This window comes from Bombus fervidus, chromosome 4 (genome assembly GCF_041682495.2).
Source record: "Bombus fervidus isolate BK054 chromosome 4, iyBomFerv1, whole genome shotgun sequence".
In the NCBI taxonomy this organism is placed as follows: domain Eukaryota; kingdom Metazoa; phylum Arthropoda; class Insecta; order Hymenoptera; family Apidae; genus Bombus; species Bombus fervidus.
In genome coordinates this window covers 4005983-4582698 of record NC_091520.1, presented here as the reverse complement: position 1 = coordinate 4582698, position 576716 = coordinate 4005983, and the positions used below count along the sequence as shown (strand labels likewise).

The window sequence follows — 576716 nt, the reverse complement described above, 5'->3', positions numbered from 1 at the left end:
TTTGTAATATTGCGACTGCTGTTATTGGGTTAGTGTGCGTGACTAGTACAGCTGTATCGTCCGCAAATGTCAGTATTTTGCTATTTGTAGTTGTTAGTATGTTGGCCGTGTAGAGTGTGTACAGTATTGGTCCTAAGACGCTTCCTTACGGGACCCCTGCCTTGATGTCTTTGACTTCTGAGTATGCGTCTTTGATTTTTATTACGAAGGTTCTGTTGCTTAGATATGATTTTGTTAGTTGGTGTATTTGCTCCGGGAATTGTTTCTTGATTGTTTGTAGTAGTCTTTCGTGGTTTACTTTGTCGAAAGCTTGTTCTATGTCCATGAAGAGGGCTGTGCAATGTTGTTTGTTTTCTATTATTAGTATTATTTCGTTGACGAGCCTGTGCATTTGCTCTATAGTGGAATGTTTATTTCTGAATCCAAATTGGTGATCTGGTATTAATTTTTCCTTCTCTATTATTGGTTTTAGTCGGGTGTATATTATTTTTTCTAGTATTTTGGAAAGCACGGGAAGTAGTGAAATTGGTCTATAGGATGATGTTTGGTGTGGGTCTTTGCCTGGTTTAGGTAACGTTATGATCTATACTATTTTCCATCTTGATTTGAAACCAAACGACAATTTCTTTTACCAATTGACCAAAGACGAGTTAGGTAAATATAATGAAACAATTTGGTTTAGGAAAATCCATTCGATTATTCAAAATCATACCAAACTTGGAATAGATGACAACACATTTTCAGAACTAGAAAAATTCAGGTGAAACTCATAATTCTTTATTTCAATGATACATACAAAAAATTAACTTTTGCATGGGAACCAATAAAAGAGTTAACAGAAGAAGAAGTAGATAGAATTCTATGCGAAAATCATAACGAAACTATAGGACACCTACGAGTACAAAAAGTTTTATCAAAGAATTAAAGAAAAATATAAAATACCAGGTTTAATGGTAAAGGTAGAGACTTTTATCAAAAATTGCGATGCATGTCAAAAAAAAAAAAGCTAACGCGAATTCGACCCAAAATAAATATATTGATAAAATATCAATGGATATCATTGGACCAATGACGAAAACGAAACGAGGAAATCAATTCATACTTTCGATTCACGACGAACTGATGAAATATTTAATATTGGTATCTTTGAAGAGCAAACAGACAGAGTTAATTATTAACGCTCGTTTGGAACACTACATTTATATTTTCTCAGCACCAAGAACAATTTTGACGGATCAAAGACAGAATTTTGTGAGCGAACTAATGATTAAGTTTGACGAAGCTTTTAAAATCAAATACATTAAAACCACCATCACCATCCTTCCATCCTCAATCCAACGGGTCCTTAGAAAGAAATTTGATAGGACAATTTGATACGAATTAGTTTACACGATAACAATAGAGAATGAGATGAAGTTTTGAATTTTATTTGTTTAGGATATAATACTTCGATTCACGAAGCCACAGGCTTCTCGTCATTTGAATTAACTTTCGATAGGGAAGCTAACTTGTCCTCCGCGATAGCCAAAACTATGGGTTTAAGCTATAACGATATGTTCTCACTTTGGCAGAAACAATTAAATAAATATTTAGAAATCGCGAGAGATACCTTGATGAAAAGTAAAAAGGGATACCTTCGAGACCAGAAACGAAAGATAGTTCGAACTCAAGCTGTGTTTCAAGAGGGAGATTATGTTCTTATTCATAACAATCATAAGACAGATAAGTTGGACACTGAATGGTTAGGACCATACAGAATCCACCAAGTTAATACTCCATATTATGAAATTCTGATTGATAGTGTTATTAAGAAAATCCATGGTAACCGTTTGAAAACTTATTTTTCAGGACGATCACTGCAATATTAGATCTAGAAGTAAGTTTAGACGTTATACCATTAAAAAGTAACGGAATATTTCACGAAAAAAAAAATCAATACATAGCGATACCACGAGAGCCAATAGACATAAATGTTCTTCGCGATAATCAGCCTCAACGTACAAATATTAGTCAACCTTCAATTATACGTTCAAAAAAGCAATGTGATTTAATATTTAACTATAACCACATGAAAATAGAAGGATCAAAAGTAAATGTAACCTTTAAATATTGAGTCGAAACCATATCATTTCAAACCGATACCAATCTAGATTTGCTTTTGGACAAAACCGATGAGACACCTCGAGTATTATACAATTGACCAAATTAATGATCGAATCAATCAGTTAACATATTCACATCGAATGCATTCTCTCACAACTCTCATTTCTTCAAATTGCCATAGGAACATTTCCTACAGATTATTGGGTATTTATGTTAAAAAAAAAAAAAAAAAAAAAAAAAATAGGATTATTTGATTGTATCAAGAAATGCATGCCAACGAAACTATGTATCCAGATTATGTTCTGAAACAAAAAACAAAACTCAAAATTTTGCAAACGTAACACCAATACCGACAGCCCAGTCAACATTTATACCGAGGTTCCAACTTCAAGCCACCTGGCCATAGAGGATCAAGACGAAGAAGAAAGAAGAAAAGTACACTTTGAACCAATCAGCGTTCGATTCCACAAATCAATCTTAAAGAAATGTAACTTTGGAGGACCAAAAACAATCTAAAAAGGGGGGTATGAGACAGTGACCACACCCAAATACACGTCATTCTACACTACCTGACAACGAACCTTTAGACTTTAACCTTACCTTTGCACATGGCCCAACACCAAATTTTCCCCATTACGTAGGATCCCACTCAGGATCCTCTCCTTGCCCCTCAACTCCTACAAACCCGACATATCAAAACTGCGAGCATTCGACCAGGGCTATAGTCTTGAGTACGGTCTTGGCCGTGATTTGAACAACTAATTTAATACTTTGTAACTTCGCTACTTCATTGTAATATTGTATTTAATCAATTTTGTGAATAAAAACATATAATAATATAAAAGGACAATTAAGTTAAGCTATTGCTCAGCTCTACCTTTTTTAACACGAATTTTACATGACAACACCGTCGTCAGAAAGAAAAGTTCATTGGCTGAATCGATTACAACGGATATAACCGCGGTAGCGTCGGATGAAGACAACATGGATGGTTCGGATGAGGATTTCGTGGGATTTATGGAGTATCGTGTGAACTGTATAGTGGAATAAACAAAGTTCAGCACGAGCACGTCAGGAAAATGGGACACCGAAAGGTTCCATAGTATCTTTGAGCGGAAATTTCGAAGATGAACGAACGTCCTTGACCATAGTTGTGAGCAGCGAATTCTCAAAGATAGCGAAGAAAAGGTTGTTCGCGAAATTGGAACAAATACTGCTACAATAAAAAAACCAATTTAGGCGTACGAAATAACACTATGGAGTACAGTAACAATGAGCTACATAAATAAACTAGAGTCGCCACAATCGAATATACTGATAACAGTAGCCAACGCCTCATGCTATGTCAGAAACGAGGATATACGCAAAGACTTAAAAATACCAAAGTTCAAGGAAGAAATCAACAGATACGCAAAAAACTATAATGAAGTAACAGCAACACATCCAAACAAGCTGATTGTTGAAGCGAGCAAAACTCTCATAAAAAGAACACTAAAGAGAAAACACCCCACTGACCTCACCAAAGTAATAAAATAGACAAACTCAAAAATGGTATCCCTCTGCGGATAGTAATCCACATGTTACTTAGCAATTAAGTTAGGAAAATTTACCAAATTTCTAGCTGGACATATTGTAAAATACAAATTAAATAAAAAAAAAAGTTAAACCATGTGTGGAGCGCGAGACGCGATATTCAGGAATTCGTAAATCTTCGAAAATACTGGTAATAATAATTATTAGTTACTATCGACTTTTACTTTCTTTAACATAGTTGTTAGTCATTTACATCGGCGAGGTAGCCATTCTCAATAATTATATTCAGATAATTTATTGCAGTTTCTTTTTCGTTTAATGAGACAAATTATAAAAGATACGAGAAAGAAGGGAGATAAAAAGAAGCCCATAGTGTATATATATATATTTCTATATCATATAATTTTATAAATATAAACTTAGTTCCAATTCAAGTTTTGCACAGATTAGTCACGTATCTACCGGCTTTGGTAAGTGCTCGCACTGATAAATATCCGCTGATATACAGACTGGTACGTATAAATCGGAACGCCTAAATATCTTCGTTATTAATGTTATGAAAAGAACTACGCAGGGCAAAGTTATGCTACTTTCAGGAGCACACGCAATGGTAGATAATGTTTCTTCTGAAAGTCATTTAAATAAGATTTTAAGTTCATCATCTTTTTTTTTTATGGAACTATATATTTGTTTAATACATGCATCCATCCAGTTCGATAGTCCTTATAAAAATTTAATTTAACAATTACTTCAACTCTAATTTATCAAATTGAAAGTATAAAATTCAAAGAGTACGTAAATATTTACAATATCACTTCGCGTCTTTCCTAGTCTTCCATATACAGTGGAACAACGATTATCAGAACTAGTAATAGTAAATGTATTTGAATAATAGAACAACAGCTTTTTCTTTACTTCAAATCAAATGTTACAATTAAACAACTAAACGCTACATAAAATCGAACGCGTTCCACAATTTTCTTATCCCTAAATCATACAGTTCTTAATATATTTTTTAATATACACGTCTTAATAGAAGCTATTTCTCCAAGTAAGTTTCATTTTCTGCTTGAAACTATGTTAGCTCTTTTTGTAGAAGGACCAGCTTCATCGTCGACAAGATATTTCGATTCTTTCAGAATTTCCTTTCGAAAATCTCGAATAACTATGTCATTATATACTTTCATGACTATAGTACTTAAATCATCATGTTGAAACCAATGTTTTACATGGTCTTTCGTGCAGCCTTGGTATCCTGGTAATCTCCTCAGCAATTTAAGTATGTCCTTTACGTTCTGTGCGATATTCCTGGCTATGACTGCCTTGGAAAACCTTTTGATGTTAGACTGCAGAATCTGGTCCCACGCTTTTATCATTACTACATTTTTGACATTTGACCAAGCATTTTGTATCATACAGCAACAATCCCACAAGATTAAATCCTTATGGAGTTTTGCCACAATATCTTGCGTATTGCAGTTAGGTAATGGCATTAATGTTTGCAACAATTCTTTTCGGTACATTCCCTTGAAATATCTGATTATTCCACACTCCATCGGTTCTACGAGTGGTGCAAAGTTATATGGAAAAGCCATGACTCTAATAAAATCATGTCTTTTATTTAAATCCTCGAGATAATAATGCCACTTAGCATTATTTATTAACAACAAAATTTTCTCTCTGCGCCCGACTTTCCTTTCTTTCTCTCTAATTGATTCTACGAAATATTTCTCGAACCACATATTGAAAATGTTGCTGTCCACCCAATCACTGGCGTTTCTTGTGTAGGTAGTTGAGGAGGCATTTATATTCAACTTGCGTGAACAATTGTTGCCGACTATTAGGACCGGCAACTTGTGACATCCGGTAACATTGGAACAAAGAAATACAATAACGTAATCGTTGTACATTTGTGGGTAGTCATTTTTCTCATCTTTAAAGATCCAAGTTCTTTCTGGTAATGCTCTCCACTGTAATGTTGTATAATTGACATTGTAAACGTTCGGATATATACAATCCTCGTCATCCAAGAGTTTCATAATTCTAGCTGCGAAGACATCCATTACATTTTTATTTGGACGTAGGATTCTGATGTCATCCTCTTGATTGATATTGTAACGCCGCATATAGTCTTTCACCCAATGTATACTAGCTGTAAAACTGGGATCTCCGTTAAATATTTTATTAAATTCCAGAGCTCTTCTTCGTATCTCTATCATTGTCAGTTTTACGTTACTTTTCTCACATCCCTTGCACCACTTGTAAAGAATTCTTTCTATATCCCCTGTATTTACCGATCTTTCCTTGATCTTAATATAATTTGTAATCTCGTCTCTCTGTTCATATATGTTACTCACGACAAGTAATGAAATATCGTATTGGAAGGCTATGTCTACTTGAGTCTGACAGCTGTCTAACTTCTGAAGGATTTCGTATTTTTCCTCATATGACAACTCTTTCGATTTTCGTTTTAGCCTCATTATTGTTTGAAACGTTTCGAATGTAAATACCGTACTGAAATGTTGTGACGAGATTTCTTTTCGACAGTTATTATCGTCGACAATTTTGGTAGGGCAAAATAAATACTATATGTATTAAACACGTATATAGATTTATACATCATTCTGGGGTACATATACTGCTGACATCTGGAGGTAATTGCTGTTAGTTTGTATTGTAACGGTGGTTGCTCGAACGTGTTCCTGACAAATTTGACTATGTAGGTGGTATTTTATATCGTTTCTTATTATCACTGCGGCCCTCCGTATGTTTTTCCTGAGTGGTATTCGGTATCATAGATGGTGTATTATGGTATTTTCATGTAGCTGTTTGGAGTGAAATGTGTATCTGAAATTAGTAACATGTCAATATTATTGTTATACAGAAATGTTTTAGTTTCGAGGGCCCATTGTAGACAATTGAAGTTCCAAGCTGCCATTTTCAGCGTGCCCATTTCTATTTTCTACTTAACATGTTTATATGTAGTTGTAGCATGGCTGTAATTTGTTGTTTTTGCTGTCTAAGTACCACTCACTTATCATTTTTGTTAGCATTTCTGTGATTTTGATGGATTGCTTGAGCAGTTCCTTAATTTCTGTAGCATCGTTATTGTTGTTGTTTTGATTTTGGTTGTTTAAGTGTGATGTTTGATTAGTTATTTGTACATAACTTCGGGTTCCAAAGGTGATGATGCTTCCATGGTTAGTGTTCAGTACGTTTTGTATATTTGGTGTTGGCTCTGGTTCTGCAATTTCTTGTTGTGAGGGATAGTTGCCGTATGTTCTGCTTCGACGCGATGGAGACTGTTTTCATTGTAGTTGTTTTCTCATTTTTCAGCCTCTATAGCTTGCTGGCTGGTTTTCATTACAGTTATATCATTTTACTTCGTTTTTCTTTTCTGTGTATTAACAGGGGGTTGTTACATGGTGTTCTGCACATTTGACACACGTCGGGTTTCTGTTGCAGTAGTTTTTTGTGCGTCCGTATTGCTGACACTGTATGCATTGCGGTATGTTTTTCTTATAACGAGGTAGCTCAATTGTTACTATTGTGTTTGGAACTTTTTTAATGACAATGATTTTTTTGTTATTAGTTTTGGGTTCAAGTTCTATTAGAAACAGCGGCAATGGCTGTTTCGTATCGTATCTGGTTATATTACTTATTCTTCTTACTTGGTCTCCGATTTTTGCTAATTTCTCACATATATTTTTTGTGTTTGTCCTTGGGTGTAGTCCTCTCATTACTAATTTGTAGCTTTTTCTGTTCTGAACTGGTATGTATGATACCCAGCGTTGCAATATAAATTTAAACAAATTTTTTGTGGTCTGTCTCTCGTTCGTTTATTTTGTATTTTATATGTATGTACATAAATATTGTAATATGAAGTGACCAGTAATTTGAGTAGATTAAATTTTGTTTTAATATTGCTTATATGTGCTATTATTTATTAATTACTCATGAAGGCAAATCAACCTATCTCCCACAGCAGACTCTAACTACTCACTATGGAAGGCATCCGGGAAACTCTCTCTTCCTCTGCTAACAATCCCTCCAATTCGCTGTTCGCAAAGTGGATGGGCGCGTAGCCCTACACAAAAAACTTGTTTGCCAGTCAATTAACTAACGTCTTCAAACCAAATTCCCCCACTACTCCAGACGAAATAACTGAATACCTGCACTCTCCCTTCCAGATGTCTCCTCCTATTGAGCCTTTCTCATCACTAGAAGTCATAGAATTAATCCGCCGTCTAAATCCCAAAAATGCATCGGGGCATGATCTAATAAGTAACAAAGCCATTAAGGAGCTTCCCATAAAAGAGATTGCAATCATCACTTCCATTTTTAATGCAATTCACCACCTTCAATACTATCCCAAGCCCTGGAAAATATCATTGATTACTCTCATTCCCAAACCTGAAAAACCAATACATGAAAACAGCTCTTATCGCCCAATTAGTCTTCTGCCCACCTTGTTCAAACTGTTCGAGAAGATGCTAATGATACGACTCCTTCCACTCTTAGAGGATCTAAAAACACTGCCAGATCACCAATTAGGTTTCCGAAAGCAACATTCTACGATAGAGCGAATTCATCGTTTAACTCACAAAATCACCCAAGACTTATGGTAGAAAAGAAAAAATATTGCACTGCGGTATTTCTAGACATTCAACAGGCATTGGACAAAGTGTGGCATGAAGGACTTTTATTCAAACTAAAAAAAACCCTACCACACACCTACTACTCCATCCTAAAATCCTACCTAACCAATAGACAATTCATGGTAAAACACTTAGACGCTATAACCTCAACATTTCCAATAGAAGCTGGCATACCCCAAGGCAGTGTCCTCGGACCCCTGCTATTCAACATCTACACTGCAGACTTACCAACTTCCACAGATATAACCACAGCGACATTTGCTGACGATACAGCCTTATTAGCCTCGCACTCAGATCCGACAATTGCCTCTTCCACTCTCCAGCGAGGTCTCGACTCTATGGAAGAGTGGTTCCACAAATGGCGCTTCAAAGTCAACGAAAACAAATCTAGTCACATAACTTTCACGCTACGAAAACAAACTAGCCCACAGGTGACGATAAACAATATATCTATTCCAGATAAAGAGTCAGTCAGATATCTGGGCATGACTCTGGACAGAAGATTGACATGGAAACAACATATCTTAGATAAAGACAAACAAATCAAATCAAAATTTAAAAAATTCTACTGGCTCATTGGCCGACGTTCCAACTTAAATACGTAAAGTAAAATTACATTATACAAGGCTATATAAAAATCTGTTTGGACCTATGGAATCCAATTATGGGGAACAGCAAGTTATTCCAACATAGAAATTCTTCAACGATTACAATCGAAAACCTTAAGATTCCTAATAGATGTACCTTGGTACGTCACCAACGAAACAATACATCACGATCTCAAGATACCCACAGTCAAAGAAAAACTATCCAAATTCAGCAATAGACACAGCACAAGAATTAACAATCACCAAAACCTTCTAATTACTCAACTACTCGACACGTCAGAACAGATCCGCAGGCTAAAAAGACATTACACCTTAGACCTAAGCACTAGATTCAAATAGAATCAAACATACTATAAACACTTATTAATCACGTCATAGTACCACGTCAGATAAATTTCCTTAAAATTCTCTAACGAGAAATGACTGTAAAATAAACGCAAATAAAAGGAAAAAAGAAACAAAAATGGTGGCAAACGGTTAGAGAAAGGTTAATCCTCTTTACTCGAAAATTCCATAAATGTTATAGATTTTAATGAATAGATGAGATGTAAATATATCATAATTAAAATCATTTTTTCGTGTACAGGGCGTCTGAAATTTAAACAATCAAACGTCGCCAGTAAGTTTTTTGAACATATAAATATATATCATTCTTTTGCAAACTATGTATATATACGTCGGAGATGTAAGGACACCGGGCCTTCCCTTCGGAATTCTTTGGAAAATCCCCAATACTTTAATCTTTATAAGTTAACCCGATTATAATTATCTGAGATTTGCGATAATGAGGTTGGGCTCGAGGCGACAACTAGTCGCCGAACGTAGCCGTGGTCACGGGATGAACGTTTTTACCTATTAGAGACATAGAATAATTGTATAGTTCTCCTTAAAAAAGGAACTAGTTGTAGTGGCACTTGACAGTAAAGATTTCAATGGTTTCTGTCCCGTGGATCGCCACACACAGACTCTATTCTTCGGGCAAGATAATCGCCAGATGTCGATGCATCATTCACAGTATATTTTCAGCTAGCCGAGGACCCGCCGCAAATCTTAAGGTCTGGTTAACTAAAGTCCTTCAGATTGGCAAACAGTCTTTATTATATCGGTCCGTATATCTGTCACCTATTGCGGCAAGATACGGGAGATCTGCTTTCCTCACGTACGACGCTTCCCGCTAGCAACTTTCTCTCAAGGGCGGCTAGCATCTTTCTCTAACCACCAACATAGAAATTAACCAATTAACAGCAACGTCCATTTCCCTCACTTTCCGAGCGGAGGCTTTCCGTAACAAATCCGATGATCTCGTGCCCTTAGACACACCCCATCATAGTTTTCCTCTACAGCATCACCGCGATAGAAAACACATTCTCTCGTGCGGTCTCGTCAGCGAGAGGAACGTCTTTACGATCAGTGAATACTTCATGATTTTAACAAAGAGTCAAACTTAGACTTTGGAGGAAAGTACATTATGCTATCCCGTTGACCGCGGATTCGTTATCGAACCTAATACCATTGTCATTAGTGTCTAATCATCGCGGTTACTTGTCGATTCTGTAATACTCACACTTGTGCTAATAAACATTACCTCGATTGTATAACAACGATGGCTAATTCCAGAGAATATTCAGTACATGCCCCTAACTCTAGTCATAATGTAAAGCCGACATATATATGTATTACATAGTATAAAATTAACGAAATATGAACATTCTTTTCCAAAAGAATGAATTGACGCTCATGGTGGAGGAGGTTTAATAGATCGAGTATTAGAATAATCTAGCACTGTATTTGCACTTGTCGTACAAAAGTAAAGTGTGATGTTATGAACACGTCGATGGTAAGATCTTGCTGGGAGTGAAGTATTTCACCCGCACGGTACGATATGTGATGATGAATTGTCCTAGTATGTTGCTGATTCTCCCTATCTGCCGTTGTGTTTCGTCCCTCCATCGTGCTTTCCCGGCTGGGGTTTTTCCCGGGGCTTTTTACCTGACATCGGAGTCATTAAGTTTACAGTTTAGTGAGTTGCTCTTTAGTCGATAATTTCAACAGAAGTCAACAACACTATTCCCAGTAATCAGAAAAACAGACAACACATGGGCCAAAAGCAACGAGGAGTAGGCTGAAGAATTTTCCAACCACCTTTGTAACACATTTACCCCATATAATATTAACAAAAGTAAATCCAAATGTCACTCAGACGAATAAGTGAAAAATACTAGTACCTCAACTAACAAGTACCACGCCATACCTAATACAACAGTACAAGAAATTAGTATCATAATCAAGAAAAGAAAAAACAACAGAGAACCAGGAATCAACATAATCAATGGTAAAATCTTGAAAAACCTACCCCCAAAAGCAATACGTTTAATCACAATAATATTCTATGCAACTTTAAAAATCCAATATTATCCTAATTTATGGAAGCTGGCACAGATCATAATGTTACCTAAGCCAGGCAAATACCCAAACTGCATCTTACAGGCCAATATCATTACTTCTTGTGTTTTCCGAAATACTAGAAAAAGTAATATACAGTCGCCTAAAACCATCAACAGAGAAAGCAAAATTAATACCAGATCACCAATAAGGATTCAGAACCAAACACTCCATGATAGAGCTCGTCAAAAAAATTTTACTAGCAATAGAAAAGAAACAATACTATAGAGCCCTCTTCATGGACACCGAGAAAGCATTTGACAAAGTGAACCATGAAAGTGTCACGGATCAAATTTCTGTTTAGCACATGCTACGCCAGATGCGATGGTCCTTGCAAGATTCCTCATAGTCTGAGCGTTAAGAGCTATCCATTGTTAACGCTAACCCTCAACAGGCCTAAGGAGACACCGTAAACCGAATCTGTTCAGTTTCATTTCTCTTCACATAAACATTTTCGGTTTACAGATGGTCCGCATATTTGTTGCACGCTCTTAACTATTACGGTGTCTGGCGAGATATCTGGTTTTCATTGTCATTTATTAACCAATGGGCATCGCGGATCATTACCCTCACTTTTCTACCGAAAAGTGCGGACGACGAATCCGCGTTCTGAATTCAAAAGGGCACACCCACACCGAGCTTTCTTCCTTGATGGTACGAGCCAGGACCGAACAGTTCTTCTTCCGATCTTTTTTGTAACAAAACCTAACTGTGAAAAATAAACTTGATTTCATACTGAATCTTGTGCTTTCACTTTAAAAATTACGTGACGAAAGCCTCTTACAAACAATCAAAAAACAGTTCCCGGAACAAATTCACCACTTACTCCCATCATACCTAAGCAACAGAACCTTTGTTGTAAAAATAAAGGACGTATATACTGAAGTAAAAGACATCAAGGCAGGAGTCACAAGGAAGCGTCTCAGGACCAATATTATACACACTATACTCTGCCGACATACCAACAACTACCAACAGCAAAATACTGACATTTGCGGACGACACGGTTGTATTAGACTGGCACACTAATTCAGAAACAGCAGTCACATTACTACAAGAGCATATCACAAATATAGAAAAATGGCTACAAGACAAACGAATAAAAGCAAACCGCAGTAAATGCAACCATGTTACATTTACACTCAGAAAAAAAATCACCAAATACTCAATTAAATAGTACGAACATAACACAAACAAGGCAAGTTAAATACCGAGGACTCTACTTCGCCGAACAACTTACATGGAAACAATATACTAAGTGAATTATAGATAAAATATGGATAAAAAGAAGACAGATGTACTGGCTATCTAGTCGAAACTCTTAACTTAGCATGGAAAATGAACTGAAAATCTACAAAGCGATAATAAAACCAATTTGGACGCACGGAATACCACTATTGGGGACAGTAGAAATGAATTACATAAATAAATTCCGGTCGCTACAATTGAAGATACTGAGAAAAATAGTCAACGCCCTATGGTATGTCAGAAACGAGGATATACGCAGACTTAAAAATACCAAGGGTCAAAGAAGAAATCTGCAGGTACGCAAAAAAAAATATAAGGAAGTAACAGCAACACATCCAATCAAGCTGCCTGCTGAAGCGAGCAAAACTCTCATAAAAAGAACACTAAAGAGAAAACACTCCACTGACCTCACCAAAGTAATAAAATAGACAAACTCAAAAATGGTATCCCTCTAGGGATAGTCATCCACATGTTACTTAGCGATTAAGTTAGGAAAATTTACCAAATTTCTAGCTAGACATATTGTAAAATACAAATTAAATAAAAGTTAAACCATTTGTGGAGCGCGAGACGCAATATTCAGGAATTCGTAAATCTTCGAAAATACTGGTAATAATAATTATTAGTTACTATCGACTTTTACTTTCTTTAACATATTTGTTAGTCATTTACATCGGCGAGGTAGCCATTTTCAAGAATTATATTCAGATAATTTATTGCAGTTTCTTTTTCGTTTAATGAGACAAATTATAAATTAAATTATCTTATCGCTAAATCATATTATATTTCTTAATATATTATTTAATATATGTAAGATCGTATATCTCGGGATAATTCAGGTGATCGATTTTTAAGTCTGAAAATCGGGATTTATTGTGAAAGTGTTTAAATAAAATACAAAAGTAAACAACAATTGATATCAATCTATAAAAATAAATAACAATAAATTAAATAAACGAGAAATAACAAGTTCTCTGAAATGTTTACCTGAAAATCGAGAATCGATTTTCAACATCCTGAGCTACTGATCTTTCTCCGTCAATCTTGAATATTTGAAATAATTATTCTGTGATCTTGTCTATCTCTAATGTTGCTCTCTGTCCGTCCGATTGGGAAATGAGTGTCTCTCAAAATGCTTGTCCGTAAAACACAAGAGCGTCGCTCTGTTCGTGAAACACAGAAAGTCGTGTTATCCGTAAAACAAGAAGACTCCCTATCCCACGTTATCTCTAGGGAGTTTACATATATATGTCGGGTTATCATTATGATTAGGGTTAGAGGCATGTAATGAATCTTCCCTGGAATTAGCTATCGTTGTTATACAATCGAGGTAATGTTAATTAGTACAAGTGTGAGTATTGCAGAATTGACGAAGTAACCGCGGTGATTAAACACTAATGACAATGGTCATAGGTTCAATAACGACTCCGCGGTCAACGGGATAGTAAATGTACTTTGGACTTTTCAAAGTCCAAATCTGACTCTTGGTTAAGAATAAAACGTGAAAATATTCACTGATCGTAAAGACGTTGTTTTTCTCGCTACTTTGGGGATACATCGACATCTTACCCGAAGAATAGGGTCTGTGTGTGGCGAGCCACGGAGCAGAGACTGTTGGAATGTTTACTGTTAGATGTCGGTACAACTATTTCTTTTTAATAAGAGTTATGCAATTCTATACTTCTGTTAGGTAAAACATTCATCCTGTGACCGCGGCTACGTTCGGCGACTAGTTGTCGCCTCGAGCCCAAGCTCATTATCGCAAATCTCAGACAATTATAATCGGGTTAACTTATAAAGATTAAAGTATTGGGGATTTTCCAAAGAATTCAAAAGGGACGGCCCGGTGTCCTTTCACCTCCGACATATATACGTTAATTAGATGAGTGATCAAAGTAGATATAGATAATGAGGAGATGTTGTCTGAGTTACAGATGTGAACCTAGTGCTGAGATGTTGACTGATCTGTAGTCGTAGAACCAGTCAGGGATGTTGACTCTTCTAAAGATGTTGATCCAATAAAGTTCGGTGACGATGTTGTCGCAAAGAAAAGCTCTTGCTAGGTATTGGTCGCCCCACCACCGATCGCATGCGCGTGAAAATCCCGGGAAAAATGAAAAAACCCACGTTTCCCCACTTTTTACCTCATGGAGCAATAACCATAAGGAACCTCTTGACTCGAAGGTTTATATTAATTAAAGGCCTTAACGGTAAAATCAAAATGCTTGGTTTTATGACAGTTCCTTATGATTATTACGGTCCGACGAATTATATTGACATAACGAGTGGCCGTCTCAAACGAGGAATGGATTCCGGACTATGCAAAGAGTTACCGAACGTAACAGGAACTGTAATTATAATTAATTAACTAAGTGTAATTATTGAAATTGGCGACATCCTCGATGAAAATTACTTTGAAATATGTTATAAAAAGTAATGGCCGAAAAAAACTAATAATTATCATTGCTAGTATTATCGAAGATTTACGAATTGCTGAATATACGCTATTACATGAGCAGTAGCGTCGAACTACAGGTTGAACATCATTAAACGTAAATGTTGATACAGGTACTCTTAACATGCGTCTCTAAAATACTTATATCTCCCTAAAAGAAAGTAATAGTTTTCTAATACAATGGGCTAATGTTTCCTTACAAGGAATAGCGGACTACATCGATCAATACATCGAAAAATATAATCTTATTTTCAAAAATGTATATAATTTTCCTCTGACCTTAACACCTACAGCTATCTGTATTCTACCTCTAGTCATACTATATCACTCTAGGTCTCTCATGTATATTTCAAAACACAATTTTCTTCTTCAGAGTATCGGGCCGAAATTATTCGTCCAAGTTACCTGTGTTAACTAGTGCATCTGCTGCGTAGCAGCTTTTTAAATAACGAGTCCGTACCTCGGCGATGAGCCATACACGACCCGGGGATCACTTACGGCCATAGGGGTTGAAATCACACCCAACCAGCGTACTCGGTACCCAGACCTTCCTACGTGTATCGGTTAGACCTGCAGGGGCTTTCACACGTCTCAGGTCGAACGGGGCTACTTTTCTAGCCCTACTGTCTCTCCAGGACGGTTCCGGATAAGTTGGGACTTTACTCGCCCAACGACAGCCATCGGGGATACCGAGGCAACCTCTTATCGGCCGTCTGGCCAGCACTTGGCCTTCAACCACTATCCCCACGAGTCCGACCTAAATTGGCCCAGTAGAGTAGTCGTTATTCCTTTCGGATTTAACTCGACCCACTTGTTTCCAACTTTAGTCATTAGTGGAACTGTCGGTGTTCATGGGCGGCCACATAACTGTCAGCTGGAGTTTCTGCTTACTGTTACTCGACAGTTCCAGTTGGAACTCACGTAAGCGAGGGCCCAGCCTGGCCTCGGTCAACGCCGATGGTCCGGTCTCGGAACTTACCTCGACGGTCCCACCCTGGCTTCGGGTTCGTGGGTTCGCTACTACCCAAGGGCCGTGAAGAGAGGATTGGAGCCGACTTAAAACGCCCTACACTCCCATCTGTTGTACTCTGCGGTATCCATAGGAGAGTCACGTAAGCGGGACGCTGTCCCCTGGCTTCGGGAACGTGGATTTGCCAGACCCCATAGACTCAGGCAAGCAGGCGTGCAGTAGAGTTGAAAACTCTCTGCAATACCGGCAGTCCTCCCTGCGGGAACGGAGGTAGAGAAGCACCCGGTGCAACTCTGGGACCTCCTCTATCTTTCCCCAGGGTACGCTGTTGAAGGAGTTGACGATATCCAGGGACATCGCCAACGGCACCCAGCGCCACTGTTCGACTTCCTCGACGAGGGAGTGAACTCGAGCTATGGCATCGGTCGTGGACCGCCACCTCCGGAAGCAGTATTGGCTCTCCTGCAGTCCGGGCATAACCCGAGACAAGTATTCCTCTAGGCGGGCAACTATCACTATCGCGAGCAGCTCGTTCGCCTCATCCAACAAAACACATCACACACATCACACACAGATGTGGATGACCAAGTACACCAAAGGTCAAGTACACTACAAGTACAAAAGTACAATACAAATACAATACAGTACAATACAAGTTTTTAATTACCCAGTGTCATAAAGGGCCGCGGCTATATGACCCACTGAGTTTTCCAAACCGTCAGCACATTTATTGTTTTTTTACCTGTAAATCATCAGGATTTTTCTCCAGGTTTTCCCCGATATTGCAGTAATACTCGCTACAAGATTTCATGGTGTTGAGGTTATTAGATGTATGAACAAAGAAACGTGTGGATAAATTGTAAAGTAGAAAATATATTTTAATACAGAAGTGTAAATACAAGTAGGACTATAATTTGAGTTGATCCAGATCCGTACGCTAACAGTGTTACCCTATGACTGGAAGCCCTGAAGCCATCGTCGCCTGTCTATTGTTTATGGTCTGCCTTCTAGAAACTAGAAAGATCAGATGTAAAGTTTTCTTAGAAGTGATGACCACTTCAACACATGGTAACAAAGAAGAACTCCTCGCTTTATCTATGGAAAATTATACGACTGTGGAATCTTGGAAAGGTGGCGAACCATGATGTAAGGAAGCTTGCTCCTGTCGCTGAAGAGCGAAGATAATTTTGATTGTATATGAGGTGTTGGTAGAAAGTGTAGGGTGCCAAAGACATACACGGTGTTTTGTTTAATAGTATATTTATTGACTCGCTTAACGACTTCGTTATAAGTCTTGACTCGCGACTTGTGCAAACGACAATTTACTCCGATTCTCGATTTCGACTCTTTACTCTCGATTTCGACTGCTCAATCACGCTTCTCGGTCACAACTCAACTCTTCTCTTAATCCATTTCGTTTCTTCTTTTTCCTCTCTCAATATCCTCTCTACATACGCGTTCGTTAGTTGTCCGCGACCGTTGCCACGTACGCTTTCTTTCAAATATTCGACGGTAGGACCGTAGGAATATCGATGGCTCATTAGGCCTGTCGGCACTTACGCTTCGTCGCGGCCTTGCTTATGTTTCGTCGGTCTCTCGTAAACAGTCTGTCAACGGTGGTATACTATGTACCGAGTAAACCGTTGAAAAGTTCTTTGCTGTCGAGTGCTGCTACATATATTAACCTGTGATGAAGTATGTGATAACGTACACCAATAAAATCAACCACATTACATTTTATCACCAGGAAATCCATTTACACATACACCTAAGCCTGCACTTCACCAAGTGAATTATTAATACATACATACATACTATGAATTTTGAATGTACCGTTTTCCATAAGTTAATACTTGTAATTTATAAATCTTTTCAGCGACAGAATGCTTATATTTCATTACCCCGAAATACAGAAGGCATTAGCAAATGAATACAAAGGTGTAACATAGAGAACTCAATTATGCTGACAAAGAAACGGTAGTCACATCCAACAGCTTTTGAAATAACAAGAATAAGTGAACAACAAATTACTTCTAATTTTCAGCAGTCACTGTTTATGATGACAAATACACAAAAATTATGTAATCGGACGATGACATTTTGGCTAAACTGCAGCAAATGGGGGTCTTCTTCATTGTACTTTTAACGACGATAAACAACGATACTACTATTACTATCGTAGTTTGTATCTAGACTCAGGATATTCATGCATTCATAGGAAATTTGCAAATGCAAAATTGTACACGATGCACATAATATGAAATAATATTATATAAGATATCCAAAGTATATTGCTTTCAATAATACTTGATACCTAATCAAACATTTTTTGTATCAAGCTTCCACCATTTCAATTATATTCTCAAAAATATAAATTTACATAAATATCTGCAATCCACTTATGATTTATGAATTACTCGTCGTGATAAAGAATAAGAGGAAACTACATAGAGACGAGCCCTATCTAATTTTTGTGCAAAACTGTGCTTTCTACAGTAATTTTCAAATTATTTGACGTCACCAAATTAGTTGACTCAACCTGTATATTAAAATGCTTAATTTAGATATTGTTACGTCGCGCGAGATGGTCCGTGCGATGTCCCTCATGGTCTAGCCGCCAAGGCCTACACATTGTTACACTGACCCGCAATAAACCTGAGAAACCACCATAAACCGAATCTTTTTAGCTTAATCTCTGTTCATATAAGTATTTCGGACGACACAGCTGTACTAGTCAGGCACACTAACCCAGTAACAGCAGTCACAATATTACAAAAACATATCACAAAAATAGAAAAGTGGCTAAAAGCTAAACAAATCAAAGCTTTTTTTTTTTTTTTTTTTTATTGTGGGGAAATCCTCATGGACACTCGGCGCTGCGTAGCAACGACCGTGTAGTGTCGGACTCCTACCAACTAAAACCCCACGGTGGTCATCCCGACGTTCAGAGGTGCACCCGGGGTCTCTTGCGAATCACTACCGAGTGCAACCTCGTCGTCTATCTCCCTGCCGTTGTAGTTGTCTAGGGAGGCGTCCCGGCTTGAGTTGGAAAGCTAGGGGGAACCACTCCTCCTAGCGCCACGTCCCCTAATCTGACGCACCCGGGGCAGCGACGGCGGCGCCGCGCCCCTGCGTCGTACGGAGCCCCTGCGACGTTGATGCGACGATCTACTGGGATCGGCTCTTCTCTTCCGGTCCCTCTCTGCCCGCTCCAAACAAATCAAAGCTAACCCTAATAAATGCAACCACATCACATTCACACTGCGAAAACAGATACCACCAAACATCTTCCTGAACGGCACGCAAATAATACAAACTAGGCAAGTCAAATACCTAGGACTACACATAGATACACAACTCACATGGAAACAGCATATCAAATCAATAATAGACAAAATACAGACAGCAAATGCGCTGACTAACAAGTCGAAAATTCAAATTAAGCACAGAAAACAAATTAAAAAAATATACAAAACAATCATAAAACCAATCTGGACCTACGGAATCCCGCTATGAGGAACAGCAGCAATGAGCCATATAACCAAAATTGAAACAATGCAAGCAAAAATACTCAGAACCATAGTAAACGCCCCATGGTACGTTAGAAACGAGGACATTCGGAAAGACCTGGGAATACCAACGGTCAAGGAGGAGATTAACAGACTTGCAAGTAGGTACAGAGAAAGAATAGCAACGCACCCGAACCGGCTGGCAGCGGAAACGATCAACACAACAAACATTGAAAGAACACTAAAAAGGAAACACACAACAGACCTCACAAAGGATATAACCTAGGAAACACGATGATGGTACCCCGCTGGTGGTAGCCACCCACATGCTATATTTTTATTTTTGTTTGTTTGTTTTTTTTTTTTTCTTTTACTCACCTAGATATAATACTTTACCAAGTGTCCTTCTGGACAAATTGTAAAAATAAAAAAAAAAAAAAAGTATTTTCGGTTTATGGATGGTCCTTAAAACAGTCCTTAGGTTTATTGCACGCTCTTACAAATTACGGAGAAAGCGGATGTTTGTCTAGCGAAATAGCAGGTTTTTCCCGTGGACAAGGACACCCATGAGCCACATCTGCAGGAGACTTTCTCCTCATATTTTTACTTATTAACATTGGCTATAACCAATGGACATCGCGGATCGTTACCCTCACTTTTCTACCGAAAAGTGTAAATAACGAATCCGCGTTCTTAGTTCAGAAAGACACACCCACACCGAGCTTTCCTCCTTAATAGTACGAGACGGGTCAACTACTACTCTTCCAATCTTCGTGTAGTCAAGTCAACGGTCTTATCCTTAGAGCAGTCATCTACTGTTCTTTCCATCTCAGCGCAGTCATCTCATGAAGTCAGTCAACTCCTGATTCAATAATAGGATATCATCCTCATTACGGTTTACGTGACATCAAGTATACAATTATCAAATATATCTTCCCACACGGCGCAATAATAAGTGTAATAAATTGTTGATAATATAAATCTTATAAAACTGTTGATTACAGTTTTATTACACAACAAACACCCCTATTATCCCACAAGAAATAAGGGGATCGACTTGTTCGTGGTGTCGATTGTTATAATCGTAACAGGAATTTACGACTCCCGTTGAAGCGCTTCAACGCGATCGCGTTTCCCCGCAACTGAACGAAAATACAGATATTAAAAAGTTTGCAGAAAATGTTTCTCCGAGCAAAGGATGTATTTACAGACATATCTTTTGAAAAAGATTAATCCTTCATAATAAAAAATCTTTTAAAAAGGATTAAATTTTTGTAGATTTATTATCCGCGTAAAGACACGTGCGACATACTGAATATGAAAAATTAGCTATCGCATAATAGTGTAAACAAAGAAGAAGAACCCACATGATACCTCAATAAATGTTGATTAGTTGGCCAAAGAGTCTAACATGTTCAAAATTATTCTAATAGAAATGTTAAGGTTATCTGATAGAGGACTGCGTGGATGAACGTGTAATGGAAATATATGTATAAGTACAATATATGTTAATCCAGATCCGCACACCGACAGCGTTACATTACAACAGAACTCCGAAGCCATGGGCTTATGGGTATTTATATAATTACGAACACTGGCCTATCTATACCTCTGCACTATCTGTGCAAGATATGTGCCTAAAAAGGATATGAGGCTGAGAAGCCCTCCAAATTGATTTAGTGCTAAACAATACTTAACGGATACGAGTACAAAGCAAACTAAGCACTGAAGCAGATGTAGAGTTTTCCTAGAAGTGAGGATCACTAAAACAAGAAGTACAAATTTGATTTAAAATTCCATGAATTATAAACAGATAGAAAATCAGACAATGAAAGTCGACGTCTTGAAACTTTTCGATAAAAAAATTCCTCCGTCAATGTAAATTTTTTGTGTGGAATAGAAACTAAGTTTTACTGTTTGCACGAATCTGGTTTCAAAGCTGGGAATTATAACAGTTGTTCGTAGGATGAGTATACACTACCGCGCATACGTATTAGGACACTTTCAAATTATTACAACTATATAAAATATATTTGAATACTCTATAATACACTCTATAATACTCTATAATATAACTCTATAATACAACATTCGCCTCTGATCTTACCTTGGTTAACCATGTGCAATTAGTCGATATTGAGCAAAACAATAGTTGATATTCATTAGCGTAAATAAAAAGCAAAACATAATTGAATGTGAATGAAAGTTATTTCCATGAAAATAGTCATGTTTAGAGACTGTAAGCATATGTATCTGTTCAATGCTGAGATCTTAGAATGATTGAAATATGCGCTTATTCAAACACATTCCATAACTTTATATAGATTTTACGAGGTGTCAGCTATTTACCAGTAATAAATATGGGACTTGTTTGGTACAAGTATATTCCTTGTTCCAGTTTCAAGTTGGGAGAATATTTAATACCAGTTACGACGAGAAATAAAGAGTTACCAGTAGAGATACATATTTCTAGCGTAATGTTGAAACTGTAATAGAAATATCGCGTTTTATTTGAATTACAGCAAGTGCCCGAATACTTTTGCATATAGTAGTGTATATAATTAAGGTGGTGTACATAATTTGATTAATGCACTGGATTCAAGTAACAATAGGGCAATCGTACATGCCTCAATCATGAGTTCGTAGTCATCGATGTATGTCGATGTGGGTTCATATTTTGCTGAATCTAGTGGTCATGGACAACTGGTCGATAGCATATAACGGTACCAAATTGAGTATTATAAACAGGATTCTCCTAAATAATGATCATATAAAATAGAGAAGACGATCAGGATTATTCTAAAGTTTTATTTTCAAGATATCTGTATTTAATGATCGCAATTTTAGTATTGCTAACTTTCTTTCGAAAAAGACAAGTTGTTAGTACATACTAAAAATTTAAATTTCATAGATATAATTTGCGTTGCATTTTCTACGGAAAAAAGACACTGTCGTAAAATTACTCGATATTAATAATAAAGTACGATGATATATGCAATTCCATAATTCACCGCTGTCCAAAATTACAATTCACTTTTGACTCGTTTATCTTCGATTATAGTTAGAATCATTATCTTTTCCTTTTACAAAATTACGTAAAAATATTCGAAAAATAAATCCATGAAAGAAAAGGTAGCAATATCGCAGAAACTACGAATTGTTCGTCTTCTTAAAAAGATTACCATTTATAGAATAAACAGAGTTATAAATTCAGTGACAGAAAACCATTTATGTATAAACTATTTGGAAATAAGATTGTTCATATTATTCTCATAATAATCTCATAACAAGTTTTCATTTTCGCGCTGTTTGTTTCTATCAACTTTTGGTCGAATATTATTTGTTATTTTGATATACAGTATGACCTCGATTGTACATTGTGTACATACATCATCCGAACGATCTCTCATCTGATTGTTATATAATTCTCTATAGTGTATCTCATAGACGTATACCTATATAGGTGTATAATCCATATAGTATTTGTTTCTCCCAATCAAAATTGTCGGCGACGATAACTGTCGAAATAAAATCTTGTCACAACATTTCAGTGCGGTATTTACATTCGAAACGTTCCAAACAATAATGACGCCAAAAAGAAAACAGTTGCCATTGACACCTGAAAAAAAAAATGAAATCCTTCAGATGATAGACGTAGGTGGCCTAGACGAAGGTCGCCTTTACAGTGTCATAGCAGAAACGTATGGTATTTCAATTTCCACCGTGGCCAATATAAAAGCAAGGGCAGCAGAGATAAAACAATCTCTCCAGGAAAAATCACTGGCTCCTACAAGTTCCAAAAAACATTCAAGAAGGACACAAAGTACGGATTTAAAAAGAGTTCTTTACCAGTGGTGCAAACGATGTAAAGATAATAATGTACAAATAACAGGACTACAGTTACGCGAAAAAGCTCTCGAGCTTAATGAAAAATTAAACGGAAATCCTGCATTTAGGGCTAGTCACGGCTGGATGTCAAACTTTAAAGCATGTAACCAAATCATTGTTGAGGACCCCAGAGGAGATTTTGCAACCCCAAATAAAGCTGCAGTGAATAACTTCAAAACTGAGTTTACAACATTTCTGCAAAACGAGGGGTACTCATTGGAGAACGTTTACAATGCCCACTACACACCAATATTGTGGAAAGCAGTACCAGAAGAAATTTTGAATTTTCACCGTGTGAAATCGGCATCAGACCAAAAAGAGTGCAAAGATCACATTAATATACTTTTTTGTTCAAATGCTAGCGGATGTCACAAGTTGCCGGTGCTAATAATCAGCAGTATTGCGGAAACTCAAAGTTTTTATAGTTTCAATACAGATGCCTTCTCAACTATCTACAGATCAAACAGCAATACTTGGATAGACAGTACCATCTTTAATCAGTGGTTCGAAAAACATTTCTTAAAATCAGTTACAGAGAAACAACTGAAGAACGGGCACAGGGAGAAAACGTTGTTGCTACTAGGTAATGTTCGCTCGCATAACGATCTGGAGGAACTAAATAGAAAAAATGAATTCGTTACAGTCAAGAGCTTTCCATGTGACCTTAGACCACTCATAGAACCAATGGATCATGGAATAATCGCATGTTTCAAGCGAAAGTACAGAAAAGAATTGGTGGAAACATTTATGCCATTACCTATCTACAATACGGAAAAAAAAATAATACACCTTCATGAAGAATTAAACATATGGGATTTCTGTCGCATTGTACATGCTGCTTGGTCATATGTCGACGATGCAATAATGATAAATGCGTGGAAATTTCTTTTGGAGGGTAGAATCGAACAGAGTGCGGAAAACTTAAAAATAGCAAAAAAAGACGTAAATGAAACAGTTGCATTGCTCCAGACATTACCAGAAAACAAAGGATGCAACATAATCGACGTGATAAACTGGTTTCAAATTGACGATGTAAATGATATACTCAGGACGATATGTACCGACGAAGTTCTTCACGATTTTCGAAACAATACTCTGGATGAAGTGAACATAAGTATTGTCGACGATGAAGCTAGGCCTTCACATTGATAGCTCCCGAAAAACGCTTACATCATTTGAAGCACGAAATGACAGTAACTCGCAGGAATTGCTTAGATTAAGACGTATATATTAAAAAGTATATTAAGAAATATAATATGATTTAGCTACAAGAAAATTATGAAACGCGTACGATTTGATGTAGCGTTTAATTATTTGCATATACCATGACACACAGTACAGAAAAGTACAGAAAAGCTGTTGTATTATTTAAATACATTTATCATTAATAGTTCCGATAATCAAGGTTCTACTGTATATGGAAGACAAGGATAGACACGAAATGGTATCTTTGTATTTATGTCCGCTTTGACTTTTATACTTTCAATTTGACAATTTGAACGAAACAGCCATTGCCACTGTTTCTAATAGAACTTCAACCCAAAGTTAATAATAAAGAAATCTTCGACATTAAAAAGATCCTAAACACAATAGTAACAACTGAACCACCTCTTTATAAGAAGGACATACCGCAATGCATACGGTGTCAACAATACAGACACACAAACAACTACTGCAACAGAAACCCAGTGTTACGTCGCGTGGAAGAGTCCGTGCGCCGTCCTTCAATGTCTGTCCATCAAGAGCCCACGTACCGTTATTCAGATCCCCAATAAGCCTAAGGAACCACCATAAACATAATCTTTTTAACGTCATCTTTATAATTTAATCTTATTAACTTGCAGGAATCTCTAATCCTGCAAGTATTCTTGGTTTATGTATGGTCCTTAAAACAGTCCTTAGGTTTGATGGGCGCTCTTACAAATTACGGAGAAAATGGGTAGTGACCTAACGGTAAAAATGGATTTTTCTCGTGAACAATGCTGCACACAAGCCACGTTGGTAGGAGGCTTCCTCCACCTCTTCTCATTCATCAACGTTGGTCATAACCAATGGGCATCGCGGATCATTACCCCCATTTTCCTAACGAAAAGTGTGAGCAACGAATCCGCTTTCTTCGTACCTAAAACACACCCAAACCGAGCTTTCATCCATAATGACACGAGAGCGAAGAGTCAATAACAGTCTAAATAACGGTGACAGTCAGTCAATCGACAAAAGAGAAAACTCAGCAGTCAGAGTCAATCGACAGAGTAACAAACAGTCAATTCAAGAAGTAACAGTCAGTCATCACAGTCGCCAACACGAAAGGAGTCTCAGGCAGTACTCACTCGTAGTTTGGCAGTCAGCATACTCACAATTGTATCAAATATTGAAGTTATTGAATTATTGAAAATATATATATTATAACTTGTTAACATCAGCGTTATACTCACTCAACCACCCCTATTATCCTAATCGAAATAGGAGATCGATCGATTCGTGGCGTCGATTATTCGAATTGTAACGGGAATTTACGACTCCCGTTGGCACGCTTCCTCGCGATCGCGCCTCTCCGCGAACGGTCGAACATTCTTAGAAAAGAAAAAAAAAAAAAAAAAAACAAACTAGAAGTAAATACCGAAACATATATGGTATGCATGTTTTAGGAAAAGTCTCGAATTATGAAGCAATATGATAACGTTTAAATATGATTAGATTTGTGTAGAAGTTTGAAAACGATCAATTTGACCAACACTAATAGCGTATATTCAGTAAATCGTAAATCTTCGAAATAACAATTATTAGTAATAATAATTATTAGTTTATTTCGACTTTTACTTTCTCTAATATATTTCAAAGTCATTTACACCGGTGAAGAAGAGAGAGAGAAAAAAGCCCATTTGTGTACATGTATTTGTTTCTATATCATATAATTCTATCAATATAAATTTAGTTCCAATTCAAGTTTTGCACAGATTAGTCGCGTATCAACCGGCTTTGTTAGGTACTCGCACTGATATATATGTCGGAGATGAAAGAACATCAGGACCTTTATATATTTGGAAAAATATTTGGAATATTTGGAAAAATCCCCAATACTTTAGTTTAGACTTTTTATCATAGCTGTACTTAATTAACTGTTTATGAGTTAGTCCGATTATGTTTGCCCGAAATTTAGGACAATGAGCTTGGGCTCGAAGTGACACAACTAGTCGCTAAACGTAGCCGCGGTTACGGGATGAACGTTTTTACCTAACAGAGGTATGGAGTAATTGTATAGCTCTTCTTAAAAAACAAAATAGTTGTAACAGCACGCGACAATACACTTTCCAACGGTTTCTGTCCCGTGGCCCGCTATACAAAGACCTTATTCTTCGGATAAGATGATTGCCAGATGTCGATACATCTTCACAGTATATTTCCAGCTAGCCTAAGGACCCGCTATAAATCTTAGAATTTATTTAGCTAAGGTTCTTCAAACGGACAAATAGTCTTGATCTTAGCAGTCCCTAAATCTATCACCTACTACTGGAAAATACGGGAAATCTGCTTTTCTCACGTACGACACTTCCCGCTGGCAACTTTCTCTCAAGGGCGGTTAGGATCCTTCTTCAACCACTAACATAGAAATTAACCAATTAACAGCAACGTCCATTTCCCTCACTTTCCGAACGAAGACTTTCTTCGACGAATGCGATGAACTCGTATCCTTAGACACGCCCCACCATAGTTTTCCTCTGCAGCGTCATCGTGACGGAAAGTCATTCGCGTGCGATCTCATCAACCAGTTACGCACCGTTTTTACGATCAGTGAATACGCTGCGTTTTAACAAAGAGTTAGTTGAGTAAAGAGTTAGTTGTACTGTGGACAAGTAAGTTGAATACGACTTAGACTTTGGAAGAACTGCGGCCGCTATGGCCATCCCCTGAACGGAAGAATGATGAAGAAACGGAGGCGGGAACAGTCCGCCTGAGACACGACTTGCACGCGATCTGCGATTCGTGTATGCCGCGGTCTGGAGGTCCGCGCCGCGCCGGTGCGGTGTTCTGGTGGTCCGAGGAGATCGCTCATCTCCGCGAGGCGTGCATCCGTGCCCGGCTCCGATACAACACATCCCAGCGAGGGCGGCGGATGGGCGAAGCCACGGTGACTTGTTTGTACGACGCCTGCCGCGAAGCGCGGAGGCCTCTGCAGCGAGCTATCAAAGAGGTGAAGAGACGATCCTAGGACGAGCTTCTGGCCACCCTCGACTCCGATCCGTGGGGGCGCCCTTACAGATTGGTGTTGAACAACCTCCGTCCTTGGACGCCCCCCACGACGGAGAAAATGGACCCTCAGTTCCTGAAGGAAGTCGTCGGGACCCTGTTTCCGGGAGCGGTGAATGAGGAACACGGCAGGGCAAACCAAGAGCAGGAGCTGCAACTGTCGGAGGAAGAGCCACAGGACACCACGGGATGCTGGAGCCCGGAATCGGCGGTTACCGAGAAGGAAAGCCCCGGGTCCCGACGGAGTCCCCGCCCGCCTGTGGAAGGAGATCGCCGGGGTCTTGCCCCCGAGGCTGAGATTTCTGTTTGACAGATGCCTGTCACGGAGCGAATTCCCCGTCCTGTGGAAGGAGGGGCGGATGGTTCTGTTGCCGAAGTCGGGACGTTCTCCAGACTCGCCTTCCGGCCTGTGTGCCTGTTGGACCAGGCTGGCAAGCTGTTGGAGAGTGTTGTGGCTGCCCAACTCGATTCGCATTTGTCCCGATGTGCTCCTAGGCTACACGACAGCCGGTTTGGCTTCTTGAAGGGACGGTCTACGGCCGACGCTATCTCGTCGAGGGGGGCGTGCGACAGGGTTGCGTAGCGTTGGCCGTGTCGCTGGACGTGGTCAACGCCTTCAACAGCATCCCCTGGGACAGGATAGGCCGGGCCCTCGAGTTTTATCGGCTGCCCGTTTACCTGCGGGATGTGGCCCGGGCCTTCCTCCGGGACCATAGTATCGTCTACACCGGGCGGGGCGGAGGGATGATGAGGAGGGCGATGTGCTGTGATGTTCCACAAGGTTCGGTGTTAGGCCCGTTGTTGTGGGACATCGCGTACGACGGGATACTTCGGGCACCGATGCCCCTAGATTCGGCGCTGACGTGCTACGCCTACAACACGTTGGTGCTGGTATGGGGGCCGATATGTGGCAGGACCGTCCGTCTGGCGGAACTGGCGGTGGCCTGCGCGGTCGCCGCGATCAAAGGGTTGGGGCTAGAGGTGTCCCCCGAGAAGTCCGAGGCAATGTGTTTTTGTCGGAGAGCCGATCACGGGACGCCTCCGACGAATTATCGCCTGAGGTTGATAGGGGTGGAGATCGGGGTCAGGGCCAGTATGAAGTATTTGGGTCTGACTCTCGACAGCCACTGGACCTCCGGCGCTCACTTCGAGCGTCTGGCACCGTTGATCGAGGCAACGGCAAACGCCTTAGGACGTTTGCTGTATCGGCTGGGCGGGCCCGGCGTCGGAGTGCGTCGGAGTGCGTCGGATGTACGCCGGTGTGGTGCGAGCAAAGCTCCCTTACGATCCGGGCGATCAGAAGGCATGCGACGCCTCGATGCCGCGCTCCATGCCGGGGGTTGGGCGGCACCGCTGCGTCTACTGGTGTACGCCAGAGATCGCGGAGCTGCGAGAGGGCTGCGGGCACGCCGTCGCAGGCAGATGCGCAACGAAAAGGAGATCTCCCGCACCTGCGAGGCCTATAGAGAAGCGAAACGTACCCTCCAGCGGGAAATCAAGATCGCGAAAGCTCGGTCCTGGACAGAACTAGTAGAATCGGTCGAATACGATCCGTGGGGAGGCCGTATAACATTGTGATCAACAAGCACCTTCGCCCCCCCCCCCCGCTGACCGCAAATATGGACCCGGTGCTGCTGGACAATGTCGTGGGGACTCTGTTCCCACGGCAGGACAGTTGCGCTAGGCAGCCAGGACCGTCCTCCGCCACTGCCTCCGACGACGACGACGGGGTGGCACCGACGGCGACGGAGTGGAAAGAGGAATTATGAGTCACCGAGGAGGAGCTGCTCGAAGCAACTAGGAGACGGGGTAGCACCGGGTCCGGATGGAATTCCGGGCCGGGCCTGGGCGGAGGCGATTAACACAATGGCGCCTCGCCTGCGACATCTATTTACTAGATGCCTAAAGGAAGGCGTCTATCCCCGGGCATGGCTAGCGGCGTGGCTAGTCCTGCTGCAGAAAGAGGGTCGCCCGCTGGAATCGCCGTCCGCATACAGGCCGATATGCCTGCTGGACGAGGTGAGAAAACTGCTAGAGGGAGTAGTGGCCGCCCGCCTGGAAGCCCATATGACGCGGCGAGAGCCCGGATGGTATAACAGCCAATACGGGTTTCAATGAGAACGCTCGACAGTAGACGCCGTGGGACGAGTAAGGTTAATAGCAAAGGACATGGTCTCCCGGAAGGGAGTGGCGATAACAGTCTCCCTGGACGTCACAAACGCCTTTAGCACCATCCCTTGGGCGAGGATAGTGGAGGCACTACGCCACTACGAGGTGCCGGCATACCTCGTCAGGGTCTTCGAGGCGTACCTCAGTGACAGATGGGTAACATACACCAATAGAGACGGGGAGGTGAAAAGACCGGTCGAGCGCGGCGTACCGCAGGGCTCCGTACTAGGACCCATCCTCTGGATCACCGCTTACGACCGCGTCCTTCGATGCCCTATGCCAACGGGCGCGGGCTTGGTGTGCTACGCCGACGACACCCTGGTACTTACGGAGGGACGTTGGTGGCACGAGACTATAAATCTCGCGGAGGACGCCGTGGCGTGTGCGGTGCACGCCATCCAGGGATTCGATTTGAGCGTGTCACCTGCCAAATCCGAGGCCCTGTGGTTTTTCAACCAACGACGCAGAGGAACCCCTCCTCCCGGTCTGTCTGTGAATATCAACGGGGAGCCAGTGCCGGTGGGAAACCGAATGAAATACTTGGGACTCACCATCGACAGCCAGTGCTCCTTCGAGCCGCACTTTGAGCTCCTGGTCCCGAGGGTGACTGCCGCAGCTAACGCCTTATGCGGCCTACTGCCGAACGTCGGCGGAGCGGGAGCGAGCATCCGTCGTCTCTACGAGGGAGTCGTCCGGTCCCGAGTCCCCTACAGGGCCCCTGTATGGGCCGAAGATCTGATGGCAAGCCGCCGCAGCCTGGTACTTCTGAGAAGGCTGCAGAGGACGACCGCCATCCGCACAGTGACGGGATACCGTACGGTGTTTTACGCGTCGGCGACCGCGCTAGCGTGGGGGCGTCCCCCCCGTTCGAGCTGCAGGCGCTCGCACTCCGGCGGGTGTATGAACACCTGAGGGCCCTGCGCTTGGACGGGCGGGCGACGACTCCACCGCCCGATAGCCGGTCGGCACCGGACGTTCGGGAAGAAGCCAAACGGAAAACCTGGAAGCGATGGCACTCCCAGCTGGTCGAGGAGGATGCCGTGCGGCCACACCGGGCCGTCCGCGCTGTGCTTCCTAACTAGGAAGCCTAGAGGAACCAAGGCGGAGTCCCACTGACCTACAGGATGACACAGGTACTCACCGGCCACGGAGTATTCGGGGAGTACCTGCTACGGATACAGCGGGAGGTGACCTCTATCTGTCACCACTGCCAGGAAGAGGAAGACACGGCGCAGCACACGTTGGAGTTTTGTCCGGCGTGGGCGGAACCGCGACGCGTCCTACAGCTCGTCATCGGCGAGAGAGTAGACCCCGAAGCAGTCGTGAATGCAATGCTCGGAGGGCATCATGAATACACCGCTGCCCGCACCTTCTGCGAGCAGGTGATGCTCGCGAAATCACGGGCGGAGTGAGACAGGGAAAGATCACGCGATCCAGCAAGAGTGACGCGAAAATGATCTCGGCGCTAGGACACCAATTGCAATATAACATGGACATCTAAAAATTTCAAGCCAAAAATCTATCCATTTTCCTCAAGAAATTTGGGAATAAGAAAGGAAATACGCAGACCCTCACCAATTATAGATTACTTTGAGCTATTCATTTCTTAAGAGCTGGTACAGTACATTGTAGATGAGACAAATTACTATCGGGCTCAGAAGAATAATAACAACTTAGATACCCAGGACAATACGAACTGTACTGTTTTTTCGCGTTATCATTATTGATGACACATAACAAAAAACTAACAATACAAGAGTATTGGACTAAAGATAAATAATTAGGAAGCAGTATTTTTGGTGAAATAATGACCAGAGTTCCATTACTAAGGATGATACACTTTACACACGAACTTGAACACACAGATGATCGTCTAGGTAAAATAAGAGATGTAATCAATATGCTACGAAAATCATTCAGGGACGCATTTCATCCGTATCAAGGACTTTGTATTGACGAAAGATGTTGTACAAAGATACGCTTGTCTTTCAAGAAGTACATTCCGTCGAAGAGGAGTCGGTTTAGCATAAAATCGTATATGCTCTGTGATTGTAAGATAGGTTACGTGGAAGACCTTATAGCTTATGGCGGAAGCTCAACAATAAGAAAGTGCAATCACGGGGATTGGAAAGTCAGGAGTAATATAGTCTTGTCACGTTTGAAACCATACTTAGTAAATGGTCGCAGTTTATCCAGGAAAGTTTGAAGAGCGTTTGAAAAAAGGAGAGGCATGTTTTCGTACATCAAATAGTTTATTAGTGATGAAGTGGATAGACAAAAAAGAAGTTTATATGATTACAAGTATGCATACTATAGATTTTGCAACAGTATCTAGGTATGAAGGACAACAGGGTGTTCAGAAGCCTGTGTGTGTTACAGATTATAATAAGTCAATGGGCATAATAGACAAGGTTGATATGGTTCTAAGTACTGTTAATTCAACGCGTAAATCGTTGAAGTGGTACCGCAAAGTCTTCTCCCACCCCGTAGACATTTGTGTGTGGAATACATATTGTGTTTATAAGTACAATCGAGAAGAAACCATTTCCATGGCAAAATTTCAGTTAGGGTTAATAAAACAAATAATCGCAAAGTACCTGCAGAATGTAGTTCGGCATCAAAGCAGACCCGCTGACAATCCAATGAGGTTAATAGAGAGGCATTTTCCCTCATTCTATAAGCCAAAAAATAAAAACCGAAGACGAAGATGTGTCGTTTGTAGAAAAAATGATAAAAGATCCGAATCACGATATGAGTGTAAAGATTGCAATGTTGGCTTATGTATAGATCCTTGTTTCAAGATATATCATACAGAATTACATTACTAATCTTTACATATTAATATATTAACTAATTTGCTTTTCATAATTAATTATATTAAACATTTTATCGTAAAGTCTTGTAAATATGTAAATGCCTATATTACCTGTCATTTTGTAAGCCTTTTCATATTAAAGATGTAACTTATACTTATCATATTGGAGCAAAGATTGTTGTATTCAGGACAATTGTTATTTAAGAATTAGGAAAACATATATACAACAACCACGTACACTGTGCGCATTTCTGGCGCGCGCTTCCGTTTAGTGATAGTACTTCGGCGGACTGAACTGCCGAAGCGAAAGGATTAAATACATCAATCGATTCATCTCAATGTTCCCTATAAAGATTTAATTTAACAGTTACTTTAGCTATAATTTGTTAAATTTAAAGTATACAAATCAAAGACGTATATTAATATATACGTCTAAATATAAGTAATTGCTCCGAGTTACTTTCATTTTGTGCTTCAAACCACCTAACCCCAACCTAATCCCTATCATATAATATATCTCGAAACATGTCCTCACCAATTTCGTTCTTTCCTCCACTCAGAGCTCCGTTTAAAAATTCATTAAGAATATCGTTGGTATCTATGTGTACGTCGGTATTATATTTCTTATCAATTTCAAACCAGTTTAGCGCAGTGACATTGTCACACCCTCTGCATCCTGGTAATGTATCCAGTATTTCAACTGCTTCATCTATGTCGTTTTTTATTATCTCGAAGTCTTCCGCATTCCTTCCGCTTTCATGCTTCAAAAACTTGTCCCACGCGTTTTTCAGTATTGCATTGTCGACATATAACCAAGCATCTTTTATCATGCGGCAACAATCCCACATGGTTAATTTTTTATTTGTTGTTGTCTATCACTTCTTTCTCCGTATTGCGGTCAGGTAATGGCATTAATGTTTCCAGCAATTCTTTTCGGTACATGCGCTTGAAACATGCGATTATTCCACGATCCGTTGGTTGTATGAATGGTGCAGCGTTAAATCGAATATATATGATTTCAACGAATTCATCTTTTGTACTTTGTATCCCGCTATGGAAACCCCAGCCAGCGTTATCTAGCAACAGCAGAGTTTTCTCCCTGCGCCAGTCCCCAGTTGTCTTCTTTTAACTGATTTTATGAAACATTATTCGATGCAATCATTGAAAGTTTTCCTGTCCATCAAACCGCTGCTCTTAGCTTTGTAAATAACTGGCAGAGAACGCATATTAAAATTACTTATACTTCCGGCTGCCGCAAATGTGCCGATTATTAGTACCGGCAATTTGTGACATCCTGTAGCATTTGCACAAAGAAGCACAGTAACGCGATCTTCGATCACCTTTTGGGTTGCTGTTGATTTCTCATGGTAAAAGAACAGAGTTTATTCTGGTACTGCTCTCCACATCAATGCTGTGTTATCGGCAGTGTAAACGTCCCCCAATGTGCACCCTTCGAGTGCCAAAAGTTTTACATAATCAGCTTTGAAGGTATCAGCTGCAGCTTCATTTGAGACTCGATAACCTTCAACGATATCCGCTTTACGGATACGGTGACGTAATATAAAGCTTGTCAACGAAAACATATTGGCTTTAAAATTATGATGTCCTTTTAATTCCGTATTATATTCCTGTGCTTTTTCGCATAACATTGGTCCTGTTATTCGTGTGTTTTTATCTCTACATCGTATATACCACTGGTAAAGAAACCTTTCTACATCCGTAATCGCTAGTCTTTTTAAATTTTCTGTGGGCCTGCTAGCAGCCGCTAAGTTCGTCTCGAAAAATTTTCTTATCTCTACCTTTCTCTTTTTTATACGTTTGATGGTGTAAACTGAAATACCGTACTTTTTTGTTATGACTTTGTAAGAGACATCACTTTCTATCATCTGAAGGTTTTGGTATTTTTCATCCATTGTCAAATCCCGTTTTCGTCTGGACGTCATTATTGTTTGGAACGTTTCGAATGTAAATGTCGCACTGAAATGTTATGACGAGATTTTATTTGGACAGTTATCGTCGTTGACAAATTTGATAGGAGGAAACAAATACTATATGGATTATACACCTATATAGGTATACATGTATGAGATACACTATAGAGAGTTATACAACATTCTGATGATAGAACGTACGGATGATGTATGTATGTAATGTATAATCGAGGTTATACTGTATATCAAAATAACAAATAATATTCGACCACGAGTTGATAGGAGCAAACAGCATGAAAATGAGAATTTATTATCAGATTATTATAAGAATAATGAGAATTATTTTATTTGCAAACAGTTTAGAAATATATGGTTTTCCTTTAACCATCCTATAAACGGTAATCTTTTTAAAAAGACTAACAATTCACTGCGAATATTGCAAACATTCTTTTCATGGTTTTATGTTTCAAGTATTTTTACGTAATTTTGTAAAAAGAAAAAATAATGGTTCTAACTACGAAGAGAAACAAGTTAAAAATGAACGGTAATGTTGTCATCGTGCTTTATTGTTAATTTCGAGTAATTTGAAAACAGTGTGTTGTTCCGTAGAAAATTCAACGTAGATTATTTCAATGAAATTTGAATTCGCCGAAACAAAGAATTTCATACTTCTCACATAAAATGAATTGTACCAGTGTTAGTTCGATTCATTTTAGACGTTTTGATCCATCTTCTCCTAGCGAATAATTACTTTTTTGTAATTTAAACATATAATTTAATCACTGATCTAACGATTTTCATTAATAAAGTATTTACAATGCAATTAAAGACTCGCTTACATAAAACTTTTGTACATTGATCTCTCTAACTGCATTTATCGTCCATTTAAGTGTGCGAGTGACATAACTTAATAATTGTTGAAGTGATCGCCACTTCTAAGTAAACTCTACATCTGGTCTTCGGTTTTCTCAAGCGCTGAGGCCATCGATAGCGCATAGACAAAAGAATGCGTCGATGACAGATCATAAGCGGTACATGTGCGACGTTGGCTTCGGCGTTCTTTTAGTCTCGGGGTAACAGTGTCACATCGGAGACACAAAAGATCGCGAAATTAACGGATCGCCAGTGATCTCCTCACGTCGCGGCACGAACGAAATGATTCTTTCACGAATGGGGTGAAGAAAATAGAACTTCGTATGCGATAATGAGATTTATTGCAGAAATCCAACAGAGTGACGGTTACAACAGCGTGGTTCGGAATGTTAGAACAGACAGCTTCGAGATGCTACGACGGACTGTTTTAGCGCTGGTTTAGAAAGGTCCTTCTACCGAAGGTCTAGTCCCTTTGGAGGGGCCTCTTTAGTTATTGTTTTAACAGATGTGGTATGCAGGATGTTCGGTCTATCTGGTTACTGAGCGGATGGTCTTCTTGAGTGTGTGACACTAGCGTGCGGATCTGGACCAGCTTACATTGTATTCCACACTTTGTACTTTAATATTAACAATATATATATACTTACAATACCTTACAATTTACCCACGCGTTTCTTTAATTCCACATACATCGAATAACCTTAACAATAATTAATCGCTGTAGTGACGTAAGGATTGTTGTATATGCGTAAATGTATCGGTGATTATGAAAGTGGCCTAAGTCATATATTTTTTATTTCGAGACAGTTAAAGCTTCGACGCATAAGCTGAATTCGGTTCGGTTACTATTACTTTGCAAATATGGTTTCAAATTATTATGATGTAAATAGACGCGACGCAAAATAAACGATAAACTCCTTCTTATTTAGATCATCGACACAAATATGTATGTACTGATCTGTTCGTCAACATTATCTTATATCGTCAACGTATGATCAAATTTGATTGTATATTCGTGTTATAGAAATCTGTACTAGTTGTATTTTTTGAATTAATTACTTTATACTTCACATACGTCTTGCTCAAAACATTAACTTCGTGTATTTTAGAAGCAGACAAAGGAAAATAAGCAGGAAGTTTGTTATATACTTACCAAATTTTGTGTATCCGACTTAACTAAGAAGTTATACGTCACCGTATAACAGCAATTCTTTAAAAGTTGATTGCAAAGCAGGGGTATCGGCCTTTCGCAGATATTATCGTTGGTTGTCGAAAAATATTTTCTGCAGAAGACCGAACTGTTTACGTGCGAAGCGTGTTCGGCTAATCGTGGCTACCTTGTATTGTTAAGCGTTAAAAAGAGCATGTTCGCAGCCGTTAATCCGAACATCTCGTTTGCCGTTGAATGGGGGAGAGTTCTTGCACAATTTGCAGAAAATCTCCATGTGCCATTTTATCTTGCTGCTGAAACTGGTGCTTACCGTGTTCCCCGGCATCAGCAAACTCTAGCAATAGACATGAATCTCTCAGTGACATTCTCCTCTTACTTACTGTCGCAGTCAAATTATTTTCCTCAAAGTAAGGTTCGAAATACACCTCTTCTAACAAGCACTACACCATACCTAATACAACAGCAAAAGAAATTAAAATCAAAAAACAATAAAGTACGAGGAATCGACATAATCAATGGTAAAATCTTGAAAAACCTTCCCACACAAGCAATGCGTTTAATCACAATAATATTCTATGCAATTTCAAGAACCCAATACTTTCCAACTCCATAGAAGCTAGCACAGATAACAATGTTACCTAAGCAAAGCAATGACCCACACCAAACTGGATTCTACAGACCAATTGTTACGTTGCGTGAGATGGTCCGTACGACGTCTCTTATGGTCTAGCCGCCAAGGCCTACATATCGTTACACTGACCCGCAATAAACGTAAGGAACCACCATAAACCGAATCTCTTTAGCTTAATCTCTATTCGTGTAAGTATTTTCGGTTTATGGATGGTCCTTAAAACAGTCCTTAGGTTTATTGCACGCTGTTACAAATTACGGAGAAAGTGGATGTTTGTCTAGCGAAATAGCAGGTTTTTCCCATGGACAAGGGCACCCATGAGCCACATCTGCAGAAGACTTTCTCCTCATATGTTTACTTATTAACATTGGCTATAACCAATGGACATCGCGGATCGTTACCCTCACTTTTCTACTGAAATGTGTAAACAACGAATCCGCGTTCTTAGTTCAAAAAGGCACACCCACGCCGAACTTTCCTCCGTAATAGCACGAGACAGGTCTTCACTGTTCTTCCAATCTCCGTGTAGTCAACTGAACTGTTTTATTCTTAGAGCAGTCATCTACTGTTCTTTCAATCTCGGCGCAGTCATCTACTGTTGCTACAAACTTAGATCAGTCAACTCTAATGTTCTTACACACTTTGTGCAGACCACTTAACTTTTCCTACAATATTAGGACAGTCCTCACTACAGTCTACGCGACATCAATTTAATCTACTCTCTGCTTATACGATTCAACTATCAAGTCCACAACTATCAATTGTTTATATCAAATATATCTTCCGACACGGCACAATATTAAGTGTAACAAATTGTTGAAAATATAAATATTATAGAACTGTTGATTACAGTTTTATTCCACAACAAACACCCCTATTATCCCACAAGAAATAAGGGGATCGACCTGTTCGTGGTGTCGATTGTTATAATCGTAACAGGAATTTACGACTCCCGTTGACGCGCTTCAACGCGACCGCGTCTCCCCACAACTGGAAGAAAATACACCCATATCACTATTTCCAGTGTTTTCCAAAATACTAAAGAAAATAATTTACGAACGCCTAAGACCAATAATAGAAAAAGAAAAATTAATACCGAACCACCAATTTGGTTTCAGTAACAAACACTCCACGAAACAACAAATGCATATGCTCGTCAATGAAATTTTACTAGTAATAGAAAAGCAACAATTCTGTACAAACCTCTTCATCGATATTCAGGAAGCATTTGTCAAAGTGTACCACGAAAGCCTCTTATAAACAATCAAAAAACATTTCCCAGTTACTCAAATCATACCTAAGCAACAGAACCTTTGTAGTAAAAGTAAAGGACTTACATTCTGAAGTAAAAGACATCAAGGCAGGGGTCATAAAGAAGCGTCTCTGGACCAATATTATACACACTATACACAGCCGACATACCAACAACTACCAACAGCAAAATACTGACATTCGCGGACGACACGACTGTACTAGTCAGGCACACTAATCCAGAAACAGCAGTCACGTTACTACAAGAGCATATCATGAATATAGTAAAATGGCTACCAGACAAACAAATAAAAGCAAACCACAGTAAATGCAACCATAATACATATTACTACGAAAACGGATACCACCAAATATCCAATTGAATGGCACGCACATAACACAAACAAGGGAAGTTAAATACCTAGAACTCCACTTAGGCACACAACTTACGTGGAAGCAACATACGAAATCAATTATAGACAAAATACGGATAAAAAGATTTACTGGTTAACTAGTCGAAACTCCAAACTCAGCATGGAATATAAACTGAAAATCTACAAAACGATAATAAAATTTGGACGTACGGAATGCCACTATTGGGGACAGTAGCAATGAATTACATAAATAAATTAGGGTCGCTACAATTGAAGATTCTGAAAACAATAGTCAACGCCCCATGGTATGTCAGAAACGAGGATATACGCAAAGACTTAAAAATACCAAGGGTTAAAGAAGAAATCGGCAGGTACAAAAAAAAAAAAAAAAAAATAGAAAAGAAGAACGACAGCACATCCTAACCAGCTGGCTGCTGAAGCGAGCAAAGCTCTCATAGAAAAAAGACAAAAAATAAAACATCCCACTGACTAAAGAAATAAAATTGTCTAACTTGAAGTTGGTATGCCGCTGGAGGCAGCTATCCACATGTTATTTAGCAATCAAGTCAGAAAAATGTATCGAATGTCCAGCTGAACAAATTGTAAAATACAAATAAAAAAATAATAAATAATAAATAATTTAAAAATTGAAGATATAAAAGACAAAGAGAACGTAAGTACAAAGAGACCATTTCGCATCTTTTCTTGTCTTCCATATACAGTAGAATCTTGATTATCGGAACTAATAATGATAATTGCGTTTGAATAATAGAACAACAGCTTTTTCTGTAATGAGTGTCATATACTTCAAACCAAATTGTACAGGCAAACAATTAAATGCTACATAAAATCGTACGCGTTCCATAATTTCTTATCAGTAAATCATATTATATTTCTTAATATATTTTTTAATATACACGTCATAGAAGCAATTCCTCCGAGTTACCTTCATTTTGTACTTCAAACGATGTGAGCTTTGTTTGGTAGCTATGAATGATAAAGCCCACCTTCATCGTCGACAAGATTCAACTATGTTCACTTGATTCAGAGTACTGTATATAAAATTTGTAGTTACGTCGGTGCATATCGTCATAATTTTATCACGTATGGTGTCAACTTCAAACCAGTTTGACACATCGTTTTCATTGCACTCTTCGCATCCAGGTAAGCTACGCAGCAATTTAACTGTTTTACATATGTCACGTTTCCTTTTTTTTGCGTCCATATTACGTATGACTCCATTATCCAAAAGCTTGTCCCACGCGCTTTTCACAATTGTTTTGTCGACTTGTGACCACGCCTTATGTACAATGTGGCAGCAATCCCACATATTTAACTCTTTATGGAGGTCTATCACTTCTTTCGCCGAATTGCACGTAGGAAATGACTTTAATGTTCTCACCAATTCTTTTCGGTACTTTCGCTTGAAACATGCGATTATTCCATGATCCATTGGGTCTAGGAATGGTCTAACGTTATATGGAATATTCCTGACTCTAACGAGTACGTCTTTACTATCTAGTTCACGCAGATCCCAGCGAATATTACCTATTAACAACAACGTTCTCTCTCTGCGCCCATTCCGCTTTTGTTTTTCTTCAACTGATTTTATGAAATGTTTTTCGAACCATTGATGAAAGATGGTATTGTCCATCCAAGCATTGCTGTTTGATCTGTAGATAGTTGAGAAGGCATTCATATTGAAATTGTGTAATCTGTTATTTTCCTCAACGCTGCCGATTATTAGTATCGGCAACTTGTGACATCCGGTAGCATTTGCACAAAAAAGTGCAGTAACGTGATCTTCCAACATTTTGTCATTTCCTGTCAATTTCCCAAAGTGAAAAATGAGAGTATTTTCTGGTACTGATTTCCACGCTATTGGTCTGTAAACGACACTGTAAATGTTCTCCAATGAACACCCCTCGTGTTGCAGACGTATGTTAAAAAAATCTTGGAAGGAATACACTGTAGATTCAACTGTGAATGGAAAATTTCGACAGATATCCGTATCAAAAATACAGTGACGTTCTCGAAAATTTTGCAACCAACCATAACAGGGATCAAAATAAGGATTTACATTAAATTTTTCATTAAGTTCCAGAGCTTTTCTCTGTATATCTGCTCCTGATACTTGTATGTTATATCCCACACATTCTAAGAACCAATTGAAAAGAATACCTTCCAACTCCCATGTCTCACATAACATACACCTTTCGAGACATCTAAGAGCCGCCATGTCGGTATAGAATAGATTATGAACCAGTTCCCGCTGAGTATATCTATTCGCCACAGTGGGTATTGAAATACCGTATGGATTTACTATGTTACCTCGAAACACTCCTCTATCTGTCATACGAAGGATTTTGTATTAGTTGTCAATTGTCAAACCTATCTATTTTTGCGTTGCCGTCATTATTGTTTGAAACGTTTCGAATGTAAATATCGTACTGAAATGTTGTCACGAGACTTTACTTCGACAGTTATCGTCGTCGACAATTTTGATTGGGGGAAAACAAATACTATATGAACTATATACGTACATAGCTATATACGTATGTACGATACACTATAGAGAATTATACAACATTCTAATGATAGAACGTTCAGATGATGTATGTACGCAATATATAATCAAGGTTATGCTGTATATTAAAATAACAAATAATATTCGACCAAGAGTTGATAGAAGCAGGCAGCACGAAAATGAGAGTTTATTATGAGATTATTGTGAGAATAATATGAAGAATTTTATTTGCAAATAGTTTATAAGTACATGGTTTTCTGTAACTGAATTTATAATTCTGTCCATCCTATAAAGGGTAAACTTTTTAAAAAGACAAACAACTCATTGATTCTACGAATATTTCAAACATTCCTTTCATAGATTTATTTTTCAAATATTTTTGCACAATTTTATAAAAGGAAAACATAATAAATTTAACTACGTAGACTAACGAGTTAAAAATGAATTGTAATGCTGTCATCGTGGTTTATTCTTAGTAACGAGTAATTTGAAAACAGAATCTTTTCCGTAGAAAATTCAACGAAGATTATATTTTTGAAATTTGACTTCGTCGAACGAAGAATTTCATACATTCGACAAAAAATGATTACTACAAGTGTTAGTTTGACACATTTATACGTTTTGGTTCATCTTCTTTTCGTAGCGAATAATTCCTACCTTGTAATTTAAACGTGTGTAATTTAAATATATAAGGTCCTCATACAGATAGCAGCCACCAAATTTTCTCATAAATGATAAATATTTGGGGAAAATGAAATGATACACAATTTTACTATTTTTTATTACCAACGTAATAACGTACATCAATGACCAGGTGGACCAGTACTAGAACCCTAATTTCCTCCTCCTAAGACGTTTTGCGTATATATAATAAATATAACGTATTGACGCTGTAATACAATTATAATCTGTGGTGTATGTTAATTTGTTTGTTTGCTTTGTCTTGAAAGTCTTGAAAGTCACTTCCCAACTTCGAATCTGTTTATTTGAAACTGAAACACGTTGTTTGAGAAATAGTTCACTGCTTTGTAATTATAAGAATGTAACTTATTCACTTGAAAATATACATGCCGGTTAACGTTATGATTAAGGATAGGGGTATGTAATGAATCTTCACTGGAATTGGCCATCGTAGTTATATAATGGAGGTAATATTGATTAGCACAAGTATGAGTATTACAGAATCTACAAGTAACGGCGGTGATTAGACGCTAATGAGAATGATCTTAGGTTCTGTAACGAATCTGCGGTCAACGGGATAACAAATATACTTTCTTCCAAAATCTAAGTTGGACTCGCGGTTAAAAACGTGAAGTATCGGCTGGCGAGATCGCACGAGAATGTGCTTCTTCGTCACGCTGATGCGACAGAGGAAAACTATGATGGGGTGTGTCTCAGGGCAGGAGATCATCGGATTCGTCGAGGACAACCTCCGCTTGGACAGTGAGGGAAATAGACGTTGCTGTTAATTGGTTAATTTCTAAGTTGGTGGTTAGAAAAGAATGTTAGCCGCCCTTGAGAGAAAGTTGCTAGCGGGAAGCGTCGTACGTGAGGAAAGCAGATCTCCCGTATCATCCCGTAGTAGGTGACAGATTTACGGACTGTTAGGATAAAGACTGTTTGTCAATTTGAAGGACCTCAGTTAACTAAATCCTAAGATTTACGGCGGATCCTTGGCTAGCTGAAAATATACTGTGAATGATGCATCGACATCTGGCGATTATCTTGCTCGAAGAATAGGGTTTGTGTGTGGCGAACCATTGGCATTGGCACATGAGCCAAGCTCATTATCACAAATCTCGGACAATTATACTTGAGTTAAATCATAAAGACTAAAGCATTGAGGATTTTCCTAAAAATTCCAAAGGGAAGGCCCCGGTACCCTTTCATCTCCGACATATATATTAAGAATTATATATTAGTATATTTCTTAATGTATATTATAATAATAAGATATACAACATGATTTAACGACATGAAAGTTATGGGAAGCGTTCGACTTCATGTAGCGTTTGATTGTTTGTTTGTACCATTTGGTTTGGAATATATGACACTCAATACAGAAAAAGCTGTTGTTCTATTATTCAAACACATTTATCGTTATTAGTTCCGACAATCAAGGTTCTACTATATATGGATGACAATGAAAGACGTGAAATGGTATCCTGGTATTTACGTCCTTTTTTACTTTTATATCTTCAATTTGATAAATTAGAGTCAAAGTAATTGTTAAAGTAAATCTCTATTGGGAACATCGAGATGGATCGATTAATGTATTAAACAAATGCATGGTTCCACAAAAAAAAAAAAAAAGAAAATGATAATGACCTTAAAATCTCATTTAAAAAATGTCTCTCAGAAAAAATATTATCTACCACTGCGTGTATTCCTCTAAACAGCATAACTTTGTCCTGCGTAATATTTTTCGTACAGCCACTAATAACGAAGATATTTAGGTGTTTCGATTTATGTGTCTCATTCTGTATGTAAAGGTACTCGATAACAAAACTTTCCAACGGTTTCGTCGGTACAAGCATATCACCAAAGCGTAAGTGCCGTCAGGCCTAATGGCCATCTATATCCCTACGGTCCTTCCGTCGAATATTTGGAAAAAGACGTACGTGGCAATGGTCCTGAAAAACGAACGCGTGCATAGTGGGAATATTGAAGGGAGACAAAAAGAAACGAATCGGATTAAAAAAACAGTTGAGTTGTAACCGAGAAGTGAGAACCGCCAGTTGGAATTGAGAGATGTACGTAAAGTGTGAAAAGCGAAAATTGTTAATAAATATACTGTTAAACATCGCCGACTATTTCTTTGGCACCCTACACGTCCTACATCAAAATCACCTCATGTATAACAGCGAATATTCATCAGTACGAGTACCTACCGAAGCCGGTAGATACACGACTAATCTATGCAAAACTTGAATTGGAACTAAATTTATATTTATAAAATTATATGATATAGCAATAAATACATATACACAAAGTGGCTTCCTTTTTCCTCTCTTCTTTCTCGTATTTCTTATAATTTGTCTCATTAAACGAAAAAGAAACTGTAATTAATTATCTGAATATAATTATTGAGATTGGCGACTTCGCCGATGTAAATGACTTTGAAATTCCTTATAGAAAATAAAAGTTGAAAAAAAAAAAAATAATAATTGTCATTACTAGTAGTTTCAAAGATTTACGAATTGTTGAATGTATGCTATTAAATGAGCAGTAGTCTTGACCTACATCATTAAACGTAAATGTTGATACAGGTACACGTTAACATACGTCTCTAAAATATTTAAATCTCCTTAAAAGAAAGTAATAGTTATGTGACACAACGAGTTAATATTTTTTTATAAGGAATAGCGAACTACAGCGATCAATGTATCGAAAAATATAATATTATTTTTAAAAATGTATATAATTTTTCTCTGACAACGCCTACATCTATCTATATTTTGTCTACATCATACTATATCATCCTAGATCTCCCATATATGTTTCTAAAAACAATTTTCTTCTTCACTGTATCGGGCCAAAATTATTCGTTTAAGTTATCTGTGTCAGTTAAAAATATTTACAATTATGTACAATAAAGACAAAGAAGGTTGTTACGCCACGAGGCTTTTTAGAGATCGTATTTCCAACCGTCGCTCGCGGTCCTCCAGCGTCGCAGATATATCCTCTTATGTGCCCGACGGAAAACATACATTGTATCGACGAGCGCATACTTGTCACCAAGCAACGAGTTCTGGAACCGTCGATCTCGGACCGTTATTTTATAACGAAGAAGTCGGCCTGCGTGATCATCGGCGCGTGCGGTGGAGTGATCCGAGCACATGGGGGGGTCGTCTCCCCGAAAGACAAAGAATCGAAATCTGTAACCGATCAGTCTCATTCGACAACTCTAACCGAACAGTCGCATCCGAACAGTCTCATTATAAAATTCACACCGCATACATAAAAAATCGAATCGATTTTCTATAAACATTAACTGTATCTATCACGAAACAATTTGTGACGCTTCTATTATAATTTAACTTATTGTTAAAAATATATGTTATATTAACCTGTTAACACAGTGTTAATTTCAATTAACCACCCCTGTTATCCTAATCGAAACACGGGGAACGACTATTTCGCGGCGTCGATTAGCCGAATCGTAGCGAGAATTTACGCCTCTCGCTGACGCGTTTTCCTCGCGACCGCGTCTCTCCGCGAACGGTCGTAACAAAGGTAACAATTACACCCGTATTTTTAAATTCGTAAAAGCATTAATCGCTAAATATTAGTTGATAAATCGGTATTTAAGAACCAGGTCCATTTTTGTCGAAATTTAGTTCTACTTACTAAAACTCCTTTATCGGATTATTACATCAGAATATTACATGTTCAATAAGAAATATTTAATATGAGCAGTTTCACGCTCAATGTTATAGAAGAATAATCTATATAATCATCATAATCATTCATTGTTAGAAATTGTAGAAGAAAGGCTGTTTCGATCACTGGCGGAGAGACGCGATCGCAAAGAAGCACGTCAACGGGAGTCGTAAATTACCGTTACGATTGTTCAATCGACGAAATGATCGATCCCCTTTTTCGACTATGATAATAGAGGTGGTTGCTTGAATATTATACTGATTTAACAAATTACAATTTACAGATTATTATTACAGCTGTTATACAAGATAAGTATGAGTTAATGGAGAATGATTGCGATCTCAAAAAATCAAGTAAAATAAATTCAGATGATGAATGATCGGAAACGGTAAAGCAACTGACTCTCTATGAAGATAATGCTGCGGAGGAAAACTTGTAATGGGTGGATCTAAGGACATGAGATATGCTGATTCGTTAGTTTCGTTAGATTCGAAGTTTTCGTTAGGAGAGTGAGGGAAATAGACTTCGTTGTTAATTGGTTATTTGCTTTGTTGGTGGGTGAGGAAGGATGCTAACCGCCCTCGAGATAAAGTTGCTAGTGGGAGGCCCCATACGTGAGAAAAACCAACTTTCCCGTGTCAACCCGTAATAAACAATAAACTTTAGAAAACAGTTCAACGAAAGAATATTTGTTCAGTCTGAAGGATTTTAACTAAAAAATTCCTGAGATTTATGGAGGGTACGTAGTAAGGATGTGAAGACACCTGGTTGCCATCTTGCCCGCGACGCATGGCTTGGTCTACATAGAGTCACCAGACGTAACAAAGATTACTTCTAACTTTTAACACTAAACCTACCAGTGTTAGTCAGATTGACCGTTTTCAAGTTTTTACACAAATTTAACCATATTTGTTACGTCGCGTGAGATGGTTCGTGTGACGTTCCTCATGGTCTGACCGCCAAGGCCTACACATCGTTACACTGACCCTCAATAAATATAAGGAACCACCATAAACCGAATCTTTCTAAATTAATCTCTATTCATGTAAGTATTTGCGGCGTATGGATGGTCATTAAAACAGTCCTTAGGTTTATTGCACGCTCTTACAAATTACGGAGAGAGCGGATGTTTGCCTAATGGAAAAGTAGGTTTTACCCATAAACAAGGACATCGATGATCCACGTTGTCAGTAGAGTTCCTCATCATATTTTCACTCATTAACGTTGGCTATAACGAATGGGCATCGCGGATCATTATCCACACTTTCCGACCGAAAAGTGGGGACAACGAATCCGAATCCTTCGTTCAAAGGGCGCACCCATCCTGAGCGATCCTCCGTAATATCATCAGAGCGGACTGTTGAGAGTTAACACCGGTGCGAGTTACCAGATAGTTTGAGGAACTGAAGATATTTCAACACATTCGTCAACACGAAAGGAGTCTCAGGTCGTATTCATTCGTAAATTCATCAAACAAAGATTCTTCAACACATTCGCCAACACGAACGGAGTCTCAAGTCGTACTAATTCGTAATTTCTCATTCCACACATTACATTGTATTCACACAGAAGTTGTTGAATCTTTTAAATATATCACATAACCTTTTAAAATCAGAGTTATATTAATTCAAACACCCCTATTATCCCACAAGAAATAAGGGGATCGATCTGTTCGTGGTGTCGATTGTTATAATCGTAATGGGAATTTACGAAACACGTTGGTGCGCTTCTTCGAGATCGCATTTTCCCGCGAACGTTCGATAGATCATGGTCCTTCGAGCAGAATTCAGTGGCATCTGAAAAGAGCATTCACTAGTGACCACACAGTGCCACGTGAACACATCAAACCCAGCAGCGGCAGTGTATCAAGTAGTTTGGCGTATAGGGCCTGACCATTGGTCGGCCGTGCCATACCTCGAGTAGAAACTCATACTGGCAACTTATCATGATGTTTGATTTTTTGTCTACTTTCGAGCGTCCCCTGCCCAGGGAGCGGCGCGCTGATGGTCGGCACGTGACTTCGAGAAACCCTGCTCTCACCTTGCGGGTCATTGGACAAGTTGAACCTACCTTCTTAGGCGACAGCTCACTTAACCGGCGCCTTGCGACGCATGTGTCGCGTAAAAATTAAGATAAAACAAGAAACTTTTTCCGAACAGGAGATCGAGTTCTTTATTTTTTTACACAATTTGTACAGTATTATTTTCGGTTCGCGATGATACACTTTCGATATTTAGGATAGTTGGGAATTTTTTAGACTAACTGGATGATTTTGAGGGAGCTTTTATATTCTTTTATTCGTTGGATGTGTGGGACAGGGCTTTGGTCGTACTTATCATATATTTCGGAGAACGGCTAGAATGACCGAATGTCACCCAGGCGGCTAAGAACGGATGCTGACCGGACGGTCATACGCGATAAGGCGCTAGGAAGTTTGGTTTTTCATATAGCTGCTCGAATTTCACCTGTGACACATGCGTCGCGCAGCACCGTTTCGGACGGGGGCCACGAGGAGGCGCAGCTGCCCGCGCGAGGCTCGGTCCTAGCAGGTTGGCTATCCAGCCGATTATAACCTGCACCGTTACAGCTCCCATTGTGTGAGTACCGCCTGCACGACGATCGCAGGTAATCTCCTCGGTTCAGCGCTCTTGCGCTTTTACTTATGCTTTATTTCAGGTATTTTTTGATTCTTTCTGTGTGTTTTGTTTGTAATTCCTCTTTTATTATAGTCCTATATAGTCTGTTTTGTTCTGTTTCCTATTTGGTTGTTTTGTGGCTTTTGTTCTTTTATGGCTGCTGCTGTGGCTCGATTGGTTCGTCACTTTTCTCTTCTCGTGCTTGTTGCGCTTTCATTGCGCTTCTTCTTGGTGGTTGGTCTGATTGTTCCTCTGTTTGTCTTGTTGCTGGTGGTCTTCCCTGTTGGAGAGGGCCCTTCGTGTCTTGTAGTGCCGCTTTCCTCTTTTGCTCTTTTGCTAGCAGAGCGCTCTTGTTAAACTTTTGCAAGTGGGGGTACACATCTTGATGAACTCCCACTTTTCCTTAGGCCAGGTTAGTTCCATTTCCTGTATGCAGCTCCGCAGCCTCTGTCGTTCTTCCTCGAAGAATCGATATACTTCAATTATGTGCTGCGGAGTTTCTTCCATGCCGCAGTCGCATGTGTCCACTTCGCTCAAGAGAAAGTGTATCACCACATCGAAGTCAGTGACATCAGCAGCGTCACCTTCAAAAAGGTATAACCCGTTGGTCGAGGAACGCAACCAGGTTGCGTCCCGTCGTAGCTGGACAATCAACAAATAGAAAATTACCGCCACATCAATATCAATATCAGCTACATCAACTACATCACAAATCACGCCGACCACAGCAAAAGTCAACAGCATGCGAAGAAAACGCGATAAACTGTTCGAAAGCACCCTAAAGGTCATAAGGGAAGGCATCGACAAATACGAACAGTGCAACATGCAAGAGATTGGATATTTGAAATCATATCAAGCCCAACTTGAGGACGGGTGGAAACGGTTTCGATTCGTCCAAGGCGAGCTAGATGACCTTGATGAAGAAAGGAGAAGAAGCGTTAAAAAATTACCTTTCCCTGGACACTCGAATAAAAATCTTCATGGAGGGAAATCGACTATCAACCACGTCGTCATCTAAAGGCATTGATTTTCTCGAAGCGAAAATGCATTTGCCAGAAATGCGGTTGCCACCATTCGATAGGAATATTGAACACTGGAGCGCATTCTACAATACTTTTACCTCGACAATGAACAAATACCACTATCTCACACCAATTCAAAAATTCCACTATCTGCGAACCGCCCCAACTCGAGAAGCAGCGGCCTGCGTGAATTCATTAAGCTTCAACGAGGAAAATTACCCTAACACTATGGACCTTCTCAAGCAGAGGTACGACTGTCCACAGGTCATCGTGTCATGCCACGGCATTGCAATCTTTGACTATCCAGAACTAACTAAATGTTCTCCAACGATTTCAAGAAACTTAACAAACACGGTAAGACAAAATATCGGCGCACTAAGTAGTCTAGGAGAACCCACCAATGCAAACTCCCTCATTCTCGAGCTCGTCAGTTCGAAGTTACCAAACAATGTCAGGCAACAATGGGAGCTGACGTTAACTAATAAAGAAGTGCCTCAGTACACTGATCTACTTAATTGCCTCGAGAATTTAGCACTCGCTTGCATATCGCCCTCTGAGACCACGCAGACAAGAAGATCACAGGAATAACCCAAGCGAATCCGTCAACACGAGACACGAGGGCACGCATTTACCGCAACCCAGGTTCAGTCAACAAGTCACACCTGCCGAGGACAACACATCATCTGGAGATGCGACACATTCAAAGCCAAAACCGTTGGCGAACACCTTAAGGACGCTAAAAGGGCATCCTTATGCTTGAATTACCTGAAGCGAGGAAACACAGCGCGAGACCGTCGCGCCGGATCATGTCGGGTGTACGTACGACGGCATCACACGATGCTACATCGGGAAAAGCAACAGTCGAGGTCGAATTCCTCCACATCAAACCGAAGTTTCTCCTCGTCACCTACACGTACTCGAGAATCCTCTAGAACGCACAATTCCGGAACAACACAGACAAACTCGTCTCCAAGTCCATCTGTCAATCCGAGACGAACACGTGATAAATGACGCCAACAATCCAGAACTCCAATGAAGACCGAACACACCAGACCAGTAGCCTCCAAGATATTATGCAATGACCTAGTGATCACAGCTAAAATCCACATGCTATCCGATCAACAGCAACCGATCCGTTGCTCGATACCGGATCTAGCATGAACCTCATCAAGGAAAAGCTGGCAAATTCCCTCGTGTGTTCGGACCCAATTGGAGTTCTCGACAAATCACGCTGACATCAAAGCGATGCATAACGGCAACGATTACTTCCACTGACGGTAAATATGAACGAACATTAACGTTTCTGATTATCCCAGCAATATACACAATGATCCTTAGCTAATACATCGATCGCTCGGCACTTGATATACCCAGAAATATCAAGTTAGCCGATCCACGGTTTCATTTACCAGCCCCGATCGATGTCTTATTAAGCTCTGGTGCAACACTTGCGTCGACGTGTGTCGTACAAATTAATCTAACGCAACCGGACGAGCCTCCAAAAAACGTGATTCGGCTGGGTAATCGGGGGGAGACCAACTTCCTAAACCGCAACAAACACTTTCCACGCATCCACGAGGACTTTGCAAGTAGACCACACGCGGTTTTGGGAAACCGACGAAGGATTTCCGACTTAACACATATCAGAGGTAGATCGACGATGCGAAGAACACTTTTACGCGCGGTATTACAAGGCTACCTGAATCGAGGACACATGACGGGGATCATCACCGACAACGCCGACGATAGCGGGTACTATCTACCGCATCACGGCGTAATCAAGACGTCGAGCCAAACAACCTAGTTCCGTGTCGTATTCGACTGATCGGCAACGAGCAACACTGGAGTTTCGTTAAACGATACGCTCTACACAGGGCGCAAGCTACAAGAAGACCTGTTTGATATCCTTCTTAGATTTCGCCTTCATCAATATGAACTCACGGGGGACTTTGAGAAAATGCATAGGCAATTCCTCGTGCGACCAGAGGACCGACACTATCAGAAAATCGTATGGCGCAACGAGAATGGGGAAATCGAAACCTACCAACACCGTGACGTTCGGATTATCTGCAGCTCCATACCTGGCCCTACGGTGCCTCAAACAGTTAGCAGACGATGAGGAACATTGATTCCCGCGAGCGTCTTTCCCTGTCTTTCCTATACTGTAGAATCTTGATTATCGGAACTAATAATGATAAATGTGTTTGAATAATAGAACAAAAACTTTTTCTAATCAGTGCCATATACTTCAAACCAAATGGTACAGGCAAACAATTAAACGCTACAGAAAATCATACGCATTCCACAATTTCTTATCACTAAATCATATTACATTCTTTAATAAATTTTTTAACATACAATTCCACCAAGCTACTTTCATTTTCTGCTTCAAACGATGTAAGCCTTTTTTGCGGGGCTATGAGAAGGCCCATCTTCTACATTGTCGACAATATCTACGCCCATAGTATTGCTTTCAAAATCTCGAATAGCTTCGTCGGTATATACCTTCAGGACCATTTTGTGTATTTTATCAGCTTGGAACCATTTTTGTACATCGCGTCTATTGCTTGATTTGCATCCTGGTACCTTACTCAGCTTTTTACATGTTCTAAGTACATCATGTCGCTCTGCTTGTATCTCATAAATCTGTTTGCTACCCGTCCAAAACGTGTTCCATGCTCCTCTTATAACTACAGCGTCGACTTTTGGCCAAGCCCTATGTACAATGCGACAGCAATCCCACATGCTTAAATGTTTATGGTTGTATATCACTTCTTCCGTCGTTTTGCACGTATGAAATGACTTTAATGTTTTCACCAATTCTCCTCGGTACTTTCGTATGAAAGATAGGAATATTCCAGCACATATCGGTAGTATCCATGGTGTTACGTCATTTGGAATACTTTCAACTCTAACGAATTCATCTTTTTCATTTAGGTTCTTGAGATCGAAAAGCAACCTAGTGTTATCTAGTAGCAAGACCGTTTTCTCCCTCTTACCGTTCTTTTGTTTTTCTCTAACCGATTTTAAGAAATGATGTTCGAACCATTCATTAAAAATGGTACTGTCCATCTTAGCATTGGGTCTTGATTTGTAGATAGTCGAGATGGTACTCGTTTCGAAATTGCATAAGCTGCGATTTTTCTCTTCGCTGCCGATTATTAGTATCGGCAACTTGTGACATCCGGAAGCATTTACACAAAACAGAGCAGTAACGTAATCTTTGCACATTTCTTGTTTCCCTGTCGATTTCGCACGTTTAAAAATCTCAGTTTTTTCTGGTACTAATTTCCACATCATTGGTACGTAAGCGACATTGTAAACGTTGTCCATTGTGTATCCCGTCACAAGTTTTTGAAACTCAGTTACGAATTTTACCGCTCCAGCATAAACTCCTTTTGGAAAATCTAGAAAGATATCGTTTTCAGTAACACAATAACGTACTCGAAACTTGCGTACCCAATCGTTACCGGCTCTAAAATTAGGATGTAAGTTTAATTTTTTATTAATTTCCTGAGCTTTTTTCTTTATATGTAATCCTGTTATTTTTATTCTATGTATCCTACATTGTATAAACCAATAGTAAAGAATTTCTTCTAAATCCTTTATCTTTCGGCATGACATACTTCTTGAAGTTCTTGTAGAAATCACTATATTGGTCGCGTGTCGTCTTATAATCTCTTCCCTTTGAGCTTCGATATTCCTCAAGGTGGATAGTGCAATACCGTACTTTTTTAATATGACATATCGACGCGCTCCTTTGTCTATCATCTGAATGATGTCATATTTGACGGCATCTGACAAAGTTGTACGTTTTCGTTTTCGCGGCATTGTTGGTGAAACGTTTCAAATGTAAATATCGTACTGAAATTTTGTGACGAGACTTTATTTCGACAGTTATCGTCGTCGACAATTTTGATTGGGGGAAAACAAATACTATATGAACTATATACGTACATAGCTATATACGTATGTACGATACACTATAGAGAATTATACAACATTCTAATGATAGAAAGTTCGGATGATGTATGTACGCAATATATAATCAAGGTTATGCTGTAGATCAAAATAACAAATAATATTCGACCAAGAGTTGATAGAAGCAGGCAGCACGAAAATGGGAGTTTATTATGAGATTATTATGAGAATAATATGAAGAAATTTATTTGCAAATAGTTTATAAGTACATGGTTTTCTGTAACTGAATTTATACTTCTGTCCATCCTATAAAGGGTAAACTTTTTAAAAAGACTAAGAACTCATTGATTCTACGAATATTTCAAACATTCCTTTCATAGATTTATTTTTCAAATATTTTTGCACAATTTTATAAAAGGCAAACATAATAAATTTAACTACGGAGACTAACGAGTTAAAAATGAATTGTAATGCTGTCATCGTGGTTTATTCTTAGTAACGAGTAATTTGAAAACAGAATCTTTTCCGTAGAAAATTCAACGTAGATTATATCTATGAAATTTGACTTCGTCGAACGAAGAATTTCATACATTCGACAAAAAATGAATACTACAAGTGTTAGTTTGACTCATTTATACATTTTGGTTCATCTTCTTGTCGTAGCGAATAATTCCTACTTTGTAATTTAAACGTGTGTAATTTAAATATATAAGGTCCTCATACAGATAGTAGCCAGCAAATTTTCTCATAAATGATAAATATTTGGGGAAATGAAATGATACACAATTTTACTATTTTTTATTACCAACGTAATAACGTACATCAATGACCAGGTGGACCAGTACTAGAACCCTAATTTCCTCCTCCTAAGACGTTTTGCGTATATATAATAAATATAACGTATTGGCGTCGTAATACAATTATAATCTGTGGTGTATGTTAATTTGTTTGGTTGCTTTGTTTTGAAAGTCTTGAAAGTCACTCCCCAACTTCGTAAGTTCAAATCTGTTTATTTGAAACTGAAACACGTTGTTTGGGAAATAGTTCACTGCTTTGTAATTATAAAAATGGAACTTATTCACTTGAAAATATACTTATTTATCTATATCTTGTACAGTAGACAGTAATAGTCGTATTGATCATGATCCTTAAACTTGGTGGTAAGAAATAAGATATAATCTTGAAAGAAACTATGTGTATCGTACATAAGTAAAATTATATTAATGTATGAAATAATAAAAAATAGTACAAAAAATGTCACATTCAGTTTAAAAAATAAGCAATCAGCATTTTCAGGAAAATATTATAAGCATGAAAAATTAAAATATATGCTATCGTGCTGGTTGCAAAATGTGATAATAATGTTCCCACGTTAATTTTTCTTGTCTTCGTATACTTGGTTTCTACGATAGAAGCATTGGCCAGTAACTGTGTGAGCACTCTGCGTGTAACGACTAAGCGCTAGGTACACCATTACTTTAGCTACTTACAGCCCTTTTCAACGAATGTTTACAGCAAGATGAACTGAGAATATTGACACCTCATGTTACTATAAATTATTAACCGTTACAAGTTTAAGAGTATTTAGAGTCTGTTCAAAATGTTCGTAGATATTCACTATCAAACCGTGGCATTTCATTAGCAATTCTAGCATCAAATTTGCGCATTTTTAAATCATTTTTAGGAATTGCATGTGCACCTTCTAAAGCGATACTAAGCTCTTCGGTTATCCAGACAGTGATTCGCCAATTTGATAACACAAGTTTTCGAACACGTAGAATGATCTAATCGGTCTGCAAAGTAAAATATCAATCCTCAGGAGCTTCATCTTCCATTCGTTTCCTGTTCCTCCTTGAAACCTTTTCAGCCTATTGTAAATGACTGGTGGCTTTATAGTATTTACTCCATATGATTCTTTTAGCATAGCAGCCGCTTCAGTTACTTCCATCTTGCGTTTTGGGACAAATTTCGTCTTAATACATCGTTTTTTGGAAAGAAAGATCACCAGCCGCGTTCGAGACGTGTGACGGTTGAAAGAAAAATAGGCGTGCTAAAAATTTTGCCATAAGCGACGAACAGCTAATCATAGGCTCGCGAAATTTAATCTGTTTATATATAAAACTATAAAGTGTATTTCTTGCTCGACCAGACCGCTGCAACCGTTGTTGAGAATACAGTGAAAAATCATTCTGCGAACTTTTTCAACGGTGAAGCATACTGTGTAGTAACAACTTGTCTTTTTCGACAGAAAGTTAGTGATTGTTCGACCAGTCGCTGAGAGATGTGATCGCGTGGAAGCTCGTCAATGAATATCGTAAATTCCCGTTACGATTAGAATAATCGATGTCAGCAACAGGTTGATCCCCTTATTTCTGTTAGGATAATAGGGGTGGTTGCGTGAGTATAACACTGCGGTTAACAGGTTATAATATGTATTTCAACAACTTCATATAGAAGATATTTACGCCGTTGCTTAAAGTATAAGTAAAGTAGACGAATGATTGACGGATGAGAACCCGGTAACGAAATGTTGACTGATCTATAGGCGCGGAGACCGAGTTCAGAGGTGTCGACTGATCTGTAAGAAGAGATCGAGTCTAGAGATGTGGTGACTGTTCTGTTGTCGATGAACCAGTAGTGTCGACTGTACTTAATGTCGGAGATCCAGTGATGTCCGGTGACGATGCTGTTGCAAAGGAAAACTCTTACTCGGTGGTGATCATCCCACCACTGGTCGCTTGCGGGTGGAATCCCGAGAAACATGGGAAAACCCACATTTCCTCTATTTTTACCCGATAGAGCAATAACCATAAGGTGTTTTTCTCGATTTGAAAGTCTTTTATCCATTTAACAGCCTTAACGGTAAAATCAAACTGCTTAGGTTTGAAGTGAATAGGTCGTGATAGTTGTTGTTGCTGATGCCGTTAGTGTGTAAATGTTGCTGCTGTGGTACTGCTGTATTTTTCTTCTAACTTCGATGCGTGGAAGAAAATATCGGACTCCGGTTGTCGGGATTTGAACCCGGGTTCCGATCCTTCGTAATCTACGGCGCTAACCACTGCGCTGCCATCGTCCGACGCTAGTCAGTGTCGAGTGGTATTATATTTGCTGTCAAGTGCCGCCACAGGTTTATGGCAGTTCTTTAGGATTGTTGCGATTCGCTTAATTATATGTGCACAGCTGATGGACGCCTCGACCGTACAGAGTCTCCGAACGTAACAGTAAGCAATAATAAATTGCGATCATTAAAATATAGATATCTTGAAAATAAAACTTTAGAATAATCCTGATCTTCTTCTCTATTTTATACAAGCGCATATGCAATCTTGCGCTTTACATGATCATTATTTACTATAATCCTGTTTATAACACTCAATTTAGTACCGTTATATGCCATCGACCAGTTGTCGATGACCACTAGATTCAGCAAAATATGAACCCATATCGACATACATCGATGACTGCGAACTCATGAATGAGGCATGTACGATTGCCCTATTGTTACTTGAATTCAGTGCATTAATCAAATTATGTACACCACCTTAATTATATACACTACTATATGCACAAGTATTCGGGCACTTGCTGTAATTCAAACGAAATGTTGATATTTTTATTATACTTTACGCTAAGAACATTACGCTAGAAATATGTTTCTCTAATGTTAACTCTTTAATTCTCGTCGTAACTGGTATTAAATATTCTCCCAACTTAAAACTGGAACAAGGAATATACTTGTACCAAACAAGTCCCATGTTTATTATTAATAAATAGCTGACACTTTATAAAATCTGTATAAAGTTATGGAATGTGTTTGAATAAGCGCATATTTCAATCATTCTAAGTTCTCAGCATTGAACAGATATGTATGCTTACAGTCTCTAAACATGGCTATTTTCATGGAAATAATTTTCATTCACATTCAATTATGATTTTCTTTTCATTTACACGAATGAATATCAACTATTGTAGCGTATACTCGCGCTACGAAGAACTTTGATAATTCCCAGCTTTGAAACCAGATTCGTGCAAGCAGTAAGAATTAGATCCAATTTCGTTTTTTTTACCGAACAGTTTCAAGTCGTCGACTTTCATCGTATGATTTTCTATCCATTTAAAATTCATAGAGTTTTAAATCAAATTTGTAATTCTATTAGAACAATTTTTTGTTATACTTTTGGCCATCTAATCAACATACGTTGAGTTATCGTGTGGGATATTCTTCTCTCTTTACTCTGTTATGCGATAGCTAATTTTTCATATTTAGTATATTGTACGTGTCTGCGCGGATAAGAAATCTACAAAAATTTAATGTTTTTTAAAAGAGTTTTTATTATGAATCTTCTTCAAAAGATATGTTTGTAAATACATCCGTTGTTTGGAGAAATATTTTCTGCAAACTTTTTAATATCTAAATTATGCATTTTAATATACAGGTTGAATCAACTAATTTGGCGACATCAAATAATTTGGAAATCACTGTAGAAAGCACTGTTTTGAGCAAAAATCTCTATGTATTTCTTCTTATTCTTTATCACGGCGTGTAATTCATAAATCATAAATCATAAATAGATTCCAGAAATTGATGTAAATTTATATTTTTGACAATATAATAGAAAAGATGGAAGCTCGATACAAAAATATTTTATGTATCAAGTATTACAGAAAGCAGTATACTTTGGTTATTTTATATATTCTTTCGTATTATGTGCATCGTGTATAATTTTGCATTTGAAAATTTCCTATGAATGTATAAAACTCGGCAGTTGGGATACAAATTACGATAGTAATTGTAGCTTCGTTGTTTAATGAAAAAAATACAAAGAAGGAGACGCCCATTTACTTCAATTTAGCCAAAATGTTATCGTCCAATTACATAGTTAGCAATTTGTGCCCTTCGGAAAAAGAAAGAACTCCGACGACGATACTTTATTTTGTAAAAACGCATCCAAGCGCATTGCAAGCAAAACAAAATAATTTTCATTTGGTAGAACTTTGTAACGGAAATATCCCCCGTTACTATGTTAATCAATAAGTTTTTAGAGTTTGATATTTATTGATTCACTTAAATTAGATTTGTGTATTCTATATTTCACCACCAAGTACAAACATGCGAACGCACCGGATACACTGAAATAATTAACACGTGGCCGACGCCTAAGACAAAAGAGCGTCGTTAAAAGTCGTACCAATTTAGCTTGTAGAAACTAGTGATCATACCAACCCATTACTTCCTCAAGATACTATACCCATTCCGAACATATTTCGACAACATGCTTCTACGCTACGCACGCAGCGCAATAGCTTTTTTCACAAGTGATACCGCACACACAAATACATATATGCTGTGCGCTGGCTACCGAGCAGGAAAATTAGTATTGGACGGGGTACCGAGCGGACACATTTTAGAACGAGTATAGGTACCTGTCGACGTTTAGACGTACGTTTAGATATATATACATGTCGGATTATCATTAGGGTTAAGGGCATGTAACGTATCTTTCTTTGGATTAGACATTGTTGTTATGCAAGAGCGAAGATATTTACTGGAACAATTATGATTATGACAGAATTTGATAAGTAACCGTGATAATTAAATACTCGGAATGCGAACGGCAGTGAACTTCCACGTGAAGTCCAAGTCCAACTCAACTTATCCACTGTTCTTGTCAACTGATCCACGGTTCGGGTGTGATTCAATGTACTCGTCCACAGTACAAGTAGAACTTATCTGACTGCCCCTCAGTCCAAGTGGAATTGCCCTTATATACTCCTCTCCGTACCTCTTTGTACCCCTCGGGTCAATCTTTGCTTTTAAGGAGAGCTATATAATTACTCCATACCTCTGTTAAGTACACGTCCCTCCCGTGACCGTGGCTACGTTCAGCGACCCGTTATGTCACTTCGAGCCCAAGCCCACTGTCGTAAATTTCGGGCAAACATGATTGGATTAAATCATAAACAGCTATTTCTCAGTTTTATTACAGCTATAACAAAAAGTCTGGACTAAAGTATTTGGGACCCTCCCAAACATTCCAAAAGAAAGGCCCCGATGTCCTTTCATCTTCGACATACATATATGTAAAATGCGGACACAAATTAATGAAATTAAAGATGTATTAAGATAGACGTGTAATTAAATGTATTAAAATGTACGTGTATATGTGAAGATAGTAACGTTCGTGTTACGTCGGCCGACTCTCTACCTGGACCGGGCCTCCCATCGCGAGCAGAATGGCAGTCAGATGTCCACACATCCTTATTGCGTACCCTTAAGAATCTCAAGGATCGACCATAAATCTTAGAAGATTCTAGCTAAAGTCATTCAGATCGAACAAAGATCTTTTTACGAAAGCGTTTTCTAAGGTCTATGGTTTGTTTCTGGAAAACACGTGAAAGTTGTTTTTTTCACATATGCGATGCTTCCTACCACCAACTTTCTATCGAGGGCGGCTAGGACCCCTCCTAGTCCACCAACAATCGTAATAGCCAATAGAAACAATGTCTATTACCCTCACTTTCCTGGCCAAAAACTGTCATCAACAAATCCGATGATCCCGTGCGCTAGACACACCCTTTTCCAGCTCTCCTCCGACACAGCATCGTCACTCTCGTGGTAGTCCATTTTCGTCATCAGAACAGTCAACAAGTCTACCACGGTTCTACCCTTAAATCAGTCCACTTCGTAAAGTCTAACTAACTCATCGAGAGATATCGTCAAGTCGGGTCAAATTGCTGTAACGTACTAACTATATTCATCGCCAAATACTTGTGACGCTCGTAATATTGTATAATCTATTGTTGAATATATACGTCATATTAACCTGTTAACACAATGTTAATTTCATTTAACCACCCCTGTTATCCTAATCGAAACAAGGGGAACGACTCTTTCGCGGCGTCGATTAGCCGAATCGTAGCGAGAATTTACGCCTCTTGCTGACGCGTTTTCCTCGCGACCGCGTCTCTCCGCGAACGATCGTAACAGTTCGTCTATGTTGATACATCTTTAATTTTACTAATTTATGTGCTCATTTTTTCACGATACTGTAAAGTCTTCACGCGAATGTATTTGGTATTATATATCGTTTATTCTACTAATTCTATTTTAATTCTTCTACGTTTATTGTGTACATGTCATACATTATAGACTTTATACGATTCTGAGATACGATTCTTTTCCATGTTTACTCCATAACATTTTATACAATCTTTGAAACATATATTCTACGCAACAATGTTTCGTTTAATACAGTTCATTACTTTTTTACATATTTCTGCATGGGCTGAACATGAATTGGGTACATCTTCACTCACAATCCTACAAACTCCGTTATAATCGCACCACTTTTCTTGTCTTTCGTCCAGCTCGGTACATTTTTTCGTTTCAGGAACACAGTACTCATTATCTCCCGTGTAATCACTCGTGACAAACTAACGTATGTTTTGATTCATGACATTATATGGATTATCGCGCGTAGGCTCCTAAATCAAACTGTCCGTATCCGTGAACGTAATTTTACAATATGCGACAAATTTGCTCCAATGATCAGTCGCTCAGCGCGGTTCCAACGAGTGAATAACTTCACGTCCAGATGGTTGCGCACATTTTCCATCGATTTCCCAAAGACCGCGTTATTCATTAATTTAAACAAATTCTTGGAAAAATCGTTGGTTGCGTTCGTATAAAGTCTGCAATATAAATCATTGTAATTACACAACTGTCCGATTCTTGAAACACTAAAATACGGTGTACTTATGTCAATTTCAATCCGTCGTTTGAAAAGTTGTTGCAAATAAGTGTAATGTGTTACATATTATATATGTCGTGTGTGTGTGTGTGTGCGCACGCGCGCGTGCGTGTGTGTGTGTGTGTCGGGTTGGCGTTAACACTTGGGTTTGGGGCGTGTAAGGAATCTGCGCCTGGGTCACTCATCGTCGTCGTACAATCAATGATATCGTTTATTGTCGCAAATACAAGGAGAACCACTGGCCTCGATATATATGTTATGTATATCGACTGTTGCCAAGCAGTCTTTTTTGGCTGCTTGTCCCTGTCCCTGATGCTTCAACTCAACCGTTAGAGGTATCTCGTGACTCATACAGTGGAGCGGAATTTACATCACAATTAATATCGCCGATCCATCGAAAACCTCCGGCCAGCATCGATTGAAACATAGCCGAACCGTACAAATTATTTACAGCAACGTACAATTTGAATTCGGCCCATTTCATTGCTCTTCTACTAAGAATCCTTTACTCTTAAATATTTTACGTTTCTGATGAATCATCTGTAGGTAGATACTTGTTTTCGAGACGCCGTACCTATGCGAACATTGATTCAGCCAACGCGTATTTCCTACTCAACGAACAATAATATATCGACATCGATAATTACTCGTAATGTGGAAAATTCATATTGAAGTTCTCGATGCAATTGCTTCGAAAATTTTCGAAAACATTTGCCAATAACAATACGTCTAATTTGAGACGCAAGTTGCAATAGTCTCTTAACATCTGGATGTGGAAACGCGACTAAACGTGCACCGCGTGAGATAATCAGTTTCGGACACATGATTGTCGCTTAATAGATTCTGAAACGATTCAGTGCGCGCGGGAAAACGTATATCACGCAATTTAACATAAGATATTAGGTAATTGTATGGGCAGACAGCTTTTCTGACAAGAAGATCAAAATCACAATCTGGAAGATCTTTGAACGCGCTTCGTACGATACACAACTCACTCTATTCCAATTACAATGATAGTTTATCGAGACATGAACTTAGAAATTTGGAGGAGTTAATAAAACAGAACTTTTTAATGGAAATGCATTTCACTTTAAATATCGGTAACAGTTCTACTTTACCATCGAACGCGTTAACAAATTCTTTAATGATAAATGCTTGTTGTTACGTCGGCTAACTCTCTGTCTGGACCGGGCCACATGTCGCGGGCAGGATGGTAACTAGATGTTCGCACATCCTCACGGCATACCCTCAATAGCCTTAAGGACTCATCACAAATCTTAAGAAATACTAACTAAGATTCTTCAGACCGAACAAACATCTCTTTAGTAATTCGTTTTCTAACAATTTATTGTTTACTACGGGAAGATTCGGGAAAGTTAGTTTCTCTCGCGTTCTGTATCTTCCGTTAGCGACTTTCTCTCGAGGGCGGTTAAGACCCTTCCTAGTCCACCAGCCGTCTATTATCCAATCAGAAGCAATGTCTATTGCCCTCACTTTCCTAGTCAAAATTGTCACCAAGAAATCCGATGGTTCCGTGCGCGAGACACACCCATCCCTAGCTTTCCTCCACCACAGCATCGTCACCGAATGATACTGATTTTGCATTTTTCGAACGGTCAACACCTTTGACCGGGTTTCCACCTTTAGATCAGTCACATCCTTTACTTATACATACGCACCAAAGTAACTATATTCATTACAAAGTTGTTGGAATAAACTGTAACTTATAATTTGTTATATCAGTGTCATATTCAATCTAACTGCCTCTATTATCCTAACCGAAATAGGGGATCGATCATTTCGCGGCGTCGATTGTCTAATCATAATGGGAATTTATGACCCCCTTTGACGTGCTTCCTCGCGATCGCGTCTCTCCGCGAGTGAACGAAACATCTGTCGTAATCGAACAAATATTGGAATCGAAAGAGTACAACGAACGACGATTTTTAATTTTGATTACAATTCGAGTACCCAAATCGCAACACGCGCCTGTAAAATGACAATGACCGCGAACTTTTACATCGTTTGCTTCGAACGGGTTTTCACATACGTGAGAGCAAATAACGCGACAGAACTCTGTTCATTGTTCTTTGGTACGGCGATTTATCGAAACCGTTTTCCGAACTATCACCTGTATCTTACAACCTAACTCGTACAACTCCTTTGCAGAACATTGCATACTTCCCGTCTCGCCGCGATAAGCGCCATAACCGCACAGTGACTGGTCGAACGTACAGCAAACGTAGTAGCCTATGCTAAACGTCCGGCTATGCAGATATGCTGATGTCACTTCGGAGACACAAGAAATCACGAAATTAACAGATCGCCGGTAATCTCCTCGCGTCGCAGTTCGAACGAAATAAGCCTTTCACGAATAGGGCGAAGAAATTGAACTTCGTATATGATAATGGAATTTATTATATAAATCCAGCAGAGTGACGGTTCAAAGTGTTAAAACAGAATAATGTGTCGAGCGCTAGTTTAGGAGGGTTTTTATATTGAGGTTTTAATCCCTTTGGAGGATTATCGTCGAGTGTGTATCAGAGGCGGCTATTTCGTTACTGTCTCGTTATTGTTTCGATAGCTGTGGTATGCAAAATGTTTCGTCTACCTGATTACTGTTTCTGAGCGGGTGGCCTTCTTGAACGTGTGACATGATCACAGGCGCGAACGGTTGCGACACCCGAACGTAGTGGGGGTCGTCTCCCAGAGAAGACAAAGGAAAAGGTCATAGAGCTGTCAGTGGCAAATGAGGATTCAAAATGAGTGCATCAAGAGGTTCAGAGAAATAAAACCTAGGTCGCTTAGTCAAACGAATACGTCGAAAAATAGTCTATTTATTATATGATTCAACAGAGTAAAGATTCAGAGTGTTATACCAAAAGTGTATTAAGTGCTGATTTCGGAAGGTTTATACACTAAGGTTTGGTCACTCTGGAGGGGTTATCGTCGGGTGTCTATCAAACATGGCTATCCTGCTATTATTTATTGTCTCGACGGCTGTGCTGCAGGCAGAATGTTTTGTCAGACGTAGTTATCCTATTATTGTTTTCTGAGCTTCTGACAAGAGCAATATGTTCCTCTATATTCTCTCGCTGCAAATATGTTATTCGATCTTAGGATATTTCTGGCTAATTAAAAAACGGTAGAGAAGGTGTTATATGTGGTGCTTCTTGATCCTCTGTATTTGTAGACTATTGTCTGACCGATATTATCGATCAGATCCATTTTCAAAGCCAGAATATTAAATTAGATTCGGATGAATTTCTGTTTCGTTTAAATATTTTCTATATAGTGTTTACAAACTGAAAATTTAATGCGTCTTTATTATTAAATTGTTTATTTATCTGTCATCATGTTTTCATTATAATTATCTTAACTAACAAGAAGAGGCGATAGTCGTTGGATTATCAATTTTGATAATGTTTCTTATGATGAATCTAGAGCAAAAATAATTCAACCAATAATCGGCATCTTTGTCAATATTTTATAAAATATTATTATTTAGGAAGATATTTAATATTTAATTCTTTGATTTCCAGAAATACTAAATTACTTAATCATATCGCGACAGCTGTATTATCGAAAGTATAGATACTTGAACTGATGATGTCATACTTACGAGAGGTTCCAGGGCCCCTTCCGCAATGCGCCAGGTACGGCCACCGCGTAGGTTTTAACATGTACGAATCCGCCACCACCCGGCGCCCTCTCCGCGGAGGTCGCGGGGCACCTATGAAGGTTTCCTCCAAGAAAAAAAAAGAAAAAAAAAGGGACTTGAACTATTCTATCACAAGTTCAAACCCTCATAATCAATAAATGTTTTCTACGTTTCTATTTTCTTTTTCTTTTAATTTGTTTTTTGTGTATATTTATATATTTTTACATGTTTGTTATTTCTTAATATTCTTTTCAATTTTGTTACTATTTTCTTTTCTCTCTTTCCTTCTAAATTTACTGCGATTGTGTTATATTATTTATAATGTATAGAACGGTACATATTGTAGAAACACGAAAAATAGAAGTATTTTCAACAGAACGAACATTTAATGAAAGTCAATGCATTACATGAGCAATTTGCTCCTCACATTATCAGGGGAACATATTTAGTTAGTATTAAGACAATTTGGTCTATTGAATATTTATTTTGTCATGTACTAAGAAGATTTAATCATGTCTTTAACAATTGGTGCAAATAAATCGGTGACGAATTAAGGGATGTATTTTTATTTCAGTTATAACATTTCAGTTGAATTATAAAATTTGAATAAAGTAATATATAATTATAAAATAATCTTTTTATGAAATTCTTCGACTGATGGAAAAAGTAAGTGTTACAGGGTTGAAAATAGGAAGTACAATGTGGCAGAATTGTTTCTAACGTCGATGTAGAATTTCAATCATCATTTATAAAAATGCTATTAAAGTAAGCAACATCTGTTTATCCACCAGATAAATTCAGAATTAATAAGAATTTATTGTCTCAATAATATCCACTGATTATATATAACACATTCCCAAATAATAAGTATTGACAAACACGATAGAATACAGATCGGTTTATTTTTATTTATTTTTATTTTATATTTATTTATTTCCTTAATTCATTAGAAAAGATTCTATCCAAATCAGTGACCCAACAATTGTGACTTCTCCTTGTTAGTTTTAAGTTTAGTTAGGGTACTTAAATTCCAATATGATTACGCTTTCATTTATCAATCCAAGATTGTCGGATAAAATTATCAGAAAAGTTATACTATTCCACATCAACCTTTGCAAATAAAAATTTTTCAAATTCCTTTTCATGCTAGATATCCATCGCAGTAGTTGCCATGATTTTTTAGACATTTTCATCAATGTAGTGAAAAAACATTTGAAGCAAAGGTTAGTCAATAGTTAGTGATAACAAATTACAATCAGAAAAGTTTTCAACGAGCTTTGTTTCGTTACCTTGACTTTTTAATTTAGAACCATATAATTTGCTTTATCTGGTATTCAAGGTAGCATCAAGATGAGGTGTCATATATGTATATGTATATCTTTTTTTTATACGTGAGGAAATCCTCATGGACGCTTCTGGAAAACGGCGGTATTGTCCCGGGACCTTTTTCGAATTGCAGCTCGAGCACTCCTGCGTCCTCTCCCATTCTGAGAGAGTCATTCCTCAGGTCTAGTTTGGGCATTGAGAGGGACCATCGCTCTCAACGCTATCCCCTGGGCCGTCGTACAAGTCCGAGGCGATCGCAAATCCTCCTCGGCGTGACGAACCCTATGACCACCTATGACCACAAATGACCACGGCGCAAGGCTGCCCTTCGTCGCGGAACACTACAAGGGTGAGAAGTTCTCACTCGCTACTCCTTTGAACGCTCCTTTGCAAGCATTACTTCTTCGCAATAGGAATCCGAGGAACTCCTGTTGCCCCCTCAGCATCTCTTCCACAACTGACGAGGGATCCAAACTTTCGCCAATAGCTAGTCGTAGGGTACAGCGGGGAGCCTCTCACGCCGAACAAAACTCCAGCGTATGCTGGGTCGTGACCTCGCCTTCACCGCAATGGTGACAGATGTTCGTCACCACTCTTCCAATTTTCTGCAAGTATTCCCCGAATACTCCATGCCCGGCGAGCAACTGCGTCATTTGCAAGGATAACTGAAGCCCTCTGCAGTCCTTCCAAGCTTTCCAATTCGGGAGGACCGATCTAATGACTCAGTGGCCACGGACCTGATCTTCGGCCAGTAGGTCGGAGCGCCACCGCTCCCATACCTCTCGCCTAGCTTCCCCTGAACGTCTCGTCGGAGTGCCAAGGCCTGGAGCTCGAACGGAGGAGACGCCGCCAGAACAGACGCCGACGCATAAGATACCGTCTGGTATCCCCTTATGATTCTGATGGCGGTGGTTCTATGTAACCTCCTCAGAAAAAGCAGACTGCGACGACTCGCCATCAGATCTCCTGCCTACGCCAGAGCCCCGTATAGGACCCGGGAATGGACGACTCCCTCATATAGTCAGAGCGCTTCGACCTCGACCCCGCCGATATTTGGCAGCGAGCCATATAAAGCGTTGGCTGCTGCCGTCACTTTGGGGACCAAGAGCCTGAAGTGCGGACCGAACGTCCATTGACTGTAGATGGTGAGGCCCAGATATTTCATCTGAAGCTTAACCTTGACATCCTCTCCGTTCGTATCCAAACTCAGGCCTGGCGGAGGAGCACCCTTACGCAGCCAATCGTAAAACTATATAGCCTCCGACGAGGCTGGGTTCACCCTCAGGCCCAACCTGTGTACAGCATGCACCGCGCATCACTGCTTAGACTGATCTACTTTCGTTCGTGAAAGGAGCTTTGCTCGCGCACAGACATATTTCGGCTAATTTTTAATTGACGGTAGCTAAATAACACGATATCTAAAACACAATTCTTTTATCGATTTCCGTCTTATTTCGCCGTCAAGAATCACTCCTTAAATTTTCTAATACCTGTAGCCGAATATCCTGTATACACATATGTACACATGTATATGTAATCTGAGCGAATAAAAAACATATGTGTGGCTAAGAACTTTTACTTTTATTTACATATAGTATATTCTTTCTTAAATTTTGTATTCTCATGATTTTAATTGTGTTCTTGTTCATTAACACATAACTTTCAATTTATTTCTTTGGCAAGTTTTACATCCTACATAAAAGCATTAACTTTTAAATCAATATATCGTTATATTTAATACATTTTGTATCATACTTTTTCTCTGTAATTATCAAGAAACATAATTTTCCAAATTAAATAGTAAATTACGTAACAACTAAGTTAACAATTAACAAATTCTCTTACCTACGTATTTCTAATCATCATACCTGTTTTAAAATTGACAGCAGAATGGAACTATTTTTCTCAAACTATATTTACTAACAATAAACGTAATAATTTCCACGTAGTAAGAGATTCGATCTTCTTTTCATGGAAAGTTTGTAACATTAGAGCTGCTCTAGCATTTAATTTAGGTGCTTGATTAGTTATCATTGCTAAGATTCACGGATAAAGCTTTTTTGAACTAAATGCTATAGTTATTTTATTGAAAAGTCGTTAAAAGAAATGAAATAAGAAAGTACACATTCAAATTTATATTATTACTGTTGCATAATTTACGCATATATTCGTAATATGCTGGAATCGCATCATAAGTCTACAATTCTGTTTTTTTTTTTTTTTTACTATATTAAACATTTTTAAATTCTGACTATAAATATGACCGAACCAATTTATGTAGACATGTTTATTTACACATATTTAACAGATTTTTCTGTTTGTAACATTTGAGATATGTGTAATTTTGTGTGCTACGCTATATTAGCCGAGTAGTTGTGACACACGTATATGAGTATGAGTGTATGGAAGTATGTGTTTCCACAGCGTCTCGTAAAACAGATGAATGCAACTGCTCCGTTAGTAGTATGGTATAGAAGATGGAGAGACAAAGAGAGTGCTGAGACGCGTGCATTTGTATATCGACGAAGATCTTGTAAATCACATATTAAATAAATCTGAAACTATTTTGATATCAATTCTAAGTATAATCTAAGTGCTGCTATACATTTCTTTCGGCGATTAAGATTCACAATTCTAAACAATAATACAAAATTCTGTTTCGATAACATTATTATGACTCATCCCAGTACAAAAATTTTCTAAAGACCGACAAGATGTAAAATGTACCACAATGAAAGAAGTTAATAGATCATCATAGATATTAAATTTGGGAGGATACCAGACTTGGACATAATCAATAGTAAAATTATGAAGGAATTTCACCCGAAATTCATTAAGTTGCTAATAATCATATTCAATGCTACCAGGATTATTTATTATTTCCATACTATCTGGAAACGTGCATAAATAATTATGCTACACAAATCTAAGAAAGGCGTCCATTTGGATCTATCAATTCTGTCCGAGCAGCTGAAATAAACAGACGTAAGAAACTGAACTCCAGTACAAGTGCAACAAGCAGTGAATTTAGGCGATTGAAACGCCAAGGAACACTGTCAAATGGTAAATGTTCCAGAATGCAACAACTAATACCGTCAATCAAAATCACAAACAACGGTGAAATATACTACATAAACAAAGCTACAAACACGATAAGTCGAAAACAGCCACTTAACAAAGAACTAGAAAGCACGGCTATAAAAGAAATGGAAACATTGCAAAAGCAAGCGGAGAGCAACTGCAACGACGAACTATCTTATCAAGTGAAAACTGGGAGGTAGCAACGGCTCTCAAAAAGTATGAAATAATACAGGCATAAGCACTACAAATATTTCCGATACAAAAACGCAAAAGTGACTGCAAGATATGCCACTGCAAAATTCTTTCACCTCATTGATAGAAGATGTAGACACAGACATAAAAGAAAAAACCACAACACATATCGTTAAACCACCACCAATCTACGCTGATGCCCAAATATTAGATCCCCTTATTGGATTATTAAACAGCATTACCGGAACAGAAAACTACAGTATAAAGCAATTAAAACAGGAACAAGCCAAAATGTAAACAAATACTCCAGAAATCTTTAGAAAAGTGACAAGAGCATTAGAGGAGAAAAACGCTGCGTATCACACATACCAGTTCCAAACAGAGAAGAGCTACAAAGTAGTAATTGAAGGGTTACATTCAAGAACAGACATCAAAAATATATGTGAGAAATTAGCAAAAATCGGACACCAAGTAAGGACAATAAATAATATTACCAGATACGGTACAAAACAGCCATTAACACTGTTTCTAATAGAACTCGAACCCAAAACCAATAACAAAGAAACCTTCCATATTAAAAAAATGTTAAACACCTTTGTAACAATTGAGCCACCTCGTTATAAAAAGGATTTACCGCAATGCATACAATGTCACCAATACACAAAGAAACTACTGCAACAGAAATCCGGCGTGTGTCAAGTGTGCAGAAAACCATCTAACAACAAACTGCCCATATATAGGAAAGATAAACGAAGTAAAATGCTATAACTGTAATGAAAATCACCCAGCAAGCTATGAAGGCTGCGAAGTCAGAAAACAACTACAACGAAAACTGTTTCCACCTCTTCGAAGCAGAACGTACGGCAACTATCTCTCACAATAAGAAACTACTGAATCAGAGCCAACACCAAATATATAACACGTATCAAACAGTAACCACAGAAACATCAACACGTTTGGTAGCCGAAGGTATGCACAAGTAACTAACCAAACGCCACCCCTGTACTACTAAAACCAAAACAACAACAATAACGACGCTATAGAAATCAAGAAACTGCTCAAGCAATCCATCTAAAACGCCAAAATGTTAATAAAAATGATAAGTGAGTAAAATGCAGTACTCAGACAATAAACACAACAAATTACAGTCCAATTACAATTAATTCCAATGATCTACAACAACGGGCCCTCGAAACTAAATCATTTCTGTATAACGATAATATTGACATATTACCTGTTTTAGAAATACATTTCACACCAAAAAGCTACGTGAAAATATCATATAACACCATCTATGATGCCAAACACCCCTCAGGAAAAGCACACGGAGGAGCCGCAATGATAATAAGAAACGATATCAAATACCACTCACATAGACAAATTAGTCAGGAACACGTTCAAGCAACCACCGTTACAATACAAACTAACATCAATTACTTCCAGATGTCAATAGTATATGTATCATTGCGACACAAAATGACATTACAAAAATGGTAGCAGTACTTTCAATCTACATGTTATGTCTGGCGACAGTCTACCTAGACCAGGCCACACACCGCGGAAAAGATGTCGACACATCCTTACTGCGTACCCTGAATAGCCTTAAAGGCCTACCATAAATTTCAAGAATTTTCTAATTAAGGTCCTTCAGACCGAACAAATATCTTTTTACTAAATTGTTTTCTAAAGTTTATTGTCTACTACGGGTTGACACGGGAAAGTTGGTTTTTCTCGTGTATGATGCTTCCCACTAGCAACTCTCTCTCTCTCTCTCTCGGAGGCGGTTAGCACCCTTCCTCAGTCATTAACCTAGAAAATTAGCCAATTGACAGCTAAGTCTATTTCTCTCACTCTCCTAACGAAAACTTATCCTTAACAAATCAGCTCATTTCGTGTCCTTAGACCCACCCATCGCAAGTTTTCCTCCGCAGTATCATGTTCAAATAAAGTCAGTCTTTATACATTTTTTGAACCGTCATTATCTAACCTTACGTCGCGTACTCTACATTATAACTCTGTCTATCAATCGAAACTTAATTATATTTAATCAATTTATGTCTTTCTAGTCAACAAGTTGTTTGAATAAACTTATTTATACCTGTTAATTCAGTGTATACTCAATTGAACCACTCCTATTATCCTAACAGAAATAAGGGGATCGATCAGTTCGTGGCATCGATTATTTAATCGTAACGGGGACTCTCGACGTGCTATCTCGCGATCGCGTGTCTCTGCGAACGGTCGAAACACCATAGGTGACAAATAAATCACGGCGGGAGACTTTAATGCAAATCACACATTATGGGGCTCAAGAATTAACACACCTCGAGATAGAACACTAGGAAAATATATTAGGGGGAGCATGAGGCGGGCATGGGTTTTCGGACCGTAGGACCACGTCCCGGGAAACCCCGATGGATCTGATGCTCTCTTACAGTCGGGTGGCGGCTGGTCGGTGCCTCTGGCGCCCGTCAATTTTGCCGATCCGATGCGGAGAGTTTCGGAGAAGTTGGTGGGCCCATGCCTGTCAAGACCACTCACCTCACCTTCTTGTGGGGCTCCCCGACACCCTGCACCGGCTTTGACCGGGGCAGGGTGCGAAAGAGTGAGTGGCACCAGGACGGACTTTGTTGATGACCGCGGCGACAACAAAATATATATTACTATGGATTGCGACCACAAAAGAAAAATGGTTTACGGTGCAGGGGAGGGATACCCCAGTACCGGCGCAGCGGTGGGTAGTCAAGTGGGCTCACCTGCGTCGTCATCTCACGACCACGGCCGTTCGGGGCTGGACCGCCAGGCCCCCAGATGTGTTTTCACGTCTGGCGAGGAGGGATGCAGTAGTACGGAGATTCGCAAGGAACCTCCGAGAAGAGTGACAAGAGCATCGCGGAGTACCGCGGGCGAAACGGACGGAGTCTTCCTCGCACCGGCCGCGGTAACAGGCCTCGCGCCGGTAAGGGCGCTACGAACGCGGATGAGGTCCGATGACGAGGATTCGGTCGCCTCTTTCGCGTCGCGATCATCCCTGGGATCGACTGTCTCAGGGGGGAAGAGAAGGCGCATTATGACGCTGACCCCGGAAATATCTGTGGATCTGGCACTGGATATTCGGATGAGCTCGGCGGTCGACGTGAGCGCCGAGTTCACCAGGCAGGTGTCAAAGATCTTGCGGGTGGCGGCCGTATCATTGAACCTGAAGGGAGCAAGTATTAAGGACCAAAAGGACCAGGCGACCTACGTCGCCGCCGCATGGAGGGAGCTGAACCTGCAGAGGGCCGAGGTGGTCCACAGCGGTAGCTCCACGGCCGCCAGGCTCGCGGAAGCAAGGCTGACCGCGTTGGAGGAGGAAAACGCGGCCTTGCGCAAAGAAATAACGAGGCTGGCCGCTCGCATCCACGAGTGCCCGCGGTGCAACGGTCGGGCTATTGAGTCCGGCCACCCTCCGCGGGAGGGGTAACAAGAAGGCGCGCGTCTGGACGCCCTAGAGACAAAGATGGACGAACTCGGTCCCTCCATCATGAGGGCCATCGAGGAACGGTTCGGGGGCCGAAGACCGCGCAGCACCGAACCCCGGCGCAAGGCGGACCAACCCGCTACCCCACGCGTCACCCAAGCCACAATGCTCCAGAGGGAGCAGGAGGATGGCGAATGGAGGGTGGTGGAAAGACGGCCGCGGAAGAAACGGGCCGCAAGAAAGGAGGAGAAAAAAGAGGGAATGCCTGCTGCTCCTTCGTCAAGACTAACGGGCGCACGGAATACGAGCGCCGCACTAGTGACCAAGAAAGGAATGGCGCAGGCGACGAAAACGGCAGGGCTCCCCCGCGCACCGCGTACGTCCGCGGTAACGTTGACTATCAACGAGGGGGCTAAGACATCGTACGCCGATGTTCTCGCGACGGCGCGACAGAAGGTGCCGCTTGCGGAGATCGGCGTCGAGTCCCTCGGAATGAGGAAATCGATGACCGGGGGTATAATTAACCGGCTCCCCGGCGACAAAGACAGAGGAAAGGCGTCGCGATTGGCGACGCGTCTGGCCGAGGTGCTGGACCCGGCCGCGGTGAGAGTAGCAGCCCCGAACAGGACGACGGAGTTGAGGGTGGCCGGGATAGACATCTCGGTCGCTAAGGAGGAGCTGCGGCAGGCGCTGGCCTCAGCAGCGGGATGCGGCAGCGCGGAGGTGCAGGTCGGAGAGATCCGTACCACCAGATACGGCCTCGGGACTGCATGGGCCCGGTGGCCGGAGCCCGGAAATTAGCCCGGGACGGGAAAGTAGCTCTGGGCTGGTCCACGGCGAGGGTCACGGCTATCCCGAAGAGACCCTTGCAGTGTTTTAAGTGCCTGGAGCTGGGGCACGTGCAGGTAACCTGCACATCCAACGTGGATCGCGGGCATTTGTGCTACAGGTGTGGCGGTTGCGGGCATCGTGCCAGGGGGTGTCCCGCCTCCGCGCCCAAGTGCCCGTTGTGCGAGTCGCTGGGGACGCCAGCCAACCACAGGATGTGCGGGGCGGCATGTGCTCCGTCGAGAGCTGAGAGGAAGCCACCGATCCGCGAACCGACCGCGGAGGTAATGCAAGAGGGAAGCACCGTCGAACATACAGCGGTGGATGGCCGGGAGGAGGCCATGGAGGTGATTGAGTGATTTTAACCGTCTCCTCCAATGCAACTTGGGCAGATCGAGAAGGGCGCCTGACCTGCTCCTCCAGACCATCCGGGAGAGAGAGGTCGCCTTCGCGACAGTGGCCGAGCCGTATCGCGTCCCTGATGCTCCCAACTGGATCGGGGATTTGGACGGACTGACGGCCGTAACTTGGACGCCGACCCTGGGCGCCTGTGTCAAAAGGTGCTTTCCCCGCCAGGTGCTGGTCCTCGGGGACTTCAATGCCCACTCGACGCAGTGGGGGAACTCCACGACGAACACCAGAGGAAGATGGCTGACAGAATGGGCTGCGGGACTCGGACTCCTGCTGGTAAACAAGGGTACGGCGAGCACCTGCGTGGCGTGGAGGGGGTCCTCCGTGGTCGACATCACGTGGGCCACATCGGAGCTGTACCCGAGGATCCGTGACTGGAGAGTGGCCGAGGGAGTCGAGACCCTGTCCGATCACCACTACATATTTATAGAGGTGGTCTCGGAGGACGTGGACGAGAATAACAACCAAGTCGCCCGAGGTGGTGCGAGCCGCTCCGGCCCATCACAACCACCCAGATGGCGCCTGAAAGAGCGGGACAGGGAGATGTTGCGGGCGGCAGCCATCGTCTGGGCGTGGAGCTGGGACGCCCAAGGGACGACCAGTCTGCGAAGCGTCGACGAGGAGGCGGAGATTCTCCATGGATACATGAGCGCGGCGTGCGACGCCTCGATGCCGCGCTCCGTCCCGGGCGGTAGACGCAACCGCTGCGTTCACTGGTGGACGCCGGAGATCGCGGAGTTGCGGGCGAGCTGCGTGCGGGCACGCAGAAGATCTCTGAGGGCCCGTCGCCGTAGATGGACACGCGACGAGGAGGAGATCTCCCGCTGCTACGGGGTCTACAGAGAGGCGAGACGGACTCTGCAGCGGGAGATCAAGATCGCGAAGACTCGGTCCTGGACGGAGCTGATCGCGGCGGTTGAGTCAGACCCGTGGGAGCGGCCGTACAAGGTGGTAACGGGGAAGTTACGACCCGCCCCCCCCCCGCTGACCGCCAACATGGATCCGGTACTGCTGGCCAAGGTCATCGGGACGCTGTTTCCGCGTCAGGACAGCGACGCGGGGCGGTCGGGATCGTCCCTCTCCTCCGGAAGGGGCGAGACGTCGTCAACAGCAACGGCGGCGACGACGTCGACGGAGCGGAGCGAGGAGCTGCAGGTCACTCAGGAGGAGCTTCTCGCGGCGACTAAGAAGATGGAGTCCCGTGACGTGGCACCGGGTCCGGACGGAGTTCAGGGCCGAGTCTGGGCGGAGACGATGGAGGTGGTGGCCCCTCGCGTGCGGCATCAGTTTACCCGATGCCTGCGGGAGGGCATCTACCCGCGGATGTGGCGGACGGCGAGATTGGTCCTGCTGCGAAAGGAGGGTCGTCCGCCGGACTCGCCGTCGGCGTACAGGCCGATATGCCTGCTGGACGAGATCGGCAAGCTCTTCGAGAGGGTGATCGCCGCCCGTCTGGAGGCCCATACCTCGAGGCGGGTTCCCGGATGGCACGACAGTCAGTACGGCTTTCGCCGGGGTCGCTCCACGGTGGATGCTGTGAAGCGGGTGAGGAGCATGGCGGAGGACATGGTTTCCCGCTACGGAACGGCGGTAGAGGTCTCCCTGGACGTCAGCAACGCCTTCAACTCCATCCCCTGGGCGAGGATAATGGAGGCTCTGCGACACTTCGAGGTGCCGGCGTACCTGGTTGAGGTCATCGGAGCCTACCTGAACGATAGATGGATCACCTTCACTGGGAGGAACGGGGAAGAGAGAAGACGTGTGGAGCGCGGCGTCCTGCAGGGTTCGGTGCTAGGATCGATCTTGTGGATCACGGCCTACGACTCCGTCCTTCGATGCCCGATGCCCCCGGGCACGGGCTTGGTTTGTTACGCCGACGATACCTTGGTGCTAGCCGGGGGACAGTGGTGGAACGAGACCGTGATTCTCACGGAAGACGCTGTGGCATGCGCGGTGCACGCTATTCAGCGACTGGGATTGAGCGTGTCGCCGGCCAAGTCGGAGGCCCTGTGGTTCTTCGACCACCGCCGCAGGGGATCCCCTCCCGATGGTTTGTCCGTGGCCATAAATGGCGAAGCGGTGCCGGTGAAGTGTCGTATGAGGTACCTGGGCATCACCATCGACAGTCGGTGGACGTTCGGACCACATTTCGAGCTCCTGCTCCCGAGGGTGACGGCCGCAGCCAACGCCCTGTGCGGTCTTCTTCCGAATATAGGCGGAGCAGGGTCGGGAGTCCGCCGACTCTACGAGGGAGTGATCCGGTCCCGGGTCCTCTATGGGGCACCGGTGTGGGCCCAAGATCTGATGGCCAACCGTCGCAGTCGTACCCTGGTGAAGAGAGTGCAAAGGACGACCGCTATCCGAATACCCAGAGGATATCGAACCATATCCTACGAGTCGGCGACAGTGCTGGCGGCGTCCCCCCCGTTTGAGCTGCGGGCCCTCGAGCTCTGTCGGGTGTATGAACACCTGAGGGCACCGCCTTCGACGGCGGCGCTGTCGCCGGACGGCCTCTCGGCCTCGAACGTCCGGGAAGAGGCAAAGCTGGAGATCTGGGAGCGGTGGCGCTCCCAGCTGATGGAGGAGGACGCCAGGCGGCCACACCGAGCCGTCCGCGCTGTGCTTCCCAATTGGGAGGCTTGGAGAGATCAAGGCGGGGTTCCGCTCACCTTCAGGACGACACAGATGCTCACCGGACACGGGGTCTTCGGTGAGTACCTGCTGAAGATCGGGCGGGAGGTGACGTCCACCTGTCACCACTGCGGGGAAGAGGAGGACACGGCGCAGCACACGCTGGAGTTCTGTCCAGCGTGGGCGGAACCGCGGCGCGTCCTGCAGCTCGACATCGGCGAGAGGTTGGCTCCGGAAGCGGTCGTTGAGGCCATGCTCCGAGGGCCCCAGGAGTTTAACGCTGACCGCACCTACTGCGAGGAGGTTATGCAGAGAAAGGAGCGGGCAGAAAGAGACCGGGAGAGAAGAGCCGATCCCAGTAGATCGTCGCATCAACGTCACAGGGGCTCCGTACGACGCAGGGGCACGGCGCCACCGTCGCTGCCCCGGGTGCGTCAGACTTGGGGACGTGGCGCTAGGGGGAGTGGTTCCCCCTAGCTTTCCAACTCAAGCCGGGACGCCTCCCTAGACAACTACAACGGCAGGGAGATAGACGACGAAGTTGCACTCGGTAGTGATTCGCAAGAGACCCCGGGTGCACCTCTGAACGTCGGGATGACCACCGTGGGGTTTTAGTCGATAAGAGTCCGACACTACACGGTCGTTGCTACGCAGCGCCGATTGTCCATGAGGATTTTCCCACAATAAAAAACAAAAAAAAAAAAAGGAAAATATATTAGAACTAGTAATCTCAAAATATTATCCACAGGAAGACCAACATACGCACAGATAGATCTAAACAAAGCTCCTGAATTGCTCGATTTTGCAGTTATAAAAGGACTAAACGCAAACAAATTAAAAATAACATTCAGTTTTGAGCTTAGCTCCGATTCTACATCGATAATAAAGAATACACAAGCAAACCAATACTTTATAGCAAACCAGAGTCGCTTTGCAATAAAAGCACCAAATGGCAAACATTTAAAGAACTAATCTAGAGAAAAATCAACTGCAATATTCCACTAAAAGCACACGAAAACATCGAACAGACAGTAACAACATTAACAGAAATTATACAAGAAGCAGCATGGACATCTCGTATTGATGAAGCGAACAACAGGCAAACAAAAATAATAATTCCAAGAGACATTCTTGGTAAAATCAGAGAAAAATGGAATGCGAAAGCAAAATGACAAAAAGCAATTTGTCAAATTAACAGTACAGAGTTCAACGAGAACGTAAATACAAGAATACCATTGCGCGCCTTTCCTTGTCTTCCATATATAGTAGAATATTTATTACCGCAACTAATAATGATAAATGTATTTGAATAATTCAACAGCTTTTCTGTACTGTGTCATATATTTCAAAGCAAATGGTATATGCAAATAATTAAACGCTACATCAAATCGTACAATTTCCTTATAGCTAAATCATATTATATTTCTTAATATATTCTTTAATATATACGTTTTGATATAATCAATTCCTCCGAGTTATAATCATTTTGTGCTTCAAACCATGTTAGCTCATCTTTGGAATCTTTGAACGACAAGGCCCAACTTCATCGTCGACAATACCTATATTCGCTACATCCAAAGTTTTGTCTTCAACATCTCGAAGAACTTCGTCGGTACATATCTTCATGACCATATCATGTAATTTACCAATTACAAACCAGTTTGGCACACCGGCTGCATCTCACCGTTCGCATCCAGGTAAGCTATGCAGCAATTCAACTGTTTCATCTACTGTTTCATTTCTTATTTTTTTTTTTTTTTTTTTTTTTTTTTTTTTTTTTTTTTTTTTTTTTTTTTAGTATTCCGCACTCACATGCTTCAAAAGGCTATTCCACGCGTTTTTCATTATTGCATCGTCGTCATATGACCAAGCATCATGTACAATGCGGCAGCAATCCCACATGTTTAATTCTTTATGGATGTTTATCAGTTCTTTCTCCGTATTGCATATAGGTAATGGCATTAATGTTTTCACTAATTCTTTTCGGTATTTTTGCTTGAAACATGCAATTATTCCACAATTCATTGGTTGTCTGAGTGGTGTTACATCAAGTGGAGGACTCATAAGTGTAACGAATTCATCTTTTTTATTTAGATCCTCGAGATTGGGAAGCGACTTAGGGAAGCGACTTTGGGAAGCACAAGATCACGGCAAAATGGAAGATAGCGAGGATGGTGATTAAACCTAAACCGAGCAGGGATCCCACGTTAACATCGTCTTTCGGACCGATCAGCGTGCTTCCAACACTTAGTAAAGTCTGGAAACACACGTCTACGAACCTGATCGAGGACTGGACCCATTTCACGATGACCAGTATGGGTTCAGGAGAAGAGTGAGTACGGTGGACGCCCTCTGGTGAGTAATCGATCTTGCTAACTGGACCAAGAGAAGAAATAGGATTTGTGTTGGTGGCGGTTGACGTGGAGAACGCGTTCAACACTCTCAGTTAGGACAAAATCTTAGAAGAAGCAAAATCTAGAGGGATGCCAAGGACATTATTGACGCTCCTCGAGAACTATCTCGAAGACAGAAAGATTGTACGAAGGATGACAGAAGGAACTATAAGGCGAAATGTGTACGCGGGTGCCCCACAGGGATCGATACTTGGACCACTGCTGCGGAACCTGATGTACAACGGTCTACTGAAGGAGTTGAATGGGATTCCGAAAACGAATGTCGTCGCTTTTGCCGCCGACTACTTGACGGTGATTCTCGACGTGGCCAAGCAGAAAGAGGTGGACAATAAATTAAGTACGGCGTTGGGTGTCTTCGTCCGGTGATGTGTCGATAAAAGATTAAAAATCGCACAGGAGAAAACCGAGGTGAAACTGCTGACGGGTAAGCGGATCCCTAAGGTAATTGAGATAAATGTGGAGGAGCACCTTCTGACCACGAAGCAGGAGATTAGATTACGTAAGGGTGCAGGTAGATAACTGCAAAAGGTTCTGGGGCTCATGAAAGTGTGCGGTAAGGTCGATGCCCTCATAGGAGCATTGAGATCGCTGCTGCCCAATGTGAGCGGTCCCATCGGCTCTACGAGGAAGCTCTATTATGGAGTCTGGGAGTCGGTAGTGCTCTATGCGGCGCATTGTATGGATAAAGGCGGCAGAAAGGAGAAAGAATAGGAATACTCTCGAGAGAACGCAAAGGGCCGCACTGACAAGATCATCTACGGCGTATCGCACTGTACGTGCTTACGGGTACCTTACCCTTACCTACCATACAGTCGAGCTCCGGGCCGAAAAATATCAAATTAAAGAAGAATACCTGCAGTCACGATACGATACCCGTTCAAGAGAAGATCCGGGCTTAGACTTTTATTAAAGGATCAAGGCTGTGGTGGAGCGTACGGAGGATAAATGGAAGGAGGAGTGGCGTGACTATCGCAGCGACAACTGGACGAAGAGGCTGGTGAAGGTCGTCTGCATGTTCAGGAAGCATAGAAGGTACATTGACCATTCTACTATGCGGATCCCGACCGGATACGGTATTTTTAATGTGTACCGAAGGACTCTCGGAAGGAAGGGCTCACTTATGTAAGTATATCGGAGCTGGCAAACTCACGTTCCTGCAGCCAGGGAAGACCGTCGGGACAAGCGTCTCGCTTATGTGAGTCCTCTATGTACACCGCAGGGAAGGTCGCCGGGAATGTAATGCGCTTGACCGCGGTTATGCTCTCTCTACGTGGCCTTGGGTAGTAGCGCACCAACGATCCTGATACCAAGGATGGGATCGTCGAGATAAGTCCCGGGTACAAAAGTACTTTCAGGCCCCCGCTTACGTGAGTCTCATCCGGGTTTACCGAGCAAGGTTAGCAGCTCGCCGAGGCGGCAGTGACGTGGACGTGATCCACACGACCAATGACTTAGAATGGTACCACGGGGGTCGAGTGTGAGCTCGGAGGGAGTAGCGACCCCTCTGCTCGACCAGTTTGGGTTTAGACTCGTAGTGGCAGTGGTTGATGCCAAGATGCTGGCAAGACGGACGCTTAAGGAGTGCAGGTGCCCCTACCCCCACTCCTGAACGGTTCGTCGGCGGATGAGCAGCGTACCAACTGTTCCAGATCCGTCCGAAAACGCCCAGTTCGACCTGAGTGACAGCCCCTACATGTTTAACTAATACAGGTAGCAAGGTACTGGGTATCTTGCGCGCTGGTTGGGCGTAACCCCACTCTCTATGGTCCTAGGGGGCTTGAATCCAGTATGGTGAAAAATTAGCGCCGAGAAATGAGCCCGTAAAACATAAGACACACTAGTTGTAGCGAAGGACGATCAGGAATGACATAAACGCTCGCTGCTGAGACTGCGATGGTAATGGTGACGACGCCGAACATGCGCTGTTCCACTGCCTCAGGTGGATAACGGAAAGGACAGAGTTAGAAAAACACCTCGGCACATCATTGACAATCGACAATTTGATCGGGCTAGTGGTGGTAAAGAGTACAACTGCACTAAGTTTCAGGCCTTGTGAAATATAATAATGAAGTCTAGACTAGTGCAAGAGAAGATAGAGGAGAGAAGAAGGAGGCGCTAGAAGGAGAGTGCAGAAGAGCGGTACTTTTTTTCGTGGAGGAAATCCACACGGACACCCGCCGCTTCTAGGGCGAAGAGCGGCGTGGTAGTGCCGGACTCCAACCGACTAAAACCTCCCCGCGACTGGACGAAAATACATGGTCCTTCGAGCCGGATTACAAACCAGTGAAAACGGATTACGTGCCAGTGGAAAGATCACTTATCAGTGAACACAGTTCCACGTGAAAACAACTCCATCACACGAGTGACCGTCGGAAGAAGAGCGCCTTCCTCGCTGATCACACGCGCGATCTCACGCCGCCCAGCGCCGAGCAGCTATTCACACCAGCGTCCATTGCATATCAACCAGGTGAGCTCGCTCAATGGATTCAGACTCCATCATGTCTCAATCCGAACGTATCACTAAGTTGCGCCGAAGACGAGACGTCTTACTCGGCCGATTAAAAAACGTGGATCGTCTGATCGATGAACGGGAGCAAGCTGGCACCATCGATCAAGGCCTTGTCACGATTTGTCGTCAAACTATCGACGAACTATGGAACAAGATAACCAATATCCAAGATGAACTAGACGAATTAGAGGATCCAGAGACTGAAAGTGCCGAAGCCGCACAATACGAACACATTCGTATTCGTGGACGAATTTTGAAACTCGTGAAAAAATCACAGTCCGAAACCCATACGATACCACGCGGCTCACTGCGTGACATTCGCAACGTGTCACCTAAATGTAACCTGACGACAATCACGCTCGCATCGTCAGTGTCTCAGCAACCGAATTCAACGGTTTCAAACGCCTTGAGTCTGAAAACTTCGACTACCCGCAACGCATCGCCTACACGCGATTTGAAGATAGACTCTCACAATTCTCTGGACCAGAAGGAATTGAATCCCGTCCAGGACAACTATTGTCACGCTCCGCCGACGGAGAATACCATATCAAATCCAGTGCTGATCCCGTTGCATGATACACGGAACTCAACGTATGACATTCGCAACGTGTCACCTAAATGTAACCTGACGACAATCACGTTCGCATCGTTAGGATCGCAACACTCTGATTCAACGCCGCCAAACTCCTTGAATCAGACAATCATTCACGATCATCCGGATCGAAAAAGGGAGGACACCTCACTAGACGACAAATTGTCGCAGTCATTGATATCTACGAATCCGTTACAGGATGTGTCATGCCCTGTCACGGTGAATCAGAACGCAGAGAGCAACGTGTTAAATTTCGTCAATGACACCGAAGTCAATCTAAAGCCGAAACCCACGGCAAACTCTCCGGAATCCACGATGTTCGATTCATCCAGGAACGCGTTCTCCTCGATCAGCACTCCGACGGTTAACCTATCCTGCACGAGTGCTCCGAATCGGATTAATCTCCACATCATAGCTTCCATCGCTACATCTAAAGGACAATTTCGGAATGATACAGAACCGATTAACCAGCAACGCAATGAAACAGGATGGTTACAAATGCCTACAACTGTTAATGCTAACTCACCAAATCCAATCCAATGGAAGGAGTTGAACCAAACAAAAGCTAAAACGCCACTGATGTTGTCGTTTATAGATAATTGGACCAAATCGGTACAACCATCAAACATCAAGAAGACTCGCGACGGATGGGACAGCGGGGGGAGCCCTGTCCTCCAATCAATCGTAGACCACCTCCGAGCTTCACCAATTCACCTACATGTGAATTGCATTTGCCGCGATCAAATCGGCGAGATGTATAACGACACCTCCTGGGCCGAGGTGTTCCATGATAATTCACGGGCCGAATTATCTCACAACACTTCCTGGATCGTGAAATTCCACGGCAAAGATTCTGGCAATCCCAAAGAGTACGGCGACCCAAACTACGAGGCAAACAACGCACCCTCAACGCAACGGTCCTTCGGCCGTACCATCGAATTCGCCCTGTCGACGACCCCATCATCTAACCAGCCAACGTTTCTACATCAACAAGCATCTTGGATCGAATTGCCACGCGACTTGTTCCACTGTCGATCTAATCCGATCCAGCAAAACTCAAGCTCCCAGCAATCGCCAAAGAGTTGGGCGACAGCTCCCATTTTTATACGCATAGAAATTTTGATCGGTACCCTCTCAACGGGGGGAGTATGTTACGTCGCGTAAGTCGGTACCTGCGACGTCCCTCATGGTCAGGCCGCCGAGGCCTGCACATCGTCACACTGACCCGCAATAAACCCAAGGAATCACCATAGCCCACATCTGTTAACAATAAAGTTATATTCTTTGCATACATTCGGTCTATGAGTGGCCCCTTAAATGGGCCCTTAGGTTTATTGCACGCTCGTACTCATTACGGAGAAAGCGAAGGTTTGCTCAGCGAGGTAGTGGGTTTTTCCCAAGGACAGAAACAAACGTGATTCATATTTGCCGAGGACTGTCCCCTCGTATTTAATTCATTAACATTGGGAATACCCAATGGGCATCGCGGATCGTTACCCTCACTTTTCTACCGAAAAGTGTGAACTACGAATCCGCGTTCTTAGTTCATCAAGGATACACCCACGACGAGCTTTATTCCTAAATAGTACGAGACGGGTCAATCACTGTTCTACTAACCCTCAGACAGTCAAGCACTGCTCTAAGATCCCTTGGACAGTCAAGTCCACCGTTCTACTAGTCCTCGGACAGTCAACTTCAAGTTCTAACATGTCAGTCAAGTTCTCGCCTCTATAACTGCCACGTCTAGCAACCTTCGGGTTCATCAACACGCTTTCCAAACACGGTCTGTTCACATCAAGTAGTGTAATCCAATATAAATAAATATATATATAATATAACTGTGAAGTCCAGTTATATTCCAACCCAATCACCCCTTATTCTCCCACAAGAAATAAGGGGATCGTCTAATTCGTGGTGTCGATTCGTGCAATCGTAGCGGGAATTTACGACTCCCGTTGACGCGCTATAACGCGAATGTCTCCCCACGACTGGACGAAAATACATGGTCGATGAACGGACGAAAATACATGGTCAATACGAAAATACCGACCATCCAAACGTCCCAGTTGGGGAGGACGGCCGCCAGGACCCTTAGCCCCGGCGCGCTCGTTCTTGTGTCGAGGCCGGCGCGCAATCTGTCGAGCAGCTCTCGCCGAGCCCGCTCCACTGCGTTGGCATGCATCGCGCCGACTCCACCCAGCAGAACCCGAGTACGGAGATAAATCTCGCGACACCTCAGGGCCTGCAGTTCGAACGGAGGAAGCCTGGTGAGCACCGCCGCTGCCGCCGCCGAAATGCTGCGAAAATCCCTCGCTATCCTGATGGCCACCGCCCTGTGCAGCCTTCTAATCGCCCGGATACTGCGACCGTTGGTCGCCAGATCCTCTGCTCAGATCGGAGCTCCGTAGAGGATCTTTGCTCGCATCACGCCGGCGTACAGCTGACGCATTCCGACACCGGGCCCGCTTAGCCGAAGCCGCAAACGTTCTAAGACGTTCACCGTCGCGTCGACCGACGTTATTAGACGCTCGAAGTGAGCGCCGAATGTCCAGTGGCTATCGAGAGTCAGGCCCAAATATCTCATACTGGTCCCGACCCCGATCTCTGCCTCCACCAACCTCAGGAGATAGTCCGCCGGAGGCGTCCCGTAATCGGCCTTTTGGCAAAACCACATTGCCTCGTACTTCTCGGGGAATACCTCCAACCCCAACCTTTTGATCGCGACGACCGCGCACTCCAGCGCCAGTTCCGCCAGACGGACGGTCCACCCCCATGTCGACCCCCATACCAGCACCAACGTGTGGTCGGCGTAGCACGTCAGCGCCGAGTCTAGGGGGAATTGGTGCCCGAAATACAATGGTGTCGTACGCGATGTCCCACAGCAACGGGCCCATTACCGAACCTTGCGGGACACCACGGTACACCGCCCTCCCCATTATCCTCCCGCCCAGCCCGGCGTAGACGATACTACGGTCCCAGAGGAAGGCCCGGACCACACCCCGCTGTGTGGATGCTGTAAAAGGCGTTGACCACGTCTCGCGACACAGCCAACGCCATGCAACCCCGCCGCACTGCCCCCTCGACGAGGGAGCGGACACGGGCGATAGCGTCGGCCGTAGACCGTCCCTTCAAGAAGCCAAACCGGCTGTCGTGTAGCCTAGGAGCACATCGGGACAAATGCGACTCGAGTCGGGCAGCCACAACACTCTCCAACAGCTTGCCAGCCTGGTCCAACAGGCACACAGGCCGGAAGGCGAGTCTGGAGAACGTCCCGGCTTCGGCAACAGAACCATCCGCCCCTCCTTCCATAGGACGGGGAATTCGCCCTGTGAAGGGCATCTGTCAAACAGATTTCTCAGCCTCGGGGCCAAAACTTCGGCGACCTCCTTCCAGAAGCGGGCCGAAACTCCGTCGGGACCAGGGGGCCTTCCGCGCTCCGAAATTCTCCACAGCCCAGGCCAGCTCATCCTCGGTGATCGCCGATTCCCGTTTGCCTTGCCGTCCTCCTCATTCACCGCTCCGGGAAACAGGGCCCCGACGACTTCCTCCAGGAACTGATGGTCCATGTTCTCCGTCGTGCGAGGCGCCCAAGGACGGAATTTGTTCAATTCGCCTCTTTGATGGCTCGCTTCAGAGGCCTTCGCGCTTCGCGGTAGGAGTCGTACAAATAAGCCACCGCGGCTTCATGCCCCCGTCGCCTACGCCGGGATTGGGTATACCGGCGCCGGGCGCGGATGCACGCCTCGCGGAGATGAGTGATCTCCTCAAACCACCAGTACACCGCACTGGCGCGGCGTGCAGTTCCGGACCGCGGCACACACGAATCGCAGATCGCGTGCAAGTCTCGCCTCATGCTGGCTGTCCCCGTCTCCGTTTCTTCATCCGCCGGGGGTTCTTCTGCCCAGACGACAGCCATTGCGGCCGAAGTCGTGAGATCCTCGTCGCGGTGGGTCGCTGGCCACCGCTGAAAGTTTCTTCTTCTTCTCCCATATGAGCCTTCGGGGCCGCACGACCCGAACGAACGGTCGCCTCCCGCACCACAGACTGTCACGTCCATCACTATATAGAGGTGATCCGAGAGCGTTTCCCCGGCCGACGCCTCCCACCTCGTGATACGGCCGGAAGCGGCAGGGTTTGCCCACGTGAGGTCCACTATGGTCTCGCCCCGCCACGCCAGGCATCCCACCAGTGGTCTCGCCACCACTGCCAGGCCGATCCTCCGCTGCAACAGGGTCTGGAGCATTAAGTCCTGAGCCCGGCCGGAGAGGTTGTGTGCACTGCAGGAGCGAGTGTCGTCCACCTATTCTCCGACCGTTTACGTCGGGGAAGGCTCCGTTTCCATGGCCTCCTCCGGGCCGTTCCCCTCGTGGTCGTCACGACCGACCTTCTCTTCTGGACTCCGTGGGGCCGGTCAACAGCTTTGTCTCCTTACTCGCCGTCGCGTCATCGCCTTCATCAGAAGCAGGCCTCATTTCTTGTGCGGTACTCCCCCTGCGGGCCAGTAGCTTACACGCTGAAGGTCCCATCCGGTGCGACGCGGGCAGTCCCAAGTCCGCGCATACCGGGCATTTAGGTACCCGCGCCAGGCAATCCCTTGCCCTTCCATGCCGCACCGGGAGCAACGATCCAACCGGTCGACCGCAGACGAGCAATCCCGGCGCACGTGGCCCGTCTCCAGGCATTTGTGGCACTGCAGTTGGCGTGCAGGGAGAGGAGAGACCCTCGCCGCTGACCATCCTATATTGAGCTCGTCTCCTGGTGGAGCGTCTCTTTCCACGCCGCTGCTGCCGCCGATCTTCCTTACCGCTACCAGCGGGCAGTGCAGCCACACCCAGCCGAGGCCCCGAGGAGCGGCGCGTATAACGCCCACGCTGACCTTCGCGGTCTGTCAGCCCCCCGCCTCGACGACGGAGGCTGCCACCTCCTCCGGGGTGATTGACTCTTCCAGCCCGGTCACTCTCAACTACGCCGTCTTCCGCGGTACGGCAACCTTGGCGGGGAAGTCTCGAAGAGCACCCGCCATCTTTACAGCCAGTCGCGACACTTTGCTGCTAGCGTCCTGGCCCGCGATCTCGAATGTGAGAGCACCCGTAACTTCTCTCCTCGGTCTAACCTCCACGATGCCAAGGTCGGAGAGCTTGATCTCTCTCCTGACCACCGACATCGCGTTCCTATACGTAAAACCGGAACCATTCCTCACGGTGAGCGCTACCGCGGCGCACCGTGGGGGCGGGGAAGGCCAGGCATATTTGTTTTAAGCGCGTCCCGCCCATCAGCGTTTTGCCCTTTCATCCTGTCGGTGTTCTTAACTCCCGCTCCCCTCGCGGATTCTTTCCCCGTGCGGAGGAGCGCTGGAGACCGGGCGGCCACCTCGGCGAACGTCCTCGCCTTTGGTCCCTTATAGTTATTGTTGTTACTATCCACCGTCCCGAATGCCGAGATCTCTATTTGCCGCGATGACAACGGCAACGATGACGACGTCCGTTCCAGGACTCTCAAGTTCCTCGACGGCGCGTGGATCGTCGGAAGAGGTTGCGCTTCTGGCCTTCTGCCCTTTCGCCTTGTTCCACCCTTCTTCCTCTCGCGACGGCGACGAAACCTTCTGTCTCGTCGCTCGATGATTCGGCAGTTGAGCGCGAGCTGCCGCAACCGTGGTGGCACGGATTTTGCGGCAGTGTCAGTGGCCGGGGGGATCGCGGACCTCCGAGTCGTATCTGTTCCTTGCCTACTGCTATTTTATCGCTCCCCGCCCGATCGGAACAGTAGAGACGGTGTGACGCTGGCCGTGAGTGCGATGGAGGTGGGGGAGGGGTCCCATAGTAACCCCCGTTGGGGCCTCAGGGGCCTTTCCTTTTGCTCCCCTCGTTGTGGTGGTCGCCACCGTTTGCCTTATCCTCTTTGTACTTCTCTCAGTCAGCCGTTCCACCGTCTCTTGGAGACGACTGACCTCACTCTGCAGAGAGAGCACCCTCACCCGTCGATACGCGGCGTCCGCGTGTCCTTGACCGTCATTCGGTCCCACGTCCTTATCGGTAGTTTCGGTTCTCACGGATTCATCCATCCGCATGTCGTCATCGCCAACACCACCGTCGCGGATATGGAGGCGGCAGAGATCGGCCACTGTCGAGGGGGGCGGAGGTGGCTACTGTACGCTGTTGGAGCTCAGCGCTTGACGCTCTCACCCTCCGTGAGGCCAACCTCAACCGCCTCACGAGTGCGCCCTTCATGTTATTGGAGACGGTGGCGATCCTTTCGACCTCCTCCATCTCCCTCATAATCTCTGCCCCGAGATCAACGGTCATGAAGCCCACCTTCGTCCGTGACAGCTCCACCAAAGTCTCCAGCAACCGAAGATAGGTGGCGGAGGCGGCCCCTGTGTCGGTGTCGATATCCGGTGTCCATCCCGCAATACCGCTCTTCTCCTCTTCCTAGTCCCGGGAGCGGGCAATAGCACGGGGTCCGAAACGCACCTCGGTCGTGCTACCCTGAGATCCTCTACGTCCGGCGCCCCCGTCAATGGCGGTGGCGGTGTGGTTTGTTTGCCCGGCAGTCTTCCTGTATGTCCGCTTACCGAGAACACGACGACATTTCGTCGTCGGACCCACCACCCCCGCCCCACCCGGCCGCCAGAGCGCCACAACGGCAGTCCATCACGAGAAGGTCCGGTGCTGTTAATGGTTGCCTTGTATCCCTCTGACATTTCCCGGGACCTCATAGGTTGCATCTCTTTTTCACCAGACGCCTGAACGCGTCCGGAGGCCTGGCGATCCACCCCCGGAAGGCCACGGTTGCTCGATGACGATGCAACGTGGCCCGCTTTACAGCCCGCGGTAGCACCGGTACTGGGGTATCCCTTCCCTGCATCGTAAACGTTACTTGTTGTTTTCTTCGTCATGTCCATCTTATTTTATTTTATATGTGTTGGCCAAGTCGTCAACGGAAATTCCAGTCTCGGTGCCACTCACTCTATCGCACCCCGCGTCAGATCAAGTTTGCAGAAAATATTTCTCCAAACAACGGATGTATTTACAAACATATCTTTTGAAGAAGATTCATAATAAAAACTCTTTTAAAAAACATTAAATTTTTGTAGATTTCTTATCCGCGCAGACACGTACAATATACTAAATATGAAAAATTAGCTATCGCATAACAGAGTAAAGAGAGAAGAATATCCCACACGATAACTCAACGTATGTTGATTAGATGGCCAAAAGTATAACAAAAAATTGTTCTAATAGAATTACAAATTTGATTTAAAACTCTATGAATTTTAAATGGATAGAAAATCATACGATGAAAGTCGACGACTTGAAACTGTTCGGTAAAAAAAAACGAAATTGGATCTAATTCTTACTGCTTGCACGAATCTGGTTTCAAAGCTGGGAATTATCAAAGTTCTTCGTAGCGCGAGTATACGCTACAATAGTTGATATTCATTCGTGTAAATGAAAAGAAAATCATAATTGAATGTGAATGAAAATTATTTCCATGAAAATAGGCATGTTTAGAGACTGTAAGCATACATATCTGTTCAATGCTGAGAACTTAGAATGATTGAAATATGCGCTTATTCAAACACATTCCATAACTTTATACAGATTTTATAAAGTGTCAGCTATTTATTAATAATAAACATGGGACTTGTTTGGTACAAGTATATTCCTTGTTCCAGTTTTAAGTTGGGAGAATATTTAATACCAGTTACGACGAGAATTAAAGAGTTAACATTAGAGAAACATATTTCTAGCGTAATGTTCTTAGCGTAAAGTATAATAAAAATATCAACATTTCGTTTGAATTACAGCAAGTGCCCGAATACTTGTGCATATAGTAGTGTATATAATTAAGGTGGTGTACATAATTTGATTAATGCACTGAATTCAAGTAACAATAGGGCAATCGTACATGCCTCATTCATGAGTTCGCAGTCATCGATGTATGTCGATATGGGTTCATATTTTGCTGAATCTAGTGGTCATCGACAACTGGTCGATGGCATATAACGGTACTAAATTGAGTGTTATAAACAGGATTATAGTAAATAATGATCATGTAAAGCGCAAGATTGCATATGCGCTTGTATAAAATAGAGAAGAAGATCAGGATTATTCTAAAGTTTTATTTTCAAGATATCTATATTTTAATGATCGCAATTTATTATTGCTTACTGTTACGTTCGGAGACTCTGTACGGTCGAGGCGTCCATCAGCTGTGCACATATAATTAAGCGAATCGCAACAATCCTAAGGAACTGCCATAAACCTGTGGCGGCACTTGACAGCAAATATAATACCACTCGACACTGACTAGCGTCGGACGATGGCAGCGCAGTGGTTAGCGCCGTAGATTACGAAGGATCGGAACCCGGGTTCAAATCCCGACAACCGGAGTCCGATATTTTCTTCCACGCATCGAAGTTAGAAGAAAAATACAGCAGTACCACAGCAGCAACATTTACACACTAGCGGCATCAGCAACAACAACTATCACGACCTATTCACCTCAAACCTAAGCAGTTTGATTTTACCGTTAAGGCTGTTAAATGGATAAAAGACTTTCAAATCGAGAAAAACACCTTATGGTTATTGCTCTATCGGGTAAAAATAGAGGAAATGTGGGTTTTCCCATGTTTCTCGGGATTCCACCCGCAAGCGACCAGTGGTGGGGTGATCACCACCGAGTAAGAGTTTTCCTTTGCAACAGCATCGTCCCCGGACATCACTGGATCTCCGACATTAAGTACAGTCGACACTACTGGTTCATCGACAACAGAACAGTCACCACATCTCTAGACTCGATCTCTTCTTACAGATCAGTCGACACCTCTGAACTAGGTCTCCGCGCCTATAGATCAGTCAACATTTCGTTACCGGGTTCGCATCCGTCAATCATTCGTTTACTTTACTTATACTTTAAGCAACGGCGTAAATATCTTCTATATGAAGTTGTTGAAATACATATTATAACCTGTTAACCGCAGTGTTATACTCACGCAACCACCCCTATTATCCTAACAGAAATAAGGGGATCAACCTGTTGCTGACATCGATTATTCTAATCGTAACGGGAATTTACGATATCCATTGACGAGCTTCCACGCGATCACATCTCTCAGCGACTGGTCGAACAATCACTAACTTTCTGTCGAAAAAGACAAGTTGTTACTACACAGTATGCTTCACCGTTGAAAAAGTTCGCAGAATGATTTTTCACTGTATTCTCAACAACGGTTGCAGCGGTCTGGTCGAGCAAGAAATACACTTTATAGTTTTATATATAAACAGATTAAATTTCGCGAGCCTATGATTAGCTGTTCGTCGCTTATGGCAAAATTTTTAGCACGCCTATTTTTCTTTCAACCGTCACACGTCTCGAACGCGGCTGGTGATCTTTCTTTCCAAAAAACGATGTATTAAGACGAAATTTGTCCCAAAACGCAAGATGGAAGTAACTGAAGCGGCTGCTATGCTAAAAGAATCATATGGAGTAAATACTATAAAGCCACCAGTCATTTACAATAGGCTGAAAAGGTTTCAAGGAGGAACAGGAAACGAATGGAAGATGAAGCTCCTGAGGATTGATATTTTACTTTGCAGACCGATTAGATCATTCTACGTGTTCGAAAACTTGTGTTATCAAATTGGCGAATCACTGTCTGGATAACCGAAGAGCTTAGTATCGCTTTAGAAGGTGCACATGCAATTCCTAAAAATGATTTAAAAATGCGCAAATTTGATGCTAGAATTGCTAATGAAATGCCACGGTTTGATAGTGAATATCTACGAACATTTTGAACAGACTCTAAATACTCTTAAACTTGTAACGGTTAATAATTTATAGTAACATGAGGTGTCAATATTCTCAGTTCATCTTGCTGTAAACATTCGTTGAAAAGGGCTGTAAGTAGCTAAAGTAATGGTGTACCTAGCGCTTAGTCGTTACACGCAGAGTGCTCACACAGTTACTGGCCAATGCTTCTATCGTAGAAACCAAGTATACGAAGACAAGAAAAATTAACGTGGGAACATTATTATCACATTTTGCAACCAGCACGATAGCATATATTTTAATTTTTCATGCTTATAATATTTTCCTGAAAATGCTGATTGCTTATTTTTTAAACTGAATGTGACATTTTTTGTACTATTTTTTATTATTTCATACATTAATATAATTTTACTTATGTACGATACACATAGTTTCTTTCAAGATTATATCTTATTTCTTACCACCAAGTTTAAGGATCATGATCAATACGACTATTACTGTCTACTGTACAAGATATAGATAAATAAGTATATTTTCAAGTGAATAAGTTCCATTTTTATAATTACAAAGCAGTGAACTATTTCCCAAACAACGTGTTTCAGTTTCAAATAAACAGATTTGAACTTACGAAGTTGGGGAGTGACTTTCAAGACTTTCAAAACAAAGCAACCAAACAAATTAACATACACCACAGATTATAATTGTATTACGACGCCAATACGTTATATTTATTATATATACGCAAAACGTCTTAGGAGGAGGAAATTAGGGTTCTAGTACTGGTCCACCTGGTCATTGATGTACGTTATTACGTTGGTAATAAAAAATAGTAAAATTGTGTATCATTTCATTTCCCCAAATATTTATCATTTATGAGAAAATTTGCTGGCTACTATCTGTATGAGGACCTTATATATTTAAATTACACACGTTTAAATTACAAAGTAGGAATTATTCGCTACGACAAGAAGATGAACCAAAATGTATAAATGAGTCAAACTAACACTTGTAGTATTCATTTTTTGTCGAATGTATGAAATTCTTCGTTCGACGAAGTCAAATTTCATAGATATAATCTACGTTGAATTTTCTACGGAAAAGATTCTGTTTTCAAATTACTCGTTACTAAGAATAAACCACGATGACAGCATTACAATTCATTTTTAACTCGTTAGTCTCCGTAGTTAAATTTATTATGTTTGCCTTTTATAAAATTGTGCAAAAATATTTGAAAAATAAATCTATGAAAGGAATGTTTGAAATATTCGTAGAATCAATGAGTTCTTAGTCTTTTTAAAAAGTTTACCCTTTATAGGATGGACAGAAGTATAAATTCAGTTACAGAAAACCATGTACTTATAAACTATTTGCAAATAAATTTCTTCATATTATTCTCATAATAATCTCATAATAAACTCCCATTTTCGTGCTGCCTGCTTCTATCAACTCTTGGTCGAATATTATTTGTTATTTTGATCTACAGCATAACCTTGATTATATATTGCGTACATACATCATCCGAACTTTCTATCATTAGAATGTTGTATAATTCTCTATAGTGTATCGTACATACGTATATAGCTATGTACGTATATAGTTCATATAGTATTTGTTTTCCCCCAATCAAAATTGTCGACGACGATAACTGTCGAAATAAAGTCTCGACACACAATTTCAGTACGGTATTTACATTCGAAACGTTTCAAACAACAATGCGGCCCAGACGAAAACGTACAACTTTGTCAGATGCCGTCAAATATGACATCATTCAGATGAAAGACAGAGGAGCCACTCCAAATGAAATAGTAGAAAAGTACGGTGTTGCACTATCCACCTTGAGCAATATTAAAGCTCAAAGGGAAGAGATTATAACACGATACGAGGCCAGTGAAATGGATCCTACAGGAACTTCAAACAGTATGTCATGCCAAAAGATAAGGAATTTAGAAGGAATGCTTTACCATTGGTACATACAATGTAGGACACATAGGATAAAAATAACACTAACACATATAAAGAAAAAAGCACAGGAAATTAATGATAAATTAAACATACATCCTAACTTTAAAGCCAATATGGATTGGGTGCGTAACTTTACACTCCGTTACAGTATTACTGATAAAGATATCTTTCTAGATTTTCCAAAGGTATCTAGAGCTGCAGCGGAAAAATTCACAGCTGAGTTTGAAAAACATCTGAACGTGTGTACATTGGAGAACATTTACAATGTCGTTTACGTACCAATAATGTGGAAATTAGTACCAGAAAAAACTGAGATATTTAAACGTGCGAAATCGACAGGAAACGAAGAAATATGCGAAGATCACGTTACTGCTCTGTTTTGTGTAAATGCTTCCGGATGTCACAAGTTGCCGATACTAATAATCGGCACCGAAGAGATAAATCGCAGCTTATGCATTTCAGAATCGAGTAACATCACAACTATCTACAAATCAAAATCCAATGCTTGGATGGACAGTACCATTTTTAATGAATGGTTCGAACAACATTTCTTAGAATCAGTTAGAGAAAAACAAGAGAAGGGAAAGAGAGCGAAAACGGTCTTGCTACTAGATAACACTAGGTTGCTTTTCGATCTCAAGAACCTAAATGAAAAAGATGAATTTGTTACAGTTGAAAGTATTCCAAATGACGTATCACCATGCATACTACCGATATATTCTGGAATAATCCTATGTTTCATACGAAAGTATCGAGGAGAATTGGTGAAAACATTAAAGTCATTTCCTATGTGCAAAACGGCCGAGGAAGTGATATACAACCATAAAAATTTAGGCATATGGGATTGCTGCCGCATTGTACATAAGGCTTGGTTAAAAGTCGACGCTGTAGTTATAAGAAGAGCATGGGATGCGCTTTGGTCGAGTACAGAGATCATTTATGAGACTACAATAGAAGAGAGAGAAGAAGAATTTAAAACATTGAAAAGGCTGAATGAGATACCAGGATGCAACTCGTGCGATGAAAACGATGTAAAAAAATGGTTTCTAGTTGATAAAATAGATAAAATAGTCATGAAGGTATATACCGACGAAGCTATTCGAGCTTTTGAAAGCAATACTATGGAAGTAGATATTGTCGACAACGTAGAAGCTGGGCCTTCTCATTCATAGCTCCCAAAAAAGGCTTACATCGTTTGAAGCAGAAAATGAAAGTAGCTTGGTGGAATTGTATATTAAAAAATTTATTAAGGAATGTAATATGATTTAGTGATAAGAAATTGTGGAACGCGTACGATTTTATGTAGCGTTTAATTGTTTGCCTGTACCATTTGGTTTGAAGTATAAGGCACTGATTAGAAAAAGCTTTCTTCTATTATTCAAACACATTTATCATTATTAGTTCCGATAATCAAGATTCTACAGTATATGAAAGACAGGGAAAGACGCTCGCGGGAATCAATGTTCCTCATCGTCTGCTAACTGTTTGAGGCACCGTAGGGCCAGGTATGGAGCTGCAGATAATCCGAACGTCACGGTGTTGGTAGGTTTCGATTTCCCCATTCTCGTTGCGCCATACGATTTTCTGATAGTGTCGGTCCTCTGGTCGCACGAGGAATTGCCTATGCATTTTCTCAAAGTGCCCCGTGAGTTCATATTGATGAAGGCGAAATCTAAGAAGGATATCGAACAGGTCTTCTTGTAGCTTGAGCCCTGTGTAGAGCGTATCGTTTAACGAAACTCCAGTGTTACTCGTTGCCGATCCGTCGAATACGACACGGAACTTGGTTCTTTGGCTCGACGTCTTGATTACGCCGTGATGCAGTAGATAGTACCCGCTATCGTCGGCGTTGTCGGTGATGATCCCCGTCATGTGTCCTCGATTCAGGTAGCCTTGTAATACCGCGCGTAAAAGTGTTCTTCGCATCGTCGATCTACCTCTGATATGTGTTAAGTCGGAAATCCTTCGTCGGTTTCCCAAAACCGCGTGTGGTCTACTTGCAAAGTCCTCGTGGATGCGTGGAAAGTGTTTGTTGCGGTTTAGGAAGTTGGTCTCCCCCCGATTACCCAGCCGAATCACGTTTTTTGGAGGCTCGTCCGGTTGCGTTAGATTAATTTGTACGACACACGTCGACGCAAGTGTTGCACCAGAGCTTAATAAGACATCGATCGGGGCTGGTAAATGAAACCGTGGATCGGCTAACTTGATATTTCTGGGTATATCAAGTGCCGAGCGATCGATGTATTAGCTAAGGATCATTGTTGATATTGCTGGGATAATCAGAAACGTTAATGTTCGTTCATATTTACCGTCAGTGGAAGTTATCGTTGCCGTTATACATCGCTTTGATGTCGTCGTGATTTGTCGAGAACTCCAATTGGGTCCGCACACACGAGGGAATTTGCCAGCTTTTCCTTGATGAAGTTCATGCTAGATCCAGTATCGAGCAACGGATCGGTTGCTGTTGATCGGTTAGCATGTGGATTTGAGCTGTGATCACTAGGTCATTGCATAATATCTTGGAGGCTACTGGTCTGGTGTGTTCGGTCTTCATTGGAGTTCTGGATTGTTAGCGTCATTTATCACGTGTTCGTCTCGAATTGGCAGATGGACTTGGAGACGAGTTCGTCCGTGTTGTTCCGGAATTGTGCGTTCTAGAGGATTTTCGAGTACGTGTAGGTGACGACAGTGTTGCTGATCACCTGCTTGACGAGGAGAAACTTCGGTTTGATGTGGAGGAATTCGACCTCGACTGTTGCTTTTCCTGGTGTAGCATCGTGTGATGCCGTTGTACGTACACCCGACATGATCCGGCGCGACAGTCTCGCGCTGTGTTTGCTCGCTTCAGGTAATTCAAACATAAGGATGCCCTTTTAGCGTCCTTAAGGTGTTTGTTTCGCCACGAGGCTCTGCAGAGATCGTATTTCCAACCGTCGCTCGCGGTCCTCCAGCGTCGCAGATACATCCTCTTATCTGCCCGACGAAAAATATACATTGTATCGACGAGCGCATATTTGTCACCAAATAACGAGTTCTGGAACCGTCGATCTCGGACCGTTATTTTCTAACGAAGAAGTCGGCCTGCGTGATCATCGGCGCGTGCGATGGCGTGACCCGAGCATAGGGGGGATCCTCTCCCCGAAAGACAAAGAATCGAAATCTGTAACCGATCAGTCTCATTCGACAACTGTAACCGCACAGTCGTATCTGAACAGTCTCATTATAAAATTCACACCGCATACATAAAAAATCGAGTCGAATCTCTGTAAAACATTAACTGTACCTATCACGAAACAATTTGTGACGCTTCTATTATAATTTAACTTATTACTAAAAATACATGCTATATTAACCTGTTAACACAGTGTTAATCTCATTTAACCACCCCTGTTATCTTAATCGAAACAAGGGGAATGACTAATTCGCGGCGTCGATTGTACGAATCGTAGCGAGAATTTACGCCTCTCGCTGACTCGTTTTCCTCGCGACCGCGTCTCTCCACGAACGGTCGTAACATTTCGTCCTTCGAGCCGGATTCAGTGGTAAGTGAAAAGTGCACACCAGTGACACCCACTACCAGACAGTGCCACGTGAATCCAACATAACCAGCAGCGGAAGCGTTACCACTCCAGCGAGGTCAGTACTGCCAGGGCCGTCAATCCTGAGGAGGAAAAACCCGGTGATTGAAGAACGCAATCATAGAACCTCACGCCAACAACACACGGTGACGAGCAACAGTAAATTCACAGCTAGAAGGTAAGCTCGTTCATTGCATTGTCTTTACAAACCGCTATAAAAATGGAAACCACCGACAATATTGCCAACTTGCGCCGGAGACGAGGTTACCAAATTGGTCGATTTACTACCGCATCCAAACGACTCGACAAATACGAACAATGCGATCAAAAGGACAAGTCCAGTTTACCTGTCCACCAGGCATGGGTCGAAGACGCGTGGAAACAATATCGACTATTGCAAGACCAACTAGAAGATTTAGGCGAGGAGGCAAACCCACGCAATCCCGAACTTGAATCAACATATTTCAATCTGATAGTACGAATATCCAAGCTCATGACTAATACACCCGCATCAACGTCGACACCGCCAATTCGCGACTCATCCAATATCGCCGAGCCGGCTGCGATTGAACTACCAGAAATGCACCTACCCACGTTCGACGGGACAATGGAAAATTGGCATTCTTTTTGTGATTCATTCTTGTCCACAATTGATCGAAGCGAACAATTGACACCCGTCCAAAAATTCCAGTACCTTCGAACATCGTTGACTGGAAAAGCCGCGCGGACTATCCAATCGTTGGACACTACAGAACTAAATTATCCGATTGCTCTCGATACTCTTAAAAATAAATGTGACTACCACCGTGAGGTTTGCATGCGCCATTGGGATCTGATACTTGATTATCCGGAAATAACCGTAGAGACACCCGAAGCAATAGATGACTTTATCGAAACAGTTAAGATTAATCTTCAAGCCTTAGAAAGACTAGGTGAACCAATTACCTCAAACGTAGTTCTGCTCAGATTATTCACCTGGAAACTACAATCAACCATCATTCATAAATGGCAACACACTCTGCCTGACAAAAGGGTGCCGTCATACACACACTTACTAGAATTTCTGAAAACACGAAAAAACGGGGATAGAATAAGCTATACCAAAATCTTAAAAAAGAGGGCATCCGATTCACATAATCGGCAACGACAAACCGCGCCGCGAACTCACACATTTATCACTACACAGAGAACGTTGGTGTGTCCTACTTGCCAAGGATCACACGAAATTTAGAATTGCAATGTCTTCAAGGCAAAACCAATCAAAAATCGCATTGAAACCGCCAAAGGAGCATCGCTCTGTACCAATTGCTTGAGTAAAGGTCATTCCGTGGCTCAATGTTCCGCCGGTTCATGTCGCATATGCAGACTGCGACATCACACTTATCTTCATCGAGATCAGAGTTCTGAGAAATCACGATTATCTAGCAGCCGATCATCGAGCAGTCATTCGTCGAGCGACCGATCATCAGGCAGACAATCATCACCTAGTTCTCCGACACTGCGTTCGTCGCGTCATTCGAAACGATCCGAATCATCTCCCCGATCATCTCCCCGATCATCGCCTCGATCATCTCGCCGATCGTCTCCTCCGTCGTCACGCCGAGCGTCTCCTCCAACATCTGGCCGATCATCTCCCAGAACTTCTCCCAAACGCGAGTCCCGCTCGATACGAACAAGGGAAACCGAATCAAATTTAACGCCGAATCATCAACGACAAGGGAGACAATGACTAAATCAGACGTCGTTATTAGGGACCGAATCGTACAAAACGGATTCAAGAACCTCGCTTCTCTCCGAACCATCATATCACGATCTGTTAGTGACAGTGCAGGTTAAAATTCTGGACGACAAGGCTCAACCATTCCGTTGTAGAGCTCTGCTAGACACCGGCTCTAGCATGAACTTCATTACCGAGAAACTGGCAAAAACATTGAAACTCGGTCAACAGAAATGTTCGGTCCCAATCGGAGCCCTAAACGCGTTATCGACGACATCGAAACATTACATCACGGCTACAATCACTTCAATCGACGGCACATACGAACGTACACTGACGTTCCTTATTATACCCACCATATCGACTTGGGTCCCAGATCAGCCCGTAGACCGCTCAATAATACAAATCCCACGGAATCTACAACTAGCCGATCCAAGATTCCATATACCTGCCCCGATCGAAATTATATTGAGCGCCGGACCAACACTAGCATCACTCTGTGTCGGTCAACTTGACATTAGTCACTCGAACGGGCCTGACTTGCGTCTGCAAAAAACGAGATTCGGATGGGTCATCGGGGGGAGCCCAACCTCGCAATCAGCAGCGCACACGTTTCACGCCTCTACGGCGGCCCTACAGGCGGACCTCGCCCGTTTTTGAGAGATCGACGAAGGACCGCTCATTTCACACATCTCAGAGGCGGAACGACAGTGCGAGGAACATTTCCGTAAGCACGTTCGACGCACCGACGAAGGGCGATACATTGTCGCTCTCCCATTTAACAACACGACTTCGTCGCTTGGATCTTCTAAAGCCATAGCGATGAAACGTCTCACATCCCTCAGCCGCAGGTTCCAGCGAGATAAACAATTCGAAGCCGATTATCATGCCGTAATAAAAGAATATCTGGAATTAGGACACATGACGAGAATCACTACGGACCATGCTATCGATGACGGATATTTTCTGCCCCATCACGGCGTAATCAAGGAGTCCAGCCAAACTACGAAGCTCCGGGTCGTGTTCGACGGATCTGCACCAACCACCACCGGAGCTTCTTTGAACGATATACTTCATACGGGACCGAAACTACAGGAGGATCTATTCTACATTCTCCTGAGATTCCGTTCTCACCAATACGTCCTTACAGGCGATGTCGAAAAAATGTATCGACAATTTCTTGTGCGGCCAGAGGATCGAAAATTCCAACAAATTTTGTGGCGTAACACAAAGGGAGAAATTGACACCTATCAACTCAATACAGTGACGTTCGGGCTTTCAGCGGCCCCATATCTAGCCATTCGGTGCCTCAAACAATTGGCAGACGACGAAGGACATCGATATCCACGAGCGGCAGCAATTCTACAACGAGATTTTTACGTCGACGATGTTCTCACAGGAGTTGATACAAAGGACGAGGCACGATCATTAAGAATAGAGCTCACAGAGCTGCTTAAATTAGCCGGTTTAAATATTCGAAAATGGGCGTCGAATATCCGGGAACTGTTAAACGGACTTCCCGAACAGGACATAAACGACAAGCTTCTCCTCGGCGAATCTCAAACTGTAAAAACCCTGGGTGTTGTTTGGAATTCATCTGATGATTCCATCCTGTATTCCGTCAAAATCAATCCCATCACCCCTCAAATTACGAAGAGAATAATCAGCTCTGAAATCGCCAAGATTTACGACCCTCTTGGATTGCTATCACCAGTAATCGTTCGAGCTAAGATGCTGCTTCAACGAATCTGGACATTGAAAATCGATTGGGACGAATCGCTTCCGGCCGACGTACATACAGAGTGGCGCAAATACTATACGCAATTACCATTGTTGAATAACATAAGGTTTCCACGCAAAACCATAATCAAATCCGCAGCTGAAATCGAGTTACATGGATTTTGTGACGCCAGCGAGAAGGCGTATGGGGCATGTGTTTACCTTCGCACGATCACTCCGGATGGCCATGTCTGGATACGACTCCTCACTGCGAAGTCAAAGGTAGCTCCACTCAAATCACTAACCATCCCAAGACTGGAACTGAGTGGAGCACTTCTTCTCACATCACTGACCACCACAGTACGTCAAGCGTTACAAAATAACATCTCTCGCACCGTTTACTGGACGGACTCCACCATCGTCCTTCATTGGATTAATACATCACCCCATACGCTGAAAACATTCGTCGCCAATTGAGTATCAGACATTCAAAGTAAGACTCACATCTCAGATTGGCGTCACATTCCCACCACGGACAACCCTGCTGATCTCATATCTCGAGGTAAATCACCTGAAGATTTTCTGCGATCAACCATTTGGCAACATGGACCGGAATGGCTCCAACAATCTGAAGAACGCTGGCCGACATGGAACCCCGTACCCTTAACCGAAATACCGGAGCAGAAGAAGGCAACCTGTCTATCGTTGATTCCCGCCGACCACAGTCTATTGGAGACATTCTCCTCGTGGCCAAAACTTATCAGAATCATCGCTCGTTGCCTACGATGGCGACAAAAACAGGATCGAGGGAGCCCTCTAACCACGCACGATTTAACCATTGCGCATAACAGATTAATCACATTGCTGCAACTATGCTATTTTTCAGACGAAATCCACAATCTACAAACAAATCGAAATTCCACAGTGAAAGGAAAGCTACAGCGACTCAATCCATTTCTGAACAAGGACGGGATGTTACGAGTCGGAGGCCGACTTAGTCACTCAACACTGCCCTTCAACCAGAAACACCCAATCATCCTACCCAAATCCTTTGTCACATCACTGATAATCGAGCACGAGCACCTCATAAACCTCCATTCCGGAATTCAAGCCACCTTATATTCCTTGAGGAGATCTTATTGGCCTATCGACGGCCGTAGCCAGGTTTGGAGCACGCTGAAGAAGTGCGTTCGTTGCTGCCGAACTAATCCACCCCCAGTGGATTATATAATGGGCGATCTCCCAGCCGCACGGATAACAGAATCTCGGCCGTTCACCAACGTCGGAATCGATTATTGCGGACCATTTTACATCAAGAAGCGAAAGGATCGCAACCGACGTAAAATAAAGGTATACGTATCAATTTTCGTATGTCTTGCAGTCAAAGCGCTCCACATTGAGCTGGTCAGTGACCTCACTAGCGAGGCCTTCATTGCTGCGCTGAGAAGATTTATTGCTCGTCGAGGATTCTGTACAGCTATCTATTCCGACAACGGTACTAACTTCGTTGGCGCCAACAACGAGCTGCGAGAACTCCGGAACCTCCTACGGTCCGACGATCATAAGGTAAAGGTTCAATCCTTTTTAGCCGACCGACGGATCGAATGGCGCTTCATTCCTCCAAACCCGCCTCACTTCGGTGGGTTGTGGGATGCTGCAGTCAAATTCTTCAAACGACACCTCAGACGCGTCGCAGGTAATGAGCTCCTGACATTTGAAAACTTGAACACACTCATTATCGAAATTGAATCGATCCTAAATTCCCGTCCGCTCACTCCAATATCCACAGATCCTAACGATCTCCTTGTCCTTACTCCCGGTCACTTCCTTATCGGAGACGCACTAACGGGTTCGCGAAAACGAGATTCCACAGATACTCCAACTAATCATCTCTCCAGTTGGCAACACATCCAAAAAATCAAACAACATTTCTGGCAACGCTGGCATCGAGAGTACCTAAACGAGCTTACTATCAGAAACAAATGGAGCAAGGGCAGTCACGGTATACGAGAAGGCAGCATCGTCCTCCTCAGAGAAGACAACGTTCCCCCAATGCAATGGCCATTGGGCAGAATCATCAAAGTCCAGCCCGGTGCAGACGGCATCATACGGACGGTTACCGTACGAACAGCAACAAGCACGCTGGATCGGAGCGTCAAGCGGATGGTACCACTACCGAGCAAATCGACGACAGATGACACCGAAGCACCCAACAGCAACGAAGTCTGACGAGAGATCCACCTCACGACATTCCCACATTCCTTGATCGGTACCCTCTCAACGGGGGGAACATGTTACGCCACGAGGCTCTGCAGAGATCGTATTTCCAACCGTCGCTCGCGGTCCTCCAGCGTCGCAGATACATCCTCTTATCTGCCCGACGAAAAATATACATTGTATCGACGAGCGCATATTTGTCACCAAATAACGAGTTCTGGAACCGTCGATCTCGGACCGTTATTTTCTAACGAAGAAGTCGGCCTGCGTGATCATCGGCGCGTGCGATGGCGTGACCCGAGCATAGGGGGGATCCTCTCCCCGAAAGACAAAGAATCGAAATCTGTAACCGATCAGTCTCATTCGACAACTGTAACCGCACAGTCGTATCCGAACAGTCTCATTATAAAATTCACACCGCATTCATAAAAAATCGAGTCGAATCTCTGTAAAACATTAACTGTACCTATCACGAAACAATTTGTGACGCTTCTATTATAATTTAACTTATTGTTGAAAATACATGCTATATTAACCTGTTAACACAGTGTTAATCTCATTTAACCACCCCTGTTATCTTAATCGAAACAAGGGGAACGACTAATTCGCGGCGTCGATTATACGAATCGTAGCGAGAATTTACGCCTCTCGCTGACGCGTTTTCCTCGCGACCGTGTCTCTCCGCGAACGGTCGTAACAGTGTTCGCCAACGGTTTTGGCTTTGAATGTGTCGCATCTCCAGATGATGTGTTGTCCTCGGCAGGTGTGACTTGTTGACTGAACCTGGGTTGCGGTAAATGCGTGCCCCCGTGTCTCGTGTTGACGGATTCGCTTGGGTTATTCCTGTGATCTTCTTGTCTGCGTGGTCTCAGAGGGCGATATGCAAGCGAGCGCTAAATTCTCGAGGCAATTAAGTAGATCAGTGTACTGAGGCACTTCTTTATTAGTTAACGTCAGCTCCCATTGTTGCCTGACATTGTTTGGTAACTTCGAACTGACGAGGTCGAGAATGAGGGAGTTTGCATTGGTGGGTTTTCCTAGACTATTTAGTGCGCCGATATTTTGTCTTACCGTGTTTGTTAAGTTTCTTGAAATCGTTGGAGAACATTTAGTTAGTTCTGGATAGTCAATGATTGCAATGCCGTGGCATGACACGATGACCTGTGGACAGTCGTACCTCTGCTTGAGAAGGTCCATAGTCTTAGGGTAATTTTCCTCGTTGAAGCTTAATGAATTCACGCAGGCCGCTGCTTCTCGAGTTGGGGCGGTTCGCAGATAGTGGAATTTTTGAATTGGTGTGAGATAGTGGTATTTGTTCATTGTCGAGGTAAAAGTATTGTAGAATGCGCTCCAGTGTTCAATATTCCTATCGAATGGTGGCAACCGCATTTCTGGCAAATGCATTTTCGCTTCGAGAAAATCAATGCATTTAGATGACAACGTGGTTTATAGTCGATTTCCCTCCATGAAGATTTTTATTCGAGTGTCCAGGGAAAGGTAATTTTTTAACGCTTCTTCTCCTTTCTTCATCAAGGTCATCTAACTCGTCTTGGACGAATCGAAACTGTTTCCACCCGTCCTCAAGTTGGGCTTGATATGATTTCAAATATCCAATCTCTTGCATGTTGCACTGTTCGTATTTGTCGATGCCTTCCCTTATGACCTTTAGGGTGCTTTCGAACAGTTTATCGCGTTTTCTTCGCATGCTGTTGACTTTTGCTGTGGTCTGCATGATTTGTGGTGTAGTTGATGTAGCTGATATTGATATTGATGTGGCGGTAATTTTCTATTTGTTGATTGTCCAGCTACGGCGGGACGCAGCCTGGTTGCGTTCCTCGACCAACGGGTTATACCTTTTTGAAGGTGACGCTGCTGATGTCACTGACTTCGATGTGGTGATACACTTTTTCTTGAGCAAAGTGGACACATGCCACTGCGGCATGGAAGAAACTCCGCAGCACATAATTGAAGTATGTCGATTCTTCGAGGAAGAACGACAGAGGCTGCGGAGCTGCATACAGGAAATGGAACTAACCTGGCCTAAGGAAAAGTGGGAGTTCATCACTAAAGATGTGTACCCCCACTTGCAAAAGTTCACCAAGAGCGCTCTGCTAGCAAAAGAGCAAAAGAGGAAAGCGGCACTACAAGACACGAAGGGCCCTCTCCAACAGGGAAGACCACCAGCAAGAAGACAAACAGAGGAACAATCAGACCAACCACCAAGAAGAAGCGCAATGAAAGCGCAACAAGCACGAGAAGAGAAAAGTGGCGAACCAACCGGCCACAACAGCAGCCATAAAAGAACAGAAGCCACAAAACAACCAAATAGGAAACAGAACAAAACAGTCTATATAGGACTATAATAAAACAGGAATAACAAACAAAACACACAGAAAGAATCAAAAAATACCTGAAATAAAGCACAAGTAAAAGCGCAAGAGCGCTGAACCGAGGAGATTACCTGCGATCGTCGTGCAGGCGGTACTCACACAATGGGAGCTGTAACGGTGCAGGTTATAATTGGCTGGAAAGCCAACCTGCTAGGACCGAGCCTCGCGCGGGCAGCTGCGCCTCCTCGTGGCCCCCGCCCGAAACGGTGCTGCGCGACCCATGTGTCACAGGTGAAATTCGAGCAGCTATATGAAAAACCAAACTTCCTAGCGCCTTATCACGTATGACCGTCCGGTCAGCATCCGTTCTTAGCCGCTGGGTGACATTCGGTCATTCTAGCCGTTCTCCGAAATATATGATAAGTACGACCAAAGCCCTGTCCCACACATCCAACGAATAAAAGAATATAAATGCTCCCTCCAAAATCATCCCGTTAGTCTAAAAAATTCTCGACTACCCTAAGTATCGAATGTGTATCATCGCGAACCGAAAATAATATTGTACAAATTGTGTAAAAAAATAAAGAACTCGATCTCCTGTTCGGAAATTGACAAGTTTCTTGTTTTATCTTAATTCTTACGCGACACATGCGTCGCGAGGCGCCGGCTAAGCGAGCTGTCGCCTAAGAAGGTAGGTTCAATTTGTCCAATGACCCGCATGGTGAGAGCAGGGTTTCTCGAAGTCGCGTGCCGACCATCAGCGCGCTGCTCCCTGGGGAGGGGACACTCGAAAGTAGACAAAAAATCAAACATCATGATAAGTTACCAGTATGAGTTTCTACTCGAAGTATGGCACGGCCGACCAATGGTCAGGCCCTATACGCTAAACTACTTGATACACTGCCGCTGCTGGGTTTGGTGTGTTCACGTGGCACTGTGTGGTCACTAGTGAATGCTCTTTTCTGATGTCACTGAATTCTGCTCGAAGGACCATGATCTATCGAACGTTCGCGGGAAAATGCGATCTCGAAGAAGCGCACCAACGGGTTTCGTAAATTCCCATTACGATTATAACAATCGACACCACGAACAGATCGATCCCCTTATTTCTTGTGGGATAATAGGGGTGTTTGAATTAATATAACTCTGATTTTAAAAGGTTATATGATATATTTAAAAGATTCAACAATTTCAGTGTGAATACAATGTTATGTGTGGAATGAGAAATTACGAATGAGTACGACTTGAGACTCCGTTCGTGTTGGCGAATGTGTTGATGAATCTTTATTTGATGAATTTACGAATGAGTACGACCTGAGACTCTTTTCGTGTTGACGAATGTGTTGAGATATCTTCAGTTCCTTAAACTATCTGGTAACTCGCACCGGTGTTAACTCTCAACAGTCCGCTCTGATCATATTACGGAGGAACGCTCAGGATGGGTGTGCCCTTTGAACGAAGGATTCGGATTCGTTGTCCCCACTTTTCAGTCGGAAAGTGGGGATAATGATCCGCGATGCCCATTCGTTATAGCCAACGTTAATGAGTGAAAATATGATGAGGAACTCTACTGACAACGTGGATCATCGATGTCCTTGTTTATGGGTAAAACCTACTTTTCCATTAGGCAAACATCCGCTCTCTCCGTAATTTGTAAGAGCGTGCAATAAACCTAAGGACTGTTTTAATGACCATCCATACGCTGCAAATACTTACATGAATAGAGATTAATTTAGAAAGATTCGGTGTATGGTGGTTCCTTAGATTTATTGAGGGTCAGTGTAACGATGTGTAGGCCTTGGCGGTCAGACCATGAGGAACGTCACACGAACCATCTCACGCGACGTAACAAATATGGTTAAATTTGTGTAAAAACTTGAAAACGGTCAATCTGACTAACACTGGTAGGTTTAGTGTTAAACGTTAGAAGTAATCTTTGTTACGTCTAGTGACTCTATCTAGACCAAGCCATGCGTCGCGGGCAAGATGGCAACCAGGTGTCTTCACATCCTTACTACGTACCCTCCATAAATCTCAGGAATTATTTAGTTAAAATCCTTCAGACTGAACAAATATTCTTTCGTTGAACTGTTTTCTAAAGTTTATTGGTCATCACGGGTTGACACGGGAAAGTTGGTTTTTCTCACGTATGGGGCCTCCCACTAGCAACTTTATCTCGAGGGCGGTTAGCATCCTTCCTCATCCACCAACAAAGCAAATAACCAATTAACAACGAAGTCTATTTCCCTCACTCTCCTAACGAAAACTTCGAATCTAACGAAACTAACGAATCAGCATATCTCATGTCCTTAGACCCACCCATTACAGGTTTTCCTCCGCAGCATTATCTTCATAGAGAGTCAGTTGCTTTACCGTTTTCGATCATTCATCATCTGAATTTATTTTACTCGATTTTTGAGATCGCAATCATTCTCCATTAACTCATACTTATCTTGTATAACAGCTGTAATAATAATCTGTAAATTGTAATTTGTTAAATCAGTATAATATTCAAGCAAACACCTCTATTATCATAGTCGAAAAAGGGGATCGATCATTTCGTCGATTGAACAATCGTAACGCGAATTTACGACTCCCGTTGACGTGCTTCTTTGCGATCGTGTCTCTCCGCCAGTGATCGAAACAGCCTTTCTTCTACAATTTCTAACAATGAATGATTATGATGATTATATAGATTATTCTTCTATGATAACATTGAGCGTGAAACTGCTCATATTAAATATTTCTTATTGAACATGTAATATTCTGATGTAATAATCCGATAAAGGAGTTTTAGTAAGTAGAACTAAATTTCGACAAAAATGGACCCGGTTCTTAAATACCGATTTATCAACTAATATTTAGCGATTAATGCTTTTACAAATTTAAAAATACCGGTGTAATTGTTACCTTCTTTGTCTTTATTGTACATAATTGTAAATATTTTTAACTGACACAGATAACTTAAACGAATAATTTTGGCCCGATACAGTGAAGAAGAAAATTGTTTTTAGAAACATATATGGGAGATCTAGGATGATATAGTATGATGTAGACAAAATATAGATAGATGTAGGCGTTGTCAGAGGAAAATTATATACATTTTTAAAAATAATATTATATTTTTCGATACATTGATCGATGTAGTTCGCTATTCCTTATAAAAAAATATTAACTCGTTGTGTCACATAACTATTACTTTCTTTTGAGGAGATTTAAATATTTTAGAGACGTATGTTAACGTGTACCTGTATCAACATTTACGTTTAATGATGTAGGTCAAGACTACTGCTCATTTAATAGCATACATTCAACAATTCGTAAATCTTTGAAACTACTAGTAATGACAATTATTATTTTTTTTTTTTTCAACTTTTATTTTCTGTAAGGAATTTCAAAGTCATTTACATCGGCGAAGTCGCCAATCTCAATAATTATATTCAGATAATTAATTACAGTTTCTTTTTCGTTTAATGAGACAAATTATAAGAAATACGAGAAAGAAGAGAGGAAAAAGGAAGCCACTTTGTGTATATGTATTTATTGCTATATCATATAATTTTATAAATATAAATTTAGTTCCAATTCAAGTTTTGCATAGATTAGTCGTGTATCTACCGGCTTCGGTAGGTACTCGTACTGATGAATATTCGCTGTTATACATGAGGTGATTTTGATGTAGGACGTGTAGGGTGCCAAAGAAATAGTCGGCGATGTTTAACAGTATATTTATTAACAATTTTCGCTTTTCACACTTTACGTACATCTCTCAATTCCAACTGGCGGTTCTCACTTCTCGGTTACAACTCAACTGTTTTTTTAATCCGATTCGTTTCTTTTTGTCTCCCTTCAATATTCCCACTATGCACGCGTTCGTTTTTCAGGACCATTGCCACGTACGTCTTTTTCCAAATATTCGACGGAAGGACCGTAGGGATATAGATGGCCATTAGGCCTGACGGCACTTACGCTTCGGTGATATGCTTGAACCGACGAAACCGTTGGAAAGTTTTGTTATCGAGTACCGTTACATACAGAATGGGACACATAAATCGAAACACCTAAATATCTTCGTTATTAGTGGCTGTACGAAAAATACTACGCAGGACAAAGTTATGCTGTTTAGAGGAGTACACGCAGTGGTAGATAATATTTTTTCTGAGAGACATTTTTTAAATGAGATTTTAAGGTCATCATCATTTTCTTTTTTTTTTTTTTTTTGGTGGAACCATGCATTTGTTTAATACATTAATCGATCCATCTCGATGTTCCCAATAAAGATTTACTTTAACTATTACTTTAACTCTAATTTATCAAATTGAAGATATAAAAGTAAAAAAGGACGTAAATACCAGGATACCATTTCACGTCTTTCATTGTCATCCATATATAGTAGAACCTTGATTGTCGGAACTAATAACGATAAATGTGTTTGAATAATAGAACAACAGCTTTTTCTGTATTGAGTGTCATATATTCCAAACCAAGTGGTACAAACAAACAATCAAACGCTACATAAAGTCGAACGCTTCCCATAACTTTCCTGTCGTTAAATCATGTTGTATATCTTATTATTATAATATACATTAAGAAATATACTAATATATAATTCTTAATATATATGTCTGATATGAAAGGGTACCGGTGCCTTCCCTTTGGAATTTTTAGGAAAATCCCCAATGCTTTAGTCTTTATGATTTAACTCGACTATAATTGTCCGAGATTTGTGATAATGAGCTTGGCTCATGTGCCAATGCCAGTGGTTCGCCACACACAGACCTTATTCTTCGGGCAAGATAATCGCCAGATGTCGATGCATCATTCACAGTATATTTTCAGCTAGCCGAGGACCCGCCGCAAATCTTAAGGTCTGGTTAACTAAAGTCCTTCAGATTGGCAAACAGTCTTTATTATATCGGTCCGTATATCTGTCACCTATTGCGGCAAGATACGGGAGATCTGCTTTCCTCACGTACGACGCTTCCCGCTAGCAACTTTCTCTCAAGGGCGGCTAACATTCTTTTCTAACCACCAACATAGAAATTAACCAATTAACAGCAACGTCTATTTCCCTCACTTTCCGAGCGGAGGTTGTCCTCGACGAATCCGATGATCTCGTGCCCTGAGACACACCCCATCATAGTTTTCCTCTGTCGCATCAGCGTGACGGAGAAGCACATTCTCGTGCGATCTCGCCAGCCGATACTTCACGTTTTTAACCGCGAGTCCAACTTAGACTTTGGAAGAAAGTATATGTGTTATCCCGTTGACCGCGGATTCGTTACAGAACCTAAGATCATTCTCATTAGCGTCTAATCACCGCCCTTACTTGTAGATTCTGTAATACTTACACTTTTGCTAATCAATATTACCTCCATTATATAACTACGATGGCCAATTCCAGTGAAGATTCATTACATACCCCTACCCTTAATCATAACGTTAACCGGCATGTATATTTTCAAGTGAATAAGTTCCATTCTTATAATTACAAAGCAGTGAACTATTTCTCAAACAACGTGTTTCAGTTTCAAATAAACAGATTCGAACTTACGAAGTTGGGAAGTGACTTTCAAGACTTTCAAGACAAAGCAAACAAACAAATTAACATACACCACAGATTATAATTGTATTACGACGCCAATACGTTATATTTATTATATATACGCAAAACGTCTTAGGAGGAGGAAATTAGGGTTCTAGTACTGGTCCACCTGGTCATTGATGTACGTTATTACGTTGGTAATAAAAAATAGTAAAATTGTGTATCATTTCATTTCCCCAAATATTTATCATTTATGAGAAAATTTGCTGGCTACTATCTGTATGAGGACATTATATATTTAAATTACACACGTTTAAATTACAAGGTAGGAATTATTCGCTACGAAAAAAAGATGAACCAAAACGTATAAATGAGTCAAACTAACATTAGTAGTAATCATTTTATGTCGAATGTATGATATTCTTTATTCGATGATTTCAAATTTCATAGATATAATCTACGTTGAATTGTCTACGGAAAATGACTCTGTTTTCAAATTACCCGATATTAACAATAAGCCACGGCGGAAACTTTACAATTGATTTTTAACTCGTTTATCTTGATAGTTAAATTTGTTATGTTTTCCTTTTACAAAATTGTGCAAAAATGTTTGAAAAATAAATCTATGAAAGGAATGTTTGAAATATTCGTAGAATCAACGAGTTGTTTGTCTTTTTAGAAAGTTTACCCTTTATAGGATGGGCAGAAGTATAAATTCAGTTACAGAAAACCATTTATTTATAAACTATTTGCAAATAATAAACTCTCATTTTCGTGCTGCCTGCTTCTATCAACTCTTGGTCGAATATTATTTGTTATTTTGATATACAGCATAACCTTGATTATATATTGCGTACATACATCATCCGAACGTTCTATCATCAGAATGTTGTATAATTCTCTATAGTGTATCGTGCATAAGTATATAACTATGTGCGTATATAGTTCATATAGTATTTGTTTTCCCTCAATCAAAATTGTCGACAACGATAACTATCGAAATAAAGTCTCGTCACAAAATTTCAGTACGGTATTTACATTCGAAACGTTTCAAACAACAATGCCGCCAAAACGAAAACGTACATATTTGTCAGATACCGTCAAATATGACATCATTAAGATGAGAGATGGAGGAGTGCCTCGAAAAATCATAGAAGAAAAGTACGGTGCTGCACTATCCACCATCACCAATCTTAGAGCTCAAAGGGCAGAGATTATAACACGATTCGAGACCAATACAATGAAACTTCCAGGAACTTCAAGAAATATGTCATCCCAAAAGATGAAGGATTTAGAAGGAATTCTTTACCATTGGTACATACAATGTAGGACACATAACATAAAAATAACAGCAGTACAAATAAAGGAAAAAGCTCTGGAAATTAATAAAAAATTAAACATAAATCCTAAGTTTAAAGGCGGTTTGCATTGGGCGCGCAACTTTCGAATACGTCATGGTATTACTGAAGAGGATATCCTTCTAGATTTTCCAAACGTAACTGCAGGTGGAGAGAGAACCTTCAGAGATGAGTTTAATAAACGTGTGAATAACAAGGAGTGTACACTGGATAACATTTACAATGTCGTTTACGTACCAATAATGTGGAAATTAGTACCAGAAAAAACTGAGATTTTTAAACGTGCGACATCGACAGGGAACCAAGAAATGTGCGAAGATCACGTTACTGCTCTGTTTTGTGTAAATGCTTCCGGATGTCACAAGTTGCCGATACTAATAATCGGAAGCGAAGTGATAAATCGCAGATTATACAATTTCAAAACGAGTATCTTCTCAACTATCTACAAATCAAAATCCAATGCTTGGATGGACAGTACCATTTTTAATGATTGGTTCGAACATCATTTCTTAAAATCAGTTAGAGAAAAACAAAAGAAGGGAAAGAGGGAGAAAACGGTCTTGCTACTAGATAATACTAGGTTGCTTTTCGATCTCAAGAACCTAAATGAAAAAGATGAATTTGTTACAGTTGAAAGTATTCCAAATGACGTATCACAATTCGTACAACCGATACGTTCTGGAATAATCCTATGTTTCATGCGAAAGTACCGAAGAGAATTGGCGAAAATATTAGAGCCGTTAGCTGAGAACGATAAGGAGGATGAAGTGATAGACAACCATAAAGATTTAAGCATGTGGGATTGCTGCCGCATTGTTCATAGGGCTTGGTCAAAAGTCGACGATGTAGTTATAAGAAGAGCATGGGACAGACTTTTGAGATGTACTAATATGTGTCTTGAGACTACAAAAGAAGAGAAACGTGACATATCTAAAACATGTCAATCGCTGAGTATGACACCAGGATGCAAATCGTGCGATGAGGATGATGTAATAAAATGGTTTCAAGTTGATAAAATAGATAAAATAGTCATGAAGGTATATACCGACGAAGCTATTCGAGATTTTGAAAGCAATACTATGGGCGTAGATATTGTCGACAATTTAGAAGATGAGCCTTCTCATAGCCCCGCAAAAAAGGCTTACATCGTTCGAAGCAGAAAATGAAAGTAGCTTGGTGCAATTGTATATTAAAAAATTTATTAAAGAATGTAATATGATTTAGTGATAAGAAATTGTGGAATGCGTATGATTTTCTGTAGCGTTTAATTGTTTGCCTGTACCATTTGGTTTGAAGTATATGGCACTGATTAGACAAAGTTTTTGTTCTATTATTCAAACATATTTATCATTATTAGTTCCGATAATCAAGATTTTACAGTATATGAAAGACAAGGAAAGACGCGAAATGGTCTCCTTGTATTTGCATTCTCTTTGTTTTTTATATCTTCAACTTTCGTTTATTATTTAATTTGCACTTTACAATTTGTTGATCTGAACATTCGGTAAATTTTTCTGACTTAATTGATAAATAACATGTGGATAGCTACCTCCAGCGGCATACCAATTTCGAGTTTGACTATTTCATTTCTTCTGTTTTCTTTTTTGTCTTCTTTCTATGAGATCTTTGCTCACTTCAGCAGCCAGCTGGTTAGGATATGAACTTTCGAACATTCGCGGGGTGACGCGATCTTGAAGAATCACGCCAATTCCCGTTACGATTTGAATAATCGACACCACGAATCGATCGATCCCTTATTTCGTTTAAAATAATAAGCGTGGTTGAGTGAATATAACGCTGATATTAACAAGTTATAATATATATTTTTAATAATCCAATAACTTCAATATGATACAATATTACGTATGTGAAATGTCAAACTACAAAATTAGTATGACCTGAGACTCGTTTCGTGTTGGCGACTGTGATGATGTATCTTCTGTCGATTGACTGTCTTCGACTTGGCGATTCTGCTGACTTGACTTCTGATTCCTTCTGTTCTTGGAACTGTGTTTCAACTCGAGCTGGTTTGAACTAACTATTCGCTCTTATGTTATTACGGAGGAAAGCTCGGTATGGGTGTGCCCTTGAAACGAAGAACGCGGATTTGTTGTTCACACTTGTTGCCAGGAAAGTGAGGGTAACGATCCGCGATGCCCATTGATTATGATTCTCGTTAATGAATGAAGATAGGAAGAGGAAACCTCCTACCAACGTGGCTCGTTGGTAAACTTGTTCATGGGAGAAAACTAGCTTTTCCGTTAGACAAATATTCGCTTTTCCCATTAGGTAACTACCCGCTTTCTCCGTGATTTTTAAGAGCGAAAAATAAGCCCAAAGACTGTTTTAAGTACCAGCCATAAACAGAAAATACTTGCAGGATGAAAGATTCCGTTAAAGAGATCCTGTTTATGGTGGTTCCCTAGGTTTATTGAGGGTCTGAATTACGGTGCGTGGGCCTTTGATGGTCAGACAATGAAGGACGGCGCACGGACTGTCCCACGCGACGTAACATCCTTCTCCCGTTGAGAGGGCACCTATTAAATTCTGTATGTGGGTCAGGTGTCTTATCCACCTCCGTGGCTATTAGTGATTGTCCGGACTCGTCTGGATCGGATTGACATAGTAGGGGGATCAGTCGTTTGATGCCGCGTTCCAGGATGCTCATTGCTGTCTGTACAGTAGCTGTCTGTATTATTCCATAATACATAGGGATCGACTCTAATTACGCGGCCCAAGGGCCAATGCATTGATGGAACGTTGTTCTCTCCGAGAATGACGATTGTGCCTTCTTGGATGTTGTGTTCACTCTTGCTCCATTTATTGCGGTTGATCAGCTCATTTAGATATTTTTTGTGCTAGCAGTTCCAAAAATGTTGTTCGATTTGTTGTATGTGTTACCATCTGGAGAGTCGGTTGGATAGTGTGTGTTTCATCGCCAATGATGAAATGATCGGGAGTAAGGACTAAGAGATCGTTTGGATCAGTGGATATTGGTGTTTGTTACGACCGTTCGCGGAGAGACGCGGTCGCGAGAAAACGGGTTAGCGAGAGGCGTAAATTCTCGCTACGATTCGACAATCGACGTCGCGAAGTAGTCGTTCCCCTTGTTTCGGTTAAGATAACAGGGGTGGTTGAATGAATTTAACACTGGGTTAACAGGTTAATAAATAGCGTGAGTATTCAACAACAAATCGTAATAACAATAAAAGTGTCACAAATTATTTGGCAATGGATACAATTAATGCGTTACAGAATTCGACTTGACTTTTGTTATTTCTCGATATGGGCGTCATAAAAGCCGTGGAGTTCAATCTCAATCGCTGATTTTATTATGGTTTTGCGTGGTAACCGAATATCATTAAGTAATGGCAATTGGATACTGTTACGTCGGCCGACTCTCTACCTGGACGGGGTCTTGCATCGCACATGGCAGCCATGTGTCTGCACCTCCTTACGGCATACTCTAAAGAATCTGATGTTACGTCGGCCGACTCTCTACCTGGACCAGGCGTCGCATCGCGAGCGGGATGGCAACCATATATCTGCACATCCTTATTGCGTACTCTAAAGAACCTCAAGGACCGACTATAAATCTTAGAAAATTTGAACTAAAGACTCTCAGGTCGAACAAGGATCTTTTCTATGAAAGTATTTTCTAAGATCTCTGGTTTGTGTCCGGAAAACACTTAAAATTAGTTATTTTCACACGTGCGATGCTTCCCACCACAAACCTTCTATCGAGGGCGGCTAAGACCCCTCCTAGTCCACCAACAATCGTAATGGCCAATAGAAACAATGTCTAGTACCCTCACTTTCCTGGCCAAAAAACTGTCATCTACGAATCCGATGATCCCGTGCGTTAGACACACCCTTTCCTAGCTCTCCTCTGACACAGCATCGTCACTCTCAGGGTAGTCTATTTTCATCGTCCGAACAGCCAGTAAGTCTACCACGGTTCTGCCTAACCCCAATCAATTCATTTGCAAAGTCTAACTATCGCATCGAGACGTATCGTCAAATCGGGTCCTATTTCTGTAACGCATAATCTATACTCATCGTCAAATACTGGTAACGCTCATAATATTGTAATCCATTGTTGAATATATCACATTAACCTGTTAACACAGTGTTAATTTCAATTAACCACCCCTGTTATCCTAACCGAAACACGGGGAACGACTATTTCGCGGCGTCGATTAGCCGAATCGTAGCGAGAATTTACGCCTCTCGCTGACGCGTTTTCCTCGCGACCGCGTCTCTCCGCGAACGGTCGTAACAGATACAGCATCGGTTCCATTCTGAATGCAAGTCTGATGGGAGGGACTCATTCCAGTCGACTTTCGACTACCAGACTTGTTGAAGCAAAATCTTCGCTCGAAGAATCACTGGCGCAAGCAACCCCAGTGGATCGTAGATTCTGGCAATCACAGAACTAATTGATCGCTTTGTAACACGAGAGGTCTTGTCTTTAGCCTCGACCGAGTAAAGGATTGTATCATCGTGGGAATCCCAAAATATGCCGAGTATATTTAGGGTTTCAGACTCACCCAATTGTAGCCATCGGCTTTTAACTTGTTCGTATAACCCTTAAAGTATGTCCTGGTCGTTGGAAGCCCATTCTCGAATGTTTAAGCCGGCTGATTGGAGAAGGTCGGTCAGTTCCTTTCTGAGCAACACTACCTCTTCCATCGTGTCCGCCCCTGTCAGGGCGTCATCGACGTAAAAGTCTCGCTGCAAAACCGATGACGCTTGCGGGAATCAATGATCCTCATCGTCTGCTACTCTGCTAATCTGCTAATCCTCGTGGATGCGTGAAATGTGTTTGTTGCGGTTTAGGAAGTTGATCTCCCCCCGATTACCCAGCCGAATCACGTTTTTTGCAGGCTCGTCCGGTTGCGTTAGATTAATCTGTCCAACACACGTCGACGCAAGTGTTGCACCAGAGCTTAATAAGACATCGATCGGGGCTGGTAAATGAAACCGTGGATCGGCTAACTTGATATTTCTGGGTATATCAAGTGCCGAGCGATCGATGTATTAGCTAAGGATCATTGTTGATATTGCTGGGATAATCAGGAACGTTAATGCTCGTTCATATTTACCGTCAGTGGGAGTAATCGTTGCCGTTATGCATCGCTTTGATGTCGTCGCGATTTGTCGAGAACTCCAATTGGGTCCGAACAAACGAGGGAATTTGCCAGCTTTTTTTGCCGGTACATTGATTGGTAACTTCGAACTAACGAGGTCGAGAATGAGGGAGTTTGCATTGGTGGGTTTTCCTAGACTATTTAGTGCGCCGATATTTTGTCTTACCGTGTTTGTTAAGTTTCTTGAAATCGTTGGAGAACATTTAGTTAGTTCTGGATAGTCAATGATTGCAATGTCGTGGCATGACACGATGACCTGTGGACAGTCGTACCTCTGCTTGAGAAGGTCCATAGTCTTAGGGTAATTTTCCTCGTTGAAGCTTAATGAATTCACGCAGGCCGCTGCTTCTCGAGTTGGGGCGGTTCGCAGATAGTGGAATTTTTGAATTGGTGTGAGATAGTGGTATTTGTTCATTGTCGAGGTAAAAGTATTGTAGAATGCGCTCCAGTGTTCAATATTCCTATCAAATGCTGGCAACCGCATTTCTGGCAAATGCATTTTCGCTTCGAGAAAATCAATGCCTTTAGATGACGACGTGGTTGATAGTCGATTTCCCTCCATGAAGATTTTTATTCGAGTGTCCAGGGAAAGGTAATTTTTTAACGCTTCTTCTCCTTTCTTCATCAAGGTCATCTAACTCGCCTTGAACGAATCGAAACCGTTTCCACCCGTCCTCAAGTTGGGCTTGATATGATTTCAAATATCCAATCTCTTGCATGTTGCATTGTTCGTATTTGTCGATGCCTTCCCTTATGACCTTTAGGGTGCTTTCGAACAGTTTATCGCGTTTTCTACGCATGCTGTTGACTTTTGCTGTGGTCGGCGTGATTTGTGGTGTGGTTGATGTAGCTGATATTGATATTGATGTGGCGGTAATTTTCTATTTGTTAATTGTCCAGCTACGGCGGGACGCAGCCTGGTTGCGTTCCTCGACCAACGGGTTATACCTTTTTGAAGGTGACGCTGCTGATGTCACTGACTTCGATGTGGTGATACACTTTCTCTTGAGCGAAGTGGACACGTGCGACTGCAGCATGGAAGAAACTCCGCAGCACATAATTGAAGTATATCGATTCTTGGAGGAAGAACGACAGAGGCTGCGGAGGTGCATACAGGAAATGGAACTAACCTGGCCTAAGGAAAAGTGGGAGTTCATCACTAAAGATGTGTACCCCCACTTGCAAAAGTTCACCAAGAGCGCTCTGCTAGCAAAAGAGCAAAAGAGGAAAGCGGCACTACAAGAAACGAAGGGCCCTCTCCAACAGGGAAGACAACCAGCAAGAAGACAAACAGAGGAACACCAGACCAACCACCGTGAAGAAGCGCAATGAAAGCGCAACAAGCACGAGAAGAGAAAAGTGGCGAACCAACCGAGCCACAACAGCAGCCATAAAAGATCAGAAGCCACAAAACAACCAAATAGGAAACAGAACAAAACAGACTATATAGGACTATAATAAAAGAGGAATAACAAACCAAAGGCACAGAAATAATCAAAAAATACCTGAAATAAAGCACAAGTAAAAGCGCAAGAGCGCTGAACCGAGGAGATTACCTGCGACCGTCGTGCAGGCGGTACTCACACAATGGGATCTGTAACGGTGCAGGTTATAATCGGCTGGAAAGCCAACCTGCTAGGACCGAGCCTCGCGCGGGCAGCTCCGCCTCCTCGTGGCCCCCGCTCGTAACGGTGCTGCGCGACGCATGTGTCACAGGTGAAATGCGAGCAGCAATATGAAAAACCAAACTTCCTAGCGCCTTATCACGTATGACCGTCCGGTCAGCATCCGTTCTTAGCCGCCAGGGTGGCATTCGGTCACTCTAGCCGTTCTCCGAAATATATGATAAGTACGACCAAAGCCTCGTCCCACACATCCAACGAATAAAAGAATATAAATGCTCCCTCCAAAATCATCCCGTTAGTCTAAAAAATTCTCGACTACCCTAAGTATCGAATGTGTATCATCGCGAACCGAAAATAATATTGTACAAATTGTGTAAAAAAATAAAGAACTCGATCACCTGTTCGGAAATTGACAAGTTTCTTGTTTTATCTTAATTCTTACGCGACACATGCGTCGCGAGGCGCCGGCTAAGCGAGCTGTCGCCTAAGAAGGTAGGTTCAATTTGTCCAATGACCCGCATGGTGAGAGCAGGGTTTCTCGAAGTCGCGTGCCGACCATCAGCGCGCTGCTCCCTGGGGAGGGGACACTCGAAAGTAGACAAAAAATCAAACATCATGATAAGTTACCAGTATGAGTTTCTACTCGAAGTATGGCACGGCCGACCAATGGTCAGGCCCTATACGCTAAACTACTTGATACACTGCCCCTGCTGGGTTTGGTGTGTTCACGTGGCACTGTGTGGTCACTAGTGAATGCTCTTTTCTGATGTCACTGAATTCTGCTCGAAGGACCATGATCTATCGAACGTTCGCGGGAAAATGCGATCTCGAAGAAGCGCACAAACGGGTTTCGTAAATTCCCATTACGATTATAACAATCGACACCACGAACAGATCGATCCCCTTATTTCTTGTGGGATAATAGGGGTGTTTGAATTAATATAACTCTGATTTTAAAAGGTTATATGATATATTTAAAAGATTCAACAATTTCAGTGTGAATACAATGTTATGTGTGGAATGAGAAATTACGAATGAGTACGACTTGAGACTCCGTTCGTGTTGGCGAATGTGTTGATGAATCTTTATTTGATGAATTTACGAATGAGTACGACCTGAGACTCTTTTCGTGTTGACGAATGTGTTGAGATATCTTCAGTTCCTTAAACTATCTGGTAACTCGCACCGGTGTTAACTCTCAACAGTCCGCTCTGATCATATTACGGAGGAACGCTCAGGATGGGTGTGCCCTTTGAACGAAGGATTCGGATTCGTTGTCCCCACTTTTTAGTCGGAAAGTGGGGATAATGATCCGCGATGCCCATTCGTTATAGCCAACGTTAATGAGTGAATATATGATGAGGAACTCTACTGACAACGTGGATCATCGATGTCCTTGTTTATGGGTAAAACCTACTTTTCCATTAGGCAAACATCCGCTCCCTCCGTAATTTGTAAGAGCGTGCAATAAAACTAAGGACTGTTTTAATGACCATCCATAAGCCGCAAATACTTACATGAATAGAGATTAATTTAGAAAGATTCGGTGTATGGTGGTTCCTTAGATTTATTGAGGGTCAGTGTAACGATGTGTAGGCCTTGGCGATCAGACCATGAGGAACGTCACACGAACCATCTCACGCGACGTAACAGATATGGTTAAATTTGTGTAAAAACTTGAAAACGGTCAATCTGACTAACACTGGTAGGTTTAGTGTTAAACTTTAGAAGTAATCTTTGTTACGTCTAGTGACTCTATCTAGACCAAGCCATGCGTCGCGGGCAAGATGGCAACACTGTGTCTTCACATCCTTACTACGTACCCTCCATAAATCTCAGGAATTATTTAGTTAAAATCCTTCAGACTGAACAAATATTCTTTCGTTGAACTGTTTTCTAAAGTTTATTGTTCATCACGGGTTGACACGGGAAAGTTGGTTTTTCTCACGTATGGGGCCTCCCACTAGCAACTTTATCTCGAGGGCGGTTAGCATCCTTCCTCATCCACCAACATAGCAAATAACCAATTAACAACGAAGTCTATTTCCCTCACTCTCCTAACGAAAACTTCGAATCTAACGAATCTAACGAATCAGCATATCTCATGTCCTTAGACCCACCCATTACAAGTTTTCCTCCGCAGCATTATCTTCATAGAGAGTCAGTTGCTTTACCGTTTTCGATCATTCATCATCTGAATTTATTTTACTCGATTTTTGAGATCGCAATCATTCTCCATTAACTCATACTTATCTTGTATAACAGCTGTAATAATAATCTGTAAATTGTAATTTGTTAAATCAGTATAATATTCAAGCAACCACCTCTATTATCATAGTCGAAAAAGGGGATCGATCATTTCGTCGATTGAACAATCGTAACGGGAATTTACGACTCCCGTTGACGTGCTTCTTTGCGATCGCGTCTCTCCGCCAGTGATCGAAACAGCCTTTCTTCTACAATTTCTAACAATGAATGATTATGATGATTATATAGATTATTCTTCTATAACATTGAGCGTGAAACTGCTCATATTAAATATTTCTTATTGAACATGTAATATTCTGATGTAATAATCCGATAAAGGAGTTTTAGTAAGTAGAACTAAATTTCGACAAAAATGGATCTGGTTCTTAAATACCGATTTATCAACTAATATTTAGCGATTAATGCTTTTACGAATTTAAAAATACCGGTGTAATTGTTACCTTCTTTGTCTTTATTGTACATAATTGTAAATATTTTTAACTGACACAGATAACTTAAACGAATAATTTTGGCCCGATACAGTGAAGAAGAAAATTGTTTTTAGAAACATATATGGGAGATCTAGGATGATATAGTATGATGTAGACAAAATATAGATAGATGTAGGCGTTGTCAGAGGAAAATTATATACATTTTTAGAAATAATATTATATTTTTCGATACATTGATCGATGTAGTTCGCTATTCCTTATAAAAAAATATTAACTCGTTGTGTCACATAACTATTACTTTCTTTTGAGGAGATTTAAATATTTTAGAGACGTATGTTAACGTGTACCTGTATCAACATTTACGTTTAATGATGTAGGTCAAGACTACTGCTCATTTAATAGCATACATTCAACAATTCGTAAATCTTTGAAACTATTAGTAATGACAATTATTATTTTTTTTTTTTTCAACTTTTATTTTCTGTAAGGAATTTCAAAGTCATTTACATCGGCGAAGTCGCCAATCTCAATAATTACATTCAGATAATTAATTACAGTTTCTTTTTCGTTTAATGAGACAAATTATAAGAAATACGAGAAAGAAGAGAGGAAAAAGGAAGCCACTTTGTGTATATGTATTTATTGTTATATCATATAATTTTATAAATATAAATTTAGTTCCAATTCAAGTTTTGCATAGATTAGTCGTGTATCTACCGGCTTCGGTAGGTACTCGTACTGATGAATATTCGCTGTTATACATGAGGTGATTTTGATGTAGGACGTGTAGGGTGCCAAAGAAATAGTCGGCGGTGTTTAACAGTATATTTATTAACAATTTTCGCTTTTCACACTTTACGTACATCTCTCAATTCCAACTGGCGGTTCTCACTTCTCGGTTACAACTCAACTGTTTTTTTAATCCGATTCGTTTCTTTTTGTCTCCCTTCAATATTCCCACTATGCACGCGTTCGTTTTTCAGGACCATTGCCACGTACGTCTTTTTCCAAATATTCGACGGAAGGACCGTAGGGATATAGATGGCCATTAGGCCTGACGGCACTTACGCTTCGGTGATATGCTTGAACCGACGAAACCGTTGGAAAGTTTTGTTATCGAGTACCGTTACATACAGAATGGGACACATAAATCGAAACACCTAAATATCTTCGTTATTAGTGGCTGTACGAAAAATACTACGCAGGACAAAGTTATGCTGTTTAGAGGAGTACACGCAGTGGTAGATAATATTTTTTCTGAGAGACATTTTTTAAATGAGATTTTAAGGTCATCATCATTTTCTTTTTTTTTTTTTTTTTGGTGGAACCATGCATTTGTTTAATACATTAATCGATCCATCTCGATGTTCCCAATAAAGATTTACTTTAACTATTACTTTAACTCTAATTTATCAAATTGAAGATATAAAAGTAAAAAAGGACGTAAATACCAGGATACCATTTCACGTCTTTCATTGTCATCCATATATAGTAGAACCTTGATTGTCGGAACTAATAACGATAAATGTGTTTGAATAATAGAACAACAGCTTTTTCTGTATTGAGTGTCATATATTCCAAACCAAGTGGTACAAACAAACAATCAAACGCTACATAAAGTCGAACGCTTCCCATAACTTTCCTGTCGTTAAATCATGTTGTATATCTTATTATTATAATATACATTAAGAAATATACTAATATATAATTCTTAATATATATGTCTGATATGAAAGGGTACCGGTGCCTTCCCTTTGGAATTTTTAGGAAAATCCCCAATGCTTTAGTCTTTATGATTTAACTCGACTATAATTGTCCGAGATTTGTGATAATGAGCTTGGCTCATGTGCCAATGCCAGTGGTTCGCCACACACAGACCTTATTCTTCGGGCAAGATAATCGCCAGATGTCGATGCATCATTCACAGTATATTTTCAGCTAGCCGAGGACCCGCCGCAAATCTTAAGGTCTGGTTAACTAAAGTCCTTCAGATTGGCAAACAGTCTTTATTATATCGGTCCGTATATCTGTCACCTATTGCGGCAAGATACGGGAGATCTGCTTTCCTCACGTACGACGCTTCCCGCTAGCAACTTTCTCTCAAGGGCGGCTAACATTCTTTTCTAACCACCAACATAGAAATTAACCAATTAACAGCAACGTCTATTTCCCTCACTTTCCGAGCGGAGGTTGTCCTCGACGAATCCGATGATCTCGTGCCCTGAGACACACCCCATCATAGTTTTCCTCTGTCGCATCAGCGTGACGGAGAAGCACATTCTCGTGCGATCTCGCCAGCCGATACTTCACGTTTTTAACCGCGAGTCCAACTTAGACTTTGGAAGAAAGTATATGTGTTATCCCGTTGACCGCGGATTCGTTACAGAACCTAAGATCATTCTCATTAGCGTCTAATCACCGCCCTTACTTGTAGATTCTGTAATACTTACACTTTTGCTAATCAATATTACCTCCATTATATAACTACGATGGCCAATTCCAGTGAAGATTCATTACATACCCCTACCCTTAATCATAACGTTAACCGGCATGTATATTTTCAAGTGAATAAGTTCCATTCTTATAATTACAAAGCAGTGAACTATTTCTCAAACAACGTGTTTCAGTTTCAAATAAACAGATTCGAACTTACGAAGTTGGGAAGTGACTTTCAAGACTTTCAAGACAAAGCAAACAAACAAATTAACATACACCACAGATTATAATTGTATTACGACGCCAATACGTTATATTTATTATATATACGCAAAACGTCTTAGGAGGAGGAAATTAGGGTTCTAGTACTGGTCCACCTGGTCATTGATGTACGTTATTACGTTGGTAATAAAAAATAGTAAAATTGTGTATCATTTCATTTCCCCAAATATTTATCATTTATGAGAAAATTTGCTGGCTACTATCTGTATGAGGACCTTATATATTTAAATTACACACGTTTAAATTACAAGGTAGGAATTATTCGCTACGAAAAAAAGATGAACCAAAACGTATAAATGAGTCAAACTAACATTAGTAGTAATCATTTTATGTCGAATGTATGATATTCTTTATTCGATGATTTCAAATTTCATAGATATAATCTACGTTGAATTGTCTACGGAAAATGACTCTGTTTTCAAATTACCCGATATTAACAATAAGCCACGGCGGAAACTTTACAATTGATTTTTAACTCGTTTATCTTGATAGTTAAATTTGTTATGTTTTCCTTTTACAAAATTGTGCAAAAATGTTTGAAAAATAAATCTATGAAAGGAATGTTTGAAATATTCGTAGAATCAACGAGTTGTTTGTCTTTTTAGAAAGTTTACCCTTTATAGGATGGACAGAAGTATAAATTCAGTTACAGAAAACCATTTATTTATAAACTATTTGCAAATAATAAACTCTCATTTTCGTGCTGCCTGCTTCTATCAACTCTTGGTCGAATATTATTTGTTATTTTGATATACAGCATAACCTTGATTATATATTGCGTACATACATCATCCGAACGTTCTATCATCAGAATGTTGTATAATTCTCTATAGTGTATCGTGCATAAGTATATAACTATGTGCGTATATAGTTCATATAGTATTTGTTTTCCCTCAATCAAAATTGTCGACAACGATAACTATCGAAATAAAGTCTCGTCACAAAATTTCAGTACGGTATTTACATTCGAAACGTTTCAAACAACAATGCCGCCAAAACGAAAACGTACATATTTGTCAGATACCGTCAAATATGACATCATTAAGATGAGAGATGGAGGAGTGCCTCGAAAAATCATAGAAGAAAAGTACGGTGCTGCACTATCCACCATCAGCCATCTTAATGCTAAAAGGGCAGAGATTATAACACGATTCGAGCCCAATACCATGATACCTCCAGAAACTTCAAGAAATATGTCATCCCAAAAGATGAAGGATTTAGAAGGAATTCTTTACCATTGGTACATACAATGTAGGACACATAACATAAAAATAACAGCAGTACAAATAAAGGAAAAAGCTCTGGAAATTAATAAAAAATTAAACATAAATCCTAAGTTTAAAGGCGGTTTGCATTGGGCGCGCAACTTTCGAATACGTCATGGTATTACTGAAGAGGATATCCTTCTAGATTTTCCAAACGTAACTGCAGGTAGAGAGAGAACCTTCAGAGATGAGTTTAATAAACGTGTGAATAACAAGGAGTGTACACTGGATAACATTTACAATGTCGTTTACGTACCAATAATGTGGAAATTAGTACCAGAAAAAACTGAGATTTTTAAACGTGCGACATCGACAGGGAACCAAGAAATGTGCGAAGATCACGTTACTGCTCTGTTTTGTGTAAATGCTTCCGGATGTCACAAGTTGCCGATACTAATAATCGGAAGCGAAGTGATAAATCGCAGATTATACAATTTCAAAACGAGTATCTTCTCAACTATCTACAAATCAAAATCCAATGCTTGGATGGACAGTACCATTTTTAATGATTGGTTCGAACATCATTTCTTAAAATCAGTTAGAGAAAAACAAAAGAAGGGAAAGAGGGAGAAAACGGTCTTGCTACTAGATAATACTAGGTTGCTTTTCGATCTCAAGAACCTAAATGAAAAAGATGAATTTGTTACAGTTGAAAGTATTCCAAATGACGTATCACAATTCGTACAACCGATACGTTCTGGAATAATCCTATGTTTCATGCGAAAGTACCGAAGAGAATTGGCGAAAATATTAGAGCCGTTAGCTGAGAACGATAAGGAGGATGAAGTGATAGACAACCATAAAGATTTAAGCATGTGGGATTGCTGCCGCATTGTTCATAGGGCTTGGTCAAAAGTCGACGATGTAGTTATAAGAAGAGCATGGGACAGTCTTTTGAGATGTACTAATATGTGTCTTGAGATTACAAAAGAAGAGAAACGTGACATATCTAAAACATGTCAATCGCTGAGTATGACACCAGGATGCAAATCGTGCGATGAGGACGATGTAAAAAAATGGTTTCAAGTTGATAAAATAGATAAAATAGTCATGAAGGTATATACCGACGAAGCTATTCGAGATTTTGAAAGCAATACTATGGGCGTAGATATTGTCGACAATTTAGAAGATGGGCCTTCTCATAGCCCCGCAAAAAAGGCTTACATCGTTCGAAGCAGAAAATGAAAGTAGCTTGGTGCAATTGTATATAAAAAAATTTATTAAAGAATGTAATATGATTTAGTGATAAGAAATTGTGGAATGCGTATGATTTTCTGTAGCGTTTAATTGTTTGCCTGTACCATTTGGTTTGAAGTATATGGCACTGATTAGAAAAAGTTTTTGTTCTATTATTCAAACATATTTATCATTATTAGTTCCGATAATCAAGATTTTACAGTATATGAAAGACAAGGAAAGACGCGAAATGGTCTCCTTGTATTTGCATTCTCTTTGTTTTTTATATCTTCAACTTTCGTTTATTATTTAATTTGCACTTTACAATTTGTTGATCTGAACATTCGGAAAATTTTTCTAACTTAATTGCTAAATAACATGTGGATAGCTACCTCCAGCGGCATACCAATTTCGAGTTTGACTATTTCATTTCTTCTGTTTTCTTTTTTGTCTTCTTTCTATGAGATCTTTGCTCACTTCAGCAGCCAGCTGGTTAGGATATGAACTTTCGAACATTCGCGGGGTGACGCGATCTTGAAGAATCACGCCAATTCCCGTTACGATTTGAATAATCGACACCACGAATCGATCGATCCCTTATTTCGTTTAAAATAATAAGCGTGGTTGAGTGAATATAACGCTGATATTAACAAGTTATAATATATATTTTTAATAATCCAATAACTTCAATATGATACAATATTACGTATGTGAAATGTCGAGCTCGAGAATGAGGGAGTTTGCATTGGTGGGTTCTCCTAGACTATTTAGTGCGCCGATATTTTGTCTTACCGTGTTTGTTAAGTTTCGTGAAATCGTTGGAGAACATTTAGTTAATTCTGGATGGTCAATGATTGCAATGCCGTGACATGACACGATGACCTGTGGACAGTCGTACCTCTGCTTGAGAAGGTCAATAGCCTTAGGGTAATTTTCCTCGTTGAAGCTTAATGAATTCACGCAGGCCGCTGCTTCTCGAGTTAGGGCGGCTCGCAGATAGTGGAATTTTTGAATTGGTGTGAGATAGTGGTATTTGTTCATTGTCGAAGTAAAAGTATTGTAGAATGCGCTCCAGTGTTCAATATTCCTATCGAATGGTGGCAACCGCATTTCTGGCAAATGCATTTTCGCTTCGAGAAAATCAATGCATTTAGATGACAACGTGGTTTATAGTCGATTTCCCTCCATGAAGATTTTTATTCGAGTGTCCAGGGAATTTTTTAACGCTTCTTCTCCTTTCTTCATCAAGGTCATCTAACTCGCCTTGGACGAATCGAAACCGTTTCCACCCGTCCTCAAGTTGGGCTTGATATGATTTCAAATATCCAATCTCTTGCATGTTGCACTGTTCGTATTTGTCGATGCCTTCCCTTATGACCTTTAGGGTGCTTTCGAACAGTTTATCGCGTTTTCTTCGCATGCTGTTGACTTTTGTTGCGGTCGGCATGATTTGTGATGTAGTTGATGTAGCTGATATTGATATTGATGTGGCGGTACTTTTCTATTTGTTGATTGTCCAGCTACGGCGGGACGCAGCCTGGTTGCGTTCCTCGACCAACGGGTTATACCTTTTTGAAGGTGACGTTGCTGATGTCACTGACTTCGATGTGGTGATACACTTTCTCTTGAGCGAAGTGGACACGTGCGACTGCGTCATGGAAGAAACTCCGCAGCACATAATTGAAGTATGTCGATTCTTGGAGGAAGAACGACAGAGGCTGCGGAGGTGCATACAGGAAATGGAACTAACCTGGCCTAAGGAAAAGTGGGAGTTCATCACTAAAGATGTGTACCCCCATTTGCAAAAGTTAGGACTATAATAAAAGAGGAATAACAAACCAAAGGCACAGAAATAATCTAAAAATACCTGAAATAAAGCACAAGTAAAAGCGCAAGAGCGCTGAACCGAGGAGATTACCTGCGACCGTCGTGCAGGCGGTACTCACACAATGGGATCTGTAACGGTGCAGGTTATAATCGGCTGGAAAGCCAACCTGCTAGGACCGAGCCTCGCGCGGGCAGCTCCGCCTCCTCGTGGCCCCCGCTCGTAACGGTGCTGCGCGACGCATGTGTCACAGGTGAAATGCGAGCAGCAATATGAAAAACCAAACTTCCTAGTGCCTTATCACGTATGACCGTCCGGTCAGCATCCGTTCTTAGCCGCCAGGGTGGCATTCGGTCACTCTAGCCGTTCTCCGAAATATATGATAAGTACGACCAAAGCCTCGTCCCACACATCCAACGAATAAAAGAATATAAATGCTCCCTCCAAAATCATCCCGTTAGTCTAAAAAATTCTCGACTACCCTAAGTATCGAATGTGTATCATCGCGAACCGAAAATAATATTGTACAAATTGTGTAAAAAAATAAAGAACTCGATCTCCTGTTCGGAAATTGACAAGTTTCTTGTTTTATCTTAATTCTTACGCGACACATGCGTCGCGAGGCGCCGGCTAAGCGAGCTGTCGCCTAAGAAGGTAGGTTCAATTTGTCCAATGACCCGCATGGTGAGAGCAGGGTTTCTCGAAGTCGCGTGCCGACCATCAGCGCGCTGCTCCCTGGGGAGGGGACACTCGAAAGTAGACAAAAAATCAAACATCATGATAAGTTACCAGTATGAGTTTCTACTCGAAGTATGGCACGGCCGACCAATGGTCAGGCCCTATACGCTAAACTACTTGATACACTGCCGCTGCTGGGTTTGGTGTGTTCACGTGGCACTGTGTGGTCACTAGTGAATGCTCTTTTCTGATGTCACTGAATTCTGCTCGAAGGACCATGATCTATCGAACGTTCGCGGGAAAATGCGATCTCGAAGAAGCGCACCAACGGGTTTCGTAAATTCCCATTACGATTATAACAATCGACACCACGAACAGATCGATCCCCTTATTTCTTGTGGGATAATAGGGGTGTTTGAATTAATATAACTCTGATTTTAAAAGGTTATATGATATATTTAAAAGATTCAACAATTTCAGTGTGAATACAATGTTATGTGTGGAATGAGAAATTACGAATGAGTACGACTTGAGACTCCGTTCGTGTTGGCGAATGTGTTGATGAATCTTTATTTGATGAATTTACGAATGAGTACGACCTGAGACTCTTTTCGTGTTGACGAATGTGTTGAGATATCTTCAGTTCCTTAAACTATCTGGTAACTCGCACCGGTGTTAACTCTCAACAGTCCGCTCTGATCATATTACGGAGGAACGCTCAGGATGGGTGTGCCCTTTGAACGAAGGATTCGGATTCGTTGTCCCCACTTTTCAGTCGGAAAGTGGGGATAATGATCCGCGATGCCCATTCGTTATAGCCAACGTTAATGAGTGAATATATGATGAGGAACTCTACTGACAACGTGGATCATCGATGTCCTTGTTTATGGGTAAAACCTACTTTTCCATTAGGCAAACATCCGCTCCCTCCGTAATTTGTAAGAGCGTGCAATAAAACTAAGGACTGTTTTAATGACCATCCATAAGCCGCAAATACTTACATGAATAGAGATTAATTTAGAAAGATTCGGTGTATGGTGGTTCCTTAGATTTATTGAGGGTCAGTGTAACGATGTGTAGGCCTTGGCGGTCAGACCATGAGGAACGTCACACGAACCATCTCACGCGACGTAACAAATATGGTTAAATTTGTGTAAAAACTTGAAAACGGTCAATCTGACTAACACTGGTAGGTTTAGTGTTAAAAGTTAGAAGTAATCTTTGTTACGTCTGGTGACTCTATCTAGACCAAGCCATGCGTCGCGGGCAAGATGGCAACCAGGTGTCTTCACATCCTTACTACGTACCCTCCATAAATCTCAGGAATTATTTAGTTAAAATCCTTCAGACTGAACAAATATTCTTTCGTTGAACTGTTTTCTAAAGTTTATTGTTCATCACGGGTTGACACGGGAAAGTTGGTTTTTCTCACGTATGGGGCCTCCCACTAGCAACTTTATCTCGAGGGCGGTTAGCATCCTTCCTCATCCACCAACATAGCAAATAACCAATTAACAACGAAGTCTATTTCCCTCACTCTCCTAACGAAAACTTCGAATCTAACGAATCTAACGAATCAGCATATCTCATGTCCTTAGACCCACCCATTACAAGTTTTCCTCCGCAGCATTATCTTCATAGAGAGTCAGTTGCTTTACCGTTTTCGATCATTCATCATCTGAATTTATTTTACTCGATTTTTGAGATCGCAATCATTCTCCATTAACTCATACTTATCTTGTATAACAGCTGTAATAATAATCTGTAAATTGTAATTTGTTAAATCAGTATAATATTCAAGCAACCACCTCTATTATCATAGTCGAAAAAGGGGATCGATCATTTCGTCGATTGAACAATCGTAACGGAAATTTACGACTCCCGTTGACGTGCTTCTTTGCGATCGCGTCTCTCCGCCAGTGATCGAAACAGCCTTTCTTCTACAATTTCTAACAATGAATGATTATGATGATTATATAGATTATTCTTCTATGATAATATTGAGCGTGAAACTGCTCATATTAAATATTTCTTATTGAACATGTAATATTCTGATGTAATAATCCGATAAAGGAGTTTTAGTAAGTAGAACTAAATTTCGACAAAAATGGACCTGGTTCTTAAATACCGATTTATCAACTAATATTTAGCGATTAATGCTTTTACGAATTTAAAAATACCGGTGTAATTGTTACCTTCTTTGTCTTTATTGTACATAATTGTAAATATTTTTAACTGACACAGATAACTTAAACGAATAATTTTGGCCCGATACAGTGAAGAAGAAAATTGTTTTTAGAAACATATATGGGAGATCTAGGATGATATAGTATGATGTAGACAAAATATAGATAGATGTAGGCGTTGTCAGAGGAAAATTATATACATTTTTAAAAATAATATTATATTTTTCGATACATTGATCGATGTAGTTCGCTATTCCTTATAAAAAAATATTAACTCGTTGTGTCACATAACTATTACTTTCTTTTGAGGAGATTTAAATATTTTAGAGACGTATGTTAACGTGTACCTGTATCAACATTTACGTTTAATGATGTAGGTCAAGACTACTGCTCATTTAATAGCATACATTCAACAATTCGTAAATCTTTGAAACTACTAGTAATGACAATTATTATTTTTTTTTTTTTTCAACTTTTATTTTCTGTAAGGAATTTCAAAGTCATTTACATCGGCGAAGTCGCCAATCTCAATAATTATATTCAGATAATTAATTACAGTTTCTTTTTCGTTTAATGAGACAAATTATAAGAAATACGAGAAAGAAGAGAGGAAAAAGGAAGCCACTTTGTGTATATGTATTTATTGCTATATCATATAATTTTATAAATATAAATTTAGTTCCAATTCAAGTTTTGCATAGATTAGTCGTGTATCTACCGGCTTCGGTAGGTACTCGTACTGATGAATATTCGCTGTTATACATGAGGTGATTTTGATGTAGGACGTGTAGGGTGCCAAAGAAATAGTCGGCGGTGTTTAAAAGTATATTTATTAACAATTTTCGCTTTTCACACTTTACGTACATCTCTCAATTCCAACTGGCGGTTCTCACTTCTCGGTTACAACTCAACTGTTTTTTTAATCCGATTCGTTTCTTTTTGTCTCCCTTCAATATTCCCACTATGCACGCGTTCGTTTTTCAGGACCATTGCCACGTACGTCTTCAGTCTCGCTCGGGCAACCGAGGCGAACAGATGTGTGTAAGCAAACGTGTGCTCCAGTCAAGTGATTCAGAGAAGTGCTACGAATAGTGATAGTGACAAACTATGGAACAGCAGATATCAACGATCAAGATTGCAACCAATGGAGAAAAATATTACATAAAAGGGTCGTCAGATTTACCAGGCTTACAGCAACAACAGCAAAATAATAACAACCAAAATGATATGGAAATAGAAGAAATGGAAGAGCAGCGGAGACAGGAGGAGTGCAGACACGACAACAAAATAAGTTACCAGGACGAAAACTGGAAGCTAGCCAAGACTAGCAAAAAACGTAAAATAATTCCAGGCACAAATGCTGTAGGAAACCCAGATACAGGAAAGCAGCGATGGCTGCAAGAATTACCTTTAAGAAACTCCTTCAGCTCACTAACGGAAGAAATAGACAATGACCCGACAAGCAAAACCACAACTAAAACACCTTACATATCAAAACCACCACCAATATTTGTTGAGGCCCAAATAATAGACCCGCTTATTGATCGACTAAACAATGTAGTCGGGAAGGATAACTACACAATAAAACAAACAAAATTAGAACAAGTAAAAATTCAAACAAACACCCCAGAAGTTTATAGGAAAGTGATAAATGAACTAAAGGAAAAAAATGCTATATACCACACGTACCAACTCAAAACAGAAAGGAGCTATAAAATAGTTATAAGAGGTTTACATCCAAAAACTAACAGAAAAAAATTAAGTGAAGAATTAGGAAAAATTGGCCATGAAACAAGAGCAATAAACAATATGACAAGATACGATACGAAGCAACCATTACCACTATTCTTAATAGAACTGGAACCCAGAACCAATAACAAGGAAATCTATGAAATCAAAAAAATACTAAATACAATTGTAACAGTGGCACCACCACGCTACAAAAAAGATATACCACAATGCATGCGGTGTCAACAATACGGACACACAAAAAATTATTGCAACAGAAGCCCGGCATGTGTTAAATGTGCAAAAAATCACCTAACAATACACTGCCCATACACAGGAAAAATAGAAGAAGTTAAATGCTATAATTGTAACGGAAACCACCCAGCCAGCTACAAAGGATGTGAAATAAGGAAACAAATACAACGTAAACTGTTTCCTCCACTTCGCAACAGATCACACAATGACCATCAACCACAACAAAGTATAACGGATAACGAAACAACATTGAAAGCACAACACGAACTAAACGCTATAAGCAGAAACATAGATCCCCAAGGTAAACGAAGCTACGCACAAGTAACTAAAAACATTAGCAAACCAACGCTTGCAATCAATCAGAATGAAAAGAATAACATCGAAGACGTTACAGACATCAAAGAAATGCTTAAACAATCCATTAAAGGTATGGAAATGTTAGGAAAAATGGTAAGTGATCTAAACACAATACTAAGACAACAAGCACAACAAACAACAATCATGTTACAACTACTCACTAACTTGCTAAGTAAAAAATAGAGATGGACATTTTTAAAATAGCAGTCTGGAACTCCAATGGCTTGCAACAGCGAGCCCACGAAACTAAAATATTTTTGTAAAAAACTAATATTGATATACTACTTGTCTCAGAAACACATTTCACCCTAAAAAACTACATGAAAATACCGTACTACGCCATATACGATACCAAACATCCCTCAGGTAAAGCACATGGAGGTACTGTAGTAATAATAAAAAATGACATCAAGCATCACTTACATAGTCAAACAAATCAAGAACACCTACAAGCAACCACTGTCACAATACAAACCAATGACAATTACTTCCAGATGTCAGCAGTATATGTACCTCCGAGACACAAAATGACACTTAAAAAATGGGAAGAGTACTTCCAATCCTTAGGCGACAAATATATAGCGGCAGGAGACTTTAATGCAAAGCACACATTATGGGGTTCGAGAATTAGCACGCCGAGAGGTAGAACATTGGAAAAATACATTAGAAGCAGCAACCTCAACGTACTATCTACAGGAAAACCAACGTACTGGCCGACAGACCCCAATAAAATACCTGACCTGTTGGATTTTGCAGTAACAAAAGGGCTAAATGTAAGCAAATTAAAAATAGCAACCAGCCTCGAGCTTAACTCCGACCATACACCAATTATAATAGAATATACAAGCAAACCACTACTTTATAACAAGTCAGAGTCGCTTTGCAATAAAACCACCAACTGGCAAACTTTCAAAGAGCTGATCGAAAACAAAATCAACTGCAATATCCCGTTGAAAACACCTGAACACATTGAGCAGGCAGTAGCAACTTTGACAGAAATAATACAGGAAGCAGCGTGGGCAACCACCACCTATGAAACAAATAGCAGGCAATCAAAAATTATTCCGCAGGACATCCTAGACAAAATCAGGGAAAAAAGAAAAGCGAAAGCAAAATGGCAAAGCAGAGAACACGAGAAAACAAGAAAAACCTAAATAAACTTGCGAAGGAACTAAAGAATAAAATAAGGGAACATCATAATAACGAATTCTCAAAATTCATCGAATCACTATCCGCGCATGAGAATACCGACTACTCCCTATGGAAAGTCACTAACAAAATTAAGAAAACAATAAAAACAATCCCAGCAATCAGAAAAATGGTCAACACATGGGCCAGAACCAACGAAGAACAGGCAGAAGAATTCTCAAAGCACCTACAAAATATATTTTCGCCGTATGAAATTAATAACAGCATCCCTGGATGGCAAACAAATGAAGAAGTGGAAAATGCCAGCAACACAACTGATAAACGCTGCACCATACTCAGCACAACAGCGCAAGAAGTTACAAACTTAATTGAGGCAACAAAGACAAGTAAAGCACCAGGATTTGACTTGATCAATGGGAAAATCTTAAAAAACCTTCCCCCAAAGGCAATAAGACTAACAACGATAATATTTAACGCAATTCTAAGAACACAGTACTTTCCTACACTATGGAAAATAGCACAGATAGTGATGTTACCCAAACCAAACAAAAACCCACATCTAACTGCATCCTACAAGCCGATATCATTACTACCTGCGTTTTCCAAATTATTAGAGAAAATAATATATAACCGCTTAAAACCAACAATAGAAAAAGAAAAACTAATACCGAACCATCAATTTGGATTCAGGAATAAACACTCCACAATAGAACAAATGCATAGACTCGTCAATGAAATCTTACAGTCGCTTGAAACAAAACAATACTGCACAGCTCTCTTTATGGATATCGAAAAAGCATTCGACAAAGTTAACCATGAAAAACTTCTTCAAACAATCAAAAAGCAATTTCCAGAACAAATCTACAAACTACTCAAATCTTACTTAAACAACAGAACCTTTGTAGTAAAAATAAATGATGCATACTCTGAAATTAAGGACATCAAGGCAGGAGTACCGCAAGGAAGTGTCTTAGGACCAATATTATACACACTATACACGGCAGATATACCAACAACTGTCAACAGTAAAACACTGACGTTTGCGGACGATACGGCCATACTAGTGAGGCATGCAAATCTAGAAACGGCCGCCGCACTACTACAAGAACACATCACAAAAATAGAAAAATGGCTGCAAAACAAACAAATAAAAGTGAACACCAGTAAAAGTGCAACCACATAACATTTACACTTAGAAAAGGAAAAACACCAGATATTCAACTGAACGGCGCCCACATAGCAAAAACAAAGCAAGTCAAATATCTAGGAATAAATTTAGACACACGCCTTACATGGAAGCACCATATAAAATCAATAATAAACAGAATAAGTGCAAAAAGGAAGCAGATGTACTGGTTAATCAATAGAAAATCTAAATTAAGCACAATGAATAAACTAAATATATACAAAACAATAATCAAACCAATCTGGACATACGGAGTCCCATTATGGGGGACGGCAGCAATGAGTCACATAAACAAAATAGAAATAGAGCAAGCAAAAATTTTAAGGACAATAGTTAACGCTCCATGGTACGTCAGAAATGAAGACCTACGAAAAGATCTAAAAATTCCAACAGTCAAAGAGAAAATCGCTAGATACGCAAAAAAGTACAAAGAAAGACTTGCAGCACACCCAAACCAGCTGGCTGCTGAAACAAATAAAACCAAAATAGAAAGAAGACTGAAGAGGAAGCATCCCGCAGACCTCGAAATAGAGATGCAATAGGAAACCTAGAAGATGAAACCCCGCTGGGGGTAACCATCCACATGCTATATTTTATTTATTTTTATTTATTTTTTATTTTTTATTTTTTTATTTTTGTTGAGGTTATTAGATGTGTGAACAAAGAAACGTGTGGATAGATTGTAAGGTAGAAAATATAATTTAATATAGAAGTGTAAATACAAGTAGGAATATATATGTAAGCTGGTCCAGATCCGCACGCTAGCAGTGTTACCCTATGACTAAAGGAACGCCGAAAAAAACGTCGCACGTGTGCCGCTTATCGTCTGTCGTCGACGCATTCTTTTGTCTATGCGCTATAGACGACATCGGCGCCTTGTGAAAGCCAAAGACCAGATGTAGAGTTTTCTCAGAAGTATCGATCACTTCAACACCCTCCCTAAAACTCTACATCCTCACATACAATTATCTCTTTGTGAATATTTGAAGCTTAATCTCGACAATGCCTTTCTCTTTACCATTCAAATTAATTTATTACTAAAAATACTACGAGAAGACTTAGTAGATCATGTAGAGTTTTTCTTTTTCTTTTACAAGTAATAACCACTTCGATACCCTCCCTAAAAACTCTACATTTCTACAAACAATTACCTCTTAATATCCCTTTTATTTTTCAGGCCTAATTTCTGTCTCAAATATTCAAATCTTGGTTTTGGCAACGCCTTTGTACATATATCTGCCAGTTGGTCTTCGCTTGTTACATACGTTACATCAATTTCGCCTCTATTGTATAAATCTCGCAAGAAATGATATCTTACATCAATATGCTTACTTCTTTGATGGAATTCTGGATTTTTAATTAACTTCACAGCACTAGTATTGTCTACATATAGCATATACTTAAGGATGTCTATTTTACATTCAGGAAATATTTTTTTCAACCACATAATTTCTTTCGCTCCTGAGGCTGCACTGACATACTCAGCTTCGGTCGTAGATAAAGCTATACATTGTTGTCGCTTACATTGCCATGTAATGGCTGCATTCGCATACTTACATACAACACCTGATGTTGACTTTCTTGTTTCTTTGTCGCCTGCATAGTCAGCATCGCTGAAGGTTTCGAGACTGCCTGCTTTTGTATATAAGAGTCCCATGTCTACGGTCCCTTTTATGTAGCGTAAAATTCGTTTGACTAATTGCCACTGATGCTTATTTGGATTTTCTAAATGTCTCGACGCTATATTTATTGCAAAGCTAATATCTGGCCTACTTACGGTTTGTAAAAACATTAGGTTTCCTACAGCTTCTCTGTATGGTGCGTTACAATCATTATCGCCTATGTTACTTTCATTCCAATTAGTCTCGATAGGTGTAGAAACACTGTTTGCCTCATTCATATTAAATTTTTCTAATATGCTTTCGATGTACCTGCTCTGATGAATGAATATTGAACCATCTTCTAGTCTATCAATTTCAAGTCCAAGAAACCTCTTTACTACTTTCGAACTCGTAATTTTGAATTCCTTATTTAAATTGTTGAAAAATTTATCGATTAGAGATTCGTCTGAAGCTGCTACCAGTCCATCGTCTACGTATATGGTCATCAACATTAATTTGTCATCTTCTGTATAAATATAAAAGCAAGGATCTGCGTTACTCTGATAAAATTTTAAACCTGAAATAAATTTTGTGAAACGTTCCGTCCAACATCTTGGAGACTGCTTTAAGCCATATAGGCCTTTTAGCAATTTACAAACGCGATTTGTACCATCATCAAAACCTTTAGGTTGTTTCATATAGATGTCTTCTTTCAGACTTCCATATAAAAATGCGGTTTTAATGTCAAACTGTCCAAGGTATAAATTATTTCTGGCAGCAATACTGAGCATTAATCTAATTGTGTCAAACCGAGCAACGGGACTATAGGTTTCCTTATAATCTATGCCTTCTTTCTGTGAACACCCTTTAATCACAAGTCGCGCTTTGTATCGTTCCGAATTGTCCGGATTTTGCTTTACCGTTAAAACCCACCTATTACTAAGTGTCTTTTGATCTTTTGGTTTTTCTACAAGGATCCACGTCTTATTTTCCTGGTGCGATTTCATTTCATCATGCATAGCCGCTTTCCATAATTCTTTCTTTTCGGATCTCATCGCTTCGTTAAAATCTACCGGTAGTTTTTCCGCTACATACATTGTTGGACTACCATAAAAATCGGTTCGTTTGATCTTATCTCTATCTCTCAATTGTCTCACATTCTCGTTGGTTACATGAAGTTGTTTTTCATGTTCACTTTCATACGTACATGTTCCATCGCTCTGCGTACACACATCTTCGCGCTCGACAATTTTCGGTAAACTTATATTAACGAATTTTGCAGTTTCTAGTTCGGGCATAAATATTACATCACGGCTTAATATTACATTTCTTACGGTCGGCACGTATACTCGATACCCTCGTCCGTCATCTAGATAGCCTACCAAATATCCTTTGTTAGCCTTTTTGTCAAGTTTACTTCTCTTTTCTTCAGGTATGTGTGCAAAGCACTCAGTACCGAAAACTCTAAACTTTTCTACATCTGGCGATTTCCCGTACCACAATTCATATGGTGTTTTATTGTCCTGTCCTGTTGGCCCTGTCTTATTTATGACATGCACTGCTGTGTTCATGGCTTCGGCCCATAAACACAGCGGTAGATTTGATTTCGAATGTAGCATTGACCGGCCTGCCTCTACTATTGTTCTATTTCCTCTTTCTGCGACGCCATTCTGTTCAGGAGTGTATGGGACGTTAACCGTGTGCCTAATTCCCTGGTTTCTTAAAAATTCTTTAACTTCTTTATTTTTGAATTCTTTCCCTCCATCACTATGAATTTCTTTGATCTTACTGTTGAATTGGTTTTCGACTTCTAAACAAAAAATTTTTAGCTTTTCGATTACTTCTGACTTACGTCGTAAGAAGTAAATCTTCGTGAATTTCGAAAAATCGTCTTTGAATATAAGAAAGTATAATTTCTTTCCTAATGACTCGACTTCCATAGGTCCACATACATCCGTATAAATAATCTCGCGAGGTTTAGTCGCACGCTTGATTTTCTCGTGAAAACTCGATCTATGATGTTTCCCGTATGCGCAACCTTCACAGAAAAAGCTACTATTCTCTACCACTTTTATATTTGAATTCCTTAAAAATTCTTTAACGTGTCTGATGTTTTGATGACATAGTCGTTCGTGCCATAATTGCAACGTATCCGCGTTTGACTCCGCTCTATTGCTAAGATTGCAAACTGACGGTATGATAACTCGCATATCGACCTTATATAAATTTCCGATAACCGAACCTCTTGCTATTACTTTCCGGTTTTGTAAAAATATACAATTTTGCCCTTCCTTTGAAATACAGAAGTCTATACCCCTCCTTGCGACAGATCTTATGGAAAACAAATTTCTTTTCATACCTGGTACGTATAATACATCGTTCATTGTACATGCTACCCATTTTCCGTCCACAAAAGTCTCTACTTCGATTTTTCCTTTGCCGCATGCATCCATGAACGTACCATCGCCGATCTCTATCTTCACCGTGTTGTCGAATTTTTCGAGGACACTGAACCATTCTTGTCGTCCTGTCATGTGATCTGTAGCTCCTGAGTCGATTATCCAAAGATCATGGTTTGCCGCATGCATCGTTGAGGTGCTTCCTAATAGACCAATTCTGCTGTGATCTCGATTTCGATTTCTGGGTTCCTGGTTGTCTTTACTGTTGTTTCCTTTGTTTTGAAAGCAATTCTTGCTGATGTGGCCTTTTCTTTTACATATAAAGCATCTAAAACAATCTCTTTTTAGATGTCCGACTTTTCCACAGTTGAAACAGCTTGGTCCTTGTTTCTCATATTCGGCTTTATTTGATCGTTTCTGCTGTTCCCTTTTACAATTATTACTTTTTGTTACCAGCGCCACCGATGTTTCCTGGTCGTCTTTCTTCCATCTGGTTTCTTCTTCCATCAGTCTGGTACTAAGCTTGTCTAGGGTTTTCTTTTCTTCTTCCACTGAATCCCACGCACTGTGAAAATGGTCAAATTTGCTTGGTAACGCCGATAAAATGCGTGTTATCAGCATTCTCTCGGCCAGTTCACCTCCAAGGGCTTTCATCTTCGCCGCGATCAGTTCCAACTTCGACAAATTGTGGGACACATTTTCAGATTCTTCCCATTTAAAATTGAAGAACTGCTTCTGGACCATATTTAAATTTTCATTTGATTTCATGTCATATACAGAATTTAATTTTTTCCACATTTCATGTGCTGTTGTGCAGCATAAAAGAAGATCCAACGGTTTCCTTCCTACCGAGGTCACAATTAATTTCCTCGCTAATCGATCTGCCTTCAAAAATCTTTCATGGGCGATTCCCTTTTCCGCACTGTTACCTGGATAACACAGATTCCCTTCACACACGTTGATCAGGTCGTCATTTTCCTCCAAAAGTGTACGCATAATAAAACGCCACTGGAGCCAGTTTTCTTCGCCACGTAACATCTCGATTTTCGCACTTGCTGATTCCATTTTAGTACTATCTCTTACTTTACCAAGCACAATACTTTAACACTTTATTCACTTCACGTTGCTACCTTACAATCTACAGCCCTGAGCCCATAACCTGTTGAGGTTATTAGATGTGTGAACAAAGAAACGTGTGGATAGATTGTAAGGTAGAAAATATAATTTAATATAGAAGTGTAAATACAAGTAGGAATATATATGTAAGCTGGTCCAGATCCGCACGCTAGCAGTGTTACCCTATGACTAAAGGAACGCCGAAAAAAACGTCGCACGTGTGCCGCTTATCGTCTGTCGTCGACGCATTCTTTTGTCTATGCGCTATAGACGACATCGGCGCCTTGTGAAAGCCGAAGACCAGATGTAGAGTTTTCTCAGAAGTATCGATCACTTCAACAATTTTTTTATTCTCTAAGCTATAACATTTTACCAAATGTCCTTCTGGACAAATTGTAAAAATTTAATAAAACAAATAGAAAAAAAAAAAAAAAACGTACGTCTTTTTCCAAATATTCGACGGAAGGACCGTAGGGATATAGATGGCCATTAGGCCTGACGGCACTTACGCTTCGGTGATATGCTTGTACCGACGAAACCATTGGAAAGTTTTGTTATCGAGTACCGTTACATACAGAATGGGACACATAAATCGAAACACCTAAATATCTCCGTTATTAGTGGCTGTACGAAAAATACTACGCAGGACAAAGTTATGCTGTTTAGAGGAGTACACGCAGTGGTAGATAATATTTTTTCTGAGAGACATTTTTTAAATGAGATTTTAAGGTCATCGTCATTTTCTTTTTTTTTTTTTTTGGTGGAACCATGCATTTGTTTAATACATTAATCGATCCATCTCGATGTTCCCAATAAAGATTTACTTTAACTATTACTTTAACTCTAATTTATCAAATTGAAGATATAAAAGTAAAAAAGGACGTAAATACCAGGATACCATTTCACGTCTTTCATTGTCATCCATATATAGTAGAACCTTGATTGTCGGAACTAATAACGATAAATGTGTTTGAATAATAGAACAACAGCTTTTTCTGTATTGAGTGTCATATATTCCAAACCAAATGGTACAAACAAATAATCAAACGCTACATGAAGTCGAACGCTTCCCATAACTTTCCTATCGTTAAATCATGTTGTATATCTTATTATTATAATATACATTAAGAAATACACTAATATATAATTCTTAATATATATGTCGGAGATGAAAGGGTACCGGGGCCTTCCCTTTGGAATTTTTAGGAAAATCCTCAATGCTTTAGTCTTTATGATTTAACTCGACTATAATTGTCCGAGATATGTGATAATGAGCTTGGCTCATGTGCCAATGCCAATGGTTCGCCACACACAAACCCTATTCTTCGAGCAAGATAATCGCCAGATGTCGATGCATCATTCACAGTATATTTTCAGCTAGCCGAGGATCCGCCGTAAATCTTAGGATTTAGTTAACTGAGGTCCTTCAAATTGACAAACAGTCTTTATCCTAACAGTCCGTAAATCTGTTACCTATTGCGGCAAGATACGGGAGATCTGCTTTCCTCACGTACGACGCTTCCCGCTAGCAACTTTCTCTCAAGGGCGGCTAACATTCTTTTCTAACCACCAACATAGAAATTAATCAATTAACAGCAACGTCTATTTCCCTCACTTTCCGAGCGGAGGTTGTCCTCGACGAATCCGATGATCTCGTGCCCTGAGACACACCTCATCATAGTTTTCCTCTACGCCATCACCGCGACAGGAAGTTTACCCTTTATAGGATGGACAGGAGTATAAATTCAGTTACAGAAATCCATTTATTTATAAACTATTTGCAAACAAAATTGTTTATATCATTCTCATAATAATCTCATAATAAACTCCCATTTTCGTGCTGCCTGCTTCTATCAACTCTTGGTCGAATATTATTTGTTATTTTGATGTACAGCATAACCTTGATTATATATTGCGTACATACATCATCCGAACGTTCTATCATCAGAATGTTGTATAATTCTCTATAGTGTATCGTGCATAAGTATATAACTATGTGCGTATATAGTTCATATAATATTTGCTTTCCCTCAATCAAAATTGTCGACAACGATAACTATCGAAATAAAGTCTCGTCACAAAATTTCAGTACGGTATTTACATTCGAAACGTTTCAAACAACAATGCCGCCAAACCGTAAACGTGCACATTTGTCAGATGCCGACAGATATGACATCATTAAGATGAGAGATAGTAGAGTGCCTCGAAAAAACATAGTTGAAAAGTACGGTGCTACACTATCCACCATCAGCCAACTTAATGCTAAAAGGGCAGAGATTATAACACGATTAGAGACCAATACAATGAAACCTCCAGAAACTTCAAGTAATACGTCATACCAAAAGATGAAGGATTTAGAAGGAATTCTTTACCATTGGTACATACAATGTAGGACACATAACATAAAAATAACAGCAGTACATATAAATGAAAAAGCTCTGGAAATTAATAAAAAATTAAACATAAATCCTAAGTTTAAAGGCGGTTTGCATTGGGCGCGCAACTTTCGAGTACGTTACTGTATTACTGAAGAAGATATCTATCGAGATTTTCCAACCGCAACTGAAGCTGGAGCGAAAACCTTCAAAGCTGAGTTTAAAAAACATCTGAAAGACGAGGAGTGTACATTGGAGAACGTTTACAATGTCGCTTACGTACCAATAATGTGGAAATCAGTACCAGAAAAAACTGAGATTTTTAAACGTGCGACATCGACAGGGAACCAAGAAATGTGCGAAGATTACGTTACCGCTCTGTTTTGTGTAAATGCTTCCGGATGTCACAAGTTGCCGATACTAATAATCGGAAGCGAAGTGATAAATCGCAGATTATACAATTTCAAAACGAGAATCTTCTCAACTATCTACAAATCAAAATCCAATGCTTGGATGGACAGTACCATTTTTAATGATTGGTTCGAACATCATTTCTTAAAATCAGTTAGAGAAAAACAAAAGAAGGGAAAGAGAGCGAAAACGGTCTTGCTACTAGATAATACTAGGTTGCTTTTCGATCTCAAGAACCTAAATGAAAAAGATGAATTTGTTACAGTTGAAAGTATTCCAAATGGCGTATCACAATTCGTACAACCGATATGTTCTGGAATAATCCTATGTTTCGTGCGAAAGTACCGAAGAGAATTGGCGAAAATATTAGAGCCGTTAGCTGAAAACGATAAGGAGGATGAAGTGATAGACAACCATAAAGATTTACGCATGTGGGATTGCTGCCGCATTGTACATAGGGCTTGGTCAAAAGTCGACGATGTAGTTATAAGAAGAGCATGGAACAGACTTTTGAAATTTACTAATATGTCTTCTGACATTGTAAAAGAAATGAAACATGACATATCTAAAACATGTAAATCGCTGAGTAAGACACCAGGATGCAAATCGTGCGATGAAGACGATGTAAAAAAATGGTTTCTAGTTGATAAAATAGATAAAATAGTCATGAAGGTATATACCGACGAAGCTATTCGAGATTTTGAAAGCAATACTATGGGCGTAGATATTGTCGACGATGTAGAAGATGGGCCTTCTCATAGCCCCGCAAAAAAGGCTTACATCGTTTGAAGCAGAAAATGAAAGTAGCTTGGTGGAATTTTATATTAAAAAATTTATTAAAGAATGTAATATGATTTAGTGATAAGAAATTGTGGAATGCGTATCATTTTCTGTAGCGCTTAATTGTTTGCCTGTACCATTTGGTTTGAAGTATATGGCACTGATTAGAAAAAGTTTTTGTTCTATTATTCAAACACATTTATAATTATTACTTCCGATAATCAAGATTCTACAGTATATGAAAGACAGAGAGAGACGCTCGCGGGAATCAATGTTCCTTATCGTCTGCTAACTGTTTGAGGCACCGTAGGGCCAGGTATGGAGCTGCAGATAATCCGAACGTCACGGTGTTGGTAGGTTTCGATTTCCCCATTCTCGTTGCGCCATACGATTTTCTGATAGTGTCGGTCCTCTGGTCGCACGAGGAATTGCCTATGCATTTTCTCAAAGTCCCCCGTGAGTTCATATTGATGAAGGCGAAATCTAAGAAGGATATCGAACAGGTCTTCTTGTAACTAGCGCCCTGTGTAGAGCGTATCGTTTAACGAAACTCCAGTGTTGCTCGTTGCCGATCCGTCGAATACGACACGGAACTTGTTTGTTTGGCTCGACGTCTTGATTACGCCGTGATGCGGTAGATAGTACCCGCTATCGTCGGCGTTGTCGGTGATGATCCCCGTCATGTGTCCTCGATTCAGGTAGCCTTGTAATACCGAGCGTGAAAGTGTTCTTCGCATCGTCGATCTACCTCTGATATGTGTTGAGTAGGAAATCCTTCGTCGGTTTCCCAAAACCGCGTGTGGTCTACTTGCAAAGTCCTCGTGGATGCGTGGAATGTGTTTGTTGCGGTTTAAGAAGTTGGTCTCCCCCCGATTACCCAGCCGAATCACGTTTTTTGCAGGCTCGTCCGGTTGCGTTAGATTAATTTGTTCGACACACGTCGACGCAAGTGGTGCACCAGAGCTTAATAAGACATCGATCGGGGCTGGTAAATGAAACCGTGGATCGGCTAAATTGATATTTCTGGGTATATCAAGTGCCGAGCGATCGATGTATTAGCTAAGGATTATTGTTGATATTGCTGGGATAATCAGGAACGTTAATGTTCGTTCATATTTACCGTCAGTGGAAGTAATCGTTGCCTTTATGCATCGCTTTGATGTCGTCGTGATTTGTCGAGAACTCCAATTGGGTCCGAACACACGAGGGAATTTGCCAGCTTTTCCTTGATGAAGTTCATGCTAGATCCGGTATCGAGCAACGGATCGGTTGCGGTTGATCGGTTAGCATGTGGATTTGAGCTGTGATCACTAGGTCATTGCATAATATCTTGGAGGCTACTGGTCTGGTGTGTTCGGTCTTCATTGGAGTTCTGGATTGTTGGCGTCATTTATCACGTGTTCGTCTCGAATTGGTAGATAGACTTGGAGACGAGTTTGTCCGTGTTGTTCCGCAATTGTGCGTTCTAGAGGATTTTCGAGTACGTGTAGGTGACGAGCGTGTTGCTGATCTCCTGCTTGACGAGGAGTAACTTCGGTTTGATGTAGAGGAATTCGACCTCGACTGTTGCTTTTCCTGATGTAGCATCGTGTGATGCCGTTGTACGTACACCCGACATGATCCGGCGCGACAGTCTCGCGCTGTGTTTCCTCGCTTCAGGTAAATCAAACATAATGATGCCCTTTTAGCGTCCTTAAGGTGTTCGCCAACGGTTTTGGCTTTGAATGTGTCGCATCTCCAGATGATGTGTCCACACCTCGGCAGGTGTGACTTGTTGACTGAACCTGGGTTGCGGTAAATGCGTGCCCTCGTGTCTCGTGTTGACGGATTCGCTTGGGTTATTCCTGTGATCTTCTTGTCTGCGTGGTCTCAGAGGGCGATATGCAAGCGAGTGCTAAATTCTCGAGGCAATTAAGTAGATCAGTGTACTGAGGCACTTCTGTATTAGTTAACGTCAGCTCCCATTGTTGCCTGACATTGTTTGGTAACTTCGAACTGACGAGCTCGAGAATGAGGGAGTTTGCATTGGTGGGTTCTCCTAGACTATTTAGTGCGCCGATATTTTGTCTTACCGTGTTTGTTAAGTTTCGTGAAATCGTTGGAGAACATTTAGTTAATTCTGGATGGTCAATGATTGCAATGCCGTGACATGACACGATGACCTGTGGACAGTCGTACCTCTGCTTGAGAAGGTCCATAGCCTTAGGGTAATTTTCCTCGTTGAAGCTTAATGAATTCACGCAGGCCGCTGCTTCTCGAGTTAGGGCGGCTCGCAGATAGTGGAATTTTTGAATTGGTGTGAGACAGTGGTATTTGTTCATTGTCGAAGTAAAAGTATTGTAGAATGCGCTCCAGTGTTCAATATTCCTATCGAATGGTGGCAACCGCATTTCTGGCAAATGCATTTTCGCTTCGAGAAAATCAATGCATTTAGATGACAACGTGGTTTATAGTCGATTTCCCTCCATGAAGATTTTTATTCGAGTGTCCAGGGAAAGGTAATTTTTTAACGCTTCTTCTCCTTTCTTCATCAAGGTCATCTAACTCGCCTTGGACGAATCGAAACCGTTTCCACCCGTCCTCAAGTTGGGCTTGATATCATTTCAAATATCCAATCTCTTGCATGTTGCATTGTTCGTATTTGTCGATGCCTTCCCTTATGACCTTTAGGGTGCTTTCGAACAGTTTATCGCGTTTTCTACGCATGCTGTTGACTTTTGCTGTGGTCGGCGTGATTTGTGGTGTGGTTGATGTAGCTGATATTGATATTGATGTGGCGGTAATTTTCTATTTGTTAATTGTCCAGCTACGGCGGGACGCAGCCTGGTTGCGTTCCTCGACCAACGGGTTATACCTTTTTGAAGGTGACGCTGCTGATGTCACTGACTTCGATGTGGTGATACACTTTCTCTTGAGCGAAGTGGACTCGTGCGACTGCGGCATGGAAGAAACTTCGCAGCACATAATTGAAGTATGTCGATTCTTCGAGGAAGAACGACAGAGGCTGCGGAGCTGCATACAGGAAATGGAACTAACCTGGCCTAAGGAAAAGTGGGAGTTCATCACTAAAGATGTGTACCCCCATTTGCAAAAGTTAGGACTATAATAAAAGAGGAATAACAAACAAAAGACACAGAAATAATCAAAAAATACCTGAAATAAAGCACAAGTAAAAGCGCAAGAGCGCTGAACCGAGGAGATTACCTGCGACCGTCGTGCTGGCGGTACTCACACAATGGGAGCTGTGACGGTGCAGGTTATAATCGGCTGGAAAGCCAACCTGCTAGGACCGAGCCTCGCGCGGGCAGCTCCGCCTCCTCGTGGCCCACGCTCGAAACGGTGCTGCGCGACGCATGTGTCACAGGTGAAATTCGAGCAGTTATATGAAAAACCAAACTTCCTAGCGCCTTATCACGTATGACCGTCCGGTCAGCATCCGTTCTTAGCCGCCTGGGTGGCATTCGTTCACTCTAGCCGTTCTCCGAAATATATGATAAGTACGACGAAAGCACTGTACCATACATCCAACGAATAAAAGAATATAAATGCTCCCTCCAAAATCATCCCGTTAGTCTAAAAAATTCTCAACTACCCAAAGTATCGAAAGTGTATCATCGCGAACCGAAAATAATACTGTACAAATTGTGTAAAAAAATAAAGAACTCGATCTCCTGTTCGGAAATTGACAAGTTTCTTGTTTTATCTTAATTTTTACGCGACACATGCGTCGCGAGGCGCCGGCAAAGTGAGCTGTCGCCTAAGAAGGTAGGTTCAACTTGTCCAATGACCCGCAAGGTGAGAGCAGGGTTTCTCGAAGTCGCGTGCCGACCATCAGCGCGTCGCTCCCTGGACAGGGGACGCTCGAAAGTAGACAAAAAATCAAACATCATGATAAGTTACCAGTATGAGTTTCTACTCGAAGTATGGCACGGCCGACCAATGGTCAGGCCCTATACGCTAAACTACTTGATACACTGCCGCTGCTGGGTTTGATGTGTTCACGTGGCACTGTGTGGTCACTAGTGAATGCTCTTTTCTGATGTCACTGAATTCTGCTCGAAGGACCATGATCAATCGAACGTTCGCGGCAAAATGCGATCTCGAAGAAGCGCACCAACGGGTTTCGTAAATTCCCATTACGATTATAACAATCGACACCACGAACAGATCGATCCCCTTATTTCTTGTGGGATAATAGGGGTGTTTGAATTAATATAACTCTGATTTTAAAGGTTATATGATATATTTAAAAGATTCAACAATTTCAGTGTGAATACAATGTTATGTGTGGAAAGAGAAATTACGAATGAGTACGACTTGAGACTCCGTTCGTGTTGGCGAATGTGTTGAAGAATCTTTATTTGATGAATTTACGAATGAGTACGACCTGAGACTCTTTTCGTGTTGACGAATTTGTTGAAATATCTTCAGTTCCTTAAACTATCTGGTAACTCGCACCGGTGTTAACTCTCAACAGTCCGCTCTGATGATATTACGGAGGAACGCTCAGGATGGGTGTGCCCTTTGAACGAAGGATTCGGATTCGTTGTCCCCACTTTTCAGTCGGAAAGTGGGGATAATGATCCGCGATGCCCATTCGTTATAGTCAAAGTTAATGAGTGAAAATATGATGAGGAACTCTCCTGACAACGTGGATCATCGATGTCCTTGTTTATGGGTAAAACCTACTTTTCCATTAGGCAAACATCCGCTCTCTCCGTAATTTGTAAGAGCGTGCAATAAACCTAAGGACTGTTTTAATGACCATCCATAAGCCGCAAATACTTACATGAATAGAGATTAATTTAGAAAGATTCGGTGTATGGTGGTTCCTTAGATTTATTGAGGGTCAGTGTAACGATGTGTAGGCCTTGGCGGTCAGACCATGAGGAACGTCACACGAACCATCTCACGCGACGTAACAAATATGGTTAAATTTGTGTAAAAACTTGAAAACGGTCAATCTGACTAACACTGGTAGGTTTAGTGTTAAACGTTAGAAGTAATCTTTGTTACGTCTAGTGACTCTATCTAGACCAAGCCATGCGTCGCGGGCAAGATGACAACCAGGTGTCTTCACATCCTTACTACGTACCCTCCATAAATCTCAGGAATTATTTAGTTAAAATCCTTCAGACTGAACAAATATTCTTTCGTTGAACTGTTTTCTAAAGTTTATTGGTCATCACGGGTTGACACGGGAAAGTTGGTTTTTCTCACGTATGGGGCCTCCCACTAGCAACTTTATCTCGAGGGCGGTTAGCATCCTTCCTCATCCACCAACATAGCAAATAACCAATTAACAACGAAGTCTATTTCCCTCACTCTCCTAACGAAAACTTCGAATCTAACGAAACTAACGAATCAGCATATCTCATGTCCTTAGACCCACCCATTACAGGTTTTCCTCCGCAGCATTATCTTCATAGAGAGTCAGTTGCTTTACCGTTTTCGATCATTCATCATCTGAATTTATTTTACTCGATTTTTGAGATCGCAATCATTCTCCATTAACTCATACTTATCTTGTATAACAGCTGTAATAATAATCTGTAAATTGTAATTTGTTAAATCAGTATAATATTCAAGCAAACACCTCTATTATCATAGTCGAAAAAGGGGATCGATCATTTCGTCGATTGAACAATCGTAACGCGAATTTACGACTCCCGTTGACGTGCTTCTTTGCGATCGTGTCTCTCCGCCAGTGATCGAAACAGCCTTTCTTCTACAATTTCTAACAATGAATGATTATGATGATTATATAGATTATTCTTCTATGATAACATTGAGCGTGAAACTGCTCATATTAAATATTTCTTATTGAACATGTAATATTCTGATGTAATAATCCGATAAAGGAGTTTTAGTAAGTAGAACTAAATTTCGACAAAAATGGACCCGGTTCTTAAATACCGATTTATCAACTAATATTTAGCGATTAATGCTTTTACAAATTTAAAAATACCGGTGTAATTGTTACCTTCTTTGTCTTTATTGTACATAATTGTAAATATTTTTAACTGACACAGATAACTTAAACGAATAATTTTGGCCCGATACAGTGAAGAAGAAAATTGTTTTTAGAAACATATATGGGAGATCTAGGATGATATAGTATGATGTAGACAAAATATAGATAGATGTAGGCGTTGTCAGAGGAAAATTATATACATTTTTAAAAATAATATTATATTTTTCGATACATTGATCGATGTAGTTCGCTATTCCTTATAAAAAAATATTAACTCGTTGTGTCACATAACTATTACTTTCTTTTGAGGAGATTTAAATATTTTAGAGACGTATGTTAACGTGTACCTGTATCAACATTTACGTTTAATGATGTAGGTCAAGACTACTGCTCATTTAATAGCATACATTCAACAATTCGTAAATCTTTGAAACTACTAGTAATGACAATTATTATTTTTTTTTTTTTCAACTTTTATTTTCTGTAAGGAATTTCAAAGTCATTTACATCGGCGAAGTCGCCAATCTCAATAATTATATTCAGATAATTAATTACAGTTTCTTTTTCGTTTAATGAGACAAATTATAAGAAATACGAGAAAGAAGAGAGGAAAAAGGAAGCCACTTTGTGTATATGTATTTATTGCTATATCATATAATTTTATAAATATAAATTTAGTTCCAATTCAAGTTTTGCATAGATTAGTCGTGTATCTACCGGCTTCGGTAGGTACTCGTACTGATGAATATTCGCTGTTATACATGAGGTGATTTTGATGTAGGACGTGTAGGGTGCCAAAGAAATAGTCGGCGATGTTTAACAGTATATTTATTAACAATTTTCGCTTTTCACACTTTACGTACATCTCTCAATTCCAACTGGCGGTTCTCACTTCTCGGTTACAACTCAACTGTTTTTTTAATCCGATTCGTTTCTTTTTGTCTCCCTTCAATATTCCCACTATGCACGCGTTCGTTTTTCAGGACCATTGCCACGTACGTCTTTTTCCAAATATTCGACGGAAGGACCGTAGGGATATAGATGGCCATTAGGCCTGACGGCACTTACGCTTCGGTGATATGCTTGTACCGACGAAACCGTTGGAAAGTTTTGTTATCGAGTACCGTTACATACAGAATGGGACACATAAATCGAAACACCTAAATATCTTCGTTATTAGTGGCTGTACGAAAAATACTACGCAGGACAAAGTTATGCTGTTTAGAGGAGTACACGCAGTGGTAGATAATATTTTTTTTGAGAGACATTTTTTAAATGAGATTTTAAGGTCATCATCATTTTCTTTTTTTTTTTTTTGGTGGAACCATGCATTTGTTTAATACATTAATCGATCCATCTCGATGTTCCCAATAAAGATTTACTTTAACTATTACTTTAACTCTAATTTATCAAATTGAAGATATAAAAGTAAAAAAGGACGTAAATACCAGGATACCATTTCACGTCTTTCATTGTCATCCATATATAGTAGAACCTTGATTGTCGGAACTAATAACGATAAATGTGTTTGAATAATAGAACAACAGCTTTTTCTGTATTGAGTGTCATATATTCCAAACCAAATGGTACAAACAAACAATCAAACGCTACATAAAGTCGAACGCTTCCCATAACTTTCCTGTCGTTAAATCATGTTGTATATCTTATTATTATAATATACATTAAGAAATATACTAATATATAATTCTTAATATATATGTCGGAGATGAAGGGGTACCGGTGCCTTCCCTTTGGAATTTTTAGGAAAATCCCCAATGCTTTAGTCTTTATGATTTAACTCGACTATAATTGTCCGAGATTTGTGATAATGAGCTTGGCTCATGTGCCAATGCCAGTGGTTCGCCACACACAGACCTTATTCTTCGGGCAAGATAATCGCCAGATGTCGATGCATCATTCACAGTATATTTTCAGCTAGCCGAGGACCCGCCGCAAATCTTAAGGTCTGGTTAACTAAAGTCCTTCAAACGGACAAACAGTCTTTATCCTAACAGTCCGTAAATCTGTCACCTACTACGGGAAGATACGGGAGATCTGCTTTCCTCACGTACGACGCTTCCCGCTAGCAACTTTCTCTCAAGGGCGGCTAACATTCTTTCCTAACCACCAACATAGAAATTAACCAATTAACAGCAACGTCTATTTCCCTCACTTTCCGAGCGGAGGTTGTCCTCGACGAATCCGATGATCTCGAGCCCTGAGACACACCTCATCATAGTTTTCCTCTACGCCATCACCGCGACAGGAAGTTTACCCTTTATAGGATGGACAGGAGTATAAATTCAGTTACAGAAATCCATTTATTTATAAACTATTTGCAAATAAAATTGTTTATATTATTCTCATAATAATCTCATAATAAACTCCCATTTTCGTGCTGCCTGCTTCTATCAACTCTTGGTCGAATATTATTTGTTATTTTGATATACAGCATAACCTTGATTATATATTGCGTACATACATCATCCGAACGTTCTATCATCAGAATGTTATATAATTCTCTATAGTGTATCGTGTCATAAGTATATAACTATGTGCGTATATAGTTCATATAGTATTTGTTTTCCCTCAATCAAAATTGTCGACGACGATAACTGTGGAAATAAAATCTTGTCACAACATTTCAGTACGGTATTGACATTCGAAAAGTTTCAAAATGATGCCAAGGATGACACCAGAACGAAGCTTGACAATTAACAAAAAATACAAAGTCGTTAAAATGAAAGACAAAGGGGTGAATCGAAAAACCATAGCAAAAAGATACGGTATTTCACTATCTACCGTGGACAATATATATGTACACAGCGAAGAGATTAGAAAACAATTCGAGAGCAACATACAGGTTATTAGAAGTCCCAGAAGATATATATCGTGGCGAGAGATAACGGATTTAGAAAGAGTTCTTTACCAGTGGTTCATACGATGTAGGGAAAAAAAGATAGAGATAAAAGGAGCAGATATACAGAGAAAAGCTCTGGAACTTAATAAAAAATTAAACGTATATCCTCATTTTGACGCCAGTACACGTTGGTTGCATTACTTTACCGAACGTTACGGTATTACTGATGCGGATATCTGTAGAAATTTTTCAACCCCAAATGATGCAGCGAATATCTTCAAAGCTGAGTTTAAAAAACATCTGCAAGACGAGGGGTGCACATTGGAGAATGTTTATAATGTCGTTTACGCACCAATAATGTGGAAAGCATTACCGGAAGAAATTTTGACTTTTCACCGTGGGAAATCGACAAGAAACCAAAAAATGTGCGAAGATCATGTTACTGCACTGTTTTGTGCAAATGCTACCGGATGTCACAAGTTGCCGGTACTAATAATCGGCAGTATTGCGGAAACTCAAAGTTTATACAATTTCAATACAGATGCCTTCTCATCTATGTACACATCAAACAGCAATGCTTGGATGGACAGTACCATCTTTAATGAATGGTTCAAAAAACATTTCTTAAAATCAGTTAAAGAAAGACAAGAGAAGAACGGACGCAGGGAGAAAACGTTGTTGCTACTAAATAATGCTAGGTCACTTCACGATCTCAAGGATCTAAATAAAAAAGATAACTTCGTCACAGTAATGAGTCTTCCATCTAACGTATCACAACATATACAACCAATGAATTATGGAGTAATTGCATCTTTCAAGCGAAAGTACCGAAAAGAATTAGTGAAAACATTAATGCCATTACCTATATGCAATACGGAGAAAGAACTGATAAACATCCATAAACAATTAAACATGTGGGATTGCTGCCGCATTGTACATGATGCTTGGTCATATGTCGACGATGCAATAATGAAAAACGCGTCGGACAAGCTTTTGAAGCATGAAGTCATGTGTAGTGTGGATACAAAAAAAAAGGAAAGTGACATATTTAAAACAGTTAAATTGCTGCATAGCTTACCTGGATGCGAACGGTGCAATGACAACGACGTGTCAAACTGGTTTGAAGTTGATAACATACATGATAAAGTCATGACTATATGTACCGACGAAGCTCTTCGAGATTTTGGAAACAATACTCTGGATCAAATGAACATAAGTATTGTCGACGATGAAGGTGGGCCTTATCATTCATAGCTACCAAAAACAGCTTACATCGTTTGAAGTACAAAATGAAAGTAACTCGGAGAAATTGCTCCCATGACGCGTATATTAAAAAATATATTAAGAAATATAATATGATTTAGTGATAAGAAATTGTGGAATGCGTACGATTTTATGTAGCATTTAATTGTTTGCCTGTACCATTTGGTTTGAAGTATATGACACTCATTAAAGAAAACGCTGTTGTTCTATTATTCAAAAGCATTTATCATTATTAGTTCCGATAATCAAGATTCTACTATATATGGAAGACAAGGAAAGACGCGAAATGGTCTCCTTGTATTTACATTCTCTTTGTTTTTTATATTTCCAATTTTTTTTTATTATTTAATTTGTACTTTACAATTTGTTCAGCTGGACATTCGGTAAATTTTTCTAACCTAATTACTAAATAACATGTGGATAGTTACCTCCAGCGGCATACCAACTTCGAGTCTGACTATTTTATTTCTTCAGTCAGAAAAACGGACGCAGGGAAAAAACTTTGTTATTGCGAGATAATGCTAGGTCGGTCACGATCTCGAGGACCTAAATGAAAAAGATGAATTCGTTAGAGTCATGAGTTTTCCGCTTGACGTTACATCACTCATACAACCAATAGAACACGGAATAATCGTATGTTTCAAGTGAAAGTACCGAAAAAAATTGGTACAAACAATAATGCCATCACCTCTCTACAATACAGAGAAAGAAGTGATAGGCAAACATGACAAATTAACCTTGTGGGATTGTTGCCGCATGGTACATGATGCTTGGTCAGGTGTCAACAGTGCAATACTGAAAAATGCGTCGGACAAGCTTTTGAAGCATTAAAGCGAATAGAGTGCGGAATACTTCGAAATGATAAAAAAGAACATGGATGAAACACTTGCATTGCTGCATAGATTACCAGGATGCGAAGGGTGCAATGCAACCGGTGTAATAAACTGGATTCAAATTAAAGACATAGATCTGTCGATGAAGTTATGACGATGTGTACCGACGAAGTTCTTCAAGATTTTGGAAACAATACTCTGGATCAGGTGAACACAGGTACTGTTGAAGATGAAGATGTGCCTTCTCATTCATATCTCTCAAAAAAGGGCTTACGTGGTTTCAAAAACAAAACGAAAGTAACTCGCAGAAATTACTTGTATATACATTATATATGTATATACTATATATATATATGTCGGGTTGGCGTTAGGACTTGGATTAGGGGCGTGTAACGAATCTTCGCCTGGGTTATTCATCGTTGTTGCACAATCGAGGTAACGTTTATTAACACAGGTATAGATAGTACAAGATCGACAAGTGGCCGCGGTAACTAGACGCTAATGACAATGACTTTAGGTTCGATATGACGAATCCACGGTCCACGGGATAACTTTCCTTTCGCTTGATTAATTCTTCACAGATCGTACAAACACACTATGTATCTGGCTAATGAGACTGCAAGAAAGGGAAAGACTTTCCGTCACGACGACGCTGCAGAGGAAAACTATGATGGGCTGTGCCTAAAGGCACGAGATCATCGGATTCGTCGAGGATGGGGTCTGTGTGTAGCGAGCCACGGGGCCGTTGGAATGTTTATTGTCAAGTGTCGGTACGGCCAATTCTTTAAAGGCGAGCTACGCAACTCCATATCTCACTTAGGTGGGGTTAGGTTGGGGTTAGGTTATACATTCGATTATATATATATATGTCGGATCATCATTGTAGTCAGGATTAGGACCAGGGGCGTAAAATGAATCTTCACCAGAACTATCCATTGTCGTTATACAGTAATGCTATTTTTTCACACAAGTGTGAATAGTACAAAAATAGGCAAATAACCACGGCGATTAAACACTAATAGTAATGATATTAGACTCGATAACGAATCCGCGGACAACGGAATAATAACTACACTTTCCCCAAGGTTTGTATCTGGGACTTGGATAAAACGTGCAGTATACACTGATCGTATAAAGCGTTGTCTTCTCGCTATTGAGATCGCATGAGAGAGAATGAATGATCCATGCAGAGGAAAACTATGATGGGGTGTGTCTCAGGGCACGAGATGGGGTGTGTCTCAGGCCAACCTCCGCTCGGAAAGTGAGGGAAATAGACGTTGCTGTTAATTGGTTAATTTCTATGTTGGTGGTTAGAAAAGAATGTTAGCCGCCCTTGAGAGAAAGTTGCTAGCGGGAAGCGTCGTACGTGAGGAAAGCAGATCTCCCGTATCTTGCCGCAATAGGTGACAGATATACGGGCCGATATAATAAAGACTGTTTGCCAATCTGAAGGACTTTAGTTAACCAGACCTTAAGATTTGCGGCGGGTCCTCGGCTAGCTGAAAATATACTGTGAATGATACATCGACATCTGGCGATTATCTTGCTCGAAGAATAGGGTTTGTGTGTGGCGAACCATTGGCATTGGCACATGAGCCAAGCTCATTATCACAAATCTCGGACAATTATAGTCGAGTTAAATCATAAAGACTAAAGCATTGGGGATTTTCCTAAAAATTCCAAAGGGAAGGCACCGGTACCCCTTCATCTCCGACATATATATTAAGAATTATATATTAGTATATTTCTTAATGTATATTATAATAATAAGATATACAACATGATTTAACGACAGGAAAGTTATGGGAAGCGTTCGACTTTATGTAGCGTTTGATTGTTTGTTTGTACCAGTTGGTTTGGAATATATGACACTCAATACAGAAAAAGCTGTTGTTCTATTATTCAAACACATTTATCGTTATTAGTTCCGACAATCAAGGTTCTACTATATATGGATGACAATGAAAGACGTGAAATGGTATCCTGGTATTTACGTCCTTTTTTACTTTTATATCTTCAATTTGATAAATTAGAGTTAAAGTAATAGTTAAAGTAAATCTTTATTGGGAACATCGAGATGGATCGATTAATGTATTAAACAAATGCATGGTTCCACCAAAAAAAAAAAAAAGAAAATGATGATGACCTTAAAATCTCATTTAAAAAATGTCTCTCAAAAAAAATATTATCTACCACTGCGTGTACTCCTCTAAACAGCATAACTTTGTCCTGCGTAGTATTTTTCGTACAGCCACTAATAACGAAGATATTTAGGTGTTTCGATTTATGTGTCCCATTCTGTATGTAACGGTACTCGATAACAAAACTTTCCAACGGTTTCGTCGGTACAAGCATATCACCGAAGCGTAAGTGCCGTCAGGCCTAATGGCCATCTATATCCCTACGGTCCTTCCGTCGAATATTTGGAAAAAGACGTACGTGGCAATGGTCCTGAAAAACGAACGCGTGCATAGTGGGAATATTAAAGGGAGACAAAAAGAAACGAATCGGATTAAAAAAACAGTTGAGTTGTAACCGAGAAGTGAGAACCGCCAGTTGGAATTGAGAGATGTACGTAAAGTGTGAAAAGCGAAAATTGTTAATAAATATACTGTTAAACATCGCCGACTATTTCTTTGGCACCCTACACGTCCTACATCAAAATCACCTCATGTATAACAGCGAATATTCATCAGTACGAGTACCTACCGAAGCCGGTAGATACACGACTAATCTATGCAAAACTTGAATTGGAACTAAATTTATATTTATAAAATTATATGATATAACAATAAATACATATACACAAAGTGGCTTCCTTTTTCCTCTCTTCTTTCTCGTATTTCTTATAATTTGTCTCATTAAACGAAAAAGAAACTGTAATTAATTATCTGAATATAATTATTGAGATTGGCGACTTCGCCGATGTAAATGACTTTGAAATTCCTTACAGAAAATAAAAGTTGAAAAAAAAAAAATAATAATTGTCATTACTAGTAGTTTCAAAGATTTACGAATTGTTGAATGTATGCTATTAAATGAGCAGTAGTCTTGACCTACATCATTAAACGTAAATGTTGATACAGGTACACGTTAACATACGTCTCTAAAATATTTAAATCTCCTCAAAAGAAAGTAATAGTTATGTGACACAACGAGTTAATATTTTTTTATAAGGAATAGCGAACTACATCGATCAATGTATCGAAAAATATAATATTATTTTTAAAAATGTATATAATTTTCCTCTGACAACGCCTACATCTATCTATATTTTGTCTACATCATACTATATCATCCTAGATCTCCCATATATGTTTCTAAAAACAATTTTCTTCTTCACTGTATCGGGCCAAAATTATTCGTTTAAGTTATCTGTGTCAGTTAAAAATATTTACAATTATGTACAATAAAGACAAAGAAGGTAACAATTACACCGGTATTTTTAAATTCGTAAAAGCATTAATCGCTAAATATTAGTTGATAAATCGGTATTTAAGAACCGGGTCCATTTTTGTCGAAATTTAGTTCTACTTACTAAAACTCCTTTATCGGATTATTACATCAGAATATTACATGTTCAATAAGAAATATTTAATATGAGCAGTTTCACGCTCAATGTTATCATAGAAGAATAATCTATATAATCATCATAATCATTCATTGTTAGAAATTATAGAAGAAAGGCTGTTTCGATCACTGGCGGAGAGACGCGATCGCAAAGAAGCACGTCAACGGGAGTCGTAAATTCCCGTTACGATTGTTCAATCGACGAAATGATCGATCCCCTTTTTCGACTATGATAATAGAGGTGGTTGCTTGAATATTATACTGATTTAACAAATTACAATTTACAGATTATTATTACAGCTGTTATACAAGATAAGTATGAGTTAATGGAGAATGATTGCGATCTCAAAAATCGAGTAAAATAAATTCAGATGATGAATGATCGAAAACGGTAAAGCAACTGACTCTCTATGAAGATAATGCTGCGGAGGAAAACTTGTAATGGGTGGGTCTAAGGACATGAGATATGCTGATTCGTTAGTTTCGTTAGATTCGAAGTTTTCGTTAGGAGAGTGAGGGAAATAGACTTCGTTGTTAATTGGTTATTTGCTATGTTGGTGGATGAGGAAGGATGCTAACCGCCCTCGAGATAAAGTTGCTAGTGCGAGGCCCCATACGTGAGAAATACCAACTTTCCCGTGTCAACCCGTGATGAACAATAAACTTTAGAAAACAGTTCAACGAAAGAATATTTGTTCAGTCTGAAGGATGTTAACTAAATAATTCCTGAGATTTATGGAGGGTACGTAGTAAGGATGTGAAGACACCTGGTTGCCATCTTGCCCGCGACGCATGGCTTGGTCTAGATAGAGTCACCAGACGTAACAAAGATTACTTCTAACTTTTAACACTAAACCTACCAGTGTTAGTCAGATTGACCGTTTTCAAGTTTTTACACAAATTTAACCATATTTGTTACGTCGCGTGAGATGGTTCGTGTGACGTTCCTCATGGTCTGACCGCCAAGGCCTACACTTCGTTACACTGACCCTCAATAAATCTAAGGAACCACCATACACCGAATCTTTCTAAATTAATCTCTATTCATGTAAGTATTTGCGGCTTATGGATGGTCATTAAAACAGTCCTTAGGTTTATTGCACGCTCTTACAAATTACGGAGAGAGCGGATGTTTGCCTAATGGAAAAGTAGGTTTTACCCATAAACAAGGACATCGATGATCCACGTTGTCAGGAGAGTTCCTCATCATATTTTCACTCATTAACTTTGACTATAACGAATGGGCATCGCGGATCATTATCCCCACTTTCCGACTGAAAAGTGGGGACAACGAATCCGAATCCTTCGTTCAAAGGGCACACCCATCCTGAGCGTTCCTCCGTAATATCATCAGAGCGGACTGTTGAGAGTTAACACCGGTGCGAGTTACCAGATAGTTTAAGGAACTGAAGATATTTCAACAAATTCGTCAACACGAAAAGAGTCTCAGGTCGTACTCATTCGTAAATTCATCAAATAAAGATTCTTCAACACATTCGCCAAAACGAACGGAGTCTCAAGTCGTACTCATTCGTAATTTCTCTTTCCACACATAACATTGTATTCACACTGAAATTGTTGAATCTTTTAAATATATCATATAACCTTTTAAAATCAGAGTTATATTAATTCAAACACCCCTATTATCCCACAAGAAATAAGGGGATCGATCTGTTCGTGGTGTCGATTGTTATAATCGTAATGGGAATTTACGAAACCCGTTGGTGCGCTTCTTCGAGATCGCATTTTGCCGCGAACGTTCGATAGATCATGGACCTTCGAGCAGAATTCAGTGACATCAGAAAAGAGCATTCACTAGTGACCACACAGTGCCACGTGAACACATCAAACCCAGCAGCGGCAGTGTATCAAGTAGTTTAGCGTATAGGGCCTGACCATTGGTCGGCCGTGCCATACTTCGAGTAGAAACTCATACTGGTAACTTATCATGATGTTTGATTTTTTGTCTACTTTCGAGCGTCCCCTGTCCAGGGAGCGGCGCGCTGATGGTCGGCACGCGACTTCGAGAAACCCTGCTCTCACCTTGCGGGTCATTGGACAAGTTGAACCTACCTTCTTAGGCGACAGCTCACTTAGCCGGCGCCTCGCGACGCATGTGTCGCGTAAAAATTAAGATAAAACAAGAAACTTGTCAATTTCCGAACAGGAGATCGAGTTCTTTATTTTTTTACACAATTTGTACAGTATTATTTTCGGTTCGCGATGATACACTTTCGATACTTAGGGTAGTTGAGAATTTTTTAGACTAACTAGGTGATTTTGGAGGGAGCATTTATATTCTTTTATTCGTTGGATGTATGGTACAGGGCTTTGGTCGTACTTATCATATATTTCGGAGAACGGCTAGAGTGACCGAATGCCACCCAGGTGGCTAAGAACGGATGCTGACCGGACGGTCATACGTGATAAGGCGCTAGGAAGTTTGGTTTTTCATATAACTGCTCGAATTTCACCTGTGACACATGCGTCGCGCAGCACCGTTTCGAGCGTGGGCCACGAGGAGGCGGAGCTGCCCGCGCGAGGCTCGGTCCTAGCAGGTTGGCTTTCCAGCCGATTATAACCTGCACCGTCACAGCTCCCATTGTGTGAGTACCGCCAGCACGACGGTCGCAGGTAATCTCCTCGGTTCAGCGCTCTTGCGCTTTTACTTGTGCTTTATTTCAGGTATTTTTTGATTATTTCTGTGTCTTTTGTTTGTTATTCCTCTTTTATTATAGTCCTAACTTTTGCAAATGGGGGTACACATCTTTAGTGATGAACTCCCACTTTTCCTTAGGCCAGGTTAGTTCCATTTCCTGTATGCAGCTCCGCAGCCTCTGTCGTTCTTCCTCGAAGAATCGACATACTTCAATTATGTGCTGCGAAGTTTCTTCCATGCCGCAGTCGCACGAGTCCACTTCGCTCAAGAGAAAGTGTATCACCACATCGAAGTCAGTGACATCAGCAGCGTCACCTTCAAAAAGGTATAACCCGTTGGTCGAGGAATGCAACCAGGCTGCGTCCCGCCGTAGCTGGACAATTAACAAATAGAAAATTACCGCCACATCAATATCAATATCAGCTACATCAACTACACCACAAATCACGCCGACCACAGCAAAAGTCAACAGCATGCGTAGAAAACGCGATAAACTGTTCGAAAGCACCCTAAAGGTCATAAGGGAAGGCATCGACAAATACGAACAGTGCAACATGCAAGAGATTGGATATTTGAAATCATATCAAGCCCAACTTGAGGACGGGTGGAAACGGTTTCGATTCGTCCAAGGCGAGTTAGATGACCTTGATGAAGAAAGGAGAAAAAGCGTTAAAAAATTACCTTTCCCTGGACACTCGAAGAAAAATCTTCATGGAGGGAAATCGACTATCAACCACGTCGTCATCTAAAGGCATTGATTTTCTCGAAGCGAAAATGCATTTGCCAGAAATGCGGTTGCCACCATTCGATAGGAATATTGAACACTGGAGCGCATTCTACAATACTTTTACCTCGACAATGAACAAATACCACTATCTCACACCAATTCAAAAATTCCACTATCTGCGAACCGCCCTAACTGGAGAAGCAGCGGCCTGCGTGAATTCATTAAGCTTCAACGAGGAAAATTACCCTAAGGCTATGGACCTTCTCAAGCAGAGGTACGACTGTCCACAGGTCATCGTGTCATGCCACGACATTGCAACCATTGACTATCCAAAATTAACTAAATGTTCTCCAACGATTTTATGAAACTTAACAAACACGGTAAGACAAAATATCGGCGCACTAAATAGTCTAGGAAAACCCACCAATGCTAACTCCCTCATTCTCGACCTCGTCAGTTCGAAGTTACCAATCAATGTCAGGCAACAATGGGAGCTGACGTTAACTAATAAAGAAGTGCCTTAGTACACTGATCTACTTAATTGCCTCGAGAATTTAGCACTCGCTTGCATATCGCCCTCTGAGACCACGCAGACAAGAAGATCACAGGAATAACCCAAGCGAATCCGTCAACACGAGACACGAGGGCACGCATTTACCGCAACCCAGGTTCAGTCAACAAGTCACACCTGCCGAGGTGTGGACACATCATCTGGAGATGCGACACATTCAAAGCCAAAACCGTTGGCGAACACCTTAAGGACGCTAAAAGGGCATCCTTATGTTTGAATTACCTGAAGCGAGGAAACACAGCGCGAGACTGTCGCGCCGGATCATGACGGGTGTACGTACAACGGCATCACACGATGCTACATCAGGAAAAGCAACAGTCGAGGTCGAATTCCTCCACATCAAACCGAAGTTCCTCCTCGTCAAGCAGGAGATCAGCAACACCCTCGTCACCTACACGTACTCGAAAATCCTCTAGAACGCACAATTGCGGAACAACACGGACAAACTCGTCTCCAAGTCTATCTACCAATTCGAGACGAACACGTGATAAATGACGCCAACAATCCAGAACTCCAATGAAGACCGAACACACCAGACCAGTAGCCTCCAAGATATTATGCAATGACCTAGTGATCACAGTTCAAATCCATATGCTAACCGATCAACAGCAACCGATCCGTTGCTCGATACCGGATCTAGCATGAACTTCATCAGGGAAAAGCTGGCAAATTCCCTCGTGTGTTCGGACCCAATTGGAGTTCTCGACAAATCACGACGACATCAAAGCGATGCATAACGGCAACGATTACTTCCACTGACGGTAAATATGAACGAACATTAACGTTCCTGATTATCCCAGCAATATCAACAATAATCCTTAGCTAATACATCGATTGCACGGCACTTGATATACCCAGAAATATCAAGTTAGCCGATCCACGGTTTCATTTACCAGCCCCGATCGATGTCTTATTAAGCTCTGGTGCAACACTTGCGTCAACGTGTGTCGAACAAATTAATCTAACGCAACCGGACGAGCCTGCAAAAAACGTGATTCGGCTGGGTATCGGGGGGAGACCAACTTCCAAAACCGCAGCAAACACATTCCACGCATCCACGAGGACTTTGCAAGTAGACCACACGCGGTTTTGGGAAACCTACGAAGGATTTCCGACTCAACACATATCAGAGGTAGATCGACGATGCGAAGAACACTTTTACGCGCGGTATTACAAGGCTACCTGAATCGAGGACACATGACGGGGATCATCACCGACAACGCCGACGATAGCGGGTACTATCTACCGCATCACGGCGTAATCAAGACGTCGAGCCAAACAACCTAGTTCCGTGTCGTATTCGACTGATCGGCAACGAGCAACACTGGAGTTTCGTTAAACGATACGCTCTACACAGGGCGCAAGCTACAAGAAGACCTGTTCGATATCCTTCTTAGATTTCGCCTTCATCAATATGAACTCACGGGGCACTTTGAGAAAATGCATAGGCAATTCCTCGTGCGACCAGAGGACCGACACTATCAGAAAATCGTATGGCGCAACGAGAATGGGGAAATCGAAACCTACCAACACCGTGACGTTCGGATTATCTGTAGCTCCATACCTGGCCCTACGGTGCCTCAAACAGTGAGCAGACGATGAGGAACATTGATTCCCGCGAGCGTCTTTCCTTGTCTTTCATATACTGTAGAATCTTGATTATCGGAACTAATAATGATAAATGTGTTTGAATAATAGAACAAAGCTTTTTCTAATCAGTGCCTTATACTTCAAACCAAATGGTACAGGCAAACAATTAAACGCTACATAAAATCGTACGCGTTCCACAATTTCTTATCACTAAATAATATTACATTCCTTAATAAATTTTTTAATATACAATTCCATCAAGCTACTTTCATTTTCTGCTTCAAACGATGTAAGCCTTTTTTGGGGGGCTATGAATGAGAAGGCCCAGCTTCTTCATCGTCGACAATACCCTACATCCAAAGTATTGCTTTCAAAATCTCGAATAACTTCGTCGGTATATATCTTCATGACTATTTTATCCATTTTATCAACTTCAAACCATTTTTGAACATCGTCTTCATCGCATGATAGGCATCCTGGTATCTCACTCAGCGATTTACATGTTTTAGATACGTCATGTTTTTCTTCTTTTGTAGTGTCACGATACGTGTTTCTACACTTCAAAAGCGTGCCCCATGCGTTTCTTATAACTACATCGTCGACTTTTAACCAAGCCGTATGTACAATGCAGCAGCAATCCCACATGCTTAAATCTTTATGGTTGTCTATCACTTCATTCTCCTTATCGGAGTCAGCTAACGGCTCTAATATTTTCGCCAATTCTCTTCGGTACTTTCGCAGGAAACATAGGATTATTCCAGAACATATCGGTTGTACGAATTGTGATACGCCATTTGGAATACTTTCAACTGTAACAAATTCATCTTTTTCATTTAGGTTCTTGAGATCGAAAAGCAACCTAGTATTATCTAGTAGCAAGACCGTTTTCTCCCTCTTACCGTTCTTTTGTTTTTCTCTAACTGATTTTAAGAAATGTTGTTCGAACCATTCATTAAAAATGGTACTGTCCATCCAAGCATGGGATTTTGATTTGTAGATAGTTGAGATGGTACTCGTTTCGAAATTGCATAAGCTGCGATTTATCTCTTCGCTGCCGATTATTAGTATCGGCAACTTGTGACATCCGGAAGCATTTACACAAAACAGAGCAGTAACGTGATCTTCGCACATTTCTTGGTTCCCTGTCGATTTCGCACGTTTAAATATCACAGTTTTTTCTGGTACTAATTTCCACATTATTGGTACGTAAACGACATTGTAAACGTTCTCCAATGTACACTCCTCGTCTTTCAGATGTTTTTTAAACTCAGCTTTGAAGGTTTTCGCTCCAGCTTCAGTTGCGGTTGGAAAATCTCGATAGATATCGTCTTCAGTAATACAGTAACGTACTCGAAAATTGCGCACCCAATCTCTACCAGCTCTAAAATTAGTATGTAAGTTTAATTTTTTATTAATTTCCTGAGCTTTTTTCTTTATATGTAATCCTGTTATTTTTATGTTATGTGTCCTACATTGTATTAACCAATGGTAAAGAATTCCTTCTAAATCCTTTATCTTTCGGCATGACATACTTCTTGAAGTTCTTGTAGGAATCACTATATTGGTCTCGTATCGTCTTATAATCTCTTCCCTTGGAGCTTTCATATGGCTCAAGGTGAATAGTGCAATATCGTACTTTTTTAATATGACATATCGATGCACTCCTCTGTCTCTCATCTGAATGATGTCATATTTGTCGGCATCTGACAAATATGCACGTCTTCGTTTTGGCTGCATTGTTGTTTGAAACGTTTCGAATGTAAATACCGCACTGAAATTTTGTGACGAGACTTTATTTCGACAGTTATCGTCGTCGACAATTTTGATTGAGGGAAAACAAATACTATATGAACTATATACGCACATATCTATATACGTATGTACTATACACTATAGAGAATTATACAACATTCTGATGATAGAACGTTCGGATGATGTATGTACGCAATATATAATCAAGGTTATGCTGTATATCAAAATAACAAATAATATTCGACCAAGAGTTGATAGAAGCAGGCAGAACGAAAATGGGAGTTTATTATGAGATTATTATGAGAATAATATAAACAATTTTATTTGCAAATAGTTTATAAATAAATGGTTTTCTGTAACTGAATTTATACTCCTGTCCATCCTATAAAGGGTAAACTTTCTGTCGCGGCGATGCTGTAGAGGAAAACTATGATGAGGTGTGTCTCAGGGCACGAGATCATCGGATTCGTCGAGGACAACCTCGGCTTGGAAAGTGAGGGAAATAGACGTTGCTGTTAATTGGTTAATTTCTATGTTGGTGGTTAGGAAAGAATGTTAGCCGCCCTTGAGAGAAAGTTGCTAGCGGGAAGCGTCGTACGTGAGGAAAGCAGATCTCCCGTATCTTCCCGTAGTAGGTGACAGATTTACGGACTGTTAGGATAAAGACTGTTTGTCCGTTTGAAGGACCTTAGTTAACTAAATCTTAAGATTTATAGAGGGTCCTCAGGCTAGCTGAACATGTACCGTGGAGATGCATCGACATCTAGCAATCATCTTACCCGAAAAATGGGGTCTGTATGTGGTGAGCCACGGGGTAGAATCCATTGGAATATTTACTGTCGAGTGCCGCTACAACTATCTCTTTTTAAGGAGAGCTATGCAATTCTATACCTCTGTTAGGTAAAACGTTCATCCCGTGACCACGGCTACGTTTGGCGACTAGTTGTTGCCTTGAGCACAAGCTCGCATTATCGCAAATCTCGGACAATTATAATCGGGTTGTTTATAAGATTAAAGTGTTACGAATATTCCTAAGAATTCCAAAGAGAAGGCCCGGTGTCCTTTCACCTCCGACATACATATTTATTTATATCTTGAATAGTAAACAGTAATAGTCGTATTTAACATGGTTCTTAAACTTGATGAATAAGAAATAATAAATAATCTTGAAAGAAACTATATATATCGTACATGGTTAAAATTATATTAACGTACGAAATATTAAAATATATTACAAAAGAATATGTCACATTCTGTTCGAAAAATAAGAAATCATCATCTTCAGGAAAATATTATAAGCTTGAAAAATTAAAATATATGCTATTGTCACATCGGAGACACAAGAAATGACGAAACCGATAGATCGCCGGTAATCTCGTCGCGTCGCTGTTCGAACGTTTGACGAATAAGGTGAAGAAATTGAACTTCATATATAATAATGACATTTTTATTATATAAATCCAACAGAGTGACGGTTCAAAGTGTTACTACTACTAATCTAGGAGAGTTTTTATATTGAGGTTTTAGTCTCTTTGGAGGGGTCATCGTCGGATATGTCTCAGAGGTGGCTATTCCGTTACCGTCCGGCTACTATTTCGATAGCTGTGGCATGCAGTACGTTTCGTCTACCTGGTTACTATTTGCGAGCGAGTGGCCTTCTTGAACGTGTGGCCTTCTTGAACGTGTGGCCTTCTTGAGCGTGTGGCACAATCGTGCTGGTTGCAAAATGTGGTAAAAATGTTCCCACGCTAATTTTTTTTTTTTTTTTTCGTATACTTCGTATCTACGGTAATAGACCAGTAACTGTGTGAGCATTTTGCGTAAAACGACTAAACGCTAGGTACACTCCTATTTTAGCTACTTTCAACCCTTTTCAACAAATGTCTACAGCGAGATGAACTGAGAATATTCGCACTTCATGTTACTATAAATTATTAACCACGTTACAAGGTTAAGTGTATTTAGATTCTGTTCAAAATGTTCGTAGATTTTCATCAGCAAACCGTGGGATCAGCAATTCTAGCATCAAATTTTCGCATTTTTAAATCATTTTTTGGAATTTCATGTGCACCTCCTAAAGTGATACTAAGCTCTTCGATAGATACTAAGCGATCATCCAGACAGTAATTCGCCACTTTGATAATACAAGTATTCGAACACGTAGAATGTTCTCACCGACAATAAACTTTCCAACCGTTTCTATCCCGTGGCTCACTATACAAAGACCCTATTCTTCGGACAAGATGATTGCCAGATATCGATACATCCTCAGAATATTTTCAGCTAGCCTAAGGACCCGCTATAAATCTTAGGATTTATTTAGCTAAAGTTCTCCAAACGGACAAACAGTCTTTCTCTTAGCAGTCCCTAAATCTATCACCTACTACGGGAAGATACGAGAAAGATGCTTTTCTCACGTATGATGCTTCCCGCTAGCAACTTTATCTCAAGGGCAGTTAGCATCCTTTTCCAACCACCAACACAAAATTAGCCAATTAACAGCGACGTCCATTTCCCTTACTTTCAACCAAGGCTTTCCTCAACGAATCCGATGATCTCGCATCCTTTGACACACCCCAATATAGTTTTCCTCTGCAACATCATCGTGACGAAAAGTCAGTCGTTAGACGCCTGCCCGAATCGATACTTGGTAATTATCAGTAACAACTGATTCTCGACATCTTAGACATCATCATCCGAACTTGTATCGTACATCGAAACGCATCGACTCGAGTTGGAACTTGTAATCGCGAACCACAAACCGTTAATAGTAACCGCGAGTTCTACGCATCGTGTACACAGATAACATATTATAATAAATATCTATTGTTAAATATATTCGAGAGATTTTTCAGTACCTATCACAACCTTTTTTCTTTCTTTTTTTTTTTTCTTTATTTTTTCGTAGAGGAAATCCGCACGGACACCCGCCGCTTCTAGGAGGAACAGCGGCGTGGTAGTGTCGGACTCTAACCGACTAAAACCTCCACGATGACCATCCCTCTTGCGATCGAGGGGTGCCCGGGAACTGCTGGGGCAATACACCAGGCCGCCCCGCGCACAACAATCTGTCCACAAATGGCGCGGTGTGTTGCCAGTCACATCGCGGCTCATCCCCGAGGGCCGTCCGGACCGCCAACCGGACTACTTGGCGACCCGCGGGCGCTGGAAAGTTCAGCATCTAAATTTTAACCTCCATCGGATGTCGCGGTGGTCCTAGTGCACCCCGTGTAGGCGTGTCCACGGGCCCCGCTGCGCCCTCGTCGGCCGATCCTCTCGGGATGGGAGTCCCGCTCCCTCACCCGCTCCGGTGCCTCCTTCCGCAACATAACTTGCCCGCAGAATATATATATATACTTACAACACCTTACAATTTATCCACGCGTTTCTTTGTATCCACCTACATCAAATAACCTTAACACTCCTCATTCACCGTTCCCGAAAACAGGGCTCCGACGACTTCCTCCAGGAACTGAGGGTCCATGTTCTCCGTCGCAGGGGGCGCCCAAGGACGGACTTTGTTCAACACCAATCTGTAAGGACGCCCCCAGGGATCGGAGTCGAGGGTGGCCAGGAGCTCGTCCCAGGCAAGTTTCTTCGCATCCTTGATAGCTCGCTGCAGAGGTCTTCGCATCTCGCGGTAGGCGTCGTACAAACAAGCCACCGTGACTTCGGCCACCCGCCGCCTACGCCGGGATCTGGTGTATCGGCGCGAATTCACGCGTCGCGGAGATGAGCAATCTCCTCGGACCACCAGTACACCGCACCGGCGCGGCGCGGAGCCCCAAACCGCGGCATACACAAATCGCAGATCGCGTGCAAGTCCCGCCTCAGGCGGACTGCTCCCGCCTCCGTTTCTTCATCTGCCAGGGATTCTTCCGACCAGGCAACGGCCATAGCGGCCGCAGCCATGAGATCCTCGTCACGGTGGGTCGCCGCCCACCGTGGGAAATTCCTTCTTCCTCTTCCCGATGAGCCGTCGGGCCCACGAGTCCCGAGCGAACGCTCGCCTCTCACGCTATCGATAGTCACGTCCATCATGATGTAGAGGTGATCCGAGAGTATTTCCTCAGCCGACACCTCCCACCCTGAAACTCGGCCGAAAGCGGCAGGGTTTGCCCACGTGAGTTACACTATAGACTTGCCCTGCTACGCCACGCACGTGCTGGACGATCCCCGATTGGTGAGCCGGAGATCGAGCGCAGCCGCCCAGTCCTGTACGGCGTGCCCCCCCCCCTTCCATTGGTCGAGTGTCAAAGTCCCCGAGGATCAGCGACGGACAGGCGCCCAGACGCCTCGCGCAAGCTGCGAGTTCATCTAGGAAGGTGGCGAATTCCGCCCTGTTGATGTTTGGCGGCACGTAGACACCGACCACGGTCAAGTCGCCCCACTTCGCCACAAAGCCCCGTCCTTGCTCGATCACCGAGCAGGAGGGGCTCCCCGCGATCCCGATCCAGAGTATGGCGACCAAACCGAACAGGTCCCCAGCGCCCTGTGACGCATCTGGAATGCTGTACGGCTCCGCCACTACTTGGCCGATCCTCCGCTCCATCGGCTCTGGAGCATTAAGTTCTGAGCCCGGCGGGAACGCGGTTGTGGTTGCATTGCAGAAGTGAGTGCCGTCCGTTTCTTCTCCTTCCGCTTATATCGGGGAAGGCTCCGTTTCCATGGCCTCCTCCGGGCCGTTCCCCTCGTAGTCGACACAACCGACATTCTCTTTGTCTCTTGTGGCCTCCATGGGGCCGGTCGACGGCGTCGTCTCTTCTCTCGCCGTCGCATCACTGCCTTCGTCAGGAGCGGTCCTTGCCCGTTGTACGGCTCTCCTCCTGCGGGCCGGTGGCATACACACTGGAGATCCCATTCGGTGCGACGCGGGCAGTTCCAAGACCGCGCATACCGGGCATTTAGGTACCCGCGCCAGGCAATCCCTTACACGATATCCTTCCGTGCCGCACCGGTAGTAACGGTCCAACCAGTCGACCGTTGACGTGCAATCCCGGCGCACGTGGCCCGACTCCAAGCACTTGAAGCACGTCGGCGGGAGAGGGGAGACCCTCGCCGCTGACCATCCTATATGGAGCTTGCCTCCTGGTGGAGCGCCTCTTCTTCCGTCGCTACTGCCGCTGATTTTCCTTGCCGCTGTCAGAGGGTAGCGTTGCCGAGGCCCCGAGGAGCAGCGCGTATAACGCCCACGTTGACCTCCCCGATATGGCAGACTCCCGCCTCGGCGACGGCGGCTACCACCTCCTCCGGGGTGACTGAATCTTCCAGCCCGGTCACCCTCAACTCCACCGTCCTCCGCGGCACGGTCACCTTGATGGGGAAGTTTCGAAGAGCATGCGCCATCCTCACGGCCAGTCGCGACGCTTTGCTGCCAGCGTCCTGGCCCGCAATCTCGAATATGAGAGTGCCCGTGACCGCCTTCCTCGGTCTAACCTCCGCGATGTCAAGGTCGGAGAGCTTGATCTCCCTCCTGACCACCGACATCGCGTTCCTGTACGTGAAACCCGAGCCATCCCTCACGGTAAGCGACACCGCGGCACACCGTGGGGTCCGGGGAAGGCCAGGCATATTTATTCCACGCGCGTCCTAGCCGCCAGCGTTTCGCCCCTTCCTTCTATCGACGTTCTTAACTCCTGCTCCCCCTGCAGATTCTTTTCCCGTGCGAAGGGGCGCTGAGGGCCGGGCGGCCGCCTCGGCGAAAGTCCTCACCCTTGGTCCCTTCTAGTTGTTGTTGCTGGCCACCGTCCCGGATACCGAGACCCCTGTTTGCCACGATGACAATGGTGTCGCGTAATTTTAAGTGATAAAAAAAAGAGTCAGTAAATGACTGTCTTTATTGATCACAGTTATGTTTTTATTACAAAAAAGATCACAAGAACTGTCATCAAGGAGGAAAGCTCGTTGTGGGTGTGCCCTTTTGAACTAAGAACGCGGATTCGTCGTTCACAGTTTTCGGTAGAAAAGTGAGGGTAACGATCCGCGATGCCTATTTGTTAATAAATGAAACTATGAAAACAAAGAAAACCAGATGTGGCTCATGGGCATCCTTGTTCATGGGAAATGCCTGCTATGTCGCTAGGCACCCGCTTTCTCCGTAATTGGTAAGAGCGTGCAAAAAACATAAGGACCATCCGTAAACCGAAAATACTTATGTGAATAGGAATGAAACTAAACAGATTCGGTTTATGGTATTTCCTTAGGTTTGTTGCGGATCAGTGTAACAATGCGTAGGTCTTGGCGGCCAGACCGTGAGAAACCTCGCAAGGACCATCGCATTTGGCGTAACACGTGGCAACCAGAACTCTACCCGTGACAATGACAACGACGACGACGCCCGTCCCTCGGCTCTCGCGTCTTCAGTCGGCGAGTGGGCCGTCGGAAGAGGTTGCGCCTCTGGCCTTCTGCCCTTTCGCCTTGTTCCCCCTCTTCCTCCTATCACGACGGCGACGAAACCTTCTGTCTCGTCGCCCGGCAACTCGACGGTCGAAGGCGAGGTGCCTCTTACCGGTCGCAACCGTGATGGCACAGTTTTTGTAACGGCGGTAGCGTCCGTGGCCGGGGGGATCGCGTCCCTATGCGTTATCTCATACCACCACTCCACCAACTTAAGGAGGAACCTCCGAGTCTGTTCGGTCCCTTTCCTACCGCTATTTCATTACTCCTCGCCTCACCGGAAGAGCAAAGACGACGCGACGCTGGCCGTAAGTGCGGGAAAGGTGGGGGAGGGAGTCCCATAGTCACCCCCGGTGGGGCCTCAGGAACGTTTCCTTTCGTCCCCCCTCGTTGTGGTGGTCCCCACCGCTTGCCCTACACTGTCGTTAGTTCCTCTTTTTCCTATCCCCTTTGCACGTCCCTCTGTCAGCCGTGTTTCACCGTCTCCTGAAGACGACTGACCTCACTCTCCAGAGAGCGCACCATCCCCCGCAGATACGCGACATCCGCGTGTTCTAGTCCGTTACTTGGCCCCTTGTCCTTATCGGTGATTTCCATTTTTTCGGATTCATCCATCCGCGTGTAGTCGCCGCCAACGCCACGGTCGCGGATGCGGAGGCAGCAAAGATCGGCCATTGTCGAGACGACGGCTGAGATGGCGACCGTGCGCTGATGGAGCTCAGCGCTAGACGCTCTCACCCTCCGTGAGGCCAACCTCAACCGCTTCACGAGCGCACCCTCCAGGTTTCTGGAGACGAAGGCGATCCTTTCGATCTCCTCCATCTCCCTCATAATCTCTGCCCAGAGATCGGCGGTCGTGAAGCCCACCCTCGTCCGCGATAGCTCCGTTTCCAGCGGCTGAAGATCGGTGGCGGAGGCGGTGGCGGTTCCGGTGCCGGTGGTGATATCAGTGTCCGCCCCGCATCCCGCACTTCTTCTTACCGGGAGCGGGCAACAACTTCCCAGTGGCCTTCGTCGTCCGGCGGCGGAGGCGGTGTGGTCTGTGTGCCCGGCAATTTTCCGGTACGTCCGCTTGCCGAGCGCGCTCGCAACGGCCGAAGAGGAAGAACACGACGACATTTCGTCGTCGGACCTCACCCCCCCCCCCACCCCGCCGCCGCCGCGGCCTAACAGCAACCCATCACAAGAAGATCCCAGGCTGCTGATGTTTGTATTGTGTCTTTCTGGCCTTTGCCGGGACCTCATCGGTTGCTCCTCTTCTTCACCAGACGCATGAACGCGTCCGGGGGCCTGGTGGTCCACCCCCGAACGGCCACGGTTGCTCCATGACGACACAACGGGGCCCGCTTTACAACTGGAGTATCTCTCTCCTGCACCGTAAACGTTCTTTGGTGTCTTCTTTGGCATATCAATCTTTATTATTGCATATTCGGCTTATTGTCAACGGAAGTTTCAGTCCCGATGCCACTCACTCTTTCGCACCCCACACCGGACCAAGCCAGCGCGGTGTGACAGGAAGCCCTACAAGAAGATGAGATGAGTGGTCTTGGCAGAAATGGGCCCACCAACTTCTCCGAAATTCTCCGCGCCGGATCGGCAAACTGACGAGCGCTAAAAGCACCGACCAGCCACCACTCAGCTATAGGAGAATATCAGATCCATCGGGGTTTCCCAGGGCGTGGTCCTACACCCTGAGAACCGCTACCTGCCTCGTTTTCCCCACTTATCACGATCTAACCACCTCACATCGTTTTTTGGAAAAAAGATCACCAGCCGCGTTCGAGACGTGTGACGGTTGAAAGAAAAATAGGCGTGCTAAAGATTTTGCCATAAGCGAATCATAGGCTAACGAACAGCTAATCATAGGCTCGCGAAATTTAATCTGTTTATATATAAAACTATAAACTGTATTTCTTGCCCGACCAGATCGCTGCAACGTTGTTGAGAGGACAGTGAAAAATCATTCTGCGAATTTTCTCAAACAGTGACGCATACTATGTAGTAACAACTTGTCTTTTTCGACAGAGAGTAAGTGATTGTTCGACCAGTCGCGGAGAGATGTGATCGCGTGGAAGCGCGTCAACGAGAATCGTAAATTCTCGTTACGATTAGATAATCGACGCCACTAATTGGTCGATCCCGAATTTTGTTTAGATTAAAAAAGGTGGTTGACTGATTAACACTGAAGTAACAGGTTATAAAATAGACTTTATTCCAGCAACTTTGTAGACATAAATAGTTACGCTTCGTGTGTATAAACGTATTCTCAGAGACGTGTAAGTAGGAAGTTACATCTGATGACTGATTAATGAACGAAAAACTAGTCCAAAGATGTTGATTGATCTAAGGATAACAAACTAGTGAAGTTCGATAACGATACTGTCGCACAGTAAAACTATTGCTGGTGGTTAGTTGCCCCAACACCGGTCGCTCACGGGCGGAAATGACCGTTAAACATGGAAAAACCCGACTTTCCCATTTTTACCTAATTGAACAATAGGTATGTAAATATGAAACTGGAAATTTTGTATAGAAAATACACGTTTATTGTATGAAAATGATTAAAAATATTTTATTCGAAGTATTGCCCATCGCTAGCTATACATTTTTCCCACCTGTCTGGCAATTGGTAGATGCCACGTCAAAAAAACTGTCGCTCTTTTGAGGCAAACCAGTCATCGAGCCATTTTCGTACATTTTCGTAAGAAGTGAAGTGCTGGTCAGAAAGTGCGTATCCCATCGATGCAAGTAAATAGTAATCGGACGAAGCCAAGTCTGGTGAGTAAGCTGCGTGCGAAAGTATTTCCCAACTGAACGCTTCAATCGTTTCCTTGACCGGTTTTGCTGTATGTGATGGTGCATTATCATGAAGCAAAATTACTTTGTGTTGCCTTTTTTGATATTCTGGTCGTTTTTCACGCAAAGCTTGATTCAAATCGATCATTTGTTGTCGGTAGCGCTCATTATTAACGGTATCGCCAGGTTTTAACAGCTCATAATAGATCATACCCTTCTGATCCCACCAAACGCAGAGCATTGTCTTCCGTCCATAACGATTTGGTCTTGTAGTCGATGTCGGTGGTTCGCTTGGAGCTACCCATGATCTTTTACGCTTAGGATTCTCAAAATGTATCCACTTTTAATCGCCAGTCACAATTCGGTGGAGAAATGACTTTCTTTTGTATCTGGCGAGCAGCATTTCGCAAGTGGTTTTTCGGTTTTCCTGCTGTCTTTCATTCAGTTCATGTGGAACCCATTTTCCCACCTTCTGGATCTTTCCCATGGCTTTCAAACGTATGGAGACGGCTTCTCGTGTCACGTTTAATTGATCAGCGAGTTGTTGTTGCGTTTGAGCGTCATCCTCATCCAACGATGCTTGCAATTCTCTGTCTTGAAACTTTTTCGGTGGTCTTCCACGTTCTTCGTTCCTCGCATCAAAATTGCCACTTCTGAATTTTGTAAACCACTCAAAGCACTGTGATTTACCAAGAGCATGCTCACTGTAAGCTTCGACAAGCATTCGATGCGATTCTGCAGCAGTTTTCTTCAAATGGTAACAGAAAATCAATGCTGTCCGCAAATCGTAGTTTCCAGGCACAAAATTCCACATGTTCAACGCTATTACAAACTATGCTGTTGTATGAAACTTGTATTGTTCTGAGTCGAAAATGTTTGTGAGATGTCAACAAAGACTTTTGGCATCAATGACGCAGTTTAGTGATAACTACATTATCAGCTAGGGCCATCTATAGGCAAATTCCGGTTTCATACTTACAGACCTGATAGCCATTAGGGACGTCTCGACTTGAATATATTTGATAGAAATTAAGGACCCTGACAGTAAAATAAAAATACTTAGTTTTATGACAATTCCTAGAATTATTGCTGTTCGACTAATTATATTTGCACAGCTAGTGACCTTCTTGACCGAGGAATGGATTCTTGATTATATAAAGAATTACCGTACGTAACGCACTCTCTGCGCACAAGAATGCCAACCACTCTCTATAGAAAACCACGCACAAAATAAAGAAGCCAATGAAACTAATCCCAGCAATCAGAAAAACAGACAACACATGGGCCAGAAGCAACGAAGAGCAGGCTAAAGAATTTTCCAACCACCTTTGTAACACATTTACCCCATATAATATTAACAACAGTAAATCCAAATGTCATTCAGACGAAGATGCGCAAAATGCTAGTCCCTCAACTAACAAGCACCACGCCATACCTAATACAACAGCACAAGAAATTAGTACCATAATCAAGAAAAGAAAAAACAATAAAGCTCCATGAATCAACCTAATCAATGGTAAAATCTTGAGAAACCTTCCACCAAAAGCAATACGTTTAATCACAATAATATCTATGCAATTTTAAGAATCCAATACTATCCTAATCTATGGAAGCTAGCACAGGTCATAATGTTACCTAAGCCAGGCAAATACCCAAACTGCATCTTACAGACCAATATCATTACTTCCTATGTTTTCCAAAATATTAGAAGAAATAATATACGATCGCCTAAAACCATCAACAGAGAGAGAAAAATTAATACCAGATCACCAATTTGGATTCAGAAACAAACACTCTACGGTAGAGCAAATGCAGAGACTCGTCGACGAAATTTTACTAGCAATAGAAAAGAAATAATACTGTACAGCCCTCTTCATGGACATCCGGAAAACATCTGACAAAGTGAACCATAAAAGCCTTTTGCAATCAATCAAAAAACATTTCCTGGAACAAATCCACCACTTACTCAAATCATACCTAAGCAACAGAACCTTTGTAGTAAAAATATAGAACACATATACTGAAGTTAAAGATATCAAGGCAAAGGTATCGCAAGAAAGCGTCTTAGGATCAATATTATATACACTATACAGGGGCAATATACCAACAACTACCAACAGCAAAATGCTGACATTCGCAGACCACACGGCTGTACTAGTCAGGCACACTAATCCAGAAACAGCAGTCACATTACTACAAGAGCATATCATAAATATAGAAAAATGGCTACAAGACAAGCAAATAAAAGCAAACCCCAGTAAATGCAACCATATTACATTTTACCACGAAAACGGATACCACCAAATATCCAATTGAATGGCACGCACATAATACAAACAAGGCAAGTTAAATACTTAGGACTCCACTGAGGAACACAACTTACATGGAAGCAACATACGAAATCAATTATAGACAACATACGGATAAAAAGAAGACAGATGTATTGGCTAACTAGTCGAAACTCCAAACTCAGCATAGAAAATAAACTGAAAATCTACAAAACGATAATAAAACAAATTTGGACGTACGAAATACCACTATTGGGGACAGTAGCAATGAATTACTTAAATAAATTAGGGTCGCTACAATTGAAGATACTGAGAACAATAGTCAATGCCCCATGGTATGTCAGAAACGAGAATATACGCAAAAACTTAAAAATACCATCGGTCAAAGAAAAAATCGGCAGGTACGCAGAAAAATACAAGAAAAGAACGGCAACACGTCGAAACCAATTGGCTGCTGAAGCGAACAAAGCTCTCATAGAAAGAATACTAAAAAGAAAACATCCCTCTGACTTGACTAAAAAAATAAAATAGTTAAACTCGAAGATGGTATCCCGCTGGGGGTAGCTATCCACATATTATTTAGCAATTAAGTTAGAAAAATTTACCTTATGTCCAACAAATTGTAAAGTACAAATTAAATAATAAACAAAAAAAGAATTAAAGGTATAAAAGACAAAGAGGATATAAATACAAGGAGACTATTTCGAGTCTTTCCTTGCCTTCCATATAGAGTAGAACCTTCATTATTAGAATGATAATGATAAATAATAATGATAAATGTATTTGAGTAATAAAACAACAGCTTTTTCTACACTAAGTATCATATATTTCAAACCAAATGGTACAATCAAACAATTAAGCACTACATAAAATCGATTTCTTAATATGTTTTAATACATCTAATTCCTCCGATTTACTTCCATTTTATGAGTCAAACCATGTAAACTCTCTTTTTACAGCTACGAATGAGAAGGGCCAGCTTTCTTGTTGACAATACCTATGTTCGCTTAATTCAAAGTATTGTTTTCAAAATCTCGAAGAACTTCCTCGGTATATTGTTTCATAAACATTTTCTCTTCATTATCAATTTCAAACCAGTTCTTTACATCGATTGCTTTGCACCATTGATGTCCTGGTAATGCATGCAGCAATTCAACTATTTCACTTATGTCCGGTTCTATTATTAGCCTCTCTCTAAAATTCTGTTCATCTTCCCCCTTAAAAATCTTGTCCCACGCTTCTTTCAGTATTGTATCTTCGACCTTTGTCCAAGCATTTCGTATCATGCGACAACAATCCCACATGGTTAAAAGCTTCTGGTTTGATACCGTCTCTTCCTGCGTATAGTAGGCAGATAATGGTATTAATGTTTTCAACAATTCTTTTCGGTATGTTCGCTTGAAACATTCGATTATTCCACAATCCATTGGTTGTATGAGTGGTGTAACGTAACATGGAAAACACATCACAAAGACGTATTCATCTTTGTTTTCTACATCGTGGAGATTGAAATCCCACTTAACATTATCTATTATCAACAAAACTTTCTCTCTGTATCCCGTTCCGTTTCGTTTTTCTATAACTGATTTTAAGAAACATTTTTCGAACCATTTATTGAACATGTTACCGTCCATCGATGCCTTGCTGTTCTCCTCGTACATAATTGATATAGGATCAATATCCATATTCTTGGAATTTTCAGAATCCTCATATTTGGAGATTACTAATGCCGGCAATTTGTGACATCCGGTAGCATTTGCACAAAGAAGTATAGTAACGTGATCCTTGTATATTTTTGAGCATACTGTCGATTCTTTACTGTAAAACATCAAAGCATTTTCTGGTACTGCTCTCCATATTAGTCCTGTATAATCAACATTGTAAATGTTCTCCAATTTGTACTTATGGGAGATCAGAAATTCTCTAAAATTACTTTTGAAGATATTCGCTGCAGTTTTTTGTGTGGTTCGGAAATCGTAGATATTCGTTTCACAGATATTGTGACGCTGCTTAAATTTTATGAACCAATTCCAACTGGCTTTAAAATTAGGTTCTTTGTATAATTTTTCATTAAATTCCAGTGCTTTTCTGCGTATCAGTTCTCCTGTTAATATTATTCCTTTATTTTTACATCGCATGCACCACTGGTAAAGAACGCTCTCTAAATCCTTTCTCGGTGACGTTTTGAAATATTTTGTGAAATCAACATTAATCGCTGTGCTGGCCCCGAAATACGTTATAATCTCTTCTCTTTGTGATTTTATATTGCGGACGGTGGCTTCTCCAATACCGTAATTTTTTGCTACGGTTTTTGGGGTTTTATCGCCTGTCATTAGCCGAAGGACTTTGTATTTCTGGCCAACTGGCAACACATGCGCCTTTCGTCTTGACGCCATTATTGTTTGAAACGTTTCGAATGTAAATACCGTACTGAAATGTTGTGACGAGATTTTATTTCGACAGTTATCGTTGTCGATAGTTTTGATTGGGTGAAGACAAATACTATATAAACTATATACGTATATCGCTATATACATATGTACGATACACTATAGAGAATTATACAACATTCTGATGATAGAACGTTCAGATGATGTATGTGCGCAATGTATAATCGAAATTATACTGTATATCAAAATAATGTAGTATCGTAAACAAATGGTCTAAGAAATATCGGGTGAACCATAAGCAATGTTATAAGAAAGCCCAGAAGGGTCTGGAAACTTCAATGGACCGAGTGGTTCATCAATGTGTCGTCAGTCCTTCAGTTGAATAGTTACGCGGGAAAAAAGGACTACATGACCATAGCCACTGACGGTTGCGGAACACATACGTGGTGGGGCTCCGAAAAAAAAGGGACGTTTAAAAAAAAACGAGGAGGCAGTCGAGAGTTGAGAGATTAGTGTTTCAGCGTTGTCCAGGATTGTGGTCAGCGTGAAGGAGAACGCTGGAACCGTTGTAACGACGGGAGTGAGTGACGAATGATGACTGCGTGCATATAGACTGACAGAGCATCATATTTGATTTTGTATTAGCGTGAATGATATTGAAACAAATCATACCGTTAGCAAACCTACTAGCACTATATCTTTTCCCACAATAACAAATAATATTCGACCAAGAGTTGATAGAAGCGAGCAGCATGAAAATGAAAATTTATTATGAGAATAACAAGGACAATTTTATTTGCAAACAGTTTATAAATAAATGGTTTTTTGTAACTGTATTTATATTTCTAACCATCCTATAAACGGTCATTTTTTTAAGGAGACTAACAATTCACTGTTTCTGCGAATATGGCACACCTTCTTTTCATAGTTTTATGTTCCTTGTATTTTTACGTAATTTTGTAAAAAGACAAAATAATAATTCTAAATACGAAGATAAACGATTCAAAAATGAATTGTAATTTTGGAGAGCGGTGAATTATGGAACTACATGTATCATCATGTTTTATTGTTAGTATCAAGTAATTTGAAAACAGTGTCTTTTTCCATAGAAAATTCAACGTAGATTATATCCCTGAAATTTGAATTTTTAGTATGTGAACTTTCGACCGTTCGCGGGGAGACGCAATCTCGAAGAACCGCGTCAACAGGAGTCGTAAATTCCCGTTATGATTCGATTAATCGACGCCACGAATCGATCGATCCCTTATTTCTTTTGGGATAATAAGGGTGGTTGAGTAAATATAACTCTGATCTTAACAGGTTATATAAATTATTTAAAGATCCAACAACTTCAGAATGATACAATGTTATATATGGATTGACTAAGACTCCTTTCGTGTTGGCGAATGTGCTGAAGAATCTTCGGCTGATGAATTGTCTTTGACTTGATGAAATGTGATGACTTAACTTCTATTCCTAAGACTGTCTTGTAACTCGCACTGGTGTTAACTAACTATTCGCTACTTATGTTATTGTGTTATTAAGGAAAGCTTGGTATGCGTGTGCCCTTTGAACGAAGGACTCGGATTCGTTGCTCCCACTTTTCGTCATTAAAGTGTAGGTAACGATCTGCAATGCCCATTGGCTAAAATCCACGTTAATGACTGGAGATAGGGGCAGGAAGCCTCCTACTAACGTGGCTTGTGGGTGACCTTGTTCATGGGAAAAACCAGCTTTTCCATTAGGCAATATTTGCTTTTCCCATTGGGTAACTACCCGCTTTTCTCCGTGAGTTTTAAGAGCTACTAATAAACCCAAGGACTGTTTTAAGTACCAGCCACAAACAGAAAATACTTACAGGATTGAAAATTCCGTTAAAAAGATTCTGTTTATGGTGGTTCCATAGGTTTATTGAGGGTCAGAATTACGTTGCGTGGGTCTTTGATGGTGAGACTATGAAGAACGGAGTACTGACGGTCCCACGCGACATAACAGTATGTACTAACAACTTGTCCTTTTCGACAGAAAGTAAGCAATACTAAAGTTGCGATCATTAAATACAGACATCTCGAAAATAAAAATTTTGAATAATCCTGATGTTATTCTCTATTTTATTCAAGCGTACATGTCGTCTGGCGCTTTACAATGTCATTACTTAAGAGAATTCTATTTAGAAAACTCAATCTAGTACCGATCAACCAGTTATCGATGATCACTATAAATTTAGGAGAATATAAATCCACATTGACTTGCGTCGATGACTACGAAAACATGAATGACGCATTAATTATATATACTACTATATGCACAAGTATTCAGACAGTTACTGTAATTTAAACAAAATGTTGATATTTTTATTATACTTTCAACATTACGCTAGAAATATGTTTCTCTAATGTTCACTCTTTAATTTTCGTCGTAACTGGTATTAAATTTTCTCCTACATTGAATCTGAAACTAGGAATATACTTGTGTCAAACACGTCTCATATTTATTACCAATAAATAGCTCTTCAATGCAAAGTACACGTTATGGGGCTCAAGAATTAACACACCTCGAGAATACTAGAAAAATATATTACAACTAGTACTTTCAACATATTATCCACAGAAAGGCCAACATACTGACCGACAGATCTAAACAAAACTCCTGACTTGCCTGATTTTGCAGTTATAAAAGGACTAAACGCAAATAAATTAAAAACAATACCCAGTCTTGAACTTAGCTCCGATCATACATCGATAATAATAGAATACACAAGCAAACCAATACTTTACAGCACTCCAGAGTCACTTTGCAATAAACCCATAAAATGGCAAACATTTAATTGAGAGCAAAATCAACAGCAATATTCCACTAAAAACACCCGAACACATTGACTAGCCAGTAACAACACTGGCAGAAATTATAAAAGAAACAGCATGGGCAACTATTATTTATGAACCAAACAACAGGCAAAATAAAGCGAAAGCAAAATGGCAAAAACATAGAACACGTGAAAACAAAAAACATGCAAACAAACTTACAAAGGAAATAAAAAGTAAAATAAAAGATCATCATAGTAACGAATTCTCAAAATTCATAGGGACACTATCTGCGTACGAAAATGCCAACTACTCTCTATGGAAATCCACGAACAAGATCAAGAAGCCAATAAAACTAATCCCAACAATCAGGAACATCGACAACATATGTCTCCTCCCGGCCGATCTTCTTCAGGTACTCCCCGAACACGCCATGTCCGGTGAGCAACTGGGTCATCCTGTAGGTGAGCGGGAGGCCGCGGCGGCTTCGCCATGTCTCCCAATTTGGGAGGACCGCCTCCGCGCCTCGATATTGTCATTTCTACCTAGTTTTATTCATTTATGCTGTATTCGAGAGAATCTCTGGTTGCATATATCCATGTTAAACTTAATTACCATCTTACTACTTACTTTATAAACTCTATCATATTATAGTTATGCTATTAAAAATATATATGTATATATATATACAATATCTTAGATATAATTAGTTTTATTTAGTTTTAATTAGAATGAATATTTTGAAATTAATACTTAAATTCGTACATTTGTTTAAAAAATTTTAATTGGCTTTTTTAAAAATTTAATATACATTACTAATCTATATTGCAGAAAAAATGTAAAGTTATGATACTTAACATTTCAAAAATATAAATTTAACTTCTTTTTAACAAATCACAAATAAATTAAATTTTTACTAATGAAATCAATGAGTGTTCTATTTTAATATTATGACATGTAGTATTAGTATTACTATATAATAGCATCATAGTAAAATGAAATACGAACATTAATGACGAAAAACATTAAAAAATTACATAATAGATATGAATAAATGCATAAATATATAAAGTAAATTTTTAATAAGCATATTAGTTTAACTTAAGTTATAATACATAAAATAATTATTTGTGATTTACTTAATCCTTACCTTTTTATAAAATAGATATATACTAATCCAAGATTTTTTAAATAAACAATAATGACATTTAGAAAATAGTTAAAAAAATATATTGCAGAAAGATTTAATATTATTTTATGTTTGTGATAATATTTTGTATTTGAATAAATGTAAACATAAATAGTTTTTAAAAATTATTCTGAGTATTGCATAATATTGTTGAAATATGTAGATATGTTTTTCATGATTATAGTTCCATAGCATTTATAAATATTAATACAAAAGATTGTACAGAATCTTATATTTTAAAATCAATTAATACTGCAATGTATATATGTAATAATAATAGATATACATTATATATTGCAATTTTTATTCTATTGCATAAGTATTGTTATAGAAAAATTTTTTTCATATTAAATTATTTCAGTAAATGTTTGAATAATTTAATTTAATCATACTTAAATAATAAATATTTAATATTTTTAAGATATTTATAATTTTTACAAAAATAATATTCATTTGACATAGAATATACATTTATTATAAGAATTTAGTATGTAACAAATACATTTTTATACCTTACAATGAATACTTATGTATGAAGACAATTTTAATAAAATTTAAATATTTTTAAAATAGCAAAAGAAAAAAGAAAAATATATATATAATATAATATATATATATATATACTTATACTTTTATACAGATTTGTTAGAATTATATGGTTCTTTTTAAATAATAATCTTTGGTTTCATTTTATGTATTATGAAAAAGAATGAAACTAGGACAGAATTCCATTAAGAATAGTAAAAGTATGTTACACTAGAAAAAGCTCACTGTATATACAATATCATTCATATTTAAATATTAATAAAAGATCGTAATAGTTCCTAAAATTCTTTGCAAACAAGAAGCACATTGCTACATATTGTTAGATTCTGATGTTATTATTGGAAAGTTTTGTGTATCTATAAGTAAATCTTCATTTATATTTGCTTTTTCTTCAATCAATGATCAGCTGTATATTCCATGGCATTACATCCTAGTATTGATGTATTAGTAACTGCAGGTAGAGATTCTACTGCAAGAGTATGGGATATGCGAACCAAAGCAAATGTACATACACTTGTTGGTCACACTAACACAGTTGCTAGTGTAATTTGTCAAACAGCTGAACCACAGGTATCAAAACCAACTAATTCATCAAATAATTTGATATATATATTTAAAAAAATATTTAACTATATATATTTTTACTTCTTTTTTTTACTAGATTGTCACTGGAAGTCACGATTGCACTATACGATTATGGGATTTAGCTGCTGGAAGATCTAGAGCTACTTTAACAAATCATAAGAAAAGTATAAGAGCTGTGACTTTTCATCCATCACTGTATGTGTACTGTATTTCTTTAGATTATTTAGATTTAAATTCCTTTACCTAATTTATATTGTTCATTAGATATATGTTCGCATCAGCATCTCCAGATAATATTAAGCAATGGAAATGTCCAGAAGGAAAATTCATTCAGAATTTATCTGGCCATAATGCAATAGTTAATTGTTTAGCTGTTAATGCTGATGGAGTATTAGTTTCTGGAGCAGATAATGGTACTATGCATCTTTGGGACTGGAGAACAGGGTAAATATAATATTTCGTATAAAGATTGTATTTTTTCAACTGATTTTCAGCATTATTTACGATATCTATACGTATATATTTCAAGGTATAATTTTCAACGTTTACAAGCACCCGTTCAACCGGGCTCAATGGATAGTGAAGCTGGAGTATTTAGTATTACATTTGACATGTCTGGTACTCGCATGATTACAACAGAAGCAGATAAAACAATCAAAGTATATAAAGAAGATGATACTGCTGTAAGAAAGCTATCTTTTAAATGTTAATTATGTCAATAATTTCGATAAAAAGACATAATTATTGTATTATTTATTATTATTATTATTTTTAGACTGAAGAAACGCATCCTGTAAATTGGAGACCAGATATAATAAAGCGGAGAAAATATTAAGCAAATCTTGAAGCTATCATAGCCTGAACTGTCACTATTCATACAGTGCTATTACAGTTAGCACTGATACATTTAACACTGATTCGGCTAACACTGTATGAAGCTTCCGGGAAAGAGCTGTGTCAAAAAGGAAAAGAATTCCAACGTTTCGTCAACATTACAGTTGACTCTATCAAGATGTTGCTAATACTAATGTGTTTCTGAAAAAACGCTCCTACATCTAGTTCTGAATGTTCCGAAAAGGCGATCAGCATAACAACATTTTTAATTGGTCAGCTGATCAATAAAAGACTGGATATCTTCGTCACATCCTGATCATCTTTCCGGAACAATCAGAACTAAAGATAGACAAGAAACTAAAGAAACACAAAAAAATGTTTTTCCAGACATACACCAGCATCAGTGCGACTCTTTCCCAGAAGCCTCAGTGTTAGTGGAAGCAGTATTAGATGTATCAATGCTAAGTATAACAGTGTGAATAGTAAAATATTAAGCGTTTTTATATGTATAATATATATTATTAATTTTAAGTTTTTCGTAAATTATAATTTGTAACAAAAATCAGATTGGCAGAATATATTGATGTTTTATAATTCTTCATCCAAGTTAAATTCTTCTTTAATAAAGTTTCCTACTTTCACACGTATTGGTTTTATAAATCCTTTCATGCGTCAATAAATATTCGAAATATCTTTTTCTGTTGACTTTCTTTAGCTTTATTTTCTATAATCTAACCCTAACCCATCTCAATTCCGTATCATTTCTGCGAACTTCGCCCGTAACATATGTAAATAAAGGCACTTTTATAAACATATTCGTGATAACTATATTAAAATGTTCTTCTGTTATAAGCTCCATTTTTTCGAGGCATCACATGCGATACATTTTGATAATCTTCGGTAGATTATCAAATTAGTAATTATGGCATCAAAGTAACATGTGAAATACCCAAAAATGCCCAGTTTTACATAGTTTTAACTGTTGAACCAATAGATGCTACACTTTAGAACTTATATTTTCTATCTTTGTATTTTACATGTTGAAAATTACAAGATTGCAAAAAACGTCAGTAATTGTTTGTCCCCTATAGTAAAGTATAGCCCATTTTTTATTTGATATTTGTTTTCATTATGCAATAATTTAATCAAAATATTTTATAATCACATAAAAAATTGAATACATTATACAAATTAAACTTACATAGTATTCAAAATCGAAAATAAGCTTAAGATATTTATTCGAATTTTTGTGTTATTATCCATTTATTATCATCACAGTGAAAATAATACAAATGTGGCAATCTAGTATCTCAAAAATTTAACTTTGTTTTAAATATTATAAATAAATATTCTATACAATGTATAGTAAGCAATGATTATCTATTGCGTCTTAATTAACAGGAATAAATAATAGTATAAATAGTTTTTCATATTGATGAAATATGATACATTACTAACAAATTTTTCTTATTATACAGTATACAGTATTTCATAAAATTCTGTAGATAATAATAATAATAATAAGTTACCATAATTATAATTTTTATTATAAAAAGAACTATTTACACATATTAGGAATTCATACTATATTAAAACATAAAATGTTCCAAAATATAAACCAAATAGGAAACATTGTGGAAACTGTTACATTATATAACCAATTCCCATAAATCATCGAATCCATGATACTAAAAACAAATGCTTGCTTTGTAGCACGATATCCTCGAAATAAAATTGAGGGGAGGGAATCAGAAAGAAAATACATGTATGTGTAACACATTATGAATAAACTTGCAATCATAAATGGATGTAGAAAAACCCACATAAAAGAAAGCATTTTGCGTGATCTGCAACATAATTTTATTATAAATTTTAATAATTCTAAATAATATTCCAGTTTTTCTTTAAAAATGTTTTACAATGCAAAAGAATAAGAAACAATAATTTGTAATTAATAATTTTTTGTATTTAGGAAAAACAATTTGTAAATTAATAAGTTATGTGATATAATATTTCAAATATTTTAATATAAATCAAATTGGACAATATGTTTTATTTTATATTTTGAAAAATATGATCTAAAAGAAATTTAATCTTCAAAATGTACTTACTTGGTGAGATTTTGTTTTGGTGTTATTGGTAGAACAAATACAAAAGGTACATAAATTACAGCAATCAGAAGTGCTAAAGAAAAATTATGCATTGCTATGCACATTAATACAGTACCCAACTCTACTAGTGCAATCACACAAACTAAAGCTGCATTTTTATATTTCATTTGTCTAGAAGTAACAATAATTAATTTAAGTATAACTTATTATGGCATCAGTTAATGAATTAACATGAGAAGTTACCTTCTAGAATAAAATGGCCACATTAATGTTAAGATAGTTATTACAACAAAACCGAAATATATAGAGTCTTCTGTATGAGAATTTACTTTTTTACCAAAATAAGTAAGTGGGAATGGGGATATTGCAATTACAACACCACAAATATGGCTCCATAATATTTCTGACATAATAACGCCAATGTCAAATCCATCATCCTATAAAAAAAGTATACGTTATAAGTATATAATACTTGTTATAATTGCAGAAAATATATCAATTTATGGCTTAAGCAAATATTCTATATTTATCAATAATAAATATTAAATTTTCAGCTAATTATTTATTAGTTAAACATGTAAAAAGAAAGTTGAAAAAACAAACCTCTGACTGTTTAATAACGGTGTTTTTCTTATCTTCTACAGAAGTGGATACTTGAAGCCTTTGCCAAATAGAAAATGCTTTTACAAATATCCCAGCAATAATTAAGACTAAAGATCTTATATAAAGCCCTAAAATATTTTTTCAATGATAATTATTTATATTTCATTACTAAATATATAAAGACTAACTCTGTATATAATTATATATCGCAATGCATTTTTTATTTTCTGTTTGTAAATTTTTTAATAACAACATCAAAACATTGGTTTTCACTCACCAATAGAAATATAAGTATTTGTTGATGGAAGCAGATAAAAAAAATAAGATTGATGAAAACGTTCTAATAAATTATTTAACGATCGTACTATACTTTCTACAATACGACCAATGTGATAAAAATTTCCATTAGAATTTTGTTGACCAGGCTTTTCAAAACCTTCTAAAGTAATCGCTTCAATACCGAACCTATAACAATATTCATTAAAGAAAAATTATTAAATGATGAGAAAACCATAATAATTAAAATACAATAATTCTTATTGAAAAGTAAAACAATCAGTATTTCTCACAAGAGAATTTATAAATCTGACCAACCAAATAAGACATAAAACAGGATGGTTTTTGTTTATACATTAATTAATACTATGCATATTAACATTATTAATTTCAGTAATGTTACTTTAATCTGTTATTACAAACGTTTTGAAAAATATGCTAGATAGAAAAAAGATACTTTTAGATTTGTAAATGAAATCATATATACATATATATGTATTATGAATAACAAATTAACAATAAATTTTTCATGATTTTTTATAGTTATTAGATACCTATGGAAAAGTCCATGATTTCCTGTTGGAATTCCAGTAGCTTGACTTGTAATCATCATCAGAAGTGTATTGAAATGATACCACCAATAGTTAAACTTATTTTTATATTTAACATCAAAACGTCTTTGAAATGATTGTCGAATTCCTTCCTTGGCTATCATATTTTGTGCCAAATTAAAAAGATCTAAATTGGGTAATCGACCATTTAATCCTTCTACCTAGAGAAAAAGGAAACTTTATATGATTCTAGACAAAATGATATTTTTACGAATTTCCTTTAAAGTATGTACAATTTAAGAATAATAATATTTGTCAAATAAATAATAATTACTGCATAAATTGAAACATTTTGGATATTTTCAAGTATTATAAACATTCATTCATTTTTTCATTTCATTTATATTAATACAGCTGAAATGAAAATTTTAATTTTGTTTAACAAGCAGATGAATGAGAGACGATAAATTTATTCAATGAAATTGACTCTTAATCTTTTTTGCTTTAAAATAAAATACAACATAAATTACTTAAATATTTTTGTACATAAGTTTACACATATTGTTAATGTTCAAGTCTTACAGAATAAAAAAGGATTATTAGGTAATTAAAATTAAATAAAAATGTATAATAATAATTCTACTCTAGAATTTTAGTTAATTAAAATTTAATAAAACAAACATACTTTAACATCAATAGATGTAATCTTCATTGAATGTAATTCCAAATTAATAGCAGTTTGAATGGAGCCAGCACGACCAGGAAGATCTCCAGATACAAGTATACCTTCGTTACCACTAGTAACTCCATGATATGCATCCAACCACGCTTGTATTCCTAATTGTTCATGTTCTGTTATTAGGAATACAATATCCTTTGCCCAGTATTTTTGCTCTATAAATCAAGTTTTTAATATATTATTAATAAAATAAAAGTATATAACTAAGTAAATACAAGTAATTATATTATATAAGAAATAAACATAATCCTTATATAGAATTACATTTTTATCTTTACACATATTTACTTTAAAACTTCCATTTATTTTCATGTTCTTGTATGATATTTATATACTTCAAAATTATTATCCAAGCCTATTTGTACATAACACAAAGACACTTCTCATTTTTTTATAAGACAATACTATCAGAATTATTAAAAAACAATTTAATTATATTTTTTGTAAATACTTACTTCTACAAAATTTAGCAAATGCAAGAAGAAGAGCAATAGAAGGTGCAGTATCCAAATAAATACTGTTAATTGGTCTAAAAGGGACGCTAACTACAATTGCTTCTGTACTAGCTGCTCTTGGAGCTCTCATAATCCCATATATATTTTGGCCTGTAAACTATAAATGTACCAATCTTTATATTTTTACAAAATACCTTCTATATCTTTCAAAATTTTGTCTTTCTTTGATGATGGTATAACTCACTTAATAATTAATTTAAAGAAATATCTGAGAAACTACCTAATAAAAATAAATGATATATCTTTTCATTTACCTGTTGCTCTTGAAAAGGATATACTAATGTGAAATTATGTGTAAAAACATCCAAATGAAGCTGGTTTAATTTAGCAGTTAACCAAGCGTATGGCATTACATCGGGATATCGTTTCATTTCATGGATTAAGTGTATATAATATTGTTTTGCTGTTTGCGCCAAGTTACTTTCTTTTGTAACCAATCCTGGCAATAAAGCATTTTCAGAGAAATAGGTATCTACATGTTTAAAAAATACACATATTTAGGACATTTATATGTTAATATTATTATATGTATATATGTTAGATTGATATTATGTATAGTATTCAAAAACATTGAATAATGTATGGATGATGCAACAAATACTATTACTACTTTGAATTGGAATAATTAATTTACATATAATATAATTCATTAAAATAAATAGTTCTATCTACCAAAAAAAAACAAAAATAACAGTTTGTTTAAAGTCAGACCTTTATTTTACTTCTTTATATAATATATTCTGTATTTTTAGCTTTTTTTTATTTAAATGCAAAAATCTTCAGGTAAAAATAAAAAATAATTAAAAAAATATTCTACTTATATTTATATTATATATAACTTACATATATTCTATACTTTATAATATGCTGAAATGCTAAAATATAATCTGTGTTCTATATTGCATATCTTTGTAAGTAAATTGCAGATTTTTATGCACATTCATATTCTTTACAATATAATTAAAAAGGTAGATTCTCAATAGGGAATTGTTTTATCTACTCAATATTATAAAAGACATGATACTTTGGGTATTTATATATTTTTTCATTTTATGTGCAATCTTGTACTTTTAAATTTCCTATAAATATATAAAAATCTGCAGTCCATTTACAACTTTAACAGATGACATAAAATGTTGAATATTGACATGTTTTTTCTTATTTTAATCAGTATTATATACCTTAAAAATATTTGATCCATTATACAAAACACATTGTATAAATAATATTATAAAATACATGTATTATGTCATTCTGATAATAAACTAAAATAATCTATATATAAATACTTTTTTATTTAGGTAGCAAATATACATAATAAAAATAATATTGATATTTATAATATTAATTACTTATGTTAATATTTTCTATTAGATTATTTTTATAACATAACCTAATTTTTTTAATCTTGATAATACAATTTCATACTTACTATCGTTGAATATGGGTAAAGCAAGAAGTAATATCCAAACAATGCCGCTAATGTATAAGAAGAAACAAAGTGGTCGTTCTCGTTTCAATAAAAATTTTATTATTTTTCCAGATCCTACCGTAGGATCCGTTAATAACCCCATTGTCATTGCTACCTTTTTTTTTTTCTTTTTTTTTTTTTTACGTGGAGAAATCCTCATGGACACTCTGCCACTGCTGCTGCACCAGCAACGGCAGAGTAGTGTCGGACACTTATCGACTAAAACTCCACGATGGCCTTCGCACGCATCTGACGGGAGTGCACCGTGGACCTCTTGCGAATTATCTGCTCCGGTGCACCCCCTTACGCGTCCGCTCATTCGTTCAAGCCAGTCAAAGGTTCTCCTACCTATCGACTTCTGGCGTTAGGTGGGGCCATTGCCCCTAGCGCCATCCACCCTTCTGGTCGCGATCGGTGGGACAGCGGTGAGGCAGCTCTCGATCGCCTGACCGCCATCCTTCTCCACCGCGTCACCCTGCTAGGGTGAGAGTTCTTCTTTCTATCCCTCTCTGCCCGTTCCTTCGCGAGCATCACTTGCTTGCAGAAGCAACGGGCAGCCTCGTACTCTCGCGGCCCGTTCAGCATCGCTTTCACGATCGCCGAAGGGGCCAAACTCTCGCCGATGGCGAGACGCATTGTGTAGCGAGGCAGCTCCCACGCCGGACAAAATTCCAGTGTGTGCTGCGCCGTGTCCCTGCCCTCCCCACAGTGGTGTCAGACGTCCGTCTCCTCCCAGCCGATCTTCTTCAAGTACTCCTCGAACACGCCGTGTCCAGTGAGCAACTGGTTCATCCTGTAGGTATGTTAAATACCTTTTCTTTTTTTTTATTTTTCGTGGGGAAATCCTCATGGACGCCTGGCCGCCCTCTGGGGGGCGGCGGGTAGTGTCGGACTCTCACCGACTAAAACCCCACGGTGGTCTTCCTGACGCTTGTCAGGGGTGTTCCGGTTCCTTTCTTTAGATTTGTTACCGCAACACTCCTTCGTCGTCGTCTCCCTTTGTTGTTGTGGGAAGCCTCCTGGTTGAGGTTGGCAGCAAGGGAGGGGAACCACTCCCCCCCTAGTGCCGCATTCCCTGGGCTGTCGTGCAAGTCTGAGGGGGAGCCCAGACCCTCCTCAGTCTGACGGCTCCTTCGTCGCGCTCTTCTATGACGGCGGTAGTGGTGGTGCCGCAGTCGCGCGGCGTCGTATCGGTTCTCTTCGGCGAACCACTCTGACAGGGTCGCCTCTCTTCTCCCTGTTCTTCTCTGCCCGCTCCTTCACTAGCATTACTTGCTCGCAGTAGTTGCGGACGGCGGCTAACTCCTGTTGACCCCTCGTCGTGGCCTCTATGATTGCTTCAGGGGCTAGCCTATCGCCGATGGTGATATGTTAAATACCTAGGACTCCACTGAGGCACACAACTTACGTGGAAGCAACATACTAAATCAATTATAGACAAAATATGGATAAAAAGAAGACAAATGTACTGGCTAACTAGTCGAAACTCTAAACTCAGCATAGAAAATAAACTGAAAATCTACAAAACGATAATAAAACAAATTTGGACGTACGAAATACCACTATTGGGGACAGTAGCAATGAATTACTTAAATAAATTAGGGTCGCTACAATTGAAGATACTGAGAACAATAGTCAATGCCCCATGGTATGTCAGAAACAAGAATATACGCAAAAACTTAAAAATACCATCGGTCAAAGAAAAAATCGGTAGGTACGCAGAAAAATACAAGAAAAGAACAGCAACACATCCAAACCAATTGGCTGCTGAAGCGAACAAAACTCTCATAGAAAGAATACTAAAAAGAAAACATCCCTCTGACTTGACTAAAGAAATAAAATAGTTAAACTCGAAGATGGTATCCCGCTGGGGGTAGCCATCCATATGTTAATTAGCAATAAAGCTAGACAAATTTACGGAATGTCCAGCTGGACAAATTGTAAAGTACAAATTAAATAATAATAAAAAAATATATTTCGAGGGATATGGTAAACGGCATATAATGAAAGGACAGGTAAAGGCGGCATTTTATCTTATCATTGATCACCGTATAAGGGATCATATAATAAAAGGTACGGAAGAAGAAATATTTATAGTATTGGGGACTAGGAGGGAGCTAGATACAACAAAACTCCCCGCCGGACAAGCGGACCGAGACTAGCTTCGTGGGAAAGCTAGACGAGAGGTGTGGGAGCGGTGGCGCTCCAACCTACTCACGGAAGATCAGGTTTGTGGCCACCGTTAGATCGATCCTCCCAAATTGGGAGGCTTGAAGGGACCACGGAGAGCTTCCGCTATCCTTCCGGATGACGCAGGTGCTTGCTGGATATGGAGTATTCGGGGAATACCTGTAGAAAATCGGAAGAGAGGCGACGAACAGCAAAATATTCAATATCCAAAGCTGTCACCACTGCGGAGAGTGCGAGAACACGGCCCAGCACACGCTAGAGTTTTGTCCGGCGTGGGAGGCCCCCGTCGTATTCTATGACTAGCGATTGGCGAGAGATTAGACCCCTCGGCAGTTATGAAAGTGATGCTAAGGGGGCAAAAAGAGTTCCTCGCAGTTCGCTCCTATTGCGAAGAGTAATGCAAGAGGGGATGAGAACATCCCACCCTTGTAGAATTCCGCTCCGAAGAGCGACCCTGCACTGCCCTAGGTGGTCATAGAGGCCGACACGCCGAGGAGGATCTGGGATCTCCTCAGACTTGCACGACGGCCCAGGGGATAGCGATGAGAGGGGTCGTCCCTTCCAATGCCTGAACTAACCTAGGAACGACTCTCTCAGATGGGAGAAGACGCAGGAGTGCTCCGGCAGTAATTCGAAAAGAGGTCCCGGGGCACCCCTGTTGATCGTCAGGCGGACCACCGTGGGGTTTTAGTCGGTAAAGTCCGACACTACCCCACCACTTCCCAGAAGAGTAGGGAGGTGTCCATGAAGATTTCCCCACGTATAAAAAAGAAAAATAAAAAAGAAAAAATACAACAAAACTAGATACATTTATTGCTCTGCTATATGCCCGCGACGCATATCAGATAAATTTAGATGTCTTATATTTGTGGAATAAAATTTTGGGACCTGCATTTTTTTTCAAAAACAATGAACAGGAATGATTTTGCTGAAATTGTTAGGTTTATACGATTTGATAAGAAGAGCGAAAGAAGCGAACGTTTACGAACCAATAAATTTGCAATGGTATCTACAGTATGGGACCGATTTATAGAGAATTCAAAAAATTGTTATAAACCTCAACATTGCTTTTGTATAAAGAACTGCGGGGAAAAAAACCATGCAATAAAATTATCAACAAGTTAAGATTCACTACTACAAAAAAATTTGTCAAATAAAAAATTGTAAAGGTTACAAAACTATGAAACTCTGTTCAAGATGCGGAAAGTATGAATGCGGCAAATGTACATTTGATAATAAGATAATTTGTAAAAAATGCAGAATATAAATAAAGAAACTAAAAACAAAAATCTTATTATTTAAAATCAGTTAATATTGCAATATATATATGTAATAATAATAGATATACATTATATATTGTAATTTTTATACAATTGCATAAGTATTGTTATAGACAAAAAATTTTTTTCATATTAAACTATTTCAATAAATGTTTGAATAATTTAATTTGATCATACTTAAATAATAAATATTTAATATTTTTAAAATATTTATAATTTTTACAAAAATAATATTCATTTAACATAGAATATACATTTATTATAAGAATTTAGAATGTAACAAATACATTTTTATATTTTACAATGAATACTTATGTATGAAGCCAATTTTAATAAAATTTAAATATTTTTAAAATAGCAAAAGAAACAAAAAAAAAGCAAAAATATATATATATATTTCTTTTATACAGATTTGTTAGAATTATATGGTTCTTTTTAAATAATAATCTTTGGTTTCATTTTATGTATTATGAAAAAGAATGAAACTAGGACAGAATTCCATTAAGAATAGAAAAAGTATGTTACACTAGAAAAAGCTCACTGTATATACAATATCATTCATATTTAAATATTAATAAAAGATCGTAATAGTCCCTAAAATTCTTTGCAAACAAGAAGCACATTGCTACATATTGTTAGATTCTGATGTTATTATTGGAAAGTTTTGTGTATCTATAAGTAAATCTTCATTTATATTTGCTTTTTCTTCTGGTTCAAATTCATCTATATCCTCTTCATCAGTTATTATTTGAGGACCAGTAGATTTATATTGGAATGCAGAATGTGATAAATCAACTTCAACAGGAAATAACATTGCAGAGGATAATAAATCTCGTGTATTAGAATAATATTTTGCTAAACCAGCTGCAAATTTTTGCAATTGCCATACCACATCCTGAACATGTTTATTGTCTAATAATTCGAGTTTTACAAGTACATCTGATCTAAGTTTACCAAATTTTGCACGAGCTTCTTGTCGACATCTTAAGATTAGACGATATTCATAATTGCCTGTTTCCACTCGATAAAAAGGTTCTTCGTAACTTTGTTCCTCATCATCCATTTCTTTTATTTTCAAGCAATAAGAAAGATATTCAAATTTTGCATCAGCATATTTGCTTATGGTTAATCGAGTATCTGGAATGGCTTTGTGAAGATATGTGCCTAAATCATTTAATATAGGTTTCAAATTTTTTAAAATTGTTATTCCATATTTTTCCATTTGTCTATGTTGTTCACCAAATTGTCTGAAAGCTTCACTAGCTCGTGGTTGTGGCTCTCTTACTCCTATCGCAGCAAAGGCATCACCAAATACTAAAATATGCAATATAATGATACTTAAAATATTAAAACAAAATATTATTGTAATATTTGTATATATATATATAATCTCAAAATTAAATAATTTTCGACACAGTTAAATTTAAAAGTGATTTTTGGAATTTGATAATTTATTTAAAAATGTATAACAATACCTTTGTATATTTGTATTAAATCAAAAAAACTATGTAAAGTAGCATTAGCATGGGAAACTAAACCTCTATACAAATTTTCTGTGTGCTGCAATGCCATTAAACGTTGTACAAGTGCATCGTTACAAAGAATGGCACGTGATAATCCAAGTGCATCTGCTGTTGCACTTCCCATTCCTTCAATTAATCTATGTTTTACCTAAAATTAATTTGACGATTAAAATAATGTAATCATTTACAATAAATATATAAGTTTAGACAATAAATACCTTTTTCAAAGCTATATCAAGAGTACGACCTTGTTTAGGATCGGCATGTAATTTATTATAATTAATACTGACTTGAGAATCACAAGATTGTATCATTTTTGCAACTTCTACTTTTGTCTTTCCTTTAACTGATACTCCATTTACTGCTACAAGTTCATCTCCTGATTGTAAAGTACCATCTATAGCTGCAGGTGAATAGTCAAAAATTTGTACAATATACAAGCAGGGGCATAATGGTGCTCCACCTCCAATACTTATGCCAATAAGATTACTGCTATCTTTTTGTATTACAATATTGCCAGAAGTTATGGTCATACCCCTGTACAAATTAATGAAACAAAAGAATACATCAATATATTGTTTCACATAAAATACTTGTACAATACTTATTTGATACAATTTACTTCCATACTCATATTCTTAGCATGAAATAAGTTATAAACATATTTATTATAATAACAACAATAATAATAAATTAATAATACTTTTTATATAAATGCATATAAATATAAAGTATGCTGTACATTAACATAAAACTATCTATTAGATTATTGTTTATAATATTTTTTAACAGCTAATAATGTGCATAAATAGATACAAAATTATTTTAAAAGCTTAGAGGTATGACATTTCATAAAATAAAGCTTAATATATAAATAAGAAAGAATAAAACCATTTAAATACAAATCTGTATCAAATAACTGGTCAAAAAGAATCCTTACCTGAATGTTCTGATAATAATTAAATGTTTAGAAATATTAAACTAAAAAATACTGAATTATGTTATTAATTTTTATGAAACACTATAAACAAATTAAGTACCAATTAATATATTAAAATATAACTTTAGCATTAAACACATTATTATCAAAACTTACGTATTATTGGGTAGATGATGAAGAGACTGATCTTGACTGACCAGTTCTACATCTGGTCTACGTTCCATAATGATTAAAAGAAACAGAAAATATACAGTTTGTAACATCTCTTAAATGTATTACAGTAAATGTTAGTAAAAGAAATTTAAATGAAAGACAAGATAGTAGAACATAAAAATGCATACATGCGATCTTCCATTGTAGTAAATTGATGCAATTGTACGCTAGCTGATGGCACGGTGGTTAATGAAACAAAACTTTCTTTAGATTCATCGACAATATTTGTTACAGTTATATTATTTGTAGATAGTACTGTTTGATCCACTAGACTATTCCACCGTACCGTGGTATACAAACATGCATTTTACAAGAAAAAGGAAGCATATGTAAATTGAAATGTAACACATATCAATAAATAAATAATCAATTGTATGAAACCAACATCTTATCTTCTTCGAAGAAGAAATCATCATAATCCATGCTTGCAATCTGTAATGTTAATAAAGATTAAGTTAGTGTTCAACATTTTGATTTTTTAGATGTAATGTTAGTTATAATTAGATAAAATATTTTATTGATATACATTAAAATCCTTGTATTTTTAATTTAATTTGTGATAAACTGTAACAGAATAAACGCGTAACATTAAAAACAAATACTAATCCTAATACCTTTATGAACTACTTATATCAAAGAAACAAGTCAATATGACACATGTAAACTTTACTTCTCAGTTCCAAGGAATAAATATAATCGATTCTTTGTTACTGTGTGTTGCATCGTTGTCATGTACATGTATGTAGAGATGTGCATACAGATTCAAATAATTGAAAACAAATTAAATTTATTTTTCTTTTGTAAATAATTACTTTAGAAACATTTATTAAAAACATAAACATAAAAGTAAGTACGTTTTACTGCTGGTTACTTTACGCGTGATTTTATTGGTATTTTTATTGGTATAAATTTTCTAGTAATTATAAGCAAGATCATATAAACAGATCTCGACATTTGCTAGAGAAAACTGTCCGAAAATTGAGTCGTGAGAAATCAACATGGAAGACAACGAAGTTCTAGTTCTTTAGACATAGAAATGTACAGAGTGTCTCTGCTTGGTGTTTCTGTATGTGAATCACGAGACCTGATTATATGATCTTGATCCCCGTTACACAGTTCCCTTTTTGGGAATGACCATTCACGATTACGTAAATAGATCTCAACACTCATATACAAAAAAAAGCACCGAAGCGACTCAATTTTCAGATGGTTTTCCCTAGCAAACTTCGAGAATCGAGCATGTTATGTGAGGTACAGGTGATACAATACATAATACTATCTCGATCGACGTAACAATGAATTCCACTTTCAAAAATGTTTGCACTGATAAATAAATGTATGTGTTTTCCTTACTATATTTTGCATGCAAATTTTATTAATTCTCTAAAAATCTATGTATTTCAATAAGTAATTAGGAAAATATAATTTTTAGTACAAAATTTCCAACTTACATGCGTTACTTTTAACATTTTAACAAATATGTACATCGTTTTGCATATATTATTATACATTACATATATTAAAGGTTATTTTAACGAATTCTTGATATCATATGATGCCACGTCCCTTATGTTACTTCTTTTGTTCGTCTGTTCCATGAGTTGTATATGTGGCGCGACGCGAATAAGTATCCAGATAGCCAAATCTGTTTTAGCAGATTCTGTTGGAAACCTCTTACCAGCTTCGAGTTTGACTATTTTATTTCTTTAATGAGGTCAGTGGGATGTTTTCTTTTTAGTCTTCTTTCTTTGAGAGTTTTGCTCGCTTCAGCAGCCAGCTGGATTGGATGTGTTGCCATTCTTTCCTTGTATTTTTTTGCGTACCTGCCGATTTCTTCTTTGACCGTTGATATTTTTAAGTCTTTGCGTATATCCTCGTTTCTGGCACACCATGGGTTGTTGACTATTGTTCTCAGTATCTTCGTGGATACTATTAAAACAGGTAATGAAACTTGAACGAAAAAATACATACATGCTAAACTAATGAAAGCCACGGATAGAAAATAGCTTTTTAAAAAATCGCTTCGCTTTTCCGGTATGGCATAAATCGTGTACGCACTATTAGCACACAAAAAGTTCTTTACTTGTGTATGCCCTCGAATATCTCAATAATATTTTTTACTATACACCATAGGTCTGTCTAATGGTGAGGCCCAGTTACTTAACCTGGGTTCCCATCTCGACTTCCGCCTCCTCCAACCGTAGGTTATACCTGGCTGAAGGTGTTCCGTGATGGTCCTTGGTGTAGATCCACAGGGTTGTAGTCTTCTCGGGGGACACAGTCCCAACTCTAGCTCTAACGCTCTAATTGTGGCGACCACGCCCCGTGTCATCATCATAATGCGTTAGTTCCGTGTCCGGGGCCATCGGCTTCCGGAGCATCGTATCGTAGGTCAGATCCCAGAAGAGCGACCCTAAAACTGATTCCTGTGGAACCCGACAATGCACGACCGAGTGCAAGTAACCTTTTCTTTTTTTTTTTTTTTTTTTTTTTTTTCGTGAAGGAAATCCGCACGGACACCCGCCGCTTCTAGGGGGAAGAGCGGCGTGGTAGTGTCGGACTCCAACCGACTAAAACCTCCACGATGGCTCGGCCCCTCCGCACACAATAACCTGTCCGCAAATGGCGCGGTGTGCTGCCATGTCACATTGCGTCCCATCCCCGGGGGCCGTCCGGATTCCCAACCAGACTGCTTGGTGGCCCCCGGGTGCTGGAAAGTTTAGCACCTAAATTTTAACCGCCATCGGATGTCGCGGTGGTTCTAGCGCGCCCCGTGTAGGCGCGTCCACGGGCGCCGCAGCGCCCTCGTCGGCCGATTATCTCGGTATGGGAATCCCGCTCCCTCAACCGTTCCGCTACCTCCTTCCGCAGCATAACTAGCTCGCAGAAGGAGGCTACAGACTTCCTGCCCCTCTAACTCGTCAGCAATGCCTCAAGAATCGCCGGCGGCGAGAGGTCGTATCCTATTTGCACGGTGAGAGAGTGGCGCGGCGCCGCCCACGCCGGACAATGTTCCAGCGTGTGCTGCGCCGAGTCCACACCTGCATCGCAGTGGTGGCAACACGCGGTCGCTTTTTTCCCGATTCGGTGCAGATACTCATCGAAGCACCCGTGTCCCGTGAACGCCTGCGTCACCCTGTAGAGTGCAAGAAACCTAGGCTCCGTACAGCTTCTTTTACATTTACGCCATTATCTGTTACAAATTGCAACAGTTTTGTCCAATATTTGCTACTCCATCAAAATACATCTTAAATACAATATTGTTGAGGAAATAGTGGGTTAGTATGATCCCTGGTTCCTACATACTTGGACGACCTCTCGGCCTCGAACGTCCGAGAAGAGGCAAAGCTGGAGATCTGGGAGCGGTGGCGCTCCCAGCTGATGGAGGACGCCAGGCGGCCACACCGAGCCGTCCGCGCCGTGCTTCCCAATTGGGAGGCTTGGAGAGATCAAGGCGGGGTTCCGCTCACCTTCAGGACGACACAGATGCTCACCGGACACGGGGTCTTCGGTGAGTACCTGCTGAAGATCGGGCGGGAGGTGACGTCTATCTGTCACCACTGCGGGGAAGAGGAGGACACGGCGCAGCACGCGCTGGAGTTTTGTCCAGCGTGGGCGGAACCGCGGCGCGTCCTGCAGCTCGACATCGGCGAGAGGTTGGCTCCGGAAGTGGTCGTTGAGGCCATGCTCCGAGGGCCCCAGGAGTTTAACGCTGTCCGCACCTACTGCGAGGAGGTTATGCAGAGAAAGGAGCGGGCAGGAAGAGACCGGGAGAGAAGAGCCGATCCCAGTAGATCGTCGCATCAACATCGCAGAGGCTCCGTACGACGCAGGGGCGCGGCGCCACCGTCGCTGTCCCGGGTGCGTCAGACTAGGGGACGTGGCGCTAGGGGGAGTGGTTCCCCCTAGCTTTCCAACTCAAGCCGGGACGCCTCCCTAGACAACTACAACGGCAGGGAGATAGACGACGAAGTTGCACTCGGTAGTGATTCGCAAGAGACCCCGGGTGCACCTCTGAACGTCGGGATGACCACCGTGGGGTTTTAGTCGGTAAGAGTCCGACACTACACGGTCGTTGCTACGCAGCGCCGAGTGTCCATGAGGATTTCTCCACGATAAAAAAAAAAAAAAAAAAATGGTTCCTACATGCTAAATTGGTACTAACTTCGCTTCTAACGACGCTTTTTTGTCTTAGGTGTCGGCCACGTGTTAATTATCCCAGTGCATCCGGTGTGTTCACATGTTTTTACTTGGTGGCGAAATATAGAATATACAAATCTAATCTGAGTGAATCAATAAATACCAAACTCTAAAAACTTATTGATTAATAGATATGTCACTCGTATGGTGTTCGGTCACTCTGTGCGTAACTCGGGATCCATCCCTGGGACGAGGCGGCCACTAGCAGTGCAAACTAGGATCGCAATAATCCTAAGGAACTGTAATAAAACTAAGCATTTGTATTTTACCGTTAGGGCCCTTAATCGTTATAAAATATATTTAAGTTGAGACGTTCCTTATGGTTATTGTTCCATCAGGTAAAAAATGGGAAAACGTCGGTTTCCCCATTTTTCCTGGGATTTCCACGCGCAAGCAACCAGTGGTGGGGCGACCAACACCCAGCAAGAGTTTTCCTTTACGACAGCATCGTCATCGAACTTCGCTGGTTTACCATCGTCAGATCAGTCATCATCTCTAGACTGATTTTCCATCTTTAGAATAGTCAACATTTCTTGACCGGGTTTCCACTCTTAGATCAGTCACCTATTTAACTTATATCTATACGCACCGTGCGTAACTGTCTATATCTACAAACTTGTTGGAATAAAGTGTATATTGTAACCTGTTAATCCAGTGTTATAATTAATTCAACCACCCCTATTATCCTAAACAAAATAGGGGATCGATCATTTCATGGCGTCGATTATATAGTCGTAATGGGAATTTACGACTCCCGTTGACGCGCTTCCTCGCGATCGCGTCTTTCCGCGAATGGTCGAACCGGATATATGGCTTTGCCTTAAAACATCAGTGACTAACACATATGAGTGTAATTTATTTTTAACAAAATAATGAACTGTTATCGTTAAAAAGAATTGTATATTTAAATTTGTTCAAATGTTTGTTATAATGGAGACATATTTTGCTTTTTCCAAGTTTTTCAAAATTCTATTTTCAGTACGCTGATAACCATTTGCATACAGATTGGCAGCAGACGTTGACAGAATCTGCTTACAAATCCATACCCATGTTTTTGCACTAGGCTTGGCTGTTGTAGGTCAAGTCTGTTAACAGAATCGAGTAACAGATTGGCGCCAGAAATCAAGCAGATTCTGCAAACCTAATCTGAAAGCAAATTGGTAGCCGAAACATATCATAATCGGACGGTCATCTCTCCAGAGACTTTGTACTTAGAACAAGGCCGGTTGGAAGTATTGATTCGATGGTTCAATATGAAAGCTCTTATTGGTGCATCAGCAATAAGTAAAATGCCTTAATTTTATTGACATCACTTATAAAATAAAGTTTATTCCAACAACTTTGTAAAAGAGGATAGTTACGCTGATGCGTAGATACAAGTTAAGTAAGTGATTGATTTTAAGGGTAGAGACCCGTTACATACATGATGACTATTCTAACGATGGAGAATAAGTGAAGTTTAGTGACGATGCTGTGTCAGAGGAAAGATAGTGATGGGTGTGTCTAGCACATGGGGCCATCGGATTTGTTGATGACATTTTTGGTTAGGAAAGTGAGGGCAGTAAACATTGTTTCTGATTGGATAATAAGAAGGTTGGTGGACTAGGAAGGGTATTAGCCGCCCTCGATAGAAAGTTGCTAGCAGAAGATACCGAACGTGAGAAAAACTAACAACTTTCCCGTATCTTCCCGTAGTAAACAATAAATGTAAGCAACACTTGAAATAAAAGATACTTGTTTGGTCTAAGGGACCTTAACTATGAAAATGCAAATATTTATGGTGGGTTCTGAAGGCCATTGAGAGTACGCAGCAAGGATGTGTAGACATCTGGCTGCCATCTTGCCCGCGGCATGGAGCCTGGTTTTTGGACAGAGTCAGTCAGTACGTAACATTCTCCCCCCGTTGAGAGGGTACCAATCAAGGGTGAAGGTAAAATTAATTGGATCTCTCATCCAATTTCTTGCTGGTTATCCGTATTCCACTGGATCGGGTTGGCTCGGTAGTGTGACGAGTCGCTTGGCACCTCCATCCAAGATGCTCGTTGCCGTATAAACTGTGGCCGTTCGGATGATGCCGTCATCACCAAAGTGAACTTGATGATGCAGCCGAAGGGCCATTGCGTTGAGGATACGTTGTCTCCCTCGTAGTCTAGATCGCCGTCGTCCTCGTCGTTGCCGAAAGATTTCCAGTTGAAGTTCACGACCCAGGAAGTGTCGTAGATCATCTCGCTTTTGAAAGTGTCGTTAAACATCTCGGCCCAGGAAGTGTCGTGGAACGCCTGGATCCTGGAAGTGTCGTGAAATACCTTGGCCCAGGAAGTGTCGTTGAATACCTCATCCTAGAAAGTGTCATTGAACACCTCGTGCCAGGAAGTGTCGTTGAACGTTTTTGTTGAAATGATCGCCACTTCTAAGAAAACTCTACATCTGGTTTTCGGTTTTCTCAAGTGTTGAGGCTATCGATAGCGCATAGACAAAAGAATGCGTTGATGACAGACCATAAGCGGTACATATCCGACGTTGGCTTCAGGGTTCTTTTAGTCTCAGGGTAACATTGCTAGTGTGCGGATCTGGACCAGCTTACATTGAATTCCACACTTTGTACTTTAATATTCACAATATATATGTACTTACAATACCTTACAATTTACCCACGCGTTTCTTTGATTCCACATACATCAAATAACCTTAACAGTTTTTAATGCAATTCTCCGCGTTCAATACTATCCCAAGTCCTGGAAAATATCATTGATTACTCTCATTCCCAAACCTGGAAAACCAATACATGAAACCAGCTCTTATCGCCTAATTAGTCTTCTACCCACCTTATCCAAACTATTCGAGAAGACGCTAATGATACGACTCCTTCCACTCTTAGAGAATCTAAAAACACTGCTAGATCACCAATTCGGTTTCCGAAAGCAACATTCTACGATAAAGCAAATTCATCGTTTAACTCACAAAATCACCCAAGGCTTAGAAAAGAAAAAATATTGCACTGGGGTATTTCTAGACATTCGACTTTTATTCAAACTAAAGAAAACCCTACCACACACCTACTACTCCATCCTAAAATCCTACCTAACCAATAGACAATTCATGGTAAAACACTTAGACGCTATAACCTCAACATTTCCAATAGAAGTTGGCATACCCCAAGGCGGTGTCCTCGGACCCTGCTATTCAACATCTACACTGCAGACTTACCAACTTCGACAGATATAACCACAGCGACATTTGCTGACGATACAGCCTCATTAGCCTCGCTCTCAGACCCGACAATTGCCTCCTCTACTCTCCAGCGAGGTCTCGACTCTATGGAAGAGTGGTTCCACAAATGGCGCTTCAAAGTCAACGAAAAGAAATCTAGCCACATAACTTTCACGTTACGAAAACAAACTAGCCCACAGGTGACGATAAACAATATACCTATTCCAGATAAAGAGTCAGTCAGATATCTGAGCATGACTCTGGACAGAAGATTGACATGGAAACAACATATCTTAGATAAAGTCAAACAACCCAAATCAAAATTTAAAAAATTCTACTGGCTCATTGGCCGACGTTCCAACTTAAACACGCAAAATAAAATTACATTATACAAGGCCATATAAAAACCTGTTTGAACCTATGGAATCCAATTATGGGGAACAGCAAGTAATTCCAACATAGAAATTCTTCAACGATTCCAATCGAAAACCTTAAGATCTCTAATAGATGCACCTTGGTACGTCACCAACGAAACAATACATCACGAGAACTGATTGTAAAATAAACGCAAAAAAAAAAAAAAAAAAAACAGGGTAGTAAATGTACTTTCTTCAAAAGTCTAGGTCGCACTCAACTTACTTGTCCACAGTACAAGTATTATACAACTAACTCTTTGTTAAAACGTAGAGCATTCACTGATAGTAAAGACGCTGTGTAATTCGCTGATGAGATCGCACGAGAGAATGACTTTCCGTCACAATGATGCTGCAGAAAGCTATGATGGGGTGTGTCTCAGGGCACGAGATCATCGGATTCGTCGAGGAAAGCCTTCGTTCGGAAAGTGAGGGAAATGGACGTTGCTGTTAATTGGTTAATTTCTATATTGGTGGTTGCTAGAGAAGAAGGATGCTAACCGCCCTTGAGAGAGAGTTACTAGCGGAAAGCGTCGTACGTGAAGAAAGCAGATCTCCCGTATCTTCCCGTAGTAGGTGACAGATTTACGGACTGTTAGGATAAAGACTATTTGTCCGTTTAAAGAAACTTAGCTAAATAAATCCTAAGATTTATATCGGGTCCTTAGGCTAGCTGGAAATATATTGTGAAGATGTATCGACATCTGGCAATCATCTTATCAAAAGAATAGGTTAGAAGAAAAACGTTCATCCCGTGACCTCGCCAACGTTTAGCGACTAGTTGTGTCACTTCGAGCCCAAGCTCATTGTCACAAATCTCATAGAAAGAAGACTAAAAAGAAAACATCCCACTGACCTCATTAAAGAAATAAAATAGTCAAACTCGAAGCTGGTAAGAGGTTTCCAACAGAATCTGCTAAAACAGATTTGGCTATCTGGATACTTATTCGCGTCGCGCCACATATACAACTCATGGAACAGACGAACAAAAGAAGTAACATAAGGGACGTGGCATCATATGATATCAAGAATTCGTTAAAATAACCTTTAATATATGTAATGTATAATAATATATGCAAAACGATGTACATATTTGTTAAAATGTTAAAAGTAACGCATGTAAGTTGGAAATTTTGTACTAAAAATTATATTTTCCTAATTACTTATTGAAATACATAGATTTTTAGAGAATTAATAAAATTTGCATGCAAAATATAGTAAGGAAAACACATACATTTATTTATCAGTGCAAACATTTTTGAAAGTGGAATTCATTGTTACGTCGATCGAGATAGTATTATGTATTGTATCACCTGTACCTCACATAACATGCTCGATTCTCGAAGTTTGCTAGGGAAAACCATCTGAAAATTGAGTCGCTTCGGTGCTTTTTTTTTGTATATGAGTGTTGAGATCTATTTACGTAATCGTGAATGGTCATTCCCAAAAAGGGAACTGTGTAACGGGGATCAAGATCATATAATCAGGTCTCGTGATTCACATACAGAAACACCAAGCAGAGACACTCTGTACATTTCTATGTCTAAAGAACTAGAACTTCGTTGTCTTCCATGTTGATTTCTCACGACTCAATTTTCGGACAGTTTTCTCTAGCAAATGTCGAGATCTGTTTATATGATCTTGCTTATAATTACTAGAAAATTTATACCAATAAAAATACCAATAAAATCACGCGTAAAGTAACCAGCAGTAAAACGTACTTACTTTTATGTTTATGTTTTTAATAAATGTTTCTAAAGTAATTATTTACAAAAGAAAAATAAATTTAATTTGTTTTCAATTATTTGAATCTGTATGCACATCTCTACATACATGTACATGACAACGATGCAACACACAGTAACAAAGAATCGATTATATTTATTCCTTGGAACTGAGAAGTAAAGTTTACATGTGTCATATTGACTTGTTTCTTTGATATAAGTAGTTCATAAAGGTATTAGGATTAGTATTTGTTTTTAATGTTACGCGTTTATTCTGTTACAGTTTATCACAAATTAAATTAAAAATACAAGGATTTTAATGTATATCAATAAAATATTTTATCTAATTATAACTAACATTACATCTAAAAAATCAAAATGTTGAACACTAACTTAATCTTTATTAACATTACAGATTGCAAGCATGGATTATGATGATTTCTTCTTCGAAGAAGATAAGATGTTGGTTTCATACAATTGATTATTTATTTATTGATATGTGTTACATTTCAATTTACATATGCTTCCTTTTTCTTGTAAAATGCATGTTTGTATACCACGGTACGGTGGAATAGTCTAGTGGATCAAACAGTACTATCTACAAATAATATAACTGTAACAAATATTGTCGATGAATCTAAAGAAAGTTTTGTTTCATTAACCACCGTGCCATCAGCTAGCGTACAATTGCATCAATTTACTACAATGGAAGATCGCATGTATGCATTTTTATGTTCTACTATCTTGTCTTTCATTTAAATTTCTTTTACTAACATTTACTGTAATACATTTAAGAGATGTTACAAACTGTATATTTTCTGTTTCTTTTAATCATTATGGAACGTAGACCAGATGTAGAACTGGTCAGTCAAGATCAGTCTCTTCATCATCTACCCAATAATACGTAAGTTTTGATAATAATGTGTTTAATGCTAAAGTTATATTTTAATATATTAATTGGTACTTAATTTGTTTATAGTGTTTCATAAAAATTAATAACATAATTCAGTATTTTTTAGTTTAATATTTCTAAACATTTAATTATTATCAGAACATTCAGGTAAGGATTCTTTTTGACCAGTTATTTGATACAGATTTGTATTTAAATGGTTTTATTCTTTCTTATTTATATATTAAGCTTTATTTTATGAAATGTCATACCTCTAAGCTTTTAAAATAATTTTGTATCTATTTATGCACATTATTAGCTGTTAAAAAATATTATAAACAATAATCTAATAGATAGTTTTATGTTAATGTACAGCATACTTTATATTTATATGCATTTATATAAAAAGTATTATTAATTTATTATTATTGTTGTTATTATAATAAATATGTTTATAACTTATTTCATGCTAAGAATATGAGTATGGAAGTAAATTGTATCAAATAAGTATTGTACAAGTATTTTATGTGAAACAATATATTCATGTATTCTTTTGTTTCATTAATTTGTACAGGGGTATGACCATAACTTCTGGCAATATTGTAATACAAAAAGATAGCAGTAATCTTATTGGCATAAGTATTGGAGGTGGAGCACCATTATGCCCCTGCTTGTATATTGTACAAATTTTTGACTATTCACCTGCAGCTATAGATGGTACTTTACAATCAGGAGATGAACTTGTAGCAGTAAATGGAGTATCAGTTAAAGGAAAGACAAAAGTAGAAGTTGCAAAAATGATACAATCTTGTGATTCTCAAGTCAGTATTAATTATAATAAATTACATGCCGATCCTAAACAAGGTCGTACTCTTGATATAGCTTTGAAAAAGGTATTTATTGTCTAAACTTATATATTTATTGTAAATGATTACATTATTTTAATCGTCAAATTAATTTTAGGTAAAACATAGATTAATTGAAGGAATGGGAAGTGCAACAGCAGATGCACTTGGATTATCACGTGCCATTCTTTGTAACGATGCACTTGTACAACGTTTAATGGCATTGCAGCACACAGAAAATTTGTATAGAGGTTTAGTTTCCCATGCTAATGCTACTTTACATAGTTTTTTTGATTTAATACAAATATACAAAGGTATTGTTATACATTTTTAAATAAATTATCAAATTCCAAAAATCACTTTTAAATTTAACTGTGTCGAAAATTATTTAATTTTGAGATTATATATATATATATACAAATATTACAATAATATTTTGTTTTAATATTTTAAGTATCATTATATTGCATATTTTAGTATTTGGTGATGCCTTTGCTGCGATAGGAGTAAGAGAGCCACAACCACGAGCTAGTGAAGCTTTCAGACAATTTGGTGAACAACATAGACAAATGGAAAAATATGGAATAACAATTTTAAAAAATTTGAAACCTATATTAAATGATTTAGGCACATATCTTCACAAAGCCATTCCAGATACTCGATTAACCATAAGCAAATATGCTGATGCAAAATTTGAATATCTTTCTTATTGCTTGAAAATAAAAGAAATGGATGATGAGGAACAAAGTTACGCATCAATACAAGAACCTTTTTATCGAGTGGAAACAGGCAATTATGAATATCGTCTAATCTTAAGATGTCGACAAGAAGCTCGTGCAAAATTTGGTAAACTTAGATCAGATGTACTTGTAAAACTCGAATTATTAGACAATAAACATGTTCAGGATGTGGTATGGCAATTGCAAAAATTTGCAGCTGGTTTAGCAAAATATTATTCTAATACACGAGATTTATTATCCTCTGCAATGTTATTCCCTGTTGAAGTTGATTTATCACATTCTGCATTCCAATATAAATCTACTGGTCCCCAAATAATAACTGATGAAGAGGATGTAGATGAATTTGAACCAGAAGAAAAAGCAAATATAAATGAAGATTTACTTATAGATACACAAAACTTTCCAATAATAACATCAGAATCTAACAATATGTAGCAATGTGCTTCTTTGCAAAGAATTTTAGGGACTATTACGGTCTTTTATTAATATTTAAATATGAATGATATTGTATATACAGTGAGCTTTTTCTAGTGTAACATACTTTTACTATTCTTAATGGAATTCTGTCCTAGTTTCATTCTTTTTCATAATACATAAAATGAAACCAAAGATTATTATTTAAAAAGAACCATATAATTCTAACAAATCTGTATAAAAGTATAAGTATATATATATATATATTATATTATATATATATTTTTCTTTTTTCTTTTGCTATTTTAAAAATATTTAAATTTTATTAAAATTGTCTTCATACATAAGTATTCATTGTAAGGTATAAAAATGTATTTGTTACATACTAAATTCTTATAATAAATGTATATTCTATGTCAAATGAATATTATTTTTGTAGAAATTATAAATATCTTAAAAATATTAAATATTTATTATTTAAGTATGATCAAATTAAATTATTCAAACATTTACTGAAATAATTTAATATGAAAAAAATTTTTCTATAACAATACTTATGCAATAGAATAAAAATTGCAATATATAATGTATATCTATTATTATTACATATATACATTGCAGTATTAATTGATTTTAAAATATAAGATTCTGTACAATCTTATGTATTAATATTTATAAATGCTATGGAACTATAATCATGAAAAACATATCTACATATTTCAACAATATTATGCAATACTCAGAATAATTTTTAAAAACTATTTATGTTTACATTTATTCAAATACAAAATATTATCACAAACATAAAATAATATTAAATCTTTCTGCAATATATTTTTTTAACTATTTTCTAAATGTCATTATTATTTATTTAAAAAATCTTGGATTAGTATATATCTATTTTATAAAAAGGTAAGGATTAAGTAAATCACAAAATTATTTTATGTATTATAACTTAAGTTAAACTAATATGCTTATTAAAAATTTACTTTATATATTTATGCATTTATTCATATCTATTATGTAATTTTTTAATGTTTTTCGTCATTAATGTTCGTATTTCATTTTACTATGATGCTATTATATAGTAATACTAATACTACATGTCATAATATTAAAATAGAACACTCATTGATTTCATTAGTAAAAATTTAATTTATATGTGATTTGTTAAAAAGAAGTTAAATTTATATTTTTGAAATGTTAAGTATCATAACTTTACATTTTTTCTGCAATATAGATTAGTAATGTATATTAAATTTTTAAAAAAACCAATTAAAATTTTTTAAACAAATGTACGAATTTAAGTATTAATTTCAAAATATTCATTCTAATTAAAACTAAATAAAACTAATTATATCTAAGATATTGTATATATATATACATATATATTTTTAATAGCATAACTATAATATGATAGAGTTTATAAAGTAAGTAGTAAGATAGTAATTAAGTTTAACATGGATATATGCAACCAGAGATTCTCTCGAATACAGCATAAATGAATAGAACCAGGTACAAATGACAATGGGGTTATTAACGGATCCTACGGTAGGATCTGGAAAAATAATAAAATTTTTATTGAAACGAGAACGACCACTTTGTTTCTTCTTATACATTAGCGGCATTGTTTGGATATTACTTCTTGCCTTACCCATATTCAACGATAGTAAGTATGAAATTGTATTATCAAGATTAGAAAAATTAGGTTATGTTATAAAAATAATCTAATAGAAAATATTAACATAAGTAATTAATATTATAAATATCAATATTATTTTTATTATGTATATTTGCTACCTAAATAAAAAAGTATTTATATATAGATTATTTTAGTTTATTATCAGAATGACATAATACATGTATTTTATAATATTATTTATACAATGTGTTTTGTATAATGGATCAAATATTTTTAAGGTATATAATACTGATTAAAATAAGAAAAAACATGTCAATATTCAGCATTTTATGTCATCTGTTAAAGTTGTAAATGGACTGCAGATTTTTATATATTTATAGGAAATTTAAAAGTACAAGATTGCACATAAAATGAAAAAATATATAAATACCCAAAGTATCATGTCTTTTATAATATTGAGTAGATAAAACAATTCCCTATTGAGAATCTACCTTTTTAATTATATTGTAAAGAATATGAATGTGCATAAAAATCTGCAATTTACTTACAAAGATATGCAATATAGAACACAGATTATATTTTAGCATTTCAGCATATTATAAAGTATAGAATATATGTAAGTTATATATAATATAAATATAAGTAGAATATTTTTTTAATTATTTTTTATTTTTACCTGAAGATTTTTGCATTTAAATAAAAAAAAGCTAAAAATACAGAATATATTATATAAAGAAGTAAAATAAAGGTCTGACTTTAAACAAACTGTTATTTTTGTTTTTTTCTGGTAGATAGAACTATTCATTTTAATGAATTATATTATATGTAAATTAATTATTCCAATTCAAAGTAGTAATAGTATTTGTTGCATCATCCATACATTATTCAATGTTTTTGAATACTATACATAATATCAATCTAACATATATACATATAATAATATTAACATATAAATGTCCTAAATATGTGTATTTTTTAAACATGTAGATACCTATTTCTCTGAAAATGCTTTATTGCCAGGATTGGTTACAAAAGAAAGTAACTTGGCGCAAACAGCAAAACAATATTATATACACTTAATCCATGAAATGAAACGATATCCCGATATAATGCCATACGCTTGGTTAACTGCTAAATTAAACCAGCTTCATTTGGATGTTTTTACACATAATTTCACATTAGTATATCCTTTTCAAGAGCAACAGGTAAATGAAAAGATATATCATTTATTTTTATTAGGTAGTTTCTCAGATATTTCTTTAAATTAATTATTAAGTGAGTTATACCATCATCAAAGAAAGACAAAATTTTGAAAGATATAGAAGGTATTTTGTAAAAATATAAAGATTGGTACATTTATAGTTTACAGGCCAAAATATATATGGGATTATGAGAGCTCCAAGAGCAGCTAGTACAGAAGCAATTGTAGTTAGCGTCCCTTTTAGACCAATTAACAGTATTTATTTGGATACTGCACCTTCTATTGCTCTTCTTCTTGCATTTGCTAAATTTTGTAGAAGTAAGTATTTACAAAAAATATAATTAAATTGTTTTTTAATAATTCTGATAGTATTGTCTTATAAAAAAATGAGAAGTGTCTTTGTGTTATGTACAAATAGGCTTGGATAATAATTTTGAAGTATATAAATATCATACAAGAACATGAAAATAAATGGAAGTTTTAAAGTAAATATGTGTAAAGATAAAAATGTAATTCTATATAAGGATTATGTTTATTTCTTATATAATATAATTACTTGTATTTACTTAGTTATATACTTTTATTTTATTAATAATATATTAAAAACTTGATTTATAGAGCAAAAATACTGGGCAAAGGATATTGTATTCCTAATAACAGAACATGAACAATTAGGAATACAAGCGTGGTTGGATGCATATCATGGAGTTACTAGTGGTAACGAAGGTATACTTGTATCTGGAGATCTTCCTGGTCGTGCTGGCTCCATTCAAACTGCTATTAATTTGGAATTACATTCAATGAAGATTACATCTATTGATGTTAAAGTATGTTTGTTTTATTAAATTTTAATTAACTAAAATTCTAGAGTAGAATTATTATTATACATTTTTATTTAATTTTAATTACCTAATAATCCTTTTTTATTCTGTAAGACTTGAACATTAACAATATGTGTAAACTTATGTACAAAAATATTTAAGTAATTTATGTTGTATTTTATTTTAAAGCAAAAAAGATTAAGAGTCAATTTCATTGAATAAATTTATCGTCTCTCATTCATCTGCTTGTTAAACAAAATTAAAATTTTCATTTCAGCTGTATTAATATAAATGAAATGAAAAAATGAATGAATGTTTATAATACTTGAAAATATCCAAAATGTTTCAATTTATGCAGTAATTATTATTTATTTGACAAATATTATTATTCTTAAATTGTACATACTTTAAAGGAAATTCGTAAAAATATCATTTTGTCTAGAATCATATAAAGTTTCCTTTTTCTCTAGGTAGAAGGATTAAATGGTCGATTACCCAATTTAGATCTTTTTAATTTGGCACAAAATATGATAGCCAAGGAAGGAATTCGACAATCATTTCAAAGACGTTTTGATGTTAAATATAAAAATAAGTTTAACTATTGGTGGTATCATTTCAATACACTTCTGATGATGATTACAAGTCAAGCTACTGGAATTCCAACAGGAAATCATGGACTTTTCCATAGGTATCTAATAACTATAAAAAATCATGAAAAATTTATTGTTAATTTGTTATTCATAATACATATATATGTATATATGATTTCATTTACAAATCTAAAAGTATCTTTTTTCTATCTAGCATATTTTTCAAAACGTTTGTAATAACAGATTAAAGTAACATTACTGAAATTAATAATGTTAATATGCATAGTATTAATTAATGTATAAACAAAAACCATCCTGTTTTATGTCTTATTTGGTTGGTCAGATTTATAAATTCTCTTGTGAGAAATACTGATTGTTTTACTTTTCAATAAGAATTATTGTATTTTAATTATTATGGTTTTCTCATCATTTAATAATTTTTCTTTAATGAATATTGTTATAGGTTCGGTATTGAAGCGATTACTTTAGAAGGTTTTGAAAAGCCTGGTCAACAAAATTCTAATGGAAATTTTTATCACATTGGTCGTATTGTAGAAAGTATAGTACGATCGTTAAATAATTTATTAGAACGTTTTCATCAATCTTATTTTTTTTATCTGCTTCCATCAACAAATACTTATATTTCTATTGGTGAGTGAAAACCAATGTTTTGATGTTGTTATTAAAAAATTTACAAACAGAAAATAAAAAATGCATTGCGATATATAATTATATACAGAGTTAGTCTTTATATATTTAGTAATGAAATATAAATAATTATCATTGAAAAAATATTTTAGGGCTTTATATAAGATCTTTAGTCTTAATTATTGCTGGGATATTTGTAAAAGCATTTTCTATTTGGCAAAGGCTTCAAGTATCCACTTCTGTAGAAGATAAGAAAAACACCGTTATTAAACAGTCAGAGGTTTGTTTTTTCAACTTTCTTTTTACATGTTTAACTAATAAATAATTAGCTGAAAATTTAATATTTATTATTGATAAATATAGAATATTTGCTTAAGCCATAAATTGATATATTTTCTGCAATTATAACAAGTATTATATACTTATAACGTATACTTTTTTTATAGGATGATGGATTTGACATTGGCGTTATTATGTCAGAAATATTATGGAGCCATATTTGTGGTGTTGTAATTGCAATATCCCCATTCCCACTTACTTATTTTGGTAAAAAAGTAAATTCTCATACAGAAGACTCTATATATTTCGGTTTTGTTGTAATAACTATCTTAACATTAATGTGGCCATTTTATTCTAGAAGGTAACTTCTCATGTTAATTCATTAACTGATGCCATAATAAGTTATACTTAAATTAATTATTGTTACTTCTAGACAAATGAAATATAAAAATGCAGCTTTAGTTTGTGTGATTGCACTAGTAGAGTTGGGTACTGTATTAATGTGCATAGCAATGCATAATTTTTCTTTAGCACTTCTGATTGCTGTAATTTATGTACCTTTTGTATTTGTTCTACCAATAACACCAAAACAAAATCTCACCAAGTAAGTACATTTTGAAGATTAAATTTCTTTTAGATCATATTTTTCAAAATATAAAATAAAACATATTGTCCAATTTGATTTATATTAAAATATTTGAAATATTATATCACATAACTTATTAATTTACAAATTGTTTTTCCTAAATACAAAAAATTATTAATTACAAATTATTGTTTCTTATTCTTTTGCATTGTAAAACATTTTTAAAGAAAAACTGGAATATTATTTAGAATTATTAAAATTTATAATAAAATTATGTTGCAGATCACGCAAAATGCTTTCTTTTATGTGGGTTTTTCTACATCCATTTATGATTGCAAGTTTATTCATAATGTGTTACACATACATGTATTTTCTTTCTGATTCCCTCCCCTCAATTTTATTTCGAGGATATCGTGCTACAAAGCAAGCATTTGTTTTTAGTATCATGGATTCGATGATTTATGGGAATTGGTTATATAATGTAACAGTTTCCACAATGTTTCCTATTTGGTTTATATTTTGGAACATTTTATGTTTTAATATAGTATGAATTCCTAATATGTGTAAATAGTTCTTTTTATAATAAAAATTATAATTATGGTAACTTATTATTATTATTATTATCTACAGAATTTTATGAAATACTGTATACTGTATAATAAGAAAAATTTGTTAGTAATGTATCATATTTCATCAATATGAAAAACTATTTATACTATTATTTATTCCTGTTAATTAAGACGCAATAGATAATCATTGCTTACTATACATTGTATAGAATATTTATTTATAATATTTAAAACAAAGTTAAATTTTTGAGATACTAGATTGCCACATTTGTATTATTTTCACTGTGATGATAATAAATGGATAATAACACAAAAATTCGAATAAATATCTTAAGCTTATTTTCGATTTTGAATACTATGTAAGTTTAATTTGTATAATGTATTCAATTTTTTATGTGATTATAAAATATTTTGATTAAATTATTGCATAATGAAAACAAATATCAAATAAAAAATGGGCTATACTTTACTATAGGGGACAAACAATTACTGACGTTTTTTGCAATCTTGTAATTTTCAACATGTAAAATACAAAGATAGAAAATATAAGTTCTAAAGTGTAGCATCTATTGGTTCAACAGTTAAAACTATGTAAAACTGGGCATTTTTGGGTATTTCACATGTTACTTTGATGCCATAATTACTAATTTGATAATCTACCGAAGATTATCAAAATGTATCGCATGTGATGCCTCGAAAAAATGGAGCTTATAACAGAAGAACATTTTAATATAGTTATCACGAATATGTTTATAAAAGTGCCTTTATTTACATATGTTACGGGCGAAGTTCGCAGAAATGATACGGAATTGAGATGGGTTAGGGTTAGATTATAGAAAATAAAGCTAAAGAAAGTCAACAGAAAAAGATATTTCGAATATTTATTGACGCATGAAAGGATTTATAAAACCAATACGTGTGAAAGTAGGAAACTTTATTAAAGAAGAATTTAACTTGGATGAAGAATTATAAAACATCAATATATTCTGCCAATCTGATTTTTGTTACAAATTATAATTTACGAAAAACTTAAAATTAATAATATATATTATACATATAAAAACGCTTAATATTTTACTATTCACACTGTTATACTTAGCATTGATACATCTAATACTGCTTCCACTAACACTGAGGCTTCTGGGAAAGAGTCGCACTGATGCTGGTGTATGTCTGGAAAAACATTTTTTTGTGTTTCTTTAGTTTCTTGTCTATCTTTAGTTCTGATTGTTCCGGAAAGATGATCAGGATGTGACGAAGATATCCAGTCTTTTATTGATCAGCTGACCAATTAAAAATGTTGTTATGCTGATCGCCTTTTCGGAACATTCAGAACTAGATGTAGGAGCGTTTTTTCAGAAACACATTAGTATTAGCAACATCTTGATAGAGTCAACTGTAATGTTGACGAAACGTTGGAATTCTTTTCCTTTTTGACACAGCTCTTTCCCGGAAGCTTCATACAGTGTTAGCCGAATCAGTGTTAAATGTATCAGTGCTAACTGTAATAGCACTGTATGAATAGTGACAGTTCAGGCTATGATAGCTTCAAGATTTGCTTAATATTTTCTCCGCTTTATTATATCTGGTCTCCAATTTACAGGATGCGTTTCTTCAGTCTAAAAATAATAATAATAATAAATAATACAATAATTATGTCTTTTTATCGAAATTATTGACATAATTAACATTTAAAAGATAGCTTTCTTACAGCAGTATCATCTTCTTTATATACTTTGATTGTTTTATCTGCTTCTGTTGTAATCATGCGAGTACCAGACATGTCAAATGTAATACTAAATACTCCAGCTTCACTATCCATTGAGCCCGGTTGAACGGGTGCTTGTAAACGTTGAAAATTATACCTTGAAATATATACTTATAGATATCGTAAATAATGCTGAAAATCAGTTGAAAAAATACAATCTTTATACGAAATATTATATTTACCCTGTTCTCCAGTCCCAAAGATGCATAGTACCATTATCTGCTCCAGAAACTAATACTCCATCAGCATTAACAGCTAAACAATTAACTATTGCATTATGGCCAGATAAATTCTGAATGAATTTTCCTTCTGGACATTTCCATTGCTTAATATTATCTGGAGATGCTGATGCGAACATATATCTAATGAACAATATAAATTAGGTAAAGGAATTTAAATCTAAATAATCTAAAGAAATACAGTACACATACAGTGATGGATGAAAAGTCACAGCTCTTATACTTTTCTTATGATTTGTTAAAGTAGCTCTAGATCTTCCAGCAGCTAAATCCCATAATCGTATAGTGCAATCGTGACTTCCAGTGACAATCTAGTAAAAAAAAGAAGTAAAACTATATATAGTTAAATATTTTTTTAAATATATATATCAAATTATTTGATGAATTAGTTGGTTTTGATACCTGTGGTTCAGCTGTTTGACAAATTACACTAGCAACTGTGTTAGTGTGACCAACAAGTGTATGTACATTTGCTTTGGTTCGCATATCCCATACTCTTGCAGTAGAATCTCTACCTGCAGTTACTAATACATCAATACTAGGATGTAATGCCATGGAATATACAGCTGATAAATGTCCATGATAATGTCTTATAACCTGTGAAAACAGTAGAAATTGTAAAATATGAACTAATGAATATTAATTATTGAGTACATAAAGTAATAGTATATATAATTAAAACTATGTTGTAACCTTGTTGTACTCAAGATCCCAACACTTTACTTGCCGATCTTCTCCACAAGAAAATAAATATGGATGTCTTTGAGAAAATGCAAGTCCACGAACACTGCTTATATGACCAGTCAAAGAAACTTTCAATTTACCAGTTGCAAGATCCCATATCTGAAATTTTTAAAAGTAGTATGTAATAATATAATTAAAATAAAGACTACTAAGATCTACAAAATTTATGACCAAAATCAGTTTATAAAACTGTATAAAATGACATCGCAATATATTATATAATTTAATACAGATATTAAATGAAACAATAACCTTACTTTAATCACTCTATCTGCAGATCCTGTTGCAAACCATTCATTTCCTGGTTCAACAGCACAACACCTTACCCAACCAAGATGACCACTAATAACTCTATATAATTTCCATGGTGCATGCCACTTAGGTTTTGCCATAGATGGTGTCTTCTTCTGTGGTATGATTAATGACATATTAACTGAATTTCCCCCTGAATTTGTTTGCGTTGTTACTACCATATTGTTGTTTTGTATAGCATTATAAGGAACAACTGCAACATTATTATTTCCTCCAAAAGATTCATCTGCAAACAATATCATTGTTATTAAATCAATAACATATATAAATATTATTATGATATAAGAAATACATATATATTTATAAATACCGCCTGGTGGAGGAGGATCTGTATTTTCATTTTCATTTTGTATTTTCATTATATTGTTAGTTTTGACACGTTCCAGCACAGGACCATAAGAGTCTTTTGCTTTTACAGATTTTTTCATTTTTTGTCTATAAAACATTATTTTTATCATTTTCTAATGTTCATTTATATGATAAATACAAAATATACTTACAAGTTAGGGTCCACAGGTGGTAAAGTACCTTGATTTAATAAAAACATATCATGTGTTCTCTTTAAAGATCGAAATACAAGAGTATGTACAGAATGCCTTTGTACATCCTATACAGGAAAATGTATGTAATTTAGCAATTTCTTATTTAAAAATCATTATTTACTATAATTTATTTTCTTTTTACCCGTAACATTACTTAAGGGGAAAATTTCTTTTTTCGGTTTGATAATTACGCAGTCTAAAAATGTGATTAATAGCTATTTTATAAAAAGTATAGTGCTTACCATTTTTATGAATGTAAATATTGCTTGAATTAATATAAACTTAAAAGTAAATACAATAATTCCCGGTCATGTAAACAAGTATACCCTATAGCATAGAGTATAGGGTCTATTATGTATGTATACCGAAAGCACGATTGCATACACAGGCTGGAAACTTTCGTAGTGGAGGTACGGCTTTTAATGTTGAGAAATGTGCTTTATAAATCGGCCGTTAGTTATAGCGCTGAAATCGATTTGTTAAAATTTTGCATTTAATGCCATCTTCGTCGTCCTTACCACTGAAGATAAAGAATATGAACTAAACTATATTTCACATATAACATTTTGCAATCTATTTGAAGTAAACATATACTATTTCACATTGCGATATAGAAAAATGTTGTTCAAAAAAATGTAGATTAGATAATAAAGTTCAGTTGTAGTTCGGCTTGCAAGTACAGACATAAAGTTGCACTGCACGACAAAACCTAAAAAATTAATTGAAGCGCCTTATTTGAGAACACTTGAGAAACGTTTTCCGGTCATTAAATCTTGTCCCCATCACAGGAAGTTTCATGTTGATTTTTCACGACTCAATCGTCGAATGGTTTTCTCTAGGCTCCAGTATATAAGTGTCGAGAACTGTTTATATGATCGTAGTTCGAAGTATACACTTGTATTTTCTTTCACAGCTACGTTCTTTTTCGTTTTATTTTCTTTTTCATCGCTTCTTTTTTAGCTTCTTTTCATTTTACATTTTATTCCTTTTCTTTTTTTCTTTTTCTTTTGTATACTTTGTTGTACGACTACATTTCTTTTAAAAAATGGAATTTAGCTAATTTATCTGCTTTAAAGGAAGCGGCTATTAATAATAAGCCCGTGAGCACAGGCTCTTACGAGTAAATAAGAACTACGATGTTCATCGAAAACCGATAAAGTTATATGAAGGAGCAGAGCACGGAATTGGTCGATTTCGACGTTCTGTCAGTCGTGAGAAATGTAGATAGTATGCCGGATTAATTCATTTTTTGATGAAGTTCGCCTGCCTTTAAATAAAGCAATTAAGTAAGTTTTTAATTTATTTGCCTAATTTTAACGCATTATTCAAATTATTTAAAAAAGTTATTTTATTTGTTTTAGATTAATGTACTGCCTTGTGTGAGATTTCTCATATGAGAAAGCGCGCATGAACTGTGCGATTCACCTTAGGCAATGATTGTGCGCTACTGTCAACCGTAACAATTGCCGCGTGGTTTCGCTGCTGTCGGGAGATAATAGTGGACCACTTTTCAAACATACAGGCAAAGAAACCGAAATTATAGGGAATTTCGGAATCTGGGCCTCCGATTACTGTTCTAGTACCTTATGTAACAGTTCGATATTTAAAGAGTGTTTATAGAAAACATTGTAAGTGCCAAAGTTGAAAAATTTTGCCTTTTTAAAAAAATGTTCTACATAGCGATAAGAATAGTAAGAAAAGTAGATAGTATAGAATTTAAGAGCAATTTTCCTTTCTAAGTAAACATTAATATAGAAAATGTTGTCACTGATATGTCTATTGTTATCTATGTAGAGAAAAATATAAGTGCCAATAAACATAAGTTAATTGTTTTTTGGCTTTTGTCTATGTTGTCTATCTAAATGATTGGCATAAACGTTTCTTTACAGATACTTTCATTCTATAGACACTCTTTTTCATAGATTTAGACTACATTAATGTATAAGTTTTCTCTTACCTTTTGAAAAATTTGTTTTTTAGTAGTTGCATTTTTTTCTATAAGTACTCTTTATTTCAATATTTCTGTATAACCTATTTTTTTGTATTACTTCCATTTAAATATTGTTATTTTCATATTATTTAACAGATTGACGAAGCAAAATTCGGAAAGAGAAGATATAATTATGGCAAGAGAGTTGAAAATCATTGGGTTTTGGGTATGGTAGACATCCAAACAAACAATTATAGGACGATATTAGTGCAAAATCATGAGGCAACAACATTCATTTTAATAATAAAGGAAAATGTAATTACTGGTAATGAAATCCACATACACAGTTTTGGAGGTTATGCCAGGCTGGCTGCAGAGGGATACATACATAAAACAACCAATCAAAGCATGAAATTTGTAGATAAATGAAATTGAGTTTTATTTGTATTAGGTTTAAATTCGAAAATAATTAGTATTTAATATTTATTTTACGGTCAGTTATGTTAGTACAAACTAACTTTTGACAAATTTAACTACAGCTAGTAATGATAATATTGAAGAATCCAATTGGTGATCGGAAACACTGGATGAGGGGAAGGTTGTTTCCACGATGATGAATTTACTGATCGCTTATGCAAATTTTTTTGGCGATGTTTTTGTCATCACAACAGAATTGACTTAAAGGCATCGTTGATAGAAGCGATCCGAAGACATTATAGTTTTGAATGAGATAAACGGAAATCGAGAGTATTTGAATGCTCATCTGTGTAGACCAATCAGATTATAGATAGAAGCAATATGCGTAGTAAAAGTAGTCAAAGTAATGTGCAATATACCTCACGACATATAAGTAGGTCTCAACACTTATATATCGATCGATGCGTGGCATGCTCAGACGAAGACAGAGACACTCTACTCATCTTTGTCTATCTCGCAAGAACACAAACTTTGTTGATCGTTCACGTTGATCTTTCATGACCGAGCGCAACTCAATTTTTTGACGATTTTCCTTACCAAGTGTCGAAACCTGTTTATGTGGTCGTCGCATATCCTTAAAATACTCAGTTTCATATAGTTCTAACTTTTAAACCATTGGATTCGTCATTCTCGCCTTAAAACTTGAATTTTCGGGTTCTATACGTCGAAAATTAAAAAATTATAAAAAAGATAGTCAATAATTTTTTCTCCTAAAGTAAAGTTTAACAAAAAAATGAATTAGTATAAAAAATGTAATAATACACTGGAAACATAGAGTAATATTCATACAAATTACATAATGCCAATTTTAATTATTTCTTAGTATTACTGTTTGTGTAATTTAAAAGTGAATTTGTTTTATTAGTGTACATAGATGCCGCCATTTTAACTGTTTCCATGGAAACCATGAAAACAAACTTTTATACAAAAATCGTGGAGATGATTTCGTAAAATTAAGTGTAAAACAGAACTTTTTGTGTGTATGTATGTGTATATAGAACAATAAACAATGCAAGCTTCTCCTACTTGGGTTGATAAAGTTCAAGATAAATCTGAACAATGGTAAGTATAGAAATACGTAATATATTTGGCAATATATATGATTATAACTATGGAATAATTTGTTTGTTTCAAATAGTAAAAAATAAGGAGTAATTACATTCTTACGTTAATGCTTTAATTAATATTTTAAATAAATCCAAGATTTTACATATGTTTAAAAATTATATTGATAATTATATTTTTATAATTTGTTATGTTTTGAATGTTGTTTATTGTTGTATAATATATACATTTTTAAAATAATCACTTTTTTCTTCATAGAAACTAAAATCTTTTTACTAATGTTAATAATTACGTAAGATTAATTTTATGTCATTTATAATTTACTTATTTCCAACTTTGTAATATAAATGTTTTATGTGACACAGGAATGATTTTATATTATTTACAGTAATAGTTACTAATATTTTTGCAATTTTATTTTCAGTATATATGATCTATGTTTTAATCCAGATGGAACTCAGTTAGTTATTGCTGTTGGACAACAAGTTCTTGTTTATGAAACTAATGAAGGTACTTTAATTCAACCATTAAAAGGTATGTAATGAAGCTTATGAATTCAAATAAAGAGATAATTTAATAAAATATAAGTTATATTTCTGTTTATACTTTATAGGGCATAAAGATATAGTTTATTGTGTATGTTATGCAAGAGATGGCAAAAAGTTTGCATCAGGTAGCGCTGATAAAAGTGTTATTATCTGGACATCAAGATTAGAAGGCATACTTAAATATTCGTAAGTTATCTCTGTTTTATAAGTAGCACAATTAAGATAGGAATAATATTTTTGATGCTGTATTATAACCAAATATTTCACTTTAATACAATACTACAGTTTATGAGATAGAGATTTAATGTGTTTGAATAAATTACTAACTAATAAAATCTATAAACGAAAAGATATGAGTTTGTTAGAAATGTTAAGTATAAATATATATCTTTATAGAAAATATTATAAAAAGTAAAATAGTCTTAAAATTTATAATAATAGTTATTTATAGTACATATATTAATATCGTGTATGTTTATGATATTATATTTCAGACATAATGAAGCTGTTCAAGCTATGCAGTTCAATCCAGTATCACATCAACTTTTAAGTTGTTCTTTGTCAGACATAGCACTCTGGTCTCCAGAACAGAAAGCAGTTGTAAAGCATAAATCAAGAGGAAGAGTAAATTGTTGTGCTTGGACAAATGATGGTCAATATTTAGCAATTGGCTTGGCATCTGGCTATGTCTCTATTAGAAATAAAGTTTGTTTTCTTTGTTTAAAATCTATGTCCATTACACAATGTAAATAGTTTTATATATATCATATTGTTAATATAAAAATGTATTAAATATTCTATTATTTAAATATTTTTTAACTATTTATTTATTATTTATTGCATATAAAACATTTAAAAAGTTTAATGTCATATAAATTGTACTGAATTTATTTTAATATTTTAGAATGGAGAAGAACAAATACGAATTGATAGACAAAATGGAATACCTATTTGGAGCTTGTTGTGGAATCGTCAATGGTAAAAAGAATCAAAATTAGTTGTACATATATTAATACTTTGTCTGCCACGCCGAAATCATATGTTTCGCTCAGGACGCCACGGGAGTATTTTTATTATTCAAAGCATATAATGTCAAAATAATAATAAATTGATGATGTAAGACATTTTTCCCCAATGGACCGTTTATCTTATTGGTGGTCACGGGTGACCACCGTGGCGCCTTGGTAATAGTTGATAGCGACATATTATAACAAAGCTTCGTTTATTTCAACAAACCATTCGCATTTGTTATTTCGTCGTAAGCAAAACGTCCAGAATATATTGTTGAAACGTGTAGAAGATGTTAGTAAACAGTATTATGATTATTTTTATGATTTCGACGAAACATTCGGCTGAAATGGTAGAGGTAAAAAAAAATTATATTTGTGATAAACCAATAGTAGTAGTAGATTACAGCAGAGGAAAATGTGCTGTAGATTTATCAGATCAAATGACAGCATATTCTACACCACATAGAAGAACCCTCAAGTGGTATATAAAATTAGCTTTAGAGTTATTGTTAAATACATCAATTTCAAACGCGATGATACTCTATAAACAAACAACAAAAATAGAAATCAAGGTATCAGATTTTAGAATGGCACTCGTAATGCACCTTACACAGCGCCATTCACCAGAGCCGTCAAATATACTTATTCGACAAAGATTGCGACACGAAATGCAGAAGAAAGAAGGGCAAGCATACCTGACACGAAAATTTTAGAGAGAGTGCTATAAAAAAAATGTTCAACAGTTAGGATCAAAACTTGCTAAGAATCGGACCAAAAAGGTGACCACCTATTGTCCAAATTGTATTGATAAGCCACATTTATGTTTAAAGTGTTTAGCACAGTGCACCGTTAGATGCAAGATTTGTTCTCATCTTTTTTTTATTGATGTTCTAATAAAAATGTTTAATTGTTCAATGGGACACTTTTTATTTCAAAGTATCTTCTATTTATCGATTATATTCAAAATGCCCTAACTTTCAATTTTCATTCAATTTTTACAATTGTAAGAAGTTAAAGCGCTCCGGTTACCAATGACCACCGTGGCGTCATAGGAGAAGCCGTGGCTGGTCATATATGACCAACGTGGCAGTCAAAGTGTTCGTAACGTCATGTATTAAATATTTCATAGATTTTCTGTAAAGGATTAGCAAATAACAAATTTTAGTAATGAGTTCTTTTATTATCCATAGGGAAGATTTAGCGGAAGTTCTCTGTATTGCAGAATGGAATGGAACGCTATCGTTTTATTCAATTTCAGGAAAATCATTGGGGAAAGATAGACAACTCAATTTTATGCCACTTAAAATGTGTAATTTTGCAGGAGATCAATATATTTTAATTTCTGGAAGTAATAGACAGTGTTTATTAATGACATATGATGGGATACAATTGATTAACATTGGTGGTACATTTTCCTCTTGGGTTTGGAGTTGTGCTGTACATCCAAGTTCTACACATGTTGTATGAATTAAAATTTTTCATTTTTTATTCAGTCTTTAATTTTATAATTCTTATTTCTTTAAACTTATAATTGTATAATTTATTTTAATATTTACTTCAATACTTATAATTAATACGCTGTAGAATTACTTAAAAAGGAGCTATTTGTCTTTTTGTTTAGGCATTAGGTTGTCAAGATGGTACAATAACATATTTGCAGTTATCTTGGGATGTTATACATGGATTATATGGAGATAGATATGCATATAGAGAAAATATGACTGATGTAATAATACAAAATTTAATTACTAATCAAAAAGTTCGCATTAAGTGCAAAGATTTGGTAAGTATACGAAATATTTTGATAATAAATATAATTTTAGATACAAATTCATTCTTCAATTTTTAAATTGAAATAGTGTACTAAAAATACTGATGAATAAGATACATTATATAAAATTTCTTATTTTATTTTTAGATATATCGTATTGCTGTGTATAGAAACAGATTAGCAGTTCAATTATCGGAACGTGTAATAATTTATGAACCATCAAATTCCAATGATGGAATGCATTATCGAATATATGAAAAATTAAATCAAACATTAAATTATAATTTACTTGTTGTCACTACGAACAACTTAATTTTATGTACAGAAAGACAATTACAAAGTCTATCCTTCAATGGTACAATAGAAAGAGAATGGATACTTGATGGACTTATAACTTATATAAAAGTTGTTGGTGGACCAGTTGGGCAAGAATGCCTTATTATAGGTTCGTATTACAAAATTTGTGCAAGTTCAAATAAAATATCTTTGTAAGAGATAAGAAAAAATGAAAATTTAACAAAAGATGAATTATTTAATATAATATTTAATATAATTATAATAATATTAATTATATAGTTTTATTGAAATCATTAATTTATTGAGAATCAGCTAGTTTGCATAAACTTAGTCATATGTTAATGACAATTTAGTTATTTTTTTTATATTAATATTTAGCACTAATGATTCGTTTATTACTTTTGGTTAACAAAATAAAAATAAAGTATATAATGAACTCTTATTTTCATGTTTTTTAGGTTTAAATACTGGCTATGTAGTGAAAATATATTTAGATAATCCTTTCCCAGCATATATAATAAAAATTGAGGGTTCTGTAAGATGCCTCGACATCAGTTCATTAAAGGAAAAGATTGCTGTTGTTAGTGATCATGGAGTCCTTTCAGTATTTGATTTATATACAGAGGAAAAACTGCAAGAATTTCAAAATGTAAATAGTGTGACATTTAATAATAGTTTTGAAGATATAATGTGTTTTTCTAGTGGAGAATATTTAGCAATTAAAGTAGGCGATTTTGCGGAATATAGACAAAAATTTTCGGGACTTGTCATGGGTCACAATGAATCAAAAGTGTATTGTTTAAATGGTTCTTCTATTGTCACGTTAGAGGTAAATTTGTGCTTTGGTATATATACAACAAATATGTTATTAAGTAATGAAATTTAAGTCATAAAATGCTAAGTTTTGGAAATAATAGTTGCATACATGTAATATAACATAATTTATGATAACATAAATGATGATAACTAAAATATTATTGTCTGTATATAGGTACCCTTATCATTGTTTATGTACCAATATATTGATATTGGTCTTTTTTCTAATGCTTACAACATGGCCTGTCTTGGAGTAGCAGATTCTGACTGGTTTGCTTTAGGAACAGCTGCTTTAGAAAATTTGGAATTAAATATTGCATACTCTTCCTTTGCTAGAATAAAAAATTTAAAATATATAGAAGTTTTATCTGAAGTGGAAGAAAAACTTAAATCTGGAGAATGGGGAAAAGAAGCATGCATGGCTACTGCTGCAGCTGCTATGGGAAAACTGAAAGATGCCGCAAAACTTTTCCAAAAAGCTGGTTTACAACAATATGCATTAACTATGTACTCCGATCTACGTATGTTTGATATTGCACAAGAATTTATTGTTAATGGAAATAATCAGGTTAGTGAAGAAATCATTTAGTAATATGTTTTATTTAAATTTTTATATTAGTTTTATACAGGGTATTCTATGTCATTATTACCATGTAATTTCATGACCATTGTCTAATTTTATAAAAAATTTAAGCACATGCTTTAGCGCGTATCTTAATCATTAACCCGTTGACTGCCACGCGTGTTTTCAAAGAAATCTCCGTCAAGCCACGCGTACCGCAGTACCAAGCGTTCTCTGCTAGATACTCCCATCGATATTTTAGTAATGCGAGTCGTTCAAGTGGTGGTCTCAACAATGATCTCTCGTTTCGTTTGTTCGCAATATTCAAACCACTAGCTGTTGTTGAATATAATGAAGGAAAGTGTAATATAGATTATTCCGACCAAATGGTTTCTTATGCCACCAAAATTAGAAAAGGAATCAAATGGTACAGAAAACTTGGCGTCTAACTCCTTCTGGGAATTTCTGTTGAAAACGTTTCGACGGTTTACAAAATTGTAACAAGGAAGGATATAAATATTAGAATATTTAGAGAGTTATTAGCTGCAAAATTATTAGGGTTGTCTGAAAATACAAAAAGTCCTTGTCTTTGATGGAGTCAGCATAATATCGCCGTTCGGAAAAATGATTCCGGAAGAAGCATTAGACGCGCATACAAATAAAATATGCAAATAAAAGACGTCGAATGGACCGAACAAAGACACAAAAAATTTAAAGAAAACAGCAACTTATTGTCCAAATTGTCCAACCTCAGCTATGTATAGAATGCTTTAAAGTTTTACATTCTAAATAATTTTCTTAATAAACCATTTTCGTATTACTTTTATAACAATTCAACAGTTTTATTATTATGGAATATCTTTTCAAATACCTATGACGATCCTTCGCAAGTAGTCAAATAAGCGACACCCGAATATGGGTTACGCGGCCTGACCAGAAACTTTGCTGACACCCGAATACGGGTGTCGTGGCAGTCAACGTGTTAAGGATTAAAAATGATATATATGTATATTGTTTACAAAGATAAATATTTTATGTTTGGATTTTTCAATAAATTCATATTTTTATCTTAATATAATGCAAAATATAGTTACAAACTATACATAAATGACAAAAAAGGTATATACACAGGTATAAATTTTATTAAAGATATGACATTACATTACATTATGTAATGCTTTGTGATAATACGTTACAGGATGTTATATATGTTACAATGATATTTATATTAAAATCGGAAATAATAAGAATAAAAATTTTGTTCCAGGATCGTACAATTTTACTTCGTAAACGAGCAGAATGGGCTAAAAGTCTTGGAGAACCTCGTGCTGCAGCAGAAATGTTTCTTTCAGCTGGAGATGTTGATCGCGCCATAAATATAATCGCAGAGTGTGGCTGGATTGACATGTTAATTAAAGTTGGCAGACAACTTGATAAAGCAGATAGAGATAATTTAACTGTAATTGCTAGAAAATTAAAAAAGCTGGGTGCAACTCATGGTGCAGCAGAAATTTTTAATCGCTTAGGAGATGATCCTGATGTAGCGGATGTTTTAGTAGAAGCTCAAGCTTGGCCAGAAGCATTTGCATTAGCTGAGAGAAATCCTAAACTGAAAAGTAGAATATATGGACCATATGCTAGATGGTTGGCAGAAACTGGCCATTTTTCTGAAGCACAAAAGGGTAATTTTACTCAAAATTCTTTATTTGAATAAAATGTAATTGGAATATACAAAGAAAACTTAAAATTTAAAAAGAAAATAATTCACGATTTGTTCGTATTAAATTTGTGCGAAATAGTAATAAAATTGATGATGTATTCAAACATTCATTAAATTCTGCAGCATTTCAAATAGCTGGACAATCAGATGAATCTGTGATGGTTTTAATAATGTTGGCTAGAAATGCAGTTACTGAAAACAGATTTCGTGATGCATCTTACTTTTATTGGCTTCTTTCTCAAATCAGCTTAAATCTTAATAGAACTGTGGATGAATTACAAACAATGTTTCTCCAATATTATGAAAAAGCTGAAATCTATTACGCATATCACGAAGTACATAAATATGTAGTATGTAATTTATGTATCACTTTACAATACATTAATAACTGTAATTAATATTAAGAATTCATAATGTGTATGTGGGTGTGTGTAAAAAATCACTGATATTACATTAAAATACTAAATACATATTACTAGGTAATTTTTTTTTTTTTAGGAAGAACCGTTTACATCATTAATGCCAGAAGCTCTTTTTAACATTGCGCGATTTCTTCTAACTAAAACAGAAAATATTCAAATAGAAGGAGTTTCAAGATTCACCATAATATACACATTGTTAAAACAAGCTTCTTTGCTTGATGCTAATAAACTAACTATGCAATTACTTGAGAAATTACGAAAAACAAAAATTCCAGTAAATCAACTTAGCCAATTAGAAATTTCAAATTTAAATGCTCGAGCATCTTCTTATAGAGATCCTGAAGAACTTTTACCTCTTTGCTATAAATGTTCGACCTTTAATCCCCTGTTGCCATCAAATAATCAGGGGCAATGTGTGCAATGTGGTCTAAAATTTCAATATTCTTTTGTAATGTTTGGTAAGTACTACTTTTAAGAAATTTTAATCATTTTCCAGCTTTGCTTTCAAAGTACAAGAATAAATGAAACAATGTAAATATAACATTACGATAAATTTACTATTAAAATCAATGTATTTAAAGAAAATATAACATTTGCAAACATTTTCAAACTAAATATACATTTTTATAAATATACTTCATTTAATGTTTATAAAAATTATGTAGTCAATACGAAAAATGTTATATTGTATCATATTGTATATATTATATTAGCAGTATTATAATTACAGTAGTTAATATAATAATATATTTCTTCATTTCAACTTGATAGCCAAGAAAAGACTTGGTTTACAATATTTTTACACTATTTACAGTAATTATTAAAATTATAAAAAGATTGTAATATGTGTGTATATATATATGCAAAAATTGCAGAAATTTTACCATTGGTCGAATTTGAACTAGAAGAAAATATTTCTGATGAAGAAGCAGAAAAATTAATAAATAACTCATTATCATCCGATGATATTACAACTACAAATCAATTTTCTGTCACCTCTGAAATTGATCTTTTTACAGCACGGTTAATGAAATACGAGGTATTTTCAAATATATATGTAACAGTAATTAATATATAATTTTACAACTTAAGGGGCAATTAATAAAATTAAAGTCAATAATAATGTGATGTTGTATAATATTTTTAACATTTAATAACATATTTAAAAATGTTATAATTATATAAATATATAAAAAAAATATAATTATAAGATATAATTATAAAATATAAGTAAAATAGATTTAATTTAGTCAATTACTCATTTTAGGAAAAATCTAGTTCTTCTACTATAATCGTGGGAAGAAATGTCTTAAAAAGTATGGATCCATGTACAGTATTAATTATTAAATGGCCAAAACCATTTAAAACAAAGTATTTTAAAAATCTCTTACCTGATTTACAAATTACATTTTGTAAATCTTGTTTAAAGGTATGTGAAATTTAACGTTATGTATATTTATTATATTTATGTATGTATATATGATAAATTTATATAAATTAAGTTACACATGTTTTTATAGTCAAATAAGAATAAATAATAAAGATTTGTAATACTGCAGAACATTTTAGATTAAGATATACATCATATACTAAATATAAGATATATAGACTTAAAAGAAATGTAATAATTGCTTATCATTCTTTTTAGTTATTTCATTCGGATGACTATGAACTGGCTTTATTAAGACACGGATATTGTCCATTTTGCAGAACAGTAAATAAAATTTCCAATTAGTGCTTTTTATTAATTTAGATACGTTTATATAAGTACAATATTATTTTTACTGTAATAAATTATTACCATTATAAATTAAATTTAACTTAAGTTAAAGTAATTTAATGTACGTAATTTGTATTAGCCCCGTTGCAGACGAATGTCATTGCGATTTTGCTAACATACTCGTATACTTTAAATTCGGCAATTATATATTTCTAATAACAGAATTATACATTATACAGGGTTGATTACTTAAGACGAGCCATCTAAGTAATTTTTTCAATTCTGGAGATAAAATGAAATGTTTGAAACAAAAATTTTGTGATCGCGATAATGATTTCGACAGAGCTTGTTTACGTTTTGAATTGATTGAGTATGACTTTGTTAACAAAGCCGAGAATATGTTCCAGAAGCGTTCATCAATTTTCATTTTTCACTCATTATTACATCCGTGATCTTGAATGGCCATGACCATTGAAATCGTTTTGAGAAGGATTATAACCGTAAGAGTTCAAATATACATAGACCCACTTAAAAAAACGAAAGTGACTTTTAAATTTCCTAAGCTTGTCCACCTGATAAAAAGTTTTGATCATTATGTAATGGTCCTCCTCGGAACCAAACAACTTTTGTTTCAAACATTTCTGCTTATGTTCAGAATTGAAGAAATTATTCAGGTGACCTGGCTTAAGTGACTCACCCTGCATAAACTTATTAAATCGCACAGTTTCTTCGTTATGAGATTATAACGATATTGTATCGTTCGGTCTGTACCGAGATCTGTACCTTTATTTATTCTATTCGCTTTTTTTAAATATTTTTGCACATATTATCTTTAATTAATTATATTTAATGAAATTTCTTAGAAATTAGGACCAATATTGTACGAAGAGTCTATCTGAATTTAATTAATTCTAAAGTATAAGATATTATATATGGAACAAATTTATCATATTATCAGTGAACATATCTTTAGCCAAATTTTATGTGTAATGGATATCTCGATAATCCAGTTATATAAACACGAATAGTAGGTAGTAAGTTGGTTTTCATTTGCACGCTAATTGTTCTGATTTCTTGAGTACCGTTGAACGAAATCTTCAGAAGAATTGAGTGTATTTCGAACAGTTACAATTTGAAAGATGTTGTGTGTAGCTTACTTGACGATCTTCCTTTTTGTAAATATCGTTAGTTACAGATTGGATAATGATGATATCACGGAAATTCCAAATTCAATGTCTCGCGGAAGGTGTAAGTAATAGAAAAATGAATGAAATTGTATTTAAAAATGACGATTACAAAATAAAAATAATAAAAATTATAAAATTTAATTAATATTTCAGGGTAGTTATATTTATTTTTGCTATATAATATAACATAAACATTTATATTATGTATGAAAATGATAAATTATTAAATCGATTTTTAAACAGTCTTCCCGCTATTCAGTGTTATTCGATTTGCAAACTCGCAATGCCTTGCTAGCAACAATTTAAATGGTACCTGCTTTACCAGAAGAGAATGCCGTAGTTATGGTGGAATACCATCTGGCAGTTGTGCAAATGGACATGGTATTTGCTGTGTTTGTAAGTAATTAAAATATTCAAACAATTTTTTATAAAATTTGAATAGTGTTCATTTAAATTTAATGTTTACAGTTCAAAAGACGTGTGGTTCCACAACAAATGTAAATAATACATATTTCACAAATCCAGAATATCCAACAACTTATGAAAGACAAGGACGATGCACAATAACAGTACAACGTTGCAATTCAAATATATGCCAAGTGAGCTAATAAAATATGTTAAAAGCTAAGTTCATCATAATCATTATTTCGCTGAACTAAACGTTGATTGAGTTAAAGGATATAAACTTTGCTAGAAAATTGAATTAGCATATACTTTTTTCTTTTTCTATTTCTGTAAAAAGTTATAATATGATTCATGTTTAATTTGTAATATCCTAAATTGATTTTAGTTACGTTTGGATTTCTTGGAATTTAATCTTGCTCCACCGAATTCTAGTGGAATTTGTGACCTTGATCTCCTTTTAGTTTCTTCATCTGGAAGCAGGATACCTCGAATTTGTGGAGAAAATGCAAATCAACATGGTAATAAATAAAATTATTAACACAATAATTGCATATAAATATCAAATTACATGTAATTGTAAATAAATATGTCATAATTAGAATTTTACAATATAAATTGTATAAATATTTAATAAATAATATACTTAATTTGAAATAAGACAATTAACATTTGCAGAAACACTACCCGGGTAAATGAAAAATTAATTTATGATTTTTGAATAGTAAAATAGCTTCATATATTTAAACAAAATAATTTAGAAAATATAGATAAAAATTTAATAAAATTATAATTGGTTGAATTATATTTATATTCATTGATAATACATATACATATATTTCATGAACTATTGAGTTGCAGGGGTATATTTATATGATTTATATCTTCTATGTTCAAAATCACACTTTAAAGTAATTGGTAAATCTATGTCCATATGAAACTATGTATTTGTATTATGTATTTGTACATACATTCAATTATTAATGACACTTATAATAAATTAACACTAATCAACCCTTTTGTTGATTTAAATTTTTCAGTGTATGTGGATTTCAATGATGATACTCCTATTATGATATCGATTGATACCAATACTGGATATCCTACAGATCGTCGTTGGAATATAAGAATTCAACAATTACCCTGTGATGCAACATATAAGGGTATATATATTATACACATATTTTATACTGCCTTTTTTTAAATAGGTGTATATTTCATAATTAACAATTAAAAATTGACATTTAAGTACATTAATATTTAAAAAAGATTCTAACTTAAAATAATTTTATATAAAAAGTTATATCATTTTTTTAGCTTATAAAAAGTAAGATATTGAGAATATGTTATTGCTATCTTAAGATAGAAGTAACCAATGATATCTAATACTAAAATACTAATAACTTGATTATAGAATTCTTCTTACAGCCCCAAATGGATGTTTACAGTATTATGATAGTGTCACAGGTACCGTAACAAGTTTTAATTACGGCACAACGCAAAATCCAAGAGGTATTATAACTATTAATAATTTACAGAAATTAGTTATTTTCTAAAAATAACTATATACATTACCATTTACTTAAAACATATAAAAATGAACATGACTGCAATATATACAGTAATATGCCAGAAAGTACAAGAAAAATACAGTATATACAGTAATGTGCCAGTTACAAACTACAACTACATAATAATTAAATATTTAAATATTTAGGACCAGAATTTTAAAAAATCTAAGTTATATTTTACAGTAAAATTTTTTATATACATCTATGAATATTTATTGTGAATATTTATTATGAATATAAATTATATACCTATAATAACTATTGTATATCAAAAGTTCAACAAATTGTATTTTTTTAGTTTTATATTATCAAATCTTTTAATATTTTCTCTAAAAAAGTATTCTTATGGATATTAATAAAAATTACTAGAAGATACTTATTATTCATGGAAATGCCATTTAATTATTAACAATAACTAAATAATAAAAAATAATAAAAGTTATAAAACTTAGATAATAAAAATTATTTTAGAACCACCAATAGGTACACGGCAAATCGCAAATACGAATTATGGTGTATGTGTAAGAATGGCACAAGGATATTGTGCCATTGAATGGTCTCAAACAAATTTAAATTCATTTACCGTTTCTGGAGATACTAGTGCATTTGACTCTACTTTAATAGGTAACATGATGTCCTAATTAGTTACTTAGATAGTCACAATATTTATGTTAACAACATTAATATATTATTGTCATTATAATATCATACATTAATATATCATACAAAACATTTTGAAATTCTATTAGTATTGTAATGAGGCATAACTATCATGATTATATCAGTAAAATTTGAAAATGTATGTAAAAATTACAAAATATTTATTATAAGCATACGTTTGTTAAAAATCACATTCAATTCTCCACTATTATTACTATATAAGCCATAATATTTCCTGAGATCATATTTAACGCTAATTATATGTTTAAGATGCCATATAATATTTTCCCACTAAAAATGTTTGTTCCCAATGTCTTGTAACTTCTATAAACGTCTTCGAATTGGTTCCAAATTTGACTAATGTAGTTATGATACTCGTGCCTCATCATAATGCTAATGAAACCACATTATACTTATTAAATGTTGCAAAATAATTTGTTACTTCCAAAAACAATCGCTTCTTAAATGAAAACAAATCATTATTTTAATATTATTAATTAGTATAATTATTTGTAAATAAATAGGTACTCAATATGCAGCAGAACAAGGAACCAATTGCACTAAAGACTTTGTTATTATTCCACATCCATTTCAAAATGGTATTGCAGTCGGCACAGAACGATTTTGTGGTAATGGCTTTATAACAAAAACATGTAAATACATATTTACTATATCTATAATTTTCTTTTTAACCAAACATAAAATACTTAATATAAATAACTTGCATAATTCTGTGGCTATTTATAATGTATCACATATATATATGGACAAAATTTACATATATATGTGTGTACTATATGATTCTATTAATTATAATAACTTCTTTTATTTTAGCTTTCTCCAAGCCATTTGTATTATATGTTGTCACAGATGGCGATGAAATTGGAGAAGTGGAAAATAAAGGATTCTCATTAATGTATCGTCAGCTACCGTGTGTAACTTAAATAAAAAGCATGTTTTTATTTCACATATACATATGACATATACACTATAACGATAATATTATAGGATATAATAATTTTTATTTGATTTGGAGAACTTTCTTCTTCATTTGCTACCCTTTCTTACGACTATCACAGGCAGTAAAATACTGAGAGTTTGAAGAATCATGTGTACTATGTTTTGCTAATTATGGAGTTGTAAATATTGTATCATTATTATATTACATCATTATTGGATTTTATGTTAAAATATAGGTATATTTAATTTTATCGTTATATTTTATGTTATTATTCTTCTCATATGTTGAACTGAACTGTTATTATTCATATGTTCTTTAATTTCCACATAATTACAAATTTATTGTTTATAGTGCAATCTCTCTTGTTTTTTTTTATTGTAGTAATACCAATATAAAAGAGCATAAAATATAATTTTATTCTATCTAGTATCCTTTAATGATCAAAATGAATTATGAAGAAACAATCACAAACAAATGATAATAAAACTGTAATGTAAACAATAAGATAATAAAAATGTAAACAATACAAATCAATATGTTTTATTTATATTATTTAGTCATTAAATATTTGCTTCCTGAATGAGTTTCTACTTCCTTTGTCATAGCATTATACCATGTGCTAAGGTTTGTATTATCTAAAGCATCTTTAAAAGCACTGCATCCTTCTATGCTCTTCAAAACTCCATATACAGCAAGATCTGATAAATTAGGCTTTTCTCCTCCCATAAATGTACCACCATGTTTATTAATAGCGTTTAACCACTTGTTGATTTCATCATATAAAGATTGTCGAACATCTTGTTTTAAATGATGTCTTTTTTTTAATCGTTTTGATATAAGCCACATAGCTGTTGCACCTACATTTATCATAATTAATCTTTCCCATGTTGGAAAATATTCTTCCCATTTACCAACCTAATTGATCAAAAAAGTATCTTTTCATTCTACCTTCTTTTTTTAACCCCTTGCGATACTCGGAAGAATTTGGGTCCAAACGTTGCGCCCGAATGGCCGGGAAAGGAGCCGAAGTGGCGGAGACAGTGTCTAAACTTGAAACATGATATCGTGTGACTGAGTGCGTAGATAGCCGCGCCCGTGTTTAGAAAAAAAACACCATTCAAGGCATTCATACTAGGCCCGAGATTAAGACCACGAGCCTGACTCGTGATATTCAAGTTTGGCTCAAAATTCTCATCACGACTCAGACTCGTAAAAGTATGGCAAGGGGTTAATTTATACATTAATGCTAAAATTATTATATTATCTTGCTTGGTTATATAGTATGTTATGATGCTTAAATGTTATTAAACTACTTACTTCAGAAAACCAATTGAAAGTTTTATAAGCTTCATCAAGTGTTCTATACACATTCGGTGATAGTGTGTGCACAAATTCATCATCAACCCATTTTCTCCACTTGCGCTCTTCCCTAGAACAATATGTTACTCAAAAAAGAAAACCTAAATAGATATTAGTAACATAAAATATAAGTATTAGCATTGTAATTTTAATACCACAACATTTTTATTACATTCTTATCACAATTAATCTATTTCAATTTATTTCATAAAAAGATTAATAACTATTCTTTCTACAATGGAACTTACATGACCTTATCCATAATTTTATTTGCAGGTAAATTATCTTGATACATTAAGAAATATTTATTCATAATTTCATATTTCAATCTTTCATTTTCATCATGCATTGCTATGCTTGGATAATATTCTATTAAATCATTAATTTTTTGGGATTTGTCTTTCAAATATGATGCTAGTAGAGAAATAATCATTGAACTATCATTTAAAGGTTGATATCCTGAATCTACTTGTGCTAAAAGTATTGGTACTTTTTTATAAGATGACCAAGATATTTCTTTCCGTAGTACAGGATCAACTTCCACAATTTCATAAGATATTCCATAGTAATCCAAGAAAACTCTGACCTAAAGTGGTTTTATACTTACAATTATCACAATTTATGAAAACAATAATTTATTATTTCTAAAAAAATGTGATTAAAATTTAGATACTATATTTTATACTTATATTTTCACTTGAAAAATATACATGCTGCTAATTATATTCTTATCATACTATTAATTCAGTACTTATTAAATAAATGATACATATGAATATTTTACCTTACAACAAAAAGGACATGTCTGATATTGATAAAGAGTTAATTTTAATTCAGTAGTAGTCACTGGAAAAATAATCTGCAATAAAAATAAAATAAGAAAGTATTTTGAAATATGAAAACCAAATTAAAACCAATATTAATATGTATGAATTAATATGTAAACGCAAACTACTTCTCTAGAAACTGGTACTGGTGGTTTTTCTTTAAGTATTTTAATTTTTTCTTCTTTTCCTTGAAGGTGATATGTTTTTGAAGCTTCCATATCTTTATACCAAGAATATCCTGTGGTAATAGCTATACCAACAGGAAATCCAATAGAAATTCCTACTAGACTTGCTTTAAATACAGTTCTTAACATTGAAGAATGTCGAGATGCTGATAAAATACTTTCATTTCGTTTTGGATATCTTTTAATAACATTTTTAACATAATATAAATTTTGTGGAAATCTTGACAGTCTTTGCAATATAGACATTATGCAGTCTTATTATATACACAGATTATAATAAATTATTAAATAATTTATTAAATAAATTATTTTGTACCTCTCAGTAATATGACAATTACAAAAAAGGTTATGCATTAAAATTACAAAATATATGACTTTCGTAATAAACTTTATAGATCACACGTTAATCACATTTAATTTTCGTTCTAATACGAAATTTAATAAATAATCTAATAAAATTATAAGAAAATATCCAGCACAAATTTGTATTTTTATTTATTGTTGATTATAAACAACTAAATGTATAATTAATAACACTTATCATTTGCATTAACTCTGATAAATAATTTATTAACTTTATAGAGTTTATTCTTTAGAAGATAGGAATTTAATATTACGCATTTATAAATTACAATTTCTAGGAAGAAAATTTATGTTTCATATTCGATCTTTAATAAACTCATTTTAATTTATTTATTGAGTAGATGTAATAATATCAACAGGTTAATTGAGTAAAACGTTTTTTCCACCGGTATTGTTGATAATTGATTTTCATTTGTGTACTATTGAATTTGTATCATGAATAAATTTTAAAGGTTATGTAATTTATATTATACTTCTACATCTATATATTTTGCGCAGGCGTGACAACCGCGTAACAGTTAAGTAAAGTATGTAAATTACCGACTGTAATTTACATATTGTCTGTGAAGAAAAGAAACCAAAAATTTAATGTTAACTATTGAATCGAATAGACATCTTCAAATATAAATGATACCTGGTGACACACATGTACATTTGTGCGCGCATATATTATATAGCTTGTCAATAGTTGTCAACTAATATCTAAAGCTTCGTAGCTGAACTAAATGTTTGAAAAAAAATGAAGTTGTGATTTTATAATATTATTTTACTTTAGCTATTAGGAACGAATAATATCTATTAATCTCGAAAGTATAGTTATTAATTAATAAATAAGATACATATATATATAATATATATTACATATCTATGTATTTATAATTAAAACAGTACAAACAAACTTAACCTCAAAGTTAGGTAAAAGTTTTAAATATATCTATATATTAAAAAAGATTAGGAGAGATATTCAACATGGTAATTAAAATTAATATTTTGACTGTACTTTTACTTTATTATTATCCTTATAAATTATTAGTACTTAAATATAACTATCAGAGGCGGTATATACTATAAATAAAGAAAAATGATTTAATACCTTTGATGTAACATTTTCATTATTTGATCGTTATATATACTTTTTGTATATTTCACATTTGATATAGTTAAATTTTCAATAAAAAAAATAATAAATTTTCAGCATGGCAGAGTAAAAGTTCAAACAACTGCAGAACAGGAAGCATTGAAGAAGAAGGAAAGAGCTGAAAAACTTTCACGTTATAGAATTGGCATGAGTATTGTGTTTAAGAAAGTAATCTCACAAATATATTACTTAATATATATTATAGTACTAATTGTGTTTATATAATCACATATAGTTGCTTAAAAAGTAATTTAGTTAAATTCATTAAAATGTAACTATTTAATGTTATATATTATAGAGAAATGATAAGATTTATGATGAAGAATTAATGACGGTTACTGAACGTATGGTAAAGCAAAATCCAGATATTTATACTTTATGGAATATTCGTAGAGAGGCATTTACAAATAATGATTGGTAATTATGTGGTAGCAATAATTTTAATATTTTTTTAATGATTAATTGCTATTTAAACTCTTTAGTATTGAATAATAAGTACATCTTATTTGATATTTTATTAATTAATTTTTTATGTATAATGTATTATACATAATACAGTGATACTATAAATATATATATATATATATTAATCACTTGAGATTCACGAAGAAAAATTTTTCTAATACAGAATAATAAATATATATATTTAAATCCAAATATTGTATAAGCAGCATATTTATTAAATTTTAAATTTAACAATTATAAGTAAAAATTAACATTAAAATGAACGTTATATAACATGTAATATAACTATAAACAGGGATGAAAATCTTTTGGAAGAGTATTATCAAAATGAATTAAGACTTACTGAAGATTGTTTAAAACAAAATCCGAAATCTTACTGGGTATGGTATCAACGAATATGGATTATGAATCATTTAGTAAAATGTGATTGGAAAAGGGAATTAATGTTATGCACCAAGTATTTAAATTTGGATGACAGAAATTGTAAGTTACTAATGTTATTAAATTTTTTATTTTTATTATTTACAAAATAATAAAATATATAAATATTATTTTTGATCTATTTTAGTTCATTGTTGGAATTATAGGGAATTTGTTGTACAAAAAGCACGAATTTCTCCTGAAGAAGAATTTAAATTTGCCACCTCAAAGATTCTAAATAATTTCTCTAATTATTCTTCCTGGCATTACAGGAGTTTATTGTTATCAAAAATATTTCATAATTCTGACCAAAACAATATTGATGAAAAAAAGAAACAAGGTAATGCTTTTATGGAATATTAATAGCGTTTGTAAAATATATTTGCTTTGACACTATTTTGTAATTTGTATAACAAAATTACCATTTTCCTTTTAGAATTAGATTTGGTCATGAATGCCACATTCACAGATCCTAGTGATACTAGTGCTTGGTTCTACCAAAGATGGTTATTAGATACTCATGAATGCCTTCCTATTCTTTCTCAAGCCTTAATACAAGATAATAATGTGATTCTTTTTGCTAATAAAAATATACTAGCCGAGTCAATATGTCTACAAATAAATAATGAAAATGAGAACGTTCAATGGAAATCTTTATATGAAACAAAGATTTCGAAATTGTGGTTTGGAAAATTTAAAAAACAGTTAAATGAAGCAAAGAATGTTCAGATAGAAATTGAAGGAATACTTTATCCTTTACTCTGTGTTAATCAGAAATGGATATATAGAAAAAGGAAATATAAATCCTGTTCTAATAAAGTTCAATTATTAGAACAATTATCAAGTTACAAACAACTTGTAGAAATGGAACCTAATAATAAATGGGGTTATTTAACCAGTATTCTTTTAATGAGGAAAATCGATTTTATACAGTTTTATGAAAATATTTTAACAAATTTGAATGTTCTTGTTAGTATTGATTCTCTTCGGTCTAATTATTATAAAGATTTACGTAAGTATATTTAACGAATAAATTATAAAAATTTAATGATATATATACAAAGTGTTTCATCCTTAACCAAACAGCTACATATTTCTTTTAACTCTAATGATACTAGAAAATGTTTAAGATATAATGTGAATGGTTCTAAAAAAGAAATATTGTAGAAAAGAAATTTCATTTTAAGGTAATTTTTACCAAGTTTTTTAAAAATCACTTTTATTTTTTGGCAGGAAATTTATACTATAAATATATTGTCTATCATATAGTCTTAAAGTAATCTTGAATATTGATAAAATAAAATTCTGAGACAATGTTTGGGTATATCTTAATAAGTGCTCAGAGTGACATTAACCAGTAGTGATGCACTTTGTAAAAGGAAAAGTTGTGTCTGACACAATAGCAGCATAAGTTGCAATTATACAAAGATAAAGAATATATTTAGGGGTCTGGTTAAGATTGAAACACTCTGCGGAACTTATTTCTAGATTATTTAATATTAAGTAAGTTTATATTATTGCTGAATATATAAATTTAAAAAATTTTAAAAATTTTATATAAATGTTACAGTTGTTAACTTTAATTTGTAGAATTTAAGTTTGATAAAATTGATTGTTCTTATTGGAGAATTGATTCTAAAATTAATGACTTTTATAAATGCTATAAAATTAGATATAGAATTAATTGTTAGAAAAATATATAAAATCATGTTAAAATATAATTTTGATTAAATTATAATAATTAATTATTTGTTATTTCAATTTATAAATTAAACAATGAATTTTTTTCAGGGAGCAAATACATAATTGAATACAAAATATCTGAATTATGGAATATAGAAGAAGATCAAGAAACAGAAATAGAAATTGATCTTTCTGGATTAAATTTAACCACACTCAGCAATAACGAATATCTCAGTTTCTTTGAGCAAATAAATCTTAGTGCAAATTATTTATCACATTCCTTAAATCAATTATCTTTACTCCAAAGTTGTAGAAAATTGTCACTTTCAAGCAATCAAGTTGAAAATTTAAAAGAGTTTCCTATGTTACAGAATCTTGAAGTTTTATCATTAAGAAATAATAAATTAAATAATTTAGAAGAAATATTACAATTACTAACAAAACATAAATTAAAGTTACTTGATTTAAGAGAAAATCCAATCTGTAATATTAAAGAATTAGAAAATAGTATTATAGAAATCAATCCAGATTTACAACTATATGTAGAGTGATTTTCATAATACACATATTGATAATAAGATATTGTCCAGCATAGGTATATAAATAAAAATTTAAAGTCTGGTTATATGGGAAGAATAAAAATACTTATTTATTATTTTTTTTTTTTTTTTGTATTATATTACACCTTCTCTTATAAATTTGTATAATTAGTTTCTAAATTTAAATAACTTACTGTATATTATATATTTTCACTCAATACAATATTCAATAAATACAGTAACATATAGAATATATGACTAAAGTACTTTAATTACTTTCGTTACTGCTCACAATTTTAAAAAATCAGAAATATCTGAATTCTACATTACATAAAAAGGTAATTAAGATAACAGAAGAAAGCTTATTTCCTTAATGAAACTATGTAATATCCTTGTTATAAATTCTTTAAATATACAAATTTGTATTTTGAATCAATATATAGTTTCATAAATAATATATACATTTTCTGTTTTAATTAAATTTAAACTATTTTTAATGTTTTCTTAATTATTACCTGCCTCTCATTTCCCCAATTTAATTTATGTCACATTGTCAAATTGATACATTGTCAAAAAGTTAATGTAATTAAAAAATAAATAGATAAAATTACAAATTCCTTTACATAAAGATAAAGTTTTTGTATACCCTGAGACTTAAGACTATTCACATTGTTCACGAACAATAAAGTAATTTGCAGGACATCTTGATTTTTTATATTTATTCTAACTTGTGAAATTGATATAAATAATAGATGAAAGATAATATTACAACTTGTTTTGTAAACAATAGCAACCCTATACAAAAGATTTTTTATATGTATATCCTAATTATATACATATTAAAACAATTCTTAAGTTTAAATAATACATTGTAGTTATTATTGAATAATTAATCCGTTTTGAAAGACAAGTATTTACTTATATAAAATGAAATGAACTTTATAATAAAATTAAAGAATGATTAAAAATTACTATTTTACCCAATAATTTAAAATTGAGGAATACGATTTAGATTTTGTGAACTTTATATTTTCAAAAGTTTTGGATGTTTTGAAAATATTGAATTTGTATACTACTCTTAATTTGCTTTTATTCTGGAATTAATTTTAGAAAATATTATGTGCTAGTACTTGTTCATAAAATATAAATATATATAATATGGTACTCATGAATGTTGCTTAATGAAACTTACTTTTATAAGGACAAGCGGTTTTTTCCGCGCGTAATAATAAATTTCGTAAAATCAAAACTGCATTATCTATTATCTATTATATAATATTAGAACTGTTCGATTCGTTTACATGAAATTAAACAAATAAATCTATAATTTTTCCTATATTGTTTCAAATGAATAATTGATGTATCTTCCTTTTCATCTGATACTTTTATAGTATTTAATTTTCTATTTTATTTAATATAATATAATACATAACATAAGCGTTTCTATAAAGTACTATATAAGCAATAAAAATTAAAACAATGTCAATAATAATTATATTGATAGCTGTAATTGTGATTATTTATACGATTATACATATGTATATACGTATAACAAAGTAATATTAAATTAATGATAACTTTATAATATTAAAAATTATTATTCCTGAATGCATAGAATTGTTATTGCTATTATATATTTATAACTCTTTCTCTCTTTATTGGGCATTTATAATTTTTAATTTGCCGCTTATATTGGAACCAATCAATAAGAAATAAAATGGTTCTAGTAGAAAACGTACCATTACTGAACGCAACTTACATTATTGTTTAGATTACTATTCGATTTATTTATTCTCTGACACTTGATATGACAAACAATATGGCTTATCATTGTTAAAATTCTACCGAGCGGACTTTCTACTAAAAGATTTCGAATCTCTTAGTGATACGATGATTTATTTCGAAATAATTTTATCATCTTGTTTTTTCGCTGTTAGTATGCGTACCTGATACTTATGATATTCCATGTAGGTGAAGGTGAGCGTATATATGTATGTAAACGTGATACGTATGTGCACATTGAATCATTATTTCTCATAACCTTTTTATGAATACGAAATATAGCAGATGCAATTAGACAATCTTTAAAAGATGTGGGTAAATCCATACATCTTGTAGCCGGCAAGCGGCGAAGATACTAGACGCATACTATATTCAATGGAGTGGACTGTATTCTTGTGATTTTTCGCTTGAAGTAGATTTTACCGTATCTTCGATTTGCGAGAAAATTTTTATTCCGAGTCTAGTTAAGTGTGTAATCTCTACAGCATATATCATATCATGGCCTCGTCAAATAGAAGAATTCAAATCGGCTCTGCTTGGTTTCAAACAAAGATTAACCTAAGACCACAGCATCGAGGTATCCATCACGTTACCGAGGAAATCTTAAGAAGAATTCCTGAACTCTGCGAATTTTCAGTCGGACTTTGTCATATACAAAGTAAGTGAGTTTCTTCAATAAAAAGTAATTCCACCATAACATTATAGTACAGAAGAAAGCTATTTAAATTTTTTAGACAAAGCATTGATAAATTTTGTATTTTTTTTCCAAGTAAAAGTTCAATTTTAATGAATTACATATCTCTAGAAAATAATATTTATATTGCGTAGTATATGTATACATATTTACTAATATACATATCCACACGTATACTAATATAACATGTAATAGTATATACATAATACTATATTATTATATATATAATGTTTATGTATGTATATACAAAGTAATAAACATTTATTTACAAATATTTTTATTTTTACTAATTTGGATTACAATCCAAGAGAGAATTAAAAAATATACTAAAATGTATTAAAAAGAATACGAAATATTCTTTCTTATTACTGATAACCTTTAATGATACATATAAATTTGATAAGATAAAAAAAAAGCGTAGAAAAGTATGTTAATATTAGATACTGTTAATTACTGTGGTAAAATTAGAAAATGTATACATTTTGCTACATTTTAACACATTGTTAAAACAACAACATTTTGTTAAAAATTCTATATTAGTATTGTGGAAATAAAAATGATATATTTATAGGTAATGTATTAAGTAAACTAATTGTATTAACCAGATGAAGTAATAAAATGTTCATAGAATTAATATAAGTATTATAAAGATATTTTCCTATAGCATAAATAGTTTCCATTATTTTTTAGTTCTTCACACATCAGCAAGTTTAGCACTAAATGAAAATTGGGATCCAGATGTTAGAGATGATGTAGAAATGATGCTTAATACAATAGTTCCTGAAGGTTTGCCCTATAAACACAGTTGTGAAGGACCAGATGATATGGTAAGTTTATGAAATATCTCTTATTATTCCTGAAATTAAATTATGCTGTGCATTATATATATAGATCTCTGAATTTTTGTTGTAGTTTATAAATATTATGTTAATAAAATAATGCAATTAAATATAAGAGAAAACAATATGCTGATAATTATATATTTTTTAATAGCAGATCATTTTAAAACGAAAGTTCAGCTTTTTTCTTTTTAATTATAAATATAGTAACTTTATAAAAATAGACTTATAAATTTATACATAAATATAATTATATTATTTATAGCCAGCGCATATAAAGGCATGTTTTCTGGGCTCTTCATTGAGTATTCCAATTACTGATGGCAAATTGACTTTGGGTACGTGGCAAGGAATTTGGTTGTGTGAACATCGTAATGATGCTGGAAGTCGCAAAGTAGCTATTACATTGACGGGTTGTCTCAGGGATCCTGCACGTAGTCCTTTGAGCCCTGTTAGTCCTATTGCTTCTACTAGCAGCTAGGACCACTCACACCCCCAAAGGCGTAGCAAACGTCAGCTGCGCATATCTACATCCAGTGATTCAAGCTAGCAGCTGCTTAACCTTAGACAAATTCTAAGAGTATAATTCAGAAAAGAGTGTATGGATACTTCAAAAATATATAAATATTACATTTTCTTATATCCACTCATTATCACAAATTTCCAGCATTTTTTATAATGGCATAACTTGTAAAACCATAAAATTAATTGACAATATTTATTAATATTCTTATGCTTATCTCATATACTTTATATTTTTTTACATATAAATATAATATATTTATTACTTATATTTGAATAAGTACATAAACATTTAGTAAATGTACATTTTATGATTTTATTTAGATTATATAGAGACATTTCTCTTTAAACTGAGTTAACAGTAACTATCCAAAAATGTGGTTCATTGAATATATAATGTTGTTCAGTACTTATAAACTGCCAAGGCAATTGTATATTACATGCATTCAGAAATAAATATAAACGAATTACAAGTATCCTGCACTCTTTATCGCTCTTAGAAAATTAATGTAATGCATTCCGATATAATGCGTCCAATACTCCGAATTTAATTACATAGCTTTATTTAAATAATTCTTTTGTAAAAAAAAAGGTTAATAAAGAAAATGGCATTAATAATTGCTCAGCTGAGACCTTACATCACTTTTTATAATATGTAAGAAAATCTCAGCTTGAGTATGTGCAATATGTTATAACTTTCTAACTCACTGCTTATCATAGGGTAGGCATTTTTAATGACGTTTCCAATGCATTTGGGGGTGTATATAGGTTACAATCAACACTTCTTTGCTGTGCTAATATATTTCTGCTAGAGATATCCACATAAGTTATATTAATAGTAACAACATGTGGGCAACAAGTCAGTATGAAAGTAGACAATTAAGAGAATCATCAAAATATGCAAATAATGATTTAGACTTACTACATTGTTAGGTATTTACTGATAAAAATATTCTAGAAACTTAATTAATCTAATTAAAACATAAAATGTCATCTAGAAATGTAGCACTGCAAAGAGTTGTAATAAAAATTACTTACAATGTTACTAAAATAACCAAAGCTTATCATGGGAGCTTGTTAATGTATCTAATGTACTGTAAAGCAAGCAGTCGATGTTAGTTGTTAATCTTTCTCATATATAGCATAAATGGTCGTCCATTATGATTAATGAATATGCTTTAATGTGAAGTATCCAATGCAATTCATATAGCTTAAATATTAATAGCTCAAAAATATAAAACTATCAAAAATTATGATAAATTTTTAGCAAGTTATACATTCTTTTCTCATAAAGAAATATATGGAACGAGTTGGTATACTTCTTCATATAACATTAAAGATTTGAAATTCATCTGTGAATTCAATTCTAATTTTGTTAATATGCTCAACAATTCAAATTATTGAATATGTAAAATTTATAAATATAATGAAAATGATTATAATATCTAAGTTTATAGAAATCAATATTATATTTGGTAACTGATATAATTCATAGCAATTTGCTATTAATCAATTCACCTACCAAGTTCATTTCATAAATTAAATGATTGAAAATTATTATATCTACAAGATAATTACCGTAAACAATAATATACTATATATATATATTTTATAATATATTAATATATATAAATATAATTAATCTCATCTCAACATTTGAAAATAATTATTTAATTTTCTGATAAACTTTTATTTTTTCTGGAAAAATAGAAATCATTGTTTAAACTATAATTAAAGAAGTGCATATATATTTATTTTAAAGTATGTACATTTGTTTTTAGTTGGCACATATCCAAATTTTTAATATTATGTAAAACACATGTATAGTGATTATCTCATAATCGTTGTTATTATAACAAATCTACAAATTTGACAAATTTATAAATTTTCAAATCATTGGTTTCAATTTTTAAAATAAAAAATTTAAGCTGTATATTTATCACATGTCTTATAAAAAAAATTAATAACTATATAATTGAAGTTAAACTTTTACTAAGCAATTATAAGCAGCATTTATAAAATGTTACTTTCCATTTATACATGCGACATATTAAGTTAGTATGATTTCCCATTTTCTAAGGAAAGTTGTTTTATATTGTTACGAAAGTAAATGTTAGAAACATTGACATAATATAATTGTATGTACAATTTGCAAAGTTGTGTTCTAAGATTTGTTTGGTATTTTCCTATCTATATAAAAAAATACTTATAATAAATCTTTAATTTACTAATAAATAATTTTTGATTATGTCTATATTTTGCAGTGTAATGTTATATAGTGGATGATTTAATGAAAGTGTTAACAAAAGGTGTTAATATAATTTAGTGTAAATATTTCATACATTTACATTTTTTCAAACTGTTTTGTGATTTATTTACAAGGTAATTAAAAAGTTTTAGTATTTATAATATTATTATAATAGCATAATTAGCATCAAAATTTAAACTTAATATTTGGAAAAATAAAAAATTGTGTTTGCATATTTAATTGAAAATCAGATATTTTTATGCCTTGATTATGAGATAAACAACATCACAGTTTTCTAAATATTTAAGTTATTCCATATTTATAAAATTTTCTAGATATATAAAATATTAGTTTTTATTTAGCTGGATATAGTGGACCTATAATAACAAATTATAGAAAACTAATACATTAGGATTATACAGTATATAATAAATATTATTATACATTAAATTTAACGTTATTAAATGTACATATAAAATTATATTTTTAAGTGAAGGGTATAGTGAGAACACCATATTATGAGCGAATGTAATGAAGTTTAAATGCAAATATGATAATTGTATAATATCCCTAAAATGTAGTAATATATAAAATTGTTTATATAAAATAAATACAATGACTTCTTATGCAGCTTGAAAAAAGTTTCATTATAATATAAAAGAAAAAAAATACAATTTTACAAAGTTGAATTTTACTATATCTCATTTTTATACCAAGTTGTTTACTCAAAGAATTAAAGAAATAAAAATACCAATTTGTATAACATTATATTCAAAACGTAGTAAGTTTCAACATATGTACTATTAATATTTCTAAATTGTATTTAATATAAAAAGTGAAAATTACGATTAAAATTTTCGTACAAAATACAATTATGAAATACATGAATGATGATATGAAATCTTATTGTTGTAAAAATAATATATTATGTTAATTTTTCCATTATATGCAGTTATAAATAAAAAGTAACAAAGATTAATTCATTATAATGTACAAACCAATCATTAGCAATGAATTCATTTCTTGTATATATATGGTCAATTAATACATTTTGATTATAGTAAGAAGATAACAATATAATGGGATTAATGATATGCATTATACAATTATATATATATTACATATAGTAGTTACAAATAATTCTCTGCTATATAGTATCTCTCACAAGTATAGTTTTAGTATTATTTTAAATCTGTTTTATGACAATGTACATGTCTTTTTCATAAAATGCTAATTTATATTGTTTTTGTGAAAGGGTTAATTTGTTTGCATAATATTTAATCATATTTATTTAACGAGTGGTATCTAAAATATAAATTTAAAAATTGTTTTCAATGCAAATTGTGACTAACGATTTATAAAATTAAATAATTAAGTAAAAGTATGTAGATATGTAGATATTTGCGGATGCCTATGTGTGTGTTACATATAATAAAAATATAGCGCTCTATAAAAAATTTAAAATTTGAAATAGTAAATATGAATTACTTATATTGGTAAATGTACTGTAATACATGTAATAGAAGAAAACATCATTTACTCACTTTATATTTACTTTTATTTTTTATATTTTTCACTTATATTTTGCATGCAAATTTATTTTATTTTCATTGTATTTTCCGTAAATAATTTCTTAATCAATAATAAAGTTACAATATAATCTACACTTTTAGAAAATTTAATAATAAAAGGTACAAATAATATTCAAAGTGGAGAAATTTTTCTGCTCTGAAAGTAGAAAAATTTCTTTGATAAAGATGTATGAAACTGTATCTTGGGAATTTGTATGGAAGTATATATTAATATTTTATTATGCATAATACTATATATATTTACAATTTTATTTTACATACTTTCACATTTTTATTTTTGATTAAACTTCTTATAATTATAAAATATGGCAGTATAAAAATATATTGATCCAGGCTTCTTATATTTTAATGACTCTAATATATTGTAAATCTTAATTATTTGTATTTTATTATTTATATAATAATTATTTATAACAATATATTAAGAACAGTTTGAGTTATACATATCATGATATTTAAAAATTACAATGCTTAAAGTATAGTTGAAATGTAATGATAAAGATCATTTGTATTTATATTTTTAAATTATGTGTTCATTATCATTAAACAGAAGTTAAAATGATACATTTTCAAACACTTATATAGCATATGATGATGATACACATTATTATCATGAATGTTAATACATATATTAGTGATGTAGAAAACAAATCCTGAACATAACTTGATATGTGCCATTAACGATGAAAATATCCTCGATATAAAATTGATATTGTTTTATTTTATTTTCACAACTAAAACAAATATTTCGTTCCAAATAAAAATTATTAAACTTTAGAGAGGGAACATTTCTAAATTAGTTCGTAAAAAATCCAATAAAAATTAAATTAAATGGATGAAATGTGTTAAGAAATTTTCATATTACATTTAGCACAAAAATAAAATAGTCTAATTCTTAAAGTTATACATTAAAGTTTTAAAAATATGAAGTTTAATTAATTTGAGGACTAAAAATGTGTTTGTCAGTATATGGTAAAAGCTTACCATCTGGTTTATTGTTATCAGATTCATTAAATTCTTTGTAATTTTCAGGTATTGGGTGTGGTCCTGGATGTCTTAAATCATTTGCTTTATCTTGAACCTCTTTAAATGATGCTTTAATATTATCTAGTGCATTACCTAATCCTGTTTTAATTTGATTAAATTCTTGTGTCACCAATGAGAGTCTTCCCAATAGATAATTTAAATTATCATCAACTTCGGTCATGCGTTTTGTTATTTCGCTTACCTGTAAGATACACGCATATAAGTATCTAAAGTAATATGTTAAGCATTTTTTTATTCAATATCAATTCTTACTTTAGTTTCCATTCCACCCATGGTAGAAGTTGTACCATTAACGTATTTTTCATTTTGCTTATGTAATTTGTCTAATGCTTTTGCACTTTCTGTCATTTGTTGATACATGACATTTATTTGTCGCCACACCTTTTATTTAAAAAAAATTTAATACAAATAAATTTAATAAATACAATATATTTAATGTTCAATAATAATCTTTTAGAAAAATATATTTTTGATCATTGCCTGATTCATTTCTTGTTCCATCTTAGTAGTTAAATTTGCTAAAGCTCCATTTTGATTGTCCATAATATCATTTGATATGCCATCAAATCTTTGATTTAGAGTATTATTAATATTTGTACCTTGTGCTTTCACTAAATCTCCTACCTCGAGAAGAATTTGATGCACACCATATTCAACTCTTCTTTTAGTATCTAGGACATGATCAGCCATTGATACTATTACAGATTGCCCTTTTTCAAGATCATTTAATTCTTGATTTACATGTTCAGCATTATTTGCCAAGTCCATTCTAAAACCTCCGAAATACTCAATAAGATTTCATTATTATTGAATTGTTATATTTAGAAAGATATTATTAACTAATTAGCAATTTATTTATGATATTCTTGCGCAAAATACATAGTAATTTTATTTTTTATTCAGAGGAACATAACTGTTAATAATGCTTGTACTGTTCAATTTAAAGAATACGGTCATAAATACAAATATTTTGAAAATATAAGATTAAGGAAATTATTTTGTGTATAAAAAGTTATTTTATGTTGACACATAGTGATGATGCTTAAAACTTTATATAAAAATGTTGAATTATAGTTAATATTCAAGTGAAAAGAATAAGCAAGGTAATAATATAAATTATATTTTGGGAATGTCATAAATAAATTACAATTTTAAAATAATTGAACTAAAATGTATCAGAAGTATGTTATTACATAACAATACCTAAGTGCTCCTATATTATCTTTTGTTTCATCTTTACTTTCTGTTAATTTATTTTCAATGTTATTAAGTCCTTTAGTAACAATATCTTTTAATGTATGCTTAGCTTCTTGCAAAAGTGTTTGAGTTTCATTATGTAGAGTTTGCATTTCAGTAATCCTAAATAAAATTTAATATTCATTAATTCTTATTTCTAAAGAAAAATTTTAAATCAAATTATACATAATATTGATTTACAATTATGATTAATTCATAATTATTCATAAAAATTGGAAATAAAATTATGTTAATACAAATGCAAATGAACTTAGTGCACTGACAAACCTTTTAGTTTGTATATTCAATGTTTAAAACAAATTTTTTTACGTTTCATAACAACATATTGTTGACAAGAGTAGTGATACATACTGTGGTAATTCCTTAATTTGATCAGAAGTATCATCTAAATGTTTCTTTATAGAAGGTAGCATTCTTGTATAATTATCAATATTTGAGATGGCATCAAATTGTGGTTCTTGTAATTTCTTTTTTATGTTTTGTGATTGTTCTTTAATTTTTTCCAATGAAACTTCAAGATCACTAAGCCTTGTGCCAATATCTTGGATCTACAGAGCATATGATTTTAATAAGTTTTTAAATGAAAATTTAAACATGCTATTTACCTCAGTCAATAATGCTTGTGTTGTTCCTGATTGAACATTTGTGGCTTCTTTTAATTTTATTGTTTCAGATTTTAAAAGCGACTCTGTTTTTGAAATTCTATCCATTAATAATAATTCTGTATTATTTAATTTTGAAATAATATGAGCGTGATTATCTAGTGGAGGTAATGTAGTATCTGGTCTATTATTTACTTCTGATACTTTATTTTCAATATCTGTAAGCCATCCCTCTAAACGACTTTCTAAATCTTCTAAACTATCCACAGTCTTTTGCATTTGTATTCTTTCTCGTTCATCTCTCTAAATGAAATAGGAACGAATTTTTCTTTAGTGCAATATTATATTATAACATATTATATTACATACATATTACATATACATTATATACAACAATACATATATGTATTATTGCAAAAATATATAAAGTTTTGCTGTAGAAATATGAGTTTTTAAAAAAATTGCACATTATAAACTTTTTCAAAAGTTAATATGATAAATATACGTAAATTTAAAGTAATATTGGTTACTTAGAACTATTCTGTTAATTATCAGATACCTGAGAGATTAACTGTTCTATTCCCATTACTTTTTCATCAAGTTTTGTCAACTGCAATTTTAAGGAGTCAATAGTTGACATACGTTTTGTCAATACTGTAATTGCTTTCTTTAATTGTTCTCCCAGTTGACGTTCTCGTGCCTCATGCCTTTCTAATTTTTCAGTATTTTCTCGCATCATATGTACTAAACTTAACATTGCATCTTTAATATCTTCATGTCTAAAAATTATATTACGGTAACTATATTGTAATAACAGAAGCTTAATAAATATTCATGATGGATAACAAGATGATATTTGACTTTCCATTTTTATGTAATTGTTGTTAATATAAAATTGTATATAAAATAACTATTTTAATTATATTAATTGAATAATGAAAGAACTTACGTAATTTCTCTAGCATTGTTCAGATCTATACAAAGTAACTGCAGAAATAGTATTAACATATATCTCATTTTCAACTATTGTTAATTAATGTCTTGGGTTTAAAAGAATTGTCTGAAACAAAAAATATTAATTTTATTCCACGATACTGAGTGTGTATATCTTTCTTGAATATTTTTAATTATTTTCTTTTTATTGTTTTCTTACATTTTTTAAATAATTTGAGAATTATGTCATTGCTATAGCTACAAAAGTATATGCTATGTAACTGAAATGCTTCCTTTGATCAATTAATTGAATGTGCTGTTATTGAGATAAGAAGTTAAGAGGTCATTACTGATGACTCTTTGATGGATAAAGTAAACCATCCTTGTTAATAAATTATCACAATAATTAAAGCTTTTATAGTTAATGAATAAAATCATTGTGTTTGAATAATAATTATAAAAAATAATTCCCTTTAATTTTAAATACGTTTAATTATATAAATAATTCAAATTATGCGTATTTAAATTAATATGTGTATGATATACGAGCGCGTGTACATGCATATACGTGTGAGCGCGTATGCATATACACGCAATAGTATAAATAAAGAAAGAAAGAAGAAATTCAAATATATAAACATTTGTGTTTTTTTTTTACATTCTATACTTTTCGTCCTAATATTTTGTATAACTAAGTAACATATATGATAATCTTAACTTCATATTTTATAGTTTTCTGGCGAATATACTTTTCTTTACTGCATGTTACAAAGAGTTCAAATTTTAGCTATTTATAGATCTACAGATGCACATCAAGTGCTGTTTAATGGAGCCATATGGTTCACATAAAACCATCTGTTCCTAGAGTAATAAAATTTAACTTTTATAGTAGTATACTTGTAAATATTATAATAAGGATCTTACATATAATATATATTATTTAATATATAAACATAATATAGTTTGTTAAATGTTTTCTAATAAATTACTACCTACTTTATCCGTCATGAGAATCGTAATTATATTTTTATTTAAATAATGAAATATGTACTTACTATTGATATAATTTTATTTTTATACAACCATAATACAATAAAATATTCCGTTTTATATGGTTTTCCTAATATATTTCAATTTCTTATTGTTTTCGAAACAATTCATTTTTCTATTTCTATCGAATTGCATCTCATAAAATATTTATATTATCGTAATTTCAAAATGATATTAAATATTTTATAAAGAAAGTATTTGTAATTGTTGAATATGAATATGCTTATACGTACATAATATTAATCTTATATGTTAAACACTAAACAACGATATACATGTTTTACTTATAACAAGAAAATTTATATTATAATTTTTATAATACTGTACTTATTTTGTAATATTATTTACTTCAATTATATAAGTAATTTACCATTTATAAAATTGAAAGCATCATAATGCTAATAATTAATTTCAAAGTAATTTCCAGCGTACCATTTTAAATCATGATTATAGTTAGTGTACACTGACCACCATTTTAAAACAGAAATTAAGATCTAATGATTCAAAATGAAAACAGTTCAATGTACACTAATGAAGCCGTCATCTTTACATATATTTCAGTCGTGTATTATTTTACTAATACAGCAATAAATAATAAAAGAAATGTACTTGTTTTTAATCATAAACAATAATAAAGAAAATGTTGAATTTTCATAATAAACTTGTTGAAGTAGTAATTTTAACAAAATATGATAACAACTTTTACAAATTTTTATTTACAAGAAAGTATTTTTTATAATATTTTGCGAAAAAGGGCATAAATTAAGTGAATAAAAAAATATCTTCGTTAAATAAATAATACAAAATGTGTAATTACTAAAAGATAGAAAATAAATATATGTTATTAATAAACATAAAATATAATATAATAAACTACAGAAAGACAATCTGAATATTTACTTACATAAGTAATACTTGTATTCTAATCCTTTGTGTATAACAATCAATGTGTAAAGAAGAACGTACTGTTTCTCATTCGATCAGCGAACAAGTGATTATGGTATCATTAGGTAAGTCCACATTTGGATTTTTAAAAAACTGAACTCAAGGTATATACTATTTAGTAGCGACATATAGCGGTCGTTTTTGGTACTTAGCAAGATGCAGCTTTTAATACTAATAATAAATATGTATATATATATACTAAATTTTAATGCAATTGCATTTCATGACTTTAACATTTAAAATTAAAATATTTTCATAACATATAAAATTTCATTTTATAAATTTATAATATCTATAAATAAAGAAGATGCTAAGTAGAAAGCTCTTATAACCTATATTAACCTATCAATACATATTTCATGTTTTAACTCTATCTAGTGCATTGTTAAAGAATTTTTTCTATTTTATTAGAATATGAGAAAAAAGATATAGAAAAATTTTTTTTAACATGTAATAATGTTTAAAATGGTATTTCAACTTTGTGAATAAAATTTAAAAATTTTAGAAATTTAAAATTGACATTTCTGACAATTTTCAATATGCATTTATTTTATGTTTGTATAATAATATTGTAACATAATGTATCATATGAGTGTAGCAGAAAAATGAAATAATATTGTTAGAAATTCAATAAGTTATAACTTGGTTCTTTAGAAATTTATTTCATGTGACTCAAAACATTTTAAATTCACCATTCATATTGCAAAAATTATTATCTATCTTTACCAGAATGGAAATAGTTGTAAATATTACAAAAAAAGAACTTTTTTCTAATTTTACACTTTCCACTTTAATAATTTAAAATTCAATAAAACAATTTATATTACTACATATGTATATAATTTAACAATATGATGTGTTGTAGATTAAAACTAAATTAACAATTCATATTTAATCAGCAAAATACATATGCAAAATAAAATATATATGCAAATATAGCAAAATAAATATGAAATTTTCCCTGTCTGAAATGAGTATAAAATTTTAAGAATTTTCATTCTACAAGATGCCATCTATTAACTACATGTTCATGTTGTTCGTGAATGTGAAATGCTACTTTTCATTTCGTGGGTTATATTATGTTGTAAATGATAATTTTCCTATATAAATTTGTCATTATCTGCGAGATGATTAACTATTACATAGTGGTTAACTTTATGTAATCATATAAAAATGTACAAACTTTTAATAACACGAGTTACGGAACGAATATCTCCACATGGTGTTTTCTTCATACCGAAGCAAGTAATAATGATGCAGCGACCAATGCGCCTATGCTCTTTCTGTAACTTTTACCACGGAAATATATCAAAATGTATGTTTACATTGTATGTAATTTAGTTTTATGAATAATTCATATATATAAATATTTTATTACTTTTTGCCTGCCGGCTATAAAATGAGATTGAAGTAATTTTTATATGTACATATTTTAGGGTTTGTGTCATTTAGTTTCAATTTTTTAGTTTATCATTAAAATTTATGATTAGCATATCGTTTTCTGCGAAAGTTGATTTTAAGATAGTCACTTTGAGCGCTCTTATTCGATATGACATATTTACAGTGGCAGGCAAAAAAAGTTTAAAATTCATACTTGTGTACAATAAGTATATTACATTAATAATAACTTTGCATTAAATATTTTTTACCATATTGATAACAGTCATCTCTTATATAGACAAACACCATCATGCATAAGTAATTGAACATTTTCAAATTATTATAAATATATAAAATATATTTCTTTATACTAATTTTCGTTTCTGATCTTACCTTGGACTACCATATATAGTTATTAGATGTGGATGAAAACGATAGTTGATATTAATTAGTATAAATAAAAATGTATCAATTGAAGATGGCTAAGAATTGGTTGTGCATTAATATCTAAGTTAAATGACTTTAAGTTTACCTGTTCAATGTTGAGATCTTAAAATGATTAGAATATGTATTTGCAATCATACTTTGTATATATATTCTTTGTTTCAAGATCAATTTAGCAGAACATTTGATCCCAATTATGGCAAGAAGTAAAGAATTAACAGTAAAGAAACAATCTTCTGTCATAATATTGAAAATATAATAAGAATATCAATGTTTTAATTGGACTACATTAAGTGTTTAAGTACTTATACATGGTAGTGTATATATCATATCTATTTATAACTGTTTTTGTCAAAAATAATTGTATTTTTTAAAAATATAGTATTTTGTGTACTGATTAACCATTAAACTTTCTTTTGTTCTTTACTGTAACAATCGAAGCCTGAACTATAAGCTATAAAGCGCTCAAGAAAATTTGTATATCATTTGGAAATGATTTTCCTAACAAATATATAATATATAGTAGTTTCAAAAATTGAAATCAGGAAATGAAATGCTTAAAAACAAACTGCATGTATCATCTTGTAGTAGCATGAATAACGATTTGTAGAAAGATTATCAATGTAAAATCAAGTAGTATTTATGACATTTGTTATGAAATTTCATAATAAAGGTACACAAAAAATTTTATTTATACAAAGTAAAAGGTAAATATATTAGGGGATTTAACTCATAATGCAAAGCAATGTAAATATGAATAAAGTGAAAATCACTTTGATAAGTAATTTTAAAATTTAGTTGGGAAACTAATATAATTTTTTATTGGAATTATCTGTTTTTAACAGTGCAACATTATATGACTAAGAAAATATATGTATAATTAGAAATAATATATATAGGAATAATATAATAAACAAGGAGTCCTAGAGTTTGACAGTTTAATTTTGTCAGCATATTGTACGTTGTGACAATTAGTAAAAAATGTCATATACAAATAAGTCATTAAAACCTTTTTTTAAAAAATTACAAATATAAAAATAAGAAATTTGTTATAAGTATTTGACGTAATAAATTTATTTATTAACAAATAGATATTGTCTTAAATATATGTCATTTAATGTTTAATGTAAATGTGTACTGTATGTATAAAATATTAGATATGAATTTGGTGTTTCGCATTCATATACATTTTTTATTTATTCATATTTACAAGCTTATAACTGTAATGTACATTTATTTTATTTATAGCTATCAAATACCAGCAAGTTCGTATTTATGGTACAACGGTAAATATATTAGGTCATTCACCAATAAAGAAAGAAATGAAGAAAAGGACAAAAAATTATGCTGAATTATTAGCAGGTAAAATTTGACATTACATTTACACAAATGTGTTTCACATATTGGCATAAATTATTCTGCAATATTGTACCTCTTTATTATAGTAACAGATAAAACAGTAAATATTAAGAGGACTGAAATTGAAAAGTTAACAGCATCTGATTTATCCATGCTTGTTGATAATCCTGACATCACTACAGACAATTCATGTGAAAGTAAAGATGTTATACTTAATCAACTCTTTGATTCAACATATATGAATGAAAATTATGATGATTTTTGTAATACTGAAGCTGTTTTAAATATTGTAAGTTACAGTAATTTATTCCTAATTGATTGTTTTAAATTATTTGCTTTACTTTAAATATGAAAATATTAAATAGAATATTAAACATAATTAATTAACAGAAAAGTTATAAAAAGTTTAGTTCATAAATAATAATTCATAAAAATATTTAAAAGATTTTTCAAACATAATGTTACATTATTTAAGTATTATAACACAATAAGATTATATATTTATTTACTTTATAACTTATTAATAGGAAAATAATGTAGATATAGTTACTAAAAATGAAATGAAAGATAATTTGAATATTGGTAACAAAATCAAGAAGAATATGCCTAAAAAAGATTCTACATTTCATTCTATCGAAAAGACCAAATTGAAAGGAGGTCAGAAGTTGAAGAATGTGTTGGAGTTAAGTATGTATGTATTATAAGAATGAAATTATGTTATTTTGAAATATTTGTTTTCAATTTAATAGCTCTATTTTTATCAATATCTTTTCTTTATGATTTTGTACATGTCATGCAGCATGTAGATTATTACTTATTAAAGCCATTACTAAACATTACAACACATTACAAACAATATGATATGAGATTTTCTTGGTTTATTATAAAATTTAATTTTTGTTACTGTAGTAAGCTTTATAATTATCATTTTATTTTGAAAATGATCATATTGAAATTGTCTTGAGCAGAAATATAAACAATTTTTAATAATATAAAATTTTCATGATATATTTTTCTCTTTTAATTCTTACTTTAACTTTTGTTGAATATTGTAACTTTATAAAATATTTATTATTATTATTTACTAAATTTTGTTTTGCACATATAATTAGCATTGTATTATTTTGTAACTTTGATTAATAATAATTTTTACTAACAAAACTGTTCCTCTTAGAGATAATGCAAAAAAGATGAAAATATATAAAACTGAAAACAAGTATGGAGTAAAAAATTATGTTGAAAGTTTATTAGCACATATAGAAGTTTATTTAAGGTGTGGATTGTTAAACAGAGCAAATAAAACCTTAATGAAATATAGGAAATATGTTAAAAATAATTTTAAATGTAATGAAAGTATTAAGCTTTACAATATGCTTTTGGAAGCTTATGCTTCCAGAAGAAAAGTAGAGAAAGTTTTAGAGTTATATGATATGATAAAAAATGATTCTTTAACACCAACACCCGAAACTTATGCACATATATTTGATACTTTGGGAAATAAGACTGTAGATAAAATGCAAATTGGTAATTATATATACATATTTTATTGCATATAAATTTTTAATATGATTGAACCTGCATGTATAAAGGAAAATATACTATAATAATATATTTCATTTGCAGAATTACTCAAAAAATTGAATGTTGAAATGAATAATTACAATATATCTTTTGATGATATCTTTAATCATAAGCCATACTTTAAAATTGACCAGCAAGAAAATATATTAAAGGCAATTAGGATATTAATGCCAAACTTTGAACCAGCATACACTACATTAAATAGAAACTATGAATGTAAACTTATAAGAAAAATTCTAATGGAAAGTAACTATGAAAGTCCAGCAAAAGGACTATTTACAATAGAAGAACTAAAAGATTTGTTTAAAACACAACTTGAAGCTGAATTAGCAATTGAAATAGAGATACCAAGTATTGAAACATGTAAGGAAAATAGAAACATTAGTCTGGTAAGATATTATTATGCAATATTCTATTGCCTAATATTCAAATATATATTAATTTTTATACTTAAAAATTACACTTGCTTTTATAAATACAAATGCTTTTTATATATTTTCAAGATTTGATATAGTACTAATGGTTTCTTTATCTTATATCAGAAAACAAAAATTACGGAACTAGAAAATTATTGGAAAGTTGCAGCATTGGAAGCTTTTGAAAGGAATTTGAAGTGTTTAAAACAAAAGGAGTGTCAAGATCATAAAGCTCTGATGGTTTTGTATCCATTTTTAGAAGTTTTGGATAAAGAATTCTACATAGATGCTATATTACGTGAAATTAGACAAATAGCTGCAGAATCAGAAACTTTTAGTTTATCCCTTAAAACATTATACATTATATTGGGAAAATACATTTATAGGAAGTATGAAGTATGAAACTATTTATATAAATTATATTTATACATTTGTTGATAAAATATTTGTGTACTTTGTCATTATAATTTCCATATACATACACTCAATTTTTATAATCTTAATTTATAGATTGAAGTAAAGAAACAAACTGGAGTGTTAGATAAAATGACTAATATTTATTCAAAATACCTTCAATGGTACCTCTATCCTGAAAAAATGCCACATTTAAATAATATGAATAATCGTACTGTATGGAAATATTTTGAGTATAAGGAAACAAAATATGGTACACCTTTAAATTTTAGCTTTTTAAATTGGCCTACGGATGTAATGGAAAATATTGGCAAATTTTTGTATCATATTATCTTGAATGATATTATGCTTAAACCTGAAATTCTAAAAGGACAAAATTTAAAATATTCTATACCTGCATTTTATACATTGTTTAGGAACAAAGGAAATTATTTATCAGAACAGGTTTGTATGGAATATTATTAATTAAATATTGGAATATTCAAAGTTTTATAATACCCAATATTTTCAGATAGTTTTATTGGGAATGTTATTGAACTCATTAATATCTGAGAGCTTTAAAGAAAAAATCAAATATTATTTAAATATTTTTAATACAAAATTTATTTTTATGTTACAGATTAAACCACATCCTCTGGTAGCAAAATTATATAGAAAGATACATTTAAAAACATTAACATTTGAATCACTTCTTCTACCTTCTTGTAGTCCACCAAATCCATGGGTTTCAATACATTTAGGAGCATATCTTATAACAAAAACTGATTTTATAAGACTCCCAAGAGATTCTGTAAGCTTGTAATTTTTATTTATTTTTTAAGTATATATATATATATTATACGATATGAGATACTTTATCTAAAAGTATATGATTTGTTCAAAAGTATACAATATATAATATTTCGTATATCTTCAACATTATACTATATAAAAGTAATGTACACTATTTATATTTTTTATTTAGAATGATTTACTGCATACATTAAAAAATACAGAATCAGAACAGTTATTTCCTATATTTGATTCATTGAATCAGCTTAGTTCTATTCCATGGAAAATTAATACTGCTATACTCGATATTATAATTAAGGTAATTCTGATATTAGAATAATTGTCTAATAGCTCTTATTGATAATGAATACAAATTATAATTATTATAAATAATTTCCATTTGTATGTGTTTTTTAATTAGATTTTTCAAGATGGTGGTTCTGTAGAATTAAATGTCCCTCAATCAGTTTCTGTATTAACTCCACCAAGTCCAATAAATAAAAATGCTACTGTTGAAGAGAAACAAAAAGAAGCAATAGCAATAGCTCAATATCATCAAAAGAAGTATGATACGTATTCGTTGTGGTGTGATACTCTTTATAAGTTATCCATCGCCAATCATGTATGTTTTTTTATCTTTTGAAATATATTAATTTTGTATTAATAAGCAAATTACTGTTAAATTAGGTATGAAGTATATATTAGACTATTTTTTAATTCCTTTATAACTTTTATAACGAAATACGTAATTTTATATATTTATACCATTCTATATATTGAATCCTTTATTTTTTTAAAGTTTAGGAACAAAATATTTTGGCTCCCACATAATTTGGATTTTAGAGGAAGAACTTACCCAGTACCTCCTTATTTAAATCATTTATCATCTGATTTGGGCCGATCTTTACTTTTATTTGGAAAGGGAAAACCTCTAGGTCCAAATGGATTAGATTGGTTGAAATTACATGTTATTAATTTAACTAACTTTAAGAAATTAAATTCTGTTCAAGAACGGCTTGAATATGCAAATCAGAATATGGATAATATACTTGACAGTGCTACTAAACCTTTAACAGTAAGTTTTTATTTCAAATAAAAGGATTGTTTTTTATTTTAGTATATTAAAGGACAAAATGAAATGGCTAATAAGAAATTTATAATTACATGTTTATATTAAATAAACCTACACAATTTTTTTAAATTAGAATACTTGAAATAATTTTAAATAGAATTGGTATTTATATTGTAAAGGGTAAAATGTGGTGGAAACAATCAGAGGAACCATGGCAAACTTTAGCTGCGTGCATGGAAATAGCAAATGCATTAAAAGCACCAAATGTAGAAGAATATATATCTGCGTTTCCAATACATCAAGATGGCAGTTGTAATGGACTTCAACATTATGCAGCACTTGGTAAAGATAAAATTGGTGCGAAAAGTGTTAATTTACATCCATTTCATACTCCAAAAGATGTATATTCTGACATAGTGTCAGTTGTAAGTTTACTGTATTACACAAAGTTGTAGGTTGCAATGTATGTACGTAAATATTTTCGGAAAGAAAAATATTCAGTTACATTTTAGATTGAAAGACAACGACAAATTGATGCAAGAAATAATGTTAAAATTGCGCAAATATTGGAAGGATATGTAAAAAGAAAAGTTATAAAGCAAACTGTGATGACAACAGTATATGGTGTAACAAAATATGGTGCAAAAGCTCAAATAATGAAACAGTTAAAAGGTAAATTTCATTTTTCAATATATGTAGAATATTTGGACAAAGAAGAAAAGATTTAAGGTATACTGTTACGAACCAAAAAGAGATGAAAATTTATTTTAATATTCATATTTTGTGTAGAAATAGAAAACTTTCCTAAGGAACATATTTGGTCTGCTAGTATATATTTAACTGAAAGCACATTTCACAGTTTAAGAAAAATGTTTAAAAGTGCAAGAGAAATTCAAGATTGGTTCACAGAATGTGCTCGAATTATTTCTTTTATTTGTTGTGAAAATGTGGAGTGGGTTACCCCATTGGGTCTTCCTGTTACACAACCTTATATGAAGCAACAAAAATCTTCAAATAGGTTAGTACAAGTATATAATTTTATAAATACATCAAGTTACTTTTAGTATCTAATATTGTAATGTTCAAAAGTAAAATTTTTGGAAATGTTTATAGGAAACCTGATAGCATAAAACAACGAAATGCATTCGCACCAAACTTTATACACTCTCTAGATTCCACTCACATGATGCTTACCGGACTAAATTGTAATAAAAATAATATTACTTTTGTCTCAGTACATGATTGTTTTTGGACTCATCCTTGTACCGCAGATGCTATGAACAAAGTAAGTAAACTACAAAATAAAGTAATTTACTGCACCATCCATACATTTCAATGTTTTTGAATATAATACATAGTATAAGTCTAATAGTACTCCAACAGTCCACAAAATATAAAGTAAATAAACTATAAACAAATATAAAATGAATATAAATTGGATATTCAAACGTTTTTCATATCTTCTTATAGATACGTAATTATTTTTTATAGATATGCAGAGAACAATTTGTTGCTCTTCATTCTCAACCCATCCTTGAAGATTTAGCTATATTTTTTGTGAAACGATATTTATCAACTTATGAGTAAGTAATGTTTACAAAAATATATATTTCTAGTAAAAATATAGATTCATAATTTACAATGCAATATAATGTAAATTAATATACTGACAGTATTATATTTGAATATTATATAATGTTAATCTAATAAAACGTATATTTTAATTTGAGTATAATATAATTTCAGACAATTAAAGTGTAAAAATAAGCCTGACATTGAAGAAATACGCAAATGTTTAACTAATATACCATCAAAAGGTAATTTTGATATTAATAATGTTTTGTCATCTGTATACTTTTTTAATTAAATTTTTATAAGTCTTAGAACATTTTATGTAAATTAATAATAAAAATAAATTACTCAAATATAATGTAGTTTTCATATCTCTTACTTTACGTGTATTCAATTCATAATTTATGCCCAAATTATTATATTTTAATATTCATAAAATAGTTCTTTATTGATTTCAAATGATACATTATGCCAACTGAAGGTTGAAGATTAAATCTATTAAAATAACGATGTTTTACAGATATAGATAGATAGAGATACTTTAAAAATTTCAATATTTAGAATACATATACTTTTTATATACATTTTTTATTTTTTTTAAGTAGTGTTACTTATACAGAGCATTTCTGAAATTATGGTACATGCAGTCGGATGGTGATTCTACATGCAAAAATAAGTCGAAAAAGAAAAAATAACACTTTTTCGTTTAAGACTTCGTTCTTGAGAAAAATGAGTTTGAAAATCCATCAGATATTCGTGTATTAACTGGATGTTTCAAATTATGAACTTCTATTTCTGTATTATTAAATATGGACAATGCCACGATTTGATTCCCGTTATTGTTGTTATTTTATTTCCGCGATATCTTTCCTTTATTCTGTATTTAATTTGCATTTTGAATAATTTTATAAATAAAAATAAGATTAGTACTTTTTAAAAATCATTTTATTAATTAGGTACTTAATGGAATTAAAAACTCATTTTTTTTCGTAAGTGAAACTTTAAATGAAAAACGTTTTTTTTCGATTTATTTTTGTATGTAGAAACACCACGCTTGTATATGTCAGAGACACACTGTACATATTTATATTTATAATTCGTATAAAATTTAAAATAAATAAATTTAAAATACAAATATCATACTTTTAAAGTAGTGTTATGGAATAAGTGATTTCTAAACATATCACATTTGGATAAAATCTTTCGTTTTTTTTTTTTAAGATTATGAAATATAGGAATATTATAGGTATGGTTGCCATCCACAATATAAACGACAAAGATTCATAGGATCATGGGCTTCTTGTATAAGTCTTTCAACTTGACCAGATACACTAGATGCTAATCCTTCTTCAGTGCCTTGTAGTTTTTGCTCTATTCTCAAAAGAGCTCTTTCTGCTGTCTTATTAGTTGCTCTAGAACCTATCAATAATAAATATTTTTAAAATATTTTTCTGTAGTACTAATATGATACAATAAATATGTAACGTATTATATTACATTATACATAAATTTCCAATAAAATATTAAATTTCATTCGTAGAATATTATTAATTTATGCGATTATTATAAAAAGTACAATACAAGAAAAGAAAATATGAAAGCATAAATTATATTTACATTGATTATTTTCGACTAATTTTGATGAAGTTCCGCTTTGAATGTCACGTGCTTCAGCGGGCGTTATAGTCCATTTAAATAATGGATCATATAAAAGAACTTGAAGCAGTGTTATAATTATTTGTCTTTGATCACGTAATACGGTTAATGTTTTCTCACAGCAATGTCTCATTGTTCCCTCTACTCCAGATACACCCATACCGTCTTCAATATTTCGTGTAAGTCGAAATGGAATGGTTTCAGGAACTGGTAATACCTTACCTTGTTCAAATGCTATGCCTATTATATTCAATAACAAAAAAATTGAAGTATTCATAAATTACATTATTAACCCTTTGTACTCGAAAGGGGACTCTCAGTCACCACGGCATTCCGTGCTGCAACTCAGTGGCGAGAGAGAAGCGATAGTCCCTGTTTATGCTAGATTTCGAGATCTCCAATTGATGAGAGTGCAATATTGGTTCGTAAATTGATTCCTTAGCTTTTTGTGTTCTTTATTAGGAAATGTAGTGTTAGACTTTAAAATGGAGATAAGATATTTAATCCCATATCCCTCCGAAACTATGGTTCAACTATGGTATTGAAACAACGTCTCCAACATTAGTTCGGATTCGACGATCATGGCAAAAATATTGTAGTTTAGAAACCCTAAAAAAATGGTTTTCGGAAGTGAAATTAACCCAAATGAAGTTGAACTTGATTTTGAACTGTTGAAAAGTGAGATTAATTATATTCAAGAATGCATCTTGGTGAATGCTTTATAAGTTATCATACAAAAAAATACAGAAATTAATATTACAAAATCATATTTTCAAAGATGTAAATATAGATAAATTATTAGAATATAATGTTTTTGTAAGTTAATTTGTATATGAAATCATTTTACACTAGCTGTAAGATACGCGTCACGTATACGCTAAATCAACCGGAGTAGCTGCTACGCCCGGACGAAAAGGTCCTCGAGTGCAAAGGGTTAATAATAGTACTAATAATACAATGTTGCTAATATTACTACTAGTTTAAAAAATTACGTAATCATATTTACCAAAATCAATATGAATTACTTCAGCAGTTCTTTGATCAATTAAGATATTACTTAAATGTCTATCTCCTAATCCTAAAATATATCCTGCCATTGATGTTGTTGCTATACTGTGAAAATATAGTAAATATAATTTAATGAATATGATAAATTCAAGAGTAATTACTATATAAATATATTATTACCTGCGTGTATACGCTAATCTGCGTTCAAACCATGTTTCAGGTGATGGATATCTTTCTATAAAAAAGTGATGCATCACTGGATGCATATGTGCACAACAATCCATAAATACTTTCAACTTTACATTAGTTGATGATTTTCCCACTGCCTAGAAATGAAATTTACATTATATTTCCATACTATAATATTCTATATACTGTAAGGTATCGCATAGTCATTGTAAAATTCATACTGCAAATAATAATCAAAATAAAAATAAATCAAAACAATACATATCGATTGTAAAATTAAATCTTATTTGAATATAATCTTACTGCTAGTTTGTCTCTACAATAATGTGCTTTATAATCCTTTGGATAGTATTTCTCGTGAAGTCCTTGAATAGTACCTGAACCTACCAATATAGTTACGATAGGTATTGTTTTATCACACCATTCAAGTATTCCTGATCTTTGCGTTAATGGCACAACCTAGAAAAGTAATACAGAAAACATAAGTATAGGACATATAAAATTATAATTATATTAACATATAAAATAGATATTTAATATGTCTAAAATAATTTGTATCACTAATTAATTATATATTAATATTAAAGAAATGTGTCTGCTTAAATAATTAATTTTAGTTAATATTAATCAATTCAGGAGAAGATAAAGGGAATACTGCAAGAGTAATTAATTCAAGTACGGAAGTAGGAAAGGAGCAGAAGAAAATGATAAAAAGAAAGAAAGAGAAGCTCTTATTCTGGAATGTGGCAGGAATGAAGAGAAAAGATAAGGATTTTTAAAGATATGTCGAAAAATTTGTTTTTGTAGGGTCAGCAAAGACATAGAAGGACAAAAGCTGACAAAGAATACATGACATATTATCTAAGGGATTTGATTTGGAAAGGAAGAATTTATCGAAAAGTGGAAGTCGGAGATGTAGAAGAGTGAGTTAGTTTAATGTAAGCTAAGTCCATCTCATGGCCGGTGATACTGAAAAACGTTAAATAAATAAGAAAAATAATAGTAATTAATGTAATAATGACAAATTCTTGAAATATAAATAATTTGTTAACATTACCTTGTAAGTTCTAATTGTTAATTTTCTACGTTTAGTATCTTTACGAGATTTTAACAATATATTCATTACATTAAACACTTGTTGCATTACAGCATCTTGTCGTAAATCATCTCTTCCCTAAAAGTATATTTAAATAATTAAAAGTATATAGTATTCTTTTCTTCTCTCTCTCTCTCTCTCTCTCTCTCTCTCTCTCTCTCTCTTTCTCTGTCTTTCGATAGCATAAAAAAAAATGTTTTTTTTATCCAGTATTGAACATATTACGTAATGCACTTAATAATATACCTTTATTAATTCATGTCTATATATGCCATCTGTACCAATACAAGTTAATTTTTTTGGAGTATTTATACCTCCAACAGTTTCATATGATTCTGTATATTTAGCAATGCCAATCACATTGTTGTAATTTCTGGATGGTCGTACATCAATTGTTAACGTTAGCACAAATATGTTTTCAAAATTTTTAATCTTTAAAATTTTTTGATTTCTTGGTATTTTAATTTCATGACCTGCTAGAAATGGAAATTCTATGATGAAGTATTCTACAATTAGAACTAAGTTTAAGATGTGCTATTATACGTAATGTCTGTTTATATATATTGATATATGTATAATTATATTTTCATTAAAAATACAAAATATATCTACTTACATTTATTTGAAATAGTTGAAAGATTAGCCAACATAACTAAAGCATGTGATAACTTTTCCATTTCTTGTATAATTAAATTTATATCTGATTCTTTTATTTCTTGTAACAATTTTTGTGTTCCAAGAACTCTTGGTTCTAGTGTTCTACTTTTTCTAGCTGTATTATAATCATAATCACCATATAAATTTTTTAATGCTAACAGAACTGGTAATGTATGATGTGGATGTTCTAAAGCACAACGTTGCATAATGTTATATATTTTTTCAGAAAACTCATTAAATTCATCATTCATATGCGCAGCTAATTGTGGCACAAGTGGAATAAATTTGAAAGATGGTAATCTGTTAAGATTTTCTTGCAATAAATCGTTAACTTCCTTTTGATGTATATTGTCTAACCAAAGTGCAATTATTCTAAATATTAACAAATTATAATTTTCGCTGTGCTGTAGTGCTATTAAATAATACCTGTACAAAGCAATATAATAATGTTTATTTATAGATATTAAGTAAGATAATATCAATTTTAACATAATTAACATATATTAAAATATATTAATAGTAAATGAAATATAAATATACTTTATTGATATGTGAAAAACGGAAATTATAGAGCTCTTTTATTAACTTTGTAGAAATATGGAACTTACTTTAATGCTAAAATCAAATAATTATCTTTTTCTTTTTGTATATGTTCCAGTTCTGCAACATCATTCGTATTTTGTCTTTGGTTTAAAATCATTACACTTCTAATATCTTTATCTTCACTAATTGAATGTTTATTAATTCCTTTATAGGAATATGTAATACATTCTTTTAGATTTTCAAACTGGGGAGATTTCATATATGAACTAATTTGCTGATACTGATTATCAGCAAAACGAGCTAAAGCTACTTGTGTATCATGTAAATCTTTAATTGTATCAGTATTTTGTGTACTAATTAATGTGTTTATATCTATAGATTTTAAGTAATATTTTTCTATCACAGTCTGAAAAATAATTAACAATATACATTATTTTTTTATTATGTATACATATATATATATACAATTTATTGTAGTGAGAGATTTATATAAGATATTGTAGTGAAATAAAATATTGTATTAAAGCTTAGTACATCTATAATAAATAATAATAAAGTAGATAAAGCTGATAATAAGGTACTAAGTAGTCTTAAAAATTTCATACTTTAATTTACTTTTATTTCATGATACATACCTGGGGATTTTCTGATTTTGTTTCAGCCATCCAATCTCCATAAACTCTTAATATTTGTGCTCGTAATTTTGCATCTAAAGTTTCCTTTTGCATTAAGTTACGTAAAAGAAATCGTCCAACATCTAAATCTTTCCTAACTAGTGCTAATAAAGATTCTTGATAAAGTAATTGATCTTGAATTTTTGATGGTATACCCTTTTGTTTTATTAAGATATCTTCATAAAAAAATTAAAATATGAATAAAATACATATATTTTATAATTGAATACTTAATATAATATAATAATCTTAATTATATATACCTAATGAACGTGTAGCAATATGCAAATTATCTTTATCTGCTGCTATTTTTGATATTTGCAAATATGTATTAAAAAGCGCACTTTTAATATTTGCGTTATTAATTAAAGTATCATTTATTTGAAACATAACAGTTCTTTGAGTTAAAATGGGTTCAATATATTGAAATTCATTAAAATTTGCAATATCCTGCTGTTGCCATTTATGTAAGATTTTTTCATATTCGCCTTGTTTAGCAAAGCTTAACTCTTCAATTTCATTAATTAATTGCAACTGCATTAACTTTTCATATATAGTTTTACTACTTTCTAAAAATAATCAATTGTTAAATAGATAATACTTTTTCAAAGTCAGAAAGTTTAATAATTCTTACCTAGATTAGTGTTCTTAAGTGCTTTGATAATATTTATGCGAGCATTTTGAATTGCATTCTGTATAGCTGTCTCATTACCTTCATGAAAATATTTTAATGCTTCATAATGATAAAAGTGATAATCATGTTCAGTTACTTCTAATTTTAAATTACAGTTATTTTGTGGATATAAAGCTTGATTTGTCTCACAAATATTCCAATTGCTAAGTCGCCAAGCACATTCATACTGAATGTCTTCATCTATTTTTACACCATTATTTGACATAGTAGATATAAAATTACTAAGTAAATAATGAAGACCAGACTGATATAATCCATTTGCCATTTCTGAAATGTATAATTACATATAATTTAAAGTTATTATAATGAAAATATAATTTTCTTTTTAATAAATTACAATTTATTGAAACTTTATGATCATTATAAATAAATTTTATATACTTTAAAATAACAAATTTCTAATTAATATAAACATATAACAATTTCGAAATATTTTGTTTTATATATACATAGTTTTAATGTCACATCAACTGCAAGGTGTTAAAATCTTGTTAATAAATGTTGTGCTAAAATTAATTAATTTAATGTTAAAATTATAATAAGCTCTCAAATAAATATGTAATTTTGTAATACTCACCTTTAATTACTGACATATTCCCAGAAGAAAGTTCAACATCTTGTGCAGGCATTACTTTATCCCATTTATTGGTATGTATATAATGTTGAATACGAGTGGAATGATCATGCAAATGTGAAGAACCAGTGCCATTAATTGCATCAAAATCACCTATCTTAGCGTAAGAATCTCTAAGTATATTTTGTATTACTTTCCCTTGTTCAGCTGATTTTTCATAGACATAATCAATTTTTGAGATATTAGTAAAGTTATTATAATCATTTAAAATAGTTTCACAAGACATTTCTGCATATAATATTGCAGTAAAAAATGCTGAACAATATTTGGCAGCTTTTGCAATACATATATAATTAAATTCTAAATCATTGTTTGGAACTTGCATTCTAATGTAGTTCACAATATTCAACATACAACGTACAATACAATGATCACAATTTGTAAATTTATGTGAAGGAATGCTTGTTTTTATTGTAAAATCAAAATGATATTCAAAAAATGTATTAATACACAAAGATATGGTACTCATAAACCGTTTATCTATATGAATTATCAAAAAAATAATTCTTGGTAAAATTATTTCACAAAAATCAGTACTTAACGTACAAATAGGGATTAAATTTTCAGAATAAAATCCTGTAAAACACTCTAAAATATTACATGTTAATACTATAATCCAACTAGCATATGAACCATCGGATAGAGTTGTCCAAAAGGTATTATCTGACTTTATAATATTATTAATTTTTGTGTAGTTTATAGCAATGTTGCTCATTTTTGAGTTTTTGTTCTTTATAAATGGCTGAATATAATTTAAAGGTAATACTGTCTGTGATTCATTCAAAACAGTTTTTAGATTGTTCATGTATTCAGTATCTAACAACTTTTGTCCCCAAGAAGATGAAAGTACAACATCCAGTATATTAGCACTAATTTTTCGAAACTCAATATCACTTTGAAATAAAAATTGTACCATTGTTATTATTATTTTATATGATAATATTTCTATTAAATCAGAAGATTCTTTAACATGACTTTTCTCAAAATATATCATTGATGTCAAATCAGTTGGTCCTAATTCGCCTAAACATTTTACAGCTTCAATTGAAACATTTATATCAGATGATGCTGTTAATTTTATGAGTTTGTATATCAATCGATGCAATATGCTTGAGGTACAATCTTCAAAAAAACCATGAAATGTTTCAAGTTTATCATATAGTTCTCGTAATTCTTCTTTTCTTGTAGATAATTGTATTCGTAAATGAACAATATCTTCTATACTATAATGTATATCTTTATCAGTCACTGTACACAAAAAATGTTTTACTTCTTGTTCCAAACTATGAATTTCCTTTGCTTTATATTTCAAATCATTATGTATCTTTCGTATTTCTAAAAATATAGGAACATTTGGAAATGAATTTAATTTTTCTATTGCATCAGATAATATTTCCTTTTGATCAATTATTAAGAACCGAAGTATTTCTAGAGTTATAGGTATTTTCCCTGCTTGTGCTATAGGAATTAAAGTTATGACAGTGAAATTCAAAATTTCTTTGATGTCTTCAACTCTTACACACGAAACATGTTTTATAAATTTGTAAAAATATTTACATCCTAGTTTACAAAGGGTATCGTCAAATAATTTAATTATGTGAAGTAAACTGTAACCAATATCTTTTATGATATACATAGACAATGTATTGAAATATTCTTCTTTCAATTCTTTAATAATCAATGAACAAAAGAATATGTACTGATGAAAAGCTTTTATCTTATGTTCCACAAATTTCTTTTTATAGATATTATTAATTAAATGTGATAATATTTTTTGTAATACTCTTGGGCAATTATAAACTAAAAAGTATTGTATAGACATTTTTGGTATAATAAAGTTTTCTTCTATGTACTTCAAACAAATAAGCATTGTTTTGTTTTTAAAATGAGGAGGATCTGATATTGCAAATGATATTCTTTCTCCCAATATTTCTTCAAGGTAATCTTCATCGTGTAATCTTTCAATAAGAAATATTAATATTTCTTCAAATTTTTCTTTAAACAAGTTAGAGAACTTCCTCATTTCAGCAAATTCATCTTGATTTGATTTTAATTTATAAAATATTTTTCCTACTAATGTTTTTGATCTATTTCCATTATTTTCATTAATGCAATATAATAGCCATGATACAATTTGTGGAAAAATATTTTCAATAAGTTGTTTAAATGATAAGTTAATATAATTGCAAAAGGAAATGACACTAGAAAGTTCTAGATTTTGAAATTTAATAAATGCTATTGTATTACTATATATTTTATAAAATTGTTCTTCTGATTTACATTGTGTTAAATTCCAAGGAAATAATTGTGATGAATATTTTGAATTAAACCAGTATGTCATTAAATAACTTAAATTTTCTTCCATGATGTTTGAATAATTGATTTTATTTGCTATAATACTTATTGATTTTGAAATTATTTGACTTTCTACCATTTTGTCAATGCTAAACTGTAACATTGTTAATAATGCACGACATTGAAATGTTCCATTGGTAGATATTATAGCAGCAAGCATTAGTGAAATACTTGCTGTTGTAATTTCCTTCTCGTCTGTTTTTATTTTGTCATCTGTTTCATTGTTAATGGTTAACTTGTTTATTGACTTTTCTATTTTTGTAAATAATGTTTCTTTCCATTCGAAATTAATATTCTTTAAAGAATATATCTTTTGTATACACTTAATTATTTGCACTTGTACAACAAATGAATGACTAATAAGGGATGATAAAACTCCTTCAAATATTGGCATTTGATTCAAAGTATGACATGTAGTATGACAGAAATGGGAAGGACTAATATAAATAATTTCTGAGAGACAATTAATAAATTCTTTATGAGCAAGGACACCATATCTTTTTTCAAATCGTAGCTTATTAAATCGAGCAATAATATTCATTAAATTATCTAACTTGTAATTGTAAACTAAGGCATAATTAAAGAAATATGGTAAAACATTTAATATATAACGTATAATTGTTTCATCTTTATAGCATTCGTGATATAATTGCAACAAATTTTTCAATGGTAGTTCATTGTGATTTTTCGATAACTCTTCTTTATCATATTTTGATAGAGATTTTAAAACTGTTATAGCCATCATAAAATCAACTGTATGTGAAAGATCATACATATCAATTTTAAGCAAGTTATCCATAAGTTTTATTTGAATTTCACATTTTCTTTCCTTTAAGTTCATACAACAGAATAATGCTAATGCTTTTGTTGTTTGTATCCTTATTGTACCTTTGTCACAAAAGTTACACGGCTTTGTTTGTACGACTTCTCTACCTAAATATTTATGTCTATTTAGTCTAGACTCATAGCCATCATAATAATCACGATTAGTTTTATAATCGGAAATTTCATTGTCCTCAATATTCATTAAACTAAATATCTTTTCTACCATTTTGAATGTTGCAGATGTAACAATTATTTTTGCTATATCAGTATCATATGATGTTCCATACAATGTATTAAGTGCTTTTGTTACATTAAATAAATAATTATATTTGTTTCTTGATGGATTAGTTATTTTTTCCAATGAATTATAAGCAATGTCTATATGATTTTTCAATGCTTGTATCAAAGATAGATCTTCGATATTTTTAGATACCATATTCAATTCTCTCATCATTGATAAAACTTTTGCTACAACCGCAATCTTTATTATAATTATGTGAAGAGCATTATTTCCATCTTCAATAATAACATGTAAACTGTTTATTAAATAAGTTACAATATCTTCCATAAACAGTACATATCTATTTACTTCTGGCTTTTGTTCTGCATTTTCCACCTTTTCTTTAGTGAATACATTTTTTTTATACTTTAATAACAAATAATAATGTTCAATGTCTTCATAAAATGACTCAGTATTTTGTTCAATTTTTAAACAATCACATATGTCATTAGTATCATATTCATTGAATTTTATTTGTTTCTGATGTTTTGACTTTAATGTTATGCCAATAAGTAATAAGCACAGTTCATCAATTCTTATCTGTGTTGCCACTTCGTGCCAAGGAATATTTAATATCCATTTTATAAGACATGACCTAACAGAATTTGTATCCATTGCTGGTGAATATACATTTGTATTAAATACTTTCATATTAGTAGGCAAAGGCAAATGTTCACAGATTACTATTAATGTACGAAGACTCATAATAGACCACTTAATAACATTTGTCAAATATAGCTTTAAAAGTGCATTTGGATTTGTTATTTTATTATGTATTATAAAAAGCTGTGTGAGTTTATGAGTTGATATTTCATTTTGATTTATGTTTAATGATCTAAAACAATAAGTTACTACAGACACACAAACATAAAATCAATATTTTAAAAAAATGTAAAATAATATAAAATAAATGTATATGACCTAAAATCTGAAATAAATAAATAATACCTTAATAAAATATCCCATATTTGGTCCCAATAAATATTTGAATTTTCTATATCCATTATGGAACATAATTTTTCATTCATTAACAAAACAGCAGCTAGTTCAAATAAATTATTCATGATCTTTTCTTTCTTAAGAGATAATGTAAAAAGATCCACTAAAACTTTTAAAAATGTTGGAAAATCTTCTGATTTTAAACATTCAGGATATTGCTTAAACAATATTGTTAAGACCTGTATCATGGGCCAAGCTTCTTCTGGATTATTATCAATAAGCATATCAACCGGTCCATTTATTTTGACAGCAATTCGTCTGCGTTTTGCTGGTTGTATATAATCATAATTATTGAATGATGTTTTCTCAGTGATCAAATCTGGATTTTCCATTACTTGTTTAAAAACTAAAATAATTATATTTATTTTTAGACTAATAATTAATAAAATATATTTATTTTAGATATTCTTTATTTTAAAAAAGTTACAAATATATTACCTTCAATTGCAAACCAAAGGAAGCTCTTTGAAAGTATATCAGCTTTAAAATCTTTCAAAATCATTAGATACATACTTTTAAGAGAATTGTACCATTTTCCCCAATCATAAGCATAAGCACCATCGCATGTTTTACATACTCCTTTTGGGTGATGAATTTTTACAAAAAATAGTAAAAGTTTATATTTTTCAACAGAACTGTCCAATCTGATTATATTTGGTAAAATATTTTCACTAAAATGACACAGTGTAATTCTATATTCTACTGCAATTTGTTGACATATTGTATATGTAACTTTGTAACTAGATTCAGCTAAAATTTCTCCATTTCTTTCTATATCAAGGAAAATACTTTCTAAAATTGGGAAAAGTTATAGCATGTTTTATTATGATGTAGAATTAATAATATATATATATATATATATTAATATTAATATAATAATAAATATATATTAATAAATATAATATATATATTTAATATATATATATAAATTAGTTAAATTATAGATAATATATGGTTGTTGCTTTTAACATGGAATTTTAGAATAAATTTTAATTAAAAAGATTGTTTTAAAAATTTCTTTACATACCTAAAAATAATAGTATTTCTTTTACATTTAAAAATAAATTTGTATGCAAACAACCATACTCAATGATCATTTGCAATGTATCTAAAACAACTCTTTTACTTATAGGAGATGACATATATTTATATAAATTTAAACACATTTTTAACAATTCCTCCCAATGTTCTTGAGTCATGTTCACCTGATATATTCTAAATGGTAGTATATAAGAATTTAGCACATTTATATAAGTATCGTGATAATATTCGTATATATGTGTCCCTAAAATTTGTAAAATTAAAGGCATTATATCTTCACATTTTAAAAGTGGTACTTTATGACAATTTGCATGTCGAAATGTATTTTTCACAAGTATGCATGTATAATTTCGTTCAGTTATTGCTCCTTTATTAGAAGAATCTTTATTAGCAAGTCTATCTGCTTCCTTGAATAAAAATAAAAATGGTTATAACATTGTGTAAAATTACTTCGAACAAATTTCATTTTAATTATATTCTATAGCATAAAAATATATTTACATTTAATACTATCCTATGGACACTATGTATTATATATGACCAATCTACAATACTTTGTGTTCTTTTCTTTGTATTTTCACAAATTTCTAGTATTGCATCTTCATTTTCATATAATTCTAATAATTCCTGAACACACATCTAAAACGAAAATTATAATTTACATTTAGTACAATAAATAGCATTATCCTTTACACAATGAAAGATTATTATTATTGAACAATGTCTAAAACATTAATACGTGTTAATTAATGTAACCTTTCTTGCCTAGAAATTGCCCCAAAATGATAAAGTTTAATATTCAATGATGTAAAACAAACATTATATAATATATGACAGATTACAAAAAATTATCCGTAGGTACATATGTATACATACCTTCTTTCTTGCAACTTTCTTACTATCTGCATTTCTTAATATTTCTTGTACTCTTTCCAAATATCTTGACATTTTTATTCCAATTCTTGATATTTACTTATATCATACTACATACTCCTGAAAAGAAAATTCGTCAAGTTACATATGTATGTATATATATAAATTTTATATATGCATATATACAACAATTGATAGTACTGACAATACAATATTAGCTATTAAAAGATGTTTAACTGAAATAATACTTACTTTTCATTCTCAAATAATCAAATCTACGAAACTATCATTTTACTGGTTACTCTTTGTTAAACCTTTTCTAGTAAAAGTACTAGATGAACAACAAGATTCACTAAACTAATTATATAGAAAATATAACTATGAATATTCAAATCAAAGTAAACTTATATATAATAGGCATTTTTGTTCAAGCATACTTATACAAAATACAAAATAGTTTAATTCTAAACATTTTAATGTCATATTTCTATATATGTTGAGAAAATTACTATATACAACGTGACCCGTAATTCAGCTCAAAGACAAAAATCTAGAATGATAATATTGCGCTGGGGACTCCGTTTTTGAGAAAATTGAGTTTTTAAATGTATAAAGTATGCATAAATTTGCTTGATTCCCAACTAAACAGGAGTAGATAATCGATAGGAAGATATTCTACATGTGAAAATAAGTAGAAATGTAGAATAATGTAGAATAAAGATTTTTCGTTTGAAGTTTCATTTTCGGAAAAATTAAATTTGAAATTTGCGTAGTATATGTATACTGGTCTAATTCTTGATTAACATATACAAAATCTATTTCTTCCAAAACGAAATCTTAAATTTTATTCTTCATTTTCAATTTTTTTCGTATGTAGAATAATCTCCTGTGCAGTCGATTGTTTATTCCTGTGCAGTCAAGAATCGGTCAAATTCATCCATACTTTACAAATTTCCAAACTTGTTTTTGTCAAAAAACGAAGTCTCCAATGCAATTCTGTTATCCTTGATTTTTATCTCATTTTAAACCATAGAATTTCCCTGACTCCATCCTGTATATATATGGTACATACATTCTATAATTTTATTAAATAAATATATATTAAGCATGACGTTGAATTTAAACGTAATTAATGCAAAAAGGTTATTAAATGCGTAACATTACAAATTATTAATAGCATTATTTTCATATCACTTTTTATTATATGTATTTATATATATTTATCTATACTACAAAAATCATTTAATGATATAATATCATTATTTAATATGACGTAGTAATAACAAACAGCTGACATAGAATTGTTAACGAACAACATGTAACAAGATTTTATTAAATTTATTTAAAAGAATTTTTAAGTATAACATACAAGTATTAAGAAAACATAATGGTAGATATTCATGTATTTATATAATTTATATTATTCATTTCTTTAAATCTTTACAAAAATGTAAAAAAGTATATTACAAGCATTAATTATTGTATTTTTTTTTATCTTTATGATTTTAATTAATGATTATATATGTACATTCTCTCATGCAATTTTTTTCGAGAAAATTAGTATACACTATATTAGTATATATTATAGTATATGCGATGAAGAATAAGAATATATGTAATTTAATATATTTTAATGTTTAATAATATGGTATGTTTAAATATAATTTATATTCAGAAAAGATAATAAACATAATATTATCCGAATTCGGTGCTTAAATCAATAATTTATATGATTAATAACTACTCTTATTATTATTTATATATATTCAATATTTCTAAAAATTGTAAATATTGACAAAAAAATTTTGTATACAACTAAAAAAAATGAGCGAAGATAACATTAAAAATTACAGTTCTTTATACATAGTTAAATTATCTTACTTAGTACAATATACTTGTGAAGTATAATATATTCAATAAAATTACATTTCTTATAAATTTTCAAAAATAAGATCGAATATTTTTTCATTTTTAATGTATGTATAATGCGTTTTGTTATTTCTTATTCTCATACCTAAGTAAATAAAAAATATTTTATATATTTCTATATATTTTATATTTTAAATATTTAAAGTGCAATGTGAAAATACCTTTTGTTGAATACATTGAATGAACTATAGAATTAAAATTAAAAGTTATTAAGAAGTTATTAAGAAGTTATTACGATATTAAATTTGCTTAACGATCTTAAAATTTCGAATTATTTTAGAACTTTAGAAAATAAAGGAACACAGAACTTCAAAGGTATTTATTCATGATATCTATTGCGTTGATATATACATGTATGACAAAGGTCGTTCTCATAAGCCAATTCCACTCCAATTTAGTTTAAGCATTGGACAGAGTTCAACTATCACCCTTTATGAATAATGGGCCAACTGTTGGTTGAATTCCATTTAATATTTTTGAGATAAGTTTACGTAATCGTATCCGCGAATTTGTTTAATAACGAATGAATATAAGCAATTAAATAATTATCATGTAGCAAAGTTGCTACTACAGTTTTATTTCCTTTTGTTTCCATGATTTCTTATTTCTTTCGGTATATATACATTATTATAATGTTATACATCTATAATATACATCATTATTACATTGCGGATTTTTATGCATTTATAGGATTCGAAATTTGAAAGTGAGAAATTATACAGAATACACATAATATTAGAAAACGCTTATATAAAATATCCAAAGTATAGTACTTTCTATGATATCGGATAGGCAAAACAATTTTTTAGCAAAATTCTACTTTTTCAATCATATATTTTCTAAAATATGAATCTGTATAAAAATTTGTAGTCTAATTATTATCTTGTGCTAGATATTTACGATTTATTTCATACGCGACATGAAACAAAAAAAAATAAGAAATATTTATTCTATTAAAATTTCGTGAATATGATTATATCGGCACAGTATGTATAGGCAGTGGACGGTCAGCGATAACGAAGTTGTCGATGTTGTTTCTTAAATATCGATCCGGAAATATTTCTGAACATACAATATTTATGTATGGAAGAATGCGATGCGAAGTAAAGTTACTAAATAGTATTTAATGGATTTTGTGTAAGCTTCCAGCCTTGTACATATATGTATATACATTATCGGTAATGATGATGCTCGTTTCTTGGGATGAAAGCAAAACGACACGTATATATAGTATACATCTAACGTTGACTCGGATAAAATCAGCCTTTGTAAACAGATCATAGTTCATAATCGTCCGTGGAGGGTCGTCTTACGAATGGCTGGCAACATAATTCTTCCATTACGAAAGTTCCAGAGGCACCGAGTGCCAATTGATTGAAACAATCTATGTATTTCAGCTACACGTGATGTAATTGAACAGTTCACAGACCCGCTAACAATCATAATTTAAACCGCAAAACGTATTAATACCTTATTTTATAGATTTGTGTAATTTATAGTATGTGTATATGTATACCTATGTACGTACATGACATATATACATGACATATACTTCAATTATATTATTGTGTGAAAATACAGTAATTTTACCATAGTTTACCGTAAATTATAAGTAGAATTATTTTATATAAACGGTGCATTTGTAGTTAATAATCATATCAAGTAATTTATAAAGAAGCACTTACGTGTAGAGCATTTGTAACAATGCAAAACTTTCTTATGACAAGGAAAGTATTTTTTAATAAATATTTGTAATGGACGGTAAAATTATAGTTTATTTAATAATTTACAAAAAATTGTAGCTTTACATATCTAGAATGTATGAAAGGATGTATATAATAAGTGAAATTTTTAATTGATATGGTATTGTACTTATTATTATAAGTTATTACTTTTTAATTAAAAATTAAAAATACGAAATAAAATATTGTAAAAGGTAGCTTATATTATGTAGATGAATATTTTATAATTAATATATCACACATTTTCCAATTGTAGATTTAATCATATTATATTCTAAAATACAATCAAATAAAAATATGGCTAGAAAATATAAAATTTATTCGCGTATAAAATAATACTTCATTAAAACTCTTTTCATGTTTATAAATTTATATTTAGTAAGCTGGAAGATCGAAAAAATTTAGATGAATATGCATGAATAATAAATGTTATATTGTATATGGATTTAAATGTTATATAAATTATCTAACAATTTTACATAAGCCGTTGTAATATATTTTTAATACACAATTTTATATATATATGTATATAGCATTAAAATGACACGATGATGTATCTATTGCACATAGATGATGTATTGTACATAGCAACATGAAATTACCATCTCAAATCATCTATATTCAATAAATATTAATTCTCGTGTTTTTTTATAATATATTGTGCAATGTGCTTTATACACATATGAGTACATAACATTTTAATATATAGAAATACGATTAATATAAATAAAAATAAAATATTAAGTTTCATTAAGTTCAATAAGTCAATGTATAAATATAATGCTTCATTAAATTTTTTCAGCAAATATACACATTAATTGAATAATATACATAATAGCAAATAAAAATATAAAAGTAAATAGTTGACAAAATTGTATAGACAATATTTTTGTTTCATACATTAAATATATTTATTGTTATCAATTTTATTTAGAGGAATAACTCATGATCTTATGTAGTTTTAATTTAAATATTTATTCTACCTCGGATATTCGATTAATTATTGGAACGTATACATAAATTTATATAATATTACATATTATTTGCACTTGTCAGAAAGTCCAGGGTATTCGAAATGTTCTATGATCATCCGAATGTCATGGATTTTATAGCCTCTTTTCATTTAAAGGAACGATTCATGAATTTATAAAACGGAAGAATAATTGGCGTATTAACGATAAAAAATAATCACATTAGTCGAAATAACGGACGTTTTCATAACGCAGGAGCGATACAAACTCGGTTAAACGTAGAACCTAAAACAAGAACTTGATAGAAAAAAGAAAGACGTAAAACTTGGAGAAAACATATATGCACGCACACGAGCAATTCGAACATCGAGATATTTATCCAAGAGATAAGGTTAAAACACAGAATGTGGTTGTAAAGAATAAAAAAGTAAGGAAGACGAGAGAATAAGAAGTTGCAAACTAAGCGTATATTTAGTTTATGCAAGATTAGTTAGCTTGATAAAAACCGAGCGGTAATCAAATATAATAGATGCCAGTTATACAGGGTGGAAGGGGGCTGCCACGACATTTCTTTTAAAGCGCATGCTTGCACGAACTCTCGACATTTACGTTTCAGCTACGAATACGTTTTGGATATTCACCTTCGAGTATCATTTACGTTCGTTTTTCCTACGAATTTTTTCCTTTATTTTCTTTACCGCGGATATATAAATATACATATACATATATCACTTGTTGCATGGTGATTTATAAAAAACGATTATACATCGATTGTTAATTTATATATATATATATCTTTTGATATTAAATCTAGAGTATAATCCTTCAATCAATCTATATTCCTTGAACCAATATTCCTGTGGAAGTACAGTTTTTGTGAATTTGCCGCAAAGCTAATTTAAAACTATTATCATCAGTGTAAAAGATTTAAATAACAACTAAAATGGCTTTGAAAATTCGCGTTGAATCGCCGAAGGTGAAATACACAGAAGATTATATCGAAGCACAGTACGAGTATCAAACAACGAATGTTACGGAAGACAACAGTGGAAATTATACGGTAAGTATACTCAGAATATTATAATATAATATACCTCTTATTTTTTTCTTCTAATTCTTTCTTTCTATTTAAAAAAATATTCCTTTTTGTTACGATAATTACCAAATTATTAAAACAGAACATTACGAGAAAAAAATTATAGAATAAGAAAAACATGATTTTCTATATTTTTATATTTAGTAATAAATCCGATCAGTAATGTTTAGCAGGTTGTTACTAAATTAAAGAGATTATAATCGAATTTAATTTTAAGCAAAAAAATTATTTTTCGTAAAGTATATGGAAGATATAAAAAGAATTTCAAAACTGTTGAAATGATGTGTATTAACTTATTCATACTTGTTCTTTTCCTTTCTTTAAAAAAAAAAATATTTTATACAAAGCAATTCTTCATTATGAAAATTCATTTCTCAAAGGACTTTATGATAAATTATTATATTCTAAAAATGTTCACTTCATGATAGTTTTATACATTAAATGATAAGATGTAGCATGGTAGTAAAAAAAGCTTCGAAAATACTATAGAATTTCACTATGCATTTAATATATGAAAATAACAATACACATAAATAAAAAAAGATCTTATATCTTAATATTGTTTTTAAACGTCTCTTCTAAGATATACATTTCGTAAAAACTATATAAATAAATTGCTGTAATTTTTTTATCAAGAAAACGGCTCTGATATTTAATTCGGTCAATACATTTAAGGTTGAAAGGTTTTTTTAGAAAAATTGTATAAATATTCAATTTACAAATTTTGTATTAAAAAATTTTTTTTTAGGGGGAAGGAATAAATATAATAATTAAAAAAAAATGAACAGCTGCTCAAACCCTATGATTTTAATTTTGGAAATGAATTTTTCAATTTTTGAAAAAAATAAAGGTTCCTGTATTGTACACCACTCGTGTACTAGTAGAAAAAACCTTGGATACAAATATTAACAATTACTACGTGTAATATTATTTATTTTAAATGTCTGAAAGTAATCTATTACAGAATATAAACATGCATTTATTGTAATAGGTAACACCTGTAACAACAAACCTATTAATTAGAACACAACTGAAAGTTCCAAAACTTGGATTAATGTTGGTAGGATGGGGTGGAAATAATGGTACCACTATTACCGCAGCATTATTAGCAAATAAACTTAGGTTGACATGGGAAAGAAAGAATGGCATTCAAAAAGCAAATTGGTAATTATGATAATTTAATAATAATATAAAAAATTTTTAAATTCTTCTTCTTAAGTAAGATAATGTACTTATATAAAGCTTTTATTTAAATTTTAGGTATGGTTCCTTAACTCAAGCATCTACTATCAGATTAGGCAAAGGAAACAAAGAAGAGGTATATGTTCCCATGTCTTGGATGCTTCCAATGGTAAATCCAGATGATATTGAAATTGATGGTTGGGATATTTCAAATATGAACTTAGCTGATGCTATGCAACGTGCGGAAGTTTTGGACATTAATTTACAAAAGCAATTAGTACCACACATGATGCATATGAAACCAAGAAAAAGCATATATTATCCTGACTTTATTGCATCTAATCAGGTAAGTAATTCTTTCAATTTAATTTTTCTTTTTCCTTAAATATTTATCTATTATTTACTTGGATATTAAGGAGAAATCTATATTATATTTTTTAACTTTTAGGAAAAAAGAGCAAATAACATTATTTATGGTACAAAATTCGAACAATTGGAACAACTTAGAAAAGACATTGCAGAATTTAAAACTACAAAGAATTTGGATCAAGTGATTATATTATGGACTGCTAACACAGAACGATTTTCAGAGATAATTCCAGGTGTAAATGATACAGCAGAAAATTTATTAAATGCTATTAACAAAGGTCATTCAGAAATTAGTCCAAGTACAGTGTTTGCTGTTGCAGCTGCTTTGGAAGGAGTGAGTAAAATATATTTAGTATTATATTATTTTTAAATTGAAACTATTAATATACTTTTTATTATTAATAGCAAAATTTGTTAATATTGTGTATATGTTATTGCTTCAGTGTACATATATAAATGGATCACCTCAAAATACTTTCGTACCAGGAGCAATGGAATTAGCAGAGCAACATAAAACATTCATTAGTGGCGATGATTTTAAATCTGGGCAAACAAAATTAAAGTCTGTACTTGTAGATTTTCTAGTCTCAGCTGGTATTAAGCCAGTATCAATTGTTAGTTATAACCATCTTGGAAATAATGATGGTTATAATTTATCTGCTCCTCAACAATTTCGCTCAAAAGAGGTATTTTGGTGAAAAAGAAAAGATCTAATTTTGTATAATATGTATTTATAATACTAATATTCTAATATAATTCTGTTTTTAGATTTCAAAAAGCAATGTTGTAGATGATATGGTACAATCAAATAAAATTCTTTACCAACCTGGAGAAAAACCAGATCATTGTGTTGTTATTAAATACGTTCCATATGTCGGTATGTATTAAAAAATATATATATTTATTCTATTAGATATTATATATTATTTACTATCCATTTACTATTCAGAATACAGGATTGTTATTTAATTCTTTATTAGGTGATAGTAAACGAGCGATGGATGAATATACATCAGAAATATTACTTGGAGGACACAATACGATTGTAATACATAATACATGTGAAGATTCTTTATTGGCTAGCCCAATTATTTTGGATCTGGTTCTTTTAGCAGAAATTTGTTCACGTATTACATTCAAAGTAGCTAATACCAAAGATGAGTTCACTGGATTTCACAGTGTACTTTCCATACTTTCATATCTTTGCAAAGCACCATTAGTTCCTCAAGGAACACCAATTGTAAATGCATTGTTCAGACAACGATCAGCAATCGAAAATATCTTAAGAGCCTGTCTTGCGTTACCTCCCGAAAATAATATTTTACTTGAACACAAAGTTAATTTCAAAAACCAAGTATGAATTTAAAGGAAAGATATTACATGTTTTAAAGTAAGGGTATTATTTGCAAAAGGGAAGCAAACAGTATTATCAAAGAATAATTTAAGAAAACAGTAAAAAATTCAATGTTCCAAAACCTGTACTGCTTACAAAATGAAATCTGTTAGTATCTGAACAATATTTTTATATATCTACACAAATCTTTATTACAAGATTTGTATTATTAGATGCAAAGTGTAATCATTATTGTTGATTAATGACAAATGCTATAAAAGTTTTATAAAATAGATAGATCCTATAGATAGATCCATAGATAGATCCTATAGATAGAAATAGATAGATCCATAGATCCTAAATCTATAAATCATGGTATTCGATACATGAGAATGTTTCCATTCATGACATTCTGCAATATACAATTGTTATATATATTTTTTAAACACAACAAATTAAAAATATCATTTTGAGTAATAAAAAAATTATTTTTAAATGAAGATGGGGTTTAATTTCATATACAAAACTTAGTGTAGTTTTGTCTAAAAATTCCTGTCAGTAATTTACTGTTTATTTCTTTGTTTTTTGTAGCTTAATGCTCAATTTCATTGTCAGAAATATTGTGATTCTTTTTATATTATAAAGTATTTAGTAGAAAAAATAACAATATAGATAAGACTCTTCACTGTAAAAATACCCTTATTGTTCTCAGATATACATATATTATGTTTATAAATAAAGAATCAGTGTTAATAATACATTTACCAATCTGTTTATGTGTTATAATGCATTTAAGAATAAATAGTTACATGAAAAAATACACACAATTTATTTATTTAAATTTTCTCATGGTGTCAGAGTTTCTTAACTTGCCTTTTAAAATTACAAATATGAAATAAATACTTTTTATATGATAATAATAATATTTTATTTTTCCACCTTTTCAACCATATAAAGAGACTCAATTTACAATCCTTATTCTTATTTATATAGGATTATTAGAAGATTTTATATACATATATATATATGATCTTTTTTGTTATATTAATTATTTTCCTTTATTTTTAATCAGTAAATTTTCGTGGATAATCATTTCAATTTTATCAACAATTCTTCTTACGAATGAATAGGATTTTTCTTATGTAAATTTAATATGTACAACTTTTTAAAGAAATTATTGCTTCTTGTATTTTATTTTTCATATTCGAATTTTTCTTTATTCTTTGCTAACTCTGCTTGTTAATTATATATAGCGGCGTGCAAAAATTTCAGATCAAGATAGATTTTTGCTTTATATTTCAAAAACGATATTTTGAAGAATTTTAAGTATCATTATATAACTATACAACAATGTGTATGTGTTATACCATTTTCTTTTACTTATATCTTTGTACCTAATATTGTTTAATATTTTTCTAGATATTGCTTTTAGAATATGTATAAAGCTACTAAAAATTCATTCTAGCCAGAAATTGTTGTATACTATTGTATGTACAATAATTGATCAGTTTGAATCGTCGAATTTCCCCCAACACAATACATATATTTACATAGGTTAAGGTTAAGTTTAAAATCACGAAACAAAAAACCGAAATTTTCTGGGGTTTTTGTTAAATAGAAGTTAGATTTAGGTTTAGTTCTAAAATAAAATTAAATATATTTATAATCGGCTGCAAAATATTTTTTGTGATATTTTGCTTACTTAAATAACCCTTTTTAACATATTATAGCTTAAAAAAGATCAGAAATACTGACCAAATTGTTCGCTATTATCCAGAAGTTTTGGGTTTGAGTTTTATTTTTCTTTCAGTACATTTTTACAGAGAAAGAATTATACGAATGAACATAGAATGAACTGACTTTCGATATAAAATAAAGAATATATTTAGCAATCAATCATGAAGAAATAATAAATATTCACGATTTTTCTACATGAATGTAATTCGACTGCATGATTTAAACCTCATCTAATAGAAATAATTTTTCAAAGCTTCTTTTCTTCTCAAACTGCCCCACCATTCGTTTTCTTTGCATGAAATAATTTGTATATCATTTCTTAAAATATAGAAAATTCATATGCAAAATAAGGGATAATTTAAATAAATGGAAAATAAATTCGATCTAGAAAATTATAAGGGTATTTTTAAATCTTTTAAATTAATAATTATCTTTGACATAAAGCATTAATGTACGTGATAATACATAAAAAATTATCACATACGACATTTTCCATGACAAATAAAAAGATATTTAGGTATAAAGACGTTTCAATAAAATATTTAATAATTTACAATGAATTATAAGTAGACTGCAGATTTTTCTGTATTTATAAAAAATTTTAAAATACAAAATTGTACAGAATGCACATAATATAAAAAAATATATAAAATCTAAAATACAATGCTTTCTATAATACTTGATATGTAAAATAATTTTTACCGAGGTTCTGCTTTTTTAATTACATCCCTAAAAATATGCGTTTGTGTAAAAATCCACAGCCTAATTATATCAAAAATATTTTACTTTTAAAAAAAGGAAAAATGTAAAATTTTTTATGTAGTCAATTGAATTGTTCGCGGTTTCATGCTAAGCAAATGCGCAGTACACTGTCTGCACATAAAAAAGTATTTTTGTTAAATTGAATTAAAATGGCAGAAATTTTACTTACCTATTCTATATTTTATCTTAATATACTTGATATTATATGCTAATTATTAAATTGAATTTTTGTCATTTAATATTTTGTATAGGAAAGATAGAATAATAGAATTGCGGCCATTACAAACATAAGCAACGTCACAGCTTCGGTAAAGGAATTCAGAAGACGACAGTTGAACGTGGCATAAATCTCCCTTTCAAAGTGCGCATAGATTAATCGATTCTTTTCATGAAACTTGCATCTCTCGGATCGTAATCTATGACAGATCTTCGTAATATGTTACAGAGTAATGTATACGAAAATATTCTATGGCTATTGAATGCTAGTCATGAATTTCGGAACTGTAGAATGTCTGTTGCGTAGGCCGAAAATAACATAACGCCACAGGCGCCATTAAGTTGCGCCATCTGGATATCATTACGAAGAAATTATATTAGTCAAAGTTTGGAAAGACTTTTGAATTACATTATTACTCTTCCCGATAACGAGTATTATAAGGTAAAATTAACGAATTTAAAAATTGGTATAATACACACCGATTACGTTTACGTTATGTTTAAATGTAGGAGTATATACTCCTTATGATTATATTCACTTAACCTCAATTTTGAATGAAAAATGAATACCTGTGATTATGAAAATGTAATTTTATATTTGTCTTATGGTGATAATAAAAAAAAACAATCTTTTTTGAAAGAGGAAATCGAAGGTACTTTCAATTTCACAAGAGAAAACATAAACTTCAAGAGTTTAAAAATATCAATAACTACAGCGTTCTATAAGTAACAACAATATATATTAGTTAGTTAAACTAATTTTTACTAACTTTTTATAAATCAACAAACTTATAATAATGGGATGTGCTATATGTAGTTATTTTGTACAAAATTAAAGAAGAAATAATAGTATCATAAACACAACATGCACAAGTAGTGTTACAGAAAGGATAATTTTCATTTTTACATAAAGGGTAAATCAGATATGTTTATTTATGTTATTTTGTATGAACTGTTACAAATGTATATATTTGATTTTATTAACATCGTTTTTTTTTTTAGATTATACAAACTTTCCAAATACACATCTAAAATACGATGGGAGAACTTTAAATGAATAGCTCAAAAATGCAGCACACTGAAGTTAAAAACAAGGATCATAATTATAGTGAAGTAAAATTACATAGTATTCAGCATACTGCTAGTAATATCCTTAATGTATGTGACAATGATGTTAAAACAACATGTAAATCAAACAAAACTGGATTAGTATCGAATAAAGAAATATTCGGTCAGATTAAAGATATTAGTGAATTAAAAAAAATTACACCACGTGTAAAATTGTTGACTCATGATGCAAATAGTTTAAATGAATTAACTAAAATTTCTTTGCACAATAAAGTATCTGCGCAAAAGAAACTATCAATATCAGAACAAACAAAACAGGAATTAAAAAAGTATTGTAGGACTTGTGCCGGTTTGAAACTTCCATTAGTTGATATTTTTAGTGAAAAAGGTAATCAAATGAGATTAAGTCAACAAATTAAGCATTTAGAAGAAATAAATCCATATGATAGTTTATCAACTCAAATGTGTATGGATTGTATTTGTGACTTAAAAATGAGTTATAAGTTTTTTATGCAAATTAAAAAAGCAGAAGTTAAACTAAGATCTATTCACATTAGTCTCACAGATACAGTGACAAAAAATGCAGAATTAAATAAAATGCAGCCTGTAGGAAGTTTCGAGAAACAGATGGAAAATGCTGTCGAGTGTAATACAAAAAATCCATCTACAAGTAAAGAATATACTTCCATACCAAAAATATCTGCAATTTTTTCATTAAAAGATAATGAAGATATCGTAAAAGATAAGAAACTTTGTACAGATCATAGAGAATCAGAAAGTAAGGTTGAACCTGGAATTTTTGAAGACACCACTGTCTTACAAAATAGTGATGATAATGAATCAATAGAAGAATTTGATCCAGATGATCCTCCTTTTCAACCTGATAGTTCTGATGTTGCAGAGTCTGATGATGAAGTAGAAATGCCAAGTGCAAAAAGACGACATATTCAACAGAAAGAAAATACAAAACAATGTTCACAATCAACTATTGTTTCTGATAATAATCCAATTTCAGATAATAAAAGTACTGAAATTAACCAAACAACATATAATTATGAATGTATGAGAACATACATTAAAGTAGGGGACACAGAATGTAATAATCAGTCTACTGAACCACGTAGCGTTAATAATTCTGAAAGTACAAAAGAATGTTCAAAACAACCAAACATATTAAAACGCAGGTTATTATTACAGTCTAAAAAAGAATCTACGGAAGAAACTGATGAAAATATTTACCAGACAAATATTTCTGATAAAAGCCATAAAGACTTAAAAGTACAAAAACTCGATGTAAACAATTCTTTGAACCTTAACAGTAATCAAGAAGATGGCATCATGTATGTTACTGTGAAAGGATCTAAACCGAATGAAATATTGTTAGTAAAAGTTAAGAAAATGGATAAACCATTAGAGAAAAAAGAAGATAAATCTACAGGGAAAAAGAATTTTGACATTAAACCAATGGATAAGATTTTAAAACGATATGAAACATTAGTTACAAAAGAAAAAGATTTATTTCCAGAACGAACAAAAAAGTTAGAAATAAGAGAGCAGATTATAGAAGAACAAATAGAAGAATACAAGAAAAAGCGGGAAAAAGTATTAGGTGGACATGCCAATATTGTTGTACCTCCAAAATTTGAGGAATCTCGTTACTTTAAGCGTAATGAAAGTCAAGATAATCAAAGATCTTTTACACATATAGAAAATGATTCTGCTGTAGACATACAGTTTAATAAAGATGATAGTGAATTTAATGCAATTATTACAATTGAAGATGATGCTATAGAAATTGCAGAATCAGCCAAAGAAAAGTCTACAAATGAAAATGCATATGTAAATACTGAAGAATATTTATCACGTTTAGCGAAGCTTAAATTGAAATGGGAAGAAGCAAAAAAGAAGAAAGAATATCTTCAAAAAGAACTTGATGAATCTTATACAGAAGGAAACATTGAAAAATTAGCAAGAATTTTAGGGGAAAAAAAGAAAAATTTGCAAGACTTTCAAGATTATTTAAAACAACGTAAAATTGTAATTACAAGATTAAAAGATGAGGATATTATTTCTCTTTATGAAGACAGAAATAATGCAGTCCTTAAAAACAACTTACCTGATTTAATAGATGAAAGTCAACCAGCAGATTATATTCCAGAAGAACATTATTTAGAATGTGATTATTGTCCAGAAACATTTGCTTCTAAAGAAGTTCTTGAAGAACATTTGAGATCACATGACTATAAAATTATGCATTTTTGTGAAGATTGCATGGCAGAATTTCCAACAAATAAAGCAAAACGAAATCATAATGTGAATTGTGAAAAAAAATTACTATGTAAATATTGTAACGTGACATTAGATTCAAAAGGAAAAAAGCGTCAGCATGAACAAAAACATAGTGATAATAAGTATGGACAATTATGTGATGTATGTGGTGAGAAATTTAAACATCAAGGAACATTGGATCAACATGTCAAAACACAACACATGAATTGGGAGAAAATATATCAATGTCCAAAGTGTCCTAAAAAGTTTGCATTCAAACAAAAACTTAGCTTTCATTTGAAATCTGTACACACAACCTTAAGAGCCTATTTGTGCGAGGACTGTGGAGCTGATTTTAAAAATCCTGCAAGCCTTAGACATCATAGAATACGTAAACATCAACCTGTAAGTAATAAGAGAGAATGCCCAGTTTGCCATAAATTAGTACCATTTTATAGCCTTTCTAAACACATGCATACTCATAAAGCATATACTATTCAGTGTCCACACTGTGACAAAATGTTTAAAAATAGTTCAACTTTAAAGCAACATGTAAGAATTCATGAAGATCAACGTCAATATCGATGTGATACTTGTGGTGTTGGATTTAATAGAAGAGATGGTTTAAGGTTACACATGAGAGTACATGAGAAAACCGATAGTAGAGGATTAAAAGAATGTTCATGTCAAGTATGTGGTGAAAAGTTTCCAAATCATTCAACACTTGTTATACATAGGAACCGAGTTCATAAGGATGGTAGACAATACACTTGTCATATATGTAATAGATCAATGATATCAACTAGATCATTAGAGTGGCATATGTCTCATATACACAATGAAACGCTTCCTGGTGTAAAGGAAGGAATAGATGGGGCACCAGAAAAAAGAAGGGCATCATGTTATCATTGTAATAAGACATTCAAGACAGAAATGATTTTGAGAACGCATATTAAAAATACACATATGGAGAAAGATCCTATGAAATGTTTAGATTGTGAATTAACATTTACTTCCGAAGTGAGGTTAAGACATCATATGATGGTCACACATAACAGATTAGAAGGAACTTTACCGTGCCCACATTGTTCAAAGAGATTTGTGAATCAACTCAGATTAAAAACTCATATGATATCTCATTCTGAAGAAAGGCCATACTCTTGTGAAATCTGTGGATTTAATTTGAAAACTAAGATACAGTTGACTAAACACCATCAAAATAGGCACAGCGATAAAAGACCTTTACAGTGTAGATATTGTCCTTGGAGATGTAAACAAGTTAGTGCACTTGTATGTCATGAAAGAACTCATACAAATGAACGACCATATTCTTGCAGTGTATGTAAGCAACGTTTTAAATATTTAGGTGATAAAAATAAACATGAAAGACGACATGAAAGCTTAGGAGGATCTGGATTTAAAAGGATAATACTTAGTCGAAATAGTAAACCTAAAGCATTAGAAGATTCTTCTTGTTCTGAACACGAAAGTTTAAATAATATAAAGTGTCAAGTTCCTGAAAGTGAATATCAAGAACAGACAGATCAACAATTTGAAGAAGAACAAATAGTTAAATTTGAAGAAGAACAAATAGTTAAATTTGAAGAAGAACAGATTAAATTTGAAGAACAAGAAATAACAGAAGAATATGAACAAGTATATGAACAGGTAAAAATAATTTTATAGTTCTATATTATTTTTTATTACGTTAGATTCTTATTTTTTACATACATGTTATTTCTCAGGAATATGAAGAGACATCCAGAGAAGCTTCTGATGCAGCAGAAGTTATAATGAATATGGAAGATACAACAGTTTACACAGAAGAAGTAACTGCAGATAACATTGAACCTACAGAAATTATGGCAGATGAAATAATGACAAATGAAATATTACAATCAGGTGCTGTAGTTCACTTGCAACAAGAAGATGATTCAGGGAAAATACAAGTGATTCCAGTGATGTTATCTTTACCTGATTTATCCGATGCAAATACAGAGGTCAATTTAGCTACTGCATCCATTATGTATAATAATTGAATTCAATTTCGCATTTTATATTTGCGATATGCTTTGTATAAAGAAATAATTTTTAAAGTTTTATTGTGGTAATTATACATTTAAAAAAGAACTGTTTATTTGGTATAAATAAGTAGGGGCTAAATCACATTCCTATAGACCCAATTTCAGCATGTTCTAAAATGTGTATTTCCTTTTAGTATACATATATAGGTTTCACTACGCTAGGATATTATGTACCTAAAGGTCAAAATAGTTATTTGCTATCGAAATAATAATTTTGTAAAATTAATTTACTATGTGAAAATACTTATTAAAATCAATTTAAAACTGTAAAAAGGATAATATAACAAATTTTATCTCTTCTTAGTGCTTTACACTACAAAATTTTTGTTTAACTATAAATAATAAATAAAAATATCTGTAGTATGATATATAAAGTATTTTGTACAAATCTAAAAGATGAATAAGTATTTTACTTGATAATACAAACTTTCAAGATTAATAAAATTGATGTTGCTCATAACCACATGTCTATATATAAATTGTTCGTAATACAAATTCATTTATTTTTTGCTTTCTGCTTATTAATACTTTATTTTCTATTTATTGGTATTATTTCGTAAGTTCTCCACTTCTTAATTTGTAAAAGGACCAGCAATATCTTTGTTAAAAAAAATCATGAGTTTTATAGTTATAAATTATAGTAAATTAAGAAAACATTATCAAATGATTTTTTCCAGTGATATTTCTACATTACTTTATATACAAACATTTTGTTAAATAATCGTATTTTTGAAGCACACAATCATCAACAATTTTTAATGACACAATCCGTCTTTAATGTTCTTGATTTTCATGGACTACTGGAACACTGTCACTTTCACTCCTCTTTAAACTAGAATCGTTCGAACCACTTGGCCTTTTACACATTCATCAGGTTAAAAAGAACTTAATTTAGTTCAAAAGAATATGTGAAGAATATGGTTTATCAACCACTGTATGAAGTGTTTTAATAGTATTATTAATTCTTTTTGCAAGATATTTTTTCCTTCATTATGATTTAAGTAAAATTCTATTCTTAATTTTTTTAAGTTTTTATTCATTCTAAAAAAGTATAAGAATAATTGATATAATAAAATGGATTGTCTTTCTCTTAATTATTACATATACATAATTATTTATATTATATTATGAACTTGTTGGTTACTGTTCTTATTGGTTTAATCTTATTCATTTATATGGACTAATTGGAGCAGTATTAGTTCCATCCCTATTTAAACTAGAATTATTAGAATCATTTAGCCTTAGTCTCTTGGATGATCTAAGACATTCATCAGGTTTGTTATAAGGATTATCTATTCCTGTAATTTATTCACTAATTTATTTAACTGTTCCTTGGAAATGGATAACATATATGACCAAAATTTTTGGTATCTTCATAATTCTTTAATAAAATATAAGATTTTAATTAGTTAATGCAACATGCAATTTAGATCTGAACTGCCCTTCTTCTGCTTTTAAGACTAATTTGACTTATTACAGTTAATTTAATTCGCGTTTTAGAACAGTTGATCCATCGGAAATTCCAATAGATTAATATTCGCTCAGACGTAATGAAAGCTCCGTTTTTTAGCCTAAACCTGCATTTGCTCTTGTAAAAGTAATTTTTGGATAAATTCCTTTAATGGAGGTAAATGTTTCTTTTACTGTGCTGAGCTCTTTCTCAAGTTCATCCGCTTCCGCAATTAAATTTTCTTCTTCTCATAGTTCTTTTCCTGATTTTAGAATTTATCATTTATTTTCTGTGTTTCAGATTAATATCTTTTGTAATTAGTTTATTCTCTTGCACGGATGTATATTTAGATATAGATCTTCTAATAGCATTGCATTTTCGTTTATTCGCGACATAATTTCCTATTCCAAATTCGTTTTTATCTGAAATAGATCTTTCTAGCTGAATTATCAAAACGTACTTCTAATTGCTTAATTATTTACGTGTCTTGTTTCACTTGCATCTCTAAAGTACATTTCAATTCTCATTAGGAAGTTATGCAACAGCTTTTTGACGAAGATTTTTCCAATATATGATATATATTTCTAACATAACTTTGTATGTTTAAAACAGAAATTATATTATAGAATTGGATATATTGAGCAATGAATGCTCAAGTGTTAATTCAAATATATTTTAAATATAAGTAATGTTTAATTATGTTGTAAGTGTATTGTAGATTTTTATGCATTTATACAAAATTTGGTAGTGCAAAATTTTACAAAATGCTCATACTGTGAAAAAATGTGTAAAGTATTCAAAATATAGTGTTTTCTATAACATTTGGTAGATAAAACAATTTTTCACCAAGTTTCTACTCCTTTAATTATATTCTCAAAAATATTAATTTGCATAAAAATCCATATTCTAGTTAAATGTAATGTTTGCCTTGTTTTATAACAATACTTTCTTATATTACGGCAAATTAGACATTTTTAGTAATAAAATTTTGTTTCTTTATTGTTGTAAAATTACAAGTGAAATTTATTATATCTATATACGATTTTTATATATTTTTATATACATTTCATTAAAGAAATCATCATTACGACCATTTGTAATATATTGCGTAATTATTTAAATTTTTACGGTAAGCGTAGTTTTACTTATCGTACAATTACAATAAGTTATGTACTCGAAAATCTCATCTTGTACAATTTTAACTTTTATTTATTTTCCTATATCATCAAATTTTTATTTGTAAATTAAACTAATATTTTATGGTGGCAATAAAAGAATTTGAGTGTCAGATACTTTTGTACATAAAACATTTGCAAGTGTTTGTATATTTTTTTCATATATAAATAGCTGTTAAATTTACATTTAAATTATACAAATTTCTTTTTAGACATGATATAATATACACTTCTTAAAATAGGTACAATAAAAGATCATATTTGTATAATATATATTTTTATAAAATTTTTGTAAAAAATGTAATTGAATTTTATATTTACATAAAATAAAATTAAGGGATATACATATATATATATATATATATATATACATACATTTTAAGATTAAATGCAAAAAGATATTAACTTATCTAAAACAGATAAATGCAAAAATCGCTGTGCTGTACAATTAAAATGTACAAATATATAAATGTATAATAATATTAATACTACATCGGGTATTAATATTCTTTACTCATTTTTTTCCAATATTTGAAATACTAATTTTACTCTATAAACACTTCATTCTAAAGTGTTAATAATTTCTAGCGATTTTTGCACTAAATATTTACTTTTCTAGGTTTTGATAATATTGTGCAAGAACAAACCATGCTTTAGGTGACATAAAACCATCAGGTGGATTTTCACCTGCTTTTGCTAAACCTATAACAAATATTTTAAATATTAAACTTGTGTTTTTTTAATAAATCAAATTTTTCACGTTTTAGTATTATATAAAATTATATATATATTATGATATTTTATAAGTTACAAAAATATGTAATACATAGATAAGAGTATATTATACATACAACGCATTTTCGTCCCTGATATAAATTCAAAATCTTCTTTTCGTTTCTCATCAAAGAAGGACATTTTTTTATATTTTTTATCATATGCTGCAACTTTAAACGGTATGATTTCTAGCGATTGTAAGCCTCGAGCTAGTAAGAGAACTCGGGCTCCATGAGTAGGATCATACAGATTCCCATCAGGTGTTGCATTTTTGTTAGGATGTAATATGCCAGCAGGATCTCTTCCAACGATATAAAAGTTAGCACCAGCGTTCATTCTTGCCTTTGCATGCCATTGTACCTAATAATGTATAAAATGAACATGAAATGAAATAACACTAGAAGGATTCTAATATGTCATTAGAATATAGTATGTATTTCTTAAAGAGTCAATGAAGTCTTGAAATCTTATAACAATAATGCAAAATTTTTGAGTAAAACATTTAAAAACTTGTTATAAGGTTCCTTTATTCTAGTTCTTACTTTTAGTTTCGTTTTACATATATTAAATCATTTTATAAATAACATTTTTCGGTAATTAACATATCTATAAGTAATTAATTAGTCATATATTTTCCTTTGTTTTCTACAACCCTTTGTCATTCTTTTTACTAAGTTTTTTATTCTTCTTTTTCTATTGTGACAACTTTAGAAGACCTGCATTATTTATGAGATGATCTAATATTATATAAAAAATAAACATATATGATGGCTACTTCAGTTACTAGGTTTAAACTATATGAAATATGAAATATGAACTTTACGTAGTTCAAATAGAAATAAACTTATAAACATAGTATTCATCACAAGATCAATAATGTAACTATGTTTATAGATGAAAAATCACTAATTTTGACAACATTTGCTACTAAAGATCAAAATGTAATATAGAAAAAACTATTATAGACACTACTTATATTATATATGCCTGTCATATTTTATTTTCATTATAATTATGTAACAAATGAAAATATGTTCATAATCAAAATTTACCTCAACTGGTCCAGCATACATCATAGGGCTTGGAAAAATTGCTAATAATGTTGAATGAGGATCTAAAACCCCTTCACTAAGTATAGCTTCATGTTGCAGAATCCTTGTCTGTAGTGGTACATCATCATCCTTCGTCCAACCACCTAGAGGATGTAACAATAAAATAGGATTTTTAAATCCTCTTTCTTCTAATAAACGTTTTTTAGTGTCCTAGAAATACAAATACAACATACTTATACATAAAATATTTTACATAAATTCTGTCGTAAATAATAAATAAATAAATGAACTTACTTGCATTAATAATGCATGACCCATATGTACAGGATTTCGAAGTTGGAATGCAAAAACAGCGTCAGCCTTCATCTTTTTGCATTTTGTTCGAATTTCATTTGGTGTAAGTCTGTATTGATCCAAACCATCATGCCATTTAATTCTTTCAATAACTTCTATATCACCACCTACTAACCAATCTCCAGATTCATGAATCATCTTAACATATGGGTGGCCTAAATTGTTAGTACCAAATTGCCAACCACATCTTTCTTCTTTTCTGTGATAATAAAATTCAGGCCTGCGTAATATTGCTAAAGCTTTGTTTTTGTATCTCAATGTAAAAGATGAAAGTCCATTCAAACGTTCTTTATCTTTTGTATGTATTGCAAGGACTATTGGAACAGATTGATTAATTTCTCTGTCACCTTCACGGAGGCATTTTAGATGTTGAGTCTAAAAATATTTTATGCTTCTAATAACAACAAGAATTGAGTTTTTAACAGCATTGTTGTATTTCATATTAATATATATGTATGTTGTATATACCTGGAGATATTGGTGTTCTCTCATGAAACCAGTAAGAGGTGCAGCCCAACCTTCTGCTAAAACCTGGAGCCATTGCACATCAATTTCATTAATTTCTAAATTCTGAAGCGTAGCAGCTTCTGTTTTGGCAGAAGATATTCGTGATTCTGGAATGAATAACTCCCGTATTGGCATTGCGGGTTTTTGAAGTACAGGTATAATATGCTGTTTCTCCAGAAGATCAATAACAGTTGCAGCTGATTCCTCTGGAGTACAGTTTTCAGTGACTACCACTAAATCAGGATTTACTGGTCTTTCATACATTTGATCTATTCCAGTAAAGCCTTTGATTGCTCCTTGACGTGCCTTTTTATATAATCCTTTGGTATCTCTTGCTTCACATACAGTAAGAGGTGTATCAACAAAAACTTCAAAAAATGGGAGATCAGACATTTTATGAATTTGCCTTGCCATTTGTCTGTCCTCTTCAAATGGTGATACAAAACTACATAAACAAATTTGTCCACTATCAGCAAATAATTTAGCTACTTCTGCAACCCTCCTTATGTTTTCTTTTCTATCTTCCTTGGTAAAGCCAAGGTTGTGGTTTAAACCACTCCTTACGTTATCGCCATCAAGTCCATAAGCAGCAATTCCGTGATCAATTAAAATTGCCTCAACTTGGAAAGCTATTGAAGTTTTCCCAGCACCAGAAAGGCCTGTTAACCAAACTGTACAGCCTCGAAAACCTCTTATACTTCCCATTGCTTGTCCACGTTTTGCTCTTGATACGTGATGTGCTTGTTCCGATACATTGCTACAACTCTAATAAAAAAGATTCTTTATATAATATTGATAAAGTTTATTAAAAAGTATTAAGATGAAATGTATTTCATCAGGTTTATACGTACTGTCATCAGACGTTTATTTGGGATTTCGTTTGACATAACTGTTCTAACGCGATCGCGATGAGACTGGTCAACAATTAGCACTGAAACTTTAATATAACCACCAAATGAGATACGATATATGAATATGTGTGAAGGTATAAGAATGTTTGAGAATGTTTGAAGATTGAAGATATTGAAATGAATGTTTTGAAGGTATCGAAGTGAGTGTTTGAAAAGCAATGATATAAGTGACATTGACAGTAGCGTTTGACAACTAACGACTGAGGACAACTTATCCAAAAAGTTATCGTAAGACATTTTGTACGAGATATATTAGCGTAAAACACGCGGATTGGTTGCTCAAATATTTTCAGAATTTGCAAGGGGGTTGTTCAATTTTACATAATTAGATATTTCACTTTTAGTTGGTGAAAATGACCACCTCAACCGTCGAACCATCAAACTAACCGTACTTTCGCTCTCAAGTTTAGAATGTATGGTACGTAACATATCCTATTGAGAAATTTATAATATCCTACACGAGAAATTTCACAAGTCTTAGCCAGTGACCGTAGTAGGGAATAAACCCTTATAAATCATTCTGACTCCGACAATACATATTGGGTATAAAAAGTGAAAAGGGAAAATTCCATTTCCATGGCTATTGCAGGCAAATGTTAATCTTTAAACTGATGGAAGAAGTGTTCTGTGACTTCATAAAACTATTGTTATTAGGAATCAAAATGTAAAATATAGCAGTAAAAGTAAAGATGAAATTCTGATACGTTGGATTGAATGCAGTATGCAATAAAATCGCGAATGAATATTAGCTGGTACAATACCTTTTTATGTCTTTACTAGCTTTAATTTTGTGTACAGGGTCTTTTTGTCATTATTATCATTCGCAGCTAGAAATATTTGGATGGAAGTTGAATTATTTCAATGGATGCACATATTGATATTATTAATTTTTTTGTTGGTGAAGAAAGGATAAAGGTAAAACGTTATTCTTATGTTTACGTCATCTTTGTCTTCCATACATTAAATTTGACAAATTAAAATTAAAATATCTCCTAATTTAATGGTTTTTTTAGTATAAATAGGATATTCTTGCATAAGGAATGATGAGTTGCGTCGATTACTGGATTAAAAAATACATGATTCCATTTAAAAAATCAAAGTTGACCATCCTAAACCCTTGATGCGTCCATCCATAAAAAAACTAATAGCATCAGAACATGCACCCTTCGAAACCATCCAATCAAATCATTTCCCGCTGCGAATAATAATAATGACAAAAAACGAGATGGTAATTTCAGGTGAGACTGTATTTATGTATGCACTTATATACTATACGTGGCAAATCGATCAAGTGAAAGATAAATTTTAGTGAATACTTAATAAAATATAATTATTTTTTAATTGTCGAAGTATCAAATTTTAATTGTATTATAATAATTACACGTTTTCAAACAACCGTCATTAATAGGAAATATTTATAACTAACAATGAAGAATATATACCGTGACAGCAATGCACAGAACGAACCACGCTGTAACATGGCCGTAAGCTAAGCTGTAACCTACAAGGCTGTAATCTGTAACGGTACTACATACGCTACTATACTATATGCATATCTATAAAACCAGTTTGAGGTACTAGCGCTTCAACAGATGGTGCATCAATTAATAATTTTAATATATACTATACTATTTCTTAATCATATGTAACACAGAACAATTCACATTAACTATTATCTTAGACAGTGTATTGGAATTATTGGAAGTTTCACGAAACTTTATAAAATGTGAAATTATGTGACAATGTTTCATAATTAAACTGTAGATATTTATGAACACGGCTAAAGAAATAGACTTTAAATGGAGATTCGTTTTAATTATTAAAAATTATGAGTACTCTACTTTGGATATCTTATATATTTTTGTATATTATACGTACTCTGTGTACCTTTAAATTTTCTATTTAATTATATTTATATGTATATGTATATATGTATTTTATAAATATATTTTCTATTTAAGTATATTTTTACTAGTTCTGTCTAGGAAAATATTAAACAGACAGAAACATATTATCAATAGCACTTTATTATGTACTCAATGTTTTGTTAAAAAATAAATGCTTAAAACCTCATAAAAATTAAATGTGAAATACAGTTAGATATAACACACAAGTAAAAATCTATTGAATCAAGATTTTAAAGATAACATTAAATGTTATAATCTATATTATAGTGATTGTAAGTTTTTTATTTTAATGTTATATCTTGTTTTATTAGACATTTTATCTATTATTTGTTCTATATACATGTGTAGTATGTTTGTAAAATTAGGAGAATGATATACTTTTGCATTAATATTTGATACATTTCTTAGATTAAATTTCATAATTCAGAATACATAGGTTGTTCAATTGGTGCAAGAATGTCATCTATATAATCCCACAGTGTATATTTTGATTTGCTATCATGAACATTTATATAGATTAAAAACAAAGAAGTTCCAACATGAAAGAAAAAAAATGATTTAACAACCATTGTATGAAGTGTCTCAATAATATTATTAATTTCTCCTGCAAAATATTCATTTCTTCCTTCATTATGTTCTAAATAAGATCACATCTTTAATCCTTTCAAGCATTTATTCATCCTACGAAAGTACGAAAAAAATTGATATAATAAAATGGATTGTCTCTTTCTTAACAATTACATATACATAATTATTTATATTATATTATGAAAAACTGTAAATTTTTAATATTACTTACTTATTTTTTTATATAGCATCATTTTTATCTTTTAAAGATAATATATTTCTATATATATAATATATATATAACTACAATTGCAATTTTTGCAATTATTGCAATTTTTATCATCTTGGAAAATGTATTAGATATTATTTTCTCCATTCTATTATCTCTTTAATTTCACTATGATTATAATATATTTCTATATATTTATTCCTAATATTTTATTTATATAATGAAAATAGACATATAAAAAATTTATTATTGAAAGTAAATTTATATCTTTTATATGTCTTGCTGCTATAATACTGTTTGTGTTATACCTTCTATTCATAGGTCACAAGGATATAAACAGTCACTTAGGTAAACAAGTAGGAAATAAAGTTACTTTTTTTTTCTTTAAAGAAAACATGCACAAAACTTAATTATTTGTCTATGTAAAAGTATTATTTATATAATTCTTTATATAATTAATTTGTCAGACTTAACTTATTAAGAAAATATAAACTATTGAATAAAATAGATTCAATATTACACATAATGTCATGTTTAACACATTTTTGTTTATAAATTTAGGTTACTAATTAATATAATTAATAATATTAATAATATCATTTTTTTTTATTCTTCATTTCCCACAACCCATTCCTAACAAATCTTTGTGCTGCATCCTTGTTTACACGAGGCATAAATGTGTTCTTGTCATTAATTTGTTTTGCACGTGTCATAGACCTCTTTAAACGATCATTTTCTGACTTTATTCGATGCTTTGCTGGGTCAATTCCTAATTAGATACATATAAAATGAATACAATAAAAATCATACAATAATTTGTTTTATTTGAAATTATTGTACAATTATACTGCTTTTATTAGTACTTTACCTTCTGCACGCAAATACATCCAAAACACACTATTTAGACAGTAAGACATCAATAGATTATACTGTATTTTATCTGTATCAGAAAGTTTTTCATATACTGCTGGATTTGCGGCATATTTAATTGTATCTTGAATTTTCATCGTTACATCACGGTATTGTTTAACTTTTGCAATAAGATCTATGTCATGCGATAATTCTTCAAAATCTGCATCCATATTTATCTAAAGAGGTTATAATTTTTCCTTATATACATACACCATAAAAATTTTATAAAATAAATAATCTATAACAAAAGTTAAACTAAAAAATACTTATCCTTTATTCTCAATCTCAAGCTAGATGTTTAACATGGTTAGAATTTCAAGTTATAATATCACGGATAATACTAACCTGACTCGCTTTATAATCATATACTTGTTACGATACATATACGTGTGTATGCACATATAGATATATATTATCTAGAATTCATATATTTATTATAAATCTTTTGTTAACTAGAATTACGATATAAATAAGATAATTAAATTGCCTATACACATTCAAAATTGTAATAGGTATAAATTTAAATGTAATAAAAATATAATGAAATAATAATAAATATTTACTATAAATCTATATAGTTTATAATTGTCTAATCACTTGGAGTTACAATAATTTCCTGACTTAATTTTCCTATTATTTGAAAGATTAGTAACCAAGAATGTAACAAATAAATTCTTTAAGCTCTAGGGAATTACAGTTCCAAAATATATTTGACATCTTTGCAAGTACATAATTCATGGAGAATCAAACAGCGAAACAGCTGATTCGTTTTACTGTAGAGCACATGTCGTGGTAGAACGTTATAATATTACGTTATTTTTCATGCAAAGTAATGAGGTTTTAACAAAAATCTAAATACTTGCGTCTTAAGAGAAACATATTATATGTATTTATTTGAAGGTGCGATGAAAAAGAAAGGATTGTAAGTTGTTTTTAAAGAAATTTTTGTCTAAGAAAAATGGCTGACCGTGATAGCGCATCTGAAAGCGACTCAAGCTCGATCGACGGAGGTCCGATAATGATGCCACCGTCTCCTGTAACTAGAGAACAACTTCAAAAAAGGATTGAGTCGTTACAACAGCATAATCGTGTTCTTAAAGTCGAGCTAGAAACATATAAATTAAGAGTAAAAGCGTTACAAGAAGAGAATCGTGGTCTTCGGCAAGCTTCTGTCATTATAGTAAGTTTCTTCTATATTTTTACTAAATAAATAATGTCTATTAATTTGCTAATTACATATGTTATTTAGTACAGAATATTTTTTAAAAATATATATTTTACTTTTGGATACTCAAAATATTTAATTTTAGGTTAAATTAGAGACATTTGCTTAATATGAAATGTTTTTTATATAGTATTATTTCATTTTATAATCTATTTCATGTAGTCATAATTTTTCATACATTCATTTTATATGATTGTGTTCCAATCTTCTGTTTCTGTATAGTTTCTCATAATTTTTTATATTCAATCTATTAAAATATATATAAAATTTAAATCTATAAAATAATTTCAGCTTTATATAATTTTACTACTATAACAAAAATTAGATATAAAAATCTTTTCTTAGAGTAAAATGATTTTTTGATTATAAAATAAACTACTTTTGCATTAAAAAAAGTTAGAAATTATTTTTAATTTATGTATTTAAACAATATTCTTTGTTTTTATATTATTTATATTATTTGTTTGAAATCTAATAATTAGATAATAGAAGTAATATTTGTATAATTAATACATTAATGAAATTGTTTATAAAAACATAATTACAAATATATTTTTCAAATTAGAGAGTTTTAAAATGAATTATTCAACTATTGAACTTCATAATAACTTTATTATAGTTGATAGAATTTGATAACAATTTTCAATCTTTAATTATGCACATTTTCTATTGGCATTTTAACCTTTTTTTATTGGATTATATTATAGCAAGCTAAAGCTGAGCAAGAGGAGGAATTTATAAGTAATACATTATTAAAAAAAATCCAAGCTCTTAAGAAAGAGAAAGAAACATTGGCACACCATTATGAACAAGAAGAAGAATGTTTAACTAATGATTTGTCAAGAAAGTTGAATCAATTGCGTCAAGAAAAATGTCGATTAGAACAAACTTTAGAACAAGAACAAGAATGTCTTGTGAACAAATTAATGAGGAAGATAGAAAAACTTGAAGCTGAGACACTTGCAAAACAAAGTAATCTAGAGCAATTGCGTAGAGAAAAAGTAGAACTGGAAAACACACTTGAACAAGAGCAAGAAGCATTAGTAAATAAATTATGGAAAAGAATGGATAAATTGGAAGCAGAGAAACGAATGCTACAAATAAAATTAGATCAACCTGTATCAGATCCTGCTTCACCAAGAGAAATCAATAATGGTGATACTGCTACTAGTTTAAGTGCACATATTCAAACTCTAAGGAGTGAAGTAGCCAGACTAAGACATACATTGTTCATCTCACAACAAGAACGTAAGAATTTTTATCACATAATTAGATTTATTTGTAGTAACAAATATATTTTAAAATAAGTTTTTATAAATATAATATTTTTATTACATCTGGAATTACATCAATTAATTTGGTTATTGGAAAGAAAAGTAAAAATAGTGACATGAAATAATTTGATTTATGTATTTATATTTTGTTATTAGCTTCACATTTAATATAATGTTATACTGTAATAGCAATACTGCATTATAGATAATTAGAATCTTGCAATTCTTTTATACAGTGCTTAGGATATTAATAAATAAAAAATTAGAAGTAGCAAATTAAAAAATGAATTAAGAGAGAATAGAAAAGAAAGATTGTAATAGAATAATAATTGTAATTAAAGGAAATAATTTATAAAATAATTATGCGTATATACATATTTAAAATGATAATAGATATATACGAAATTGTTAAGTTTGTAATAATGTTGTGAATTAATTAGTAATACTAAAATCACTTGATCTTTTTATTTTTGTTAATTAACATAGTTGGATCTGTTTGTATTTTTATATTAGATACAGAGAAGATGCAACGATATGTAAACGAAGAGAAACAAATTCGTGAAGAAAATTTAAGACTTCAAAGAAAGTTACAGCTGGAAGTAGAACGTCGTGAAGCTTTATGTAGACATCTTTCCGAGTCAGAGTCCAGGTAAATAATATTATATAGATTGTACAAATGTTTTAGTCTTATTACAAATTCATCTATTTGTTAGTTTGGAAATGGAAGAAGAACGGCACTATAATGAAATTGTGATGTCTGGTGGAAATATAAGAAATCGTACTGTTTCTAGCCCTGTGCCGTACAATCCTTCACCTAGTTCCTCTAGACCACTAAGTCCAGGTATAATATCCTTGTTTTATATAAAAATAAAGTAAATTTTCGACTTTTATGTTTCAATATTACATGATCCTATATTTATTATTTGTATAAATTTATTTTATTAACATATCAATATTATTTATGAATAGGTTCATCAACCAGAGAGGGATTCAACACAAATCGATGTTATGCTTGTGGTCAACCTACTACAATTCCATTTGCAAGTTCATCACCACCTTCCACTGTAAGTTACATTTTATAGTCGTTAATTAGTCAAATAGTCAAATAGTACTAAGTAATGTACAAATATAATTTATGCGTATGAAACATTTAAAAATGACATTAATCTGAAATATTTAATTATATTTAAACAGGGTCACATTGTAACATCATCCAATAGACGCACATCAGATAGATTTATTAAACCTGCAATTCCACCAACTATTGTAAGTCCAAGTGGCCCGCCAATTGCCGCTAACACAGCTACAAACGTAACTAGCGGGTCACCAATGGATATTACTAAAACATAAGTCAGTTGAATTCATCTAATAACAAATATTTCATCGTGTATTCGTATAAAGTACTTTTTTGTTGATGCATTTTTGCTATGTGATTGTATGACATACTCAAAAGTTATTTTAAAAAGAGTTTCAGTTTTCAATATTTTAATCATTTCATTTTACAATCATAGTATAGCGCGCATGAATTAATTACAGAATATTCATAAAAATAAATAGTCTATAAATTGCTCTATACTTGGTATCAAATCGCTTAAATCTTTCTTGAAACATAAAATAGTATTTATATAAAAAAAAATATTAATATAAATCACATATGAAATTCTGAGCTGCTTCAAATAGACTAACAAAATGAAAATTAAAGGAAAAATCGCTCTTCTAATTTCCTTTGTGTGTATTTTATTATTATTATTAACTTAATGCATCTTTTTTAAATCTTTGAAATAGTAATACAAGAGGAATATTTTTTAATTTAAGTACTTAGGTAATAGAAATAAATACTTCTGTAATGGTTACTATGTAACTTATTTAAATTTTAATATTTTTTTCTTATAATGTTAATTTTTTTGTAACATTATATGGCATAATATAATAGATAATAATATAATTTTGTTTAAGTTGCACAATCATAATTTCGTATGATTAATACTTATAACGAAACTAGAAGAGCGATAATATATTTAAAATTAATATGCCTTAAAAAATATGCAATTATGATTAAAAAAAGACAGTTAATGAGAAAAAAAGAATAAATAAAGTTATAAAATGGAAACTTTTTAAATTCTTTTTTCCAAAGAATATTGGACTTTGTATTATTTCAAATATGATTGGCTTAATGTTTTGTATACAATCACATAATGTGAGTATTTCATACGTAAGCATTTGTATGCTGTGTTTCAAATCGACGAAACTAATATTGTAAAATAATATCTACATGACATTGTTGCATTTAAATGCAATCATATTTAAAATGAAAAGATTATTATTATCAAATATGTTTCAAATATTTTATTATGTTAGCAATGTTTCAAGTATTAATTGCATATTTCCATTTTTCAAATAATAATTATTTAATTCAATTTGTCAGACATGCCATTATTTCATGCATGTAATATTTGTTCCATTTAAAAAAAATAATATATAAATATTGTTTTCTTTTTTTTTTGACGATATGTGTGTGTTAGTCAAATATTAAATTAGTATATTTTGCTCTTTAATCACAAAATTTACCATTTTGTAACATATGTCATGTATAATATATTTTCAATTGATATTTATATGAATGTGATAAAGTAAAGCATAATAATCTTGTGCTACATTTTATAATAATTTGAACATTATTATTTACTATTGGTGCTCAAAATGTCGCGAGATTTTTCAATTTGTTATTAACAATATGTTATGGACAACATTTTTGTTCTTTGTCCAGTAATAAAGTAAAAGATATACAATTCAGCTTTTTAGTTTAAAAAAAGGAAAAAAAAAAGAAAAAAGGAAAAAAAGAAATAAATTTAGCCTTCGCATTATAGAATTTCTTCTATGATACAATTTATATGTGTAATATTTGGGTATCATATGTGTCGCAATGTTAAATCATGAAATCATTAAAAAGGATGCAGATTGATATCAGAAAAGAAGTTAACTTAAAGTCGTAAGAATACTGATGATTAAACGGTAAATATTTAACTATGGTAATAATAACAAAAATTAATACTTTTTTTAAGCTTTATAAAATAATGTTTCTCGAATACTCTACATATGAATAAAACGTTGCTACATTATATGGAATATAGATGTATTAATTGTCATATACATATAATGAAATTTTGTTAAAACAAGAAATTATTACTTATTAATAGTTATATACAGATATATTTCATTATTACATATTATGTACTTTACTTAAGCTTTCACGAAATACAGTCACTTTTTTGCTATTATTTTTGTAAAATTTATTGTTATCCTTATTTAAAATAAATACTATATTCATAATTTACTAAAATAGATTAAGGATTTACTATAGTATCCGGATTATAAAATTTGTGGTTGAAATGTGTCGTTTCGGGAGTATTTTGAATCGGTAAAACCGAGAATAGTGGTCATTTTTCACGGATATGAACGATTTTAAAAATTTATCCTGATGAATATTTGTCTGACAAAGGACACAACTTTAGAAATTCACGTAAACAGTTGCCGTGAGACAACCGAAAAATAAAAGGTAACCCAAACTTAATTTACTACTTCAGATGCATACAGAGTAAGCCATACAGATTAAGAACACCAAATTTTAAAAAACGTTTCATCAGAATCCATGAGAACGTCAACAAGTTGATCGAAAATTTTAACTCCTTATTTTCGTGAAAAACGACCCTTATTTTCAGCTTTAGCGACCTTAGAAATTTCTAAAAAGAAATTAGAAATTTTCTTAGAAATTTCTTAGAAATTTATCATCCTAATCAAATATTTTACAGTCCCAACGCTATAATAGAATCTATTTAAAAATATGACATTTACTTAAATGTTTTAACAAACATAATATATTTAGTAAACATTGTACAATTATTCATACAGCACATTAAGGAAGAAGTAAAAATTGTATGTACATTTTTAAAGTTGTTTCTATCTATACATTGACAGCTTGAGAGCTAAATTGTTTGTCATGTATACTTATGCACAGCGAATAATAATTTATGTAAAAAATTTTTATTTTATCACTTATAACATCTAATTTTTATATAGTACTACAGATAATATTATGTTATATCATTTCTTTTACAGGTAGCTACAACTAATCTTGCAATTATTAACCACATAATCAAAGAAATTGAATCTTCATGATAACAAGGCCAGCTTAATAAACTTTGTATTGGCCACAGCATGCCTTTTGGCAAAATTATTACAGGTTTATTTTTGTATAGATATAGCAGGATCAACATTAATGAACCCTGAAAATATGTTATGAATTACTAAGTATGTTACATTATAATAAATATAAGCGAACACTTACGTTTAATATACGAAAACCATATGTTACAGATATTTGTACCTTCATTCTGGAAGACATTCTTTCATTTGCTAAATAATAAGTATATTATGATTAAAAGCATTTTATAAAATGAACTTGACAATAAATAGCGCAAACAAATGCAAAATTTATACAGAACAGAAATTCAATGAGATGTAACTATTTTTATTTTTTTTTGTATTCAAATAATTATAAATTAAAGATTTTTAATTGTTAACTTAAATTATTGCATAAAAAAATTATAAAATATATATCTAATTTATTTCTTAATAATTGTATTAGTTGTATCATTATTTTACCTTTTTCTTTTAATGTACTTTCTAATTTATTATATTTACGCTGAAGTTTTGCATACTTCGAAAATTCATCTATCATAGATATCCCAATCATTTCTTGCTTCAAATTAATCAAATCATTTCGTAATTCTATATCATGTTTGTTTACTGCATATAAACGAGACGTAATCTGCAAACGAATAACAATTTACTACAAATGTAATTAACAGATGTAATATGTAAACAATGTCCAGATACTTACATATTTTATTAAAGATGGGAAAATATATTCTAAAAGGCAACTTACAGTTGATATTATAAGTAAATTCATTTTATATTTTCAATAGAATAAATTTCATATTTCGCAATATATTTTATCGGATATTAATCAAAATATAGCGTAAAACGTTATTTCTCTACTTTTAATGAAAGAGGCTTTAGAAGTTATAACATTTTCCAATTGCTTATGTCAACCTAAACATATGAAAAGATACGTACTTAATAGATGGTCAGCACACGCTCGTGGATCAGCATAATTATACTAGGGAATTGATTGCAAGTTTTAAAGTTTCCTCTGGTTGGTATGCTAGCTAGAGTATTAATATATCATTGGTTTACCATTGTAACAGCACATAGTAATATAAAGAAATAATGTTTTACTTCTATCTATATATATATATATAGTCTCTGTTTCTTTTATGAACACACAATCTACACATATGATGCTTCGTAAAGAGTAAAGCACGCGGTGTGGTTAAATATGGATTTGTCGACAAATTATTTGGAAGATTTAGATGATACGGATAAAGATGTATCAAAGTCTCATAATAAACTTCTTGAAGCTGTATCACAGCTTGATAAAGGCCAAAGGTATACATTTATGAATAAAGTTAATATATAATAATTATAATACATAATTTCTATTATTTTTGATGGAAAAAGATATATGAAGGTATAAAAAAATAAGTATTTTATATTAATGTAAATATAATACAATATAAAATGAGACAACATTTAATACATTTCTGAAATATGTCCTTAAATTTTTTATAGAATAAAAAAGGCAGAGCGAAGTGAACCTACATTAGAAGTATCAGAATTTCATTTAGTAAAAAGTGGAGTATTTGATCAAGATGCAGTTCATGTATACGATTTAGCTAAAGCTTTAGGGAAAAAAGGTCATCATCATGAAATTATCAGAAATTTACAAGCTATAAAGAAAAAAGTTCAAGTTTTACCAAAACCTTTGGAGAAACCAGCAGCAGACAGGGTAAGAATTACTTTATTATGTCAAATAATCATAAATAATATGTATATAACTGTTTAAATATAGTTATTGTTAATTATATTTTAGATAAAGAGAATAGTTGGTTTTAAAAATACAAAACAAGAATTAAAAAAATGGAACGCTGTAATAACAAGGAACAGGACAGCAGAATCGCTTCATTTTCCTTTAAATCAGTCATCAATGCAATTTGAGCCATCTACGAAATTTGTTAAAAGATTTAGACTTCAGTCAGATTTAGAGAAAGAACTTGCTGCACTAGAACCACAGAAAGAGAACCTTGAACAAAAGCATGATGAATTTTCTTTAACATTGAAAGAAGTTATTATGAAAAGAAAAGAAGCTGCCAGAATCAGAGCACAACAGGTTTGTACTAGAGTACTAAAGTGCTTATGTTAAAATAGTTTAGCTACTGTTTATGTGTAGTACATATATTTAATTCTTCTTTCTTTTTTTTTAGTCTTATAGAGAAGCAAAGGCTCATCGCCAAAATAAAATTAAAAGTAAAAAATTTCATCGTATTCAAAGAAAAGAAAAAATAAAATTACAATTGAAAGAGTTTGAAGAATTACAGAAAACTAATCCAGAAGCTGCATTGGAAAAACTTGAACAGCTAGATAGAACTAGAGCAGAAGAGCGAATGACACTAAGGCATAAAAATACAGGGAAGTGGGCTAAATCTAAGCAAATTATGGCAAAATATGATAAAGAAGTAAGTATAGCATATACTGTAAAACAGTTAATTAGTTAATATAATTGATTAATCATTATGATTTAACATAATGTTGATATAATTATCTTTTATTGTTTATTAAATAATAATATAATTAGAAATATTTATTAAAATTATTGAGGATAAACTATATGTTTTTGTGAATATTATCTTTTATATATATATATAAATGTATTTTGTCTTTAATATAATATAGTATTAATAACTTACTCTTAATGTTATTAGGCTCGACAAGAACTTGCACAACAATTATCAGTTGGTCGAGAATTAACTCAGAAATTACGAAAATCAAATGATAGTGAAGAAGAAGATGCAGGTGATGATACATCTGTACAAAAGCTTTTAGTTAATGATAAAGAAAATCCTTGGGTAGGGAATATTAAAACCGAATTAGAAATCAATGAATTTGTTAAAAGTTATCGTAAATATTGGGATGATCAAAATAAGAAGTTAGAAAATAAATTAGAAAATAAACAAATGGATAATTCATTAAAGGATACACAACCTGATGGTATTTTAAATGGTATGTTTACAAAAGTGATAGTATTATCAATAATATAAGTGATAGAATTATCAAAAATCTGTATTTTTTATTATTAAAATCTATTACACAGACAAAGATACTGACGTTGATATAGACTTTCCTGAAACTCAAAACAATGAAAAGATACAAGAAGTTGGAAATTTTAGTGAGCAGACGATTTCATTAGTAGATACTAGTTTGAAAGGTATGTTTGCAGATGTAAATCTATTAAGAAGCAGCTACAAATTTTATTAATGAATATCTCTTTTTCAGATAACAATAGTAATAATAAGCAATCACTTGAAATTGACAGTCACAATGAAAATTTAACAATAACAGAATTTAATGTTGAAAATACAAAGAATAATTCACATAACAAAATTACACAAAAGAGCACATTAGATAGCAATAAAAAATCTAATAGAAAAATTAAATTACACAAAATAAATTCAAATAACGTTATAGCCACATCTAGTTGGATAGTGGAATCTATAGAAAATACTAATGTAGAAAGCGTCATTAATTCTTTGACATCTAATATAACAAATAGTGAAAAAATAACTAAAATATTTGATTTCATGGAAGAAAAGATTCAAGATCAGATTAAATTGAAACTTGAACGTGTTACTCAGAATTATGACAAAGTAAAAGTTAAGAAGAAAAGAAAATCTAGAAACATTGAATTTGGAGAAGATAATTTCGATGGCCTTGAAATGCAAGAGAAAAAACAAAAACCTATTTTAGATTTAGGTTTAGATGAAAGTGTTGATAAAAATAATGCAGAAGCGGATACCGAATTAGAAAAAATTAAAAAAATACGGCATGATAACACTTTATCTATATATAAATCAAATACTTCTTCTAAAGTAGAAATAGATCCAAATAAATACATAAACGTGAAACCTAAGCATCTGCATACAGATATCCCAAATGATATTACCGGAGGTAATGATGTTTTAGATGACAGTGAAGATGAAGAAGAAAAACGTAATGTAGTAAGTGAAGCATTTGCAGATGATGATGTCATAGAAGAGTTTAGGAGAGAAAAAGAAGAAGAGGTAAGTTAAAAAATTGATATTATGATACGGTATCAATTTTATCCAGAATCTTTCATAAATTATAATATCAAATCTATGTACAGGTGAAAAAGTCTCAACCTCAGGATATCGATTTAACTTTACCTGGATGGGGTAGTTGGGGTGGAAAAAATATTAAAATTTCAGGACGTAAAAAGAGACGTTTTATTTTAAAGGTACCTAAAGATTTACCTCGAAAAGATGAAAATAAAGGTGATGTGATAATATTTGAAGAAGATAATCCTAAAATAAAGGAACATCAGGTTAATGAATTACCATATCCATTTTCAAGCGTTAGTGATTATGAGGCTAGCATTAGAATGCCAATTGGAAGAAATTTTGTGTCTGAAAATTCTCACAGAAAACTAATTGATCCCTCTGTTAAAACAAGTATGGGGAGGATTATTGAACCAATGACTGAAGATGTTTTAGTTAAAACAGGTGATAAAAGGAATCGAAAATTTATTCCTAAGAAAATAACCAAAAAACAGAAGATAAGACAAATAAAAACAAATAAGCAAACAATAAAATAAATCAGAAAAAATTACATTGTAAAAAAATCTTTCAAACAGAATCATTCAAATTTCTTTTTAAAATGTATGTAATATAATAATTTTATATTTCCTCCTTTTGCCTATTATTGTTGTTGGTTAATTGAATAAACAAATAAATAAGTCGGATAAATAAAAGTATATATTGATAATGAAATATGTACAGTGTAAAATGAATTTTTATTACATTTTACAATCAAGTGGAATTTATATAAAAAACAGTTATCGGACTATATAATTGTTAAAATTAATAGAATTAGAAATTATTAATATATTTTATTTTTTGTGAAATACTTGCAATTTTATATATATACTATCATACATAAGTATTTGGACATTTCAAAATTATTGCAAATATATAAAATACACTTCAAATAAAGCTCTTTAATCTAATTATCATCTGTGATTTCATCTGAAGTATAGTTAATAGATATTGGTAAAAATAATAGTTAGTATTAATTAACATAAATTAAAAACCAATAATTGAAGGTGGATGAAAATTGCTTCTAAGGAAACATTTAATTTAAGTGACTTTAAATGTATCTATTCAATCTTGAGACTCTAAAGCGATTGAAATATGTGCCTCTAATCACATTCTAAAAGTTTATATAAATTTTGTAGTTATTAATGATAGATACAACACTTGATTGATGCAGGTATATGTATGCCTTTTTCAGTTTCAATTTAGCAGAATATATAATATGAAATATACATAATATAGATATAATAATGTATAATATACATAATATAGAATATTGAATCCCAGTTATGGCAAGAGATAAAGAATTAACAGTAGAAAAACGTTCTTCTATCATAATGTTGAAAGTTTAATAAAAATATTAATGTTTTGGTTGGACTGCATTAAGTATCGAAATACTTATTGCAGTGTTTATATAAGTAAAAAAAATATATATTATATTTATATTAAAATAAAAATATATATTATATATATATATATAATATGTAATGAATTCAAATTTTATGTGTTGAAAATAGAAGAACGAATAGAGATATATTTTAAATATAATCGGTTGATGCGCATGCGCCAAAAGGTAGTTTGTGATTGGCAGAACGATGGATATACGCATCCAATAGAGATGTAGGTAAAAAAGAGCATCGTACAAAGGAGTAGGAAAAAGATGGGAACTACCATATTGCGCACGCGAACAAGAGTGAGAGAGATAGAAACCACCGCCAATATGATTACTTGATCACTTGTTCTCAGTAGTAAAGCAAAGTTCCGTGAGACTGATCGTTTATCGTACATTTGGAGCGAAACACAAACTCAAGAAGGAAATTTTTGTTTGTTTTCACATATATCGTAGTTGTGAATAAAATTTTGTGCCTTCAAAGGATGGCAGCCACTAAAGACGACAGCACCGACAGTGTGCAATTTTTCGAAGGAGTGGAGAAACTCCTTGAGATTTGGTTCACAAGCAGCAATAGCATAAACAGAAAGCAGGGCGATCTGAGGCAGATTCCTCAGTGAGTTGAAACATGTTATCTCTCTCATATTTAATCAACTGTTTCCTCTAGTCGTAGTTATCTTTTAAATTTAATCATATAATTTCATGTAAAATTTCATCGTAACTTATTATATTCACGTAATATCAATTTTGTATAATATGGTTTAATAAAAATATTCAAATTTTTAGTTATATTCGAACGTCAATTTATTTACGAAAGCGTAATGCAATTCGAGGTATTATAAATATTAAAAATTGATCAATGACATATAATTTTATTTGAAATAAATGTTTTGATAAAATAAAACCGGCCTGGCAACCATGACCATATCGCCGGTATCTTGTGATATAGTGTTCTGGTCATAATCGTTAGTACGCTTAACCTAACACTCATTTGAGAATTAGTTTCTCACGTGTGTTAATATTTTGGATAGGAAAATAGAAAACTATTAATTTGTAACATTTTGCATGAATTATCATTGTTTTACTTTGATTAAATTGTTGAATATTGCAGTCGGTGTTTGACTTAAAAAAATGATTTTGTTGGAGAAATATTCGGCGCACTACATTGAATACATTGAATTTTACAGTAGTATATATATGTCGTGTTTTTTGGCGAAGATCGATGCGCCCACCTTCTCTTCTCGTTCCAGTAATACCGACCGCTTAAAGCGAGGCTACGAGACTCTGATATGTATATACATCGCTTTATCTCCTTATTTTAAATTGAATATAAATAGACATAAGCACCGATGCGATTTTCATTTTTTCTGGTACTTCACTAGCATTTAGAGTAAATCATTGGTTGAAAAAAACGCTAATTTGTAGGTGTCAATTTTTACGTTGATCATAAACATTTTCTTAATTTTTTAAATCGAATATAAAATAATGTCACACATAATGACATATGCTTTTTTCAACATTAATGCGAAATATACAAATCATACATGTACAATTAGCATAGGTAGATAACCGAAAATTGAGGTACTATCATATTATTACAGGAAATTGTAATATTATAAAGTATAATTAAAATTTAATGTAGGGAAGAATTATATTGTTTGATATATAGTATTATCATGTAACTTGTAATACATGTCTATTGTCTTAGAACATATTGCATGATAGTGATTTATTTAATTAAATAATTTAGTGAATATGTGATGATATCGTAGACTTAATGGGGTGATATCTACTGGTTGATCAATTTTTAACAGGAAATAAATGCAACTTACATGAAGAAGTATGATAATTAGAATATTATTCTTAATAGTAATTGTATTATTTTTTACTTTGTTAACATTTTATTAATACCTTTGAGGAACGCACGTTATATAGTTATTTAGAATACATTTGTATAATTTATGTAACATTTGCATATAAATATATTTTCACTTAATTGAGAATCAAACTATGTCAAATAAATATTATCAAAATATTTCAAATTTTCACTTTAATAAACCGTGTATGCATTTATCGGACAGAAATAGACAGAAATTGCAGAAATATGAAATATTATTATCAATTTCGAAACTTACGCAATAATTGCATTTTTGTATTACTTAACGTGTAAATAATAAAAAAAATTTATATTGTATGTATAAATTCTATTAAATAACTGATAAATGTTCTATAACATCCTAATAGTTATCCTTTTATTGGTAATCGTGAATATAAATATAATATTCATATTCATTACGCACGTTTTGTATATAGTTATTCTATATCTACATGAGAAGAGTTTAAAGCTATGTACAGACAGTGTGAGGCAGACCCGCAAGGCTGCCTCACCTCATATGTAGCTACCTCGCTCGAGTTACCTCGTGCCGTACTGTAGACGTAGAACGTAGAGTGCGCAACACAGGGTGAGTAGCAGTTACGCTTTAGACAAAGTCGTTTCAATACATGTTCAAACGAAGGAGCTGTGAGGCACCTCTGATCTCACCAAAAAACCAACCATCGTTTGCTTGTTCCGAGGCAGCCTCGCCGTAAGATACATTTCGGTACGAGACAGATACTTATACGCCTCGCACTGTATGTACATAGCTTAAGAGACTCATATTTTGTATTCAATGAGAAGCTACTATGAAAGCCTTTAATAGAAAAATGTCACAAGTTAATTATTATCGTTTTATAAAAAAATAGTATAAAAAATATTTGAAAATAGTTTATACATGAAAAAAGAAATGGATGTTGCAAAAAAAAGATAGCGTAATACAAAGTGAATGTTATTTAATTTATATAATTTATATATTATATATAAATAATATATGAAATATACATTATTTTACGAGGAAATGAAAATGGAAAGAGTATTTGTTAGAACGTTACAGCAACACTCGGCAGCATTATAATTTCCTCAGAGAGAAAATAAAACTAGTTATTTATATAAAACTTTGTTGTTATAAAAGCTTAAATTTTAATATAATCTAAATTTCCAAATAAATTTTGATCGAAATAATAAATTAAAAAGAAGCTAATATTTTATTGGTAAATTGTGTAGTAGAAACTTCAATGTTTGTTTATTTTATATTCGATGAACTCGTACTTGCTGTTATACCTACAAATTAGAAAATTAAACATTTATCTATTTTTTGTATTTCGAAATGTTTGAAAAGTATGAAAGTGTCGGATTTTGAAGTTCTGTGTAATAAATTTTATGTTTATAGAAATATGTCGCCATTATTGACGTTATATTCTTTTAAATTATTTTTCTAGTTATTTTTTCTAGTGTTGTTTTCTAGTTTATCTTTTCCCAATACATGTATTTGTTTGATAATCTGTATTAATTCTGCAAGTACAATAATGTAACTAACTTATTATATCTATTATTGTTATTTTTATTATTTAATTATTAATTTTATTTTCTAATATTTGTATCTACGTTAGTAAACATTGCTTCTTGACGATTACTGTATTTATTAATATCACATTAATTTTTGACATGCCTTACTACATGATTTTACACTTATATGAAATACCAAAGGATTTCGTTATAGACGTTATATATTTATCTCCTGTAGTAATGCATAAGAACACAAGGCAGTAGAACAACTATAAATTTTTATAATTAGACGAACTAAACGTGTTGGCAAGTACAAACGGAAAATATGCAGAAGCGTATATTACAGTACAGTATATGCAGAGCGTTTTACTCTTTGTTCCTTGTTTTGCATACGAAATCTTTCATTTCGTACTTACAAATTGTTACAAAGAATATTACAGTTTTAATTTCCTCAAATTTACTCTAAATAAAGTAAATTATGGAAAGATTTTTACATCGTCAGGAAGACAATTTCTCAAAATTAATTATCTCTTTATTTGTTTCATCTTAACATTTTAATATTCGAACGTTTCTATTATTACCATATTTCACACAAACATTTATAAATATGTATATTGAATCATATTAAGTAAATAAAATAAGATTAAGAGGAAAATATATGTTTTTGGAAACAGGAACAGATTTAAGAAAACAAACATAAGTAAATTTGAAGTCAAACGAATAGTCATATATAGAAATATGCCTTGCTTGTACATTCAGTAAAATGCAACATCATCAACATTCAGTTACTTCAATAACTTTACTTTACATTTTGTAACAAAATAAAAATCTGTAACATCTGTAACATTTTATAACGGATTAAATAAATAGTTTATTTTAAATATTATCCAAGCTCCATGTTATTCATATTCGGTTATTAAATGCAATGTTTGATATTGTAAACAATAATTTTTCACTTTGATTTAATAATAAAACGTTTATAGAATCACAAGTATACACATGTATGGATATACAAAAATCCAAAAATATATGTTGTAATGTAATACAGTCAATTTACTCATGTTATAATTTAATGATATAGAATGATTAGAAATTATATTTGCCCACAAGCATTTTATACATTGCATATTAAGCTAAATATTCTGACGTAATCAATAAACTAAATGCAAATATTACGTAAATATAGGTATAAGTAAAAAATTGTTTCGAATAAATCGAAATGTCTAGAGATAATTAAGAGATTAATAGAAATATTTGATTTTTTAGGCAACCGAAATAAGTGTAAAATATCAAAAGATAGAATTCTGGGTCGAGGAGAAAACTATTTTATTACTTTTCAACATCTGCACAGCACATATATTTTAATAGTATTTATCATTTGAATGCCAGTCATGTAAAATGTGACGGTAATAGAAACGTTTGAATATTAAAATATTTTGAGTGAAATGAAACGAATAAAGAAATGATTAATTTCAAGAAATTTATGCCCTCTCTATTATTTAGCTCCGTTCAGTTTGAAATTAGCCAAGTTCAAGTATACTTGACAAATTTCCAAACTCGATTTTCTGGAAACGAAATATCATGTTAAAAAATTTTATTCTATACTTTCGACCATGAAGTGGAAGCACTATTGAGTGTTATCCACGCGCACACGATACCCACATTATATTATACATATTATAATTTGTTGGTTGGCTCAATAAAGTCCGTTGTAAGTGTAATATATATATTAAAAAAATTTTTTTCGACTTATGTTTTCACGTAGAATCACCCTATTGCCGATTGTATCACGATTGTTGGGACATATTGTATATTATATCGACGTATTATATAAAATATCATTATGAGAAAATTATACGATTTTCCGTGTTCTTAGAATTTCGTTTAAGAATTTCCTCTAACAATTTTCTCTAACTATTATTAATCTCGTATACGGATTAAATTTCGATCGATTCGCACAGCTATCCTTATCTTTTCATGTATGTAAATATCATTATTATAATTTCTGCACCGTTTATATTCGAATTGTAAATGAACTGATATTATTACCATATTCTTACCATTATGACTATTTCATGCATACTATAAAAATTATAAGTGGTTATAGTAATACCACACTTTACTTTTTCTTTTTGTATTGCTAATCTGTGAATGATAAAATTGTTAATTGATTATCTATGATAAACTGTTAATTAAGTAATATGCTAGCTCGCTCCGTAAAATAATTCAGATATATATATTTTTATTCTCTATTTAACACCAATATGTGATATTGATTATTTTTCTGAATACAAGATTTACCTTGTACGTATTTTGTATTTGTATTTATTGCATCATCCGTATATTATTCAATGTTTTTCGCATATACCTTTTGGAGCATATATAGTTTAAATTAATGGACTAATTACATAAATGTTCACAAGAAGCAGTTGATTGAATATTGAATAATTATGAATAATTATTAATAATATTGAATTATTGTTTATGAATGATACTCAAGAATATACATTTCTTTACGTATTACTCTTTAAAATAACTAACATGACAGATAATAAAAGGAAATACTTAATACACGATATTTAAGATTCATTTCTGTACAAATTTATATTGATCAAAGATAAAATTTTATTTCAGATGGAAATGGCAATCGTTACTAAAAATCGTTCGTTGTGAGATTATCAGCATTTGTCGCACCGAGCATGTGGATGCTTATGTTCTCAGGTAAACTATATATAAACACTTCATATCTTTCTTACATGTTTAGTTTAAAAATTTACACTTACGCACTCTTAAACTATTGTATATCGTTGCATGTGGGTTATTAGATTTTGGATTTTTATGCATTTATACAAAATTTTAAAGTGCAAGAATGAACAGAATGTACGTAATAAGCATAAACATATAAAATAGCCAAAATATAGTACACGTTATAATATTTAATAAATAAAACGATTGCCTATATCCAAGTTTCAATTTTTTAATTGTGTGCATAAAAATATGAATTTACATAAATATCCGCATTCTACTTGTTAGTAATTTATAACAGTTGAATCAGTTAATTATATGAATCAGATATAATCACAGTGTTTTATTTTACTCTTCGATGACAAATATCTGGAAGAATATGGAAAATGCGAAAGAATATTTTAGACAAAGGTTGTAGCATATCAAGGCAAAGATGATGCTGACATTGACTTTGTGATAATCTTGAGAAGTCCTATGAAGGTTAACTTCAAATGTTTAAATAGGATTTTATATAAATAGAAAGATAAACTTATATATTTATAGTCCCACTAACTAAGAAATGGAACTTCGTTTTACTAAATTTTCTCGTCTCTTATCTTTCTATTTAAATTGACGTTCCTCTTTTAAATATTACAAACTTATTTCTATATGTATTGCCGCGCAAAAATATCCAAACACTTTTCTATTTTTCGTAGAATATAACGTAATGAAAAACTGCGAGATAAAAAGACTTCTGACTAATTCTATTCTTTATAATCGTGTATAAAAACATTGATTTTTAAAAACTAATGTTGTAAGAAAATTGGTGTTCATAATAACGTTATAAAATTGTTTTATTGTTTAAGAAGCTCTTTATATAAACTATATAAATCGAGTAAAAAAAGTTCTAAACAGGACTTAGTACCTTTTATTTCAAATAAAAATGATGAATAAATAAATCAAATAATTATTCCAAATAAAATAATTTGAAAATAAAGTTTGCAAATAAATGCCAAAACTGCAGATGAATAAATCCATGAATATCATTTTCAAATTATTTATTTGCCAAATATTTTATCATTACAAATAATGATAGAAAATAAAGGATAGCAAATAATGTTTTTTGGTATATAAGAAATATATTTATTGATATGACACATTCATCTTAGAAACGACGGAATACTGAATTATTTCATCAACCAGCGCCAAAATAAAAGATACGAAAAGGAATATATTTTATTGTAGATAAAGAATACTCCTAACTTCCAACAATATTCCAAACAAAATAATACAGGGGAAGAAACAACATAGATCGACATTTAATTTTGTGTAAATTATATTGTAAGAAATTAACATACCTTTTGATACAATCTGAATAAAGAATTTGACGCAATCTAACGGGCATTTCATATGTTACAATTCAATATATAGCAGAAAGAAATCGATATCGAAATTAATTTGAATACTGATATTTGAAACCGATAGTACGTCGAAGGGCAAGTCTTGTATTTAATATAGTACTATTATCGATTAAAATGTCCGAATATTTAAGGGCGATAGTATCATTTATTATTTATTTATTTGTTATACATATGTAGTTCTTACCTGTCGGCTTAGGACGGGCTTCTAACTTTTATTTACATTTTTTCTTATTTCCTATGTTTACCTTTCTTCATTCATTTTTCTCTACTTATACTTTCATTCATACCATATACATTACGTCTATAAATTACGTATTTTAGATTTTCACTGTTTACATGTGGAGACATTACATGACATTTATTTGTCGGGTTTTCATTAGAGTTAGGGGCGTATAACGAATCTTCACATAAACTGGCCATCGTTGTTATGTACTATAGATGATATTTATTGATACAAATGTGATTATTACAGAGTTTAACAAGTAATAGCGGCGATTGGATAATCGAGATGTCTATGACAATGAATTTAGGTTCGATAACGAATCCACGTGGCTACGTTCAGCGACCGTTATGTCACATCGAGTCCAAGCCCACTGTCATAAATTTCAGGCACCCATACTCAGATTCAATCATAAACAACTATTTCTCAATTTTATTATTTAAGTACAGTCCGAAAGAATGTTTTGGAAATCTGACTGTTGGAATGTTTGGGAAAGTTCCCAATACTTTAATCCAGACTTTTTATTATAGCCGTACTTAAACAATAAAACTGAGAAATAGCAGTTTATAAGTCAAGTCAATTATGATTGTCCGAGATTTATGACAGTGGGTTTGAGCTCGAAGTGACATAATATGAAATTGAGGTATACAACATACTTTTCATTTTTTACAGTTTAACGCATCATATATATATTGAATTGATGATATATATATGTCTCACATAATACCTATCATACTATTTCAATTCTTTCACTCTCTCTTTCCACCATACTTCCTATTTAATCTTTTCTCGGAGTTTAATATTGCTTTCGTTTCTCTTTCTTCTTATTGTCCTTAACCCCTTTGTTTTCCGCTCTCTTTCCTTGCTTTCTGTTTCTCTCTCCCTCCCTCTCTCATCCTTTTTTATCTTCCTTAGTGTGTCTCTATTCTCTCGAACCTGTCCCATTGCCCCTAATACCATTTCCACGTCTTCTTCCATAAAGCCTAGTTCAGACACGATCAGTACAGTAGGGAAGTAGCAGGTAAAGTCGAATTTACAGAACAGAACATCTACAGAACAGTCACCACATCTCTAGATTTGTTCCACAGTAACATTCGAGTAACAGTCAAAGCTCATCAGTAACAGTTAAAAAACAGTTTGAGTAACAGCAGGAATAAGAAGTCATGTCACCAGAGTCGCCAAATCGAAGACAATCAAACGAGTCAAAATCATTCATCAGTCGCCAACACGAAAAGGGTCTCAGGTCGTACTCACTCGTAATTTGGCAGTCCAACATACGTACAATTGTATCAAATATTGAAATTATTGGATTGTTGAAAATATATATATATATTCTAACCTGTTGTTAATATCAGAGTTATATTCATTCAATTATCTTTATTATCTTAATCGAAATAAGGGATCGGTCGATTCGTGGCGTCGATTATTCGAATCGTAACGGGAATTTACGACTCCCCCATTGGCGCGCTTCTTCGAGATCGCGTCTCCTCTCGAACGGTCGAAACATGCTTATGAGGTGTGGTAGTTGTTAGTCTCTTAGTTAGTGCGCTAGCAGCCTGTATAGTTGTGGTGATAGTGCGCTACTGCTAGAGCGTGTAGGGTGCGACAGGTTCTGCTGCGGGTGCAAATGATGTCGCTGCTGCTGAGGTACTACTGCATTTTTTTTCTCATTTGTGTATCGTGGAAGAAAAATCGGACTCCGTCGTCAGGATTTGAGAACCCGGGTCTCGAACGTTCGTAACCTAAGGCGCTAACCGCTGCGCTGTCGTCGTCCGACACTAGTTAGTCGAGTGGTGGTATTTTGCTATTGAGTGCCGCCACAACTTATATAACATAATCTCTAATGTAAATCTTTTTCAATTACCTTCCATCTTGCAAAATTTCCTCCACATCTAAATTCATTCTTTCCATGGCTACACAATGTTCAACAAAATGTTTTATCGACCCTATCTCGGTTTCTCATATTACACATCTTATCTTCTCAAAAATCGTGATATATACAATACACGCATATTTCCATTGTCCTCTGTTTTACTTTTCGGTCTACTTTCCCACAACCATTTCCTTATCTTATCACATGGTTTATACCTTTCAATATCTTACCTAGACTATACCAAATAGGAACTTATATTTTTAATGCGTCACTTTTGTCAACGAGACACAATTTTTTAAATATTAGTTTCGAAAGATTACTGTCATTCTAAATTTGTTGAAATATTTGCAGGTCTACCATATTGTTTATTTTCAAGGCTAATATCGTCAGAAGAAGATTTAGAAAATCATGAGTAGTATGACCAGTATCATATGTGATCACAGAATGATTAATTGATTGTAAATTTAAATTCATAAAGGGAAGTGATTCGAATTTCGTATGTGTCCAGTGTACTATGTGAGACAAAGAATTCATGAAACAAGAAAGCATTTGCAAATTGACATTCAGTTTGACTTAAATTAATAGGCAAACAATATTTAACTATCAATGAATATAAAGTCTTATAGTCAATATAATGTCTTCATATACTCTAGAATAGGGTCATTTTATATTTTATATTTAGTAAGTGTGAAGTAACAATTTAATAACTATTTTGTAGCCAAATTGTACAAAAATATTCGAACAGATCAAAAGAAAAAAAAATTGTGTTTATACAGTCTTTTTATTTAAAACTGCAGTTGATATTTTCTGGAAATCGTGTTCTGTTTTTAATTGTAAATTAATTTTTAGCTTACTTCGCTTAAAATAAACTATCTTTAATACTCTTATGTGGCTGTTATATAAGTTCTATACATATATTATACATACGTTGCTCCTACATAATTACTCGTCTGTGCATTGAGAATATACTTCTACCTTTACGATAAAATTTTATTTTAATAAAAATAGCCTTGTTATAGGGTATATGAAGACTTTCGTGACTGAATGTATGAACATTGTACATATTGGTTGATAGAATCTAAAGGAGTTATCTTAAACATTCAAGCGGACATTTCCATATGAAGATTATAGAACATAATAAGTAGAGTTTCTGATTTTATATCTAGCTAATATTACCGTATGATTAAACCAAAGAATTTTAAAGACATAATTGGAAAAACAAGGAAGTTCAAAGATGTAAATCTTTTAAAAGTAGCTAACAAGACGAAATATTGTAAAAGCTAAAAGTACAATTCTTAAAAGAAATGATATTTTAATATCATGACAAGCAATATTTAAAAAATTTTGAAGAAGACGAAAGAACGCATGTTCAGCCCCCCAAACGAAATAAACAAACAATTTAAAAATAACATTGATATTGAAAGTGTACTGAATTTTAAAATTGTTTTTTTGTAAAAAATAGAACATGTGATTTAATACGTTCTTTTCTGTTAATCTTTATATATTCAGTTTAATATTAGACGAGTCGTTACATTGTGTCGAATGCAGAAACGTCCATACATAATATATGTATGTGTACATACATACAACATGCATATATTAACAGCTTGCAGCGTGAGTTATCTGAAAACAAACCATTATATTGAGAATTAACTCAGTCATGTTTTTATAATTTGTAATGTTTAAATCTTAATCAGTCACAAAAAGGTTGTATTATCTCAGTCTAAAGTAAAACTTCTATAAATCATTCCTTATATATCATAATACATATGATACTTTTTCCATTAGTTCTACTACCGAACCAGTCGTATTTTATTAACTTTGGAAAATATCTTGAATGCTCAGAAAATAATAATACTATATTAAAACTGTTATTAGCACAAGGTGGTCCAAAGGTCAATTATCCGTTTAAAGGTTGTATAACTTCCTTTTTATTGTATATATGTAAATTTTTGTTTCAGATTTATAAAGTTTGTTTTTGGGAAATTTATAATGGAAATGTTCACAGCGGAACAACAGGCAAAAATAATTGGATTTTACTTTTAAATTCAGTGTTCCATTGTTCTAACGCTATTCTAATAGGAGATGAGGCTCATTTTCAGCTCAATGGGTATGTTAAACAGAATACCAGGTTTTCGGATACCGAAAAGTGAAAACCCAAGAGTTGTTCATCAATGTAGGTTGTATTCTATAAAGATCACTGTTTGGTGTAATATTATGTCACGAAGAGTAATCAATCCCTATTTTCTAATTATTTTTTACTCATTGCTCCATTGTGAATTCTTCCATTGTAAATTTCCAAAAGGCTTTAAAAACCTGAAACAAAAGTTTATAAAAAAAGTTATACGACTTCTCGTTACAATTCCATGTGAAACGTTTTCTTAAAACATTAAAAATTTGTTTTGTTTGTTGCAATAGAGGGAAAATTGAAATGTGACAATTTCAAGGATGGCAACAAAATTAAATCAGTTCATAGATATAAGTATCATGTAAGAACCTTTTCAAACAATTGTATATTGGGTAATGCGAATGTCGGCAACCTATCAGCTTCGAAAGTTTCTATCTCAGGGATGGTTCGCTTAAAGGCCAGAAGTAAATGATGTTTTCAAAACGTTTTAGTATTCGTTATAAACATATGGAATAGAAAATATCGATTTCCGATGGAAAAATTCAAAGTAAACTTTCTTTAAGGTCATAGGAAAATCGAATAAATGTGAGTTGCTTCTAGTGATATTCTACAATAGCAATCTGAAACATTTTTGTGTATTCTCCATATCTTTTAAGAAAATTTGGAGTAATTAAAATGTTAAAATATACAGGAATTAAAGCGTTAAAAATAACTACAGGAGTGCTTAATAATAGTCAATAATAAGAGATGATAGGAATAGAAAATAAGAAAAATCTTTGCACGTACCGAGATAAGGTCGTAACAGGCAGAAGTCGATAAGCGACTATTTTATCATACTAAGCTACTTTATTATCATTATTATCATTATTATTATTACTATTGTAATTATTATTGTTATTGTTATTAATATTATAAGTGATAATAGAAGTGTTTAATTTACGTTTTTAACACACTTAAAAATGGAATCCAAAATTTATCTTTTTAGAATAAAATCTGAAATTTAGTGAGCTTACAGTACTCATTTAGAGGGGTAAAAAATGATTAATCAATATTATATTTGTGAGTAATTTAAATAGATGTAAAATAGCACGTTAAATAAAAGTAAATAAATCAATTTAGAGATATGTATTTACATATACTGATTAAAGAGATCTAGGAGAATATATCATATCATAGCTAAAGATTATCACTAATATCAACGAAGGTATACAATTTTATTTCTGCTTCTTTTTAAGTAAATGCTTATTTGATGTTTTCCTTGCATTCGAACATAACACTTTTAAAGTTACGTTTTTGACTTTCAAGTGTTTAAATTATGAATTGACGTACCATAACTATATATTAGGTTGTCCGAAAAGTGTCTTTCTTTTACAGACACACCTTTTACAACGATGCATCTTTATACAAACATGAAACTTGATCTGTCGAACGTTGTGATCTTTATTTTGATAGAACAAAATGGATCATACGTAATTCGATAAAATAATATAAAATGGAAAATGTTGTGCATCCATTATTTCCTTATAAAACGAAAGAAACTTTTCGGATGACCTAATATTTCTAAATATTGTTATCTTGTTCTATTTATTCATGTAATTCAACTACACTGTTCATTTCGGACGAGTAAATCGTGCTTATAAACTTTTTTTACAGAAAGGTACAAAATTACATGTTAAACTAAAAACATTGATCTTGCAGTAAAAACAATTCTTGATTAAATATTTTTTTATTCTTCTTGATGAGTGCTATAAGACTATAAAGTAATAGATTTTTTACTTCTAAATATCCTGTATATTAAGTTTTTATGAAGAAACAAAGCTTCCAATCATATATCTGTATTTTTCAATTTTAAATAAAGCGTACTAAGCATATATTAAAATATAGCAAATGTAGAATTTAATCGTTAGAATGAGAAGGAGAGAAAAGAAATAAAATATTAGAGAACAATGGAAAGCGGAAGCAATGTTTATCATCAAACATATTTTGCAAGCAATGAGATAAATTGTAAACTCTTATTAACTTTCATGCTTGAGATGATAAGACCTTTAAAATAGCATGCAATTTCTTTCAAGATTATTAAGTTGTAGTTTTGGAATGTACATAGAGTACAAAATATAAAATCTCCGTACAATGAAATGAAAAGAACAAATTTTATGATACTTATCAATTATAATATTATAATATAGAATTAGTGAAACACTGTGTATACAGAAATTTTTAAAACAAGAAATACGTAAGATATAATAATAATAATTATTATTAGTATTTGTTTATTGTAGTGAGACTTAAAACATAGTATAATCTATGTTACAGATGTGCATATTTAATATAATTTTGAAAAATATTAACAATGTGATAAGCATATAAAGTACAAAGTAATAAAATATAGTATATAAAAGTATAATATATCATATAATACTTTCTAAAATTTTTTCTTTCTTCGAAATAAATGTGAATTTAAATAGTTTCAAAAATATCTCTATCGATTTGATCAATATCTACGTTTCTTTTTTCTTAAATGTGTTAATTATTAATTATTTTTGTATTTGCTTGGTTATATAAACAAATTATTCTTTAATCTTCGTAGATTACGCATACCATTTGTTGAAAATACGATTAAGAGATCGTTCCTGCACATTTATTTAAACTATATCGCCTTAATGAAAAGTCAATTCATCCAGCAAAATATTTAACAATAGATAAGATAATTTTTATTGGTTCCTATATCAATTAGAAGATTCGTTTTATCAAGAAATCGCTAGGGAAATCAAAACACTGTTGTGATATTACGTGTCAATAATTACATCGAAATCGACACGCTCGCGAAGGCGTGGAACATAAAATCTATCAACTAATAAATAATACTATTAAGTTTTGTACTGAACAAGAAAAAATAAACGAAATATCTATTTTTGATAGAGGAATATAAATTTCCAAAGTTGTAAAATCTCAAATATTTTAACTACAGCGCGGAAGCTTTGCTAAATAACAAATAACTTGCAAACCAAAAATAGAATGAAAATATCGTTATGTAATTCCGTCTCTTTAGTAACATTTGGCACATGTAATAGGTTCATTTATTGCTTGAAAGGTGAAGTTCAGCCTTCGTAGAGATAAAATCTAAATTCCCAAATTTAGATTCAAGTATTTACAAAGTCTTGTTTCTATGTGTCTAAATTGTCCGAATGTTTTTAATTATAATCCGATTTATATGAATTGAAATTGTATTAATACAATAATAATACAATACAATAATAACAAGAAGCATCAACGACATAAACGAAATCTTATGATTTATATTATAAGAAAAAGATGATCAATACATGGAGTATACTTTGTTCATTATTTACTCTGTCTAAACTTTTATATTTTCAACTGATATCTTTGCGTCACAAATCAAACATTGTAAATTTGGTCAATCGATTTAAGATAATAAACTGTTACATTATTTTGTTTTTCATGGTTTCTTTTGTATCTAACTTTAATGGAAAATAAATATTTTTTTAAATTAGAATAGGAGTTACCTGATTTTCTTTTGTGCAACATACTTCATAAACCAAACGAAAAAATGCAAACTGATAGGAAATCTTACAGAAATTACATCAATTGAGTATTAATGTGTTGCCTCGTCTTTCATAATTAGTTTGCAAATATTTATACAATTATAAGAAATTTAAACGTGCAAAAGCGTAATGAATGCACATAATATGCAAAAATGCATAAAATATTCAAAGCGAAAAACTCGTTATAATATTTAATTGACAATATAAATCTCTATTTAGTATAATGTAAAATACTATTGTTCAATTAATTAATAAAGTATTATAAATTTATGCAAAATATCAGCTAATATTTGGGAAGTAGTTACGAATATATTAATAAATACTACGAGAAAGAGATCTATAAGTCAGTAAACTAATCCATCTCCAGTAAATTAGGCGTGTAATAGAAAAGATTCACATTCAATTTTATGTGAACCATATTAGTAAATATTACAGGCAAACAATATACAGGGGACAGTATCGAATAACATGTACATGCAGGCATGAAGTGTGATTCCGTATGAACAAATAAGATAATATAAAATAATATTTTTTCATACAAAACCAAGTTCAAGAATACTTGACAAATTTTCAAACTCGATTTTCTCGAAAATAAAGCTGCATATGAAAACATTTTATTTTATATTTTTTTTCTTATTTTTTCATAAGAAATCAACTCACGTTTGCTTATACATGTTATTGGACTACATATTGTATGTGTTTCTTGACATAGTCTAGATTAATCACTTGAAATGTTCAATTAGACATTTCATATCTTTTAACATAATGTTTGTTGCGAATTATCAACTAGGTGGCGATCAGTTAGGTTGCAACTGATTGGTTGATATCGTGAACCGTGAACACTATTAACGCTCAAGGTGGAGGTAGATTAAAGATGTGGAGTAATATTATGTTTAGTTGATTTATTTGCACTATTTAATATAACACGAAGAGTATGACTATGTGGTGAAGACTGTTTGAAGACTCCCTCAAGAAGCCTCGCCTGGTCTTTATATACTAGCTCTCCGTCCTTAGGGTTTTCCGTCTCACCATGGTTTTTATGGAGTGGGAAAATCTATTCCTTCCAATTTTCTCTGGTGTATCTGATTGGTAGAAATTCCCAGATGCTCCCTTTAGAGCGAATCCATCGAGCACTTGTTAATTAGCCTCTTGATGAAGTCCACATTGTAAAGTTTAGAACTTGGCTAGGATATTCGGACTTTCCAAAAACAGGCAGATGTGCTGTCCGACTCATAAACGGACAGCCACTCAAAATCCGGAATAATGTTAAACAAGCTTTTAGTAAAGATTTTTTACTTTATCTAAAAGGTTGAAGTAAGTATGTTAACGTTTATAGCAAAAGTGTATTGTACAATATTAAAATATGAAACGTTATACAAAACAAAGATGGACCTCAGTCCGGCAAAATGATTTTGTATGATAATTTCAAACCCTCAAATATTGTGCTGCAGTTGCATCACTTTGAAAAATTCGGAATTTTACTTTCTTTGATCACTAGAAGTCCTGATCCGCTATAACTTTCATAAATCCTGCTCTTTTCTATTTCTTCCCACGAGTATGTATTGTTCTAGTTTTCTTTTTCGATTTTCTTTTATTTATACATAATAGAACGATGTTGTTTATTGATACCTAATTTACCCTTTCGGAATTTAAGAAGTTTTAGTTTTAAATCCTTATGTGTATCTTTTTTTATCGGTACTATAAAGTCACTTACATATAATCTTAAAACGTAATAGTAACTTAACATAACCTATATGTATATGTATAAATATAAATGCTTGTTTTGAGATCTAAATTATCTTTGATTCCGTGTGCTACTTATTGCTAGCTGTGTCTATTTTTGGCATTACACTGCCACAACATTTTCTTTTTCTTTGTATTGTTCTTTTTCTTTGTTTATACATAATACATATATACATTAAAAAGTAATGTTCGAAATATTTTCCTCCAATTTGTATGACTTTCTGTCGAGTTTCGGATTCCGTCAAAAAAAGATGACTGGGTCATTTTCGTATTTCTGCAACATTTCGAAAGTGTCCGGTTAAAAAATGCTATGTCGACTTGAATAAGTGTTGATTCATCTGTGTCAAATCTGGAGTACACCGCGCGCGCAAGAATTTTCCAACCCAAGTTAAGGATTCGAACTACACGCAGCCTAGCGTTATTGTCATCATGCTCACTGTTGTTTTGTAAGATTATTATCACCAATCGATCATGGAGTTGACATTTCATGTAGATCAATAACACATAGTAGTAGAACATAAACAATTGCACAAAAATTATAATTATATATTAACGTTTGAAAAACAGACTAAAACTTTTGCATATATTTAATACATACTAGAATTTTAAAGCAATCAATAAAAATATCTATCTTCGTAAAAACCTTTTCAAGCAATAGACAGATCGAACAAAACAATTGAGAAGTTAATTTATTATGTACTAAGTAGTGAAATAACGCGTAAATGTTATATAAATATTACAATAAAACATAAATAAATTAACCTACATATTGTTTTATTAAGATATCAAAAATGTGTTAAAATAATAAAACCTATACACAGGCCCGTTACAGAAACCAGGGATACAAAGAAAATATCATAGTACCTACTAGAAGTACTGCAATTTTCTTCAAACTTTATAAAATTATTGCTATATAATTATTATTATAAGATCTCTTCTTTTTTAATTATATATTGAGTCAGAGAAAAGATATAATTTATATTATTAAGAATTTAACAAAACAGCTATAAAAGAAAGAAACACATTATTAAATTAGAGGAACCAATGAAGATTAGACTAGAAAAGAATAAATAGCTTTTTTTCGCTTATTTCTTTTATTAGCAACAGAAATATTAACCCTAAGATCCTAGAATTTTTATACTTATCTATTTGTATTTTATACTTATTACTCGTTATATATTTGTTAATCTTATTTTGGTTTCAATCAACAGAAAGATTTTTAATGTTTCAAGCAAATGTTTAACATAAAATTAGAACAAAAAATCATATATACCAATAGCACTTTTTTCATATTTTGCTCAAACTTGAGATGCTCTAAGATAACAGAAAAATACGATCGGATTGGTAATGACGAAAAGAACACAGCGGAGTTAAATAAATCCTTGGAATTCTATTTCATAATAATACTATAAAAAACAGAATTCAATAATGTAAATTAAGCGAAAAAAGAAATTCTTCTCGCTCGCTTTAACAAAGAAAAAGATTTAATGTTTTAACAATATATTTATATGTATAGCAAAGAACTGAAATGAAAAATTATATATATCGATGATGATTATTTCGCTTTCCCCTCAGATTTAAGAAATTTTCATTTTAATTAAGATTTAATGTCGCATCAACTACGAGGTTATATTAGCGACACTATATTAACGATAAAAATATAATTGAGTCAAAATGAAAATGAATCAAAGAACGTAATAGGATTAATGCAATGAATTTCATTGTAAAATATGTTCTTGAAAAGGAAATATATGAAATAAAGTATTTGATTATTAATAAATTAATTATTGATAACATTGTTAAGTTGAGAAAGATCATCGCGTAAACGAATATTATCACAGTTTTCAATGCTGATTCTTTAAACATATCATTTTTAAATTACAACTTTTTAGAAACAAAATTGTTTATGACAAAAAATTTGTTTCATGTTTTCTTATTTTTTATTTATATCTTTTTACATTTCGGTATAATAATATTTTTAATACAATTTTACTTTTAATATTTTATGAATTATTACTTCGTTATTTCGTTAATATATCGCCTACTTTACTAATATTTAATATTTTACATTATTTATAATTTTAAACATTATTTGATGCAAAATAATCGAAGTTATATAACCATTTCCATTCTTTTATGTTAATTTGGGGAGATATTACACATATTTTTATTTATTTTGAATACTGATAAAAATCATTCATCTTGGAATAAGATGAATACTAAAAATAGATAATTATTATAATGTCTTGAGTACTGTTATTTTATTTGTTGTATATTGTATTAGTGATTAATATGCATTGCTGTTTGGAATATCTAATCTAATCTAATCTAATCTAATCTCATCATTCCTCATAGTTAATTACATATACCAGATGTATCTTAATCTAGCTCCTATGGAGCTGCACTTTAAATTATCAGTGTTATTTTTTCATGTAAATATTAATAGGATTGTATTTGCATAAATTCGATATTGAAAATACTTTTGATTAATATTTCTTCAATATTTATTTTAATATTACTCAAATTATATATTATTTAAAATATATTTCATTTATTATTCATTCATTTACAAAATACATTTCATATCAATGTGATTATTTCACATAGCAAGTACACATATTAGTTAGCGTGTTCTATAGATATACTTAAGTTTTAGTTAGGATCTCATTGTTAAAATATAAACAAATTTTATTCAGCCTTATGTAGTTTATTTTTTAACTTATTCAAATATCTTTATTTTTTATTCATACATATTTCAAAAAATTATTTAATAGTACTTAATATTTAGAAGGGGAAATGCAAAAAGTAATCATAAATTAATTATTAATATAACATCAACGACTATCTTGTATTTCTCATTATTTCCTCGAATGTTACGTCAATTGAAAGTTGTTCATCTATGTTGGAAGCGATGATAAAATTTTGGCAACTCGTTAAATTAGTTCTAAAACGCATTCTAAAATTATGTAGGAATTTCATTTATGTTCAGTTGTCTTGCTTGTAAGTTTGTTAATTTTATTTAAAGCAATGATTAAAAGCAATGAAAAATTTTCAAAAATTTTTTGGTGTATCTTGATTTCTATATATCCGTTGGAATTCAACGTAATGAAATGTTCCCTTCATTCATTGCTCTTGGTAAATTTTTATTTATTTTACTGTGAATAAAATCCTATTGATTTTACTTTGTTCGCGCGATATTTGATCCGATATGAGATTAAGAAGTTGAGGAAAAATATTGTCAATTTAAAAAATATTTTTTCTTATACGTTCCTGTTACAAAATTTGCAGATGTACATTTATAAATACAAAGTTAGTTCATATTCTTGTGCGTTTATTTTCCTGCGTTTAATAAAAAAACACGTGATTCGCACAAATCACTTTATGACTTTATGATTCAAAGAATTCTCTCACTTTTGTAAACAGAAGAGATTTCTAATGTTTTAAGAAGACGTTTAACATACTATTAAAACGATAAATCGCAAGAATTTTCTTCAAAATCGAGATATGTACCTTTTATCGTTAGAAAAATGTAATTGGTTCGAAACTGAACGAATGTGAGTTAATAACAAATTGTAACCAATATGAGAGGGAATTAATAACGAATACTAAAGATAATATGTACAATAAATAATATTCTAGATTAAAATTTAACATTGCCTTTTTGGAAATTTTTGTAGCCATATGAAGGTACATATTATTAAATGATATAAAATTTAGTATTCTTCGATTCAATTAATTAGTATGTAAATGCTATAATAAATACAATGGTATGTCCATACTTTTTTTAACCATTACATATACGTTAATTACGTACGCTTTGGGTACTGAAAAGGACAATAGCAGCATAATTGCCTACAATGTGTTTTTCCAATATCTTGACTTGAACTTTTGATTTTAGTTTCACATATATTTATAATTTCTCTCATCGTTATTAAATTTGCAAATTTTGATAATGGAATGAAGCTCGTACAAGATTTTAAGAACTATATATATTATATTAAATTTAATCGTATAGCGACCCACTGTAATTCTCTTTAAAAGGTTACATAAAATATTTATTTATACTTAATACAACTTGATACAACATGATAACAGATTTTTTAGCTTCGCAAATTCTTCGATCAATTCATCAGTGACATTTATTACGAACGAAGAACATATAAATTATATCATTGGATTAAATGGAATTGTACTTGAACTTCTAGTTTGATCATTTAGTTCTCTTTCTTAGTCATCAATATCTTTTCTGCGATCCATCCTATTACTATGTATTGCTATCTACAAGTTCTATACACTTTTACTTACATGCGTGTAATTGCATGTGCATGTAGTGAGCACGTGTATCTAATGCGTGCATGTATAATATATAATATACGTACGTATATGTAAGAACTATTACGATTTTATACAACACGCCATGTTTTAGCTTACATAACACATATTACTTTTGCTATCACTTTTTATTTCTCATATATTTTTTATACGTTTTTCTTTTTAACAATGATGTTGATGGCTGTAGACTCATCGAGTCTGTCTGGCATTAAATCAAAAATATCATTAGATTCAATAAATATGTAATTATTAATTGTTTTGAATCAACATAAATATAATTTTAATGCTGTTAAAGTTAGTAGAAAAAATGAAAATGTAAACATTTAAACATAAAGTAGCTATTGCCAGAATACGTGACATCACCGTCTGCATGGAGAAGCTAACGAGACACGTCTCTGTCGTTAAGCTATGTGCAGATAGTGCGAGGCAAACCTGCGAGGCTGCCTCGTTCCGAGACGTGCCTCAGGGCGAACCAACAATTGTCGACTTTTTGGCGAGATCAAAGGTATCCTGCAGGCACAATTGTGCTAATTGAATTACACTGTAATTTAATTGCGTAATTTAATCACATTGTACTTCAATTACATAATAATTCAATTACGTTGTAATCCCTATTGCTAATTACTGTAATCATGAGTGTAATTGAAGTATGATGTAATTCAAATACAATGTAACTGAATTACAGCTGAAAACTCTGAAAAGGTGAAATAAATGTTTATGCTTATGAATAATACCATATTCATCACGGATAATAATTTTTTTCTGTTTTTTCTGTTACATGGTTTCTTCCTTCCTCTTATTATCTTTTAAGTTTGATTAGCTCTTAATTCATAATTTTGATTCAATTACATTATACTTCGTAATTGTATTTCAATTACAATTACAATTACAATTAATTATTGTAAATTTGCATAATTCTGCTCACAGCTCTTTACTCGCTTCGTTTGGATGCGTATTGAACGACTTTGTCGAAAGCGTAACTGCTCACTCTGCCTCACTTGCTTGCCTCGCGTACTATATCTACGTGACGGCACGAGGAAGCTCGAGCGTGGTGAAGCAGCCTCGCTTTGCATTGTCTGTGCATTGCTTTAGACTTTAGACTATGAGTGATGCCATGTCCATGAGAATCAGTGGCTACCGATAATATTGATGATTAATTATGATTAGATTGCGGATTCTTATGCAAATTCATATTTTTAAGAATATAATCAAAAAGCTAGAATCTCAATAGAGATTTTTGATATTTCTTCATATCATGCGGAAGAATTCATTACGTTTAAATTAAATTTTTAAAATTTTTAGTGATATACATATCTTATTTGGCCAGGTGTTATTTTGAAATAGTTATGTATTAGTTTATGAGCAAATGATTTTTCTTTGAATTATTTTATTATATAATTTTAATACTTTTGATCAAAATTAATGAAATAATTTTCTATTTTGCCTGATATTCCGTATTTGAATAAATGTTCCCTAAAGTAATATTCTGACTCTACTATAGTAATATTGTCATCTACGACAGAAATACTGATTTCTTTATAATCTGAGATATGCATTATTCAAGGATAATTGAAATAAAAATAAAATTCAAATTATTTATTAATCTTATTTGAGAGGTAATAATAAAATAATTGTCTTAATTAAAATTGTACCGTATTGTATTGTTTCATACTTGTTTCTTCTTCTCATACTTGTTTTTTCCATCGCAGTTTTTCCGTGTTGCACAATATGACAGGCATGTGAACGTGTACATCGCCATGTGTGTAAGTGTGAGTGAAGGAGCGAGTGTACGTACGTATATATATGTGAAAAAGAGATAAACTAGATTTGTTTCTCAAATGAAATTTAATATCAAACCATTTACTTTACGAGAGAGTAATGTAACCCGTAAGCACGTAGATTATTATATTTCTGTAACTTGTAAACACCCAATATATTTCTGTTTTTATGTTCAAATTAAGCAGATCTATTGGATGAGTTTTTACTCTCTTTTCTCTTTTATTTAATTTTTTGTTTGAATACATTGCAATAAGATTTTATTTCATGATACATTGCAAGAATTGTTTAAATTTATTCACGAAATAAATTTGAATAATGATATACATAGATAATACTTAATAAACTAGAATAATAATAATACTGACACATAATTTAATGCCAACTTTTTCTAGAAAATTATGGAACTTTTTATTCGTTTTAGAAAATTTTTTAGATTTATACATAAAATAAATATATGTACATATACAAGAGTGACCATTTATTCGGACACTATAATTACTACTTATATATTAGTATACTACATGACTAGTGTACTACTTGTAGCTGTAATTATTTATTGAGCGAATTATTTATTTACTAATAGCGAACGCGGCTGATTTCCCAGAACCTGAGATCTAAACATTAAAATGAGTTCTCCATTCACGAGCGGACTGTTGTAGAGTTTACTGCATTATGAGTCTGGATTAATTAATTGACATTGCATTATATAATCATTTAAATTATGAATACTTTTAAATTACACTCCCATAGACAAATAACGAAATGCCATTTTTTTATATAATCTTTATCAAATTTGATTATTGCTTTCTTGTTATAATTACTTCATTATTGCAATATTATTACTACAATTACCTTATTATTACAATAATCTTTTGTAGTCTTAAATGATCAAGACCAAGAATAATGTTTGTCTTATAACAAGAGAGGAACAAAGATCTCTCAGAACATTTCTAATTTCAGATTTAATAGAAAAGTAAGGATTTTCTAGGGCAAAGTTTAGAAACTGCAAAGAATTTAGAGAAAATGGAACTTGCGAGAAACAATGCGACATTCGGAGAGAGATCAATACTTTATTCATTTATATTTCCATGTTATCGTACTTGAATCAGTATCACAGTTATCTCGTCTATGGTCACTATACTTTAACGTGTTAACTTATTATCACGTTTCGTTTCGACTAATAATGTGACTTGTGTATCTTTATTTACTCAGAAAATCTAGGGTCAATGTCTATACGAAATACCAATGATAACCCGCAAATAATATATGTATAGTAAATTCTAGAAGAAATCGTGATATTTGTATAATCAAGTGGAAGTTATGAACGCGACCGTAGTAAAAATACGATTTGATCAAATATTATCAAATAGCATAAAATAGGTTTATTCTAAATCACAAATAATATATAATAGTATATATACATTAATATATATATATATATGTTATGTATGTATTATATTATTCTATTATAATATATATATATATATATTTATAGACCGCGAATTATTATGCATTTATAAAAAATTAAAAAGTGCAAAACTATATATTGGATTGGCAACTAAGTGATTGCGGATTTTATTATTACCATCTAGTGACAAAATCCGCAATCAATAGTTGCCAACCCAATAGAATACACATAATATAAAAAAATATGTAAAATATCCAAAGTATAATGCTTTCTATAATATTTGGGAGGTAAAATAACTTTCTACTGAGATTCTACTTTCTTAATTATATTCTCAAATAATAATAATTAGATTCATACTAAATAGTCAGATAAAAGTCAAACAATAAGAGTTAAATAAGTATAGTTAGGTAGATAGGCAATAGCTGAGTTAATACTACAGTTAAATAGTCTGGTAAGAAGAATGTGCACATATATGTATCTGAAAGATACATGGTTTAGAATGCAAGGCAAATAAGAATAACAATTGTACACCGAGTTCCTTTTCATTGCCGGGAGACTGAAAAAATAAATTATTATTATTATTATCGTTGTTGTTGTTGTTATAATATGCATTATTATACATACATGTATACGTATATTTTGATTTCAGAGTCAGACTTTTATTAAGTATTAAGTCATATTTTTCACGCTTTAGAGGAGAGCAAACGAAAATTGCAAAAAAATACATATGAACTTAATATCATTATTATACTATTATATGATCTTAATACACTCTAACTCTGGATTTCAGATATACTTTATGTTTGAAATATATTATGATATATTTGATTAATCATCGTTACAGTTGTTTTCTAAGTATTTTACGGAAGGTACATAAGCATATTTTGTCTTACTTTATTTTCATCTAATACCATCTAGATCTGAAACTAAAAATAATATTACAGTGGAAGCCAAGTAAATGTCTTTTAATAACCTTCATTCTTTGATAACTTTTAATTCATTATTTATGCCAAAAATGCTGTTCAAAAACAAATCAAAAATACAATTTCAGTAAAATCCTTCAAATTCCTTCGATTGTTAATTTTAAGCGAAGTTTCTCTTCTCTTCATTCCTGTTTTGTATCCTCAGTGCTCAGCTTTAAAATCTTATTCAATTTAAAGGAAAGTAATAAACTTGTAATAAATTTCAAGCTTAGCTAAGCACGTGTATTTTGTCGTCATTACTCCTCTGAAATATCGATTAACGATGATGTCATACAAAAAGGCGTAATAAAGTAAATTTTGTAGTTGAATTCGAAATGTTGCTCTAAGTTCTAAGTAAATGTTCATAATCGCTAAATAATAAATATTTAAACAGTTATGTAATATTATTTAAAATTAGTTTATTCTAGTAACATTAATTAAAGCTTTCTTTAAGCTTATTAAGAAATAAATAAATAAAAACATATTAGTTCTAGAATATTATATAATATTAGTAAATTTATATTTAAATGACTATATTTTTGATTTAAAAAATTATATGTATAGGATGTCATATTTTAGTTTCCTTAGATAAGTATTTCGAAAATTATGGAAGATACTGAAATATGTTTTGGCCAAAAATTGTAAGAATCAAGGAAGGTAGATCATGGTGACATTTATTTGACCTTGAGATAACCTTGAGAAATTCTGCTAAAATAACAAACTGTTAACATAATCTTTCTCTCTTGATATCCTCTAACTTGTCTGAAGCATTTATTATAGCAAAATAATTTAAGTTATAATATGAGCCATTCAAAAACTAAATTAGTTAACTCCGTATTTAAAAAGTATAGAAATGTGATAATGTTACAAACACTGTTCTTTAAATTTACCTTAGAATTTTGCTAGTATTTATGTTATCTTGCCATGAATGAAATTGTAGAAGTAAATCATTTGGTTCTTAAGATTGAGTGTTAATTGTGTACTTATATAATAGAATTAAGAAATTAATAAAGAGTAGAGTTAATCAGTTTGGTTTCTGAGAGACTCATATATGAAATCACAATTCTGAGGAAATGTACATTTACCTTGTATTCAATCTTACATTTTGAGCATAATTATATAAATCAACTTCAAATAATTACATGAACTTAGGAATAGATTATTATAACACCACTTAAAATGTAAAAATTAAATACCATTATTTATATTTTAATTTATAAGAAAAGATTGAAATATAAATAATATTAGCATATAAATAGAAATATATTTGATATAATTTTAATATAAAGAATAAATTTTGCAAATAAAATTGATAATAAATCGTATCTAGAATTAAATATAAAATATTATAAGTATTAATTTTATTTTACAGTGAAAGCAGCATGTTCCTATCAAAGCGTAGACTTATCCTTAAAACATGTGGCACAACTACCCCTCTTCAGTGTTTGGAGCCCCTTTTGGAACTTGTAAAAGAGTATACTGGCTTTGAAGAAGTAGAGGTATGAAACTTCTTCAGTATTTTTCATTATTAATTAATTTTTTTACTAATACAAAAATTAGAAAATTTTATAATTTCTTAAGTATAGCTTATTAATTAAACAAAATATATGTAAAACGTTATTTTTATAAAAGAAAATATAGAAAATTATCCATTTTACTGACATATATGCATTATACTGCAAGAGCAATGTATTATAAACAATTATAATTTTTGTTTATAATCATTACCATTTAAGACAAACTAATTGAAGTTGAAAGTACTTGGCTATATAACTTGACCTAGTGCATGGATAAATGATGTGTCTATATATAGGAAACCTCTAGTATACAGGATACATCTCTACCTCTTGGTTTATTGATCTCTCCTACTCACGATATAGCACATGACAATACATTTGTCCAAAATTATTTCTAATTTAATGCTTCTTCTCTTTATATCGTCTCTAAATATATATTCCAATCTTTTATTTTATTACTACGTATGATCAAGTTATTTATATTTAAAAAAAAAAAACAAAAAATATTGAAATATGGATTATATAAAATTATAATTATTGTTTCAGAATGTATTTTACTCAAGAAAAAATTACAAGAAGCCAGAGTTACAAATATCCCCGCATCAAGCATTTGAAGAAGAAGTTGCTTTGCTTGATACATTCTTCCCTGGTAAGAATACTTTTTATGTTTATGCATTTAGATTTTGTAATATTGTATAAAATAAATGTTATAATTATGATGAAGAAAAGGTTTCAAGGAAAATGTAATTTGCTATAATTTTTTTTCTAGCTGGGGAAGCTTATTGTTTAGGCTCTGTAGATTCAGATTGTTGGTATTTATACACTTTGAATAAAGAGAAGTCTGTAGATGAACCTGTAGAACCAGATCAAACTTTAGAGATCCTAATGACTCATTTAGATCCAGAAGTAATGTCTCTTTTCACTAGAGATGTATGCTCCTCTGCAGACGAAGCAACTCAAAAATCAGGAATTGACAAACTTATTCCAAACATGATTATAGACGATTTTTTGTTTGAACCTTGTGGATATTCAATGAATGGAGTATCTAAAAATGTAAGTATACTTGCTGGAAAGTAAAAAATTGACATTATATAAAGAATACATATAGAAGTAATTATATGTATTTTACAGGGAAATTACATGACTATTCATATTACACCAGAGCCAGAGTTTTCATATGTCTCATTTGAGAGTAACATTCCAGAAGCATCATATGAGGAAATAATACGACGTGTTCTAAACACTTTCAAACCAAAAAAATTTGTTGTGACCATCTTTGCTAACAAAGAATCAATCGCTGCTACTTGTCCACGTGATTTAGAGCAAACTGATTATTTGAAAGGTTCTGGTGATTGGCTACGTACAGATGTGCAATATTGCCGCTTCAAGAATTATGATTTGACCTGTGCATTCTATTCAAGATTCCCAAGCTGAGGGTTCATGGACGCTTCATTTGGACCTAACCAATTAGGAACTAATGAAGCGCTTATTAATACTTCTATCCGTTCTCAAACTTCCTTTTCTTTTTCCAATTCCATAAATGAGGCAAACAAACATAATCAGTCTATAAAACATATATTAAAATCTGAAAATATTTACAAAGAACATGATCTTGTATCTACTCAATATATAAAACATAATAATGAAACAAATCTTAACGAGTGCACTATACAAAATTCTATAATTACCCAAGAAAAAATTATTACAACACCCACAAGTCCAGCAATTACATCCACTCTTCAGTCCATCAATCCCGATGTATCTATAAAAGATAAGCATTTAAATACAAACAGTAACGATTGTCACCCTCTGCAAAATCACATGGATATTAATAGAGGTACTAATTCCTACTCTGTGCGATCAGTATCGTCACCGCAATTAACAATTAAACCCCTTACACGATCAAAAGTCTATAGAAAAACGTCTTTAAAATCAATGAATTTATCAAATTCTATGTTAGATCATAGTGTATTTAATCATCGTAAAAGTAATTTGACATCAGAAGGTCGTGTAATCAATATTTCTAATCGTTCCATCACCTCCACAGATGAAAAGGTACCTTTTTCGTGTGTTTCGGAATTGACTCAAGGAAATGACTCGAGTGATACAAAAAATAAATGGAATATGGGGGAGGTACATATTACTTGTAATCCACTTTCAACACCGTATCCGTATTCCACGCCACACCATAACATTATGAGCGAAACTGTAACAGAACCGCTAGATGATGAACCAAAAGGTCGAAGCTGCGGAAATTTTTTACCAATCTTATCGTTGATTCCACAAACAGTCATCAGCTTTCAATATTTAAGCCCGAAAATGAAATTTTCGTGGTGGAGAAATAAGATCTCGTGAAGGTACGCTTAAATGGACTATTTAGCGCAATTGTTGCTAATGGTTTCGTAGCGCAATTGTTGCTAGTGGTCCTGTAGCACAATAAAATGCTATTTGGTCAAGATCTATGAAAACCTCTTACCTCGTAGTGAGTTCCCAATCTTCATCAATTAGAGGTATCCTGTCATCGTTACACTTATATGTCAGTCAGCCTATACCTCTTTGTTACTATAAATAGGATCATACTGAAAGAACGCATGCAGGTAGATTTTAAAAGCATAGGTAGTTCCTTCACTCTATGGAAACGTTTTGCACAATGTACAACAACTTCGAATCCTTTAATAATATTGTCTATATTGTACATTACGCTTCTATTGGATCCTCTAGTCCATGAAGTTTTTCCTACAGTTTATTAATTTATAGTAGAATAAAACAGATATTCTTGCTCCATGTGGAAGATTGTCTTATAACTTCCTCTACTTATATCTCAATATTACTTATAGAAATTCATTTTAGAAAAAATCAATATGGATTATGCAACAGTATGGATCTAATTTCAAATGAGATACATCAGTAATATTACAGTTTCCTTAAATTTATTTCTATCATAAATGATTTTTGTTTGAGAAAGAAAAATATCTATTTAAGGAAAAAGTCCTCATCCTTTTTTTTTGTAAAAAATATTTTAAATCTTAAAAAAATCTTATAAAATCTTAAAAAAAATATTTATGTAAGAAAATATTTCTTTTCTATAAATATAAATATTAAATAAACCGCTTCTTTCTTAACTTAATGGATTATTTCTAAAACAAAATATATTAATCCATACGAGCTTTTAAAAGTATTAGACTTTTAAATGTCATGTTTCATCAGAGTATAATTAAAATATTCCATGTGAATAACTACTATATGTGATATTATTAAAAATATGGAAAATAATACACCAGTTGGTGCTGTACAATGTTAAAAATCTAGATTAATTCAATTTCCGTATTAAATTTAGTTTCATTTTATGAAGTGGAAGGAGCATTAAGGTAGTTAAAGCACTATGATTAATTAAATCATTCCTATATGCGTGTGTGTATAATATGTGCGAGCGATGTATGTATATATGATAAGTCATATTTCTTCTAAAAATTTTATTTCTCTATGAGAAATGTTTATATCTATAAAGAGACCATATTTCTAAAAAGATGATTAAAATTTAACTTTTATTAAACTCATTTTATTGAATATTCAGAATTTTATTAAAAGAATTCATATTTTGTTATTTTTTCTGCTACTTGTTTCTTATCTTAATGTTTTCTACGTAAAATCAATCGTATAAATTAATTTATAAACTTATATCTGGTTCATTTTATAATACTATTACTTATTTTTTGTTTGCCTGCTGATAAATAGGTTTTATAAGTATTTATATTCAGTTAAATTTTATAACATTTCCACAAGTTGTTTTAAAATTAAAATAGTAAATAATTTTATAATTGTCTTACGTATAGTAAAGAGTAAAGAAATTTTGGTTTTCAAAGAAGAGAGAGAAAGACAGAGTAAGAGAAGAGAGAGCGAAAGAGAGAGAGACAATAAGAATTATGTCTAAAAATTTTGTTTCGTATACATATAAGATGATTTAACTTTATAAATGTACTAGCATTAATAACTTATATCGTTTAGAAACAAACATAATAGTAACCTTTAATCATTAATGAAAATATAAAATTTGTACTGTGATTGCTTCTTGTTTTATGAATAATGTCTCATTTAAATTACATATAATTTGTAACAATTTATTTTATTTTATAACAGTGAGAAATCTGCACTTTTAACAATACTAACCATCTAATAATATAAGTAAATAAAACATAATGTGGTAGGTAATATACATTAGTCCTATTAAGTGCTTTCTAAAATGTATTATCTTTTGCTATAGATTATTGTTGCATGTACGATAACTTAATTTCTGTATTATATTCATAAAATAAAGATTATATTTAGTCAATTAACGCTGTATAGAATTTATTTCGTTTAATATTATTACAATGAATACGTAATTTAATTAATTACTACAAATTTTAACTGAAAACTTAATAATACTAACAATATTATTGTTTCAAAAAATTAACCATAATTGTAGATATAGTATTTAATATCAATGTTTTATAATAACACATTTATTTGTAAATTCATTAAATTATGCTGTCAACATTAGGATGTTCTTGTTTAGTAAAATGAATTCCACTGAATATTGCATTGAATCTTGATCGTAATCCATGTTGTATATTCTTATATGTTGCTTCTTGATGATCCTTTTGTACCTCTTGTACTTCCATATCAAATTTATTTTGAATTTTGCTTAATGCTAATAAAGAACAAATATGTGTATTTAAATTAACTGAAATAATAAAGTAAATCAATGAAAACATTATTAAGCGTTTTCTGTTACAACCTTGCTTTGGACTCCTTTACCTTTCTTCAAGTTCATATCATCCATTTCTGTATTACTGATTTTAGATAATTCTTGTCTGAAACTCTCTGTTATTTTTTTTCGAATATAATCAGCTTCTATTTCTTGTTTAGTTCGTGGCACTCTGAATCGGATACAACAACAAAGTCCAATCAATACACTAAGTAAAATAGAAAGTATTATGCCAGCAAGTTGCCAAACTCGAAATCCTGAAAATGCTTCATCTTCCAACCATTTTTCAACTTTGCCTTCAACACAGTCTCCAGGTCGTACTGCTATTTCATGAGGTGAACATGGTGGAAAGGATGAAGATAAAATTGATGCAATAGTTGGTTCATCCAATTCCTTCATAATTACTGAAAAGATTCAATCACTTAAATAAATTTTAAGAAGTAAGACATATTTAAATGGAGAATAAATATCATTGTTAAGTCATTATTATTAATATTTCATTTCATTTCTTTATGGTATTAATCACATAATTATATATCATGTATAATTATAAATGTAAACTTTAATTAAACGAATTTTTACATTAAAAAAGTAATGCAAAATAATATAAAGTTTGTTTCTAAACGCTATCAACGAAGTATTTCATTTAAAATTTTATATTAATATCACATTATAGTATATATTCATACATTTTAACTATAATAAAAATGGTTATAATAATCTATGGTACTTACATATTTTAAAAAATGTAATATAATCTGTATTAACATAAAAAATTTTTAATTCGCTTTCACTTAATCATAGGAATAATTAATACAATAAAAAGTTTTAAACAGAAAGGTAGAACAGTGTGGTATACTGCGTGAAAGAATACGTATAACTGAAATTTTAAGAGGCACATACTGTAGCTTTTATGTCAGTGTTAAATAAAGAGGTGTGGTTATTAATGAACACCCGTATTTGGCACTCCTAGTTTTCACCTTAATCATGTCTTCCAACCCTTACATCCATTTGCTAATTACAAATCAATAGTACTAATTTTCATAGTCACTAGATCAATATTTCCGATTAATACAAACAAAGGTTTGGTAATTACATCACTTATAGAATTAATACTTTTATTATCTTACAATTATACGTTAAAGAGAGACAATAAAATATAGCTAATAAAAATAATTTATCAAAAAAGACAGTGCTATGTTATTAAACATACAAATGATACATTGATGTATTACTTTATAAAATCCACGCGTTCCTTGTTATTTTAAACATTTTCGTTGTACGTGGAATTTATAGAAAATAACAATTTTCGTGAAATTAATAAACACAAAATATGTTTAAAAAAAAATAGAACATGCGATTATGTATCTTTGATCATAAAGCTTAATAGCATTAAGATCATATTTTACATGTAAAAGTAGTAAAACACAGGATATTTTTTAACTTTATTCATAAACAGACTATATATTCCCTGATTTCTTCGAAGACTTTATGCACTCTTGTAATATTACTTTAAGAATTTCAATATAAAATGGCTTTTTAATCATGCGTTTCGTTGCTGTACACACATTTTAAGAATGTTTACAGCAATATAGATTTTTCTAAAGATCATTGTACTGTTCAGAGACAATGAGTGGTAAGACTCAAAGACTGACAGCTTTTAACTCATTAATCTGATGAATTAGAATCTTTCATTACAAACAATATTTCTTGCCAGAAGATCAAAAAATTTCTAGCAAATCTATGAGATAAATGAGAGCTTTGTCATTTATCCTTTATTAAAACAATATAAGGAATATAATCTTATGTTTACACTCATTCCTTCCTGATAAACGTTCTACCTCTGTAAAACATAAAACATTTTTATATTTATTATCCTAATATGATGTATTCAGCAGCATATATTTTTTAAAGAACTTACGTAATGGTTTTCTTCTCAGTGTTTTTCGATTGAGATCTTGCTCTATTTAATATCTTTAGGAAGTCTGTTGTTTTGGTGCGCATCCTTGAGTGAATATAAACTTTACTATATTTAATATGATAATGTAAGTAATTTCTAAACATGTGTATTAAATCAATAGTATTATCACGAGCTTCTCTGTTTGTATGCCTTGGAAATAATACTGCAAAAAAAAAACATACAACAAATGAGATAGATAAATATGTAAGTTTTAATATTCTTTGCATGTTTTTTATGTTCTTTTAAAATTTAGTCATAATTAGATTTATATTTACCGAATGTAATGTATCCAATGCAGTCTCCAACAGCTGCCTCAGAATCTTGTAATTCTAATGGTGGTTCACGATGATTAAATAGAACTTGTGGAGCTGTGTGACTTGCGCGTCTTCCTTCTTTCAATTCTTGTAAAAATAACTTTCCAATAACCATATCATCTTCATCTTTAAATATTGTGCTAAATACCACTGTTACTCTATCACTTTTGGCTTCAACATACCTTTATGTAAAATATAAATTATAATGTATAAATTAAATATAGCTTACTTTCATTATCATTGCAAAATGAAAGTATATTCTTACATTGTTTCTTCGTCTCTATATTGAATTACTGCCCTTTTTTGTAACTGGGTACCTGGTGAATCATAATACTCTTCTTGAAAATCAAAATACTTCTCAAAAACACTGGCAAAACAGTGTCTTTTCAAGAGTGCAACTTTTTTAACTAATGATTCCCAATCTTCAGGCAAATTTTCCAAGTCTATTAATACAGAAACATTGTAACCTAGTAGTGGAAATACCAATATTATATTTAATAATTTTTGAATAACAATTTTAAGTACTTCAAATATAATTTAATTTGTTTACCATTTTCTGGAGCTATAAGGTAAGATCCGTATTCACGTATAAGTAATTCATCAGCCCCATGTTCTTGTAATTGTTTATAAAATTTAAGTAAAATACTTATCTGTAACAAAATGTAGAATGTTAACAAAAAAAAATCAAACACATAAAAACCAAAATATAAAGTAAAAAAATAAAATAAAGCACATTATATAAATCTAAATTTAATTATGATAATATTGAAAATGATATAAATAAATAATAATAATAAATAAATACTATAGTTATAATTAAATATAAAAAATAATACATCAATTTGATAATACTGTTACTATAAAGAGATGATTATATGAAAACTTATCATGCAATGAAAAGTACAGATATGATAAAGCTTTTTTTAAAACTTACTCTAATTTTTGACTTGTCACCACTTAAGTTAGAAATATGAAATAAAACTCCATCAAAATCTGCTATAACAACATCTGTGGATTCTGGTTTATGACTACAAAGAAAATATATCTTAATTGTATTAAATACAAAATTACAAATTGATAACAGGAAAAATTAATTACTTACTAATGTTATAAAATTATTTTATATATATTTTGGCTATATGTTATTTGTATGCATTATTTACATAGCCTCGTATGCAATTTTTAGTATTAAAATAATCAGATATATATATGTAAAAATGTTTAAGCAGAAAATCAAATGTTATGAACATCGCATTTTATATAAACACTTGTTTGACATAATGCAGAAATCTTGGATTTAAAACTGTTTGTTTTAATTTAGAAAGAAATATGTAATGCATATATTAAATATTCTGCTATAATAAACGTCACTAATATTTGAAACGGACACCGCCCTAACTTGTAATCCCTAACTTTATCTTAAAAATGTGCAAAATATCTTGACCTTAAAAAAGGAAGCACTTTACTTACCCCGACAGAGTATTTTTTATTTTGTTACTTAACGTTTCTTCTAGTATCCTATTGTGTATCTCTAACAAAATCATTATTATATCTTATATTAATTAGTTTTAATATTATAACACAGTAATTACTAATTATCTACTGAGGAATTTAACCATGTACACGATTCTGACTAATTTCTAATCTTTTCTCTTGAACCAAGTGATCGCAGGTTTAACATAGTCAGGTCACCCAACCATACGTTATATTGTACCACTACTAATAGCAATTGATTTATTGGACAACATGCATTATATGTTACTTTCTTGTTAAATATGTTAAAATTTCCATATTTCAGTCACTTTTATTTTGTATAAACATGTATAGTTACAAATAAACATTTTTATCAATTAAATTTAAAAAATGCAACAATTAATTATTGTATTCAGCTAGTTACAACTAAGTTACTAGCTTCACGAACAGAAATATATTGAAGTATTTGTGTTTATGCAAAACGAAATAAATTTAATGTAAAATAACTTTAAAATATATATTACAAAATTATATTACATAAATAATAATTTTTTATATCATAATGTCATTTAATTACATAAAGGTTTCATGATATGCATTTAATAATAATCTTATCGGAAAACTCTTTGTAGCTTTGTCTTTTAGAAATTTAATATTTTTTTAACAATTGTCTGAAAATTTTTTAAATACAAATTATTTAGTTGAAAAATCTTATAACAGTTTACATGCCTATTCGCAACCGTTACATGCAAAGGAATATAAAGGTATAATGGCCCAACAAAACATATATACATCCCAGTGTATTGAGCAATTTCTTGAAAAACAAGAATTAATAAGAAAACGAAAAAAAAGAATACTTTAGAAAATTATACAATACAATTAGTTGCGTTTTGATTACAATTAAATTATAACAGTTAGAGATATATTATATCACAGCCTACTTTAAATACGATCTATGGCGAAGCTAAATCTGGCAACGGTGTCAAGACTTTCACTTCAATGTAAACATAACCTAGCTAGTATGATTTTCCACAATCTTGTTCATAATAAAATGTTTGTGACAGTATATTTTATCACAGTAAATGAGATTAAATAATGCTGCAGTGAAACAATTATAGTGCAAAATAGTATATGTACATTCCTAAACAGAAAGATAGCATGCATGTATTATCTTCAATTCTTACGTCATAATTGTGATAACGTGAAAGTTGCAAATGGTACGTAAATACGGTCTTGTACCAGCTTATACTAACATGAAAGCATAACCTTTATTAACATAATTTCAGTGAATTTTCTCAGATGTAATGTGAATATACAAAATAAATAGAGATAAAATGATAACAAACTTGTATTTACATTTCCATCAGTATTCCTTGAGATTTTAGTCAATTAACGCTATTGTACTATTAGACTGCAGATTTTTGTGCAAATTCATATTTTTAACATATAATTTTAAAAAACCTAGATAGAAAATTGTTTTACTTACTAAGTATTATAGAAAGCATCATATTTTGGACATTTTATATACTTTCTCATATTGCGTGTATTGTGTGCAATTTTACACTTTTAAATTTCTTATAAATGCATAAAAATCTGCAGTCTATCTAATACATAAATTTACACAATGGATTGTGGTAAAATATTGAGTTACAGTGGAATTAAAATAGATCTTGTTTTGAAAAGACAAAAGTTTGCTATTATAGGAATTGCACAAACACAATTGATAAAAGTCAAAAAATTATTTATAATTTGTTAAATATATATATGTTATTACTATTTATACATATATAATGATATTGCGTTTATTCTGTATTTATATTGAATGATTTTTCTTATTGTTGTATATAATATAGTTATTTAATAGTGTTTGAAGTCAAAACTCTTAAATATTTATTTTACATCTTTTATTGTAGTTCTTTTTTCTAATATAATAGTAATTTTATTGATAATATATTATACATAGTAAAATCATATAGTTTTCCTACATTAAGATTTTAAGAATTAATAATGCCACTATATATCGCTGTATATGTAGTTATAAAATTAAAAATCAAATAATTATCTTTCATGTTCTTTTATTTTCAAAAATTATGAAAGTTTTGCAGTTACATTATTATTAAAAATTAAAATGGTAAAAAGCTATAATGATACTGCTAGAATGATACGAGAAATTTTCCAATATTTTTTGTTAGAGTAATTGCCAAATTATACTATTATCTTCTTATACTGTTATAGTGTTTATAATTTATTTGTATTGTTTTTTTGTGAGATGTTTGTTGTTTATTTTCATTTATGTGTTCACTCAACCTTTTTCATTTGCTATTAATAGACTTATTTATTCACACCTCCCTAGCTTATCTGTTTCTCTATTCAATTTTAAAAGCTACAATTTTGTTCAAACATATTTTGAAATTTTCCTTACACATATGTTTGCTTAAAACCAATGTAAGTATTTCAAATATAAGTACCACGCATAAAATGTTAGGGAGATTATATATATTATTTGAGTTATCTTTAATATTCATATATCATTTATATTTATATTACACAATTATAATACTTACATATAAATATTTGAAAATTTATACAGATCAATTTCTCTCTAAAGATGTCAACGATTTGTATGTAATCTCTAGTACATATTTTGCTGTAAATTAAATTTGTAAAAACAATGTTGCCATGTTCATTGTGCTTTATATCCAGAAAAGAATATATATAATCATATTTATTATTATTAAAATATATATTGTAATTGCGAACAATATTTGATTTCATTTTATAACATTTTATTTTTACTCCATAAAGTAAAAATTTCAATCAGGATTTTTATATTTGATTAAATTGGTTTGGTTTATTATTTTTCTTCATGTTACTCTCTTATTCTGTGCACTATATTCAAACATATTTATTACATTATACGAATTGCATTCATTTTGATTCTCTTAATTCTTTTTCCCATACTTGCTCATGTTCTCCTATTTTACATGCTTGTATTAACATAAATTCATTAGGTTCAAATCTACTTATAAAATTATAAAATTACAAAAAAGTTAATTCAAATACATTTCTTTTTCTAACTTTTCGGTTAGTCAATAATTTATAAATATAAGTGCGGGTATTTTCTAGTCTATATAACAGTCTTCAACACTGTTATCACTTTTATGATCACTTTCTTTCTTTGATCAAGTATTTTTTCTTTGTTTTTCAGTCTTTCAATTTTATTTCTTCTTCAGACCTATTCTTCAGGTGCTCTTGTATTCTGATTTTAAATCTATTCCATTTTCTATTGCTCTATCTAGCTCTATCTTTAAGGCAGCGGATATATGTATAAATGTATAATGTGCAAAGTTATTTTCCCACGTAAAAATAGAGAATAGCGTATCAATTTGAGAAGGAAGTTTCAAAAAACCTTATTGGATGGTTTCAGTCAGAAGAATTTTAATACATATAGTAGTATAATCATGAGAAGTATCACATGTGTACAAGAATATTTTATATTTTTTTATTAGTTTTAAATAACTATTAGATATATGTATCGAAAATCAACTTATTCGCATAATCCGTTTTGTTGTAGAGAAACATGAAAATTCCCAACTATTTTTTACACTTTTAAATTTTCATGTAAATATGCTACAGAAATATTTGTAACGTTTATGTCATCCAGGAACAAGTTAAAAAGATCGCTTAGTCGCCGTTAGTCGTCAAGATCAGATTCATCTCATTTTTTGTAACGTTTTTACCTTTGGCTTTTATAGCCTGCCTGTCTTTTTTTTATATGAAATTTCATTGTTATAACATATAATATTTAAGTTCGTAAATAAACTTATATAGAATTATTTTTATGAATTATAAACAAATATTATGAATTACGTATATATAATACACAGTTTATTTATGTGTCATACATACATACGTGTATTTGTTTCTTTATTCATTAATTAAAAATTGTAAATGAATTGTAATTATATTTTAAACAAATATACAGCATTGTATTTAATTTTAGTATCTTAATATACCAAAATTTTGCATTTTAAATACAAACAATTATAATATATGCTTTTTTTATTATTCATTTTATTACCAAATTCTTTTCAGGACAGAATAGGATATTAATTATTGCTATTAGTTCAATTTTATAATTTACAATGGTGTGCAAAAATTTCTGATCAGAATAAATTTTTAATGTTGCATTTGAGAGATGATATCTAAAATAATTTTGAATAATATTGATTATAAGTATATGATAAATAAACCGTGAATTTTTATGCAAATATATATTTTTATGGTCATAATTAAAAAGATAGAACCTATATAGATTATATATACAATATATATAATAAAGTATACAATATATTTTATTCTTTAAATTTTATAATGATTAGTTTATTTAAAATATTTTTTATATTTCTGTATATATGTGTATTCTAAATGTTTTTGTGTTTTTAAATTTATCATAAATGCATAAAAATCCGCAATTTAATGATAAGTAATAGAAAATAGCATAATACACAAATTAATACATATTCTATATATAATACACATTCTTAGATAGTTGTTTAATATTACTCAAACATTCTTTAAAATATGTATCACTTTTGAAATATAAACTGAAGAATTTATTCGGTCAGGAATTTGCACGTCAATGTATATTTAATTTAAATAGTTAAGTCTATAATTTTTGTAATTTTAAATATTCTGATTTTTAAATTTGTAATTAATTACATGATCAATATATGAAAATAAAATATATACATATGTTAATATTATTGAATCTTTGAATAAAATTACTAACAATTAATTATATAATTCGTTTTCAATTTTCGTTTCCAGTTCTTCTTATAGTAAAGAGATTTGAATAATATGAAAGAACTACATTGACAATATAAGTTACGTACACAATAAGATTCTATGATAATGCATTACGTTTTCATTCGGATATTTATTTATAAATGAGGTGACATGACATGCGCCATGGAAAATAGGACATAGCAATGGCTTAAAGAAGAAGAAAAGAGCATCGTGCGCACACTACTATTATATACTTCCGTTATTTCGATGCTCAATACATTTTGTTATATTTTTCGTATGTCCAAAAATTGTTTTTTATCGTTTGAATGTAATATTTGTTGTTCTTTGAAGTACGTGCAAAATATATACATACAAATGTTGTGTTTGAGATTGCAATTCAAATGTCATCGAAGCAACAGAGAACCCGTACTCGATTCAAGGTAATTCGATTTACGCCATAAATACATATACAAGGTTACTTTCTTCAAAATTAAATGTCAATTTATAATCTAATATACATGTGGCAGTTGTAGTAATCTTTATCGCATGTAGTGTATTTGTTATATCAAGTAATATTATGAATTAATTTAGAGCAATAAAAAAAATGATGTGTGATATTTCTTCTCACAAAGATTATATAAAATAATATATAAAATTCATATTTTTTCATATAAATGTTCAACATTAATAAAATAAAATATTGAACAAATATTTTTGTTATAATATATAATTGTATGTCATATGTGTTTTAAGGTGATAACTCCATTTCGATCACTGGTTCTCTGTGGCAAAAGTAAACAAGAAATGGAAGATTGGTTGAATGCATTAAGAACAGTAACAAAAAATCATACTCAGACCGATTCTGGAATTGCAGAAATGCTTAGTGGTAATCATCAGTGGTATGCAACAAGTCATGCAAGACCAACTTACTGTAATATTTGCAGAGATGCTCTTTATGGTAATTATGAATATTTTATTATAAATAATTTTCTTTATTATAATAATTAATGTATTTAATAAAATAATCATTCAATTTTTACAACAGAAAAGTATATTTTAACAAAGATATACATGTTTGAATTATATATAAAATTTTTAGTATCATTATATCGTTTTTGTTTTATTATTGCTACTACATCTTTTTTGTTGTTATATATTTTTTGATATTTGATTTAATATAATACAATAATTTTACAAATAAAGCTTATAATTGTTGAGGTAATTATATTTCTATGATGTTTAACAAACATCAATATAAAATTGCCAAGAGATAAAAGATATTTATAAAATAATAAAATTGTCCTTAAATGTATCAATTTTTGTAATTCTAATAGTATTTTATTAAGTACTAATTAATGTATAAATTTGATATTATGTATTATATTATGTTATTATCTACTATAGATAGTTCATACATATTGACTTATATGTTGTAGGTGTTACTTCCCATGGTTTAAGTTGTGAAATATGTAAATATAAAGTACACAAACGATGTAGCATAAAAGCAATAAATAATTGCAAATGGACCACATTGGCATCTATTGGCAAGGACATTATTGAGGACCAAGATGGGGTATGTGCAAACAGTTGATTAAAATTTTTCTCTTAAAGGTACTGACATTTGAAAAATGTTTAGATTTGTATTATACATTCATTTTTTATTTCTGTTAGATATAGAAAAGTTAATATATAATTTCTTTTATTGAAATATATTTTTTATTATGTATTGAAGAAAACAATAATTTAAATAAAAGGAAGATAAAATAAAAACAAAATAAAAATAATTTTTATTTTTTATGACATTATTTCTTTGAATTAATTGGAGAAAAAATTATAATTATTACAACTTATTTTATGAACTATTTTTATATAGAACATTACTATGCCACATCAATGGATGGAAGGCAATTTACCAGTATCCTCAAAATGTTCTGTATGTGACAAAACTTGTGGCTCTGTACTCAGGTATAACATTAATTTATTAAAAATATGCATTAATTCGTATTTAAAATTCGTATTTATTTTCTTATTTTAACTATTTAGGCTTCAAGATTGGAGGTGTTTGTGGTGTAGAGCTACAGTACATACAGCTTGTAGACCAGCCATAAGTGTTAAGTGTCCATTAGGACCAGTTAAATTGAGTGTAGTTCCTCCTACAGCACTGCATAGTATAGGTGACATTATTTATAAAACTTTCTTAATATATTTAATATTTATTGTTATTATTTTATATAGTTTAGTTGTGATATATAATTATTTAATGAATATTAAGCTTTTATATTATTATTCTGTATCTTTTATGTATTATTCTGTATTACAGAAGACAAATTTCTATTAGATTGGTTTTGTAATATAACGAATTTTATATAATGCATAATTATTTAATAGGTAGCGATGAAGCTTGGGAAGCTACAAGACCTACTGGATGCAGCCCACTTTTAGTATTTGTAAATAGTAAATCAGGTGACAATCAAGGTATTAAATTTCTTAGAAGATTTAAACAATTATTAAATCCAGCACAAGTATTTGATCTTATAAAAGGAGGACCAGGACCAGGGTAAAATGTTTTATATAATTTTGTATAATTTTAGATTAAGCCAATACAGCTTATTAATATTTCTTTACAAATAGGTTAAGATTATTCCGTCACTTCGATCCTTTTCGTATATTGGTATGCAGTGGAGATGGATCTGTTGGTTGGGTTCTTTCTGAAATTGATCGCCTAGGAATGCATGTAAGTAGAAAGTTCACATAATTTTGTGATTTTGTAAATATTTGCTAATTGCATGATCTTAAAGTATTATTATGTAATGTATATATAAATTTACTTTGAATATGTTTATGCTATGCAGAAGCTGTAATGCTCTGTAGAGTATTAATATGCACGAATATAAAATATGATTATAAATATTATAGTATATTTAAAAATTACAAAATGATAATAAAATGAGTTTACTTTTTTATCATTCGCATGTTTGCCCTCTATTATTATTGTTTTGAATGTCATATTATCTTGCTATATAATATACTACATATCCATATAGGATATCCTACTGTTTATCTCAATTATGGTTTCTTCCTTTAAGTAATAAGCTTTAAGTAATAAGCGGAAGCATTATTTAGAAAAATTATATGGTTGTAAGAGATATATAATATGGTGATAACAGTTTTCAGATGTGTAAATAGGAGAAATTTAGAAATTAATTTTGCTTTTTTAAGTGAAATATCTAACTTTTTATTATCAAATTTACTGTAATGGCAAATTTTAAGTACTCTGTTATCTTTACTTACTAGAAGTATTAAGTTATCCTAAAATACACCATTACTGAGGATTCTGTATTGAATTTCTCCTATTTTCTTTTTTTTTTATAAACAAGGGATATATTTACTTGTTTTGTGTAATGAAAATTGTATATCAACAATTTTATAATCACTGCATGAGAAAACTTAATATTGAAAGACATTGAATATTGAACAAGGCACAATATTTAATATGTACTATTATATTTGAAGTATTAAGTATAATATCAAACATGTTTTATAATGAAAACTAATAAATTTGAATATTTATCTATTTAAGTATCTAGAATAAAATAACTTTGTTGAAGATTTTCTATTGCATTGAGGTTAAACATTAAAAATTGACATACCACTATTCAAACTATTGTCATCATATTATGTCATCTACAATCACACAATTCTTTTGTAAATAGTATTTTCTTTTATTATTTAAAATTACAAAATCATTTGTAATAGGTGAAGTTAATACGATATCCACAAATTCAATTTGCTTAATCTTTCTGTGATTATATATATTTTAATTTACTATTAGCTAGAAGTACTAGATAAAAACTTTGTTTCATATAACATTAATTTCGTAAATTTTCATTTCAAAATATATATGTTTAAATACAAAGTTTGTATATATAACAAAGAATAAATTTGAAAATTAGTAGAAAAAATATATTTGTTTTTTAGAAATTGAATTCATTTTTGAACATTGATAATGTTTTGATAATATTTAAGTAAAACTTTAAATAAATAAATCTAGAAGAAGCGTTCCAACAAGTTATTTATAATTTTCTAAATAATCAATAACTTTTATTAGTAATAATTTACTTTAAACTCATTTGAAAATTATTAAACTAAATAAAATAAGAGACTTAATTATTTGTATTTAATAAAATCACTAGTTTTGATAAGTAAGTTTGTTTTGGATTGGTGTATTGATAATTATTTTAACTAATATGATAAAATCTTTAAAATTATGAGATCCACAACATTGTTATTAAACTTTCGACTGTTATTGTTTTCGATTCTAGATAATTTTTAACTTTCTCTTTTAATGTCAATTAACGATTTTTTAACCATTTTGAAGAACAATTCATATTTTCTCAAATGTAAATTTGTTATCATTTTTTGTATTTACTAGATTTAAATGTAACTATAAAATTTATTGCTTATATTTATGTAAATCAGAATTGATGGAAAATGTATAAGATTGAACAATTAAAATTAGGACTAAAAAAAATTGAAAGGATAAATATTTAAAATTATTTTTTAAATCCCAACTTAATAATATAAATTTGTAAATATTACAGAAAGACTAAGTATATAATAATGAAAAGCTTTAATATTTCAAACAGCATGGCGTGTCTCCTTTATAATTTTATTTCAGATGATACTGGTGTTTGTGCATTAGGATTCTTTATATACGTGAAGCTTCATTAACTTTATTTGTAGATGGTAAGTGTAAGTTAAGCACGCATTTTTGATAATTCTTGAATGTCTTGTTAAATATTTTTGTTATTTATATACTATAAATATTTAAGTATTAGATTATTATTTACACGTTTTTAATTCACAATTTCATATGGTAATTCTTTTAAATCTTTTAATACATTTAATGGTCAGCATATTCATATTAAATCAGTTTAACTAATTACTGATATTAAAACATACTCTAACATAAAAGCTGTAATTTTATATATTATATAATTTATTATTAATTATTAAACAATATTACATAAAAGTTTAAGAAGGGTATTATGGTATAAATTATTAGCTACAGAAATAGTATAGGCAAGTCATGTTACATTGTTTAATGAATTATACATTTTTATTATGATTGTTACCAATTATTAATTTTATTATAATTTTAAAACGTAGCTATTGAACACAATTATTGTAAACACAGTAAATTCAGTTACAATATCAAAACTTTAAAAGTAAAATGAGTTATTATAGTTATTATATTATTAGGCAATATAAGGTTTTTGGAAATTGTAAAATTATTTACAGATAAATACCTTAAACACACAGAATAGTAAACAAATAGATAGATATAAAGTAGTTATTTAGAAAAAGAACAAAAGTTGAAATGAAACTGAGGATTTAACATTTGTATTAGACACTTTTCAATTTAAAACAAATGTTTCGGGAAAAATTTCCAAAAGTTTGTTTCTTATGTTTCACTTATCTTGTTACATAACTCAGTGTAATTAAGAGACTGGAGCAGTATTGGAACCAATGGAATTTGGATTAAAATACAAAACAAATCTTCCTATGATTATAACAATGGAATTAGTTCCTCTGGATTTGGATTTGTAGTGGAATGCTGCACCAGACGATCCAAAAGGTGTGTGATTGATCTGTATAATGTTCCATATATTAGTAGATTGCAGCTATAGTGATAATATAAGATATAATTGCAGATGATAGCATTGAGAATCAGTTTTATGAACTTTAATAGTACAAAAGAATGTAGGAGATTTACAATTTCTTATCACAGTAACTATCTTATGGTATGCTTATAGGTTGTAATGTTACTTATATTGTTATAAAAAGTTTTATAAAATATTTCAAGATAAAAATTGAATTAGTATATTTATTTCATTTTTTCTTCCTAATAATTCTTTGAATTATTAACTATTGTATTCTTTTACACATAATATAATGCAATTATAAGATTTTGCACATTTACTTTAGAATAAATGCTGATTATGGTTTTACTGTTATGTAGATGCATATACATGAGTTAAGTTAGTAGTTTCAGATGTTGAGCAGCTAGATGCTTACTATTAGTTAAAATTTATTAGTTAAAAATCCAATTTATTTCTGTTATTAAATAATTTTTATCCAAAAATAATCCAAAATCTGATATAATTAATTTAAAAAATATAATTCTAAGGTTTAATAATAATTACTCTTTTATATTACAAGTTCAAAATATTTTGTAGTTCAGTGTGTGTTCATAGTTTGAATTTTAATTATCTATTTGTATTTGTATATTTAAAGAATAAAATTCATATCTCTTAAATAAGACATTTTAAAATTCATTGATTATTATAAACAATATTGATAAAATTGATTTTCAATTCTAGATAATGTTTCTTTATCAATTTTTAGGTGCAAAATTGTAATCATAAAATATTTAGTTTGATTATGATAATCAATTTATTATATTAATATTATTTATTATATAAAATTAAAGTAAATTTTATTTATGCTCATAATACTATTTGCACTGACATATCTAATAAGAGTATATTTTGAGGATTTGTATAAAAGCGTTTTTCAAATAAAAATTTTACAAATATTAATAACGCATATAAATTATTTTACTGTGTGATACATACTCTATGTAAAAATTTATGTAATTTATTTCTTCTATAGACAGTTATTTTAAGTAAATATAAATAACTATATTTTAAATATGTAGTAAAGAATTAATAAAAAAAAGACTTACATAACAATAAAAGGAAAATCAAATGATGTATGTATATGTAAATGTATATCTACCTAAATATTGTTATTATTCAAAATGCATTTTAAATTATATACTAAAAATTAATGGAAGCACCTTTATAATTGTTAGTAATATCTTTATTATAATTTGTAGTCGCATTTGCAACAAAAGCTTTCTAGGAACATTAAGGTTGTTATTTTATATGTAATAAGAAATTTAGGAAATAGAATGTTACTTGCACAGTAGACTAATATTAAATATTTTGTAATAAATTTGATATTGAAAATTTGTATTTTTATTATAAGAAACAAACTTCTTTTCTCTGAATGTTTAACTATTGCTTTGCTTATTTGCGATGTATGTTGTGTAATAGATAAAAAATTATACATTTAATAGTGCAATTGATGTCTCAATATTTATGTAGTTATTTCATCATATCTATGTAAAAATAATTGATTGATTGGCAATATATGATTACATAGACTTTGAGATTTTAAAACATTTATATAAGTATCAATTATTTCCGAATGCACGTATTTTTAAGAACTCTAACAAGATTATTCTTTGCATAAAAATTTAAAATAGAAGCAGTGTCAAGTTGGAGTTCTACCATTGGGAACTGGAAATGACCTGGCACGTGTATTGGGTTGGGGATCTTCTTGTGATGATGATGCTCATTTACCCCAGTTATTGGAGAAGTATGAGAAAGCAGGCACAAAAATGCTTGATCGGTGGAGTATTATGACTTTTGAACGTAGCATATCTTTGCCATGTCCTAAAAGTGTTTTAAGTCATTCTAATACTACATTAAAATCCAGCATTATTCATCAATATGAGAATAATGTTATTACTCATATAACAAATATTTTAGAATCAGACGAAGAAAATGTAGTTTTATCTAGTATTAGGTAAGTATTTCATGCAAAAAATATAAAAGTAAATATAAAATCTCTGGTAGCAACTAGAAACTAATTCATTAACTTATAAGTTTATAAATAAAATTATTTAATAATATAATATTTTTATCGTTATCAAGAAAAAAATATGTATATATAAATTATGTATATACATTATTTTAATACAATTTTTTTTTTACAGAATTTTATGTGGCACAGTGAAAGATTTTACAACATATATATTGGAAAATGTAAACTCAGAGGACCAACAAGTGGAAGAAAAATGTAAAATACTTCAGCAAAAACTTAATTCATTTTTAGAAACATTGTGCAAAGAGGAAGGATATCTAACTGAGCACTTAGATGATGCAGATAACATTACTTTAAATACTGAAATTTCTGTTTCACCTGATAATTGTGAAAAAGGTGTATTAGAAAAACCTGAGAAAGATATAACAAATTTGAAAAAAGTTGAAAAAAGGAGACAACTTATAGAAAAGGAAACTGTAATTTCGAGGTATGTTAAATATTTCTTTGTTTATATATGAATAAAAAATGAGTAATATTTTTATTGAACTTCATTAACTTTTAGAGCAAACAGTTTGAAAAGAATTGTAAGAAAACTTGTGGAATATTCTCATTTGGTTATAGATAATCAGATTAATATAAATACAAAACATACTACTAAAATAGGAAATACAAATAGTTCACTAGAAGATGGTACTGTATTAAATTCAATATCAAGTAAGTTTATATTAATAATTAGTTAAAATTTTTATTAAAAAGCTTTTAATGTATCTTATCTTCTTGTTTAATAAAAATATTTATAATGAAAAAATACGTTGCAGATAAAAGACAACAATTGGATATCCCTGGTTTAAGAGTGGATCATGTTGACAATTCATCTGTAGGACCATTAATAGAATCTGTAAGAAGCGCAGATAATTCAACATGTACTAGTCCACTGCCTAACTTGGCATCTTTGAGTCCAATACCTGATCTTAGGAGAGATTCTCAACCTGAGGAATTATTGACATTACCTGCACCTGATGGTTTTGCGGATAGTAGACGAAATAGTGAAAATTTACCGCAAGAGTAAATATCTTTATTTTTGTGTGATATATAAATTAACAAAAATTAAGATCAACCTTTCTTCATTATCTACTTGAATATAATATAAAAAGTTACACATAGTTTGAATTCAAAAACAAATTTTATGATATTTTGTGATTTTTCTTACATGTTTACGAATTTTTTTGAAAGATTATATTTTACAAATTAAAATAAAGCTTCTAATTTAAATAAATGTTACGGAAAATACAGAAACAGTAATAAGTTTATTGGATTTTATTTTCAGTTCATTTAACTTTCAACTGCCTACAGCTCAGTCTGTGTCTCTGGATAATGAGCAAGAAGCAGAAACACCTGAATCTAATGATCAACAAATATCTGACTCTAATAACATAGATATTTCTTCAGAATTTCAAATTAGTGTTACAAGAACTACTTTTGACACAAGTTCACCTTCGGAAGATGGAACTACACAAGACATTTCTTCTGACATAGATTCAATTCAATCACCAGAAGAACATGAACAAAAACTTGAAAATAAAACTAAAATGGAAGTAACTAAAGGTAGTTAGTTTTAAGTTAGTAATTAAGTAGCAGTATTATTAATATCAATATAATAATTTCTAGTTCTTGGATAATTAGATTATTTTAAATTCTATTTCACATAACATATGATGATACAAATTTCTTGTAATTAGAGTTTTAGTTATTTTGTAACATTTTATTTAATATTTATATTAGAAATGACGTTATTTTATTAAAATTATTATCATTTTTTAATTTGTAATATAGCACTTTTTTATATATAAAATATATTAATAATTTATATAACTTTATAAATTTGAATCAGTAATTCAATCAATCAATGAATTAATAAGTCAGTAAATGTGAATTCTTTTAAATAATAAAATGTTATAATTAAAATTATAATGAATAATTAAAAACAACTTTCTTACGAATATTTTCAGAAGATGTAAATTGTACTTCATTGGTATTTATTTCAGAGTATATAGGTAGTGATGCATTTGATTCCGAAATTAGGCACATTGATTCTCCCGATAATTCAGAAATGGTCACTAGTGAAATACAAAATTCTGAAAGTTTAATAGGACAAGATTTGACTAGTATAATAAATGGAGAAGAATATGATTCTGTAAGAGAGTACCTAGAAAATGAATTAGAAAATACAGATTTTACAAATGAAATTGCTAGACGATCATTTAAAAGATCAACAAAGAGTTCTACTGCTATAGAAATAGAGGTAATTATAACAAAATTAATACTTATTAAGTATAAATTTATAAAGGAATCTTCATTATTTATATTTTACTATATTTGAATTTATACTTAAATATTTAATGAATATTTCCATTAGAACAAAATTAAGTACAAAGTGGGATCAACAGGACAGAATGTAAACGAAACGAATAAATTTAAAGATTCTCAAGATGCTAAAGCATCTGATTTACTAAGTCCTGTATGTTGCTTTACTGTATCTTCGGAAACAACTCCAACAAATGAAAAACCTAATAACTTTCCACCTACAATAAGTGTTATAATTAATCCTCCCAGTCCATCAATGTCGATTGAAAGTCAGCACGATTCAGATGTAGAATATAAAATGAATCCTTATTTAAGACGACACATTGGTGAAAGTATGGAAAGATGTGAGTCACTTTAAATAATTTAAATAATTATATACAAATTAGCATGTATTACTACTACATATGCACATGTGCGTTATTAAATTTGATAATAGTTATCCAAGTAATCAAAAATTAGTACATCATTCTAAATATTTCGTTTTAGAAAAATTCATAATATCGTGTAAATTTTATCATAAGTTATTTATTCAAATTTAATACATATAACTTTATTCTATAAAATAATTATTTTATAATTTTGTAATTCATTAGTAAGTGTAGAACTACCAGAATCGGGTTTTTCTCCTCAAGCAACTCGTCGGATTAGCAGCGGAAGTTTGTTAAAAGCGTCAGAAGTTGTTTCCTTAGCTGCTACAGCTGCGAGATTTGGTGGTTCTAATGCAAGTTTACGTCATGAAAGAGTGAAATCTGTTGAAAAAACAGAAGATGTCAAAAAGCTACCAATTATTAACCCATTAGTTCGGTTACCTATGTGGCCAAGTAAGTAAATATTTTAATACTTATGTAAAATAATATTTATATATGTCGGAGATGAAAGGACACCGGGCCTCCTCTTTGGAATTCCTTGGAAAATCCCCAATACTTAAATCTTCATAAATTAAACCGATTATAATTGTCCGAGATTGACGATAATGAGCTTGCGCTCGAGGCGACAACTAGTCGCCGAACGCGATAAACGTTTTTATCTAATAGAGGTATAGATTAATTGTATAGCTCTCCTTAAAAAGAATAGTTGTAGCGGCACTCGACAGTAAGTATTCCAATGGATTCTGCCCTGTGGCTCGCCACACACAGACCCTATTCTTCGGGCAAGATGATTACCAGATGTCGATGCATCTCCACAGTACATGTTCAGCTAGCCTGAGGACACGCTATAAATCTTATGATTTAGTTAACTGAGGTCCTTCAAACGGACAAACAGTCTTTATCCTAACAGTCCCTAAATCTATCAACTACTACGGGAAGATACGGGAAATCTGCTTTTCTTAGGAACGACGCTTCCCACTAGCAACTTTCTCTCAAGGGCGGCTAGCATTCTTCTCTAGCCACCAATATAGAAATTAATCAATTAACAGCAACGTCCATTTCCCTCACTTTCCGAACGAAGGTTTTTCTTGACGAATCCGATGATCTCGTGTCCTGAGACACACCCCATCATAATTTTCCTCTGCAGCATCACCGTGATGGAGAGGAACATTCTCGTGCGATCTCTTCAGCGAGTAAAACAACGTCTTTACGATCAGTGGATACTTCACGTTTTTAACAACGAGTCCGACTTAGACTTTGGAAGAAAGTATATTTGTTATCCCGTTGACCGCGGATTCGTTATTGAACCTAAGATCATTGTCATTAGCATCTCGAGTATCTAATTACCACGGTTACTTGTCAAATTTTGTAATAATCATATTTGTACTAGTAAATATTTTCTCTATTGCGTAACAATAATGTCTAATCCAAATAAAGATTCGTTACACGCCCCTAATCATAATGTGTACCCGACATATATAATAAAATAATTGTTATAATTTAACTATAATGTAAAATAAAATTGCAAAATTTTAATGCTGTCTATAGAAACGTAATATTTTAATATAAAATTAATAAGAAAAAATTAAGATATTTTAAGTAATCTCGTTAGAATTATGTGTATATTGAACATATAACTTTTTTTATTATATAGTCAAACGTATATTATTTGCTTATCAAAATTTATTATTTTATTCTTTGTAGACGTCAGTGGTGGAACAGGACTTATTAGTCAAGCATTACTTGCAAATGCAGATGCACTATGTGCTGCTGTATCACCATTAATGGATCCTGATGAAACATTAATGTAAGTTATATGTTTCTTGCTATGCTAATTTTATGCAATATATACACATAATATTATGACCTTTGTTCATGCACTCTTCAGTAACTTTTTATCTAATACATAATATCAATTTTAATAATGAAATTTTCAAAATGTGTATATTGAAAGTTAACTTCAAACTAATGATACAATAATGGAATCTATATTATACATTAATGAAATAAGTAATTTGTAGTCAAAATAAAAAAATACATTAAGCAGAATATGACGCATAAAATAGAATATCATTTTTCCAATTTTGCAGGGAAGGCTATTTTGAACGTTGTGTTATGAATAATTATTTTGGAATTGGCATAGATGCAAAAATTAGTCTTGATTTTCATCATAAAAGGGAAGAACATCCTGAAAAATGTCGTTCACGAGCAAAAAATTACATGTGGTATGGTGTATTAGGATCTAAACAATGGTTACAAAAAACATATAAAAATCTTGAACAAAGAGTACAATTAGAATGTGATGGTCAACGGATACCATTGCCTTCATTACAAGGAATTGTTGTATTAAACATTCCAAGGTAAAAATACAAAAGTAAAACATAAAAAATAAAATATAAAATATTGTCATCAACATTCCATACTTACAAAATTATATTTGTTTAGCTTTATGGGTGGTACAAATTTTTGGGGAGGAACAAAAGAAGGAGATTTGTTTTTAGCACCTTCATTTGATGACCGTATATTGGAAGTTGTAGCTGTATTTGGTTCTGTTCAAATGGCTGCATCACGATTAATTAACTTACAACATCATAGAATTGCACAGTGTCAAACAGTTCAAATTAATATTTTGGGTGATGAGGGTGTACCTATACAAGTTGATGGTGAAGCTTGGATTCAACCTCCTGGTATTATACGTATTATACATAAAAATCGTATGCAAATGCTTTACAGAAATAGGGTAAATAATTTAGAATTATATTACTTTAGTATTACAATAATAATATATGTGTAGTACAATCAATATCGAAATGTAGGCACTTGAAACATCCTTAAAAACATGGGAGGAAAAACAACGCAATACACTCAATGCAATATCTCAATCAGCATCTACTTTGAGCAATACACAATTGCAATCACAACCTAGGTCTCTACAATCACATAAACCATCATATTTAAATGATGATGAAATGTATATTCTGTTGGGATTTATCGAAGTAGTTACAACTTTAGTTAAATGGGTCAAACTTCTCATTATATCACATCCAAGTTTGGAACCAGATTTGTACCAAGTTGCAGCACGAACAGCACAAGCTCTTGAACAAGTTCATCCAGATGGAAAAATTTTGCAAGGAGTTAGTATACTTTATTATTTCATACTATAATTCTTACTTATAATTTTTTTAAAGATAAATAATGCAAATGTTTTTATATTTCTTCCAACAGTAGTATTCTTTTAGTATTCTTTTATTATAATTAATTTACTAAATATATTCTTTAAAGAACTATTATTTGGTCATTTATTTAATTTTAGTACATAGGTTAATTATATTATTTCATTATCGATATTATTTACTATTACAAATTTTTTTAACTATACTCATTTCTAATAAGTTATATTCATTTCATTTCAACAGATTAATTTAAGACCAGTAGTAACAGAGTTGGTGTCAAGTGCAAGACAACTTTATGAAGACTCATGCGAATTACTCAGAGATAAAGCACAGAGTCTAGTAAGTACATATTTTGTATACATTTATCATGATTAATCATTAATATGATTCATCCTTCCACAACTGTAAGTAGTCATTATAATGGGTTGTACAAGATAATATTGTGTCTCTTCTACTAAGCACTGGCTTAGATCAGCTATGGTTGTTGTTAATATCACTAAAGTATTTTTAAAACTAGTTTAATTTATTATTCCTGATACAGAACAATCAAATTTAATTTTGTAATTCCTCTGAAAATATATACAGGAGCATGCAAAGACTTTGAGTTTGCTATATAGCTTATGACAATTAGTACATGAAGAGCTAGTAGTGGAAGGGTTAATTTTTTTATATCCCTTTTGATATTTCACTAATAATTTTCTAATAACAAAATTTATATAATTCAGAAATTACGGGAAGACTTAGAAAATAAACTATCATTTTCTTTGGCCAGTATGGAACAGGAATTAAAGAAATTTACGTTTGATGAAGGAGGTACAGGATTAGTATATTTACAAAACTTACCATCAGATGAGCAGGTATAATTCTTCATTCATATTTTTTAATTTGTAATATCTTATCTTTCTTAAGTCTCATGCAGAGTGAACTATTTAATGTGGTCACTTCTATTGAGTCTAATCAAAAAATTATTGTCATAAATGATATATGGTTTCAGAAGATCTCCAAAATATTGCAATTAAATTTTTTCTTTTCTTTCTTTAAATAGATTGTCAAGATCACTTTCAATCTTTTATACAACTTTATATCTATTATCTACAACAAAAAGTTTTAATGGTCTACTAATAGTAATAATAATAATAATAGTAATAATAATAAAAATACTTAAAATGATCACATGAATTGGTCTTGCTCTCTATATATAAATATAACTTATATGATTACCATATATGCAATCCAAAAATATATATTAGAAATGAACGTTTCACAAAATTACCTTTGTATAGGGAGATAGAAAGAATCGTCATAGAGGTTTGTTCTGGTTAAAGTTTCGACGTTCAGGGGCTAATTCTGGAGCACATACTATTCGAGATCAAGTTACTACATGGGGTGTACAAGAAGTGTGTTCCTGGTTGGAGAATTTACAGTTGGGTGAATATACTGATAAATTTGTTTCTCACGATATACGAGGTAGGGAATTATTATCATTAGCCCGTAGAGATCTCAAGGAACTTGGTATTACTAAAGTAGGACATGTTAAACGAATCTTACAAGCTATCAATGATCTAAATAATTAGGTATATAATAATAATAATTTAAACATTTAAAAGTATAAAATATACAATCAATAAAATAATATGTTATGCCAGTTAATAACTATCTGGATGCTGTATAACGTAGGTTTTGAATTACAGAGATTGATTAAGAAGTAGGAAAAGGATTGAATCCTTATAATTAAAAATTTTATGTAACAATAATATGTAATACAAGTATAACACAAATATTCTAATAAAAAGGGCACTTAGTGTGACACAGCAGTGTTATAAGAAAATTATTTTCTGCACTGCTGTATATGATAAAATAACATTACTTGTGCCAAACTGTTGAACTGGTTTTATGTCAAAAGACAAATATTTATATAGGAATTATAAGGAAAACATTTTATCTTTAAAAAAATACAAATATGTTATAGTCATGTCTAATAAGATATATTTTAATGCAATTCCTATTACAAAATGTTATTAGACATGAGCATAGCATTAATAATGCATTTATTAAACAAAAGATTTAAACAGTATAAAAATTCATTAAACTATAATTTAAGTTATATTTGTTCCTTTGTATAATGTACAAAAAAAATTGAAGACTTTGATAATCATATATTGATGTAAATTCTAAGTTTGAAGATATATATTATATCATTGTTTGTTGTTTTTTATATTTGATACACGTTACAACTTAGGATTTCAGCTAAGTTTGCTTACAACAGTATTAATACATTTGAAAACTACATTCTAAATTTAGATATGAAATAAGTATTGTCAATTATATAAATAATTTACATATGTATATTCAATTTATAATTTATATTATTTTACTCTGAGTTTAGTTTCCTGTGCAAAAAAGTAGAATGTGTATGTATATATATGTACAACTATGTTTGAGGAGAAACTGTATCTATTACAAATATGTATTGAATGACCTTCTAAATTCATAATCTTTGAAATGAAATTGGTGATGGAAACTAATATAATTTAATATTTTCATATAGCACACAGAAAGCATTTCTTATCTTATTTGATGCTGCAATTAAACCATAAATTTTAAGCAATACTTACAAAATTATTGATAGATATGAAATTTCTGTAATAAAATAGCTTGGCAAATACAATTTTCGTTATATATATGTTATTATACATATTAAATTTAATGAACATGGAAAACTACATGTATTAAATTGTAAGATAAAGCAAAGATAAAAGATGTTATTATGAAAAGTTATGCTAATAATTCAATTACAATACTTCAATAAAAATTACAATATCCATTAAAAAATTATTTTTTACAGTTAATACACACATATATACTGACATAAAAAAATAATTTTTCATATATTATATATAATGTATTTATTACAATATTCTTAGAATTGCTTATATTTGTATAAAATTAAAAAATTTTTCTATTGCGTAGTTTATAAAATATTTCATTTTTTAAATTCTTGAGTATTAAAAGATAAAAAGCAGTTCACAAATAATAACTGATGAGTATACGAAACTGCTGGAAGTTATGTATTGAAAAAAATAAATAACAAACTACTGTATGTGCTATGTGTACATAAACTGTGAAAAATAGTGTAAAATTTATACAGTACCATGAATCATAAAACTTACAACAATTACATGTTTATCTTTGCATTATGATATACCAATTACAATTTAATAGTTTAAAACAATGTCTTTGTATTTATATTATGTACAATTAAAATTATATGTCCTGTAAATTTTTATTTATTAATAAATTATATAATATTATATATAGTATATATACATACACATATGCACAATCAAACAAAATATTATACGTGTATACAAAAATAACACACTGTGTACATAAAGTGCTCTGCAATTTTTTTATCACGTTTAAATTTCTAACTAAATTAAAAGATATTTAAGAAAGCATTTTTAACATAATGCAACATGATTAAATGAAAGTGATATTTAATTTCTATGATCATATTATAACAGTCTTGAAATAAACAATGATTAGGATGATGATGATAATACTGGTAATGACAAAGAAAAATGTATGTCACCTGCCAATGGCAATAAAAATATCATGTACAAATTTATTGAGAAACTGAGGAAACAAGTTTTTTAAATGTATCATAATTTCAATGTTGCTATGTTAAAACAAGGCTGCTGTAACAAAGAAAGAAAAATATTTGTTTAACACGCGATTGACAATTAAACCTTACAGATATATAAGATTCACTTACATATTATATTTATTAAATAGGGATTAACTCGATTTGAAATAATTTCTTATACATAAGCTTGCGAAACTAATAATATTGTAGTTACTATTGATATTAATTGCTGCTATTACTATTACTAATAATTTTAAATTTACGAAAGCAAAAAAACAATTTAATATCTCCTTATTACATTATCTTTGGTCATATTTTTCTTCATTCTTGTAAATAAGAGTAATGAAACTTCAAGTTATATTAATCAGGTATTAATTCCTGATCTCGAATTTATTCATTTTATAGTTCACGACAGATACACAATACATTACATTGATATTCAATTCTCATACATGCACGTGTATATTCTGTTGATATATGTCTGTATGTATGTTGTATCATATTCAGTTAAAAATGGATATATAATTTGTGTGTATAAATGCGTGTTCGGTTGTACGTATGTAGAGCCGTATATGTATTTACGCGTGTGCGTGCCTGTTGAATGTCTTTTACACGCATGTATTTGTTTATATAATTTCAGCATTCATTATATTATATTTTGTCATTACGTTATATTATGTAATATCACACTATTATTAATTTTAGGAAATTTTCTTAATACCAAATATTACAATGCATTAATGACTTAGTTAATATTGTTTGTACACATATCTTATCAGTGATCTCAGTGTTCATATATTTCCTTTTATCTATTTTTCGTAACTTTTTTGTTAATACAAGAAGTATTAAATTACTAAACTATGTATTTATATCTGCAAAATGATGGTTTAAGAAATATTTTAAATTTCTATATTATTTATTCACTATAGAAATGTTGAGAATATTATATTTTGTATGATTTATTAGTAAGTATACTCATAGTTATTTCCTATTAAATTTTTTATTGTAGTAATATATATACATATTATTGCAGGTAAAATACATAATGTTTCAAATAAAATAATATATACATGCATACTTAATACATACATATATGATGTATTAAATATATTGTAAACATATAAAAAGTATGTATACAAAAGCAGATGTGTTTACATAGTTGTAATTCGAAATTTATAGTTATTCAATCACTAAATTTTTTTAATAAATATTGTATGTCTATTCTTAAGAATTTTACCTAGATTAATAATTTACTAGTTTTATTTGTTTTAAAATCACGATGAATATGTTAAACTTTAATCTATAAATGTTTTCAATCCATAAATCAAAGGTCTTGAAGATGTTAAAAAAATATAAAAAAAAATTTTAATGATATATACAGTTACAAATCCAGGTGTTACATTTATTTTTACAAATAGTGATTTTTTATTGACAATATACAACATGAGTGAATACTTCAATATATTATATGATGAATGGGAAAACAATTTCTTTAATAATTCTAATGTTATTTCTAACAACGTGGAGAAATGGAAATGTTACATGTTCCAATCCATTGACTCAATAAGTAAAAAGAAAACAGTTAAACTGTTTTTCAATATTATATAACCATCTTTTTAGGATATGAATATTAGAATAATGTTGTTAATGATGTAGACGTGAAACTTTTTTAAAGTATATAATTTAATGTAATATTTTGTTTATTATGCTTTACCCTTTCAAATATGCTCAATTTATACCACAAAACTACATTAATTCTTCCATATATATAAATTTGCATTCCAGTATAATAAATCTGCAAGGATAAAAGTGCCTATCTTAGATTTTCTAATCTCAAAATATATGAACAGCATAACTTAACTGGCATTATATTATAATTTCAAAATTGTATTATGCATTCCAAATTTTCCATTTAATATTGTAAACACTGAATTATAAAAATAATTTGCATGTGATATTTGTTTAAGATTATAGTAAAAATTATAACTTGTATTTGGGTGATAATATTATGATAGTATTGTATGATGTTAGATATTGAGTTGTAATTTTATACTTATACTTAATTTTATATTTATATGTATACCTAATATATTACAAAATATTTAGTGAGAATAAATTATATAACAACTATTATGCACATATTACACGATAAAACATATTCAGGAGGTATGTAGAATTTAAAGAGAAATAATTCAAAGGATATATAGATATAATTATATCATTTTAAAGTTTTATTTAATCAAGAAAATTCAATACAATGTAGAAACTTCCTACTGGTAGAACAGTTTTGTAGCATGAAGTTAAGGATCAAACCATGTTATGTTTGGATTAACTACTCTTTTAAATATATTTACATTTACGTAAAGAAAAATTGTTCTCATTTTATATATTGTTTCAATAAACTGACAACTACTTTATTATTGATAACTATCATAAAATCAATGGATATCTACTGTAGCAAACTTTCTTCATTTACAAAATTTTTTATATTTCTTTCAAATATATACATTTTTGATCTATTTAGTTCATTCAAACTTTTTTGTTTTGTCTTATTGATGTATATTAATAATGTTTTTGTATCAGAAAATGCAATAAGAAACATAAAATGTTTCGAAATATATTCTTATACATTATTATATGCAAAGCTGCATAAGAAACCTCAACCCTAGATAATAGTAATACATACATATAATAAAATCTCGTTTCTTGTTATTTTTCTAAAATTCTTTGAAATTTAGGAAGAGAGCTAAATTATATTATGTTCTACTGAAAATGGTAAAAACAAACTCTTTCTAAATCCGTTTATATATACTGAATGTTCTTTCTACATTCTTCGTTATGTTAAGTAAATCTATAATTCAATGAATACATAAGATGTAGAAAATGCTTGAAAACTATAAAGAGTGTTATACAACTATACAAAATTAGTCACAAATAAATTTCTTGAAATTATTATATTTATAAATATAATTAATTAGAGTATATGTTTTTTAAACTCTCTACTTATGTATTTTGCAAACTACATTACATATTTTGCAAAATCCAAAAATATAAGAATCTTCTACTATACTTCAAATAAGTTGATGTTACCTAGTACAATAGAAAAGGTCTATAATATTATATATCTAATAACTTACTTTTATTCTACATTTATAGAATTTTTAAAGTATGATAAATAATATTATATGGTAGCGTATATTGCTACTAGTAAAAAGGTTAACATAGTATTAATATTAAAATAATTATTATGCAATTCACATAAATCAAAAACACAATGATATTCATATAATTTATGTGTATACTCTAAGACAAAAATATGTTTATCTCCATCTTTTCTTTGTATACGATATGACTTAATATATGTATGTCATTCAAATAATTTAAAAGAGAAGGTATATATGATAAACTATTTTAATTAATTATAATGAAATATACACATATCCAAATAAAGAAAATCTTCTTCAAAGATTGTTTCATTTCCCTTTTATCCTTTTGTTTCTGTTTAGATGTATTCAGATAAAAATTTTTTCTTAAGAAGATATACTTTATTCATCTAGTATTATATTATTGTAAACAGCAATATTAAATAAATGGATCAAATTATGATTGTCCTTTTAACAAATGCAATATAATTTATAGTTTCATTACACTTAGGATATTTTTCCTAATATAAGTATATTACAATTTATAACTTAAATATTTACTATACACATTTTAGTTTGGAAAAATTCATTCGTACAAGTAAACAAAGAATAACAGTATATTTTATACATATGATCTGAAAACATTAAAATACACGGTTGATGCAGTAAATACTATATTTTATATGTATATATTTTTATAGAAACAAAGTCAATCTATATCAAAATAATATTATTTAAGATTTAATTACATAATAAGAAGATATTAGAAAATATTTAAAATACAATTTGCTTATTTTATAAATTATTAAGTAAAGGCTGATATACGATAAAATATTATTATATTATTATTATTAATTCCATAAATTAATATCCTTATGATAAGTTTTATAGTTACAATAAATTACATAGTAATTTTGTCTATACATATGTAAGTAATTTTATATTTAATAAATTTCTTATTGTTTCTTATTGTCTTGGAATATTTCAACGCATATTGTGTATATAAATTCAATTATTATGGAAAAATATTAGCAAATATTTTTTCACATTAATTCGATGCATTTAAAAAATATTATAGTTTATGTTTCTAAACTGCCATTATAAGTTTCAATATTTATTATAATAAAAACCCTTTTATTTATATTCTATGTTATATTTTAGAAAGCTTTCTGTAATTAGGTAATACATTTTATCACATATAATTTCGATTGTATTAGAAAATTGAACATTTATTTAAAGATACAAAATCAATCCCAATTACCCCAGGGAATTGAAATGTAACAACTGTAAATAATAAAATTGTAAATAATTTCATCCGAAGTTCGAATTACATAACTTTTAAATTATATATTCAGGTTTCATATCATTATCAGATAGGTTTCATATAATTTAGTCTTATAATACTATAAATCTCTTGTTTTAGAAAATCTTATATAAGATTACTTATATCAACATATTTAATATATTATTTAAAAATAGATGTTGTTATACAAAAAAAATGTAATTATGTAATATGACATTATATAAATTTCTTTTATTTCCATATATATGTTTCTGTATCTTAATATGCATTATATGCAAGTTATAGATGACATAAAAATAAAAATATATGTTAAACAGCTAAAGAAATAGCTTTTTATGTGACCCATTATATACAAAATTAAATGATTTTAATATATTTAAAAACGTATAAAATACAAACACAAACATAAATAACAAAATTGACTAGATATATAAAATTTGTATTCTATTCAAAATTATTTTTATTCTACGAGTAATAAAAAGTATTAATTTCAAAATGTATTGTTAATTATAAATTTACAAATATATGTGACCACATTTTTATTTTTAGGAAATATAGCGTTTTATTCTTAACACTGTAGAATCTTTCCCCAAAATTTCCATCATTTCAGAAACTGGTGGACCCTCCTAAAAATGTAAGTACATATATTATATAAATCAGTATTAAATCTATAAAAATCTAAAAATATAATTAGAATATTTTATGTTTACCTTTAAACCACTAAGTACAAAACGTAAAGCTTTCATTAATGTTGGATATGAAATTCCATGTTCATTAGCAAATTCTTTTAGGTATCCATTTATCCATTCTTTATTAAAATTTTGAATTTCAGTTTCAATCAATTTCATACTTAATATTTTAAGCGCATCTATGAAGAAAAACCGTTTTAAGTATATAAAAAAGATTAATGAATTCAATTATATTACATGAAACATTCAGTAATGTTTATATATAAAGTATAAAAAATTATACCTAATGTACATCCTAACATAGTGTCATCAAATGATGTGGTTGGTACATGCCATAAAAAGGTCAACTGTGGAGATACTAGATCACTTAATTTTGATATTCTATGCTGTGCCCATTTTAATACAGAAATAATATGATTGTCGTCTAATTGTAAATTTCGATCAGTTTGTCTAAAAATATCATTGAATATATTGTTAAAGCTCTAAATATAAATAAAAATTAGCACTAGACAAACCATACATACCTATTTGGGAATGCTTCTATGACTAACGTTTTTATTCTTTCAATTAAAAATGCATTATTTTTTTCATTTGCTATTAATTTTGCTATTTCTATCCTATTGAATTCTAATAATTTTGGAGATGAAAGTTTATTAGAACTTATTTTTATTTTAGAAATATTGAACTGAAATAATTAAAACAAACTAAAGTAAATAGTAGAAAAGCATGTGTAGTATGATTTATATTGAATACAAATATTTTGTATAAAAGATATAATATAAAACATAAATACTTGTTTGATTAATTCTTCATAACTATCAATGTAAAGAGCACCTCCTTTATTATCAAAACCACCACCAGCATGTGTAACGTAGTTTAAAACTGCTAATGGAAAAATTCCCTCTTTTCTAAAGGACTCTATACTTATATCGCTTTGCCTTTTTGATAATTTTGATCCATCAAAGTTTAATACCAAGGGTAAATGTCCATATAAAGGTGGAGTCCAATTAAAAGCTCTGTAATAATTACAATTATTCGTGATAATCTACAATTAATGGATAATATCATATAATAAATTATTTATATTTAAATGTTTAGTAAAAGATATGTAGCCATGTCATATTCATAAAATTTGTATAAAATACATATAAATGTTATATAAACATAATTTTTTAAATATTCCATATAAATACTAAAAAAAGTTTATCACAAGTAAATAAGATTCTCTTAGTACATGTAATTAAACTAATTAATCAAATAATTATTAATTATAATATCTAATAATGAACAGTTAACTCAATATATATAAGGATAAAGAAGATAGTTTAAATTATTATTCAAAACTTATTATTAAATAATTACCAATTTGTTATATATTTATTAATTATTTAATTAATATATATTAACTAATTATATATATATTTAATAATTATTTAATAATAATTTAAATTATTTTCTTTGTCCTTATATACTGAGATAACTGTTTATTATTTAAATATTGTACACATAATAAATACTTGTATTCAAAAATATAACACATTCTAACTTCAAACATATTTTATTATTCATCATACCATATTGCACAATACAAGTAATTAATAATAATCATAATTCCACAATATTACCGCATAAAATTTGAATCCTATATAAATATTCTACTTTTAAGTTGAAAATATCTTATAATTATATATGAAATTAAAAAAATAATACTTTACAGGTACTAACAAATATTAAAATATTTACAAATTTTGTTATAAATTTTAGTACTTACTTATACATCATTATATGTTTAGGTGTGGATATTTGCCACTCAATTCCTCTTAATACATGAGATATTTCCATAAGATGATCATCAACGACATTTGCAAAATGGTAAGTTGGATAACCATCTGTTTTGATAATAATTGGGTCTCCTTCCCTTTGTGCAATATCATGTTCTATTTTACCATATATTAAATCATCAAAGCTTTCTATTCCAGCAGATAACTACAAAAATATAGATAAATATATAAAAATATAATTAATCACAATATATGACATTATGTAATACTATTTTTCAATACCTTAAATCTAATACAAAAAGGGGATCCGTTATCAAGTTTTGCTTTTACTTCATCGTTGCTTATATGTCTACATCTATTATCATACTTAGGCACTTCTCCTCGTTTTATTGCTTCTCTTCGCAATAATTGCAATCTATTCTGTGTGCAGAAACAGTAATATGCAGATTGATTATTTATAAGTTTAAGCACTTGCTCCCTGTAATTTAATGAATAATGGTATATTGTTAGTTTTCTAGTATCTATAAGAATCTTTGCCTGTTAAAATAACAAGTGAAATTTAACTTTATCTTCTAAAAAATATAAAGAGTCATAGACAGATAATTTAAATTTAATTTATACTATATAATATAATTTAAATAAGAAAAAAATACAACCATTATATGTATTAAAACTCTATATTTTTAGCCAAACTACTAACAAATAGAAAATATAATTATGTTTATTTGGATTTTGTTACATATATGCTTTGGACTTACTTGAAAAATTTTCACTAAGCTTTAAGTATACTTTAAAGTATAAAGTAGCATCATTATATCTAATAATTTCGTAGAAAATAATTCATAGTATCACTTAGAAATATCTATATAAACACAACATTTATATTACATTTACGTATATGTAACTACAATATAGTATTTATTTGAATACTTATATAAATGAAAATTTTTAACGTACTTGTATATTTCAAGACGTTTTGATTGTATGTAAGGTCCAACAGGTCCACCTCTTATTGGATCCTCATCAGGTATGATTCCAGACCATAGTAAATCACACTGGATTTTTTCTATTGCACCAGGTATGCATCTAGATTGATCAGTATCTTCAATTCGTAAAATAAATGCACCATTATTAGCACGGGCAAATAAATAATTATATAATGCAGTTCGTAAACCTCCTACATGTAACAAACCTGTAATAATTTTTACACATATTAACATATTTTTTACACTGTATTAAGCAAGATAAATGAAAAAATATTACATATGATGATTTAATATTCTATTATATTGAATTTTATAAAGATGAATAATCATATTACATACCAGTTGGACTAGGTGCAAATCTAACTCTTACTTGTACTTTTTTAAAGAACCGTTTTTGCATAAACAAAACATTTGTAATACGGAATATGTTGTACTTCATCGTATTTCTTCACTGAATTATATTAAACCTATAATTTAAATTTCACTGAAGATCATTATACAAATTATACTATTTCATACCATATTACAGAAGCATAAATTAGGATTATATAAAGCATACCAACATCAAGTTTTGTTTTAAGATTCGCTCTTTATCTCCAATATTTTTCAAACAAACAAGAATAAACTATTAATATCATATAATTCATTTACACTTGCTTTGACTAGGGGTTTCACATGTTTCAAATGTGCTTTCATACAGGCATTCTTATCTCTAGTAAAATATTTTATGTTGACCAACCTTGTAGAGTTTTCCCAAAAAATATGAAAGTAATTTCTTTTAAAGTTTAGGATCACAACTATATAAAGAATTTATATAACTATAATTTATAATATTCATGTACATACACTAATCAATAACGTTACAGGATTATAATATAAAATTAATTTATAACAAATTTTATTTGTATCAATTATTATTTGTATTTATTATTTATTTGTATCAATATTTATATTTTGACTTCCTACTCTATAGTGTTCAGCAACATCATAGAAATGATTTCTTTTTAGGTACGTGTTTTTCCACATCGAATTATGATAAAATTTAAAAGAAATGGAAAGCATAATATATGATCTGTAATACATACGTTCTAATGCAATTATATAAATTCTGCTAACATATTCCTTTTATTATGATATCTGTTGTTATATAGAAGTCTAAAATTACAATTATAGAATAACGTTTTCATTTTTCTTCTTTTTTGTTAAAAAGAAATTACTTATAGTTTTAATATATATACATCTCTAATGGCCGGACAAAAGAATATATAGCGGAGTACGAAAGTTTCTGGTTAGATAGATTTTTCACTTTAGATTTCAAAAGCGGTATTATAAAGAATTTTAAGAAGTATTACATATCTATATAATAGTGTTCACGTATTCTATTATGTTCTCTTACTTATCGTATCTTTATACCTAATAATACTTATAATTTTTTTAGATATCTACCTTTCGAATATAAAGCGAAGTATGACGTCATAATATTGTTTTTACGTTGTTGTAACGATCTATGTTTTTTTTATTTTCATTTTATTTTTTTCGTCTACAATCCAAATACACTACATATGTTTGCGGATGTATATAAATCGAATATGATATATGTTTTGATATGTTATCAACTTTCATATCGAAAATCGAACATTTGATCTTACATTGCATTTTAAGGAAACAAAATATTTTTACATTTCGCGCGATATGTATTGGTAATGAGTGATTGGTTCGTTTAGTTATTAATAATGATGTAAGGGTGCGCTTTAGTTGCAGGCTAAGCGCCGCAGATTTCGCGCGGGGCGGGTGTTGTCATTAGATTTTCACGTGACGAAAGTGAGTTTCCGTAAGAAATTTGACAACGAATCGTATAAAAATGCCGCCGAAAAAGCGGGAAAAAGAAGTGGACGGGCAGAAAGGTCCCCGAATGGATCAAATTCAAGCAGACCATGAGCTATTTCTACAGGCCTTCGAAAGTAAGAACTTTCTGTTATCATTCGTTTTTTCTCTATTTTTCTGACTTCAAAATTAATTAATATCTCGATTTATAATAACTAAATGGTCATTGATCATCATTTTTTCAATATTTATTACAAATATTCAAAATGATCGTACATAACCCCATTTGCTAAGAACGTACCGAGCGCCGAACCGCGCGTCGTTCCACTCCGTTCCCTCCTTTACTTCAATTCGTGGACACCTGTCATTCTCTCACCATGTTCCTATTTAGTATTTAATTTAAAAAATTAAGCCAATTATATGTGATGATTAAATAAATAAAGTATGTATTATTAGGTTTAAATTACTTTTCATCAATGCAATTTTTATTTTAATGTTTTGATATTTTTTCTCAACTAATAGATATCTTAGTTTTGTAGCAAAATATTATGTACTTAAATTATTAACAGTCATGTTTAATTCGATCACAACATGTGCTTTTGCTTTTATTTAAACATGTCAAAAAATATAAGAAAATTTTCTAAATAAATAAATGCATTATTAAGTTTAAATTATTTTTCAACATTGTAATTTTTATTTTAATATTTTTTCTCAATTAATATATATCATAGTTTTGTAGCAAAATATTATGTACTTAAATTATTAATACTCGTGTTTAATTCAATCATAACATGTTATTACTTTTATTTAAACGTGTTAAAAAATTAAGAAAATTTTCTAGTAACTAATTTAATGTAATTAAATTATTTTTGCTTTTTAAAGGTACTTATTTATTTAATAAATTGAGATATAGTGTAGTTTTATTTTAGAGTAAAATGGGATCAGAGAGGTTTAACCTGCATAAAGCGTAACAAGTATGAAGGAATGCAGGCTTCTCATATGAAAATGAGAATAACCTAATCATCATTTCCCATTTTTCCTTAAAGAAGAATCATATACAATTTTTGATATTTATTTCTTTTAACTCCTGCAAGGATCATTTCACTTGTGACAAAAATGTTAACCTCTGAGCCATCTGGAGGAATTCAATTGAACTATATTCTTCTTTTATTTAATTTATTTGTATTTAAAAATGTTTAAATTATATATTTGTATTCTTGCTATTATATAATAATTTTATGTATCATTTTTTCAGAACCAACCCAGATCTATCGATTTCTACGCACAAGAAACCAAATTTCAGTGAGTAAAAATAAAATAAATCTACCTATATTTTATATTTTATTTTAATTGTTAATTATTTGTAGTTTAATGTCTCCTCAAAGTGTTAACTGAATATTTTAATATTTATTTGTATTCAAAATGTCCAAAGTATTAGATAAGAGTGAAATGGTAAATACTTGTAGACAAGTAAATATGAATGAAAGTGTATTTGGTACAATTTTTTTGTACTAACACTTTAGTGAATTTTTTTTGGGTTGTAATAAAATAAAACTTAAATTCTACAGTAGAGTGTTTGTGAACATTCCTGCAATATAATTAAAGTTAAAAAATATTTTGAAACTTTTTATATTTGTTTTTTATGAATGAAAACGGTAGGTATATAAATTTATTATTTTATAAAGCTACTTTATAATTTATTTAAAATAAAATGAAATTAAACATTATGTTTTATGCTCTGTATCGTTTTGTTTATACAAATTAATAGAAATATGATAATGTAAAACATTTTGTGTAATTCTTTTTTAGCCAATATTTCTATATAGAAACTTAACTTACATGAGGCAACGTATGTCCAGAAGCCATAAATCACGTCGGGGGTTTAAAATTGACACGATATTGGAAAAATTAATGTCAAAAAATAATCAAGGAGAAAACCCAGGTGTTCGTGGATACATGACTCTTACTTTTCTAGGTTTTTATGATAAAAAAGGTAATTGTGAAATACGCTCTGGTACCTAAATGAGACACTTCAAAGATTTAGCTTATTGAATTAAATTTTTCTTTACAATGGTAATGTTACAGTTGAAACGCCTCAAGATCCTGTAAAAGTAGAAACATTATTATTGAAAATATGCCACAAAAAAAGAAAAGATGTGAGTTCACCAATTATGCAGGCAAGTATGATTTTTCAATTACATAATTTGTTGGAATAGAATAAATAAGTAAAATTGATAATTGCTGTTAAATAAGCGAACATTTTTTAATTTTAGGTTTCTGTTGGCACAAGTGAAGTTCCAATCAATCCTTGTGAAAATCAACCTCCTCCAAAGGCACCTACCATATCTATACCTAATGAATCTTTCAGTTTAAATAATGGTCATGTAGCAAAAACTTATATGCTTTTACTTAGAGTATATTGTACGTCCAATACTGGCTGCCTTATGCATAACTGTGATTTAGATGGTTAGTAAAAAATACACACACGCATGTACCATGAATTACTTTAGAGAGTATACTTTCATAATATTTGTTTTTCTTTTCTTTCTTTCTTTTTCTCGTTAGAACCAGCTCAAAAGCGTCGCAAATCTTCTACGGGTTCAATTAAAACTGGAGGAGAAGAAATAAAGTTGTATGGTTCTGAACTCATAGTGTATGATAAACACAACCGATGTTTGTTGACTGATGGCGATTATGAATTAGGCTTACAAGAAGTACAAACCAATATTCGATCTAGCCCAAAGAAGCACAGCTCTTGGGAGTCTGTACCTGACATCAAGGAATGTGGTCCTTTTGAGGTATTCAGCAAAGGACCAACATTAAAGTTTAGGCTTAATTGGACGACTGAACCAAGTAACGGTTTAGTTGATAGACCAACTCCAATTCATTCAGTACCAAATGGTGATAATAAAGAAAATCGCTCAGGAAATAGTAAGTTATCTATCCTTTTCTTTTTTCCACAGAAGAAAAAATATGTATAAACAGGATAAAAAAAAGATAAAATATTTCATAAAATAATTTCAGCTGGTCTAGAACGTTCTTCCACAAATAATAATAATAATAGTACCAATAATAACAACAATAATAATAGTAATAACAACAATAACAATAATCCAACACTGCCAACACCTAGTCCTCTAAATTCTTCAAGAATGACAACTAGTGAGAAAACGGACACTATCATGGGTACACAGCAAATAGTTTATCAGTTTCTTTATAATAATAATAGTCGCCAACAAACAGAAGCTTGTGAAGATTTACATTGCCCTTGGTGCTCATTAGACTGTGGAAAACTTTATTCTCTTTTAAAGCACTTAAAATTATGTCATTCGCGATTTACATTTACGTATGTGGTAAGTGTTTAAATATATGCATTACAGATCTGTGACATCAAAGTACTATAAAATAAATTGTTTATTTTAATAGCCAATTCCACAAGGTGCTCGTATAGATGTAGCAATAAACGAATGTTATGATGGCTCATATGCTGGTAGCCCTCATGAATTAATTACACAGCCATCTAGCATAGCATTTTCAAGAACAGGACCGACGAGACGTACAAGTGTAACAAATATTTTAGTATGTCGCCCAAAAAGAACTAAGCCAAGTCTTTCTGAATTTTTAGAGCTTGATGAAAATGAATATGAAAGCCAAAGACCTTATATTACAGGACATAATAGGTACAACAATTAACTAAAATAAATGTCATTATTTATTACATATGAAATATGTTGCTCATGAAATTTCTTGTAGGTTGTATCATCATACTGTTACGTGCTTACCCATATATCCAAAAGAAATGGATATTGATTCTGAAGGAGAAAATGATCCAAAATGGTTACAAACAAAAACAATGATGATGATTGATGACTTTACAGATGTGAATGAAGGAGAAAAGGAACTTATGAAAATGTGGAATTTACATGTCATGAAATATGGCTATGTAGGAGACTGCCAAATACCACTGGCTTGCCAAATGTTTCTAGAAACTAAAGGAAAGGAATTGCTCATGAAAAATTTATATCGTAATTTTGTTTTACATATGTGTAGTTTGTTTGATTTTGGTCTAATTAGCCCTGTAGTTTTATATCAAACTATTCAAAAATTACAAGAAATTATGAAAGAAGGAGGCGAAGATAGCGATATTCGAAAAGTTTTACAAAAGTCCCATGAAGCTCAAGTTGAAAAATGGCTTAGTTCAGGTTGTCATGCATCTTTAGATGCTAATAAACAAAATAGTACAAGTACTAAAATAAATTTTAATAGCGATGGATCAAATTCTAATGCAAGACGGAAAACTTCTTTACCACTTAGTTCACCAAATTCACAATCTGTAAAAACGACAGCATCCATCCACAATAATGTTAGCAAATATGCTAATATGATGACTACATCGTCAAACAAGACTGTAAATGGAAGTAGTTATTAATAACCGTTATACATACGTTAATCTGCTAATTGTACGTTTTTGTACAGTATTTGTTGCAAAGGATGTAATTGCGACTAGAATAATTGACATTATAGCTACTTGATAATCATTGCTCTAACTACTAGATCAATTTTCTATAAATTTGAAAGTTTTAAATGTAAAAGTGAAACAAAAGACAAACTTTCAGATAAATATAGTGTGAATAATTCATATAGTTCTAATTGAAATTCTGGAAAACAATTAAATATGAAGAAAAAATTTATTTTGAATATACGTAATCGAGAACCTTATTTCGTAAAAAAAAAGATATAATGTACCCGTACTTTCTTGGTCTAGTCAATGCTGCCTTTTATGCATCTAACTTTCTGAACTTTTTATTTGCTTAATAATATGTGAAAATTATATTGCCTTATATACTTTTGATTTTTATGATTTGAAGAACATAATATTTTAATAGCAAAACTGAAAAAGTGACAAATTAAAATTATTAAACGCAATATATGTTACATTTAAATATAACTATCATTTTGGAAATCAAGGTCACTGGATAAATCTTGTATATTCATGATCGGGGATGATAGACTATTCTTTTATATGATAAAACAGTTGTACCTCCTATGGAATGTTAATTTAAATCATAATCTTATAGATTAATATGGATAAATTTAATATCTGAGGATAATATGAAACTAAAAAAACTAGTACATAATCTATTAAAAGATGGGACCTTGGTACAATTACTTCAGATATTTCTTGTAAACTGAGGCTGTAAATTGTAAGTTTTACCGCAAAGTAAGGAATAAACTGTTATAAAAAAGTGCCTTTGTAAAGCGGGAGAATCTGAATATGAGAGTGACTGTCGCTAATATATGACTTTTGCATTGAGTATTTATACTCATTTTAATATGTTGAATGTTTGTATGTTTTTATTTAGTAAAGTTTTTTGCCGATTGTCGTTCTTTCAGATAAATTTATGAATGAAATTTAGTATGTTACAATGAATTTATTCTCTGTGTAATATACACAACTTTACTGCCGATGATCGTTCGAAGAAGCATTTACACATTCCCGTACGTAATACGTGACGTTTCTTTATAATGTAACTAAGTGAAATCTTGTTTAACTTTTTAACAAGTATTGATTTCTAGGAAATCTGTTCTCTTCGAACGACTTTGATCACTGTCCATTAATATTACTACTTATGCTAGGTTGTAAATAAAAAAATACAATAAATTTAGAAACATTATAATTTAAAGTGTTCACTGCTTTTACTTGAAATTATTCAAATTTTTTGTTATTTTTATTTCTTTTTTATCATAGGATAATAACATATTATAAAATATATTTCAGTGATAATTATAGTACTTCTATGGAGTAATCTTTCTTTCTAATTTTAACATGTGAAATATGTACATATATACCGAAATACATGCATACATAGACAGCCGCTAAAGATATTTAAGAAAAATACATTTTTTAATGAAATAGCTAATTATGATATATATACAAGTATATATATTTTTGTCACAATTAAAATGAAAACAAGGATAAAAAGGTCTTACTTTCATTCATAACGTTGTTATAATAAGTTGTATTAAAAGTTTTCAAAACTTCTCTGATATCCATATATAAATATTTTCTCTAAATTTATTTAAATTTAATGTACAGTTATAATATCTATGAACACATTATATTACTTAATACTGTTTGATATTTCTCTCATGTTTATGGATCTGTTACTATACTATATGTTATATGTTCAATTATATTATTTACTTAACTTGTTTTTTATTTTTATAAGAACCATCTGTTCTAATCTTTTATATTTGAAATATTGTGGAAAATCTATTTTAATATATTCAACATGCCAATTAAATTGCTTTACTTTAATAAGATCTAAGAATTCTTCATACATTGGAGCAGTAGTTTCCATATTGGCTGTAGTAAAAACATATCTTTTCTCCAAAGTAATATAAACAACTTTTTGTACATTTGAATTTAAAAGTTCTGTTAATGTTTGAACAAATCCTTTTGTTACAATTTCATCATAAATTACTGTAAACATAAAAAATCATTAATCATATCTATGTTATTTTTATTGTAAAAATATAAATTTATAACTTACCATCAGCAGCTAGAATAATAGCTGGTTCATCTATTCTTTTTTTGTAAAATGTAGGCCATTTTAAATTCAAGAAATCTAATCCTTTAATGTCAACTTTAGACTTAATATAAGCTTTATTTCTCATAAAGTTTCTATGTATTAATTTCAATAATCCTTTTACATCAATGTCTAAAAAGTAAGAAATACATTTACATTAAATATATGTGAACAATATTTAGTGTAATAGTATTATATTACAAATTTTATTACCTGTACAAATTACTTTTTTTGCTAGGAAACTAGCTACTATGCTAGTTAAGCCAACTCCAGCACCTAACTCTAGTACTACCTTATCCTTGAACAAATCAGGATTGGATAAAATATAATCAGCTAGTAATAATGCACCTCGCCATACTTGCAATCCAACATATTGTAATTCTGTAGATGTATGGTGTTCTAAAAATATTAATATATAATTTATTACATTAAATAATGTTTTCTGATATCTGGTCAATTCTATATATAAATTTATACCTATTAATAATTTTCCTTCTTGTTGCCTATCTATATCTATATCATCATCATTATCACGAGTTAAGTCATTAAGACATTTTGGTTTAATCATATAAGATGGATACTTAAAAATAAAGCTGGATATTACATCTATAAACATATCTTACGATTATATATCTTGTTACGGTTATATAAAAATTAGTACTATGTATTAAATATGACATTACAGAAGTTAAGAAAGTAATAAACTTACTGTCATTTTTACATTTTATATAAGAATTTTCATTTTCTGTAAATATTTCTGATGTTACTGTATACAATGTCATTTTTGTTAATAAAAATCCACTAATATGTAAAAATGATTTTAATTGTCTGTTTTAGATCACCGCATATGTATCTCTAATATTTCTAAGTCAAAGAAATAATGTCAATATAAATGATCTCTGAATATTATACTTGTTAATAAAAAATAATAAAGCTTGATTTGCATATAATTGATACACATTTCTATCTAAAAAATAATTAAATATTACTAAATATAATTACTTTTCAGTATACCTGTTTACCCGAAATGTTATGCTTTTATGATGAAGTTTACATAATACAATATTTCACAATGAATACATAGTTAAACTGTGACTTATTGTTTTAGACAGTTATATTATATTTGCGCTTATGTAATGTGTTATTGCATATAAATATAATTTCTGAAATATTTTACCGTTGTATATGATTTTTGTAATACGTATTTTTAAACTATAATAAATTACTAAACGTATTTTACAACTTTTATGTAATGTAGACAATTCAGATATTTTTTATTATTAAGTTTTTTGAAATTGAAAAATTAAAAATAGATTGTGAAATTCAACGTTATAATTTATTTATAGGAGGAAAAATATTTTATTTGTTACGATGTACAAAACTTATTACATTACGTAAAAAATATTATAAATAATTTTTCTTTATTTAAATATTTTACTGAAAATAAGTATAGTAAAATATTTGCTTTTTACATATATATACAATAAATGGAGATTTAAATTTTAATTATTATATATATCTAAATTTAAATATTTTACAAAGGGATTGATATTTCAACCTTTTGAAATTGGATAAATGCATACCAATGACGTACAAATGTAAAGTAAAATGAAATTTTTAATAAGAGTAAAGAAGATATATATTTCACATATATATTATCTTGGCAGATTATTATAATAAAAATACATATTAAATATTAAAATAATTTTTTATTAACTAGTGGTTACATATTTTTTATGTAAATATACATCATTAGAAGCTGTTATTAGTTTTGTAAGTCATGATATTATTACTAGAAATGGAACGGTATTTGGAATTCAGAATAACAGAAACAAATAAGTACTCTTTGTTTCCTTCATACTTAATACTATGATATTATAATAATTATATATATAATATATTGAAAAAGCAAAAAAATAATCGTAAATTTTAATTTATATTAAAATAGAGTGCAAAATATATTTATCTTCTCTATAAAATGATAAAATAGTATGATTAAAAAATAAATTGATATCCTAACCCTTGTATAGTAATCTTAACATTAACATCCTACCGGATTCTTGAATATTGCGTTGACCAATCAGCAGCTCCCACGATGAATGTGATGCTGATGCCACGCATTAACCACGATCTACCAACTGTATAGTTCTCTGCATCACTGTATTTGATCACTTTGTCCGTATTCTTCAACGAATGGTGTCGGTGACTATAATCGTAATATTGTAACGGTAGAATCACTGTATTTGCTGTATTTATACTTGTCGTAGCATAACTTATCAGAAAATAACATTGTCTTCATTTAAAGATGAAGTTCTTTGCATTAATATTTGCAGTGACTTGTTACCTTACTTTTACTTTTGCGAAAATTGAAACTGAAGACTCGGTTTTGGTACTTACAAAAGATAATATCGCAGAAGCTATCGGACAAAATGATTACGTGCTTGTTGAATTTTGTGAGTAGTAGTTTTACATTTTCTTTTTAAACAGATTTCTTAATTATATCTAATGAAAAATCGCAATATTTATTTTATTTGATATTTTTATATGTTTAAAATATAATTGAAGCTGATCCAGATGCTTGGTTCTTACACGTCACCATTTAGAAGCCGGTTTTTAAGATCGAGCACACTTGTTGACATTATTTCATTTTTATTTCATAATATATGATGGAGTGTTTGTCGAATGTATGTAATATGAATGAAAAACTTTTATATATAAAATTTATATATAAAAATTATATATAAAATTTGTATATATAAAATATATGAAATTATTTATTTTATGTCACGAATATCGTGCGATTCGTTTAGAATTATATTCATAATCCTATTAAAAAATATATGTATACTACATATTGATGGCTTACTGCACAAATATTGCATGTCCACTTTCTGTTGAATTTGAATTTTATGTATAACAAATAGTTCTTAACCATTTAGTACTCACTTTTGTCATTTTATGTTCCTAAAAGAGATCAATCCACAATTTGCAACCAATTTTATAATAGCATTGATAAAGATAAATACAATACAGTATATATGCAATAAACCATCTATATTTAGTTCAGTTAAATAAATATATAAGTAAAGGATGTACAAATTACGATAAAATATATAAAAGTTTATTTAATATTTTAAATAATTAAATTTAATATATGGATAAATCTTTTGTATATGCTTTAAATTGTGATCTATACCCTGTTATTACTATTACTTGTTCAATTTTTAAATTACAATTTTATTAGTGATGACTTTTTACTATAATAATTAATTGCATAATTATGTCACAGAAACATATTTTAGTTCGATTAATAATTTTTTATGATTTTTAATATTTAGATGCACCATGGTGTGGACATTGTAAAGCTTTAGCACCTGAATATGCTAAAGCAGCCAAAAAGTTAGAGGAAGGTGGTTTCTCTGTAAAATTAGCTAAAGTTGATGCAACTGTTGAAACAGAATTAGCTGAGAAGCATGGAGTTCGTGCATATCCTACCCTTAAATTTTATCGTAAAGGTTCAGCTATTGATTACAGCGGTGGTCGTCAAGCAGATGATATTATTAACTGGGTAATAAAAAAGACTGGTCCAGCTGCTAAAGATTTGCCAACGGTCGAAGAAGCTAAATCATTTATCGAGGCACGAAATGTTGCCATTGTTGGATTCTTTAAGGTATTATTAAAATAACAATATATTTGTTTGAAATCTTTGTTAATTGTATTATAAAATGTATATATGTATTTAATTACGTTAATTAGGATGCAGAATCAGATGGTGCAAAAGTATTTTTAGAAGTTGCTAATGCTGTTGATGATCATGTATTTGGTATAAGTAATAATGAAGAAGTTTTCCGTGAATATGAAGTAGAAGATGGTAAAGTTGTTTTGTTTAAGAAGGTACATAAATTTTAATTTATTCTATTTTTCTTTATAGATATATTAATAATATCATGTATTTATTTCATTTAATATTTGTTTTAGTTCGATGAAGGCAGGAGTGAATTTAATGATGAACTTGATGTTAAAAAATTACAAAACTTTATCTCTGTACATGCATTGCCTTTAGTTGTTGATTTCAATCAAGATACTGCACAAAAGATATTTAGTGGTGATATTAAAAGCCATCTGCTTGTCTTCCTTAGTGAAGAAGCTGGTCATTTTGAAGAATATGTAGAAAAAATTAAAGAACCAGCAAAGAAATTCCGTAAAGAGGTATGTACAAATATAAATAATGTAGATATAAAGTAATGTATATAATAAATAGTATCATCATAATAATAATATTTTATGATATTGTACAGGTTTTGTTTGTAACAATTAATGCTGATAAAGCTGATCATGAACGCATTTTAGAATTCTTTGGTATGAAGAAAAATGAAGTACCTGCTATGCGTATTATACAACTTGAACAGAATATGGCTAAGTACAAGCCAGAAAACCCAGAATTATCTAGTGAAAATGTTTTGGAATTTGTAACTGCATTTGTTGAAGGCAAATTGAAAAAACATTTGCTAACACAAGATTTGCCTGAAGACTGGAATAAGAAACCTGTAAAAGTTCTTGTTGGTACTAACTTCCATGAAGTTGCTTTTGATAAAACGAAGAACGTTTTAGTTGAATTTTATGCTCCATGGTGTGGACACTGCCAACAATTAGCTCCTATATATGAAGCAGTATGTTTCATTTACATATTTTTCACTTTTGCAACTTATAAAAAGTTTTAACAAATATTTAAATATAATGTGATACATTTCTAGCTTGCAGAAAAATATAAAGACAGTGAAGATTTAGTTATAGCAAAAATGGATGCTACTGAAAATGAATTAGAAGATATAAGAATTGTTAATTACCCTACGATTACTCTCTACAAAAAAGAAACAAATGAAGTAAGGATTTCAGATTTATTAATATTGTAATATTTATAACAATCTTAATAACATATATAATCATCCTAAATTAAATAAATTTTAGGCTGTATCATACAAAGGTGAAAGAACACTTCAAGGACTTTCTAAGTTCATTGATTCTGATGGTACTTATGGTCAAGCCCCAGAAGAAGTTCGTAAAAAATTTTAATTCATTTTGATTGTATTATAATAATATAAGATTATAATTTATTTTACGTCATTTTTACAGGCTCAAGAAGAAGATGAAGATGATGATGTGCCAAGAAAAGATGAATTATAGATATATATCATTATAAAAGAGCAAATTTAATAATTTCTCATAACTACTGTTTATAAACTTTGTAATTCTGCTTGAAAGATATTAATTTATAGAAGATTTCTTAATCATTCATTTCTACTTAAATTTATGAATCAAGTTCTTTTAAATTATACAATTAATTGCTAAAAATTCATTTACAATTTTTCATATGTTTATATATATACATACACATTTATATATATATGTATGTATATAAACATAAATACATGATTGGCATATTTCAAATACAATATATACTGCATCTGACTGAGTTTCTAATGTGATAAATTGCACATATAGATAAAGCAATTTATTTTGTACGTTTTAGGTTTAAAATATATTTTGTCTGAATGTCTGATATGAAAATGAACTGTACATCAAAACATTCTTCACAATTAGGGCAAATACGTCATTGGTATCGTTCTTATATTTTTTTGTAACATTGCCCTCTGAGAATTATAATATTTAGATACAATACCTTTATCTTGTGATGTTGATGTATGAAGGACATGACATATGAAAAATCATTAAGCTAAGATTTCCGCAAAATCGTAAATCGTGTTTTATTTTTATAAGAAAACTTTGTTTTTTATTAAGTAAACACACATACGAGTTCGTACAATAAACGCATATTAAAAAATATCTTTAATACAGTAGGGTAGCTATTTTAAATGATCATATTATCAAAATTTATCGTTAATAAATACATTTCCATTTACAGCATTTATAAAACTATAACGGTTTTACGAACATTTAAGGTAGAAACGATTTTAATGTTTTTCTGAGTTTAGTTAAGTAAAAATTTTATAAAATGAATTATATATATATAATAAATATATATATATATATATTTACCTTTATCTCATTTCCACAAATAAATCCATTAAATCACAATATCTGTTTTACGTAATAATATGTTAAAGAAGATAACACATGTATTAGAAAGACTTGTAAAATATATCATAAATATATTGTATCTACACGGTATTTTAATACATAAGAAAACCAGTTAACACTTTGAGTGATATATCACTTTTTTATTCTCTTCTATACTATTGTTAATCTGTAATCTATCTTCTTATGTTACCTATTGGATTTTTATTCACCGATTTTTATCTTTGTTTGTTAGAAACAGCAAGATTTGAAAATAACAATGGAAGACTCGTTTAATTTTTCGAAACTGACTAAATTTTTACATCAAACCTTGGTATTTACAGAAGAAGTAAAGAATATATTAAAATCAAATTGTGATGAAGCAATGTATTGTTTAAAACCATGGTACATGGAAATACATCCTCAACAGGAAGTTAATAAAGATATTTGTACTTGCGTCAAAGTAAGGCCGTTATAATATAATTGTTTTATATAATTTTTTATATCAAAATTATGTTAATTTCTTTTTTTCTATTTAAAAGTCCAAAGATGAAGTTCAAGAAATTGCTGCAGATATTAGTAGAACATTGATACAAACACAACAATTGCGAGAAAAATTATCTTCTAATATCACGGGAAGAAAAACAAAATATTACGCTTATGAATGTTTCCAAGAAACTGGTAAATATTTAAAGAAATTATTAAAGTTATTTAAAAAGTAATATATTCTTTATCTTACTTAATTATTACGTTTGTTGTCAATAGTAGGAAATAAACAAAAAAAGGTAAAAAGTTTAAATATAAGCAGTAAAGATATATATTCGAGACAAGACCTTCCTGGTATAAAATTAAATGTTGAAAAGGCAAGTATTAATAAGGGAGTACAAAATGAAGTAACACAAAGAGATGTACATATGACACCTGAAAAAACGAAGAATGCTAATAAATCAATATGGCACTCAATGAAATCGTCAGAAAGCAAGAATTTCCTTGCAATAAATAAAAAGAATGTTACAAATATAAGGAACGTTAAAGACATTAATCGCAAAATGAAAAATGATGTTAAATCTAATACTTCCATAACAGAGGTAATTTTTTGTGATACATGTATATGCATTATTATCTAAATATTATGCATTAATTGTATTCGTCTACTTTTAATAAAATTTGAAATATAGTAATTTTTATCACGAAGCTTATCATATATTCTATTTACACAAAATACTTTTATTTATATAAAGGTTGTATATATTTAGTAAATACTTGAATATAAAATATCATGAATAAACAATGTTCTAAAATTTTGACATTTTTTATTATATGAGTGTCTCCAAATTTAATTATTGCATATTTAATTAGTTGCTATTTAATATATTTTTGTTTTTATGCAGTCAAAATGTATTAAATTTGGCCAAAGAAATTCTACAGCATCAACTAGTGAACTGAAATGTCTAATACAGAAGATGTCAATTAAATCTGATAATTGTACACTTCCTAATGAATATAGAATGAAGTGTCCATTACACGAAGATACAATTTCACAACGTACTCGTGGACAAAATTTAACACTTAGGACTATTGTAGATAGTTTAAATACAATTGATATCCCCGAAGAAATAATTAAGTCATTGAGAGTTTATCATACATATTTGAATACTGAATGTACAGAAAGATCATTCAATGAAAAACAACAAAAAGTGTTACATACATTTTTGCTAGAATTTAATAAAATGGTAAGTAAATATAGAATTTATAAAAGTAAACTATATATATCTATATATATATATACCATATATAAATATGTAAATGTATATTACAGGATGAAATTGCACAAAAACAATTATCACACAAGAGTTATATAGTAACTACACTCCTTAAATTTATTTCTTTATTTCAAACTCTTTTCTCTAAAAACATAGGGATTGATGTAGAAGATATTAGATCATTATATACAAAATTGAGATCTGCATGGAAAATTTATGAAATGAACGAATTTAAAAATAAACAAATTTTGAGAAATGATATATGCAAAACACTACATACTATTTCTAATATAACAGAATGCATGTCAAATGGACTTTGGAATCTTTTTTATAATCAAAATCTTGAAGGTACAATTGTATTTTTTTTTATAACTAATGTGGTATTTTATCTTATTTTGTTTTCTAGGGATGTCCAAAATATGTTGTATGCGTTACACAAATAAAGATCAGTTATTATTTTTCTTTGATGTAATGCAACAAGTACAACATATACAATACTATGATGATTTAATGAAGATTATTGCAGAAGATGTGCTTCCTAACATGAACATCTTTCTTGATTGTACACAATTAGAATATGTAAAAATATATAAAATGATTTCTATTCTTTATCAAGGTTTAAATTCGAAAATTCCTATTTTAGTAAGGACTGATAAATAAAGATTTTAACATTTCTTATTATTCAGAAATTGAGCATTGATACATTTATCATTTATGTTACTATAGCAACTAGAAAACAGAAATATAGTGGTATTATTTATACATGCTGTGTACGATTTCAATGTAATATACTGACATATTTTTTAATATCAATAAAGTAAATCTAAATGATTAATTTATAAGTGATAATAATAAGTGTTATTTTAATTGTTTAATAATTCACTCCTTTATATTAAGCTTTTTTGAGATCATATTTAAAAGTAAGTTTAAATAAAATGCTTATATGAGTTATTTAGATTATTAAATAGATTATTGATTAGATTAAAAATGAGAATTTAGAACATGAAAAACATCAATATGCAATATACTTATACAAAAAAGAGATTACAATTTGGAAAGCAATGTAACTTCACAAATTATGATAAAGTAGAAGCTGATATTAAACCACATGCAGAATCTATGACTCACTATATCCAAATAGATCCTGTAACTCAAGGAACTCAATGTAGCAAGATATATTCTGTTCATGAGGTATAAATTGATGTTGAAAATTATTTATGAATATATATTATTATTGTTATTGTTAACAATATATTTAGGTAAATACAAATACTGCAACATTCCGAGATAGTGGTATATATCATTCTGAAGGTGGTTGGCCAAAAGATTTAAATGCGAAAGATGTAGAACAGACAGTGAGATATAAACGCAAAATAGAAAAAGATGAACTGTATATTCATACAATGCTTCAATTGTTGCCTGTAATAATATTTGTTTATATTTTCAACTTATTTGTTTAACTATTTTACTATAAATGAATCCATGACTACGCATTCCAATTATTTTTAGCCAATGGAACAGTGTATTTTACAAAATAATGTTTGTAATATTTATGAACAATACTTCAGTTATATGGAACCAGTTTCTTTAATACAACGAGTATATTCACGTACAGTGAATGTATATCGTGATATTTTACCAATAAAAAGACAAATAACACATCTTTCTTGGTCACCGGATCAAGGAAATCGTTTTGCAGCTAGTTACTGCAATACTGACTTTAAAAACGCAATAAATGACAATCCTCAGTCATATATTTGGGATGTAGGTAAGTTAAATAAAAAATTTCAGGATATATAAAGAAGACTAAACAGATTTATGGTCCAAATTTATAGAAAATCCAAATACGCCTTGTGTAATCTTAAAACCATTTTGTCCAATTTTAACATTGGAATATAATCCTAAAGATAGTAATATACTGATTAGTGGCTTAATGACTGGTCAAGTGGCTTGTTGGGATATTAGAAAAGGATCAGAACCAATTGAAACAAGTTTAGTGGAATTTAGCCACAGAGATTTATGTAATGAGGTGTTATGGATAAATTCTAAAACTAGTACAGAATTTTTCAGTGCTTCCAAAGACGGACAAGTATAACAAGATACAAAATGAAATAAAAAAATTACATAAATGTAATATGTAAATTAATATATAAATGTAAATTAATTACAGATAATGTGGTGGGATATAAGAAAATTACAAATGCCTACAGAAACATTGGTAATAGATTTATGTAAACCTGATGATCAAAATATTGATAAAGCAACTGGGATTTCAGCATTACAATTTGAACCATCTATGGGTACACGTTTTATGTGTGGTCTTGAAAATGGTAACTAAGAATTTTAATTTATGTAGTTTTATTTATATTCTGATATATTTATTTGTACTTAGGTATAGTAATATCAGGAAACCGCAAAGGGAAAACTTCAAGTGAGAAAATTGCAACGAGATTCAAGGCACAATATGGACCTATAATAAGTTTAGAAAGAAATCCAACATTTGTTAAAAATTTTTTAACAGTTGGTGACTGGACGACAAGAATATGGTCTGAGGATTGTAAAGAATCTTGCATTGCATGGACACCGTGAATATATTTAAAGTCATTTAATTTACATTTATATTAAAATTGATATAAATTATTAAAGTTTTATTCAAATTATATTTTAGTGGTCATAGAGATTTTTTAATGGGTGGAGCATGGAGCATAACACGATTTTCTGTATTTTTTTTAATAAAAATGGATGGAACTTTGGATGTATGGGATTTGTTGATTCAACAAGATTCTCCAGTTCTTAGTGTGAAAGTATGTCCATTTTGATGTATTATTTATATTTAAAAATTAATATAACATATCCTAGGTTTGTGATGAAGTGCTAACATATATAAAACCACATGAACAAGGACAATTAGCAACAATTGCTAATAAGAAAGGAACAACATTTTTACTTGAATTTTCAGAAGCATTAACAGCTAATCAAAAAAATGATAAATTTTTATTTACAGCAGTAAGTTCTATTAATATTATAATGTCTAATTATATTTTTTCATTACATTTATATAATTGAGATTAATAGCTTCTTGATAGAGAAACACGCAGAGAAAAGGTAAAGGAAGCTAAAAATAGAGAACAGAGATTGAAAATGAAATCCCTTCGAAATATCAATACTGAAACCGAATGTACTATAGGAAGCACAAAAAATGATGAGGAAGATCTAAAATGTTCTAATTCTAATACTAATGATGCAGTACTAATACATTGTGAAGAAGACTATGATAATGCTATAAAGGCAGTGAGTTTGAAATGTTCTTAAAATAGATATATGTATATAGTTCAATACATACAAGAATAACAGTTAATTTTGTAATTTAATTATACTTTATTAGGAATTACTAAAAGAAGAGGGAACAAAGAATGAAATATCATAATAAATATGCTATGAATGAAATAATAAATGAATTTTTATTATATGTATATAGATTCAATAAATTCTTACATTTCTGTATCTTAAACTTATTTTGTTTATGCTATTACTTTGGACATGCATATATTTTTAATCAAGCATTTTAAAAATGATTTTACAATGAGTAATTATATATAATTATACTAGTGCTTGTACCATATTCATAGTAAACAAATATTTATTATATTATAAATATTACATGATATTTGAAAACAAAAATTAGATTTATTTATATTGATTGTTGTACACCTGTATCATAACGGCATAAACTGAAGTTTCCGATCAATTTTGATACCTGCCGCGTGTTAGTTACGGAGAACCATATATTAATATTTTTTTAACTATTTATTTTTAAATGATTTATGCGTTCAAATTTCATCTATAATGTGCATATAAGTGTTATAATATAATAAAAAGAATTAATTGCAATGTAATACAGCATACAATTATAATTTTTATAGAAATATAAAAAATATGAAATTATACTTATATCTGTAATGTGTTCAAGAACTCACTGCATAAATAATTTAATGCATTCGATTAGTGAGGGAGAGTCAATGATATCAATATAAACACTAACCAAACAAATTTTAAGAATCGCAGATGAAGATTCACATAACCTCTAAGAAATTTTACTTCGAAGAAAGAGATACGAAGAATGAAATAAAACATATTTTTGCTAATAAGACATAATAAAAGGGATGATATAGAATTAATTCACATTATTGCACAATTCATTCAGTAGTAGGAAACATTAGAGGGCAACAATTCACAAAAGATTTTATTTATTTTTCAAATAAAATATTTCCAAAAATGTGTGGTTTATTTGCTTCAGCATCATGATATAATATGTTTATTGTAAAACACTTAACACAAAATACTAATAAAATGTAAGCAGCATTATTTGCAAATATTTATTAAAAAGGAACAAAATGTAATTATATTAGAAGATAACATACAAATACCTCGAATATAGTTCAATAATTTTAAAAATCAAAATTCTAATGAAAAAGATTCTATTACTATAAAGTCTTAATTAGACTCACAATTCAACTGAAAATAAAGTGGAACATGGAATTGCAAACTGCATTAACAAAGAATAAGAAGAAAAAACAAAATGAAACGAATCTACGACCGCTCGTAAATAAAACTAATTACAAAACTAATTTTCAAGATAGCGACAATGAGCATTCGTTTTCTAATAACGCAAATATCACAGAAGATATGGAAGATTCTTTCTCAATATTCAATAGAGATACGTCCAAATTATTTACTAATACGGACTCTATGAATTCATCAGAATTTACATCGAAATCAGTGGACGTTATCGTTGATATTCATCAAGAATATAAAGAAGAAAAATCACATGATAATAACATCGAACATGATGGAGCATCAAATAAGAAAAATTCATTTCTGAAGGAATTCGAAAATGTGAAAGCATTTTCGACAACAAATAATTTTCTCGAGAAGATCGAGAAATCAAAAGCTAATTCAAAACATGAAAATCTTTCAAGAGATAATGATGATATAAAAGTCGTAGATTCATTAGATTTGATAGAAGAATTTGGAGAATCTCCGGTCGCTAAAAAAAATGGAAAAGAGATTCAACCGGTGAATAACAATAAATTAAGCGATAAATTAAGTAAAAAGAATATTAATCAGTCGTCTGTCGAGGGAAAGTTACATGGCAGAAAACAATGGATTACGCCGAAATATGAGAAAGAAGAAGTAAAGAAACCAACGAGAAAACGATGGTCGAAAGATAACACCGTAATTCGATTACCAGAGACTAGGAATACTTCTTGGACGATTGTATCTTCAGAAAGTGCATCTTCATTTGTTCAACGTTCCGAGAAACCACTACCAGCAACTAGATCCTTCTTAAAGAAATCGTTGTTGGAGTTTGATAATGAGGCCTTCGATTCGGAAGAAATTCTCACGATTGAAACTGATCATAATCGAAGCAACCCAAAAATCAGGATGAAGAGAATGATTCACGATCCAGAAGAAATGGAGCTTTCTACTTTCGATAGTCGAAGCATTCGAGATTCGTTGAGCGAAGAAAATAAGAGTTTCAAGGAAACAGCGATTGTGACCGAAGATTTGAAGGAGCCTGCAAATTTGGACAGTGAAACGTCTGAGAATCGAAGGAAGAATGCAATATTAGATGTTGAACGTATTTATAAGTTTAACCGCGGTGATATATCTTTGAAAGATAGAAGGAATCGTGGATTAAGAAATAAGAGAAGTTACGTAGAAAAGAGTAACAAAAATACTTCTAATAGTTCGAATAGTTCTCAAAGCTTGGAGGAAATCACTGCGCAATCGGATGACGATTCTAAGGAAGTATCGATAAAAGATGATCGATTTTTGATAAGAAGTGGTCGAAAGCATTCCGTTAACAGTCGAAGGCATTCAAAGGAAACTTCACTACCTGTTACTGAAGATGATCTTGATGAAGATCGTTTAAAACATTCTAGTCAATATTCGGTGACTACTTCCGAAAACGATGATTTTGACGAAAATCGCGCTAAAGAAACTAACGATGAAGCTAAGTTAAAAAGGTCTAAAACAAAGAAAAAGAAATCGAAATTTATAGAACATCGGTTACAGAAAAAAGATAAAGAAAAGAGGCTTTCTAAAAATTTGACGCCGAGTGTCAATGTCGAAGAAAGTTCAAAAAGGAAGAAAAAAAGGAAGAAGAAAGACGATATAAAGTATATATCCGTAACGATTCATAGAACAGATATGTTGGAGATTGATTACGTGACGAAACATCCTATGGTAAAGGTTCATATAGTGAAGGCTGAAAATGGAAAGTATTTGAAAAATGAACGTGGTGCGTGTACGTATTTGCAGCCTGTAATAACTGGGAAGTTTGACTTCAAAGAGAATAAGTCTATAGTTCCGGTATGGGAGGAAGAACTTATCTTCGAACATGATTTCAAAGAGCTTTTGAAAATTGATAATGAACAGGTTGTGATACTTTTTGAAATCGTAGATCTTTTGAGTTTTGCCGAGGCCAGCTTCAATTATGATAAATTTGGCAAGTGTTTTAGTTATTATATATGGTGTATATACATAGTTAATATCTAACATTTAGTTTAGAAGAATTGAGAAGCTTATAACAAAAACGACCACCCTTCTTCACGTTTATATGTTACGTTATCCATGTTATAATACATTTCAGTCCTTTTTAACAAAATATATATAGGTAATATTAAAGAAACATATTTATTATATTTATTATTATTATAATTAATCCTAATTGCTATAATAATTGTAATTAATATTACATTAATTATATTTTATATTATAATTAATTATTTTTACAAAACCACTTAATTTTCATTCGATAATAAGTCAGAACACAGATTATTTTTTATAATTTCGATTTTTTATAATTTCGATTTCACAATGCTATGAGCGTCGTTTTTGATTACTGAAAAGCATTATTATCTTAAAAATCGATATATCTGATATGGGTCATCTTTGTTATAAGCTTCTCCATTAGTTTTAATTAATTTAGAATTAAAATTAATCGTTTGATTTTATTTGTTAAAATAGGTCATGAAGGTTGTTGGTACAAGGTTGCATGGGCTTTTTTAAAGCCTGTAGGACGAAACCAGGTGTTACATATTAACAAAAAAGTCAGATTACAACTGTATAAACCTCGAAAGAATTCGCAAAAATTTGATAGATTTCATACGTGTGAAGTAAGTGATTATTAAGTGAATAGGCATAACGTAAACGTTATTATTTTCGTCATTAATGACTCGATTGAAATCCTTTTTTGTCCTAAATATGTAACATGATTTTATAGGACTGCTTTTTCTCCTTTCTATGTAAATTTTTAAGGTCAACTGTGATCTTTTATATTTTCTCTTTGCTTATCAGACACTCCTAGCAGGCGTTGAAAAGAATTTAAAATAAAGATATTTTTATATTTTAATGTGAAATAAATTTTATTTTAATATGTACATATAAAATTTTGATATATATGCTTTTATTAGAATATAAAAATGTCTTGTAATCATATATAGATATATCTTTTATCTAATGGAACAACAAAGTAGTAAAAATATTTCTGTATATAAGATCAGTTGTCAAATAGATATCAAACGCAAATATACTTACATTATCTGCTAAAATGTAATTTAGTTAAAAGATTACAAATACAAATACACAGCTCGATTTTATTTTTTATTAGAACTGTCATAAGATATTATAATAAGATGAAATTTACTTCTAAACATTAACACGCAATTTATTACCTTTGACATATTTCGCTGTCAAACGATGTATGTAGATAAGATTAAGGAGAGACTATTAGTTTTATTAATTTTAGCAATTATATTTGAAATCACTTGAAACTTCGACGATTTGTGTATTTAATTCTAATGTACCATTGATGAGATTTTAAATACTTTGAATTTTCAAATTGAATTTTCTAGGTGTATACATGGTGGAAATCGAACGTCCGAGAAAAGTATCCTAGCAGTTTATTTGTTACCGCAAAATCCATCGACCAGCCTAAATTAGAACCTGTTCTTTATCGGCAATTATCGTTATATGATTTATCCAACACACGTAACGAATCACATGGGATGTCTGTTCATACTTCAAACTCTGTAAACTTACCAAAATGGAATAGATTAGCTTCACAGTCATGTAAAATACCAAATGAAATTTTCTTCGAAACGGATATTAGCGAAAATGGATGTTTTTACATTGCTTTTAGTAACGACGGCAAATATTTGGCTTGTTGCTTTTCTGAAGAGCGCGACTATCCCATTGTCGTCTACGAGGTGAATATTAAAATTTTTCATTTTTATTAATACGAAGGGTAGAAGATTTTGATGCGATTACATATCTTCTTCTTATTCCTATTATGTTCTTTCGATCATTTTCGATCCAATTATATTTTTTTAAGATTAGAAAATATCTTTAATTTGAACAAAAATGAGAAAAGTATGACTGATTTCTCATCTCAATTCTATATTAAGACGTTACAAATTCTTTATGTTTGTTAAAATCAGAGTAAAATTGAAATATAAAAATTCGAGGTTTGTAGCAGGATTAAACAGTAAAAAGTGTAATACTGAAGAAATAATCTTATCAAGCATTGAAGAAATAATTCCAAGTATCATCATTAATATATTTATGTTGAGTCCACATCTTATGATAATTTTCAAAAAACCCAGTTAAATATTCTTCATACATTTTATTTTCTTTTAGTAATTGTTCAAATGATCTGGATTGTTTAAATATTAGATTATATGTCTTGTGATTTTAAATTGTTTTCATATATTATAAATCAATTAAAAGAATTACAAAAGTTTTAGCAAAACACTATTTAATCCCTGCACGTTCGATTGTATCTTTGTAAGTGATTCATTAACCAAATGATAAATATATTTGTTTTCGCGAGAACTGGTTTCAAATTTTAGTACATTATGTCTTCTTTAAACAACCATTCGAAAAACGAGCTTCTACTATTAATAGGTTATACAAAATTTATAATTATATTATTCGGTGATTAATTTCAGTGTGTGAGAACATTGTAATTCGTAACATTAATAATTTTATTAAGTTTGGTAGAAAACACTTTTATACATTGCAATGAACACAATTGTACAATTTCAAATTTGTCAAAATTTTTCCATGTGATATTACATATTATTATATCATTTCGTTACGAATATTAAAGTTCTTTTAATTGCTGTTAGGTTGAAGCAAAGAAGATCTACGTACGGTTTTCAGGACATAAAACTTTCGTTTATTCCCTCAACTGGTCCAACAATGATAATTATTTGCTTTCTGTTTCATCTGATCAAACTGCTCGTATTTGGGATGTACAGAATCGAATTGTAGAACATATACAAGTAAGAATTTAAATATTTATTAAAAGATAACAAAAGGTAAACGAGATATGTTCATTTCGTAAAATTGTTTAATTTGGGTCTCATCCAGCATTGATGTTATTATTAATATTATGTCTAAATTAAAATTTATATTATGTTTACACAGAATATCTCATTTCTTGACATCCTGGTTAGCGTTGTTATTACTGCCTTAGCGAAAAATGTTTCATCTATATAGATATATAAATATATGTGTTAACTGATAAACTTAATCAGTTAAGCAGTGTTGGGCTTACAGGGCATCCTGTGTAATTCCTCTTCCCAGTCAGAAAACCTCCGTAATTTCCTTTTCCAACCTTATCACACTCTTTGTTTCTTTGTACATTCCCATAATCCCTTAGTCTTTTGTTTGTGCCTACCTACCTCAGCATCGCCTTCAACCCTCATCTGTCCACTCTGTTGAACGTCGCTTCAAATCTGCAAATAAAAAAACACGAATACCTTCCACGAATAATGATTATTATGTTAATATATATTATCATGTTTTCCTTCTGTAGTCTTCATTCAATAATATAATTTATTTGATATCATGATGGTAATATCAATCAAAATTAAATTGTGTATCTTTCAACAGATGATGCCTCATCCATCCTACGTGTACTGTGGCAAATTTGATCCCGATATTTCTTCGATAGTAGTAACTGGTTGTTACGATCGCATAGCACGTATTTGGATAGAAGATAAGAAGTCGAAAAATTGGGATCTTAGCCAAGAATTAGAGGGTCACGAAGGATTTATAAATTCTATGTATTTCCAGAAGAATAGTAACTTATTAACAGCAGATAGTGTCGGAATAATAATCATATGGGTGCTGAAAAAGAGTCGAAAAATATCATCCATGAAGGAATGGCACATATCACGAAAGATAAAGGTCAGAGAAATTGAAGGTATAATAATTAACACAATTATTTTACATCCCTTGGAGTCCAGACTTCTCGTTCATTCAAGGAACAATGGGTTAAGAATGTTAGATCTTGCAACTGGAGTAGTATTGCAAAAGTATAATGAATTGAATAATCAAAGGTATTCTTCATCTTATAATTTTACTTTTAATGATTCATTCTTGTCTGATTTCTTTTACGTTATCCTGAAATATTTTTTGCAGAATACAATCAACAGCTTGTATTTCTCCATGTGGCAATTTGATCTTTTGCGGTGGCGAAGATTCATCTTTGAACGTGTGGAATTTAGAAACCGGGAATCTTCTCGCAAAATATACGTTTGATCGACATTATCGAGCAGTGACTTGTGTAGATTATCATCCATACGATCACACATTAGCTTTTTCGACTTTTGGTAGTCCTGCTTCGGTGAGAATTTTAACATTTAATAAAGATGCTACGGGTGAAGATATAGGATTAAAAATGATGAGAGAGACTGAAAACACAGTGAATAATAGCGATGTTCCCATGAGATTCCTAAAGACATCCGTAATGCCCAAAGAAAAATTAAGACCGAGTAATTCAAAGAAAGTAATCGAAGAGACTTCGCATACGAAAGAAACAAGCTCACAATTTAATCAAAGCCATAATTCTAGTCTTCTTAAGTTTTCTGATAGTGTTTTTGAAAAAGATAAATACAGCGATATAATGTACTATGATACAAAGATGAAACTTCAACGATTAAATGAAGTTGGACAAACGATGAAAAGTCGCAGTGCGAATCGTTTATATAATATTATTGAAAAGATTGATAGAATTTTATCAAATTCATCAAAATCGTCAGGTGATATTGAATCTGGGAGGAATTTTACCCTCCTCCAACAACCAAGTGAGAATAAAGTCTTAACGTTTTTAAATGAAAACATAGAAAAACAGAAGAAGAAACTGAAAAAAAGTAAGTCTGCGTATTTAAGTATCGAAGATCAATCCAGTTCTTATTTTGAATCAAATACAACAAGTAGTGACAAACCGAAAGTTATCGAATGTTATACGTTACAAAGTGAGAGAACAAATGATCGGAATAGGAAGGAGAGATCGAGAAGCGCGAAGGAAATGAGAAACAGTAATATATCTAAGGATGACACAACGAAAACTTTTTCCGATAGCGCCACAAATTATCAGAAGATTAAAGTATATGACGAAATCACTAAAACTCTATTACAAGAAAATATCGAACCGGATTTCGCTATTGAAATGGAAGAAAATAATAAAAAGTCAATAACTTATAAGAGTGATTGTCTTAGAAAGGACGATTCCGATTCGACTGATAGTGCTGGAACATATATCATAGAAAAGAATGATGTAAAAGGTAGTGATAAAGATTCGACGAAAATGTTTGAAAATAGAAATATAGATTTAAATGATATAGAAAACGATTCGAATATAAAAGATTCCAGAAGCAGTAGTTCAGTACTTAGCAACGCGACTTTTACTATTGAGAATGAAATCCCTATATCAACATCAAAGAGAAACGGTAAATCTAGTCTAAAATAATGCTTATTTAATAATATAAACATAAAAATCCAGTATTTATTACCATTATTTAATTTCCAATGTCTTTACGTATTGTCATATTTTATATTTATGATTTTGTAATTTAAAAAGCGTATTATTTCATTACTTCTTATGCGTGTATTTTTCATGAATTGTTAATACATTTTAAAATGAGCTATACTATGCAAAACTTCATTCCTGTAATGGTGCTCCTTGTATAGCTTATTAATAAATGTTTTGTTTAATACGTTTGTTATAATTTATCATGTAATGATTATTTTCACGACAATCAAAATGCGTTATAATGCATGTAATCGCAATCATAACGCATTTTTGCGGCTGTTCATGTAACTAGATTAATTTTTTTTTTTGTTGTATGAGAATTTGTTAGCACTTTGCATAATTTATATACTCATTTTTTTTAATTGCTGAATTGATTGTACAATATTCAATTATAATATTCGATCAGAGATTAAATTAGAAATTTATTAACAATCCCCTACTGACTTAATTAAATAATTTTATTTTTTAAATTACTGTCGATCTTTTTTAATTAAAAAAATGTATTTTCAATGGTAATACATTTAATTCGACAAACTTTTAAAAATAAATGTATACAAGATTTGTTAATTAATATTTATTAATTACTTATAAAAAATGTAATATATGAATATTCTATTAAACAAATTTTTTATCATATACATGAAGTTGGTTCAATAGTTAGTCATAAATATCCACAAAAAGATGTCTATATTATCAAAGAATAATATTTTACATTACTTTCGTGCAGTGTAATTAATGAATTAACATAAAAGTTATTTTAACGGAAATAAATCTTGAATCATTTTTTTCCTGAATCATATTTCAAATATGGGATCATTTTTTGGAAGGATAACTAAAGTTTCTGTGAAAATAATTATTCTTCCCTTTCTATATTTGACATATTTATATGGCACGTATTTATCGAATGTAATTAACATAGCGCTTGCAATTTATCTCTTAATCATATTTAAATTAAGTGGTCTAGAAATACGTTTTGGAAATGAAGATAATGAAGAGGTATGAAATTTTTTGTTCATTAACAATAAAATTCAGTTCGAAATCTAAAGAGTCCAATCATTTTCAGAAAGTAATTATTTTTTAATAAATATTCTGTACCAAAATCGATAATTTGTTTGTATTAAAATTTGATTTTAATTTTACATTTAAGATTAATTTTAATTTTTCACATACGCATATTTAATGAATAACAAATCTACTATTCGCTACTACAAATAGTGTCTGCAGTAACAAAGTCTATCAATTAATTAATGCTTTCTTAATTCCACAAAAGAAAAAAAAAAAAAATTGAAAAGTTGAGATTATTAGTGGTTTATTCCTAGATTCGTTACATACATGTAATTAAAAAGTGAATCTCGCGAAAAAAGAGAGAAATGGGTAGTATATTGACAACTTTGGCTGCCATTGGCATCAGCATCATTTTTTATCCTTTCTTATTCCTTTGCTATGTTTATATTCTTTTCATCATGATCGTTTTTAACATTGTACAATCATTCTATATTTTTCTTATAATGTTACTTAGCGGTCTCTCGGATAGTACAGTCATTGATTAAGATTATGTGAGTTATTTATCATTTATAAATAAAAATGCGATTTTCAACTATTTGTCGATTTATGTATTACACAAAGTTTGCATTATTGTCTTACTTTCAGGACTTTGAAGATGCTGAAACTAATATCGAAACTGAAGATACTGCCCAATTACAAAATACTTAAAATTTTCTCGCGATTATCTGCAATTATGTAAAAAGAGCTATATAAATTTATTATTTCATTGATATTTAACTAATTAAAATGTAAAATATTCTTTACGAAATACGTAAATAAAGAGTTCATTTTGACGAACAAAAGTATTAATTCTCATATTCAAATTATCAGTAAATTGTTTTATAGAGAAGTTAATTTTTAAGGTTTATATACATTAAGAGATTTATACATATGTATAGAATGATTTTGTACCCTGCTTAATTATTTTTTATTTTTTATTTTTTACACTAAAACATAATATTTCACTTTATTTATTTATTCATTTTATTATTTATCTATTGTCAGCGACACACAATTAAACGTAATTACGTAATTTAGTACACACACGTTACATAGTTATTACAACACGTATTATAATAGTTATGCAATTAGTATGCTTATTATTAGTTGACTACAATGTTTTATTCAATTCTTCATTGATAAATATTTCACTTTAATGAATAATAGAAAATACGATAAAAAATATTTGTAGTTATTTCCGATTTTGTCGTGACTATATTACTTTTGTAACTTTAATAATTCAAGTGAATTTATGTGTATTTTAGATTATTTTAAATTTGCGATTAATGCATTTTTAAATCTCCTCCCTGCTGTTTTCGTATAATACATGTAGAAATGCGAAACGTAAAAGTTAGTTCAGAAGATGCCGGTATAAGAATCGTATGGCGTCACGGGACGAAAACATGGTAGAGGTGTATCGGATTCTATCGTGTGCATTTCAATTTCACAGCTAAGAGCGTTAATTACCTTAATTATGTGAAAGTAAATTAATCAAATATAATATTTTTGATCTTAAGATTTAACAAAATAGGCTTTTTTCAATAAAAAGCCTTTTTGCTGCAATGGTAACAATAACGAAATTGGTGTTCATCGCAGTTATTTATGGTAAATTTATTCATCGCCATTAACTGTTTATAAGATGTAACTTTGTTGTGAATACTAGTTTGATAAAAATATGAAATTAGTGTTAAGTAAATTACTTCATAACCTCCAAATGTTGCCGATCGATAACTTACTAAAGTTTAGTGTTTAGCACTAAAATCTTTAATTTTATTTCATTCATTGAAACTTCTTGTTTATTAATTAGATTTGTTTAATATTTTAAAAATGACATCTCTTTTTAGTAGTGTTTTTATTGACTGTTTTTACTTTTTTTAACTGGATATATAAAAACCAATTATGTTGAAAATTTAATAGATATCTTCTTTAAATATATTTAATTTTTTTAAACATTTACTTGTGATTTTAACATTTATTCCTTTTATTTTCATATTCTGTACTTTAAAAACTACACTTAACTTATATACATATAAAGTAATTTAAATTGACTCCATTTATGTTATTATCTTTTAATACAGTTAGTATTATTGAAACATAATTCAGTTCTTTCAGGTATTTTTACTCCTGTAATAGCATCACGTGTACTTGAACTAAGCGACAGGTATATAATGATTGATGTCTGTTATATGTAGACTATGGTTGTTTATGCATTTTTATGAAATTTAGAATTCCAAAAAAGTCTAAAAGTACATACAATATGCAAAAATATATACAATGTTTAAAGTAGATCACTTATTATGATATTTAGTAGACAAAACAAATTTCTACTTAGATTTTATTTTTTTAATTATATTCATAGAAGTATAAAATTGCATGAACATCCACAGTTTAGTTATATTTTAAATTTAATTAATGACATATATTTACATGTATATATATAAAATTTTAAATATTATTCAATTTCTTTAATAGATTTTTGGATATTCATAAAGATGGGCAGTGGCTTGTTATGGTATAAATATGAAATATCTGATACGTTATGTTTTTATGTAAAATTACTGCTTATAAACTACAAACATTACTTTTTTTGTAGATGTATGCACCATGGTGTGCACATTGCAAAAAATTAGAACCAATTTGGGCTCATGTAGCGCAACATTTACATGCGACATCAATAAGAGTTGGAAGAGTTGATTGTACCAGATTTACAAGTGTTGCTCATGCTTTTAAAGTTAAGGGATTTCCAACTATTATATTGTAAGAAGAAAGTTGGATTTATTTTTATAGTTTTGTATATATATACATTTAGTGATATATTTCTCTACTGGTATTGTTTCTCTTTTCTATATAGTTTAAAAGGTGAGCAAGAATTTGTATATCATGGAGATAGAACACGAGATGAAATAGTAAAATTTGCATTAAGAGTAAGTGGTCCGCCTGTTCAAGAAATAACAAGAACTCAAAGTTTCGACACAATTAAAGAGAAACGTGATCTATACTTTTTATATGTTGGAGAACGATCTGGACCATTATGGGTAAAATAAAAATTTTATTTTATGTAAAAACTAATAGAAATGTTATTAATGTTATGAGCCGAGACTTCGAGCAACGCGAGAAGCCGGCGAACGTATTCTTATGGAATACAGTTGCAATACTAGTCTTGACTAGTGGTCTACCATGTAACTTTGATCAATAAAAATCGACGCGATTCGAGTGATAAAGTTGTATCGTGTGGGTACGTTCAATTATGTTGTATAGGATTACGGGATTGGATGTTAGGTTTTAATAATTATACTCGAATTTATACAAGAATACAAGTATATGCATTGTAATTAAAAGATTGTTCCATGTGAGTGTGTTGCGGATAAATGAGTATTATATCGTTACCTTATGGTTTGGTTGCTCAGTTTTGACGCACTGGCAATGCGGGAACTAAGAGTAGCGTGAGGGTTTGTTAAACAGAGTTTAGACTAACATGCAGACTTTGAAGAATTAAAGTTTAATCGAAAGAAAACTTCAACTCGATTTCACTATATTAACTTTTAATGAACGCAACGCGTAATTACACAATCTGTTCTGTCCAAGGAGCATATTTTTTTGGTTTTTTATATACCGTAAAGATCTTGGAATTCTATTGTAGGGGTGGATCAAGGAGTTTAGTGTACGTATATGGGAAACCTTACTCTTCAAGATTTCCAAGAACGATATCTTCCGGATATTTATCACAACTGATACCCTAGCGCAATCGCGACTGTATCTCATTGCTTAGATAAATATTTCAAAATAAAAGTGTTTCTGTTTCACAGAATTAAAAAAATGCAGGTGAAGACCGGATGTTCTTCATCTGTAACATTAATGATGATTTTAATTTAAATGAATATGTTTTAGGAATTTTATCATAAGACTGCAGATGTGTTCCAACCACATGCATTTTTCTATCAGTCTCATCCAAATGTTGTTAATAAACATGCTCCTGTGGAAAATACTCCAGCATTGTTTGTCTATAAGGAAAACTTACATTATAATTTTAGTGGTAAATATTTGTAAAATATTGATGTTACCTATAAAAATATATTTTTCGTAATTATTATCAATAATATTAACAAATAAAACAATTAATTCTTAATAACAAATATTTTGTAATAGGCCATGACATAAATAATATAGAAAAGTTAAATGAGACAGTGTACAAGTGGATAAATGCAGAACGTTTTCCTACATTCCCAAAAGTAACAAGAGGAAATATAAATCAACTTTTCCTGACAAATAAAAATCTAGTATTGGCAGTAGTAGAAGAAAATCAACTAGAAGAAATACCACAACACATGACACAGTTCAAAGATATGGTAGAATCTATAATTAAAAGCAAACGAGAAAAATATCATGAGTAAGTTACATTTTATGAATTTGTATATTCTTTATTTTATTATTCAAAATTTGATTATAATTACTGTTTTGGCATTTAGTCAATTTCAGTTTGGTTGGATAGCTAGTCCAGATCTAGTCAATAGTATAGCAATGATGGTTTTACCATTGCCAAGCTTAATTGTTATTAATACTACAACAAACCACCATCACATTCCAGAGGATGAAACAGAAAAATTAACTCCTCATGTGATAGAGTTGTTCCTAGAGCAAATTCGAAATGAAAGTGCTCCGGTATATAAGATATTTTTTTAAAATAAATTTAAGATACTTTATGTGGTTAGAACAAATTTACATTATGGCATATGTTTTCAGCGATATGGTGGAAACAGTTGGTTAATTCGTATATATAGATCATGGTTCGAATTAAAAACAACTCTTTTTGCAATGTGGCTGGGTAACCCCATTCTAACAATGGTTTTGTTTGGTTTACCAGCAGGATTCTTATCATTAATATGTTATGGTATTTGCTGTCCAGATATTTTAGATGCAGATGACGATGAAGAAGGTACATATTTCTTTTTTCGCAAACCAGTATCTATGAATATGCATATTATTACTTTTTTAATGTTAAATGATTTTCCAGATCATCCAGGAGCAAATCACATGAAAAAAGATTGAAATAACTGAATTATTGTATTGTTTATATTAAACAGCTTTTAAAATTTTTAATCTATTATTTCTAATTTCATTTAGGTAATATTTATTAATTTTATATTACAAAATTTCGAATTACTGAGATGCTTTATTTATTATTCATTAGTGTAACAAAATTATATGAATTATGAAAGTGATTATTTTTGTAGTCAATGCAATGAAAGAGATTCTATGAATTATAAATAGAATGATAAAGATTTATGTTAGCTACATGGAACTTTCATAAGACAATACAAATCATGTAAGTAAACGAGCTTTTTTTAAACTGCATAATAAATTTGTTTTACATTGATATATATGAATGTACTAGTTACTAAATAAACTAAAGTTTTATGTAAAGAATGTAAGTGGTAAATAATGTTCTGTATACTTATATTTGGAATTACAGATGTATGTTTGTTTATGTAAATATAGTGAATAGTATTTCATATCAATGTTTACGTAAAAATTGTATATTTGATTTAAAACATGATAACTGTTTTAGGGATAACTGTTTAGATTTATCTATATTTAATAAAAAAAATATGGTAATTGTACTTTAAATTTCTCTTTTATATATATGAATAAAATTGACTAAATAAAAGAATATATAGGTGGAAAGGTGCATTGTAGAAATTTGAAAATAAAATCTGGATTAAAATAAATCCTGATACTTGACTTCAATTTTTTATTTCAATATATCATAAAAAATAAAAACATATGACTAATTAAGCGTACAGTTGTATTATAATGTTAATACCTGTTCAAAAATTAAACAGAGAATGTTGCTGTTTGCCAAACCACATATAAATATATGTATATGCTATAAATCATCATCATCAGAATCCAATGCTGCTCTTCGTCTGTCAAACTGAAATTAATTATTTATAATTTTATTTTTTCTGAAAACATATATAAATATATTGCAACTAACCTTCACAACAGTTTTTCGTTGTGTTTGTTGATTTACACTTTCAAGTAAACTGATAAGTTCTTTTTCCCCTAATTTGCCAGATAACTGACCTCGTTGAGCCATGTTTAATATCATATCTTCTATCATTTTTCCTTTTTCAGGTTTTCCAAGACTTAATGTGTTTACTAAAGAAATAGTGCACATTAGAAAATGTTATACATCATATGTATATATATAATTTCATTATATTAATGGTCTTACATCTTGCTCTGGCTGATTGACTTAATACTTGGGTGAGAATGGAATTCTTCATGTCTTCCATTTGATGCATTTTTTCCTCCATTGCTTGCTTATTCTCTACATTATTACTCTAAACATTTATAAACGAATCACAATGTAGAAATGGGAAAAAATCAGTAATAAATGTTTATTGAAGTAATATCAGTATGCATATACAGTTATAAATAGCTTGAGCTGGCCAAATTTAAATTCAGTAAAATAACTTTGGTGTCATGAGATTCGAAATAGTATATTATAATCGTTTAGTATTTTCATTTGATTTTTATTGATAGTCTTATTAAATAAAATAGTTATGTATTATATAATATTTTGTCTTTAATATAACTGATTTACCTTATATTGTGACTGCAACTGAGCTAATCGTTGTTGTCGTATTGCTTCAAGTTCTGGATCTGACATGTTTTATAACGTTAATTTTTCACTATTTGATGTTTAATAAATTTTATTGGAACTCAATATTTTCTTTGATGTATACACTTTCCTCCCAACCTAATTCTCGGTATAGTATGTAGCAAGACGATCGACTAGCGAGAAACATGAAGGTAGTCAAATATACACAATCAAACTATCGAACGTAGAATGTTTGGTTAAAATTTAGATTAAAAATGAAACAATTCGATGTAATTATATTTGTATATTAGCAAATATTTTTTAAATATGAAGAGTAGAAGAGTAGAAAAATTGTGTAATGTATAATTATGTATGATAATGAGTTGTTATGGACAATAATTTGTTATTTACTTAATACAGTTTAATCTTAACACAATTATAAATCATTGGCACAAATCATTACCACCTAATGACAAAATCCTCAATCATTTAGTTGACAACCCAATATTACAGTTGCTAAATACATTAATTAAGGTAACTCAATAAAAAATTTTAATCTAACCTTTTTTATTATTATTACTTGAAACATTGTAAACATGTATAATTTTAGGTATAAAAAAAGTTAGTAGTTTAGAGGTATTTAAGTAATTTCATACTTTATTAAAATTTAAATAAAATAATTTTTTTAAATCTATAATTTTGTAAAAGTATCTTTTTATAATTATAAGGATTGATATTCTCTAATGTATTTTATGAAATATCAATATTAACATAATTATCAAAATTATATATTATTATTCTATTATTTGGTAGGATAGCATATGTTTATATTACACAATATGCAGTGATACTGTATTAATTTTGTAATGCATATATGCAATGATACTGTGTTAAAATTACACATATATTACACATATATTTGCAAGAATGAAATATTAATAAATATACTATACAATTTATATTTATACAGAAACTTTATTGTTCTTGATCAGTATATTAAAAAGTACAAAGCCCTTTTAATTGTACATTTAATTTTGTACATTTAATATGTGTTCATTAATTTAGATAGTATTTGTACTATCATACCATGGTGGCATCCAATTTGCTGGAGGTTTTGCTCTTTCTTTAGAAATGGGGAGAGTACCATCAATATTGTAATTTCTATCTGTTTGCCTTCTGCGAATATCATTTTTATTTGTATTAAAGATTCCATTATCCAAAACAACAAATGATTGGCTACTAGAGTGTTGCTTGGTGCTTTTACCAAAACTAGGAGAATATGGTCTGATAGTATTATTTTGAAGTACAGAATCTGGTGAAGGATTATGTGTCCTTCCGGAAGACTGAAATGGTGGCGAACGTCTGCGTCGGAAACCTCTGGGTTCATCATCGACATTACAGACATGAAGTCGGTATGTTGGACTAGTTGACCTATCTTTCACTCTGGTACATTCTGGCATATTTACCTGTGTTTGTCTTTGCATATGTGTTTGCGAAGATTTTGAACTCCTATATCGTAATAATATTTGTTTCAATTAGTATATTAATTATAGACAAGCTATGCTTAAATCAAATGTATATATGTATGTAACTATTCTCTGAGGCATTAGCAATACACTAGACCTTTATATAGATATTGAATTTTACTAATCTTATTAAACATAAAAAAGTGTTACAGTATAATATAGAATTTATTAAATTCCTATTTACAAATCAAACAATTCTTTTTGTATTTCTTCATTAACATGTTGGAACTAATTAATTATTACCTAATTAATTTCGTTCATCGTATCATAGAAATTCATCATAAACGCGAAATTTAAGATATCTATGTTAAAATAAATTAAAATTTAAATTCAACGGAACTCTTAAATGCAAACCTTTGGCCACCTGTTGGTGGTTTTCCATAGACATTATCTTCATGAACTCGAGTATGTAGCACTTGGAACGCGTCCTGATCTTGAGCGGCATTTGTGAAACCAAATTGGTCTGCATTATTTATCCAATAATTTTCTTTTCGTCTGGAAGCGCTTAAACTACGATCTCGTCTACGATGCATTCTCAGTTCGTTTTGTAACTGATTCTCACGTTTCGAACAATAAGCTGTCTTATATTCCGGTTCAAGATCAAGATTACCCTCCAAACGTAAGTTGGCTGGCATTTTTAAAGTTTCAACCCTTGGTATATGACCATAAGGAATATATTGGGCTCGAACTTCACTTGTGAACTCGTGATCATGTCGTTTGGGCTCTTGTCTACCGAAACGTGTATATTTCGGAAGAATGTATGTTGATCTCAAGTTCAACGGTGGTTTTCGATATACTGGGTGGTCTCTTTGATAATCTAAATATTTCGACTTATATTCCGGATCTTGATCAATTTTCGATGTAAATCTGGACGTAGGTGAGGGAGATGATATTTTCGTGCCATCCGCTCGTCCAATTTCATCTTCTGGCTTTACGATTTTAGGTCTCTCCCTTGGAAAATCCTATAAATTGTTAATAATTGTTAATAATTTTGTACGATAAAAATGAGTTGCTCATTGGAAAAGGGGTATGTGGCTATGAAAGTATTTCTATATAAATATATATCCTAATTTTTCAATTGAACGTTTTTGTATGAGGTTTTATTATATTTCATTTTCATAGTATCAAATTACTGTAGCCATGTGTGTATCAAATGATACAAAATTTAATATACTTGAATCTAATTAATTATTAAGTAGATAGTATAATAAATACAACGATGTACAAATATATTCTGTACTGATTTTTGGTCTCTTGTAGTATCAATTAACTCGTGTATTTTAGTATGTATATGTAATAGGTGGAACTGTGTTATGTATAATAGGTAGAAGTGATATAGTGAAATAAGGCGTTTAATAGGGTCACAAATTGATCTAGCCGCAGCTAGAGTCATACGCATTCGTGTAGGTCCCTACGTCCATTTTTTGAAATCAATTTCAATTATGAGTTTAATGACGAGTCATATTAATGACGAGCAATCAAAATTGCTAAAATATAAGTTAGAGATGATTTGTAATAGTTTATAATGATTATAGAGAGATAAATCTTCTTTCAGATGTATTACTTATACTTACTTATACTTAGATATACAAGGGAAGAATTTTCGGTATTGGAATTACACATCTATTCGGATCAAAACAGTGTATTCAGAATAAGATTTAATGAATTTTGAAGCCAAAACTCGTTAGTAATTGCTAGATCGTAGATGTTCGAGCAAATTCGTATCTTTATGAACAGATTCAATTGAAATCACTGACACCCTTTTCACCGATATCAAACTTCACCGACAGTAACTTTGACCGATAACAGTTTTGACTGAGAACAACTTTAATTGAGTGGCGGTATCAGTACAGGAAAATAAGAGAGCATTCTTACTTACGTCGGTTTATTGCTGCAGATAGTCGATGGCCTTATGGTGACCGGATTAAAAAAGCTACTCTACTCTACTATTACTAGCGTGTGCCCCTTAATTAACAGGACGTAACTATATACTTTACCTTGTACGCGTCTTTATATTCCGGAATTTCAAGCGGTGGACACTTTAGGTCTTCTAACTTCGAGACCAACATTTCCAGTTCCTCGTTTTTTTCCTTTTTCTCTATTAATTTCTTTTGCTTTGTCTCCGCTTCTTCGGCAGCTTTGTTCGATTCACTCGTCAATTTCGGCTCTTTAGTATGAGAATCAATAAAGTTATCAGTGTGCTCAGTACTTTGAAAAAAGGAGTTCCCGGTCTTCAGATGAATTTCAGGCTTTATTGGTCGTGAACGTTCTACGATACAAAGATAATAACGATACATCCTGTATATTCATCGAAATCAAAGATATAAATGCAATCGAACCTCGATTATCAGAACAGACGTTTTTGTTGTGATCCCTTCAATGTGTGATATCGCTTTCAATTGACAGACAATTTACGTATCAAATTCTATCAAAATTAATTTCAATTGATTTATTGAATTTACGTCGATTAATAGAAAATTTGAGAGTTGTAAGAAAAATTGGAGAATAAGAATAAAAACTGAAAGCAGTTGAAGGGCTTATAACAAAGACGAACAACTTTTATCCACATTTGTCTTTCCGCAGAAAAGCGTTAGATACTCCAGCATTTAATTTCTATATTGCATCTAAATTTCGTTAAACAAAATATTCATTACATTACATCATTTTTATAAGCGTTTCTGTAATTATATCGCAAGAGAATTGTATTTAATTAAATCATAAAGTTACGGATTTCATATCAGAGGCTTTTACAAAATTGATTGACTTTTATTCTATAATAAGTCAAGATATATGTAGGTTATTTTTATGATATCGATTCCATTATACTGCAAGTGGATATTTCCACGGAAATCTACAGAATCTTCCGACATAAACAGAAATCGAATATACTTTTATACGAGTGTATACAAAGTTGAATTAAATTTAAGAAAACGTGAATTTTCTTCGAAATCGAATTTTTTAAAAACTTGGCATGCTGAAAAAACGATATGTAGATTCGTGATCAAAGTGTCAGAAACGTCATAAAAACGTTTAATAGGAATCGGAACGTCGGGAGAAGGTTGAAACTTAGACTTAGTGTTGCTTGAAAAATTCCCAACAGCTATGCGTGTCATGATTAGCTCGAATAATTAAGGTTCTGTTGTAAATAAATGAGGTTTTCATAATCACCTTTGTTGTTATGTTTTTTAAACACATCGGCGTATTCTGCCACGAAATTAGCCTCTCCATTTAATTTCAAATTAGTGTTCTGCCTTAATAGCTCCGGTCTTCGAATACCTACAAATGGCACATATTTTTCGTGATTTTCTGTGGTAGTTTCAAATTCACCCTCGAGTTTTAAATGCGTAGGCACACGCATAAGTTCCGGTCGGCTAACGTTCAGCCACTGGATGAATTTCTCGCATTTCTCAGTGGTCGTTTCTAAATCGCCTTCCATTTTTAAAGACGTGGGCCTACGAGCTAGCTCGCGCTTATGCTGACCTTCGTAGCCAACGTATGACGAATAGGTTTCGGTATCCGTGTACAATTCTCCGTCATGTTTTAATGTAGTGCCCCTGTTGTAACAATGTAACGTTAAAGTATACATTGAATGATTAAAAGCAACAGAGCGATTAACACGTTCGTCGCCACGTCGCACATATCTATGCGACAGGTATACTACCGTGGGGGCCCCGTCACCAAATGATGGTGACGCTCTTCTTGTTCGAGTTAATTAATTAAATATACGATATTATATATAGGATATACAACATAAAAATATTAAAAACACATTATACCATACTTTTTATTAATTTATATTCTGGATAATATATTACATTATCCTATATCGTATGGTATTCGTTAAAACATTCCAAACACATTTGGGGTGATTTTGGGCACTTCGAAAAATAGTTAGACTCCGTTATCGCTACTCTCCTCACTTTCAAATATATTTTCACGCTGTTTACCGAACATTTTGACGATGAAAAAATCACTGATGTACGTCTCACAAGTATGCTTCTCGACTAAATGAAAGATCTGAGATATCTGCTATGAGATCCCTCGGAATACTCTAGCTGGATAGCTTATCGCTTTCTCCATTTCAGAAATAAATAATCTTTTCTTTATAATGAATCTAAGGCGATAAACAATGAATCGAAGGGGATAAACAATTAATCGAAGGGGATGAACAATGAATCGAAGGCGATAAACAATGAATCGAAGGCGATAAACGATGAATTTCTGCTTGTCGCTCTATTTACGTTCTGCGTACCGGCGGTCGGATTTGGGCCCCGCAGGAAACTTAGCCCAATCACGCTGGGCGACGAACGTGTTAACGCTGCTATTATTTAGCACGAGTATAACGGAATGTTTAATTCGTGGTAATAACGTTACGAACGTTGGATGCAACGATTACCGCAAAGTATTAGATCATTCCATAAGTTCCTCCCGTTTTTACCATGGTATTTAGAGCAAAATTTGGAACGTACCTGTAAATACGTTTATAAAAATATGATTACACGTTTTCATAGAACTCTTGTTCTATCGCTTCTTCCCACCTTTTTGGCAGAGATACTGTGATACCTTTGTGATTTTTCAAAAATATGTTTTATAGAATTGAAATTAGAATCGAAAGAAAATAAAATGGAACTGATAGCGTCCTAACTATCGAAACGAAATACGACGTAATTAGAGTACTCGTAAGTGCGACAGAGATATTAGAAACACAGAATGTTGGAAAAACTACGATTACAGACATTGAGAAGCAGGAACATGATATTGAAAATTATCTAGAGCGCGTAAATTCCTTGGATGCTGGCAACCATAGAAAAACCATAAATATACCGACGTAATGAAACAATTTCATCGCGATAAAGACGATAATAATGACGATTTTATGCAAACGGGAATAACAAACGAAAGTGATAACGAAGAGCTGCCTTCTCATGCCGAAACATTCTTGGCATTCGAGAAAGAGCTTTGATGGTTCAAAGAATGTAACTTTGTGCGGTTACTTATGTCGGAAGAATCATATGACTTTGCAGTCAAGGAGATGCAAGATCCATAAATATTTTAAGAATCTGTCAATTGATTTTAATCTGTATTTGAATAAATGAAATTTCGTATCGGAGAAGTGCTTGTTCTATTATTCGAAAATTCCATTATTTGAATAGCTTTGTCTGCCTGTTAGGTCGGATAAGAGAGAGAGTCTCTACTGGATTTGAACTATCGTAGTAAATAAAAGCTGGAGAAGATAAGTTATTCAGCGAAATTCTACTATCGAAACTGCTCTGTTATACGAATTGCCTTATCCCTCAATCTGTTCAAATGAACGAAGTTCTTCCGTAATTTGAATACCGCAGATTCTATTGTAATTTGGATACTGGAGATTTCACTGTACAATGCCGTGAATAATTATCAATTCAACCCCATTCTTAGATCTTTTATAATATTCATTATAATCAAAAGTTGACAAAATCGTTTGTACAGTTTCATATTATAATATAAAACAAAATTGAAGATATAACAAAGAAAAATTGTCTTCTTCCAAAGTCTGGAAAAAATGAAATTTTTTGTTAAAATTAGCTGCGAAAAAATATTAAATGTTTGATGGATCTTCCTTTATTTTTTATTACTTCTATTAATCTGTCAGGTATGCCATCCACTAATTTATTTAAAGTTTCGTTTTGAATATTCGTCCATGCGGATTTTATTCTTTTCCTAAGTTCCACAATGCTTTCTATGAATGGTTTCTCCTGATCGTAAATTCTTCTTGCTATAATTCCCCACAAGTTCTCGATCGAGTTCAGATCAAGATTCAACGCTGACCATGATAATAATTCCTATTCCAAAATTTTGAAATCAGTTTTTTGTGGTGGCGATTATACGAACAGAAGCATTGTCTCATTGAAAAATTCTCTTTTTTTTCTTCTATTTCGGTTATGAAAGGCAATAATTCGCCGTCTAACATCTCCTGATATACTACAGTGTTCGACTTACCCTTTACAAAAACAATTTCGCTTAACATATTTAAGCATGATCGGTGGTTTCTTGGAAACATTGAGGAAATAATGCAAAAAATGTTTCGAGTTTATAATTATTCATAGCAATGTATATCAAAAAACAAGTGCCCGGACACGTTTGAGCAGTGTCATCTGCTACAACAAGTGTAATTGTCTGCTTAATAAAATAGTTTTACCTTCTGATCAAAAAAGGTCGTTTAGGAGGATTGGTGTGGCTTGCAAGTTTGGAATTCGTTGTTTCAGTCTCCATCGTTTTATCGTTATTCATCTGCTCTAAAGAAGTCTCGTCCTTTGTATTTTCAATTGGAAGCTCTGTATGTTTCTCCTCTTGTTCTTTGACGCCTTTTTGGTCTGAAACTCTCCTATCCCCGATTGAATCCTTTGTCCGAAAATCTTCGATTCGTTTATTACTTTCCAACCAGGTATTTTCCTACGGTAAGGGGTACATCTATGAATCGGAAAATTATTGCTTAATGAATTGAGAAATGCTCTCACGTAGCTCTGTATCAATTTATGTTTCCTCATATCATTCTGTATGTTCTCTCTTGCTCGCCCTTACTTTGCGAATGTTTTCGTATTATTTTACAGTTATATACGCTATCGTGAAACTCAGCAAGAAGGTTAAATTATAATTATTAATTTCTATTTACGATTATTAATATTTATCTATAGTCTATTAGTACTTATATATATCTACTTATGTACTTTTGTACATTTTATACTATTTTCTTACTAATATTTGTAATCCGCTTGTTATCTAAACTCGTAATGGACGAAAGCCTAATGCAGAAATTATAATAATAAGAAAAATTATAATAAAAATTTTTATTATAATAAAATTATAATAAAAAGAAAAGAAAGGAAAATATTTATCTATTGTCAATGCCTGACATTATAGGTTTATATTAAAATTAAAAAATAACAAATCATTATTTATTAATAAAGGATTTAAAAATACTGTTTTCAGCGATAGCGTTATTATTAGGTGATTCTATAAGCAATATTACATTTACGTCAATTTGATGAAATATTGTACAGTAGAATCTCATTTATCTGAATTTCTTTCGTTGATGATGAAATTTTATTTCGTTTCAATCGATTCAATGCATTGCTGTCAATCGAATTCACTTATCTGAAGATACACTCCTATTATTTGAACGAAAAATCATAGGTTGCTATGAGGGACGTCAATAAACTTCTATTTATACTTTCAGTTATGCGAACTGTATGCTTGCTGATGGAATCAGATAAATGGACTTCTATCGTAACGAAACTACACCTTTGAAACAACATTATCCATGTTAGAGATTAAACTATGGATGTTTATGCATTTACGAGAAATTTAGCCATGCAAGAATGCGTAAAATGCACAAGATGTTAAAAAAGATATGTAAAATCTCAGAAGTATGGTATTCGTTATAAGATTTAGTGAATGAAACAAATCTCTGCTTAGATTTTCCAATTTCTTTAGTTGTATTCAAAAAAATATGTACTTGCATAAACATCCGCAGTCTAGTTATGACCTTCTATTTTTCAATTGTTATAAATATATTTAAATATTTTATTTGTTCGATTTTTTCGAAGTATAATAAATACACTTTTACAAGGGCGATCCATAAGTTTCTACGATTTTTAATATACATATTCTTTTATACTTTTTTCTGGACGAATAAAATTATTTGATCTACACGCGTAATATATAATTCTGTGTAGGAGTCAAAAATAATAGTTACTTCTTAAATTTTTATGCAATTTTTATCGGTAACCAAAAAGAAAATTGTGTCACAGATAATGGTTAGCGGTAAGCAAGAAAAAAGTACTTTCATTGATAATAGTTCTAGGTAACCAGAAGCATTTTGATTATCTGTAAGGATTATTCGTAACCAAAATCAGTTAAAGTAATCCACTAATTCCTATACTAATCTACTAATTTTAATATTGCAACTTTTTTCATTCTGCCTATAATCGTTATTTTTGTAAACTTTAAAGTGCTCTTTCACGTCGTATATTTCTTTCGATTAAGTAATTGTAATGTGATTATTTGTTTAGAAAGAAACATGGAAAAATTGGCAATTCGTGTACTTCACTACTGGGAGCAGAACTTCGAAGCGATAGAGACGACGAAGAAAATTTATAAAAATTATATATACATATATTTTCTGCAGTACTTTATAGGCTACAGAAAGCACACGAATATCCAATTCTTCCATATTCCTTTCCAAACAAATCACGAGATTCAATACAATGAATTAATCGAACGAAATATACATCACGGTGTTCAAAATGACATATTACACATGTAAATAAAAAAACTTTATACATTCGAAAAAATAGTACAAAGAAATATATTTCGAATACGCACGAGTAACACAATTAACAATACAAGTATAAAATTTAAGAACAGATGCTAACCTTCAGGAACTCTTCGCTTCTCGCACGAAAAGCTTCACGATACTCGGACACGTGATCTTCGTTTCCAACCTCGACGTTAAGTCCAAGATTGTCTTTTGGTTGTCCCTGTATACGTCTTCTTCGATAACGAGCCAATTCGTCGACTGTCAGCCCTTCCAGTAAGGGCCATTTTTCCTTCGATTTACTCTTTCGATTTTTACTTTTACCCTGCGCTAGCTCAGTGTCCGAGGAGGATTTATTGACCCCGTGGGAGAACCTTTGCCTGCGTGCAATTTTCAACATGTCAGATATTTTGCGAATCCCTGAACGTGCAATTTCCTTCGATCTAACTGGTTAAAAATGTACGATTCTCTTGTTAGCGGTACTGTTCCGTGGCTATATAATAATATACTAAGTTGTATATCATATATTTATTCTACATTATTATACATTATATCTTATTATATATTTATTAGGTCATCTTATAAATGATGCAGTCGTTTATACTAGATATTAGATACCAGTATTTTCTCATATTCTTTATAATTCACTAACTTTTTATGTTACGTTTTCTATCGCAATCTTTCAAGACTTCGATAGTAACAACTGCCATCGTTTTAAACTTATGTTTCAGTAGAACTGAATTACTTATAGTGTGACCTAATAAATTCGTCCTGTTTTTTATATTGTAATATTTATACTTGCTATTAGACTGCAGATTTTTATGGAAATTCATATTTTGAAAAAAAAAGAAAAAAGTGAAGCGTCGGTAAAAAATTGTTTTACCTGCCAATTATTATAGAGAGCACTATACTTTGGATATTTTTTATATCGTGTGCAATCTTGCACTTGCGAATTTCCTATAAATGCAATTGCATTGTATTTATAACGTATTTGATACGGTACATGTAAAATTGAAATTCCTTGATACTTGTTTGATTGGATGAAAAGTATCTGAGAAATCCAATATTAATGAATACTATTGGATTGTAACGTAAATCACATGTATCGTAATAAATTTAAAAACTCGTTGAATTTACGTTATTGTATATTGTGCATCTATCGTAAGAAGTAATGGTCCCTTTTATCTTTTGGACTAACGAAATACCGGCTACCGTTATCACGATGTTAAGTTACATTCTCTAGCGTGTTTACTCCTGCTTGACCGATGCTATCTGTTCTTGAAGAATTGATCATTCAACTTCGTCATTCAACCTACTTTGAGGAAATCGTGCATATTTATTTATAGATTCCATTCAGAAGAACTTGAAGCTAGACTCTACAATTGTTCTCTAAAGCTTTTACTTGAAATACAAAATACTAGGCTTAGCTATGTTCATCACTTTTCGCCACACGAATTATACAACATTACCAGTATAACAAATATGTACTGTAAAAAAGGAGGTATTTCTATAATTCTACTTACAAAGGACATTATTCAAATGTGACACACTGATTCTAATGGAACTTTACAGATACGTGATATAGCTAAAAATATTCGACACTTATCTTCTTTTATCAACGATTATCCACATTTAGGGTATAAAGGCAGCTATCAAAATTGGGGTGGAAAATGTATTTTCTCGAATATATCTAAAACTCTTAGAGGTAGGGCAATTATGCAGATGGATGAATTTTATGTTTTTGGATAGATATAGATTATATTTAGAATATATATATAGATATAGAGAAAACTAATAAATTTGGGAAGGTATTTGAGCAACTATAAATTACTTTTATCTTCTATAAAATTATCTACACATCGCAAAAACCGAGAGTAATTAATACTTAAAACAGTTGATCACACAAAACGATGAAACAAGATTAATAGAATTTGTAAAGGAAAATGATTATTAAAAAATCGTATTTTTTGAATGATCGAAGATTACTGTTTTCTGCTACGTTATCTACGAATCACACGACTCTAGAACAGCTAATATTCAAGACACAGTCGATAACATCCAAACAATAGTGAGTCGCACAGAGTAACGGACAGAAAAATTTCATGGAGTTTGTGAAAAGAAATATGCTCCACGAAAGATCATGTTTTTTAAGTGATCGAGAATTAGAAAAAAATTCAAGTGATATTTCTTGCGGAAACGCGACGAGTAGAGATACCGGGAGTAGAAGTCGAGAGGGTGGAGCACCGAGCCGGGTGGATGCCCGGAACGGACTGAAATGTTTCAGCAAGGGATTGAAGCTGTGGGGCGGAAACGGAGGCGGCGCGGCGCATAGAGGGTAAAAACGTGGAACAGGAAGAGGGTGGTACGAAGCTACGTGCCTTTACAGAACGAGCCTTGTAGTCGCGACGCATCGATCTACGAAGAGAGGAGTCCGAAAAAGAAATTTCGTTACAGACAGCCTAATGGTTTACGTGCACGGAAGCGTTTAGCTTTTACTCGTACCGTAACGGCGACGTCGTCGACCAACTTTCCTTATCGTAACCTGCGTAAATATTTCGAACATAAGACAACTATTTTAAAACGTGTATCACGATAATAATGGGAACATAGTACGGTAGAATTTCGTATAACGTGACGATCCGAAGACCGCGCCCTCGTATAACGCGATTGCAAAATTGCCGGTGATTATGTAAGAGGGGCACACCTTGCCAATTTTGACGACCTTGAAATAGTATGTTATCAAGGTCATTATTCTGAGCGAATTATCCATATACATGTTACCGTCGTTCGGCGTTAATTTCCGAGATGTTTGCGAAAATCTTCGATAGAATTTATGTTATGATGTTTACGATCATGATTACAGTTTCCATTTGGAGTAAGCGGGCAGATTTTTATGTAGTCCAATCTTAAATTTTTTGATGAGAGAGATAATTATTATTGATTATAGTGGATGTAACTGATAGTGTAACTGCAACTGTAATTAATGATTGTAATCGATGATTGTAATCAATGATGGTAATCATAATAAATAAAGAAAGAAAATGGTTGGGTTATGGGTTGAGCTGGAGTAATATCCTAGTAGTAATATATAAAGTTGTATTTGCACGCAATGCTAACATGAAGTAATTTTCAATGAGTCTATTGATATATAAAATGTTGCATTATGTCTTATCTGTCTGTTCGTCACGTACATGCTAATAATCAAAGTCAGGTGATATACAGGGTGTCTTCGAAGGCACGGTACAATCGGTCGGGTGATGATTATACGTGCAAAAATAAGTTGAAAAAAAAGAATAACATTTTTTCGTTTGAGGCTTCGGTTTCGAGAGAAATGAGTTTGAAGATCAGGTATAAATATAAGTTTGTAGTAAATATTTCGCGACTTGTGTATATAGTTTAGGATTAGATTCAAATTTTGTTAATGTAATCCTGGCAGTAGCGTCTCATTATAATGCTAATGAAATATCAAAATATTTTACGTAAGATGCACGATACGCACATAAACATATTTTTATAGTAAACGTACGAATACTTTTGCGAGTCACTGTATGTCTTCTTCCTTATATTTATAAATCTAATACTCTTACAAATTTTTATTGGATACTATGGGAACACATTTTCATTTAAAACTACGTGGTAACGCAAAACTCGAAAAATTGTCGAGAAGTTATCCAAGATTTATATCGAACGTTCTGAACTAGAATACTTCCTTAATTGAAAGCGAAAAATGGAATTGTCTATTCGGCAATCGATATCTCAACGTGACCTACAAAATAAGGAACTGAGCGTAATTGACCAACGTTTCTTCGTGATTGGCACACAATTACGCTGCACTTACAAATTGGCCTCGATTCCGAGCACTGTGTCCATTATTGATACAGATTTGGAACATGTCCAGGTGCCTTTAAACCCTAAATGAGATCCTTAGACGTATCTCTATTAATTATCCGTCAACTATCCTTAATAAATTTCAAACGAAAAATTGAGTGTCATAAATTTTCACTTATTAGGTCGTTCGAAAAGTTTCTTTTGTTTTATAAGAAAATAATGGATGCACAACATTTTCCGTTTTATATTATTTTACCGAATTACGTATGATCCATTTTGTTCTATCAAACTAAAGATCACAACGTTCGACAGATTAGGTTCCATGTTTGTATAATCACATTCAGCCGTCGACTGCCGAAGTGTGAACACGTGTGTGTCTAGTGCCTAGTGCAGTTCACAATACAAGCGACGACCCTCCATCGAAAATGAAGTGAAATCAAAATAAAACAAGTACTTCCAAACTTAATAGTGAACAATCAGACTCTTCTAATCACCAATCCGAGCCTCTCGATTAGTTATTTCAATTTGAATTAACTAGCTCGAAGATGGCCCAAACATCTGGAACTAGTTCACTCGAACAAAGCTATAACCGCTTTATTCTCCCTCATTCGTGGCAAAAGGACAAACTGTCCAACCTTCCAAACCATACAAATGACAACAAAAAACGCAAGTTAGACTTACCCAAGAAAAATATAAATATCTCCACTTACAACAGATTCGAACTACTAGAATCCACACACGACTCTATGGATGTAATAGAAACATCACCAAGCCAACAAAAGCAAAATACTCCTCCTCACCCACCAATCTTCATCGACGACGTCATCGATATTCAAAGAATGATCAAGTCCATCGAGAAAGACATCAACAAAGAAGATTATCAACTAAAAATTAAAAACAATCAGGTTAAAATTCTGCCGACTAATCCAAACTCCTATAGAAAACTAACAAAGCTGCTAAAAATCCTGAACGTTAAATTCCACACTTATCAACTAAAACAAGAAAGACCCTTTCGAGTGGTACTATGCAACATTCACCACTCTGCTAACTTAGACGAACTGAAATACGAACTCCAAAATCTTGGTCATGAAGTTACCAATATCAGCAATATAAGACACAGAATCACAAAAAACCCACTATCTTTATTCTTTGTTGATTTAAAGCAAAAGCCAAACAACAAAGAAATATACAATATCAACCGATTAATGAACTCGGCAATAAAATTCGAACCACCTTTTACAAAAAAAGAGATAGTTCAGTGTAAAAGATACGGCCACACGCAAAAATATTGCAACCGCAATTACTGCTGCGTCAAATGTGCAGGTCCTCATTCTACAGACCAATACATTAAATCAGCAGAAACTCCTGCGAAATGTATCCACTGTCAAGGAGACCATCCTGCAAACTACAAAGGTTGCTCAGCCTACAAGACTCTATATAACAAGTACCCCAAACCCAGAGTAAAGGACCTCACGATTCCAACACTTAGCCCACAAAAATTATCTACTCCTTCAATTTCCTATGCTCAGGTAGTTCAAGGAGTACAAAGCAGACCGATAATCCATAATGAACATTCCCAAAATATTCCAGTCCCAGTTCCCAGTCCACAAAGCACGAATAACCTCGATAGGCTCGAAACATTAATAAAACAACAATCAGAGCAATTTAAAAGCTTGCTATCACTGCTTACACTCCTTGTGAGCAAACTACACTGCGACGTAAAATAAAACCTTTACACATAGCTCTTTGGAATGCCAACGGTCTAGCTCAGCACAAATACGAACTAGAATTCTTCTTAAAACAACAAGAAATTGATGTAATGCTCATATCTGAAATCCACTTCACGGATAAAAATTACCTAAAAATAAATGGTTATAACTTCTATCATACCCAACATCCCAGCGGAAAAGCCCATGGCGGCACCGGAATTATCATAAAAACCAGCATAAAACATTATGAGCTTCCATCATTCCAGGAGGACTACCTCCAAGCCACAAACGTAGCAATAGCAGATTGGCATGGTCCAATCACCACGTCAGCAGTATACTGTCCTCCTAGACATTCTATCTCTAAAGAGGACTTCGATAACTTCCTCGAAGACCTCGGCAATAAATTCATAGCAGGAGGAGACTACAACGCTAAACATACCCAATGGAGCAGCAGACTTATTACAGTAAGAGATAGAAATCTACTGAACAGTATAAACACCAACAGACTTAATTACCTCAGTACAAACGAACCCACTTACTGGTCCATTGACAATAACAAACTACCTGACTTATTAGACTTCTTCATATAGATATGTCCAAATCAAATCTTCTGTGGAACTCTCTTGAGATCACTCACCCGTAATAGCAATAATTAACTCAACAATTATTGAAAATCTACCTAATGGCTTTATTCGCAACCAACTCATCAACTGGAAACTCTTTAGGGAAATCTTCAATCATACAACATCAGCCTCAATTTGCTTAAAAACAAACGTAGATACAGAAGCAGCTGCCGAATACCTAAACACCAGCATGTTGTAAACGCTAGTTCTTCCACACCTATGAAGAACTTCGACAATAAACACGTATACCCCCACCAAAAAATCATAGAAAAACGCAGACTTAGAAGAATATGGCAGAGTCATAGAACACCTGACGACAAGCGCAAGCTAAACAATGCAACAAGAAAACTCACTAAAACCCTTAGAAACTATAGAATCTATCTCCCACAGCTGACTCTAACTACTCACTATGGAAGGCATCCAGGAAATTCTCTCGTCCTCCGCTAACAATCCCTCCAATTCGCTGTCCGCAAGGCGGATGGGCGCGTAGCCCTACGCAAAAAGCTAACTTGTTTCACAGTTATCGAACTAACGTCTTCAAACCATATTCCCCCACTACTCCAGATGAAATAACTGAATACCTGCACTCTTCCTTCCAGATGTCTCCTCCTATTGAGCTTTTCTCATCACTAGAAGTCATAGAATTAATCCGTCGTCTAAATCCCGAAAAAGCATCGGGGCATGATCTGATAAGTAACAAAGCCGATAAACAATATACCTATTCCAGATAAAGAGTCAGTCAGATATCTGGGCATGATTCTGGACAGAAGATTGACATGGAAACAACATATCTTAAATAAAACCAAACAACTCAAAGCAAAATTTAAAAAATTCTACTGGCTCATCGGCTGACGTTCCAACTTAAACATGAAAAGTAAAGATACACTATACAAAGCCATATTGAAACCTGTTTGGACCTCTGGAATCCAACTATGGAGAACAGCAAGTAATTCCAACATAGAAATTCTTCAACGATTCCAATCGAAAACCTTAAGATCCCTAATAGATGCACCTTGGTACGTCACCAACGAAACAATACATCACGACCTCAAGATATCCACAGTCAAAGAAGAATTATCCAAATTCAGCAATAGACATAGCACAAGAGTTAACAACCACCAAAACCCTCTAATTACTCAACTAATCGACACGTCGGAACAGATCCGCAGGCCAAAAAGACATTACACCTTAGACCTGAGCACTAGATTCAAATAGAACCAAACATACTATAAACACTTATTAACCATGTCATAGTACCACGTTAGATAAATTTACTTACAATTCTCTAACGAGAATTGATTGTAAAATAAACGCGAATAAAAAAAAAAAGGCCTTTGCCCCGTGGCTCGCCACACACAGACCCCATTCTTTGGGCAAGATGATCGCCAGATACCCATGCATCATTCACAGTTTATGTTCAGATAGCCTGAGGAATCGTTACAAATCTTAGGATTTAGTTAACTAAAGTCCTTCAGATTGGCAAACAATCTTTATTCTATCAACCCGTAAATCTGTCACCTACTACGGGAAGATACGGGAGATCTGCTTTCCTCACGTACGACGCTTCCCGCCAGGAACTTTCTCTCAAGGGCGGCTAGCATCCTTTTTTAACCACCAACATAGAAATTAACCAATTAACAGCAACGTCACCTTCCGAGCAGAGGCTTTCCTCGACGAATCCGATGATCTCGTACCCTTAGGCACACCCCATCATAGTTTTCCTCTGCAGCGTCATCATGACGGAAAGTCATTCTCTTTCTTGCGGTCTCATTAGCCAGTTATCTAGTATCTGTACGATCGGTGAATAATCCACGTTTCAATAAAGAGTTAGTCAAGTAATCCTGGTATTGCGAGAAGTAAGTCAAGTCCGACTTAGACTTTGGAGCAAAGTACATCTGTTATCCCGTTGACCGTGAATTCGTTATCGAACCTAAGGTCATTGTCATTAGTGTCTAATTACCGTGGCCCCTTGCCTATCTTGTAACATCCATACTTGTGTTAATAAACGCTACCTCGATTGTGTGACAACGATGAATAATTCCGGTGAAGATTCATTACACGCCCCTAACTCTAATCTTAACGATAACCCGACATATAAATATCATCTTTGAAGAATGAAGAAACAGTCGACAGCTATGTGTTGCATATAAAATTGAAATTTCACAAAAAGTAGATATGTGATATTTGTGCAGTCTGAGCCATCGACATTCTTCCTTTTTTTCAATCACGTCAGAAACAGCTCGCCGCGATTAATCATCAAACCAGAGGCCACCTGTCGTTTTTCATTCCATATATCGACCGATAGATTAGAGCGAGCGCGTCCTCTAATCGCAATCGAGCCTCATTCCCCTTTCAGTGTTAACGGGCACGTGGCGAATAAAGTCACGAGTAGCTAGGGGCTGTTCTTGTTCGAGATCGTTTCGTGTGCCGAATTATCGCAAGCGTTCAACGAGGAACGCCACCTCCGGAGCGGCGAAGTAACCTCGTGACCCGAATTTCCTTTCGTTGTACGGAACGAGGAATTTTGCATACACCGACAAATAAATGTCCGTGACGCGTTGACGTACGCACACGCAACTCAGCCAGTCGAATTGGTCAGTAATTTTGCCGGTTCGCGTGATTCGATCTACGGATGCATTTTACCAGCAATGTTTGCACGCGAATCTACTTTGAAAAAGTAAAGAGGCCACGTGCTTTAGAAACCTTCCCTTAAAGGAGCGTTTAGGCCGAACGAGCAGAAGAACACAGAGCGAGAGTATTCGCGCTTGTATTCGTTTAGCGTGAGCAGTAACCGAGCAATTTGTTCGCAAACACCTTTATATTTCTGTTCCTCTTTGCTAAATGATAATTTACAGTTCGTTCGATACACGAACACTGAGGTAAGAGTGACCGAGAAATGGGACTTTTTTGAATTTCAGTTTGGTAACTTAGTGATAATTTGTAATGAAACATCGATCACAGAACATCTTTAATTCGTGCAGGCAATTAATCTCTGAGATACAAGGGGCCAAACTGTTGAATTACGGTTCCAATTTTGTTCCTTTCACGTTTATTAAAAAGAGCTTGATCCCAGGATAATGGAAGACGTCAATTAACTGTTGGCTGTGTTGCAGTTACATTGAGACACTTGTATGGTTCCTTGGATATGGTCAAATATCCGTGGGATACATATACTCAATTCCAATATATGTATATATGTAATAAATAATTCTGGTACGTACGGTCTGGTTAACGTTAATCTTATATTATTTCAAATGTTATATTCTTTTAATGAACTCATTTTCCACCGCCAAAATTCTAGCAGCTTTCAAAGTTAATAGGAGTTTAATCAGTGAAAATAAAATATATTGAATTATCTCTACGCATATAAAGATGATCTTTATTATGACATTTCTATTTAAAAAAAAAATATTTCTTTGATTTACATTTGTTGAAAGCTTCACTTCGTTTCAATACGATATGATTCTTAATTATTTCCATCACCTAAATAAATATTAATATTTCCACATGAAAATTGTCGTTTTTAACATAATCACGTAATTCAACTAGATTGTTTAATATTTACATATTTAGAATCTAGGTAAGAATTAATTATACGTGTATTTGTAATTTGTAGGTCATTTGCTTAGTTCTTACGATTCAAGAATTAAAAGTAGGACTGGGGCAATCAAAACCTCGAAACCTCAAAACCTCACAACTGTTCTAAACCCAAAACTGTACTATTTTGGTGCTTCGAAACTCCCAAATAAATAATAATTTACATAAATCAATGTAAGTAATACAACTATATTACTATAATATTATATCTATAATAATTATAGTAATATATTTTAGCATATATTTATATATATTATAGTATATATTATAGTATATATTTTAGTAATATATTTTATATAATAAATTATATAATATCTATAATATACATATGCGATTTTTCACTATAATTGTTAGTATATCAGTATTTAAATCCCATTCGTCTGATTATATCCATAAAAATATGAATTTATATAAATATCTCCAGTTTATTTATTTATTCTTATAATATTTATCATAGGACTATATGTATTATATATGTATGTATACTTTGATTTCTTCAAACTTCTTAGAAGTGTGGAAAACTTAAAATTCTAAGTGGAACAGGAAACAGCAGAAAAATATAATACTTAATAAGCAGAAAATATTATAATAATTATATAAATAATAATTATTATAAAAATTTTAATTATCTATAATATAAATTTAGTTCCTATAAATAACTCGTGAAAATATTAAGACAGTATGAATTTATTTTTATTTAGCTGATAATAATCTAAGCTTGGTTTTAGACTCTGAGATTTGTTATAATCATTTATATCAAGAGAGAAATATTTGATTTTCTGAAAGAAATGCTACAGTTTTAGTTCCTGATAATATAGATACTCTTTAGAAGAAAAAGAAAGTAGAAACATTCCGTATTCAAAAAGTTCGAGATCTTGAAAACAAAGTTTTGGATTTAAGTTTCGCGAATCGAACAATCAGATATCGACCCATCTCCAGATAAAAGCATACTTGTTATAAGAATGGCCGAATCGAACATCCAATGCAACCATTTAACTCTCACTTAGATGATGAATAGCCAAAGTGTAAGGGATGCTTTTAGCCAAGACAGGATATTAAACCTCGATTCGAATCTATGGACGATCATGTTCGAGCCTAACATTTATCATCCTAAATTCTTTAAAGTAATCGACTACGTTCTAAAGTAATTCAATCAATCAATTAACAAATACCTAAAAGCAATTCGATACACTATTACTGTAATTAGGTTGCAAGGTAGTTTACGATATCTGTGCCAAGCACACCTCGTGCATTTAGGTCTCTAGTTTTAGAAATCATTTCAAATTTACTCTCCTTTCGTGACAGAAGTTTCGATCTTTATAAAAGCACGAATCTACCAATCATAAATTTACATTGTAATGCAGGGATGCCTATGAAACTCTCAATTTACATATTTAGAGTGTACTGTAACTGAAATTCCCTTTAAGTCGATTTCTATTAAAATATTAAAAAATCCTTCACTTTCTATCGTACCGTTAGGACAACCCAAAATATTCGATTGAAAGTGAAAACAGGGAAAACGTAATGAAAAAAGATAAAAGAATCATCAACGTCTATTCTCATATGCGATCTTTTTCAGTCAATTTATATTATTGAATTTTATTTTTTATCACTGCGGTTAAAAAAATAATTCCAAAAATTTACTTAATATCTTTCCTCATTACTATTTTCTGTTCCACTCCTTAATTCATATTTTTATGAATATGATTGAAGTACTGGAACTTAAATGGGGATTTACTAAATATTATGAGTGTTATTTTTTAGATACTATTGCATATTACGTATACTCTAAATATTTCCAAACACAAATTTCCGCAGTCTAATGAAATTCCTACGAAGCTCACATTTTATGATTCCCCAGATTGTTATCTCCAAACGTTCCGTTAATGAAATCTGATACACTTCAAACGTTTAGTTACTGAAACCTGATGAAATCCTTCAGTGATTATTTCTGCTACAGACAAAGATCTTTTTCTCAAGTTTTGCCAATTTGCTTTTTTTCTAATTAAAATGTTCTCCATTAATTTCTTAATTATTTTCTCCTGTATAATAAATGACAATTTTGATTCTTCTATATTTACTTTATACGAAACCGATTTAACTTTACAATATTATATTTTATATTTATATTATTGTATAATTAAACTGTGGATGTTTATTCATTTATGGAAAATTTATACATACAAAAATGCACAGAATGCACATAATGTAGAAATACATAAAATATTCAAAGTATAACATTTATACTCTAACCTATATTCATATATCCTACTGTAAGAAATCCTGTTCCTTTAGTTGTATTCATAAAAATGTGAACTTGCATAAACACTCGTTGAATCATAACTAGAGTGCAGATATTTATGCAAATTCATATCTTTATTATAATTATTTATAATAATTATATTATTATTTAAAAAATGGAAACTAGACAAACATTTCATTCATCTACTAATTGTATTATAACTACATTTTTTATATTTCGTACATTTGTGCTTATTATGTGTATTCTGTGCATATTTGCATTTTCAAATTTCTCATAAGTGCATAAAAATTTACAATCTAATCATAACATTTTCCATTTCAAAAACTTCAATATTCTCAGTCAGTTTAATACCATCGCGTTTGGTCGAAAACTTATTGCCAGCAGTAATATAACTTCTTAACATCTCATGTATTTTCTTTCAATGGCCCTATAAAATCTATAAATAGCTTACGAACAGTGTCCTTAGCGGTTCGTTAAACCTTGCGAGTTCGATAGCCTGCAATTCGTTTCCCGCCTAGTCAAGTTGACGGAAATATTACCTTTTGCCAGAACGGTCGCTTCTACCCTCGTCCATTGCATCCTCCTATCCAATCAGCTTCCGGTTCTCGAGTCTATCACGTTCGAATGATCGTTCTTCTGATTGTAAATAGCTTATCGAAAGCTGCTGTGTCTAGGTGCTAGCGAAACGAAATCGATTGATGACTCGACCGCACCAGATCCTTCTGCTGGCGTGACTGGCTTTTCGGGCAAGATGTTAATGAGAAGGTGCCGGTGATACACCTGCGCAGCTGCGGGCTCGAAACGCTCGACCGACCGAGCGCTAGATGGTGTAAAGAAGACGACCACCAGCGAGCCCAGTCGTAGCGCGCTGTCCGGCCGGATTGCTTTTCGTAGAATTCCGCAATCACTGGATTGCACCAGGGCGTAATAGCATGCCCTATCGCAATTTCCACGTAGGTTCTCCAGTTCCTGGGAATTTCAGCTGATTAACAGGGAATTTTGTATTAGTTTCTTTATCTATTTTTGGTTATATGTATAGGTTATAGGAACTGTTCACAATTGTACAATAAAAATGAATAGCAAAAAATACATGATGTAGAATTGATATAAAAATCGATTTTAAAGTTTTGTAAACTAATCTGTGCTAATACTTCTGTTGCTATATATTACATACAATACATTCATATACTACATACATATCAGTTACATTTGAAGTTGAGGTAGAGTTAACTCAAAAAATTTGAAACGATTATTTTTAAAAGAAAGTTACCTTTGAAATAATTGTTAAATTTTATTGAATATTCTGTGTAGGCTTCACATTCAGATAACAGAGAACAGATTATTATTCTTGAAACATGTATAGAACTCAAAAGCTAGAATATAAATTAGTATATATACATAACAACTACCTATGTGATTGTAGAATTCCATTAAAATTGAATTTTTTACTGCTTGAAAAGTAAAATATTCATTTGTAGTAACAATACGATTTTACATATTATACATACGATTTTTTGTTTGATTTTTCTTTGGTGCTTCATCAGATAACTGATAATCATCAATCCTATACGCAATCGTTATTTGCATAAGTATTAATGACTTTCCGTGACATACACGCAATATAAACTGAAGTACGAACGCTGCACGTTCAGAGCCATTGTCAAGTACATCATAATATCGATTTCAACAACTAATCAATGTATCGCAGTTAATATGATGGTTATACGTAAGTACTTACGTATGTACTTAAACCTCCTTAACTTACTTTTAAACAAAGTATTGGGAAACATAATTTCATATTAAAACATGTTTGGTTATGTAATTATATTGATCCTTATATAAGTACATTTATATTTGTGTTAGGTTATATATGTGTCTGTATAGTAGGCGATCACTCAGTTTAGATTAGATTAAAATTGAGTTTTTTAACTTAGCTGATCTGAATTTCTTAACTCTAATTCTACGAATAATAGTTTCAATTTATATTCTATACCTTTCTCAATGCCGCTGATAGCCAATTGAGGGTTGATATAGGTTAGTCAAGCAATATTTATTTTGTTATGCTATTGATATTATGTTTCATTCATACAATAATTGTAGTAAAATGATATTTCAAACAAAATTTTGATGTCTAATATCTGTAAAATTATATTTTATTCAAATTTGAATATGTATGTTAATTAAATAAAATACTATTCATATTATATTCTCTGATATTATTATGTACTTATAACTTAATACACGGTCGGGTTCAAAAATTTTGCGGGACCTGAATACACATTCAAATCCTACATTTAAATTTTACAACGAGGAATTATTTATTTACAAATTATGTTACATATTACATATTTTTTGTAAGCAATTTTTTAAACAAATCCAAGTAATATTTTTTCGCATGCATAATTCGCTTTCAAGGGGCAAAAAATTCAATGAAAGTACAAAATCTGTAATCGTGTATGACTTTTACAAAAAACTATTGATGTAGTTTAAATTCTCTAAAAAGTACATTTCTCTGAAAGCGCCTGCATTTTTGTATCTAAAGTAGTTTTCAAGATATGAGAACTTTATGGAGTTACACTGAACTTTGATGATTTTTGTCAATCCTTTAAACTGAATCATCGTTACTAAAAAAAATGTCTTGCATTTGTTAATGGTATCATCATTCTGTAAAAGGTTAATCAAAATTGGTGTTTTTTAATTGAGTAATTTTCGTAGACCGCGGGGCCTCTCAAAACGCGGGGCCAGTTTCCGGCGAACGTGCTGAACCTGTCTTGCGCCGGCCCTGACTTAATAAAGCGAAACGAAAGTGCACAATATGAACATAATCGAAACTGAAATATATTGGAATTATTATTTAGATAAAAACTTATCTCAATAATTATAGTTAAGTAAATTGTTATGCGAATAAAGAAATATATTCATCGATAACAAATGCTTAAGTACTTATTTCTTCTTCCTATTTGTTACTCATTATTCTTTGTACTTTTAGAGAAATATTTTGTATATATATATATATAGTTTAAATTATATAGAAGTTAAAAAATATATGCGACCTACTTATAGGGAGTGATTTTAGATGTTGAAACAATAAAAAAACTTCTTGCACTAAAATGTGACGAATGACGAATAACATCGTGATCCATCACTGGACATTCCCTATTATTCGGTCAAATGCCTACGCTGCTGTATAGCGGGTTACTTGCATACAGGCGATTCTAGCGCAAAAATTAAATTGCTTATAGTGTGAAAAATAAGTTGTTATCTTTTTTACATAAATTCTTTTCATTGTTTTAATGTTTAGATAGAATAAATAACTATACTGACTGTGGTTGTTATTATTTAAAAAATAGTTTTAAATAAATATCCGAAAAATTAACAAAATTTATAACGAATTGCATGTTCTTTAAGAACGATGTTTTTTACTATCTATCTTTCTACATAATATTTAAATTTCACTAGAAAAAATATGTATTCAAATCGACAGAAATCTTTCGATTACTAATTAATTACTAATTAGTTACTAATATGTAGACAAATCACATTCACAATCAAAACCGATCTCCTAAAGCATATGAGTTGTAGAAACTTTAACTACATGCATATAGAGCCATTAACTTTAATCTTATTGCTTATGAACAGTTTAATCTTTTTAAGAATTAGATCCATGTATATCAAGTGAAGTGACTTGTCACTGTCTGATCAATCCGTTAAGGACCATATATACATGTATAGTTTTAAAGGTAACATGTATTCTGTATTCGTTATACAGCAGTACATATTATATTGAAAAAAAAAGAATGATTCTAAATATAGTTACAAGAAAAAGAATATTAATTTAAGTAATACCAAATATTTATAAATGTAAATTAATTATACAATAATTAATTATAAATTAATTATATCAACACACTGTAAATTACGTTTCAACTATTTTATTTATATCTTTTTTAAATATAAATTAAAGTATAAATTGTCATAGATATAGAACATATTTGAAAATTTTCAGGGTTGAAGCATATGTGTTGGCCACATGGTCTGCGAAACGACGTCCGATGCCAGGACGTCGTAAAAGAATAAACCCTGGGATCTACAGGTTTTTCCATCTGCATCTCGGAAGAAAACTTCCCCTTCCGAGGACCTCGGCATATATAAAGGGAAACGAGGAAAATCTCCAGAGTATCGAGTCAGTATTCGATCAGTATCGACATCGCGTGAGCTCGACGTGCGTCACGTTACGTAGTCCAACCTGAAACGACGCGCGTTAGTCACCGAAATAAACAATGTTGAAGTTTACTTTAACACGTTCGTCGCCACGTCGCACATATCTATGCGACGGGTATACTTCCGTGGGGGCCTTGTCACCAAACGATGGTGACGCTCTTCTTGTTCGAGTTAATTAATTAAATATACGATATTATATATAGGATATACAACATAAAAATATTAAAAACACATTATACCATACTTTTTATTAATTTATATTCTGGATAATATATTACATTATCCTATATCGTGTGGTATTCGTTAAAACATTCCAAACACATTTGGGGTGATTTTGGGCACTTCGAAAAATAGTTAGACTCCGTTATCGCTACTCTCCTCACTTTCAAATATATTTTCACGCTGTTTACCGAACATTTTGACGATGAAAAAATCACTGATGTACGTCTCACAAGTATGCTTCTCGACTAAATGAAAGATCTGAGATATCTGCCATGAGATCCCTCGGAATACTCTAGCTGGATAGCTTATCGCTTTCTCCGTTTCAGAAATAAATAATCTTTTCTTTATAATGAATCTAAGGCGATAAACAATGAATCGAAGGGGATAAACAATTAATCGAAGGGGATGAACAATGAATCGAAGGCGATAAACAATGAATCGAAGGCGATAAACGATGAATTTCTGCTTGTCGCTCTATTTACGTTCTGCGTATCAACGGTCGGATTTGGGCCCCGCAGGAAACTTAGCCGAATCACGCTGGGCGACGAACGTGTTAATAACACCCTACACGTCCTCCGCCTCAAATTGGTGACCCCGACGTGATCTGCAGTGAGAAGAGATGCACGTGTAGCGCGACTTAAACAGTGTTTCCGCGAATCAAGAGTCTTCGAAATGACTAGCACCAACGGGGCTAAACACGCGACGAACACGAACGACAGTGTAAACATGGTGAGTACACCGCTCCGTATGCCGGAGTTCTGGTCGCATGATGTAATGCTGTGGTTCTTGATACTGGAATCACACTTCGAGGCTGCCCGCATCACCAGCGACAGGGCAAAATACCATACCACCATTGTGAATCTTACAGAAAGGTATGTACAACTAGTCCGGGACATACTGTTCGACCCACCGGAGACGAGGCGGTACGAATATCTGAAAAAGGAACTTATTAAAAGAGTGGCTGTCTCGGATTCCACCAGAGTGCGAAAGCTGCTAGAGGGCGAACAAATAGGAGATAGGACGCCGTCCCAGTTCTACCGAGACCTGAAGAAACTCGCCACAGTCTCAACACCCGATGATTTCGTCGTCACACTCTGGAGGAGCCGACTACCGGTTTACGTGCAGCGGGTCCTGGACACTACGGAAGAGACGAAAGCCGAAATTCTGACCCTGATAGCCGATAGGGTATACGAGATCAGCGATCAGATTGTCGCGGTCAGCGCAAAAGGAACGGCAACGGACAGCGAAGAAAGGAAGCAGTAAAGGGGTCTCTGTTACTACCACAAGACCTTTCGAGATCGCGCAAGGAAGTGCCGTGCCCCTTGCAGCTGGAACCAGGGAAACGGAACCAGGCGTCCGTAAACGCGGCGTCCGACGACGGCTCCGTATCCCGCCGCATTTTTGTGACAGACATTCGAGGATCTCCTTTCTCGTGAACACCGTCTAATCTTTATATACTAACTTTCCATCCCCAACTTTTCCATGGTTTAACACTAAACCTACCGATACTTTGTGTATACCTATCCCTACCGTATCCGGTCAAAATAACCGGTAATTAAGAAAGTAGTAGTTTTTATGATTTAGCTTAGATAATGGTTAATTTATAACTGAGTGTATATAAAATGGTAACAACCATGGTAAAACAAAAAAAAAAAAAGAATGAACGTTACCACTGATGTAACGGCCCAAGGCCCTAGAGAAAGTTCCAGGGTTGAAGCGCATGTATTGGCTGCATGGCCTGCGAAACGTCCGAGGACGTCAAAAAGAATAAACCTTGGGACTTAGTAAAAAGTGCGTGGGCCTTCGAGGAAAATTGATTGTTTCACTGTCTACGAGTTTTTCCATCCCTCCGTCGGAAGAAAACTCTCTTCCGAGGACCTCGGCATATATTAAGAGAAACGAGGAGAAGTTCAAGAGTGAGTATCGAGTCAGTATCTGATCAGTATCGATATCACGTGAGCTCGACTTTACGTAGTACGACCTAAAACGATGCACATTAGTCATCGAAATAAACACTGATGAAGTTAAAGTACCGAGTACTTTAATAACACCCTACACGTTCTCCACCTCATGTTATTATATTTGTATTTTCGTCCAGTCGCGGGGAGACGGTCGCGTTATAGCGAGTCAACGGGAGTTGTAAATTCCCGCTACGATTGCACGAATCGACACCACGAACAGGGCAATCCCCTTATTTCTTGTGGGAGAATAAAGGATGATTGGGTTGGAATATAACTGGACTTCACAGTTATATATGTATTTATTTACATTGGATTACACTATTAGATGTGAACAGACCGTGTTTGGAAAGCGTTGTGATGAACCCGAAGGTTGCTAGATGTGGTAGTTAGAGAGGCGAGAACTTGACTGAGTTGCGTTAGAAAACTTTTCGGTAGAAAAGTGAGGGTAACGATCGGTAATAACGGTAATATCGGTAATATCGGTAGTAACGTAACGATCCGCGATGCCCATTGGGTATTCTCAATGCTAATGAATTAAATACGAGGGGACAGTCCTCGGCAAATATGACTCACGTGTGTTTCTGTCCTTGGGAAAAACCCGCTACCTCACTGGGCAAACCTCCGCTTTCTCCGTAATGAGTACGAGCGTACAATAAACCTAAGGACCCTTTTAAGGGACCACTCATAAACCGAATATGTGCAAAGAATGCAATTTTATTGTTAACAGATGTGGGCTATGGTGGTTCCTTGGGTTTATTGCGGATTAGTGTGACGATGTGCAGGCCTCGGCGGCCTGACCATGAGGGACGTCGCAGGTACCGACTCACGCGACGTAACAATATTCATAATAGTTTATGTACGAGACAATCAAAAATACTTACTTAATCTTTCCCTAATTTCAAGTTAAATATTAAATTTTACTTCTCAATCTTTTTTTTATTATCGTATCTTTATTTGTATCTTTCGTACATATGTATAATAAAATGTTGTGCAAATTTCTTATGTTTTGCATAAAAAATAAGAATAATTGCAAAAATAAACAAAATTACGATGTAATTTGGACAATGTATATATCAATTTAAAAAACATATTTTATACACTTACATACTAACAATGTAATAGAAGTATGTTATCGTACTATAATGGATAGATAATGATGTTATATCGAATACACATGTGATATACTTAGCAGCTTTACGTAATAACCTTCATAACATCTACTTTTATATAAATAATATATTGCTTAAAAAAATAAATTATTATTTAATACATGTTAATAAATTACATACAAATTAATTTGAACTTATGCATCAAGTATAATTTGTGTAAAATGGTATTTTTACAAATTTTTAAATAAAATACATCAAACTTAAATACTTTGTTCATAAGAATTTTTAATAATTTTATGAAACATTTATGTTTTAGGTTAAATCATATGTAGCCCGCGTATTTTTATACATTTATAAAAAATTCGGGTGTAAAATTGCACAGAATGTACATAATATGAAAAAATATATAAAATATCCAAAGTATAGTGCTTTTTACAATACTTGGTTTTAAGTTTTAAGTATTAAAATTAAAATAATTTTCTAGCGTTCTATTTTTCTAATTATTTTCTCAAAAATAAGAGTTTATATAAAAATTCACTGACGAATTATAAACAAATTTTAATAAAGTTGATACGTGAAATGTCAAGTCTATATGTAGGTGAAGTAATGCTATATTTTTAATTTTTGTACATTGTGTACAGTGCCATCTGTAGCAAGCGTAAGTGTATTATGATTCAGGTACGCAAACATCTCACGTACCTGTCAAAACCATTTATTCGGATACGTTGGTCGACGTAGGTACGAAGACAGTGTCTAGTGAAAAGTTCATCCTAAAAATGTTTATTGGAAGATAGCATTGAACAAAATGAACAAAAATATGAATTCACCGTCTAAACTTACGGAGTTCGCTCCGTTAAGTCCTGAGGAAAGCCAACCTGTTGTAGCTTCTCTATTTTCCAAATTTTTTAACTTCACTAAAGGTAAGATATTTAATTATTGTATTACAATTTTTTTTCTTCAGTATCACAACTTGGAATAACTTAATTTATTTGTGGCTTACACTTTAGTATGTATAAATACAAGCTAAAGTATGAATATTTAAATTAACAATATATATATATAATATACATGTTTAATTTTTAGGTTCACAAAATGTTGACGATTCTACAATCTCTTCTACTACCAATGAAGAACAAAGCTCGTCTGATTCTGAATCTTGGAAACAGTCAGAGAGTACTGAAAAATCACCTGAAGATGACAGTTCAAGTATGATGAACTTTCCATTAGATACTCGTGAAGGAAGAAGTTTACCAAATGTATTGAAACGTATTAGTAATATTGTAGCTTTGAAAAGTAATGTAAGTAATGAAACCTGCCTTAAGAATATTAAGCAATATAAATTATTTGAAGTACTAATGATATTAATGTTGTTAATTTAATATAGAACTTACGCTCGTACAAAGATTCTCAATTAAGAAGCTATTGGATGCCAGATAGTGTAAGCAAGCAGTGTTATGAATGTGGTGAACGATTTACAACCTTTCGCAGAAGACATCATTGCCGTGTTTGTGGACAAATATTCTGTTCAAAATGTTGCTCTGATCAGATTCCTGGAAAAGTTATGGGATGCACCGGTATATAAATGATAAATGGTTATTTTTTATTGTATTTATTTGCACTTGATAATAATAATCTTTTTGCAATAGGTGATCTCAGAGTATGTACATATTGTTGCAAAGTAGTTTTATCTTATTTACAATCATCAGACATGAGAAGCGATCTATCGGCAGATTTAAAGGCATTGCAAGAAGACCTGCAAGTTAAATATGGAAATAATTCACCACCTGTCACACAGAAATGTTCAAATGAATCAGTAGAAGATGAAAGTTCAATCTATAGGAAACCAAGTATAGGGTATATGGAAGAAAAATATGCTATTGGACGGTATATTTTTAATTGTCTCTAGCAAATGTCTCTAATGCATCTAGCTAAATGTTATAATTTAATATGATTTAAGATTTGTGAAATATGATTTTCAGACCAACAACTAGTTACTTAACATCACAGGAACGTTCTATTGTCTTACAAAATTCAGCTTCTTTGAGAATGATTTATGAAGAATTATTTAGATCCAGTCAAGCAATTATCTTACAAACACATAGAGTTAGACTAAAAAGTTATCATAATTGCTTTCTGGCAAATGAATTAGTAAATTGGATGATAGCACAAAATAAAGCAGCTACTCGGTAAAGCTAAAACAAATTTAAGAGAAAGTATAATAAAAAGTATAATAAAAAGAACAACGATTATTGAAATGTAATATTTTATAGAGTGCAAGCTACTGCTATAGGCCAGGCATTGCTGGAAGCTGGTTTCATAGAACCAGTAGTTGCTGACAATATATTTAGTGATACAGCAACTATATTTAAGCCAGTCAAATTATCAAACATGCAAAGTATGGATTTGTTAATTGAAACTCAAAATACTTGTGATGCTCAGGAACCAGCATGGGTAAAAACTATCCCACAACATGATTCAACAACTGGTAACATGAAATATTTATATAAACTATTTTGTACATATAAAATTGTTAACATATGTAAATTTTAGATTCAGAAAGTGAAACAAAACCTTCGAATTCAGTACAACAAACAACTGGACGTTTACCATCATCTAGTTCAAGTTTTTACTTAGATTTAAACTTAGAAGCATCTACTGTTACATTAAAAAGACCTACATCAGAAGACTTAACTACAATTTCTGTAGATAGTAGTGATGGTATAATTGAACAGAAGGAAGTCACAGTAAAATCACATAAGTGTAATTTTAAGATCGCTGATGATCTTTTAAATGATACACTACAGGTACAAGAATTTAAAGAAAAGAATGGTTGGCATAAACCAACAAATTTGCGAACTGTGTTTGGAGAACTACATGCGTATGAATGTCTAACGTGAGTATCAAATATATATTAACAACGATAATAACATTTATATTTAAACATATTTAATTATAGATCTTCGTACAAGCAACATGAAGATTCACTAATTAAGCAACTTCTTAATAAAGAAGGTTTATCACAAAGTTGGTCAAAAGTAATACTTCCCATCGCCCATCAAATTATTGATTTTGTTAGACCAGATTTAAATCATAATGTGGACGATTTGGATATTCGACAATATGTACAAATAAAAAAATGTCCTGGTGGAAGTAGAGATGATTGTGAAATTGTGTCTGGTGTAGTTTGTACAAAAAATGTTGCACACAGAGGAATGAACGCAATGATAGCTCATCCAAAAATTTTATTACTTCAGTGTGGACTCATGTATCAACGCGTAGAAGGAAAATTATTAAGTTTAGAACCTGTGATGTTACAAGTATGGAGAAAAATTTAATAATACTATTATTTTCACATCATAAATATATCAGAAAAACATTGTTTTGTAGGAAAATGAATATTTGGGTCACACAGTTGCTAGAATTACCGCACTTGGTCCAGATGTTGTACTGGTACATCGTTCTGTTTCAAGATTAGCACAAGATAGACTCAGAGAATGTGGGGTAACACTTGTTTTGAATGTAAAACTTAGTGTTCTTGAAAGGATTGCACGGTGTACAGGTGCTAATATCGTGAATACTATTGATGCACACATAAGTGCGAGGTATATGCTTGGTACATGTAAAAAATTTTATTTGCGAAATTTTTCAAATGATAAAAGTGAGTAATAAAACATTACAATTTTTCTCTCTATTAAATTTTTCTTTAATAAACTAAACCTTAATATCTTATTTCCTTTTTTTTAGATGGCATTAAAACGTTAATGTACTTTGAGGGATGTGCAAATCCACATTTAGGAGCTACAATCTTGTTACGAGGTGGTTCTCAAACAGAATTAAAAAAAGTAAAGAATGTAACTTCAATGATGATCTTTGCTGCTTATTCTTGGCGTCTCGAAAAGTCATTTCTTATGGATGAATTTGCAAGACCACCATCACCTAAAGATAATCCATTTTTGGATGAAACGTGCAAAGATTTCAAAGACTTTCAAGAAACCAATAAAATAGTACATGCTAAAGCTAGCGAAGAAAATGATTTATTATTGGGTCATTGCAAAGAATATACGGAGAGTCAGGAAATTTTAAAGGTATCAGAAGTTCAAGAAGATTCTGGAAGTGTATCAAGCGATAAACTATGTCTACAAATAGAACTTTCGTTAAATGAAGGTACACCAATAAAAGACATAGTTTCATATCAGACTGAGAATATGTTGTCTTCAAATTCCATTAAACAAATATCTTCTATATTATCTGAAGATATTGATCCTTATGATACTTTAAAATTATTTAAGCCCAAAACAAAATCTTCTGTAATTGACGAAAAAGCTGCAGGGAATTGCCTAACAAGTAAAATAAACAATGATAATTTAAATAATAGTTCTGATCTTGATATAGATGACAAGCAAGATACAAATAGTACAGTGAAATTATTTGGTGGAAAGACTACTATAAAAGTAAATAAAAATATTAAAGAAGAAGTAGAAAAATCAAAAATAAAAGATAAAGTTGCCTCAGAAGAAAAACGTATTTATGGTGAATCTATTAGCGATCGTAGTGATCCTCTTCATCAATACTTAAATGAAGATGAAGAAGATGTCTTTAGTCAAACTAGTCCAAATGGACAACATTTGAGCGTTGCCGATTTACCATTATTAAATAAATTTAAGAAAGCATTAGAAGGCACTATATTAAGCGTATCGCCTTATTTAAAATTTTCTGTTCCTTATTTAGAAACTGAGACAGGAAGAAATTGCATATTGCGAAGTTTTTTCCCGAGAGAAATCTTTTATTCTGTACAATTTATGGATAAAGTAAAAGAAATTAAAACCGGTAATGTATTTACAGAACAGTCTATAACTGAAAACCCATTAATGAATTTAAAATTAAAACCACAACATCCATTTGTTCAAGCGAGATTAACTACAGATGTGGATAGCCGAAAGGTACAAGCTTTATTAGCCAATTTTAGAGCATGTGGTAGTCGCTTATATCCAATGAATAATGTTTTATCGGATAAACAGATTCTGATACAATCAGAAGTAACTGAACAACCTCCTATGTGGCCCGATTGTTTAGATCCTGCTAGTCATCAACGTTTATCTGTGTTATTTTGTAGTTTCTCACATACTGGCAATAGTGATACGCCAGCATTTTGTGTAAATCCTTGGGTAGTTAATATGGATTTATATGGAAGAAATGATATTGCGCTTGGACGTTTCTTGGAACGTTATTGTTTAACATCTGAATATAAATGTCCTGCTCAAGCATGTCGAGCACAAATTGCTCATCATATCCGACGATTTGCACACGACGGTGGATGTATATATATTAGTTTAAGTGAAATGAGCACCGATCCATTTTCTCAAGAGAATGCAAATCAAATTTTAATGTGGAGCAAGTGTATGAAATGTAAAAGCGTTTCACCAGTAGTTCCAATGTCGGATGATACTTGGTCTTTATCTTTTGCAAAGTATTTGGAACTACGGTTTCATGGAAGCGCGTACACCAGACGCGGAACAGATACTTGTCAACATTCACTTCATCATGATCATTATCAATATTTCACAAAGAAAAATATGTTAGCTGTGTTTAAATACACAAAAATATCGCAATGGGAGATTTCACTACCACCTCCGGTGATAAATATTATGTATGATCCAAAACAACATGCAGACGTGATAGAAGAGATGAAAAGTATAGCATTGAAAGGAGACGAAGTTTTTTCTTGTATACGAGAAAAATTGACAACTTTACAAACTGATATAGATATTTTAAATGCCGTTAAACAGCAACTATCTAAGGATCAGCAGTATTTTAAAAATAAAATTGAAGAAATTCAGTTGAAATTGACGTCTCCCACTTTAGAGAACAAAAAACTTGAAGGAAAAGTATCTGAAAAGCAAGTTCAAGCTCTAATGTTTAGAATTGAAGATGGAATAGTAATCCTCAAACGAATAATATCAGAAGTTGTATTTACTTGGAATGCAAATATCTTGGAAATGTCCGTTAAAAAGAAGGATGAAAGACCAAGACGATTTACTGAACGATCGTTGACGACTGGAAGTAACAGTATAATTGATACAGATGGATATATAACAGAAGATACTGCATCAGAATCGCAGTTAGAAGATTTAAGTCCTATGTCAGCGGACTATAATGCTGTTGATGCCATTGCTGCTGCACAAAATGACTTACAAGGAATGGAAGGTTTAGAAAATTCAGACAACGAAGTCTTAGAAAATAATAATCCCGAAGACATTGTTATCATTCAAGAATCTCCAAAAATGCATCAAAGATCACATTCTGATGTTCTGCCTATTACTTTTGATGACATGCCAGATAAAAAGAAAAAGAAAAAGACTATTCTATCACAATTATTACCTTCCGTTCCTGTTACTCAGCCGATAGTAAATCCTTTAGGAACTTTAGAACATCATTTACTTCCTCTTGGGTTTGTTGATTATATTAAAACATTTCTATATATTTAGTATGTTCGAAAATAATTATAAATAATTAGTTAATATTTTAAAATATTTTTGTTTTACAGATCAGTTGTACCTATAGTGGTATATGAATCAGAGCCTTCATCTATAATCGCATATGCACTAGATTCACACGACTATAAACATGTACTTCAGGAATTAATGCGTACGACGAAAGGACCTGATTTAAATCCCAGTCCCTTGAATAAGCGTAAATTCCCTGAAAATAAAGAGAATCTTCCTGATGTGATCCAATCTGGAGAATTTAAGCGGCCATCTGTTTTGTCATTTTTCCGAGGAAATAGTCCAAATCCTGCAAGTCCCTTAGACTCTGATAAAACTATTTCAAATACGGATTCTAGCATACAAAATCCATCAACGACAACAGACACGGATGAGGACAAGAAAACAACAAAACAACAAAATTACATCGAAGTTCAATTTAACGACGCAACGACAAATTTCTATTGTAGAATATATTTCGCTGCACAATTTGCTGCTTTCAGAGAAAATGTTTTACCGTGTGGAGAGGATGGTTTTACAAGAAGTTTATGTCGAAGTGTACAATGGGCTGCAAGAGGTGGAAAAAGCGGAAGCAGTTTCTGCAAAAGTCGAGGTATAATATTATATGAATATACGTATATGTTTAGGTTACGTAATAAAGTACGAAATAAACTTCTCTATGTATTAATTTTCTTGGTCGATACATTATTTGTTACAGACGATAGGTTTATTATAAAAGAGATGTCTAAACTAGAAATGCAAATATTTCATGATTTTGCACCAAATTACTTTTCCTATATGGAAAAATGTCAACAGACTAAGCAGCCGACATTGTTGGGAAAGATAGTCGGCGTTTACAGAGTATCTTTTAAAAACAATACAACAAATGCAGCACTTCGAACTAGTGTATTAGTGATGGAGAACTTATTTTACAAGAGAACGATAACGGACAAATTTGATTTGAAGGGATCAGTGAGAAATCGTCTTGTAAATCCTGATGATACATGTCACGAAGGAGAACTTGTATTGCTCGATGAAAATTTATTGAACAGTAAGTGGTGTTGTGCTAATATTATTTTATGTAGATATATGTATAAAAAATTTCTTTCAGTCAAATACATATAAGATATATTTCTAGTGAGTTGCGATTCGCCGCTCTATATTAGATCACATTCCAAAGCGGTTTTAAATAAAGCTATTGAACAAGACACAAAATTCTTGGCTGATAATTCTGTGATGGATTATTCACTATTAGTAGGTTTAGAACCAAATTCAGATGAACTCGTCCTAGGTATAATAGGTAAGTTTAGAGAATTATGAATGTAACGTTTCTAGATACAAGATATCTTGGAACTATTATTATAATTGCAGATTATATACGAACGTTTACTTGGGACAAGAAGTTAGAAACAATGGTGAAGAAAACGGGTATACTGGGTGGCCAGGGAAAATTGCCAACAATAATATCACCAGAAGAATATCGAGCTCGTTTCATAGCAGCTATGCACCGATATTTCTTACCTGTACCGGACAGGTGGTCTGGTTTAGGTAGAGGAGTAGAAACATGATAGATATGACTTTCACATTGTGAGATTTCCAATTTTTCACAAATACTAAACATATTGTATATATATTTTCTATGCAGCTGACATAAATGTAACAAACAGCGTTGCATATAAAGATACGTAATTGGATGTTAATAATTTATAGAATTTTGTTTTTACTAGTCGACATTACGATATTTTGTAATGGAAAAGTGATAAAAATATGTTACCATTATTATAACGAAAAGTCTCATTGTACAGTTCTAATCTCATAATTTATATAGCGATGTAACATTCAAATTATGTCGCTTGTATTTGGATTTATTAATATATTGATCATTGTATTACATGTACATAATACATTAATATTAAAGCGAATCCAAGCGAATTGTCTTTCCAAGTTCGAAGCACAAAGGGCATGAATGAGAATTACGTAAAATTATATAAAAGTCTATGAAAGCACCATTATTAATGTTTTATTTAGATCAGTTTTCAAAATTATGTACATAAACATTATTTATTATCATTGATAGTCAAATAAACAATAATAATAATTTTAGTAATAATAAGAGTTTCATAACATAATAGTATTTTCATAATAGTTTAGATCAGTGTTTCAAAATTTCTATACATTTAAAATGAACAAAATTTTTCTAAAAAAAATATCTTGTCATACCAATACACAATTTTAATATATCGTATATTTATATTTTACGATCAGGTCACAAAAGAAAAATATAATAACGTATAAATTATAATACATTATACGACACTGATCTATACGTTACAAACACAAAAAAAAGACATTAAAGCGTATACCTTACAGAAAAACATCTCATACTCAATTTTCGCATATCATTTCTACCATATTTACATAAATGAATGCATAATGATGAAGCTGCAGCGAAACTCGAATACTTGAACTATTCCATCTTTAAAAATTAGATTATACTGATCATAATGTCCCTTGTATCTTTCGAGACTATGACTTTATTAATTACTGTAAGTAAGAAATCTGCAACTGGGTGATGTATTTCAACATTCTATATGTTTATTCAGAGAGGGATAATAAAATGTCTTTTATTTGTTTGAAACTAAATACGAATCGATAGTAGATGCATCGCGCGATTAAGTAAACTATTGTGAGAAAAAGAGCGAAAATGAAACTAAACTTTAGATATACGTTATCGATTACCGATATCTATGTAAGAATGATTGATTGAAATAGAAAACAGTTTTATTATATACTGGTTAGGTAAATTACAATAAGCTGTCGTACAAGAATTTCTGCGAATAACACGAACTCTAGGATCAAATCATTTCACATGTGAAGTAGTACGAAATTCCTATTTGTATTCCTATTTGTAAATTCAATTGACGATGAAACAGCTCAGCTAATATGGCTCCACTGCCTTTTTCCTCGTAGAACAAAAATGACCTACACTGGATATACTATCTGAGCAAGTGATATTCTCGTGTAAACGACGTTTTAAGAAATGTATACATATATAATTAATTCTTCGAGTAACTTTACATAAATACTTAGTGGACATTACATAATCAGTAAATTCCTTTTTACAATTTTTTACATAATAATTCGTCATAATTTCGCATTCATTATAATATTAGCCTCGTGTTTCTATTCATTGCTCTTGTCACGTTGAGCATGAACAATTCTTTTTTTTTTTCTTTTTCAATCTTTCGTTAGACATTTTATATTATTACTATCAATATAAAACAATACCGACAATGATCGGATTTTACATAAAAATCTCTGTTTCAAATACGAAACAAAATTCGAAATCAAAAACAAAACAAATGACAAGAAATACAAGTACAATAACCTTTTTCCAACTCATAGTCAATCAGAATCGAATTACATTAACAATGTATATTGTTTGACTACCAAGGAAAGAGAAAAAAAGGAGAAAGAAAAGGAAATAAAATAAACATAAACTAACATTCATCGCTAAGCGCTATCCAGTGCCGGCAATTTTTTGTACTATGGTGTGGAAGTGGTATTCGATTTCTCATTGACTTCCGCGGCCCACGAACCGCAAATGTTTCCTATCTAGCCGCGAGTCTGTAGATCGAGAAACAACAAGGAAGATACTCGGGACGGTGGAGGAGGCTTCTCGCTACTCATTTACATCAAGCGGCATTCTGGACGCATACTAATTTCATAAACGCTAAGGAGAGTATCGCTGTCTTTCATAACCATAGGAACTACCGTCCCAGCAGCACGTTTGGAAAGGAAATGAGAAAGAAAAAAATAAAAAATAGTCTTTGCAACTTCCGTTCTCGTGTTCTTCCTTCTTCTCCGTGTGTTTTCTTTTTTCCTTCTTTCTTCCCCCTTCCCCCCTCTCTTACTCATATCACCAGAATAATCCGACGGAAGAAGAGAAGAGCTTTTTTTTTTGTTTCTTTTCGAGAGGTCCTGAAGAGGCTCGATCGTGATCGACGTATTGTGTTTCGATGTACACCATATATATGTATATATATACATACATACATACATACATATATATATGTATACATATATGTATCTATGTATATATCAAAGACTAACAAGAATAAACGAGGGTCGTATCGGCTACTCTAGAGATCCACGTACGTATATCGTGCAATTCAATGAGGATAGAGATGAGGATTCCTTTCTATTAGAGACAGAGGGAGATCTTGTTTTCTTCTAGAGACGTGCACGTGCTAAATAATTAATCTGCGTTTTTTTTTTTCTTTGCGCACGAGATTTTTTGTTTGTTTTCTTTGCGGGAAAATCATGCGTCCTTCTTCTAGGGATGAGGAGATACGAGCGCGTGAATCTCGGCTAATAAATCGCTCTCGTGGTTACGCAGCGTGTAACACTGGCGAGTCAGTCGATCTTTTATAAACCATTGCCTCCTGTTTTTAAACACCGTTTACGTGCACATAGTGCGACCTCGGGATCTTGCGCACGGGCCGCCGAATCGCAAGTCTCTTTTATCTCTGCGGCTCGCCTAGGCCCAATTGTTGACTTTGCGTTTGCTGTTGCGTGTTCCCGGTTACGCTACACCGTCCTCCGTGGTGTTGCGCCGCCATCCCCATCTGCATCGAGTTCTGATGCAATCCATTTTGGCTCGGAGACATTCCTGCAATCAAAGAACCAATTTACCATTTACACTTCCAATTTATAACTCACATTTCTCTATATAACACGTACATGTATATATATAAACACATATGTATATACATTAAATTTTTCTGTGATGAGTAATTAAATACTTTCACGAGCCATCTCTGGATCGGCTACAAATTTTATCAATACAATAACCATGATAATCGTGTCTCATAACAATGCCAACAAAATTTTATGTATATAATACACACAATTTAGCGTACACATACAATTTTTGTATAATGAGTGATTAAATACTTTCATGAGCTACTGTGCATCTCCAGATTGGTCTCAAATTCTATCAATATAATAACCATGATAATCGTGTCTCATAACAATGCCAATAAAATTTTATGTATATAATACACACAATTTGGTGTACACATACAATTTTTGTATAATGAGTGATTAAATACTTTCATGAGCTACTGTGCATCTCCAAATTGGTTTCAAATTATATCAATACAATAACCATGATAATCGTGTCTCATAACAATGCCAACAAAATTTTATGTATATAATACACACAATTTAGCGTACACATACAATTTTTGTATAATGAGTGATTAAATACTTTCATGAGCTACTGTGCATCTCCAGATTGGTCTCAAATTCTATCAATATAATAACCATGATAATCGTGTCTCATAACAATGCCAACAAAATTTTATGTATATAATACACACAATTTAGTGTACACATACAATTTTTGTATAATAAGTGATTAAATACTTTCATGAGCTACTGTGCATCTCTAGATTGGTCTCAAATTCTGTCAATATAATAATCACGATAATCGTGTCTTATTATAGTGCTAATGAAATTATGAGTCAGTGTTATGAAATAGAAAAAAAAAAAAAAGAAAAATATGCACTTGCATATAAAAGAATGTGCTATTTTGCATAGCACATACAATAGACATATATATTTTCTGTGATAAGTGTTTAAATACTTTCAGGGACCGGTGTATATACACGTGCAATATACGTGTACATATGTTTTTACGTATGCTAAAGCGAAATGGCACTACTACAATGAACAAGATTCTAGAACTAATTAGTCCGTTCTAGCTATAGCACATTCCGCTGTATTTTCTTTTGTAACGTGTCGTGAGTATTTCTCACTGTGATTCTTTTGAGCAAAAGGTTATAGAATGCCTAGGAAATCGCTGTTCTAGGAGCTCGCTAATTTTTCTTCACTGTTTATGAGAATGTCTCGCGTTAAAAATAACGGAGAGTTTGACTTATTAAATGCTGTCTGGAACGCGCAATGAAAATATTCAAAGAACATCGGCCAATTAAGAACCACCGTTGCGTTTATCCAATATATCATCTGTCATTCTTTTTTGTTCAATTTACATGATTGAAGTCTATTACACTTTTTGTAATCTTCCGATTCCTATAAGCACCTGTTCAAAGGTTTCATCTCTTTATTTATTCTATGACATAAATTCCAACAATTTGCTTCAGATTTTTTCGCTATTGTCTCTTCTTCTAGCCAAGCTCCTCGATGATATGAAATTCGAAGAGATTGAAACATTTAGAGGAAAATAATACAAATTTCTTTAATGTTTCTGATTTGCATAGCGGGCTTCTGTAAAGTATGCGTTTTTTTCTTTTTTTTTTACGAAGTTGAAACAATACGTAAGTTATGTTCTTTATACCTTGCGATAACGTTACGCGTTTCCGCAACTTTTGTTCGCTATTTTACTACTTGGCCCTTAGTGGATTAAAGAAAGGCGATAAAGATATTTGTGAACTTGATGGACTTGGAGTAAAAAAACCCTCAGTCAGCGAAGTTCCGTGAATCGATTGTTTCCAAACAGACAATAATTTATTGTATCCTGATAAATTGCTGCTGTTAATTATTAGCGCATGGAATAATTTTTACGAGCCCTTAAACAAATTATTTTCAAAATAAATAATCTAGTCATAGAAAATAATAATACTGTGTTTTTACGAAAAGGATGAAGCACGAAAAGCATGCGATCTCCGTGACTGGAACAAACAAGTTTAATTTATGTTATCCAGATTATGTTACAGATTTGCAAATTTCTTAATTACTTTATAATAAATTACTTTATGTAAATTGTAATATGTGCTGTAGTAAACGTACAGCGAGGAAGCAAGGTATTCGTACAATTTAAATGAAAAGATGAAGGGGGTAAATATACAAGAAAGTGATAAATAGAAAAATGCAAAGAAATAATAAGTAGAAAAATATACAAAAATACAAAAAGATAATGAGATAAAATTCACACGCGATTGTAACATTTTGTCGGAGCAAGATACGATGCTATTAATTGATATCTGTATTGTCATTAACACGTTGAACCTGGCGTGAGCCACAATCTGCACTCCTATCTGACGGCGTGGGCCACCGGTGGATCACGCCGCCTGATGGTAAAGAAAAAGCTGTGACCTCCCGATGGTTCACGCCATTTGTGTTTCTAATTCCAATTTATGAAAGCGTAATTTAACAAAGACGTTTCTCGATATTACGTGGCGTTTATGGATTAACTTTTGCTCCTGCATATTTATTACTGCGAGTGACCGTGGATACGTAAGGTACAATAACATGTTCTTTCACGAAGAAGTAGACCGCAACGTCTACGAAACATTGGTGCAAAATATAACGTGCACATCGATTGCTCCCATAAAGTCAATAACATCTCTTTCTATTTCTGCAATAAATCGACTGTACAAATACTTTTATCTCTCGCCGCGGTATATATTTTTTACGGAACTGAATAAAATGTTTCTTACAATTGCATAACATTGACAAGTTTCAAGTGCTTAAGTTTAATACCATCTAAGATTCTGTAGGACATAAATTGTCATCGTAGAAAATCGCCACATTTCATAAGCGTATTAAACTTGTTACATAATGGCATGCTAAATCAGAATTAGCAGTGTCAACGTTAACGTTCCTTCGAAAGTTTCTAGATACTTTGGATCATATTAATTATATATTTTTGTACGTTGCGTTATTAGATATAACATATACATTGACACAGATTTTAATATTTTCTAATTAATATACAGATATTTAGGTGTTACCTTAGCTCGTTAAAGATCGAGTAACGAAATAACGCATAAAAGTTACGTAAACGCAGCGTAAAATACTTTGCGTGGAAGCTCGCTACATAAATCAGATAATACGCGAAGAGAATTTCTGTGATCTGGAAAAAAGGAAAAGTAATTTATTACGCTGCTGTAGATATTCAAGTAGCTCCGAACTTTACAGAATGAATCTTTAAGAATGAGTCAACGGAATGAAAAGATCTGGACAGGAAAAGAAACAGTGACGAGAAAGATATCGGAAGAGAGGAATATTTGGAATTCCTTTTTCGCAACAGTAAAACGGAATTAGAAAAGTAAGATTCCTCTAACGTAGATTGGCTGGAAGATAAGCGAAGTGTACGTTGTTTAGCGTTCGAAAGAAAAATTCAATGATATAAATTGGTTGAAAAAAATGATAAATGAAATGTCGCGTTAATGCAACATCAATTAAATAAAACGTATTGTTTGGTATCTTAGTCGTATAAATATTTCTCTGCATAAACAAAGAGCTAAAAAAAGGTCGATAGATAATAAAATTCTTGGAAATCGTAATCGCGTGATAATTTATACAATTTTAAGCTAGACACGAAGGATCATAAGAGCGCAGTTACGAAATAACGTCCAAGACTTACAATGTATAGGAATGTACCCTTCCATCCATATAAATTGATTAGTATGCGCAATGCAGTTGAAAACTATTCCCGCGCCGGAAGGAAAATAACATAGCAAACATAAAACGTGATTCAGAGAAAAATGGCAATGCATTTTCGTGTTGTGTTTGCGGACCAACCGTTTAAAATGTTGCACGGTTTTGCAATATAAACAGATAGCTAAAATTAATATCAAAACGAATTGTAACTAATAATAATTGTATAGACGGGCATGGGAAATACAAGGAAGCAACGTGACAAATAAACATTATTGTGCAACATATTGTTACGTAATATCGGTTAAAATTCCGTACGATATCACTTTTGGGGTGTGAAGCGAAAAGTTTAAAGTTTACTGAAAATTTCTGTACACAACTGTATCTTAATAGCTTATTAAAGAAAAATTTATAGAATGCGCGTAATATGAAAAAATGCATCAGATATACAAAGCAAAGCACACGTTGCAATATTTAGTAGGTGAGACAAATTTTTGTTTAGGTTTCACTTTTTTAATCAGCTTGATAAAACTATGAATTTGCATAAAAACCCGCATTCTATTTAATAACGTCATTTTACTTCTAAAGATTACCATACGAAATATTATATCACTGAAGAGACGCATACAACGGGAAATTACAAATATCTGAACAATTTTTCCATATGACAAATTTATTTATTAGGTATAAATACATCGTAAAAAAGAAAGAAAAAATAAACAATACAGGTTGTCTCAGTTAAATATCTGTCTTATTTACGATTGTATGAAAAAGCTAAGTTAGATTAACAGAAAATAAAATAAATAAAACCAAGTTAAACTGTTTCAAGGGGCACGTGTAATGGTGGAAATAATTTTTTCTCGAGGTCGTTTCTCCACGAGATCTCAAGCGTAGCGGTATATTTTTATATACATCTCTATATATGTTTTTTACAGCGGCGGATGTGATTTTTTATTCTCTATACAAAAGTATTAAAGGTTCACGTGCCTGAAAATGCTTACTTCGAAAAATATAGTAACTTGAATTTTTGTAAAGCTCGGCGTATGAGAGACATGGAAAGACGCGAACGTTCTTCTGTCTATGTTTTCCTGGTCTTTCATACAGTACATTTTAACGGAATTAAAATCGAAACGTCTTTTAAACTGCGCATTTCCCGATATACTATTTTCGATACTTTTGTACAGAGACTGAAAAATCACGTCAACTGGTGTAAAAAAAATACACAGCATGTACATAAGAATGTAAAAATGTATATACATTGAAATCTCCTAAAGAAGTAAACTAGAGAAAAATTCTTTCCATCGTTACATATGTCCCTTGAGGTAGCTTAACATTGTCCTGAGAAGTTTCTTTATACAGTCGTAAATATATAGACGATCTCATTTAGCTGAGATATCCTGTAAATAAAATAAATATACAGGGTGTTGCAGAATTGATGGTACAAGCCGAAAGAAAGCGAATTTACATGAAGAAACAAATCGAAAGTGTACATTTTTTGTCCGAGATTTTATTCTCGAGAAAATCGAGTTTGAACATTTATTTTGTTTTATTCTATTTATTATATCGTGTGTGTGTGCGTGTGTGTGCGTGAGTGTGTGTCTGTGTGACAGGAAAACTCACTAGCAATACAAAAGAGGAAAGATGCGCAAGTAAGTGAGTAATCAATTAATAATTATAGTTATTATGTACTTAATAGCTAGGATCGGTTCTGGCTAATGTACGATTAACAAAAAATAGCTAAGTATTTTTAAATAGAACATGGTGTCAAGAATTGCCAACTAACAGAATAAGAACAAAAACAAGGAGACAGACAAGATTTATAGCGATATAGGAGATCGTTGGAATTTAAGCAAGCGAGATGGTTGCAGAATAAAGATCACTGGATGTATATGCACTATTGGCATGTAGTATCATAAGGTTGAGGCGGCTAAAATAACCGTACAATGTACGACGACGTTCAACTCGCAATAGCTCAGGATGACGTAAGTTTTTCGATAGAACATTAAGTTTAAATTTCTCTATAATGTCAGGACAGGTCATTAGGCCATATGCTTTATGTACAAATGAAACATCATATACTTTTCTCCCGTAGTCCAAAGTAGTAAGACTAATGCTGACTAGCATATGGTCGTAAGCGCGGCAGGTTTGTCACTTGACAATTAATTAGTTAATTATCGACTGGATATAAGTAAATAATCGGTAGGAGATTGTTCTAAATGCAAAAATAAGCGAGAAACATGCAACGAAATTGTTTCCTATAATTGTTTCCTCCATTTTCAAGAAAATAGGGACATTAACATGCTTAGTTAAGAACTGGTCTATAATTTAGTACACGTCTATGATCTTTTTATTTTTCTCAGGAGCAAAGAGTCTTACAAGAAAAATTTATTCTACATTTTCGACTTAATTTCGCATCTAAGATGTCCTGCTATTGATTATTTATTTCCGTCTAGTCCGGTATTAGCCATATTCAAGCATACTTGATTTTCAAATTCGATTTTTTCGAAAGTGAAGCTCCGTACGAAACAGTGTCACCTCACATTTCCGACTTATTTTTTAATATAGATTTTCCATTCTTTCAGCTTGTACCAACGGTTCGGTGACACCATGTCCAATGTAAAATAAATATAAATAGTATAAATAAATAAATATAAATAATATATATGTATAATAAATGTAAGTAAATAAAGAACGTAAAGCAAACCTCACCTGATGGAGTTTTGTCGCCTGCGGACATTTTGGAGAACGCCAACAGCGCGTCAGGGAAATTTGGTGGTGTGGCCGGGGTGTTGCATGGCGTTATCTACAAAAGAAACGTATTTTTGTAATGATTACGTGTTTCGATAACGCCATCGATACAGCCGTCTTATATTACGGTAGCTGCATGTGTTTGTTTACGTTCCTGGAACGTTGCGTGCATGATTATTTAGGTCGAGACTAGGGCGCATGTCTGCGTGGTCATAAACATAGATTCTTCGTTTAAAGATCGATACCTACAATCAACCTCTTTCGCGTGTTTCGCTACAAGGCCTAAGAGGATACAGGTTTTACATGCCGATTAGGGATAACGTTCTACATACTCTCGCATTCTACTACGTAAGAGTTGAATATCAATTTATAAATTGTTACGAGAGATGTTTCTGGTTATCTCCCCTCTCGATTGAGGATGTTTTATTCAATCTCCTTTATGTTTCCAAGTAAACATTTTCTTCGCGTTATACACGTTGGTATATTTTTTGGAAGAATTCATAAAGCTTATTTACATTTTTTAGAAAACGTTTACGTATAACGTACAAATCAGATTCTTTTACTGATTATTTACTTTTCACGCAGGATACAAAGATTTTATGTTTTTGCCTGAACAAATTAATTATTGTTATAGATTGGACCGTTCATTGTGAATATTGTGGATATTCGTTGCTAACCTCAATTGTATAACACACATATATATTCATATTTTTTCTGGAAGAACTTTTGAACCTTATTTACGTTCTTTTCAGAAAACGTTTACTTATAACGTGCGAATCAGACTCTTTTAATGACTACGTAATTATTTACTTTGCACGCAAGATACAAAGATTTTATGTTTTTGCCTGAACAAATTAATTACTGTTATAGACTGGACCGTTCATTGTGAATATTGTGGATATTCGTTGCTAACCTCAATTGTATAATACATACATATATATACATATTTTTTCTGGAAGAACTTTTGAACCTTATTTACGTTCTTTTCAGAAAACGTTTACTTATAACGTGCGAATCAGACTCTTTTAATGGCTACGTAATTATTTACTTTGCACGCAAGATACAAAGATTTTATGTTTTTGCCTGAACAAATTAATTATTGTTATAGACTGGACCGTTCATTGTGAATATTGTGGATATTCGTTGCTAACCTCAATTGTATAACACACACATATATATTCATATCTTTTCTGGAAGAACTTTTGAACCTTATTTACGTTCTTTTCAGAAAATGTTTACTTATAACGTACAAATCAGACTCTTTTAATGACTACGTAATTATTTACTTTGCACGCAAGATACAAAGATTTTATGTTTTTGCCTGAACAAATTAATTATTGTTATAGATTGGACCGTTCATTGTGAATATTGTGGATATTCGTTGCTAACCTCAATTGTATAACACACACATATATATTCATATTTTTTCTGGAAGAACTTTTGAACCTTATTTACGTTCTTTTCAGAAAACGTTTACGTATAACGTACAAATCAGACTCTTTTAATAGCTACGTAATTATTTACTTTGCACGCAAGATACAAAGATTTTATGTTTTTGCCTGAACAAATTAATTATTGTTATAGACTGGACCGTTCATTGTGAATATTCGTTGCTAACCTCAATTGTATAATACACACATATATATTCATATTTTTTCTGGAAGAACTTTTGAACCTTATTTACGTTCTTTTCAGAAAATGTTTACTTATAACGTGCGAATCAGACTCTTTTAATGACTACGTAATTATTTACTTTGCACGCAAGATACAAAGATTTTATGTTTTTGCCTGAACAAATTAATTATATAGATTAATATAGTATAATACATAAGATTAATATAATATATAGTAGATTAATTATATAGATTGGACCGTTTATTGTGAATATTGTGGATATTTGTTGCTAACCTCAATTATATAATACACAAACATATATTCATATTTTTTCTGGAAAAATTCATGAAGTTTATTTACGCTCTTCAAAGAGCATGCATACCAAATAAAAATTCTTATTCGTTAATTATTTGCTTTCGATACGAGATACAAAAATATTATTACATCTTTTACGCAAATCAATTGATTATATATCGTTATATTTTAAATCGTTTATTAGAGACGTTATGGATATCCATGTCTAACCTCATTTATATATAATATTTCTGTATTAGTATTATAAGAGTACTGATCTCTATACTATGCAGTTAGCAACTAACTATATTTATCATTATCTATTAATTGTTTAAGTGTCAACTCCTTAACCTGTCATTCTAAATTCATTTTCATGAAAGTCATAAAACACGATGCAGTGAGATATGATTGTTATCACTATATTGATCAAACTCGAAACTAAGCTGAAAATGTGCATAGAAATTAGAATATTTATTTGCAAACGTGCATTCGACAAAAAATTAGTATACATCATGAATAGCCGTTTTAAACATGTAATAAGTATTAAATATGGTCGAATCGGTATTTTAAGATTTATTAATGTAATGGGTGATCTACTGTACGAAATATACAAGGTGTCCTGTAGTATTTGGGAACCAAAAAAAAAAGACAAAAAAAATAGAGAAGAGAAGTTTACAGAATTCAAATACAAGGAATTCAACGTCAAATATTGAGTTCTTTCGGTAAATAGATGGGTGAAATTAGTTCAACCATTTCTATCTCTCGATAGAGAATTATTTCGACATCAAACTGGCTAATAATTGGCAAACAAGGTCAAACATGGTCATACGTTCGTATGAATTATTTTTCATTGTTTTCACGTGCAGAATCCACTCTGTATGCTTATGTATAAATAATATAAATATCTTGTAACTTCAATCAATTTGAACGGAAAGTTCGTTTCGTTTTTACGGTCAAACCGAAGGACGTGCCTTCCCCTTTACGTGTATCGTTTTCAATCGATGTATGCGCCATTCCTTTCGATGACTTTTCGCCACCTTCGCGATAGCTTCGTTATTCCATCGGCGTAGAATTGCTTGGTCTTCCGAGAAAAAGAAACGTTCCACTCCGTTTTTCCAGTCTTCCAAAGAAGACAAGTTCTCATTGTTGAGGTAGTTTCGCAACGAGCGGAATAAGTGATAGCCTGAGCGTGTAAGATAGGAAGAATATGGTAGATGGGGTACAACTAGCTATTCAAGTTGCACCAACTTTTATCGTATGACGATTGACACGTGTGATATTGCGCTGCGTTAGTGAGCCAGGTCAACAAGAAACAAGTACTTCCAAAAATGTTTGTTTTACGCTCTGGCCGGTTGTTGTCTGTTAATTAATCAACGATTAAGGTTGGACCAATTAAATCGAGGCTAATAGTTTTTGTTTAAACTCCGATCCATTTTGCTACGAAAAAAGAAACGAACTTTCTGTTCAACCTCATTTTAAACTGAGATATAACACACAATACGGGTATATTCATCGAAAGAGTATATTTGCCTATGCTATAAAGATAGAATAACTATACCTAAGATAAGAAATTGTATACTAAGGAAACTAATTCGCTGTGCCAAAAAGTAGACTATTATTGTAATAGAAGTGAAGTCTATACAGTAGAGCTTGCCTTGTCCGATCTAACAGGGAAGGGAAACTGTTTGAATAATAGAACAATCACTTTTCCTATGCGAAATCTCATTGATTCGAATACAGATCAAGATCAATTGACAGACTCTTGAAATATTTATGGGTCCCGTATCCCCGTGGCTGCAAAGTCACATGATTCTTTTAACGTAGGTGTAACTGCGTAGAGTTACATTCACTTTGTACTTCGAACCATCGAAGCTCTTTTTTGAATGCCACGAATGCTTCGGCATGAGAGAGCACCTCTTCGTCACCACTTTCGTTTGCTGTCTCCTGCGTTCACATAAAATCGTCATTATTGTCGCGTTTATCGCGATGAAACCGTTTCGTCGCGTCGCTATATTTAAGGTTTTTCTACGGTTACCAGTGTCTGGGATATCTACGTGCCCTAAATATTTTTCAATATCGTGCTTCTATTTTTCAATATCGTGCTTCTATTTTTCAACATCACGCGTTTCTGTTAATTCTGTCGCACTTACGCCAGTTTCCAGTTTTTCAACGACATCGTCGTATTTCCTCTCGATATTTGAATAGAACGCTATTAATTTCATTCTAAATTCTCACAATTCGAATTCGCTCGATCGAACGAAGGAAAGAGTACGCTCTATGCATGAACATTCGCAAAAATTTGTACATATCTGGCACGGAAAAAGGCATCCATTACTGGGAAATGTTACGTTCGAATAACAGAGCGTTTGGATATCAGGGTATTTGGATATTGGGATATTCAGTTACTTTCACGGAATACTTTCGTGAGCCTTAAAATTAATACACGCGATGTCTCATATCTACGGAACCGCATTTTCTATTTCATTCGTCAAATTTGCTTGGGCAACGTAACTATTTGCTAGCAAGGAGAGGCTTTATTATGGAGAAGTTACGCTCGTTTCCTATTTGTATTTTGGAAATACGGAACAAGACGTCGGTTTCTCCTATAAAGCTAAAAATATCGAACGAACGTTTTACGTAAGCTGCAACGAAGCGGTACATGCGTCTATGGTAGGCGGTTGAAAAGAGAACGACAAAAGTAGCTTTCTGCGAGTGAGAACTCGTCGGTTGTTAAGGTCATCGAACCTTCGGCTCCTGAATGTGATGTCAGTGTACCAGGTGGACAGAACGCAACAATATGAGATGCACACGTGTTCCTACACTGTTCACTGACTGATTACATAAATAAATAGGAAGACGCGTGACAAGATTCTCAATAATTTTCCAACGTTTTCCTTTTTCTTCTTTGCTTAGGTTTCAGCTTTGCTCGAGCAATTAGCGTATATTGGAACAGATAACGTAATAACGAGTGGCGAACGAAAGTAATAATGAATATTTGAAAAATATTATAAACACATATCGATGTATATGGCAAACTACATAAACATGTGTATTATAAATTGCATAATTTTATTCAATCAGCTCCAATGTCAATTCTCTGATGTTGTATGATATTTGAATATTTTAATTGATTGGAATAATCGAGTACAACGAGTTGGAACAAGTTATAAGGAAAACCTAAATGATATCATAATCACCGATAAAAAAAACGAATGGTCAAATTTTAGCTTAATTAGATAAACTGTTAAAATATTTTCAAAACACATGCTCCTTTGTTTATATATTTATGTAACGATGTAATTTGTCCTTGACAATACGTACAGCAATACTTAAGTAACAAACATTTTATTGACACTCTATTTAACGCACGATGATGATTCCCTACTCCTTTCTTTCTTCTCTTCGATACTGTTCGATGTAAGGATATTAAAATAAGACAACAAAAATGCTAATAATTAATTTCTCGAACGTGTATTTATAATTGACTGCCACGAACTCATAATGAACAATATACACCACCGCTTAAAAGCATTGTTTATTTTTGACTGGACATATTTCAATTACAAAACTACAGTCAAATCAAGTTGCGATGATTTTGTTCTCCGTAACCATCACACTTACGAATAATAATATATTAAAAATCGATTGAATTAATTTGTAATATATTATGAATTGATTTTCGAAAATCAAGTAAGAAATTGGTGTTTGTAATTGTCATACACTAGAGAACTATCTTATTAGTCTACAAGCTTTTTATCTTCAAATTATTTAACACGTTCGTCGCCACGTCGCACATAACTATGCGACGGGTATACTTCCGTGGGGGCCCCGTCACCAAACGATGGTGACGCTCTTCTTGTTCGAGTTAATTAATTAAATATACAATATTATATATAGGATATACAACATAAAAATATTAAAAACACATTATACCATACTTTTTATTAATTTATATTCTGAATAATATATTACATTGTCCTATATCGTATGGTATTCGTTAAAACATTCCAAACACATTTGGGGTGATTTTGGGCACTTCGAAAAATAGTTAGACTCCGTTATCGCTACTCTCCTCACTTTCAAATATATTTTCGCTGTTTACCGAACATTTTGACGATGAAAAAATCACTGATGTACGTCTCACAAGTATGCTTCTCGACTGAATGAAAGATCTGAGATATCTGCCATGAGATCCCTCGGAATACTCTAGCTGGATAGCTTATCGCTTTCTCCATTTTAGAAATAAATAATCTTTTCTTTATAATGAATCTAAGGTGATAAACAATGAATCGAAGGGGATAAACAATGAATCGAAGGGGATAAACAATGAATCGAAGGCGATAAACGATGAATTTCTGCTTGTCGCTCTATTTCCGTTCTGCGTACCGGCGGTCGGATTTGGGCCCCGCAGGAAACTTAGTCGAATCACGCTGGGCGACGAACGTGTTAATTTTTAATTACGAGACAGATTAGGAAAAGTCTTCTAAGCTGATAGAGAAACTTTCGTTCTTAATACGACCAGTGACATGTGAATAGGAAATGTACAGTGTATCAGAAAAGTATTACATTTACTATGGAAAATTTTCATGCGCATATTGTACGTGTTATATAAAACATTTTAATATTTGATCAGCGTTATAACGATATGCAGCTGTCAATATCATACTGAATTTAATCTGAACATGAAATTAACTTCCATATATGCATATAGAAGTTGCAACGTATTAACTGCGAACTTATATTTAAAAAAGAATTAGTATACAGTATGAAAAGTCACTTTAAAACATACAATAAGTGTTAACGATGGTTTCACTAAATACTGAGACTTGTTGATATTTCGCATGATTGTCTGTTTAAATATTTTTGTGATTTCTGCAATATATATACTTTTATACTATACTTAAATATATAACTATTAAATATGTTGTAATTTCTGTATATATTTTCAAAATTATTTAAAATTTTGCCAATGTAATAGTGATAATTGGATGTCATTACAGTGCTAATTAAATTTCCAAATGTTTCCCATAACACACGTAATATGATTATAAAAGATATCGACAAAGCGTAGGAATACTTTCGCGAGCCACTGACTGTCACTTGATACGATTAATATATTGCGTCGATGATTGTTCTAAACATACGTATGACAAATATTTTCAAGTAGAATCATATATACCTGTTTAATTCGTTAATCGAGAAACGTATGATAAATATTAAGACATATCACTACAATGTTTTTCGAACTGTAAAATAAGTGTAAGTGTTGCTTCTAATGATTAATTCATCAGTAATTCATCGTTTATTTGTTCAGTTTCGTACAATTCGCATAAATTATCATAAATCTACCAAAGTGTTCGTATACGTTTAACATATAATTTAAATCAATATCTCAATTCGATGAAAAAACAGTAAGTGTTGCTTCTAATTACTGATTCACCACTGATTTTTTCAGTTTCTTAAAATCCGCACACGGTTACTGCAAATCTACCAAGTGTTCGAATACGTTTTACATGTAATTTACATTTATATCCTCGTTCTGTAAGAAGATAATTAGCGATGCTTCTGACTACTAATTCACTTTTTACTTCTTAAGTTCGCTGTAATTCACATAGTTGGTCACTACGTATCTATCAAAGTGTCGCTTATACTTAAACTGATCGATAGCATACATGGTGAAAAAGAAGACGAAGTAAAGATGATCCGAGAAACGCAGAATTTCGCCCTCAGATTTGAACGTTTCCGTTCGTCCAGTGTTGGGCCGAGATTTGGCACACGGCTTATCGGAATGCCGCCGACCGAGAATAGTAACACACCTAGCGACTGTCTGCCTGCAGTGGTTCTCTGCTTTTCATACCGTTTTCAAACTTGCTAACTGAAATTCGCAGTGAAAAAGAACGCCTCTCGCGCGGTGGCCATAGTTTCACGGGGAAGTTTCAGCTGTGGTCACGCTACCTGACGATTATGATAGATAAGTCACTGCGTTAACAAGCTTGACCCATTGATTTTGTCGACAAAGTATCAAACGTAGAATATAATTAAAATGGAATATGATAATTACAGACGATAAGACTTGAATTATGCACCACTTATTTTTGCTCTGTTTTTATTTCACCGGTTAAGTATGTTAATGTAGTGTTGATGTAATAATTCTGGTTGCAGTTTTGCCGTAATAATGTACATTTTAAAGCGGAGTGGCGACCAGTACTGATGCTAAAAATCAGGTGCAGGTGATTTCGAACGAGGAGATAAGTTGAAACTATGGAATAAGCATTTTTCATTCGAGGCTCCGTTTTCGAGAAAATCGTGTTCATAGCGAAAATTTGTGTATACGTTTCAAGTATATTCGAAGCTGGCTACTTTCAGACTGGAAGCTATTCTACGTATAAAAATGAGTCGAAAATGTAGAATAAAATTTCTTCATAGGATGCTTCGTTTCTGACAAAATGAGATTTGAAAATGAATCCCTTTTTTTTTTTTTTAAAATGATGCTTTACACTGATACATTTTATTCTATATTTTTCACTTATTTTCGCATATAGAATAACCTCCTGCTGGTTGTTTATTCGTACTCAATTGTTAATTAGCCAAATCCAAATATGTTAGACAAATTTTCCAATTCGATTTTGTCTGCAAGGAAGCGTCAAATGAAAAATATTTGTTGCATATCTTCGACTTGTTTTTTCACGTAGAATCGCCCTCACCCTGTGTAATATAAATTTTATATGATTCTTGAATTCTTTATTAGGATATTATTACATAAAATAGATAGTGGCACCATGTATTATATGTAATTGCATGAATTTGTAAAAATGAATTTAGATACTGAACATATCAAGTGTTCTATTATATTATTTTACTATCATCTATGATCTATTTTCTAATATCATTGTATTCTTTAATAACGAGTGCTTTCAGGCGTCAAGCAGAGTTTTTTGTTACCTTTAATTTGAAATGAAAAGTAACCACAAGAAATAAAAAATAAAACAAGTAACCACTGCAAATAAAATAACAAACAAGCTTATTTCAAAATAAGAACGAATGCAAATATAAATTCCAATATTTTACTTGAAAAATAAATTATCTCCAAACGATAATTTCAAATAGTAACGTAAAATAAGAAACGGAAGCTTTTCCTATATGTAAAAGACATACCAATTATTATAAATTTGCTCTTAATACAACTTAATAGAACATTTCACCAGATGATCGAGTCACATCGCCATTAAATAATAGTAACGGAACAGTCGTTCAACTGGACCTCATAATGAGAGACGAGTACTTGTTAACGAAATCAATCATCTTTGAAACGTTGTACACCATGCTCGTCGTATTAAGTGTGCGTTTTGGGATGAATATTCCATGGCACGATAGAAAGAAAATTATTTTCTCGGTAAAGACAAATAACAAATATCTGAATGTCAAATAAAATAACAAGATAATAAAATAATAAAATAATTTGGTCTTCAGATACATCGTTACTTGAATAGCATCTTAAAGTAGCAGAGCAAGGAGCAAATAAAGCCAAAATTTTATTAGGATAATTATTTGAATAAAAATTTATTTCGATAATACCCAGTCCTGCCATCAAGTATATTCTGATGTAATGTATTTTATCTAATTGTAAGTCACTTAAGCGAACATGCGTATCACTGTGCTCTACCGTCTTTCCTAGGAATTGGTAACGTACGATACTCTGCATTCGAAATATGTACCGCGAACGTTGAACCCGCTTGTAAACATGTCGCTGTATCTTAAACCCTGTCTTTACAAATAAATTCCCGCGATCTTACCGGATTTCTCTAACTGATTATCTACTGTATTTATAACAATACGTAATTCACAATCCCGTGTATAAACATTATAATAATGCTTCAAGTTACATTGAACTATTTATCTTGAAATATCGATAAGTAAAAGTATCGATGCTTATCTATAAATCAGAGTGATAAAATTCTCTGTATATTTGATTCGTTTCTCGCATATTAGTTGCGAAATTAAGTGACCGAAACGGATGGCATTTTATATTTTATACGTAGTAATGAAATATAGATATAAAATAAGATAAAATATATTGGGTTGGCAACTAAGTGATTGCAGATTTTTGCATTACCACCTAATGACAAAATCCGCAATCACTTAGTTGCCAATCCAATAAATAGCATGGTAAGTAATTTATTGTACTATCCGTACATTTCAATGTTTAGATGGATGCAATACATATGTAGTATAAGTCTAATAATATTTCAGCAGTCCATAAAATATGCACGAAGAAAATCGTAATATTACTCGGATAGTCGAGCTGATTTTCTTCTTCGGTTGTGCTTCCCTGCCTCTCCCATGGAAAAATAATAAATTATAAATAATAAATAATTCTGTCGTCTTACAACCTTATTTATTTTGATTATTTACAGATGAAACGATGTTCCGCTTTATCAATATGTATCTTGCAACAGGATATCATGTATTCTTCCGAATATTGATAAAATATTTGCGTAGTCTGTTGAAGCGTTAGAAACTAGATATTTCATGAAATATAACTTGCATATACTTGCTACCTTACATCGTGTTATCTATGGAGATTAAGCAATTTGCATTTATTTACTTTCATGGAAAGTTTCAAACAATCAATTAGTTATTTTCCGAAATAAAATATACACAATAAATAAAGATAAACTTATTTAAAGAAAAATTACATCGCTCGCAATATTCATCTATTTTGTAGCCTACGTCTACATATTTACAGAGGACTTATAGACTGTGAAATACAATTAAAAAGCTCTGGAGTAGATAAGTTCTGAACGTGTTATCGTTTAGCGAAGAAAAACAAACTGTCGTAAAAGCGAAGTGAAACTTCTGTGTACCATTCGTCATTTCAGAATTCTAGCTCAACATAACCTCAACGCGATGACCTCTTAATTCGGAGGTTAGGAGATGCCCGCGAAATTCTCGTGGAACGTTACAAAATCAATTTTATCGTCAACAGTTACGAAACTTTTCCATTAGACACGGAAAATAATATGGTCCCTTTATATCGAATTCACTGTAACTTCGTTCAGGTTTAGGTTAAGACCAAGTATTTTCCCGCCATTTTTTAGGATTTCAAGATCAGTTAATAGGTTAGTTCATAAGCTCGTAAGTTATAGAGTAGCGTCTTTTTTTTTAGATATATTTTTTTATTATTTTTTAGGATGAAGAGTTATTCGATTTATAAGTATCCGGACACTTCGATCGTTTTATCCTAACGGTATGTGAATTTGGTTGAACTATAGGAATTAATAACGAATTATTAATTAGAAGCAACGCTTACCATCATCTTATAGAGAAACACCAGAATGTAAATCTGTATCACGCATTAAAAAGCACAGCATATATAATTTTATTTTAGTATTTATATAATGTATGTAAACAAATAATTATATATTATATATTATACAATGATATGTACATTCGCTGTTTGAACATCGCTGATTGTTTTAGCATTAAAGCATTTTTATCGTTTAGTTTAGAAGATCCTTCTCAATCTGTCTTATAATCCAAGGATTGAAAAATCTGGAGATAAAGAGTTTGTGAAGTAGTAAAATAGTTTTGTAAGATATGACAATTACGAACGTCAGTTTTGTTATTACATATTGACTTTCGAAGATCGATTGAATCAACTTATAATGTACGTACTATTATGTTACTATTATGTTACGTAGCAGGAACAAAATCGAGGTCGGAACATTTGTCGATGACAGAGATGGAGCGTTGGCCTCAAGGTATTGTCCGATATATCGGGTCATCCGATAAGTAATGCGGCTTTTCTTAGAGTTAGTTCAAAACAATGGAAGTTGTTACTGTCGGAGTTTTAAAAAATTAGAATAGATAACTTTACATGGAAAGATAGTGAATTATAAAAACACGAGGAAATTTATCACTGGTCGATTGTTAACAGGTAATTGTTTATTTTCCTTCTGATAACACGAAAACCAACGATCGCATTACTTAAAGATGACCTAATATAAATATATGGAGGACCTAACAGAACCAAACAGGGAAGGCTATATAAATTAGATATACTGCCAATACTCTACAGCAGATGCCGAAGAATGTTTAGCTGGAAGGCATGAATTTAGTATATTGGGGGAAAAGGAGGAAAGAAGAAAAATAAATGATGCAGAGGCATGCCAGTTATGTAAAGGAAAGAAACCTTGAAGCATTTTATATCAGCATGTTCTCGGTACCAACAATATGGTATGCAAGGAGAGAAAAAAGCAGACACTTGGTTCCACGTACTAATCACTGAGAAGAGAGAAGGGGCTAAAAACATCTTCAATTATGTGCAATCCACCATGAAGATCAGAAGACTGTACTTAGATGAATAACAAACTATCTTTTTATATATAGATATAGATGTAAATACATTTATATACATTATATTAACCTTTATATTATACATTTATATTAACTCATCCTATAAGTAACGCAGATTAAAAAAAAATAAAATCAGATTAAAAGAACAAATTACCTTATTGACAAAGTAATTTCCAGTATAATAATATTTTAATATAATTTTTTATAATTCACTGTTTTACCCTATTAAGTCTCCGACTTCAATTTTTTAAAACTTTAATAGCAGCAGCTGCCACTTTTCAACTGAACTCTTGGGAAAACAGCATTATTTATGGGATCACTTAATATGTATTTGTCAAATGTCCAGCTGGACAAATTGTAAAGTACAAATTAAATAATAATAATAAACTTAATACGTTGCTGTGCTGTATACACTAGATAGATAGACACATACATACAATTATTAAACAAAAGTAAGTAATATAACACAATAAAATACAAATATAATATAGTAACTGAGGGTTCAATAAATTGATAAGAACTTATTATATAAGAAAGTAAGTTTCGTAATTAAAAATATGTCTTGCCACAAGTAAGCAAGTATCTGAATACTTTTGAGTAATCTTATGAGCGTATATGTGTAACACGTTATTCTGCAATCATCGAAGTGCGCTTTGATGTCGTATATTTCATTTGATTAATTAATCGAATTCTATCTCGCTATTCGTTTAAAAAGAAATTTTGACAAATTTAAAATCGTACATTTATTTCGAGGTTCAACTTTCAAAATTACGGTATTTTCTTTCCAGCTTCTATCGCTTTAATTTCGTTTCGCAATATAATTCGCAAAGGTAATGACGCAAAATCAATTTCCGATCTTTCCATATTAATCGTTTCATATTATTCCGCGGCCTGTTTATGACCTAACGATACCAATCGACGATTTAAAAGAATACCAAATGGGCACCTTCTACATTTAGCAAAAAGAGCCAGACAGAAAATGAACTGCAAAGTGCGGAAACCGAAGGCAGAGAAATTAACGCGGAGGAACCCGTTCTGCTGAATCAACGTGCTCACGCCACGTAACTTTACGAGTCTTTTAATTAAGTCAAATAGTTCGTTACTGTGCAAATGTCTGGAAACAGACTGTGAAATTAATACGATTTCTCATCGGCGAATGAATCGACTTCAACGATTACATTAAACAAGGCACCATACGGGATCTGATTCGAGCAAATGGATAGGATAGGTGTTTAGTAACACGGCAACAGTATTACAATCGATAAACTTACCACGTTTGCATTGCGTGTTTCGTTTGAGTAACTAATTAAGCTTCGGGACGTATGTCTACTCACGTTCGACTATATACATACTTCTATTATATTTGGTTCGGGTATTTGATGAATGATCGTAATGCGTATATATAGTGTGTATCTAATAATATAATGTAATATTGTGATAATAATAATATAATGTGTATATGTATACCATAGTATATATATATACCCTATATACATATATAGTGTGTACATAATAATATAATGTAATACTGTAATATAATAATAATATAAAAATAATGTAATGTGTATATACATATATAGTGTGTACATAATAATATAATGTAATACTGTAATATAATAATAATATAAAAATAATGTAATGTGTATATATACCATAGTTACCTTCTTATAGATGTATAAGGAATTATATATATAAGAATCTTGTTATTTTATATTCCTAAGGAATTCTATTATTATATATTAAAATTTACTTGAGCATCTAAAACATTATTTTTGAAGATATGAAAAAGACTTATTAATGAAAATTGTTCAGTATAGGGGGGGGGGTATAATATTTTTTGGGGAAGGTTGTAGTAATTTTCTTGCAGCTGGAGGAACAGTTGTGGAAATACTATATCTTGGCAAAAGGTAGATCGATAAGGAAATTGCAATAGGGCGTATAATTCTATTTTTTCTTCTAAAAGAGATTTTCGTATTCTTCTTGCGTTCCGATATTAAAAACGTAGAATGTGACTAATCATAACGACCATCTTGTTCCAAACTGTTCGAAATAAAATACTTTGACTAAATTACTCCTTAATGATAATTTGAAGGATGGAAGATTAAAAAATTTTCATTTTAACGATATGTTAAAATTCATAAAAAGAAATAAATTATGCAACAACGTTGATTTAATCCAATTACGCGCTATATAATAGCTACACTGTATCGTTAATGGCCTTGTAGTTGATGTAACACGATGTAACATACTAATGAAAAATAAATCGACCCATATACGTATATTTTTAAATACTCATACTTCGTTCGTTATTGTATAAAATATACATATTTTCCAGTTTATAGTACGATTCAACATATTTATTTCACTTTGCTTATAAGCAAACCAAATTCATGAAGCATTCTCCTATGAAAATTATATTTTACATCAAAATTATATTTTACAATGAAAGTGTTATCTTTATCCCTCTTGATCATAAATTATTATAATCTTAGATTCATGTTTATTAAACACCTTCTATGTATCGTTTTTATGATTAATAAACTTCGAAACTTTATATAATTTTGCGCACTTTTATATATATAGTTAAAAGAAATGGAAGAAGCTGAGATTTTACAGTCAGCACTGTACTTTAGATATCTTACATAAAGGCCGCAGATAAAAAGGCGAGTAGTCGTCATAATTCTCAATTTTTATAGAAGATCAACTTTATAGTTCGATATATCGTCAACCGATCTTATATCTTTTTATTCGATTTTCAGATACGTGTTTTTGTCACCTCTTGCACATTTAGAGAATATTAATAACATTGGTCGTGTATGCAGAGTAATGTTAATTAAGTAGTACTGGCGTCATAACTACACTGCAAATTTACGTATTTATGTATTTATTAAACCTTTAATTTAATCGAGATAAAAATAAAAATTAATAGTTAATTAATAATTAATAATAATAATTATAATGAATCTTTTAAGAAACTTAAAGCATTCGATGTACGAACCACAGTGTTATCTTATTGACAAATAAAATTAGCATCTTCGCTTCCTTTTGGTAATGCTAGCAAAACCATTTTTTTTCTAGGATTCCCGAAAAGGTATCACACACCCAAACTTGTCATTAGGCTGAAATAATTATGAGATTTTACCTAAAAAAATATAGCTTTGGCTTTATGGAAATTTCGGCCATCGTATATACAGGGGAAATAGAAAGCAAACAGCGTATACTACGTTAATGTCGCATATACGTGAAGAAATCAGACCAGATACACCAAAGAACAAGTAGTGACCAAAGAACCATAGAAAAGACAATCAATGAGAAGCAAATATGAGAATCGACAAAATTAAGAGATGCGCGAAACTAAGGGCATTTTTTCTAGAAGAATAATATCAGCAGCAATATTAACTCAAATTGGAACCAAAGAAACCTCTGAGAATAAGATAGGATAAGACTGAGAATTAAGACACTAGAATTTTAAGTCAATTCTGAAATACACTCTGCTATTGTTTTATCTATTGTCTGTTCACTCACTACTTTGCTATACTATATTATGTTATTCCGCGTGGTATACTATATATCATATTACATTACATGTTGCTGCGTTCTATTCCATTAGTTCACCGGTTCTTAACGCTTTACCGACCGATAGCTGATTAATCGGCTTTTGTAGCCGATGATCTTTCTCATTATTTGAGCAGTAATTTATTATTTAGTAATAAAGTACCTTGCTCAGCTGCGTCAGTTGAATTGCTTCGTAAGCTCCTACAGTTTTATACCAATTTGAAAAACTTACCGTTCGCGATGAACGAAAAGAATGGTATTGAAGAGTCTAAACCGAAAGAGAGCCGGCGTCAGGGAGAATCTGCTTCTAAGCTGCCGTTCGGACGTGCGTATGCTGTTGAACCGACAGCGGTCAGTAAAGTGTTAACCTTTCGTTTATGGACACCCTTTAAATTCTTCGCTATCACGGCCCCTCATGACTCAACTGAACGTTGAAATCCGTAATGTGGCAAATATGTACAATCGAAACACTCGTCAACTGCTCATCAATAACCTTTACATTTGCAGAGAAGAGATCCGTTATGAATAAATACGCGTATTAAATATTTTTTATTCCCATAGTGGGGACTTGGCGGACCCACGGAGGTCTGCAGATCACAGATTAAAAACCGCTGACCTAGTTCGTAAGATAGACGTTACACCGGTACAATGTTAATATAATATTGGTATAGTTGAAAAATCAAAATTACATCAGACGTGTGTACGTTTGTAACAGATATTGTGCTAGGCTTTACGTCTCGCAATAATAAACAAATAATAATACTAATAATATGCGGCAATGCATAAAATATTCGAAATAATAACAGTAGTAATAATATGTAGAAATATATAAAATATTTGAAATGTAATATACCTTATAATATTTACTGAATGAAACGAAGCTCTATTTAAGTTTTGGATTTTTAGTTGTGTTCATAAAAGTATGAATTCGTGTACGTACACATCCGCGGTCTACTAATAGCTACACTAATATTATCGGTTTCTTTAGAAAACACGGAGGATCTATCACCGATCCACGAAGGCTACACTAACTATTCCATGTAAAAATACCTCTCCTTAACTATCAAGTGGCACGAAGGCCGGAAAATTAATAGAAATAAATTTATCGCGTATAATTTTCACATATTTTTGCACGCTATGCACATTCTTACACGTACGTTAAAATTATCCATCGATGTACAAACATCAGCAGCCTACTGATTAGATATCGACGAATAATAATAAATAATAATAAATAATACATAAGAAGAAATATCATATCTTATTAATGGAATCGAAGGTACAACAAGCTCGTTGAATCGGATCAATGAAACGACGCGCAGCGACGAAAGCGATGAAAACAACCGCATCGAAAGTATGCGTTTCTCTTATCGGAAACGTTACGCAATATGCTCCGATACGATAGAAAATCTTCCGCTCCTTTTCCCTCTTCTGTGACTGATAACAAAATCGTGCATCATAATAAAGCTTCGTTTAGACAGGAAGCAATCGATCAAAGTTCGACGAAGGTTTGGAAATGAGTAAAGAAGATTTTATGTAACAGGAAGCTTCAAACCATATTTCGAAAATAAGTCGCTCGTCCTCTCACCCTGCGACCCTCGATTTTCTACCATTCTTTCTTTTTTCTTTTTTCAAAATTTTAAGGAGATATTTATAGACAAAATCGAACCATTTTTTATTATTTAATTTGTACTTTACAATTTGTCCAGCTGGACATTTGATAAATGAACCAAAGAATGACACACACTGATAAGAAATTTTGTTCGTATTTCGTAGAAGCTTGAGACGAGCTTAACGTTAGAGAAAACGATTGTGTCGAGAATGATGGAAAGACGCGAAAGAATGCGAAGCTACGCTGCATCTTATAATTAAAAAACGGCTGTAAAATTCTCAATTCTCGTGCGGGTACGAGCTATAAAATACGACGTGGCAGAACTTGATTAGACGCACGCATTATCGTCGCAATTTTGTTTCATTTTGACTTTTACGTAACAGCTAGACGGTCCTTAAAACAGTCCTTATGTTTATTGCACGTTCTTACAAATTACGGAGAAAGCGGATGTTTGTCTAGCGAAATAGCAGGTTTTTCCCATGAACAAGGACACCCATGAGTCACATCTGCAGGAGACTTTCTTCTCGTATTTTTATTTATTAACGTTGGCTATAACCAATGGACATCGCGGATCGTTATCCTCATTTTTCTACCGAACGGTGTGAACAACGAATCCGCGTTCTTAGTTCAAAAAGGCACACCCACACCGAGCTTTCCTCCTTAATAGTACGAAACGGGTCTTCTACTGTTCTTCCAATCTTCGTGTAGTCGAGTCAACGGTCTTATCCTTAGAGCAGTCATCTACTGTTTTTTCCATCTCAGCGCAGTCATCTACTATTGCTACACATTTAGATCAGTCAAATCTATTGTCCTTTCAATCTCGACGTAGTCATCTACTGTTGCTGCAAACTTAGGCCTCACTACGATCTACGCGACATTAATTTAATCTACTTAGCAACTAGCAAGTATACGATTATCAAATATATCTTGCAACACGGTGCAATAATAAGTGTAAGCTATAACAAGTTGCTACGGAGTTCGTACATTTTTAATTTTATTTTTAAAAATATATATTTGCATAAATACCAGAAAATCTAGTAACATTTTCCAAGTTATAATTATACTGGTTCTACAATTTTGAAACAAGAATAAACTAGTTCCCTTTTTTCAGAAAGAAATTAAAAAATTGTTGATTCAAACGTGCCATACTTGAACACCTTTTGGAGTATTGTAACACCTAGCATAGAATTTTCATATGGATATTTATTAGATTGTCCGAAAAGTGTCTTTTTTTTACAGACACGTCTTTTACAACGACGCATCTTTATATACAAACATGAAACCTAATCTGTCGAACGTTGTAATCTTTATCTTGATAGAACAAAATGGATCATACGTAACTTGATAAATATAAAATATAAAACGAGAAATGTGTATCCATTATTTCCTTATAAAACTAAAGAAACTTTTCGAATGACCTAATATATTACGCACGTTACACGAAACTTCACGAAATTTCAATAGCAGTATAACGAAACATGGTTATTGCTATTACAATAGCAAGATTTGAGACCTGTGCGAAAAGGTGAAGTTGCATATATCGCGGTCATACGCTTAATGAAAAACTAATACATAGCATGGGTAGTGGTGTGAAATGTACAATTAATGCTAAGGATAGTCTCACTGTTGTGGCTTATTAATATAGCGAATAATTAAAAAATCGTTCAAATTCCTCGACGATCTTTATCCTATGATAAATACATTTTTAATTTCTGTACACACATTCGGACCCCTTTCAAATTTTCCGTTTCAAGTTATATAAGATATTCGAAAATAAAATTTTCATCTATCTGGTGAGTGCTTTGAAATGCAACATAATTCATTCAAAACGTTTTGCTTAATAAAACCAAGGGATAACTGAAATAGACTCAACCTGTATTACGTATACGTAGAAACAAAAAGTTTCCACGAATATTCGAACATTTCTGTAAATAAATAATTTCGTAAATAATTTCCTAATAAAAGTATACCGTCTTTTCTATAATACTTTACTGTTGCTGGCTGAAGTATATGATTTAAAAATATAGATATCGAAGTTATAATTTGATACACACAGGAGTCTCTCGAATAACACGCTATTCTTATAATTCTTACGGATTCACTGTACGACGGTTTGAGAATCGGAGAAATTGGAGAAATTCGCGCGAAAAGAAACTTAATGAGAATTTTCAAACGCCGTTCGACGTTTCCTAGACAAGTGAAGCTACCTCAGATTCGCGAATGGAATTTTGCAACATTGAAATTTTGTAATATTCCAATTTTTAATCCGTTTTTAGTCCGTGGAATCGTATTGGCTCTTTCGCGTTCGAAAATTTGCTCGCTGTAAGAGTAGAAAGTGGCAGCTTCAAGCTTTTCGGATAAAAATCTATAAAATTTTTTGTAACTAACATGAATAACGTTAATATGTAATATTTCAAATTAATTATCGATTGCTCTAATAAAAATATATTAATTATAAGAAATACGTACTTTTATTAATTGTTACAATCTAGTCGGCATTTTTCCATCATTTTTCAATTCGAGAAGGAAAAATTAATACCAGATCACCAATTCGCATTCAGAAACAAACATTCCACTATAGAGCAAATGCACAGGCTCGTCAATGAAATAATACTAGCACTAGAAAACAAACAATACTGTACAGCCCTCTTTATGGGCACAGAGAAAGTTTTTGACAAAATAAACCACGAAAGCCTACTGCAAACAATCAAACAATTCCCGGAGCAAATATACCAATTAATAAAATCATATCTAAGCAGCAGAACCTTCGTAATAAAAATCAAAGACGCATACTCCGAAGTCAAAGACATTAAGGCAGGGGTTCCACAAGGAAGCGTCTTAGGACCAATATTATACACATTATACACGGCCAACATACCAACAACTACCAATAGCAAAATACTGACATTCGCGGACGACACAGCTGTACTAGTCAGGCACACTAACCCTGTAACGGCAGTCACAATATTACAAAAACATATCACAAAAATAGAAAAGTGGTTACAAGCTAAACAAATCAAAGCTAACTCTAATAAATGCAACCACATCACATTCACACTGCGAAAACAGATACCACCAAACATCTTCCTGAACGGCACGCAAATAATACAAACTAGGCAAGTCAAATACCTAGGACTCCACATAGATACACAACTCACATGGAAACAGCATATCAAATCAATAATAGACAAAATACAGACAGCAAGGAGACAAATGCACTGGCTAACAAGTCGAAAATCCAAATTAAGCACTGAAAACAAATTAAAAATATACAAAACAATCATAAAACCAATCTGGACCTATGGAATCTCGCTATGGGGAACAGCAGCTATGAGCCATATAAGCAAAATTGAAACAATGCAAGCAAAAATACTCAGAACCATAGTAAACGCCCCATGGTACGTTAGAAACGAGGACATTCGGAAAGACCTGGGAATACCAACGGTCAAGGAGGAGATTAACAGACTTGCAAGAAGGTACAGAGAAAGAATAGCAACGCACCCGAATCGGCTGGCAGCGGAAACGTTCAACACAACAAGCATTGAAAGAAGACTAAAAAGGAAACACCCAACAGACCTCACAAAGGATATAACCTAGCAAACACGAAGATAGTACCCCGCTGGGAGTAGCCACCCACATGCTATATATTTTTCAATTCTACGTTTCGCGTGATACGACATTTTTTCGGAATTTAACTACCGGTTAACTATGATACCTGATACCTGTACAAATGTTTCGCATGCTACTTTAAAATTCTGTAATATAATAAAAATGTTGAAAATCGTGTTCTACTGTAAGCGAAATTACCATACGATAGAAAGTTCGAGAATTTTTGTCTACCTACGTGTTCCAATAAAACTATATTTAGGCGTGGCAACATGAATGCCGTATTGATAATTTATCATTGCACGATGTTACAAACGAGCACGTATAATCATCAACGTCGACGATCACCGAAGATTTCCTCATGTCGGCTAAATTAATCGAAGAAGAAAGTTTTCCATGTTCGATTTGTACGTATTACAAACGAATGGAAGAGTCGTAGAAGATCGTATCTGTTGGATGTGAAGGAAAAATTTCTCAAGGAAAATCCAACCAGTGCAAACTTTGACCACAAACGACGAACAATAATATTACATCGTCTTGGAATATTTTTAATTGGCCAATCTAGATTTATAAAGTCTCATTAAGTTAGAAAAATTTACCAAATGTCCAGTTGGACAAATTGTAAAGTATAAATTAAATAAAAAAAAAAAAAAAAAATTATAAAGTCTCGTTTAACCCAAGTTTCGTATATCTTTATACAAAGATTTCCTTCGTTGTTTTATTTATTTATCCTATGTCGCATCAGCTTTTACGTTATAAGTCTTTGGTTACAAATAAGCATTATCAATACGATCATTTATTGTTACAACAATAATCGTTCAAACTAAAGTTATATCAGCCACAGCTGTTACGTTGCACTACGATACAGACTATAAAGTAAGGATGTACGCCAATAACTTTCGCGATCACTGTATGTACATACACAGCTAACGATTATATACGAGTTATATAAATCGCTTCGGTGTAACATTATCAAACGCAACGCGTCTGTTCCGATGATTCACTATGGATGAAAGAGTAGCACCGTGACCAGGCAACTATGTATCAGCGAATCTGTTGAGAGAAATTCGCGTGGTAGCAAAGAACGAAATCCCTTACGTGTAAAGGTTATTTTCGTCCGTATCATTCTACGGTGAAAACACGATGTTCATTTTTGCTCGTTCCACTATGCTTTTGTACAGAATACGAACGTAACGATGATGTTGCACTGTTGCACTCGCTGGAAATACACTCGCTGCTGGTTTTGTTGGCGAGAATATCGCTCCGTTTACCTTAATCCTCCTCTTTTTTCTCTTTTTTTTTTGCACCCGAAAACGTTTATCGAAAAATGTCGTCGTGTAATCAGCGACGAAAAGATATGCTTGAAATGTTTATTAAAAACGGTTAATTTTCGTAGCTATCGCTAGATCTCAAAAGAGATTTTTCGACAAATCAAATGATTAAAAAATTCTAATTTCTTTTATCGTTCCATCGTTTTAAATATCAACTTTTAAGCATTCCGATCACGAATAACCACCGTAGATGGTCAACATTTATTTTTATTTACTTATTGTCGCACCGATTAATAGTCATTAGCGATTGTTAATTAAAACTAATTTACGTAGTTTGATAGGATCATTACCTTCGCGTACTTGTAATTATCTTACGTCTTTTGTGTGTACATACATGTGTATGTAGATCAGGTAAAGTAGCATCACAGTACACGGCTATATTATTACTACTGCAATAGTTATATAGTTATCGAAATACAGTTATACAGGTAGAAAGAGTATAATTAAGAGTAAGTTTAATAAGAATAAATTTCAGTATATAAATCATGTAAATCAATATTATTTTATAGCTGGTAGGCAAAGATTAATAAAACAACAGTTACATAGTTATAGTAATTGCTTTTCGTTATGAATAACTATTATTCACGATGAGAACATTTTGTGGTTATTAGTAACCGTTATCGATGACAGAACTTTTTCCGGCTACTAATATCTAACCATTATCAATAATGGAATTTCTTTTGGTTACGAATAACCATCATAGATAATAAAATTGTTTTTTTTTTTTTGTTACCGATAATCACTCTCGTCGACAATAATCGTTTAAACTAACGTACTGATTCTTATATTACAATTTCTGTTAAATTTGATTTATTATCGTTATCATCGCTGCGTCAGATTATTTTACACGTGTATTGCGATAAACAAAACGTCATTCTTAAAGACATTAAGGATGGACTGTCATCCGTAGCCATTATATATATAATATTATATTATATTATGTTAAATATCTTTGGGAATACGTATAATGACGTATCGATGCTAAAAATGTGAAAAAAGAAAAATTCATTTCTCCAGGCAATGGGATTGGAAAAAATATATATATAATTACAATTATATAATTTATTTTTTTATAATATATTTAATAATGCTCTTTAATCACATTTCTTTAAAACATACGAATTATAGCTCCTATTAGGACGTGGGATTTGTCGCTTAGATAAATCCTTAATGCAAACTATGGTTTCTGAAGAGGAAAAACAAATATACATATTTAACATATAATATTTCTACGTATAATATAATACATATATATTTCTGTACATATAATATTTCTAGTCTTTATTTTCAGAATTGTCATTATTCTTATTATTACAGTTTATAAATGTTCATTTACAGAATTGTCGTAATAATTTTCAAAATTGTTGCTTACGGAATTATAATCATAATTGTCGTTATCTGAAGAAATTTAATTTCAAAAGCAAGACTTTATAAAATTCTGAATTCTCATAAAGTTGGATAAAAACATGATAGGCGTAAGCCTGGCTTCCCTGGTCAACCAGGATAAAAGGTAATTATCCTTTTCTCTCTCTTTCTCTCTTTTTTGGTGTGATTGACATACTCGGCATGTTTTATCTCTCGTGTCTTTTTCTTTCTTTTTTGTTATTTTCTGCCTCTTTTTTCCACGAGGCTGGTAAACGATTACTGTTTCAAAAATTTGAACGATGCAGCAAGATTAGGTGCGATAGCTTGAGAGGCAGGTTGGGGTCAAAATGTTTATAATGTCACAGCGAAATTAATTTTTATATTTTCTAAATAGTAAGAAAGAATCGAGCAGCTTTGTTTCCACGATATGGAATCCTGATTTTTTATATCATTTTTGTGATTTTCATGCGTCAACATAGTATGAAGGAAGTTGATCCATTCCTTTCATATATTTATTATACCAGTACACGGTTTTGGTTTCTTGCCACACAAAATGCGGAGGATACAGTCAATGTGTACCTCTCTTTCATCTTTCCATTTGCATCATCGGCCCATTGTTGGATCATCTTTCCATCAGAAAGTTTCCCTTTTATTACAAAGGTAGGATTATTGGCTTTCCAATAGCTTCAAGAATGCGAATCATATAAGGTTTTCCTTGAAGCAGCTCGGAGGTAAATTGTATGCTGCTGTAAAAATTATGTATATATAGAAACCGACCTGAATGTTTCAGGTCGTCTATAAATTTATGCATAACTTTACTAGCGTGTCCTTGTCGTCTGATCTTGTTATCTCTAACACCGGCATAATTTAAAAAACGGTGTATTCATCCTTTCCTTTCAGCATATGTAATTTTCTTCCATACTTACGAGTTTTATTTGAAATTTGAAATAGTTCTACTATTGGAACTATGGAACTATGGATCCATCTACACAGATTGTTGCAGATTTTATTTCCTGGCTCGTGAATTTCTTTCAGCGTACGATAAAAATATAAAACTAATTATACTAACTAACTATACATATATTATACATATATATAACGAAAAATATCATATTTTACAGTATTTTTCGTTTCAAACGTTTTCGTACATTTTCAGCAATGTCCATGTCTAGGGATCGTGGAGGTGTCTTTACGTATTATGTACGTGAAGAACGATACACACAACAATCCAGACATCGTCTCATTAGTTCAAACGAACTCTTAAAACCATTAGCGAAAGATACTGGGCGAGAATCAACACGCGTGAAAATTTTATGGTAAAGAGACTGTATGATAACGCCACCAAGAAGGCTACGTAAATCACATTCAGCGCTATGCCGATAAATGCCCAATTGCCCAGTGCCTCCGCTGGAACACTGTTTGAAAGCGAGGAGAACAAATACGAATAAATGTGTACGAATGAATGGATCGAGCGAATGGTAGTAAAATAAGTATTACAAATCATATAAAATGTTTACTAATGGTAAGACTGGCGCATGAGTTATAAGTAATATATATATATGTACGAAGATAGCTTAATAATTTAAAAAAAAAAGCGAGCCACGTTCGTTTACTTAGCTATTTAATGTGACCAAGGCAACCGAAGTCTCGGATCTGGACCTTTTGACATTTGCTCGGCGACTGACTAAAACCGAAGCCGAGGAATGTTTAGATTATCGGCGCTCGGTCCGCCGCGAACACCGATGACTGACACGGGTCTTTAAAACTTTGGCTGCCACGCCGAAATCACATGATTCCCTCAGAACGCCACGGGAGTATTTTTATTATTCAATGCATATAATGGCAAAATAATAGTAAATCGACGATGTAAGACAACATTCTTCCCCAATGGACCGTTTATCTTATTGGTGGTCCGTAGCGCCTTGGTAATAGTTAATAGCGACATATTATAATAAGGCTTCGTTTATTTCAACAAACCATTCGCATTGGTTATTTCGTCGTAAGCAAAACGTGCAGAATATATTGTTGAAACGTGTAGAAGATTTTAGTAAACGGTATTTGCTCATTCTATATATAGTAGTAAGGTATGTGCACACTTCTAACTTCAATTACATGATTATAAAGCAGCATTTACGATTATTTTCTAAGTTGTGTTTATAATAGTATTCGTAAATTACCTCTCAAAGATATGGAAGCAAACACAGTGCACCGTTAGATGCAAGATTTGTTCTCATTTTTTTTTTTTTTATTGATGTTTTAATAAAAATGTTTAATTGTTCAGTAGGGCACTTTTTATTTCAAAATATCCTCTATTTATCGGTTATATTCAAAATATCCTAACTGTCAACTTTCATTTAATTTTTACAATTGTAAGGCGCTCCGCTCACCAATGACCAACGTGGCAGTCAAAGTGTTAAGAGAGGTTTCCACGTTTTATGGTCTACATATATATAACATTTAGAAAATATTAAAAAATATACATATCGCTTTTATTATGACATACATAAAAACTGTTACAAAGAAAATTCTGTGAAAGCCAGTCCATTTTCACTTGTTAGCCTCTTCGGAAAATGAATGATGTTTTATATTTTAGATAGTTTCTTTACTTATATCAACAGTTTGTTCTCGTGTACATTTTAAGTTTCTGATAAATCCTTAAATCTTTTATTTTTCGTTTTTGTTTTACGATTATTAAATTATACGTAGGTGTTTTTATAATTAAAGTAATATTACTTTGTTGTTATTTGCTGTAATTTCGTTGTTTATATATATATATATATATATATATATATATATATATGTATAGGTATAAAACAGGGTTTTTTTCACACGATTGGTAGATGCTTCACGATACGACAGTATCTATTTTCAGAATTGTTCTCGTTTCGATCGTGCCTCGATATTAAATGTATAATCCTGACAGGGACATGTCAGCTGAGGCTTTCGATGTTCCAAGAAACGACGAATACGAAGGCTGGGCACACGTCGATTTCACAGACCAAGAAAATATACAATCATGTTACTGATGATATATGTAAAAATAAAATTTGAATAAAAATATGTATTCTACCATCTCACTGTCTCTTTTTTCTTTTTAACATCATTCATCGATCTAGATGGAAAAATCCAATTAAATAAATGGTCAGTACCGAACGACAATTTTTCGTTCCCTACAAATTACATTTTTCCTCTCGCAAATTACCAATTATTGTCATTGAATTTCACGAAATTAATTATAATTAATTTTGCTCCTCCTTTTATTAGCTTCCACGTTTACTACAAACTTACTTTTTAAATGTTGATCTCTACCGACTTTAGTCCGAAATATAAGAAAAAAGTTTACGGTCGGTACTGTACGACTCTCCCTCTAATAGATGGACGCACGAAGGTTGTACCAGCTGGGGAACAGAACTTAATCATTTTCGATGTTATCATTGTTAATTTAGATTAAAGGCAATATCGTATAGCGTGTACGGTTTTACCCACCACACCGGGCAAAATCGAGAAAACATAGAGATTTCGTTTTCTTGTTACTTCAAGTATTAACATGGAATTATTTAATATTATTTTACATTTACATTATTATATTTAATTTTATTTTCGTTCTTTCTTCATTACGAAAGTATAACTAACTAACAGATACAGTCCGGCTTATGAAAATTTCTTCATTAACTCCAAAGTTAAAAGCTTTCAAAGCTAAATATGTGTTTTGCACAGGTTTTCCACACATTTTGTATACAGAGTGGGTCACTGCTTTTGCATTTATTTTCCTTGTCTTTCATACGATAAGCTTTACAAACTCAAATATCTGCTAAATTAATAGTTTTTCGATATACGCAGGTTAATAACTTTTCATGGAGAACGTAAAGCTGCATCGATGAACGTATTAAAAGGATATATGACTCCGTTCAAAAACACACAATTGAGCTACACGTCATTTCCACGTGCCCGCCTACAGAAAACCTATTAACATCAAAACAGCTCTCATCGAAATTCGTTTGACATTTATCCGAGATATTTTCCGATACAGTTAATATTGGGTTGGCAACTAAGTTACTGCGGATTTTGTCAATACCACCTAATGACAAAATCCGCAATCACTTAGTTGCCAACCCAATAGCATGGAAAATATTTCGGCTTAGACTCCCAAGTGACCCACTCGAAGTAAATTGTATAAATTAAATACAAAACTAATTAAATTTTGTATCGTGCGTCATCCGCGTCGTAATTTCCTCTTCGTATAACGTTAGAACGCTGTCGTAAGAAGTTGATGCATGAACTCGATGTTCATCTCATATTGTTAGTCGCATAATGATATTTCCAAGGTATAGAAAAAAAGTAGATTACAACACGAATGATATAGATATTTGCGGCTTGAATATCAGCTACATACTGTACATGTATGACGAACAAGCGTATTATTTAAAAGCGGTTTAACAGGTTCGGAGATAAACAGCGAAACGAAAGGTTAATGAAGGTTAATTAAGACACAATGTACAATAATAGCAATGGATACGTTGCATGTTAATTGAAAATGATTTGCGATGCAGAAGGTTGATTGAGATATTATCGAGATGCTGAACATTCGATAGAAAATAATTTCCTTATATTCGAAGAAACTGAGGCCGGCGAATAAATACGCAGTTTGTATTTTATGTAAATTAATGTAAAATAATTCACCGTATTGAATTACTGATAGTTCGCGTAACGTCGTCGTTGTCTCGTTGAAACAGAAAACGAAGTCGTCGGACGTCGCTAATTTTCAACTAACCAACAACGAGCAACAAAACGTTACAATACGATTATTTGTGAAACTACGTATATGTTTCAAAATGTGACTCACTGAGCGATTTAAACGTTGATCAGCACACAAACATGTAACGTTTACGGCAAAGTGATCGTATCGAACGTTTCACGCAAAATAAGTGGGATTTAGTACGAAGCGAATAATTTAACATTAAGCCGATAATGATCAAACAATGAAATAACGCGTAAAAATTGTCTTGTCAGGGTAAAGAAAGAAATATATTCTATTTAGACGTTTAGATATATTCAATAACGTATATATAGATATATTCAATATAAAATACGATTATGTACAATAATGTCGTTTGTCAAAATCGACTAGACAGCTTCAAAGAGACAATAGTTTTGACAAATTATCCTTCAGCCTGTTAGAGAAGTCGATAGGGATTTCTATTTTTTTATTTCTATTTATTACGAATAATCTGTCATATTCGTATTTGGAAAACATGAAAATTCAACTAACTGAAATCGATGTGTCATTGACTGTAATTTTATGATTACAGAAGTTCCTAGTTAATAAACGAAGAATACATTTTTATTGGAAAAAATATCCAAGTGATAGTCAGATCGGAATTCTTCGAAAGTTATTTCAATTGATTGAACTATCTGTATAATTTAGGACGAACTAAGATAATTGACCACCTTAAAGTATGTTGTCGAATATTGTCAATTTCTTTTTTATTATTATTTAGTTTGTACTTTACAATTTGTCCAGCTGGAAATTCGGTAAATTTTTCTAGCTTAATTGTTAAATAACATGTGCAAGGGGGATACCATTTTCGAGTTTCACTATTTTATTTCTTTAGTGAGGTCAGTGGGGTGTTTTCTTTTTAGTCTTCTTTCTATGAGAGTTTTGCTGAACTACCTTTTCTTATACGCACAAACGACTTCGATTTTCAAGTTATAAAGTAATTTACGTTTGTAATAATAATATACGTATTATGAGGTAGACATATAAGAAAAGAGTTTAGATAGATATAGACAAGGAAAAGAGTTTAGATAGATATAAAGGAGGAGGAAATAAGGTGATAACGCCATAAGATTGAGAGAATGTAAAAAGCGTGATAGGTAAACGAGATGTAAAACCGAAAACTCGTCCAAAGCCGAAAGGCACGGACTAAGTAAAAATAAATAAAATAATAATACGTATTATTCGGAATAACATATGAAAATAATATGATTTTATATTATGTTATTGTTATATCGTATTAGTCTAATATTACGTATTATTTTATTACAAAGTTATCAGTATGATGAAATAAATGATTTAAGAGGAACGCGTGTCAAGATGAAGCCTGCAATCATTGTCGCGTGCAACGATTATTTTCAACGTATCTGTCTGCTTTATTCTGCGCGACAGCTAATAATAAGAGTGTATGCAAGTATATCGGTCGCTTAATCAAAGCCAAACGGACTTCGCTGCTTTAAACCTGTCATTCATCGAAGGAAATGAAATTTAATATTCATTAGCTGTATTTGCAACACCGTTAGCTTGTTTTGCCAAGTTAAGGAGAACTAGTTCATAGAAGATATCAAAGTTGAGCAAACAGTTGTAAAACTGCAAATATCGTTTTCCACTGCAAAATTATATCTATCGCGTCCAACTAACTTTGTTATATATTTTAGCGCTTTAAATAAGTCACTGATCAAATTAGGTATTGATTAACCGTTAAGATGTATCGTCGTTCTAATTCTTAACTTTCACGACTCTATTTTTCAAAGAAAGAAAAAAAAATGTAACTAATCAATGCACGTGTAAGACGTCTCATTTGTACAGAGAATACAAATTCACGACGATACGAAAATTCTGCTTCTACGAAAGCAACAAATATTCGGCTCACGCAATAACCAGTCGTTTAAACATTGAAATAATTGTTGTATTAGGTACTCTATCGTATGTATACGCTCAAATATGTAATAACGAATATATTCGTTAATTGTATTGATTTATGTAAATTGATCGTGCCAATGATTATTAGTCAATGCGACGGTAAATAAATGAAATATTCGGTTCTTCCAAATTCTAATTCCGCGATGCAATAATTTAATATTAAAACGCAAAGGAAACTTTAAACTCAGTTTTCTCGGTTGATGAACTAGAGGAGATAGAACGGTTAAGAATTAGAGCGACGACATGTTATAACTATAACAAACTGTTCCACCACGATCGAACGCTATAACTAAATAATTCGTTAGCTCGTTTGATTTCTATAGTGATAAAAATAATCCTCTTAATAATAATTTCGCAGCCTATGATCCGAAGATTATTCATTCTAAATACTTTGCTATATCACCTTGGTCGTGAGCTAGCAACATTTCAAACTAATTAATTTAGACCAGGGATACTACGTGTAGAAACTAAATAAATCAATTTTATATCGCTTTTATACTTGTTTTTCATCTTTTCGTTCAAGTTTTCCTACTTAAATCTCTAAATACGAGTAGATACAGTGGTTCTTACTTTCCAGTGAAACATTTTTCGAGCAGGTTCTACACTTCGTTTTAGTAACGTCAAATTTTGACACTCATTTGCTGGCTGCTGGTTCTCACACGTTTACAAGAAACATGAAAGCGCAAAATAGCAGATACGATGCATCGTAATACGAAATATCCGAAATGTAGCGCTTTCTAAATTTAATATTTAATTAATTAGTGCATGTAAATGCTACAATGAATACAATTTTTTATATCCAATATTTTTTACAGTCTCTGTATATGTAATTCAACGTATGATAAAATGAATTGATAATATAACGAAAGAGATTTCAGAACCACTTGGTCTCTGCTAGCATACTCCGCCGTGTTTAGACAATGTTATTGACCCTAATTCTAAAATCTTTTTGCGACTACGGTCGATTAGAAACACCAGCACGCTTTTACAGCGAAACTTTTCGAAGCTAAAGGTTCTTGGTTTTGCACGAAGTTACTATGGTGGATGATTTAACGTATTGGTTTATACAATAACGAGACGAGTTGATACTTAATACTATCAAATGTATTTAAAATTATTCTAAGTACAGAATCCAGAGTTAGTCGTAATCGTTGCTCCCTCGATGCTACTCGTTGCAAGGATACTAAATAATAATTTTCTGGAGAGCATGATCGTCTATGTATACTGGTCGGGGGAGTACCGGAAAGTTAGAATTTGACTTCGGTTGACGGTTACACGTAACGGTGATATTGTTTTGTCCGGAGTTTGTTTATTATTACATTTTGTACATCGTAACGGTGTTAATGCTCCGAGGCAAAATAATAACATGAGTCACTTTCGATTCGAATCGTCCTATGACTTAAGTGCCGTTACATTACGAATATTTGGAAAATTCATACAGCGATCTTCCTCCCATTTTTTACGTTTCATCGATGAAAACAAAACAGGGAACAATTACCACATTATCAATGCCATTATGGAAGCATCAATAAACTACAAAGATCTAGATATATAATGTAGGTTCGAATAAGCTGGGACGAGTCGTATTAATAATTCATACGGTGTTGTTACGTCGCGCGAGATGGTCCGTGCGACATCCCTCACGGTCTGGCCGCCAAGGCCTACCCTTCGTTACACTGACTCGTAATAAACCCAAGAAACCACCATAAACTGAATCTTTTTAGCTTAACTTCTATTCATATAAGTATTTTCGGTTTATCGATGGTCCTTTAAACAGTCCTCCGGTTTATTTCGCGCTCTTACTAATTACGGAGAAAGCAGATGTGCCCAGCGAAATAGCTGGTTTTTCCCAGGAACAAGAACACCCATGAGCCACATCTGCAGGAGACTTTCTCCTCGTATTTTGTTTCTTAACATTGGCTATAACCAGTGGGCATCGCGGATCGTTATCCTCACTTTTATACCGAAAAGTGTGAACAACGAATCCGTGTTCTTAGTTCAAAAAGGGTACACCCACATCGAGCTTTCTTCCTAAATAGTACGAGACGGGGCTATTACTGTTCTAACACCCCTCGGGCGGTCAAGTCTACTGTTTTTTCACTCATCGGACAGTCAATTTTTATCATAACTCGGGTAGTCAAGTTCTCGGTGTTCTACCCATCAAATCGATCAACCTTCGGGTCAATCACTGTGCTTTCTGACACGACGAAGTCAAACAATTTCTGTCCACGCAATAATTATTGTAGGCTAGTGTAAATAAATATATATATATTATATAACTGTAGATTCCAGTTATATTCAAAACCAAACACCCCTATTATCCCACAAGAAATAAGGGGATCGCCCTGCTCGTGGTGTCGATTCGTATAATCGTAACGGGAATTTACGACTCCCGTTGACGCGCTTCAACGCGATCGCGTCTCCCCGCGACTGGACGAAAATACAAGCGTTAATAAGCGAACGTTACGTTATCTTAGAATTTATGGCGTCAATATAAGTTTTACATATTTCTTTTCTCTTAGCTTCGCTGCGATTCTCCGACTTGTTACGAGAAAGGATTCGAAGAAAGGATTTTTATTATCTTAAAACAATGTTAGCACACTGTCGATAGGAAGAATTACGCGTACAAAGCAACGTTTCGTTCATATTTCTGGTAAATTGAAGAAATTTTCTAACGACAGAAATTATTAATCACGCGATTTCTATGCATTTTCGAGGAATTTAAGAGCGCATAATCAAAAATATATAATACGTCCATAATATTTGACAGATGAAACAAATTTCCATCTGGCTTCCAATTTTTCATTTATAGTTGGGTTCATAAAAATATAAAAATACGTCAACATTCACCGTCTATAGTAATAATCCTTCCATATTTTTGTCAAACGTAAGGAAGGTACTCGGTCGAAAATGGCCCAAAAGGTACAATACGCTTAATCACAAGAAATTTAAAAGTTTCCGAACGGGTAATGCTTCGGTTTAGTTAAATATTTGAATTTGAACACGTCTGTCATTAAACATATTACATATTCTGTCTGCAAAATCGTGCTTGACTATTCCACTAACAGCAAGGACTATTATTATCTTTACAGTCATCTGAGTTTGACGATTCAGGAACAATGCCAGTTGCATTCTCGCGCTAACAATGTTGTGTCGTATTTAATAAAATATCGTCCACTAAATTAAGCTGACCAGCCGTGTACTGCGTTTTCGATAGTCGTATTGCAAAATTCTTGTGTATTAATTTTGTACTATATATAGAATACTACGTACTGCTCTGCATTGTGTTTTGCTATTCAGAAAGAACGATGATCGAACCGAGACAAAGATCGATACACTATTCGTACAAAGTGTTTTAATCGAACGAAATAAACTCGATTGAACGCACCGTCGTAATTTGTCCGCAATGTGAACGTGGAAGAAGCAAATCAACGAGTCGATTGTACGAAATTAATAAAAATGGTAAAGAAATGGTACGGACTGCAAATCCATGTTGCAATGTATTGAAATTTTTGGAACTATATTTTGGCTGTATTTATCAATTATATTTACCTGTATATTTATTAACTATTTGTTAACTATATTTAGCTTATGTAAATGAACGCGATCGCTAATGGTCCAAATGTTGCTGCCGATAAGGTAGAGAAATTTTGAAACAGAGACGAAAATTCGAGCGCAATAATTATTCACGTATTTTAATATCTTCGTTATCCTTTTATCATGTTCGATTCTATCGTTGCAAAATCGACTTTAAATAACAACAATAAATACACTGTCAGCCGTCACGAAGTCTGTAAATGTCTTGCGAATAGAATTTTTTAAATATCTCTATCTTAATGAAAGAGACGATATTTAAAAAATTTTTCATCGTTTTCATATTATTATCGAATCTTCGTACTTAACCAAGGAACATAAATTTTCGAAGCAAGTACCATTTCTGCGCGAATGAATTGCAGCGTTTGTGGCTGTTAACGTGAAAGTTTGCGTTGTATTTAAACGTTAATGCTCGTAATTGGTGTCGTTATTTTTTCAGACTCACGACAATTTGAAGTTAAATTACTTCTTTTTAATTAGTGTTCGAAATATACGATTATTTATAAAACATGGAATAATATATAAGATACGAATGAGATAAAAATGTGCCATCGATTTCAGAAACCACACTGATCGGCTGATCTTTGGAATTTCTCTTAGATTATTATTATTTATTTCATCTTATAACAAATAGACTTACGATAAATCATTTGTCTCTTGAAAATCGAACGTTGATCTTGCTTTAATAATATTGAGAAACCGATAAAACTTACGAGTCGATCGGTTTAATCACACGGCTGATCGTTCAGAATTAAAGAACGTCGCTCGAATCTAATTCAAACTGATACGATCTGCTGTGTGAAAAATTCTTACCAAGTACATGCATATAGATACAACTTGTGAAATCTTGGTTTTAATTAGCCAGAAAATGTGAAAAGACATTATCCATCGAGGCTCTAGAACGAAGAAGAGTATCAAATATATATCTCATATAAATAATATAAATAATAAATATATATTTAATATCAAAGAATTGATTTAAAAGCAGAAAGTTTGTTACAACGTAGAAAAAGATGGTCGAAAATAGTATTTCTTCCCGAAGACTTACGTGAACATGTCGCAATGATAATTACGTTTCAAGTTTTTCCTTCTATCTTATCGATTCAGTTTACGTAGCTTCCTATTAAGAACTTTTCATTCATCGGAAACTGACCAATCTACTAGGAAACACCTAGGCGTACGAAGAAATTGAATTAAAAAAAAGAAATAATGAACGCGAATGTATTCTTGTGATGAAATATTAATTAATTCGCTGAACGAATTGGTTGAACAGCGCGATACGAAGGCGATAAATAGGAAAAACTGAATGCAAATCTTTCCCGTTTATAGATTTCTTATTTGCCACTTCGTTAGAAGCAGATGCACGTTCACTGCGATATTTTACGCAACGATTGCATGATACGGAAAATTTTCCTCGGAATTCTTGCACATAGATTAGTTTTCCTAAGCTTAAAGCGTAAATCGTTTAACGTTAGGTCTAGAAACCTGCAATATGTGACTAAATATATGATACGCAATCAGAATCAAACTTACGTAATGAGAATAAATAAAAATATTCGCACATGCAACGTTATTTTTCAATGAAATGTTTCTCTTCTTCGTAATTACAATTTACAAAATTGTAACTTGTTTTCCTCCGCAGAACATTTATCGTTAGAATCTAACGAGACCAATTACACGTTTCACGCGGAAGATATTTACAAAAATACGGAAGTTTCACAAATAGACGAACAATAGATAAAAAGTGACCTCTATTTACCATTGCGGATGCAATGAGCGATAAATAAATAATAAAATTCTCTAAAAAAAAAAAAAAAAGAGTGCTTGCGAAGAGTAGGCATTGGTCGAAATGAGGAAAGAAAATCACGATACTGTCTGCACGAGATTCGATCCGAACGTTTTATATATAATATCAGTTATATAATATAATTATAGTAAAAATAATAAATTATAGTAATATAATATCAGTTTGTGAATACCATGTAATTCACGGGGAAGAAAAAGAAAGAAGAAAAAAGTGAAGAAAGTAAGAATAAATGCATTCGTTTGAGCAAGCGCGAACGAGTAATCCTGTTTGCAGAAAGAAGAAATGAGTTTGAACCAGTTGACGCTAGAAACTATAACGGGTTGACATGACACGTATTCGACTTGCCATCGCACCTTGACCTTAATTTTCCACGTTTCGCCCAGAACTTATTCTCCTAGAATCTTTCTTCAAATATGAATTATTATTTTTAGTGCCCTGTTTTGGGTGTACCTTGTTCGTATTATTTGCTATGATTCATACGCTTGTTCTTACGAAATTCGCGCCCCTATTACGGCGAACGCGTGGAATTATCTTTTCGTGCGGCGATGTATTATTTCTATCGCAACATTGATAAAGTAGTCTTTTTAAATTTGGATAAGACATCGTGCAACAGATGTGTACCTTGGGCCAACCGACGTTTGCTTAACGCCGATAACATCTGATATCCGTGACGTGTAAGAAATATTTGTTGTGAAACAGTTGTTTGTTGAACGTACACTACATACCGTGCAGAAATGTTTTCGACGCTTAATTCGTTTCCATAGAATCTACATATATTGCGATCCCGTTAATCGTTTACAGAAAGGGACATTTGCAATTATTTTGCTATTGTTATAGTCACGATCCATCACAAAGACTGCATAATGCACATTCCTTACATGTAAAATATTATGATATAAAACAACTCGAAGAATTTTTTGACACATATATACTTTCTACACTTAACTATATATATATATATCTTTTGATTTATATATATATATATATATATATATATATATATATAGCTAAGTGTATAAAGCATATATGTTTTTTTTTAATTATTTATTTTGATTTTACAATTTGTCCAGAAGGACATTTAGTAAAGTATTATATCTAGATAGAAGTGAAGAAAGAAAAACAAAATAAAATATAGCATGTGGGTGGCTACCCCCAGCGGGGTACCACCGTCGTGTTTGCTAGGTTATATTCTTTGTGAAAGCATATATGTATCAAAAAAATTCTTCAAGATGTTTTGTATCATAATATCTTACATGTAAGAGATGTGCATTATGCAGTAATAATATATATGTAAGATCGTAAATCTTGGGATAATTCGGGGATCGATTCTGAAGTCTGAAAATCGAGTTTTTATTATGAAAGTAATTAGATAAGATACAAAAATAAACAACAATTGATATCCGTCTATAACAATAAATAACAATAAATTACATAAACGAGAAATAACAAGTTTTGTACAATGTTTACCTGAAAATCGAGAATCGATTTTCAACGACCTGAGCTACCGCTCTTTCTCCGTCAGTCTTCAAAATTTTAAATAACTGTTCTGCAAACTTGTCTGCCTCTAATGTTACTCTCTGTCCGTCCGTTTGGGAAAATGCGTGCCTCTCAAAAATGGTTGTCCGTAAAACGTAAGAGGGTCGCTCTGTCCGTGAAACAAAGAACGTCGTGCTACCCGTAAAACAAAAAGAGTCCCTATCCCACGTAAACTCTAGGGAGTTTACATTATATTTAAAATTTTATAAAACATTATATTTAAAAAAGTTAAAAAAGAGATATATCTATTGTAATCATCGTTAATAATTCTCTTCGCGTCAAACGTAAAACACTACGCGAAGACTTGAAGAAAGAAAAGGCCAATTCCAATGCCGGTTGATGTCGGTTGAAGGTTGAAGAAAGGAGAAATATTTATTTTTTCTGTTGATTTCAAAGGGCAAGCTAGAAAAACCCGAATTCCCAGAGATAGCAAATATCGGGTTTGTATCGTAAACTGCGTGAACTTCCGAGTACAACGTTATCGTTCAGGCTTCTGTAATGCTTAATGAATCGTCAAGGAAACGCATGTAACTGGAGAGTTTGTGGCGAAATCATGGAGCTTACAAAATACAAGCAACTCTTTATCGATTAGGTTAGCAACCGTGGCAGAAGCGTGTGGCATATACACCAATGTTCGTATAGCATCTGGAATATTTTGGTACATTTCTGGTAATATGTGGTATGAACATATTACAGTATATACTACGGACTATAATACTAATTGGAATATACTACAGAAGTATATATGAAGATTTTAAAAATCTTCATCAATGGTGTGGCTGATACGCAATTATAAATTTCTATTTTCTAATTTCTAATTTCTAATTCGTATCTTCCAGCTATTGGTATATTTGATTATTCAGCATAAAAATATTTTTAATTCCATATATCCAGTACTATAAATATATATTAACCAAATTTAAAAGTCTACAAATGGTATTAATGAAGCTTTGAACAATGAAAATTTAAATTTTTCCCAAAAATAGGCAAACTAGAAAAATTTGCCATCTCGTTAGAATTTATTTCAATTTTACAAGAATGTTCTTTACTCTTTTTTTTTTTTCATCAAGTGCAGTCCTCATCGCTCTTAAGAATAATTACGCACACGGGTGCACGCGTTCAAAATAAAACACTTAAAGGGTTAATAAACCTCGATATTCAATGGGGCTATATTTAACGCTTATTGTACGCTTAACTTGATTATTCGTATCGTGTATTAAGTTTTTACTAAATATATAGCTGTGATAGACATCGTGTCACTTTTATGTACATTTTCAAATTTGACCGTATAATTACAACTCATTCCGGTCTCGTGACAGTGCTGATGAAGTTACGCTCTCATTACGGTGCTAATGAGATTTCAAAATGTTTTATATAACACGCGCGGTAAAACCTCGTTTATCCGCAGCTTGTTTATACGAACAAATTAATTCTGAGCCTCTTTAAGCACAGACCGTCACGTAACCGCAACGTCATGTACCGGTCGGTGACGAATAGTGTGAACGGTCTCATTTAAAACGTATGTTTCAATGTTTTGTCGTGACGTTGCCGTTACGTAACGGTCTGCGCCGTATAGCGTAAATTGACCTTTATTCCCATAATAGAAATATTTATATACACGCGATCATTTGTCCTTCTTCGAAATAAATTCTATCTGTCAGAGGAGGAACAATCGAAATTCCAACACCCGAGGGGCACTGTCCACGAAGCGTCGCTTTGTACAAACGTAAACGTTTGTTTGTAGTCTATTAAAACGTGACGATACGTCTATGAGCGATGTTGAGTCTACGAGGCGTACAGTAAGATATATTCTGTCTTATTATTAAAACGTCTAGCAACCAGCAAGACGCCTTCATCCCAAATTAGAGTTACGTACGTCTCGCTACTGACGATCTTAAGCTAAGTTCACACTGGCAGACTATTGAAGAGTGCTTGTAGAAAACACTGTGGGCGTCAACATTGAAGAATCTGCATCTTTTATAGGAAAGTGTTCTACGTACTAACGAGATATACTAACGTGGTATAGAATTTAAACGCAATTTTCCTTTCTAAATAGTTATCAATGATGCTGAAAGATGATGTCACAATAAAAATATTAAAATATTAAGGGCCAATAAACATTAGTTGATTGTTTCTTGGCTTTTGTCTATATCGTCTACCTAAATGAATGGAATATTGAGTTTTCTTTACAAATAAGGGACACTTTTGGCACATATGGGCTTTTCTATAGACTTCCCTTTTCACGAATTTCGGTAACATTAATTTGTATAAGGTTCCTCTTCCTCCTGAAAAACTGGTTTCTTCGCATTTACAGTGTTTTCTACGAGCGTTTGCTCATCAGTTGCTGGCAGACACGTGTCGCAGACGAACAGCATCTTTTCTGCAAAATCCACGGACGACGGGAGACAACATTTAAGCGGAAAGACAGCTCGCGGATAAAACCACGTCCACACGGAATGACAATTATCGGCAGATACGCGTCACGGAGAATCCCAATAAAATGCACGTCCGCAGTCAAGTATTTTATTTTCCATTGAGACGGAAGACACGAGAGACGCTTACGGGCAAAAATTCTCAGGAAAAACGTGCATTTTACCTGGTTTGGGAAGCAATGATTCCGCTGTACGACGCTGAGATTTATGACACGGTACTTGATACGGTGACAAGAAACGGTGAAAGTAGAAAATTTGAAAATACACGCCGTTTGTCGAAATCATTGCAAAGTCACGTAAAGAAGTCACGCGTCGTAAAGAATCGTCCGGAAATAGAGCAAAGGTTAACATTATTTTTATCTCAGAACCATACATTTTTTAATACGATGATTATAAAATGTATTACATAAAGTTATTACACTTTATGTTATATATGAAACACTCATTAATACCAAAGAAACAAATTTTTCCAACAGTCTAAAAACACAAATAAAATCATTAGATTCTGGATTTCTGTTAAATATTAATAACCAAACATACGTGTAATATTTTATGGTAGAAATCTTCCTCGTTGTTACGACGTTACGATATTAATTATTTATATTTACACGATATCTGATTCTAAAAGCGGGGACGTAATTTTCAAAAGTTTAAAGTACTCTTTTTCGTACTGAAAAGGGACCGATCGTTTCAGGCGATAGTCACAGTTCTGCAAAGATACATTTCAATAATCTGTGTTGTTCCATCTGTGGTGCATTTTCGATTGATCGACATCGAGGTATATTCGGATACCCGGTACAGTTTTAGCGGATAAATGTCGTCGCCTGTAGACAGTCTAGGTTACATTTTCTGGCGACCGTCGACGGATAATGTATACAGAGAGTGTCTGTCGGTGTAGACGACACTTTAACGCCAGTCATCGTGACGAAAACGCATAGCGACGAAAATGGTACGCTGTTGTTTCGCGGACAGGTGCACATTACTTTACAATGAGCGCTGCATAGTAGCGTACTGTTAGCATCGACACGTCTAATATGAGCCTATGAAGACGACGAAGCGCGAACAGCAAGGATAAATCCTCTGTTCGAACGACTTGATCTAATAAGAAGACACTTGCAAAGGACAGCTATTTGAACTACGTTGTTTTCCAGTCAGTATGGATAAGCGAGATTCTACTTGCGATATAAACAGATGTGCAAATACTGTCGTGAATCAGCGTATATTCGCATGCGGAATAACTTCCTGTCAATAATCGTTCGCTTCTGCCTAGTCACAAAGTAGCACAGAGTAGCGCGAATACATACGTCTGTATACCTAACACTAGAACTACCGATAGTTAACACGAAGCTATTTCTATCAAAACCAGCCAAAATGACTGATTTTTAAAATGTACGTAATAACAGAATATTTTTATATTTATTGATTTATTACTTCCATGTTATGTAGTACATTTTTTGTATTATTAATCCATCCGGGACCATGGTCTCTAAACGAGGATTGACACATTTATAAAATTATTATATGGAATAACGAGTATATTCGTTAATTGTACTGATTTATGTAAATTGATCGTGCCAATGATTATTAGTCAATGCGACGGTAAATAAATGAAATATTCGGTTCTTCCAAATTCTAATTCCGCGATGCAATAATTTAATATTAAAACGCAAAGGAAACTTTAAACTCAGTTTTCTCGGTTGATGAACTAGAGGAGATAGAACGGTTAAGAATTAGAGCGACGACATGTTATAACTATAACAAACTGTTCCACCACGATCGAACGCTATAACTAAATAATTCGTTAGCTCGTTTCATTTCTATAGTGATAAAAATAATCCTCTTAATAATAATCTCGCAGCCTATGATCCGAAGATTATTCATTCTAAATACTTTGCTATATCATCTTGGTCGTGAGCTAGCAAAATTTCAAAGTAATTAATTTAGACCAGGGATACTACGTGTAGAAACTAAATAAATCAATTTTGTATCGCTTTTATACTTGTTTTTCATCTTTTCGTTCAAGTTTTCCTACTTAAATCTCTAAATACGAGTAGATACAGCGGTTCTTACTTTCCAGTGAAACATTTTTCGAGCAGGTTCTACGCTTCGTTTTAGTAACGTCAAATTTTGACACTCATTTGCTGGCTGCTGGTTTTCACACGTTTATAGGAAACGTGAAAGCGCAAAATAGCAGACGATGCATCGTAATACAAATCATTTTGACTGGTGTGGCATTTCTAGTGTTGGCATCTAGCGATCGATCCGAAATTTTCCTGATAACTAATATCATCATATCGAATGATACGCAGTAAAAATTTGAAAAACGTGTGGCAAGTTGTACAAAACGAGGAAACTGGTTAATTGGGGTTCGATAAACAGATTGCAGCACCCTTTTACATTTTAACAAGTACCAGTCATTTTTACTGGTATTGATATAAATAGCCTTGATACGAAATTATTTCGAATTTGAATACATAAAAAACAAAAAAAATTCATTATATTATTCTTTTAGTTATCGTTGCGAAAGTCATTACATCATCGTGGGAAAAAATATAACATGAAGTAGGAATTTGAAAATAAAAATATAAAACCAATCGATGTGACTGGTGTGGTAGTTCTAGTATTAACAAACTAAAAAATTGTAAACTATTTTCTCGAATGAAGAAGCCTTCGATGTGACTTTTAATCTTTCGCGATTATTTTCTATTCTTGCGATTATTTTCTATTCTTGCGATTATTTCAAATTGTTGTCCTATCTCGGAACATAGAACTCGCCTAACTTTGTTTGCACTACGAGCTTTGGTGGAATTTTCAGCAGTTAAAACCCAAGTTGTTCGATGGTTTTCTAGAACATCCGAGTCGCGTGCATTATTTGTTAAACTTTGGACTATGCATAATCGTCGTACGTTATTTTACATTAGTCGCGAGTCTCGCATCTTCTCCTTCGGATTCGCTATTATTTCTAAATATTTATCCACGTCGGAACTCTTATAGAACGACTGATGTACAAAAAGAGCTTTACAGCGAATGAGGAAGTTGTTCTACGTAGGCTCATTGTCAGTAGTTTTCAGTAATAATAACGAGGTGTTATACTGGGTGTCCCACACGACTGGACATTTTAGAACGATGAAAGGTAGAACAGAATTTGATCAGGCAAAATGAAACGGTATCGTACAATGAGTGATGTAGCGTACGTGTCCGCTCCAAAAATAGTGACGTTTCGAATATTTTTAAATATTCTTCTTCGAATAGAATTATAAATCGTTTTTTACACCGATCAATGAATCTTTGAATTCTCTATAAAAAATATTAAAGTATTTGAGTAGAAACTCGGTTTAAAAGATACTTTAATCTTGTTTGATTTTGCAAATGACAAACGAGCAAAATCACAGAGCTATAGCCTTGTGTTCTTTTCTTTTCTTGTCTTTAATAGCGTCGGTTATAGGCGATAAATTAAAAAATGTAACAATTCTAATCGTAATAATTATTTGATTCGATCAATTTTTATTCGAGGAAGGCGCGTCTATATTTCTATATTGAACTCATAAAAACAAACCGTTACACACTAACCGAAAGAAAAGAATATCCACTCACACTAAATAAATTGCTATGTTTTTCTTCCATTCATATTACAGTTTATGTATTGGGTTGGCAACTAAGTGATCGCGGATTTTGTCAATACCATCTAATGACAAAACCCGCAATCACTTAATTACCAACCCAATATGAAGAAATTTATCTTCAAAACGTTGTATAATTCTTCCTGTCACTTGCTATACACTCGCACTTACTTCTCATAATAATACAAAACATAGACTAAATTTTGGGTGAAACTAAAATTGAAATACCTTTTAAACGTAATTTTAAAAATCGTAAAATTTTAAATATCTCTTCAAACATAAGTATCCTAAATACTCTTTTTCTATGTACAGAGAATCAAAACCAGGACCTTGTTTATATTATTTTGATTAATAAATACATGCACATCCGCGGTCTATTTATCTTACAGCCAATGTGTACAACTTGCTAACAAATAGATAATAGCAAATCGAATCGATCTGAAAAAAAAACGTCAGACAACGATAATGAATAGTTCGATTCTTATCGATGAATGTAATGAAAATAAGTTAATTTAATGGTTGTTGATTTCTCACCTCGTTGTCAATGATGTGATTTAAATACGATATACTATACTTCTATGTAATTTACGTAAGAGTGATTAAAAATAACTTGAGGCGTTAAATGTTGGGACAAAAGCAGGTAGTTTTTACGTAATATCGCTATACTTGTGCTATTCAGCCTGTCGGTTTCCGCATATTTTTGTCACAAATTTCTAATTCTAATTCGCTCGTTTAAATAAAATATTTCTTTTTTCTTTTTTTTTTTTTTATTGAAGATTTGAAATCTCCATGCAGGTTTATCTCTGCTGGTATGAATATATTTACATAGGTATATATGTATTATTTCTTTAGGAATATATGAATATTCTAATGTTCGTTCGATGTTACGCATTGAAGATAGCAAGATTTATATAAATTGCACGTTATAAAATTAGTCAGAAATTCCGTATAATTAGTCTTTGGCCGTCTTATTTGTTACAAAGTTTACTAGAAGTTTAAAACAAATAAATTACGTTGTATAAATAAAATTCGTAGACAAATGAGATTCGTATGACGTATATAAAACACGTTGCAATGCCGGAGGGCAAGCAATAAATAAAGCTGCTACTTATTTAAATGAAATTCAAATTTGCTAACATCGGAAAAAACATGTGCTCGAAGTTGGCGGATTTCAGGGGAAATGAATCTTACATTTCAATCGACTAATAAGCGACATAGTTTATGTGTTTCGAAAAAAAATCCTGTTTTGTACCTGAAGAAACTAAATAGTAAATTATATACTATACTACAGATATATTTACAATTAATTAATAAAATTAATATGAATAGGCTATTCATAAAAATAAACGATAACCAGTCGTCAAGAAGAAGTGACTGATTTTTATCTTGAAACAAATATTCGTTCTATTTAATCATCTCGTGCAATGCGATGCTTCTGAGAATCGTTTAATGTTTAATAATATCTGTCGCCAATTTAACGCATTATTATACAGCACGTACAACGTACGCAAAGTTTGAGCCAAATCGATGAGTCGAATGTTGCGCACTTCCCTCGCGTTACGTGACGATGCACAAAAACGTACTAAACCATCGTCATGCATAAGCCGTGTATGAAATCATTGATTAGAAGGTGTCTTGTAAAGATAGCGGTAAATCAATTAATAATCTACGTACATCTACTGCGGCTATACTTATTTTTAGACTCCGAATTTTGATGTATTTAGAGGAAATTTGAGGACACGACGATACACAGAATGCGCGTAACGCGTAGAAACGTATAAATAAATGCAAAATATAGTTACTCGCTATAATATTTAGTAAATAAGACAATTGCCTATCCAGATTCCATTTTTAAAATTATACTTATACTTGTATATCCATTTCTAAATTATATCATATTTATAGCTCCATTCGTGTACGTATGAATTTGCATAAAAATCTGACGTCTGTTCATTGTGAAATGAACAATTTTTCGTAACAATAAATAAGAAGCATTAAGTAACGCATTAAGCTACATTGTGTATAACAATATAACAGTGTATATAACGTACAACAGTATGTTATACGTTATTCGTTAACATTATGAGCCAATTTTGCGTTAATTTCAACAATGTAAATGATTTATATGAATATGAGAAAAAGTGCGCAAACTCAATGTAGTATATTTATTATGTATGAAATTTATAAAAGCATCAATTTGCATAAAATGATGCTATAAATTTGCACATATTAACATCAATATCTTGCTCATCTTGTTGCAACTTTAATATATAAGTAGCTATTCTGCAACTACCTATTAGGGAAAAGTAGACTAGAAGATGTAAAACTCAAAGGTTCTCGACGTCTGAAAGGAAAAACGAGCTATCAATAAATAATAATACAGTATAATACCTCGCAAAATTTAAGTGTTATGGTCTGATATATATATTTCAACCTTTTCTATCAACAATTACAGCTTTTAAGTGAAAATATATAAAATTCTTGTAGTAATCAACGCGTTAATGGATTGAGCGTAATTTCCAACATTCAAGTAGCAGTTTATTGCTTCTCCTATCTACAACATTTCCTGTTTACAACGCTATAAAGCAAAACTCCATATAAAATAGAGAGCAAGAAGTACATGTACGTCTTACATAAACTTTACGCAATGCAAAATCAGATACGATTAACCGAACGAGTCAAAATAACTTTGGCGGCACATGGAAAAAACTGAAACCTAGTAATATAATAAAAAACAGATAAAACGTGGCCGACACATTTTACGAATAAATTGCGAGAAATAATATCGTGCAAACACAGGCTCGCGTGAACGCTTGGTTAAAAAATCAATACGAAAATACGAAATAATTGAATAATACCGAGAAGCAAGAATAATAAGTTTGGTTGTGCTGTTTGATAGAATGGTTAAACGAACATTAACCTCAATGATGGACAGCTTGAAGAGGATCGATTCCTTGGCCCCCGCGATCGCCAGACATCACGCCACATCACGTCATTTTTATTCATGGGGAACTGCGAGGGAAAAAATTTTGCGAGGCAAGAATTAATATACTTCAGGTCTTAACCCCGCTATGTTCTTCCCATCTTTCTCGACCAATTATATTTCAACATCGTGAAAAATATCATCGCAGTTTGTACAAGATATGAGCAAGTTCCAGTTTTCCGAGAATCGTTCCCTTAAAATGCTCAAAATTTGTCCTTGATTGTTAAAATCGGAGTAAGATTAAAATATAAAATTTGAAAATTGTATGGAAGAGTTAATAATAAAAAATTTGTAGTATACACTCGTGAGATAAACCTGCAGTAAATATCATTAACTCATTTTCGTGCTTCATATAGCGAAAAATCAGTTCGTTATTTCATCATCAGTTCTGTATTGTATTTACAAACGTTTTATAGCTGTTAGTAAAACATTTATAGGCTCGTTAGCATGATGATTCTTTTCTTATTTTTACTCGTAGAATGTCAAAATTAAGCCAGCTTATATATGTAATTTAAATCACCAGAAAATCCTGTCCTACTTCTTCTCGAACCTGATTGATAACGAAAATATTTATTGAAAATGATTATTTATAAACATAGGCAATGAAATGTAAATTGCGACTTGTTTGTATATTCTGCATGTATGTTTCGCTTGTTTTAAATTCCCCATAAACGCACAAATATCGATAATTGCACGATCCAAGAGCTTTTGTAAAAGTTACTTCGTTAAGTTAAAAAATTGTAAAAGTTAATCCATCTTTGTCGTTTTTAATTTCCTAAAAAGGATCAGTGCGCAATTTGCAAACGATTTTGTACCAACACCGATAAAGGTAAATGCAAAACGTATTTATCGAATTATCAAGTACCATTCAATTTTTAAAACCGTTTCTCTCGGGAACGCTAAAAGTGGACATAGGATATTTGCTGCAGCAAGCCATCGACGTATTATTGGAAATCGATAAAAGTAGCCGACAATTTACCAACTGGTATCTATCTATAGCACGATGCACATGTTCGATACATTTCCCGATTATGTACTTGGACCGGTGCGAAACAAACAGCGATTCATAACCGCGCCCAAAAGAGCAGCGAGGTAAATGAAAATAGGAGAAAATACTGAAATATATATAAAAGATTGGCATTCTGGGCGTGCAACAAAAAGCAACAAACAATTTCGAGATGCATGGCCGTTTACCAAGCGATCGAGACGAAACGATATCGCGCGAACGAAAGGCAACGAAAAAATGTCATTTCTCGCGCGTGATCTCGTCGCGATTCGCGCAACGAACCTAATGAATAAAATCATTCGCGTGATGCGTCGTGGATCGTTGCACGTGACATAAATAAAAGAGAATCGAGTGGAAAGGGAGAAAGAGACGGAACGTAGCCGATACGATCGCCGCCACCAACGAGTACGAACACGACGACGCTTTTCACGCGGAAATATAGTTTCGTATCGATTAGACGTCGGTACACGACAAAAACACGGAGAACGACCAAAGGCGAGTCGGGTCTTTCGATAGATTTCATTCGATATCAGAAATATTGGATTGTTCGTTAGATGAACGTAATCTCGTGAAACAGAACATCTTATGTCCTGTTAAACGACATCAACAATCCACGTTAAGTGTATAATTGTTGTACATGTAGTGTAATAACTATGTAATAACTAGTGACGTTATTTTTATTATGTATTTTATCTTACATACACATATTGATGTACACACATAGATAAAAGATATTATATAATGAGTACATGTAACGACTGTGTCAACTTATGACTTACGTAATTCATTTTAATTGTGATCGATAATGTCCGTTAATCGATGCGACAATAAATGGGTAAATAAATACATTTACGCCGGAAATGTATTAGAGGCTATAAATAAAGCAATTTTATGTTTCCATGAATGTAATCAAAGAAATGAGATCCAAATGGAAATTTGTTTCGTCTACTAAACATCATAGTAACTGTTCTACTTTAAATATCTTTATATCTTTGCACGTTGTACGCGCTCTGTAAATTGTTCGAATTCTACGTTTTCCAAAAATGTACGAGCATAGTCTAATTATAAATTGCGAAATTCTCTCGTAAGGAGATTTTTCAATTTTCAAAAATAAATTTGAGGATGTATCAGGCCAGTTGGTAATTAAGCACGTTGGAACTTTATTTTCTTGAAAGTGCGACGTTAAAAGAGAAAACACGGTTTAACATTTTTGACCTATTTTCACGCGTACGATAATCTCGTGCCGATCGTTTACCGATACTTAATCGGTACTTGGCCAAGTTGAAGTATACTCGGCAAATTTTCAAGTTCGTTTTTCTCATAATCGAAGCGTCGTACGAAAAAGTTTGATTCCATATTTCCGAGTTATTTTTCCGCGTCGGATCATCGGTTGCACTACGATTTCCGACCCAACGTCGTACGAACGAAAAATCACAGGTCGTGAGCGGAATCGATAGATGCCCGTTACGAGAGCTCCAGTTACACGAATTGTTTGTTCCTCGATGAGCTCAGATAAATGGAATTCTACTGTGCTGATAACAATCTTGGAAAGAGGTTGCGGAGAATGGAAAGGAAATAGAAGGAGAGTTGGGAAAAGAGGGAAAACGCAAACAGAAAGAAGCGGAGGTGGAAGGCAAGGAAAAAGAAAAGTGCAATTATGGGGAAATAGAGTATAATAAAAAATAGATGGATAACGAATCACGCAACGAATAAATGAACGAACGAAATGTAGAGATAAAGAGCCGAGATAACCGGAGAATTGATATGTTTTTATGCTACTGTAGTTATCTCTAAGTTAATATTTTACGTTTATAAAATCTAACTATCTAAAGCCAGGTGCAATTTCAGCTGAAATAGATATTAAATATTAAATATTCGATAGAAAAATCGGTGCACTTACTTGGCCAAAGTGCGTGCCAGGTCCTTGTGCGCATGGAGGTATCGCTGCTTCTTGGAAGAAAATACTAAGGGCGGTCTGAAACGATAAAGTAAGCACGATTAGACCGCAGTCATAGCGCATTTCATACTTCAACATTTATATGTGTTACTGTACGCCTCGACTACGTAACGCGTAGGTTTTTTCAGAATGAATGTCGTTTCCGTTTACAAATCGTGTCATTAACCTTCGAATGACGAATGCCAACTCTCAACCTCGATGCCTCACTTAGCCTTTAACTACGACGGAAATATTTGCTACACCGAGACTTGAACAAGTTTGCAAAGATAGTGTTACGTTTTACATTTTAACTTTGCAGTTTAAAGGTCGATGGTTAAAATGTGTTGGCTATCGCACGATTGGCTAGAAGCTCGTATACTATTGTGCAAAAGTAACCTAAATTCTTCGATCTACATACGACTAAATATGAAGCAGAGGAACAGCATCGAAGTCTTTCGGCGAATTATTTTCTATTCGATTTATCGATAGCCACAAATTCAGCGTAAAACGATGAATGATGGAGCTTCTTCGTGAAAATTTGAACAGCTCATTTATCATCGTTATTCGAACGCCTTTGAAAACTTCTTACGTGCACATTATACGTAACACACTTAACATTGATGTATCTGTATAGAACGTTATGAAATCTCATTGGCATTAACGAGATACGATTGTAGTAATTGTATTGGTCAGATTCGACAAATCTGAAAATGTGTATAGCAATTGGAAGATATTTATTGGAATTATATATTTCAATATATAATTATATATATCCAATATATAATTCAATATATTTCGCAAAGATCGTCGAGATACTTAAACAACCGATTATTCGCTGTATTAATAATATGCAGCGAGACTTTATCTTTAGCACCAATTTTATGTTTGTTGATGTTTAAAATTGCTATTTGTGTCGAATTTTAGTTTTTCATTAGCCGTAAGTGTATGTTTGCAATAAATATCTTGTAACTTTTATATATCGTGATGGCCATTTCGTTAGAATGTAAATGAAATTCCAAGAACTTTCGTATAATACGCACATTCGTAATAATTTTGTGCGATAAGTGTTCGGATACTTTTGTGCTCGAATGCTACATTACATTGATAAAATACACGAAGGACAGCTTAGAATGAGTCACGGGCAGAAAGGAAGATAAAAATGTAAAAAACCTGTTTGAACTATTAAAGATAGAACGTCAGGTAATGGATTACTCAAAAGTTATATGGCAATCTTCCAAAAAGAACTCCTACTGTCTAAATTTATTACTTCAAATTGTGTTAATATGTACTTTAATAAATTGCCAATAATCTTTTAATTAAAACACATTTTAAGAAGTAACGACAGATTCAAAACGACATCAAATTCTATATTTATTCGTAAGAACAAAAAACATTTCCGTTTATGGATTTTCTACAATGTTGTAATGTTTGTGTCTGATATTAGGACCCTCTTGCGCGATAATGACAATTGACAAGTTACAAATCATAGGTCACAAACTTCACGATTTTTTAATTTAATTTACCGCCAAGTGGGAATTGTAATTTGTAACATTTACTTGTAAAAACTTGTAGTCTACGAGTCGCTTAGCTTAAATCGCGTGCGTTTTTAGAATAGAAAACTAACTATTTTCTGAATTATTCGTTCTGAATATCCCATAATTCTGTTACACCGAAGGTGGCAAAGATAATGAAAGAATCTTTTATTTAAATCGAGATCGAAGCCAGTGTGTCACGTTGATTTCCCTCTGCTAAGTACAAATTTTTAGATAATTCAAACCTTAGTACACTGGTCGTAAGGTGAGGTCATGCAAAGACCAGAATATCTTTTTTCCTACCTATTGATAACTATTAGAAACACATGCCCAATAATTTGCTATATGCTTTCTAATTGCTAGCTTTGTTAGGCGAGGTTACACAGAGGAAGGGGAAAAATCAAAATTAAAATGATCTTTGGAAAAGAGCGAATAATATAAATATTAAAAATAAAAACCTCCGTGATTAGCACCGCAAGTGGTTGATATGTTATGTTGCCATATTGTCAGTTTCCTTCTATTTCTTACCTAAACAAATGAAAAATAAGTGCTTTATTAAACGTTCTTCTTTATGGTTTAACAATCTTACGTCGAATAGGATAATCGAATAACACGTAATTTGTCAAATTTATTTCTTAAATTTCAATCGTTTTATCGTCAGATATTTTTTTGGTCGCGTAAGAGGATCTATTGGCATCGATAATTTCTGACTACTAGCCTTGCTATGAGATAAGGTAATTGGATATATATGTGTAATTACAGATACACTTTGAAGAATTACATGATAGAACGAATATTTTATTTAAAAGGAAATGTATCGAACAAAAATGAAAGACACCGAAGTAATCTTTTGCTCTTCTGGGGAATCATCGTTTCCTCTTTCGTGTAAGTTTGTTAAAACTATTAGTTCGACGAAGTCTATCGTCTTCGTTGCGTTATTTGGAATGCTACTTCAGTCAATTTTCATTTCGGATACATACGTACGTAAGTTTTTAAGGAAATAAATTTATAAAATGACAAAAAATACCACGTTAGCTACACGTTAACTGCACGTGATCAAGTTGTACAGCGGAACGTAACCGCCTACTTTCTTGCCACTTCGGAACAACATCGGAATTATTTTCAAAATTTGATCGTCGCATCTGATATATAGAGTGTGACTCGATTTGTATCAGCAGAGTAACGAAGCAAATCATGCGCTTGCCCGTGGCTTGGAAAATATTTCAACAGTAAGTTAAGAAAGGGGCACTAAAAAGCTTCAACGCGTGTTGATGTCTTTAGCTACAGTCGAACACGCAACTGGCAAGTGAAGTCACGCGGTGTCACATACGTACAGTATCGCTCAAAAGTGAGTGATCGGTTGTAACTAGAAATTCATAAGTTTCTTGTTCACCTTGTGAAACCAGATCATGCAGTATCTATGTACTCGAATGCGTTGGTCTATGTACAACACTCTCGCCCATGAGCCACCGTCACCGCTGACGCTTACTCCTTTTCAGCAAAGTGCTTATTAAAACAATACAAGACTTTATTTTATCATTTAATTTCGAAATATTTAACAACTAATTTACGATAATATCCGAAGGCTAAATTAAAGCTGTACTCGTATGATTCGAATAAACATTAAAAGAAGTGACTGTGACCATAAGCATAATCGAAGGATACTGTAAGTGAGAAAATTGAGAAATTTTGTATTTCAGTGGAAAATATTCGAGAAAGGCATAGAACTTCAGTGCAATTTCCCATTCTAAATAATTGTTAATGCTAGAAGATGTGGTGGCACTGATACGACTAACGTCGCCTCCATAGAGAAAGATATAAGTACCGATAAACGTCAGTTAATTATTTCTTGGCTTCTATTTATTGCATCTATATAAACGCGACATCGAGTTTTTCCACGTACAGAATTTTCTACACATACACTTTCCTTATTCATGAAACTGAACTACATGTTTACTTGTCGTCCTGAAACATTCCTTGGTTACGGTATTTTCTACAATTGCTCTTCCATTGCGCCGGCGATTATGAAACTAGCTTAAGCCGTATATATTCTTCGATTTAAGATATTTAAAGTTTCGCGTTTGACGCATGAACTGAATTCTGTTTAATCGCGTGACAAGGAGCTCGCTGCAACGGCTCGATTTCTACCATTTTGCAAAAATGGTTTCAAATAGTATTAATGTATAGTAATTGTAATGTATGAGAATAAGTGATAAACACAGGTTTTTTAAATTTTTGACCTAGACCACTTTCATAGTCACTGGCACAATTGAGAAATTACGCGATATATTGGGTTAGCCTAATATTATACCGAATAGAAGAATGAGGCAAGCGCGCTGAAAATCGGAAAAGCAGTTATGGGAACCTGTTAGAAGAAAGTTGGAAGACAATGGACAATTACGCCAGAAATATTAAGTTCAGAACAGAGATTCTTTTTATTTTAAATATATATTTATATATACTTATTTATATGATTATTTCTATGATTCGTATCAACTAGGCCGTGGATTTTCATGCAAATTTAGATTGTTATATACACAATTAAAGAAATAAAGCTTAAATACAGAGATTCGTCCTGTCTATTAAATATTAAAACGAATACTCTGTTTTTAATATTTTACGTTCTATGCGTTTTGTTTATTTTTGCATCAGCGATTAGAGGAAGATAATTGAAAAACACGTAATTAAATTTTAAAACGTGTTTTAAATTTTAAACGTGCAGTTTAAAACAATTTCTATCTATATTTTCAGGTAAGCAAACGTTATAAAGTTTCTGCATTTATTATTGATCGTTCATGTGCTTTGAGGTAATACTGAAATATGAACACATTTATAATTTATAAGACGAAAAAATATTACTCGACTGTTTCAGTAATGTACAAATACTATTACTATATTTAAAAATCGCCTTTATATTTTTCACGTCCTTAATTACACCGAGTTAATAAATTTCCGCACGCTACGTAGTTATTTTAATGTGTTTGTTGAAGTCTTTTACTTACAATTAATATGTAAATACACGTCTAGCACGAGCTGGTCGTAATAAAATTTACTACGACAGTCTACGTTAATGCAAATCCGTACTTTTACGAACGTAATTTAAAAATATAGACACTAAATAGCAGCTACTAAATGTCCTTACGTTTGATATGTTCTTTTTTTTTTTTTTTTTGATACTTGTATGTTGCATAAAAATCCGCAGAGTGTGTACCAATTAGACTATCGACGATACTATAATTTCACATTTTTTTCGTAAAAATTCGAAGGTAAATTTTCTACATATAGACACATGCGCGCTTCTCCTTTTATAATAAAGAGAACCATAGCCGCTACAAAAGAGTGGGAATGTTCTGAAACGAGAATAAAATCGCTGAGGCAGATATTTGTAACGAATAACACGTTATTTTTATCGGCTGTTGCATTTATATGTATTGTAATTATAGGATATTTATAGAGATATTTCGTTTCAGTCGTACACGCTCCTCCGATGACAATTAATCAAAGCTTCGACGCTTTGATAACACCGCTTAAAGTGCAAACAAACTTTAATAATTTCTACCGAGCCTACAAATTTAATATTCGCGGTATACAAGTGTAACATGCGGCCGATCGATACAGCGAAATTTTGATAACTCTATTGTAAGAATAGCGAGTATAACGTTACGCTGTTGGATTGTATTTCGATACGTAACGCGATCTTGTAATAGAAACAGAACCATTATATTATATTCGTCTGTTACTGCAATGCCATACATAATTGTCTGTATCGATCGATTACCTTTACCATATTTAGTACAGCTATGTTAGCGTGGTAAACGTGTCGCACCTTCCTAACCCATTTGCATCATGGACCTACTTAAGGGGACTTAAGTAGAGTAAATGACATCCGAATTCTTCATGGAGTTTATTATTAAAATTTACTGTTCAAGACGATTTGTAGACAATGTTACTTTGCAAACATCGCATCTTACATTCTTTATAACAGTGGAAAAAAGAAAAAATTACTTATTAAAAAAAAATAAGAAATAAGAAATTAAATCATTATTTCTCGTGAAATTCTTTAAAATGGTCAATACAATAAACTGATATAGGCGAGATGTTGAGAAACGGATCAAACGTGATCTCTCACATCTGAAGAATACTTAGCGACTGAAATAAAAAGCAGTCACAGCGCGCGTAATAATCCGCGCTTGGATGCAAATGGGTTAACTAGAACCACTGATAGTTAACATCAAGCTATTTCTACTAGAAGCAATCAAAATGGCTGGTCTTTAAAAAATAACGAGGGTTGGCACATTTATATAATTATTATATGTAATAACGAGTATATTCGTTAATTGTACTGATTTATGTAAATTGATTGTGCCAATGATTATTAGTCAATGCGACGGTAAATAAATGAAATATTCGGTTCTTCCGAATTCTAATTCCGCGACGCAATAATTTAATATTAAAACGCAAAGGAAACTTTAAACTCAGTTTTCTCGGTTGATGAACTAGAGGAGATAGAACGGTTAAGAATTAGAGCGACGACATGTTATAACTATAACAAACTGTTCCACCACGATCGAACGCTATAACTAAATAATTCGTTAGCTCGTTTGATTTCTATAGTGATAAAAATAATCCTCTTAATAATAATCTCGCAGCCTATGATCCGAAGATTATTCATTCTAAATACTTTGCTATATCACCTTGGTCGTGAGCTAGCAAAATTTCAAACTAATTAATTTAGACCAGGGATACTACGTGTAGAAACTAAATAAATCAATTTTATATCGCTTTTATACTTGTTTTTCATCTTTTCGTTCAAGTTTTCCTACTTAAATCTCAAAATACGAGTAGATACAGCGGTTCTTACTTTCCAATGAAACATTTTTCGAGCAGGTTCTACGCTTCGTTTTAGTAACATAAAATTTTGACACTCATTTGCTGGCTGCTGGTTCTCGCGCGTTTATAGGAAACGTGAAAGCGCAAAATAGCAGACGATGCATCGTAATACAAGTCGTTTTGACTGGTGTGGCATTTCTAGTGTTGGCATCTAGCGATCGATCCGAAATTTTCCTGATAACTGATATTATCATATCGAATGATACGCAGTAAAAATTTGAAAAACGCGTGGCAAGTTGTACAAAACGTGGAAACTGGTTAATTGGGGTTCGATAAACAGATTGCAGAACTCTTTTACGCTTTAATAAGTACCAGTCATTTTTACGGATATTGGTATAAATAGCCTTGATACAAAATTATTTCGAATTTGAATACATAAAAAACAAAAAAAATTCATTATATTATTCTTTTAGTTATCATTGCGAAAGTCATTACATCATTGCAGAAAAGATATATAACATGAAGTAGGAATTTGAAAATAAAATTGTAAAACCAGTCAATTGGACTGGTGTGGTAGTTCCAGTGTTAAGAAATCGAACTCAACTTCTTAACAATACATTTACATGTAAGATGGAAGACTGTAACAGAAAGAATTTCCTGCTGTCGAGGTGCTGGTTTAGCCCGGATAGGATTTTCCCATCGTTATATTTCGATTTTGCTTTCATCTTGGCAAACAAAAAGAATCTGACGTTTTAAAAAAATATATATGGCACAAGTTTAGAAAAATAAATCGCGCGTACCAATAATACTTTCTTCCATATTTTTCTCAAACTGAAGATGATATCTTTCAATGTCAGAAGAATATAATTGTATCGAAAATAACCAAAAACACGTAGCAGAGCTAGTCGATCGACGTTAGCAACAAAGGAAGCTATCAGCATGTTAAATGGGTTTGAACGAGAAACGTTAAATTAGTTGGAACGAGTATCACTGTTTACTCGGGAAATTTGACATCGATTGTCAAAATAGCATGGAAATCCACGAGTGGCTGCGAAAGAAGTGGTATTTTTACATTTAGATAATCCAATAACCGGGTAACTTCTCTCGCGTGAGATAAAAATGAAGAGACACGTGTTGGTGTGTGACCAATTCTCCGCTCAAGTTTGACTCATTCAAGGCCTAGTCATAGGATAAACTGTCCTATGACGTGACGACACAGTTACTCATCGGTAACTTTCACTGTTAAGGGTTAACTCCGGATGTGATCATTCTTATTACTTTTACTTTCTTGCTTTACGTTATTTCGGTATTCTTATGCTCGCTAGCTTTTCCTATATTTGTTACAACATAATGCATACAATGTATAATAAATAATTATTGTTTTAGCCTTCGAATATTATATAGAGAAAAATTATATAAACAAAAATTATGTAGGAAAAATAGTATATATATAATCGTTCACGACGTCGAAGTACATATTTACTTTGCTGTCTTTTCCCGAGTTGTTTCTTGCTGATGCTTTTTTTATTCGCTCAGATAAAAGGAAGTCCTGATATACTCTCAATTAGTTCATGCAATTCGAACTGACATAACTTGGGAATTACGGCAGATTTCACGACACTTTGTACAATAATTTACCGACTAACAATATTCGTAGATGGACGAGTTAGTCAATTATAGATGATAAAATTATTACGTGAAAAGGGATAATTCGAATCTAGTAAATGCTGCTAAAACAAGCTGCTTGTAATTTGTAAAACTTCTATTCTTTCGTTACTAAACTTATTACGATTACGCAAGAGAGTCCATTAATAAAATGAATGAACGATGAATTTAACGTTGGAACGCATATACGTATAGAGAGTTACAAGAACCGCGTTGTAAACAAGTATATTTATTTAAGTAGATACAGTGACTTGCAAAAGTATTCATACACTTACCATAAAAAACTTTTATACGTATGTGTGTAGGTATATCGTGAATGTTATATAAAACATTTTGACATTGTATCAGCGCTATAATGAGACGCGATTATCATGATCGTATTAGCGTTTGAATCTAATATCAAATATACATAAAACTTGTAACATATTTATTGCAAACTTATATTTAGTATAAAATTAATATGTACACAGTATAAATAGTTGTCTTAACACATTGATTGCTACGTTGGTCATTGGAGCGCTTCAACTTCTTACAATTGTAAAAATTGTGTGAAAATTGACAGTTAGAGCATTTTGAATATAACCGATAAATAGAAGCCCCATTGAACAATTAAACATTTTTATTAAAACATCAATAGAAAAAAAAAAAATGAGAACAAATCTTCTATCTAACGGTGCACTGTGTTTGCATCCATATCTTTGAGGGGTAATCTACGAATACTAATATAAACACAGCTTAGAAAATAATCGTAAATGCTACTTTATAATCACGTAATCGAAGTTAGAAGTGTGCACATACCTTACTATTATATTAGAATGAGCAAATACTGTTTACTAATATCTCCTACACGTTTCAGCAATATATTCTGCGCGTTTTGCTTACGACGAAATAACCAATGCGAATGGTTTGTTGAAATAAACGAAACCTTATTATAATATGTCGCTATCAACTATTACCAAGGCGCTACGGTGGTCACCCGTGACCACCAATAAGATAAACGGTCCATTGGGGAAGAATGTTGTCTTACATCGTCGATTTATTATTATTTTGTCATTATATGCTTTGAATAATAAAAATACTCGCGTGGTGTCCTGAAACATGTGATTTCGTCATCTGTGCAAAATATACTTGTACTAAATATCTTATTTACTTGTGTACACATTTTCAGAATCGCTTAGAACTATAGCGATATAATCGCGATAATTGCGTGTCATCGCGGTGCTAATGAAATCTCAAACTGTTTCGTGTAACACGCGTGATACGTAAAAGACGAAACCGAGAAACGTAAGCTGTACTTGTCCAATTCCTGAAATAAAATTGTCGAACGCATTATTCTCGACACTCTGTCACACCTCGTAGATGATCGAGGTTAGCTTTGTACGTTGCGCGGCAACGTGGTCGTATGTTGTCGGTAAATTGCAAAACAGATAGCACTAGAAACGCGGCAGTTTTATCAGTGCTTTGGGCGATCGCGCGAAAGTTTAGCGAACGCGGATCACCCGTTCCCTGTATGTGCCCAGCCACTTCCAACCGACCCAATTGCCGCGGAAACTAGTACACAATTCTCGCTCGTTTCTCGCAGCCACGCGACATTCTCGCTTTCGCGAAGCTTTGAAAGTTGCTTTTTCCAAGAAAAACCATGACGCGGCCGCTCGCTTTTGCTCTTGTATATCCATCGTACACGAGCGTTTTCGTGTGGATTTCCATCGCGTTCCCGTCGAGTTTTCTTCGAAACTAACTTCTATAGCGTTGCACCGTTGCACGCTTCTAAAATATTAACCCTTGCATATGTATTTTTCGTTCCGATAGATGGTCTCTGGAGATACGAACACGCAACGACAAGCTACACGGAAAATGGTTATAACTTTCATCGTTATATCGCGCAGATGGCATCGATAAATCGTTAGTAACGAATCTTATCTTTATGTTTGCCTTGAAAAAAAAAAAAAAAAGAAAAAAAGAAGAAATGGATAACACGAACGACTCTAGACCGAGTACGGTTGATGTTAACCTGTATTGGAGTAACCCGTGTTAAAGATAACAAACAGTCAAATTGTTTGATCATTCGATAAAATGATGATGATTATGTTGTGTGGAAGCTTTCCACGAGTACACGATATATCTTCTGTTTAATACATTGTCTTCTATTAAAGACAATCAGGAAGATCGTTATCGTTATGCTTGTTACACTAATTGGAGCATACATTTGTACATGTATTTTCCATTTAAGAAGACGTAATTGTGTGGTATTTTGCTCGGTGGTGATGCAGAACCTACGAGGAGAATAAATTATTTCTCTTTCCTTTCGGAATTTCATGCTTTTCACGCAAAGATCACGCGCGTCGCTTTCATAAACACGACCGTTCTTCAAAAACGCTGATGTTTATCGCTTTTGATATTCGCGGCTCATGAAAGAAAATAAAATAAAAGACAGGAAAATAAAAAGAGTAATATGTATGTACACTTAGTTCGCTGTATTTTGTCTTTGATACGTTAGAGGTTTTACTCGTTTCGTCCTTATGCCCGACTTTTATCTGAACAGGTAGAAACGTTTCGTTTCTTCTTATTCACTAACACTTCGTACGGTTTTACGAATTATAGGATTTTCAAATTTGAAATTATGTCAATGTGTCACGTAATATTCGAACAGATCAAAAATGACGATTGTCCGTGTTCGTCTTCTGCCAGAGAAGCAAAGTGATGCCCAGAGTGATGGTTCTTTAATTTTTGTTCGACACAGTTTGATTTTCGTGGAGAAAGTATTCACGATATAACACTATTGCAGTTGAGTTCGTTTCAAATCACATTACAGATCAGTATCTGATCATCCTGATTTTCGTATTCGATCACGCTGATTTCAGCACGATAAATTTCTGGTATTTTAACATCGTGTTTGAAATAAAATCGAAACGAGAAATCGTGCGAATCAATAGCGACTTTTCCATATTCTGATCGAACTCGAGATATTTGTTAATATTAGAAAGCTACAACTGGGTCGAAAATGACCACAGTTACGTTATGAGGTTTTGAAACCATGACGGATATTATTCTTCTCTCATAGAAAGGAGACTAAAAAGAAAACACCCCACCGACCTCACTAAAGAAATAAAATAGTCAAACTCGAAGATGGTATCTCACTGGGGATAGCCATACACATGTTATTTAGTGATTAAGCTAGAAAAATTTACCGAATGTTCAACTGGACAAATTGTAAAGTACAAATTAAATAATAAAAAAAATATATTATTCTTGTAGAATCGGTTAATTTTTTATATCGCTCGATCACAATAAATCGCGATATAGATTACTTTGAGATGTCTTTAAATACTTAATTAGATACATTCAAGTACCAATTAACGATTGTTCTAATGTACCATTGTTTTAAAAAACATACCGATATGTCAACCGTTTAATGAATTTTCTTGGCACGTAAAAAAAAGTCAGTAACATTATATACATAATCGAGTGAATTGACGCAATACATGCGTCAATAGCAATGAATGTATTGACAGATATTGATCGATACAAACAATTCTTTACGAAGAGTATTTTAGTAATTATGTAAAATGTGCTGGGAATCTTCCCCGTCGTGTGTTGATCGCACTGTCAAAACATTGAAAACAAATATGCGAAGAATACGAGGGATTCGGTAGAAAAGTTCAGTTAAAAACTCTCTTTTCCTAGAAACGAATATTGAAATGATACGTAAAAGATCCTTATCTATCCAATTTAGTGTAAAATGTTTTCGCTTTAAGAGTATAGTAATGAGTATAATTGCGAATATTTATGTATTTATAAATAATTGAAAAGAGCAAAGGTCTATAAAATGGACATAATATGCAAAGTTATACAAGACAAGACGTTTAAAGTGAAAGATTTATAGCATATAATTATAAGTAGTTAGCATATAATTATAAGCAATTTCTATTTAGGTTCGTTTCCGTATGCTTAAAAATACAAAATTGTATGAACACGTGCAATAACGTGTTCGATGGTGGAAGAACATGGACTTTTCTATTAGAATTTAATTTTATCCCTATTTTTCACGAGTTAACGATCTTGTCGCTTGTATCGTTTTACTTCCAAGTCGCTTAATTATTAAATTATTCTTAATTACATTAATTTAATCTTCCTGCTATAATCGCAAGTCTTTATTTTAACGGCAGGTGAAAGATCAAACACCCACCCGTAATTTTTCCGTAAAAAATACAAGTTACCTCTTCAACGGATTATTTTCGACAAACTTTTAAAGAGTTCCACCTACACACACGTTCGTTGATCGTGCAAAAATCAGACGCAAACAGCTGTACAAATAAACTTGAGATTAACTTTCGTCATTGAAAAGATGCGATAAAGTTCATATATTTTCTGATGACAAAATTCTCTTTCAATTGCAATTCCTATTACTAATTTTCTTCGTCCAAGCTCCGCTTCCTATTTATGATGCTATTTTGTTCAAATTGTGTGCTGCGTTCGACGCTTAAAAATCTTAAACGATATTCGACAAATTTTCCATCCGAACTTTTTTCTAGCTCTGCTTCTTTACCTGCTTCGTTAAATCGAAAGAGAAGAGCGTAAAGTTAATAACGTGTGGATAATAAGCTAAAGAATTCTATTTGTATGCGAATAAACGTACAATTAATTATACCAATTGCACATGAAAATGCCATGATTGATCGAGAAACGAGGTAAAAGATACGTTCGACCGCCACGTGGATATTCTAAATTATCAAAACATTGGTAGAACCGTTCACGTGTTCCAATTTAAGCTAGAAAAATTTACCAAGTGTCCAGCTGGACAAATTGTAAAATACAAATTAAATAATAATAATAAAAAAAACGTGTTCCAATAAGTCTCAACAGGGTTGCGTTCGAGTCACGTAACGACAAAAAATCTGAAATAGATCTACTGTTCGAATCTTTCGGGCCGAGCCAGACGTACGTATATTATGAAAAGATTTTGAAAACGCTCGTCTGACGGGAAAAGGACGCAACAAAAACACAGTAAAAGAAATTTCCTATCTCGAAAGTCATGCTCAGACTGAAAAACGTCAGCTTCGTTGCATCCATCGATTATGAATTAACGCTTTCTGTAAATCTCTTCGAATCTTTCCAGATGCAAAATACTCTCGCGAAAGAATTCGTACGCTCTTTTACGACGTCCTTTACGAACGTGTTACGCGTATTATACGAAACATTTTGAAATTGCGTTGATACCGTAATGATTGATCGACGTTCAATTATCGCGATTACACCGGTGAAAATCTAAACGATTTCGAAAATCAGGACAGTGTTCAAGTACAAGAAAGTGTTTTGAAAAGTTGCAAGATATTTGGTGTAGATGGCAAAGATATTTAAACACACCATCGTCCGTGATATTGATAAGTCTCGATGTATTGTATTTATACTGTATAGAAATTACGTATTAAACATAAGCTTACAGCAAACATCTTGAAAGTTTCGCATATATTTTCAGACTAGCTTCTAATTTTGCCAATATAATCATGACAATGGTGGTGCACTATGGTGCTGATGAAGTTTCAAAATGTTTTACATAACACGCGCAACATGTGTCGCAATATGTGTTACGAGTCATAACTTATGATCGAACTAGCTTCCATGATGGTTACTGGATATTTGATCTAAAAATTGGATATTCTCTGAAACTCTTCAGAACTGTACGTTTCAGAAGGGATGAGACGATTCTTAGAATCCTTAACGATGTACGTCTTTGTGACTATTCCGAGAGGTTTTCTCCAGGTTTACAAGTTTTCTATTTTTTAATCAATTATTCTCCACACGCCGATGAAGTTTATATGGAAAGTCTTCCGTAACCGCTGACCAATGGCACGTTTATGCGACTTGCCAGTGAAAAACTGACTTTCTAAATATTATTGTTTCCTACTCTCCGTGAGAAGATAAAAAATAAATATTAATTTTTTGACGATGTAGCTCGAGAGAGGCTCGAACAAACCGTTGGATAATAACGTGCAGCGAATATAAACTTCCAGTCATCGTAATAGTCATCGCCCTAACTCGACTGTTAATATTCGTTTCTTACGAACAGACGAACGTATGTATTTTTTGCATCTGATAAAATCATTCATTCTTCTAACAATCGTTCTCGATTTTGTTACGCCATCGAAAGATTAAGAATTAATTACTTAGACATAGAATTAATTAATAAAGCATATGCTACGATTAGGAACATTTATTTAAAGTAACTTTTACTCTATCTTTTTGGATCATATTTTACTTACAGAAAAACTAAACATCCGCATTATATATCATCGTACGTTATCTCGGAAGAATAATATAGTTGATAATGATTGAAGATAGGACGAAATTTATTGGCTGGTTATATCCGTCAAGCTGAAAACTTCTGGTAAACGATATTTCGTATGCATCGACGTAACAAAAACCAATGTCGATAGAACATTTCCCGCGTGTTTTAACGTTAACCTATTCAGATAACAGATAATAAGATTTTTGTATGTTTTCTAACTATTTCTAGTTAGAAAATAATAGTTTTTCAAACTATTTCTTTCCTGTGTTTATCACAGCCTGATGAAAGATTTGTTTGTAAGAGATTCCGCGAAATAGAAGGCAGAACGTTGAGTTTCAGCATTTCTCGAAGAACGAAAATTTATTTTTCAATATATAATGTTGCAATTTTATATTTTCTTGTAGATATTACGTATCAAAGCGAAACACTTTATTTTGCATCATTCTCAACTTTTACTTCTAATTTTAAATAATACACATATAACATATTGCTACATTAGACTGATAAGAAAACACCCCACTGACCTGACTAAAGAAATAAAATAGTAAAACTCGAAGATGGTATCCCGCTGGGAATAGCCATCCACGTGTTATTTAGCAATCAACACGTTGACTGTCGCGTCACCCATATTTGGGTGACGGCAAAGTTTCTAATAGGGCGGCGTCACCCGTATTCGGGTGACTTTTAATTGATTACTTGCGAAGGATCGTCGTGGATATTTGAAAAGATATTCCATAGGAAGTAATAAAACTATTGAATCGTTGTAAAAGTAATACGAAAATTGTTTATTAAGAAAATTATATAGAATGTAAAACATTGAAGCTTTTTATACAAAGCTGAGGTTGGTCGGAACAATTTGGGCAATAAGTTGTTTTCTTTAAATTCTCTCGTGTCTTTGATCGGTCCGTTCAACGTTTTATCTGCATAACATAGCTTGCATGCGCGTCTAATGCTTCTTCCGGAATCATTTTATGCTGTCTCCGTGGAAGACAATGATTTTTTGTATTTTCAGACAACTCTAATAATTTTGCAGCTAATAATTCTCTAAATCTTCTAATATGTACATCCTTCCTTGTTGCAATTTTGTAAACCGTCAAAGCGTTTACAACAGAAATTCCCAGGAGGAGTTGAATGCCAAGTTTTCGGTACCATTTGATTCCTTTTCTAATTGTGGCGGCATAAACCACAATTAGAAAACACAAATTAGAAACCATTTGGTCGGAATAATCTACACCACACTCGTGGCCTGAAGGAGATTTCACTGAAAACACGCGCGGCAGTCAACGTGTTAAGTTAGAAAAATTTACCGAATGTCCAGCTGCACAAATTGTAAATTACAAATTAAATAATAAAAAAAAAATATAACATATTAAACTGTAAAAAGTACAAAATACATTGAACACCTTGCAATACTCGGAAAATTTTTATTCCAATTAATACGACCTGGTCAGCGATAAAGAGAACATGAAAAATATGTTAAACTCGAAACTCGTTAAAATTGATATTCCTTCTTTTTCTGTGGACTCTCCATGTTATATCAAAGGTCCGTAATTCGTGGAAAAGCCAGGAAGATCCCATGACGCAAAATGGGACGGAAATTAAGAACGAGAAAATTATGTCTCTGCTTTTGAGAAAATTGAGTTTGAAAATTTGCAGTGTATGTATATCCAGTAGCGAATAAGAGTTTAAGACAGCTACTTATCTGCTAGATTATCGTACTATATACATATATATATATATTATACTAAGATAATAAATAATCAACATTTCGTAGTTGTCCTTGCAACTACATGACACTCGCGCTTTATCTACGAACGGCTACGAGACTTTTAAAACACGAACGATACTCGAGAGGATAAATATGAAACGAATCGATGCTGTACTCGCTGCGGGCATTACTTTGGGACGAACGTTCGAATTCAGTGGTGCACCGAATTAATCGAACGATGATAAAACTATCTGCCACGACATACTACATTTATGGTAGCAATCGCTGGATTCAAGTGAAAATCGCGTGTAAAGCCAGCGATCTGCGCTAAGAAGATAGACGAATTGTTACGTTACCTCGTAACAAGAAAAATACATTTGATTTGATAGAAAATAGAAATAGATAGAAAATATTGCCATAGCCTGTAAGCAGGCGCTATTGTGGTACCTATGAGTATAGAAAAAAGAAAAATAATGCAGAAACCATAAATCAAAGAAACAGCAGCAAAGACCACTGTCTATCCTGAAATGAAACGATCATCCTGATTTTGAGCTCGAAGGACGCGGAAGAAACCAATGCTCAGTCGCAAAAGTCCGACGCTGAGCTTATTATTTACCGAATGTTCAGTTGAACAAATTGTAAAGTACAAATTAAATACTAAAAAAAAGTCTTATTCTCGGATGAGTCGAAATTTATTTGGTATAGCGAACGATTGCGACTATTTCAGTAGCATTTTTCAATAGCAGCTACTGGCTGTTTGGTGTTTAGGATATAGAGCGACATTCTACGAGAAAGGTAGTCGTCTTAAACTTTTGTCTGCTAGTGTACGTAGATTTGCTGAATTCCCAACTAAACGAGAGTAGGTAATTGATAAGGATAATTGATCAGCAGGTTAGTTTACGTGTGAAAATAAACGGAAAATGTAGAATAAAATTACAGCAACACATCGGCTAAATCGATTTACCGCATGTCCTTATTGGACAAATTGTAAAGTTTCTTAAAAGTACAAAAAAAAAAAAAAAAAAAAAAAAGAAAAAACTGTACATAGATTATTGTGGTTGAAGTGACATAATACAAATAAATAGATGCAGAATAGAGTTCCGATTATACGAAATGTCCGATTAATCGGCACACGTTCCTCGACTATTCTCCAGCAACCGTCGCGAATCCTATTTCGCATAAACGAAGAAGTCGAATGCATCTAAACAGTTGATTAAACGAACGAAACAAATTATCTCTGCATTCGTCATGATGGTTTTCTTCGTTTTTATCACCTCATAGGTACAGTCTGATTATGTGACACTGCTTTGGTCCTGAGAGATTTCACTGTGTCTCTGCTTCAATGAAGAATAACTTCAATTTTCCCAAAGCAAGCAAAAGCATTTGTATATGTTTGGTAATGTAACAATGGTACAAGGAAAAACGTAGAATCGAAGATTTTTGAAGAGAGGAAGTTTCTGAAAGAAACATCGTTTACAAGTTACTGTTCGCGCGGTTTGCAAATAAAGTTTCGCCGCCGCGTATTCTTGCGGGTAAAAAAGAAATGGCACACAGCCATGCAGTGGTGGTGCCTCGTTAATTTTTTAAACTCCTCAGATATATCTGGCATTGTTTTGATATTTCGCGGGTACTCAATGCGCTTAAAACGTGCTCAAACAATTTCAGAAATCTCTCGGCAACGTCAGACGCGAAAATAAATTCTTCGTCTTCCTCGATTCATTCCATGAACCAACGACACACATAAATTATCGAAGAAAAGAGAAGAAGAAGAAAAGAATGGGAACAGGTCGGTTGAATCGTCACAGTCGATTTTGTTTGACCTTCGTGGAATAGCGAAACGAAGGTATGTATATACAGGTTTGTTAACGATGAGAGACACTGATGGCGACAAAAACAGAACAGATGGACTATGCCAGATGTCACCGCAATGGGATCGTCGCGTCGTAATCTTGCCGCTCTTCTAGCTTGAAAGCCGGCCTCTGAAAAGGATCTCTCGATAAAACGGCATAGCTTGACGATTGGTACCAAGATAATGGTAACAATAGTCTTATTTCTATTATTCGTCGCGCGTCGGCCGTGCAATTATATCCTAATGGCACTTGGCATTCGATGCTAAAATTAACCGTTCCTGGATGAAACGAAAGGAGTGGTACGTACAGTGAGCGTCACGTAACAACCGAGCCAGCAAACTCGACGAGATGACGGATTTCAGATTTCTTGATGAACAGGTCGGAATAAAAACGAGCTATGACTACGAAAAGTATGCTAGTCTATCGTGGTGTACTACGAACAGCATCGCATTTATTATTGGGTTTGTATACCAATTAATTAAAGCCGACTGTAACAAATTTCGTATCGTTTAGTAATTTAGAACGTAATTAAAACACGCTACAGTGGAAATTAAGATATGTGCATATAAATACTTCTCGTAGCTATTGTATATTCTTTTGAATACCTGTTACAGGCATTTCAATTCTTTAACGATAGTTAAAAATTTAATATACAATAGCAGAAGACTTCAACTAATTAAATATATATATATTTTTTTATTCATTTTTGCCTGCCAGCTACATGAGATTGATTTACACGGGTTTCTTCAAATTACGAATGAAATTACGAATATCATAAGAATAGTTGTTTTTATGGGAACAATTAATTTTCATTCCATGATAAGTCGAATACTGTATCTTGGCACACAGTGGCACACGAAAGTGTTAGAACACTATTAGAATTTTAATTTTATGGTTATATTATACGAGACATTTCGAAATGTCATTAACACCGTAGCGAAATGCGATTATATTATGATTATATCAGTGAAACGAATGTAAAAATATGTAGAGAAGTTACAAGATATTTGTCGAACGCATATACTTCGCGAACATCATCAAGATATTGTACGGTTGATTGTATCATTCGTTTTATTAATAAGTCACAATATGTAGTGAGATCATCTCCAGCACTAATTGTATGTTTAAAACTACTATTCACGTCGTATACTAATTTTTCACTAAGCGTATGCTTTCAATAAATGTTTTGCAACTTTTATATACGTTTTTGAATTGGTTGCAAATTTGGCTATCATAATCACGATAGCTGTGTTTCATTACAGTGCTAATGAAATGAATGAAAACTTTCCTATAATGATTTTGTTATGGTAAGTGCTCGAATATTTTTTTGAATCACTGTAGATTATTTTTCACTATATCGCGAGTCTCGCTTCTTATTACTAGCCTTTACTGTGTAAACGTAACTATCGTAGGTTTTAAAATGTTAGTAATCTTTAAAAAAATCTGTAAAACTTCGTACAATGTCTTCGATCATTCTAAGTTAAATTACAACACTCGTGGTGTACCGTTATGTTCGAATTAGCTCAAACACGAAACACCTACAGTAGAAATTGAACGCGTTTATTATTTAAAAAGTAGAGAAATTTGATAAGGGTCACGTTTATTTAAACGTGTATGGACAAACGAAATCATCGCTTCTATCGTTTAAAATATTGTTTTCGGTGAAAAGAATGGACAAATCTAACCTGATACAATGTAACTGTTTTCATAAACTTTGAACATTAAAAGTGAAGCGAGCCAAAAAGTCATTCATTCGTCAAAATGTTTTCTCGTTTCATAAGAAAAAGATTAAAGTGAAATAATCAAAATTGAGGAAAGTTACTAAGCTGTGTAATTGCCAAAAATATGTAGTTCGATTGAAGAAAAGAATGTCAAAGACCTTGAAAAGTATGACTTTAAGAGGTAAAACTCATAAATTATAATATTCGTCATTCTACATCACCACTTTCCCTCCAACGCAATTTTTTGTATCGACTAAAGTATTAAAGTAAAGATATTATGCAATGCAATGTAAACGAAACACACTGTATAGTTTACTTATCTACGCTTATCCACACATTATCGTTTAAAATTATTACTCTTTTCGTATTTTAATATTTACGCATATGTACACTGAATTATAGGTAATATATAATAATAGTAGTTATTATTATACGTAAACAAATTATACGTAACAATAACGTACAATGAATTATTGTAATTCACTGTATTCACGGAATTCTAGACAGAACACGTTTAACTTGGATCATTATGAATCAACAATCCTGAAAGAATCAGGTATATATGAAATGATTGATTATTCAATTATAATTTTATTCTCTCATAAATAAAGAAAATTCTATAAATAATTACGGAGGGCGAACTAATTAAAAATATGCAGACATGCATAAACTTATTGGATAATCGCGAAAGCACTTGGTCTATTGTGTATTTATACCGGCATAGACGAGATAGCGAAAGAAAGGAGGCAGAGAATAAGAGAGACAGAGAGACAGAGAGAGAGACAGAGAGACGGGAAAGGTACCGACCGGGGTAACGTACAGAAACTTGCCAGTACTCATTAGAACCCGTGTCGTAATCTGTTGTTAAACGCGTTAGCAGCCGAGCAGAGAAAGTTTTCAGACTGAATTCAACGAACAGACTGAATTCTCTCTCCTCTTATTTCTCTGTATTCTCTGTCAAGACAACGCAGCATCAACTATTACGAGTATTCCATTCTGTTCAGGTGCATTATACTTACTATTCGAGTATTTCGACCAGAAAGTTTTCTTTCTTGTTCTATTACGTATAAATAAAAAGTCACCTACACTCGAATGTACAGGGTGTCTCAGTAATTCTGTTACAAAACGATATCCTCGTTACTTTTAATGAGACGAGGAGATGCTTAAAGCAATGAATTATTTGGCTCGAAGAGACGCATGTTACGATGCGAAACATATTTGTAGAAATTTATATGTTTACGTTTTCTTTTTTAAAGGCCACGCTTTTTTATGTACTAGCTGATGCGTTCTCTTATTTCCTATACAAAAATGTCGCGGAGATGTTTGATTCAAGAGATATCTCAATTTTAATTTCATGAAATTTACCGTACGAAAAACCAGAAACGTACAAACACAAGTGTTCCTTTGCTTGTATTTCATATGTAAAGTTCTCAACGCTAATGTTGAAGTATTCTTTAAATATTACTTATTGATCTTATCTTGCAAATGTCTTAATGTCTTACACAGGGAATAAATCAATGTATCCTCAATTACAGAAAAGATAACGATTGCAAAAAAGATATGAAACAAGTTTTTTCGTATTTTTCTACATGTAGTTGTGAATATTTTATTTTCATTCAACGAAAAAAGACAATAAAATACAACGCCCTAAATAAAATGCTAAATAAAACGCAGTGAATGAAATACAATGCTCTGTTAAATGAAACGTAGTAAACGTTGTAAATGAAACATCGATATACAAGGTGTTTCGTTTATCTTGTATTCGTTAATATTTTAATACCTTTTATCGATATGACAGAGTTAATTAGTTTAGAATTTAGAACAACAAACATGATTCATGAACATTTTCCTTCAAGGCCTGTTTGTTTTAAATTTTACAAAATTATTATCATTTCTTTCAACTGGGTTTGTACATATTTTTCAAGCCAGTCGACGTAATTGTTCTATTTTTTATAAAAGGATATTAAAGTATTAGCGTCTGAAAATGGTTAATTTAAATAGTATTTTAATTTAATCAATTTTAATTTTGTGAAACTTGTTGCATGGAAATGTGCGGTATGAAGATGCATTGATTGGTGTATAATATATGCAACTACATTAAAATGCTACTTTAAAAAATGATGACAAGCTTGAGAGGCTGAAAAAGATTACCTTGAAAAAAGAAAAAATCTTGAATCACAACATTCGGTTGTCTGAATCAACTTAAGCTTTAGTCTGACATAATTCTTTACATAAGTAAAACTAACCAACGAGTTGTAAGATATTTACGAACCCAAGATAAAAGAAAACGTACTGTATAGCAAGCTATAAAAGTATATGGTTAGACTGCAATTTCTGGCGTATTTATGTGAAATTTAAAGATACAAAAATCCACGTATTTTAAATGTGTGCATAAAAATATAAAATAACATGAAAATTCCCGGTCTAAATTTATGTTTCATTCTATTTCGCATAAAAGTTGCTTTGACAAGGGAAAAACAAGCAATAATATTATGTTATGAAGTTTAAATTTTCTACTTTTTTGTCATTATCAATGTATTAGTAATACCTTTGAAGTTATCAATGTTAAATTTAAAATCGTACTAAATATAGGTTCTATCAAAAATTGCAATACATTTTCAATTTACCATGAAAATAAAGTTTCATAGTATGATTCTAAGTAAAGACCGATGCAAAAATCACAGCGTGCATTTTGTTCTTATGTTTAGCAATGAACAACAATCTCTGGCTATCGTGTGCTACAAGTTGGTTGTTCAACAGATATTTTTTTTTCTTCGTAATTCAATAGAATAATATTCACGTATGTTCACTAAAATAAATACTTTTAGTTCAAAATGTGATGTTACATCTCCTTATCGGTGTACGTTATGTTGTACTCTTAATATATTTGCCTATAACAAACATTATAATTGAATTATAACTAGTGGGACAAGGTAAGAATATTTAAATATTATGTTATGTATATTGATTCATAATTTAAATATGCGAATGTTTTGTTCAAATAAAAGGAAGATATATTAAACATCTTTTGTGGAAACAAACCTTCGTATTTTATCACGATTTGTTGTTGATATTGCTGATAATCGTTTCTAGTGATATAATATTTCCTGTTAGATACTTTTAATTGATTCTTTCGATTCCTTTATTTACATTTCACGTGAAGATTACGCGGGAAAAATATGATAAGTACATATAGTTCTGCTGATTTTCTGACTTACATGTTATTTAATAGTTAAAAAATTCTACCATGTTTATATAATAACTGAAGATATCAGTAATCTGATAGATTTAACGATATCAGCCTTTTGAAAATAGCTGGTAAATTCACGGTATTGTGAAATAAATAAATAATATTGATTTAGTAGATACATTATATCGGTAACAGGTTTAGTAAGATTGGCCTAGTTGATGGTATCGTATAATAAATAACAAATATAGTGATTGCATATTACTCTGCGCAACTAATGTTATTTATATCTTTTGAATTTTCAAGACAGTGACAAAAAACACACGTCTAATCCCAAAATCAAACGAAGAAATAATTTCGATGCGGAATTGGTTGACAACATATCGACTTCTAAGGTTGCTCCTTTATAAAAGCCAGGAGGAGACGTAACTTATGTTTATCACCTTTGGTCTTCGCGTGTATTCGAGTTTCTCGTAAATACAATATCAAATTTTCCCGTGAAAAAATTATTTTCTACGTGTTTTTAGTATTTTCAAGTTTTAAACCTTTACAGTTTTCTGACACCCTCTGTGTCGATTTTACCTGCGTCAATACGGTTTTAAGACGAGACGCAGAAAGTCACCTTGGCCGAATATTCCGGCGACTAATCGGAAACGTACGCGGAACGTTCTAATTAACGAAAACGGTTTCGCACGTTTTGGGAATAATTTGGATATATGTACATCTCCGTAAAAAATCCTCCATTTCAGTAAACAAGCGTCTAAAATTTCCTGAAATTAGTCAAATTCAAGTATATTTGAGAAATCTCCAAGGTCGATTCTCTAGAAAACTATAATAAAAATAAAACTGTATTTTTGACTTGTTTTTCCACATAGAATCAGCTTACTGCTATCGCTATGATTTCTAGGACATCAGGTTCCTAGATCTTATGTTTATCCATTTCCCAAATATATAAATCTCCAAGGTCGATTCTCTAAAAAACTATAATAAAAATAAAACTATATTTTTGACTTGTTTTTCCACGTAGAATCAGCTTATTGCTATCGCCATGATTTCTAGGACATCAGGTTCCTAGATCTTATGTTTATCCATTTCCCAAATATATGATCCCACTAAAATAAAAAAAAAAACTTGACCTTCATAATATTTACGTGGCAACATACAGAAAAACTAATAACATCAGAATATACCTGCCTCGGTACGATTCAAGTCTTATCTGAAACATTTTTTACTACGGATCATGACAGTGACGTCAACATCAGCTGAGACAACCTGTATACATGTAAGTTTTCAATGGTAAGCGTTAAAATACTTTTATAAGCCACCGTGTATTTTCACAGTGTGTTTTGGATCAGCAAATGTCCCAATACTTATGAACAGGGATGAACGTAACAGGCTGGCTGTGTTTATTTTAAATGATGCGATGGTTATTTTCACAAGATGACGTAACGATATAATAGTAACGGAATGACATTAAATATTAGCAATCCTGCGCGGTTCTTACGAAAGCACGCGTTCCAAGCGACGACTGAGGATTACAATTTGACGTCTAATATCGTGTTGCAATCGTTTAGTAAACATAGCGCTAAACAATCGATTCGATCTCGCAATCATCTGCCGATCAATTTGGTGCCGCGTCTTATGGTAAATTGCCAAAGTCTGCTGACAAACCATGGCTTTTCTTCGCGGTTTCCATGTTGATGATATCACTTTCACACTCTGCTTTATTCGTAACATTCTGTAACGTGGTGTGATTTTTAAAAAGCGTACGTATCGATGGCTTACTGCACATTTTGAACATCGTTTGTTCGTTGTTTGTGTAATTGGAATTTTTATATGCAACAAATAGTTCCTGGCTGTTTCTTTATGTTGCGAAGTGATTCTATGTTTACTTCTCAAATTTGTCAAAAATAACATTTCTCTTTGTTGTATTTAGTATAGGGATATTTTCAGGAATCATGAAACTGATCCTAAAAAGGATGAATGCACAATTTGCGATGCACAATTTTATAATGGCGCTGATAAAGATAGAAACAATATACAAAATATTTACTTAATCGTACATTACCAAAATTGTCAAAAATGGATATACAATAGTTGTGCAGTCATTGATATATTCATTTACCTATATTTCGTGTATCATTGTATTTTATTATCTTACCATATTTAAACCAAAGTCAGATATAATAAAAAAAAATGTCATTACAGCACGATCAAATTTGAAATATTGTCAGTCGATAATTCATGCTATATAATATCAGAGATTATTTGTTTTTGTCATATAATAACTCAAACTATATAATAAAACTAAACCGAAGCCAAAATCATTAATAATAAAGAATCCAATTACCCGACATAGTCAGATTTTAGATACGATAACTAGATAATTCTGCTGATTTCATAAATTATTTACATTTGTCATATAATCGCAAAAAGCTTTTTGCAATTGTTGCATAAGGTATATATTTATAGTATAGTATAGAAATTATTTGTTAGAAAAATAATGATTTTACGAGAATAAATTTCAAGCTCGAAATATAAAAGTGAATTGTTCCATACCAGACGTCATTTACGAGAAAATTGGCTTTAAATAATTGCCTGATAAGTGTTATTTAATCCCGTTATAAACCGGTATTTTACTTGTGTTTAAGTTTATTCTATCGGATAATGGAGAACATGCAATAAAAGATGATAAGAAACTTTATTACTTTGTAAGAAGGGAAATTTCATTTCATAGTAATTTAATTCGAAGGATGCAGTTGTGTATTTAACAGTGCGAGCAACAGTTCCGAAAATAATAAAATTTATTCTCTATCAATGTCCTGCTTCATCGTGCGTCCTCGGTTACTCAATACGTACGTAGTAGAAAAACAAACATAAGTTAAGATGTTGCGATGTAGCAATATCCGGTAGCACTTAGCAGTTAAATATTTGAAGTCAATTTTTTGAAAACAAAATTTCCTGTGAAAATATTTCATTCTATATCTTCACCATTTTATCGCCTTTTAGCAATTGGCTTTGTACTAGAATTTCTCTTTTTGTAAAGAGATAAAATATCAACTAGAAAATAATAACCCTGGATGCTAGTCATTTTGACTGTTTTCATTTTTGTCTTCTGCATTGTTTTGATATTCTTAGCTTTATGTTTCTGATGCTCAATGACTGTTCTTATTTTTGCAGAAATATTATGCATAAGTAATATAAAACTTTCATATGGCTCTTTATAATACTGTGTAACTCTGAAGTTATGTGTCCATATACACATGTATGTAATTTATGTTCTTTATTAAGTTTATTTCATATGTTTATTGCTGTTAAATTATATTTGATTGGCACAGTATTATTATGCACATCAAAATTAAAATGAAAAAACCGTAATTAACATATATGGTAATTTCTTCCCTCATAAGCATATAATATTCTGGTTTGTTAAGAAGTTTTGGAGAATTAAGAGATTATAAAATAATTATGGACAAATTTTTATTTATGTAAAGTGCAAATTAAAAAGCACGTTGTACTCATATATTTTATCGTAGGTTCTCCTTATTAACATATAGTCATCTTTCCTGTAATTTAATATAAATCTTCTACATATGTAATTTTAAATAAGGCTCATTTATTATTTCAATCCCTGAAAATTATATAACTGAAAATGATTTATTATTCATACTATACATTCGATACTTTGATAAAAAAAAATAGTTACTCTTCTATAACTGAAATGTTTTAAATTGACTATTTACAGTTTCATCGATTATTTATAATAGTTGATTGTCATTATACATATAATAGTTAATAAATAATTATTAGTATTATTTTGTTTGCTTATGAAATAAACGCGAATAGCTTTTGTCTTTCTGTACAAAATCAGAATTAGGTAATAAATAAATTATTTAATAATAGTACAACGGTATTATAGTAGATTATAAAAATATACTGACAAATAAATAAGATAAAATTTAAAAAGCATGAATACGTATTTCCACAATACACGACGTTTCAAAGTGTTAATTAATTAAAAACTATCGGAAACAAAACATCGAGCGCGATATTTAACAAAAACACGCGCGTTTAAAATCAACAAAATCGGTTAAAATTGCTGAGAACGAGAAGAATAAAATTCACGAGGCTCTAACGTTAAATGGATCTGAAATGCAGAAAGCTTTTAGCAAAGAAGTACTCTGCCAATGCCCACTACGGATAAGATACTAATTGCTGAAAGTCTATCCTATCGTACTTCCTCGTATTATATATTGATCGTGTGAAAGTATGAGAAACGCAGCAACTAAACAACATAACGAGATATTGACAGCATGTTTTATATTATCAAAGTATACAGGCATCTTTTCTATCTTGTCTCGTCAAAACATACTATAAAGTTTTTCCTTAATCCCGCAAAATTTACAACGATGAACTCACCGGTTATCATTTTTATCAGATTTCTCTGTTATCGAGAATAATTGTGTAACCTTAAAACACAAGTCATATTAATCCGTACCGCTAGAACACGAATGAAGGGTAATAGACAATTGATGCTAAATAAGATATAATGCTGTAGTAATATACATGGTGTTCCAGATTTTTCCGGTTAATACGACGAATAGCACGCAAATTTTATATATTTTGTGGTGGCAGCCGCAATAGATTAAAATATACTTACTACACCATAAAATCTAATTTTTGCAAAATATTATATTATGCTCGTGCATGGTTTTCCTAACAATGTTGTCAGATTTATTTATTATTATGAGCATATTGTTAGGCCTTGAAATTTATTTTATTCTATTGAAAATAAAAATTTATTAATTAATTAAAATTCTAAAAAATTTAGTAAACGTGGCTCACCGATGATCACCGTGGCAGTTGACGTCCATATGTTCTATAAATATAAACGAAAGTCACTGGAAAAATACATGGCGAGTCACATTTTCGGTGTTCTGTGATGGAGCGAAATCAAAATTATTATTCAAAAGTCATGTTACAAAATCTCTTTTTTATTTTCGCACTAAATATGTACATGAAAACTATAAAAGACAATTACAGAAGCAAAAATAATAAATGATAAAATACATTTTTGGTATTTTATAACGGAGCAATTTCAAAATTCATATAACAAAATCTACTTTTCTTTTTTTTATTTTGGAATTAAATACGTATGTGTAAACTACAAGGAACGTGGAAGCAATTTTAAAATTCAGTTTGTTGTTAATCAAACCCATGTTATTAAAATTGCCTGTCTTTTTTTTTTGTTTGTTTTGTTTTGAAACTAAACGTGTGCGTTTTCCATTCACCTAAAAATTTTCAAAATATCGCTCGTCGTAATAATCGTCCCGAATTGAAGATATTACAATATTTCTTGCCTTAAAAAATATATCTTTGCCTCCTAGAAAACTTCGTCGACTTATCAGCTATGTTTAAAAGGTTTACATCTTTCAATTTAACAGGTTGAGTTTATTTTCAGTCAGGTCAAAAAAATCATTGTTAATACGTATGATTTTTCATTTCAATTTTATGTTGAAATTCTTCCCGAGATATTAATCCTTTTTGTTTGTTAAACAAACACCAAGATTAGGATATAAAAATTCAAAATAATCAGTTTCCGCCTACTGTGATATTTTCATCTTCGAATCATACACGTTTTTTTTTAATTCAACACGTAAAGAACTTTGGAAGAAAATGTATGTCAAATATGGATTAATACGCGCGATAAACTGATTGGTAGAATTGGTCACTCATTTATTAAGATAAAACAAAATTAAAACGAACTTCGTACGGTAATAGATATATACAATTTTTCGGCGCTGACAATCTTACATACATACAAACAGTGAATATTTTTAAACCGACTATTAATACATAATGATTACATTTAATATCAACTTATTCTTCTCTTTATGTTTCCTTGATATTTCGTATCTTTGCGAATTGATGTTACATTTTACAAATGTATTACGTAATTTATTTAAAAAAAATAAAATACATGTAATAAATAGAAGATTCTTAAATAATAAAATTATTATATCCAAAAGAATTAATCGCCAAAATTTTTAAGAAAAATTTTGATATGAAATTGGTACGGGAACTCGTGAATATTAAGAATGATTTTTTAATATTTTCTTCAACATGTAAACTTTTTCGCAGTACAAAAACTTCGAAATATTTATATTTGTATAAAATATTTTTACTCGCTATGCTCACACAGTACACTGGTTATCACACAGACACACAGACAAAGGTTACCCGGTAAAATCTGGAGTAGAATCACCCCCACCTCATTTGTATCATCGATACTGGGATACCCTATATTTATGTTATATCTATATATGAAAGTTAATTTAGATTTATTATTGCAACGAACGACGAGCGAAAGAATTAATCTACAAGTATATTTACAGTTAAAATACATATAAGTTGCGTTATGCTTGTAAACCTTACGTATAAAGGTCGTTAACACAGTATATAAAGCATATACATAGTAAATGCATAGATAGGCTAAATGTGATCTAATTTCCATAAATCGAAGGAGGCTTTTAGTACAAACGAATAGCTCGTAAATCGATAGACCTGGAAAGGTTGTACTGAAAAGATAATTATTGTTCGCGATCGCCACACGCGATGTCAGCATTGTTCTCATTGTTAATGGCCAAGTCCGTTTACAGAGTCGGTTTGAAGAAATCGAGTGTGATATAGATACATGACCCTATTTTAAACCAGCGAAAACTTTACGTATGATGAATGTGCGGTTGCAACGATGTTCAATGAATAAAAGCCAAGTCTAAAACTAGATTCGTACCTGAATACAGTTTACGATAGCGTACATCCGTAAATGAAAACAAACAAACATATTAGAAAAGCGTTAACCCTCTGTAACACCGTGTAACTATCAATGTAGCAATAATTTCATTTTTAACTATATTTGTAACTAAATTGCGACTTCAAAATTACAAATTGTTTTCTCCATAATAAACTCTTTGAAAATTGTAAATTCATTACTTATGTATATCTGGAGGCTGATAATTGTTGATTCCCGTTTACATAAATTTCGTTACACTCACGAAAAAGATTCGAATTATAGTCAGTTAACCTAAAAATATCGTGCGCATAACCTTGACAGGGTTTCAGAGTAATCTCATCACAACAATAACGAACAAAACCTCTTAGCAACATCGTATGATTTTTATGAATGGACTTCATCCTGTGTGATAGTAAATGTACTCACTGACTCACTCCACTCGCTGATCCTTGTGTATTATTCAACAAATGTTAACGCGACGATACGCGAGAGTTAGCAACGGAGCATCGTTGGATCAGATTCGATCGACATTTTTAATCGAATGCATGTTAATACGTAATAGTTACGGATGAAATGAACGTTAGTACCGCTTGTACAGTCGGCCATTTTCGCTGCTTTGTTTACGTAGGAAGTATCGAGCCGCGATGGGCATAAATATGGTGAAGTTCAGAATGTTTGTCGTAAAAATGATGCGGAAGCTGATTCCCTTACCTCAAATTGCCAATGCGCAGCTTGTAGCAACTGTTTCGCTTGCTCCCTAGCACAACCTGCAGCCAGCACAAATTGATTGATCATCACCTGCTCGCGTAGGGTGTCCATTTTTTCGTCACGTTTTAACCGAGAAGACGGGAAATACCGAAAGAAAAGAAAACCGCTCGCGAGACACTATGCTACGACACAGCCTTCCGTGTTAGCAGGTTTTGACTCCGGCTCTCTCGAGCTTTTCGTTTAAACGCGAGTGCGGCCTACGAGCGGCAACCAGAGTCTTGTTTTGAAAACTAAACTCATCGCAGACGGGTGACGGGCACCGCGGGTTGCGGAACGTAAGAGACGAGGATGCTGTGACGTCACTAGCAGCTATTCAAGAGTCAGCGTGCTGCCTCCCGTGTGTTTGGGAGCATTCTCTTTCTCGTGCATACTCCCTGTTTTCATTGTTTATTTTCAAACATAATAAACAATTCAACACGCTACAGGCTCGATGAACAGATTCTTATATTTGTAGCTCGTTTCGCATTTTTCCGATATTATTGCGTTCGCCATGAGGTATAAAGAGCGTGCGCGTATTTTCAAATTTTTCAGGGAAACTTTAACGCAGAAATAGATAACATAATTTTATGTTTGATTTGCTGGAAATACCTGTAGGTCACCCACCTCTCTGTTCGAGAAATATCATTTCCTTAATGTTTTGGCTGCCGTTTGCCAAGTTTTTACATTTACCACGACTGTTTATTAAGGACATATTTTAACAATAATATATATATGCATTTGTTATCTAATTTGTCGAATGTTATTAAGAAGTAGTATTGTCCAAAAAAGGGAATATATTCGTTCAATAATATCAGTACGAAAAAATTTAAAAATTTGATATAACCTAAAGTAATTTAAGAAATTTACATATGCTATTTTATATTTGTATTTTTGATTTAATATTTGCAGTGTTTGACTTTCAAAAATAAATTATACAATTAATGTTTCTTCAGATTACATGGGATTTTAAATAGTTCTAAATAGTTAATGATATATATATATATGTAAATATTTTGCAATATATTACTTTACTGTTTTATATAACAGTTTGTATAATATATATAATAAGATCATTAGTTTTGTTAATCTGTAATCTCATATTACAAAACCAGTTATTGTAAAGGACTAATTCATTTAATAATTATGTTTTTAAGGTTGTAAATAAAGATCATGGAAATGATGCTCATCTTCTTTATTAATAGAATTATAAGATATTTAATATTTTTCTTTATAAAAAATTTCATTATCACAGAATTATATTAATGACCTCTTATATGCACATAATTTATCATGATCATACAAAGTATGAATTTTCATATACATATATTTAAAAAAATATAAAAGATCATCGTATTGACCTCTATATCTTTGATCTATTTCAGGTAACTCGTTCACATTTTGATATGTTATATTATCTGTGGAAGTTTCTTCAGTATGTTCTATGTTAGCATATCCTTCTATTGCACCAAATGCACATGTATGCAATTCTACTAAAAACTGATGAATTGCCTCAATTGTGGCTAAATACCATCGTGGACTATTTTTCTGATGACGCCAAAATTGTGATATTCTTGATTTTAAAATGACACACAGCAAATCTGTAAATTAGTAATACATATCAATTGAAATATTGTTTTAATTTCTTTATATTTTTAACATAATAGAAAAGAAATATATATAAATTAACTCAATTTCACAAATTATCAGCTTTGTTATTTTTGAGCATAAAGTGTTATGAGTAATATTACTAAATATTTTTTATTTTGAGAGGAATACTAAAAATAACAAAATGTAAATTGTATGTAAATGTAAATGTAAACATATCATTCAAAAGTTATAGAAATATATATGGTTGCGTTTGTCTCAATGTTTTGTTATGTATAATATTATATAGATCCTGATAATTTTATTTATTATTTTATGTACCAAAATGCTAGGATTATTGTTATTAATGAGATGATTATTATTTATTTATTTATTTGTATACCTCGTAATCGTTCATCTTTAGAAATAGCTTTTGTTTGATTCCATGTGCTATCAATAAAAATAGCTTTTTTTATAGGAAATTCATTCTTTATTGTATTTATAATTATTTTATTATCCTTTTCAACTTTCTTTATGAATAAGGAATTCACAGGTATAGCCTTAGGGCTAGGAAAAATTAAAACAGTCTAAGGAGTAATATTATTTAGACTTATTAGTAAGAAATAACATGATGCAAAATACAATATTGTTGTCATACCTCTTCTTTGTTCAATATTTCTGGAAAATTAGGATATGTAAAAATTCTCACATCTTCTGGAGCAATTATAGCTGCATGAGTTGCAGTACTTTTTCCATCGACTTCACGTGGATCTTTAATGATATCGATTTTGATAGGTAACTGAAAATAGAATATTTTCTATCCATATTTAGATAATTTAAATGCATATTAAATAGATTACAAGTTGAAAATCATAATGGTATATATCAAGTTTTAGATAATTTGGATTTAGCCATTAAAAGAATCATCTCTTTAATTCCATAATTAATTTATTCTCAGCCAGAAAATATTTTCATGATTTAAAAAAATATAATGAATTTTTTATAACTATAAATGTAGAGTACTATTTTATGAAAAATAGCAGTGAACTAATTTACATCATTATGATTCTCAACCTGCCTACCTACCTTTATTGTTGGAAAATACTCTTTGCTAATAACAGGTATGTAACATGAATAACAAAAATATTTTCTTGATTTATTACAACGTTCACATTTCTTCCTGTCTTTTATTGTATTCAAAATTAGCGAATCAGTAATTTTTAGACTATCAAAAGGTGCCTTATCAATTTCTTTCTGCTTTTCTTCTAAAGTTAAAGTCTTTTTGATATTTTCTGTATCGGTTACATTAGGTTTTTCCATATTATCAATGACACGAGCAATTTGAATTCAAATTACACTTATTATTCTAAAACTTGACATACTGACTATTGATATATATACTGTTGGCAGTTAGGTTACTAAGCACAGATTGTGTGTTTATGTATAGAAATGAATTAATTTCTGATTACTAATTATATGATCCATCTGTTGTACAAAGTTTGTATCGCTTTGGTTCACTGGGTAACTACAGTTGTTGACAGACCACAGACGAGGTAATAGGCACAGATTGGGTAGAGAATAGACTTGATATGCGATGATACAATTTGTAATGCTTTCTTGTGCCCTACGTTCTAGGGGATCAGTGTTTGGGAGTCATCTTACCGTTCTTGTGTCACATGCGGCATTATCGATTAAGTATAGTAGTGGCTTGAATCACAGATGAGTTGAATTAAATCTAAATTTTAAATTAATACATGTCAATCATTAGATAGCAAACTTTAAAAATTCGTTACTCAAATCAAATTTCTTGGCATACAATATTTTAATTTTGTGCGCGTCTTTAAACGATAGCGAAGTTATTTCGATCTAGCCAATCAGGAGTCAGCTACGCGAAGTTTTGGCGCGATGCATCATTGTATTGTTGAAAAGCGTGGTATCAAGATTGACTACTTTATTGTCTTCTATCGACTATTATCGGGTTCGTTTAACTAATATATGTTTGTTGATACTTTGTTAGGTAATCGAAATTCTATAGTTTATCGAACTTCCTGTGTTCGTTGGTTGCCGACCGTTCCTTTAGATTAAGTGTTAGTGTTACCAGTAGCAATTGTACTGTAAGCTTCTGGGACAGAATTTAAGCTTAATTATCCTTTCATTTTGACAGAATTGGTTCAATTTTATGGATTAATTCTAAAATTTTGGTTATGTTTTGCGCAGATTACTGGTTAAGTATGGAGATGATTTCGAGAAAATAGAGATATATAGATAGTAACAATTCGATGACATTTCCTGTAAAACATTTAATAACGTTTGATTTATTTTAACAAAGATGGAGGTATATATATGATTATATTATTTCTTTATTGATTCACGTATAATACATATCTAATTAATACGTTCACTATGTACGACGACGTGCATTCGCATCACATTAAAGTTGTTCGAGAAAGCGATCCAAGATATACTCGATTCGAATAATAATAATTTATTATTATTAATTACAACCAATCCGATCTGAAAGAACCGAGCGGCTTGAAAGAATCGGGTAGCTCATACGATCTGAGTAGGTCATTCATCTTTCGTAGCAGTTCTTAACGTGTAATCCGCGCATACCCAGAGGTTCACAAAGTCCTCGCTTATTACTATATTATTCGAATGAAAAATATTTATATTATTTTATAGTATATGTATGTATTTATTCATTAAATATACCTACATATTTTGTCACATTGTGAATTTAAATTTTGAGTTATGTCTTGGGGATCCGTGACAATACAAAATTATTATCAGGGGTTCATGAAAAACAAGAGGCTAAGAATACAGTCGGAATGCAATAAAACTGGAAGACATTAAGAGTATGCGATTACATAGAAGCATTGCAGAAATTAGAATTCTATACTAACTGTTGTAATATTGCAATTATAATACAAGATGTCTTATGTTATCCCTTGTACTACCAACCTTAGTCAATGCTCGTATATAATTTCATAGAAAAATTTAGTTTTAATCCAAACCATTACTCAATCGATAATACCGCAGGTGACACGATAATGGTAAAAAGGTCAGGCGACTTTCAAAATGTAGGACACGAATAAGCATTGTATCGTATGTCAGGTCTATTTTGTACCTCGAAAAATAATTTGAGACTCTGAGTGTCTCGAGACACAAAGTTCCATATAATTTCCTACTTATTTTGTATCTAGTCAATGCAGATACCTCCTTTAATGGTTATTGTCACAAGATGGCGCGCCAGTATCAAACCATGCTTGCAGAAACAAGTCGTTTCTTTTAACTTTATATAAGAATTTATATATTTTGTATAAGAATATTTGTTATGTATAATATATAAATTATTATATACTGTATGTATTGTATAAAATATTTTGAAATTTCATTATTAGTACATGCAATGAAATACGATTATCACGATCATATGGAGTAGATTTGAAGTTATAAATATTTTATATTTTTATATACATATTCAGACTTATTTTAAATTTCATGAATCAACTAAACTTTCAAATTTCGATGTTTCACGTAACACACATAATAGGTATATTCATAAAAGGTTTCTACAAGTCCTCGAATACAACTGTATGTAAGAACGGTTTACAATTAAACTTTTTAATTATTACATAACATCGATATCTATATTTGTGAATTTTATATCTTTTATCTGTCACGGAATTATTTTAGGTACCTATGTTTCACTAAGCTTGTAATTTGCACGTCTGCAAAATAAATAGTAGAAAACGAATAATAGTGGCCTTAACGAATATATGGAAATGAATAGAAGAATCGATTTTAATTAAAGATTGAAGATTTACGTAAGAAAGTTAATTGTATATAGATTTCTATAAACGTATCTCAAGTTGTAATTTGTAAATTCTTTCATTTTGTATTTATCTTCTAATTGAAATCTTTTCGTTGATGCATATGACCATATACATTGGCGTTTGATGGAATGGAAAGCCAATTATTATCTTCGTTTTTCAATAATTAGCTAATGAGAAAACTGGATTTCTAAGAAAGGGTGGAAATGGGCGTCATCGCTGTTCCCTTCTAATTTAACATTTCTTTGATCCGCAAAATTAATTGAATTATTCTTTAGTCTCTCGTTACTCCATATTCTTCACTGATAAAATCAGGTAGTTACTCGATCTACTGTTAATGAAATGGAGAAGCTTCGATTGAATTGCAAAAGCTTTTATATATCCTTGTCACAGGCTCGCACGTTCTAAATATAGGATTTTTATAATACAAGTGTACAATTCCATTATGTCATGTAGGTACAATTGCATCATTCATTTGCATGTAATTGCATCATATATGTACATGTATATGTATCTATGTGCAACGATTAAACAAAATAATGGAAACACGTGTTACTTTTCATATATGTCATATATGTGTATGTATGTGTATGTGATATATAAGAGATGTTTCCACTATTTTCTTCAACCCTTGTACATAGGTACGTACATAATACGATTAAGAGTTATATAATGTTAGAGAATACATAATGTTATATTATAATGTATATATATATATGTTAATATTACAGATATATTATATTATACAGTTTATATATATAAATTATTATTGTATATATTATTATATAATTATAATAAGTAGTATGAGCGATATTGTGCCCCGAAATATCTCGTCGGTAGTTGTGAAAGGTAGTTAAAGGAGGGGGTTAGAGAATACTTGAAATAAATAATTCAAAATTAAATTTTTTTTACGTTTTGTTTCTCTATTGCAAGTCTCGTTTCTTATTTTATTATTATTTGCCACCTTACAAAATTACCACGTGAAATCATTCTTTTTATGTGTACTCTTATACGTATGATGTAAATAACATCTAAGAAAGAAATATATCAATGTATGTGTATATGAGGAATAAGGAATGAAATTTCTTCACACGTTTAATAAAATGCGCACAATTAATTCGCTTTGTACTATAACAAGAAGCAGATCTTAGTCAGCGTAGTATGCAAAGCCTTATATCATTAATACTGATTAATAATATTCTCCTTCATTAATTTTACCATAGTAGGAAAATCTGAAATCATTTATAAAGCTTATCGTTGTACCTAAATTTAGCAAATCGTACAACGTTTAACTTTTGTACTAACGTATAAAACATGCAAATAACATTTTTTCGCAAATCATGGTATATCGACGTTTTATTTAAAAGAATTAAAACACACGGGAAAAAGCAATATGTAATATGTATAGAATAATAGCCAAACGATAATTAAATATCTATTTCATTTAGGAATATAAAACGATACCTGCATAAAATGAGAGTCGTAGATATGTATTAAACCTGTGTATAAATTCTAAGATATGAAATCTGAACATAACTCCTCCGTTTACGATCATTTTTATACGATCGTATTTCTTGAATTATTTCTTGAATATTAAGGTCAATAATTTCCTTTTCTTTTTTTTTTTTTTCTTTGTATAATTAAACCATCAACTTCTTATCACCTTTTAACGAAACCAAGATCAGAAGATCGTGCACATTTTGAATTTAGAAATTTTAGAAACAAATCTGCTTTGAATATGATGATAGACGTGACATATAATTTATTTTCAAATAGACTACAAATGTTTATATCGATGATAAATACCACTGATTATATATCACGTTTGCAAGCTCTAATGACAATAAATAAACTGTAATAACTGTAATAACAAAATACATAATAAGCGAAATTATTCGTCGTAAATAGCCTCATCAAAAGAATGACGATAATTTTTCAGATCCTTTGTCTTGCTGTATGAATTTCATTGGATTTTCCGTGGAACATAATGAAATTCTCTTTCTTTTATGCACAAAATCACGATAACAAAAGTGGAATTAATAAAAATTTGTCTGAACAATGAGTGATTGTAAATGGGAAAAATCTGTGTGGATGTGTACGACACAGATATCAATTAGAACTTTTTGACAGTCGTTGCATTTAATTAAACGAGTCCAATTTATTTTTATATTGTTCGCAGAATTCGCATTAGACCCAGTTCGTTTCTATCGCGTCTCTTTCTCTTTTTTTTTTTTTTTTTTTTTTGTCACCAGTTATCGTTCTAACTAACTGCAGTATCGCAAATTGATATTTCAGTTATTAAACTGGAATTGGGGTTATACAAACAAAAACGAATAAAAGAAACAAATATTTTGTTAATAGTACTCTTTGTTCCACTTTTTCATAGCACTACTTTTCTATGGTTTAAAAAATCGTTATAACAAGATGCGTAACATCATCGAGATAATAAAAATTTATACATATTTGACAATAGATACAAATAATGAAACAACTCGACTATATCGTGATATTCTATTATTTTATATTATAAATTAATTTTTTCGTGATACGACCGATACGTTGGTCGATTGACACGTTTCTCAAATTTCATCTTTTGGTAATCTTCTTTGCTTATTTCGCAATTAGTCCAGTAAACGAAATACGATAGATTTGGAATATTTGTGAAATAATATTGGTTTTTATAATTTTTTACTTTTATATCGCCCTACGTGTAACGTGCGTAGCAGTAGCGTCAAAGAAGGTGGCTGTAAGTGGGGATTGAACTTGGTCCAAATTCTTCTGATGCCACCCAGCTAAAATTCAACATTAGTATGCTAATAACGTCACTAGGACAACAAGCCCACGCAGTGTACCTGTTTCGCGTAAAAACGAGCGTTCGTAGGCAGATCGTTTGAGAGTCACGCAAATTTCTGGAGCGGCGACCTAACAAGTGTTATTCGTGATATCCAACGAATAAATTAACAGCGGGATTCGTATCATTTACAATAGATGGCTTTCGCGATCATTTAACTCTCATGCTTCGGAGAATATAAGCTCTTTATAGGATTTATTTCGCTATTAAAATACAGAAATTTCATAATCGTCCGTACATCACCGTTCATAAATACTCGGACATTGGTCCGGTTGATGGATCGTAACAGTATTTATATTTCACCAAAGTGTAAAAATTGGTAAATCAACCCACTCGTATTTCTTGGAAAGATACGTCGTAGAATTATGTGATATACGTAAATACGAAAGCTACTGTAAATCATTTCATCCTACACGGTGATAAATTTTCTGCTGCTAGATCATACTTCAATATTAACCCCTATTCTAAAAGATACTTTGAAAAAACTGTCATCCAACGTAACGATTGCGCACACGTAGCGCAAGGTAGCGGCACACGAGTTAGAGGACAATTCAAATAATGTTGTTTTGCCTCGGAGTATCAAGATCGCTAGGACACACGTAATGTAAGAATAAATAAACTCCGAGCAAAACAATGTCGCCGTTACGTACAACCGTCGAACAAGGACGAATTTGAATTTTCCGACTTTCCCTCCACCAGTATAAATAAGCGGACGCGATCGCAAGGAAATGAGTTACAGTCAGTTGTCGATCAGTTATCAATCAGTTATCACCGAATTATCAGCGATCTAATTAACGAGTCATTAGCGATCCTATTTTACGACTTATACACTGTCTTAGCGAATCGGTTAGTACGAGCGTCTTTGCGAACATTATCTGTATACTAATTTATCATTTTAAATATATTTGACGGTTTCAATAACGAGCAATCTCGTCCATTAAACCTCACCGACCAACCATCCTCTACACATAAACCTGTACACTATGATTTTTCAAACCAAACTTCACGACCAGTCTCTGCGAAAAATGAAAAAACTTGAACTAAATTGCTAATAGTAATCTATCGTAGTAGTATATAATTGCTCATGCGACTTCAGGCAATTAATTAAAAAAATTAACGATATATTTTACTATTTATTATATGGGTTTCTATGTCGAAAACAAGATTTACATGTATCTACAAACATGTACAGTGTATGGGTGAAGAAAATAATACGCCATTCATTAAATGTATACACTACTAAATACCTTTATTATTTGCATTAATTTGCATTAATTGCATTAATTTCGAAAGTCTTTCTGCCAGTTTTGGTCTTATAATTCACAGACAAAAGAATCTCGTGATAAATAGCATGTCGAGTAACAAAACAGTTTTACGAAATTTAACAATTACAAAAATTACGTTGGTCGTATTATTGCATAGTGGTTGTTAATGTTGAAGTGATCGCCACTTCTAAGAAGACTCTACATCTAGTCTTCGGTTTTCTTAAGCGCTGAGGCCATCGATAGCGCATAGACAAAAGAATGCGTCGATGACAGACCATAAGCGGTACATGTGCGACGTTGGCTTCGGGGTTCTTTTAGTCTCAGGGTAACATTGCTAGCGTGCGGATCTGGACCAGCTTACATTGTATTCCACACTTTGTACTTTAACACGTTCGTCGCCCAACGTGATTCGACTAAGTTTCCTGCGGGGCCCAAATTCGACCGCCGGTACGCAGAACGTAAATAGAGCGACAAGCAGGAATTCATCGTTTATCGCCTTCGATTCATTGTTCATCCCCTTCGATTAATTGTTTATCCCCTTCGATTCATTGTTTATCGCCTTAGATTCATTATAAAGAAAAGATTATTTATTTCTGAAATGGAGAAAGCGATAAGCTATCCAGCTAGAGTATTCCGAGGGATCTCATGGCAGATATCTCACATCTTTCATTTAGTCGAGAAGCATACTTGTGAGACGTACATCAGTGATTTTTTCATCGTCAAAATGTTCGGTAAACAGCGTGAAAATATATTTGAAAGTTAGGAGAGTAGTTATAACGGAGTCTAACTATTTTTCGAAGTGCCCAAAATCACCCCAAATGTGTTTGGAATGTTTTAACGAATATCATACGATATAGGATAATGTAATATATTATCCAGAATATAAATTAATAAAAAGTATGGTATAATGTGTTTTTAATATTTTTATGTTGTATATCCTATATATAATATCGTATATTTAATTAATTAACTCGAACAAGAAGAGCGTCACCATCGTTTGGTGACAGGGCCCCCATGGAAGTATACCGGTCGCATAGATATGTGCGACATGGCGACGAACGTGTTAATATTCACAATATATATATATACTTACAATACCTTACAATTTATCCACGCGTTTCTTTGATTCCACATACATCAAATAATCTTAACAGTTAAGAACCTACCTGATCATACGTCGTGATATTCTACGTAGCTATGATGCTTATGAAGGATAAAACCGTTGTAATTTTATTTATTCGTAATTTCTTAATTAGTATACGTTTCGTCAAATATAAATCAGTGTTCAGATGATTTTGAACGATACTGTAAGTACAATACCTCTGGTACGACATTTTCAAAAGACAGATTTGGAAGAAACGTGTTTAGTTTTTCGCCATCAACGAGATTTCTTGTTTTTAATTGTTCACTTAAATAGACAGATAAGAGTTATAGAATAAGAGTTAAATAATTATAGTTGGATGAATAAACAGTAGGTCGATATTTAAATAATTATATGTATCGATAAAATGTATGATTGTGAGTGTAAGACAAAATAAAAATAGATAACTGCCTAACTGCTTAAACGAATAATACTATTATTACTACTATTTATTGAAATGATATTAAAAAGCTACTTCACAATTCACGCGTTTCTATCATACGTTTTTGAAATATTTCTTAAATCAAGCACTGGTAAGTAAATGTTAGTGTACATACAAAAAGTATTTTACACGCAAAAAGCTGTATGAATGTGAAAATACATGTTGTCAAAAATAAACAAATATCCGGATGCAATGCAAAATAACCGATGAAGCGTGATATATCGACATATATGTGAGAGGTGTAGTCGGATGATTTTCGATTCTCGTGTTTTGAGTGCATATGGCGTAGAATAAAGAAGAGTTGTGCGGACAGGGATTAAATACCGAATACATCGAACGTGGAATTCTAAAAGAACGCGAGATATGTACGTTAGGGAGTTAGGCTATGTGAGTAATTATCCTCGTCCGAGTTAATTACATCAATCAATCAAATATTATCCAAAGTCCTGATTAATATCTGCTATATTTGAGCAATGCCTCCGGCTGAATGCTACCACCGTCATTACGTCTTCGACTGGATATTAATTAACTCTAAACTTAACTGTAATTAAAATTTTCTCATTATAATTGTTTCGAATAAATTGTTTCGGAACGAGGAAACTGTAAAAGCCGCATTAAAGCAACGAAATTAGAAGAAGAATTAGATGTTCTTAAAATCCTGCATGTTAACGAAATAAAAATTCAAATTTTCCTTAAAAACGAGTGACTCGTCGTTAAGAGTTATTCAAATAAAATACAATCGCTAATTAGAATACATAATATGTTGAAGAAATTACGCTGGAATAAAGTTTCATTCTAGAAAAGATGTTTCGTATGCATACGATATATCGTAAATATAAAACATTATAATAATATCGTAATATTAGAAATGCATCGTGCATATTGTTTTAAAGTTCCATAAAACTTTGTTTTAAAGTTCTATAAAAATATTCACTTTATTTACTTTCTGCTGAACATCGAACACGCCTCAACATAAACGATATATTTTAACTTTTTGACAATAATCGATCAACGCAACATTATCTTGTAGTTTTTCCAAAGCGTGCAGACACTCTCTGTCACTGCTGAAGAAGAAATTCTCGCCTCGAAACAGAACGAGCCGAATGATCGATCCCTTTTGTTCCGACGTTCTCTCGATAAAGTTCCACGGAATAACGCGAATACAGTTAGAGCAGAGATTTATTCAACCATACTTCGATTGCAAGCCTCCTTAATTTATTTTGTCTTGGCACTTATGTAGGACTTTATCGTTAGCGTTAGCGTTCATTCAACGACAAATTAAAGTAGCTGCATATTTTACAATTTAGCGCAAGATAGTACAATGCGATGCAACACAACAAACACGGCACGGCACAACGCAGCTCGATGCAGTTTAATACAATTCAACGCGTTTTAAAACAATTCTGTGAAACGTGTGTCACTTTAGCGACTCTTCATTTACAACTGACTGTTATATACGCGTTAAAATGTATGCAGAGGTTACAAGCTATTTAGTAAGTATATATTGCAGAGATCATAAAAGTTTTGAAATCTAAAAGACGATTATCCACGATATTAACCCTTTGCACTCCTATGTCGAGTGTGACTCGACATCAGTTTTTATTTCAGGAGCTCCTTTGTCGAGTCCTACTCGACATTCTTTCACGTCCACCTTTTTTCGTGAAACGTGCGGAAGAAAACCAGGATTGCATCCTGGAAATTGTTTCAAGATATATCATGCACTTAAAAATTACAAAATGCAACAATAGTGTGAATAAAACTGGCACTTAAGTGAATTTGCTTCTTCCTTTATTTATTTAAATTGTCTTATTTTTTAGTTAAAGTAAATTTCAAATGAAACACTTAAAAACGTTGGGAGCTGGTGGTAACGAAATTGAAGTAAAATTCGGAGTGCAAAGGGTTAAGATGAAAAAGCTAATTACAAATAAAATACAAATTTTGTTCCAACGATTATTTGAATAAAAAGCCATTTCGACAATGCCAAGGGGTACAGTTATTTAAATCTATGCTGCGGTGTTAAGTTTTAGAGAAATGTTATCCGAATACGTAAAAAATGTAGAATTTCATTAAAATAAATACCATTTATAATTATCAATTAATAAAACGTTAGGACTACGAGAGATCAATTTCTTGTTTTCTCCAACTGTTAAAAATATACACGTGCTTTTGACAAAATTGTGTGGCAAAAAGTGGTTGACCTGCTGCATTTGTTTTGACAATCTTTAATACTTGTTATATGCTTAAAGCGACTGTTCACACCGTACACTAACTCTACGAATATTGTTATTCTATGAGGAATGCCCAGCACGATACGCATGCTGGTTGCATTGAAAAAATCGAACACAGCTTTTTAAAAGACATATACCGAGCAGGGTTTTGACCGACTGACCGATTGAACAGCTCTTGAGAAGCCGACCTCCGAACTACTTTGAAACTGGCCAAAAACGACTAGGATACTTGGTTTCTCTACTCGAAATCGTGAAACTTTAGTTTCAAATATTTGTCCCCAAAATTTCTAGTTTTCGAGACAATCGAATTTTTCAAACGAATATCCCGTACATGTACGTCATACATGCTTTGAGTTATGTCTATCGAGCTTATCGTTGAGTTGAGCCTAGTTTCATACGTGTTTGAGCAATTTTCAGTTATTCGGTTAAAGCTAGCGCGCAAATTCCGCAGATTCTTCCGTGCGTGTTTGTGACGGATTCAGCTTCGATTTTCATCCTCATGCTTTTGTTCAACTGTATCCCTTTAATGAAAGTCGATGCTTCCAACGAAATCTTTCATTTTATCGATTTTCGGCTAACAACTCTAATTACGTTTATTTTCAATCGGGCTTTATTTCAGGGGAGATCTTCAATTGTGTCGAAGTCGGCCTCTCGAGTAATTTAACGTAATCTAGGAGCTCAGACGTGCATTATTGTTTACGGCGTAACCTCTTAAACGTTTCCCCGATAATTCATTTTTGCATAATTTAGTCGTTGCTAATGCTTTTTGTCGAGAACAAAGGGCTCGTTCAGACTGGACGACTTACTCGTATTCGTTGAACGGACGAATCGAAATCGTTCTACCAGCGTGAATTTGTTATCTGGAAATGTTGAACGTGTTCGAATAAAATTTTATACATTGACGAATAAATCGAACTCGATCGAATAAGTGTTTATCCGAACGAGGCTTCATTCGAATCAGGAATTATTCGTGTAAGAGTTAATTTTAATAAAAATTTCATCGAATAATTTATTCAGATAAAAATTTATTCGGATAAGATTATATATTATGGATAAATATTTTTGTGTTACACGGAGAATTTTGATTGCAATATATTGAAAGCGAAATACATATTCGAGCTTCGTTAGCCAATTGTTGTAATATTGCCTTCCGTAATTAACTTTTTACAAATGCCACAGTAGAAAGTTTACCGTTTCTTGGTAAAACAATCATTTGGTAAATTGATAGTATAAATTGCACCGGTGTTAGTGTGTACTTGTACAAAATTAAATGGAAAGAACGATTATTCGTATTATTATTCGAATGATTTTACGAACAATATTTGAATAAATATAGAAAATAATTTGTTACCAGTAACGAATGATCATTGCCCAGATAACATATTAAACTAACATGAATTCATTCGCATAATTATCTCAGATAAAAGGTCGCCTTAGTTCTTAACTTCTCTAACTCCACTGTTAAACAAAATTAATTACTCAATAATTTATAATTTAGATATAAAATATTATTCAAAAAATTAAATATTTCAATTAACCAACTCGCATATGTCTGGTTGGCATAAAAAATGTAAAATCATAATATTATGAAAATTCTTTTTTCATTCCAAGCCCATACAATAATATCAAAGTTCATAAATTTTTAATTCACATCGCGGTCAGTTTACGAACCAGTGCAGATGGAACAGTGACGAACCACAGCGACGAAATATTCATTCCAGACAATTCGAATAACGTCCAAGTCCTAGTGTTGGTATATTTGTTCGCAATGTTTTTTAATCAAGTAATAGCCTGATTCTATCGCGGCACGATCATGATCGTATCGTGCTAAGATTCTCACGTGTAAATACACTTAATGATGGATAATCGTTCGCTAGAACACCTCCATTTCATCCAAGATCCCCCGATGTCAAGATGAAATCGATGGCCATAGAGCATCATTCAATAACCCGAGGACATCGTTCGAACGGCTCGCTTCCATCGGGTAGTTCGACGAACGAATTCGCGCATTGATTACGCTTGATCAACCCGATCGAGATTAAGGGAAAGCGTCGTTGTGTACAGAAGTAAGTGCTAAAATTGCAATTTTCGTTTATAGGGTACTTGAACGCGATCGGAGAAACGTCGATTAATATGATCCTTGGTCTTGGAAAAAAAAAAAAGAAGAAGAAGAAGAAGACGAGACAAGAAGAAGAGAACATAAGTAGAATAAGGGGAGTCGTTTGTTCGTATGACCTTTCGGTTATGTGTTTTTCTGGTGTCTGGACACTTTCCATTTATGTAGTTACGAGTGACATAACATTTTGTATCTATAGTTGGGTAATAAGGTATGTTTGTACTTTGGCAAAGACAGCGTAAAATATTAAGAGAAATAGAGAGGAGGTTAGAGGGGAAAAGCAGTGTAAAATATAGAAGAAGATAGAAAAAGATATTTTTGTATCTGTAGAAAGAGAAAACGACCAAAGGTTCGGGTTATTTCAGATGTGTTGTAATCTTTTATGATTCGTAGTGATTACGATGTGCAAATTCATACTTTTATGAGTACAATTAAAAAGATGGGACCTAGGCGGAGATCTGTCTGGCAGATATGTGCGAGTGAAAGTACTATACTTTGGATATTTTATATATTGTGTATATTATGTAATATGTTCCGCGAGCTTTTGCACTTTCAAATTTCGCATAAATGCATAAACGTTCGTGTTCTGGATCCGTTATAGTTCTTAAGCCCGATTGGTCCATTTTTGACTTTCAATCGTCTTTTGCCTTGAAATCTATGGTGAGATACAAAAAGTATCATTTTAAATTTATTATGGTATTTACATACTGATTAAACAGGTCCAATTATATCAAATTTCGTATCATTCTATTATTTTCATATGCTCACAAAAATGTTATACCGTGGAAATGTCCTTGTCTGTTTTCAGTGAGTTGGCAAACATATTTTTTATTTCAAGAGATTGGAAAACATTTGCAGAAAGTGTTGGTTCATGATCGATAGATATAACAAAACTGACAGAAGTGTTCTTCGGTCTGAACGTGTCTTTCGAGATAGCAAGTTCCACCTACTTTGTTCCTTTTGTCGTCTTCCGTCACACGAGTGTTTCGAGAATCTTTTTATAATTTACAGTGGATACGAAAAGTATTTGCACGCGATTGTATTTATATGTGCGTTATAATAGAACTTTTTGGAATTTGAATTATACTGTCGTCATCAAGGCACTAGTACCCTAATGCCTTGGTACTCGTCCAGTGAGTAGCAATGATCTTTGATTCGATCGGAGGACGATTATTTAAACTTCATATACTTGCACTGGATTAATTAGTATGAAATATAGATTGCATGATAAATGATGTAGAAATACATTTTGTACTTTCACGTGACTGCAAGAATGCGACGCTACGAAACTGCAGTGTATAGAAACTGACAAGAAGACTTCATTGAAAAATAAAGTTTCACGCCGATGATTCTCGTATTCACCGTATACAACTTCGTGTCCAGACGTAACGCTTAGATGCACGTGCATCTACTTTCTCTAATAAGCTTGGCATCTTACATCGCATCCTGTCGTCCAATAACGTTCAAAGTGCCCAGTAGCCAGCTATAGCGTAGCTGTCGTTACGTTCGAGTAAAGTCGTTATTTTCCATTTTCTTAATTGCTAAGTAGGCAATCGTTGGCCTTTAACACGATACACGAGCTCGTCGCCCAGAGTACAGCAGAATCGAAATTTGTTTTACGCCTTTTCCAGGGGAATTCCCTCTCGCATCCTGAGGCCATTAAAACGATGCAGGCGCACAGAAACGGCAACAGGCGTCGGCTCGGTCGAATAGTCTACCGGGGCCGGGAATTAGTTGACAGACCAGGGTCTAGACGTTAAGAGCACTATTAGCAGCAGTGACGGTTGAGATGGTGTCGCCACAACGACAAAGTCGCACATCGATGACGAGCTCTAATTGCTTTAGGATGGAATTTCTCGCTGGACCTGCGGGTAAAGACGTTGACGATACAGCGGTGCCGAGTGGATTTTATGGTCTCTTCATTGGATTACAGTGGAATTAGCCAGCCCATCGACCACTAAACGCGTATTTCTACGAATCGAACTATCTCAGTTCCTGTTTACTGATTTTCACGTGGCCTGCTCATTTCTCCGATCGAGCCCTGGTTGTTGTTTGTCTTTTGTTGGGAAATCTGTTGATTGCTCGTAATCTGGTTTGGAATTGATACAAGACGTAAGAGCTAATGCGCAGATAATATTTTATTTCTTTTCCAGTTCAACGTACGGCCAGTGAAAAGGGCTCACATATACCAGACGTGAAACTTTTCGATATAATCTTTTAGAATGTAGCTATTAAGTATTTCGATCGTTTGTATATTATTTCTATAGTTTTCATCGATATACACTGACTGTAGGGTTTGGTTTGCGTTGGAAGATTTCAGTTGTCATCCTCACTATTGAAATTATTAATTAAACGTTACAGCAAAAACGATAGCGATTTTCTCTACGATTTTTGTCGACACATTAAGACACGTATTGTTAAGACGTTACAGTTTATTCGCTTTGACATTTATTAACACGTTCGTCGCCACGTCGCACATATCTATGCGACGGGTATACTTCCGTGGGGGCCCCGTCACCAAACGATGGTGACGCTCTTCTTGTTCGAGTTAATTAATTAAATATACGATATTATATATAGGATATACAACATAAAAATATTAAAAACACATTATACCATACTTTTTATTAATTTATATTCTGGATAATATATTTCATTATCCTATATCGTATGGTATTCGTTAAAACATTCCAAACACATTTGGGGTGATTTTGGGCACTTCGAAAAATAGTTAGACTCCGTTATCGCTACTCTCCTCACTTTCAAATATATTTTCACGCTGTTTACCGAACATTTTGACGATGGAAAAATCACTGATGTACGTCTCACAAGTATGCTTCTCGACTAAATGAAAAATCCGAGATATCTGCCATTAGATCCCTCGGAATACTCTAGTTGGATAGCTTATCGCTTTCTCCATTTCAGAAATAAATAATCTTTTCTTTATAATGAATCTAAGGCGATAAACAATGAATCGAAGGGGATAAACAATGAATCGAAGGCGATAAACGATGAATTCCTGCTTGTCGCTCTATTTCCGTTCTGCGTACCGGCGGTCGGATTTGGGCCCCGCAGGAAACTTAGCCGAATCACGCTGGGCGACGAACGTGTTAAGAAAAAAGAAGTGGAAAAATATAAAATACAATATCACGAAAATTATATACATCTGTCACATTTACATAAGGACATAAAAGTAATAGGTTTAATATTAATATCTTGTAGGCTCGCCATTGCATAAGTATCAATAACGTTGCCAAACTTCTGTTATTTCCTTGGCAGAAATGAATTTTTCATCGAAGAAATGAAAGATTTTGTATCTTCTGATGTAATTTTGTGCCAAGATTGTTCTCAATTAAATGTTTCGATTCTCCGAAACTCTCTGAAATTGTAAACAGACTTTGGGATAATCGTTACGTATCTGATAGCCTATGAATGCGTTAGGTCGATGACAATCGAATGATGATTTCGAAATTAATAAAATGGAGTGTACAATATTATATTATGTTGTTCGAAAAATTTCTTTCGTTTCGTAAGGTGATAATAGATGAATAACAATTTCTGTTTTATATTATTTTATTCAATTAGGTATGATCCATTTCGTTCTATTTCTATTACCGTGTTGGTGCATAATTCAATAAACTAATATAAAACAAAAAACGTTGCGCGTCTGTTATTTCCTTATAAAACGAAAGAAACATTTCGGACAACCTAATATCTTCGTATTAATTCTAAAATGAAATTACCATGCGTATTTGAGAGAAATTTCAATCGGATCTTGCGAGTTTATAATCTGATGCGTATACATGTACCGATAAATAGACTGCGAATTATTATGCATTCATAGAGAAAGTGCAAAATTGCACAGAATGCGCCTGATATGAGAAAGTGTATAAAATATCCAAGCGTAGCGCTTCCTACAGCACTCTGCAGCTAAAGCAATTTCCTAACAAGGTTTTGCTTTCCAAATTATACTTTCAAAAATATGAATTTGTATAAAAATGGCAAATTCTTTAATCAAATATTCACAATGTTCGTTTCTTTCTCATTATCGTCAATTGTAAACAATATTCATTCGTATTACTAGTTTTGCAACATTGCAACTAACGCGAATAACGACTGTGTAATATTTCTCAAGATGAAAATAGAAAAGTGAATGAACTTTACGCCGTGCGATTTAATTCTACCAATGACAAGCTTTAAGAAATTTGTCCATTTATTTTTAATCTATTACTAATAAAACATACACAAAATCCTTTCCACCTTTCGCAAAACGAAATCCTTCCAGCAAGATTTACCTACGAACATTCGCAAAAAACTCTATTGACCTGTAAACAGCTGTGTTGAACGTTGAACGAAGTATGTAAGCAATCTCTTTGAGTAAAAATGTGGGCTGTAATTGCATTTCTTTTTTGTTTTTTCTTTTTTCGAAAACAAGTGCATTGCTGTGGCTCGTAAACGCTTACGTGTTTTCGACGAAGCCTGTGATCAATATTTTTGAGCGAAATTATGCTTTGGTAATTGAACCCTTCTCGTAATTGGAAAAAGAAATGTCTTATTTACGATTTAGTAGATTCATATCATAAACAGTTATGCGCGTCGAACGAAATTTGTAAACGTTCGTTTTGAAGAAAAATATGGGCTGTAATTCAATTTCCTTCTTAAATCGATTGCCATGGCCCGTAAATGCTTACGTATTCTTGACGAAGTCTGCGTATGCATCTTTGATGATATAGACACAGCGATACACGAAAATATTACGTTTATGTGTTTAGCGCAGAGAACTTCCGTGTATATATTTTATGTGCCATATAATTTCGAAATTTTATTAGCACCGTAAAGAGACACAATTGTCACGATCATGCTGATGAAAATTTTAACTAACTCGAGAATGTGTTCATACGTAGTAGGAAAATTGTAGCACTTTTTCGATATTCTTCGTAGATTTTTTATTTTTAACGGGAAGAAGGGAAAATTGTATTTCGAATTAAAACTTTAATTAAACGTTATCTTGAAAAGAAGTCAATGTCTTTAAAGACGACCATAGAAAAAGACTAAAGCTAGTAGACTGTCGCAAAAATCAATTGATCTTTTGTTTCTGTCAAACGATAGATGAATTTTCATTCTGCGAAGAATCGTGTCCGATAAAAACGTCTAACTTTACATTATTTTACGATGTTTCTAAATATGATTTATGAAACTGTTAGACTTATACACGTGTTCCATTTTGAACGATAAAACAATTTATTTGAGAACTATATTTATTTTCGCCAGGAAAACATCTAAAAAATTGCGAGAATCTATAGATGTACGTTCTTCTACTATTTTTAAATAAAATTTATGGGATCGTTAGACTTATACATACCTTTGAATGGTAAAAAACATGTATGTTATATTTGTATTTGTCGAAAGAAGCTTTATCAAAAGGCTATTTCACGAATAGATATATCTTCTGACATTTTTAGATGTATATAAAATTCAGAAAAATGAATTAATATTTACTTGTTTTCAAGTTATACAAATTCGAAGATAAGTTTCATATTAATCTATATGTATAACATTAATTACTATTGTATAAATGTTATTGTAGATTGCATAACTAGTAATATTTATCTTCTACGAAAATTTCAAGGTACGTATCTTCCTTGCATCTATCATAATAACATATTATTGATAATATATCTGAAAATTGATCTTCTGCAAAAGACGAAAAATTTGACTTATTATGCAGAATGTATACCTATTTTTCTTAGTATTAGTCATTTATATTATATCATTCGTATATCGTTTATATGTTTGTAGAGGATGGTTGCTTGAGTTATTGTTTAAATAACGAGATAATATATTTTAAAAATGATAAATAAATTAATACAGACAATAATTGCTCGTACTAACGGATTCGCTAAAGACAGTGTATAATCGCTAATATAATCGCTGATAACTCGTTGGTAAGTGATAGATACTCGTTGATAACTCTGACTCATGTGCCGCTACATGTTGATCATTTAAAGAACATCTCTCGTAATCGCCGAGAAAAATTAAAGAAAGAAATAACTGCTATTAAAAAAAAAAAAAAAATAATAATAAGGATCATTTGCAATAATAAAAATGGCAAATATCTCGAGTAACATCTCAAATATTTCAAGATTGGTTGAAAGGATCTCGAGATCAGATTGCTCGGTTCTAATTTGTTAAAAATCTCGCTTAAAATTTTGATTTGCGTTCTGCGTTTGACGCGAGTCGATGTCGCGTGCATATCATAAAGCTACATGTCAATTCCTATCCGAGACGCATTGAACATGTTAAACTTCGTGTCGCTTCTATATGAAATTTCAAATCGCTCACTTCCTTTCATGCGGTTAACCGTAGAACCGCGATAAAATTGATTTATTATTAACAATACGTTTTCCATTCAATTATTGGAAATCCATATTTCTTTATCGAAATAAAGCGTACGATTTTTGAATGCACATTGCCGCGTACTTTACTCGATTAGCTGTGAAACGAGATGCTTTACATACTATCACTATGATTTATTACCGCAACGGATTAGTGCTAAAAATAGTATCCGCTCCTCGTTCATTTTTGCACGATAAGCTGAATTCATAAAATAGATGTTACAACATCATTCGTCATCTTAGCATGTTGGAGTATTTTCTGATCTTCATTCCACGGTGCAGATGACTAACCAACGTGACAAGTACCGTGTGTATATAATCGAATTTATTAAGAGGAATTTATTGTTCCTACGCGTGTGATTATTAAGAATAATGATTTTTCCTACGCTCTGTTTGACGTCTGAAAGCCACAGCTGAGTAACAGCTGACAATGAAACATAGGTGCGACTGCAGAGTGTTTTTGATTTCGCCTAATTTCTTTTCTCAAATCATGAACACTCTACATTGGCACCTATCCAAAAAAAAAAAAAAAAAAAAAGAAGAAAGCGAAGTCCATCCACTTGTACTAACATCGCAATTAACGTAAATAACGTAATTTAAAAAGCTCAGCGATGCAATTGAAGCTACTCAATGAAATAATTTTTAAAGCAGAATACGTTTCTTTCGAGATTTTCCGACGCTTTCGCGCACCTCCACTTGCGTAAGACAACTCCTTAACTATGCAAAGTAAAAAAAACATTCCTTAGATGAAATTTGTTAAGTTTGATAACCTTTGTGGAGTATCGAAAAATTAATATGCCATCCCATAGAAAACATGTCATCTCTAAGAATTTCGCCCCTACAATGTCTTACACCCTACGTTAGCTTCTTTGTACCATTCAACATTTGAAAATTTCAATGTGATATCTGCAATGATCTCGAACAGAACAGCTTCTGACACTTCATTCGTTCCACCCTGTCCACTGTCCACTCTGAATTAACGAAGTTGAAGTGACATAAAAATTAAAGCATTGTACTGTACTGTATTGTATTTGTTTACTGTATTATTAACTTTAGCTGGAGCTTATACCTGTTACAATTTCTCGAGTATCTGTGCTATTGTGCACGTTTGATACATTTTGCATAGTATACATAATACACTAGTACTTGGTGTACTTGTCTATTCCTTAAAACTGAATCTTAATCCTTCGTTTGCAATCTTATTTTTATCACAGATTTTTGTAGGTTTTTGTGCTTTAAAAAGGCCCGAAAAATTTTCCTACGCTCTTCCAAGTTTCTAGAATATCATCCAAGGTTGCTTTTGTTACCGTAGCTTTTTTTCAAGCAAAGCAAAATTTAGACAGGAATATGGAACGAATGAAAAATTGCTTCAAATTACTGGTCGAAAACTATAACTGTGCAATTTATTACATAGCTGGTATGCGCGAGTCTTTGATATTTCGTTCCTCTATTCGTCCAAGCGGAAAGCTCTCAACTTTGTGCTTCCCTTTGCGAGGTTCGCCAGTTGTATATTTGTTTCTTGATTTTTATCGTTATTATCTCTGTCCCTTCCTTGCTTCTCAATGCGATTGATCCGAGTTCCGTGTACATTGTGCCGTCGCTTAGTATGTGTTCTCTATTTTCTGTTTCTCCGGTGTTGCATAATTGACATGCTACGCTCCCTTCTATTTTACATTTCAGTGCATGTTCCACCGTCGTTGTCCAACCTAATTTCTTTTTAGCTAATTTTCCCTCTGCAATGACTTTCTATCGACAGTGGAATATTTCAAGTTAGGTAGCTTGTTGTTTCTATGGGTGCTATAGCCTCAATTTTTTCGTACGTCTCTCTGTATGGAAACTTCGTTGCTCCATTTTTGTCGTCTTCTCATAGTTTTTCTATGGTCTATGCTGTGTGTATAAAAATTAAAGTAACGTTATTCGTTTCTTACAAAACACCGTAGATCCATCTACTACTACTAAATTACGAATCTTTATGCATTTAAAGGAAATTTAAAGATACGCAAATGCACAGAAAGCACACAATACGCAAGGATATAGAAAATGACGAAAGTGGTCGTTGCGATATTTAGCGAGTGAAATAAATAAAAAATAAGATTAGATTTCCTTTCTTTAGATATCTTCGTGAAGATAAGAATTTGGATAAATACAAAGTTTTTGAGGAAGAGATATACGATAAATGAATATAACCTTTGGTTACTGTGAAAAATCGACGTCTGGAAATACGAGGATGAAAAATGTTAAATGACTAAAAGGATGACGATCAACTGAAGGCTTTAATAGTAATTGCGTCTGATACACGTTAAAGTATATGGGATGTGCATAAATTAAATCCGCGTCATTAAATACAGCAGTTTGTTCTGTCAATTAAAACGTACAGGCGAAATTAAAAGTTGCATAAATTATCCACAAACCTACGAAACGTACTGTTTAAATGTTCATTACAGGCAACGATAAAAAGAAAAGTTGTAAAAGACGACCTTCGCTATTTTCTTCGCCATCCCGACCATCCGCAATTTTTTTTTTTTTTTTCAGTCCAGCGAAATAATCCTTCTAACTTCTGGAAAAAACTCAAGTCGGTTGGTCTAATTTTAAAAAAGTTTCTTGGTGTCTAAATGGTGTCCAAATATTACTGTCATCGTCTGTTATCATTACAACGGTATATCTATAGTAATATGCAATGATACAGTAAAATTGATTTCCTTTTTAATTACCGTAAAAATTATTTGGTGGAAATTCTTTTAAATTGGATAAAAATTATTTTGCAATGACGAAATTGACGTCTCTAGATATCCTACGTTAATACGATGTTACGTTAAATAAAAAAGATTGTCGCAAAGCAGTAACGAAACTGCCACGGTTAATTTAAACGGTGGTACATTTAAAATCGATGCCTTAAATTTTGCAATGACTTGCTCACACAAAGAGACGACTAGTGCTGGTTTTAATTATTAATTTACTATCAATTTACATATTTTGGAGTTGCGTTAAATAAAAAAGATTGTCGCAAAGCAGTAACGAAACTGCCACGGTTAATTTAAACGGTGGTACATTTAAAATCGATGCGTTAAATTTTGCAATGACTTGTTGACACAAAGAGACGACTAGTGCTGGTTTTAATTATTAATTTACTATCAATTTACATATTTTGGAGTTACGTTAAATAAAAAAGATTGTCGCAAAGCAGTAACGAAACTGCCACGGTTAATTTAAACGGTGGTACATTTAAAATCGATGCGTTAAATTTTGCAATGACTTGTTCACACAAGGAGACGACTAGTGCTGGTTTTAATTATTAATTTACTATCAATTTACATATTTTGGAGTTGCGTTAAATAGGAAAGATTGTCGCAAAGCAGTAACGAAATTGCCACGGTTAATTTAAACGGTGGTACATTTAAAATCGATGCGTTAAATTTTGTAATGACTTGTTCACACAAAGAGACGACTAGAGCTGGTTTTAATTATTAATTTACTATCAGTTTCACTCGTATACAGCCATTAAGAGTCGATCAATGCATGGAGATGCTCGAAAACGGTGTAACACCAATGTATTTTGATTATGGATCGTTGTACAAGATTTTGGCAAATATCGGTAATATTTCATACGTTTCAGAGACTCTGAATTGTCATACGTGATTGATATAACTCTAAATGAATCTCTTTTTCAGATATAATTAATCGGTTATCCTGTAATAGACGAGACTTCTCAATTAACTTCATTAGCGAAAGTTTCATGCCAGGACATTGGATTTTCATAATAAGCGCTACCGGTTAATGTGTACCAAATAGTTAAATTACAGATTCGTCATGCGTAACGTGATACAGAAATTACGTGAAATTAAAGTTAAACGCCTGTTTACTGTCACGATAGATTATGTCAGTCGCGAGTGCTGTTGCATCAGGAATATGTTCGATTGGGTTCAACATATTCTGAAACGTTTCAGTTACGTATCGGTTTTTGTGAACGGTACTAAGTGTCTTGTGCACGTGATCTTTGAAAAGTCGAATTTTCATTCGAGTATTCTGTTCATTGTGTTACGTATGGTATTTCATATATTTTCATTCAAAGGAACGTGTAGCATATTGAAGCCAATCAACAAAAATGAAGTCTGACATTGTAGGAAGTTTGTTACAATTTTACAAGAATTTACAACTGTACGTATATCGTACTATTACATTGAACTCTAGTAGAAGAATGTAAGCTACTTTTTTACATTTATAAATTATTATTTATATACTAATTACCGATCGATAACAAGTACTTCGTAGTCTCTAAATTACATTTAACAGTTATTTTATCGAATAAAATAACCGATCGTTACCATAATGTGACGATAAACTGCGAGTTTGTGTAACCATGCGAAATGGAAGAAAGGTAAATGTGGAACGATAAACAAACAATCGAAATTTGCTATTGATCATCTCCGATAGAATCGAGAAATAATGCGCTAATGAGATCGATGACAAATAAAAGCATTTACACAAAAGGATTACGCAGTAAAACTTCGTTAAACTTCGTTCAAACAGTTTGTAACAGAGGCAAACTCATTTATAACGAAACAAATGAGAAGGTTAAACCTCGTTAGAGGGCAAAAATTTTTTTATTGATTCCTGTATTTGCCGATGGATAGAACTCGAATTTCCAGGTTTGAATACTTTCAAAAAAGTTATCCTTTCGGTCAAAAAATTATGCAATGTTTTTCGTGAAGTGAACATTTAATTTTTCATTATTATTATCAATACGCATATGTAGCAAAGTAAAGTGAACAGTGACTTGTTAACATTTTTAGACAATAAATAGATACACGGTTCTTCGAGAAAAAGGAAGATTGGGGATAATTTAATTCATTAAGGACGAAACAGCAAAGTAGTGCGTGGAAGTGGCGTAAAAGTTGAGCGAGGGGAAAATTGTTGAAAAACACGGATAAAGTAACGCATAAGGTTTCATCGAAACATGAAAACTCTATTAGTATAATAGACATCTTGTACAAGTCCACCGCGCGAAAAAACTGAATTAAAAAAGAAGATTCAATCCTGTACAATGATTGAGAGATAATTGCAAACGAAATATTCAAATCGCATTTCACTCGTAATATCCGTTGAAAATCTTCGAGTTTGAAGATATTTGAAAATTGGTAGAACGATTCGAAGAATATGCGACTCGTTTATTGCAGAAGCGCAAACTATTAAATAAAGTAAAAACATGGACAAATGTGTACAATTTGAAAGAAAAAACGTGTTATAAATATTTCATTTTCCCTAAAATTCACGAACATGTGCCATCCGGATGAAAAACAAAATAGCGGCGAAAAATATTTAAAAATATTAAATAATTCTTTAGAGCGGCGATAGATATACGTGGGTAATTTAAGAAACTTGTTAAACAAATCGGGAACGCAAAAAAATTTCTGTAATTAAAAATAATTAAATATCATAGTTTATCGCGTTGCTACAAATTCTTCAATTTTTTAAAAAAAAAGAATAACATTTTTAGTGGAGGAAGGGGTAATGACAAATGAAATTGCAATTAATCTTGCAATTTTTCTCTCGCAATAACAAAACAGAATTGAAAAAACGAAACTCAATAATGTAATAAACAATTATAAATTCAAATTCAATTGTGTAATAAATAATTGCAAATGAAGCGTTCGAGTCGAGTCGGAATTTTGTACATTCGTTGCACATCTTCAATTTTGAAAGTACTCGGACATTGATAGGAAGATTGAAAAAAATGTCTGTTTTTATGTTTATAAATTTTACGTACGCCGTTGCTCAAAAATATAATATTTAAACGCTTGCTCGTTTTTGATATAAAGTACGATAATAGGAAATATATTATAATTTAATAAAAAAGGAAGAAATTTCCTTTCATAAGCGCGACGAAACAAATTTAAAAAATACAAAATTCGACAGCATACAGTTATGTTAAATACAATACAATACAAATACAAATACAGCACAATCTCTGTATTTGTCACTTTCTGTAAGAAAGAAGATACGTAAACAATTTCTTCGTAGCAACAATACCTAATTTTACAAAAGATTTTTAACAAAGAGTTGTCCTATTTTTCACGCGACACTAATATTCGAACACTTGTCCACGTTCGTCAATCTAGCGATTCTTGAAAACAATATGCGCTATGAAATAGATTTATTTCGTATAATTATTTAGTATAATTAACGGCAGAAGAGAAATTGACGTCAATATCTTTATATTACGCAAAGAAATCTAATACATCGAGAGAAGGAAAAAATACTGGTTTTGGTAAAAGACAATTTCGGATTTATCGTGGAAAAAAGGGTAGAAGTTATTATGAAATTGCTAAATTATTGCTATTAATTATAGAGACATTAAAAGAAAAGTAAAAGTTCACATGGAATTTAAAAAAACAAAGACAATATCCTTTTCGTTAAAAACGAATTGTACAATTAATCGTTACTATTAGGAAGAAATTGTTTAGGTTTTTTCGAGCTACAACATTCTCGTAGAACAAACAACGCGATATTTAAATCACCCTCTTGTTATACGAAGCAA

The 576716-nt window shown here is 33.0% G+C and overlaps 40 protein-coding genes and 4 long non-coding RNA genes across 96 annotated transcripts; 24 read left to right on the top strand and 20 right to left on the bottom strand.

Annotated features, from left to right (window-relative positions):
• Window positions 1-185708: 185708 nt before the first annotated feature.
• On the top strand, window positions 185709-187326 carry LOC139986202 (pleiotropic regulator 1-like). Its single transcript, XM_072001338.1, has 5 exons — window positions 185709-185876; window positions 185968-186086; window positions 186156-186335; window positions 186421-186574; window positions 186667-187326. Exons 1-5 carry the CDS (start codon window positions 185724-185726, stop codon window positions 186724-186726), a joined length of 666 nt encoding a protein of 221 aa, XP_071857439.1. The 5' UTR covers window positions 185709-185723; the 3' UTR covers window positions 186727-187326.
• A 772-nt stretch (window positions 187327-188098) lies between these two features.
• Window positions 188099-193135, bottom strand: LOC139986177 (glycosylphosphatidylinositol anchor attachment 1 protein-like). The gene is made up of 10 exons (XM_072001301.1): window positions 192953-193135; window positions 191775-191992; window positions 191461-191617; window positions 190952-191160; window positions 190270-190487; window positions 189717-189904; window positions 189440-189567; window positions 189080-189273; window positions 188837-189007; window positions 188099-188572 (listed from the first exon to the last, which is right to left on the bottom strand). The coding sequence occupies exons 1-10, from the start codon at window positions 193098-193100 to the stop codon at window positions 188305-188307; spliced, it is 1899 nt and encodes a 632-aa protein (XP_071857402.1). The 5' UTR covers window positions 193101-193135; the 3' UTR covers window positions 188099-188304.
• A 3716-nt stretch (window positions 193136-196851) lies between these two features.
• LOC139986154 (PRKCA-binding protein-like) lies at window positions 196852-199948 on the bottom strand. Of its 6 annotated transcripts, XM_072001246.1 has the most exons (7): window positions 199752-199948; window positions 199523-199569; window positions 199266-199409; window positions 199081-199137; window positions 198203-198521; window positions 197937-198132; window positions 196852-197775 (listed from the first exon to the last, which is right to left on the bottom strand). In XM_072001246.1, the coding sequence occupies exons 2-7, from the start codon at window positions 199558-199560 to the stop codon at window positions 197087-197089; spliced, it is 1443 nt and encodes a 480-aa protein (XP_071857347.1). In that variant the 5' UTR covers window positions 199561-199569; window positions 199752-199948; the 3' UTR covers window positions 196852-197086. The 6 variants fall into 6 exon arrangements, with proteins under 6 accessions (XP_071857347.1, XP_071857349.1, XP_071857348.1 ...); XM_072001248.1 differs by having other exon boundaries at window positions 199081-199189; window positions 199266-199569; XM_072001247.1 differs by lacking the exon at window positions 199081-199137.
• Window positions 199949-208719: 8771 nt separating this feature from the next.
• LOC139986117 (PRKCA-binding protein-like) lies at window positions 208720-211817 on the top strand. Of its 5 annotated transcripts, XM_072001175.1 has the most exons (7): window positions 208720-208917; window positions 209100-209146; window positions 209260-209403; window positions 209532-209588; window positions 210148-210466; window positions 210537-210732; window positions 210896-211817. In XM_072001175.1, exons 2-7 carry the CDS (start codon window positions 209109-209111, stop codon window positions 211591-211593), a joined length of 1452 nt encoding a protein of 483 aa, XP_071857276.1. In that variant the 5' UTR covers window positions 208720-208917; window positions 209100-209108; the 3' UTR covers window positions 211594-211817. The 5 variants fall into 5 exon arrangements, with proteins under 5 accessions (XP_071857276.1, XP_071857278.1, XP_071857277.1 ...); XM_072001177.1 differs by having other exon boundaries at window positions 209100-209403; window positions 209480-209588; XM_072001176.1 differs by lacking the exon at window positions 209532-209588 and having other exon boundaries at window positions 210896-211816.
• Window positions 211818-212991: 1174 nt separating this feature from the next.
• Window positions 212992-218095, top strand: LOC139986116 (glycosylphosphatidylinositol anchor attachment 1 protein-like). The gene is made up of 10 exons (XM_072001174.1): window positions 212992-213241; window positions 214202-214419; window positions 214577-214733; window positions 215034-215242; window positions 215707-215924; window positions 216290-216477; window positions 216627-216754; window positions 216921-217114; window positions 217187-217357; window positions 217622-218095. The coding sequence occupies exons 1-10, from the start codon at window positions 213094-213096 to the stop codon at window positions 217887-217889; spliced, it is 1899 nt and encodes a 632-aa protein (XP_071857275.1). The 5' UTR covers window positions 212992-213093; the 3' UTR covers window positions 217890-218095.
• A 772-nt stretch (window positions 218096-218867) lies between these two features.
• On the bottom strand, window positions 218868-222490 carry LOC139986350 (pleiotropic regulator 1-like). 2 transcript variants are annotated; one of them, XM_072001608.1, is made up of 11 exons: window positions 222108-222490; window positions 221756-222033; window positions 221472-221578; window positions 221264-221406; window positions 220917-221197; window positions 220609-220758; window positions 220318-220512; window positions 220108-220226; window positions 219859-220038; window positions 219620-219773; window positions 218868-219527 (listed from the first exon to the last, which is right to left on the bottom strand). In XM_072001608.1, exons 2-11 carry the CDS (start codon window positions 221756-221758, stop codon window positions 219468-219470), a joined length of 1392 nt encoding a protein of 463 aa, XP_071857709.1. In that variant the 5' UTR covers window positions 221759-222033; window positions 222108-222490; the 3' UTR covers window positions 218868-219467. The 2 variants fall into 2 exon arrangements, with proteins under 2 accessions (XP_071857709.1, XP_071857710.1); XM_072001609.1 differs by lacking the exon at window positions 222108-222490 and having other exon boundaries at window positions 221282-221406; window positions 221756-222051.
• Window positions 222491-222992: 502 nt separating this feature from the next.
• Window positions 222993-233962, top strand: Oseg1 (intraflagellar transport protein Oseg1). 2 transcript variants are annotated; one of them, XM_072001600.1, is made up of 17 exons: window positions 222993-223141; window positions 224786-224982; window positions 225410-225519; window positions 225599-225719; window positions 226028-226238; window positions 226438-226511; window positions 227734-228004; window positions 228165-228326; window positions 228462-228759; window positions 229070-229440; window positions 229603-229995; window positions 231257-231671; window positions 231833-232059; window positions 232208-232589; window positions 233007-233170; window positions 233399-233560; window positions 233780-233962. In XM_072001600.1, the coding sequence occupies exons 2-17, from the start codon at window positions 224930-224932 to the stop codon at window positions 233864-233866; spliced, it is 3501 nt and encodes a 1166-aa protein (XP_071857701.1). In that variant the 5' UTR covers window positions 222993-223141; window positions 224786-224929; the 3' UTR covers window positions 233867-233962. The 2 variants fall into 2 exon arrangements, with proteins under 2 accessions (XP_071857701.1, XP_071857702.1); XM_072001601.1 differs by lacking the exon at window positions 222993-223141 and having other exon boundaries at window positions 223893-224982; window positions 225608-225719.
• An 862-nt stretch (window positions 233963-234824) lies between these two features.
• On the top strand, window positions 234825-239166 carry LOC139986353 (uncharacterized). The gene is made up of 9 exons (XM_072001611.1): window positions 234825-235099; window positions 235282-235434; window positions 235507-235637; window positions 235829-235961; window positions 236481-236603; window positions 236869-236952; window positions 237483-237635; window positions 238196-238324; window positions 238506-239166. Exons 1-9 carry the CDS (start codon window positions 234991-234993, stop codon window positions 238613-238615), a joined length of 1125 nt encoding a protein of 374 aa, XP_071857712.1. The 5' UTR covers window positions 234825-234990; the 3' UTR covers window positions 238616-239166.
• On the bottom strand, window positions 239150-241823 carry Su(p) (prostaglandin E synthase Su(P)). The gene is made up of 5 exons (XM_072001610.1): window positions 240947-241823; window positions 240776-240850; window positions 240240-240577; window positions 239950-240061; window positions 239150-239547 (listed from the first exon to the last, which is right to left on the bottom strand). Exons 1-5 carry the CDS (start codon window positions 241247-241249, stop codon window positions 239182-239184), a joined length of 1194 nt encoding a protein of 397 aa, XP_071857711.1. The 5' UTR covers window positions 241250-241823; the 3' UTR covers window positions 239150-239181.
• A 319-nt stretch (window positions 241824-242142) lies between these two features.
• On the top strand, window positions 242143-245732 carry Rabggta (Rab geranylgeranyltransferase subunit alpha). 2 transcript variants are annotated; one of them, XM_072001606.1, is made up of 7 exons: window positions 242143-242338; window positions 242562-242672; window positions 242803-242921; window positions 243265-243452; window positions 243538-243729; window positions 243826-244401; window positions 245181-245732. In XM_072001606.1, exons 1-7 carry the CDS (start codon window positions 242336-242338, stop codon window positions 245621-245623), a joined length of 1632 nt encoding a protein of 543 aa, XP_071857707.1. In that variant the 5' UTR covers window positions 242143-242335; the 3' UTR covers window positions 245624-245732. The 2 variants fall into 2 exon arrangements, with proteins under 2 accessions (XP_071857707.1, XP_071857708.1); XM_072001607.1 differs by lacking the exons at window positions 242143-242338; window positions 242562-242672 and having other exon boundaries at window positions 242803-242932.
• Window positions 245733-247366: 1634 nt separating this feature from the next.
• On the top strand, window positions 247367-250066 carry LOC139986344 (UPF0047 protein YjbQ). Of its 3 annotated transcripts, none has more exons than XM_072001597.1 (4): window positions 247367-247543; window positions 247879-248051; window positions 248778-248914; window positions 249192-250066. In XM_072001597.1, the coding sequence occupies exons 2-4, from the start codon at window positions 247892-247894 to the stop codon at window positions 249405-249407; spliced, it is 513 nt and encodes a 170-aa protein (XP_071857698.1). In that variant the 5' UTR covers window positions 247367-247543; window positions 247879-247891; the 3' UTR covers window positions 249408-250066. The 3 variants fall into 3 exon arrangements, with proteins under 3 accessions (XP_071857698.1, XP_071857697.1, XP_071857696.1); XM_072001596.1 differs by having other exon boundaries at window positions 247367-247588; XM_072001595.1 differs by having other exon boundaries at window positions 247369-247588; window positions 247676-248051.
• Window positions 248660-259215, bottom strand: LOC139986342 (uncharacterized). 3 transcript variants are annotated; one of them, XM_072001593.1, is made up of 10 exons: window positions 259082-259215; window positions 257144-257254; window positions 256754-256973; window positions 256198-256497; window positions 255944-256140; window positions 255539-255694; window positions 254816-255104; window positions 254588-254716; window positions 254273-254516; window positions 248660-248943 (listed from the first exon to the last, which is right to left on the bottom strand). In XM_072001593.1, exons 2-10 carry the CDS (start codon window positions 257209-257211, stop codon window positions 248921-248923), a joined length of 1626 nt encoding a protein of 541 aa, XP_071857694.1. In that variant the 5' UTR covers window positions 257212-257254; window positions 259082-259215; the 3' UTR covers window positions 248660-248920. The 3 variants fall into 3 exon arrangements, with proteins under 3 accessions (XP_071857694.1, XP_071857695.1, XP_071857693.1); XM_072001594.1 differs by lacking the exon at window positions 248660-248943 and adding an exon at window positions 253660-254022; XM_072001592.1 differs by lacking the exon at window positions 248660-248943 and having other exon boundaries at window positions 254111-254516.
• Window positions 259216-260147: 932 nt separating this feature from the next.
• Window positions 260148-268489, top strand: Mtrnapol (mitochondrial RNA polymerase). 2 transcript variants are annotated; one of them, XM_072001583.1, is made up of 18 exons: window positions 260148-260437; window positions 262195-262308; window positions 262392-262594; window positions 262833-262996; window positions 263480-263829; window positions 263929-264275; window positions 264429-264698; window positions 264813-265160; window positions 265336-265506; window positions 265681-265806; window positions 265909-266109; window positions 266287-266562; window positions 266739-266984; window positions 267072-267231; window positions 267349-267577; window positions 267673-267844; window positions 268051-268142; window positions 268306-268489. In XM_072001583.1, the coding sequence occupies exons 1-18, from the start codon at window positions 260296-260298 to the stop codon at window positions 268424-268426; spliced, it is 3732 nt and encodes a 1243-aa protein (XP_071857684.1). In that variant the 5' UTR covers window positions 260148-260295; the 3' UTR covers window positions 268427-268489. The 2 variants fall into 2 exon arrangements, with proteins under 2 accessions (XP_071857684.1, XP_071857685.1); XM_072001584.1 differs by lacking the exon at window positions 260148-260437 and adding an exon at window positions 261106-261619.
• Window positions 268490-268700: 211 nt separating this feature from the next.
• On the bottom strand, window positions 268701-282005 carry Tefu (Serine/threonine-protein kinase tefu). Of its 4 annotated transcripts, XM_072001577.1 has the most exons (19): window positions 281908-282005; window positions 281659-281775; window positions 281284-281421; window positions 280769-281189; window positions 280180-280533; window positions 279691-280087; window positions 275226-279577; window positions 274589-274915; window positions 274218-274523; window positions 273916-274130; window positions 273346-273686; window positions 272697-273163; window positions 272327-272556; window positions 272042-272158; window positions 271288-271443; window positions 270976-271121; window positions 270794-270900; window positions 269749-270027; window positions 268701-269550 (listed from the first exon to the last, which is right to left on the bottom strand). In XM_072001577.1, the coding sequence occupies exons 2-19, from the start codon at window positions 281728-281730 to the stop codon at window positions 269372-269374; spliced, it is 8604 nt and encodes a 2867-aa protein (XP_071857678.1). In that variant the 5' UTR covers window positions 281731-281775; window positions 281908-282005; the 3' UTR covers window positions 268701-269371. The 4 variants fall into 4 exon arrangements, with proteins under 4 accessions (XP_071857678.1, XP_071857679.1, XP_071857680.1 ...); XM_072001578.1 differs by lacking the exon at window positions 281908-282005 and having other exon boundaries at window positions 271372-271443; window positions 281659-281899; XM_072001579.1 differs by lacking the exons at window positions 268701-269550; window positions 269749-270027; window positions 281908-282005 and adding an exon at window positions 270038-270396 and having other exon boundaries at window positions 281659-281901.
• Window positions 282006-286919: 4914 nt separating this feature from the next.
• Window positions 286920-290394, top strand: Inos (Inositol-3-phosphate synthase). Of its 5 annotated transcripts, none has more exons than XM_072001170.1 (7): window positions 286920-287357; window positions 288385-288557; window positions 288654-288921; window positions 289024-289278; window positions 289388-289630; window positions 289713-289821; window positions 289901-290394. In XM_072001170.1, the coding sequence occupies exons 1-7, from the start codon at window positions 287241-287243 to the stop codon at window positions 290302-290304; spliced, it is 1569 nt and encodes a 522-aa protein (XP_071857271.1). In that variant the 5' UTR covers window positions 286920-287240; the 3' UTR covers window positions 290305-290394. The 5 variants fall into 5 exon arrangements, with proteins under 5 accessions (XP_071857271.1, XP_071857272.1, XP_071857270.1 ...); XM_072001171.1 differs by having other exon boundaries at window positions 288636-288921; window positions 289925-290394; XM_072001169.1 differs by having other exon boundaries at window positions 288636-288921.
• Window positions 290395-291699: 1305 nt separating this feature from the next.
• Window positions 291700-293056, bottom strand: LOC139986345 (uncharacterized). The gene is made up of 2 exons (XR_011799624.1): window positions 292942-293056; window positions 291700-292883 (listed from the first exon to the last, which is right to left on the bottom strand). It is a non-coding gene; the product is annotated as an uncharacterized lncRNA (long non-coding RNA).
• Window positions 293057-293103: 47 nt separating this feature from the next.
• On the top strand, window positions 293104-298872 carry LOC139986339 (uncharacterized). Of its 2 annotated transcripts, XM_072001582.1 has the most exons (4): window positions 293104-293434; window positions 293634-293906; window positions 293995-297996; window positions 298074-298872. In XM_072001582.1, exons 3-4 carry the CDS (start codon window positions 294046-294048, stop codon window positions 298365-298367), a joined length of 4245 nt encoding a protein of 1414 aa, XP_071857683.1. In that variant the 5' UTR covers window positions 293104-293434; window positions 293634-293906; window positions 293995-294045; the 3' UTR covers window positions 298368-298872. The 2 variants fall into 2 exon arrangements, with proteins under 2 accessions (XP_071857683.1, XP_071857682.1); XM_072001581.1 differs by having other exon boundaries at window positions 293104-293906.
• Window positions 298873-301152: 2280 nt separating this feature from the next.
• On the bottom strand, window positions 301153-306222 carry Papss (3'-phosphoadenosine 5'-phosphosulfate synthase). Of its 6 annotated transcripts, XM_072001587.1 has the most exons (8): window positions 306078-306212; window positions 305401-305462; window positions 304576-304666; window positions 303686-304489; window positions 303158-303592; window positions 302864-303073; window positions 301889-302171; window positions 301153-301739 (listed from the first exon to the last, which is right to left on the bottom strand). In XM_072001587.1, exons 3-8 carry the CDS (start codon window positions 304609-304611, stop codon window positions 301645-301647), a joined length of 1863 nt encoding a protein of 620 aa, XP_071857688.1. In that variant the 5' UTR covers window positions 304612-304666; window positions 305401-305462; window positions 306078-306212; the 3' UTR covers window positions 301153-301644. The 6 variants fall into 6 exon arrangements, with proteins under 6 accessions (XP_071857688.1, XP_071857687.1, XP_071857689.1 ...); XM_072001586.1 differs by lacking the exon at window positions 305401-305462 and having other exon boundaries at window positions 304576-304661; window positions 306078-306219; XM_072001588.1 differs by lacking the exons at window positions 305401-305462; window positions 306078-306212 and adding an exon at window positions 306017-306039 and having other exon boundaries at window positions 304576-304661.
• A 1709-nt stretch (window positions 306223-307931) lies between these two features.
• On the bottom strand, window positions 307932-308420 carry LOC139986249 (nuclear nucleic acid-binding protein C1D). The gene is made up of 2 exons (XM_072001443.1): window positions 308207-308420; window positions 307932-308107 (listed from the first exon to the last, which is right to left on the bottom strand). Exons 1-2 carry the CDS (start codon window positions 308418-308420, stop codon window positions 307935-307937), a joined length of 387 nt encoding a protein of 128 aa, XP_071857544.1. The 3' UTR covers window positions 307932-307934.
• A 24-nt stretch (window positions 308421-308444) lies between these two features.
• On the top strand, window positions 308445-314027 carry LOC139986247 (coiled-coil domain-containing protein 6). The gene is made up of 7 exons (XM_072001441.1): window positions 308445-308639; window positions 309088-309430; window positions 310183-310723; window positions 311263-311398; window positions 311463-311590; window positions 311719-311813; window positions 311944-314027. The coding sequence occupies exons 2-7, from the start codon at window positions 309209-309211 to the stop codon at window positions 312097-312099; spliced, it is 1278 nt and encodes a 425-aa protein (XP_071857542.1). The 5' UTR covers window positions 308445-308639; window positions 309088-309208; the 3' UTR covers window positions 312100-314027.
• A 552-nt stretch (window positions 314028-314579) lies between these two features.
• LOC139986248 (guided entry of tail-anchored proteins factor 1) lies at window positions 314580-315967 on the bottom strand. Its single transcript, XM_072001442.1, has 4 exons — window positions 315650-315967; window positions 315412-315577; window positions 315095-315162; window positions 314580-315032 (listed from the first exon to the last, which is right to left on the bottom strand). The coding sequence occupies exons 1-4, from the start codon at window positions 315716-315718 to the stop codon at window positions 314841-314843; spliced, it is 495 nt and encodes a 164-aa protein (XP_071857543.1). The 5' UTR covers window positions 315719-315967; the 3' UTR covers window positions 314580-314840.
• Window positions 315968-316073: 106 nt separating this feature from the next.
• LOC139986246 (U3 small nucleolar RNA-associated protein 14 homolog A) lies at window positions 316074-319948 on the top strand. The gene is made up of 8 exons (XM_072001440.1): window positions 316074-316257; window positions 316441-316657; window positions 316742-317038; window positions 317133-317384; window positions 317631-317928; window positions 318020-318133; window positions 318202-318986; window positions 319070-319948. Exons 1-8 carry the CDS (start codon window positions 316148-316150, stop codon window positions 319535-319537), a joined length of 2541 nt encoding a protein of 846 aa, XP_071857541.1. The 5' UTR covers window positions 316074-316147; the 3' UTR covers window positions 319538-319948.
• Window positions 319949-320624: 676 nt separating this feature from the next.
• Window positions 320625-349128, top strand: Samdc (S-adenosylmethionine decarboxylase). Its single transcript, XM_072001426.1, has 6 exons — window positions 320625-321040; window positions 326441-326527; window positions 347332-347458; window positions 348023-348125; window positions 348246-348529; window positions 348608-349128. Exons 1-6 carry the CDS (start codon window positions 320910-320912, stop codon window positions 348908-348910), a joined length of 1035 nt encoding a protein of 344 aa, XP_071857527.1. The 5' UTR covers window positions 320625-320909; the 3' UTR covers window positions 348911-349128.
• Window positions 348917-351810, top strand: LOC139986239 (uncharacterized). The gene is made up of 2 exons (XM_074111673.1): window positions 348917-349313; window positions 349524-351810. The coding sequence occupies exons 1-2, from the start codon at window positions 348917-348919 to the stop codon at window positions 349829-349831; spliced, it is 705 nt and encodes a 234-aa protein (XP_073967774.1). The 3' UTR covers window positions 349832-351810.
• LOC139986241 (uncharacterized) lies at window positions 351807-353179 on the bottom strand. Of its 3 annotated transcripts, none has more exons than XM_072001432.1 (3): window positions 352954-353179; window positions 352274-352627; window positions 351807-352199 (listed from the first exon to the last, which is right to left on the bottom strand). In XM_072001432.1, the coding sequence occupies exons 1-3, from the start codon at window positions 352991-352993 to the stop codon at window positions 351994-351996; spliced, it is 600 nt and encodes a 199-aa protein (XP_071857533.1). In that variant the 5' UTR covers window positions 352994-353179; the 3' UTR covers window positions 351807-351993. The 3 variants fall into 3 exon arrangements, with proteins under 3 accessions (XP_071857533.1, XP_071857534.1, XP_071857535.1); XM_072001433.1 differs by having other exon boundaries at window positions 351807-352166; XM_072001434.1 differs by lacking the exon at window positions 352954-353179 and having other exon boundaries at window positions 352274-352622.
• Window positions 353180-353711: 532 nt separating this feature from the next.
• On the bottom strand, window positions 353712-356337 carry Arpc2 (Actin-related protein 2/3 complex, subunit 2). Its single transcript, XM_072001427.1, has 7 exons — window positions 355968-356337; window positions 355432-355525; window positions 355048-355147; window positions 354763-354964; window positions 354459-354679; window positions 354145-354346; window positions 353712-354066 (listed from the first exon to the last, which is right to left on the bottom strand). The coding sequence occupies exons 1-7, from the start codon at window positions 356039-356041 to the stop codon at window positions 354039-354041; spliced, it is 921 nt and encodes a 306-aa protein (XP_071857528.1). The 5' UTR covers window positions 356042-356337; the 3' UTR covers window positions 353712-354038.
• A 366-nt stretch (window positions 356338-356703) lies between these two features.
• On the top strand, window positions 356704-381449 carry LOC139986227 (diacylglycerol kinase eta). 8 transcript variants are annotated; one of them, XM_072001400.1, is made up of 24 exons: window positions 356704-357187; window positions 360801-361198; window positions 361512-361716; window positions 362195-362331; window positions 362632-362723; window positions 362802-362932; window positions 363147-363315; window positions 363390-363492; window positions 368092-368237; window positions 368325-368414; window positions 368605-368919; window positions 368995-369146; window positions 369251-369497; window positions 369760-370037; window positions 370478-370734; window positions 370849-371140; window positions 371390-371617; window positions 372869-372971; window positions 373255-373524; window positions 373610-373904; window positions 373981-374298; window positions 374581-374676; window positions 375063-375194; window positions 375621-381449. In XM_072001400.1, the coding sequence occupies exons 2-24, from the start codon at window positions 361160-361162 to the stop codon at window positions 375909-375911; spliced, it is 4386 nt and encodes a 1461-aa protein (XP_071857501.1). In that variant the 5' UTR covers window positions 356704-357187; window positions 360801-361159; the 3' UTR covers window positions 375912-381449. The 8 variants fall into 8 exon arrangements, with proteins under 8 accessions (XP_071857501.1, XP_071857500.1, XP_071857499.1 ...); XM_072001399.1 differs by having other exon boundaries at window positions 368092-368414; window positions 375663-381449; XM_072001398.1 differs by having other exon boundaries at window positions 368092-368414.
• A 1411-nt stretch (window positions 381450-382860) lies between these two features.
• Window positions 382861-388029, bottom strand: Glurs-m (putative glutamate--tRNA ligase, mitochondrial). Of its 6 annotated transcripts, none has more exons than XM_072001418.1 (10): window positions 388011-388029; window positions 386225-386352; window positions 385857-386091; window positions 385182-385377; window positions 384890-385104; window positions 383912-384134; window positions 383643-383803; window positions 383402-383568; window positions 383140-383297; window positions 382861-383055 (listed from the first exon to the last, which is right to left on the bottom strand). In XM_072001418.1, the coding sequence occupies exons 2-10, from the start codon at window positions 386322-386324 to the stop codon at window positions 382975-382977; spliced, it is 1536 nt and encodes a 511-aa protein (XP_071857519.1). In that variant the 5' UTR covers window positions 386325-386352; window positions 388011-388029; the 3' UTR covers window positions 382861-382974. The 6 variants fall into 6 exon arrangements, with proteins under 6 accessions (XP_071857519.1, XP_071857520.1, XP_071857515.1 ...); XM_072001419.1 differs by lacking the exon at window positions 388011-388029 and adding an exon at window positions 387332-387350; XM_072001414.1 differs by lacking the exon at window positions 388011-388029 and adding an exon at window positions 386445-386599 and having other exon boundaries at window positions 386225-386369.
• Window positions 387654-392968, top strand: Su(z)12 (Polycomb protein Su(z)12). 2 transcript variants are annotated; one of them, XM_072001409.1, is made up of 9 exons: window positions 387654-387846; window positions 388965-389011; window positions 389519-389702; window positions 389795-389865; window positions 389983-390175; window positions 390275-390640; window positions 390734-391062; window positions 391136-391389; window positions 391463-392968. In XM_072001409.1, exons 1-9 carry the CDS (start codon window positions 387747-387749, stop codon window positions 392136-392138), a joined length of 2220 nt encoding a protein of 739 aa, XP_071857510.1. In that variant the 5' UTR covers window positions 387654-387746; the 3' UTR covers window positions 392139-392968. The 2 variants fall into 2 exon arrangements, with proteins under 2 accessions (XP_071857510.1, XP_071857509.1); XM_072001408.1 differs by having other exon boundaries at window positions 387655-387846; window positions 389795-389886.
• A 403-nt stretch (window positions 392969-393371) lies between these two features.
• Window positions 393372-395620, bottom strand: LOC139986240 (methyltransferase-like protein 22). Of its 2 annotated transcripts, none has more exons than XM_072001431.1 (6): window positions 395302-395620; window positions 395009-395163; window positions 394777-394905; window positions 394513-394698; window positions 394264-394431; window positions 393372-394193 (listed from the first exon to the last, which is right to left on the bottom strand). In XM_072001431.1, the coding sequence occupies exons 2-6, from the start codon at window positions 395079-395081 to the stop codon at window positions 393907-393909; spliced, it is 843 nt and encodes a 280-aa protein (XP_071857532.1). In that variant the 5' UTR covers window positions 395082-395163; window positions 395302-395620; the 3' UTR covers window positions 393372-393906. The 2 variants fall into 2 exon arrangements, with proteins under 2 accessions (XP_071857532.1, XP_071857531.1); XM_072001430.1 differs by having other exon boundaries at window positions 395314-395620.
• An 843-nt stretch (window positions 395621-396463) lies between these two features.
• Pdi (protein disulfide isomerase) lies at window positions 396464-399579 on the top strand. Its single transcript, XM_072001421.1, has 8 exons — window positions 396464-396752; window positions 397638-397969; window positions 398056-398193; window positions 398278-398508; window positions 398598-398969; window positions 399054-399182; window positions 399268-399354; window positions 399433-399579. The coding sequence occupies exons 1-8, from the start codon at window positions 396605-396607 to the stop codon at window positions 399481-399483; spliced, it is 1488 nt and encodes a 495-aa protein (XP_071857522.1). The 5' UTR covers window positions 396464-396604; the 3' UTR covers window positions 399484-399579.
• Window positions 399580-400348: 769 nt separating this feature from the next.
• Window positions 400349-402901, top strand: LOC139986233 (uncharacterized). Its single transcript, XM_072001420.1, has 6 exons — window positions 400349-400837; window positions 400917-401055; window positions 401140-401462; window positions 401766-402107; window positions 402194-402485; window positions 402544-402901. The coding sequence occupies exons 1-6, from the start codon at window positions 400655-400657 to the stop codon at window positions 402795-402797; spliced, it is 1533 nt and encodes a 510-aa protein (XP_071857521.1). The 5' UTR covers window positions 400349-400654; the 3' UTR covers window positions 402798-402901.
• A 152-nt stretch (window positions 402902-403053) lies between these two features.
• On the top strand, window positions 403054-405648 carry LOC139986230 (dynein axonemal intermediate chain 2). Of its 2 annotated transcripts, none has more exons than XM_072001411.1 (10): window positions 403054-403328; window positions 403397-403558; window positions 403647-403905; window positions 403973-404226; window positions 404308-404467; window positions 404530-404683; window positions 404806-404941; window positions 404997-405143; window positions 405213-405428; window positions 405523-405648. In XM_072001411.1, the coding sequence occupies exons 1-10, from the start codon at window positions 403140-403142 to the stop codon at window positions 405562-405564; spliced, it is 1719 nt and encodes a 572-aa protein (XP_071857512.1). In that variant the 5' UTR covers window positions 403054-403139; the 3' UTR covers window positions 405565-405648. The 2 variants fall into 2 exon arrangements, with proteins under 2 accessions (XP_071857512.1, XP_071857511.1); XM_072001410.1 differs by having other exon boundaries at window positions 403059-403328; window positions 404530-404722.
• Window positions 405649-405761: 113 nt separating this feature from the next.
• LOC139986228 (uncharacterized) lies at window positions 405762-414203 on the top strand. Its single transcript, XM_072001407.1, has 6 exons — window positions 405762-408648; window positions 409170-409318; window positions 410057-410410; window positions 411332-411487; window positions 412101-412549; window positions 412632-414203. Exons 1-6 carry the CDS (start codon window positions 406671-406673, stop codon window positions 413959-413961), a joined length of 4416 nt encoding a protein of 1471 aa, XP_071857508.1. The 5' UTR covers window positions 405762-406670; the 3' UTR covers window positions 413962-414203.
• Window positions 414204-416209: 2006 nt separating this feature from the next.
• Window positions 416210-420158, top strand: Tmx3 (Thioredoxin-related transmembrane protein 3). 4 transcript variants are annotated; one of them, XM_072001424.1, is made up of 10 exons: window positions 416210-416243; window positions 417181-417229; window positions 417541-417580; window positions 417662-417825; window positions 417920-418103; window positions 418957-419101; window positions 419215-419455; window positions 419535-419727; window positions 419809-420001; window positions 420080-420158. In XM_072001424.1, the coding sequence occupies exons 1-10, from the start codon at window positions 416225-416227 to the stop codon at window positions 420112-420114; spliced, it is 1263 nt and encodes a 420-aa protein (XP_071857525.1). In that variant the 5' UTR covers window positions 416210-416224; the 3' UTR covers window positions 420115-420158. The 4 variants fall into 4 exon arrangements, with proteins under 4 accessions (XP_071857525.1, XP_071857523.1, XP_071857524.1 ...); XM_072001422.1 differs by lacking the exon at window positions 416210-416243 and adding an exon at window positions 416360-416673 and having other exon boundaries at window positions 417172-417229; XM_072001423.1 differs by lacking the exon at window positions 416210-416243 and adding an exon at window positions 416361-416673.
• A 639-nt stretch (window positions 420159-420797) lies between these two features.
• Window positions 420798-421930, bottom strand: Pdcd-5 (programmed cell death 5). Its single transcript, XM_072001439.1, has 4 exons — window positions 421676-421930; window positions 421304-421412; window positions 421064-421227; window positions 420798-421000 (listed from the first exon to the last, which is right to left on the bottom strand). Exons 1-4 carry the CDS (start codon window positions 421739-421741, stop codon window positions 420953-420955), a joined length of 387 nt encoding a protein of 128 aa, XP_071857540.1. The 5' UTR covers window positions 421742-421930; the 3' UTR covers window positions 420798-420952.
• Window positions 421931-422627: 697 nt separating this feature from the next.
• Window positions 422628-444232, bottom strand: LOC139986133 (uncharacterized). Of its 3 annotated transcripts, none has more exons than XM_072001193.1 (8): window positions 444054-444232; window positions 431613-431874; window positions 429377-429630; window positions 426526-426752; window positions 426367-426474; window positions 425196-425467; window positions 423553-424160; window positions 422628-423181 (listed from the first exon to the last, which is right to left on the bottom strand). In XM_072001193.1, the coding sequence occupies exons 1-8, from the start codon at window positions 444086-444088 to the stop codon at window positions 422734-422736; spliced, it is 2214 nt and encodes a 737-aa protein (XP_071857294.1). In that variant the 5' UTR covers window positions 444089-444232; the 3' UTR covers window positions 422628-422733. The 3 variants fall into 3 exon arrangements, with proteins under 3 accessions (XP_071857294.1, XP_071857295.1, XP_071857293.1); XM_072001194.1 differs by having other exon boundaries at window positions 426679-426752; XM_072001192.1 differs by having other exon boundaries at window positions 426367-426752.
• LOC139986134 (uncharacterized) lies at window positions 439753-444309 on the top strand. Its single transcript, XR_011799583.1, has 3 exons — window positions 439753-440867; window positions 441271-441425; window positions 444189-444309. It is a non-coding gene; the product is annotated as an uncharacterized lncRNA (long non-coding RNA).
• A 4320-nt stretch (window positions 444310-448629) lies between these two features.
• LOC139986581 (uncharacterized) lies at window positions 448630-449220 on the top strand. Its single transcript, XM_072002008.1, has one exon. It carries the CDS (start codon window positions 448630-448632, stop codon window positions 449218-449220), a length of 591 nt encoding a protein of 196 aa, XP_071858109.1.
• Window positions 449221-451677: 2457 nt separating this feature from the next.
• Window positions 451678-459703, top strand: Fab1 (1-phosphatidylinositol 3-phosphate 5-kinase fab1). Its single transcript, XM_072001397.1, has 14 exons — window positions 451678-451947; window positions 452111-452325; window positions 452412-452601; window positions 452674-452911; window positions 453007-453213; window positions 453298-453512; window positions 453578-453920; window positions 453984-454344; window positions 454415-454685; window positions 454772-457475; window positions 457572-458122; window positions 458228-458560; window positions 458648-458809; window positions 458881-459703. The coding sequence occupies exons 1-14, from the start codon at window positions 451833-451835 to the stop codon at window positions 459075-459077; spliced, it is 6102 nt and encodes a 2033-aa protein (XP_071857498.1). The 5' UTR covers window positions 451678-451832; the 3' UTR covers window positions 459078-459703.
• Window positions 459493-548608, bottom strand: LOC139986243 (UBA-like domain-containing protein 2). Its single transcript, XM_072001438.1, has 4 exons — window positions 548291-548608; window positions 517972-518046; window positions 468625-468718; window positions 459493-462181 (listed from the first exon to the last, which is right to left on the bottom strand). Exons 1-4 carry the CDS (start codon window positions 548396-548398, stop codon window positions 462033-462035), a joined length of 426 nt encoding a protein of 141 aa, XP_071857539.1. The 5' UTR covers window positions 548399-548608; the 3' UTR covers window positions 459493-462032.
• LOC139986307 (uncharacterized) lies at window positions 492244-493353 on the bottom strand. The gene is made up of 2 exons (XR_011799616.1): window positions 493323-493353; window positions 492244-493247 (listed from the first exon to the last, which is right to left on the bottom strand). It is a non-coding gene; the product is annotated as an uncharacterized lncRNA (long non-coding RNA).
• LOC139986245 (uncharacterized) lies at window positions 540227-541750 on the bottom strand. The gene is made up of 2 exons (XR_011799601.2): window positions 540642-541750; window positions 540227-540490 (listed from the first exon to the last, which is right to left on the bottom strand). It is a non-coding gene; the product is annotated as an uncharacterized lncRNA (long non-coding RNA).
• A 932-nt stretch (window positions 548609-549540) lies between the features above and the next one.
• LOC139986310 (tRNA-uridine aminocarboxypropyltransferase 1) lies at window positions 549541-551510 on the bottom strand. Its single transcript, XM_072001531.1, has 4 exons — window positions 550997-551510; window positions 550569-550709; window positions 550314-550497; window positions 549541-549924 (listed from the first exon to the last, which is right to left on the bottom strand). The coding sequence occupies exons 1-4, from the start codon at window positions 551228-551230 to the stop codon at window positions 549581-549583; spliced, it is 903 nt and encodes a 300-aa protein (XP_071857632.1). The 5' UTR covers window positions 551231-551510; the 3' UTR covers window positions 549541-549580.
• Between the last annotated feature and the right edge of the window lie 25206 nt (window positions 551511-576716).

What these genes read in the sequence shown, in the direction of transcription:
- LOC139986243 (XM_072001438.1), bottom strand. Translation starts at nt 548,398, where the DNA reads ATGGACACCCTACGCGAGCAGGTGATGATCAATCAATTTGTGCTGGCT. An exon ending in CTGCGCATTGGCAATTTGAG is followed by an intron (nt 518,047 to 548,290) that starts GTAAGGGAATCA and finishes TTATCGTTTCAG; the next exon opens with ACCGCCCTTAGTATTTTCTT. An exon ending in CTGGCACGCACTTTGGCCAA is followed by an intron (nt 468,719 to 517,971) that starts GTAAGTGCACCG and finishes TTTCTTTTGTAG; the next exon opens with ATAACGCCATGCAACACCCC.
- Rabggta (XM_072001606.1), top strand. An exon ending in AAATTTGGATGACAGAAATT is followed by an intron (nt 243,453 to 243,537) that starts GTAAGTTACTAA and finishes GATCTATTTTAG; the next exon opens with TTCATTGTTGGAATTATAGG. An exon ending in TGATGAAAAAAAGAAACAAG is followed by an intron (nt 243,730 to 243,825) that starts GTAATGCTTTTA and finishes TTTTCCTTTTAG; the next exon opens with AATTAGATTTGGTCATGAAT.
- LOC139986116 (XM_072001174.1), top strand. Translation starts at nt 213,094, where the DNA reads ATGACAATGGGGTTATTAACGGATCCTACGGTAGGATCTGGAAAAATA. An exon ending in ATTTGCTAAATTTTGTAGAA is followed by an intron (nt 214,734 to 215,033) that starts GTAAGTATTTAC and finishes CTTGATTTATAG; the next exon opens with AGCAAAAATACTGGGCAAAG. An exon ending in AATCATGGACTTTTCCATAG is followed by an intron (nt 215,925 to 216,289) that starts GTATCTAATAAC and finishes ATATTGTTATAG; the next exon opens with GTTCGGTATTGAAGCGATTA.
- Tmx3 (XM_072001422.1), top strand. Translation starts at nt 416,631, where the DNA reads ATGGTAACAATAACGAAATTGGTGTTCATCGCAGTTATTTATG. An exon ending in GTTCATCGCAGTTATTTATG is followed by an intron (nt 416,674 to 417,171) that starts GTAAATTTATTC and finishes AACATAATTCAG; the next exon opens with TTCTTTCAGGTATTTTTACT. An exon ending in TGCAGATGACGATGAAGAAG is followed by an intron (nt 420,002 to 420,079) that starts GTACATATTTCT and finishes ATGATTTTCCAG; the next exon opens with ATCATCCAGGAGCAAATCAC.
- LOC139986177 (XM_072001301.1), bottom strand. Translation starts at nt 193,100, where the DNA reads ATGACAATGGGGTTATTAACGGATCCTACGGTAGGATCTGGAAAAATA. An exon ending in ATCCTTTTCAAGAGCAACAG is followed by an intron (nt 191,618 to 191,774) that starts GTAAATGAAAAG and finishes GTACATTTATAG; the next exon opens with TTTACAGGCCAAAATATATA. An exon ending in TTACATCTATTGATGTTAAA is followed by an intron (nt 190,488 to 190,951) that starts GTATGTTTGTTT and finishes CTTTTTCTCTAG; the next exon opens with GTAGAAGGATTAAATGGTCG.
- LOC139986117 (XM_072001175.1), top strand. Translation starts at nt 209,109, where the DNA reads ATGGATTATGATGATTTCTTCTTCGAAGAAGATAAGAT. An exon ending in TTCTTCGAAGAAGATAAGAT is followed by an intron (nt 209,147 to 209,259) that starts GTTGGTTTCATA and finishes ACGGTGGAATAG; the next exon opens with TCTAGTGGATCAAACAGTAC. An exon ending in CATCATCTACCCAATAATAC is followed by an intron (nt 209,589 to 210,147) that starts GTAAGTTTTGAT and finishes TAATTTGTACAG; the next exon opens with GGGTATGACCATAACTTCTG.
- LOC139986227 (XM_072001398.1), top strand. Translation starts at nt 361,160, where the DNA reads ATGTCATCGAAGCAACAGAGAACCCGTACTCGATTCAAG. An exon ending in TTGATCGCCTAGGAATGCAT is followed by an intron (nt 363,493 to 368,091) that starts GTAAGTAGAAAG and finishes AATTTAAAATAG; the next exon opens with AAGCAGTGTCAAGTTGGAGT. An exon ending in GTAGTTTTATCTAGTATTAG is followed by an intron (nt 368,415 to 368,604) that starts GTAAGTATTTCA and finishes TTTTTTTTACAG; the next exon opens with AATTTTATGTGGCACAGTGA.
- LOC139986202 (XM_072001338.1), top strand. Translation starts at nt 185,724, where the DNA reads ATGGCATTACATCCTAGTATTGATGTATTAGTAACTGCAGGTAGAGAT. An exon ending in CTTTGGGACTGGAGAACAGG is followed by an intron (nt 186,336 to 186,420) that starts GTAAATATAATA and finishes ATATATTTCAAG; the next exon opens with GTATAATTTTCAACGTTTAC. An exon ending in ATAAAGAAGATGATACTGCT is followed by an intron (nt 186,575 to 186,666) that starts GTAAGAAAGCTA and finishes TATTATTTTTAG; the next exon opens with ACTGAAGAAACGCATCCTGT.
- Pdcd-5 (XM_072001439.1), bottom strand. Translation starts at nt 421,741, where the DNA reads ATGTCAGATCCAGAACTTGAAGCAATACGACAACAACGATTAGCTCAG. An exon ending in AGTTGCAGTCACAATATAAG is followed by an intron (nt 421,413 to 421,675) that starts GTAAATCAGTTA and finishes ATAAATGTTTAG; the next exon opens with AGTAATAATGTAGAGAATAA. An exon ending in TCAATCAGCCAGAGCAAGAT is followed by an intron (nt 421,228 to 421,303) that starts GTAAGACCATTA and finishes CTATTTCTTTAG; the next exon opens with TAAACACATTAAGTCTTGGA.
- LOC139986249 (XM_072001443.1), bottom strand. Translation starts at nt 308,420, where the DNA reads ATGGATGCAGATTTTGAAGAATTATCGCATGACATAGATCTTATTGCA. An exon ending in GATGTATTTGCGTGCAGAAG is followed by an intron (nt 308,108 to 308,206) that starts GTAAAGTACTAA and finishes GTATCTAATTAG; the next exon opens with GAATTGACCCAGCAAAGCAT.
- Inos (XM_072001169.1), top strand. Translation starts at nt 287,241, where the DNA reads ATGGCTTTGAAAATTCGCGTTGAATCGCCGAAGGTGAAATACACAGAA. An exon ending in ACAACAGTGGAAATTATACG is followed by an intron (nt 287,358 to 288,384) that starts GTAAGTATACTC and finishes TTATTGTAATAG; the next exon opens with GTAACACCTGTAACAACAAA. An exon ending in AACAATTTCGCTCAAAAGAG is followed by an intron (nt 289,631 to 289,712) that starts GTATTTTGGTGA and finishes TTCTGTTTTTAG; the next exon opens with ATTTCAAAAAGCAATGTTGT.
- LOC139986344 (XM_072001597.1), top strand. Translation starts at nt 247,892, where the DNA reads ATGGCCTCGTCAAATAGAAGAATTCAAATCGGCTCTGCTTGGTTTCAA. An exon ending in CGGACTTTGTCATATACAAA is followed by an intron (nt 248,052 to 248,777) that starts GTAAGTGAGTTT and finishes ATTATTTTTTAG; the next exon opens with TTCTTCACACATCAGCAAGT. An exon ending in GTGAAGGACCAGATGATATG is followed by an intron (nt 248,915 to 249,191) that starts GTAAGTTTATGA and finishes TATTATTTATAG; the next exon opens with CCAGCGCATATAAAGGCATG.
- LOC139986310 (XM_072001531.1), bottom strand. Translation starts at nt 551,230, where the DNA reads ATGGAAAAACCTAATGTAACCGATACAGAAAATATCAAAAAGACTTTA. An exon ending in AGTATTTTCCAACAATAAAG is followed by an intron (nt 550,710 to 550,996) that starts GTAGGTAGGCAG and finishes TTCTATTTTCAG; the next exon opens with TTACCTATCAAAATCGATAT. An exon ending in AAATATTGAACAAAGAAGAG is followed by an intron (nt 550,498 to 550,568) that starts GTATGACAACAA and finishes ATTACTCCTTAG; the next exon opens with ACTGTTTTAATTTTTCCTAG.
- Pdi (XM_072001421.1), top strand. Translation starts at nt 396,605, where the DNA reads ATGAAGTTCTTTGCATTAATATTTGCAGTGACTTGTTACCTTACTTTT. An exon ending in TTACGTGCTTGTTGAATTTT is followed by an intron (nt 396,753 to 397,637) that starts GTGAGTAGTAGT and finishes TTTAATATTTAG; the next exon opens with ATGCACCATGGTGTGGACAT. An exon ending in AAGTTGTTTTGTTTAAGAAG is followed by an intron (nt 398,194 to 398,277) that starts GTACATAAATTT and finishes TATTTGTTTTAG; the next exon opens with TTCGATGAAGGCAGGAGTGA.
- LOC139986350 (XM_072001608.1), bottom strand. An exon ending in CGGTATTTATAAATATATAT is followed by an intron (nt 221,198 to 221,263) that starts GTATTTCTTATA and finishes TATTGTTTGCAG; the next exon opens with ATGAATCTTTTGGAGGAAAT. An exon ending in ATAAAGAAGATGATACTGCT is followed by an intron (nt 219,528 to 219,619) that starts GTAAGAAAGCTA and finishes TATTATTTTTAG; the next exon opens with ACTGAAGAAACGCATCCTGT.
- LOC139986247 (XM_072001441.1), top strand. Translation starts at nt 309,209, where the DNA reads ATGGCTGACCGTGATAGCGCATCTGAAAGCGACTCAAGCTCGATCGAC. An exon ending in CTTTCCGAGTCAGAGTCCAG is followed by an intron (nt 311,399 to 311,462) that starts GTAAATAATATT and finishes TCTATTTGTTAG; the next exon opens with TTTGGAAATGGAAGAAGAAC. An exon ending in GTTCATCACCACCTTCCACT is followed by an intron (nt 311,814 to 311,943) that starts GTAAGTTACATT and finishes ATATTTAAACAG; the next exon opens with GGTCACATTGTAACATCATC.
- LOC139986239 (XM_074111673.1), top strand. Translation starts at nt 348,917, where the DNA reads ATGGACGCTTCATTTGGACCTAACCAATTAGGAACTAATGAAGCGCTT. An exon ending in TCACATGGATATTAATAGAG is followed by an intron (nt 349,314 to 349,523) that starts GTACTAATTCCT and finishes TCACCTCCACAG; the next exon opens with ATGAAAAGGTACCTTTTTCG.
- LOC139986248 (XM_072001442.1), bottom strand. Translation starts at nt 315,718, where the DNA reads ATGAATTTACTTATAATATCAACTGTAAGTTGCCTTTTAGAATATATT. An exon ending in AAGTACATTAAAAGAAAAAG is followed by an intron (nt 315,163 to 315,411) that starts GTAAAATAATGA and finishes CTTATTATTTAG; the next exon opens with CAAATGAAAGAATGTCTTCC. An exon ending in ATGGTTTTCGTATATTAAAC is followed by an intron (nt 315,033 to 315,094) that starts GTAAGTGTTCGC and finishes ACATATTTTCAG; the next exon opens with GGTTCATTAATGTTGATCCT.
- Tefu (XM_072001577.1), bottom strand. Translation starts at nt 281,730, where the DNA reads ATGTCAAGATATTTGGAAAGAGTACAAGAAATATTAAGAAATGCAGAT. An exon ending in AGAAAGTTGCAAGAAAGAAG is followed by an intron (nt 281,422 to 281,658) that starts GTATGTATACAT and finishes TTTTCGTTTTAG; the next exon opens with ATGTGTGTTCAGGAATTATT. An exon ending in TAACAATTAGAACTTACAAG is followed by an intron (nt 271,444 to 272,041) that starts GTAATGTTAACA and finishes TTACTTTTCTAG; the next exon opens with GTTGTGCCATTAACGCAAAG.
- LOC139986342 (XM_072001592.1), bottom strand. Translation starts at nt 257,211, where the DNA reads ATGAGATATATGTTAATACTATTTCTGCAGTTACTTTGTATAGATCTG. An exon ending in CACAAGCATTATTGACTGAG is followed by an intron (nt 256,141 to 256,197) that starts GTAAATAGCATG and finishes TATGCTCTGTAG; the next exon opens with ATCCAAGATATTGGCACAAG. An exon ending in TGGGTGGAATGGAAACTAAA is followed by an intron (nt 254,517 to 254,587) that starts GTAAGAATTGAT and finishes TGTATCTTACAG; the next exon opens with GTAAGCGAAATAACAAAACG.
- LOC139986230 (XM_072001410.1), top strand. Translation starts at nt 403,140, where the DNA reads ATGAAAAACATCAATATGCAATATACTTATACAAAAAAGAGATTACAA. An exon ending in GTGCTTCCAAAGACGGACAA is followed by an intron (nt 404,227 to 404,307) that starts GTATAACAAGAT and finishes AATTAATTACAG; the next exon opens with ATAATGTGGTGGGATATAAG. An exon ending in CTCCAGTTCTTAGTGTGAAA is followed by an intron (nt 404,942 to 404,996) that starts GTATGTCCATTT and finishes AACATATCCTAG; the next exon opens with GTTTGTGATGAAGTGCTAAC.
- LOC139986581 (XM_072002008.1), top strand. Translation starts at nt 448,630, where the DNA reads ATGACTAGCACCAACGGGGCTAAACACGCGACGAACACGAACGACAGT.
- Fab1 (XM_072001397.1), top strand. Translation starts at nt 451,833, where the DNA reads ATGAACAAAAATATGAATTCACCGTCTAAACTTACGGAGTTCGCTCCG. An exon ending in CATGCGTATGAATGTCTAAC is followed by an intron (nt 453,921 to 453,983) that starts GTGAGTATCAAA and finishes ATTTAATTATAG; the next exon opens with ATCTTCGTACAAGCAACATG. An exon ending in AAATTTTTCAAATGATAAAA is followed by an intron (nt 454,686 to 454,771) that starts GTGAGTAATAAA and finishes CCTTTTTTTTAG; the next exon opens with ATGGCATTAAAACGTTAATG.
- LOC139986246 (XM_072001440.1), top strand. Translation starts at nt 316,148, where the DNA reads ATGGATTTGTCGACAAATTATTTGGAAGATTTAGATGATACGGATAAA. An exon ending in CCAGAATCAGAGCACAACAG is followed by an intron (nt 317,039 to 317,132) that starts GTTTGTACTAGA and finishes CTTTTTTTTTAG; the next exon opens with TCTTATAGAGAAGCAAAGGC. An exon ending in AGTAGATACTAGTTTGAAAG is followed by an intron (nt 318,134 to 318,201) that starts GTATGTTTGCAG and finishes TCTCTTTTTCAG; the next exon opens with ATAACAATAGTAATAATAAG.
- LOC139986241 (XM_072001432.1), bottom strand. Translation starts at nt 352,993, where the DNA reads ATGTTAATACAGATTATATTACATTTTTTAAAATATGTAA. An exon ending in ACATTTTTTAAAATATGTAA is followed by an intron (nt 352,628 to 352,953) that starts GTACCATAGATT and finishes GAATCTTTTCAG; the next exon opens with TAATTATGAAGGAATTGGAT. An exon ending in TGATATGAACTTGAAGAAAG is followed by an intron (nt 352,200 to 352,273) that starts GTAAAGGAGTCC and finishes TTATTATTTCAG; the next exon opens with TTAATTTAAATACACATATT.
- Mtrnapol (XM_072001583.1), top strand. Translation starts at nt 260,296, where the DNA reads ATGTACAAACTTTTAATAACACGAGTTACGGAACGAATATCTCCACAT. An exon ending in GAAATTATTTATCAGAACAG is followed by an intron (nt 265,161 to 265,335) that starts GTTTGTATGGAA and finishes TTTATGTTACAG; the next exon opens with ATTAAACCACATCCTCTGGT. An exon ending in AATAATGAAACAGTTAAAAG is followed by an intron (nt 267,232 to 267,348) that starts GTAAATTTCATT and finishes TATTTTGTGTAG; the next exon opens with AAATAGAAAACTTTCCTAAG.
- LOC139986233 (XM_072001420.1), top strand. Translation starts at nt 400,655, where the DNA reads ATGGAAGACTCGTTTAATTTTTCGAAACTGACTAAATTTTTACATCAA. An exon ending in CTAATACTTCCATAACAGAG is followed by an intron (nt 401,463 to 401,765) that starts GTAATTTTTTGT and finishes GTTTTTATGCAG; the next exon opens with TCAAAATGTATTAAATTTGG. An exon ending in TGCTAGAATTTAATAAAATG is followed by an intron (nt 402,108 to 402,193) that starts GTAAGTAAATAT and finishes TGTATATTACAG; the next exon opens with GATGAAATTGCACAAAAACA.
- Glurs-m (XM_072001418.1), bottom strand. Translation starts at nt 386,324, where the DNA reads ATGAAGTACAACATATTCCGTATTACAAATGTTTTGTTTATGCAAAAA. An exon ending in ATAGAAGCATTCCCAAATAG is followed by an intron (nt 383,569 to 383,642) that starts GTATGTATGGTT and finishes TGATATTTTTAG; the next exon opens with ACAAACTGATCGAAATTTAC. An exon ending in TTGTACTTAGTGGTTTAAAG is followed by an intron (nt 383,056 to 383,139) that starts GTAAACATAAAA and finishes TTACATTTTTAG; the next exon opens with GAGGGTCCACCAGTTTCTGA.
- LOC139986154 (XM_072001246.1), bottom strand. Translation starts at nt 199,560, where the DNA reads ATGGATTATGATGATTTCTTCTTCGAAGAAGATAAGAT. An exon ending in TTCTTCGAAGAAGATAAGAT is followed by an intron (nt 199,410 to 199,522) that starts GTTGGTTTCATA and finishes ACGGTGGAATAG; the next exon opens with TCTAGTGGATCAAACAGTAC. An exon ending in TTGATATAGCTTTGAAAAAG is followed by an intron (nt 198,133 to 198,202) that starts GTATTTATTGTC and finishes AATTAATTTTAG; the next exon opens with GTAAAACATAGATTAATTGA.
- LOC139986133 (XM_072001192.1), bottom strand. Translation starts at nt 444,088, where the DNA reads ATGGACGAGGGTAGAAGCGACCGTTCTGGCAAAAG. An exon ending in AGCGACCGTTCTGGCAAAAG is followed by an intron (nt 431,875 to 444,053) that starts GTAATATTTCCG and finishes AATTGCACGCAG; the next exon opens with GCAAAGGTTCTCCCACGGGG. An exon ending in TAAAAAACATAACAACAAAG is followed by an intron (nt 425,468 to 426,366) that starts GTGATTATGAAA and finishes TTTGTATCGTAG; the next exon opens with AACGTTCACGACCAATAAAG.
- Papss (XM_072001586.1), bottom strand. Translation starts at nt 304,611, where the DNA reads ATGTCAAACGAAATCCCAAATAAACGTCTGATGACA. An exon ending in CAAATAAACGTCTGATGACA is followed by an intron (nt 304,490 to 304,575) that starts GTACGTATAAAC and finishes CTTTTTTATTAG; the next exon opens with AGTTGTAGCAATGTATCGGA. An exon ending in ATCAGGGACGAAAATGCGTT is followed by an intron (nt 301,740 to 301,888) that starts GTATGTATAATA and finishes TATTTGTTATAG; the next exon opens with GTTTAGCAAAAGCAGGTGAA.
- LOC139986240 (XM_072001431.1), bottom strand. Translation starts at nt 395,081, where the DNA reads ATGACATTGTATACAGTAACATCAGAAATATTTACAGAAAATGAAAAT. An exon ending in AAAAAAAGTAATTTGTACAG is followed by an intron (nt 394,432 to 394,512) that starts GTAATAAAATTT and finishes CTTACTTTTTAG; the next exon opens with ACATTGATGTAAAAGGATTA. An exon ending in TATTATTCTAGCTGCTGATG is followed by an intron (nt 394,194 to 394,263) that starts GTAAGTTATAAA and finishes TTATGTTTACAG; the next exon opens with TAATTTATGATGAAATTGTA.
- Samdc (XM_072001426.1), top strand. Translation starts at nt 320,910, where the DNA reads ATGGCAGCCACTAAAGACGACAGCACCGACAGTGTGCAATTTTTCGAA. An exon ending in GATCTGAGGCAGATTCCTCA is followed by an intron (nt 321,041 to 326,440) that starts GTGAGTTGAAAC and finishes ATTTTATTTCAG; the next exon opens with ATGGAAATGGCAATCGTTAC. An exon ending in CTGGCTTTGAAGAAGTAGAG is followed by an intron (nt 347,459 to 348,022) that starts GTATGAAACTTC and finishes TTATTGTTTCAG; the next exon opens with AATGTATTTTACTCAAGAAA.
- LOC139986353 (XM_072001611.1), top strand. Translation starts at nt 234,991, where the DNA reads ATGTTGTGTGTAGCTTACTTGACGATCTTCCTTTTTGTAAATATCGTT. An exon ending in ACATGGTATTTGCTGTGTTT is followed by an intron (nt 235,435 to 235,506) that starts GTAAGTAATTAA and finishes TAATGTTTACAG; the next exon opens with TTCAAAAGACGTGTGGTTCC. An exon ending in ATTTGACTCTACTTTAATAG is followed by an intron (nt 237,636 to 238,195) that starts GTAACATGATGT and finishes GTAAATAAATAG; the next exon opens with GTACTCAATATGCAGCAGAA.
- Oseg1 (XM_072001600.1), top strand. Translation starts at nt 224,930, where the DNA reads ATGCAAGCTTCTCCTACTTGGGTTGATAAAGTTCAAGATAAATCTGAA. An exon ending in ATCCAAGTTCTACACATGTT is followed by an intron (nt 228,005 to 228,164) that starts GTATGAATTAAA and finishes CTTTTTGTTTAG; the next exon opens with GCATTAGGTTGTCAAGATGG. An exon ending in TTTGTAAATCTTGTTTAAAG is followed by an intron (nt 233,561 to 233,779) that starts GTATGTGAAATT and finishes CATTCTTTTTAG; the next exon opens with TTATTTCATTCGGATGACTA.
- LOC139986339 (XM_072001582.1), top strand. Translation starts at nt 294,046, where the DNA reads ATGAATAGCTCAAAAATGCAGCACACTGAAGTTAAAAACAAGGATCAT. An exon ending in ATGAACAAGTATATGAACAG is followed by an intron (nt 297,997 to 298,073) that starts GTAAAAATAATT and finishes GTTATTTCTCAG; the next exon opens with GAATATGAAGAGACATCCAG.
- LOC139986228 (XM_072001407.1), top strand. Translation starts at nt 406,671, where the DNA reads ATGGAATTGCAAACTGCATTAACAAAGAATAAGAAGAAAAAACAAAAT. An exon ending in ATAGATTTCATACGTGTGAA is followed by an intron (nt 409,319 to 410,056) that starts GTAAGTGATTAT and finishes TGAATTTTCTAG; the next exon opens with GTGTATACATGGTGGAAATC. An exon ending in GAATTGTAGAACATATACAA is followed by an intron (nt 411,488 to 412,100) that starts GTAAGAATTTAA and finishes ATCTTTCAACAG; the next exon opens with ATGATGCCTCATCCATCCTA.
- Arpc2 (XM_072001427.1), bottom strand. Translation starts at nt 356,041, where the DNA reads ATGATTTTGTTAGAGATACACAATAGGATACTAGAAGAAACGTTAAGT. An exon ending in CCTTATAGCTCCAGAAAATG is followed by an intron (nt 354,965 to 355,047) that starts GTAAACAAATTA and finishes TTCCACTACTAG; the next exon opens with GTTACAATGTTTCTGTATTA. An exon ending in TATAGAGACGAAGAAACAAT is followed by an intron (nt 354,680 to 354,762) that starts GTAAGAATATAC and finishes TTTTACATAAAG; the next exon opens with GTATGTTGAAGCCAAAAGTG.